The sequence below is a fragment of the Thunnus albacares genome, chromosome 19 (assembly GCF_914725855.1).
Source record: "Thunnus albacares chromosome 19, fThuAlb1.1, whole genome shotgun sequence".
NCBI lineage: Eukaryota > Metazoa > Chordata > Actinopteri > Scombriformes > Scombridae > Thunnus > Thunnus albacares.
The window spans coordinates 14,737,679-15,297,586 of NC_058124.1; the positions used below are offsets into that span (position 1 = coordinate 14,737,679).

Consider the following 559,908-nt stretch of genomic DNA (forward strand, 5'->3'; position numbering starts at 1 on the left):
TGGTGTCTTTAGTCCTCTATGATAGTAACTGAATATCTTTGGGTTGTGAACTGTTGGTCGGGACAAAACAAGACATTTGAGGTTGCATTTCATATTTCATTAAATCGAGAAAATATTCTGCAGATTATTCACTAATGAAAATAATTATTTGCATCCCTTTATGAAAGCTCCAAAACAAGCCAGAAAATGGACCTTGAGTGTTTTGCCAACTGTTGTCTCTTAAGTCAAGACTGAAATATTATGTTTTATTGTTGAGGGAATAACGAAAGTACTTTCAACACATTGAGATTCAGTGATCAGCACCCAAATAAAACCAGAACAGAGGTTTCGGGATGACGCACTCACTAACTTGTGTCTGGACACTCGGTAGACTTGAGGCAGGGTGTTTTTATTTTCATGTTCTACAGCATAACAATGTGTACAAAATGGAGTTAATAGATGAGAGGACACATGGGAGAAACAGCACTGCAATGCGAATATAGCACCTCCATTTCTCCCCCGCCGAGGGCACAGCACCGGTGTGAGTGCGTACAGTGTGCAAAGACAGACCTGGGCTGAGTGTCTCTGAGAGCACCTTCATGCTGAGACTTCTTTGCGCCATTTGCAGTTAAATGAGACCAAGATGTTCTCAGCACAACAATGCAAGCCAGGCCACAGTCCACAAACAAATCCCACAGTTTCTTAATGTCATGCAGATCTACGAGGATGGACAGGTTTAAGAAATATGGCGGCAGATATGCTGGACTTTTGAGGTAATTTGGATTTAACCCTAAACACGGGTGTGAGATGATTTTATTTTGGTCAAATTTCATTATTTGAGCGATGCAACACTGACTTAGAATCCAGAGAGAGCTTCTTTTAATATTAGCTGCCACTTTGAACATTCAGTCTTGCCAGCAGCCTCTGGATAATCTGAACTGGGGACTTGTTCCTGGACAGAACCTTGGCAGAATCTGATTGGCTGCCAGATTTTTCCCACACGTCAATGGAGGAGGCAGTCCAAACACAAACATGAAGCACCACAATGATGGACAAAGGGCAGAGGGAAGTGCACACAGTTACAAATAAAACCAAAAAAAAAAAACACATCAGCCACGTCTAGCCGCTGTGGTCTGGACAAACAAAAACATCCTCGAACCCCAAAGTGTTTGTCAGGAGCCTTGCAGAAGATTTGAACCTGCACGCAACCTGACAGAGAAACACCACAGGCCATTTGATAAAGGTGTGTGACTCCTCAGGAGAGTAATGCTCGGAGGGGCGGGCAGAGCGCCGCGCTTCAGTGGCAGCCTGCATACTTTGCCCGGGGCTCCTTCCATGTTCACACACACACAGAAAAGCGTGCGAGCACACACACATTGGCGCAAACATGCCGAGATGTCAATCACACTAATTGCAAGTGGGCCTGCGTGACACTGGGAGAGGAGAATTGGAAATAAGATAAAGGTTTTAATCAACTGTGGTTTTCGACCACTAAGCAGCAGCAGCAGCAGCGGGGAGCGTGACGTGAAGGAGCTCCAGGCGGGAGTGTGCGGGTCACACTCGCTGAAAAGAGCATAACAAGCTTGGCTTGCACTGAAAATCATGCCTGGGCTCCCTCCTGCAGTTACAATAGCCACAAAAATTTCCTTCAGCAGAACATGAAAACAAAATTCATAAACAGTATATATTTATATTCATATATATGAAAAAAAAAATTAAAACAGCCAAATCAATGTCTTTTTTGCTTTGAATTTAAACTCCAACATGTTTTTTCTTTACGTATATATAGATTTGTCTTATTTTCAAACAATAATACGTTCACATAATACAATGGCTAATTATTTTTGACATAATCTAAATATTTCTTACTGAAATATCAATGTAATGACATAGAAGAAGCACAATGATTATTCTCAAAAAGTGACTTTAAGGCTATCCCTATATTCAAAACAATAGTAGCCCGAAAAGGTTGAACGGTACATTATTTCCTTACGCGATATCATACTTGAACCTGTCTTGTTCATAAGGTGGCAAATGTAATGACCAAAGTCATAAAATACAAGAACTACATATATACATAAACAGACCAAAAAAGAAAAAAAAAAAAAAAAGACAGAAATAGAAACAGGTGGGCAAACATAACAAAGCTACGATTTTCAGGTGCGGAAGTCCTGTTTATCAAACAAGCGAGCGTGTGAGTTTATTAGCTGGTGTTGGTTTTGAATAATTCTCGTGTTAAATGATCCTGTGCGAGTGACAGAAATGCCAATAAAGATTTCTGCGTGCATTCAAACTAGTTTCATATAATTCAGAGAGTAAATGCAGATACAAGTTGGAAGAAACATCTGTCTTAAACCGAACACAAAGCATTTCTATTCATTTCAGAACATTGTAATAAAGCAGAATGCAGCCTCAGGTGACAAAACCGTTGGTCCACCGTTCACCACAAAGCAAACATCTGTGAACTATTTGGCTTTGTGATTTTTGCTTCCTGCCTTTGAGCCGTCTACGAGGCTGGAATTAAAATAGAAACATTCAGATAACCGCATTATTTTTTTTTACCAATCACACTCAGTCACAAGGATACGTGCAGATCACAGGGACTCAAAAAGTCCAAACCAAAGCTTTGCTTGCATGTTGCCAAGTGAATGAAGTGTGCAATGCACATTAAACAAAGTAGTGACCTAATCAAGTCAGTCAAGTTATAAATTTTTCCACCCTCATCCAAAACTCTTGGAGTAAATAATGGATCAAAAAAAACGGTGGTCGCCAAGTCTGGTTTTTTTTATGTTGTTACTTCTTTTTATAACCAGTTAAGTTGGAAATGGAGAGGGCATAGTGGAAGATAAGTAACATTTTCAACTCTCTAGAAGTAACCACAGGCATTATCAAATATACCAAGTGCTTAGATACACACATACAGTGCAAGTGCCTCACTTTTGGTTTTGAGCCCCCCTCCTTTGGTTAGCTGATCATCAAGCTGCGCCTCTACGGCGAACGTAAACACAAAGTTATTTTGTTCCCTTTGGGAAGGTCGTAAAAGTTGGTTGAGGAGGAGGGCAATCTGTCTCTCTGTATGTAGTGAAAGATCTTTATCTTTTTATGGCCTCGCACACCGCTGGCTTCATGCTTCCAGTGCTGTCAGGAAGGTCTTTTAACACACCTTCTTTAGCAGGTGGTAGGTAAACAGTCTTGGTTTTGCCGAACAAACAAAAGAGATAGAAAAAGAAAACTACATCAACAACAGTAAACATGGCACCTTAACAAAAACCAAAAACATTAAGAACAAGATAAAGGAGTTTTTGGTTGCAAAGTTGTCATGTATAATGAAAGAGAGAAGCTGTTGAGATAGTGCTGTATACAATATAACCCCAAGTTTTAGCTGCTGGTTTTTGCTTTCTGTAGAATCACATCCCTGATAAAACAAAGAAAATGGATCAACTTGATAAAAAAATGACATAGAAAACAGTTCCTGTCTTCTGTTATGACACGTGTGTGTCTGTATGTGTATGTGTGTATGTGTGTATGTGTGTGTGTGTGTGTGTGAATGCTTTTGCGGTTTCATGTGATACATCACTGGCATGGTCCGTCTGCTTTCCCTGACTGTAAATTGTATCTTTTTTTTTTTGCATTGATCATTCACCTTGTGTCTCCCTCTTCCTCTTTTTCTCTCTACCTCTCAACCCGTCCTTCCCTGCTCTGCCGTACATTCCCCCTGAGCTGTCAGGAGTGAAGAACAGGTGAGGAACCGGGAGAGGTTGTGATGTTGGTGATAAAAGATCACCTCAAATAGTCCAGAAACAAAAACAAGAGATGAACAAGTTGAAGGAAGAACAAAAAATAGCGAGCGAACCTCCATGCTTTTTTCATAACTTTCTTCAAAAACTTCAGCAAAGAGGTCCGTTCTTCTTTTGGATAAAAAAAGTGAAGATTTTTTTTTTTCTTTTGACAAAACACACAAAAAAGGTTTTGGCCTTTTTTTTCTGGACCCCTTCTTTGACTAGACTTTCCATTTAAAAACCAGAGCTTTACAAAACATAGAAAGATGCAACACTGAACCCAACATAAAAACAGCAGAAAATCTTAGATCTATTTTTTTTTCTTTACACTGTTTAGCTGCACTGGGGTTTCCCAAAACTGGGAATGAAGGGAATGGCGAGGCAGTACTGGGAATCCTGGACGGCAATGTAAAAGGTGACTCTGCCGTCATTTGGTTCCCTCCACAGCTGGAATGGTTCAGTGGAGCTGAGGGGGCGGAGCCGGAGTTGTTGCGATTTTGAGCTGAAGAAAACCAAATGCATGCAAAATGATGCCCCTCCCCCCTTTCTCTGGCGAAAGGCAGCAGTGCCCGATGGCGTGGCGCGCCGTTTGCGTTGGCAGGGTACACTCAGTCGGTGAATCTCTGGCAGGCTTTTTTCCAGCGGCAGGCAGTGCACCACATGTCGCGGTTCTCCATCCCGTAAACCTTACGGCACTTCTTCCCCTCGCCACGCACCTTCCGACTGGAGAACAAGAGAAAAAAACATAACAGACCTCTCAGATATGAACGCTTTGTTTTTAAGTTTTAAACTTTGCCCCTGATGATGTTTTTCATCAGTATTTTAACTGAAGCTTAATGACCATTACCAGACAACTCTATCTCTGATTGAGCCCATCCATGTTCATTTGTGTCCTGATGTAGTAAATAATGACAACAATGAATCATAATATGTGAAGCAGCTTGGTTCCTTATTGAAGCGGATTACGCAAATCAGAACTAATCATGACTTGTTTTTAATTAAGAGCCATTGAGCTCATTTGTGAAAGTCAATATTCCATTTTTCATCTCAACCACATGAGGTGATTTTCACTCAGTAAGGTCAATTCTAAGTAGAAAATCCTATTAGATGCACTGGCTTAAGTATGAGCTGTTTCTTGGTAATATCTCATATACGCTTTCATTAAAGCTACAAGGAAATGTCAGATACCTGAGGGCGGTGGTGGCTCTGGGTGGGGATGAGAGGACGGCTATGGTCTGCGAGCGCTGTTCACCGAAGCCCAGGCTTTTACTGGGAGACACCTGCAGAGGGCAGACACGAATGTCATTATGAGAACTTAAATGGACGCAATTTATGTGGAGAACTGACAACGAAACTCTTGGTCTTTCGTGTGTGTTAACGTTTCCTCACCGTGGTCCCGGTGAAAGTGACGGGCGGTGACTGCCAGGAGATGCTAAAGCTGGAGCTGTTGGTGGGAGTGAAGCTGGTGGAGGCTGAGCTGGCCGAGTTGCTGCTGCTGGACGGGATGGACACAGGAGCCGTGGCCTGGAGGAAGAGGTCAAAGGTCGATATGGTAATATATTTTTGGCTCCTACTCAAATGGAGCAACTTATGTGGAATAATGTATTTCTGCTATTGGCTCATAATCACATTTGAGTTCACCAAGGTCTTATTTGCAAGTCGCTGTATTTTCATATTTTTTCATTTCCTGCTTGGTTTGCTATACTGTCTGCCTCGTTTTTAATGAAAACTGTGTTTCGCATAGAATGTATTATTATTATTATTATTATTGCTGAGGTTTAGAAGAAATTAGGAGGCTCTGTGTTTTTATGGTTGTGCAAATATCGTTATTTAAAAGAAGGACACCTCTTTGACAGTTCTTTATGTGAACATTAGGTACGCGGCAGGTAATTTTGGAGAAACTTTGCTCCTTAAAATTCATCACACTAATTTGTGGATATAAGCGAGCCTCACATTGATCTTGTCCTGAAAAGCTTTGGTATGTTTTTAGCAGTAAATGACTCAGGAAGTTTTTGAGAGCAGACTTTAGGTATCTCATTTTGAACAAAACTCTTCACCTAAACACTAATATTTACGTTGTTGGTAAAACATGTAACCCTACAACAAAGCTCAGACTCACAGATTGACATGACTGAAGAGCTGGTGTCACTCGCAGCATTAATTATTCTGATATATAGTATTTAAAACTTAGATGAATTGTGTCATTATTCCACCTACAATTAAATATCCACATCTGCTGCTGTGTGTCGGTATGACAACTGTTAGCACAGCTGGAGCGAAGGACAACAATCCGCTGTGATCATTTGTTTTTTGTAAACACTGAGACACATAATCAGCATAATGAGGACCCTGATAGCTGTGTGTGTGAGACAGTAAGGCAGAGAAGGAGTGTGTAAATTTTGTGTGTGTGTGTGTGTGTGTGTGTGTGTGTGGCCTGATAAGTGTGTTATGGTGTGTGACCAGAAGCGAGCACATTGATTAGGAGAGTGCATCGATCTTTTATCTTCACGTTGAGTTTGAGCCCGTGTGTTGTGTATATCGATCTCAATCTTGCTCTTGTGTGTGTGTGTGTGTGTACATGCGGACACTTCCTCTGCTTCCTGCATGCGCTCACCTGGTAGGCGTGGTCCGCGTGGATGAGGTAGAGCGCGCTGGGCGCAGAGCGGCTGAGCGGGGTGGTGCCGCCGACGTGAGGCTCCTTGGTGTCAGAGGACTGCGGGGGTCTGTGGGAGTCCGGCAGCTGGCCGAGAGAAGGGAGAGGAGAAGGGGGAGGAGGAGGGGGAGAGAGGACGGAGGGCGACACAGGGGACAGGCTGCTCAGCCCGTCGGCCACTGAGTCCGTGTTGAGCTTGATCTCGGTGTAGTAGAAGTCCTCCTCGCCGTCACTGCAGTCCGAGTCGCAGTTACGCCTGAGGGATGATGGAGGGAGGAAAAACAGAATGAAATGCAGATTACTCCACGTAAAGCAAAACGTGTCGATACAATCACACATGACCTCTGCCCCGGTTCAGCATTAACGTCATTCCTCCAACCAACAAAACGTGTCATCTGCAGTTAATCACTGTAGGAAAGAGTGGCCTCAGTTTAATTGAATGTCAGTATGAATGTGTGATCCATCCAATATCATTGTTCTCCGCCTCGCTCATTTTCATCTCATCTCCCCCCAGAGCAGGACATGTTACTGTGGCCCATCAGCCATTAATCTGCTGTTTTGACAATGATGCTGGAGGGAGTCAGAGGGAAAGTGACACAGACGTTCTGGAGGCTCAGAGTGGCCTGTGTGTGTGTGTGTATGTGTGTGTGTGTGTGTGTGTGTGTGTGTGTGTGTGTGTGTGTGTTGGTGTCTTACCCAAGGTGGATGGTGCGAATGTGTCTCTGGATGCCGGCAGCAGTACTCAGCACCTTGCCGCAGTTCTTCCACAGGCACTTGAACATCACCTTCATGGAGTTCTGCAGAGAACACATAACAGACAGCAGCTACAGTCAGATTGCATGAGAAATGTTGTCATGTCGACAGGAACACATGTGGACCCCGAGCTAATTGATCTCTGAAAATGAACATTTGCTATTACAGTACAGTATGACACCATTGTTTTGTTACTGTACTTGTACAGACTTTAAAAACAGCGTGCTTGTATAACCACAGTAAATCATAACCAAACAACCCTTGAGGATGTGACTTTTCTCATTGGCCACCATCATCATCATTCAACTCAAGAGTCTCTGTGTTACAGACGTACAGATACATCTTGTGTTTCCCTCCAGGGTAAGACTGCACAACATATGACATATGCATTTTGATCACTCAGTATAATTAAGGCTCTTCCTCTCCTCTACTTTTTTCAGTTTAAGATTTAGTGTAGCAGCATCAACAGCATAGTGACATCAACTGGAAAGAATTGAGTAAACGTGTGTACAGATTTAATAATTTCTCGTTTTGATGGGACCTTCTGTAGCTCATGAGCTAAAGACACAAAGACTTGTTGTGAGCTAGCAATGCTCCTGCATCTTTTATCTGAATACTGTAATTATACCACAGGCCTCCCTGAGAGGCTTTACATTGTTTTTCATGGAGTGAAAATCCCAGTGAGCGTTCTCTCTGCCCTCCTGCTTCCCCACTCCAAGCCATTAGAAATGGTCTTAAAGGCCCGTCTATCAAACTATTGTTGAGGGGGCTGATTTAATTTTGACAAAAAATTTTTTTTTCTCTTCCTCCTTTCAGAAATGCAAGCACACACAACAATCATCGGTCCCCCATGCACTGTTTTGTCTTTGGGTAACAAAACCCCTTTGTGTGCATGTGTGTGTGTGTGTGTCTCTCTGTGTGTGTGTGTTATTCCCTTTAAAGAGGCATTTCACAGTTAATTAAATGGGGAGCTCCAAACGGTATTGTCTTGCCAAGAGAGAAGCGAGAGCACAGGACGAGCGAGTAGATAATTTCACATGAAACCTTGGCATTACACGTATCGTGTGTGTGTGTGTTCATGTAAGTCAACTACATCGTCATCCAAGCTTTTCGTAAGGCTATTTTTCTCTCCATTCTCTCACTTTTTCCTGCAATTCCGTCATCCACAACCACCTTTTTTCTCCCTCCCACCAACATCTAAATGTCTCCTTCTCCATGCCCTCCTTTGTGATAAGTCCCCAATTAATACAGTATGTGGAGCTCACTCAAGAGTCTCTATCGATTTGGAGAGGAGAGACGAGGCCAGCAGGATCTTTATGTTTGCTGTAGCGGGTATTAAAATCATTACTGAGCGGCTGCATTTGAAAGGCTGAGAGCTAAATGTCTGGGGAGGACATACAGAGTGAGGGGAGTGAGGGGAGAGGGTACAGGGGACAGGAAGAGAGGAAGTGGGGATGGAAGAGTGAAAGGAGGGATGGATGGATGGATGATTCTGACAAGTAAGAGCACCGATAAAGAGAGAGAGACAAAGACAGAGGGAGGGGGAGCAAAGCAATATATATCTGAAAATATAATGAGAGTGACACTGAGCTGTGGATGTGATGAGCTGTCAGTTGTGTGTAGAAATGAGACGAGTTGAAATGATGAATGAGAAAGAAAGAGTGTGTGTGAGTATTCACAACAAAGACAAAACCTCTACAGTAGCGAGAGGTTGTATGTCTTGTATCAGTCAGTGAGAGTCTAAACTCACTGCATGACCTCACTGGTTAATAACACAGCTTGCTGGAGAAGAAAATCAACCGGCTCGAATACATCTGACAACATCTTCAAGACAAGTTCTTGACCTTTTTCTTACTGAGAGATCTCCCTGTTATCAGAGGAACTGCTGGGGTTCACTTTTCAACTGCTTTAATGTGTGAATCCATGTCAGCTTCATACAGTAATAAAAGAAATATTCACAGTACTGCTGTGAGTGTTTCAAAACCCCTCCGGGCTACAATTTTTGTTTCTTAGAAACTGTTCAGATTGAAAATGTATGTGGCCAGTTTAATACGAAATTTCAGCCTGAGTGAAAGCAAACTCCTTGACATTTCTTTTCTTTTTTCTACATTTTCACATTCCAACAATGAACTTTTAAAAAAAACTGTACAAATCTGAAAACACTGATCTCAGGTTTTGGTGTGGACAAGAAAACAAACCTATTGGAAAACAATGTTTGGCTATGTGGCTAATTATACAATACGGGTGCTGTCAAGATCTGTGTTTTTGTCATAAAATAGTGATTTGATTGACGTCTCAGCAGAGCCGCTCAGGAATAACTGTTTGCCTGATTGGTAGTATTAATGATCCTCAATCAAATCACTATTTTATTCTCAATCAGTTCATTCAGAAAAAGCTGAGACTCAGCAGAACAAGTGGCTGTCTGTCCCACTCCTTACCAGATGATGGCTGTCATGAGCAATGTTGTGGTTTGACAAAAATAACAAAAAGAAAAAATACAACAAAAAGGATGAAGAAAAAGAGACATTCACTATTGTTTGCTGTAGCGCTGCAACAATTAGTTGATTAACTGATTAGCTGATCAGCAGAACATTAATCCCCAACTATTTAGATAATAAATTAATCACTCATTCTCTTGTTCTACCTTCTTAAATGTGAATATTTTCAGGTTTCTTTAGACCTCTCTGATAATAAACTGAATATCTTTGGGTTGTGGACTGTTGGTCGGGCTTTGGGAAACATTTTTCACCATTCCTGACATTTCATAGACCTAACGACTAATCAAGAAAATACTTGACAGGTTAATCGATAATGAAAATAAGCCCTAGTGTGGTGTTTCAGTGTGGACGCACATTGTTGTCACAAGCAAACTGCATTTTCATATTTAGCTCCTAGAAATTGTAAGAATAATTTTTGTGTGCATGCTTATTTATTTTTCATTCATGGGAGTTAATTCACAGAAGATCATTTTCAGCATACATTAGCAAAACTGGCCCCTCCATTTAACAATCTAACACGGTCCACAGTAATCACCTTGCGCTTGCGAGGGATGGGCTCATCGAAAAGCAGGCTGCTGCCATCCTGCTCATCCAGGCTGGGGTCTTCGGGCCCTGCGGGGCCGGGCCCCACGCCGCCCAGGCTGGGCACACGGAAGGGCTTGAAGCTGTCTGCGGAGAGCGGAGGAGAAGGTGTGGAAGGGTTGGACTGGTCACTGGGGGCGGACCAGCTCCAGTAGCCTCCTGAGGAGCTGTTGCTAGACGGGGTGAAGGGGCCGGCTGAACCGTTGTCCTTCCAGGAACCGCTCAGACACTCTGAGGAGAAAGAGGAGAGGGGTGCGGTGCAGGGGTGGAGGGGAGTTGAGAACAAAAAGGGAGGATAAAAAGAGCAAGAGTAAATCATAAAATAAATCCAGCTTCTTTAGTCGTATTTGTAGATGATACAATTGCAGAAAAAAACGCGGGTGTTGCTCTGTCAATGATGGGAGATCAAGACATTCAATTAAGTTCAGACAGCTTTATTTGCATTTCACACAAAACAGGCTCTCAACACTGTTGTTGAGTGTGACACAAGAAAATAAATGTTACTTTTCCGTTATGTGATTCCGCACAGACGATGCCAAGGTCTTGTTTTTTTAGATCAAAGAAACGTTTCCTTTAAATATCAACTACAAAAGGCATCTCACTTTGTCAGGATGGAGGCTGGGGGAAACTTTGTAGTGTGTACTTGTTTGTGTGTGTGCGAGTGTGTGTTTCGGTTTGTTTGTGTGTGACGGAGTGAGTGAGCCCGACTGAAAGACCCAGTTTGTTTGGTTTAGTGAGGCTGCTTCTTAGTGGGGTGCCTCTCCACTCTGCTTCTTTCTTTACTTCAGCGCAGTGTTTTACATAAAAGAGGAAGTGGCTCCCCAATAATAAGAACGCTGCTCTGATATGTGTTTTTGTTTTGTGGTGAAGAAAAGCAAATATTATGATTGAATGAAGTGCTAATGACATTTTTAATTATTAAAAAAAACACCTTTACATGAACGGATTCCTTTGAACAGTCATTATGAGGAAAAAAGTGGCACTAAGCTTTACTAGAAGTATGCATGAGAACCTACTGTGTGTACTGATGTAAATGCACATTGTGTTATCTCCGACATGTGTTTATGGGTGTGACATCTGTATGAGTACATTAAGACGAAACTGTACAGTTGGTATTTAAAATCCACTTTGTGCGCGTGTGCATGATGTATGTGATTTACATTTAACATTTGACTTCATGCGTATGTGTGACTGTGATAACACGTGCGTGGTGGTTGGAGGGTTGGCTGCATGTGTGCTCGGTTGAATGGGCGGTCGGTTGGTTGCACAGACTATCTAAGCAGCTGCGTGTGATGGCAGTTACGGGGCACTTTGGATTTCCGCCACTGTGTCGTGTGGCAGAGATCCAGACTCTATTGTGCTTTTTCTGTGGATTTGCAAAACTCTTGATGAGAGAATCCTAAAGCACAGCAGGTGGCGGTAATTTATCAAGTTCAGCTTCCATGTGCGTTCACAAGATAACAGCTGTGAGGGAATGAAAAGTCAGTGTATAGCAGAACGTAGACATTATATGCTTAGGCAGAGCTGCTTTTTTGTAAGTGTTAACTTTTTATAACACGTCTGCTTTATTAGAGATCAGATACATTAAAGCTTAATATCAATTAAAACCTGTGATTTTTAACATATATCAGCTAAAGCCTGTTGTGTCAGAGGGTCTTTATCTGTTGTTTAGTAGTTGAGATACTCACCGCTGACTTTGACAGGTGGACTCCTGACCAGTGGGCTGGTAGAGAGACTTGTCAGTACCATGGCAGCCGTCACCTTGTCCATGTCTACTTCTTCTTCAGACCGTCTGTCAAAAAAAAAAGAAGAAGAAAAAGAAGAGATCTTTACTGAGCGTCATCTGCTGACACTACATTATCACACTGAGAAAGAAAACATTTGATGAACTCACAGGTTTAAAGCTCAAAGTACTGCATGCTGCTTTTCATATGCGGATTTTAAAAGGCGACACAATAAACACGTTTGGACACAAGGTGTGTAATACTAAAAAAACAGTGACTCTTCTTCCGTTCCCTGAACCAGATGTTTCTAGACAGAAAGCAGCTTGAACTCATTTCTCTCAGCTCTGAATACTGCTGCACTGACTGCGACATAAGCTGCTAATTACAAGTTGAAGTTTTTATTTTTTATCCTTTGTGGGCGACTGATGCAATCATCCAGAGAGACAGTTAAAGACGCCATTAGAAAAATCAACAGCCAACAGCTAAATATGCCGCTTTACAAAACAAAACGCTTAACTAGTGTTATGCTAAACTAGACTGATGGGGGTCTTGTGTTTGATTCCTAAAGCCTGTATTATGAACATCAGCTAAGCGCTACAGTATACACACTAACCGTCCATATGACGACATAGAATACACATATTTTTCTCTTCTCATTAGTGCTCACCAAATGCACACTAGAAGACAGGCGTCTTAATCCTCTCCCATGTATCCTTCAGAGAGAGGCAATCCCCGTGATCAAAGAGATGTCAATAGCTTTATTACTGACTGTATACCTATAGTACATTCACACTATTAATGTAACAAGCTCTGTGTGTGTGTGTGTATTGTCCCTTAGCGAGCAAGACTTTGATGGTGTGTGGAAGCCAAATGATCAAAGTCAGCTCTATTACAATGAGGAAATATCCTGCTGCCTTAAAAAAAAAAAACACGACATCAGCCATCACTAAGTTTTCACAGCCTCTGAGATCAAACAGTAGGCTATACTAGATCTTAATTGGTATACATCCAGTACAGGAAACTGTTGAAATAAACAACCTGTCTTACTTTTCCAGGAATTGTCAAATAATAAATAAATGCCCACTTAGTAATGAGAGGATAAAGGATCGTACAAGTTATGCAAAATCTGTGAGAAAAACACTTTTGTCTGTACTGACACTCATCTACTATGGACACATACAGTACCAGTCAAAAGTGGGAAAACTTTTGACTGGTACTGTAAGTGTAATTTCTCTTTTCACGTCATGTTGAAGCATTAAATAGCATGTACAAAAAATCATTTCTGTCCAAATGTTAATTAGGTCTTTAAAATTGAGGTCACTATTTGCCCTCAAGAAAGTGTGTTCGTCCAGAATTCCTCTTCTTAAAGTGCATTTAGACTGAATCTGAATTAAAAGCTAAAGGCAGCACAAATGCATCCAAAGTCGTTGAGTAGATGCAAACATGTGGATTTGTTCTACATGGTTCAAATTGAAGCCAAGACTCATCTGCTGGTGTTGAAATTAATTAAACATGTTCTAAAAATTCCCATTTAGTCTGAGCCGTTGGTCTCGATGTCAAGAACAGGAGCTGAGTTCAATAAACATCTGATTTGTGCATTGGCTGATCGTGGCTCAAATGAGTGCTGATTCAACAATTTGTAAATAAAGGAGGAGAAATGTTGAATTGCATTTAACATAACACACTTATGTTTGAACATAGAGTTTATCTGTCTTGAATCTCCTTAAGTGACACAACTCAGCTAAAAGAAAAGAAAAGAAAAACCAGAAAAGTGATCAGGAAAGTGACCACAGGACCACAGGATGTTTCTCAACCCTGTGACAGAACTACAGCAGGAGAAGTAAAGCAGGAAAAAACAGCCTATGACAGAATTTCTGGTGCTTGCAAAAGAGAAAAAAAACATGTCAAAGGTTAAGAGAAAAGAGGATCTCATTAAATTAACTCATCAGTCATCTTGCAGTGGCACAACATCCTACTGTAAAACATGGTGGGGGGAAAAAAAAACAAAACAGGAACCACAAAGAGATTCTTGTGAGGAACCTTCTCGGAGCGTCAAACACTTTCACTAGGCCAGCAATTTGTGCTCAAGCAGTTCATGAACCCTGCAGTATAAATTCAAAAACAACACTGGGGAGGCTTAAAAACAACAGTGTGAAACTTGTTGAGTGGTGCACCCGAAGCCCAAACGTGACTCCTGATATTTATTTTTCGAATGGCTTTAAGGCACAGATGCTCCCCATCCAAATTGACTTGAGCTTGAGCACATCTAGAAAAAAAAGGAGGGTTGAGGCCCAAAATCCAGATGTGCCAAACTAACAGATGTATCTAAGAGGACTAGAAGACTCAAAAAATTATATATATTAAATTGAAATGCTCCTACAAAATAAATACCAGATATTTTTCAGAGCAGTTGTTCATTATTTGGACTGATGAGCTACTGACAGAGTTTCATGCACCTCCAAGAGTTGAAAATGCTGGAATTGCTTGTCACTTGTCAAAAAAAGAGACTCAAATAGGATTCACAGAGGAGAGTTTCTGGTTGTGTGCTGATCGGTGTCAGCCAACATCATTAAAAATTATTCATTCAGTGTGCTGGAAAACATCCGACTGCAGTGTGAAGACCATCACCGCTACCTGGTCTCCTCTGCTGAGGTGGAGACACAAACTTGAGATGCATATGCAGGCAGGTAGGCAGTATGTCTCTGGGCTGCTAGCGAGGGTTTAGGGTCTCTGTTTGCAAACTATGAGTTAAAGAAGCTAACTAGGCTAAAAGATCAGTTTCAGTATCAGAGAGCTCATGGTCAATTGTGCACAATCTTGATAAAACAAACAAAACAAAGTTCACCGGGTAGATTTCTTAATACATCTGTGATAAATTTCACCAACAAATGTCGTGGATCTTTAATTTATGAAAAAAAAAGAACTTTCTCCTAAATTTTGCTTTCTAATAACTGATCCTCATCTTCCTTCTGTTTAAAAATAACATGGTATATTTTTTTATTGTGAACAAGAATTTTTTTTTTTCCAATTTCAATTAATTGGTACCAGAACAGTGAGTCAGTAACAAGCTGGATAATGTTGACCACAGATATTTATATCGATAGCAAAACATTCATACATACAATACCACTTATGCATATGATCATAGCCATGGGACAATTAGTGTATTGCTCAGTAATTTTGCACTGTAGTAAATGTTGTGTACAGAGTCTCATTGTCGATAATTTCCTTGTAAATAAATTATAGCTTCAAAATCAATGTGGGAGCTACTAAAAGAGTATTTACTTATAAAACAGAGAGGTTGCTTTGCTTGAGTGGAGAAGAGAAGAGAAGAGAAGAGAAGAGAAGAGAAGAGAAGAGAAGAGAAGAGAAGAGAAGAGAAGAGAAAAGAAGAGAAGAGAGCAGAGCGCTGGCTAACAAAGAAACAGCCTCAGCCTCCATTAGCTGATGTCTAGTTTATTACCCTCTCCACAGTTGAATATGATGTCATTACAGCCTCCACATAAATCAGGGGACGAAGCCGTGCACACAACTGCCACTTTTACCCATAACCCCCAGTCTGACGACGCCGTAAAACCACTTCCTGGTCACCTTGGGAGGCCATCATGTGACTGTAGATATTATCTCCATGGCAACAGTGACAGACAATAATTACACGGTGCTTTGTCTTTCTTGAAATATGAAAGAGTAAATCTCAGAAAAACACATTAGAGGACTAATAATTAAGATGTGATGTATGAGAGGGAGTAAGAAAGGGAATTTCCCAAATCACATTTGTCATTAGTGGTCTTATCAAACTTTGTTTCCAAGTGCTTATTATGGCTATAATTAACACACGCTGAGTGTATGTGTGTGTGTGTGTGTGTGTGTGTGTGTGTGTGTGTGTGTGTTAGAGAAAGACATGTTAAAATGCATGATACATGTGACACAGGAGACATGGTGGGATGGTTAATGGATTGGTAAGTGAATTCTGATAAATGAGTTTCATATGTTGGTTTGTGTGCGCCACTGTATGTGCAGCTGTGTGTGTGTGTGTGTGTGTGTGTGTTTGTGTTCTAATATTCTTACTTCACTAACTTCCAATAAAACATCTTCCCATATCCGACCCCTGAGGCCTCCTAAAAGGAACATTATCGTGGACGTACAGCTTCATCATCACAAAACTTGAGAGAAAGAGCTTGTTCACTAATGCAGATTACATGAAACAGACCCGTGTAATTTTATCCTGCTGCTGGCAATTAATAAATGGAAAATTAATTTATCTTCAGGGGCCAAACAAACATATTAGTTTATATGCTGTTAATGTTGTTAATGAATTTAAAGGCAGCTGTATGACCTATTAAAAAGCTCACAGACTCTTTTTTTTTTAATTGTCATATACTGTATTCTGTCTAGGTAGCATCAACATATGAATCATCTGTGTCTTCATTTAAATCCTACCATTAACAGATCCTCATTAAAAATGCAAACATGTTTTACTGGCCACTGGACAACACTGATATTAGGAGATAATTTCACATTTTATTACCAGAATCGTTAATATTGCATGTTGTTTTCCTCCCTAAAAACATACTGTACGGTTTCAATATGCAGGAACATTGGTTTTTAATTACAAATGAAATGACAAATACAAAAAGTATTTATATGGCTGTAACTAACAATCATTCTCATTATAGATTAATCTGTCTCCAATAATAGTTTTACTTTAAAATTTGAAATGTCAGAAAACAGTAAAAAAAAAAAAAAAAAAAAAAAAAAGTTTAAATTTCCCAGAGCCTCGTCTTCAAATGACTTGGTTTGTTCCACCAAAGAGATTCTGTTTACTATCAACTAAGACAAAGAAAACCAGCAAATAATCACATTTGAAGCTGAAACCGGAGCATGTTTGACAGTGAAAAGGACCTTAAACAACTGATCAATCTTGTTGTAAATTAATTTGTCAATTAGTTAATCAATTAATCGATGTTTCAGCTCTGAGGACGATACATTCAAGTAGCCAATACACGCTGCTTCCTGTGTATTTAATGTGTGATTACATGATGGAGATAACGGAGCCTCTTAAACGTGATGTTACTAGCTCAAAGAAGATTTCTGTATTAACAAACTGAATGTGTCTTTGAATTTCATAACTTTGAGCTGAAATTTGCACAGTTGGATTTGAAATTTGATCACAGTACAAGTGAATGAGAAAGCAGATATTATCCAGTAGTTACTGAACCAGTCAAGAGCTACTAGACCTCTCTCACTACAGCTCTCTCTCTCTCTCTCTCTCTCTCTCTCCCTCTCTACAAAAAAAACCCAAAAAAAAACAAGTTGATCCTTGGCTGTTGAGAAAATTACAAACACATGTTGATGATGATAAAAAAGACAAACTAAAGCAGTTAAAATTAGAACCAGAGATGAGTTGGGATTCACCCTTTGATGGTAGGAAGATACAAGTAAAACAACAGCTCCCTCTTCAGGGGTTTTGATGAGTTTGGTGGGATACATGGCTGTCTTCCAATCTGCCAAACAGGCTCCGCATGTGTGTGTGTGTGTGTGTGTGTGTGTGTGTGTGTGTGTGTGTGTGTGTGTGTGTGTGATGAAACTTGTACTTCCCCTGACAGATGTGCCAACTCCTTTTTTTAGGTGCCATAAGTGAATTCAACAAAACAAAGGGCCTGCATGGGAAGATGGGAGGCAGGCTGTGTGTGCGTGTGTGTGAGTATGTGTGTGTGTGTGTGTGTGTGTGTGTGTGTATGAGGCCAATTCGCCACCATTGCGGGGGACAGGCAGTGTCCAGTTTCAAGCAAAACACTGCGCAGCGAGAAAGACAATAACAGGGGTTCAAGTTACTGTGGCTAGTTTGACAGGTAGATGGGATCCAATGAAATGTGGGTCTGTCTTTTGTTTTTTCATCACATTTACAAGTTTAGTCTGATGTTTAAGACAGAAGAAGTGAAAGAGAGTGCCATTATCTTTTAAAAAGGTAAGACACTGTTAACCTCTTTCTTTTAAGAACTACTGAATTATTTATGAAAGAGCTATTTTCTTCTGGATGTTTATAGTAAATGCAGCCCTGTGAGATTGCTGACAGAACAGTGAACACCATCATCATCTGTCTCTGTTTTCTGATGCATGTCACATTATTAGGCATTCAAACAGATACTCCTTAATTTAAAAAAAGGAAGTCACTGAAATCATTTGCTCCCTAAATCTAATACCCTGTTGAACATGCTGTGAAGTCCTTATCATCTGATAGATCATTGGTTACGTAATGGCCTGAGTATTTAGCCTCATTACACACTTTAAGGGCAATATCAGACAGGGAGAAATCAGGAAAATGTCTCCCCTACTTCTAACAATCTATATTACTCTTATTTGCATTATATTTGATGTCATGTGGTGAACATACCCTCAATAGGTGTTGAAGACCAGCACTACATGGACAGAAAATCACCAAACCATCTGCGTACATAAGGTGATTAATGAGAGAATTACCAAGCATACACCCTGTTCCACATCCATTTAATGGCATTGACAGATCATCCATATAGATGTTAAAAAGAAATGGAGATAAAATACCGCCCTGTCAAACTCCATTATTCACATGGAAAGGAGCAGATACAGAATTCTCCCATTTTATTTGCATCGTCTGATGTGCACACCAGAAAACCAGGATTCTCACTGGAAATCTAGGAACCCTTCTATGATACAATTTGTTAAATCATTTTTCATGATTTATACAGTCAAACACTTTAGAGGCACCAATAAAACATTTTAAAAAATGTGGAATTTCACCTATTGTATCTATCTAAAATCTCCTTTAAGGCAAAAATACACACATCACTGCTCTGGCCTAGTCAGCAGACTTCTCTCCAGCACTTTGAATAGAGAGCTGGCCAAGGCTATAGCCTATAATTCTCTGAGCTGTTTAGTTTACCAGCTTTATCTTTAATGACAGACACTAGTAAAGCAGATAAAGCTAAAGGGGCTAAAAGGCTAATGAGGGAAACTTCTTGGATTTCAGTCCAGAGTCAACAAAAAGATCCAAGGTCACATTCTTGACAAGTTCAAATGTAGCCATGTAGTGCAATCCACCGTTTAAAATTTGTTATCTTTTTTAACAAACTCCCTCAGACTACATGGGCCAAGGTCAATCTTCATACACACACACACACAAACATGCAAAAAAAAAGTAGCTTGAGATTCTATGTCACCCAAAAACTATCAATCAGCTCTAATGAAGGCAGCTGAAAGGTGTGGTGGGTTACAGGAATTTGAAACACAGGCCAATGCTGCCAAGCACACCCCTCACTCCTACACTCCTCTCTCTGTCCTCTCTCTCCTCCTCCTCCCTTCACCCCTGCTGGACTGACTTTCAACTCTCTCTGCCTCTGTCTCTCGCCTTTACTGACTTTCCCTCCCACACTTTGAGCTTCTTCGAGTTTTGTTGCAGCAGATCACACAGCGAGGAGAGTAAGTGAGCGAAAAAGACAGTGAGTGAGGGAGTGTGTGTGTAGCTGTGTATGCCAGTGTGTGTGTGTGTGTGTGTGTGTGTGTGTGTGTGTGTGTGTGTGTGTGTTTGGGTTGACCTGTCTCTTTGATGCTGAGCGGTGCGAGGAGGTCTCGTTTATTACAGCCACTGGACTATGACGCCTATTTCCTCCTCAATAAGCTCCTATAAATCTGAAAGCTCCTCCTCTACCATGTGCTTATCTGATCTCCTTCCCTCTCTCTATCTCTCTCTCACACACACACACACACACACACACACACACACACACACGACATCAAAACCACAAAAGGAATCTGCATATGACACGGGGCAAACATGCATGAAGGGCACAGCTTTTGATTGGCAGATGTGTATGAAGAGACACACAGGAATTTTCCTTGACATGCCCGTGTGCATCATTCAGGCTCTGGAGATGTTACAGATTACAGTCTTTTGTGGGAAAACACTTATCCTAAAAACTGCATCGTTATAAAACCTGAGAAATATATAAAGGGACATATTATAACACTGTGCCTATTCAATTTCCTGTGAAGAGTATTGTTGTGGCTGTACACACGAGATGTGTATGTGTGCAGTCTCGGTCCACACCTATGAGGGTGTTAGTGAGGACAGGTGCCGCCAGCAGCTGCAGGCTGATGTTTGCTTCATTGCAAACATGAGCGCATGGGTTACAAGAGGGATCCATTTCTGGCCACAGTTGGAGCTTTACTGCACATGGAGAGGATGTCGTAAATAAAAAATCTTGCTATGATGTCCTCTGTTGCTTTTAATGGCCACGTTTTTGTCTGTTCTTATGTCCATAAGAACAGACTGTCTGCTGTTGGTGTGTACATACTGACACTACTTCTTTTTATTGTTTACATGTAATTATCTATTTTTCTTAACCTAACATGATATTTCTTGTCTTAAATAACGGAACAATCTGTTATTTTCAAAAAATAGTTATTTTTCAGTTTGCAAAACAAATTGTGTTGCTTTTTATAACTGATTTATTATTATTGAGGCCCAGTTACTGATTGATCATGTAATTTTAAAGGTTTTTGTACTGTTTCTCAAATGGAATATATCTGGATTTTAGACTGCTGGTTAGACAAAAAAAAAACATTTGGAGATATTCCTGTTTTTTTTTCCCTCCACTGTTTTCTGACATTTCATAGACTGAATGATTAATCTAGAAAACAACTGCTAATGAAAATAATTGATAGTTGCAGCCCTATTGTCTTTACTTACTAAAAGTTTGGATGCATTGTCAACTCTACAGGTGGTGTCAGAGTTAAAATAAAGTTTAGAAGTTAAGATGTAACTGGTATTAAAATCAAACTCCGTTACAGTATCATCCATACATACACTTTTTTTTTTCTGGTTTCTGAAGCGCACATCTGTTCTGGAAGCCACACACACATACACACGCACATACATAATCAAAGGACCAAGTCATCTTCCTAGCCATAACAACATATGCACTGGCCTGGCAGCCAGCTCCTTGAAATAGGAGCCACGGGCATCTTTCCCGTCACACAGACTCCGCTTCTGCTCCTCAAGCAGCAGCACCAAACCTCCATCTGATTCACTGTAACTTGAGCTTTACAGTGAACTGTAGCCCGGATCAGTGCTCCTACACTGCTGGGAAAAAAAAAAAAAAAAAAAAAAATCGCCCCATTTTCATAGAAATATCAAGGAGCCCTCATTTAGAGTTGATACATCACAATGTAAACATTCAAAAAGAATCTGGTTTTAAATTACAAGAAACACGACTGAGAAGAGAAGTAGAATATAACCAGAAAACAAAGTTACCCACTGCATGAAGAATTGATTTTACAATAATTTAATAACTGTCTTGTTTGTACATTTGGGGGAAACATGATCACAATGAAAAGCCTGGACTGAATTATCAGACATGACTGGAGCAGCAGAAGTTCTTTTTTAGGGTGAAATCACCCTTTAACCTTGTAATGAAGGCCACACAATGGGTCTCGTGCAGCAACGTTCTCTTAAATTTCTCTTTCATTTTCCTTTAATCTTCTGTTAAGAGAAAAAATGAAATAAGTCAACTCCAGATGCACCAAACGTTCTTAACCATCCAAATCTGCTCTTACCAAGGTGTGCTGAATGATGGTAAAGTCCCTTAAACTCTATATAAGGACAGATGTTGAGCTCTGGCACATGGACAAGAATTGGAGAGATGCCATCAAAAAAAAAAAAAAAAAAAAAAAGGCTGTAAGAAGAAGAACTTCAGCAGCAGTGAAATCAACATACGGTTAAATAAACTCAAACAAAGTAGACGTGATTTTCCAGAGCGTCAGTAAATCAAAAACCCAGCTGTGTCAGCAGAGGGACGCACAGCAACTGAAATTAAAAGAAAATGGCTTGACATGAAAATGGAAGCCAAAAAAAAAAAAAAAAAAAAAAAAGCATTGCCCAAGCCAAGTGCTCTATGATGACAGCTGGAGGAGGACAGGAGGAGGCGGCGGTCTCGCAAGTCGGGATAAGAATTCGAGAAATAATTGGAGAGGTGGCACTGACAGGTGTCCAATCAGACGCTCCACTTGACAGCGATGCCGCTTCAGGTGCATCGGTTTCTAAACCCCACCGACACAGAGAGTTATCTGCTGCCATGCACATCAGGGCACTCAAGACTCCACCAGCGATGCATTCACAGACACACCAGTTGCTGATAGTACATTTTGCATGTTTATGTTGGAGAGTTACTGTATAAACACCCTAAAATTCATTTATACATATAACTTTTTTCTACCCGTGGTAGTTTATAGGCTTATTTGCTGTTATTTCAATGAAAACTCAAACATCTGCCCACAAATGTAATAATCCAATCATTATAATTAATCTAAAACATATAATAAATTTGATTATATGATATTCATACATTTTTTGATGTTCCTCAAATGTAAAACTTATGTTTTCATTGGACAAACATTTTGTAGAACGTGAAAATGTGATGTTTTTTTCTTATCTTGGTAAGAGTGCTCTCGACTACTCATAAAATGTTCTCTTAATTAAGAGAAGAGCAAAAATAAGAAAACTTTGGTGACTGCTGAATGTTGAATTTTGTGTTGCTCATTTGTTATATTTAGTCATAATTGCAAGTGTGTAGTAGATCATACCTCAGTTAACTTGCACTGGAAAGTTGTCTCTTGTTGGACACATATGTAAAGACAGTCATGGTTGTTTGATTGACATTGCTAATGACATAATAGCATGTGATTTCTTTCTAAAATAGTTAGCTGGGGACCTCAAGAAAACAGCTGACTGTAAGTAAAATGAAAAATTCAATGTTTTCTCTTGATTTGCACTGAAGACTTGTGGATTTGCGTAGATTTTTTTGCACAAACCTTTGGCTAATACAGAACAACTAACAGTGTGTCACTCATTTTAACTGGTCGACATGGTTTTTTACTTCTACTTACTACAAAAGCTAGAAGATGGGATTAACTGGCTTCTAGAGCTGCCACCTAAACTTTGATGATTGCAATCATCAGTCTAGAAACTGAATTGTGGTGGAAACAGAAAATAGTGATGAAAATAGAGGACAGTGATGCAGAACGACTCGTTTTTGTTTGCTGTTCTGACGCTTTCAGCTCTGGTGCTGAACGTTAGCAAAGGCGGCTAAACTACTTTAGCGCCAATAGCAGCTCCTCCCCTACAGCTTGCAACTCAGAGCTGATTTGGAAAATTCAGAGACAGGTACAACCCCACTGACTTCTCGGTGTCTTCTTTGCTTTGGGAAATTTAAAACAAAACAACAGAGCCTCGGGAGATTCCTGTGTTCCAGGGCTGCTAGATTTCACTTTCATTAGTGAGGGCAATGAAGACATCATTATGAGTCGTTGCTGACTTTCAAAGCATTCGAGATCAAAGGCGGAAACAGGACTGTGTTCAAGAAATTGCTTTGTGCGATTAATATCAAGGAAAGCCGAAGACCGCAGACTATTCTGCAGACATGAAATACGTGGCATTGGTAGAGTTTCCTAATCAACTCTCTAGAGGTTGAGCAAAGTGTCTTTAGTTTTCCTTGCGGGGAATGTAACACACTAATAGGTTGAGGGCTTTCTCTCCAACTTATTATTTTTCTTCTAAAGTTTAAATTGTCATTTTGACTGATCAGTCTGTGTTTCTGGAACAACTCACCAGTGCACCCCCAACCTGCTATCTGACTAACATCTTTAAAAGTCAAGAAAATACTACACTACTACTATAAACACACCATAAAGAGAATTACTTACTGAATATATAAGGCTGCTCACGTATAGATTACAGTGGATGATCAAGTCATTAAGACTCAACAATGTTATTGCCGAGAGCCACAGCGTGTCTGATTATCAGCTTTTGCTAGCAGCTAATTAGCTGATTATGCATTACCATGTTTTAGTTGTCTTTCTCTCTCTCTTCCAAACACGCGGATGCATTTTTACATGAGGCAGCGACAGTCTATGCAGATGGAAACAGACACATACTGTTTGTTAGTTCCCTTTTTCCAAACAACAAACACATTACAAGCAGATAGACACACACACTTCTTCATGAACGCCCTCTGGTGAGACTAAAACAGGGCGTGGCGTACATTAGCTGGGCATGGGGCCAAAGACCCTCTGTGTATGTGTGTGTGTGTGTTTGTGTTGCTTCCTCATGTGTCTGCAGACAGACAGTTGCAGCTGTACAGCAGCTACACTGAACTATTTGCAAATCAACAGAGCATGTTTTCATCTGCACATCCGTCCGTGTTTCGCTTTTCCTTGGACCCTTTCTGTTTCTAGTGCGCTAAGAGTTGATGAGATATGTTTCACGCTATAAATGGATAAATAAGGATGTCGACCTTGACCTTGTGACACACACAGCCTCTCACCCAAATACAGTTTTGTCTGTGAGGAGTTTCATTAATGGTATACAGTATGTGTTTTTCAGTCGCTGGCTCAGCGTCTCTTAAATCGGAGTAGAGCAGATCTCCATTAGAGACACAAAACAAAAACACAGCCTCCAACCCGTATGCTGCTCTTTAGCCTAGTTATCCATCCACACATCACACCGCTGGGAAACAGAGCTGAGCACACACACTCAAACACACACATATGAGGACAAGACTTACACTCATGTGCACACAAAATTGGAAATCTGATCATATATGTAAACAGCGACACATGCGCAGGAAAGAAACAAGTAATCAGCTAAACGAAAGCACAAAAAAAGTGGTTTAAAAAGCCCTTTAGTTTGTTCCATTTCTGACAGCATAAATCTTAACATTTATATCATCACCTGGACCTGTCTATTTGAGCTAAAGTGAAATAGTCAAATCAATTTTATTTATATAGCACAAACTCACAAATCTGCCTCAGAGGACTTTACACTCTGTACAGAATATGACACCTTCTATCCACAGACCTGAAATTTGAATAAAGTAAATTCCCCCCAAAAAACCCTTAACGGGAAAAAAAGGAAGAGCAACAGAGGACAGACCAACCTGAAATAGATTTTGTGTGCACAGAGTAGTCCAAAATAACAGCGAAATTACAATATGGAAAATCAGAATCACAAAATACGAATCCAGAAATACTCAAAGTCAGTTGGGCTTAAAAACAATTTACTAAAAACACAAAAGGGATATTTATGTATGTTACAGATCAGCAAACCTTTTGAAGGGTGCTGCTAATTGTTGGTTTATAATCTACATTTTTATCCTCTATATCAGTTTAATTTTTTTGATCAGTGTTACAAATACTAAGCAGCAGTGTGTCTCTGTTTATTGCATAAAAACAATCAGCTGAGCTCCATAAAATCTGTCAATATTCGTTATCAGTGTCCACTTCTCTTTTCACTTTTCTAATAAAATGAAGAGCATAAAAAGAGGCACGCAGGACCATTTCGTTTATGACACTGTGTGATCCTATTGTGTGTGAATAGATAACCTTTGAACTTGAGGGTAAACAGGTCATGACAAAGGCGAGCCCGGCTGTGTGTTGCGACACGAGATGGCTCAGATGCGGGGATGGTGAAGTGTATGAAAGAATAAGTAGCGCATGTATGTGTTTATGTAGGACAAAAGGCTGCAGGGTTTAAGGCCTGAGGCCAGATACATGTGTAGATTCATACAGCCGTGCGTTTGCATGGTTGTGTTTTATAAATCTCAGTCGTTGTGGAACTGGGCGCATGTTCATGAGCCTCATTTCCACTCTCACCATTATCTATAAATGGATGAAAACACACCCTTGGAGTAACTACAAGAAACTTTTGTGTTTCCTGTGGACAAAAGCGGTAATGGTTCTGGGAATGTAGACTGCATTTCCCATGAGCATCCCCGCCTTATCTCGTAAAGATCTTGACCTTGCATTTGTTTTGGAAGCGATTGAAAGAAAGACGCAACTTATTTTTAATACTATTTTTCTTTTTTAAACACAGCTGTTTGCAGGATGCATAGTGATGAGATAGTTTATCTATTTGTAAGTAAGTAACAAAGTAAACATTGTTTTAGTACCGTTCATACAACTAGTTTACATGCAAAGCTGCATTCACACCAAATTCAGCAATGCAGCACCTTCCCACAGAGTTGTGAGGAGGTGTGGGTGAGCTTATTTGTGCTGTAGAATGTAACCGACATGAAACAATAAGAAAATAATGTTTTATTTCTTTGATTCTTTGAATCATCAAGCAACATCACGTTTGTAAATGTGTCTTTGATTGGCATCTTACAGATATCTGTGTAAACACACACACAAAAAAAAAATCACACAATCAATGCAGCTAGTTGTCAACTGAAACAAACAATGTTTTAGTAAAAGATCCTGTCTCTCACCTTATATTTCATCTTCACCTCATCATCACCCTCAGCTTGCTTTAGAAAAACATGTGTACACCTCATCTGAAGAATGTGTGAGGTGCGCACATTCTGTGCTTATAATTACCGGTTTATGTGCGGGAAATAGCGTATGCATGGTTTTTGTGTGTACGCATCGTTTGTGCATCTGGCCCCAGGTCTTCACCGAGCGCATGTGTGCGAGTGTCAGGTTGATGTATATAAGTCCTGATTTCTTCTCAAAGACAGAGTTACCCCTTGAGCAACAGAGATGAGGGGAAACGATCATCCACTCTCTCCGCTGCACTTTACCTTTTAATATGCCTTTTGATTGACACATACACACACACGCGCGCGCTCCAGTAGTGTGCCCTAGATTTGCTCTATAGGTTGGGGTTCCTATATCCATCCTACCCATTGGGCTTGGGATGAAAACACACACACACACACACACAACATTTGGCAGTTATGCCCTAGATTGGAGCTATAGGTCGGTGGTCGCATTTAAGTCCCAGCCTCTGGGCCAGACACACACACACATACATACACACCACTAAAGGGGTTCCCCTTCACCCAATATTACAGTGGCAGACGAGGAGAACAGCAGGTGATGACAGACGTGTAGGCTGCTAAACAAAAACAACTTGCAGTCAGATACTAGATGAACAATGATGATGAGATTAATATTTTAGTCTATAAAATGTCAGAAAAGTTAACATATTCAAAAGTGTCGTTTTATACAACTAGCAGCCCAAAATAGTCACATTTGACAGTGAAATTTTGGCATCTTTGCTGGAAAAATGGCCAAGCAATTATTTGATTATCAGAGTACTTTGATTACTTCTCTGATGATCTAATCAGTTGTTTCAGCTCTAGTCAGATGTGCTTGTATATATTTTTTTCATACATTTTTCATATTAATCTCTTCCAATTCATATTTATCTACTGAACTAATCCTGTAAGTGTTCTTGTTGCATCTCAGCGTACTTTCCACAGAACCGAGTCTATACTTGAATCAAGCAAGCACCTTCACAAACAAGTTTGAAAATACTGTGAAATGTGAACAGATACAGTCTTGACTCCTCTTTTGAAGATGAGCTGCACCACACAGATGTACATCAGCAGCTTTCAAAAGCAGACATTGTGAACTGTTTGTAAACTGCATATTACCAAAAGCCCTAAAATTGAGGAGAACGTGAGCTCCCGATCCATCGTATGTCACATAATCTCTTTTCTGCCGGGCACGCGCACACACACACACACACACACACACACACACACACACACACACACACACACACACACACACACACACACACACACAAACACACACACACACACACACACACACACACACACACACACACACACACACACACACACACACACAGAGTGATGGGCTTTCCCTGAATTGATGCTGCTGTATGCCCTAATGAGCAGAGGGAATACACAGGATCTCACTGCTCTAAGCTACTCATTTGACTTTGTGTGTGTGTGTGTGTGTGTGTGTGTGTGTGTGTGTGTGTGTGTGTGTGTGTATCTGTGCATGTGACAGCATGTATGAGTGTGTGTGAGTAAATGTGTCACTCTGTGTGAGATGTTTATGTTTTTGCTTGCAAGTACCTGCGTGCACAGATGCCTGACTGCATGCCGGCAAATGTGAATGTGTTTGAATGTGTGTGAGAAAGAGCGAGAGTGCCAGTATGTGCGGTGAGGGGGTCGATCACTGATGTGAACAAAGGCATCAGCTATGAGAGTCATGACGACCTTTAGAGCGGCTTGCTGGTAAATATTCTCTCTCTCTCTGCAACCCCCCAACCTCACTCTTTCCTCCTTTTTCTTTCTTCCTCTCTCTTCCTCCCTGTGTCCCTCTACCCCCTCCTCTCATCTGCCCGTCTCTCTCCATCACCTACCTCCATTTCTCTCTCATGTTGGATCAACACTGTCCATCCATATGATGCAGCGCTGGAGTAAACAAAAGGAAGTGGCTAGATGAATGAAGTATCTGAGCTGTGTGTCAGAAATGGAGTAAATGAAGAGCCTGAGAGTGTGTAGCTGTGAAAGCAAACATCAGAGGAGGTCTTTCTCTCTGTCATGCCCTTTTCCTCTGGCTTGGCATCGCATGATTTATTTCTGTTGTGGCAGACGTAACCATGCTGACCCAAAACAGGGCTTAATTTCAATATCATAGTTCTGACTCTGGGAGCTTACTGAACTAAAGTCACGGAAACATGAAAAAAAGTGCGATAAAAAAAAGAGCTCCAGAATTAAACTAAGTATTGCTTACATTTTGAGAATATGCCTTCACACAAAATGGTTTTATATCTTTTTTATTTCAGTATAGTAAATGGATATTTAAAACAGATATTTCTTGTGACTGAGCTGCTGCTGCTCACTGGAGTCCCAAAATATCTAATGTCCTCCTGGATATCAGCATAACTAGTCACATAAACAATCAAGGCCACTGCCAAGAAGCCTGGCGGCCTCTAAAAATGTCACATGCTGCGTTTTGTGCGCAAAATAAATTTGGCATGTTTTCTGGTTTAGAATACTCATTACAAAAGTATCATTATGATGCCACAAAATGCTTTCTGTGGCATCATAATGATACTTTTTACTTAAAGTGAAAGAACTTTGGATTCGGTGCATGAAACTTGTTAAATATTGTTTTGATGACAGTATTCATGATAAGATCAATATTAACTGAAATGTAAGCAGGTAGGATGACTTTACTTGTTTGCTGGTCATTTTTTTGTCATGTTTTTAAGGGCTGTGTACTGTAAAGAGAACAGGTCAATAGTGGAAAATGATCTTGTAACCTGAATACAGGTGGAGCAATCAAGTCTTATCAAGGGTCTCCTCTGTCCATCTCCACATTTGCTTCTTTCTCCCTTTCTTCCTTCAAGGATTGAGGGGAACCTGCTCCTCCAGCTACCTTTCACCTCATCAGCGCATATGTGTGTTTGTGTGTTCGTTACGGTGTTTAGTGTTAAGTGCAGTGGTGATAATGGGGGTCGCAGGAGCTGGCCCTGAGTGCTCCTTTCTCTCTACCTGCCCTCTGGACACACACACACACACACACACACACACACACACACACAATCTGCCAATAAGTGCCATAAACCACACAGACATAAACACACACAAGCACCCTTTTATCGCTGCTGAGCTTGATTATAAACACCTTCGCTGTAACCACAGCAGACTCAGACAGACACACACCCCGCACTTCCATACACACCTCCAGCGTCTCTGCTCCCAGGAGAGCGATACACACACTGGAGGAAGGGGCCTCTTTCCCAATTACACCTCGAGGGGGGTTTAGCTGTGTGTATCAGTGTGCATGTGAGAGTGTGTGTGTGTGTGTGTGTTTGCTGAAGGTGCTCATAAAAGCCCTGGAGATTGAGCTGATGGAAAGCATTATAAAAGGCCTATCAGCTGGTCCAATCGCCTCACACAGCCTCCAGGCAGGACAAAGGATCTGCCCGCCACTTCCACATTTACCTAAGGGCCTTTTACTTACACCCCTCCCCCTTTACTATCTCCCCCTGACTCTCCCTCTCTCTCCCATTCCAGTTTAGCCATTTGTTCAATTGTTCACCTTTACATGCCCATAAAAAGTTGACTGAGATGCCCTTCTTCACACTGACAGTTCAACATACTTGCACCTTGAAGCTGCTCGGTACAAACGTAATTTTTAAATGTTGTGACCAGCAACGTCTTGTCCAGTGGCACATGGACAAAAGAAAGAGATTCACCCATTAGTGGTCAGATAATCAATACAGTTCACAAGCGTGTTTTGGTGCCCTTTACAGTATGTCGAGTCTTCCTTTGCTGATGGAAATTGCATTTGAGAAAAAAAATGTCAGAGACAAAAGGGGAAAGTAAGAGAGAGAAAGAGAGAGGGGAAGGGTGTGTTTTGAGGGGGAAGGTCTATCATCAGGCGAGCATCATCTCTGATTAATTTACTGCTGTGTGGTATGAGGATGTGACACTAAGCGTGAAGAGACAGTCGTGACAGAAAAAATGAAAACACCAGCGGAGAGGAGAGAGGGGGGGTAGAGAGAGAAAGAGCACCCCTTCTTTCTTCTTTCTCAGCCATGTCAACAAGTCCACACAAAGACTCCTCCGCTCCATATTCCCATATAGATCTATACCGATGCATCAAATCCTAAAGGCAAGTATGTAAAAGGGATTTCTGTAATTTTATATGAACTTTGCAATTAATAATACATGAGGAGCAACCTTTGTCCATGCTAGCCTCTTTTTTTTTTTTTTTTTTGGGACGATACAACATATTGCCTCTTGTGAATCAAGCTCTACCCACTGGAGAAAGGGGAACAAAGTGCTCATTGTTGTTCATGTAACTTATAGCGGTGAGCGCAGGGTAAGGATAACTTTACCTGAATTTCTATCAACTTAAAGCATGAGGCAGTAAGAGGACACAGCTGCAAGCAAGGTTAAGTGTAGAGCTGCAACAATTAGTCAATTAACTATTTTCTATAACTGATAAATCCTTTTAGTTATTTTTCAAGAAAAAATCCTGAATATTTGATGGTTCCAGCTTCTCAAATATGCTTGTTTTTTGTTTGCTTTGTTTTTCCTTTTCATATATGACAGTTAATTGAATATCTTAAAATTTTAGACTGTTAGTCTGACAAAACAAGAAATTTGAAGACATCACAGTGGCCTCTGAGAAATTCTGTATGACATTTTTTCACTATTTTTTAACATTTCATGGTCTAAACAATTAATCGACTAATTGAGAAAAAAATTGGCAGATTAATAAATAATGACTTATTGACTGCATTAACTTAACTGTGTGTGTGTGGGGGGGGACTGACTACATGTCTTGCACACAATACTAGACTGTATACACTTGAAACACATTATGGCACAAAAGAAAGAAGAGATAAGACGCATATGATGCTGACAGAAACAGCAGGCGTCATAAGAATCGATAGGTTCTACAAACAAATACAAATGCTTCACGTTACAGTTGCATTATTGATTGTTCTTTATTGTGTAGGACATCAACATTCTTCAAAGTGTAGCCTGCGCCTCGGTGTGCAGAGTGATTTCAACCTATGAAAGGATTTTTTTTTTTTTTTTTTTTTAAAGGTGCCTCCAAGTACAGAAATATCAGCAAAACTGAAAACTGCGCAAAGCTACATAAATATTTCTGGACTCCTGAGTTGCCACCTGTGTGTGTATGTGTGTGTGCGTGTGTGTGTGCGTGTGTCAGTATGCCGCTCACGTCTTCAGCGCTAATGCTTCAAGCAGCCGCAGGCGAGGCAACGAAATTGATGGACACTTTCAGGCAGCTAACGTGCCAATTGTCACTTAGCATTTGGGTCAATGCTGCAACAATTTCTGTCTGCATGAAAAAGGTAAACAAAACAAAACAAACTTGATTGTGAATACCATGAAACACGAGTAAGGGGAGGGTGTCTCTTTGCTGTCTGTCTTTCTGTGATATCATAATCACTGGTAAATGTGTGATTGTGATTGCTCCTATCATTAATCATTAACCCTTCCTGCGGGGGTTAACTGCAGATGATTGGCATATTTGCATATATAATTGGAAATGTGCATGTGTGGGTGTGTTTTGTGGGTAAAGAATCTGTATGCATGTTATGTATACTGCATGTTAATGTCTGTGTATATCATTAATTACAGCTATATTCCACATAACTAACATTTCCTGTGTAAGAGCAGGCAACTGGAAATGGACAGTAGTGATATATTTGAAGTGCGCATGCAAAAGATTGTTTTTGTGCCAAAATTTTACACAAACGGCTTGGACAAACATTCAACATGTACTTGCATCACTGTGGTTGTCACTACTGATTTCATATGCATGTGTAAGTTAGCCACACTACCTATTCTACAACGCCAGCATACAGCCCAGCAGTGGGTTTACATCTCTCTCTGTCAGTCAGAGGAAAAACACAGTCACATACACACACATAAAGCAGGCAGCTGAGAGAGGAGACAAAGGAAGAGAGGGAGGGCTAGAGAGTGTGGGAGGGTAGGAGAGACAGATCAGGGGGGATCGAAGGGGGGAAATGAGCGGGAAAGCAGAGATGGAGAAAGCGAGATAGAATAGAGCGAGTCAGGGGAGGTGAAAGCAGGAGGGAGAGAGAAAGAGAGAAAGGTGGAAAAGCAACACTGGAAAGCACATCCATCCATCTGGTCAAGGAGGGGACAATGAAAAAGAGATGGAGAGAATAAAAGAGAAAGGGAAAATGGGCAGTGATAGGAAAAAAGTGCTAGTGGGAGAAAAACTGAGACAAAAGGGGGAGGAAAGAATGGGAGATGGGGAGGAAAAGGAGGAGGTTTTCAGTTTGCTCTTTGTTTCAGAGACGATCAGTTTGACATTATCTCCAATGAAAGCAAGGCACAGACTCAACCAAGGAAAAATGTACCTGTAATCTAATATAATGTATCCAGTGCAATAAAGCACTGGCCATCAAATCGAGTACAGACGACAAAGAGTGGCACATCTTTCCAACTGAAATCCTAGCACCTGTACACTGACATGTACTGTACAGAAAATATACAGTACAACTTCGCTCAGATAAGTGTATTTGTGACTTTAACTAAGCAACATGTCACAAGCCAGATATGAAAACAATACATCGTGAGTTATTGGATAAAAGTGTGTGCGGTTGGAGTTGAGTAAAGGAGCATTTTACTCAACCCGCCGACCCCTCCGACAAAGACCCACTATAGAGCAGCTGAAGGAAGCACCCATGTTTACATAGATGTCAATGGGAGGTCATGAATTATGCATGCGGTATGGAGGAGTATGGCTATGTAACATGGTTTGTGTGTGTGTGTGTGTGTGCATTTGTTAATGTTTGCAGACCTAAACTCCAGAAAATGATTGTGTGTGTGTGTTTGTGTGTGTGTGTGTGTGTGTGTCTAATGGGGGTGTTATGTTTCCCTCCATCAGCCTCAATCGCCTGCAAGAGAGAAAATAAGAGAAGGATCTTTGACAGAGCGAGGGATAGAGAGAGAGAGAGGGAGAAGAGAGAGAGAGAGAGGCCCCTGGTAAACACATCCATTTTCGGCTCACAGTGAGGTAATGCTGTCAGAGCTTCCACGACCCACACACAAATACACACACTCACTCAGGCGCGCATGCAGAAATACACACAAAGTTCTGCAGGCAGCCCTCTAGTTTGGCAGAACATTGCAGTCCCACCCGACCCAAACCCTAAAATCATTGCACACACCCCCGCTCCGATGGGAGTCAAGTTCAGCATGTGGAACCCAAATCAAAACAATAACAACCTCGTCTGCAGATGCTGGCGGCTCACGTGACCGAAGCCACTGGCTCCCATTGTTTACAGGGAAGGACGGGAGAGAGAGAGAGAGAGAGAGGGAGGGAGGTGACGAATCTGTAGTTCGACAAACTGCAGCCTTGTTAATATTAAGAGCTCTGTGGTGGTGGGGGAAGTGTGTGTGTGTGTGTTGAGGAAAACAGGAGATGATATGAACAACCTCTCCAAATGGGGGTTGAGGGGGCAACTTTACCAGCTGTCTTCTGAATTCCAACACCACCCCGTATGTGTTACCCACATACACACACACACACACACACACACACACACACACACACACACACACACGCATGGACGCTTGCACATCATACACGCAATCAGCCCCCAAAGCAAAAAGTGCCACTGTTGACTGTTCACCCCCTTACAAGCTGTTCTGTATAGCGACATGGGACAAGCTGAAGATAAGGAGAACAGTGAGACACTAACCTTTACCTTCAGGGGATCCTGTGTATCTTTGTGTTTGTGTTTGTGTGTGTGTGTGTGTGTGTGTGTGTGTGTGTGTGTGTGTGTTTTAACTATGCCACCGCCAGCCAGCTCGCAGGTAAAGCTAGTGACTCTAATGACAAATGTCTTTGAAGAACAAAGGATGGCTGAGAGCGAGAGACAAAGAGAGTGAGTGTGTGTAAAGAGGGAATACACAGATCTCCCACAGAGAGGAGATACAGTACAACAAGCAAAGCTTTATCTTGTTTGAAAGGTTGGGCGCTGTATGGCAAGGGCCAATTACGATTTTGTGTGTTTATGAAGCAGCTGGGGTCCACCATTTAAAGTTTTGACAATTTTAGCACCACAAAAGGAGGTTTTTGCATTTCAAGGCTTTTAAATGTCATAATGATTTCTAGGGGGAAAGTCACAAGCACAAAAACACCAACGACAACAACAACAGGGAGAAAAAGGAAATGCAAAGTTGAAAAAAAGCATGCAGGAAACTGGACAAATGCCAAATATTAAATTTCCCTCTTCAAAATATTAAGCTATTTGCTTCATTTTAACACAACAAACCAAGGAAAGATACGATGGAAAATATCTGTTTCTTTGTTAGGCTGTGCTGTTTGTATATCTGGCCAAGTACGTGAGCTGGAAGCACAATAGATGATGGATTACCCTTCAAATTTTCTTTTTTGTGATCAAATTTTTATTATTATACAATCAGCAATCCAGCAGTGAATAAAAGTCACAAAACAAGACACTATATTTATAAGGACTAGTCAGTAAAGTGTAACAATAATATAACAGAATATAACAGACATATGAAGTCACTCTAAGTCACTATAATAAATGCAAATGAGTATATATGCCCAGATTAGACATACATAAACATGTATATGTATACATACACCTAAACACAGCTTATCCACAACCTACCCTAATAAAAAAAAAGTTAAGATATACTCATACATAAAGTGATAACCAATAATGTAAATGGTACTGACATAAGCAGCTTGCTTCAACCCTTATAAATTGAGCTAGTATTATAACACTGAAAGATGTCTACAACAATTAGTAAAGGAAACTGATTATAAAGCCCAAACAGGGTACAATGAATTAAGAAAACAGAAAAATGACCAGGGGGAGGAATTCATGAATAAAATTAAATTAAAAAATAAATAAATAAGTAAGAAAAAAGGAAGGAGGGAGGGAGAGACGGAGGGAGAGATGGAGGGAGGGGTCTCCTTTTTAAATTTTCTTTTGGAAGCGCCTGGTCGGTCTCTTATTTACAGTTCTGGTCTGCTGCCTACTCATTGCTTTAGATCTTACTGGAGACACCAAAGACCACGGAGGCCTCTTATTGGATTATGAAGTAAACGGATATTCTACTGTTGTTCTATTCGGGAACAATTTATGTAGATCAGCCAAAGCAGATGGCTCTTAGATGTCAGACTAACAAATGGCTAACTTTCAATTAACTTTATCGCTCCCTCCTCGCAACATACGGTCTTTTTGTTGAGGAAGACATTTGTGGGATAATTTTGACTAAACGTCTGGCTTATTTAACGATGGATTGTGTCTCAACAGTGTTGAGCAGAATGCAGAGAATGCCAACTGTTGAGATGCTGTGTATCAAATGGCTTTATCACTTCCCGTAGCCTTGATGTAATTTATTTTTGGCAAACATGAACGGTAAATCTGTGCTGAAAGTTCCTCTAATTCACACTGCACCATCATCACTTAAAGTTTGTTTGGTTCCTGCTTCTGTGAAAAAGGATCTTTTTGCTCTCTGAGGCGAAATTACACACCACCACACTAAATGCATTATAGCCTCTCCTGTGGTGTAAATATCTTTGATACATCTGTTAGTCCAGAAGGTGAATGTGAAGCACATCTGGGAATTAACACTGGTGTAGACGTCATGATTTTGATTCATTACACAAGTTAGGGTCGTTGTAGGGATGATTATATTAGAGGGACAGCTCAGGTTGGATAGTTTGGAGACAAAGCGAGAGACGAGAGATTGAGATGGTTTGGACCTGTGCGGAGGAGAGATGCTGGTTATATTGGGAGAAGGATGCTGAAGATGGAGCTGCAAGGCAAAAGGAAAAGAGGAAGGCCAAAGAGGAGGTTTATGGATATGGTGAGGGAAGACATGCAGGTGGTTGCTGCGACTGAGGGAGATGCAGAGGACAGGAAGACATGGAAGAAGGAGACACAAGTTAGGATCTTATGAAGGCACATTTTAGTCAACAAACTTGTTACACCCCTTACTGTAAATCTGTGTGGTTGTGACTCTATAAATGTACAGAAATATGCTCATACAGACTACCTTTAAACATTTTTCAGCCTGACAATTATTGACATTTACTGTACATATATTGAGGGTTGATTTAGAGACTCAAGGACAGTTTTCTGTCAGGATGGTGTTGTGTTGTGTCCTTCCAAACGGCTAATTAGCAGGTAATTGGCGTCTTTTCATTATCAATGACCAGACGGTCATTACACTAGTGCAGACACTATTGACCGAATCGAAGGATCTTAGTGGTCAAAACATTGCTCGAGAGACTTGGAGGACACATGGGAAGATGTGAGATTTGTCTGAGTGGCTGCACAACCCAGCATTTGTTAGGAAAGGGGGGAGACACCTGTGTTCTAACCTGATATGACTCAGAGGGGGGGGGCGGGCTCTCAGCATGTGAGGCAGAGAGAGACGCCTCTGGTGAGTAATATGGCAGGGCTGATATAATAATCCTATGAACACGTGTTCTAACATCCATGCGAATACATACAAGTTAGAATAAATGAACACAGGCAGGATAAACAGGTGTACTAAACAGTTTGGCAGTCACAGATGTTCACATCAATTTTCTACGTTTCATCTGGGGGACCAATAGGAGGACATTTAAGAGGCCCTGTGGTAAACAAATATGTGGCGAACAGCTCATGAGAGGAAATGATATGTTCTGTTGTTGGATGGGCCTGTCTTTGAATTTAATTTGCACTTATCTCTTTGGATTATGGCGCAGAATAATTAATGTTCTCATGCAAACTGCCATGAACAAAGAAATGAAGTCATTATAACATCTGGTCTTCAAGGCAGGTGGTGATCTTAAAATTAGGAAGCTGGTGTGGTATCAAATGATGGACAATAGCTTGAAGGGAGAGTAAACACGTATGCGCACGTAGACCTAAACACACCCACATTCACTAGACAAACACACACACGCACACTGGCGTGTCAAACCAGGGCACCTCCGCCCTTCCTTTGCCCACCCCCCTGTCACGGCGCAACCACTCTGCTAAACCGCGATAAAATTGATGCGCAACACTCAAATTAAAACGGGGCTACAATTATGACACCCTCATGCCGCGCTCTTAATTAGTACATCTCCATTTTAATTAATAAAGCCTGTCAGCCTGACAGATATCAATAATTCAAACCAGACAGGTCAATGGAGCTTCAAAATTGATGGCCATAATTAGAAATAATGTGGGGACGGGGTACTTCTGCAGGGCTGGGTTAGTTTTTTAATAGGTTACACTTGAGAAGCATGACGCCTCCCCGTTGTGTCACCATGCCTTTGCCCCAAACCAAAACTTTGCCTGGGTCAGCATAGTAATATTAACACTAAATTATGGAAGGAGCCATATAATTATTCAACTTGAAAGCCCTAGACTGTACATTTTGTGCTCAAGTTGTTGTGTGTGTGTGTGTTTATTGAAATAGCACAAAAGATAAAACAAACAAGAACTGAATTCCAAATTATCACTGGCCATAAAGTCAAAAAAACAAACATACAGTTCAAGATTAAAGATTGAGATTAAATGTTCTTTCTTTCTCCGCAGACGGAGACGCCAATTTGTCATAAAATTGTAGATGTTCAACTTTCTGAGCATTTAAGGACTTTTCATCTATGCTGGCGTTTTAAATTGGGACTGAGAGTTCGTTCTTGACCTTGTAAACAGCAGCTGACAAAACAATTTCTACACATTTAGTCCATTTAGTTGCTGTTTTGGAACTTTTGCCAAGTGTTTTGTATACATGAAGCCTCACAATTAAAGACTTGTCTAACCACTGCTTATGGGAAACTGACTTAATACAGTTAATTTGTCAACTGACTTCAATATAACAATACAAAAAACTTATTGTATGTGAATAAAAACAATGTCCAAGCAATATTACACTTACAATTCTCTCAACACATAAATTACTAAACAACATAGTCATGTTCTAATATTTCCAGGCAAGGATGCAATCTGTAGGACTTTATTGTATTTGTAAATTAAAATCATTTGAATTCATGTTATTCATTCTGTGTGCTGGTGGTGTATGACATGTTCAATGTGCAACCTGTGTGGTTATAGACAGAACCTTTACACAATTAAATTACACTGTCTCATCATTTCAGGAGCTGACTTTAACACAGTCTGCTAATTTAAGTGCCCAGTTGAGCTAAAAGTCTCACTTCATACTAAAGAAAATAGACGTTCAGTGAAAGTACAACTAATTTCTCCTCATTAGCGCATGTGTTTGGACACTATGTGTGACATTTGACAGTGCCGTCAATTAGTACCACCTCGTATATACCGTGGATGGCCATAATGCACGTCCGTCGATAGAATCAATTAGAGCTTCTTTCCTTCGTGCAGCACTTTGTGCCATCAGTCCATTAAAGCAAGGGACTATGGATTAGTCTGAAACAACAGAGGGCCAACAGAGCCCACTGTCACATAAACATTGGCTTTGAGACCCCGCACTATGCATTATAGATAGCAGGTAGGGAATGATTGAACACAAAACTACCTTACAGATACAACAACGGCGATGTAGGACAAATTAGCATATTAGTGACATTTTCTGTGAGGTTCTTGATTGATTCATCTGATGATTCATGACATCAGTGTTGTCAGAACGGCACATTTAGTCACGCTCCCTTGACAGCCATAAAGAGTGTTCAAACTCCTAAGAAGCTGCGTTGTGTTTATTTACAACATCAATAACTGCAAATAGATTTTTGCTGATGGCTTCAAAATGAATGTTACACATGATGAGTCAATTCCTAAATGTGTTATTTAGATACACTGTAGACATTGTGGATTTCATTTAAACTGCATGCAGTGAACCTTCGGTGTAAAATATGTTACAGATATGGGTTATGACAATTGCTCTATTCTCAATAACTGATGTTGTAATTGGCGAGCCATATGTACGCCAATGAACTTGCAAGCAGCTCTGAAGTCCTTTGCTGTTAAAGTGAATGTAAATCCTGGACTGAGATCACAACAGCCCGCACATTGTCTGCACATGCTTGCCACGGTCCAGCGCTTTGGCAAAAGATCGCAGTGAATTCAGGCCGACCGTCTACTAATCCACGGTTAACCATTCCCTCACTCACACTCCCTGATATTCAGCACGCTTAATTAAAGAGCTCATTTGCATATAAATTTAAACTCACAATTCCACTCCTGCGGCATCACAGGTGGTCGTTTTCTCAGGAGTCAGAACCTGTCGAGTGAGCCAGCCTAGACCACCTCGATGCAGCTCTTGCTCATGTGTTACAGATATCGACAAAGAGTGAGGGCTTTGCCTTTGATTAGTCTGTGTGCAATAAATCTAAAGCTGAGTTAACAGCAGGGTGGGGCGGCTCCATGAATACTCGACAATTGTATCTGAGATTAAAGATTCAGTACGATCAACTCATGTGGTTTTCAAGCGTCAAACAAAGCAAGTTCCAGTGAATCCTGTATAACTACTTTCTACAAGACATCTGTCACTGGCTCATGTTCGTAGAGATGGAAAGAGCCAATAAACATTGATATGACATTTAAGTAATCCATGTAGACCGTGGTTTAATAAGACACGCTCCCTCAAGAAAGATTTTCATCCTAGAAAATCACGATGACTATTTACAGAACACAAGGTGCTTTTGTCTCAGCTGGTTCTACATCTCCTGTACATTTTTTCTTTTCCGGCACAGAGCAGATCTCATTTTGTCTTATTATACTGAGGCACTAAAGATGGAAAGTGGGAGGTAAGAGGAGGGATCTGATTATACAACCCCGCACATTAATGTGTAAGTCTCATTAAAATGAGATCATATCACTCTAAATTTAGCATGTTTTCACAGGCTGCTTGATACTCCAAGAATTGATTTTAAGATTTTGCAGATCCCTTTTAAGACATGAAAGCACCTGGTACGAAGCTTCGATCATAGACCTTTTAACCCCATACGAGCCCGACTAAGGACCTTTGGTCGGTCCCTTCTGAGTGTTATAAAGCCAAGATTAAAAAAAACCATCAGGCTTTTTCCATTAGGACTCCTAGACAATGAAACAACCGTCTCTGAGCTCATTCTGGCTAAATCTCTACTTTTATTTAAATCCCTTCTTAAAACCTGCTCTAAGACACATATTTACTGATCTTGTTTTCACTTAAACCACTATTTACTACTTAACTAAACTTTATTACTAGAGGTCGACCAATAATGGATATAATAATGATAGTTTGAAGCAGGAAAAAGCTGACCCTCCTCCCGCAAAGACATCCAACACTGTCAGAAATGAACAATCTTTGACTTCATTAGAAACTGGATAACTGTTGAACTGAACATCTAAGTTAAAGTAATAAATACCTAAAACCTGCTCATTCTCCCAAAGTCAGGGCGAAGCTTTATCGTATCCATACTCTTGTCGGCCCAGAATTAGAATTTATTTATATTTGAAATACAACTTTACTGTTTCTAAAGCAGCAACAGAAACATTTACAACAGCAAAATCACAATATAAACTCAATAGTATCTTACTGGAAACAAAGCTAGAGTGTCAATAAAATAATATTTAATTATTATTATTATAATATCATTATTTATAATATTTCTGACATCAAAATACTGTGAAGTTTAGAAAGAATGAAGAACAGACATCATTCAGTATCAGTCATTCATCCTGTCCTCTGTTCTCCTCCCTCTGCTGCTGATGTGACTCACTGCTGCAAGTAGCCTTGCGCTGGTAGAGAGGAGGGGGGCTGGTTTGGGAGGAGAGGCTGGTTTGTCTCAGCCTGTAGCTACGTTTACATGAATTTGCCAGATTTTAAGATTCGTGGCAAAGATAAACAGTTAAACTACATACAGACAGCTTTAGTTTTAGCTTGTTTGTAACAATTCGCTTAACAAGTGGCACTGTAGTTATGTAAAACATACCAGGAGACTGCAGACAAAGCAGGTGTTAATACTGCTTTTCTATATGCTCCTGCTTGTTGAACAGGTGGTTTGATAAAGTATTTATTGGCTTTTTACTCACAAAGGTTTTACTGCACTTACAGTAACAAGTGTAGTTGTCATCAACTTGAGTAATCTTCAAGTTATCTTCACTTCACCTGGTTCACTTTACTGTGTCCACCACACCGCCTCTCTGCTCTGCTGTTCACCCCGTGAGTGCATGTGTGTGTGTGTTAAAGTGTGTGTGTCGAATACAGAGAGCAGAGGAGACTCCCACCGATTCAGATAGTTTGTAAAATGTCCTGTTTGCCCTGCTGTATAATAATTAAGAAAGGTTCTAGTGTTCAGCTTGCACACAATGCAACCAAAGGCAGCACTTCCATTTGTCTGCAAACCATTTGTTTGCCATTTTGAGTATATGAAAGCCCCAAAATAAATTTCCTAAAGAAAACACTGCCACCGCTAAAGTTGTCATTATGACAAATCCCATAAACTTAGGAATTTTGGGAGCCACATTGTGGCTCAAAAGCAGGACTACACATGTTGAGCAATGTCCTCTTTTCTATAAATACAAGCAAATTTCTTTTAATATTTTTAGCTGTGTGTGTAGTAAAGCCAATCTGATACAGTTTAACGGATTATTTAGTTCAACATACTTTGTTTGGTCAAGTAAATTGTCGCGGTAAAAAACCTCAGTATTCGATCAGATAATAGTATGTGAAGTCTGAAAGAGTTAGAGAATGAATACGAGGGAAAGAGAAAGAGAGAGAGAGAGATCATGAGAGCTGTCTTTTCAGATAGCAATTGCGCGGTCTCTAAACTAAACTGGCATCCAAACCAGGAAAACTGTTGTCTTTGGCAAACACCAAGCATCTCTCTCACTCTCTCCCTCTGGAGAACGCGCACTGCTCTCATGAACACGCCCCGTCCTCCCCTCCTTTCTCTTATTTCGAAACTCAAACGCCCTCCTTCACCACAAACACAAACACATTGTGCAAAAGGAGTAACAGCTGTAACAGTGTTTCAAAAAGGTAAGAAATGACAATAAAGACAAATAAAACCATGAGCTGAGAGAAAACGAGCAGATTATAAAGCTGTGCCCCGTTATCAAAAGACAAATGATAATTTGACAGTCCCTATGGGCCTCTTTTTGCACAGGATGGGGAGTCTTTGGCCCTGTTCCATGTCTGAGTTGGCTGATGCATCAGGCTCTGAGTGTGGAACACATGGTTGGCTCGGCACAGTGAACTGCCTGATCTGCAAACACACTGATCAAATGATCAACAATAACAAACAGTTTTGTTTTGGCATTGAAGTGGGTCTTGAAGTCAGTCCCACCCACCCCTATCAGCTTCCTCGCTTTAATTTACAGCTAAATGGAATGGATATCAGTTACCATAAATCAAAATTAAATGTGGTCATTATGTTGAGCTTCGACATAAAAAAAGAAAAAAATTACAACATCATAGAGGACCAGTGAGGGGTCCAGTTATTTTCAGAAACGTGAGTACGCTTGGTTCATGCTAGAAAGGGAGGACTGACTGCTGGCGGTCTGCAGAGGAGAGGATTTGAACCCTCAGATCTGTTGTTTTTGGGTTTTTCAATAATAAGCAGAGCACTCTCTTGATTTCTCCTTCAACTAAGGTTATACTTCACTTCCCCTGCTAGCAATTAGTCTCCAGAATGCTATTTGTCAAAAGCCAAGCCATTCGTTTCCACTGGTCTGCCCCCGCCAGCTCTTGTTACAATTGACTGTTTCCTGCATAGAGAAAACATAAGCCCTTGGAGCAAGGAGCAGGCCCAACAGCTGGCTAAGACCACAGCCTGACAACGTGTAGAGATGTCTGAGCATTCAGCAAAGAGAAAATCAGACGACAAATATAGCGTAAACAAATAAGAAATCTGCCACAGCGAGCGATTTCTGCCACTGTATCTCAAGACACAGCACATTTTTAAAAAACATTCCATGAAGGAACCTGTTTGTTGGGACATTTGGGAGTTGGGGCGGTACAGAAAATAGGTCAATCATGGAATGACACCTATTGATTTTTGGCACAAGATCTGACGAACTACGGGTGAGGTAAATGTGCTGTAAACAAATACGATGAGGGAAGCTACTCAATAAAGTAATAAGAGCTGGACCTGGCTGACAGAACCATGAAATGTAGCTACACAAAACCCCCCGAGGTCTAACATCTATATGGCACACTGTCATTTTTCCTCTATTTTCCCAATGATTGCAGACGAGGCGTTTGGGGTACTTCAGTGACTCCCAGTGAGGTAGGAAACCTATTGTATCTGGGTTACAAGGGACCTGGAGAGCCATCAAACAGCCAGACATTTTCTTGGTAAATCACCAGCACTGAGTGAACTTTTGAGAGTGCAATTAACAACCTCAAGGTCAGACTTCTCTGGAGAGTTAGCTCTGAAAAAAATCCTCAGGCATTCACTCTCTCTCTCTCTCTCTCTCTCTTTTGCTGTTATCTTCACAGCTACATACTCAAACACGTGCTCTCTCCATCTCCTTTACCCTCTTGTCCTCCTCTCCACACACACACACACACATTTCATTCACTCTTTTTCCTCGTTACTCCTTCATCCCCTTCCCACCATCCCTCCAAGACGTCCCCCATCCCTCTCCCTCCTTGTCTCCATTACAGATAAACGTTACTTTGTCGTCTGTGGCGACACCGTTTCTTCCCCAGTGCAGGAGCAGGGCTGGAAATCAGTCGCAGGTGTACAGAGGATGAGAGCCGTGGATCTTAATCTTAAGGCAATAATGGCGCTGTGCACTGAAGAGGTCACTGTAGGGATATTGGAGAGAAGAGCTCAGGCTCATACTTGCTCCTAAGATGTGGCATGAATGAACTTTCCATGTTCTTGATTGTTCGAGCACACTTTAAAAATTGAGCTGAAATTGATTTTTTTGAAGTCTGGTTTTGCAGCTGGTTTGATTTAGCACTTGACAATTACAATAGATCTTTGGATTTTGAGTGCCCGCTTTGAAGTGCTATACACAAAATAATTAGACACTAGAAATTGGACTTTTCATTGACGCATTTAAAAGCATATGACTTTAAGAAAGGATGAACTGGCTGAACCTTAACTATAAGGATACTTTAAGGCAAAAATATGCAAGAGAATTAAGTATGCAGTATGATACCTCTACATAAACTTGAAAACACTCCAATTTCTAATCTTAGTCAAGGCCAAGGGTGCCCTCCCTACAGTTGGCCTTCACATACCTACAGTTACTTTTTCCCCCCCTTTTGTACCTGGCAGGAGATGACTAAATTCCTCAGACAGAGAGAGAGAATGAAAAAGATCAAGCTCAGATTGTGTCAACAAAGCACACTATAGAAACACGTAATAAAAACTCTAAATACACTGGTAGTTTGTCAGCTGGCGTGCCATATCATCGTACTATATGTGCAAAAAGGCTTCAGATGTACCTGTTTTCTCATCATTGCTGCACACAACCTGATATAGCTACTTCTTACTGCAGATATAGGATAACTGTGCAAAAGTAAATGTAACTTTTGTCTTTGGTTGTTTCTATTTATGAGAGGGCTAGTGCTGACAATTCTCAAACTAATGATGCTTCAAAGATGCCTGGGCTAAATAAAAACATAGCATACTTTGGCACATTCCCATTGGAATTTTGGGCAGGGAGACAACATGGCTGTGTAATTAAAGTTTTCAGAGTGTGTGTCTAAACTTATGACTGAAAAGATGTGAAGCTCTTTAAAAAAAGATCACAGTTTCACCCAAGCAGTACTTCAGGATTATTGCACATTGAAGGTAAAGTCTGATTGATCAGACATGTCTTGGCTTTCTTGTTGTCAGATGGTCTCATTAGGAGGATAAACAGGAACTTGGCTTATAAAGTGATCGTCCCTGAGCTGAGGCAACAAGCCGAACTTGTGCAAGGGCAGTGAGATAATCAATAAGCCATTCCGCAATAACCATATAAATATCAATATTATTGCAATCCCTAAGCAAGAAGGTAATTATAGTGGGACAGGTGTAAAACTTCTGTCTAATCCATGTGATAGATTAAATTTTAAAAAAAGATTTTTTCATCTTAATGTGCAACAAGAGGGAACCAAATCAATGATTCACCAGCAAATTACTATTAAATTTAAAGCAGGGCTCAGGATGCGGTGATAAAGCTGCTTAAACGGGCAAATTTTACTGTACTTTCCAGCAAGTTGCTATCGATTGGACTCCTCCAGCAGCAAGAGGACAAGTAATGGGATGTTCGATAACAGCACTGTGCTTTACAAGGGATTAGCGTTTCACACTTAATAGTGAAAGAGTGTTGTTTCTTTATTAGATGGCACTTAAATGCTGTGCACTGCTGCCTATTAATGTTTAATTGCCCTATTGTGATCCTGCTTTAGTGGTGGATTATGCTGACCATCTAAAAATATGTATGTGTGTGTGTGTTTTGAATCGTTGAATGGAGTGAGCGAACAGCTCGTGCATCATAACATACAGTAATAAATGTTTTCATTTGAATGGTACTGTGCATTCCATACTGCACAATCAGATGGATTATGTATCTCACTTTAGAAAACAGGATAGCTGTTCTCCCACACAAATTTCAAGCATGTTTGTTTTTATGTCTGTCTTGGCTAAAAGGCTACAGCATGTCTAAATCCATAGTGTCGTAGCTATGGAGCGGAATATACATGCAAGAGGGTAACGGATGAGATTTACTGTTAGTAAACACTCAAGTCCTTGAGTCCAAGTTGCACTACTTCTACAATTTGGGAACAACCAGAGGCATGTCATTTAAATAACCATAACCATAATTGCTTCAGCAAGTTCAGGAAAAAACATGGGGTTCTTCCAAAACTTACATTTTGCACAGAACCCTTCAATATTTAGGACGGTTACAATATTGGACAAACAAAATTTTGGCATCATATCAAGAATACATTCATTTCAACAAACAGACAGATCTGATGTGCAGTCTAACATGTATGATGGCATATGATAAATTATACATATGTAATGGAATAAAAGTGGACTCCTGTCAAGTTACATTGGGTAGCCAATATGGCTTCAAGGATTACATGAAAAAATGGGATGTCAGCCCATATAAACTCTGTCCTATTTATGAGATGACATATCTATGTCATAAACCTTCAATGAACTTTTCATGTATGAACCCAAGCCAAACTCCCTCTAGGATGGAAATCAGACTCTCACTGTCAATGACACACACAGGCATGCACACACAGACTAACCTGGCGTGTGGGACATCAATGCTGGAGGAGACCACCTTCCGTTTCTGCTCTAGCAGGGATACTGATCGGGTGTCGGGGTCCCGGCCAGAACGCTTGCCATCCACCACCCGCTGCTCCTCCACTGCCTCCGGGCTGAGGGAGCCGCCTTCTATCTTCTGGCCTTCTGGAGCTCCATTACTGGAGCTCTGCTGAAGAGGGAGGCATAGAGGAATAAGTTATCAATGCGGATGAACGTTGATACAAAATTATGCAGAGAACTTTAAACAAAACTCTTTCGTAAAGGATTTAATTTCTGCTGCACATAAAAAGACTCATAGTGAGAAATACTGTCCATTTCCATTACATTACATAAGTGCATACATGGAAATAATGACAACATATATATAGTTTTTCAACACAGCAACAGATGGAAAGTCTGGTGTCTGGGCTCTTGATTTGGCTATCGAAAGCTTGTTACTTAAATTGAATATTTTCATGTTTACATTTTAAATGAAGGAGTACATGGACCAATATGGCTTAAGAACATTTTCCAACCTCTTGGGCTTAAAAAAGCTTTTCCAAAACACATTGTGAACTCAAAAATGCACAGTGGTAAGTTACAAAACAAGGCTGTTTTTCTTAGTTCATGAAGATATTTTGGTGATATGAGGTCTTTCAGTTCCACTTAAACTGCCTTCTAACGAACAAAAATAGATGCAACAAGTTTTCTTGATGCTGGCTCTTAAGAATTTGTTAAAAATGCATAAGTTCAAATACTCAAAAAAAAATCTGCATTATCCAAACTGTTTGACACAGTTTTTCTTAGGACATGATCAGACCTTATTGGTTAAATCATCTGCGCACTACTTTGAGTAAATAATAAACCCATCGCTCAGGATTTTTAGTGTATTTCTGAAAGGAAAATTCTGACATCTACAAAAAAAACATTTAGGAACCTAAAATTTCCTGTTGACCTCATCACATTATTCAGAACACCTTTTTGCCAAAAGGCTCAGATGTTACCTGCAACAAGATCGTTGCTAGCAGAAAAAACGTTCACTCCTAGATGTACATGGTGCATGTTGCCACTTGAGATGTTGTTACTTGATAAGTTTCAGTGCAGGTAAGTTGTTGCGTGTAGCTTATTATTCCAGCGCAGACTGTCAGGGAATATGTTTAGCTGGTTCCACTGCAACTATGCACCAATTGTGCTTATAGTAGTTATCTATGTGATGTTGGTGATTTTCCATTGGCCATTGAGTCAGCCTCCCGCCAATAGCCAATGTTTCCAGCCAAACACCCGACCTAATAATTAATCATGAACACAGCATTGTAAAATGGCTGCTTTACATTTAACAACACAGCGTTAACTGTATTACAAAAATGTAGATTTGAAAACAACTTCCTGCTTGTTCGCTGTTATATAAACTTATCAACTCAGACATTACAATTGCTACACTATGATTGAGAATTGTAACTGTTGTTGCAACACATCAATGGACATGAATTGTTGGTGTTTGAATATAAGCTCCAGGACTTGATGGAGTCTTCAGAAATTAGGTTTTTGACACTATGTTTATGACAGCAACAATAAAATGGAATAAAGTTCCAAGTAAAGTTGTTTAATTGGGGGAACCAGAGCTGATGGGTCTCTTTGTTTGAGTGTTTCAGCCCTTTAATGTAAACTGCTCTCAAGACAGCCCATCCACACACACACACACACACACACACACACTGAAAACCACATGCAATAGCACACATATATAAAAACATACACATACTCCATACAGTAAGTCTGTACAAAACAAGATACAAGACATATTCCTGTACCACACACATTTATCATCAACTACTCATTGACACACAGGCGATCACTAAAGAAAAGCATTTCTGCTATAACAATGCTCAGAAAACGCCTACCTGTAGCAATGGAGAAAAAAAAAAAGCAGCCCAACATCATCTCTTCTCTTACACAACAGCACAAATAGCATGCATCTGCACATGAATACCTGCATGCACCTACGCACACACCAACACACACGTACATCTTTGTAGGTAAGGTAACTAAAGCCATCAAGCTCTTAGAAACACACTGAGGAAAAGCCAGATCATAACCGAAGTGACACACTTCGCTGCTCATGCCAACAGAGCGTTGAGGAGTATGACATGCAGGCCAGAGTATGTGTGATCTAGATCGGTGGTTTACAACTTGTGGGCCGTTTTAAGTGGGTCGTAGGTGTGTGGGTAAAAAAAAAAAAGTTGAGGGAAAAAACTCAAACTATTACCACAACTAACGCCTTATGATGAAGGGTTCAAGTGCTACTGAATATTCTTCATAGTACAATGCTGTTCAATAGGCTTGGGCGGTATCACGGTATTACCGTATATCAGGGTATTTAGAAATCCCAAAGGTAGGATTGTCAAAAATACAGCCTACGAGTAAGCCTGGAGTACACATGGAGTTCACGAGGAGCATTTGAAGACAGCATGTAATCCCCCCTCTGACCACAATGTGGATTAAAATGGCAGAGTGGCGCTGTCCATATTTCCGCTCGTGGACTCTGCAGGAAGTGAAGACTGCAAAAGCAGTGATTCAAAGTTTGTAAATTTGCCGAAACTTTAGCCAAAATATGAGATATTTGCGTCTTGTTATGTTTGAGGTGAATGAAACTTTTCTTTGCTGGCCTTCAGTAAGTTTGTTCCCGACATTTATTGAACTGTTTCTCCGCTGTGGTACCGGTGTCAATTGTTTTATATCTGAATTTTTGCCTTGTACATCCACCTAAGCGCTCATATTCATAACATATTTTCTGTGCAGGTGGAGGTTTGCGGGTCGGAACAGGTTTGGGTGGTTGATTGATGCATATTTTTACAGTGCGGGCGGTGCGGATTGGCTCTCAAGACGGGCGGGTGGTCGGGTCGCGCAGCACCACTAGACAATGTCATACATGCTACAACAACTTCTATCACCAACAGCTCAGCTTTATGGTTTTTTTTTTGTTTGTTTGTTTTCCTATACCGTATAATTTAGATTCCTGAAACTAAATGACCATCACCATTTAACTTGTTTAAAAAGCATATATACCTGTAATTAAAGATATGTCTGCCTTTTTAATTAATTGGGTTTCTGGCCCTAGTTGCACTTTTGTTGCACTTTTTATGTTTATTTCATGTTTTTAACAGTGTATGAATGTATTGTGTATTACCATACTATTTTTTGTGAAATAAATTTGGTTCAAAAATTTCAAAAAATTTGGGTTAATGACTAAGGAAAAACATGGGCGATGAGGCTTGACCAGTTGATCTAGATCATTATCTGAAAGCACTGTAACACGATTAGCCTTCACTGTGGAAATGGCAATGGCACCCTAGTCAATCACTCACTCACACGCACGCACACAAACACCAAGAGAACAATTCACTTAGATTAATGAGGTAAAAAAAAAAAAAACACACAAGAAAAGAGTATCGAGTATCGCTCATGATAGAGACTGGTTGCATGAACACTCAGTGGTGCGCAAACCGCTCTGTAAAAACACAGACTTGGGTAAAACAACAAGATGGATTACACAGGCTCGGAGAAGATTAGGTGTTGTGTGTATGACGAGTGTACTCCTTGGATAAAACCAATGGCAATTCCTTCCTTTCACCAGGCTTATGAATGATGGCATTTCACGGAGTCAGGAAATTGTGAAGCATGCCAAATCGGTTGTGAAATGGGAGCTGCATGTGTCAAAGCTGGTGTGTATCTGTGTGTGTGTGCACACGCATGAACAGAACAAATATCCAGAGTGTCCCTCGTACCCCTCCACCCCCCTACCCTGGACCTTTTATCTCTTACTCCTTCTCTTTCCTACTTACAAACACAAAAAAACTCATAAACATTAAGATCTGTGTACCTTTATAGGTCAAAGGTCATAATAAAGCAAACTGTCATGCACCATAAATTGAATCCCATGGACCAAAAGTCATAAAATCCCAACCGACTGTGTCTTTTTAGCTCACGTGGTTCTTTGTTGCTAGGAAGCATTTGTATTAAAGGATCCAGTGAATATGATCAGGATTAGGGATGTTAATGATTAATCGATGAAGCCCAAGTTTAGATTATCTATTACAACATATGACCTAGTCTGTTTCTGGTTAAACAGAGACAGTTATTTTGCATGCAGAATTATATTATGTGCCTATATTCCAGAGTCCTTTTGCCAATGAGAGACAGAAATAATTCTGGAGGACACGCATGAGCACAAGATGATGCAAAAGGGATTAAAATTGTGTGCGTGCTGAACTTATGTTTCTGTGTTCATAGCATACATAAACATACACACCCTGCCCCCTAAATATTACTCATACATCATCACAAGGGCGACAGCATCCAGACCTGACCCTGTGGTAACTGTGCTTCATGCTGATGCTGCTCAGCCAACCAATAAGGACAGCCGACGCCGGCCTGCCGGGGATCACCGCTTCAGAACAAAGAGTCACTCAGCTCCTGTCAACAAGCTTGCTTCATTGACTCCCACGTCGGCGTACGATCAACATAAACAACAACAGACTGAACGACAAAAACGCCAGCAAAACAAAAACAAGTAACGCCTCTTTGTTAGCCGCGGGAAATCTGTGTAACGTTGCTCACACAACACACACTTACACAAACCAACAAGTCAACAAGTGGCACCCTGTCCCCCCCACCCCCCACCCCCCGCAGAAAGGGAGGCATTCGTTTGCCATACCAGGCACAATGCCAAACATCCAGATTCTTTGGAGCATGCCACCCGTTGCCAACCTGGGGGTGCCCGCTTTGTTGGCTGTACAGCTGCTGCACAAACGGGGCGGCATGCCCTCACAAACAACCCCCATTCCGAAATTTAAAATAGTGATATCACACAAACAGCAATACAGATGCACATGTCAATCCACACACACATAGACACGCAGACACAGCAGACCCCTCCTCCTCATTTTATGGCTTGTTTTCGACCTCTGTGAGCATTGAGTCGTGCTGAAAGAGACTTGACCATTGTGCTGACAGGACTACACTCTCAGCCTCAGCTGCACTCCTCCAGCCTGCACTGGGGACTGTATAGGTGTTGTGCAACAGCTTTTGTGAATGCAGCACTGCATACACAAATGTGCACACTCAAAATAAGAGAACCCAGCTCTACCAATCTTCCATAAAAAGCTGTTGCATTCTACAGTGTAAAGTTTTAAATAACAGTTAAATTAAGTTGAAAACTGCAGTTTAAAATGTACAAATATTTCACACAGTGGAGTGCAATTTCAGTGTTGTGGCTGTTTCTGTAAATTTAAACCCTCTCCATATCTCACACTTGCAAAAAGGAAACATGAACAGTCCGGCATGTGCGGTTACCAACAGTGGCCGAACATTTCCGTTTCAGTCACGGAAACAACACTTGAGATTACAGACTATACAGCAAGTTACTTCATCTATAATATATCAAAAAAAAAACAACAACCACACACATAAACCACACCAATCAAAATAAATCTAGCTCAGGCGGTAAACAAGCCATTGTTCAGTCACATGCATTCCTCAGTCACTCCCTCACTATAAAAAAAAAGACAGAACACACACTCACAAACACAAACACACACTGACACACACACATACACACACACAGAGACACACGCACACACTTCCCCTATGCTAGAAAGTATTTTCATCCAAGAGCTGAATTGGCTTCTCGTCCTCACACAATCTTTGGCTGAGGTCATGTGACACCTAAGCATACAAACTGGATATGGAGGCAATTAGGTCATCTCTAATTAGGCCCACATCATAACTACAAATTTGGACATCATGGAAACTTCATATTGTGCCTCTAACTCTACAGGAAACCCTCAGTCTTTTTTTAAACATTTGTTAAACAATAATAGCCTTACTGTGCAGAATGAATTCATATAAAACCATTTGCTGTTGCCTATTTTTTTCTATTGAAATACCCGAAATGTAATTGATTCTCTCACTGCAAATGTGCACCTAAAGGAAGAATGCAAAAAAGCCCATAGGTAATAAATGTGCTATATATATATCATTAACCTATGTGCAAAAACCAGCTCTGTACATCAGTCCAAAACGCTGCAGTCAGTGTGTTTATTTGCCTCGGTTTACCCACCCACTAGCCCATATAAACATTGCGCAGGCCCTATCGAGCCCTTTGTCCCATATTTTCTGATGTCGCCAAATGTCATGACAACCCGTTATTTGATGCAATATGCAATCAAATTTACGTTACGGCTATTCTGAATTATATTGGTTTTGTCCCAGCTGGTTAAATCTGCCATCGGTGGTAACGGCAGCGCCAGCGGTTGCACCGTTAAATCCGCTCTGTGAAGGAAGCGGTTAAACGCTGCAAAACACCGCACAACAAAAACAGTGAAGCGCTGCCTGCCGGCCGGGGCGCTTTGCTCGCACGCACACACACACACCTTCAAGCTGGACTTGAGTGGTCCTTTGGCTGCAGTGTGGTTGAACCCCGCGGCTATCTCCTCCTCGGAGAACTCCTTGAGGCTCCCGTCTTGCATGAGCACGGTGTAGACGCTGCGCCGGGCTCCTGCGGCCGAGACGTCTCTGTTTTCCTGCTTGACAGCCTGGACCACTCCTGTCACCGGGGCACCGTCCCCCGTCGGACTCGGCGCATAAACACGGCTGCCGAGGATCGACCGCTTCACTAAACGCCTCGTATGCATGTCTAAAAGTGTCTCACTGGATTCAGAGCCGGCAAACCGGTGAATTTAAATCATTAAACGTCGAAATATAGCCGGTAAACAACGTCGAGAAAAACACAAAACCGCAGCGGGTAGACTACGCGCTCCAACAGCCCTGACAAAATGTTAGAAAGCGGCAACATGCTCGGAAGGCGAAAACTCTAAATAGTGTCCTAAATGCACCGTACTCGAAAGCACCAAAATAATGTAGGAGAACTTTAAAACAGCGCCCGACAAAAGCCTGCAACGTCAATACAATTCATTCGCCGCCAAACAACCTCCACATCCAACCGGCTACCAATCTTCCTCCGTTCGACCTGTTTGTTTTCCCCACTGCTCCCTGTGTGAGCTGTGGAGGCGGCGGGAAAACACGGGCTAACCGCCACTTTCGGGAACCGCAATGACATTTGTACACGATTTAACAAAATGACGGCTTATTCTTTAGAAAACAACTTTGACATCGAAGAATGGAGGCAAATACGTCGAATTATTTCACTTCGCTCGGCTTCATTCATCGTCTTACCTTCACAAATGTTGGAAACGTTTGAAAATACGACCGTTAGGTGACTCCAGATCCGGCTCCTGTGAGATCCACTCCGTGCTCTGACCCAGCCGAGTAGAGCCTCTACCGGCGGAATGCTGCCTGTAAACATGTGCGGTCCGGCGGCCGAGGCGGGCTCCTATTGGTCGGCGCAGCACACGCCTCCACAAGCCCCCACCGCTCCCCCTTCTCCTCCGACAGAAGGTAATGCAAGCCGGGAGGATGCTCCATTCAAAACAATGACGCAAGGATGGAGAGGAAACGAGAAGGGAGGGGGTTTTGCAAAAAGGAAAGAAAGGGAAAACGGGGAATTTGGGCTGTGGAAGGGAAACTTCGACCAGACAGACAGGCTTTATGCTATAACCTAGTTGTACAGACATGTAGCCTACTTTTCAGGTGCAATGATGGAACTTCTTCTTTAGTGGTTCTAAAATTATCCTTGAGGGGGTTCCAGGGGATCCCCAGCAAAAATGGGGAATCATTTATTTTCACTATAATTTCATCCCTTAGTATCACAATGACAGAATGCATGATAATTTTGGTCAGGGGTTTCATACACTTTCTGTTATAAAACATCTAAAAAATGTCTCAGATGGGGGACCCTGAGACAAGATCTTATCAAATGGGGGTCTGTGGTTTAATTTGTCTCAGTTTAAGGGTTTTTGATGAGAAAAAGTTTTTAAAACCACTGTTCTAAACAATCAGTAGACTACTATGCTCTGGTTCTAAAATGGCCTTCACTTCTCTGTTTTTGTGAATGTAAACACAACAGGTTCTTTGTTTCTTAAGGGGTTTTCTTCACTTTATGTGCCAGTTGTTCTATAAACATCAACCCTGCACATGCACATCATGCATCTGCTGAGGTAAGAGCCGACCAAATTTTAGCCAGTCATATCTGATAGTTTAAACAACCAATGCTATAAAATTATCTGTGTAATAACTCAAGATAAAAAAACAATGCTCAGTCAGTCACATTGTTCTTCTCACAGTGGTTACAGTACAATATTACACATAAGCGGCACTCAACAGGCGGCTCACACTCTTAATGCTACATCCTGTACAAAATAGGAAACCTTAGGTGTGACCTCAAGTGACTCAAGTTGCTGCTCTCGGAGAAAAAAATGATATCTAATAAACGTGTACCTTTTGATTAGAAAGTCCACAGTGCTTTGATAAATCAATTTCACCAGGAGGCTATTTCATTCATCGTGATTATCACCAAGAGAGAATGTTATCACAGTAACAAATGGCCTAATTAATGTCAAACGTAATGTTTTTAGAAAATCATACGCAGCCTACCATCTTTCTACATGACAGCGTCCCAGTGGATAAAAAGACACAATGACACATTTTATTATATATATATTTTTAATAGAACAATTCATGTCATAAAATATTTACATGCAGAGAATGGAAACCGGACAAAGTGGAGTGACAGATGTGGTCATAACTGCCAAAACAGGCTTTGCCCTGTGATCAAGGGCGGGTGTCACCATAGAGTTGTCTGCTGGTTGTAAGGGGGAACAAATGGTGTCATTACGGGAGTAGTGGAGCTGAAGGAGAGGCAGGCGAGGGTCCATCTCCAAACCTCTACCACACCCCCAATTCCCTGAAGGGGAATATATAAATATGTGTATGTGTGTGTGTGTGTGTTTATATGACCAAGATGGACAGCTAGAGAGAATAAGTGATTTTTTTAAGTATCTATTAACAGCATCTGTGTGTGTTGCCCTGACTAGATTTGGCACTAAAACATCCCTCTTTGACAGATCATTTCCTTAGAGGTCATTTATAGCATTCTGTGAACACCATTATATCTAAATGATGGCACCACCCTGATACACAACCACATCATTTGGCAGGAAAAATGTACTCAACGGGCCATGTGTTTTTTGGCAGTGTAAATAATGATGATAATTAACTATTTTTGGGAAAAAAAGAGATACTTTTTTGAGGGCTTCATTTAAATGCAGGAAGCGCTTTAAAAACCCGTTTTCACTGTAGCAATGCTGGGAGATGTAACAGCATTTCAAATGTTTGATATTAGGTAGTCAGCGTGGGTTCGCTATGCGTTTGTCTGAGCGACCAACAAGCTCCTGCATGTCTATTGAAACATGAAGTAAGGCTGGAGATGCTGTATTATTTTGATATGGGTGCATTTTTCTGCAAAGTGAAAGATATTTACAGCAAAAAAAACAAAACATTTGGCCTTGTTATTTGAAAAAGAAACATCAAACAACAGTATTCAGACAGTGATTCAATTTTTAAATAAAAGTACCACACTCACTGTTCACTTAAAATGCATGTACCAGCGCATTGTACCATATTTATGACATTTGATTGGTTACAACTTCTCAGAACTCAAAAAGATATTTAACAACTTTGAGTTACAATACAAGGCAAAAACGCCATTGGACAACAGGGTTTCAGTTTTTTTCTTTAAAACATGGCTGACATACAGTACATCATTGCTCTCAGCAGACTTATATTAAAATTATACCACTCTGGACATTGTACAAATAAGTGAAAGCTTACGTAGAATTTTCCAGCGAGTAACAGTTGGTTAAAATAGTGCTCTAACTATATACAAGCCTTGGTTGGCATGTCGTCAGTACAAGCTACAAACAGATATGGATTTGTTTTGTGTTGTGCTACTAGTAGGTTAAAAAGCGTTATTTATTCAAATTGTGCGGAGATGTTACTTGATTGTGATGATGCTTTTGATAAGCTATATATAAATGCAGTACCATAATATTATACCTTGTGCTTTAAAATCATCAGGGATGCCAACTATAGACCGCATACTGTACCAAGAGTAGGCTCAACAAAAACATGACAACCAAAAAAAAAAATACAGCTGATGTACAGATGTGCAGTAATAATACAAGTTTCGTGTGTTGTTTTATCACTTTGCAAGTCTTTTGCATTTGCAAAATGTGACAGAATGAAAAGTGGTTCACAGAGTCAACAGGACCATACCATGTAAATATGATCTCATGTTTGTCACTTTTTTTAAATAATGAATGTTTTTTTTTAAACTCAGGGGGGCGCGTACCTTTACAACTGTCATCACCTCAAAACTCACTTTCATTTTAATATCTCAATAAAAATGCTAGAAACCTCTATAAAATCCTATTTACGTTTCTCTCACAGACATACTCTAACATTTCACAAATACACAACAATATGCATCTTCAAATAAATATGAATTTCACACAAATGTTGACATAGACTGTAAAACATCTAAAAATGCTTTCAGAATGTTTTGTGAAACCACAAGCTTGTGCGAGACAGGCCTCCTTCTCTCACCGCTAGTTTCAATTTTGGTTCTGCAGAACAATAGTTTCCTTTCTCCTGCCCTGTTAACATCTTAACCCCCGTACATTTGCATTTAATAGTCTCAGCAAAAGGACACGTATAGTATGTAGCAGTCAAAAAGGCATAATTTCTATTTGATGGCACAAACTATCAAATGCCATGTTTGTCTCTACTAACCATTTGGTCACAGATACGATTGGAGTTTGCTTTCCATACCCTTTCACAGGAATTTCTAGCACAGTGGAGGTGCTGGCAACCTGACAAAGAATAATTTAGAAATCTAACACTCAATAAAACATGACACTGAGTCACCTGGTGGAAGCTAGAAAGTCACTAGCAGCTGCAGAGGGGCTAGCATAACACTGTTACCTCCATATGTACAGTAAGTGCATGTGTTTCATGATTATATGGCACTGAATTCTTGGTATTTTTTTTTTAAGTCACAGGCACTGATAGTGTCCTCAGCTAACACCCTGAAACGCTGCATGTGCTGTGATTGGATATTTATTTGATAGTTTATTTATTTGATCTTTTTCACAATCAAGTGTTTTCAATGATATGCACTGTCAGCACAGGAAAAAAAGAGGAGTTTAATGGTAATCCAAAGTGCACTCTTCCACATGATTAATGCCCATTGACTGAGGTACTACAGTTCATTTACTAATAGGCGTACCAGTACCAATCACATTCACCCTGGTTGATAAATTAAAAGGAGTCAAGTTCAGATATGATAAACCGTACCCAAGCTGTAAAGAGGACACTCATGCATCGGTGATGAATGCTGCCATGAGCCATTTCTGCCGTTTTTCCCCAAGTCATGCACCGAAAGCATGCTTGGTAGCAAGTTCAAAGCAGTGACATCTGTAAGATATGTCAGAGAGGAGGCTTCTCCCAAACCGCCACAGATGAAGATGATGATGATGATGAACAGGGGGAAAAAAAACAACTCAGAGACGCGACGTTTCCCGGCCTAGACCCATCTCTCCGACGCTCTCGTAGTCAGGCTCAGCCTTGGCGGGGTCTGACCCCTCCGCCCCCTGCCCGGCCCTGTGGTCGTCATCCAAGCTACTAGTCTTTGGGATGCGAATGGTCTCGTAGCCAGGATCTGTGCTGTCCATGACGGGGTCTTCCCCCACTTGGGGCTCATCGGGCTGGGTGTAGATATCTCGGACGGTGGCGTAGAGGTCACTGGAGGATGAGGCCGGGACGAGACCTTTGATCTCTGCAATGCTGCTGTAGTCGTGTTCTTTGTCTTCCTCATTTACAGCATCGTCACAGTTTGTTTTGTTGACTGTAGAGTACACTGCTGACTGAAGGACACAGAAGAGACACAAAGCTGATGTGAATTGACTTTATTTAGATTCTTACATGATTAAATTCATCAGACGAAAAAGGTGATGCATTCGTGCCAAAAGATCCCTGCCTGGTTTTTCCCTCACAGCGTATTGTCTGAAATTGCATGACTATTTTCATAGCTTCCACATTTATTTTTTTTATTTTTTTTTTATCTTTTTGGTGCTTGGAGGATTGTCATTCACAGAGTAAAGTGCTGCTGTCTCGGGACTGGAAATAGCAGTTTGGGGAATAAGGGAGTTTAACACACACTTACCTCATTGTCTGACAAAATGTGGTTGTCGAACCCTGGTGCAGGAGAGAGAGGGGAGTGCAACTGGGGGAGAAAAGAACAAAAAGATAGATTTAGATATGGCAGACAGAGTATGAAAAGAAAAGACTGAGCACAGAGTCAGACGTTTAAAACACTCCAGAGGCTACAAAGTGAGCGCTTACTTATCCTGGTAAGCGGCTGTTAGGAACGTGAGCGGCTGTCACACATTCTTATTTCTAAGAATTTGGTGGCATTTTAAAATTTACAAATTTAGTGCCAACCCACAGAGTTTAAACAATTTTCTCTTTTACATATAATACTGAAACTTGTAGTAATAGAGTTGTTCCAAACGACTTTGAGGGAATGCAATTAAGATACAGTGGCAGTTCTTATTGATCTGCATTACAAAAACGCATTGGAAAACTACTGACAAGTCTCAAAAACATAAACACCAGTGGAAAATCTCTTATAATGTCTAAAGAGAACGCTTGGTAACTGATCAATAAAATGGACTTCTGTACTATTCCCACCAGTGGGACAGAAACAAGCCCTGCATTTGCTTTTTTCTGCTGTGATACATATGAAGCTAATGTTGTATATAACCACCCATTCATTAAGAAAATTATTGAGTGAAAGTCAATAGGCAGTGACAGAGACTGTGATGTTTTTGTGCACAGCCTCTGTCCACTTGGCCTTATGATCGATGGGAGAGCCATTAATCAACAAAGCTCATCTGACAGCAGCGCCAAACACCTTAGGAGTCTAACAAGAACCTCAATATCCCCGCCAGCATTGGCTTAATACTTTCAAATTGTGTCAAATTTTTATATGCATCTCTTAGAGGAAGCTTTTTGTGTTCTTTCGTGACTTGATGCAAGGAATATATTGAGATTTACTAAGTCCTTGGTTGGAGTTCATGCTGATGCATTAAAAAAAGAGCCGTTCACTTGTTGAGGTAAAGCACTTGGTAGTTGTCAAGGGCATATCTCCACACAAGCCACAAAACGTATGTACTGAATGAAAAACCATGCACAGAGATCCATCCATCAAACCGTCCGCCCCAGCTGCTGTGTCCTAGTATCGTCATCCAGATACATGTTTTCCTGGCATTTTCTCAAAGAGTGTAAATCAATATGATTACTTTATGAATAACGCATGTTTGGAGACATGATTACTTTTATAGATTTGACACACACTCTGCAATGCAGCAGATGCCTTTTCCATTTCACTTTAATTAGTCGACCAATTAGGCAGAGTGCCCCGGAGGAGCTTTCGTATGAAACATGGACGCAGGTGACTTGACCCAGCTACTGCGCCTCTGAGTGTGTCTCACAATATTTGTTCATCTAATTTGCAGCTCTCCGTGTTCTTGGCTCAAGTATCATCGCAAATTAAAGTGGAACTCTAATTTACTCAGTCACATATTCAGCAATAAACACAGTATTTAACCTGTGTGCTTAGATGCATATGAACTTTTAATTAGTTGTAAAAACTTTATTTTCATGTATATTAAACTCATATGAAGGCTGATAACAGCATGGGTTTGCTTTGTGTCGATACACACCGAGACATTACATCTGAGAGATTCATATTTTGAGGTGTTACAATAAGATGTTTGCGTGTGTGAATGTGAGAGAGGATTAAGGGATGGTGTGAGTGTGTACGTAGGAGACACAAAGACATACAGGACATGCAGTGTGACAGTAAGCTGATTACAGCAGCCTCAGACGATGGACAATTCAGGTGTCAATGTGTCAGTCATGCTGACATGCATGTTGACACATGCACAAATGAATCAGTATGAATGCATCAGCTCAGATTATCTGTGTTCCCTGTTTTGCACGTGGTCATTCAAGTACATAACCTGCTCCAAACAAACTGTAGATATAAAAAACATACAGTGCAATATCCTCTATCAAACAATAGTGATTCCCTTTAGTGGCAAGCTAAAGCTCAACAGTGCTGACACGCTGTATACTGCAGTTTACCTGGACCATGTCCCCCGTGTATATCCCAACAGCCCACTGACGGGGTCAAATTAATTTCCTGCACCTCACATGAAAAGCCCACAGGCAACACACAGTCAAATGACTGCAAACAAGTGTTACTGCTGTTTATGACGGTTCAATAACCGTACAACTGCACAGGATCAAAGAAGCTGTGAATGAAAGGTCACACAAGTGCTGTGTGAGTGTGTGTTTGTGTGTGTGCGAGTGTGTGTCTGCAGTGAATGTTGAACCAGAAACCAGGTGTATGTAAGGAAAAATGTGTATATGATAAAGACTGACTCTGTGTGTGCGCGTGTGAAGCATTTACTGAGCTGCTACCTGAGGGGCTTCCTCTCAGACATTTACATGCAGGCACCCCAGAGTATGCACTGATGAGTGTGTGTGTGTGTGTGTGTGTGTGTGTGTGTGTGTGTGAGACAGAGACAGAGAGAGAGAGAGTTTCTATAGCCCATCTCATCCATCATGAAACCAGACTAACTGTCAGTGATGGTGGCCAGCTGGCGCTCACTAGGCTCAGATACACACACACACATGCACAACACATACACTTTGTCTGACAAGACAAATCACCAACGGCTCCTGGTCATACGCAGGCATAAACCACGGGGAGTCTGGAACATTCAGGGTTAACCTTAAATCAGCCCCAGGGAGTCTATGTGTAGCAGAATATATGTAAACACACACGTCTTAGAGTCTCTGTAATATGGGGGGATGGGGAGAAATAAAAGAATTAATGCTGACTAGACATGCCAACAAGGTGTACATGTGGGATCATATATAAATGAGAACATTTGTGTGTGTGTGTGTGTGTGTGTGTGTGTGTGTGTGTGTGTGTGTGTGTATGCCAGTGTGGTTTGGAGATATATTGTAGCTAAGTAGATCAAGATTTCATCATAGTAACAGGGGTCAGAGGAGGGTAGCCACACCTGCTGTCCAAATGAGCAGCATTGACCACCTAATTGGCTACAACAGCAGAGAAACAAGGAAAGGAGAAGTAGATGAACTGAGGGAAAGCATACATTGAAAGATACTTCTGGTTTATTACAACTTGTTTTTGTAGTTTTGTCCATCATTTCAACTGGTTAAAGCTGCATTAATTGATTTTGTGGCCATTTGGGGGCAACGAGATGTAAACACAACATTGACATATTGTCACTTTTTAAAACTGTAATGGCAAACTTGTTAGCAAAAAGCTGCCCATTCACACATTCAACAGACATGGACCAACTTTAGTTAAAAAATGATGCCTCGTGCTTTCTTGCCAAGAGAAAAATGAGACGACTGATACCACTCTCATCATCTGTCCATTCAAAATGAAGCTGGATCCAGGAGGCGGTTAGCTTAGCTTAGCATAAAGACTGGAAACAGGGGGAAACTGCTAGCCTGGCTCTGACATTAAAAAAGAAAAATGAGTACCAGCATCTTTAAAGCTTGCTAATTAACATATTATATCTCCTTTGTTTATTCCATACGAAAATTCAAGTGTAAAGATGAGAAGTTGCAGTTTTACTGTGGGTTATGTAGCAGACAATTTCTTGGCTGGAAGCAGTGACTTCCTGGCTCAACTTTGACCTATTGCACAAGTTCCCAATCCCTTAAAGCAAAGTAATGTTTGCTTGTGACCTCTACAGGTTGCATTTGTTTACAAGCTGTGACCAGTTTAACCAAAGAGTGATTTTTTGTCCTTCTTCTATTTGAGTAATTTTTTGAGGTAAAATTATGTAATTCACAGAAAATGGCAAATGATTAGAGGAAACTGTAATTGGTGCGGCAGAAATATGTTTTTTATGCTTTCCTATCCTCTTAATCATCTAGTTTCTTGCCCACTGGACCTGTTCCCAGATCTCAGCAATAAATAAGACACCAAATAAAATCTAAGTCGTAATAAACTCACAATTATCATTTGAAATAGGAGAAGGAAAAGAAGAGGGAAGGAGAATGCAAATAAGAACAAAAATGGAGAGTGGAGTGTAGAAATGAACAGTTGCCGCTTCATGCAGCTTTATGGCAGATTGACAATATGATGTTTGTGTACATGTGCTTGTCAGTCTCTAACAGCCTGATGCAATTCTCTACTATGCTCCATAACTGTGTTAATGGATGTGCTTGTTGGTTTGTTTGTGTGTGTGTTTGGATCTCTGACGAATCTCTGCATGTGGAAGACAGCATGCTGAGAGCAGCGGCGGCAGCTCTGCTCTGTTCGGCTTACGATACTGAACCGCATTTCTTCTTTCACCTCACCTCTCCTCTATTTCTCTTTTTACTCTTCTTCTCTCTCTTCTCTTTTCTCTCTCTTTCTTCAATCCTGCTTTCTTCTTGTCTCCCTCCTCTCCACTACAGAAGGCTTCATTTATTTGCCACAGTTTTTTTTTTTCTTTTATCCTGTGTCTATCTCACTGTCTCTCATCCATCTCTCTTTCTCCCTCACCCCTCATGCCTCCCGGTCCTTTCAGTGCTTTTTGAGTCAATCTCCCATCATCCCTCTGTCACTATCCTTGTTTCATCTGTTACTCTCTCCTGCTCTTCCCACTCCAGCACCCATTTTCATTCTCCTCTCCGCCTTCCACTCCTACACCTCTCAAATTTCTTCTCTCGGTTTGTCACTCTCCTTAAAGCTCAGACGTAAAGCAGCGCTGAGCAGGCAGCTTAGCAGATGATAAAGAGATAGAGATAGTACGTCTCCTTTTTTCTTTGTTCTCCATCGTCTCTACTAAAACCAGCTACACGGCCTCTTTAAAAACAATGTTATAGGGGTTGTCTTGTGTCCAGCGACCTGCTCAGATGACCCACCTCATATGGGGATATCTTGGGTCATGAAGATGAGGATAACTCGGGTCAACAGAGGCAAGAAAGAAGATACTCGGCTGTAAATCTGAATGTGAATTCTTATGAGAGAAATTTGCAGTTTTTTATGTTTTCTGTTCTGTGTTGCTTTTTAAATTCTCCGTTCTAATGAAATATGAATCAACACACATTATGCTAACGTTTGCGTTCTGCAGGTATCTACAGGTGTGAGATCTCTCTCTCACACACACACACACACACACACACACTATCCTCACCTCTCCATTGTGCAGCCCAGCCCCTGCCAGCCCATTCATCACCACCGGCTGGTTGTCGTTTTCATCCAGAACCTTTTCCGGTACCGGTGGAGGTAAATCCTCCTCTGGTTCCTCCACAGGCTTGTGAGATGGAACGGCAGCATTATCGGAGCGCCTTTTGGCCTCCATGTCGGCACTGTGGCGGCTCTTCTTATTCAGGTCCACCGAGGCATACTCCACCCCTGCGCACAGGGGCCCCCGCTCAGGCGTGCAGGGGCTGAGGTGGCCATTGAGGAGGACAGGGGGATGATGGGGGGGCTCATCTTGGCTGAGCTGGGCGGTACCGTTGGGAAGGCCGAGCTGCGAGGGTTGGTCTTTGAGCTCCTTGACCGTCTCGTACAGGGAGTCTTCGACACTGACATCACGTGACGCCACCGCAATCTCTTTCACCACCTGGAAAAAGGATACCAAGAAAATGTTGAATTTTTTTGATAGCCAGTAGATGAGCAAAATGCTTCCAATTCATCATCACTCATCGATTCAAAATAAACTTCTCATGGAAACAATCAATTGCTCAGTCAACCAATTAAAGCTTTAATCTTCCATAACAGGCACATTCAAGCCCAGTCTGAGTGAAAACGTGATTCTGCCTTTGAGAGGTGACTTTAAGCATTAACCTCATAGGTGCTGTCCCCTGAGGCTGGCGGTCCGTCCCCGATAAGGGCGTTGTTTGGAGGAATGCTGGGGAGCTCACGATCCTGAGGACACTTGGAGGACCTGAGCTCTGATTGGCTGGAGAGCATCTCCTCTGACAGCTGGGGACTGGTGTCCTGTGTGTCTGAGAGAACTGTAGGAGCAGTCAAAAGGGAGAGTCAGGGCGAGAAAAATGACTTCTTGTTCGGTGACTTTCAATGTGTCACAAGAACAAAATGTATTTTTAACACTGACTTTAAAGTAGTTTTGTAATGAGTCACATTTTTTCCTTTAATGTCACTGCAAAGTAGATCAGTTGCACAGTTTTATGTTACTGGCATTTAGTATCCACCCAAGTAGAAATGACTGAGAACATTACTTATAGTAGATATGGTCATAAAAAACAACAGCTGAGGCTTAAAATGAACCAAAGCTGAAAGACAACAAATATGTATCATAACACCAGCTGCTAAGCAAATGTTATTATCATGTAGCTGAATTATTGGACAGCAGAAACATGCTACATGTTGCCAGCAGAGATTAATTATTAATTATTATTATTTATTATCATAAAGTTATAACAGTTAACTACATGGACAACAAAGACATGACATGCTAAGCTAAAGCTAACTGTCTTGGCTAGAGCAGCAAGAATTCCTCAAGTAATCAATTAGTCAATTGAGAGTAAATGAATTTGCAATTATTGTGATCATTGATTAACCATTTTAGTCATTATTCAAACAAAAACGTCCCTCCAATGTGATGATTTAATGCTTTTCATTGTCATACATGATGGTAAACTGAATATCTTTAGGTTTTGGACAGTTGTACGGACAAAATTTAAAGATGTAACCACTGACTTTGGGAAATTATAACAAGCATTTTCACTATTTTCAGACATTTTAGAGACAAAACGATGAATCGAGAAATTAATTGGCAGATTAATTGATAAAGAAAATGATCAGTGGTTGCAGCCCTTGTCTTGGCTTACTTGTACCGCTGGTTAGAGGTCCATTGTGAGAGGTGCTGACGGCCACATCAGTCGCTGGACTCTCTGCTGATTGGCTGATCGTCTCTCTCTCTGACACCTGCACAACAAAGGACATCATGTTTATTACTACAGCTTCACCTCAGCAATTTCAAGTGCATGAAAATCATGTCTACAAGTCACACAATAAATGTTTAATTCCTAAAGGGAACAGAAATCAATCTGCACCTGTCAGCTTGCACAACATAAATGACTTTTACAGCTGCCTCTGTGCAACATATTACAAAACGTTTGTGATATTATTTTTCAGGATCTTCAAGATTTTGGGGAAAACAACTCTCATATTTATAGAACTGATAACAATTTTCATGCTTCCCTATCCTTTATCTCTGCTTTTCTAAGCTTTTCAAATCATATTTCTGATTACACCAAGCTCATTATTGGTGTATTATGCATGGTTAATTAAATGTAGTGTATATTTACCCGCCAACAAATTACATCTAAAGATAGCTAACAATTTCAGCAAGTGTAAAAAAACAAAATTGTTAACTAATTTATGCCTAATGAAGATATGCTGTTTATTTTCTTTATCTCAGTTGATTGTAATTGGGTTTATGGCAGGCAGAGTTGATCTAACATCCTTCTTTTGACATTAAGTGTTCTATTCAGTAATGGACACATCACATTTTATGTTCTTAATGTCATATTGGTCCATTAATAGGAGAAAACCAAGTCAAGCATCAGGTTCAACTGAAGAGGTTAAACATAACGGCATGTAGCAGTGTCCCATGAATAATAATGTAAACCATAGACGATGATACTTTATGGACACCCAAAGTGATATTCAAGGACACTTCAGCAGAGCACTGAGACTTTAAACCACGTCTCCTTGTTTAAGGCAGTTTTTCTATTTGTTACATCACATGGTAGATTCAGCAGCTCTAAATAAACTGTGAGAATGCAGTGTCGAATCAACTCTATGATCTGACACTCAAATTAACACTCTCTCAACTCCCAGATAACTGTCACTGAAAAGAAAGTATGCTAATCAACAGAAGAAGACAGGAAGTGCTGAGCACCTGCTGCATTGAGGCATTATCAGAGAGCACTTTGTTCTAACTGTGTTGTTTCCATAGGTGAGGATATCACTTAATTACTTACTACTAAGACCACGGAAAACAACGTGACAACGTCTTGACCAGTTCAAGTCAAGATTCTCTTTGTTGTTCTAGGTTTGTTGTTTTCCTTCTGTGTGAGCAGTCCGGTTGTGTATTAAAAGCTCCACAACTCCACCTAGTGGTCATGCACTCTCACAACTATCGGTGACGATGATGTAATCTTTAACTATTTTATGACCCAAATGATTTCTTATGTTATTCTTTTGTTGTTTTATTTGCTTGAGGAAGGAAGGCACTAAAAACTGAGAAACTTTTTCTCAGTCTCAGCATCAACTTCCATCTTTTATCATTATATTCCAGCTTTATGAATCCCGGTCAAGGTCCTCATGGTTGAGTGATTGATAAACAATAATACAGAGCCAGTGCTTCCAATACTTTCATAACTTTTGATTGCATTGAGAATGTTTTATTGTATGGTATTGTCTTATTGTATTGTATTATAGGCTATTGTGCTCTTTTATTGCACTGAGAATGGTTTATCTTTTGTATGAACTCAGGGACTCCAGATGAAAATGTGCCTTTTGGCATATTTTCAGAAATATAATTGATAAGCATTGACCCAGCCAAATAAATGAATAATAAACTAAACTTAATCAGGATCTTAAATGGGTCACTCAGTTCTGTTTCTGTCTAGACCTCTAAGTTCTGGTAGTTTAATAAGTCTGAATACACACTGAATGAAATTATGAATGTAGTTTATAAATTTGCACCCTGAGGCTAAAATTATTTTTTAAAAAACACCACATACTGTAAAGTGAATGACTAAGAAAAGAGGCTGAGTGTTGGGACACAGCTGCAGTAAAGACAGTCAGACTGATTGCAGGTGAATGAGGAGAGCTGATCTACTCATCCGCAAAGACAAAGACCCCCATTTAACCTGACAGGCTGCGTCATGGTCCGTCCGTCATTTAAAGGGGCACCTCCTGAAACAATTTGACCACCCCGCAATTGTGCTACTGCATTGAGGTTACAGCGAAGATATCCATCAAAAACGATCTGAGGGAATGTGTATGTGCACATGGAAGCGTGTAGGCTCACACACACAAAGCCCCAGAGGGAGTGACAGGATAAGAGAGTAAGTGGGAGTCACTGCGAAAGCCAGGCATTTGTCATACTTAAATGTGAGCATCAGCATTATGGGAGTTGGTAATTACTATGAATGTGCATGACACGATGTTCAAGAGGATGTAGTGTATGTTTATATAATCATCAAGTACAAACCTAGAAAGGGCAAAGGGCTATGAATACTGACAGAATATTATTTTTATCAGACTATTGTCTCTTTTGTCTTTTTGTTTTATTAAATTTGTTTTCTTCCTTCTTTATATATTTGTATATTTCTTTATTTAATTGTAAGAATAGCAGTCACTGGAAATTCCCACATGTACTCTCTTACCAGCAGTAACCACTTCCCCATCAGCACCTGCCAGCAATTTTTAAAACCGTCAATCAGCCGTGTGTAGAGGGAGGTTTTTGTTTTGTGTATGTTTCGCTGTCGGAGTGATGGAAGTGGGTTAGGAGGCGAATGTCAGAAGGTGTGTGTGTGTGTGTGTCATAGGATGTCAGGGTGGAGGCTTGTGTGAGTGTGCGTGTGTTGTGTGTATTATTCAGGCATGCAGCCGATCTGGAATCTCTATCCACTGTCTCATTTACGAGCAGTTACGCTGTCTGATTGCGGACTCGTCACTCTCCCACGCCGGGACTAATGAGGACTGTATGTATGTGAATGTGTGTGTGTGCATATGGATGTGTGTCTACATTGTGTGGGCGATTTCATTTAAGCAAGAGCAAGGATAATGCATGAATAAATATTTTACCAGCGTTCATATTAAATTATTGATCCCACCCCTCCTCTAGAAAAACCTCAAGTTCAACTCACTCCATTCATGAGGTTCTCATGGTCCACTGCTGGGTGTCCATTGACTGCTTTCTTCTGCCTACAAGAGAAAAAGGAAGGGGGATATTGTAAATTGTGGTAATATTCTTATAGTTAAAAATTGTTATAAAGCTATTTCTCTCCTGGGACTGGGTGTAGGCCTGGGTGTTATTCTTTGTTTAGGCTCCAGCACATTGAATTTCAAAAGAACCCATGACTATGAGTGTAAAGTGCTGAACTTTGAGGTTTAAAGGTGCGGTCGCATTACATTTCCCTTCACCAGCACTCAGCTCCGAATAAGGACACGATATCGTGTTTCAGATGCGGGTAAGTGACGCTACAGTTCGTAGCGTGGTAGAGTTGAGAATGTACTAAAAGTGATGGGGAACACACTAGAATAAAAACTTCTCCATTTCCAAACACAGCGCAGCAGTTTTTCTACTGGCCGACCGAGCACATCTGCCTGGTTAAAGTTGAACAAATGTGAACTCTGATCTGCGAAACCGCCAGAGCTGGCTGGACATCAATAGAAGTGAATGAAAAAAGGAATGAACATTTGTACAGGAATGTGATGTGACCACACCCTTTTGGACGTTTGTGAGCGTTCACATCCATCCAGGTTTACAAGGTCTTTCATTCTGTCAGCTTTTGTCTTTTGAAACGAAATGGACTGTTAGCAGGTGTGGATGTGACCTTGGTTTCTGACAAATGACAATGATAACAGTGGTGTTGGCATTAACCTGTATACTTTTTTTTGTCTGTTATGTATTATTTGTTGACTACTGTCTGTAAGCCAAATCGCTCCTTTGGAACATTAAAGCTCTTCTCTACTCTATATATTAGGCAAGCAGGACTCTTAGCTCTTCTAACTCTTGGGAATATGCATAAAAACATTTACAATACAATAACCTATACACATCTTGATGTTGGAATTTAAAGCAGAAAATCAGCACTTTAACCTCATAGTCATTGTTTTATGACAAATCCAGTGTGCTGGAGTACAGAGCCAAAACAAAACTGTCCAAATACTCACAGACTGTGCTGTATTTCACAATTTCATAACATTAAATCTTCATTATACGCTGGCTGGTTCTGCTGGTCAAACATACATTGACAGCACATATACTCATTCACAATTGTTGTAATAAAGTCATCATAACCCTGAGGGCATAATTTACTATTACTCAACAGCACTGTTCCTCATTGTTGCTGCACTGATATTTACTGTAGCTGAGAATGCCCTCTCAGGTATCTGCGCTATTTTCAACACTTCAATGAACAGCCGGCATTTCCATAGTAGATTCTATTTAGATAGTTTAACCTGAGGACATGTCAATGCTTGAAACCAGGAAGCTGTCATCAAAACACACATCAGCTGTTCCCGAAGTCTTATAGACATGTGATTATATGCTAGAACAACACTAGTACTGCCATATATGTAGGTCATGTATGTGTGTGTGTGTGAGATGGTGCTCACCCCTGGCAGCTAGCACACAGGAGCAGCAGCACAGAGACGAGCAGCAGGGCAGTGAGGGCACTTAGGGTGACGACCACAACCAGCTGCCCACTGCCCAGCCACGACGCCACCCCACTAGCAGCTGCCGCCCCTGACCCGGCGACACCTGCCTCCGGCCCCCACCACACTCCACTCAGCACCGGAGCCATGACGCATCACACTGTGGGAGGAGAGGACATCGGACAGGTACCAGCTGGGGAAAAACAAAAAGAAAAAGAAAAAAGAGACACATTAAGATTTTGTCATTTAAATTATATTGTGACCAGACTATTACTTCTACGGAGACACTAACAGCTTTTAGCAGATGGAGCTTGTTTTAAAACCCAATATTATATTACCAAACACTGAGATTAAATACCTCAGAATCTGTGTGTTTCAACTTTATCAGTGGACCCATAAATGATTATTGTTGGTTGAGGATAAACCCAGTTTGCTGAAGGATATCATACTGGATTGAGTTGATTTTGATGCAGGAGCTTCGTCTGAGAAACCTGCATTTTCAATACTGTAAAACTTGGTTCTGAAACCCAAGTTTACTAAAGTCTAACTTTCATGCATTCACTGTAATGTAAGTTGTTATCATTTCCAACTGAAGAACAAATTGATGTCTCAGCTCCAAACACATTGAGTTCTTAATGAAGACATAAATCTTCATAAAAACAGTAACAAATATACATTTTCATTTTTAAAAAGGCAAAATGATTTCCTAAAACAGATTGGGCCTGTAGTTTTTAACAAAAATTACTACAATTGGAGTAAACAGTTGTGTTGTCGGGGACTATTTTCAGCTGTGGATTTGGTGCACTAGTGAGTGTTTACAGCAGCAGGATGATGTATGTGGAACAGGCTCAAAATAAACTACAACGCCCATACTCATCGTAATGACGGATGTGGCTCACTGATGTGTTTTTAATAGTTTTGGGACAACAATGAAGGTCTACCGCACAAAGGAATAATCAGGCTGATTACTGGTTGTGGTCTTTTCATACAATTCGATATTAGCAAAAAAAAAAAAATAGAATATCACCAGAGTTATCCTTTAGTATTATTTTTATTAAATTAGTGTACCATTCACCAGCAGCTCAACTGCAGCCTGTTACCAAACATCATAACCAGCAGGTGGCAGCACAGAGCGGAGTCAGACTGCAGTGCAGACAGCGATCAGCCTCAGTCTGCTGCAGTGGCCCTCACACTAGAGCCTCCACAACTGCTGTCTGGGCCTCTGCGCACAGCATAAGCAACCTCATCACGTCTCTGTCTAACAGCCAAAGTTGGGTTTCACTGAATTGATGGAACCCCTGATGTTATCACGGGTGATTTATGGCGGTGTGCGTGGTGCTACGGCTGAGTCACGGCAGGAGGGGGTGGGGGTTTTAAGGCGGTGGCAGGGATGAGCTTGAGCCTCAAAAAAACTCCAGACGAAATAAATGTGAAGTGGTGGGTTAGTTACACACTGTGTGTGTACGCTGTATGTGCATGTGAGGACATTTGGCACTGCGGTGTTTATAAAAGAGGAACGAAAAGATGAGCAGGTGACAGACGGGGGTGAAAATCACAGTAAGTCGGGGGTGTTTTCTTTCTGGCAATCTATCTATCTGCCCTCTTGCATGCCCTTCTCCTTTCAATCAGCCAAGACAGCTGCAGCAGACCTGGCAATCAGGAAAGGGTGACAAAACTATGACAATCTATCTTTCCTCGTCTATTTTCTTCTGGCGTGTGCATGAGCCCTACTCCTGTCTGGAGCAAAGTGTATGTATGTATGTGTGTGTGTGTCTGTGTGTGTGTGTGTGTGTGTATATTTTGTGCCAGCGGTGAAAAACTCCATTGTGTCTCTCTCTGCTCGGCTATGCTAATGCGACTGGGGAGTGTGGGAGTTGGGGAAGCGCTCCTCATCTTCTTCAGCAGCGAGGACGAACAAGTTTTGTGGCGAATGAGATTGAGCTACAGAAGCCAATTTTAACTTCTTCAAAATGGACTCTGCGGGATTCCTGTTTTGTTGAAACGCCAGTTGTTTTTTTCCTCCGGATGAAAAATACACCGGGGCTCATGTTGCTATCAGTGCAAATGGCTGAACACAGCCTTACCTTGACACCTTGGATGATTAGTCAGGTCGGCCTCGCCTGGAAGAGAGCAGATAAAGAAAGGGGCGGATTACTGCTTGGTGGAAGTAAAGCACTGAGCTGAATATTATCCTTGGAAGGTGGTGTTGTGTGTGTGTCTGTGTGTGTGTGTGTGTGTGTGGACTACAAGTGTGTGTGAATGCGAGGACGTAGGCTGGGCAAGTGTGTGAGTGTGAAAGTAGCAAGGGAATTGAGAGTATGTTTGTGTTTTAATACCTGTATCAAATACATATTGGACAACAGACTGCCTGCAACCTCACACGCTTTCTGTTCACAAACGCACAAACACACACAATGCAGGACACACACAATGTCCACTTTATTGACTGGTCAGCCCATGTAACTGAGAGGATAATAACCAGGTGACATCATCTCTGAATCAAATCATCGAACATATGATATCTACTGTCTTCTACACACACTTACATGCATACAAGCACATCCCTGAATCTCTGCTGTGAACTTGTGTTTGTGAATCATAATCTTGCAGGCAAGCCTCTGAATCTTAAATTAAGGTGGACACACACTCTCACTCTCTGGGATTTGGACCTTGGGATTGAGTCTACATGTGGTCAAAACGTAATCAGGTCTTCCACCCCTAACACGACTAACGTCTGATAAATTCCTTATCGGGTCTCGTCTGAGAGGCTCGTGTCCAGGTGTCACTATCTGCCACTGTGTGCCAGCTCGCGTGTGTATCTCTCTGCTGGCACTTAAACCAGAATAATTACCGGCTGCCACAGCACTGTGTCGCCATGGCAACATTCCCTTCTACCCATCAGCGCTATTTATGGTGGTACAGAGAAAAAAAAATCCACAGAAATGTTTCTGAACGCCACTCACCGTGGACTATGAAGCTGCAGGTGTGTGTGTGTGAGGTTAGATGTGTTGTTGGTGTTTGTGCGTACAGTTATGTACTCCTACGTGATGATTACGATGGTGATGATGATGATGCGAGTCGAAGTTCAGAGTCAGCTACTAAACTTCAGTAGGATATCTAAACATCTACAATCCCAAAACAACTGGGTAACTCCCTCTGCTGAGGAAGAACATGTAATATGATCGAAAGCTTCAGAACAGCTGCTGCATAGACCTTGAGGTGAAATTATTTTGTCAACTGCTGTTTCCTGGGTTCAAGAATGAACTTTCAGTCTCAAATAGTCGAGTTTAGTTTAATTGGGAAGATGTTTCAGCAAAAAAACAAAAACAAAAAAAGAATCATAATAATAATAATGGTTAAGACGCATATTGTGTAAGCGCAAAGTTCCCAGTTCAAATATGATCTTTAGCGCATGTCATCCCCCTATTCTTCTTTATCTGCATTTCCTGTTTGTCCCTCTACTGTTACAAGCAAAAGGCAAAATGCCAAAATGCCAAAAAAAATCATTTAGTTGATCTTCCATTAGATATGGACAAACTGTTATAAACACTGAAATTTAACTTATAATGACATGAGAAACTGAAATGCTCCTTTTTGTCTCAGCCAGCTGTTCGGCTTGTTTTATTGATGTTAGCTGGCAGGTTACCAGTGTTACACAGAAATAACGTGGGCAGACAGTGTGTTGTTAACAGGGACTTTGAAGAGCAATGACCAAACCAGCATCTAGCAGGATGGAAGTGACATTTTCAGGTATGTTAACATGCTGCTTAATGTGCTGCAGCTGAGCAGCTAATTAGCAATTTAGTTGTTAACTGGCATTAGTGGTGCACTTTTCCCAGGTGAATATTTGTTTAGTGGGTCATTCACAAAGCTAAGGTGCAGAAAAAGACGTGTTCATGTTTGTAAGTTAGATAAGAAGGAGAATTTAGCAGGAATGTGTGTTTTTGTTCAGAGTCTATGACTCTTGTGTTGTGTAGCAGGATGCGGTCAGGCTCAGTGTGACTGTCTGCTCTGAACACCACGTTATCGCTTCATGCAAGAATTGTTGTATCGAAGTAAGGACTCCAGCTACATAAGCGGATGATGTCACTGTATTTCATTTAAAAACTGCAAAACTTGGGGGCACAATCATGAAATGCAAGAATTCAAAATATAAATTTCTCCCTTTTGGTTTCTGATTTTCTGAGAACACATGAAAAGTGATTTACAGAGTGGTAATGTATGCAGTAGTAGTAGTAGTAACTTGAAATAACACATTCTTACTTTTACAAATGTTAAGTTGAGCAATAAAAACACCCCCTTTCCAAAATTTAATACACTCAGGGGTTTTTCTGCGGCAGCCTTACTTGGTCTGGTATGCCCACTAGCTTATAGTGGCTAATGTTTAGCTAATATTGCCAATATATAAGATAGATATTGCAGTCTAACTGGCATAAGTAAATCAGTTTGTTGACTTTACGACTCTTAGATTAACATACTTAGCATTCAGCATTATCCAGTAGGGTTCGAGTGGCCGCTGTTTAGCAAATATGACATAGCTTTGCTTTAAGGTAACATTAAGGTTTCTCTCTCAGAGCTGAGAGCTCCAACACATTCCTTGCACTTGCAGCCATCCCTTTTCATTCCAATATTCCAGTTCACTCTCCCAATCTACTATGCAACATTTCCAGCCACTAAAAAAATCTCCATCTTCACTAAAATGGTATGAGGAACCTGTTAAGTACAAACACAGATCCACCTCTGGATAACATTTCTGAAATACTTCCCTGCTGAGTTGAAAATATGTGCAGAGTAAACCATCCATTTTTCCCTGTGAGGATACACTTCATATTTGATAAATACCACACATAAAAGCTCTGAGTATCTTTTCAATGTGGAAACTCCTCACAGAGCCACCATGTGATCCGAGACAGCGAGCCAAGGACTACAACTGCACTCTCGTTATGCTGTCATTCTCTTTCTCCCGGCACTTTCAGGCTTTGAAGAAAGAAAACAGAAGCCTTGGATCAGAGACAATCAGTTTGGTTGTCCTGTGTTTCATGCCACAGAAAATAACTGACTGGAAAAGCCATTTGAAAAGGAATGTGTTTTGGGAATTAAAGGCAGAGGTCCAAATTCTACCCTCACCCAGCTGTACACACACAAACACACAGACCCGAGGTTAACCACAAGCCCCATCAAGGAATGCTAGAAACTAAGAGCCAAAGAGCCAAGAAATCCAACCTGAGCTCTTCTGCTCTAAATGCTGATACCCTACCTGACACAGCAGTGAAGCATATCAGCCAGGCAAAGCCGTCTGTGTCTATGTGTGTGTATGGGTGGGGGGGGTGTTTCATCTGTTGGACAAGCTGTTGGATAGCAGCAAAATACAGAGGGAAAAAGAGAGAATTAACATCCACAGGCAGTGCAGTGCTTCAGCTTCTGTGGGTGCCTGTGTGGCTGTGTGACACCTCCCTCTGTAGGGTCCTCTGGGCGCACGCAGACGGTGAGGGTTTACAGCTGGATGGGTGGCTGAGAACCGAGCCCCAGGAAGCTTCTCATAAAGAGAAAGCCAGAGGCATTTCTACAATAATAAATAATCCAGTTATTTCAGGGGAGAAAAAGCATCAACTTTCTTTAAGCATTCTTGCTATGAAGCTCTGGAGCAACTCAAATGAGTATTTTCCAAAATTCTAAAAAGAAGTTGGGAGAGAAGAGAGTGATGACTGGAGTTTAATCCAAACAATAAGAATTTTTGCTGCAGACACTCCCTTTTCGTGCACTGGTCTGGGGAATGGAGTAGGATTTATTCTTATGAAGGCATTGCATGGAAAAGAATCACATTGTCTAATTTTCTGTGATCTTACTGGGCGGTAAAAATATGAATACATGCACACACCCTGCACATTTAGTGTTACACACTTCCAGTAGTTCTGCAGGGACTATAAGCACAACCCAAAGACCTTATGCTCCCTAAACTTGCAGGGCCTCCATACTGTTACTTTTTCCAACAGTTAAGTAAATGCTGTGTCCAAAATTTGGTATTAAACTATCCAATAGAAACAGACAAAGAATTTCTTCACATCAAAAACCCCTTATAACGACTCATCTCACTGTCATCTCCATCACACACCCCCAGCATGTAGCATTCTGTGCTAGCATTGTAGGCAAGCTAGGGGCGACAAAGAGAGAGTGCATACATATATGTTACAAGTATACCAATACAAATCAACAAAGCAGCGCATGACACTGCTAAAAAGACACACATATAGATTTCAATTACATGCACACATTTTTTTTTCATTTTTCATTTTCACTTTCATTCTATCTTTTTGAGAACATTTAGTCCATATACATATAGGAAAACAATGAACACAGATCCACATACATGCGCATAATACACACTCACCATTGACCATCTTGTGCCCTGACCGGAGGGCCATTTGGATGGTGGGGGTGGGAGAAATGGGGGGAGGGGAGAAGGAGGACAGGGGATTGCTGCCAAGAGAGGAGAGAACGGAAGATAAAGAGGGGGGGGGGGGGGTGTTGATCAAGATGTGCAGAAACCACAACCACAATAACCAGAATTCAACAAAGACGAGAGAGGGGACAACCAGAGGAAGCGATCAAATATATAAAGAGAAAAAGAAGCAGTGAAGGCCAAATAATAATCATAATGACACCCATCCCCAGGGAGGGTTGATGAAATATTACTCTCTACAGGCTACAGGGACCCTGGAGATAATGCAATTATACGTCTACACACACACACACATGCACACACACAACCACGAACACACATGCATAGACACACAGCCATACACATATGTTGAATCAGATGCTATCATTACTAGCAGCAAGTGTCCATATGTATTGTGTGTATGTTTGTGTGTATGTGGGTCACTGTACATTTAATGCAAGTCTTTCCTCGCGCAGTCTAATTTACTAATCACTGTCCGTCTCTGCATGTGCTCCTACACGTCTGTGCGTCTGCATGCTTGTACAAGCATGAAAACAGGTGCTTCTGATTAGGGGACATAATCTGCGTTGCCTTGGTAACGCTGCCCATCCTAAGGGTTAAAATAGTTTTAGCATGAGAAATTGATCTATCCTCCCTAAATGGGGAAACTGAGACTGCATAATTTAGCAAGGCTCTCCCCTCTTCCCTCTTCTCCCTCCCTCCTCTCCCTCTCTCTTATTACAGATATGTGTAATATCTTCATCTATACACGGAGGCCCTGCTCCTCTCTCTTTCATGATACGCTGGCTATATCTGCCGGCAGCATATCGATCTTCTACTGGGGACATAAAAACGAAATATGAAGCATTTTTCCCCAAGCAGATAAACGTTTCCCTCCCTCGAGTTTTTCATGATTCAAAGAGATACAAGAGACATGCAGGGTGTGGAACAAAGTGCTGAACCTTTGTCCCACACCCTGCAAGACTCTTCTGTTACTTCTTTGATTTTTTTATCTTTCTACTGGCCGCATAGAACACAATATTTGCACGATCTTCTCTGTATATACTCTCTACCACCATGAAAACATTATGTAAGAAGTAGAACTAGGTCTTTTTTATGATAAGTCCTTCCCAACAACATTTTAACAGGACAGCAGAGTGGCCTCGTGGTTAACTCGAAGGATCTGGTTTCAAGAATCCAACCTCATCTCCTCTACCCTCGAATCCCTCCCTGCTGCAAGGCTGCAGAAACAGCAACATGTGTCTTATGTCTTCACTAGAAAATGACAAAGCCCCTCTCTCTCCCTCAGAATTTCCGTGTCTTGTCCTGACCTCGCAGACCGATCACAGTCCACGGGGGCTCTGTGAGTATGTGCAGGGTTTTGTGTAAACATATGTGTGTGCGTCTCTAAAATCTGCCTCCAGTTAATGTCACACAGGCCCATGGGAAAGAAACATTTCCTGTCTGTCTCTGCCGGCCTTCAAGCACACTGATGACCCTGAACTCTTCTGAGGCCTGCAGATGTTTTCCACACGCACTGCTGAAGCAGAAACTACTGTATTCCGATTGGATGAGAACAAAGCTAGAACTTAATTGACGCTGAATCACCTCTGGCGTCTTTCTTGTCAGACTACTCCGATTGCGGTGTGCAAATTTTATGGTATTTTCATGACAAAGAGAGGATGCAACCTTGCTTAAAAAAAAAACAAAATGCTTACATGTGGGATAGAAACAGCACTTGTTTAGCATCATTTGCATGTTTTACTTCAATTCGTCACCTTTTTTTCCTGCTCCCTCTGCATCTCTGGGAGGCATTTTTTCCCCCTCTTTCTCCGGTTTTATCTCCCCTATTATCGCCTGAGGCTGTTGCTCTGCATTTAAATCATTACAACTTGATTCTGCAAGCGTTCGTCCAGCTCAGCTCAACAATGTGTGTCTGTGTTAAGTGCTAGCACACTCTGTGGAAAAAAAAACATAACACTTACTTTCTTGCCTTTCAGCCTTTCAATTTCAGTTCCACTTTTCTCCTTCCTTCCCTCCTTTTTCGTGCTCTTGAAAAACAGCTTTCTCAGGCTCGTTTAGCCGCGTCTTTCTTACTCATAATAAGTCTTTCAATTTCAATACGCTCTCCGCTTCTGAAAAAAGTGGAAGTGTATCATCAGTGTTAAGACCCAAACATCTGCGGCTCCCTCTGAATATGACACAAGCAAAAACTTTCCTAACACACTGTTAACGGTCGTGTTTTCGCCACGCTGCTTGGCAAGCAAACGTCGGTTAAATTGAAATTTAATGAGCTGAGCAGGACGTGTTTTTTATACGTGCGTGTCCTGACAAAGCACTTTTATTCCCCACACTCCAGCAAAAAAAAAAAAAAAAAAAAAAAAAAAAAAGGCATTCTGTCACTGTCTCAAAATGATTAGCTTTGTGACATCCACTCATAATAAAATGCTAAAACAAAACAGACTTCAGTAATTGTGCAGCCGAGCAGTTTTCTGTGATTAAACAAACCAGCCAGGCGTGTCATCCAAATATGTAAATGGGAGCACAGAGCGTGAAAAAAGAGATGGATTGTTGTAATGATTTTGGGGATTGTCACTCACATTGTAAGTGACCTTCTCTGCAAACACCAATGGAGGGTTGCCGGTGGGGAGGGAGGGAGGAGGAGCGTGTTGAACTGTTGAACTCTGGGAGTTTGAGGACGAGGAGCATGGACCGGGCTGCAAAGTGAGCGGGAAAACAAAGGGTGTCTGTTGCTCTGTGTGTGTGTGTGTCTGTTGTTCTGTGTGTGTGTGTGTGTGTGGGGTGGAGGGTGGGGGGGGGCAGTGGGGGGTGTCTTGTTTCTGTGTGCGTGTGTTGGCAACTCACAACATGATTTTGACTCTTGCAGTTCAACTCATTTGATACTAAGCTAAAAAAAAACCAGACATTTCTCTTCTTTTTACCTCTTTTAAAAAGGAAAGTAAAATATTAACTTCCCTCATACAAACATTCACACACCCCGATTATAAAAAAAGTAGATTTATTCAGCACAGAACGACCGTACACATAAAATTTCTCCATCATTGTCACCTTGAGATGAAGATTAGCATTAAGAGCGAACGAGGAGTAGATACGACCACATCATTATTCAGTGGCATTGGCCTTTATGTGTTGAATAGCCGCCAAGATAAAGGGATTATCAGGCTGGATGGAATGGGATGAAGGATGTCGTGTGTGTGTGTGTGTGTGTGTGTGTGTGTGTGTGTGTGTGTGTGTGTGTGTGTGTGTGTGTGTGTGTGTGTGTATAAGACAGAGAAATCCATTGAGGTAATTCATTCCAAAAGCTGCTAATGAGATGCAACAGATGCCTGTAGATGCACGTTTTTGCTCTGACACACTTACACACACACACACACACACACACACACACACACTTTCTCTATCAAAGATGCATTAACACGAACAAATATAACTCTCTCTTCCTTCAGGTCTTACGGCCACACCCCTGAGCTGTTGAGGCTGCACACTACTGAAAATCGCCACGCAGCACTTCATTTATCTCCTCCAGCCTTTTTGGACAAAAGGCACAGGGCAATAATGGGAATTAGCAGAGGTGTGTGTGTGTGTGTGTGTGTGTGTGTGAGCAGATGAGCAACTGAAATGGAAATGTGATCCGTCTTTACAAGGCTCTAACCACAGCAGGGGTGGGTTTATTAGACGACCCAGACGGGGTGAATGGCGGGGGGTCGGACCCTTCCAACCTGCACTGAGGCTGTGTTTATGAGGGAGCAAAACTCGGGTGTACTACTGTGTGTGTATGTGTGTGTGTGCACGCATGTATGAGGAGAGGTTAAGGAGCGGGGACGAGGGAAGGAGTTAGGAATGAAAAAGTGGAAAGAGGCTGTGGAGTGCTGATGTGACCTTTCAGTGCAAGCCATTTTTCAGACAGACCTCTGCTGGCTGCGATTGTTTAATATCATGCTGCACTCAAACAAACACACACACACACACACAAACCCCTTTCCCTCCTTTTCTGGCTCTGCTGATCTACCTCCCCCTCACATAAACCAACAGTTCTTTCTTCTCTCTCCTTATTCTGTTTTCTCTCCTACAATTGTGTATCTTGTCCTTCCTCTCTTTGTCTAATCGGTTTTCCCTGCACCTCTCCTCATCCTCCTGCCCTCAACCTCTTCTCTCAACTCTCCTGCTGTGTCTCCAGAGCCTTGTCCCTCTCCAGACCATAGCATATTCAACATGTCTGCTAGCCCATAAAGATATGGTAAAATATGAAACCCTGCAGGGGCTCAAAGGGCACATCTACAATCAGAAACAGCAGCTGGGGGTTGGGGCCGGACGGGTGGGGCGGGGCGTCTGGGGGTTGCAGCCAAACATACATGGCAACCTCTATAAGAGGCAGTGGGGGGAGGATGCTGCAAGACATGGCAACCTTCAGACAGCAATCTTCAGATTTCTGGTTAAATCTGTGCAGCCCACGCCTGAGCAACTCGGGAAGATTGCACAAGGCAGATACTCACCTTTTCCACAATTCCATTTGATTTCTCATTTCGCAAGTCGAAGCTTACTCCATATTTCATGGCGTAGATGAGTAGAGAGAGTTTTCAGAGGAGAGGAGGCACTCCAGGTTAGAAAGGAGAAAAACTGGCAGCAAATTTGGAGAGAATGTGCACAAAATGTTATTCTAAGCTGCAAATATTTCTAACAAGGTTGACCTGCTACTGTACTCAACACTATGATCACCTGTCATTAACCAGTGAAGATAGCAGAGACATAGTGGATGTCTCCTTACAACCATGACATGAAAGGCATACTTAAACTGTCAAACATTCTTTTTGGACAAAATGCTTACTATATGCAGAACAGCTACATAAAACTAGGGCTAAATCATGTATAATGCATATATAACACAGTAGAATAATTATTTACAAAGCGGCGGTGGCTGCCACAGCCCTTCTCAAATCAGTTAATGGGGGCTGCTCAGTGTGTCCCGAGGGAAAGCTGAAAACCAAATGAACCAAGTAACAGAATGCCTGCTGGTGGCGGAAAATCTGCCGTCAATCACACACACACACACACACACGCACATTTACACGATTACTTACACGCACGTACACTTGGGGAATTCAAGACACAAAAACACAAACCCTCAAATGGACACACATACACACACACACATACACAGAGTCATCCAAATAGAGACGAGCCAATTAGCAGGCGACAGACATCAGCATGACAGACAGAGATGGAGGAGGCAGAGAGAAGAGTGAAGGAATACATTAAAGCACTCGAGTGTGCAGGCAGCAGTATGAGAGGCAAAATGCATCTGAGACACCTTCACACTCTGACACTTTCAAGGAAGCTGAGGTGGCCGGAGGCAAATCCATTTGGACACAGTGGGTGGATAATGTGGTGAGATGTGTGGAGAGAGCAGGACAGACATTCACTGATAATATTCACAGCCTGCAGAGGGGCCGATAGGAAAAGTAAGCGGAATACTGATACGGACTTTTAGAAAGTGAATAGTGCTGATCAAATAATACATATGGGTTACAATTAAAGGGAGAAACCACCTGTGTCTTAGCAAGGTGTTGGGCTACTATGAGCCTCTTGAGCTGAAATGATCAGCAGATTAATTGATGAGTTGACTGACAGGAGGTATTTTCATAATCAGCTCAGATTTAAGTCATTTTGGAGGACTTGTTGGTTTCTCCGCTCATATATTCAGGTTTTTCCCTTGTCACCAGCTCGTATACACACAAACCACTGCACTCCACTCACTCAGTATACACACACACGTCCGAACTCTAACCCGACACACACTCTTCCAGAGTGCCCCTTGAAATCAAGAGCCATTGCATTATAGCATTTTGTAATTTACCTCTCAATGCCTCTGAACGCAAACTCACATTAGGCCATTATCGAAGCCCTGGACACTTAACACGCTCTGCAACAACACACACACTGCGCACTGCTCTGACCCCTCGAGTGCTGCTGACGGTGAGTGAAATGTGTAATGCACATCATGTTATGGTGATAATGACTTGTCTTCATGACTTCCTGAGAGTCTATCAGTGACACATATCAATTATTGCAGAGCAGACAGGATGTTGCTCGGTATACTGTACATGGCAAGGATTTCTCAAAGGAGGAAGTCAATTAAAAGAAAAACGGACATGGTGTCTTAAAATAGACGCTGCAAGATGTAAACAACTTCTTGATGGTTGTAACATGGCATCTTCTCTCTTCTCTCTCCCATAAACCAGTCAACAAAATACAAATACCAAGAAAGAGCACAAACCCAAGCTTGGTTTCCGGTGATTGTTGCTTCTGAAAATTAGGAGGGAGATCATTTTAAAAAGGGAACCGACAGCCGACACAGCAAGGAGCAAAAAAAAAAAAAAATCATCTCATGAGAAGGAATTAACAGTGTGAACAGAGCCAAAGAAGAGATTGCAGATTTTGCGCTAAGCTGCTTGCAATCATCTCACTTCCTACGACAAATTTGTTGTGTGAGATTTCCTTGAAATCTCAATTAGAGAACAGAGTTTGGAGGAGGGACAAAACGCGTACTTTTCCAAAATGCACACAGCAAAGAACACAGGATGACATTTAGCCTTTTAGCCTAGCTTTTCCATTTCCACTTTCATCTCCCAACAGGAGGCCCTTCAAGGTTAAAGAGTGCATCAGGATGTGTGTTTGTGTGTATGTGTATGTTTGTGCGGGAGTGAAGTTTGACCCGGGCTAAGTGCTGGTGTGAGGACAGTTGCCAATTGAATTCCAGAGAGAAGTCTAAAAATATCCACACACACACAAACACACACCTTCCCAGGCAAATAAGCTAGGGAACAGAGGATAGAGAGCAGGATTCCCATGAGGAATCAGAGGAATGTAAACAGGCCACCCACACACACGCACACACACACACACACACACACACACACTTCAGAGTGTTTCATCAGAGGCCGTGAGACGAGGGCCTCATCTGGAAAAAGATGCCCCAGAGAACAGTGCAGTTTGTTGGGATTGTCCTCTTGGTTTACCCCTTCTGTCCTCGTACTGTACTCGAAACAGCCCCATGAGATGCTACAGGAATGCAGCTGCACGCTGGGAAACGTGTCAACCTTCACCCTATTGTTTTACAAGAAACATCCTGTGTGCAAAATCTTGCAGAATTATGAGTAAAACGATACAGCTGCACTCAGCCATACTGAAGACATTAGCGTTAAAGGGAAATTTAACCACATTTTATGTGGCTGTCCAATTAGTGTTGATGGTAAATGTAGTCAATTGAAGCAATAAATTCCTCAGTGTGTGCAATATTGACCGGGAAAGCTGAGTTTTACTGCTCACGGAGCCCTGCCAGCAGTGTCTACGCGTACCGGGATGCATTGCGCATGAGCTTCTGACACCCAACCCCCAAACAACTCTAGGATAAAGACGGCTAAATATCTAAGTCAGCCAAAACATGGTAAAATGTATCCACGTCCATAACGTCCTCTGCAATCGTTTTTTGGGATGCCATTTTTTGCTATTAAACGTAAACGTAGCTAGTTTGTAATACAAGCAAAGACAACAAGGAAGTTTCGTTTTTGAGTGGCATATAGAGCATGCCCCGGCTACCCAGAGGTGGAGACTAGAAATCCAAGCTGAAATAGCCTGTAGTTCAAGGCTAATGACGGCTCTGGTGCCAGAAGAGAACAGATTTTGCAGCTTTGCCCCAGAGACAGAGAACATCAGCAACAACTGTAGGTGTTTTTCACACTACATCCCTAATTTGGATAGCTAGAGACAAGGTTTAAAATCTGTGAAATGGTCCTTTAAGGCAGATGAAGCTAAACCAGGGTTACTAAGGTTTAATCAAAAAGTCAGACAGTATAATTCTTATTATCCCTCAGCTCAGTAACACACACACACACACACACATATATGCACATGCAATACTTCATTCTAATCCTATGCATGGGTGACTCGGATGAGTGACATCAGCCTTTCTCCTATTAATAAAACCTTCTGGGTCACACACTGCAAATTCTACAATCCCGATTGTGTGTGTGTGTGTGTGTGTTCAGACATATACCATTCAGCGGCAGATCACACACCCAAAATGCACTTCAGCTGCTTTTAGATGATTAAAATCAAATACTGTACACTCGTAGGCACAGCTCAAAGTTTGGAGATGGTATAAATATGACATGATGCTTTTAATAATGTACAATGAGATGCCAAACCCCTGCTGGCTTTAACACTTTCTCAGCCATATGACGCCATTGTTGTGTTATTAGGCCTATGGCCCACATAACCACCTGCTCTAGAAATGACTTTCTGGGTCGCTGAGGGATTACTGTAGCGCTAACGCCACAGTACAAAGTCCTAGGGGCCACAAATGGGTCAAATGCTGCTTCATATCAGAGGCAGCAAAAACAATGGAGCGCGCCGTAACCTTGAAAGCTCGCTCCTTTGAGATGAGAAATCCACATGGGGTCTCTTCACACTTAATTAGTAGGAACAAGTCTAGACAAGGGAAAGTAAACAGCAGCTAATTTCCTGTGTTTTGGCTTCTCCTGGCCCTGTTCTGTGGTTTGGCCTCGTCGCTTAGCTTAGCTTAGCTGTGTTTGCCCTGCTCCAGCATGCGGCTACCGCAGCTATTGTTCTGCTGACAGGCCACTAATAAACAGCTGGTTGCAGCCCATGTCACTGTGGCAAAACTAGCCGCAGCGACGTGGGCTGCAACCAGCTGCAAAAGTGAGCAAGTGCTGCAAAAATGAAAATGGCACACAGGCCTTTGAAGTTGTCTGCCTTTGAAAGGGTGGGTTCCCATTGTTGAAAGCGAGAGAGGTTCTTTCTTTAGCAGGGAGAGAATCATCGCTCATTTCATCTTTCCAAGTCCTTTTATAGTGTGTTTTGTCTGCAAAGTGGGCATGCTCACACACATGTGTGAAAGAAAAATATATATCTAGGGGAAGAATATGTGATATCTATCAGGAAAAGTGAACTTTCATTTTAAGTTTCATTGTGATTTTTAAGGTGGAAATACAACAGAATCTCCCAGGAATCTAAAATCCAAGAAAATGTAATGAAATAAATACTTCAGGATTTGTAGGAAAAGGCTAACAGCAGTCTTGACTACTGTGTATAAAGTATCAGTTAGCTTCAAAAGCATCTTCCACACTGATCCCCTAACTTCATTGATTAAAAAGGAGATACGAGAGACAGTAAAGTAAAAACTTTCCGTTATACTGTATATGCTAGAGTGTGACTGTAAAACAAAGTGTCAAGCTGAGAACTCTTTCATGTGAAGATCCGTAAAGGTAAAGGAAGTTATAACAGATGTTTGGAGTCAGCCCAAAAAGCCCCCACCTCATCCTCTTAAGATCTCTGCAGGAAATGAAAGAGATAGAGTGGAAGGGAAGTAGAAGAGGACATGAATGGACCTCTGAAGCACAACGAGACGCTGTGAGAGTCAATTTAGCCTCCAGAGTAAAGCACAGAATCTCAGCACATTCGGGAGGCTGTAAGCACTTTTGTGATAGAAAGTTTTTACCTGCTATTTCCAGCTGATGTTGTACACAAGTATACAATTGTTATTCACCTCAGAGTCTATTCCTATGAATAATTGATCAACGCGTCGAGCTGTTGGTCCACATGATGATTCAATAATGAGCTCCATAGCCTCATTCTGGGATTTGTAAAGTGGAGCATCACACTGTTTCTTTTTTTTTGGGGGGGGGGGGGGGGGGGGGGGGGGGGGGGTTACTGGTTTTACTGGTTCTAAAGTAAGAAGCAGCAAAGACAGGATGGGTGAAAAGGTGGGATAGTGACATATGTTACAACCTGGACTCAAACCCGCAACACACATGGTGTTCATTAGTGCGTTGACCCATGAAGAGGAACTGCTGACAGTGCAGCCAGGTTTTTACTCTTTTTTGTATTTGCAGCTTCATAGTCCTAAAATTACATGGAGATTGAGACCTGTCTATCCAGTAATGTTATAAACAATTAGTGGTAGAAAGCAATAACAATTAGTTGATTGAAAATTAATTAATGACAACATTTTTAAAGAGTGTTTTTTATGGTATTTTGCCTTTACTGGACAGCTTTGACAGTAAAGAATGAGAAGGTGGGGTGATGTTTGAAGGTGATAAGGTCCCCTTATAGTATATGTAGGGATGTAGTTCTAGTTTGTGCCTAAACCTAACCAGACCTTAACCACAGCGTTTCCACACTATAAAGTATAATTATTTTTAACAGTGATTTGTAACGGTTTTGGAAAGGTTTTGCCAGCCTGAATTTTAGACCAATACTGTAATTTTTTTATGAGGATGTTTTGGTTGGTTGGTCGAAAAAATAAATTTGTCATCTTGACATCTGGGAAAATATGAAGGTATGATTTCTGACTATTAATAGACAAAACAACAAATTGCTCAATTGCGAAAATAACTGGCAGATGAATCGATAATGAAAACAGTCTTTTGTTGTGGCCCTACAGTAGTTACATGATGCTTGCTGGGACCCATGATGCTCGAATCAATAAAACATTTCATTATGAATTACTTTTTAAGTGATTAGCAAGTAAAAATGCCAACCATGTGTGAATGTTAAAAAACAGCTTATCAAATGTGATAATATGCTTTCTATGCCTCAAATCATGAATATAATTGTCATATTTCTCTTTGGGCTTCTTATGATGAACATCTATCATTACATTTTACCCTGTATCATTAATCATTTAACAGAAAAAAATCAACGGCTCAATAAGCAATCAGCCCTTCAATCAACAGAGTTAATGTATCTATCAAATGCACTATAAGCTGAGTGAAAGTTGTTGGAGCAAACTGAATCGTTGATTTTTTGGGAGTAATTATAAGAATGAGATATTAAAGTTCTCTGACTGCCCTCGAGTCAGCTGTAGCTGTGAATTAATTCTGAATCGAGTGTATTTGTTCCATACACAGCTGAAGTACGCTGTCATGCGAGAATCTGTCTGTGACCACACATCTGCGCAAATGTGTGCATTGTTGTATGACAAACACCCCGGGATCAAGGAAAGCTTGTTAACATCCCTCCTGATGTTCAGAGGTCGAACCCCCTCCCCGGGTGTTGTTGTCGCTCGACAGACCACGTCGCACCAAAGGAGCGTGTCCCAATAATAGGCTGTAAAATGACAATTCATACCAGAGACACTCACTCGCGCTGGCTGCCTCGCTGGAAATAAAATAACCTTGAAGTGTAGTGTAAGAGCGCATGAGAGACGACATAGTCATATGTAAAATACACAAGTACACACAGGCTTTCACAGACACATTACGCATCGATTATCCCAGACGACTGGCTGGCTTTGTACATCACTATAGTGTGTCTGGGGTGTGTTTGTTTATGTGTGTGTGGGTTTGGCTTTATGACAAGTTCATACAACAACTTGCATTCTGCAATCATGTTCACAGAGATTGAAAAGGGCAGAATGTAGAAGGCCCTGTCAATACCTGCTATAGCGTTATGATAATCCTATAATAATTGTACAGTAACCGTATCGTAATCCTAAAGTTATTATAGGCTACAAATCTGTGTTTGCCCTTCATATGCTTTCATTCCATCGCATGTCACTTACTGTACATGCAGCAACACAAGCAGTTTAAGGGAACAATATCTGGAAGGATTATGTTAAGTAAATAATCTATTAAAGGATAAGTCTGGAGATTTACTATTTTTTTCTTACTGTCAACAAATCTCATGTGAAGAGCCCAACCAACAATGAACACATCCTACTTACAAGTGTTGTGTGTGTATCCAAAGCCTGATATATCAGTTTATTCTGTGTAGTAGACCTCTGTTGTTGTTCAAAAACTATTAAAAACATGTAAGTGAGCCACACCTTTGCACTGAGTGACATGTTCCTTCATCCCTCAGTTTGTTTAGAAACAGCTCCAAAGAATAATAACAGCAATCATGTTTTCAGTCTCTGGAGAGTAGTTCTGTGTAAGGCGGGGACACAGTTCAATTTACAGAACTTCGCTAGCTTATTGTGCTACATATCACAACCTCTTAACTTTGTCCTAAGGTTCTTCGAGAAATTTACAACGTAGCACAAGGAGATTGTGATGTGAAGCACAACAAGCTAACGAAGCGACGTAAAAGCAAGCGTGATCCTGCTCTTGTGCAGTTTCATCTGCCGTACACAGAACTACTCTCCAGAGACTAAAAATGTGTTTTTAATAGTTTTTGGACAACAATGGAAGTCTACGGCACAGAGGAATATGATCAGGGTCCGAAATTAATACCTGTCAAGCACCAAATGCGGACAGATTTTCTGTTTGGCAAGTAAATCTCTGAAGGCTATCCACCACAATAGCAGGTAAATGTTTATACAAAAATAGTCATATAATGAAATATCTGGCATGATGGCCCGGAGGAAATTACACACGCACCATATGTGTTTTTTACATGCGTCTAAACAGTGCTGCAAAACTGTAGGAGTGCTCAAGATGGTCTGACACTGTGTGTACAAAGAAAGCACAGCATGAGCAGCAGCAGCAGTGAGTGCTCCGTCTGTGCGTCTACACAGGAGGCATTCAGGTACAGTGTTGAGCGTAGGTCTCCCGCGTTTTGCAAGTGCTCAGAGCCAAATCACAATGACTGTAGTTACACTCAGTACAGCACTTTGGCCAACTACAGTTGTTTTTAAATGTGCTCTACAAATAAACTTGATTTGATTTGATAAAACCATTGATGAATATATTAAAATAATTTTGCCTCAAATTTTGCTCCAGCTTCTTCTGTATTCAACATAATACCTTATCATCTCAATGAAATGTACTGAAACGAATGTATATTTGACACAAAAAGACAATTTATTATTTTGGCTGGTAAAAAAAATGCTTTTTTTTTCATCTATCAGTCCTCTTGACAGGTGATTTGGACACTGAGTACGATATATCAGGCTTTGGATACACACACAATACTTGTACACACGATGAATTTGTTGTTGGTGTGGCTCTGCACATGAGATTTGTTGAGAATAAGAAAATCACCAGCCTTTTTCCTTTAAACACTATTGTCACTCTTCTTTGTAGAGCTCAGATGAGGAATAGCTCACACTCAAAAATGTCTGCAATTAGGACTTCACTGATGAAATAATCTTTCTTTTTTTTTTTTACAAAGCTGTCTTCATCTGGTGTGATACAACTTTATGTCAATGTGGGCATTTGAATGAGTTTGCGGGTAGACTGTGACTAAAGCGCCACCAGCTGCTTTAAATACCACAGTAACGAGTCACTAGCAGCAACTGAGTGATGAACATACAGCACACACAGTCTCACTCACTCTTTAACATGAACACACACACAATCCAGAGGGAAAGTTGAGTGTGTGTGTGTGTGTGTGTCCTCCTGCTCATTCGTTGTAATTCTCCCATAATCCTTTACTCTGCAAAATGACACAGCTGCCAGACATATCCTCTTTGCTGGCGCCTCAAACCTCCACTCCCTCTCACTCACACTCTCTCACACACACACACACACACACACTCACACTCTCTCTCTCTCTCTCTCTCTCTCTCTCTCTCTCTCTCTCTCTCTCTTTCTCTCTCTCACTCGTCACTCACTCTACAACCACAACATATCTTAAAACAACATCCATCCCGATGGAGCATCATGGTTATTTATGCACTTTATAGTAATAACAAATGACACCGTTTATTAAAAGGAATCTATCGCCTACAGTGAACAAACGCATGCATTCATCACCATGACAACCTGATAATTGGAAACAAACAGGAACTCCATTCGTATTGTGCGATTTGTCTTCTGCTAATTGTATCAGAATAAAAATTAGTGGGTCGGTTTGGACTGAAGGAGGAAGATGAAACATCGTGCTTGCTTCCTGTTTGTGCGGACAGAACACACCCTGTTTATGCTGCGGTTTTATTTAACAGACTATTCACAAGTATGGAAACTTTCTAATTCCCTAAAAGTTTGGCATTAGACTCAAGTTTCTGGAAAATATAGTTTGTGCCTTTTTGAGTAGCACCTACTGAGGAAAAAGTACTGTACCTAAATCAACTCACCTATAAGACAGCTTTTATTCGAATCCTTACCAAATTCAAATAGAGAGTATCACTGCTTTTATGTCAAACTCATGAATTTCTGTCTGACCAACTCAAACATAAATCTGTGGTAAAATACATTCACAGCCTTCTCCAGGTACTACTGCGAAGAGGAAGGAAAAGGAAAAGGAGCAGGAAATCAGGATGCGGAGCGCCCACATGCCTAGCTGGTACTTCTGTGATGCCAGTCTGTCCATCCCTCCCCCTAGCAACCCTGTAACCCGGGGCGACAGGGCCTTGACGATGAGCAGACAGAACAGAACTCTGTGGTTCTCCATTTGCTTGTTGCCAAGAGGCTGATAATGCAGACCTTTGAGATCTGTACACACACAGATAGGCACACAAGGGGCATAGAAACACTTGCTTCTGTGTGTGTGTGCATGAAAACACAATACAAACACATGCACTGCAAACACTTCTCTCATACCTGCACACACGTACATGCGAAGACACAATCCCAAATTGAAAGAATGAAAGACAGGGACAAACCGGTATACACACAAACACACACGTACTTTCCTCTGTGTTGTTTTCCAAGTGATTGAGTTACTTAGACAGTCAATATGAAACCCCACATTGAGAAAGAGAAATCAATGCTGTTACACTATCCATGCAATTCATCACCAGCTAACAGCATGAGACAGTTCAAAAGAGCGTTTTTAGGGCTGACCAACAAACAAAAGCCGAAAGAAGCCGGAGCATGAAGTGCAACAATGTAAAAGACACTTTGATCAATAACACTAACACCATGTTGAGGAAATATATTTCGAAAAAAACTCTTAAAGACTCTATTTTATGTATGCACACCCCTACAAACACACTATTTGTGAGAAGCATATTATGCATTCCAGGCAGTCCACAACACTGACTTGGATTCAGCAGCGCTCTGATGTGCTCTCCTGCAAATTCTTGTTGATTGAATATATGCACGCTTGGCTGACAACGTCAAGTTGGTGAAGCACAAGCGCTCTAACTCTGCTAGAATAGATGAGGAGGCTATCTGCTTACTTCTAAACCATCAGTGGATGCAAGCTGACAGCGCAGAAACAAGTGCTAAAAAATCTCAAGAGTGAACCCGGCAGCCCTGGCATCAGAGCAAATGGGATGTGAAGTTTCTGGAACAGCGTCCGTATTGTTGGGAAGAGCGCCACGGGAAGGCTTTAGGTTACAATCTCTACATAGCTTCTGTTTATTGACAGAATACGGAAAAAAAAAAGAGCAGCGCACATCTGCACGCATTAAGCGGCAGCCGTTGTGATGCTAGTCTCAATATCTCATGGCAGAAAAATCACACGCTTTCCAGAAATCCACCCCCCTCCCTCCCACTGTTATCTCACTCTGGTACACATCTCTGCAGCAGCAGAACAGCTGGGCGGCAGAGTCTCTGTCTGTCTGTTGAATTTGTGTGGCTCGAGCTTAGCTATTACGGCATTAAGTCTTATGAGCATTGTGTGTGTAACAGGCGATGCAGAGTCATTAGCGGTGTTGCTTTCAGCATACAGCATGCTTAATGAGAGGGCAAGGCCATGCTGTCTTAGTGATTAGTTACTGTGGAGGCTGAGGGCCAACACTGATTTGTGTGTGTGTGTGTGCTGGGAAAAGGAGGGCGGGTCTTTTAGAGTTTGTAAAACTGAGACACACAATGGCACAAAAATCCGATTTGTACTAAATAATCGTAGTTTTCAGTCTACTACAGGTTGCCTTTCATGCATACGTCATAAGAAAACCCCCTTTTAAGGTTGTAAAATGCTAGAAAGCAACATTTCAGTCAAAATCAATGAAAAAAAACCCCAAACCCACTGAAACCTAAGCCACAGGCACAGAGCCAGAGATCTGTATTCAAAAGCCAAACTCTACCCGCTTTGTTTTTTTATGAGGCATTGTGTGGCTGAGAGAGGAGCCTAAAAATAACCTTCATAACACGGTTGAAAAGAAGCTAATCCCCCAGCCTCATTTGTTGCTCTGAGTTAGGCTTTTAATTTACCGGTTTATGACTGGGTGTGTGTCTATTGCCACGAGTCTGCATACAGTATGCGCGTGTCACAGTGGCTGTACAGGGATGGGAGAGGATCAAACTTACAAATAATATACAGCGGAGGGAGGCTTGTTTTGGAATTCCCCCGTCCTCTCCCCTCCACAGCAGCCACTGCAGCCTGTTCTTTATCAAACCCGACACAGGAGGACTGAAGAGGAACTATTTATTGTGAGATAAAAACAAGCTTCAGCGGACCAGTTCTTATTGCTCCTGGCAACCTGAGCGAAAGAGAACAATTCTCTGAACACTTATTCAAATCACAGCAACAATGCAGCAGCAACACACTGTTGTACAGTGGAAAAGGAAAGTCCTAGCTACACTTCAGTAGGCAAAGATTCGCAGTTAGCTCATACTAATAAGCTTTTCTGTCAAAAGCGAACTAGGATTATCTTTATGTAAACCTTTAAGTGGAGGTAATACAGCTGAAACAGTGAATCAGCAACTATTTTGCCAATTGATTCATTGTTTCGGTCGTTTTTCAAGCTTCTCAAATGTGAGGATTTGCTGCTTTTCTTCGTCATTCTAATGGGCAATTTATGACAATTTATTGTCAAGGCAATTAATAAAGAAAATAATCAGCAGGTTAATTGGCTATGAAAATAATTGTTAGTTACAGCATTAGTGGGTAAACAGTAAAATAAACTTACAAATAAACTCAGTCTGGGATTCAACTTTCCAATCGGACGCTCATTCAGTGCAAAAGACTTGATGCTTGACTGTTCAGGTGATCCCATTGTTTCCTAAATCTATATAGGATCCGGGATTCCCTTTAAGATGAAACAAATAGGTTGCAAAAATAGCATTAGACTGGAAAACTTCTGAATGCTACGAATTTCCAGGGTCTGTTATGTCTAGCAACTCTGCATCAAGTAGGTCTGATTACAACTTGGATTTCCTGCTGTCACTTCCTAGTCTGTCTGAGTGTTGCCATTAGCTCTTTTCCCCAAATTCCTCCACCTCCCTTCTCCTTTTCTTCCCCTCTCCTCAACTCCATCCTTCCATTCCTACATTCCTCTGTATCCAGAGAGGAGCTGCAATGAGTTTAAAGTCATTTTTCAAACAAAAATACCAAACAGTCCCTAGTTCGAGCTACTTGGCTGTGAGAATTTGCTTTTTTTCCATTGTTTTATGTGATAGTAAATTGGAAGTTTTGAGTTTTGAACTGTGGTTGGACAAAACTAGAAATTCTGAGATGTGATTTTGGGCTTTACTCTTTATTTTCTGATATTTTATAAACCATATAATTAGTTGATTTATAGAGATAATGGATGATGTAAATAATCCTCAATGCAGAGACACCCCTGCACTGATTTCTGAATGAGTAATACCCAAACTAAAGTAAAGTTCAACTGTTATCCGCTCACGTTCTCTAAGGGAGGCTTTAGATTTGAATTTCTGTCTCTTGTCTCTCCTCCGTACAAAGAATGTTTGCAGTTGATTATGAAAAGAAGCACAGTGTCTCCCAGGGAGTTAAAGACCTGCATTAGAATTTAGCTGTATATCCATAGCTTCATCCTAAACTCTGTCAACTTGAAAGAATCCACTGGAAGCAATTTTCTCTCCTTCACTGCCCAGGGTTCCACTTTTTTCTCATTTCCCTTGTCCTCTCCTATTTTCCACTTTCCTCTTCTCTTCTTCTCTCTCTGGCGTCTCTTTTCATCTTCACCCCTCCCCTCTAATCCTCCATTTTCTTTAACTTTCCTCTCTTCCAATCATTTCCTCTCCTTTTTTTTCGACTCTCCTCGGTCCTTCGGTATTTGTGGAGAGCTCAGGGTTCTGGCTGCGGTTCAAAACCTTTTTCATGTCGCTGCAGCTCAGCAGAGCAACCTGCTGTGGAGGGTCTCTGCGTTTTTCAGGCTCACATCTCCTTCTTTTAAAAAGGTCCGTCCCCCTCTCTCTCTCTCTCTCTCTGTCTCCCTCCCTCCCCTGAGCTCAGATCACTTCCTTTACCAAAAGCTGGAAGGTAAAGCACTTTCACCTTCCCCTCCCTCTTTTTCCCCCCTCTTGTCAAAACTCACACTCCTGCTATCTGAAGAAAACGTGCAGCTTCCGCAATGCAACCCAAGCGTTTAAGCTTTGTAGGCATTTTTCAAATACGCTACTCCCTGGGCCAAGTATGTACACAATCTCACTGAGCTGTGAAAAAAAAGATTATACAAGTGAAAGATATGCATTTGACTAAGCTGAGTGAAGATGCAACAGTCGACTGCAGCACATGACATTTGATGTTCTTCTGTATTTTAGAGCAGCATACATCGATTATTTTCATTATCTCATCATTTTCTTTTTATTGTATTGATTAATCGATGAATCGTTTGGTTTATAAGACATCACACACATGTGAAAAATGCCTATAACAATATCCCAGAGCCTAAGGTGACATCTTTAAACTGCTTGATTTGTCCAACTTTTCTCCAGTGTCCAAAATTCAAAGATATTCAGTTAACTGTCACTGAAAACAAAGAAAAGTAGCCGATCTTCACATTTGAGAGACTGTCTGGAAGCAGAGATATTTGGGCATTTGTTTTTCAAATAGTTGCTGTTTTTCTTCTCGTACCTTCAGTTGGATGTTTGAGCTTCACGGTGCAGAATGATGTATGTGCAGAGTTTGAAGGCTGTTTTCACATTCATCCACTGAAGATGGAAAGTTTCTCTGTACTCACCTTAAATCTTAAGTTTAAGTTGCGTACCTATGACAGATATGTGACATCACAACTAGTTTGGAGACAATCGTGATCCAAAAGGCAACTGTCCCAAATGTGATGTGGAAACTTGAAGCATCTAGTGCACAGACGGAAAATGGATTTTTCAGTGAAATAGAAGACATCTTGTGTCCAGCAGTTAAACTTTTAATAAAGATAAATATTTAAACATTCATAGATTCTGGATTTTTTAATGAGGGAGATTGATGAGGTATGATTTTAATGAGGTAATTGAACTTTTTGTGGAAAAACCACACTAGATACAAATCATTAATCAAAGCAGAGTAGTTTTATGTATCTCAAACATGACTGGAGGGGATATTTAACCAATCAATGGTTAATAAGTTATTTACTAAACCTTATAGATCAGTTATAAATCATTACTAGGAACATACTTCTGGTTGCCAGGTTGTAAAAAACCCTTTAGCTGATTGGATTGTACGCCCATCTACCTTCTCAAAAAGGGTTACCAGCTCTCACAACTGCATTACTACCAAACAGAAAAAATAAACCCTAAGCAAAGACAATCCCAAATCTGTTCTTATCGATGGCTTATTATTGATCTTAATAACAGTTAATATAGCTATTAATTACAACATATAAACCTTTTATAAAAAGGAATCAAATAGACAAATTGGAGCAACGAGTTATTTGGTGATGCGATCACAGTCTAAAACAGTATCGAGATTGATTCCCAGTCATAACTATCCAATTAAAGTCCAATTCTCACAAAATTACCTTTAAAATAGTTCAATTAAATGAATAAAGCACTACATCACTACCTTCTCTCTGTGGACAGCATGGAGTGAAACTGTTAGCAAAGCAAACTTGCCCAATCCGTTAACCTTTCATCAGGGAATCTAAGAAAAACATCAGGGACTAACTGTCCAGGAACTGAAAGGCCCCTCGCTTACCTCAACAATCAACTCTTTGTTCTTCCACTTGGCTCAAACATCTTTTTCTCCCATTCTATTTACTCATTCATTCAGGGACTTACTCTGTCTGCATCACTCTCTCTCTCTCTCTCCCTGGATCTTTCTATTCTCTGTCTTCCTTCCTTTATGTTTTGACGTTGCCATTGTCTACTCATGGATAGTGAAGCATATTTACCAGCGGCCAGCAGAGGCAAACAAACCAGCCTATTCAAGCAGCCTGGTGACAGAGATGGAGAAAGGAAGGAGGAGGGTGGAGTGGGGAAAAACAAGGAGAGACTGAGAGTAAATTTCCTGGATGAGTTTAAGATATCAGTAAGCAACCGTTCTTCATTTCACAGAACACAGCATGTGCAAACAGTCCTAATGACTTTAATTGTATCCTTCTCGAACTTTCCTTCAATTCTCATGATGCAAATTGTCGTATTCAGGCTCGACCACACAAACACACACACTATCTGTCTCGCTCTCTCGCATCTTCCCACACGCACACACACACATCACGCTGTCTGGTGACATAATGCCCTATAGTCCATTAACAAATACTGTCCCTGCTGTAAACAGTCATTTGCAATCAGGCTAAAGGCTTTTCTCCAGAGAAAAATGGATAAAACTACCCAGTAATTTCCTCCGAACCAACAAGATAATAGCTTCAATCATCGCACACTCTGAGCCATGAGAAAAATGATCACTTCCTTTAAAATAAGGCCAAAGTCACAAGTTCATGACAGAGAAGACAAACTTTTAGGAAGTTACTTTGTCTTACATTGTTTCATATTTGCTTGCGGGTTCCTTATTGAAGGAAAGTTAAACAAAGTAGCAATAATTATGTCATTTCGGGCCAGAAAATTCCTGACCTAATGTGTTTCATGTGGTTTGGGAGTGTCCATTATCACTTTCCCACAAAGACAAGATATCTTAGTTTGCTGCACTATCGTGTTATTGACCTTCACACACACACATACGCACACACACACACACACAACTTGGGGCCTCATAGTAAACTGTGCATACTGTATATGACTGTCTATGCAGTGGGCCAGCAGCAGCAGCACATAATATCATAAGCAGAAGATCTGAGTGTGCAGAAATGGCAAACAATGGCTGCTGTGTGACACATCAACCTGCTTCTGGATTAAGACCTGGTCATACCAGCATTTAAAATGCAGAGAAGTAAAATCATTCCAATGGAATTGCCACGATTAGTGGATTCGCTCACAGAGGCGAAGTGAACTTAGACCAGCAAGTTTAAACAATATCAAACCATGTTGACAGTGCTGACCTTTGAGGGAAAGGAGAGCCGGAGAGTCCAAAATGGAGAAAGGTTATTAGCAGCGTTGCACCACCATTTTTATTTAACCTCCTCCGCCAGAGTATGAACTGCTACATAAAATGGTTCGCAGACAGTTATGAGACAAGAGTTTATTGTAAAAATACGTCTTTTGAGTAAATTGTGTGAACTTTCTCTCCTATTAGCGACAGAGCTCATTAGCTTTATTATTTATTGGTGAAAAAACGTACAGAATAACTAGCACTAGCATGTTCCCGGCTGGCTAGCATGTTTGTGGTTAGCTCAGTAGTAGGCTGTACAAGTAGGCCTATACACTACGTCCCCTAGTTTCTAGAACTTGGCCTTTAGCACTGAAATTATTACTTCATTAAAAGTTAATCAGGAACAATTTTAATAATCAATAGTTTTTGTCATTTATGAAGCAAAAAGGGCAAAGATTAGCTCATTCCAGCATCTTAAATGTGATGATTCCTTGTTATATATTATTATAGATTGAATAACCTTAAAATCTTTTGTACTGTTCGTTGAAAACACAAGAAATCTGAAGATGTTACCTAACCCTCTGGAAAATGGTGTTGGGCTTTTTTCTCTATTTTATGACGTTGCCTGGGGTTGATCAGAAAAACCAATATCAGTTAATGATGAAAATGATAATAAGTTGCAGCCATACTCTGAATGGAATAGAACTGAAATAAATAGGCTACTTAATAGAAAGGCCTATTTTATCCTCATGCAGAGTTATAAATACAGTTAGAGGGGCCCGGCCCCTTGGCTTTTCCTGTGCATCGCCTCCTCCATTCTAAACTCAGCTCTCCGACCTCTGTCCAATCAACCGAGAAAGACCAAGCCACACTTAAAAACCAGCGTTTGACCCTGGAGAGCAGTCTCTTTCACTTCATTTCCCACATTTCTTGCTTTTCCTTTTGCACCTGTCTGTTCTTCACCTTCTCTTGCTGCATTACTACACTGTTGAGTGAAAAAACCTTGCTGGAAAAGAGGTTGAAAAGGCCGGCCATGTAATATCTGCCTCTCACTATTGCAATTTATCAGAGCTCAGGCATAGCAGAGCTCGCACCCACACCTTGTTTGTCTACGGCTTATATTAATACGCCGGTGCGTACAGATAACGGGGGCATTTCCTATTATGAGCCTGCTTGGGAAAAGGGAAGAGGGAGGTACGCTTTAATTGTAAGCAGGACAGATTGCCTTTGGGTATGTGTGTGTGTGTGTGTGTGTGTGTGTGTGTGTGTGCCCAATTGCCTCTGCTTAAGATCGATGCCAGTGGCAGCAATGCAGGTTTTCAGCCATTTCACAGACTAAGCTAGAAAGAACGAAGAAAAAGTTGTAGGAGAGAGAAAGCAAGGGGAAAGGGAAGACAGATGACGGATACAGAAAGAGGAATGGAAAGGAGACAAATAGAGAGGAAATGTGAAAAGGTGGTGACCGGAGAGGAAGAGTGTAGAAATACAAGACAAGACGAAGAGGAGAGACAGAAGAAGAAAAATATGAACAAAACAAAAATGGAGTAAACAGACGGATAGGTCCAGAGAAACAAAAGAGGAAGAAAGAAAAAAAAGGAGAAACATACATGGACATAATGGTGTCAGTAGTCTCCCACAGCCAGCCTGAGGTCCTTAATGATGGATGGAAGCCAATCCACTGGCCGTCCCATCTTTCATCTGACTGCGCACAGACGGAGCAAACAACCACCCAAAAACCTCACCGCACTACAGACGTTCACTTAAAACTATGGTATGTCCAAACAACATGGGATAACATCCATATACACATAAGCATGAAACACACACACACACACTGCCCTACACTGACACACATTCTCATACACACAGATGTCAGAAAACCAACCAACGACAAAAACATCTCTTTGTGTTCTATCATTTCATCTAGTCCCCAATAACCCTCATTCAGTTCCAGTTACAAACATGAACTCTCTCTCCAAACACATGATGTCGAACACCCGACCTCACAAACACATGATGACCTCATTGGCACTGACAGAACACTGCCTTATTGTATTGCGCCATTTCTCGCAGTATAAAAACAAAAATGTATAAGAGTAAATGATTATTCACATCGCCATTTTCACAAACCGTGATTGTTTTTGTGGACAAAGACGCCCAGAGAGAAATACAGAGAAAGAGAAGCATGCAGAACAAATACACGCTTATGTATATATATGCAGAAATACAGGTGAGTCCAACAGGAAGGTGGTCAAAAAGAGGAAAAACAGATAAACATAGAAACAGATATTGTTCTCGCAAAGACAAAAAAAAAACAAGTAGGTTGTGCAGAATACAGATTAGGCTCAGTGCATGCATAAATGTGCACAGGTGTGGGCTTAATGTGCATGTATCTGTGCATGTATGTGTGTGTCTGTGTGCGTGCCCTCCCTGCAGTGCTTTAGCCAGCAGAGTGTGAGATGAGGATCCTCCCCCTGGGTGACATTATAGCATCCCACCCCTGCAGTGTGTGTGAATGTGTGTGTGTGTGGGAGTATGTGTGTGTCTGCTGCATCAGCACCACTGCACACCGAGGGGAAGGGACAGCCTATACACATTCTGTTCACTCACCCATGTCTACTGCCCATCACCTCATCTCACCTGACCACTCCGCACACTCACACGCACGCTGTTCATCATTCGGCCACTGTTTGTTCACAGCTCGTTCATACCGGACACATGTAAAGCACATTTACAAGTAATTGTGGTTAAAATAGAACCACAATTCCCATGAACTCCACTGCTTCATTTACAGAAAGGATGTTGCTACTTGTCCACTCCCAGTCCTTGGCATCACTCCATTTGACTTGAAGAGCAAGAAGCAACAATACCAGCAGAAAGGAGCAGTGAATAGGCATTCCAACACAAGAGACTAACATGAACCTGGAATCAGTAAAGCTGCACCGACTTGCAGTGTAAAATGGTTTTCCAGCAAAATCCATCCTGTTTGCACACAATGTAGGAGCTGTCTAAAGTACAGCAGAGAACGAAAGTGTTTTTTACTGTTATGATGTCAGACATCTGAGTTAAACATAGTCAAAGGTCCAAAAATTGAGATAAATGTATGTAAAAATGTTCCCCTGTAAATCAAAAGCCAGGGCTTCAATCTGCTCTCAACGCGTCATTTGCAGTATTACTTCTACTTCCTCCTCGTGATGAGATCCTCAGATCGTCCATTACGTAGCCATTGGATCCGGGCTCAAATATGTACGAATGTATTAGAGAAGTTTCCATTTTGAGTAATGAATGAGAAAAAGAAGTGAAACTCTATTACTACTACTTACGTAGCCCCCCGAGCTGCTGGGAGTCTGCTGAGGAGCAGCTTCCGGGAGCTAACCAATCAGAGTAGAGTGGGCTCATCAGGAGGGGAGGGGGGCCTTAAAGAGACAGCAGCTGAACGGCCTGTTTCCGACAGAGGCTGAACTGAGGGGCATAAAGTTTATTGAACTGTAAATGATGCAAAGATATACCAGTAAAGCCCCAGAATATAAATATAGACCTGATTATGTGGATGATACTTCACCTTTAAGCATGAAAGTTCAATCTTTACCTAGTAACTCCAACTCAAGGTTACGTAGCTTTTTACTTCAACAAACCCCTCTTCACAACAGCTGAGCAAACCCCAGCCTCTGATGAAAACCCTACACAGCAACGACTGTGTACCAGAATGCAAGTCATTTAAAATTCCTCAACCCTGTCCCCTCACTCTCTCCCTCTCTCTCGATATAGATTCTAACATCAGGGGGGGAATGCATAACGGCTTGTGTTACCAACAATTCTTGGGAAGAGGGACTCTGATTTCCCATTAGAGCATCCCCAAGGCAATCTCAGTTAATCGCATTTGCAGTGTTTACTTGCCTTGAACACGCCACGATCTCCCTCAACCCTCTCTCGCTCTCTCTCGCTCTGTCACACTGTAGCTCAGAGGTGAGGTCTGTTTTAGTGCTGTTGCAGAAAGAGACTGCACACAACACAAACACAGAGCAGCAGAATAGCCTGAACACAAGCTGAGACACCCTGTTATCCTTGAGAAAATTGCTAAGGGCCACCTTGAGTTGATAACAGTGTGTGCGTGTCAGTGTGTGTCAGCGTGCTTTATGTATCAAAGAGGTAAACAATTGTGAAATATATATGTGTGTAAGTGGAAACAGGTGTGTAGGCGAGTGTGATTGAAGTTTTAGGTATGTGTGGGTATTCCAAGATGTACCCAAGATATGCGTGTCTGTCCATATAGCTGGATTCCTTTCTGTTTGTGTTTGTGGATAACCTGTGGGCGCATGTGTGCTTCGTGTCTGTCAGCAATTAGTCGTTAGTTGTCAGAGTGTTTTTGTGTATTTTCAGGTTACTATGTAGCTTTGGCTGCTAAGTGTTTATGTGTGTGTGTGTTTCTGGGCAGGATCAGGCAGACTGTACGTCAGGACAAACAAGTCTGGCTTTAACAACGTGTGACATGTTGCTTGCAAACACACACACACACACACACACACACACGTGAGATTGGGCATTCCAGTGTTTGGTATGCTTACATAATGAGTTCAGCTGCTTGGTGTCTCAAAAATGGGCCTCTTGCTAGTAGAACTGAAGCATGTATTAGTATGTACACAATACATGCAGGGTTTAAAGACTTTTTAAACCCATATTTTTACACACCACGATCACAGGCAGAGAATAGAGAAGTAATCAAAATAATATATGGATCTGACTACACTCTCTACCCTGGAATAAAATGTATTTAATCTGATCAGAGTGATGAAGCTGTATGTCACTACTACCAGATTCTCCGACTGTATGATAAATTTTGACAAACTCCACATTTTGCTGAAGAGATCCATCATGGTTCACTGACTCCATCAGTCATTGATTAACTGGTTTAACATTTCAGCTCAGCAGAGCATTAGGTAGTTTCCCTGCTTTAAATAAGCGGCTTCCTGATCTCACTGAAGTATGAAAAAAAAGCCTTTCAGAATGAATATTTGTCATCTATTTTTCAACATGTGCCTCTGGTTCCACGGTGGGAATTTTGCAATTCTGAGCTGAACACTAAAGCTCTAAAAACCTGTTGAAGATTCATAAACTCTGTCGAGTGCGCCCTTTGAAGATTGTGTGCTTGCGTCCCTTTAGAAGAAGAGGCGCACTAATAACCACCGCAAATGGGGTCTCAAAAAGCATAACAAGTGCCCTTTACACTGTACAGAACAAATGAAAAATCAATTTTCAAAGGGTCAATCCTGCTGAGGAGAACGAAAGGAGCACCGGTGATAACCCCACTGTAGATCAATATCCTCTTTTTATTATTAGAATTGCTGGCTCATTTTTTATTCTCCTCATCTGTCATACGCTCCATCTAATGGCTTTTTTTTTTTTTCTCTCGTTCAATCCCTGCTTCACTCTCTCTGATTGAACCCCTGTTTCTCTCTCTCATTTCTCACTCTGAACTCTAATCTTTACAAGCAGAAGGCACTTTCAGCGACCGTCTCTAATTCGGCTGGAGCGAACAAGAGCAAAGTTAATGGTCATTTCTTCACCAGCAGCTGAATGACAGACCGCGTACAGCAAGATTACACATTAAAGATGGCGGATAAATGAGCGTCAATGTGTGCAGTCACGCTAAATGATAGGGAAGAATCTCAAAGATGTCAAATTACGCTATGATCTTAAATCATACAGCAATATTTACCACAGGCTCATTACGCTGCAAGTCAAAAGAGTTATGAATATACAATTATAATATGAATATACAACATTTTCTATACACAAGCAAATACAAATGGGTGTTTCCTTGACAGTTTAGAGCGAACCACTGTGTCTTGCCTGCTAAATGGCTCCGAGCTGCATGAGTGGCTGTGAAATATTTCCTCATTCTCAGCGAAAGTTCCCACATGCACGTGAAAACCTGCATCTTCCTAAAATTAAAAAAACAACTTTAATGTGAGCAATGAAAAAACAAATGACAAGTTTAGTTATTTCCTTGAAAGAGTTTACATATAAAACTAATGGGTTTAATATGCAAACCTCTCCGGTGATGTTTTGGTGCATATACTTAAGCTACACAGCAAACACCATACAAAGATGGAAATTCAAATCTGAGCTCAGAGCTTTTATCCCATAAAATCCTCTCCGGACCAACACAGCAGGGACTGCATCTAAGGGGAAAATAATTACATTTAGCTCCTCTACTTTGCTCTGTTCCACATCAATGCCAGAACAAATATTCTTTGCAACAACAGCACACAACAGTATTTTGTATTTCCATTATAGAATCCTGCTCCATCTAAAGCAAGCCTGACATTTAACAAACATTCGGTTCTTTGATAGTCGCAGAAACACATTCTTCCTCTAGACTCAATCTCTTGGTCGAATTCCCTGAGGTGTCTGTCTCAGATGGACAGGGGTGTCAAACGGGGCATGCAGGGTAATTGCAAAACCTGGGGTGCAGAGCCAAACACTCCACTGTTTGCCTACCAATGATGAGGATGGGGGTTCTTGCTTGTTAAAGCCTAAGTGGGTGTGAAATGTGTGTAGTCTGCTAAACGACATCTTGACAACCTATGATGAAACTTTCACAGCAGTCAAACAGAGTGCGATTATGCTCCATCCTTCCAACAGCAGGACTTTCAGGCCTCGCGCAGCAACATCACTGTGTTCTCCATCAGTCCAGACACATTATGACCAGTTCTAATGAGCACAGAATTACAGGCAGCTGTTCAACCTCGCCCCTCCTGAATACGGAACAGTTCTGGTAATGCAAATGACTTTCTACAAAGTCATACTACAACAAGGTGCTATGACTTCAAATACCACATCCTTGATACTGAGGTTAAACAGATTTCATTTAAGGTCATTTCCTGGAAACAATCAACACTTTTTTTGTGCCTGCATGAGAATGTTGAGAGATGAGACAGACATCTGTCCTATCTGGTGGTTAACCAAGATCAAAATTAGAATGAGAACAACCCAAACAGAGAAACAAGTACATGAGAGCAACTGAACTGTAAGTTCAGCTGTATGAGTGATGGTTAAGAGCAAGAGTGGACAGAGCAATGGCTGTGATTCACAGTTTTGTTGTTGCTGACCTACAGAGAAGGAGGCGTCTCAGTGTGGACAAAAACCCTTATAGAAACAACCGATGCTAATGTGAACACAGGTCGTTTTTACACGTACGCGTGCATGCATGATCTGATTTAGTCTGTCTCATGTGGACAAATCTGATTAAAGGTGCCGGTATACTCCAACGATGCTCAAACATTGTCTAAAACCCTTCTCAATCTTTCTGGTGTGAGAAATTGTGGGGCTGCATCTGACAATTTCTCTAACTTTCTGAAACCAACAATTCACTTCACGCAACGATTGGCAATGTAGAGGTGAGAAATAAACAAGGTTTGAACTTCTCTCGCGAGCTCTTTTTCCCCATTCTTTGGCTGACAGTGTGTACCATTATCGAGTTCTTTTCAGGCATACCCTGACCTATACTGGGCTAGACCCTCCTATCCAAGCTGGATGGGGAAAATGCGGAAATGTGATCCATTTAATTAAAGGCTGTGTGAACAAAAAAGCTAAAACAAGCTCTACTACAACACGTTGGCGCAGTTCGGTGAACGCTCTCAGCCCTTTTTTGCTCGTCTCCTCTCCCTTCTTACATGCAACAGCTGCAAGTAACCAATCTTGTCTCCTTCCAAACGCTAGCGTGCTCCACAGTTCAAATTGTCACAAAGCATTTGTCCCCATAACGTTCGTCACCATGCAGCCAATCGCATATGGAGCGACAGAGATTTAACGATACACAGACATCCACCTCTGACCCTTTGGCACGTGGGTGTTATAAGCTGCAAAAGCCTGCCAGCGACTTTCTCATAAACACAATACAATGATATGAAAACAAGCAGAAGTAGAACACAAATAAGGGTGAGCATTCTCAGATTTCTATGATTCAAATCATTTGGTTTCTACGTTGGAATCTGTGATGTTTGAATTGAACTCATGCATTCATTTTAAGCATGGTTACCAACTGAGGTAAAACACGAGTGCTGCCAGTTCGCGGCAGAGCGGTGGATATTTGTTTATCATGTTTCTATCAGAAGATGTCAGTAAAATACTAAATTTCGTTAATGTTTAGCGTGTAACACAAGGAGGTTCAGTGAAAGCAAGGGGAAGCTAAAACAAAGTGCAAATTGTGTTTGCTGAAGTGAATGTCAACTTCTGTGAAAGCCAGGCTGCTGCAGGGTAGATGGCCTGCCAACAGTTCCTATTCAACAACTGAACACATCAATGCAGACTGAGGGAGGGGGTTTCTATTGGTGGCATTTGGCTCTGTATGCCTGTGTGTGAGTGTGTGTGTGTGTGTATGGAGGGAGAATTGGGGGGAAATAAGAGAGAACTCGAGGAGAACTGACAGAGTGTGAAAAAGGGTATTTATTTATTTGGCAGGTCAGCAAAGAGGAAATTCTTATTTACAATTACAGAGAGAGATGGTTGTAGACGTGTGTGTTTGTGTGTCTCTGCCTCTGCGTGTGTGTCCTTACATCATCTGAGCACATACAGTATGTATGTGTGTGTTTGTCCATTCATGCATGCCAGCTCTACGCTATAAGGAAGGAGAGGCCATGTTCTTGTCAGTGTCAATGAGGACAGTGCTGTTTATGCATGTCTGAGGATATCCAGGGGGCTTAGCAGCATCCACACATGACCATCCAAGCAGCATGTGTGTGTTTGTGTGTGTTGTTGTATGCGCGTGCCTCGTGCATGTGTGCATGCCTGTGACTAAAACCAGTCTATCTGTCACCATGGGGGAAGTTGATTTGCATCTCAAGAACAAGTACAGGCTTATCTAGCAGTTATGAAGATCAAATAGTTCCCCATAAATGTTCTGGTGACCCTTAAAAAGAACCAATCATATGGATTATAATGCCAGTGGAAAAGTGACGTTGCAAACCATGTTTAATTTCACACAGAACTGTGTGAATGCATGAAGACACACTTACTGTAACCAAGGAGACAAGCAAGAGGAATAAAGGAGATTTAACCTCAGTGCTCCTGATACTCTAAAAATCAATTCATATTAGGAATATCAAGGTTTGTAGTCATGGAGATCTGAAGGTAACACAAATGTTATACAGTTATGTTTTATATATGGTACATTTTCTGAAATATATATTGAGTTTTCCCTTTGAACTGAACCTACTGCAGCAGCCTTAACGATTGAAAATGGACAGAAGACCATAAACTAACTAGAATCCCGTTTCAACACAAGCAAATGAGGAACGCAGAAGAGACAAATGGACACATCAAACTGGCGACTGATGCCAAAAATATTCAAGTGTCATTTTAATTAAAACTGAATGGATTTCACTACGACATCAACAGCCGCACGCTGTTTTCAATTAACAGGAAACACGACATGTTTTGGGTGGAAGGCAACAAGTCCTTGTTGCAGCTTGACTGTCACACATTTGGTTTCACTGCGATCACTGAGGCTGCCGCATTCACAGCAACTGCACAGTCAGTGAAGTTTCCCAACGCGCCCATCCTCACACATACACACACACACACACACACACCTATATATACACTCTCGTTCCTGATGTGAAAATGAACAAGCACAAGAAAACAAAAACAACTTTTACGCCCAGATGTGAAGATGCAGACCACTTACCAGTGAGGACTATCCAAAAATCTGCATTCAGCGGCTGCTTTAACAGAAAGTGGTTGGATTTTGTTCAATGCGCGTTTATCCTTCTCCTAAAGCTCCCGGTGTGACATTACAAAAAGATGAGAGCGGTGGTTTTTTTTGTCTATGGAGGTTACAGAGAAAGATGCGACTCGTTCTTCACCCTGCGCACATTTCTGGACATGAAAGACGCGGGGCTGCTCAGCTCAGTCTGCTCCTCTCTGCGCTCCGCCGGGCAGGACGCTGCTGCTGGGAGGAGGAGGGCCACGGAGCCGCCGCGCTAAGCATCACGGGATGTGTAGTGCGAGATGACAACTCCTTGCTTGTCTCTGAAGTATCCTCTGCAGGTCACTTTATCAATCAATTAAGCTCTAATTTGTTTCGTCACATTCATAAATGCATAAGTGAGCATTCTGAAGGTTTATGGGAAATGTTGTGAAACTTAATCTTTTATCCAGTTTTATGTTTAGTTTATTATTTTTAATATAACACCCAGTGAATAAATATTTTAATATTAAGAAAAAGAGAGTGTGTGTAGGTGGCCCTCGCAGTGAAATATATACACATAATAGTTAGATAGCTTATAGAAGATATACAAAATCTAATGATAATAAATTATAACAATAATAATAATAATAAAAATAATATTATTTTCTTTATGTTGTGTGTTGTTTGTTTTTTAATGCTGTAGCACTTTGAGATTCACTATGAATGAAAAGTTAAATGTATTATTTATCATTATTTATTTATACATGGCTATTTTATATTTTTATTTTTATATTTTATGGGATATAGATATGTACATATAAAGACAACATGTAAGTAATTATTTGAAATAGAACAATGTATAACATACAATGATAACAAATACAAAAACACTGAAGAAACATACAAAAAAACTAAATGTTATCATTAAAAGCATTATTTAGTGACAGTATACAGTATTAGGGTATAAGGAAAGGTTTGAAAAAAATCCTCTACAGACTGTGGAGCCCTTTGAGGCAAATTTGAGGAGACTATTAAGTCTTTTCCTGACAAACATTAGTTTCTAAACAGAACTGATTGCCCCTGAGGAGCAAAACTGTTTTAACAGATATACAGTACAGTTTGAGTTACATGATTCATGAGTTACATGTTTACTTATATGTGACATGTGGGGAGAAGCATAAAACAAGTGAAAAACAGTTCAGCATTCATTATCATGTTTCTGTTTCTCTTTCTGTTCTTTACACTCCTGGGGGCAGTGTAAGGACTCCCGGGAGTTCCTGAAACACAACTTGAAGAGTGACTGGTGTACGCAGTAAATACAGGACAACCAAAGTACTACTTCCTTGCATACTATATATTACTCTCCAGGGGGGAATACTTCTTCTCCGTGCTGGTATTTCACAAGAACCCTCTTGGGTGCTCACACCATCATTGTTATGATCTTTTTCTATTCTTGGAGCTGCTCTGTATTCAACACTCTGACAGGTTTCATACTCATATTCACACCCAGACTGGGTGTGACCCACAATTCTAACGGCGGATAGTATATTACCACATATGAATTCAAGTGGCATTGTAGTGTAATAGCATTCTTGCACCAAGCTGTAAAAACAGCAGTGATAGAGCATAATAACAGTTTAAACAGGGCACAAGTTACATCCTCAACACCAGTGTTTCCTTAAGAGTCAATACCACAATGAAAAGGACATTTCATAATGTATTATTGTGTTCAGGCAGAGACCTTGATAGATGAAATCCTGCGCCAAGACAATACCTCTATTTTCTTTGAGGTCAACCGTCCCCCTGAGCATTCATTGTTTCAGTACCGCCCTCTCCCCCACTTTCTTATTGCTGGACATACAGTACGGCTCTTACAACTACATAAATAAGTGTGTGTGTGTGTGTGTGTGTGTGGGGTGTGTATAGGAAATGCTTCTGCCTCTCAGTAGCCGTCTATGTCTAAATTTAGAGGCCCGTGCCGCCACTGCCCAACTGTCACAGCCCGGGTCAGATTGTCGGCCGTTCAGGAAAGAGACTTGAGGCGTGTTGAAGTGAGGATAAATGCTTCGAGCTCGGCTGTGCTGATCTGAGAATAACACATTTGTTCATCACACATACGCTGAAAACAGTGTGGCTATAAATACCCAGCAACTGTATACTGGGCAGAGGTCAAGGAAGTGCACACGCGGTGCTAAAATTTTGTACAATATGAGTAGATCAGGTGACAAATATGCAGTGTTTGCTCTCTCTCTTTGCTGGAGTCTTTTGAAAAGTTATTTAAAGACTACTAGAATGTAATTATCAGTTTATTAAGAAAATATATTGAACTTATATTCACTTTTGACAAAAGGTGGCCAAGAGTTAAATACACTCACATGCTTATAGTCTCTACGGTTAAAAGAAAATCATATTTGACAACCTTCCCTCTCCCAAATTTACGAACTCTGAATGCAGACACTTACTTATTTCACAGACATGTATTCATGCCATAATTAAATTTGACTCAAGTGCTAACGCAGTCAAAATTTAAACGTATTTCCATTTCTGAGATGTTTTTATTCCCTGACAGGCTTTTGACCTTTTTCATTGTCTGAGTGCGGGAAGCTAAAGTAGCTTGGGACCGTTTCCAATCCTCCTTGTCTATTTGATTATGAGATGTGTCTGTTTGATTGTCTATTTGGAGAGCAGCACCTCCTTTATTGACTTAGTGCCTGACAGACCCCCCGCTCATCCTTCTCTAATGTAATTCTGTTCTGTGACATTGTTTATCAGATGATTACAGGAAGGTGCCACAGTCGGTTTCCCTGTGAGCCATGCCATGTCATTACGAAACAGAGGGTGTTATTTGCATAGCACTGACTCGCATTTAAAAATGACCTATGTGAAGGCCATTAATGAACCTACTCTTGAAGTTGTTAAACTATTAAACCACTGAATGCTTACATTGACATTACAGGACATCTGCAGAAGCCTAAACAGTAAGACCTGTTATTCAACAACCAACTCACCAGCTCTCAGCGCTGACAACACCTTCTCTAGAGCACCTGGTGCAAATTCATTTGCACATCTGGCAATAAATGTTTAACCTCATCTCACAGATGCGCCAACTCTCAAAGAACAAATGCAAGATACAAATCAAATGCTGTCAAGGCTTGTGAAGGATTGTAAGGATGCTAAACATTTTTATTTTAAATATTTATAAGCCCTGTCTACAGGTAGATGAAACTGTGGAGGTGGAAATCCAAGTATAGCTCACTGAAAAACTGAGTATCAGAGGATTAAAATAGAAAAACACACCCACACTGATGAACAGGGGGAAATCATTGCTGAAAATACATCTTAAATAATCATACTGATTCTGTATTCCTCAAATAAAATTAAAAAAATATTCAATATGTGCCTACAAGTGCTGTTAGTGACAGTATTGTACCATGTTACATCAGTTTTCCAGTCAGCTAAACGCCACTGGTGAGTTATTTATCATCTGGCGCCCTCTAGTGGCTCTGACGAAAAGCACCAATCTCTGTCGAGGTTGGAGGTCACTACAGAAAACATGGCGGCCACCAGTAAAGCGACCGTGGTGCTGAAGGCTGTGAAGAAAATAGTGGTCCAGTTTTGCCCGTTTGAGTCAAATGTCCGGTCCACACGGTAAGAAATGTGTGTGTGTGTGTCTGTTGTCGTTTGAAACGTCGTCGCAGTAATCAGTCAATGAAGCGGCCCAAGTTACTGACAGTGTTAGCAAACAGTCTCCACTAGCAAGGATTGTGATAGTTGACTTTGTGAGACTGTATTAGAAAATATGACTGGTGTTTGGAATATGATTATGATTAGTTTTCGTACAACTCAAAGTGACTGTAGCCGCATTATTTAACATAAAGGTTATTTTCCTGCCTCTACCGAAGAAGATGCTCTTTTACACTGAGAGCTAATATACATTATACATAACCAGTGGTGGAAGAAGTATTCAGATCCTTTACTTAAGTAAAAGTATAAATATAGCAATGTAAAAATACTCCATTACAAGTAAAAGTCCTGCATGAAAAATCCTACTCGTTCTGCAATAAATGATATAATGTTATATCATTAGATTATTAATACTGAAGCATCAGTGTTAGAGCAGCATGTTACTGTTGTAGCTGCTGGAGGTGGAGCTAGTTTCAACTACTATATATACAGTTAGTTAGTTTGGTTTAGTGGTTCCCAACCTAGGGGTCAGGCCCCTCCAAAGGGTCACCGGATAAATCTGAGGAGTGGTGAGACAATTAACGGGAGAGGAAAGAAGAAAAAACAAAGTTCTGATACACAAATCTGTTTTCAGTTTTTGGACTTTTTCTCTCATCTTTGATTTTTGGTGAAATATTGGATCATTTGAACATTTATTGAGATAAAACCATGTGAGATGTTTAGGGGGATTTTAAAAGCTTGTTATATCATCCATTGTGTCAAATCTCCATCTGAAAAGTAACTAAAGCTGTCAAATAAATGTAGTGGAGTAGAAATAATGTTTAAAAAGTTAAAATCAAAGATCCTGCACATTCACACAGGTGTTTTCACTTATTCTGGCTAATTATACCTGTGTTGGCTAAAAAATGGACAACTATGTTGGAATTACAGGTGCAAAAACATTAACAGAAAGTTCAGGTCCATATTCTACTACATAGTTGCCAGAGATGGCCTAATCAGGAAAAATAAGTGAAAACACCTGCGTAGGTGGATCATGGATGTGTAGGGCCTTTTAATGATATCTGCAGACACCATGAATAGAATTCAAAGCAGAAGCTGTTCTTGCATCAGTAAAAATGTTATACTGATATACAACTTTTAGATTTTCAGGTCCTTTACATAAAAATGTAGTAAAATACTCAATTTCAAGAAAAAGTTGACTTAGTTTAAAAGAAGAAAATCAGCAAATTGTGCTTACGTATCAAAATTTAAAGTGCTTATGATGCAGGCAGAATTGCCCCTGACATTGTTCTGTTTTTATAAATTGGATTATTAATTGATGCAGTGATGTGGAAGTAATATTTTAATTTTGTAGATGGTTGAGGTGGAGCTTCTTTTAAAGGTCCTGCACGCCCCCACAGGTCTTTACAGTTGTTTTGGCTGATGAGACGTCTGCTCAAGTTGAAGGTGGGCAGAGCTTTGCTGGGACGTACGCGAGTTCAACAGATTCAATAAAAATGATTGAAGTGTTCAAAGCTGGAGAATCAGAGAGATAGTTGATTACTATGGCTTCCTTTTACAATCGAATGGAACTGAGCCATTGTTAATGTTATCAGTTCTACCTGTGCTTTTCCTGCTATGACAACGTCAAATTGTCTGCTTTGAAAAGGGTCTGTTCACCCAAACAGACCAGGAGAAGAGGTCATATCAGCCAAACTAAGCTAAATCACCTACAGAACTACTGTATATACAGCTGGATGTTATTTATGTGTAGCATAAATACTCAAGTTAAGTACAAATACCTCAGAACCACAGCTGTAATAATGTAATCAGTCTGAAATGTGCTCTCCTTGTTGCCTTGCAGGGAGTTTCTGGCCATGGTGGCGTCAGAGAAGGCCAGAGCCACTAACATGAACTGTGAGGTGATATCCACAGTGAAACATGACAAGTCTGAACCTCTAGTGGATATTACTTATGGTAAGTATCACATTACCACATTCAACGGGTAGACTTTATGGGATCATGACTTTTAAATCCACTGAAGTCAAATTATCACCATGAAGGCAAACTTGTGTTTTCTACTCAATCGTGTGAACTTATAATATTTTTATAGCTGGATTGCACAAATTTATATACTAGAATTTAATTACAAGTGCAAGGCATAGTAATTATTAATGATACACTGATGAATTTGGTATCAGTAAAACCTCAAGCTTTAGCATTTGAGGAAAACATGTTTAAGGCTGAGAGAGAAAAATACAAACCAAGTTAAAGAAACACAGACAAAGGGGTGACAGCAAATAAATAGTCATCATAAAGCACCTGGAGAGCAGTTTAATTACATTTAGACATATTCATCATGATCTCAAAATGAGCAAAATGAAAAATGTCCCTCTCTTTTTTTCTTTACATTTGACTTCTTAAAGTAGCATTAAAAGACTACAGACCACTTAAAGGACCAGTGTGAAGGATTTAATGGCATCTAGTGGTGAAGTTTCAGATTGCAACCAAATGAATACGCCTCCCCCTCCCCCTCCTCTTCCAAGTGTGTGGCCATGAAACTCACGAAAAACATGAAAGGCCCTCTCTAGTAGCTGGTGTTTTGTTTGTCCTTTCTGGGCTACTGTAGAAACATGGCAGTGCAATATGGTGGCCTCTGTGGAAGAGGACCCGCTCCCAGTGGTTGCCACTGGTGAGAAGGAGGATGGATTGTCAGCTAAGTATTAGTGGTAACTTAAGGTTAAGGTTCATAAGTTTATACACACTGGACAACACCTCACATACAAGTCAGTACTGTATGACTCAGACTTGGAATTTTATGCAATTACACAATAAGTATCACTAACACAGCGAATCAAATGTAGAAATGTCTGCCGTAGGTCAGCAGCGCAGAAGCCCATTGTGAGATACTTGACTTTTGCACAGAGTCTACTCTTCACCTGTTTACTTCTTGTAATCCTTACAATGAGATTAGTCATTGTGGCATCATGAGTCACCTCATTGTCCCTTTGTCTTTCTCTACAACAGTAGACGGAGAGAGGCTGGTGATGAAGGGAGCGAAGCTGACGAGCACTGAGATGATGGGTGCGTTTCAGTCCCGCTGCATCGCCAAGGATCCACAGTCAAAAGCTGCAGCAAAAAAATGATCATCTGCTAGCTGAATATATCTGTATTTATCTGTGTATATTGTTGGATGTTTTATAATAAAAGTATTTCATTGAAGTTTGTTGGTTCTGCTGTGATTTGATCCTTGATTCCTTGAAGCTACTCCGTATTGATTCTGATGTGTTTGGTATGATATAGAAAGTCAAATAGTCTGTTTGAATTACAAATGTTCCAGATTTATCCACTATTTGAAGATCAAAACCTGCCAGAGGATGTGTTTTCTTTGTCAAATTGAAAGAAAAACAAAGTACATAGTATAAAAAAGAACATTTTGCAAAAGTACCCTCTTGTTAGGATAATTATACACATCAGTTATGCTCATTTTCTCCACACTGAAGACTTCAATTAAAATGCTTTAACTGCTAAAAAATGTGCTGTGATCAGTGCAGGGTCATGGTGTGTCCTTGCATAATGTGCCATTTCCTTGATAAAAGAGACCATTCCAGCATTTGAGAGAACATTATGCAAGCTCCAACCTTTGACACAGCAGGCTTAAATGTAATTTGGCACAGAGTTTTAAATACAGCCCCACTGAAAAGAGAAAAAAAAACCTTTCACCCACTCACAGATAACATGTCATCCTGTCCCTTCTACCCTCTGTATCCATTAGTATCTTTAACTATGTTGGTTTTCTCCATTTATGCATTATTATTACATCCATGGCTTATACATAGAAAATATGTTTTTATCCATTTTTCTGATAACCTAAAACAAGCTTCTGATGGAGGGGTTTCCATTCATATTCTAAGCTTACACTATCCACTGTGAGGAAAAGGGTTTGATGAAAACTTGTATTATGAGTTTGCAAAAAAAAAAAAATAATTTGCTGGTGTCAGTCCTTTCTATTTGATAGTAATGAAGTTATAAATGTTGGTAATCGACATCCATTCTCCCTTTCTAATAAGCCTTTGGGTCTGCAGTTCAACACAAGTCACTATTAATAAATGTTTTGGTAATTTTAACAAAGAAAAACAATTTTTTCGTTAGTATTCACCCACTACATCTCTTTTGAGGCTGTGCCAGTGCTAAAGACTTATGGGATATGTTGTTCTTGCGTGCTAACCAGATAACTTGGTTAAAATTACAATATGTTGGAATGCTATTACCCAGAGAAGTGACACATAAACATTTAGTTTAGAATATAAACAAAAAACCCAGTAAGATGTGTTCAGCTTTTGGAAGAAATCAATTAAAGAAGGCCTCTATGCTAGGAGGGCTAGAGGCGGGATTTCAACCCTCTATTATGTGACGTAGCAGGCTGTGATTGGGTCCTGGGTGTCGGTCTGGTCCTTTAAAAACGCTCTGAGTGTGTTCCCACACTGCAAGAGAGTTGAGTCCAGAGGCACTCCACTGCGTGTGTTTTTTTTCTGTTGTTGAGGATATCACACACACTGCAACCATGGTTGAGAGGTTCGTTGGGACGTGGAAGATGATTTCCAGCGAGAACTTTGACGACTACATGAAGGCAATTGGTAGGAAAAGGAGGGTTGTCAGCTGCTACTTGTGAACTTTATTGTCACATTATGCAAACTTTTTCTCAAAAATAGCCTAAAAGTTAGTTTTCATATCGGGTATCTTGCCCTGTTATTTGTAGGAATGACCTGGAGTTAAATTGGATTAACTGATTTTTAAAAAAGTGTGAAATTAATGTGCAAAATATGGACTTTAAATAGTTCAATTAGCTTAATTTGCACCTCTAAATCTTTAAATAGTATATTACTCCCGTGTGTTATAAATGCAAATGTATTAAGTGTGTATTTCATGCATTTTTATGCGCTGTGCAGGTGTGGGATTTGCAACCCGGCAGGTGGGGAATCGGACCAAGCCCAATTTGATAGTGTCCGTGGACGATCAAGGGATTGTATGCTTGAGGTCTCAGAGCGCATTCAAGACAACCGAAATCAAATTCAAGCTCAACGAGCCATTCGATGAGACCACCGCAGACGACAGGAAGACCAGGGTTAGTGTGATTTAGGGGGCAGAAAAAAGAAGAAAAAAAAAAACAAACAAAAAAACAACATTAGTGTTTTCTGTGCGGGAATGAATTGTTTTGTCTCTTGTTCTCTGTCCTGCAGACTGTGGTGACTCTGGAAAACGGCAAGCTTGTGCAGAAACAGAGCTGGGATGGCAAAGAAACGAATATTGAGAGGGAGGTCACAGATGGAAAAATGGTAGCGGTAAGGATATTTATTTTCCTCCATATTTTTTCCATTACAAGAAGAAGAAGAAAAAAAAACATCTGGTAACTTTGCAAAATCTTTGCAATTTGCCTACATAACTTTTCAACGGATTAAAAATGGTTTATGGAATGGTCTTGCAAAATTACTTCATCATTGAAAAGCATTCAATAAGAATTTGTGTTTTTTTTTCTTCTTTGATTTGATCATTTAATTGAGTAATTAATAGACTATAATGAAAATGTAATATGTTTATGAGTCATTCCTACTTTTCTAATCCAAATATGGGAAAAACTCTGCACACATTCCCCCATAAAAAAACAAAATAGTAATTTAAAAAATGTCATGCATCTTTTATAAGGGGAGGAAATCATAATATAATATGAGCCAAACAATATAAGTACTAAAATGACCAATAAAAGTACCCCATTATCTGTAGGAAAATGTTAAGAGAAAAAAACAATTCTTTAAAGTATGACTATCACTAAGAAGAACCAGTCAGGCTCATAGGAATATAATGAGATCTAAAGGAATATAGTATTACATAAGAATAGCCTCTGCATGATAGCTGCAGCCTAAACTCAAAGAATATGTAGGAATTCATCTTCACCTTTGCCACACACACCTTGTCTGGTATGCCGACCGCACCTTATCTCCCTTTCTTTCCACAGAAATGCATAATGGGAGACGTAATCGCAGTGAGAACATACGTGAAGGAGGCATGATGGGGGTCCCTCCGGCCTACTTGTTGGATGCACTGCTGGATGACAGGCTCAGTTCAATGAGCATTAAACCAAACTAAAGTAATGGCGTGTTCTGCTCCCCCTATTCTTTATCTTCACTGTGTTGCCAAAAATAAAATTTATGTGCCTCTGTTCTCCCACAAGACACATTTAATTTCATTTGGAATTGTTGTGGTGATTTGAATAAAAATGACTTAAAATTTGTCAAAACGGTGTCTCTGAGAGTTTTCTGATTGATTGTTTTTAGATAATTGGTCAGTAAGTCAGTTTGTCTAGCGTTTATTTGAACGGTGCAATGACCAAATTCAATTATGACATTCTTGAAAGCATTCCAATGATTAGGGCATGCTGAGGAATGCTGTGCATGACAAATGTGCTCTAATGAGAACATACCACCTAATCTGACAAGCTGATTTCTTGACTTTAATGGTTTATTCCACTGAGTATGTTGCTTTGTGAATCTTACTGTAATTATTCCACATATAGTCACTTTTTCCAGATATTTTGGTTTGTAGAGCTCTTTCATGCTTCCTTATTTTGGTAAGAAGACAAAAGGGTCCAAACATATCCCTCACTTAAAGGTCAAGAAGCAAACAGTCAGCCATCCTGATGATATGTGTGTTGGCAGGGACTCCTTGAGGAATGTGGACTCTTTTTAGAATTATTAAAAACATCAAGCAGTGAGGTCAGCGAGGAAATGTATCCCCTCCTCCTTTTTGGGAGGTCAAACATTTCCCATTGCATATGTACAGTACGTACTAGCAGCTGAACATACATGGAGAAACTAAAAGCATTATGGGTCATCCCCACAGACATCCCCGCCCTTTGGCCACTGGTCAAGTGTGAATGTGTGTGCGATTATGTGTGTTTGTGTGTTTCTGTTCTGGGGGTCAGGGGGAGGGGGGGGATTGTTCCAGAGGCGACGGCAACTTTCCCATGACAGGAAAGAGAGATGATAGCACTGATTGGACCTAATGGCTAAAACAGCTGAAACAGGTGAAACTGTGGGCCAACACTCTTGTTCCTTTCTGCTCGGACAATAGTACTGGCAGTAGTCGTGGACATACAGTATTTGAACTTTTGGGAAGATGCCAGGTGGATGAGAAAATCAAAGTGGAGGGCTATCAGAGGTCACAGAGTTGTGTTAGTGTGTCATTGGCCATGTTTTTAATGGCACAATTGTGAAGGTGATGAGATATTTGTTAACTTAGTAATTGAAAAAAGAGGAGTGGCACTGTAACCTAACCAGTGCTCTGCAATAACATACATCACTAGTATCAATTAGAAAAGGTACAAAGTCTGCCTGCACAACATTTAACTCATTCCCACATTATAAAACAGACACAACTGTTGCCACTGGAAACACTTTTATGGGTTAAAGAGTTTTCACAGCAACTAAAAAAAAAAAAAATCAAAATTTTCAGGCCATTGTGAGTCACATGATCTTCCACCAACTCTTCAAACATGGACGAATCTGATTCTATTTTGGACAAGATGGACATGAGGACATTAGATCTGTGCTAAAAGAGGTAAAAAAGAAAAAACAACAACTTGGCAGGCCCATTGTTGATGAACCTCGCAAACATCTTGCAGAGACTTAAATGTGATGCATTTTAATGTGAACAGGAACATTTCCTCCAGTATGATGGCATCTGTTTAAACACAGAGCAAAACTGATAACAAACATGATATTTACTTCTGGTCTATTAAAGGCAAACTATGTAATTTTCACATGCAGTGCGTTTACGTTCTGATCATGAAACTGATGTTTGAGCCTGTCAAAAAAAGTAAAAAGAAATGAAAAGAAAGAACACCTGCATTTGCCTGTTTGTAATGTGCTGTTAATTCTGTATGCACAATATAAAAGTTCCATTCTGCCAAATTGGTGTCATTTGCATGTTGTAACTTTTCAAAATTAAACTTCATTCTTTATCTTTTTTCAGCACTATATCTATTAACACATGCTTAACTATTCAAAGTGTGTAATGGTCAAATTCAGGTCATTTTATTTATGTTTTACAAGGTTTCTAAATGACAAACACTTAATATAAGTAACAGGACTGAAAGTAACAGGACTGAGTTTTTAACATAGCATTAGCAAATACATGAAATGTAGCCACATGGCATCAATGCTAATAGCATGAGAACACATAACACCTTCAAGTGGTTTACCAAAACTATCTTTAAAAAAACAAAACATGATAACATTGAGAAATAATTTAGGTAACAGGACTGAATGTTGAGATTGACATTCTCAGTCACTTACAATGTGATCAAAAATACAGGAAATAGAGTTAAAGAACTTACTTTTGGTCTTCCCATAGCCTTCAGGAGACTCGAATGATGATACTTCCTATTGATCATGTGACTTGTGGAATGTCCCAAATATTTAGAGGGGGGAATGTGTCAGGGTAACAGGACTGAGGGAAAACTTGGGGACATCACTAAATGTGTATTTTAACTAACATATTGTGGATTTTCCAATGAGAATATGTATTCAATGTCTAAATTGGAAATAGAGTCATACAATAATACAAAAAAAATGTATATATATATATATATATATATATATATATATATATATATATATATATATATATATATGTTCATGGTGAATTGTAGTGTTAGAGAGTGGGGATCTTTCAGTATTCTAGGTAGTTTTTATTAAGGTTTTACATGATGTATCTTCAAATTGCAATTATGACAGTGCAGGACATTTTGCTTGATAATATAATGTATTATACAGATACTTTTCATGCATATTTGTGCATGTAATGTTCTGGGGATGGAAAAGGCATGAATTCGGCAGAATGGCCTAAAAGTACTCTAAAAACATGAAAAGATCACATCTGCTATGGATTGACTTACAGGTGCAGTGCTTGTGTTCCACAGGCATCCACTTCACTTTGTTTGGATAACAGCGGGGGACGAGGAAGATCTCCACCACCCTGTTTAATGCTCGACATGCTTGATTTGATGGTCGATGGTGTTTCCTAATTATTATAAATAATCAGAAATGGAAAACTCAAGACAACTGAGCATATATCAGTCACATAATGCAGGTAGTTCTCAGTAATAGCCTTTGGCATTTTATTCATTTATTTATTTTAGAGAAGATTCTCTCAGACCATTGGAAACAAATATTCTCTAGCTAGAGGCCAAACTGGACAAAACGGGAAGTATTCCACAGTAGAGGAAAGGTACTGATCTTCCTCCACTGCCCACAGTGGAAGCCTGCATGAGGGAAAGTGGTTTCAGAGTGCAAACTAGGAAACTGCACAGGAAGGAGTAAGATACTGAGAAGCCCATTGAGAGTTGACTGGCAGAGAAGGATTGTAAAAAACAAAGGGAGCCACATAAACTGGAGCTGTGATATTCAATGTTATTGTAGTTGAGTTAGATTGTTGTTTTTTTATTTTTGTGACCATCATCATTTTTGTGATGTGCTGAATGTGAAATATAAAGTATGATGTCTCAATAACATGCAATACTCACATTGTAAAGTCAAAACTGTTTGTGTGTGTGTGTGTGTGTGTGTGTGTGTGTGCGTGTATGTGTGTGTGTGTGCGTGAGTGTGTGTGTTCTCATTCCTGACAGGCAGTAGTAGTATCTTGTTGACATTGAGGTTGTTTTGTGTCGCGTCAGATTGTCTTGGACTTTACAAGAATGAGCTCACATCCTTTACATAACATCTGGAAAGCTCCACTCGAGTTGTAGCGTTGACACCCTTCCTCTGCTTGTCCTTAACTTAAACTCTGTCAAACACAAACATCTTTCATGTTAACAGGGATCACCGGGCTAAATATACATGATATATGAGCTTTAGTTCTCATGCAACACAATATCCGTGACTATTGTGCTTGATTCTGCTTCCCTTTATGTAATGTCAAAATACATTTAAAAAGGTGCCTCAATAATAAAAACTGAGCAGATTTTCTGTCATCTCATTTAGGGGTGATATAATTTTTGCCATGGCTTTGAAGAGGAAATGCTTCCATGGTCAGATACTTACAGCAGGGATACTGAGCTGAGATTTGGTGTATGAGAATACTGTGTACACCTATACAATATTTGAGCATTTCTACCAAAAGGTCACTGAAAATATAGACCTCAGGAAAGTTAGGAGCAAACTCAGGAAAAGAAAGTTTTTGAAGAGCTGTGAAGATTATGTGCATTAAACAAGTAAGAGACTTTGTAATTCAGTTGTGATGTTTGAAATAAGGAGATGTACAAAGGTTGATTGGAAGCTTAAAAACTCAAGAACAATTAAGACAGGCAAGTTTTTTTTCACTCACAAACTCTACATGTAATGCTAAGACGGTAAAGTCCTCCTCCACTCAGAAATGTGTTTTGCTTCTTGTTCCTTCACTTGGATGTTTGAGCTTCAATATGCAAAATGATGTATGTGCAGAGTTTGACACTAGAAAGCTGTTTCTCAGTCACCTGCTGAACGGGGGAAGTTTCTCTGGGCTCACCGAAAATCTGAGTCTAAGGTGAGCACGATTTGTGACATCACAACTAGTTTGGAGCCAATCTTGGTCCAGTATTTAACTTATACAAGTATGATGTGGAAACTTGAAGCCTCCAACGCACATACACTGAGAATAGAGTTTAAATTGAAGTAGGAGACATCTTGTGTTAATGATATTTACTGTACATATTCATAGATTTTGTAATTTATAATGAGGGAGAAAGAGATGTCATTTTAAGGATTTTAACGAGATAACTGAACTTTTTTTGTGGAAAAAAAAATATTAGACACTTCTTAAAACATGTCTGTATCTTTAAACATTATATGGCAAAAAACTGCAGCAACAAGTCCTGACTTCTTAAGCTTCACAACAACTTGATATCAATTTTCTCAATATAGCTTGTTGTTGAGTCTGAATGACTTTGGTTTTAGGGGAATTCAAGCAAAAACAACATGAGTAGTAGACTATTCCTTCTGTACCTACAGCACAAATCCCACTCCCACTCTTTGTGTTTTTTGACTTGGGTTTCTGCTTGAGGGTGGGGACGACCTTGGGTTCAACCCCCACCTGGATACATCTTACCGAGCCTAGGAGAGTTGCTGTGAAGTCTGTGCCTCCACATTCACTCAGAACATTGAACAAACATCAGTTTTACCTCAATCCTCTCCGCAGGACCTATACGACACCTACGCTGACCCAATATCTGTCTCCAAGGGCAACCAAACAGCTGGGCAGAAGGATGTCAGCAGTGGCCCCACAGAACAGTAGGGGAGGCTTGTTGCCATGCAACAAGCTTTCTTTCCACTGAACCTCGCTATCCAGTTGTACTTTAGAGTGAACTCTGATTTCATCAACAAATCTCTGAATGTTATGCAAGCTGTGCCCTGTCTGGTTGCACAGAGGCAGGCTGTGCTATTATCTCCCCAAAACACTCAGAGAAATGTCTAGGATTCCAGGAGGGGACATGGTTTTGGATCAAAGATTACAGTCTAGACATCTGGATTCAACCAAAAACTGAGAGACTGAGAATGTCCTCAATGTATCATAAAGGATATTTTTAATAAAGAAACTATTCTCACTTTAATGTATGTTAAATGCATAGAGCCAGCTCAAAATATAACTTCTAAAGGCCTCTGAGCTCTATATGAGGAAATACATATTTGCTTTTGAGGACCCCCACAAAGGATCACTGTTTTTCAAGTCATCCCACCAGCAGTTCCTGTCAAAGCTTAGCTTAGAATGAAACCTCTGTGAGTGATTGTATAGAGGAAGGATGACGGAAATCTTTAAAGTGAGGGTATACAAACAAGATCCTGCACAATGCTTTCCCCCAGAGAGCAATTCAAACTCGGTACTATAGATTTTGTGCCTATGCAAACATGTTTTTTGGGCATGTATCTGTGCTTGTACATTTCTGTTGAAAAGCAGATTCCTGGCCAGGCAATAAAAAGTCAGTCAGAAGGAAGAGCTGACATTTTTTTCTGTGCGTCCACCACAAGTCATCACAATGTTAAGCTTATCCGCTCCTCCTCCTGCAACTACTGTGTGACAGGACATGTGATCTGTAATCTGGAGGGGGTGATATGGGGGAGGAAGGGAGTGATCTTTGAAATCGGTCTATATGTGCACGCTTGAATGTATGCGTGTCTGTGTTAAGCCAGATGGGAAGTAACATACTGTAGATGGTCTCTGTTTGTTCACATCAAGCATTCTTTGTGCTCAGAAAAACATGCAGAGCAGTTTATTTTTAGGACGCAGCATGAAGTAAACAGAACTTCTGTTAGGGAAAACTAACTTCAATCACTGAATTATCACATAATCAAATAAGTGAAACTGTACGATGCATGCCGATTCCACACTCAGTCTGAGAGAAATTGCGGATTAAAGACATATTTATGCATTAAAATACATATGTAAGCTTACTTGAAATGATTATTTGCAGAACTTGTACGACTCAGCATTAAAATCAACCTATTAAAGCAAGCTTCACACTTTGATATCCACACCAGGTGTTCCTGTTCTAAGCAAAGGAGTGACCCATTAAAGAGCAACACTGGGAAGTTCAGGAGTGGCAACAGACAATACAGTCTAAAGTTTGACTAAACCAGCGGAAGAACATTTCGCCCTTTTATGCCAGACAACACAGATGTCTGTCTGTTGCATCCCTTATAATAAACAGAGAGCAACGAGGAATCGAAGTGGATAAAGTCACGGCTTTGTTGTGGTTTCTATGCCATAGGTATGCACACAGACAAACACACACTGACCTTCTAATGCAGGTGGTATGGCTGAATGGTGTTGACATTTTAAAGGTAACTTTGCTGTTTGTCTGTCCTGGCTGCAGACAGATGCAGAGAACGGGACTGAGAGTTTGTCAGAAACAGAAGCTCTCATATTTATCCCTTTTCTATCTCTTAACAAGTAATACTTTGGCCAATGGTAACAAATGTAACAGCCTCACAACAATGTCTTATAGCTGGTGTATGTGTGTCAGTACCTGAGAGGATTTATTCAGGGTTTGAATTCAAACCAACCACTGTTAAGAGCAAAGTATGTGTGTATTATTTCTTTGGGAATCTCACATTTGAAACCAAATACGACAACTTGCTTTGGCCACAGACAAAAACAAGCATAGTGATGTGATATACTGCACAAAAAGAAGCTATAATTAGGTTACAGGCTGTTATTGACAGTAAGAATGCCAATACTGCTTTATATACATTAAGTGATTGATTTAACATTTCATCACCGACTGAGTGCAGTACAATACAGTAAGGACAGTTTGGGACTGGACTCAGGAAACCTTTAGCAATAAACAATAGGCCACCAGGAAAGTTGGCCTGATGGACAGTCGGTCTGAGACAGGCACTTCCTCACAATGCACTGAAGAGATAACCGCAGCCTGTGATAGGCAGGAGGAAAACGGAAGGCATTAGTCGCAAGCTGACCTTTCTCCAAGTGGCTTGTAGTCAGACCTTTCAGCAATATAAACTCAAACAGCAAACCTCTGAGCTCTTCAAGTGAGATTAATTAAACTTGAACAAAACTCAATCTGCTCTGAACAGAGTTGATTATATTATTATTTTATAGCTTTGATGTAACCTCTAATTCCAAAGTGACAATGATGCTACTATGTGTGCTGTATTGTACAGGAACACTCTAACAACACATAGCCACAAAAGCTATGAAGCAGCCAAAACTATTTGCTAATGTACTTACAGGACAGGGAAGTATTTCTTGATTAACTGTATAACTATAAACCTGAGGTCTGTGGGTTTACAGCTGTTTGAGTCGACGCCCGTGTGAAACTCACTGGGAAAGCACTCAGCTGCCATCCCTGCAATGCACAGCTGCACGTTAAACAAACAAGCACCCTCTGTGGGTCAACTCTTTTGTTAGCTCTTTGTCTTGTCAGGCACTTTTGAAGAGGGAAAAAAGCAGAAAGGAGAGTGAGGCACATGACTTCAAGTCAGCATCTTGACACCAGTGCGAGACAAGAGGAGAGGGTGATGGTGGAGATGGAGTTTAAAATGATTTTAGAGATGAGAGTCTCTCATCATTTGGACTGCAAAGTGTGTGAAACAGTTCTTTAAAAGAACTTGTCACTCTAGGAGCTGAGGAAATGGTAGAATAAAGATCATTGATGAAAAAAGAGTTCAGCCTATGTTATGAGTACTGTTTTCAGCCAATACAATATTGGGTATATCTGAAAAAGCTTTGCTACTATGGCATAAGTAAATAATAGTAAAAGCAATAAGATGACTGCTATATACAAAGTTCTTCAGGGCTTTGGTGCAAATATTTGACCTCAAAGTAATTATAGGCGTAGGCAAAAAGAAGGAAAGGTAAAACATTTTGTACATAATAAGGGAAAGAAAGTGAGTTTTTAAGGAAGGGAGGACTGGTATTTCTACATGAACAGCCCTGTTACCTCCTTACCACAGTGTGCCAACACTAGGGGAAAGGTGCTGAGACGTTAAGGTGCAGGAAATAAAGAGAATTAGGTGAGGAGGAGGAGGAGGAGGAGGAGGACGGGAATTTGCTTGAAGCAGGAGCCGGTGGGAGAGCAGTTGTGCACTCATAACCCATTCTCCCCTTGGGTGTTCCTGTCAGGGCTCCAGGGAAGCAGACATAATTCACTTAATGGGTTCTCACTGTTACACGTATAAGACAAAGCAACAAAATCTCAAGAGGGATTTTTCTCTTCTCTGGGCCAAAGGTAGCAAGGACTTCCCTCTGCCATCTCAGCGAAGCAGTTTTTCCTCTTCAGCCATACATTTTCTGAGCTTCAACTGTATAAATCCATTTTTATTACTACAACCTTGTTACTTTGATGAAGGGAACTGATTTGAAAAGTTACAAGTGCAACACGCAGTGAAGGAAAGACTCTTTCATCTCTGCATGAAATCAACGAATGACAGAAATTAATCCTATTTGAGACTGTAAAGAATTACTTGACATAACGTACCAAAGTCACAGACATCTGGAATATAAAATATTTTCCTGCCCGTTCATGGATTTAGACCATCGCAGAAACCGTTTGAGTAATTTATAGATAAATCACATGACAACCTCCCCCTCCCTACACCTACTCCAAAACAGGAAGTCAGTGACCCCTTTCCCCACATTCTCTGGACGCCTGACGAATGCTTTGTTCATTTCTTTAACCTGCGACCCACTAGACACATTCTGACTGGGCTGACTCAGTGCGCTCTAACCTTTGTGTGGACTAATAGCTTAAACCAGTGCATGGTCGTGCAAGGCAACATGCCAGAATAAAGCCAAATCTGCAGAAACCTAAATCTTGAGTTCCCACATGAGCAAGTGGAATATTTCCCACTGTGCTCTCTGACACACTTATCTGAATTATACATTTGGGGATCCAAGAGTTACTTCTTTTTGTAAAGGGTTAAAGGTCACTGTTGGCTAAGACCAGTGATGTGCTCTTATCTATGGGACCTTTATGTAAACTGTGGCTAAATTCCACATGACTGTGGGAGTCACTCATTCATCAACACAGTAAATAGTCAGCTCTGATAGTCAGCCTGCCAAAAGGCAAATACTTGATTTAAGATTTCATGTCTGCTAGTTGTATAATGCAAATCCAGACAGTTGGATCAAAGTTGAAAGTAGGAAAACTCTCCTAAAAGAATTCTCTCCCTAAATTATCTTTTTCTGAAGTTGTTGATAAGCAGCGCGTTCATTTGTTGAAGATTTTCAATATTAAAACATTTCCAATAAACCCCCCAATATTTATATTTTAAGGAATTGTTTGACCTTTTGTGAAATGTGCTTATTTCCTGTCTTGCAGAGAGTTAGCTGGTTAGCTTAGCCAGCTTAGAGACTGGAATCATATGGGAAACAGCTAGCCTGGCTCTGCCCTAAGGTAACAAAATCAGCCTACCAGCACCTCTAAAGCTTACTAATTAATACATTAAATAGGTTACTTGATTTAAGCCCCTTAACATAATCAAGCTAATGCCTGCTAACCTCCTTTTTGCATGTTAAATATCCTACATGGAGGGAAGGCCAACAGATGTTTGTCGTGTTCGTCTATCACATCCCTTAAAAAAAGCTAACTTTTTTTTATTCAAGGACTGAATCTTGGAAAAAAAAATACACATTAAGACTAAATACACAGTAAACTGAGTCCATAAAGTGCGTTTCTGAGCCATTGGGATTATTTGGTGACCTTGTTCTCTTGGTGTATGTCTGGGAGCATGGCACACATCCTGTACAGACACAGCAACCTTTTTCACAAGACCTTTGCAAACTGTGTGAACCTATTAAGCTGGTGAACACGTCGCCCACCCTTATGTTCTGTCTCACACTCAGTGGTATACAGAGGCGAAAATGAAAAAGGGGCAATACCTGGGGGCGATGGACCGAGCAATAGTGTGAAACCTTGGCAGAAAATAACATGTACTCTGTGCAGTTAGTGCAAAAAATGAAGCATGTATTGGTCACATTACAATGTATTTTCAGATGAAAAAGTCATGGTTTTCTCTATAGCAAGACTGATTTTTGAGGCCGATACTTACATCGATGTTTTTTTAGAGATTTTTTTGTAGATTTGTTTTTTCTTTTGGTCAGTGCTCTCTGGTGGACAAGCTATGTAATGTTAACATTATCTCTAAATGACCAAAAACCTAGTTTGCCATTTCTGTATTGTGATTTCTTGTTACTTATCGGCCAACATGATATAGCTGCAATAAGCTACTACTGGCCGACATAGGAAGTCACAGAAGAATAGAATAGCACTTGATCCGACCAGAGTGTGATGTGCCTTGGGCCAAACAGAGTTGCAGCTGAGTGGCTCAAGTGCTGCTCTTGTGTAACATTAGGCTTAAAATGACACATGAAAGTGTCCAGTTGGGGCACAGACATATTCTGTATTCAAAGGTTTCGGAAAAAAAAAAACTTCTGCACTACTTACACTGTATTACATGATGTTCGCTGAACTGTTAACCTGTGTTGACTCAAAAGGAGGTAAAGATAGATTAGATTAGTTGTGATTTCAGCCACTCAGGTACACACTGTGAGGTCTGTCGATGTGACAGTATATTCAATATTTGCTTAACATACTCCTATCTCACAGTTATGCGGCATTTAATGTTTGCCTAATATTGCTTTTATTTGCTATTATTCCAAACCATATTATATCAATGATCGGCACTTATAGAGCAGACTTATAAAGCAATAATGAAAGTATCATAACAGAATGAGTACAGATTACTGTCATATTTTTGTTGCATTAATGCCTGCCTGTTAACTTAATACTGCCATTAGACAGAAACATTTTCTTTTTATGTAAACTCATTTGAAGCCAATATATTTATCTGTCACATCTGCTGGTTGAAACATTGATAATGCATCATATTTACTGAGTTTATCATACGTTTTGCATATTCTATACAACCATAAGATCATAAGATGTAATGGAAATGAAATGAAAAGTACAGTATTTCCAACTTGAGTGGATGTACTTAGTTACTTTCCACTTCTGGGTGATACATGCCCTCCAACCACCAGTACAGTACCCAACTCCCCTTTCACTCACCCCTTTTCCAGCATACACACTCACTCACCCATAGACTGACACACACACGCACATACAAACACACACACCTCTACAGCAGTAATCCCTCCAGGTTGTTGGGTTCTATGGGGGTCAGCGTTTGCCGGACACAGCTTTTATTTGGGCGCGATTACTTTCGGGCACAGTCATCGTATGGCCTCTGTCGACAGGGATAACGCTCATTGCGGTCGGATTGGCATCCGCCTCACTGGCTCCATTCACTGGGCCAGGCACAATCATTTAGAACTGGCAGACCTAACACCTAACCCACAGAGCCGGGCCAGCCCAGTCAGCAAATACAACCCCCCTATTTACCCCCCTCGCCCCTTTAATCAGAGAGGAGGGGGAGTACATTTAGAGAAAGACAGAAAGAGAGAGAAGCAAGAGAAGAGGTGGGATAGTGGAGAGGGTGGGAGATATCAATGAGAAAGTGGGGTCAGAGGAAAAAAGGGACATTAAAAAAAAAGACCGTGTGTGTGAAAGAGAGAGAGAGACAGAGAGATACAGAGATACAGAGAGAGAGAGAGAGAGAGAGAGAGAGAGAGAGAGACAGAGCGAGAGACCGAGCAAAACATAGCTTTCCATCAGCTGACTGGCCAGCAAGTTTTTTGAATCAGGGCCATTTCCACAGTGGCTTTTATAGAGTTTTGAGTTTTTGACCTTGTTGGCCTCTATGTCAAACCATTGATTTGTCACTGAACTCAGATGTTTTGGGATCCATGAATGTGGCTGTAGGCCAAAACTCACACCTCTCGCCCCCAGTGATGTACATCTAAACATCCAAAAACTCTAGGCAGAGCTGAGTATTGTTTCATATTGACATGTGCACAAAAATATTTACAGTACTGTGCAAATGTTCTAGGCACTTTTGATGTTTAGACTCTTATCCATGATGCAGTATCATCAGGGGGGCGTCTGATCAGTTCCAATTTAATTCTGCAGCATGACAATGATCTCAAACATACAGACAGAGGCATAAAGAACTATTATCAGTGTCAAGAAGAACAAGGAGTCCTACAACACATGGTATGGCCCCCAAAGAGCCCTGATCTCGACATCATTGAGTCAGTCCGGGATTATATGAAGAGACAGAAGCAACTGAGCTGCTTAAATCCACAGAAGAACTGTGGCAAGTTCTCCAAGATGCTTGGAACGACCTGCCTGCCAAGGACCTTGAAGAACAGTGTGCCAGTTTGTTGAGAATTGGTTTTAAAGACAAAGCGTGCTCACACTAAATATTGATTTAATTTAGGTTTCTTCTGTTTACTGAACTTTGTATGAAGTTAACTGATAAATAAAATCTATTCACAGCATTATTTTTGAAAGCATCCTCACTTTACTTGTAATGCCTAGAACTTATGCACAGTACTGTATATTATGTTCCTGACCTAGAACAAACACAATAAAAAAAGATAAAAAGCAGCTAGATGTTCTGTCATTTGTGTACATGAGCTCATATCATTGTATCATATAATATAATAACAATTAATTATTAGTATATATAATTAATAGGAAAAGTAGAGATGATTCTGACAGTTTTATTAAAAGCGTTATTAACCTGGCTCAACAGACCTCTGCTGCTCTCTTGTGGCGCAATCTGAAAAGTTGTGTCGTTTGAATTAGGACCAAGAGGAAGGACATTTATCTTCTATGACAACTTTTTGTCATAGAAATATGAGACTGAGTGCAGAGTCATTCACTGTAATAAATAAACAAAACACTACATCTTGTGAGAGGAAGTTAGTCAGTTACTTGTCACACTAAAAAGTTACTAGTGTTATTGAGCTAATAATAAATTCCCCCTCAGTTTGATACAGATCAAACAATCTTAACAACATTCATGTGAATAGTTTATACTGGATACGATATGTGGAACCTGTAGAACCTGATATACTGTATTAGTTGTATATTTCTGCTCTATAATTACACAAAAACAATCCACAGTTAAGTGATGGCATTGTGAAAATGAGTGTATGTGTATAAGTTAGACCAACCTTTATAAGGTAATTGAAAGCGCCCCAAATGCTCACATTTATTTCACCCACACTTAAGAAAGTGAGATATGTGATTAACCTTTTACAAATATGTAATATATCCTTTATTACTACAACATGAGCGGGTGATACATGGTCCTGATGATGAACCGGTTGAATACGCCTTTAAATGGATCATACCATTAACGACAGAGGGGGGATTGTTATTAGTCTTTTCTACAACATAATGGTGTGTTACGGAAATGTTCACCTCAGATAAGGTATGAATATTGATTCTACATTATAAATTAATATATCAATGAAATTGCCGAAATATTATACAAAGATAACGTTACCACTGTGGGAAGTAACGTTGAGCGGTCCCGGAAATCCCTCTATTTACAAACACACTTAGCTAGCGCTGCTGTACTTCAAACCAACAGAGAGCTAATAAACGCACGAAAGAGGGATTACCTGAAGACGTAAAGACATTTAAACCAGATTTACCTGTTAAATTAGAGAAAGCCAGTGAAGTGGGTCAGACATGGTCGCGACCACAACAAGTGACAACCGTCGTTGCCCTGAAACTGATGCTAAACAGCCTCAGAGCACCGCAACCACGGAATACTGCGCGAAGTTGCAGCAGTGGATGTGGCAGTATTACTGGGGAAATGCCGGCTGGCAGAGCTGGATGGCTCTGTCAGCTTTCCCTTTTCCTCCTCCTTGTGGTTTCCCTCCGCCGGGGACAAGCGCTCAGACACCGGGTTCACCTGACTCCACCTCCGGGGCTGGGCAGCACGTTTTCGACTCACGGAACTGGTACAGCCAACCGTATCCTTTCAGTTTCCCTGCACCCTTCCCTCATCCGGGGGGCGCCCAGACGCACCAGAGCACTCCAGCTACTGATGCCCGGACAGCCCCGCATCAGAATGGGAATCCACCTCAGCCAGGTAAGGCTCAGTATTATAAGGCCTCCTTTATCCAAAATGCCATTCAGCCTACAGTGATGTGTGGACTCACTTGTGTATAAGCTTGGTCATGAGTCTGATGGGAAGCAGGCTTATATGGCTTGGAGAAAACAAGCTTATATGCTTAGAGTCTTTACAAGGTCTCTTTTGGTCATCTGATAACTTTCAGCTGAACTACAGTAGTAAGTCAATAAAAATCAAGGTAATTTCAGGTTACAACTCATCCAGAGTACTGTGGAGAAGTATCTAATTTGGGAAAAAAAGGCATACTGGGTGCACTTGTCTCTTCATCTGTTTCATAGGACGGGAGTACACCATCCCCTCTCCTCTCCAGAGGTTCCTTGCCGAGACAGTGGACTTCGTCATCTTGTTTTGTGTGAAGGCCACCATCGTGCTGTGGATCATGCATCTGAGTGGGATGAAGTGAGTGAAGCTATTACACAGTCTTCAGAGAAACAGAACTTTAAAACTAAAAGGAATAAAACACAAGAAAAGACAATCAGAGCCTGAATTAGGGAATTGAAATCAACTACTTAGGTTATTAAACATTGTATTTCTGAATTGTAATATGCGACATTCTCAGCACCCATCACAGTTTTCCTCAGGCTCTCCTGCCACAGGTGTAGCTGTGGGTCAGTTATGCAAAAGAGGCAATTTGCAAGACCTTTGCATCATAGCTTTAATGCCAAGTTATTTCATCATTCCCCAGATTCATCTTCACACAGGCATACTGTCTCTCCTCTTTAAAGGGACATTGCCAAATTCATAACCCACTTCATCGTGGAGGAGATCGATGAGAACACATCCATGGAGGACCTGCAGAAGATGATGGCTGTGGCTCTGGTCTACAGGGTGCTAGTATGTGTGTATGAGGTGGGTCAAATTTAGCACTGTCATGATAATGGCAATATATACAGTATGACTTTATTATGGCTGACCAATGTGAGAAAAAAATGTGTTGATGAAAAGAACTAAGAAGACATTCTTCTGCTACACCGAGGATATGTAAATGTACATTACAGTATGTATTTAGTGATGGAGAAAACCCACATGTCAAGTATGTAGTTAATGTTTATCACATTGATAATAAATATAGCAATAAATAAGCTGAACTTGTACTTTTTAGCTTGCAGAATTAGCCTTATATGTTCCAACAATTAGATGATAATTAATAAATACTGATATACTGCCTTACAGCGTTTATTAATATTTGTTTAGCCTATTGGTAGTAATTGTGGGTGTTGAAAAGATTTGTGGGTAAAAACAGCAGCTTCCTCACTCAAAATACAGAATTGAAACAACATTCCCCCGTTTGTTCAGTCACATTTACTAGAAACTGCCTCAGTGCCTTATGGTCTTGTAAAATGAATCAGACAGAGTCAGAGTTCTTCTACAACACAACATTGTGTCCCATAGAGGACACTGATGCAACGTTGCATTCATAGTTGCCTGAGATGAAGTCATATGTCAGGTCTCTTGTTCTCCTTCTGCATTAGTGGCTTGTTTTCCCAGGTGGGAACCAGCACAGTGACATACAGGCTCCTCCGCTGAGACTAATGCCATCTGGCATGTTTCCTTCCATGGTTTTGACCTTGTTTGTCTAAACTGAGAATTAATTGGCTTTTTACTGCTTCATGTGTGAGTGTGGTATCATTATTAAGTTCTGCCTTTAACTAGTCTACAGTGTATTATACTACCATGGTCAGGAGAGTACCGGGTTGTTAGTTTGTTCCTCTTGTCCAATCAGACCATCTGTATCTGGGGTGCTGGTGGCGCCACACCAGGGAAATTCCTGCTTGGCCTGCGGGTGGTGACATGTGACACGTCCACTTTGGTCCGACCCAACCGTGTCCTTGTGGTCCCGGCATCAAACGTCTCCCTCTCCGCGTGAGTGATCACAGAAACTTTTTTTATGACATATGTGTGAGCTGTATATAGATAATTCTACTCTATAGTGGAACATTTTGTGGACATATGTTTTAATTAATGACGATATAAAATGTCTTGGTCTTGTCTCTTTTGTCTTGACTGTCACAGCTCTGCTGTGCGGGCACTGAATAAGAACTTCTCCATCGCCTTCCTTTTTCCCGTCTTCATCACTCTGCTCTTCTTCCAGCACAACAGGACTGTGTATGACATTGTGGCAGGGACCATTGTTGTCCAACGCAGAGGGGGCAGATAGCCTCTTCTCCAGAAGCAGACTCTCTTGTACTTTGCAGGGGGAATGACGAAGCGTGGCAGGTTTATGGGTGCTGAGTATCCAAAAAAAAATTCAACTCGAATCAGTCACAAATGAAAAAGCTTTGAAAACAGCAATGAGTTGGCCCATTTCTTCACAGAATCAAACTTGGGCTTGAATTGCACTTTAAAATGGGATGCATACAGTACAGATTTAGGCCGGGTATGGTGGAATTAAAAGACCTTACATCTTTGAGTGTAAGGTATTTGTTTTAAACCACTGAACCAACAGAAAACCCTCTTAAGTATTGTGATTTTTGATAATCGCAAAGTATGTTAAGCTGAAAATGGTGCTGTCCGATGTTACCCGGAGACTTAATATGTATGCTATGTTATATTGTTTTTGTAAAGCTTAAATCCCCTATGTGTAGGATTTAAAAATATATAATTTTGCCCACTCGTAGTCATGGTAAGAAAAAGGACACTGTCCCACACAGCAATACACCAGCAAGGCACTTTGACAGAGTCTGGTTAATTTTTCTACAAACAGAATCTAATGCCATCAAAAGCACATAACAAATCTACACATATGGGCTTTAAAGTAGGGTTTTAAATGATTAGGACCTATACTGGTGAATCAAATGTTTGGTTTACTAATGCTTTTTGTGTTACATTGTGATTTTTCAGAAGCACTCAGACTAAAGAAAATTCATGCCAGGCTTATTCATATCTATTCTTTGTGCCTATGGATATTTTGATTAAGAAGTATTGTTTCGATATATCTCTCTGCCATGGTGAACTGTAACAATATGAGGTACGAACACAGGAAATTGTGTTTATGAATTTTCTGCTCATATTTTTTTGTCTTTTGACTTGTAATTCTTGTGACTCAGGGCAACTGTTTAGCATAAAAAAACTGACTCAAATGTATCATTTAATGCCACTGCTCATGTCAGATTTTTACTTTTAAGCACAATGAAAAGTTCTTGTCTTCTTGTTCTTCTTCATGTTGATTTAACAGTCAAGTTAAGAGTTTACTAAAAAACTACTATTGATTAGATTCTTTTTTTTTAATATAATGCTACTCAATACCTTGGTCTTTAACTCTGAGTTCTTACATATAACCTCATCAACACAGATGGTGTCAAACAGCAGAGTTGAAAACACAAAAGCATAGACAAGGTTATCAGGAAAGTTGACAAAAGAGTACTGATAGTAAAGGTTAACTATTTCAGTAGCAGCTCTGAAATCATTTCATCTCATCATTTCAAGACAACTCATGGGTTGTCCACTAGATTAGTATTTATCATAACCAGATGAATGTTGGATGCTGTTGTATACTAGTACATGAATTCATGCAAAATGTTGAAGCTGTCATGATTCCTAATGTCCATGTCCAAATTTGAAATAAAAACAATTTTGACAAAACAAGATTATGCTCATAGATCCCCTAATTAGATTTAAGTCCTTTCTTTTTTTCCCCACGTAATATATCTAATTTTACTTGAACGGTTTTTGATGAAACCTAAATGAAACTACTAGCGGCTCATCTGGCATTTACAAAATGACAGTGATAACCCAAAGGAGGCAGCTGTAGAGATTAAATAAAACAATTCATACAAGTGTCCCCTGCTTTCTCTTTTAAACACGTTCATCCCTTCACTTAAGCGGAACTTTAATTGGTGTCCTTGATTGGTCCAAAGGGGATGCTGCATCATTAATGAGTGAGCATGTTTCTTAAAAGCTTTGTTCTGAACAGCTCTCAGGAGTGACACTAAGGGTTGCTGCTGCGCACAGAGAAAATGTGAAAGATGCTTAACTGCTGAATATGTTTAAAACATAAAAGCAGGTAAAAGAAGAGTCCATAATCAAGTGTGGGACTGAAGTGAAGCAGTTTCAGAGTTCAGACAGTCAAAAAGGGCTGATTTATCAAAAAAAGTTCACATAATTGACGGAGGATTTTCAGAAGACTTTAAAAAATCAATTTTCTTTGTCTCATGCTTGAGAACGTGGGTGACAGGGTTATTGTAATGTAGAAATACAGGATTAGAGGGATTAGTTTTTACTTAAAGACCGTAAAGGACATTACACGCTCTGGTACAACAGACACGTGGTATGCACCTTAATGTCAATATTTGGCTTTCACCATGAAGGCCTCTTTAAACAAAAGTACAGACCAACTAACAATCAGAAAGTACAAAAGTTATTCAAACTAACCAAACTCCACCATCAGGATGTTTGCCATTCAATCTGTAGTAGTAGTATCAGTTTCATGGTACATTACATCCTGTTGTCTTCATGTTACATGAGGTGAAATCTAGAAAGATTGTTTTCCACAGTTGCTGCAACACTTGTCGCCACTTGGGGGTGACATTAGACAACACAATTGAACACGTTTTGTGGCCCAGATACAATAGATGGAAATAGACTGTAATTACAGCATGTTGGCTTTTGCACATAATCTTTGTTGAATTGTCAAAAGTGGAATCTCTGTAACTGACAAATCTATAACTTTTATCATAAGTGAGGCAATCCAAAAAGTAGAGCACATGCTGTACCTTTCTTCACACCCTTCCTCCTGTCTGTCACTTCACAGTTACTGTCCTCTGCTGTCTTGTCGGGTATATCTCAAATATGACTGCTGAGCAAGTAATGATGTAAACACTTTGGTGACAGACTTTCCTGTTAATCCTCAGACAATATTTGCTTTTCCTCTGTGACATCTGCAGTCATCTTTGGGTTGCTGACATCTGCAAGCTCATTACTGAAGGGAAAATATCAGTGAGAGAAATCACAAGGCCACAGGTCATACAAGGCAACATTTTTAATTACATGCCAAACAGGCCTGTTGACTGCGGGGTTTAGTCAATTACGAGCTCTTGCAGTGAGGTCGGCTGCAGAAAAGGAATACTTTATGATTGTGTCTTGGTGCAAGGATATGGCTCTCCCCGAATAATTCCTGTGGTGAGATAACAAGTGCTTATACATATTGAATCTTCTTCATCTCCTCTCTGCCATGTGGAATTGGACTTGCAGAAGATGTTTTATGTACTCCAGGCTCCTCTAGGTGACTTGAAGTACACCACATATTATCAGTAACTCCATGAAAAACACCCACAGCCATCTCAGCACAACCCTTGCAAAAAAAGTACCATGGTACCATACAGTACAGTACCATAGTGTTGAAAGGATGTGTTTTCTTTGTTACCGTGGACCATTATGTTACTGTTAAACAATGTACTTTTGGTACAAATATTGCTTTGGTGCATTTAAAGTTGTTAATTTTGTGTTTTCTGTTGTGGTTCCATTCAATTTATACAGTGCATTTAAGTTTAAAACTGCAGTAATCAATATTTTTATATTAACGATGAGTCAAATGATTGTGTGTAATGTAAAAGGGGTATTTAGGGGGAATTATCACCCAACTCTGATTTTACAGTGAGCAACTTCACTGTTTTGGTTCAGTCTCACCACTCTCATCAACCTAATTTCCCAATTTTTTTTGCAACTGGCAGCTATTTTCAGCAAAAAAGTTCTGATAAACCCACTGTATGCTCCCTGCTCAGCATCAAACAGAGAACAGACAAAGTTAGCGATTAGTTGGTAGTGGAGCATTTAGCAGCTAAAGAGCCAAATATTTCTCCTAGGAGTTGGTGGATACCAAACAGGACTTAAAGGAAAGTGAATATTGGACTTCAGGACGCCAGAAACATGACTCCAAATTAATGAAAACACATTTGCCATATCAACTTTATAAGGTGATAAGATGTCACTGTTATGATTATACCTTGTTCAACTTGTTACCCCCTAACCAGCCCAAAAATTCTATGAATGCAGGGTTTAGTGTTGATATTGTGCACATACAGTAGTATTGCATGGTTGGACAGTGCTATTTTTTCATAATAATACAATGTCATGGGAAGTTTATGCCTACTGCATGTTTTTGATTGAAGGTGTAAAATAATTCATAGGCTTACCTGTATGACAAGCAAGCAATTTGTGAAGGTAAAATGAACTAATACCTAACTTTACTTACACACATTTTTTGATTTCCACTAGCAAATTGCTGTACAGCTGAATTTTTATGAACTGTGTTCATGTGAGATTAGCCAGGGGCATATTTTGTCTCATGGTCCCAGTAGGAAGACACGACGTTCGTTTGCGGCTCTCCTCAGAATGGTAAGTTTTTAAATAGCAACCATTAATCCTTATGAATTAGTAATCATCACCAGTCTCTTGCCAACTTTCACACTCCAACATGCACACAAATGAATCAAAAGACACAAATCACTGCCACCATTTAACACTTTTCTCTCGCTCAGGGTTTTAATGTCTTTCTTTTGAGCTGTTTGTGCGCCATGTTGCTGTCATGGCAGCTGTGGTTTACCTTGCTTTCCTCAACTGTATATTTCCTTCATCTAAATTTGGCCTTCAAGGCTCAGCAAATCTTGTTGTAGCTTGCACCTACACTCATGTGTGGTCTGCAGCGTGAAGTGGTAGAATATATGCAAATGAACTGTGAATTATAAATGTGTTACATCTTCCATAAATTTCCAGCTTGTAGAACTTACATGTGAGTAAAAAAATATAAAAGTCCTTAAATGGCTTTGAGGCAGTGAGAAAATGAGCTTTCTGTTGTATAATCTCTGCGCATGGAAAAAACTATCCAAACATTTTGTCAGCCATTGTGCATGATTTTAAAAGTTCATCACAGCATTTTGTCCTTCAGTAGCAAGTTTTTGTGCTGAGAGTCATGAGTTGTTCTTTGTGCCAGGGAACTGAGAGAGGCTTAGCAATAATTACGCCTCGAGTGGCTCTAATACAAATTTCACAGGGAGACAGAGTGGAGAGAGAGAAAGAAACAGAAAGTGTGAGACACAGAAAGGGATTAAGAGAGAGACAAAAGCCCAAGAGGAAGGAAAGGATTGGAAAAGGGAGTTCAAAATGAGAAAAGAGGGAGAGTGCAGAATGGAGGGGAAAAAAGGGGAGGAAGAGAGAAAGAATGAGAATGAATGAGTGTGAGAGGCTGAGGGACACCATGCTTGAAAATTCTCTCTGATCTTTGAGCCGTGGGACCAGAGGCGATGGAATACCCCGCAGAACTCTATTAAAATTCAACCAGCTTCACTAAAGCTCTCAGTTATTATACAAGAGATGCCCTGCACAGCTCAGCTTTCTCTGTTTGCTCTCTGTCGCATATGCACAGTACACGAGCATGCACGCAAAAGACAAACAGACGCTTACGCACCCATCCGCATACACACACATTATGAGAGTTGTCTTGAGTGGAAGTCAAAGAAAGTTACTTGAGTGCATTTGACAGTGCTTTTGAAATACTGGGAATTTTACTGAAAACACTGTGCAAGTTTAGCAAAGGCAACTGCAGATATATAACATACATCAGCAGGGGCGTGTGGTCCATTAAGGATGCTGGGGTGCCGCTCCTCCTACAATTCCAATGGTGAAATACATATTTTAATGAAAAATAGTTCCTGATATTGTTGTGTTGTGTATAAATTTCAGTTGTTACTCTCACATAAATCATACATAATTACAGAAACAAGCAATGACTAATCAAAAAACACGGCCTACAATCTTTGTGTGTCGAAGGCTGTACTTTTCTCTGCCCAATGCTGGTATGTGTGTAATATGTTTGGCTTTTCCTCGTGGCCCCTGATTGGTTGACACTGTGCGCCAAAAATAACTGGATCTGGGGCTGAAAATTTTGTGCACAAGAAATGTTGCCAGACTGGGTGATTTCCCGCCCAATTGCTGCTTCCTTATTAGATGACATTTACATCCTAAAGGTAGGCAAAATGTACTCAGATTGTTGTAGTACTGTAGTTATAATTGTAAAGTGAAAGCAGTTGCTAAGTGGCCACCAAAAGATACTTTTTTAAACTTTTAGAAACTGCTAGCCTAGCTGCTAGCCACCAGCAGCTGGCTCCCTGCTACATTGTACTGCGCATGCTCACTGTCAAAATACACAAAGCTACCTAGGGCCATAACCCCACCCAGTGGAAAAGTCACACCATACCACTGTTCATCAGAACTGGAGCACTGAAGGTACACTTTCACATGTGTAATGGTAAGAATATTTTGCATCAATAGTCTGATATGTAACCATGAAGTTACAGGGAATAGTCAGATATTAACTTCACTCAAACCATCTGAAACACAAATCATTGACAACTAGACAGAGACACATAACAGCCAGCACACAACTGGACACCATAAAACGCTCATTTAGACTTTAAAGGACCAGTGTGTAGGAATTAGTGGCATCTAGTGGTGAGGTTGCAGATTGCAACCAGCCGAGTACCTCTGTCTGTCTACTGTTTGGTGCTGGGCAGGTAGTTTACAGTGGGCTTATCGGATCTTTGTTTCTGTCATAAAACCAAAACAACGAGCTGAAAGATGCTGAAAAGCTCTGTAGAGCTGAGAGGAAGTGCAGGACTGGATAATGATTCTCTTTGGGTTCATCACTATGAGCGACTCCTTTCACATTACACATAGAAATTTGACTCATTGTTTGTATATAAATATCAATTATAGCAGCTTTAATTTTTAAGTCCCATAATAATCTCACTGACTAACAGTATAAATGGTTGGTGTGGGTGTATTATTAGATTAAATATTGGTGTCAAATGATGAAAGTATGGGTGTATTGTCAGACCTATAGTCCATGTTTTTTGTCTTCATTAACTACATTACAATAACTTCCTCAACCTCTAATATCAGGGTGTGAAGACTTAGCAAGTTTTGGAAAAAAAATAGTAGATTCATCTGGTAGAGTCAAACATTTTTTCAAAAAATGGGATAGTTTACTATTGGTATAACCTTTAATAATATCCTCTTTGTGTTTTGTTTGATTTTAAACAAAATGAAACCAAGTGACCTTTGGAAAAACCCTCTTCAGTTCTTAAGAATTCTATTACAGGCATACACACACACGCACACAGATACCCATTTTATGGCACACCTTTTTATAACTCTATCTCAACTGGACTTTCCATCTGACTCAGCGTGCTGATATTTCTCAAGAACTTTTTGTAGAAAGACTCTCCACCCTCAGATACCTCACAGAATCTCATTCCAGGCCCTTGAATGCTTTCCAACTCTGCACAGGTCTGAGAGGAGCTGTGGAGCAGCAGCAGCAGGTCTTTTTGCTTGAACCAGAGTTTTTTTGTACTGTTCATCATTTGTGTATCACTGAAGAAAATTGTGTAAAGTTGTATTCTTGGTATTCTTATGTCTGCTCAGATATGAGTTTTGTGGCAGCAAGCTGAGCTGTAGAGCCACTTTTTGATTGATGGATAGACTGGATGTGGTGAGTGTGATGGAACAAAGAGGAAGATTGTATTTGTATACAGGCTATATTTATAGGAGAGAGGAAGATTGTAAAGAATTGTAAAGTTTCTGAGCAGAGAAAGAGGAAGACGGAAGGAGCCAGGGATGGTAATAAATAGAGATAAAATAAAACTAATGGGAATATGAGCAAATGTTAGGACGCAACCTCCTTGTAAAATGAATATCAGGTTACATTCCATTACTGTAACACAATGTGTCTCTGTTTAGATAAACCCAGACGTTCTCTGCATTGCCCAGCAGAGGGAGTTCCCTTTGAATTAGCCTCTGTCTCCTTTCTCCCCAGAGCAGACTCTTCATTGGCTCTCAATAGCCCAAGTGTCAGAGGCGCTTCAGCCAATCGGCACGCTTCTGGGCCACAAACATCTGAAGTAGTAATAATGTGGAATGTGCTGGCTCGGCATGAGCTGTCAACTAGAGCATGTAGTACTATACTATATACGGATGGAGGGAGGAGACGAGTGGAGAGGAGGAGGAAGTGGTAAGCACTCGATGACAGAGCAGTAGTCTTATTGTGCAGAGTGTTAGTGTGTGTGTGTGTGTATGTGTGTGTGTGTGTGTGTGTGTGTGTGTGTGCGCGCGTGTGTGTGTACAAAGCAATAATGTCAGCTGTTCAGCGTTGCCTAACATCCACAAATGTGCCCCACCCTCTCTGCCTCTCCTTCTTGCGAATTCACACACATAAGCAACACTTTATTTTCTTGACTGTAACACTCTTGCACAACTTGTGCACACACAGACGTGACCAATTAAAGACAACCTTTATCACACCAGAGACAGATATAGGCTGGGTAAGAAAAGGGAATACATCTAATGGAGGAAACAATTTTAAGGAAGCTGGAGGGACAAAAAGTGTGTGAAGACATTTATATGTACAGACAGACTGTGTGTGTGTGTGTGTCTACGTGTGTGTGTGATTAATGTCAACATAGTGAACATACAGCACTTGTACTTTCAACCCTTCAGCATACTGACAAGAGAGAGCATTCGTGTCCTCTGTGAGGCCGTGTTGATGCATTGCAGCAGGTTACATGTTTGACACTGAAGTTTCAGGCTCCAGGCCCTGACAGCCAACAGTGACCCAGGATTAGTGCCTCTTGAGCCGGGGGCCTCTGCAGACTCACCACCTGGTTCCCAATGGTGGAGGTATGTACTGTATGCCAGGAGTCCCACAGACTCACAGGTCTAAAATAATCCCCAAGTGGCTGCTGGTGAGGGCATACTGTATGTCCATATGCGTAGATATGTGTATGACAGATAGCGTTTATGCATGGGACAGAGTGGGTGTGTTTGAGGAGGCGGGTGGCTGGAGCAAAGGGATACAGGAGAGTATCAACATACAAAATAAAAAAGGGGAATAGAGACAATGGAGTTTGAGTAAAAAAATGTCATTTTACTCACCCATCACCCAGCATGTACACATATTCATATACAAAGTAATTTGACCCATCTTAGGCCCCAAGTTAGATATACCAACCAGAAAAGTCGGAAGAGTCACTGGAACTGTACTACTAGTGTAACATTATGTGACATAAAGATCTTTGCATAAATTTCCCTCTGGCACAGACTGAAATATTTAGGGTTGGTTTGGTTTCATTCTGTCATACAATATACACTTAACTCATTGTTCAAAATATACAAAACAAAAGATAAAGATTCAAAAATCACAGTATATTCAGCTGCTGTCAATTACACTCACTGGTGAGGTGTACATACTTATGACTAGCATTTGATTTTGGTCTTTTTTTCAATGTTAGCATCAGCCGCATCAAGCAAAGAACAATAGTAGCTGAATTGATAGTTCTGATATCTGCATTCTACCTGTTACAACAAGCATGTCTTAACTATCCCCTCCTCATATATTCTATAAAAGTGATGTATGTACAGTAATAATGTAACATGTGCTTTCATGTCTCTGTGTGTGAGTGGAATCTGAAAAATCTCATCCCAGATGGCAGAGTAACAATCTGATGGGTCATAATCTGGCCTGCTGACTGACAACATGTGTTAATGCAGGGTTAGCTACTGGAGGTCTGCTATTAATAGAATGGCAAGCAAGCACACGCACAAACACGCACACGCACGGACATAACAGATGCATGCATAACCTAACACAGTGCACGGATCAAGATACAACATGTTATTTTTAAAGGATTCATCTTTTAACATGCAGTTGTTAGCTTTCATTAATGACAATGACCTAAATCTTATTTAGTTACGTAGTTAAACAGATAGACTCACTGAGATCGAGATAGCTTTTCAAAAAAGACTAGCACACAGAACATACAGTATATAAATGCACTGAAGAGACAAGTATGTTTCAGATATAATAACACTAGAGGCAGCTGTGAATGGTTAAAATGAAAAATGCAATATAGGCACAAGGCTTTTCAAACGTTTCAGTTGTCCTTGATGGAAGAGTTGTTTCAGTTCTGCCAGCGTGTGTCTGTTTTATATCAGTGCGAGTTGGTCTCACTACCTTTACCTTCTTTTCCAGCTTTTGCTGAGCAGATGTTAGCAGCTTGAACCAATGTGACTATTTAAAAACAAAATGAGAACCCCTTCGTTGTTGCTAACCTACATCTAAAAATATTTCTATTATGACTTGTCATTTCCTGTTTGCCCTTTGCACTGCGGTTTATTCTTTCCTACATGTTACAGTGTTCCCCTTCAGTTTGACTCATCAAGATGCTGCTCTCTCCTTCATCACTGTTTTTGTGTCTCTTGTCACATATTATTTGTTTCAACACGGAAAGTAGACTACGCAATCCATAACTTGGTACATCATTTCATAATCAGCTGTTGTATAAGGAGGATGTTAAGTTTCCACTAGCATGTTTGAGTGTGTGCTGAAATGTGTCTTTGTCTCAGTTATGTACAGGTAGTAATTTAGCCATGTTTTGAGTCCACTGCCAAAGATACTGATGTATTTGAAAAAAATGGCTTAACACACGCGCACACAAGAAGAAACCTTCAGCTGTACACATGCTATTTGGAAAGGGGGTGAGTATATGCACTGTTTCAGCTTCATGCCAAGTAAAGCCAGCTATGGATGTTGATGCCAGCTAATGATACATGTTCAGGCTTCAGATGTGTTATGCAATCCTAACTAGTATACTTAAAAGAGTAAATCAAAGAGAAATTAAAGAGGAAGTAATCTATAAATAGAGACTACCAGTCTGAATAGAAAAAAGAGAGGACAGAAAACGTTGCATATCATTGGCACTGTAATTTGAATCCTTATGAATTTTCTGAAACAGCTCATTTGAATGTTTGACATCTTTCTTTGTATCAATATTAATCCTCAAATATGTGAGATGTATAATCATTAACTCTGTATAATCATCTGAAGACTTCACTTTTATTTCATTATAGTAATCCATTCATCTAAAGCTGAAATCCTCACAACCACTTACTGTAATAATGTTAACACACATTTGGGGGTGACCATCAGCTGATGTGAACATTAGGTCCAAGGGAAGCCTGCCAAAGAATAAAAAGTACACTACTAGTAAATGTACTTAGTTAGTTTCCACCATTGATTACCACACCAAGAATAAGCGGAAAATATGATACATGAATCCACTCTCAGATAGCTAATAAGCACATATAGTCACATGCAAACATGAAGGTTCAGCAAACAGCCAGCAAGTTCATGCCGGGGACTCTCCCTCGCTTAGAGAGCTTTCCTCCACTTATGACAACGTCTACAGACATGCAGAGAGACACAGTGATAAAGATTAATTGATCGTCTTGCAGAGTTTGTAGCGGCACAATGTTATCAGGCCTCTTGTGGCCAGCCATCTAGGGGAGCAGTGTGTTGATGAGACAGCAACTTTATTGATTCAAATTTTTAAAAGGCCTTTGAAATCGAATGCCTAGACAAAGCCTGACGGATGTTCGCGTCCAATTGCACTTAAAGAGCGCAGCAGTCAGATAACTTTGGTGGCAGAATTAAAGGGTGAGTGAGATTACAGAGCAGGCAGAGGCAGTGGCTTTTTTTTTTTTTTTTGAAAGTCTGCATCACAGTCTGGGGATTTGCATTACGTGGCAAGGCAACAAGCACATTGTCAAGTCCTATTATTAAATTAGACCATTACTACAAGGTTCTCGTACACTTGAATACATTGAAGTGAATGTACTCATAAAGGTCAGGAGTAGAGCAGAGCAGAACTACTTTAAAAGCTGATGACTCCAGTGAAATGAGAAAACATAACTGGTGTGTGACTATACCTCTTCCTTCTCTAAATGTCAAATAAACTTAAATAAACCAAAAGTTTCATCCTCAAGTTGACCCTCACAAAAGCACCGACAGCCCAGCTGTTCCTCAAGTACACTAGTCTCTAAGAGAGCTGTGAAGAGGCAAAAGTAATCTTGATATTCAGGGGGAATGTAGAGAGAAGTCGAGGACCGTTGGGAGCACAAGGGAAGCAGGGAAAGGTGAAGATAGCGAGGTGGAAGGAAGACAGAGGTGGGACATGATAGAAGGTGCTAATGATGACGGTCAAAGGGTGAAACCACAGAAGCAGTACTGATCGATGACCACGACGCATTGTAATCAATGCATGTGGTAAGACAGGGCATTTGCACCAGTCTGCTCCTGTCCTCCTGAGGACAGTTGCTAATAGAGGGCTGCAGCTAACGATTATTTACGTTATTGATCAATCTGTTAGTTATTTTTATCATTACCTGACTGTTCATTTAATAAAAATAGTGCAAAAAAGACCTCAGAGTGTAGGGTGATATCTTTGAATCAACAGTCCAAAAGCAAATTTTTAATTTGTTTTCTTCATAATAAAGACACAATTTGACATTTTGGGAAATAAATTTGTTTGCTCTCTCACACGAGCTAGATGAGATGAGTGATACGTGAGAGTGCTTGTCTACAGTCAAGAAATAGTCTAGCAGATAAACACCCATAAAACCACAACTTCTTGTTTTCACACTTCAGTTTTTGTACAGATTAAACAAATGAGACGTGATGTGTTGATTAGTGCGCTTTATAGGTGGTGGTAGGTGGATTTTGTTACCTTTGGACAAAACAAGGCTAGCTGTTTCCCTTTGTTTCCATTTTTTTATGCTCAGCTAAGCTAACCGGCTGCTCATCTAATTCTTGGAAAGAAAGCAAATATGCTTGTTGTTGATTCATTTTATGTACATTAATTAATCAATTAAACAACTAATTGTTTCTAGAAAAATAATACTCATCAGCTAGGTTACTATGATTCAAACAGATGGGATAAACCCAGTTTCATCTACAGTCAGCTAAAATGAGGAGAGGTTTTGCAATGCTCACACTCACGCCACCTTCACAATAGATCAAAGGGACATTCTGTTCTACTTTCCCTTCTTCGCTCATTTACCTCTTCTCTCTGTCATTCTAACTCGCTTGCGTTGCAAAAAACGGTTCCTCACTCACAGTTTCTCTCTCTGTTCCCTCTAAAGCAGTCACACCGTCATACACAAAAAAGAAAATCAGGCACCCGGGGAGACAGGCAGGGTGTAAGGCGAGCGCTACAGATTTGTCTGCTGCCTCTTTCGAATTCATCTATTATCCAGCTGACTCCTCTCTGACCCCCGCGCTAGTGACTGTGTACTGTAGAGGCCTGTCCTGATATCACTCATCACTGTTTGTATGCATGTGTGTGTGTGTGTGTGTGTGTGTGTGCACTGTGTGTACAAAAGTGTGTTGGAGAGCCTCCCTCGCCTGGTCAATAATTAAAGTCACTGCTCAGTGGGAAGAGAGTGGCTTAGGCATAACAGGCATTTTTTCGACCCTTATTAAACCAACAAAGATGGCTGAGGAGACATCCTCATTTATGATACATGAGAGGCTGGTGTTTTTATTTTAGAGAAGGTTGACACAGACATCCCATTTAAGGAATAGTCAACTCCTTATGCAGAGAATTACAATGCGGGGTGAAAGTGGAATTAAATATTACCAAAATCATGATTTGCTCTCCATAATAGGAGTGCAGAGGATAAAACAACAGTTTGGAGTCTGTATAATAAGTAGAAAACATTCTTGTATCCCTATAATATTGCAGTCTCATCTAAAAAGGCAGTAGTCTAATAATAAGTTTGAGGTCCAGAACTAAGAGCCAATTATTTTTTCATACAAGCACATGCTTGTGTGTATGCAAGCTCGGCTGTTAGACACACACTCTTCACCGCTGGTGCAGGTGCTTCCACTGGTCTTTTTATTTATATACGTAATGCCATTTCTGATCTGTAGCATCATGCAGCTGTCAGATTTCTTTTTGCATGACACACTGCGTGCCTGCTGGTATATGCATGTGTGTGTGTTTGGACTAAGAGGACAGACAGTGTGAGAATGAGATGACTGAGAATATACAGTACATACATACAGTGCATATATTTCTAACTGAGCAATTTAAGTATATGTTTCTCCATTCCAATTAGGTCTGGATTTTTACAGATCACATTAAGGCACTGCAGATTACTCCCTAAAATCTGCCTGCCCAGGATAGTTTGATTCAATTGGCTGCTGTTAATACACAGATTAGGGAACTCTCTTTGCATCCTAATCCTCCCTGCTTCCTTCTCCCTTGTCGCGGGAAGGTGTGTGAGAACAGGTTAGCCGATAGCAGGCATTCAATGTAGGATTATACTTGCAAGGGCAACTTTAAGCCGTTGTAATTTGGTTGTTAGAGAGCTGGTGTGAAAGTGGTGATATATCACTGTGCTTGCAATTGTTACATGCTGATTTGGATGCATCAGGAACTAGATTTGAGGTTTGTTCATGTTTAGAATTTGATAAAGATATCACATGTGGCTTAGATGCGTCAATATCTTTGCTGCAGCACAATACATAGTCTGAAAAATGGTAAAAGGGATGGGAAACAACTGGATGCAAGAAGTGAAAAGTCCAAACTTATTGGTTGTTCTATGGAAATTGCAAACTAATATATAGTGGATATTACTTTACAGTATAAAATGAAACACTTCATCTGTTCTCAAGCATTGGATTTGATCTGGCCCTGAAACTTGCAAACACTTCCACATTTGAGCAAAAGGGGGGGCAGTGAGCAGCAGAAAAACACACTATCCCCTTTTACACAGAGAGGACTTCAACACAAGACTAGTCTCAAAATCTGAAGTGACAGCTGCTTTCAAAGTGTACAAGATGAGCGCTCCTCTTCTGCTGAGAAAATCTTTGGATCCTGGAGAGAACGGGAAGAGCCGAAGGTGTCGATGCGGTAGCCTGATCGTTTCCACGCTGGTTGAACAGGTAAATGGTAAAACTCACATAAAAATGAAGAATATGCAGTTTTCTAAATGCTTGAAGAGCCGGGGTGCTCAATAGCTGAGTGTACTATGTTAAATGGCATGCATTCCAGACACTGTATTCCTCTGTTACTCTGCTGTCCAATGAAGTAGAGACGTCCATGACCATTAAAATCTTTGAAAATCCCTTAAGAGCTGTTTCCAGAGGCTGGTGATGATTAATTATTTATCTAGCTTATTGTGTCTTTTAAGTTCAGTGTGTTACTTATTCATATCCCAAGTGTAGTGTCAAATCCCATGTTTGTGTACACTTGAATGTCTTTGACTGAAAAGAGTTCTTTCTTGGGCAAATGCTTGGGCTTTTTTTTTTTTTTTTTTTAAACAAGAACATATTTTATAATAGGTCAGAGAGTCATGTAACTTGATGACATTTCTTGTCATATTCTGTCTAATATATAAGTTGGCGCCCTTTCCATGAGCTTTTCAATTGCAGTGGTTAAAAAAAATTGCATTGAAATTTAAAGTATGAGTCATTTAATCTCACAGAATAGCTATAGAGGGATGCAGGTTTAAACAGCCAGTCTCCATTACTCAAGACTCTTCCCATACAAGCCACACCTGGTACACTTTATTGTCTCTGAGTGTATACTGTTCACACCTCCTACAAAGAACTCAGGTTCATCTCTAGGGAGTAACCCAACCCTCTAAAAATCTGCTCCTCCTTTGGGAGCAGTTCTTTATTGTTCCTTAAGCACGCCATGGCCCTGTACGACACGCACGCACACACACACACACACAGCACACAGCTATGTGTTCTCATTGTACTCTGAATGGTGCAAGTCATTCAAATGAAAGCTCTAGTAGAGAGGCTACTACTGGGCTGACCTCTTCTTCCTGCATTGGTCCCTTTCAATTGTTCAAGCCTAACCCGGAGCATTCGATATGCGGAACCTTTCATTTACCTAGTGTGAGTAGGTGTATACCTGTAAGCACATGCAGAGAGGAGAGAAAAGAGCGAGTAATGACTGGTACAAGCACATGCTTGTGTGTATGCAAATGTATAATATATGCATGCACTTCTGTGAGCTAGCAAGACATTTAGCAACCCAACAGCATAATTAAATTACCCATCAGGATCACGTGGTGATTGATGCAGAAATATAATAAAATTAATTTACAATGTGAAAGTGACACTACAGGAAGCAACACGGAGATAATAAGCAAAAAAAACATGCTGGTATTCTAATAATACAAAATAATACATATTCTGCAACACATTCTATGAACTGAAACTCTTTCATTCCTGTCTCCATTCAAATATCAAAGTCCATTCACTACCAGAATGTGTGTCTTCATTTCTATGCATCCAGGCCATGAATGTAATGCTAGCCTCCTGGCACACCGGGCAGCCTACCTCTCTGTGTCTTTGTTTGGCATACATGTGACAAAGGCACAATAGAGTGCTGGACAATAGGCCACTTATTGAATGACTGGCAGGGAGTGGGATACATCCCCGATCGTCTGTCACTCTGCAGCCTCGTGCCCCGTACGGTTCATGGTCAGTGTCAGGTATCACTCTCCTGTGACCAAGAGATGTCATGTCAGAAATCTGGAAGGGGTCACGGGGGTCAAGATGATAAAAAACAAAAACTCTGAAAATAAAGCAGTGTTTTGTGGGAATGTATTTCTTTAATGTTGACTATAATGAAAAACATATGACGGCATATTAGTTGATTTTGTTGTTTTTATGAATACTTGTTGATACACTAATGTCAAAGAAACTGTTTCACCTCACAAACTTTTTAAATTTGTCAAAATGCGTGACTAAGCCACTCAGATCCAATTGAATTTAGGAGCTTAAAGTGAATTAAAAATAACTGAATCATGACAAGAATAAATCTTTCATAAACATGTTTTCTAGTATCACTCCATGATTGTGTGTATGTCTGTGGTTGCGTGGGTGTGACAGTGAGACAGTTGCTATTGGCAGCTCAGATTTTCCACGTTGTCACTGTCAGCTGACAATCAGTCATTTCCTTCAGCTGAGATGATTCTTCCTAAGATCCTGAGCTCTCTACCTCAAAATGCCTGCCATGACCTTCTGGTCTGTTGACAGCAGCTCTCTGAGAAAAGTGTTTTGGTTTGAAAAGTTATATGTGCCATGTATGTAAAGTATGGTATCATCAGAATGTGATATCAAACATAAACTCAAATACATCTTGAATACTCATAGTATTGATGCTATTAAATGACATCACTGAGAAAACTTTATTTTTAATGATCCAAGATTGTATCCTAACTTTTGTATCTGTGATATTTTTGAGTCTCAATACACATTGTGGTTACAATTATGTAAGTGTATACAATATTTACTAACTTATTGTTTGCCTGGTATTGTATTTAATAGATGCTCATAATGCATATAGTATTCTAGCATTTAAGGCTACTTATCTATACTATGAAAATGTTCTTTTGCTTCTTTTTGCTGATGTGACACCCCGATTTCTGTGCATAAGATCAATAAACTTCATCTGATTCAGTGGTGGAAGAAGTATTCAATTACTAAGTAAAAGTAACAGTACTATAATATAAAAATACCAAATTTACAAGTATGAGCATTCAGAAGCTTACCCGACTAAAAATATCAAAGGTAAAAGTACTGATTATACAGTAGAATGACCCCTGTCAGTGTTTATTCATTATTGGATGCGTTATTATTATTATATGCATTAACACACAGCATTTTAATGTTGTTGAGGTGGAGCTGATTCTACTATATAGACTGCTCAGTAGTTTAATCTACAGCAATCACATTTTATGTTTTGCATCCGAAATCCTCATCTGCAAAGTAACACCAGCTGTCAGATAAATGTAGATGAATAAAAAGAGACGTAATGTATGAAGTGTCTCAAACTTAGTGTAATGAATGCAGCCGACAGTTACTATGAATACATACCACAAATGAACCAATATGTGTTCATGCGTGCATTCTCACGCCCTGCTGTCAGTGAACTTACCTTGTAATTCTGTCTGTGTTTGCCCTGCTCCGAGCAAACTCTCGTATTCTTGCATGAGTAGCTTCCAAACTGCTCCATTTTTGAACTCTCTCCCTCCCTCCCTCTCTCTCTCTGAAGGTGGGGGCAGAGAGCTACTAGCTGCGCGCTGCAGACATCATTAGGAGGGGAGACGCTTTCCACCGTCAGCGCCGGAGCAGAGCAGGGGAGCCCTGGCAACAAGGAGAGACACAAACTCAGCAGCCCGTTACACCCTACAGTAAGTCACCCAAAACTGTTCCTTTAGAGCTCGTTTCACCAGCCCGTCATTGCTTTCACCATGCCACTTTTCTCCTTTGGAGCTGTGTGGAGAAAATGGCTGGAACAACTGGGCAGGGTGGCGCTGACGCTCTGGTTTACTTCAAAGCCTTGGAAAATGTTTACTTCGCCCTCTGACCTATTTTTTAAGTGACCAAGCAGTGCGAGGACGTTCAGGGCTTGTGTGTATATACTTGTCATTTCGCGTTGTAAATGCAAAGTTGTGTTTAAGTGGGACGAAAGGGAGCGGAGGTTTGGCTGGATTCTGACCGAGCGAGGAGCGCGTCCGCCGGGCGAGCTGGTGTCGGGCAGGCGCCTGTACTTCCAGTAACTGCGCCACTCGACCTCGGCTTAAACATTTGCTCTTTGCAGACTTTTTTAAAAGCACAAAACACTGTCATATACTGCTAAATGACGTTGCTACATGTCGCTTATGTCTTCTTTTAAACTATTCCCTTAGTGACAAGGACTGTCAAAGGCAAGCATTACATTTTTTATCTACGTTTCACCATCGCGGAAGTGTTTTCTTTACACGAAAAGAGACGGAGAGCAACTAACCGCAGAAATTTGTCCACTGTTAACGAAAACGTAGTTACATCTGTTTTGCCTATTCCGACCGTTTTTAAAATGTATTTATTGTTGCGAATGTATTATGTTACTCCACTGTGTTTTACATTACCAGCTGGTTGTAAAGGACATACGGTTTGTGATTGCTGGACTACCCGTGATGTCATTCATCCTAGCTTGGACCATTATATAACGGGACTGTAGGGAAGCCTGTGATAGCAGGCTATTTTTACTCTGTTTACACCTCGGAGTTGCACTCAGTGTAGGCTAGGCGTCCCAAGTGGTAGTAGCCTATGCTTTCACTCACATTATGCATTTAATATGGCAACCAAATGAGACTAAGTGGATGGACAAAATAGTGCTGAAGATGAAAAGCCCTGGTTCTCCCTACCAGCTGGATATTTACACTTTTACTGTTCTCCTTTTCCTGGTAGTGTCTCCACAATTATGTGCAATTTGAGTAAACTTGTTGATTGTATCTCTTCCCATGGTTGAAACATGTCTCGTAGCTGCAGGCAATGAATGAGCTGGTCATTCTAAAGAGGGTTACTACTTTTCAAATAGCACAGCAAAAAGATAATGATGGCAGGATATGACAGTGATACAACTGAACCCAAATTGGGAAAAATAGAAATAAAATAGTATGTACACCAAATATAGTAAGATTGCTGACTCACTATTAGGTTGAACAAACAAACCAAATGGAAATATTAAACTGATTTTAAGTTATGTTTATAGTTTGACAGAAAATGTCACCCCAAAACTGTAATTTTTGTGTCCACCTCCTCTCCCCTTATGAAACTGCTGCACAAAAAAAGCATTGTAGACTATTTAAAACATCCATAAAAACTTCATAAAAACCTTGCAGAATTTTTGTGCAGCACTATTCAAGTTTCAGGAACCCAAATATTGCTGAAAAGCTACTTAAAAAATCCTTTTATGCATGCCTCTAGCTCTTTAATTGAACAGGAGTCATCGTGTTTAATCATATTGGCTTTTAAGCAAAATGTCAACAAAAATATATATGTATTTGGGACCTCCAGATCAATATGTAGGCTATCGGATTATGCTGCTGGAGTAGTTTGATAAGGTTTTGCACAAATGTTAATATTTTGTCAGGGATGTAGCAATCACATTCTTCATCTTGATCCAAGTCTTTTGAAATTGACAAAAAGCTGTTAGTCTGCAGATACAATATTAGTATTTCTTGTACAGCTGCACAGGACACACTTAGTTATGCAGTTTAGATCTGTTTGATAGTTGGTGGGGGGGTTGTCACTAACATGAGAATAGCTGGTCCACCTTGAGTGAGCCTGGTCAGGTTCTTGCTAACTTCGGGGCTACATAATGCTGTCTTCTTTGCCATTAATAGTAGCTTAAAATATATATTAATGAAGCACTTATCACTTTTAGGCCATCACTATACATATTCACCTATTTTACAGAGATGTTACAGAGATGGAATCTGGGAAATGTAGTCCAATAGCAAGCAAAGGTATCAGGATGAAGTGAAACATTAACTTCATTCAATAATTTATTGGGGGGCAACAACTTCATGTTTTTCAGAAGTTGGAGGCGAACCCCACCAGGATCTGTGCCCATGGTTTTCATTACCTTAGAATGAGCCTTTTATATCTACATAGGGAGAGTGTCCTCTTCTATGGACCCCGCCATGTTGCACCGCCATTTTTCTACAGTAGCCCAAAATGGACAAACCAAACACTGGCTCAAGAGAGGCCTTTCATATTTTCTGTCAGTTTCGTGGCCACCGTAGGTTCTCCTACCTGCTTCCAAGGGGAGGGTGAGGGGAAGGGTATTGAGTTGGTTGCAGTCTGCAGCCTCACCACTAGATGCCCCCAAATCCCAGACACTGGTCCTTTAAGTGGCTCTTTTCAAATAAGTTACTGATGCATGCAGTTAAGATAGATATTACATTTTAAAAGATGCCTTGATTGGCCACAAAACTATTCCCATGGATTGAGTTGGGACATTTCTATTTTTGCTGTTATTGGAGTGGCTCTCAAGTCAACATCAGTTTGACAGCAATGGCTCCCACTTTGGGAAGCCACTTTCGATGTGAAGAATGTGAGTACAAACTTTTATGTTTAACATTCAGGGCTATGCCTATGAGCAATTGATGAACTGAATTGGTTGGTTAGTTGCTTTGGTTTTGTTTGGTAAACACTGTTTGTGACATTTAGTTAGAAATTGGTATTACAATATCACGTATTGGGTGATGGCAGTGCAATATTGCACAAGGTTGCACTACTGTGGAACATACAAAATAGTTTTCAACTGTGAACCTGAGACAAAAGCTGCTAGTCAATGTTGCAAGCTATACTGTGATATTAATATGCCATACTCTGTTCACTGACATTTCAGATAGCTTCCTGAATAGTTAAATAGATGCTTTATATGAACTCAGCAAAAATGTAAATATTTTAAGTTAATGTGTAATGGTATGCTGCCTAGCCTATATATTCATAGATTAGGCTGAAATGATCTTTCATGTTTAATGATATGAATGGCCCATATAGCCTACTCATAGATGCAGCAGTGCAAAAGATCATTCAAAATACTTGCTATATCGCCTTCTATCTTCCTTGATATCTACATGGTCAAAGGAGTATAAAATTTTATGTCATAACAGCAAAACATGATTAAGAACAACAATAATAAGGAGTAGGAAATTCCTTGCAGATTTTTTTGAATGAGAAGCAGATGTTGAAAATAATGTATAGCGGGTTATTGGGGAGTTAAAAAGTTGAAAAAATACTAGTTTATTTAGGAGTTTGTTCGGGAGACCAGGGAGAACAGAACTCTCTAGTGGGGAGGTTGTGAATTTTTGGGTGAAGTGGAAAGTTGCTGTCAAGATTTTTAAGTTTTTTAAATAAAAAAAGGATTTTAGTCAACTCTGGAACAGTGGATGTCTCATGATGATGAGCGATAGGGAGGAGGTAAATAACAAAATGAAGGGAACCCAGTATTTATCCCAGTGGGACACCATGGGAGTATCTTTGAGTTCCTGTTCTTAATGGAAATAATCTGTTTCGTGTGAAATGAAGGAAATTCGCTGGAAAAGTACAGAATTGATGCAGCCAATAGAGAGTAATTGTTTTTGGATGATTTCATGAAACACAACATTTGTGGAAAGCTGTATTTACTGTAGGGTGGGAAGAATGTGGATGGAGTGTGTACCAGAGTCAACTGCACAATCATTTTGACCAGGGCAATTTGAGTGCTGTGACAGGAGCAATATCCAGATAGAAATGGTCCAAGTAAATTATGACCTTGCTGGTGGGTGTTAAGCTGAGTTGGAAAAGTGCATACGAGGGTTTTAGAAAGAAATTTGAAGTTGGACAACAGAAGTTAAATTCACTAGTGTCAGCACCAGTCAGCTCCTCCAGGATGTGGATTGACATTTAAAGCCTGGAAGTCTTAAGGGTGGTGAGCATATGACCAGAGGAGAGATGTTAGTACAAAAGGTGGAGAGTGAAAATAGACAGACTTTTACAAGGTAGGTAAACAGAGGGTCTAGTAGGAAGGCTGGATACAGTAAAGTTTACCAAGTGATGAGTGTTACAGGCTAAGAGAGAGAAGATGTTATTTAAAGTGAGCCAAGGAGTGCTAAGTGAGAAGGAAATAAGCAAACTGTATATTCAGGGAACAGTAGAGGGAGTAGTTGTGGTTGGCCACCAGCTTGGAGTTCAAGGAGTTTGAGATTGGAGTGGCAAAGGTTTTGATTTGATCTGTAGGAGTAGCAGGTTGAAGATTTTTCAGGTTAGATTTGATCATGAACATGAAAGGCTTTGTGATAGTGAAAGACCAAACTATCGTGCTTTATTGTGCGGTCATGCCACTGTGAATCAGGCGTGCTGTGCCACCCACCTACCATGCACAACCACACACACACACACACACACATGCACTTTACCGCTGCCACCATAGCCTTTGATTCCAGCCGCCACTCACTTTCAAATGGTAATGAGAGGCAATTAGAAGCCAATGTGTCCTAATCACAAGCCATTTAACTGAGCTTGGCTCATTTGTCAGAGCCATATGTGCACACGGACCTGCACACTCAAACACACATGAATACACACATCTGCTAGATCATGCTAGTCTGCTAGTTGTTTCTTTGTCTCTGGAATTTGCTGCCTATGTAAGGGAAAAGGGGAAGATTGTGTATTAGTGAGTGTGTGCGTTTAAGAGAGAGAGGCAAATAGAGAGAGATTTCAAAGTAATGACTGGGCGGAGATTTCACGGCTAAATGAATAAGTGACAGAAATGGCTATATGTTCCAACATGCAAATACTGGCAGCATGACTGATGATGGGAGGGGCAGATGGATTTACCAATGGCTGAATCAAGTGTTTGTGTGTATCTGTGTATATTTGTAGAGAAATTAGTTGGAACAACAGTACTTACTCTTAACATTTACCTACAGAATGACTTTGACAGGTGACACACTGCAAGTAGAGGCGTAGTGGAGGTTAAACCTACATAAGTGCTTTTTACCCACCTCTCAAACTCTGAAGTAGCATTTACACAGATCCCCCAAGGCATTTCTAGTTTACATGTCTGAGCACACTTTCTCACACTATTCCCCTTGTAAATTTTGGAATGGCTCGTGTTGTCCTCTGCCAGATCACGGTATATGTGAGCATTTAAAACAAGTTGCATCAAGGAATAAACTGTTGAATATAACATCACTAACTATTGCACCTAACTTTTTCCTAATGTGTGATGTTTCTGCAGTTTTTACCAGGTGAGTAACCAAGAAAAGTTAATTAGCTTGTTGAAAGTGTAGTTTTATAGTGAAGTTCATATATCTTGCAGGAAAATGTTAATGCTCATTTCATATGTATTGTATATATGGTATACCTACAATGGAGTAGGTGAGATGAGCTTTTATTTGCAGCTGCAGCCCTGACTTCCCTCATATACACATAGAGCGAATGTACCGTCAGAAGCCTTAACAAACATGGATACTTGGATAATGTAAACATACAAACAAAATATGTAGCTGCCCCAACTCTGTCTTCAGAGATAACGCCACACAAAAAAATTGCACACAAATTATAGGTCTTAAGAGTGTGTGCTTGAACAAGCCATGATGTTCAGCATATCAGTTAGACATTGTTCTCCTGTTTCCTTTCCACTTGCCTGTTTTTCTGATCTGATGTCCTTGTTTTATACCACTTTCACACAGAAACCTTATGTCTGATACTGAATAATGAACATAATGAAGAACAGCAATGTAGGAAATCAGGGATTGGAGGAGGTGAGTTGAAAAATAGTGCAAAGACAAACAAACTCAATGAGACGGGCCATGATTGGGACAAGAAGAGTGTGTGTGTGTGTGTGAGAAAAATGATTTTGAAAAAGTAAAGCGTGGTGGGTGGGGGCGGGGGCAGATCAAGAGATTGAGCTGTCTGGTTGAACCATGCAGTGCGCTCAGACCTTTTCAGCTTTTCCTTTCATCCTGCTCTATTCATGATCGCACAGAGTACACGTGCATGCACACAAGAGAAAGGACGCACTCACACACAGAGTGCTGCTTTTAAAGCGGACCAATGAGAGTTTTTTTGTATTTTGTGTGAAAGAACATTCCACCGTGTGCGATCGGGTGTGTGTCTCTATTGCTTAGTGCACAGTCTTGTCCTTCTTAGTCTGCTTTCTGTATAGGATAGCAATGCTAGTTCAATAGATGCCATGGCAGCCACTTGAATCTGCAATACATCGTTAGAGAGTGGAAACATTTCATTGGAAATAGGGTCAATGAGATCACTTTTTATGGTCTTATGAATCACTGAATTTTGGTAATGTACTTGTTGGAGTCCCATAAGTAATTTTTAAATGTATAATTCAATCAAAGCATTCAGAGGGGCTCACTGTTGTTACTTTTGGATCTGTGTGTGAACATTAAAGTGGATATATAATTTCCATCCTTACCGTCTTTATCTTAATGTGGCAATCTAATCAATACCAATCCTCTGAATGACCAAGGTAGTCCCAGTATCTGAATGAAAGTGAGAGAGAGAGAGATGGGAGGAGGAGAAATGGGGAGAGAAAGGACTAAAGCCATCCTACAAACTTGTGTTACACTGTTGGGTCGATAAGCTGCTGCATGGCTCAATAGCCATGTGAAAAAGGGGAGCTGGCTTTGGGACTTAGCTCAGCCGGTGTTGGCTTTAGATCTGTAATGGCTGCCAGTGTGCTTGACATGATATACAGTTGTCTATATGCCGGGCAGGTTGCTGTAAAAGGCTAAACTGTATAGTGGTCTAGATGATGACAAACTGCTCATGCGGGCAAATAACAAGCTCTCAGATGACAAGTTTGAATTCCTGTATCGATTTAAATTCATGCAACTCATCAAATCAGGTAGGATCATTTCTGCGCCTATACATCAAATGTGATACCTCATGTAGGTTATCATGCACTGATTAATTCAGCATGCTCCTCCTGTGATCTCTCAGGCCTTGATTCATATTTGATCATATTCCAAGCAAAGCCTGGCTGAGAGGGAAGGATTTTAAGCATTGGCATTTAGAGGGCCAAGTTAAACGAGGGAGAACCTAACTGATAACAGCCCACTCTTTAGAGGACATCCAAATGTGGTTTGAGTTATTTTCTCTGTGTTTAATGGTATTATATAGTTTATAATAGAGCAGTGGCTCTAAGCTCTTTCGACTGTGGCTCGCTCAGTGACAAAGCCACTACACTTTTTGTGGGGATTGGAATCTGGTTCTGTTGCTTAAATGATTATCCTCTAAGTCCCCTCTCTAAATAATATTTCTACTCATCGCCCTTCTGCAGAAACATTTTGTTGTGTTATGTACATTTCTTGCCCTCATGTTGTTTTCTTCAATTATATACATACACATAACACATATTTCTTCTCTTCTCTTCTCTTCTCTTCTCTTCTCTTCTCTTCTCTTCTCTTCTCTTCTCTTTCTTCTCTTTTCTTCTCTTTTCTTTTCTTTTCTTTTCTTTTCTTTTCTTCATTCTCTTCGCCGAGCTCTGCCTTATCCTTATCAGAGGCAGTAGAGGATTACAGAGGGGAGTTGACACTGACTGGCAGTCAGACAGCTCCTGCAGACTTGTCTCTTCCCCATAGAGCTCCAGGCCTGGGACGGGGATAAGCTGACACCCTGGGACACAGACAGACAGATAGATAGTGATGAGGAAGAGAGATGAAAGAAGAATAGTAGGAATTAGGGTCATACGTATACAGTATATCGAAGCACTGATGGATAACTTCTATTATCAGAACATTAGATTCACATCAACAGGTAAAGTCTGTATGTAAAGATTATGATAAAAGTTTAGGAGTGACTGATCACCCGTTGGGGTGATTTAAAACTTAATTTAAGTTTATTTAAAGGGCTTAGTGTAAATACATTACAGTAATATAATGAAAATATCAAACAGTTTAGTTTGAATGTTAACTTTGAGCTGGCAAAGCAAAGAATTGTCCATGTTGTTTTATAAAATGTCCAACATGCTGTGTCCATTTAGGCATTAGATTTAGAAATGATAGCCTTGGCAGCAGATGACAGGATAAATTGCTGTGACCATGCCATCCATACTCTATCCCTCTTTCACAAAATGATAGAATAAAATTATGTCATTTTGAGTACAAAAGCTGAGGAAGTACCTGACTGTGTCTTTTCTTGCAAGTCACTTTTTGTATTTATACCCCAAATGACCAAATTGTACCTTTGGTACCTTGCACTGTGTGCAGCCAGTTGCTACTGCTTAGACAAGGACATAACCCCTCACTGGCTTCCCACCCACAAACACTGACAACTGTGTGTGTTAAAGCTCTGCTGCTAGGCTAGGATCTCTGCTATGATATCTTTGTAATTGAACCTCTAGTTCTGGCAGAACTGATACAATTTTTTGACTAGGTATAATTTGTTTAAACTAATTTGTTTTATGTTGGATCAAAATGTATCCACCTGGTCTCGAAAGGGCCCATTATGTGCCTGTTATGGTACATTTGTGAAAAATGTACTTTTCAGTTCAAAAATGACTCTCTTCATGTACCTCTATTTTTACTGGTGCCTCATTCTAATTTTTTTTGGGTGCGAAGCCCCCAGATCCACAGCTGCAAGGTGGGTGTGTGGGTATCAACAATGACTTAAGTCTGAGCCAGGAGGATATGCATTGAGAGAGAGGAATTCAATAACAGGAAAATGGCCAGTGATAAAAACAATCCCTTGAATACCAAAACCCACCCTTCACCAATGTTGTTCTTGGCACAAACTGGCTTTCCATTACTACTGTTTACTCCTTAGGATTCTGATGTCAAGACACTGCACGTGGCAGCATGGGGAAGGTCCGCACCATGCATCCCAAAACATCTTATACAGTAACCTTTATTTCATTGATGGTTCATGGTGTGGCATGTGCAATGGAATTCTCTGACAATGGATTAGTGTATGAAAACAAGGGACTCGGGTCACCATATGGCAAGGGGCATATGTGGGTGGGCACTTGAGGGCAGGTTGAGACAAGCCTGTGCAACTAAACCACAGGCAATGTTTAAAACAGTAATGTTGTAACGATGAAACTATTTCCACTCTGACAAAGCTGGTGTGGTTTGAATAGAGCAAGTTGCTGGATGCGTGGCTGGATTGCTGGTTTTCTCTGTCTGTCTGTCTGTCTGTCTGCACCGGCTGGCTGGCTGGTTGGTAGTTGTGGCTTGGCCAGTTCATATTTTTTACTGGATGGCTGGCTGGCCATAGCTCAGCCTCATCTGGCTGGACATTTGGCTGGATGCTTGACAGTGCAGGCTAGCTAGCTGACAAGCTTTCTGGACACACGTCTGGCTCACTGACTCGCTGGCTGCCTGACTGACTGGCTATTATTTCTGGCCCTTCCTTTAGCTATGTAGTAAGCTCATGACATTGGAACAGGGACATCTGGCTATGACAGTCAGGGAGGTGTGCTAAAACACTACTGACAGATAAGACCTAGTGAGCCAGGATGTTCCCTGCCTTTCCATGAGCCCCATGAGTCCATGACCAATCACAGTATCAAGACCTCTTTGGAGAGAGTCTCTTTCTCCGTTTTTCTTTCACCTTATTAGACTGTAATCCTAGATTATATTATATTTTCACAAAGTTTCTCCAGTGGCCTGATACTACTGCATGACGAGCACCTCAGCGTCCCTCGAAAGTAACAGGATTGTATACATTGTTGGCTGAGGAGAGGCAACTTAATTGAGGCTATAAATTACACAGGCATGGTGGCATCACTCCTGCTGGTGGCATCACTCCTGCTGAGTGTAGTGACAAAAGTACAGTGTAGGACAAATATAGTGGTAACTAATGGAATTCATTTCTGTCTAGTGTTGTGTATGGTACTGCACTGATAAAATAAAGAAAATTCAATATCTTCTTGCTCTGCTACTCTAAAAAGCTTGATGCAGTTGCAGGGCTTAAGTTAAAGAAATGTCACTATTACTCTCATGTACCTATGTACTTACTCTATAATCACTTTATTTTTCTGTGTGTATGTATGCATTTACTTAGGTAGTTAAGTGCATGTTCGTGTATTCATGCCTGCTGCAGCTCAGGTTTGTGTGTTCATCAGAGAGTGAGTGTGTAGCACAGCAAGGTGATGACCATCAAATGCCCTTATTCACACGCTGCACAGCAGACAGACAAGAGAGAAGTGTGTCCATGTGCAATCCCTAGGGCTGGGTATCGGTACTCAATACCTTTTAAGGTAACCCAGTACCAAGTAGTATTGAAGCATCTCTAGTCAAACAATACCTGCATTCAATCCTTTTTGTACCCGGATCTAGAAAAAAATGGCTATTTGTATAGTTTTGCTTGCAGCCAATCACCACAAGCACTCCTCAATTTAATGCAACATGTGATTGGCCCACTACCGCAGCAGCTGCAACCCATACAGTCTGTGGTGGTGAAGACAAGCATGGCGTATTTGACGGAGTTCAGCATGCCGAGATGCCACAAAAATAAATATTTAAATAATTTGAACACTTTCAAAATGTATTTGTGTAAGAATCATTTGGATGGGGAGTAGTGGTGGCATTTTACATAACTGAATTCTTCCATTCACATGTTGGGTAGCGAATGAAGTAGAAGAAACCCCCAGAAAAAATAGAATGAGGTACTTTATTGGTATTGGTATCACTTTAAGGGTGCTGATATTGATACTGGTCTTGTAATTTTTTAAATACCCAGCCCTAACAATCCTACAACTCATGTCAATCTCACACCTATAGACAGACTCATACACAACTTACATAGCACACACAAATTCATAGCAGACATTTGCATGGACACAACACACACACACACACGCACGCACACACACACATAGCAGATCATGGCCACTTTTGGGGACTTTTGGACATGCAATAATTTCCTGGAACCTTACCCTGACCCTAACCGTAACCAATGAACAGAAAATCAGCTTTTTTCAGATTGGGGACACAGCTTTTGTCCCCAGTTGGACAAACCTTCCCCAGTTAACTGTTCCTGAGTCTGAAATTTGTCCCCAGAAGTATCCAATGACAGACCACACACACACACACACACACACACACACACAGACACTTGTTGCAGCTGTGCTTATGCTAGTGTACACACCCATCCGCAGGGGCTTGCCCAGGGAAAATACCTGTGGTAGGAGAAGAAAGTCCACCTAATGGGAAATTACTAAGCATCCTCATCAGACCAAAATAACTCAGTTTCTTCTTTTGTACATTCCATAACTTTAATGGCTCTTATGGGAACTTGTAAACTTTCCAGATTACAAGTCCCTGTTAAGCCACAGTTAGAGTGTCAGGTGGTTTAGGAATCATCAGTATCATTATAGGGTAGATAGGTGTCTTTTAAGCATGTCTCACCCCAGGAGCAATTGGAGGTCTAATTTGGTAACCCATACAGAAAGGAAACATATGACCATTACTGCAAAAAAGATATGTGTCCATATAATAAACACGTATGTACTGTATGCAGTCTGTTATTTTAATGGTCTCACAGTCTACCAACATAATCAAGCTACTGTTGATGTGTATCTGTAGTTTTTACCCAGTGGTTGTCAATAATTATATTCTATTCTATTTATGCAAAGGTTAACTTGTTTTCAGCTGAAGGTCAAAGGTTTCGGATGTTGTTTCGATTTAGTTCATAGCATAGATGTTGTGAAACTCTAAAAGATCATAACAATGATTAAAAGCCTGACAAATAAAATGACTGGACTTCACCTTTATCGTGCTCTCCACTGTTTTTCTCTATCTTTCCCCATAAATGTCACAGTGGTGCAACTATTTTGGATATTGTAAGTTTCCATGATGCATTTGAATGCACAGTATGTAATTTTCTGCCATTGGGGGTCAATGAAAACTGTAACAAAAGATGGAGTTTGATGATGTTGTGAAGTAGCGTTGGATCATAGCAGTTGTTGTCTTCATTGTTAAACAACCAGCATTGCTGTCGTTGCCGTCAGCTTCTTCCGGTTAGGTTTCCTTCAGTGTTTATCGTTCAGAAGGTTTTTACCGGGAGCCGAATTATCCGCAGAGGTCTCCTCCTCTCCAAAACAAATGGACCCCGTGATTAAAACCAGTAAGAACACTGAATAAAGCAGTTTCATGTTAAAAATCAGTGTTTCTCTGATGTTCGGCAGACACAGGACATGCAGAGGGGCTGTGAGTTGAGCTGCTGCTAACGTTTTCTCAGCTTGTTTCTATGATAACTTAAGATCCAGACGTCTGATGACGAAAATCCTTCATCTGGTTAAAAGATATAGTCAAGAACGACCAAGATCTAAAAAGTGTATCATAAAAATGAGGCTTAAAACTGGATAAAAAGTAAATTCATGACAGCTTCTGGCAGACAATCACAACGGTGACATATGCACAAAGGGGATATGACACCATTGACAGGCTACCAAATGAAACAGACCGTTATGTTGATTAAAATGACAGATTTCTCTGGGTTTGAACATTGTTGGAAACATTTGGGGTAATGTAAGTAGACAACTTAACAAAATATATAACATAGGTTTAGTCATTTTTAGACATTTTAATGCAGAAAAGTTACATACTGGGCCTTTAATACATTGTGAAAGTGTTAGTACAGTATTTCCCCCAGTATATTAAGACATCCTACATCATGAGTCTGAATGCGTCAGATGTGTAGTGTTAACCACTAACCTAAAAAAAATATCAACAAACCCCAACCACCACCCCCCCCGCCTATCAAACCTCTCACCATCAATTAGCCTCAAAACCCAACAACACACAATCTTTTTGAGTGAAAAGATGCTTTTCTTCCCCTTCCCCTTTCAGCCTTTGGTTTTTGAGGCGAGCGCCCAGTCAGCTTGGTTTAATGCTACATGACGTGCCATTAGCTCTGCCAGCGATTTGCCTGAGATGGATAGCTGAGTGCATTTGCAACCTGACAGGACACGCTACCTAACTGAAGACTGTTGCTGAAAGGGTGGGGGGGGGGGGGAGTGAACAGAGGTAGTGTAACCCTTTTAACCATTTACACTTAAAGCAAGAGGACTGGTGGTGTGGGGAGGGGGCAGACGATTTGTGTGTGCATGTGGGTCAAGGGTGGGGTCATTTTGAGTGAGAGCATGCAAAATTCATGTTGTTTCAGGCCACCAAGCATGAACAAAATACACCTGTCATAACTGCCATCATTAATGTAACCCACATAGACTTACAGTATAAACATTACACTATATTTTTTCTCTGAAATTGAACCCTTAGCTAACAGGCAAACAAAAATTCAAACACTCAACGGTTGATTGTGCAATAATAATAACCTTCCAGTTTCTGCAGATGATGAATATATAGCATCTCCAAACGACAGTGTAATTAAAATGTGCTCCCTAGAACTGACTCCTTTCTTCAATGATCGGATTTGAAGGTGAAAAATCTTTCTCTTCCAGAGACACGGTGGTAGTAATAATTGATATCAGACTGGATCAGATAAAAGTAAAGTCTTAATTAAATGTAATCATGTGTATGGTTTTTAGAGGGCATGCAGTATACATAAATTTAAAATAGCAGGTGAATGGAAAAGGCAAGTTAACAATATAATTTCTGAGTTGACTGCACCTTAGTGATGGTTCATTACTACCACTGTTGATTAAATTGGAGGCTATTTACTAGATTGCTTTCATAGATTTCTCCAATGTCCATTTTCCCCCTATAAGTTCTAAATAAGTAAATAAAAAAGTTGTTTGCATGGTTTGTATTAGTTTGGCTGAAACACTCTTATCGCTTGAGATATTATCTTTGAAACTAAATGGAAGAGAGAGTCCAGGGTACCTAATATGGATTGGCTCTACAAGGCATTCCCATGGATTCATTGAACCTGCAACAGCTTCTCTGTTCTTGGACATGAGGCAATGCAAGTTCCCTCTTTAGAAGAGGACGAGCCAGTAATCCCAGCAGCAAAACAGTGGACACACACACACTGCTATATTTGAGGTTTGGTCACACTGACCTGAACTCCATGACCTTTGCCCTAGAACTAGAGTAACCCTGAAACATGCAAGGGCCACTGTGCCACTGAACATCAACTAACATCTGCTAATGCTCTGCTAGTGGATTTACAGCAACATCAATTACAACAGCAGTGAACTGGTTTGAACTCAGTGCTGCTGATCATTCTGTTTCTAATGAGATATTTAAGAACTGTGTAGTCAATGAGGACATGTTCATCTTTAGAGCTAAAGCCAGATGACACATCATCCCCATGATTCAGTCATGGTTTCCTAATAGATTCACTACTCTTTGTTTGCATCATACACATTCTCTAGTGTGTGACGGTTGCCATGCATAAAAATGACTTTATATAGCAAGACATGGCAGAATTTTTGACACATCAGTTATTGTGCAATAGAAACTGCCATGAATTTCTCAAACCTTGCAACTAATACACCAGATGTTGTATTTGTAAATGAGCACAAGGCAGCTGTTTGTTTTGGAGGTGAGCTATACTGAGTTTGGAGGAGGTATGAGCCAGTTGCAGCTTGGTTATTAGTCCATTTACTGACAGTGAGGGAACTACAGATGTCAAATGTATACAGTAACAGGCATGTTAAAATGTCTGTACATGTGTGCTTGAGTGTGTATTTTAGTGTGGTGCAAGTGCGAGTAGGTCTCATGCGCGTGTATCTGCTGACCTACAACAAGTCTCAGCTTTATCAACATGACCCAAAGGCTATCTGTGTTTTATTTTCCTGGAAGTGATCATTTGTGGTTTTGCACCAACTTTTTCTGTTTATTTGGTGCTGATGTCGAAACAGAAGCGTCAATTTTCATCAGAATGATCAATCAAAAGCTGGACCCATCCACTAGTGCAAAGATTTGCATTGCAAAAGCGCTCTTTCAATCCCCGAATCACAACATAGAAACTCAAGTCCTCTCTCCCATAAACACCCTATGATCTAATTCTCGGAAACCTTGCACAAGGCTGCTAAGAAGCTGCTGGATTTGCAGGTTTCTATTTGAACTTTTTGCAAAGGTTTTTCTCCGTCCTAAGTGTGTTTGCCAAGCGCAACACATGATTAGAGTCCACCAATAGTAATACTGCTCAGTCCCCTCTGGTCCAGCTTTGGAGAAGAGATTTGTAGGGTTTATATTGTTGTTGTTTACTTCTAATCTTATAAAACCGAGGCACAGTTTCATAATACCTCGTAAAAGTAGTAAGCTTGTGTCCTGTACTCATTTATATGGTTTTCTGTTTGTAAGCCCCACTAGACCGAAAAAGAAAGGTTTTGAGCAAATGTGGCTCGGCTCAGGCTGTTTAGTTTTCTCTGAGAATTACCTTCGGCTGCACAGACAGTGAAAGATTTGTAACTTGCACCAGAGTCACTTTTTCATTTTTGGCTCTCATGTTTTTGAGCCATCATTTTTGGTAAATAGATGAAAATTATGAAGCTGTGAGCTAGTTTTCTCTGTGAAAGAAATATAACATATAATAATAATGATAATAATAATAATGATAAAAAAATCCAGTTTTTCCTTTGTTCTTGATAAAGTGCGTGTAGCTCATGTCGTTTTCAGCATTGGGGAAATTATTCAACAGCTCTTTTAGCCAAGTGTAAGTACTCCAGTGTTTCTTAGGAGAGAAAAGTCCAGTCTTTCAAACCAAGGTGCCATGAGTCATGGAAGATTTCCAGCCTGATCCTCAACACTGGTGCATGACTCAGTGTGAGCTGGATCTGACTAAAATATGTCAGTGTCTGTACATCCTTTAAGAGAACAGATATCCAGAGGTTAATTAAGGGTTGTTATGTCTAGTTTTGGTTACAGAAAAAAATGCTGAAATTAACTGAAGTGCTTTAGTCCGGAAAAAAAAAAGTGTACATATATATATATATATATATATATATATATATACATATATATATATATAAATTACATTAAAAAGATCAGGTCTATTATAGTGCAGTAAGTGCTACTATATAATGTCAGACTATGCTATTAACAAATAATACCTCAGTAGGTAGCATTTTTGTAATTTTGTATCAACAGAAAGACAAGCGTCATGATCACTGATTTGACTTCAATGAGGCCTTTCAGTTCCCCGGGGTATTTGTTTAATCTTTTCAATTGATCTTATAATTTGCATTCAGCTGAAAAGCTTTATGTACTGCAAGCTATTCTTCAAGTATGCAATGAGATGCAGTAAAACCAGATTCTATTCACAGCTAATGACTTAAAATTAATACACATACAATTCAGGATTTCAATGAAACTATTCACATATTTTGTGCCAATATGAGTGTCTCTTTGAGAGGGTAGCTTTCTGTGAACCCCATCACAATCCCATAATAGTTATTATAAGTTAATATTTGGGGTTTTCAGAATGCTGTTATAAAAGAATCCACCATCCTGTCCAGGAAAACATTCACTTGGGGGAGTTGAAGGGAAGAGAGGGGCCGATATTTAAAAAAACTGTCATCTCTTATTTGGCCAGCTCCAATAACTGGTTGGCACTTGTGCTCTCTTCTCCCCTGCTGCGTTATCGGGGGAATCACTCAATTATTGAACCAATGTTGTGTTGTTTTGTAGCTCTGTGTGTGTTTATGTGTGTGTGTGTGTGTGTGTGTGTGTGTGTGTGCGCATAAAGCCGTGCACATTTACTGGACACAGACCTGGTTGGATGTGAGTACGGTATGTCTGTATGTGTGTGTTTGAGGTGGGCTGAAAGAAACTGCAGTAATTTCACACAGCTAGAACTGTGCGCCTGCCCCACTTTCAGTCTTTTAATCATGTATAGACACTCGGGGCACTCGTGTGTGTGTGTGTGTGTGTGTGTGTGTGTGTGTGTATGTGTATGTGTATGTGTGTGTGTGTGTCTTTCTGTGAGTGTGTGTGTGTACCCGTGTGTGTACTGTATCTGTGTTAAGCGGAGTGTGAGTGAGGGTTTTGGTACTGTAAGTGTCAGAAGAGATTGCGCTTAGAACTCTGTGACCCGAGACTACCCTTTTTGTGTGTGTGTGTGTGTGTGTGTGTGTGTGTGTGTGTGTGTGTGTGTGTGTGTGTGTGTGTGTGTGTGTGTGTGTGTGTGTGTGTGTGTGTGTGTGTGTGTGTACTTTCTAATGCATGTGTCTTTTCTTCAAGATAGAAAGGCATAATTGGACATAATCAAACACTCATAAAAGAACAGCAACATTATATTTATATAGATTATGTGAATGTTAAGGATATGCAACAATGCTAATGGTTTTATGCTAAAAAACAGACCTCTTCTTTAGGACAGGATGAGTGATATGAGTCTTAAAATTCAACATTTATAATTACTCTAAAGTTCACCAAATTTAGATGTCAAATTTCATTTTGTTGCGGCCATCAACAACTAATTAGAATCTCTATGGGAAGAGGCGTGTGTGTGTTTGTGTAAGCTCACGTTTTATTTGTTGGCCCCTCGAACATTGTAATCTCAGTATGACCTTGTAGCAGTTTGTAGCCCCATGGTGGCCATCCCTGTGACTAACACCCAGTCTAACAAGCTGCCACAAGCAGCTGCACCATTGTACTTGACAAGAACACAGTATAATATATAGTTGGGGCAGCCAGCTTCAGCATCTCCTCTTTTTAGATGAAATATGTTGTATTTTGTAACATATTCTTCACATCGGTATCAAAAGTGCATTAAATAATTTTAACTAGACACTCTTATTTCAGGGTGAAATAATAATTGTTATATGTGGCGGTAAAACCCTGGAAGTAACTGAGTCATGGATTCTCTTGAAAGATTAGTAAGAGGAAGGAGGAACTGAAAGAGGAGTTAAGTTCTGGGAGTTGCTCCTTATAAGATGTTGTTTGTTTGCGAGCACACGTTGCACTTACAAAATGATAAAAAATCACATGAGGTTTGGTTGAGTCAGAATTATTTCTACAGCACATTTAAAAACAACAGAGGTTGACCAAAGTGCTTTACAGGAAAATGTAAAATACAATGAAATAATTAAAACAAAACAAAATAAATAAGCGAAGTGGTGATCTCGCTCTTACTATTTCTTCCCTCAGATGAAATCAAACATTTGTGATTTTCCGTCCTTCTAGACAGTCATCATGGTTAGTTCAGTAGAGAGTGAAACTGCTAAATTGACCATTTTTATCAACCCGATTTAAATAATTACTATTACTATTTGTTATTGTTTACTACAATCTGCCAGGGGCATTTTCTCGTGGCTCTTTGTGTGTAGCTGCGGTGAGAAGAGAGGTCACACTAGACGTGTTTGAGCTTGGCCCCTGGAGCTAGGACAGCAGTGCTGTACATCTCGTGCCTGTCAAGTATTGACAGCGTAGCTCACTATGGAATGCTAACAGCCAGGCAGGGCGTGGCCACACTGTGTTTGCTGCTCTGACCCTGTGACCTTGGTTATATAACTGGTTGTCAGTCTTTTGTAGAGGCGAGAGGGAACAACTTTTTATGATGTGTCATGTGGCTGACACAACAGTGACGTAACCTAAAGTCACAAGAACCAACTACGCTGACCTGAAATGCCACATTACTCTCTATGTTATTCAACTCTTGTACTCGGATCACTAAAGGAGCAAGTATTTTTATGAATGTTTTTTGGTGATTGTGCGGATATAGCACGTATGCATTCACACTTTTCCAGAGGCCAGTGAGGGCATGGTATACAAACACATATGCACATAAATATACACACAGCACTAGCAGTGAAGGTTAAACAAAGATAACCAGACTTTATTTGGGTTAAGGGCAGTGCAGCACGTTGGAAGTGAGCCATGACCTGATCCACACTAACACACACACACACACACACACACGTACAGTCCAGTACACACACCTGTCAGTGGTGGCGCCTGCTCATTCCTCTTTGTGGTAGTCTCCCTGTTCCTTTGTCCTCTCTGTCTTGGTCATCAAACTTTGTAGCAGGATCTCAAGGGACAGCTGGTGGGGCAGTGTGAGCACCTGTGCTTTGTGTGTGTGTGTATCTTTATGTGTGTGGCTATGCTTATCAGTGGGGTTGGGAGGGGGTACCTGCAGTGTCCTGGCCAAGTGTCTGTGTATGTGTGCTTGTGTGTGTGCGTGTTAAGTGTGTGTATGTAAGCACCTGTGCTGCCAGCAGGAACCTGCCACATCTATGGTGCTTCATGACGTATGCTGGTGACTTCCTAAGGTCGTACTGTGAGCCCCATAATAACTATTATCCTCTAAAAGTCGACTCACCTGTGTGTCCAGAGAAATACATTTAAATAATTAGTGCATTACAGATGCACAAATCACTGTGTGCGCTATTTTTAACTGACATATTTTCTTTATTTTAACTGATAGTTGAACATTTGTGAAAACAGATGGAAAAAATGTTTACCCGGCCACAAAGAGCTTCCCCAACCGGCTCAGTATTACAGTATGTGAGTGTCAGTTCAATGTCAGCACAGCCCTGAGGGCTGGCCATGCAAAGACTCTTCTGATGTGTGCTTTATGTCGCCTGATCTGCCAAAACACAATTACAGCATGAGTCAAGTTTTTTGCTCATTTGCAATATTTCCTTTCCTTTAAAGGTTACTCTTCTTACACCATTCAAAAAGCAACAAGAAATCATTGTGAAGGAGAAGCCAGTCATTGTAAAACAAGACGATTCAAGTTTCTGCCCCTGGGTGTCTTTATTATCAGACATTTACATTTTCGTCTTCAAAGTTAATCTCTCTCTGCCAATAGCTTTGTGTATGACCCACTTTCTATCAATCACCACTCAGTCAAGTGAATAAGATTTGCCTTCAAACAAAGAGGCAGTTTTTAGTTTTTTTTGTGATTTGTTTGTCTAATTTTCAACGTAAAAGACAATTCTGAGATCTTTCTATCGTCTCTCTGATCCATGAATATATGCATGCAGTTTCTGGAAGGTGCTGCTGCAGCGTAATCTGCCAAGAGGGCCGAATATTTTCTGTCCTTAACCAGTGAACTTTAACTTACATAAGCGATCAAGCCATCAAAATGAAACAGCCTTCTCACCACAGTTAAAAGCATGACAAGGAAGAAAAAGAGAACAGGTTGACTTGTCATTCAGCACACTGACAGGAAAGAAACTGCGGGGGCGAGTGAGACTAAAAGTTAGTGTCAAGGAGTTGAATGAGGCGTCATGAAACCTGCTCTTACAGCTGCAACTCGTACATGTGTCCTTGCTCTAAATCTGTGGTAAAACGTTCGTAATCCGGCCATTATACCTGTCGCCTGCCTTGCTGTCAGATTACTGCTGGAGAGCAGGCCTGTCTCATTAGGGCTGTTTACCGGCCTTGTACACTAAATGTTTGGGGGTGAAATGAAAACATTTCCATACGTAATTTTAATAGTTGGTCAGCTGATTTTAATTTGTGCCTTTATCTCATACCAAAAGGGCCCTTGAGCCCTTCTGTTGGGCCCAAATTTCCCTCAAGTGTGTTTTTATTTATTTCTGACCCTTAGAGATTCTGTGTGTGCCACTGCTAGACGGAACACATAAATAGATCTCCATAAATAGATTTACTCTGTGTAAAGATGACATTGAGAGCTCTCCATGTTAATGTTTTCCAGATTATGTGTGTGTATGTACAGTATGTAATGCATGTACATTATGCGTGTGAGAAAGACTTGGGAAGGATCAAAAGCAGTAGATTATCACTATGCATGCGTGGGCAGCATATATGTCTTTTGAACGTTTGGAATAAAATGTAAGTGGAAGAACGCGGTGTGTGTGTGTGTGTGTGTGTGCATGTGTACACCTTTGAAGATGTGTTTTAGTGTGTGTGTGTGTGTTCCCTGCAGGCCCCCCTCCCAGCATATTCTTCTTATCCCGGCGTTGGGATTTTAGGGGGCCGATCAAAGCCGGGCTCCCTGCGACTCCCGCGTCTCCAGGCTCTCTGCACTAACGCGGCTCGACTGAGGAATGCTGAGTAATTCCCTCAGGTGGCAGCTTCTGCTCTGATGTTCAGCATCAGCACACTCTGTCAGTCTCACTTACACATGTTACTGTAGCTCCATACACACCTGTACAGGTAAACACTTTAAATACAAATACACCTATAGAAAAGTTATGTGTGGGTTATATACTCTTTGTTCCTCACTCAGTTGTTTTCTTTTCACTTTTTCACTCGTTTTTCTTCCTTTCATACACTCTTCTTCTATGTAGCACACACACATTGGAGCCTGCTCTGTGTTTTATTCCCTCTCGCTCACATTTCTGTCACGTGCCATGGTGATGTTGTTATGTTGTGATGTGTTGCCTTGGAGAATACTAGTATCAGAGAGGAGAGGAAAGGAAAGCAAGGGATTAGATTAAAAAAAAACAAGAGGAGAGAGAAAGAAATTAAAGAGAAAGTGAGGAGACCGAAGGAGAGAAAAGAGAAAAGTTCACAAAAGACTTGGTTAATCTACATTAAAATCCTCTGGCTTTAAAGAAGTAGCAGCTGAAAATATTCTTCTTGACATTGACAACTCTAAAACTGATTAAAGAAATGTGGCTTAAAAAAGAACATCACCACTACCACTACTTTCTCAATCTAATAGTAAAAACCTTTTGTAACATCACAGACATTGTGTGAAGTAATATTATTACATGATTCAATTAAGCAGCTGTTAATATTTCATAAGGAGTGAAACGACATCAAGAGACACACAATTAGGATCCACACCTGTGAATGCTTAAAAGAGGGGAGTCAAGAGAGTAAGCAAGTTATGTCAACCTAAAACCTCTGTAGCATTTTCCCCAAACAAAATATGCGCAGATGTGTTTTTATCTCCATTTGTCTCTGTACACTTGTCTGTCTTATCTAAGTTGTGTACAAAGTGTCAGAGTGTCATTATCTATTTTAACTGCACCACTATCTACACTACCCACTGCAGTTATTGTGAAAGTTGCCAGCCATGCTGTTGAGTTGTCCCTGTGTTTATCAGCAGGAAAAAGCCTGGTCATCAGGTACACAGAAGCACACTTGGGCAGCTTTTAAGAGTGATGAACTTTAAACTTTGACCCGTAGTGCTGAAGGTTAGTGGGTGAGTTGCACAACGCGGAGGTAGTTCATGTTTCTCTTTGTGTCTCATCATATGTCTCTCTTTCCCACTCACTCCTTTTCTCAATTTCAATTTTATTTACTTCAATAATAATTCACACATTGGCCAAAGCAGTAACATACTGTATAAGTAATTTAGATAATTATGAGGCCTTGTTTATGTTTGATGTGTGTGTAACAAACAAATAAAACATCATATAAATAAACAGGTCTTGAGAATAATTGTAACAGTGTTGTTCCAATGGCTTATATGTTAACATATTCAGTTATATGTTATAATATAACGTTAAATTAGAAGTTTTTCTAATGCTGTGCTGAATCAGCACTTTAAACCTGATTCCTGATACATTATTCAAAGACACTCATTATGAATGTGGTATATACATCTATTTCTGGCTTATTTCTGTGTATTTGTCCCTCTATAATCTAGTTTTTTTTATGGCTAGTGAACTGGGTGCTATAGAGGGTATACAGGGTTCTTATTTGTTTTGGGGGGTCATAATTATATCCCACTCATATATTGTATGAAGAGAAACGGGCTGGTGCAGATAGGGTTGAACTAACTAGCATATTATCATTGGCCACTTACTTGCTGGTCTGCCAATGTGCAGCCAGTGAACCCAGAGCCTGCAGTGCAACTCAAGAACTTTGCAACGCTGCACTTTCCTCAGTTCATGGAAGCCTACACTCATGACGCATTTTTAAACCAGAAAAACAGCTTGTTTGTGGCAATGTATCTTTTGCAAAATAGCCAAGTGAAAGTCAGTTTTAATGGAATTCCCTTCTGAGGCCATATTGCCTTCTGGTGAGTTCATTCCATTTCTTTTATTCCAGGGTTTTTTTTTTTTTAGTTAAATACAAGGATACAAATAAAGAACAAAGGCAACATAAGGAAGGACATGTAGCCAAATTAAGCCCACAAGGGAGCTTGGAGTGTCCTCCTAGCCTCCTGAGAAAGATTTTAATGAATTTAATCAGATGAATAGAAGCAAAAAGCAAATAATGTGTGAAAACAGAGGTTAATATGTCACATGACTTGTGACAGAGACGTATAAAACCTCAATATAAGAGACAATTATGAAGAAGATAATAAAAAGTGCTCTGAATACCTAGAGAGTCCAGTTTCTTGAGTTTCTCTCTGTCTGTCTGTCTGTCTAGTAGCTGAGTGGATGTTATTGGTGATAACAGAAGCATTAGCCAGACAAGCTAGGTCAGGGTGTAATCCTGCAACAGATACCACTCTGCTCCTTGTTACACCAGCCACACACACACACACACACACACACACACACACACACACACACACACACACACACACACACACAAATGCTCAACCCACCTATGGCTCTGTGTTCTCTGTTGACAGCTGTGCTTGCTGTGTCTCCAAATATGTGTGTGTGTGTGTGTGTGTGTGTGTGTGTGTGTGTGTGTGTGTGTGTGTGTGTGTGTGTGTGTGTGTGTGTGTGTGTATGCGTGCGAGTGTGTGCATGTGTGTCCATCCTTGTGTGTGACAGAGGGACAACAGGCAGGGGACCAATAGGAAAGCAGACTGAAAGGGGCAGGGCACACTTTCATAGATGCACATGGAGATGCGCACACACACACACACACACACACACACATTCATGCGGCCAGTATTATGGAGTGGCTCGTGCGGCAGAAGGGGAACTCAATCCTTTGCTGCTGAGTAGGACGAAAAACTTGCAAATGTGTGTGAGTGTGTGTACACTGTTCACAATTCAAAGCACCCTTTTCCTTGAATCAGAGGGACAAGGTGTACCCAGGTGAAAACTCTGCCCCCATATTGATTTCACCCCTCGAAAGATTCTACTTTTAAAAGTTTAAAATGGGGATTTGAACACCTTTTATACAAGTGAAATACATCATGCTTACTTATACTTTGATCAGACAGTTCCTGATTTTTGACATTTTAGGCTTTTACAGCTGATGTCCAACTTTAAAGATGGCCTCTAGACATGTTGTAAAATATATTTAAAAAATACTATAAAAATAATATGAAAAAAAATATGTCTAATCCCTCATTGAAAAATCCAAAATTGATGAAAATGCAAATAATTTCAAAAGCTTAACTGCTGGACAAAATCTGTTTCCTACTTCACTGAAAAGTCCAACCTCCGTTTATGTGCACTGGTTTCCACATCACACTTGTAAGTTGAATATTCGGACCACAATTAGCCTCCAAACTAGTTTGTTATATCACAAATCATGCTCATAGGCCCACTCCTAAAAATCAGATGAGATGATGAGCACAGAGAAAATTTTAAATGACTGTGAAAACAGCAATTGTGAAACTCTGCACATATATCATACAGTAAAGCTCAAACATCCAAGTGAAGTGAAGTAATAATAAGCAAAACACGTTCTTGAGTGGAGGGGGGCTTTAAGTGTAAATTGCATTGTACATTATTATAATGTACTGTATATGGTTGATCTTAATTGAGCATTTTTAAAGCTATGTTTACTGGTGGTGATTGTCTTTTGAATTCATATTCAGAAAACACACACACACACACACACAGTAGAAACAAATGACAGTCACAAGTCAGGCAGTGTGAAATAGATAATAAACTGACCTTGTGTTTCAATCTAGCTGTGATACACACCAGTGCACTTTCTCATACACACTCAGTTTATTGTAAACATACAGTAGGCTATAGACTAACAACATGTTCAGCAATTAGTGTGTCATCCTTGCTAACATTGTATTATCAATGTTTCTGTGTGCGTATATACCCATCTGTGTTTCTCCCCTTCTGTTGCTTGTGCAAGTGTTTCTATTGTTGTGGGTTTGCATGTGTGTGCGTGACTCTAAATACTGTAAGTACATTTGTATACAGTACTAGGTGCTTCACAGGTGTCACATGCCTCCGTGCTTGTGTGTATGTGTGCGTGTGTGTGTGTGTGTGTCTGTTGAGTCTGTCAACTTAATACAAACAAGAAAAAGTGTACTTTAGTACACTATCAGTTTCTGTCCCCAAGGCCTGTTTGTCACATGATCAACTGACCTGATTTTGTGTTTCCAAGGCGATGTCTTGCTTCAGGGTTCAACTTAATGCTCAGCTCTGCCCTGTGACCTTGGGACATGTCTTTGTGACTATGGTAACAGCCTCCGGGGTTACTGTAAATGAGAGGAGTGTGCTGGTTGGGTGCACAAAGCATTTTTCTGTGTGTGTGTGCATCAAATCAGGTACTTAAACATATTTATTTACTCAGGGAAGATGAACTTGCTCCTTTGCAATAATATCCTGCAACACGGTCATAAAGTTGGATTCACAGCTGGGTGATACATGATACAATAGTCTTCAACTCTAAGCTATTGTGAAGTGCTACTGGAGTAGTTTTGAGGTTAAATGCTCTGCACGTCAGGTGTAAAGTTTGGGCAGTGCTGGATCTGTAAGTGCCTCACAATGGATTTGAAAATAACATTCATTTCCCTGAATTATGTATATGTAGAGTGGGAAAGGAGAATGTCAAACACACACATAATATAAATACTGCGTGTGTACATTGTGAGACCTCATTGTACTAATGTGTTTATTATGGTGTAAAACTAACAGTCTCTATGATCGAGCTTTATAAAACTGCTAAATCAATGTGCATTTAGCTCGGAAACGTAGCGTGAAATTATTTTACAAGTTGAACAACGACTCTGGCAGGCTATGAACGATGAGAAAACCAACAAACAAACTAAATTTTGCTCTCACAGAAAACACTGGTTGCATTGCCAGCTTTCCGTTTCATCATAATACAATATGATTCATCATAATCATAATTCATTTTTCTGCAACTTCATAATATCTCGAAAATTAGATCTTTTTTATCCACGAAGGATCTGGAAACTGTCATCCGTGCTTTCATTATATCCCGCTAGACTACTGCAGCTCGCTGTACTCCTGTCTTCCTCAATACAGCCTCTCCAAACTTCAACTAGCTCAAAATGCTTCAGCAAGACTACTCACAAAATCCGATAAAGGAGTCCACATAATGCCTATTTTAGCATCTCCATATTGGTTACCTGTATGTTTTATGTTTGGTTTAAAAATGTTAATGATTACTTATAAAGCTCGTTTGGAGTTGGCCCTGGATGATATCAATGACTTACTAACCCTTAAAGAGCTTGAATGCAGCCTGAGATCTTGCGGCAGAGGTCTGTTAGTAATTCCTAGATCAAGGCTAAAGCAGAGGAGACTGAACCTTTGGAGTCAAGGCCCCACGACTCTGGAACGACCTGCCGGAGGAAATCAGGCAGGCTCTGTTTCTTCTTTTAAATCTCTCTTAAAAACTCACTTTTTCAGAATTGCTTTCTCTTGAATCGGTTATTCTTACGTTTTTACTTTACTTGTTTTAACTGTGTTTTAGTAATTCATACCTCACTTGTCATTATTACTGTAACAATCCTACTTTTATCTATTATTTATCTGGTAATTTCTCTTGTTTTTATGTCTTTGTAAAGCACTTTGAAATATTATTATTTATAGCTTTCAGTTTACTAGAGGCATTTGGTCAAAATGAAACATTGTCCTCAGCAGAAAGGGAGCCAAGCTCATGAAAGAGACCTAAATGCCTCCAAATAACTATGTTTTTGTTTAAAAAAAAAAAAAGGAGGACACACGCCTCAAACCAGCGTCTCATGTGGGTAAACAAAGCGTGGTTGCCATGCCGATGGGGCGTCAGTGTATAAATAGCACAGGTGTTTGTTCTGAATACTCCTGAGAGAGGAAGAGAGAGAGTGAATAGCAGGGAGATGGTGATCGCCAACGTACACGTACAAAATCACAGATATTCACAAATGCACTTGGTTTACATTCAGACTCAACTAGGAACAAGTACTACTAGCATGAATGATATGTTTGTTGTACATAGAGCTCTGCCCACCTTGTCTGGGACACTCTGAAGTCAACAGGTTGCCTGAATTTTAATTGATATGAATTTTTATACACATTTATCGTGGGAGACATTCTGGATCACTTATCATTAACCGCATTAATGATGATTTTATGGGGGTTTTTTTTGTTTGTTTGTTTAATGTTAGGATATTTGTATTTGTTTTTTCATCAAAATGAGTGCCAAAAGATTAGTTTTACTGTCTCGCTGATTTTGAGAGATAACTGGACAGATCAATAAAATCTGGATGCAAGTGATGATTTGAATAAGTGGAGTACAAATGATCTCCTTACCTCTGAGGACTGAGGATAGTCACTATTACTTTCTAAACTGAGGAATCTGCACAATGACAATTAAAAGTCTGAGAAAATTGTTTGTTGGAAAATAGCACCTGGCTGAAGGTTAAGATGATGGTTGTAATTGCAGCAGGGAATTTGGTTATTATGCAGCGATAATTGAGCTAGAACAAGCAATAGCTGTGACCTCAATAATCATATCAGACAAAAACAATAGTGCCTGCCGATGTGTAGAATCCAGTCAAGAGCACTTTGAAATTGGTTTTAACGCCCTGTGTCTCTCTCTTTGTTCCCCCTGTAGGGAATGGTGACAGCACCTGCAGACAGACAGACGTGGACAGACGGCACAGGCACCTGGGACGTTTCCTTCCCGCTGGTGAAGAGATCCAGACCACACACCAAGAATAGCAGCTCCAGTTGGTTGTCAGCTCTCAACTGAACAGCAGGCTCCACCTACTCCACCCAAGTAGCTCTGCCTCCTCTGCTCAGGTAGGACAGACATCTGATTGAAGTCAGTTTCAGACATGAAATATGTAACATTGCCGGCTCCATCAAGCTGATAAGCGAAGGCTTTTTGTCATTCCATCGCCGTTGAAGCCTTAATTAATGACGAGAGCGTGAGAGCTTCTCTCCAGTGAATCTTCTAATAAATGTTCTCATCAGTTTCCTCATTTATTTGAGAATTCTTCTGCCCACTTTATAATGAATAAGTCAGAGTAGTCGTGTGCACACCCACAAGACTTCACATACAAAAATCAATTCAATCCAATACAAGGGAGTACCTGCACACTAGACTCTAGGCTCCCTATAATGAATGGCTGCGCACACGGATAGAATGACAAGATGTTAAGTTTGGACCTATTTGCTCACACGCTGTCTGTTTTGTTAGATATTCATTTATTAATACATGCAGTTGGCATGAATAAAAGTTAAAAAATATAAGGAGGGAGACAGCCTGTCTGCTTATTATTGTGGTTGTACAAAGGTTTTTCAACTTCTTTTGTCCCACACAACAAGGTGAAAATGATCTTAATACTGTAGACTAATCCTATATATCAAATTAGCTTATTCATACTATCTAATAGTTTATTAAACTGATTTTATTTTCGGGGATTGGAGATGATACTTATGAAAAGAGTTAATTACAATGATCTTAATCTGGGCATACAAAACATGCATTTAATTTCTTTCTCTGTGTATTTAACATTGTGCTGCTTCAGCCTTTACGTCAATCTCTCAGCATTCAGTTCAGACTTGTTATGGAAATGTTACTAGGTCCAACCTAATAAGATTGCAGTCACAACTTTTATGTAAAAGGAACATATTCAGACTTGAAACCAATATGTAAAATTACCATCTCATTCACATAAAGAGGTGCATGTCTAAAAGGGGCTCATGACTCTGGTTCTGTAGTTTATGGACTGTCAGTTTGATTCTTCTTCTTCTGATACTAATAACAAGTTTTAGTATTCTGTCAGTATTACAGTTATAATATAAGAACTGATGTGTTCATTTGTGTAACTGTGGCCTAGATGATAAACTTTTCTGGGCCTGTCTGAGCTCCTATCCTCCTCCTTTTCTCTTCTCCCTTTCATTTGATTTGTCTTTTCTTATCATTCCTTACTTTGACCCTCCCACTATAACGTCTCTCAACTCAGTATTGCCGTCTTTTCTTCCTCCAAATTCCCTCCCTTTCTGTCTGTTTCCCTTCTTCTCTCTCAGTCTTTCTGTCCATTCTTTCGCTGTATATCCCTCCTCTTCTCCTCCTCTCCGCCGCCACTGTATGTATTGAAGCTCCTCCGTTAGTCCTTTATCTCTGTCTCACCAGCTGTGTGTTGGAGCTCCGTTTTCTCCTACGAGGGAGAGTAGAATGAATAGAAGGGCTTACTGAGAACAGTGAGAAAGCCAATCCCTGCCTTTCGTCTCATTGAACGCTCCTCTCCTCTCCATCTCCTCTCCTCTCCTCTCCTCCCCTTCCCTCCTCTCTCCTCCCCTCTCCCCTCCTCTGTCCTAAGACTCTGCTGTCACCAATCCTGCCTCCTTTTCCTCATGTGGCTCACTCTGCCCAGTGTCTCAGATGGGGCGTTATTTTTATGAGAGAGATGTATTTCAAGACTGAAAGTGAGAAAAAGAGATTACACACAAATAACACCATAGAAGGGATTTTTTTGTACCAATTTCAATGAAACAACAGACATTCAGAAGTTTAATTAGTTCAAAAAAAATCACAAAACAAGAGTAATCTGTATCGCATACCTGCTTTTGACAAACATTTTTTTTTTGTTTATCACCCTTCAGCAATATACAATTATACTTGACTCACAAACAGCATCATTATATTTTGCTGTGAGGTACTTAAATGTGCTCGGGGACTTGCTTCATAACTATACAAATATGTTTTGAAGTACAGGCTAATTAGTTTAATAAATTAACTTTGTACCAATTCAGAGAGGAGTAGTAAGGGGGGGGGGTGGGGGTAAAATAATGAGAGCTGCTGAGAGAGATGATGAAGAAAAGGTAAGATTTAGATGAAACAAATGCAAGAAAAGTAGATGATTAAATAAAAATGCTGAATACTGGATAAGTTGGTTCCTTATTCTCTCTTTTTTTTTTTTTTTACTCCCTCACATGGATTCAACCTCTTCCTGCCCTCGTTTCCCCCCCTCTTCTCTCGTTCTCTCTCCTCCCCGTCGCCTCCTTTCTTCACCCATCAGTCTTCCTGTATGAAAATTACACATTTCACTCCCTGCTTCTTTTCTGCTTACCCTCTCTTTTGTAAATTCACTGATGACAGTCGTCTTTCTCTGAGCAGAAAGCCTCAGAAATGAGCAGATGGAGGGCTGACAGTCTAGAAGCTCAAACAATTAGGCTGGGCGGCAAGTCGTGGTGATCAACACATGTCAGAAAATGGCTGTTAATGGAAGTACCATATACAGACTGTCAGTCAGCTATATAGGGGATGGATCCGTTTTTGTCTTGCTGCCTGCTGAGGGGGTAGAGTCAGAATCCAAGGCGTAAATCACCTAAGATTTGACATTTACATTTATAGTTTTGGCACATTATGTCGTATCCAGCCTGGCTTACAATGAGTTCAGCGGTAGAATAAACACATGCTTCTAGACAGCCAACATCGCAAGTGATGAATAGCTCACTTCTTAAGAATGTGAGTTATTACGGTGCTACTGTGGCTCCTGCTATGCTTGTGTGTTTATACCCTTGTATAACTCAATACTGATTCCAGGTGTTTGGAAAAACAGGCACTGGAAACAATACGTGACATTGCGTAACCAGGTCCAGTCAATTTGGCTCAAATTTTTTATTTTTTTCTAACTTTACGTCATATATCACATACAATGTATGTGATATATGACATAGGTGATGATATGATTTTAAAATATCTTACTAACTTAACTATCGATCATCTTCATCATCGATTAATCTTATTTTCTCTGTAAAATGTCAGCAAATGAGAATGAAAACTAGAAAATATTCACATTTGAGAAGCTGGAACCAGTAAATTTCTGCCATTTTTGCTTAAATAATTGCTTGAATGATTATTCGACTATCAAAATTTTCTCTCAGTCGACTAATTGATTAATCGACTAATCGTTGCAGCTCTAATCATTTTTGATTTAACTGCTGCATATGTTGCTCATTAATCCATCTCTTGTTTTTTCTATAAAATATGAGAAAATAGTTTTAAAAAATCCCATCACAAGTGTCTGGAGCCCAAGGCGATGTCTTCAAAGTTATCTATCATATAAGAAAAGAAAATCAGCAAATCTTCACATTTGAGAGGCTACAATCAGCAAATTTCTGGCATTTGTCCTCGCTGAATGACTTAATCGATGTGAGAATAGTGTAATTTTCTGACAATCGGTTAATCAATTCATTGTTTCAGCTTCAGTATTTACACTAAGATCCCAAGATACATGGTCATTGTGCAAAAGAACATTATGTCAAGTCAGAGCTCTTTTTCACATGTCAACACAAAGACACAGGTTTGACACAAAGTATACTTTACACTATTTTCATATATTGTACATTTTTTCCACTTTATTAAGCTAGAAAATGTAATTTAGATGTTTTATTTTTTGAAATTTTTTTCCACAACAAGCTGAAGTGACATGTTCTTCTGACTCTATATCAATCAGGCTGCGATGACTTTAGCATGGTACAGAATTCACATAAATCAGGAACCAAATCAGTCTTCTTTCATGTGTTACTAGAAGCATTAGAAGTTTTTATATTAATTCAGATGATCCTTAGGGCTTGTTTGAAAATATTTTCTTTGATTTTATTATTCCAGAATGAGGCTGTGAAAGATATTTTATATGCCATGAGAAAGAGTAAACTCATTTGTGTCTTGCAGGGAAAATCTGACAGCTTTATATAGCTTCAATCAATTTCAGAGATTGATTTTTTTTTTCTTCATTTACTCCCACCCACTCTCTGAACCCATGGTTCGACTCAATGCAGCCTGCAGCAATTGTTCACAGTAATCTCAAAGATGTCAAACGACAAATTAACCCTGCAATACTCTCTATAATAAAGTCTCACAAGAGTCTTTACAAGTCCAGAAACGCCACAGGGTGTCAGCTCTAGAACAACTGCTCAATATAAAGTAACTGAACCTGTACCTGTTGTTTGACATTAGACTGTATTATTTTGGTTGTAAGCTAGCACCAAAAAATAGTGTCAGAACAGGGTCAAAAGTATATGCAGTGTTTGTTTTAGCCTGCTGAGAAGGTTAGTGTTAATACCACTTACATGTCAGACTTACAAGGAATTCATTTAAACTTCACACTACATAAATTCCCCATAGTACGTTTTGTGAACTTTGCTGCCTTGAGAGGGTTAAACAACTCCGGTAAATGGAGAAGCCGTCCCTTCCCTCTTTCTCTTTGTGTGTATGTGTGTGAACATGGATTTCCCCTTCTCTGTTTTCTTGTAATAGTTGCACTCTGCTTTATTTGATCTGGGCCCCCACTCTCAGAGTAGGATAGAATTGGGTTTGGAGAGCGAGGGAAACACATACACACACACACACACACACACACACACACACACACACACCTGAGACCCCCAACTGCAACATCAGCTGCCCCTGACCGAGAGAGAGAGAGAGAGGGAAGGAAGAGGAATATAAAGGGTGGTTGGGGGGGAAAGAGAGATGTGTGAGGAAAGGGGGGGTGGGGGGGGTATGAGAAGAAAAAAGTAGAAGAGAAGAGGGGAGGAAAAGAGAAAAGATGGTAGAGTGATGGAGACGGGTGACTTACATCTTAAACTGAAAGTATTCTCCTTTATTCTGGTACTGGCTACAGACACGAAGGATGAATTAATTAAATCAAGATGAAGTTGATCATTAGTTCGTCCCTTTTTATCTGTATCTCTTTTTCCCTTCTCTCGCTCTCTCCTTTCTGTCTTGTTCCCTCTGCACTCCATTACCAGCCCCCTCCTGAGTCTCCTGAGTCTCCTGAGTCTCTCGAGTCTCGCTCGGTCTCTCTTTTGTCTTGTGGTCTTTACTTGTCAAGCCTCTGCTTTCAACAAGCACACTCTCTGACACACACACACACACACACAGATACACACACACAAAACTACACACACTGTGGCTGTCTCTGCACACTAAACAATTAGTTAATTACCTTGCCCGGTGTCGCTGGGTTCATCCAGCCTGCTGGTTGTGGCTGAATTAGGTAGACGTGAGATGAGGCAGATGAGGAGTGGTGGAATGACAGGCTTTTCCCTAAATTTTTTTGAGACAAAGGTGGCAAAGGCTGGAGAACGTGTGTGGTGCGGTGTACACAGTTTGTGCACTCACCATTAGAGTGTCTCGAAAAAATCACAATTTGACAACAAAAAGTGTCCACAGGGATTTAACTTTTATACACCAAGATGGAATAAAAAGATGATAAATAAAAGTTGTGACAAATGACTGTGTGCATTATGTAGGCCTGGGACGATATGCTTATCTCCCGATTCAATACTATTATGATACTTGGGTGCAGATTTGATTCAGAATCGATTCTCGATTCAAAACCGATTCTCGAATGAATGAATAGAAAACGGGGCACTATTTTCAGTCTCTTGCTCCAGTATACTGTGTGTCAAACCATTCACTGGTGTCCTTAGTCCACTGAAATACAATATGAAACAGAACTGGCAATTAAGATAAATGGTTGGCAACCTTTTTATATTTTAGAAAGTTAGCTGCATTGATTAATAAATGAATTCATTTGAAAACATCTTACAGTCTCCTGCCTGTATGAGAATAACAAAATTAAATCAAAATATGATCGCAAACACTGCCTTTTTTGCAGATGAACTACAAAATAACTCTAGTGTGTGTGCGCCGTGGACTGTCCGGGATGCTGCACTGCTCTCACAGTTGAGTTCCACCTTTTTCGCTCCATCAACGTCACATGCTGGAATTTTCAACAAATGCGGCGGCCAGTAATACAATGGCAGCCCGCCTTTGAGTTAGATAGGCAGAGAAAACCCTGTAATGAATGAGAGACACTTTCAATTGAAGGAGGGGGACCTGATACAGCCTATTATACATGTACTAGAAACTCCTAAAGACAGAAAAGAAAAGAAGACATTGGAGTACATTTAGACACGTTATGAAAATTATTTGAACGTTTCATCCAAGGCCATTCTGTGAGGTTTGAAGAATCTCACACAACTGTATCATGTCTCTTTTGTACAGGCATTTGTAAAGACATTTCACAAATGTGTAATTTGTATCCTCAGAAAATAAAAAAAAGAGAAGTTGTATTATTTGTGGACCTCTCGAGATAGAAGGGGCAGCAGTGTTGTGTAGTAAGGAGCATCCCTCAAGAGGAAAGTCTAGGTCAACATGTTGAAAACTCTCTATTCTTTCCAGCTTCAAGTTTGTGTTTATATAACTGACACTACACTCAGAGCTACACAGACATCACTTCAGTGCTTACACCACAGATTATTTCCATTATGAATTAGTCTGCCAATTATTTTCTCAATTAATTGATCAATTGTTTTATTTATGAAATGTCAAAAAGTTGTGAAAGGAATGCTCGTCATAATTTCCAAGTTGACGTCTTCCAGTGTCAGTCGTTCCACCAACAGTCCAAATGGCCAAAGAAATTCAGTTAACAATCATTTAAATTGAGAAAAACTGCAAATTCTTACATTTTACAAGCTGAAATCAGAAAATGTTTGGCACTCAATCGATTGGTGCAGCCAGTTCATTGTCCGCTGATCTATTAATTGACTAATTGTTGCATACGTTTGTTTCTATTTTCAAAAGAACAGAAGAAACAAATTACACTCTATTACAGACTATTTATTTTAATTCCATTAAATATATATGAAACATTTTAATATTTGATGTCTCTCAAAACTTTTCACAGTTTCCATATCAAGCAACCTCATATGTGGTCCAGACCTGAAAGCTTGATTAATGGGGTGATGCTCTGTAGCACAGCAGCACCAGTGTATCTTCTATCTTACTCTGCCAAAAACAACTCAATAAAGTAGTTATGTTATAACACTGATGAAAACAGCACTCTTTTTGCACCGCTTACACAATCATGACAGCATTTATGTCCTGAGAATCAGAATCAGAAGAATCAGTTAAAGTGGAATAACTGTTTTAGACTCCTGCAGCAGCTCCTTGCGTTCCACACAGCTGTCTTTTGTTTACAAAGGAGAGATGTTGAAGTCAGGCTTAATAATCATAAAGGAGGTCCATTGGCTTCCCCCATAGGAGCTAATCAGCGTGTGTATGTCTGCTTGGCTCAACCACTGTGTTCCATTACTCTGTCATGATAAACATCACTGTGCGTGCTGTGTGCCTCTCTGCAAGTGTGCATTTGTCTGTGTAAGCCTTTCAGCATGTTTGTTATGTGAATACAGTATTTACCTTCATCTATACATGTCTGCATCTGTACTGGGTGTGTACACTATACGTGGACGCATGTGTGTTAGAGACGCAGCCTAGTTTGCATTTGGATGACAAACCATAACATGCTGAATATAAGTGAAATGCAAAATGTCATGTGGAGCTGTTGGGTATCGACTAGAATTTAGCCATCAGCATGGAAAAACTTGTTGCTCTAGGTCATTACTAATGAGCCATACATGTGCTGGAACACTCTGTGTGTCTGTGATACACAGTGTGTACGTGTGTGTGTGTGTGTGTGTGTGTGTGTGTGTGTGTGTGTGTGTGTGTGGATGTGTGGGAATAGGGGCAGATGCCTGCATCTGCATTTTTATTGCGTGTGTTTCTCTGTGAGAGTGACTTAATATATCTAAGAATTTACTTGTGAGAGCTATATGAAGTATGTGTTTTAGGAACTCTAGAAATGTGTGTGTGCCATTATTCATGTAAGCATTGTTGTCTGCCCTCAGTGTGATTAATCCACTGTCCTTCCTAACTCCAACCCACTTTGTTGCTCTTTTCTTTGTTTGTTCCTGATTCCTCTCTGCTTTACAGCATTAAGCATTAAGTAATGATGACTGACATCATCTCTTGCTTTGCTAGTGCCAACTAATTGGCCAGAATGATCTGATTGTATTAGATGTTATTCCCTCAGGGTATTCTCTGTCCTCCGCCCTCATTGTTTGCATGGGCAACATATTGCTTTTGTGTGACATTTGTTTTATTGTATTCATACAGTAGTAGGAAGAAACAAACTGCGTTCGCCGCTTGGTTGTAAACAGGTCGTGATATTAGCACTTTTTATTCATGATTTGTGCATTTAAACCTGAAGAGTGAATAATGTTAAAAGCTGTGATTGCCGTTCAGCCTTTACTGGTCTTGTTAATTGCCATCATCTAAAATACACGTCTCAGGATACCTCAAGGATATCACAAACGCGCTTCAGGGACTCTGATATACTGCTGAAATGTCTTTGGTTATTGTGTGGATGCTCTGGGTGCTCGTGCAAGAAAGCAATAAAGGTTGAAAAATGAAGTTGCGCTTTAAATTTACTAACAGTCATGAGAGGCTTTTTCCTCCGCTCATCTTTCTTTCCCTCTTTCTCTCCATCTTCTCGCGCTTCTCTCTTTCGCAGAAGCCGCTCTAAGAGCCACCTTTTCAAGTGAGGTAAAATGATTATAGTAATGGATGCCCCCCCCCCCCCCCTACTCCAATCTCTCTCTTGCTCTCCTTCAGCCACTACTCTGTACATTCTGTTCTGTACATTAGTGTGGCCCTGGGGATGCCCTCGCTTACTGCAGCTTAATGCAATCACACCTCCAGTATAAGTGCACTGAGAGGGAGAGACAATCGGGAAAAGAGATGAGAAAGTATGGGAGATACAGAATAGGACTGGTGGGTGGCAACTAGCAGGAATGATCACATCAAAGGATGATAATTACCTGCAGACAGGACCGAGAAGTCATGCAAATTAGATCATTTACAGATTTTCTTGTCAGTCAAGGTACCTCTATAGATTCTTGGCACAAATGTCATCTGTACAATCATGGAACTACTAATTTCCTGTTTCCTTTACAGTGTTTTGATAGTTTTTTGAGGTTGGTATACAGGGAATGTCTCTGTATACCAGTTATGACACAGCTTAACTGACTAGCAGGAATTATTATATAAATTGCACTTGAAAATAGTTGGATATTAATATAATATAGTAGTTGGAACTGGATAAATTTACAAAACAGGAACCAATTAGTTGCAATAAAATACTTCTGCATTAGATTAAGGAAAAGTTTCCAATTTTCATTTATGGCACATTTAAAGTGATGAAACAAAAAAAAGCAAAAACCTCACCTCAAAAGCTACAAAGAAAAGTGGAACCTATTCTCTGATGTTTTTATGGATCGAATGCTCTGGTGTTCTGAAATCATCAGGAGTTCATGATGACAAACACTTTGCCCCAGGAGGAGCTGAGCTCAGTTCAGCAACTTCAGCCCTTAGTGAGATGAATGGGGATGGCCTTTTGTGTTGCCTGGGAAGTCCCTATGCTGAGACCTATAGAGAGTTTATTGCTTTTACAACTAGGCTGTATGATAAACTGCCATGTTTCTCACCACCCACTCTCTCCCACATACTGTTTTCTCTCCATATCTCACTGTCTCTCTGTGTGTTACTCCGGCTCTTTGTTGGCTCTGTTATCTTGTTCTCTTTTTCACCTCTTTGTCAACTTTTGGTTCATTTCCTCCCTTTCATCTTGCCGTCTGTACTTATTTCTCTGCGCGGCTCTCTAACTCCTCATCGTTGACTTTGCCGCACTCTCCTCTACCTCCTACCTTTCATACTCTCTTTAACAGTTTGCAGTATAGTGGCTTTTTTCTGTATTTCATATCTTTTTTTCTCAAGTGTGACAATCATTGGTTGGCATGGCTCAGCAGACACTGAGTGGTGTTTCTAACAGGCAAACGGTTTGGCAGGTTTATGCAGTGCTCACAATACCTGAGCAGTCAGCTCTCATCACTGCCTCCCAACCTCTGTGATAATTACCTTGAGAAAACCAGTGAAACTGGCTTTGACAGGAGACAGGGAGACAAATCAACTTGCTATTAGAAGCTAATGGTGACACACATCATAAAACTTTTAACACGAACCTTTTAACGATATTCCTTTAGAAAAGTGCATTGTACTATACTGTAATTTAGTTTTTCATTAGTGATGTTAATGCTATAAATTTTTCTTGGGTGACTCTCAGATGGATTGCTCTAAGGGCCAAATCCACAAAGAATGGGTTACACCTGCTAATCGCGCCGTGAATTGCGCAGCATTTGCATCCGCAATCTGCCTCGTTTTAAGGTACTATTCACAAAAGATTTTGCACTAATGACATGCCGGCGCAAACACATCCATAAAGTGTTGCAACTGAGTGCAATTTGGCCTTGTTTTGCGTCTGATTGAGTAAGTGGAGCTGTTTCCAGTGTTTTAGGCTTTTCTCCATATTTCAACACACAGATTGGTCCATAATGAAAACTGCACAAAAGCCTCAAAGTTCACATCTTTAATTAATAGAGTTGCGCACACACTAGAGCTCTCCACAATCACAAACCAACTTTCATGTATTTGTACTTCTCAAGTATTTTGCATCTATAACATAATCTACTGAGATTTCCATCAAAATACAGCTATTAATGTGACTCAGGCAGGTCTGAAACGTGTTACATTAATATCTGAATCTTACATTAATGTTGATCAGGTGTCACTGAATGCATGAAGCACAGAACACATCTGAACAAGGGGGGGGGGGGACGCATAATTTCAAGGCACGAGAAGAGGGTGGGGTTCATAACCTATGCATTGAAACAGACCTATATTACTAATGTATGAGTATTGAGTAACATCACAGAACACTTTTTTAGTACGACACCACACACAGAGCCACATCTACATACATGATGTACGCGCACATACACATGCTCAGATTAACCCCTCTGACCTGACACAAAAATTCACACACAACAGGCCAAGTCTATTTACGCATACATGTATACAGTAGCGAACAACAAACATGCACTCCACAACCAAAACACATCCTGCTGCAAGTCTTAAACAAAACCATATTCATTATTATCACAAGTCAGCACTCAGGAAATAAATATCTTATACACACAGAGACAGGCAGGGTGTGCAGAGCCGTCCGCGCACCCACACACTTAATCACAGACAAGTGCAGTGAAAGTAAAAATAACCAATACAATAGTTATACCACTGAAAATGACTATGACAGTGGTATGTTGGTTATGTAAAAAAAAAAACAGACTACTTAAGTGTTCCTTGAACTTCACGAAGACCAGTCTGTGTCGCTCATTCTTCTGGACAAATTCTCTTGTAACAGCAGTCAGGTGTACTTGTGCCGTGCCAGGATGTCCCGGTGTATATGGCTGCACATCAAGCCAATTTTGACCACTTTATGGCTATTACCTATAACTTTTAGTTGTTTTTTCTTTTTTTTTTTTTTGAGTTTAAAAGGAATTGTTTTTGTCAACATTTGTAACCTCTTTTTGGTGTAATAAATTATTCAAATATCAACAAGTTGCATTTGGAGTGTGTTTTTGAAAAACCACCACGGACGGATGCATGACATATGGTCACGATCTGACTGTAATTAATATTCTGTGTTTTGCTACACACCTACAGGTCAGCTGTTACACACACTTTCCAGGTTTATGTGGTGGAATTGTTTGTAATAAAGCAGCTCCTTACTGTGTGGATGAACCCTGAGCTCCGTCAGCGCTGTTATTTTTATTTTTAAATCCGAGATAAGCCCGCAACCCCACTGGATCTCCCCTATGTATGACTGTAGATTTGGCTCTTGATATCATTCAATATCAATTCAGTATCATTCAAGCCTCACAAGCTTGAAGGTTTGAAGAGAGAGACAGACAGAGAGAGAGAGAGAGCGAGTGAGGAGTGCAGTTAACCCCAACTATCTGAAGACGCTAATAACGCCGCTCTTATTGCGTGTGGCAATTAGCGCTGGTCTTCGTGAATTAGACTGTTTTTCTAACAAGGCTTATTTGCATAGAAATAGGTCAGTTTCGCATTGAATTTATGAATATTACCCAATTTACATCCATGCAAATGACACAGGCGCACCATGATGCTATTTGCAGTTTGCGGTGCATTTCCCCCTTTGCAGGTGCTTTGTGACAGGCTATCTTTTTGTCTCATTTGCACAGGTTTAGCGGCTGCAAAAGCCACCCAAACCTTTTGTGGATTTGGGTTGAAGTTTTTGTAAAGGGGGATGAGTAATATGTTTTCTTTCCAACAAAAGTTTTGCTGTGAGATTTTGATCAGCTTTCAAAAAAAAAAACACACACCATTATTCTTGTACTGTATAGTGCTTTACTGTATATACCAATCCTTCCTGCTATCACAAAATTGTCAGTGCAGTCTGTACAGCAGTGCTGATGGATGGACACTTACCAGTTTCCCTATATACTCTCCACTTATGCTCCTCTATTCAATCCTTTTATGTGTGGAGAGGTGTAGGCTAATAGCCCATAGAGCTAAACTAGTTTTCCTTCACTTGGGGGAACGGAGTGAACTTGGGGCTAATGTAGCACCCTGTGGTTTCCTGAATGCTATAACAATGGCAGATAGGCTTTGGTTGAGGGATTTTAATGGAACAGTGCAGGGTGATAGCCAGCAGCCATTACTCAACACTGCCACCTGAGAGATTTTCAAACATGCAGTATAGGTTTATATACATGTAAACTACAAACATTTTAACTGCTATCAGTCTGCTGCATCTTATCAGGAGTCTGTGTTTCTCAGGTGCTCTAGCTCTGTTGCTTTGCAAAGTTTCCTCTCAGGGTCTGACAGATGTCTTTCATATGTGCTGTTGTTAATGTCGATTCTGCACTTGAGGTTTATTGCTAGAATTATTGTGCATTTTTATAAATGATTTGCCCTCTGAAGAAATTCTACATACACCAACAGTGTATACATTACATCCATGTAAATAAAGTAAAGCTTTCCAGTCCTTTGAATGTCAAATAAAATGTTATTGTTGAACTGAAATCTCTAGACCTTTCATGAATGCTTTTGTTCCGCTCAGTAATAATTCAGTGGTACAGTGCTACACTCTGGTGGGACTTCATACAGTATTGTGATAGCCTTAGATAGGGAACGTGCTGTACACATCACAGAGCAGCACAATGCCGTGAGCTTGCCACTGTACATAACTGTAGGCTGTGCTGATTGGTACGTGGGAGGTTACATAAACGTAAACAGCGAGGGAGGAAAGAACTGCCATAATGTCACATTCATAAATATGTGCTAAAGAAGCGTTTGCGACCGGAATTAGGACAGTGAATCAAAAGCATGAATAAGTGAGGCTGCCGTGAATATAAAGGTGGTTCTTGAGTGTAATTGTGCAAAGTAAAACAGGTTTTACCTAAATTGATTTCTAAAAATACCCTTATAATGAGCCTGCGCTGAACATTCCTCTTGAAGGACTTAAATGGATTATGATAGGTTGTCATCCCTAAAATAATTTAACCATTAGTATAAAAGGTGATGAGAGCATGGCAGTAGAACCATTGGTTACACAAGTTAGTTATTTACCTGCTGTAGGAGGGAGGTGCCTGTCTTGATACTTACGCAAGGTTTCTCACCAGGACACGAGAATAACCTCTGAGCTGTTTGAAGGTGCTAGCAGGTGTGTGTATATGTGTACAGTATGTGTGTGTGTGTGTGTGTGTGTGTGTGTGTGTACGTGTGCGGAGGTGTGTGTGAATGTGTTTGACGGCAAGGATTACATAACAGAGATGCCTGCTGCTGCAGTTCACTGTGAATGACAGGAACACACACACACCCACACACACACACAGGCATACATATAAATCATTACAAATACAAACATGCTGTAGTTGCACGTACACACAGTCACACACACACATACTCCTCCTCCTGAATTTCTTTAGTGTTCTTGCTCTCTCTCGCATCACTCCATCTGGTCTATTTGATCTGCAGTCTGATTAGCTGAAAGTTTATATAAAGGGCTGTATATATGTATGTTGGAGTCTTTACCCACGAAATTGTGCATCTTTTGAATTGAAAGTGCTCAATTCCTGGAAAGTGTGTAGCATGGGACCATACACGCAAATTCACATGAAATGAGAATACATGAACAAACATGCAGACACGGTTCTCAACTGCAGCAACAAGTCAAAGAAACACACAAAAAGGCATATGCACACCCTCTACACACACACACACACACACACACACACACACACACACACACACACACACACAGATCCATCTGTCTGTTTTTATGTACAGGACTATTGACTTCTGTTGCCACACACACACAAACAGCCAGCAGCCATGGAGTTGCCAGCTTTGTGAAGACAAGTATTTGGAGGTATTATTAGACTATGCTGGTAGCAGAGTTGTGGCAGTATCGCATATTAGACAGTCAAATTGAGATGCTAGGCACTATCAAACATATTGGCCCCTGTAAATTCACCGGAGAAAAAGTTATATAAAGATATAATGTAGTCTGTCTCTCAGTCTCCTCTCACTGCGCCAGCCGTACTAATGAATCAACATTATTCCTTTAATAGAAATCCATGTCTGCTTGTTGGCAGAGCTGCACTCAGACACACCTACGATCAGACGCACAATTACGCTATATCAAGTAGTTTCTTTTGCAAACTCTTGCACAAATGCACACACACACACACACACACATTGTATGAGTGAGCCATCCGCTGTGGATGATGTGTCATGTGTAGAGGACACACGGGTCCAGTTTGGGCACTGATTCTATTCTAAATGAAGCAGGAGTTTGTGAATTATTGAAATGCCTGTCCTCTTTTCTCTGCTCCGTCTCCATCTCTCTCTTTCTCTGCCTCTTAGATCTCCTTTTTCTTACTCCATTCCCCATCATATGCACACACACACACACCACACACACGCTCATATCATCTCTTGCCCCTTCCCTTCTTTTTTTATGCCTTCACGCCAGCGACAGCCATGGCCGGAGGCATTATGTTTCTGTGTTGTCCATCCATCCGTCCGTACATATCGATATCTGTCCCATTCTCGTGAACACGATATCTCAACGCCTGGAGGTTATTTCATTACATCTAACAGAAACGTCCACTTGGACTAAAGGATGAACTGATTAGAATTTGGTGATCAAAGGTCACTGTGACCTCACAAAACACGTTTTTGGCCATAACTCAAGAATTCATGCGCTATTTATGACAAATTTTCACACAAATGTCTAATAGGATAAAATGATGAAGTGATGACATTTTATATCCAAAAGGTCAAAGGTCAACTTCACTGTGATATCATAATGTTCTGCAAGAACACTTTTCTGGCTATTGTTCAACACCATAACTCAGGAACAGAAGGGCAGATTGTGACCATATTTCACATTTGGTAGGATACTGAATTGGTGACACTAATCTTGGGTGCCCACCCTGAAACTGTAGTAATTGTGTAGATCCTCTGTACTGCCGGGTTGAAGATGTGTGTGAAGCATCCACATTTTAGAATTTGTAGCTTCTTTGCAGCAACATCCACATCTGAAGCATTGTCTTCTCTCATGGCTACAACTCTGTGCTCTATAGAGAATCAGTTTTATTGGTCAAGCATGTGAACACAAAGAAGAAAAATACACTTGATACCTTTTTATTAAATTCCTTCAAAGTGTTCACTACAAATAATTTATGAGTCTGGAGAGACACGGATGTAAACTGCAACTTGACTGGTTGGTGGAGGCATACAACCGCAAGGCGGTATTTCTAGTTTCTATTTTATTCCCTGCTATTAAGTAAGTGGGAAGGAGGGTCAAATTGATTTGTGAACCAGTAGTTCAGTGTGCGCATTTGTATGATTTGAGTGATGTTGGTTAATCCAGTGTTGTCCTTGGGGACAGATTTGGCCCATATTACAGCCTGCTATTACTGTGTCTAAAATCTCCTGTGCATTGAGACAGTTGTTATTTACTGCCGTGCATTGTCCCAGCTCCCTCACTAGCATTTTTTTTTCTCATAAGACTCCACCCTGCTCTGCAAAAGCAAATATAAAGAGCCAGATGGAGAGTTGAGCAATCCACACTATCATCATTATTTAAAGAGAAAGCAGCACCTTCCATATACTAAATCTTATTAAGTGTCAAGATCTTTTCTTTTTTCTTTGTTATACCTGTACTTCAGAATTATATATGCTTCCACTAAGCTCTTGATAACAAGTAAAGAATGATTTTCTTTGACCACTTTCTTATCAAAATAACTATCCAGCTTTGCCTCTACTACAATGTAAAAAGCATAAGTAAAATAGCTTTTTTGACACAGAAAGGACTTGTGTTTGACACTCTGAGGTGATATAAATTCAGTGCAAGTCTCTCTTGTCAAATGCAACAACAACAACAACAGTGGTGTATAAAACAGGGTTTACTTTTGTTTTAACTTTCAAATGCTCTCTTCTATCCAATTTGTAAGGTTGTTTTTTGTTAAACTCCATCATGTCTCGTGTCAGACATCAAGGGAAAGATAGAGATGGTAATTTAAGACTGAAGGCATAGTAGCCACATTTATCTACAGTATATAACAACACTGAGTATACCTCTGGTCAACATAACTAAAATGTTAAGTAATTACAAATCCTGTCAATCAATTTAATCAATTTCATTTGTTTTTAGACAAAACCAAAGAAGAATTAAGCCAATTATTGAAAAAATGGAATGTTTGACTGATTAAACTATAATGAAAGGTCCATATTTAAGAATGAACTGCAGCAAAAGTCAGTACACCCTTCATTAGAGAGACTCCATTCTTTTATTTTTCAGCATTTGGTCTGCCTGCCTTTATTTTTGATGACAAATCCGATCCTCCTGGGCATGGATGATACCAGTCTTGCCCAAATCTGCGGAGAGATGCTCTGTCATTCTTCACAGATAATTCTTTTCAGCTGCTCTTTGCTGGAGGGGTTTTGTTGCTCTACATTCCTCTTTAAAATATTCCAAAGGTGTTCTATTGGATTGAAGTCAGGGGACATACTTGGTCAGGTCATGGTTTTCACTTTTTCCTTCTATTAAAACTCCTGTGTGATTTTTGTGGTGTGTTTGGGATCATTGTCATGTTGGAAAATTCCTCTCCTGCCAACCTTCTTGAGACTGTGAGTCACCTTTTCATTCAGTATTTGGGTACACAAACTTGCATTCATAGTGCTCTCTATAAATGTCATCTCTCCTACACCTTTTGCACTAATGCAGCCCCGTATCAGCACACTCACGCCTCCATGTTTCACGGTCGATATTCAGTCACTGTGGTAGTCTTGGCCAGGTCCACGCCAAAACATGCTGCACCCCATCTGATCCAAACAAATTTATTTTGGTATCATCTGACCAAAGAATGTGCTGCCAGTATTTATCAGGTTTCCTTTCATGTTCTTTGGGGAAGTTAAATCTTTCAGTTTTGTGCCTTTTTGTGAGTCATGGTTTTCTTCTTGGATGTCGTCTGTATAGGTTGACTTCGTGCAATGTCCTTCACACTGTCTGAGCAATCACTGAAACACCAATTTCCACAGTTATCCTTGTGCCAAGTCAGAAGCACTTGCCCTTCTTTTTAATGCTGCTTAAATAGCAAATTGTGCGCGCCCTCATTTTTCGAGGACAGCCACTGCGCCTTATGTTATTGGTAGTACCCTCTCCTATCGTTATGAAGTCTCATAATTTGGTTTCTTACTTGTTCAGACAATTCCTTACCATGTACCATATTGCATGAGACACAACCCAGATCAAAACTGTGTTCACAGGTTCTTTTATAACCTTGTTCAGGCAATTAGTCTTAATTGGAAGTCACAGGTGTGCTCACTTTTGTTTCAGTGGTCACAGGCCATCACTTTTGTTGCATTGAAGTTGTACTTTGAGGCCTGTATTTTCAATTTAGTCTGTATAACCTTTGTTTGTTTTTAATTATAGATAAGATAAAATACCCTACACTCCACCCTAAAATACTACAATTATTGTTAGATGAGACAATTTTTCATTATTTAACATTTTAGTGATATTGCACAGGGGTGTACTCAGTTTTGTTATAACTGTATGACAATAAAACACACACGCGCAGTCCACTCCTCAACAACATCTAAACACCCTCAACAAAGGTCAGATTAGCAAACACCACACCACACCATATACCACCCACTGGTAATGACCGATCAGCATTCATCCTCCATGTAGGAACCATTTGGAAAATACTTCTACATATATTCCTCCCTCGACCCCGTCGTTTATCACCCAGGGCTTATCGCTGACAGTGGCTGTGCTCTCTACTTTCTCTCCCCGCCTGTCATACAGACCAGATAGGAGTCCTGCATAGAAGATGGTTGTGAGACAGTGAGCAGGTGTGCCTTTTGTCTGTATAGATTTGGTTTCATGTATCAATAGTCGGTGCCGATTCAAATGACTTCTCGAGCGGGGTAGATGGATATTGTACTTTTTACAACAGGAGTTGATAGATGGCGCACTAATAACCAGCACACTCTACAGGGAATGCATGCTATGTCTAGCATGTCAAATAGCAGCAACTCTGTCTTTTTGCTGATGCTTTGCCGTGAAAGAAAAATTGAAAGAAATGACAAGCAAGATTGATACGAAGGGAAGTTTGTGCTAAAATGATGAATTTATGAGCTTTTTAGCTTTGTTTTCTTTCTTTCTAGTTACACTAGATATTCCACAGGCTCTGGTACTGACGGTGAAGGAAAGGAAATCTAATTTGTGATCACCCACTGACTACCTCTTACTGACTATTTCTCTTTTTCTGTCTATTTGTTTGTTTTTCCACAGATTCTTAACATACTCTGACTTCATCTACATCTTCCCAAATTTAACACTATGTTTAGTAATTGTAGTAACTGTTTAGCAAAAATGACAACAGTTCATTAATTCTGGCCCCTCAAATGTTATGATTTTCTTCTTTTCTTTATCTTCTATGATAAGAAACTGAATATCTTTGGGATTTTGGACAGTTTTTAATGTTTTGAGATGTTAGTTTTGGATCTGTGCAAAATTTGATGGCCATTTCTCAAAATTTTCTGACATGTTATAGACAAATCAAGAAAATAATTAGTGGATTTCTTGATAACGCAAATAATCATTAGTTGCAGCCCTACTATAAGGGTATGTAGAACAATAAACAACTGTCTTAGAGGCTATGTACTGTATAGGTTTGTCTTTTTAAAATAAATGACACCAATGAAGCCAAAATTAAGACCATCAACAGCAAGCATGAGGGAAAGAAGAAAGTTTCTTCTGTCACTCCATCTCTCTCCCTCCATGTCTCTTCTTCTTCTCTGCCACTGCTCCCTCTGTCCTCTCTGCTCTTCAATATTGATATGAGCTGTCATTGGTCCAGTTATTTATGAGGCCCCTCCCTGGTAATTTTCCATTGGCTCAGGCTCTACAGCAAAATTCCTCTCTAGTCAAATGTAGTCCAGAGCAGCCTAATTTTCAGTTGTATGACAACCTGACAAAGTCAAAAACAGAATACTGTATGCCTTTCAGTGGATGTGGAAAAATATCAATGCCACCTTTCTCTTTGCTTATGTGCATGTATGGATGTTTTACAGACTGTTTGCTCTCTATTTCTTACTTTCTCTTGTTTTCTTCTCTCGCTCTTTCACTCCCTCCCCTCTAGAGTCGCAGCCAAAGACTCGTTCCCATAACCTTGTAAGACCTGTGTGTGTATGTGTGTGTTTCTGCACAGAAGTATTAAATAAGAGACAGATTGAAAGACATGTAAGCCTTGTACACACAGCCACTTGTGTGCGCGCACACACACACACACACACATATACGCACACACTTGTACAGTTCAGGCCTCATTACCCAGGCCCCAGGGATTTGTGTAGGAACTATTTCCTGTTTGGTGTTAGGGAGCAAAAGGAAGTAGTGAGGATGAAATATGATGTAACAACAGCGGTGGTCTTCCTGTGTGCTCTGCAAGGGCCTGAGTGTTACCCAGAGTTTAGTTTTCCATGGTCATTAATGGACCATGTGTATCGCTGCCATCAACCAAGCAAAAATCTCTGGGCCTGTTTGAGACCTCAGTGCTTTTATAGGACCAACCGAAATGTATCTGTTGTAGAGAACTGTCAAGTATTAATAGTTGACATTAAATGCCTGATTAGATGTTTAGTCTTTGATGGGATATTTCCTGATCAAAGTTTCAAAAATCAGAAAATGTTAATAATTTTAGACCCTGTTCTATTTTGTGTAAGTGCTTATGATAAGTCATTAAGTCAACATTAAAGTTGACTTTAAGTTTGCCGTATTTTGTAAAGAAAAAGGGGTCAAGTTCCTCAAAATGAGAGAAAATAATGAAAAATAGTTTGATATCGATACCAAACCTTTTAAATGCATTTCTTTTGTGTTAGTATAATTTTGGAGAATCATTTTTTGGAGAGCTGTCTGACGCTCTCTTTTTTTCTGTTGTGTGAAGGTGTGCATTTGTGTGTGTGCATCTGTGCATATGTGTGTAAAAAACACCTTAATGTGCTCCAGCAGGTGAAGGGTATGAAAAAGGTAGTGAGAGGTTACATTTCCTCTTTTTAGACCAGACAACTTCATGCTAAAGGCAGATATTTTTATTCGTTATTCATTACTTTTCAACACTGTGGGTAATTGCCACCTGACAAGCAGTTGCAGTAAAATTTGTAATATTTTCTGCTTTCCTCTTTGTTCTTTCTAAACGCTAGCAATACATAGCAGACAATGTGTCAACCAATGTATAAACCACAGGAACACCCCTGCCACAAGAGTGTCAAATCAGGTGTCATGTTCAGGAAATAATTATCAGCAGTGAGTTAGGTGATGGTGGCAGAAGAAAAGCTGGGATTCACTATTACTGCAGGCAGGATGCACGCTCCAGCGACTTCCTGTTCAGGTGTGAAGTCATCAACTAAAAACAGGGAGGCAATGTAACGCCTCGCTAACTACGTGGATCTTACCAATTCACCTTGGAAACACATATGGGAATATACGCACTCATGTATGCACTTTTACACATGCAAGGATGTCCACATATGTACTTCATGTAAACAAATTGAACTGAAGGTTATCACTAACAGCCTCACAAGGTGAACTATGATGGTTGTGGCAGATTACAGTGTATTCAGCAAGAGGGGGCTTCGAAAGGAAGCATTAACAGCTTGTGTATAATGTTCCCTAGCTTGTATCATAGGAAATAAAACAGTGCTGCTGTAGACAACATGAATGCGTGTATTATCTACAATTGCTCATTCTAATGTAGCATGATTGTCACCTTATTGTGAACATAATAATTCACTACATCATTTAGACATTTTGCAGCCTGGATTTGCAGTCAGACATCTTCATTCCATTTAGGTAGACTGATTAGTTACAGATCGGTAGCAGCAGAGAGGGCAAATAATGAAGTGCGGTAATTAAAAACCATCTAATGGTAATGCTGGCTATCACAGTTTGTTTGACTCTGATATATGCAGTGAAAAAAAAAAAAGTAACACCGGTTACCTTAAAATAGACTGGAAAGCCATGCTTTTCCTCTCCATAGCAACAGTTTACTGTTGAACACTGACTTGGAGTTGACGGAGTGGGTTCTCACAGCACCTTATTTAATCTGTGTGTGTGTGTGTGTGTGTGTGTATGTGTGTGTGTGTCTGTCTTTGTTTATTTGTGGAGGAAGAGTTCCAAGACGTTGTTTGTTTGTTCGAGTCCATCTCTGTGGAAACCCAGAACTAGGAGTGAAACATGCAGGCTTTGGCTCCTGCTAAGCCTTATAATAAAGTCTTCACTTTCTGTTGTCAGCTGTCAAACCCCCACAGGACATTACCACATAGGTATGATGATGAATCCCTACAAGTATCTCTGCACGTATAATTGCAATAATACATTTGAATCATTGTTGAGTAAGAACAAAAGAGTGAGCCTTGATATACACAGCAAATGCACAGATTGCATTCTATTACCTCACTCTAATTCACCATGTACATGAACCCAGGAACCTGACTACTGTACATGATGCTGTAGCTATTTGTAGCTGCAGGGTGGACACTGACACACACATACAAAAGCGCATGCACAGACACACACACATGCAGTGTGTAGAGTGTGGCACAGCAGAGGTTGCATCTCTCCAGATGGCGGGAGCCGCCCACACACTGCCAGTTGTTATACAATATGTATTGTATAACAGCGGAGAGCAACAGGCCCCCTCCCTGTGCATGGAGAAACAACACACACACACACACACACACACAGTCATTCACTTACAATTAGTTACAAAAGCAAATGAACACATACCACAGATGTAGACGTGCAGTCCCTCTCCATATACAGACACACGTACAAAGAAACTCGGTGGACTTTTTTTGTCATATTTAGGGCCACAGTTTGCACTATATCAGCCACCTAGCCAACCAGCCAGTAAGCTGTCAGTCACAAGCACCGGGATGAAGATATTATTCAGTCAGTAGGCTATTCAATCAGTCATGAATTCAGTCAGCAAACCTCCAGACAGCCAGTCATACAGCTGTTCAGTAACCAGGCAGCCAGCCAGTGAGACGGATAATCAGTGTGTCTGTTTGCCAGTCATACAGCTGTGCAGTCAGTCAGACAGCTGTTCAGCTAGACAGACAGTCAGCCATTCAGACACATATTCAGTCATTTAGCCACTATTATGTGTACCATGCTAGTTTGCAGTGTGTTAGTTGACTTATTGTCCAAGTGTAGTAGCACAAATTGAAGTCAATGTTACTTTCAGTGGCTTCTTGCGAAGACGCTTAAGTGTTAAGGAAGGTGATAGGAGGCAGACTCAGACTTGTTGAATGATGAAAAAAAGGTGATTTCAGACCTGTACTCTGCACTGTTTCACAGCCTTGATATAGGTTATAGTTTTTCTACTGATAATGACTACTATCTCTCTCCTTTTCCCTCCTACTGTTCCTCTTTGTCTTTCTTTCTCCTCCCTTGCTCTCCCCACCCTTCCTGGCTGATGCCTCTCTTTCTTTACAAGCATTAACAGAGTCATATTGAAAAGGTATTATAAAAGCTCTATAAAAGAGTCAACCAGTGTGCCCCTGCAGTTGTATGACTTCATTACAATATATCCTGACTGACACACACACACAGCTACGGTTAACACACATTTTATCTCTCTCTGTATTTGCGCCTTCCTATACACCAGCTTGTATGTATCAAGTGTGTGTCTCTTTGAGTATGTGTGCTTTTTGTTAGCCCAGAGCACCATGCGATGATGTAATGAGATACTGAGCAGAGCAAACTGCGGAATCCCCCGAACACACACAGACATACACATACACTGGGGCTGTTGTACTGAAAGTGAATGGAGCATATAGGAAAGTCCTTCCAGTCAAACTATGAGTTTTCTCTTCATTGGATTCAATGCAATAAATTGTAGTGGCTCCCTTCAGTGCTCTAGCCTTCAGCCCCACACACACACACACACAGTGGTAACTCTCTCACATTTACTCTTTGCTTTAACTGGGTGTGTTCCCCCCAAGCACTATAAGTCTGAATGACAGCGGTGTCAGCTTTATGATCACACTGTTTATGCTCAAAGAGAGTGTGCGCTGTATGTGTGTGCGGGGAAGCCGGCGTGGATTTGAGGTATGCTGTGTTGTGCAGATACAGGGAGGTGAAGGACACTGAGGGTAGGGAGAGACAGATGGAGGAAGGGAGGGAGGAAAGAAAGAAAGTGTGAAGAAGGACAAGCATGACATGGAAAGGGAGTGACTGGAGAGAGAGGAGGAGAGGGGAGGCAGAGGAAGGGAGATATTTATGCCGAGAGGGAGATAGGAAAGGAAAATTTCAGCTTAGAGCTCAGTGGGAGAGCTGAATAGAGGGTGTAAAAGGGATCTCTGTGTGTGACATGAATCATCAAAATTCCTGGTAATTTACTTGGTAAATAAGTCATTGGTAATATTACTGTATTACCTCTTAAGATTTTTGTCTTTGGAATGGGGAGAGGATGGAAGAAATGGGATGGTTGAAGAAAAAAAGACAGGCTGACAGGAAGTGGATGAAGGGATAGAAAAGGAAATCATTTTACAATGTTGTGTTGACTTTCATGCAGAGTATGAGAGACTGTGCGTGGGTGTACATTATGAACTCAAAAAAATATCCCCGCCATCCCGATGAAGAGGACAGGATGCACACACACTGCACACACAGTAATGTTCACACTCAGACATGCCCACAAACTAAGAGCTCATGGCAGCAAGCCATAACGACCTTCCATCAGCCAGCGCCCAGTCATAGTAATGATGTCATCCTCTCTGGCGCACACACACGTAGAAACCAACGCATTACACATATTAGCACTTCAGTCCTTCACAGCACTCACCAGATCTTGCAGCACAACCATCAAGTATCTTTTGATAAACGTAGTGAGAGTATCTGCAGAGAAGGGTTTTAAAAGGTTGCTCATGGTGAGCGTGGGTTCAAACAGGGAATGGTTGTGATATAGAGATGCATATAAATTATGCATGTACACTCACACACCCTATTTGTAGGATCACATATGCACATGGAGATTTAAAGGCATACTATGCAGGATTTGTCAGTTGGTGTTTGTAAACAAACAGCATTCAAAATTGGCTCCTCCTCCCTGGCTCAACCGGGGAGAGAGAGAGAGAGAGAGAGAGAGAGAGAGAGAGAGCAGCGGTGGTTGAGTGAGCGAGAGAGCGAATGAAGCGAGCGAGCGGCACTGTCGGGAACTAAACAGTTTAAATCGGATAAATAAAACATTATTTGTGATTGTTTCATGGCTGTTACATTCTAAAGCACAAATAAATGCTATCCATGTAATGTAAAATCCATGTTGCCGGATTTCGTGTGAATGCAGAGCTTCATCCCGTCAGCTGTGGCCTCAGACACACAGACCTGCAACTCTTTATACATCCATGGCACAGAGACAGAGAGCAGAGCAGGGCAGAGGAGAGAGACGGAGAACCATGTAGCCTGGTCGCTATGCTATGAGTCCCAACTTCACGCCCTGCGTGCTGTTATTGTCTGGGGGAAACACACCCACTGCCCAAAGGTTGATGCCCAGAAGAATCCTGAACACAGCAGTTACACTGCCACAAACTTCTAGTGGGTCATATGTGATGATTGAGAGGGATTTCTTTTGTATGAGTCTATACTTTGTTTTTTTAGGAAAATCCTGCATAATATACCTTCAAGTGATGTGGGTTGACATCTCTGTGCATGTGTCTGTGTGCAACATATTGAGCTTTTTTAATATGTTGAATAAATTGCTTGCATCAGTTGAAACATTGCTAGAAATATATCCATTTGGATGGGTACTTTTGTTAGTTGCTGTATATGAGCTGAAAGGTGCATGCATGTTTGCTGGTCGTCCACCATATATTATTATTTTCAGGACAATTTGGCCTTCTGGGAAATGCCATCATTTGGTTTTGTCTTCCAGATATTTTGGTGCATTTTGTGTCTAAATGGTTCAAGGTGTTGACAAGAAAGACTAAATAGTCATAAACCTTTATCATGCAGAAATATCGCACACACGTGAACACATACTAATGCAATTACATGTTTAACAAGCACACCTATATACCTTTTTGACAGCTGACATTTTGACATGCCATAGCAGGAAAACCACAGGTGCAACTGATGACATTAATGATTGTGCTCCAGGGCTTACTAGGGCTGCTAAATGATATGGCTTGGTTATTAATTACACTACTGCTTTACCTGCTACGACGAGTCAAACTTTATGCTGTTAAAAGAGTCTACGGTGCATGTTGTACACATTTCCTTTTTTTCTTAGTGGACTTATTGCAACTGCTGTGGATCATTACACATAACTGCAAATACACGCCTCAAAACTTGCATTGTGTGACTGAACTGCTTTGTAATGTCGAGTAGCACCATACATTTACTGTCAAAGTGGCGCCAAACCACAAACGCCCACAACCACATGCAGCAGGAAAAGCAAGCTCAGTATCAACCATTGTGAGTGCGCCGTACGCAAATGTGTGTGTGAGAGAATGTGTGTGGACGCCAGCGTAAGTGTATGTGTACGCACAGTTCTAATGTAAATGTAGCAAAGTCCTCAAAAACAGCAGGGTTATAAATAGATGTGGCTCAGTGTGTGACTGCCGAGAAAGAACCCGTACTCTTAAAGGAGTATGACACCCATTAATGTGCCTCTGTCTGTTCATCCGCATTCAACATTCAACCGCACAGTGAGACTAGAATCAGGTGCTTTTTTTTCTGTGTGGTAGAAACCTCAAAGGGGAGTTTCACTACATCGAAACATCAGCAACCTATTCACTTTATTTTTGTATTTTCTCTCTTATGAATTTGCCCTTTTAACTTGTTACCTTATAATTAAACAGGTTTTTCTACCCCACTGCTGGTGCTGTTGTTGTTCGGATGTACTTGTATAACTAACTCACAGATACCAACTAAGTATAGTGACAGCATAGTTAGTGCTGCTGCCAGAAAATTTAACTTCCTTCATTTCTTGTTTGTGCAGTAACTTAGAACATGTGCTGCATCATCACCATCATTATACTAGTTTTCACCAAAAACAAAGTTGCTAACGCTCTGTCAGTTAACCAATTGAGCGTGGAATGGAGCTGTGTGTAAAACATCCTTCCAGTGCACATTTGACAAATGTATTCGGTATGCAATAGGCCACACATGAGTAAACTGACTCAGAGGGCCGCAGTAGTGAAGAACCCTCAAGGATGGGGGAGTGGAGTGCTATGCGAGGGGGGGGGGGGGAAGGAAGGAGAGATGAATGTGGTAAGGTCAAATGAGGAAGAGTGAGATTCACAGAGCCTACAGACACAGAGAGATAAAATGAATAAAAGGGAGTGTCACAAATGAAAAGGCAGCACAGGAGACGAGAGTATCAGGCGGTTTGAGAAGAGAAAGACAGAGACAAAGAGAAAATGCGGGCAAGTGAAAGAACAGAAGAGAAACAGAGTTAACAAGGCGTGCAAGAATATTATTTCCCCAGACCAAGCAGTCCTAGTAACAACCACAGCAAATAATGAGTCCGACTTTATCAGCCGTGCAGATTGGTGATAAAGCAATATACTGCACGCTTTTTCACGCTGAGGAGTGAGCCTCATCTTCTAAGCCGTGAATCGAAATACTGTGATGTTAGGTTTGGTTGTGAATTTTCTCCCTGGGGCAAAGACGCAGAGAAATAGCGACATTTGTCTGTCAGCTGTCTGGGGAAGGCAGGTTTCTTGACAATACTGTATTTATTTTTGTCAGATTTCATTGTGTAGAAACAGAAATTATTTTGATGTCAGTAGAGAAGTCATTGGCAGAATAAGATGATATGAAAGAATGTGTGGGTGTGTGTGTATACCCACATTGATCTGATATCTACAGACAGTAGAGTAACATTTTGCTATATTGATACAGAACCTTCTGGCTGACATACAGTGACATTTTACACAGTGAATTTAATAATACAGAGAGGTTATACTTAAATCTGCATGAAATTATTTTTGACCACTTCGGGGCAGAGAAACAAGCTTTAAACACACCACTGATTGAACATATTATCATCAGTAGCAAATAAATTCCTATTTACACATCCAGCAGACATGGAGCAACATTAGCATTCATTTGGAGGCAGGTTTCTGTCCACCTGATGAATGTTAGTCCAATATTTACTCCCCTTTTAGCTCTGCACCTACTCCCTATTAAAATATCTTAAAATATCTGGCTCTTTAGCTGGTAAATGCATCACTATGTTCACCAGCTAGTTGCCAACTTTGTCTGCTGTTCATGAGAGTTTTTTTCGCTCAAAAAACAGCTGCCTGCTGCTGCTGGAAAGGAGTTGATGGGGGTGCTTCGATTCAAGCAAAACAATAAGATTTTGTGCCGTAAGACCAAAACAATGAGCTGAAAGATGCTTAAAAGCGCAGCAGAGCTGAAGAGAACTGCTGATGGCTTTATAAGCGACACCTTTCATGTCACACATTAGATAGCATAAGAATATTAATGAATATTGAAAACACATCGTAGTTTGAGTTTTGGGCTTTTATCTGTTTCACTTTTCTTACTGGCATTAGGCCTGCAGTTGTTTTCCCTTCACAAATCTTTAATACAGTTTGTATAATTTCTTCCTCTTTCCATTTCTGTCATCAGTTTTTTCTCTCACTCTCTGACTCAGCCTCTTTCTCTCTCTTCATCTGTCTGTCTCAGTTTCTAGTATATCATTACTTTGGTTCAGAGGAGGGTAGCACAGAGCTTGTCTCCCAGCAGGGCGTAGTAGAATGTGTGCGCGTGTGTGTATCCCACCAGTGTTGGTAGCAGTGTCTCAGGAGCACTGCATTAGTCTTTGAAGATCTTAGAATGAAAGAGAGAGAGAGTGAGAGACCCAGACGAGTTCCTTTTTCTTTTATCATAGTCTGCCCCAACTTGTTTTTTTTTCTTTCATTTCTTCTTTTGTTTTCTGTTTCTCTCTTTTATTCATTCTCTGTTATCACACCGCTCTCATCTGCCACTGCATCTTTTTTCATGTTCTGTCTTTCTTTTTTTTTTTTTTAATCTGTCTTGGGTTTAAAGATATTCTGCAGTGCAGAGAGAGGGCCTATGTATAGCACTCTGTTTGAGTCTGGGTTTAACTTCTTTTGATATTTTTACTTCCTGTGCAGACAGAAAATGAGCTGGGCAACCAACCACATTATACCCATTGATAAAAAGTGACCCACCATACAACCAATAACCCTGATTTACATTTAGCTGACAGTCTTGCATAAAAAGAAAAGAAAAAGAGAGTGAATCACCTCATTGCGCTTTCACTGAAGGACACACGACTGTTGCATTAACCTGTGACCTCTCCTTATGAGATGGTCAGTCTAACACGAAGCTTCACTGCTGCCTCATTTATAAATTGGGCCCCAATTGGCAAGATATTTCATACTATTACCTACTGGATTTATTATTTTATTCTTATTCTGTGGGAATAAAAACCCCTAACCTTGGCAGTGAGATGTTTTATTCATTGACTAACTGTGGCATACCACCTTAGACATATCTATCAATTTCTCCACTGTGGTACACAATTATTGTTCCATTTCAGGCACGCATAACTAACCATTAAATCATCATCATCAAAGGATCTTCCCTGTTTCCCTGTTCTTCAAAGAAACACGTAAGACAGCATTTCTATTGTCATCTGCTTGGAAAGTGACCAAAATGAGCGTGTTTATCTGCAGCGGGACAAGTATTTGGTAAAAGTGCCAAAACCACAATGTCAGAATAGTTCAGATAATAAAAGTCTCACATTCAAAACCCTACTAAAGTAAAAGTATGGAAGTATTATTAGCAAAATGTACTTAGTCAAAGGATCAAAGTAAAAGTAGAAATAGGGCCCCTGTGAGTAATATACTATTATGTATGACCATATTAGATTGTTAATACGACTTGAGTTGGAGCAAATTTTAACAATTTAATATACTCTTAGGGAGTTTAATATTGTGTGATCTCAATATTAATTATACTATTTACCTCTGAAATGTGGTGAAGTAAAGGTATAAAATAGCACAAAATTGAAACATTCAACTGAGGTACAAGTACCTCAAAATTGCACTTGATTACTTACTTTTGCTGCTTTCTACCACTGGTATTTACTGCATTGCCAACAGAGCTACAGTATGAAAGGCCCTCCAGCTGTGCTGAGCCCTTCCTAATTCCTCTAGAGTCTAAAAAAAATGCATGTTTCCTGTTCTGCATACATGAAGCCAGATTACGGGCATAAGGAGATGCAATGGAACAGATGTTTTGTGGTTGTAATACAATGGGAACTTAAACTGACACATTTGTTTTCGTGAAAAGTACCTAAAAATATCACCGCTTTGTTTTTGTAGCCCTTTGAGCTCCAGTTTAGTCATCGTCAGTTCCTGTAAGCCTTTCAGATTCCTCATTCTGCTTTGAGCCTGCTTTAAGTTAAGGCTGCTCAGGTGACATCAGAGCAGGCCAAGCCACAATTCGGAGAGGGAGATTTTTGTGACGTGATGTCAGTATTGTGTCTCCTTTGTTTGCTTCTCAATGGTCAGTCACCTGAGAAGAGTGTCGGTGTGTATGTGTGAGATTGGTAAACTGAGAGGGCACATGTGAGATGTAGAACAGACTAAGAGATCTCCTTACAAGTCAGTCAAAGTTGCGGTACTATCTAGAAAGACAAAAAAGATGCACTAGAAAACTTTCTTGTCTCTGTCGTCCTACTTCTTTACCTTGAATTCACCAAATATATCCTCAAAGCCCTCAGAAATACCACACACAGAGTCCGCAGACAAGAAATAGGAAGGTATCTACTTGTACTGCAAACAGAAAAAAAGAGCCGTGAAATTCTGGAGCAGCTTGTTCCGCAGCGATCCAGACTCCTACTAGTAGAAACCTTTTTATATGGAAACAACAGAAACCCAGAGAATGACCCGCTTCAGCAGCAGCTGGCTCACACACACCAGCTAAACCTGTCTTTACTACCCACAGCAACAAAACTAAAAGAAATGAATAGTAATAATAAACTCTTTTATGGTGAGTACTGGCAAAATGGGATTCAAACAAACATAGAGACTGGCCTCCAGAAGAAAACATGGTTGCCCAGAGAACAGAGGAAAAGAGAGGTCAATTAGGACACACAGTGGATAAGAAGCATTTTTTTATTCTCCTGCTCAAATCCTGTATCCTGTAGTATAAACATATCAGAAGAATATTAATCAAATTGACTGAAATAAATACCAAAGTCTGTGTACTGCTGACTGAAAAGACTGACTTTATGTACTGTATATTTTCCCTTTGAGCTATTACTGTCATTGGTTAGTTACTAATCATTAGCACAATTAATATTTGGACTATGTGCATCTTTCATTGTCACATTTGTGTCATAAACTTGCTTTTGCAGAAGTCTCTAATGCCCATTCATGCACATAAAGCACATTTTAATTTGAGAGAAAGACAGAGACTGGAGGGAAAACAGTGAAATCAGCAGCCAAGAATGCCTAAAGAATTAGGATGAATGAATGCTTCCTATTCAATACATCACACAACACACACATTGTGTGATAATCACACACTGTAGATAATTACTGTTCTAATGCCAAATGTATAAGACTAGTCAACTTTGTTGCAGCATGAGAAGCAGTCATTACACAGCAGCGTCTGCTACTTAGTAGTCAAGATGAGAGCCAGACTGTTGTCACGTGTCTAGCTACTGGTGTGTGTGCGTGTGTGTGTGTGTGTGTGTGTGTGTGTGTGTGTGTGTGTGTGTGTGTGTGCATGTGTATGCAAAAAGCAATCTGCTTGCTTGTTTGATTATCTGTAAAGCAGTCCTGTGTGGGGATGTCTATATGCACCACAGTACATGTACACGTGTGTATGCATGAGACAAGTGTTTGTGTTGTGTGTGTGTGTGTATGATCTCAGTCCTGCATCTCACAGGATGAACAGGTCAGCCTGTCATACACACACACACACACACACACACACACACACACACACACACACACAGTGGAAGGGTCGAATTGTCTGGTTGCTGGGCAATGAGCTCACAGCAGTCGACCATAACAACCCCTCTCTCCATCAATCAGCTATAGAGTGCTCTGCTCTAGTAATGATGTCATCACACACACAAACACACACGTACACACACACACGCATACATACACACACATACTCACACGCAGACCACACACTTATCTCATCCTCTTTGTTTTGACCTTGGGTTGTTCGTACATAGATGTAGTGTAGCGTGTGTGTGTGAGTGTGCAAGAGGAATGAGTAGTGATTGTCATTGCCTTGCAAAATATTGCAGGCGAGGTTACAATCTGCTTCTGATATCGGCTACATAAATCTCACACACATCATGTGCATTACGCACACACACATGCACGCACCGTGTTGCACAGAGATGTTCCTTAGAAAGTCCATTGCATTTTTTTTAAATCTATAATTTAACCCTGAAAGATTGTCTGAGTGTATTTTATTATTTATCGCTTCTTTTTTTTTTTTTTTTCTAAAATGCTCCGCAGCACACTCATGTGGTTACACACAGTCACACATTGAAAAGTCCCAGCACAACTCATCATGTTCTGTTAAGAAACTGAGAAACACCACTGCAGCAGCTGGGCAGCAAGACCTTTGTACTGTCTCATTCGGAAGAACAAAAGATACCACAGTGTGTAATGTAAATAAGCAGCGTGCTGGTGATACATCTACAGACAACACTGGCACAATGCACGTGATGTGTGTGTGTGTGTGTGAGAGCTTTAAAAGCCTCAAGCATATTGTGGCATTTAACATTTAACAACACGTGTACGTGCTTTTTGTCACTTAGACATTCCTTGACCAGCACAGAGACCACACAGTGTGCTAAAAAAGTCTGGACATATTTTTCACTTGTTGTTTACATAATGAACAGTGCTTCTCATACTGAGGTAGACAATGTTTTTGGCTTTGGTGACAAATTACCAAAATCATTTTAAGTACACTCTCCATCAGCCACATATTGTTAGCACACAACACTGAGGATGCTTTCCTAAATGTGGAACATTGAGATCTGAATTTCATGCCAAATTCCGGAAAAAAAAAAGCAAAAATATGTGGAGTTGTCAATAAATTGAATAAAGTGGTACTTTCAGAAAATTGAGAGACTTTAAAGAGCCTTTGAGTATTTGAGGAATCCGACCCTGAAACTGAGCTTCTTGGAACTGCATTTGTTTGACATGACACCTTCCTACACCTAAACATACCCATAGACACACATACTCCAGTGAAACTAATTACTTCAGGATGACACACACTTTTCTACACACACACACATACACGCTCACACACAGACTCACATGCACGCACGCACGTACATGCACATGCACACATTCTCTGGGTCCAGCTGTGCCTCTGCCAGGCTCTAGGGCAGGGGGCCAGCACAGTGAGGTGAAGAGAGTGGCAAGAACACTAACTGGCAAATCAGTGGCCAATTAAAACACTCAGCACCGTGTGTGTGTGAGAGAGTGTTTGTGAGTGTTTGTGTGTGTGAGTGTGTCCTTGTTTGACTGCCAAGGGGAGGTTTGGCACAGAAAGCATGCTTCCTATTCTCTCAGCATGCCCTCTTAACGCAGAAGCTCACACACTAACACACACACACACACACACATACAGCCTTGGATTTGTCTTACCCCATTGTCTTACATTTAGGACAAATGAATGCATGAGCTTTCTCTGTGGTATGTATGTTTGTGTTTGTGCGTGCGTTTATCTACGTGCGTGTGTGCTCCACCCACTTGTGAAGTTGTATAACCTCACAAAAAGTAAGACTCAGACAGGACACCCTACACTGCCTACTTGATTATACGATAGGAGACATTGTCATGAATAGAGATGACGGGTGTGCTCATGGGTGTTGACAGAGTGGCGTTGTGTCTGTGAATGTGTGCAGGACAAGTGAAATCAGAAAGTGAAAGCTTTAAAGCAGCAGCTGCCTCCTTCAGCTGATCAGTCGGCCAATCAGACATTATGGTCTTCTTCGAGCAGGTTTGTCAATTTCGTCAATTAGTTGTTTTCGTGATTTTATTGTTAATGAGCAAATAAGTGTCATGACTGGAACCTGAACCCATCCGCTTCTGATTGTGACTCTGATTCTGATTTATCAGTTAGACTGAGATTTTCTTTCTTTTCCGACACTGTGACATGCTGCTCTGATTAATCTGGTTAATTACACCAAAATTTATGATTGATCATGATAAGTGTCGTCTGCTGAGCTGAACCAGACAGATCCTGACGCATATTGTCTTGTGATCAGTATAGTTACTAGATAATGGCGTAAACAGTCTCCTCCTCATTACTGTATATGGCATTTGCTGCGTGATATAGAACCTTTGCTATTTTTTACCCTAAAAGTTAATGTTATATTTCTTAAAAGTATATTAATTTCTTCTGAGGTTGGTAGGTAAAGTCTTTACCTCGGTGCACCTACAATATATGCTGTGGGAAATCAAAGTTAGTCTCAGAAATCCTTTGACTATTGAATAAAGGGGACATATGGACATTTCCAGGTCTATAATTTTATCCTGACGCTCTACTGGCATATATCCTTATTTAACTGATACTGGTCCTTTATGCAGCCCCTTAGTTAAGACTGAAACAGACCGTTTTAGTCCTGTCTCTTTAAGGCCCCCCTCCTGATGAGCCCACTCTGTTCTGATTGACCCCCTCTCAGCCAATCGGGAGGCTGCACAAATGAACAGTAGTAGTAGGATTTCACTTCTTTTTCTCTTTCTTTACTTGAAATGGAAATTTCTCAAAGACATCTGTACATGTTTGAGCCTTAATCCGATCCGAAATATGCAAGTGGACAACGTGAACAGCTCATAGCCATAGCCAACCTTGGCAACGACATTAACAACGAACAGATGTCTGTTTGTGGGCACATAAAGCCCTGGCTTTTGACTTTCAGGTAGCATGCTCACCTCAAGCTTGGACCTTTGACCATGTTTAACATAGACATCTGACATTATAACAGCATCAAAATAACAGGAAATTACAAAAAACATGATATTTCCCCCTTTCACTCAGATTTTTTAGTTGAGTACAGCTCTACAGACTCTGATTAATTCTGCCTCTGATCAGCTCCAGCATCACTGAGAGTCTTGGTGTCCCAACTTTTAACTTTAGTAATCTACATCATTGCATCATACACAAGCACCCACTGAATATGCACTTCTAATAAACCCACTGCAAAATTAGGTCAGCTCTCATTCAGAAGTATGGTTGAAAACTGTGACTTGCATCAGTTAAATTGTATGAAAAATGGACCAGCGGGCTTTAGATTGCTCTCAGCTAGCTTGTAGTAGCACCCTTTCTTGTTACAGTGTGGTTTGATTGCAGACATCTCTGATCATCACAAGCATGAGCTTTGTTATTGTTGGTCACACTGTAGACTGAAGAGTTACTGAGCAACAGATGGCTATAAATGGTGTTTGATTGGAAAGAGGTGGGAAGTGGAGTAAGGCAGAGAGAGAGTGTTGTAAACCTGGAAATGCTGACCTTTCTTTTATGTTTGTCTTTGTTGAATGATTTGTATTTGCTTCCTGGCTTGTGATCTTTACTTCTTCTTTCCTTCCTTCCAACAGCATATTATAAAATTGGGTATTACAAATAGTTTGCGTCAGCAAAAGGAATTTTTCTATGGCACTGAACCCAACACAGCTGCCACGTACACACTTCTAGTAACAAAACGAAAGCGTACAGAATGTTAGATAAAGAATGACGATAAGTAAAGGACACAGGTCCTTTGCAGACATGTGTGCACCCAAGATAACATTCCTTCCTGCTTTGAGCACCTTGAACCTTCAGAGGGCTGATTCCTCACTTGTGGTATGGCAGATATGTTGGAGTCTAGGAAAATGGGGTTGTGGTTGAGGAAGGCATTTCCCTTACATTACAGTGATGGTCAGTCACTCGGTCTGTGCACACATGCACACACACACACACACACACACAGACATGTGCACATATAAAAAGACTCACTGCATTCTTCTGCCCCAACCAACCAAACAGCTGTCAGACACTACGTCAGCTCCCAAAGCATTCTGTCTATGTGTGTGTGATCCTGCAGGTGTGATTGTCTGTCATATTTATGATAAAAGTGTACTACGGAAAATGTAATTGGTTGTAAATGTTTCATAATAAATGTTGTTATCATCTGTGCCCAAATTATAACCTTTAACCTTACATTTATCCAGCTCACAGTCTGACATTCAACACTGTATTTTTCACTGTAACTTAGTGAGTTACAGCAAGCACTTGTTTAAAGAAGAGGAATGCAACCTTCAGATGCATTTTTGGGTACATCTTTTGCTGATGTTAGCCTTAGAACCCAGTAGTTGTGGTTCCACAGTCTACAGCCATTTCAAAAAAAGACTGCACTGTTAGGCAAAACTTGTACAGTAGGCAATGGATCTGGCAACAACCATGGTGATTGTGGGTGGACAGCATTTTTTTGACTACACTTGTTGAGGAGATGAAGGGAAGAATGCAAGCACTTGTACAGAGAAACCGATGGTTGAGTGGACAAAAGTATTCATAGTGTAATCACGCCAGCGTGTAGTCAAGTACAGAGAAACACTCACACAGAGAGAACAGTTGTTAGACATGTTAAATATCATCGCCTTTTGATCTGGATTGCCGTGCATAGTCACACACACACACACACACGACCAAAAATTGTGAACACATTGACCCACTGTGACAGAAAACAACAACAGGACATAAACACAAAGGGCTGTAGCTTTGTCCTTTTTCAAGTATGCATGCTGCTCATTCAGTCACTTGAACACTGGCTGCAAAACACAGTTGTATTGGCAAAACTCCCCAGAGCAAGACACTAAACCCCCACCTTTTAGTTTATTAAAACAGTTTTTCTCTCACTGATGGGCCAGGAAGATGACCTGTATCAAACATTTTCTCCTTCACTTGACTCTCAACACATTCACACGTAGTATTTATGCACTTGTACTTGCACAGTTGTTTGTTTGTTTTACAACTCTGATGACATCTACCTCTTGTCCCGGTGGAATTTTAATTATTTTATTGTAAGTCACTTAGGACAAAAAGCGCCGCTAAGTGAATGTTATGCAATGAAGGTACAATACAGAGACACTATTTAAAGCACATAGGATTTGAACACATACGATGTCATAAAAAAAAGCCACACACATACACAAACACACTTCTTTGCAGTAGCTGTCTGCTCCACTGTGCTTCGCAATTCAATCAGCCGTTCAGTTAATGTGGTTTACACTGAACCATTCCTGACTAATTTAGCATGCCTGATTTCTGGATTGGACATGATGGATTGAGACAAAGTGTATAGTTGTGTGTGTGTGTGTGTGTGTGTGTGTGACAGAAAGCATACACTGAGGGTGGTATGTGTGTGTCGTGAAGAAGAAGCTTTGAATCAGGCTGAAAAGCATTTAAATTCACCGTACATCTTCATAAACAATCAAACATCACTGCAGAACAAGTATTAGGAATGGGTGAAAACACTATTTTAAACTGTAGAATCTGTTTCACTTATGTTATTTTAAGAGTTTTCACTTTTATTGCTGCAACAGAGCCACCTGCGGAAGTGAGAATTTCAATAACTAAATCCTGGCACTGATGCTTTTATGTAACATTATTTTAATATTAATGCCAGCTCAATACTTTGTTATTCTGTATATAAATGGATTTAATATGTTTGCATTGTAGTTGAGCTTATGATTTGTTATAAATAGTTTAAAAAGTTCATTTGTAATTTTGTAGATTAGTTACATGTTTGTCTTGATCAGAGGTCAGGAATGGGATACTGCATTGTCCCCATTTAGGTGAACACACCCTACTTCAAAAATGTACTTAACATTTTTTCCTTGAAAGACCTTAGGGACGTTTGTTTGACATGGAGTAACATCTAAACCTGACATCTGTAAAGACTATCAGGTATCATAGTATTTTCCCTGAAAGTTGGATAGAGTTTTGGAATGAAATCCTCATTCTCTGTCCTGCTTTACTCTGCCCTCCCTTCTCACTATCCACCCTCCTCCCTTTTATGACATTTTTCAGCTTTCCATACTCCCCGCTGTGCCTCGCTGGCGGAGCCAGTGTTGTTCTCCCAGTGAGTTTATATCTGCCTCTTCTCTGCCACCATCTGTTTCTCTCTCTGCCTCTCTATCGCCTCTCTCTCTCTCTCTGTCTGCTTTCTGCCCTCTCTCTATTCTCTCCATCTGTCTTCCTTTCTGCCACCTCTGGATCTCTACTTTTTCCTTACTCTTTTAACTTTTATGCCATTCCTCACTCTATGTTACCATCTCTTCTTTCTTTGTCTCCTCCTCTCTTGAGTTCTCTCTTTCCTTTTTAATACCATATGATGGATTCCTTTGCCAGTTGGTGTTTGGTAATCTGTGGCATCATTCCCCATCTATTTTCTTCGTTCTCCTCTCTCTTTATTACACACTAACCCCACTGCTTTCTGTAGGTAGCCAGGGTGGACAGTGGCAGTTTCATGTGTGTGTGTGCGTACATGTTTAACCTCCTGTCACTCCCATCTGTAGCCCATTGTGGAAACATATAGATTTTCCTATGTCTCCCATACAAGACATTCTTTCTTTCTTATAATGCGTCTGTCTCACTCTGCCATTATCATATCTCATTTCCACTGTAGCTCTCGATCCCTTGTGGGATAGAGTCGTCGTGCATACATAAAAAAGCGTGCATGGAATGATATATTTTACTATTACTAATGTAATACACAAACAAAGCCAGCCACATTCTCTAATTCCCATGTCTGCCTTCCATAAAACATTAACAGTCACAGCTAGACAGCTGCGCATACACTCCTCCCTACTTCTTTCCTTGTTTTCAGACATGTAAGAAGTGGGTCAGTAGGATGTTTGATGACCCACACACCTCCACACACATCCCAAAAAAAATTCACAGACACACAAGCGCACACACTGCAGCTGACTAAACAGCAGGGAACACGTCTCTCGTATCCCCGTAACATCCCCATCATTCCACCACAACCTGCCTAATTAGTCCCACAGAGTGTGCGCACGCTGTCGACGATCAGCCGGTCTGTCTCTTATGCCGGTGTGTGGGTGTCTGCTTAAGTCAGCTTGTTGCACATTTGATGTCTTTAAAGATGCTCTGGAATTTATTTTTTATTTTATTTTTTTTTGTGAATATGTCAGATCCTGTTTATAAGGGTGACCTGTATTTGCATTGCAGTTTTTAAAACAACAACAACACTTTACAGCAATTGTAAAGCTGCACAAAGAAAGGACACACAGACAAAATGTCAAACAAGAGCAAGGTTTAAAACACTTACTGTAAGCAAGAACATTCAACAGGAAGATATAACATGTACAGCAGTAATAAAAGCTACGTAGTATGAGAAATGCTGCACTTTTTGATTGACAAGACCTTTTTTTATGTTTAACATTATAGACTGTATAGACACATTTTATTTATTTATTTGCACAGTAAATTGCAGGCCTACTCTTTTTTTTCCTCTTCAAGTCAATTAAATTTTCAGATGCATCTTTGTCATAATCCTCATAAATAACCATCACAGTAGTGCTTTTGTCATGATTTACTGTCAGACATGTACATATCAGCACCTACAGTGTCATTTTAAAGAAACCTTTTGTTTGCTGCTGCGACTCTATTTGTAACAAGTTGTGAGAATCCCATATATCTTTGTTTGTGCATATATGGATCAAAGCTGAGTTACAAGTATTACTTTGTTAAATAAACCTTGTGATGCATCCTCAGTTGTGTGCCCAAATACATTCTGCTGTGTGTTGTACAGTAAAAGAAAAAGTCCTTTCCCGAGTTCAGTTTTAACTTGTGTTGTTTTCATCCACCAGGGAGTGCTGAGTCCCTGAGTCAACACACTGCATTCTGGGATAGTCTGGAACCCTCTCCATGGGCTGTACCACCTGCTGACAAACCAGGGGGGTCTGGAGAAGTGGTGTTGAATGAGGTGAGAAAGTCCGTGTCCCTCCTGCAAACATGTTCTGTGTCTATATCATAGTATTTTGTGAATAGTTGGAACCCATATCGTGTTTTTAGTCGAGCTTGAATTGAAGTTGCACTTGACAAGCTAGAGGACAGTAGTCAACGTCTTACTGCTGAATCATTACTAACACAGTGCCACCATGTTGGTATTCCAGTATAAAAGCTGTTAGTCTTACTGTCATGTTTAATTTGATGTTATTAGTTCTGACATCAAGGGCTTTTCAGCCCTGTATTCTCTCCATCGCCAAGAGCCTTGTTTTGCTGATAAACCTGTCACCCTGGTCACAGCACAGATGCATGTAAAGTAAAGTGTATTTGATTTTAATGTGAGGGAAGTGGCGGCTCATCATGTGTACAGCTCACTGTGAATGAGCCAAGGTTTTCCCTCTGTGTAGTGTTGAGCCGCAGCACGTCGCAAGTGTGTGGGTGGGTTCAAATTAGTGGCTTACTCTTCTAATCCCCATTCGCTGTCATGCAATATAATGAGCTCACCAAACAATATGGTAGACGACTTAATCCTTCACCCACTCTTTTACATTTGCTGAAAGGTTAAAGGAAAACTGTCAGAAAGATAAGAACGCATCATTTAGTCACTGAAATGAAGCCTGTGGGCCTCGCAACTAAGTTTGTTTCCTGCCTACGCTGTGATTGGAGGAGAGGAGTTTTTAGAGTAAGGGAACGCTAGTCTGCCTAGTGACAGTGTGTTTGTTTGTGAGGCCGCATCTCTGTTGGAGCAGCAATATATTTTCATGCATAGCACCTTCAGGAACCAGTTAGTGAGGGGTCTTCCTGCGAGAATTGCTTATTGGCAGTGCTGAGAATGCGAAAAACACCCTATAAATAATGTCTCTGTAAGGCCTGAGGAGGGGGGGATGTATTGGAGTTTATGTCTTTGGGTTTGGGTTTGGATCTGATTCTAAGTATGTTCAGTAATTAATTTCTTTGTAAACAAATCTGCCACTTTTTTTTTTTTTTATAATTAGTAGCAACCGACATGCTACAACTATGCTGTTTCTTCTCTGAATTACTCACAACACGTGCAGTCTTTTTGTGGTTATATTGATCCCCAGAGAAGAAATTCTCTTTTCGATTCCTCCCTTCCACAGGGAAGTAAGAACACAGGGTCAGCTGCAGAATCACACCTTCGGTGCTGCTGGTGATTATCTTGCTCGCAGACATTTCAGCAGAGTAAATGCTTGAGGTCAATGATTTGAATTCAGGCCTTCTGGTTGATGGATAGTCTCTCTTTTCACTATAAGGCATTTTCCCAGTGAGTCATAGAAAATCAATATGAACAAACATTTAAAGTTTTCAAGTTCTCTCCCACAGATTGCCTTGAATGTTATTTTCCGCTTGCTTCTTTGCCCGAGGGATACTCTGCATGTCTGTTTACAGCCATTATGAACAATAAACAGTTGGACCTGGGTGACTTTAATAAGAAACACGAACCAACCTCCACCAGGCATCTGCACACAGAGTGGGAGATTACTGTTTGAATTTACTGGTGTGTCAACATACTAATTGGCAGGTGAAGTCTCAAGGCAGCACTGATCTGTCCAGCTATAAGCTAATAATATGCATCACAAACTAATTAAAAACATTGCATTCTTCCAGTGTACAGGCATCAACAGTGCAGACATTAAAAAAGTAATACCGGGCAGCCTCCACTGTTCTGGACGGAAACATCAGAAGTCATTGCTAAATTAATTTGCTTAATAATTTCTTTGCATGAATGAATGATATGCAATCTAACTCGGCTAAGTAGGAAACAGTGGAGTGGTTTTCACATTTTTTGGTGGTTTAACAAATCATTTGGTCACAAATATTTAGGATATGTCGGTTGACTTACTGTTGAAGTCCTTAGAGATGCATATTTTTGAGGAGGAGATAAGTAATTCATACTAAAAAAGGTTATTTTGTTTTTAAGACAAACATTGAAGTATTCAACTACCTCCTTTGTGATAACCAGCTGTGAATGAGGTTAAAGTGTTCCCTACAGTGTGTCCGTGCTTTGGAGTGGAAACCCTGTTGCTCCCTGTTATTCTGTTGCCTCAACATTTGGTGCCTCTCAATGGGAGTAGGGAGTGCACTCTAGTCCTCTTCTTTTTCTGCCAGTCTATTGCTTTTTCACACAAACATGCTTGTTTAAGTGTACACATACACACATGAATCATGTACATACACAGAGAGAGCACTCTCATTTACCCCACAGGGAGCAGCGAGTTTGGAGAGTGCTGCGGTTTCCCTGCCGAAATCTCTGTATGTATGTTACACGCTGCTCTCTCTCTCTTTCTCTCCCACGCGCTCCCTCCTTCAGTCTCTCTCTTTCCCTTTCAGTTCATTTCAGTCCAATTCAGTGACATTTTGATCAAAAACATATTCTTAAATATCTCAGGAAGAGAGGCTTAAATATTTTTCTCTTTCTGTCTTCTCAAATTTAAATTTGCTTTATTACCATGACCATATGTACAGTAATGTTAAACCATGTTGTACAAAGATTACAATGTAATTACAGTCATTACAGAATGTCTGTCTTTTTCACTGTCTCCTTCGCACTATCACTCTCTTTCTTGTTGGATCCAAAGAGTAAAAAGTGTGAGTGCTTGTGTTTGTGGGTGTGTGGGTGTGTGGGTGAGAGAGAGAGAGAGAGTAGAGAGAGGGAGAGTCGGTGCTATTCTTGGCTGGTTGGGGAAGTCTTGGCTCCCTGGCGTATGGGAAAAGTGCTCTTGGCAAGTCTTGAACCCAGGCATTCCATTATGCTGTCCTGTCGAAACACACACATAGAACACACAAACTTGTTTTTGTCGCTTAGGAGGACATTGCACTGACTTACATTCATTCTCTGGAGACTTAACCATAAATGCAACCCTAACCTTAACCCGAAAAAAAAACCAAGCGTAACCTTAAAATGTAATGGTTTATCTTGTTTACACAGACGCACACCTAAGTGACTGAAGTGCGCATTTACACGCTCATTTGTTACAAACTGCAGAGTTTTTGGAGTTTCTTCCAGTCTCTCTCTCTCTCTCTCTCTCTCCCTCTCACACACACATACACACAAACGTCTACAGCACATGCATGCACACACACACAGACAGCGAGGAGAAAGTGCGGTCTCAAAAGAGAGATTTCTAGTAGTTCTACATTATGCCCTGAGGCCCAAAGCAAGAGTTTCACCGTCACTCACTCACACACACACACACACACATACACACACATAGCATTCTGCACTACATCCTTGAATCAATTGCCTAAGGAGTGGGAGGTTGTCTGCATGACTTGTATCAGCTAATAGATCTCTTAAGTATCTTTCTCAGTGTCCCTTTCTCTCTCTCTCTCTCTCTTTGTCCCTCTCACTGCAGTGCTACTACAAGGTGACATCACTGTCTCACTCCATCTTTTTCCTGATCCTCCCTCATTTCCTATGTTTTTTTTTTATTCTGCTCTCCCCTCTCCTCCTCCCTGTGTCCTTTTCTCATCTGCTCTTTTTATGTGTCCCTCATAAAATCAATTTTTCTCACACTCTATTTCTTCTTTCTTCCACTGTAAATCCTTGCGTAACGGATGTCAAACTATGAACAGTCGCAGTAAATATTGGGTTTTACGATTGAAATGGGGTCAGGGTCAAAGGTTATTGTGTCTCATAAGGATACAGCCACCTTCAAGCAGACGGTGTGTGTGTGTGCGTGTGTGTCAGCCCATGAGACAGCTGCATGCAAACAGAAGAATTTTGCACACAAATTATCCTTTGTGGTTAAAGCACACACACACACACACACACACACATACGTGCGCAAGCATAAAGCGGTTGCTGGTCTTTCCTCAGTTTGAAAAGGCCCACCCAGAGAATGTCACTGAGATGGAATTTCCTTTCATCTGGGTTTGTGTGTACAATGTGTGTGTGCACAAATAAATGCTGAAAATAAGGATGTTGAAAGAAAATGAAAGAATAGTTGGAAAAGTCACACAAGCAATGAGAAGCCAGTGTGGTCAGTCAGTCTGTCTGCTTTTTTCTTTTCTCTGTACTGTGAAGTATTCAGCAGTTGGAGTGAAGCTTCTCCTCCTTAAGCATGGGCAGTGTGAGTGTATATTTCAATATTTCAACAGTAGCCTGCATATGCAAGCTGGTTAGTTAAGACAGGATAAGGTGGTAAGTACTTGGCTGTACATATTAACAGTGTATGTATGTTGTTAGTTACAGAATGCTGCAATGCAAAAGCTTCCTTTGATTTTGTTATGTGATGTTTTGACAGTACAGGTCCTCCCTAGGCAAATACCCACAGGAAGGAAATGAGTACTACTGTATATAGCAAAATGACCAGTGACATCATAATCATCTAATCACAGTAATGTGTGTCATGACATCCTCATCCCAAGGGAACTAAAAACATTAATATGAATAGACACACAAGTACAATTCAAAGGAGCCTTGCACAAATTTCTAATCAATAAGTCAAAATGATGCAATAAAAATAAAAATATGCATCAAATGATATTAATATAAATAGACAAAATATCAAATCTTTATTATTTCAAGTACTGATAGTCCTGTGTTGGATGAAATGGTAACATTGGGAGCCTAACATTTAGTCAAGGAATCATGGAAGATCACAGTTCCTCATCCAAGAGGAGTTAGACTGAGAAATAACCTGGTGTGTGTACATATATGAGTCAGTTTTCCAGTTGGTTGTCGTGTGTGTGCATTCGTTTTAAACTCATTTTTGAAGTATCCCGTCTGGCTTTAATCGTATAATATAATTTTTTTTGTGTTTTTTTGTCCCGACATGGGTCTCTAGAAATACAGGCAGTGTACCCCCCCGATTAAATGCACAATGTCTTGGTGATGGGTTACCATCCATATTTTAGTTATTCATAGACCAAAAAAACTAGCAACGCCATTTAATGTCCCAGTTTTCTGTCATATTGTACAGTATTTCCAGTTGATCACAGACTTGTTGCAACATGACACATTGTCCCTTTGCTGACAGAGCACACAAAACAATCTTTACATAAAAATTGCCCAATTCATTGGAGCTATTTTCTTCTCTGGGAGCCTCATGGCAATCATCATCATAAGATACATGTGACTGTATACAGTAGTATGAATTGACATGAGTATGGTTTTGTGTATTTTGTTCACCAGGCAGTGTTTGGCTTGCACAGTAGACACACTGCTGGGCAGCATGCAGACACCCTTGGAGTGTGTTGTGATTGTGTGTGTGTGTGTGTGTGTGTGTGTGTGTGTGTGTGTGTGTGTGTGTGTGTGTGTGTGTGTGTGTGTGTGTGTGTGTGTGTGTGTGTGTGTGCGTGTGTGTGTGTTCCTGGCTGTGGAATTTGTTTGTTTGGATGATGACTGAGTTCTGTATGGCTCCGGTGTGTACTGCATGCATGTCCTGTTGAGTCTCAAGGGTGTATGGTGTGTGTTTGTGTTGAGCAGAGGGCTTTGATGAATGTGTGTGAGTCTGCATGCTCACCTAGTGCTGCTGCCTGTCTGACATTTTTGTCCGTGCGCCTTTGAAAAGGTGGAACACATTATTCACAGACAAGGACACATGCTGAGCAGTCGCCCACCTCTCCTTCATCCACACAATGTCCGCTGCCATGCCCATTCATGCCAATTAGTGCCAGTCTGCCTGCCTATTCCCATTACAGCGGGGCAGTTCACCTTCAGTGAACACAACAGTATGGTTGTCCGTCCTCGATGCGGACACATGCAGTCTCCATCAGGAAAAAAAAACATTTGAGTGTGTTCTTTTCTTTAATAGTGTGTGTGTGTGTGTGTGTGTGTGTGTGAGCGCTGACAAGCACATACAGAGGCAGTGTTCAGTTGTGTGCATTACCATTTGTCTCTGCAGGCATTCTGTTAAGCGCTGTGCACCCAGCAGCCCATCAGAGTTACACATCCCACACCTGTCAGACTGCCGTCAACCTGACTTCAGCTAAGAAATTATCACACTTTCGTCATCTGAATCTGATTGCCTGCTTGCATTTCTCACCATGTCCTACCTAGTGGTGGAAAGAAACTAAGTACATTTACTCAATTACTGTACTTAAGTAGAATTTTGAGGTACATTTTCAATAAATGTTCAAATTATTCAATATTTCATCAAAAATCAAAGATTTTTCCTCTCCCATTAATCATCTCATGACCACTCAGATTTATCTGGTGACCCTTTGGAGGGGCACGACCCCTAGGTTGGGAACCACTGGACTAAACTAGCTAACTGTACATAAAATAGTGGAAACTAGCTCCACCTCCAGAAGCTACAACAGTAACATGCTGCTTACACACTGATGCTTCAGTATTAATAATCTAATGATGTCATATATAATAATACATCAGTCAGAAGGACCAAACCACTACTTTTACTGCAATACTACAAAGATTAGCTTTACAAATTGATTGATATGTTCTGTATCTTTTCACTAATGGTCTACATGTAGAGTATATGGATGTGTTTCATATACAGTAAAATCTGGCTGGATTTTAAGATATCATATAAAATTGAAGATGTTTGAGGATATAGAAATGGGGGATATTCTGTTATTTAAAGCCATGAGGTGTTGAATTTTAAATTCTTAACTTTGGTGCCCACAAATTATGGTGTCAATAACCTGTGGCACTGTGGTACCACTACACATCTGAATCAGGGACACTAGGATAAATGGGCTAAAAAAGACATAGAGAATGACAAATTTCTACAGGATTTGCCTATTTTTTCTTCAAACCAAATCTTATGCTGTCTGAATGATTTATAATTTAAAGACTGTAATCACATAAAAATTTTATACGTAGTGGATATCAAGTAAGTGAAGTTCAAGTCCAAACTCAACTTTGATATCAATTCACTCATCTGCAAAATATCAAATATCTGCGAATGTCTCCAGTTATTTTTTCCAGTTCCAGTGAAAGGCTAGATTAAGCCAATAAATCACAGTTACACATTACATATTCTCCATATTCAAATTTGTAGTGAGTGACATTCGGTGTTAATGCCAGTTTTCTGTTGAAGGAATGAACTAAGGAAAGACAGGTGGGTAGGTAGGACAAATAAATGAATGGTGTAATGATGAATGGATGTGTTTTTGAACATTTATTTGTCACTTTTCTCTCTCTCCTTTTTTCTGTCCTTTACTTTTCTCTCCGCAATTGTCCCTTTAAAAAAAAAAAACAAATCTATTTTACTCTCTTTCCAACTTCCCCCCCTTCCCCTCGCACATTTCTCTTTTACTGTCTTTTGTGCAGTAACACACATCCTCTGAGTAGGATTATACATCGTGTTTGAAATCATATTTTGATGTTTATGTCTGTGTTTGCCCTTTGAATGAGTGTGTTGGACTTTTGCCTGCATATTTGTGCGTCTGTGATGGCTGCTTTTGTTTGTGTATAACCGTGTGTGTTTCAAGCGTTGTATGTGTGTGACAATGAAAGAGAGAGTATCAGTTCATGTTTGGGTGTGTGCACATGTGCACGTCTGCATCATGCATGTTTGCATATTTACGCATTTGCGTGTATGTGTGTGTGTGTGTGTGTGTGTGTGTGTGTGTGTGCTCACTAGGATTATACAGCAATAGAGGAGCTTAGCAGTGATTTGCCCATCCATTCCAGTCCCTCCCTAATCCTATACACACACTCATGCATACTTCTTTGTGTGTGTGTGTATGTGTGTGTGTGTGTGTGTGTGTGTGTGTGTGTGAGAGAGACTAGCAAGGATCTAATAGTGTGTGTGGATTAGTAGGTTTGTGAATGGGATGTGGCTTGGGCAGAAGTAGCACGCTACACTGCCAGTAAGTTAACGCAGCCTGGCAGAGGGTTTGTGAGAGAGACAGAGAGATGGAAAAAAAAAAAGTTAAATTTATTTTTAGTGTGTGTAAATGGCCACAGTTCAGAGGGCAATGTTAACATGTTTATGTAATAATTACAAAAGGTTATGAATTATAGAGTTTGAACAGTATGTCGGTATGATATGATAAAGTAATAGGTGTGTGCCTTCATTAAGCCCTCGTTGCAGTGTGTGTGCGTGTTGGGTATGTGACCATTAGGTGGCTCTGCACCTGCTTTCTCACAGGCTCCTGCACTTGCACAGTCACACATACACACACACAGACAGATGGAAAGACACAGATAAACAAGAGAGCCGAGACTTTCGCTGACAGAGACAGAGGGGGGGCATAGATGGGTAAAGAGAGTGTAGGATGCCGTTGTCATAACCGCAGCGTGTGCGAAGTTTGCATGGGCGACCGAGAGCGCGAGAGAGTCTGTGTGTGTGTGTGTGTGTGTGTGTGTGCGGTAGAGAGAGAAGAGAAGTCTGTGATATGTATATGGGTGTGTGTGTATATATAGAAGCTTTTCATCAGTTTCCTTAGTGACTGGCTGTGACTGAGACGGTTCTCTGCTCTGCAGAAAGACAGAAGGAATGAAAGAGGGAGCAGTATTTGTGGAAGATTTCAGTGCACTTGACATTTCATAGATTCACTTCTTATGAGGCGGTTATTGACTGAGGTTTGATGTTATTAGTCAGTTATTATGATGAACCCATAGCTAATATTTTCATTTAAACTGTCAGTGTGGTCAATCTTGACTACTTGCTTCTGAAAAGTATAAACCTGAAGAAATTACAAAAGAGAAAATTACAGGATTTGTTTTCATTTTTTTCTACTGCATATGGGTCAGCATAATACCACAAGTAAAAATATTTCAGTAAGTTATAATTTCATTTTATGAAAAATGGAATAGAGTCAAGATATCTGCTTTCAAAGAACACTTTTCAAGTTTCCCATGTTATTCTCCAGATCCAGCTATATGAAAAAGCTTAGTGACCTCATGTAATGAGTATAAAATACATCAGTCATGAAGAGATGTAAATTTTGAGGAGGTGACAGCTTTATAGAGACATATTTAAGCTCAGGGACAATAAAATATGGGTTTTGCAGGAGAAGTGAAAGTCAACTGTGGCAGGTTCTGATCGAATGGTGATATTTTAGACATTTAGTGATGTTCTCCAGGCTCTAAAACAGGTTTCTTGGTTGAAATGGTTAGCCAATGGGGAGCATCTGAAGAAAATTGATATTTATGTGGTTCTTGACTGTTGGGTTAATGTAAAGAGCAGACATTTGTGTTTTCAGACATGATTGAAAGGCGTTGACATGCGATCACCTTCGCCAGACTGAGAAAGTTTTAGATGGAGAGACAGAGCGGCTGAACAAAGAGAGACATTACAGAGAAATAACTAAAATAACCATTCAAAAAGTTAAAATCTCTCATAAGTGATTCTCTCTTTTTCTCATCTCTTTTTGCTTGTTCTCCACCTCCGCTTTCCTTCTCTCTCTCTCTCTCTCGCACTGCTTTCACTTGACTGCAGATTGTAAACAAACCCACACAAATGAATTATGATTAAATACCGAGAGTCTCCAATTAGCTGCCAAGGCAACAGACGAGTGTTGCTGTGCTGCTGAGGTCACCTGACAAAATGAAACGGACTGTGAAACAAATGCACTGTCTAGTCTGGTTTTCTCTCAGTGCCTGCTGGTTTGTCTCTCTGTCTGTGTCTCATTCTTGTGTATCTTCTATCTGTGAATGCTTCTTTACTTTAGTCTGGGGCTCTGATATAAAGCTAAAACATTTTCTTAATCTGACTAATTGTCTTAGTGATATTAAACAATACAACAGTGGTTTGTGTGCAATAAATACAAGACAAATTGACTCGTTAAAGGTTAAAACACCTAGATAATATCCCAATAGTGACTCTAAAACAGGAACTGTATCTTTTAATATGAATATTATACCAACAGAAAGTCCTAGAAGAGCAACGTCAGAGTACTGCTATTCTGCTTGATTGACAAATGTTGTCAGAAACATCACAGCACTGAGTGCCTATCACCAAAAATGCCTTCCAAAATATAATAAAAAAAAACAACACACAAAGAACTCGCAGATTACCACTTTTCAATCCTCTTATCCATCCAAGCCTCTTGGGTACATTTTATATGTTCTTTTTGTCCCCTTTATCAGTATTAAAAGCAAACTTTTGAAATGTCTTCTGTCTACTAGTGAAACACTCCATGAATATCCCAAGCTGAACATTGGATTGATATCAAGCTAACAGGAAGACCAACCAACACAAACAGGATGTCTTTTTTAGTGCATGTTTAGACTCAGTCAGTCTAGCGGGAATCATTACAGTATACTGCATGTGTGTGCTGTTCTGTGAGCGAGTGCTCGTTTCTTCCCTGTGCGTGCTACATCTCTTAGCATTGAGGAGCACATTTCATCTATATTTACTTCCAAATGGTCTTTTAACTAGGTCAGCTAACTAACGGAAATAGACTACTGTATGCCTGTCAGTGAGGCAATCAGTCGTGACATCTAGTGGTCCAAAGGAGGAAGTGCAGCCTTGTTGAATCTGAACAGGACACCTAATGAAACTGCAAAAGAGGAAAAATAGATACGGGTACTGATGTCGCTTCTGTCATTGAACTCACTGTATTCTGTGTCTTTGTGTACAGACACACACATATGAGTGAGTGTAATTGCACAGTATTTGGTATGTAAGTATGTGTATGTCTCTATCTGTTTTTTTGTATGTGCTTGTGTATTGATGATACAATGTAGTTCTGAAACAACTAGTCGAATACTTGATTAGTTGATCCACAAAAAAATGATTGAACCGCAGTGATGAATGAAGTAATTTATCATAAATACCAAACATTTGTCAGTTCCAGCTTCTCAAATGTGAGGACTTGCTGATTTTGTGTCCCTGTAAAGAGAATATATTTATGTTTTGCACTCTTGGTGACACAAAACAAACAAAGTTTAAGATGCCTCCTCAGGCTCTGGGAATCTTTTTTTCATTTTTTTACTATTTCCTGACATTTTAGCTAGGTCATCATTAATTAAAAGCTTGTGAAAAAACAACAAAAGAATCACAGTTGCGGCCCTAGATACAAGCATATGTGTATGTGCGTGTGTGTGTGCGTGTGTGTGTGTGTGTGTGTGTACATGAGCTTTCCATGTGTCCCTCTTTCACGTACTCTCTGTTTCTGTCTCTCTCTCTCTTTAATCTCTACTGCTCACTCTGTCTCTCCCTCCCTCCCTTTTTATCTCTCCCGCACTCCCCCACTCTGCCCTTCTCACTGTAACACCCTCCCTCTCTCCCCCTTTCTCTCTCTCTCTCACTCTCTCTCTCCCTCTCTCTCTCTCCCTCTTTCTCTCTCTTTCTCAGCTTGTAAGCGGTCTCTGGGCGTGCAGCCAGCTGGCGTGTGTGTGTTTTTTGAATGAATACCTGATGAAGTTGGCCGAGCAAACCGTGGGAGGGGCCCTGTGTGTGTGTGTGTGTGTGTATGGTGTGTGTGTGTGTGTATGTGTGTGTGTGTATGTGTATGTGTAGGGCAGACAGTGTGAGAGCTCTGGCTCTCATTCAGCCCCTTGCATAATACACGTTGGAGCTATGCATGCGGGACTCCCTCCCTGTGGGCGTGTGCAAGTGTGTGCTACCAATTTTTTTTTGTGTGTGTGTGTGTATGTGTGTGTGTGTGTGTGATCACCTGTGTGTCAGTGCGAGTGAGGGAGCTTCCTGCCTCGCTGTCAAGATTTAGGAGAGGGCTGCTGGTCCGGACAGTGTGTGAGTGTGTGGATGTGTGTGTGTGTGTGTGTGTGTGTCGGCAGTGTGGGTTTCGAGGTGAAAAAGGCCGAGAGCGGTTTGTAGCACAACTACACTGACTCTGCTCGGGATTTTCCGCTTAAGAGGGAGAGAGGGAGACAGAGAAAGACTCAGGGTGCTTTACAAGGGACACGGCAGAGCAGGAGAAGAGAGGAGGAAAGGGAGGAAAGGAAGGAATGAGAGGGGGAGAGAGAGCATGCTGCAGAAGTGGGCTACTCCTGCTACCCCGGTAAGTACACTTCACACAGTTTTGCACTCGCTCTGAATGAAGTGTGTGTGGGAGAAAAAGTCAGCATGTTTGTGTGTGGGTCCCGAACGCTTGTCTTGTTGTATCACAGTATGTCATTTGTAAGTGCGTACTGCGTCTGCCCTAGTTTTTCCTACAATCGTTGCTGCTCGTTTATCCTATTCGGCCGTCGTAATGGAAGTGTTTCCCCTCCCCGCTTGTCTTCTTCTCTTCTCTTCTCTTCTCTTCTCTTCTCTTCTCTTCTCTTCTCTTCTCTTCTCTTCTCTTCTCTTCTCTTCTCTCTTCTCTCTTCTCTCTTCTCTCTTCTCTCTTCTTCTCTCCTCTCTTTCCAGTTGCTCTTTTTCTTCTCAGGCTCTCCTTCTCTGTCTGTCTAACCCCCACCCCCACCCCTCCCCACCCCCACCCTCTCCAACCACCCACCAAACCTCAGGGTTGCTGAGAGGTGAGAAAGTGCAAGTCATGCAACCCTGCCTAAGTGTTTGTTTTCTGAAAGAGACTCTCTCTTTTTCTCACAGTCATTTGTTTCTCTCCATCTCTGTCTCTCTTTGTTTGTGTAACTCTTAACCACTCTCTCTCTCTCTTTCTCTCTCTCTCTCTCTCTTGCTTCTCTTTCTCTCCGTCACCCCTCCCTCTTCTCTTCCCCTGCTTCTCTAACTCTGCGTCTCCATCTGTCAATGGCAGATCCTCCATTATTCTCACACTATCTGACCATGCTCCTATATACGTGCGTGTGTGCGTGTGTGTGTGTGTGTGTGTGTTTGTTGTTGTTTGTGTGTAATCACTAGTGGAGAGTGACAGTGAATAAAGTGGCAGCCTTGTCAGAGTTCCCAGTCTGGCGAGGCTCCCTTTAATGCACACACACACACACGCACACACACGCACGCACATATGCAAACACACACACTAATGAAAAACTACATAGACAAAAAGCTACAGAGAGACATAGAGGAAGAAATAGAGAAGTAGAGAGAGCGACTGAGAAGTATAAGCCTGCAGCAACACTGTACTTTCCAGTTGGACTATATTTAGCAGTGAGATAACACATCACGTTGGACTTATCCCTTTGATCATGATTATGATTATGACTGGGCAATCACGCACACAGACACAGACCCAAATGCAACAGACATATGCAGCCTGTGCACACCAGTTTTTGTTTACTATGACAGGTTAATAAATGCATTTGCAAGTCAAATAGTGACATGTTGGGTAGTTGATTGACAAAAGTACATAAAGTCACTGTTCTTTTTTTTTTTTATTATCATGATCTATTATTTAAATTCTTAATAAGCAAACATTCAGAGATATGACACAAACACAGACAAGAAACACAAGACAGGATACAACACACTCTGTAAACTGCTGTCCTTTGTAGTTTCCATGTTGTGATATTTCACACTGACATACTCAGCGTATCGTTTTGACAACCAGTGATTGTGGATGCTGCTAAAAATTTTGGGCCTCCTGACAAGAACAACCTTTGACAGATACAATTCTGATGTTTATTGTCACTGCTGAATCTTCGCATACTTGAATACGTAATGCAATGCATTGGTTCAAGGGAAGTTTAAATAGAGTTTTTTTTGCATATAGCGTGCTGGTGCTTTGCTGCTGACAACTGTCATATCAACAAGAAGTACAACAACATAATTACAGATTAATGTTGCATTTATTAAATGGGAACTTAATGTCATTGTTGCAAACATTTCAACATTTTACATAGTTTGTATTAGACCTAGACCAATAATCAGCTGATATTAGTTTATTGGAGATATATTAGTATCGGTGTACAGTCCCAGTCAAGAGTTTGGACACTTGACTCTCACTTGAATGAGAAAGTGAGTCCAAACTTTTGGCTGGTACTGTATATGTTGGCTGATAAGTAACAAGACATTGCAATACAGAAAGGCCAAAGTAAGTTTGAGATAATTTAGAAACAATGTCACCATCACATAGTTTTTCCACCAGAGAGCACAGACACATTTATTTTTTTAACTGTAAAATGTCCCACTCAGTATGTATCTTAGTCACAATTAAAACAATAACAAATCTATGGGATCCATGTGTTTTATGTAAAATTACTATCAGCCAATATATGATTATTGGATTTTTTAACCTCAAAGATCCAGTATTGGTCAGGCTATAGTTTGTAGATGTGTCAGTCAGAATCATAAATGTCATGATAATGTCATGTAACGTTCCTACAAATATATGTAGACCTCCAGGGCAGACACAGTCATTTCTGTACATGTATGCACTATTAATATGTCACTGAGTTGAAGAGCATTGCACACATTTAGTGCAGACAAACTTAAAATAAATCTATTATAAATCTAATACCAAAATCTTAAATTGAGGACCCGAGGGTGCCATTAAAGTACAGAAGGATCAGCCTAATGAGCACAGTTTACAAGCTGTACTCCACTATACTTAATGAGAGGCTCATGTTGTATCCAGAGAAGGAATGGCTCCTTATGGAAAAGCAAAATGGGTTTTATAAGTCAAAGTCATGTCTTGATCATATTTTATATTGTCTACAATTATAAAAAATAGAATTAGTGAAAACAAGTCAACATATACATGCTTTATTGACCCTCAGAAGGATTTTGGATATTTGGGGATATTTTAGTTTATAGACTTATTGAGTATGAGGTGAATGGAAAATTCTACAAGGCTCTAAAAGCTCTCTACAGCGAGCCATAGCATGTGTAGGATTGAATGAGTATCACACAAGCTGGTTCCCAACCTCATCAGAGGTGAAACAAGGTGATGCTTTGTCTCCCACATTGTTTGCAATTTATATAAATGATTTGGCCAAAGAAATAAAATCTTTAAATTGTGGGCTAATGTGTGGAAAGGAAATTATAGGTATTTTTTTATATACAGATGACATAGTTTTACTATCACCATCTGAAGACATAATGCAACAGATACTCTCCTACACTAACAAATGGTGTAAAAAATGGAGACTGTTTATTAACAAAAAGAAAACTGAAATAATTCACTTCAGAAAACCCTCCTTTACCCGCAGTACTTACCAGTTTAAAGTTGGATCACATAAGCTAAATTATGCAGACTCATATAAATATCTCGGTTTCTATATTGAGGAACAAATGAATTTCATAAAAGGTGTTAAGGTTCTTGCTGAATCAGCAAGTAGAGCTCTGGGATGAATCATTGGTAAAAGTAAATGCGTTTTCAAACAGACTCTAAATGGTTTCAAGCTGGTCTGTGTCCTGTGCTTGATTATACTGCCTTGGTTTGGGGCTGTAGAAATATCTCTATGTGTGAATCAGTGCTGTAAGATATTTTCTGGGTGTGCGCAGATATGCACCAAAGTTGGCTATAGCGGGGGACATGGGATGGAAATCATGTGAGGCTCATTGGAAGATCAGTAATGGAATCGTTTACTTGATACGGAAGAAAGTAGGTTGAAAAGACAAATATTTATTTGGGATAAACAAATTATTGGTTCTTGGTCTAACGATATGTGCACATTGTTCTGCAACTCAGGGTTTGGTGAGGCTTTTTTTTAAATAATGAAAAGCTCAACATTAGTTTGTTTAGGCAATCTGTTTGCCAAGGGCAAAGGGCAGTGGCCTGATGATATATGGACTAAACCAAAACTGTATATACTTACAATGATAAAAGCTGAATATGGTATGGAAAATAATGTTGTATATAATTTGTCTAAAAAGCAAAGATCTCTATGTGCCCAGCTGAAATCTGGTATTTTACCTCTGACTATTAAAATTGGACAGTGTGTTAATCTAGAAGAAGAAAAGCAGAATTGTCCAATGTGGTGTCTAAATGATACGGAAAACGTTCTCTATTGGCTGTTCACATATGAAACAAAAGGATTTTGGTTTTGTTTTTATTTTGTTTATTTTCTTTTCCCTCTTACACATGCTTTGTATATGCAATACTGGACGATGTGTGTCTTGTAATCCAAGTGAGATGGGCCAAATGTTTGGAGTGAGAAATAAAAATAAAACTGAACCATGACTTTGCACCCAAAAGGTTTCTTTTAGACTTGTTTGCATTTAAGATATCGGCTGTTCAGTTTGGAATCAGTTGCTTAGAGATGGACATTGTCTGTGTCTTTAAATGTAAAACAGTATTGTTGTCTTAAATGACCATAGTTTTTTGTGGCCATAAAATCTGCAGCACTGGCAACATACACACAAACTACTTTATCACTGTTTTAAGAATTTATGAATTATACAGTAGAGTATTTTGTGTATTACCGTAACATGTGACTTGACTTTCAACATGTCATATTTATACATAATAACTGATCGATACATGAAAGATTTGTTTAATTCTGTTTCCCTGCAGGGTTTGAATAGCAAACATCAGCATCCATATGTTCTAATGCTTTTTTTGGTTCCACGTACAGATGTAGAGTATATCTGTATACCAGAACTGTTTCTATGTGTGTGAAAGAAAGGTGTGTGTGTGGGTGTGTGTGTGTGTGTGTGTGTGTGTGTGTGTGTGTGTGTCTTAGTGTTTTTTAGTATGAAGCAGAAAGAGGGTGATATAGACACACCTCCGCTGTTTTGACCGTAGAAGGACAATAGTATAGTGCATGAGTGAATAGTTCAGGTTACTTGCTCTGTGTCTCTCTCTTTCTCTCTTTCTCTCTCTCTCTCTCACACACACACACGCACACAGTTTTTTCACGAGAGACCGCACTTGCACAGACTTAGGTAAGGTAGATCATTGTATTTGTGAATGTGTGTGTGTGTGTGAGAGACTAAAGCACATGGAGGACAGACGGCTTGGGTTACAGGTCATCTGATATCCACACACACATTAACTCACTCACACACACACACACACACACACACGATGCAAACTCAGCAAGATTCAGGTGACATAGCTTTTCAGTGAATGTGTGTTTGAGTGTCAGTTTCAGTGAAGCAATACTCTCTCTTTTTGCAATGTAGGTCAGTTGAGCTTTCCTCTCGTTCTCTCTCTCCTTCCCTCCATGTTTCCCAGCCTTTCCTCACCCTCATACTCCTGTTCTTCAAATCCTTCTGTTGATCCTTCTCGGTCTCTCCCTCCATTAATTGTTGCTGTAGTTCTACTGGGGTTTTTTGTGTGCTTTTTTTGTTCGAAATACCAAAGTTTCCCACCCTGCATGCTGGCAGAGTTACAGTAATAAGGAGGAAATGTAGGCCTCTGCAGAGTCCATTTTCTACTTTTCACTCTTTTTTCTCCCTCTTCCTCAAATTCAACAGTGTTTTTTCTCTTCTTCCTCTATCTTTTAATCTCTCACTAACACTGCAAGATAAAAGGGGAAAGGACTTCAGCATGAAAGTTTAGGGGTTTCCATGGGAATATTGCATGTGTATTTGTGTGTATGTGTGTCTCCTCCTCAGTTGTTGCTGTATTTTAGATAAAGCTGCTCCAAACAATATTTTCATATTAACAATAGATCAAATGTATAATGAAAAAAGGGTTGCTCATAGTGACAAGGTGAGAGAATTATTGACTCTAACATCTTTGATTTATATGGTCAGCAACTTAACTATTTTGTTTCACTCTCCCCAGCGTCATTTACAGATGCAACAGGTAGCTGTTTTCAGAGCTCTAAAAACACGCTGCACACTACCTGTCCAGAACCAAGCAGCAGACAGACAAAGTTGGTGACTAACTGGTGCACAAATTGGAGCATTTAGCAGCTAAAGAGCCAGATATTTTCCCCTGGAGTTGGTGGAAAGCAAACTAGGGATTAAAATGAAAGTGAATATTGGACTTCCATTCAGCAGGTGGCCAGAAATACAATTCCAAATGAATGCTGATGTTGCTCCATAAGTATTGAATGTGGAAATAGGCAACAGTTTGTTATCAAACTGAACATATCAACTTTATAAGGTGATAATATGTCAAGGTGATGCTTACTGCCTTGCTATCAGCCCCCAAGTGGCTAAAAATCTGTTCCTGTACTTCCATATTGTACAATTTCCCCTATTTTGTATAACTCAGTAGTCATGCAAGATGACAAACCACTTTTATTGTTGTAGTAATTTACACCCCTTATGGTGTAATATAAGACTTACTGTAATATGTTGCTTTACTTTAGCACACACAGTTATTCCAAGCATAAACTGCTCAGCAGCTGCAGTACCATACCACTCTCATTACACATACTGAATGTAACAGCAGCACAATATATCCCATTACACGATGCATATAATATTTCTCTTGGAATTCTCAGAGACTTTTCTCACATGCCAGAGTGAACTGTCAGAAATGACGTACCTCTCTCCGAAGATAAAAGCTCTCATAGACGGCAGCATGAACAGATCTGTGGCTGGATGTACAGACACTGTCAGTGTTTGATGTGACAGCTGATATGAAATGTCTCTGATCTGTGAGCTCTCAGATACATAATGTTCCTCTTATCTCAAAGTTTTAATTTGGGCAAGAGCTTGTTGAATATAAGCAGAATAGTGTGGCTTCTTTGTTTCGTAATCTTTCCATACCTGTATTTTATGACTCTGCATGAACAGTACAGGGAATGAGGTGTGGTACAGTGAAGAGACAAGAAGAAGATTAATGCTGAGTTTGATGCCAAGAAAGAAGAAGTAAAGGCATTTAGAGACAGAAGATTAAGAACATAAAACCATTAGTTGGAAGAATGATAATTGAGAATGGAGTTATGAAGTAGGAGAGGTGGGCAGGCTGAGGCAGGACAGTTGAGTGGAGGTAAAGTGAAGAAGAAGAGTGCATTTCAATGCTAAAAGCTCACCTATCAACAGTACCTCTCAACACACGTCTGAGTCATGCTTGTTTGATTGAACAGATGGTGTGTGCTTGAGCAAATGTGCTCTTACTACCATAAAACAAAGCCCGTACAGTATGTGTGTGTGCACGTTCTTCTACTGTATGTGCATGTGAATTTGCATGTGTGTTTACTCCTACGCAAAAGTCTCTGCAGTTGTGTTGTAGTAGCACTGCGACACTTCTTAAATCACAGGAATCTGCTTGAGATGCAAAATGTCCCCGGTCCCTAGAGAACACATGCACACACACACACACACACACACACACACACACACACACACACACACATATATATATATATATATATATATATATATATATATATATATATATATATATATATATATATATATATATATATATATATATATATATATATATATATATATATATATATATATACACACACAGTGGGTGCAAATGGTATCACTTCGCAGGAATTAGCAAATCAGCCTTAGGGAGCCTTGTAAGTGTTGACCTAGTCATTTTGGTTGAAAGATTACATTTTGTGGCTTGGCAGCTGCAGAGATCAGATTCATCACCGATACAAGAGGCCATGTCAGTGAGTCTAATGTGAGAAGTGTTAGAAACAATTGTACTTTTATTCAGTGATTTTACAAAATCAGCTGCATAAATATGGCTAAGTTTGTTATTCACTTTTTTATTTTTTCAAACTATTTTGTTGCCTATTTATTTATTTATTTGATTGAAGCAAATTATTCACATTTTTCCTTTTGGCTCGAGTATTCATTTAAGTTACCATTTTGTTGCTTTAATTATTACAGTAAAACTCATGCTTTTGTAGTTTCACAGTAGCATTAAACACACTCAGCTGATGATACTGTAAACTCACTATGTAAACATTTAACTGAGGAAATTAATTGACAACGCTTGTATCGCAGTCAATGTGTTGTTGCCGTAACAACAGTTTTCCTTACTGTGTATGTTTAGTGTAAGTTTGTAGTGTGTTAGTCAACTGATACTCTGCCCACTTTCAAGTGTGCAAATGCTGAAAGTCTTTGAGTTGGACAAATACATGTGTCAGTGTATGTGCTTTTGTGCACTAGTTGGTGGAAGCGTGTGGGTGTGGGTGTTTGTGTGTGAACTTGTGCTGTGTGTCAGGAAAAGAACATGTGTCAGCATAATTGAATATGCCCAGGTGTCAGTGTTTGAGTAAGCAAGATGGTGTGTGCGTGCGTGCGTGCGTGCGTGCGTGCGTGCGTGCGTGCGTGCGTGCGTGCGTGTGTGTGTGGGTGGGTGGTTGGGTGGGTGTGTGAGTGCATGTGCTTGAAATGCTTTTACATTATTTATGAGATTCACACCAAGCTTTCCATCTTTTGCAGCAGGGGGTCCTCTCTAACAGATGGCACACACACACACATACACATACACACACACACTTTACTGAGTACAGCACAGGCTTGTTATTGGTGGTTCAAGTGCTGCGGGTGCTGAAAACTTCTTGGAATTGTTCAGGCTATTATCAGGGGTCCCACTTTTACATTTTGTCAATAATCTCTTAACCACAGAAACACAAGACATGTTTACATTGTAGGCCACAGATATTTTCACAGTTTTTGATTGTCCAAGTTCAATTATCGGCAAGTTCAGCACATAATATTTTACAACTGTCTCTAATATAAATTATTATATGGATTTTTTGACATTGCCTACTGTTTGGCCTGAATTTATCATTATCATTGGCCTATTAATATAAACTGACACCAGTTGTGATAGAATTTTGTATTATAACAAAATCTGAAGCATATGTTAAATGCCAGCTCTGACTTACTCCATCTCTAAAATCTGGGGGCATGTTCACCACATGCTCTTTTGTTAGCTCATGGCCTCTTTTCCATCCTTCAGACATTCTAGTTCTATTCAAACACTGTTTGAGAGTGTGTCTGAGCTCTTGAAGTGTCCTCGTGTTAGTCCATGGCCTCTCTTTGGCCTGTTTGTCAGCCTTCATGGCAATAAACACAACAGTTTCTCTTCTTGGATTCCTTTTGTTGTGCCTCTATATTTTTCTCGGTGCGGCACGGCATTTTGCTGGCAGATGTTGCCGCTCTATAGTATGCCTTGTCTTTTTTCATTTTCATTCCATTTTCATGTCCTCTGTCTGCAGGAACCATGTGTTGTTCTCCATCTTCCAGTCCCAGAATTGAATTTGCGCCTGCTTTCAAAACATGATCTAGGCTATATTTTGATTCATAAAAGTAGGTTTGGTTTATACAGGGAATTTGTGAAAAAAGCAGAGGGGGGTATGTTTTTGAAATGTTTTTATCTATGAAAATAAATCAGAACCACAGTGGGCCTATATCAAGCATATAAGCATATAATTTCTTGCAGCCGTTACAGTAACATTTATAAAATAATTATGAACTTTAATAAAACAATTATGGAACTTAAACTTGACAAATGCATTTGCAAGAATACTTTAATCCATTTTTAAAAAATTGAATTAATCAAGCGCAATATTTTCACTCTCAGCCATGTGATGTCAAGTTCATGCCTTGTCCTTTCCTCATGCAGACACATAGGAGTTGTGATTGTATACAACAAAACAGAACGTTAAATGTTGATATAACATGCCAGAATTAAATCCCCCAATGCTCCTTTCAGTAGTGTGGATGGCTCCACTCGGCCAGACGTGTGATTACACTTAATGTCATTCTTGCAAGTCACTGTTTAATTCAGATCTATGTGTAGCACACAGCAAACTTCAATGTGTGATAGAAGATAATCATGCAATAGCAACATGCAATAGCACAACGTGCTGTCATCATAAAAATAAATAGGCTACAGTAGATGCCAAACAAAGAAAACAGTCTGCTTTGATGATGGACTTCTGTCTTCTTTCCATGCTGTCCTGTGTAGGGGTCATCCATGGCGTGTGGCCCTTCTTTTACCCACATCTCCAAGCAGGGAAGGAGGCAACCCCTTGTCCATTTACTGTGTCATCACATAGCCTAGACGCCATGTCTCTATTGTCACAAAAGCACGAGCGCTGACAGTGAAAGTCCATTTCTGATTTTAATGTTGTTTGCACTATAGACTTTTCACTTTGCAGCCCTTCACTTATATATTTTTTAATAGCCTGTTTTTATTTTAGATATATTATATGGTCTATGGGTGAAGCAGCATAAATTACTATAAGGGTGATAAATTTTTGTTCCCACCAGGGATAAAAAGTAATTCAGCAGAGGCAGGTTATACAGTATAGACTAAAGGGGGGGAATCCCCACCATCCTCGCCAGCAAATTGCACCCTGGGTTTATACCCAACCATCAAAAGTTCAAAGTTAGGTCACACTGAACTGAACCTTAAGCTAAAAAATCCATTTGCTTCATGGTAACCTGTGGTTAATAGCTTTTTTTTTTCCAAAATTTAAAAAACAATTTGCTCCAGCAATATTAATGGTCAAATGCTATCAGAATCTATGACAATGTGCAAGGAGAATTTAAATTAAAGTTTACATTTTTCTCATCACAAGATTGAAGAAAAATGAGACAATCCCCCTGAAAATTGAGGCTGTATTTGTTGTTCTATTTGTGTCCACCAGAGTTATCTGGGATTTTTTATAAATTAAAAATTCAAGTGATTATTTAAACTTTTACACCTTCAAACAAAATGAATTCTCATGCTTACATTTTATACTCAAAATAAGAGTCTCAACCTTTTTTTTCATTCTTTCCCTCTCATTGCCTCTTTTTGCCATGGTCAACCAACCATGGTCATCCATGATCAACCAACCATGGTCATCAGTCAAATTATCACTTTTTTCTTGTCATCATGTTTGGCTGTATTTGAAGTCTTGTTTAGTCTATTTAAATGTGTTGAGTGAGTTATTTAGGTGTGCATTATACACTGACTCAATTTTTTCTTTATGCATGTTAGATGGTTGTTTTGTTTTGAGACTGTGTGGACACATCTACTGTATATAGTAGTGCTCACTTGTGGCACTATAAGCTTGACCAGAGATACTTCCTTTGTGATGCACTACATTGGGTTACTTGCAGTGTGATATTTTATTTAATTTTCTTTAAAAACAGTTAGCTGATGGCATACTTACGCAGATTTAGAAGGTATGCATTTTTAGGTTTTTAAAGTTATTATGTTTGCAGTTTAGAACAAACAGAAAAGTATCTAACCACATTTATCTCAATCTCTATGTATTTACCTATTCATCTGTTTGAGATCCACACCTTTTCCTAACAGTCTTCCTTTTTCTCTTTCACAGGATTGTGCTGTGTGTGGGCAGGCTTGCTTTTGCAGGGAAATGATTCCGCATGAAGTGCGACGCACTCGGCCCCCTGTCGTCCTCGGCGGCAGCAGCAGGTGTGACGTCGTGACACTCTCCCCTACCACACTGAGCTCACCCTTCAGCCGCTAAAGACCCCTGGACCGAACAGACCGTCCTACCCCTCCCCTCTAACCACCCCTCCATATCTTCATTCCCATCTTTAATCCTTCCCTCACCTGCTTGATAGGGCCTGGATTTTCTTTGTTATCATAGAAAGACCTGATAACCAACGGCCCTGGGTGAGCTGGATAGAGAGGGAAAGAGAGACAAGATTTGGAAGGTTAATTCATAGCTAATAGAAATAAGACAAAGGACAGAACATCAAAAGTGAGAAAAGGAGAGAGGAAAGTGAAATAGAAAGTCAACGAAGGAGGGAACAAGAAAGAAAGAAAAAGCAATAAAAGTCCAAAAGAAAGATAACGCAAGTACTGTGAGGGACGTGAGGCGAAATCAGCATGAAGTCCAACCAGGAACGCAGTAATGAATGTCTGCCCCCAAAGAAGAGGGAGATCCCTGCAAGCACATTACCATCTGAAAATCGCTCACCTACCATACCACCTGCCAGCGACAGCCAGCGCACAGAGAACATGGCCTGGCTGGCCAGTGTGGCTGGTGGGAATGAGAGTGGTGTGAGTGGGCACTGTAGCTCCAGTCAGTCTGATGGGCCCCAGTATAAATCCCTCTCCTCCACATCAGACTCCTTGTCCTCCTCTTCCTCACTAAGGCTAGTCTCATCTCTTCCCACAGTGTATACATCCCCCCTGTCACAGTCCACAGTTGGAGGAACTGTCCATTACACCCAACTGCCTCCCAATCTGCAGTTTATAGCCTCACCCTACACTGCCCCATACACAGGCTACGTCTCCCCTCAACTGCTTCCACCTCCTCCTCCACCTCCCCCCCTCTCCTCCTCCTCTTCTTTGGCCACACAGAGACCCTCACACACAGAGACAGCCTCTGCTCCTTTGCAGACCTCCAAACATGACCAGCAGCGAGCATCCATTGGGCGTACATCCATGCCACCACCTCCTACAGACCCTGCCCCTCACTATGTTCAAATGTCAACCTCTCCACGGACTGTGCCGTCGCCTCATCACCAAGGAGGTGCTCACCTTCCACCCCAGTCACTGCACCCCCATCATACTTTGGGACATGGCATGCCCCAGGTTGTGGTGCAGTATACGGACGGACCCACCAGGAAAGACGATGGTGGCTCCAGACCCAGAGAGCTTCACAATGGAGGCCTGGAAAGGGGTCGGCGGTATGTCGCATCCCCTGAGTCCAGCCTCTGTAAACCAGGGAGCAAATCAAGGGACGCCACCTCTTCCTTGTCCTCATCAGCGTACGAGGCCCGCCATCTGGTTCTGCCATCAGACTACTGTACTCATGATCCCTCAGGGCTGAGAACCTCTGTCATGCTAATGCCTAACAGCCACAGGGACCACCAGCTGGTACCACCTAGAGCCAGCCCTGAGAAGTTGACAACCTCCGCCACCACACACCTGGAGAAAGGTGGAATCATCTTGGGCAAGCCTGTCAATCGTACCCCTTCCTCCTCCAACACCACCTCCTCTTTCACGTTTCCACCCCCATTAAGTGTAGACAGCCTGAAAGCTGTTAGTTCACTGTCGCCTCAGACCGTTATCCAGACCACCCACAACTCTACAGAGCCATTGTCAATGGGGCTGCCCTCCACCAGTATCTACCCACAGCCACCTATCATTGGTTACATTGCAGGTGGCAGTGGGAGCCAGCATACGCCAATCAGCTATCACACCAGCCTACAACAACACTTACTCATTCCTGGCGCCCAACCGGTCATAATCCCTGTTAGCGGAGGTGGAGTCACCACATTGGAACCTGTAACCTCCCACGTGACATCATCCACCCAAGCTGCACCATTTCCTACCACACTCCCACACACATACATTGCTGCCCCCGTCCCCAAAGGAGAAACTCTGGAAACCCCCAGTGGCACGTATCACCAGGCCGCTTCAGGTGCAGTGGTCCAAGCCCAGCTTCATCTCCCCATTGTTCCCGCTCCGCCAGGGCTGGTTGCCCCCTCTGTGCCTCCTCCCCCGTCCAGTACGGTGGTTCCCCCCTCACTCCCCCCATATTTCATCAAGGGCTCCATCATCCAGCTGGCTGATGGGGAGCTGAAACGTGTGGAGGATTTGAAGACGGAGGACTTCATCCAGAGTGCAGAGATCAGCAGTGAGCTGAAGATTGACTCGTCCACAGTGGAGCGCATTGAAGGGAGCCATACCTCACCCAACTTTGCTGTGGTTCAGTTCTCTGTTGGTGAGCACCGTGCACAGGTGAGAGAAAGGGTTTCTCCCTTATTCCTTTATTATAGTCTGTTCCTGTTGTGGAGCCCGGCATACATGACATGACACAATTAATTTATCTTTTAAGAAATAAACACGCTTATTTGCTTTGTTGCCAAAAGTTAGATGAGAAGATTGATCCTACTCTCATGTCTGCTACTGCCAGCAGTGGGTAAGCTTAGCTAAGCATTGACACTGAAAGCAGTGAGAAACAGTTAGTTTAGCTTGGTCTAAAAATAAAAGTTCTAATAATAATTAACACATTACATCACATTTGGTTAATCTGTGCAAAGAACAAAATGTTAAAATAACAAGTTGTAGTTTTAAAGGGGGTGTTGTGCTGGACAGTTTCTTGACCAGGAGCAATTTTTGTACATTTGGCTGGCTGTTTCCCTCTGCTTCCAGTCTTTTTAATAAGCTAAGCTAAGTAGCTGCTAATTGTAGCTTTGTAATGGACAGACATGAGGTTGGTTTTGATCTTTTCATCTTGCTCTCGGCAAGACAGTGTACAAGCATCAAACCATTCCTTTAAGTCCTTTTATTAATGTTTAGTTCTCTCCAAAGACTTAAGTTCAATCCAGCATCAAGCTAAACAGCCCAGTTGTAGTTTGCCTCTGTGAATGTCAAAGATGACTTTCAACTAGATCCCTTAGAATGCTTTTATATATATTCTTAGCCGGTGTTATTAATGTTGAATGACAAGTGTTCAGATGCTCCCATACTAATGACTCTTATTATCGTGAATCTCACAGGACTCTGCTATTACCTCTCTAATTAAGTTCAATGTACCAGGATGACAGTCAGGTAAAAACATATTCTGGTTTTGAGCTTTAGAGAGGTTCAAAGAGTTGACTGTTGGAATCTACTAATCAAGTTTTCTATTAAGTATATGAATGCATGGATACAGTACGATTTTTACTGCCACTTACTTTTCAGGTTTGACAGAAGCCCTGAAAATATATTTCTTTAGTATCTCGTTTAGTTTTAACTCCAACCCATACTGCTAAAAATATTGTATAAGTATTGATTCAAAATTACACCAAGGATACATGTCTTATTTCCACATAATATTTCATACTCTGAAAAGATCAATATTTTTCTCACAGTAATCTCTTAACATCTAATACAATGCCACAATTTATCTTTCTGTTTTCTGTCTCTGGTTCCCTTTAACTCCTTCAAACACAGTTGCACACACTCACATACACATACACACTCCTCGCTGTCTTTGAGAGCGAGGAGTGTGCGTTAAAGCTAGATAATCTATTTCATCTGTCCATGCTGTGACTCGTCCACCCACACAGCAGATCTCTAACCATCTCTCCAGCCCCCGGCTGCTCTTTGATACCGTACCCCACAAAAGCTGACCATCTTTCAAAGACTTATCTTTCACTCTTGTACTCCCTCAGTGGCTCTTATTTCTTCTTTTCCAGAGAGGTGGTAGCAGCTTTGAGTCCACACTCCAAGGACTTACTCTGAGAAGTCAAAAATTATATAATACAGGAGGGAAAATATTGCCTGACGTTTGCTTTGAGAGGGTGTTTGATACATCTTACACTTCTATCGTTCTTGACATTGTTCTCTTTCACACCCGCTTCCTCAGTCCTCTTCTTGTTCAACCCACCCTCCCTTTGTAGCTTGCCTTTTCATCTCTGTCTCAGTAACTTCCTCCACTCCCATCTTCTCATTCTCTCTCCTCTAGTTCAGATTTTCCTCCACTTCATCTTTTTTCTCCTCAGGTTTATTTTCTCCCTCGCCCCCTCTTGCCCAAAGACTTCTCTGCTTTTATCTGTCATCTTTTCATTCTCTCATACATACAAATGATAATGCAGACTCCGATCAGAAACTAAAACTACAGCAGTCAACACTTCATCAAAACGTCATCTCTTCACCTCTTCATTGATTTTGTGTAATGGACCACAAGGTTTAATTTTTAGGTTGATATTGTTTTCTGAAAATAAGTTGTCAGACATCTTTTCCCAAGGAATGCTTGTATTTCTTCTCTATTATCACCAATATCCAGTTGCGCCTCTCTGTAAAACAAACCAATCACTATTGGTTATTACATTATTGTGTTGCTGATTTTAAGGACTGTGTGTCCCAAAACTTGTTTCATTCAGCTAAATTTGGACACAACTAAAGTAACTGTTGTTTCCAGCAAGCAGTCATCTCTTCGTTCTCATCAGCCTGTATAGAAATTTAAAAGTTTCTCTTGTAATCACCTTCAGGAACAAACGTGATATAAACACGTCTGTTACAGTAAAATAATGTTTTTATTAAAATAGTGGTCTAGACTCCAACTGATGTTTTATACATGCTTCTAAATCATGTTCGAGTACTCCTTGGTTTCAACTCTAAAGTTGTGGCACCACTCAAGTCGAGAATGAGCATTGACTATTCACAAAAACTCAATGCGTCTGTAATTTTTTTAAACTTCAGGATTGATTAGGATCACAGAATGATGGAATAATCATATTCAATCATGGAATATGCAACAAAAGTCCCCGGTTGGACTCAAACTGGACGTTGAAATTACATGGTCAGCATCATAATAAAACACTTGGCCAACAGGATTCCTCAGAATCTAAGATTCTACGAAAGTCAATTAAAGATTTACTTTTTTTGTTGTACTCCCCAGCTACTGTGTGTGTCTTTTTGACCCTTAATATAACAGAGCATCTGAGATCTTTGTCAGGGCCCTTGTCACCATTTTCTCCCCTCTAGGCTACAGATATGTGGTTACTTGGGTGGCCCTAGGGTTTTGTCCCCGGTTCAGGTCTAATACCTAGTGGTATTTTTTTCCTTTAAATTATATTATAAATAAATATTAAAAAAAAATATAAATATTGTTGCTTATTTAGTCGCAACCATTCAATGTTGTAGAAAATACTAAGGATTTGAAACCAAGTTTTAAGTTGTTTTCCTTACAGACAATGTGTTATATTTAAGTGCCTTTGTATTGATGTATTTCACTCATTTCCTGTCCTCTAGGTGAGTGTGGAGGTCTTGGTGGAGTACCCCTTCTTTGTCTTTGGCCAAGGCTGGTCTTCGTGCTGCCCAGACCGGACCACCCAGCTCCTGGAGCTGCCTTGCACCAAGCTTTCTGTGGGCGATGTTTGTATTTCACTCACCCTCAAGAACCTAAGGAATGGATCTCTGAAGAAGACTCAGCCCCTGGAGCTGGCCAACCCTGCCTCTGTCCCAGCCTCCAGCCACGGGCACCTCAAACCCCCCAAAGCTGTCTCAGACGCCCCCCAGAGCTGCAGTGGAGGAGGCTCCAGGCATGGGGAGCGGGAGAATGGCATCAGCCAACGGGGGAGCGGTGGAAGTGGGAACGGGAGTGGACGGGGAGCCAATGTGGAAAACGGGGATGTCATGTTTGGGGATAGAGGGTCAGTTTCTAAAGGTCAGGTTGCCGGCAGTGCAGAAGCTGGCTCCAGTAAGCCATCAGGAGGCAGAAAGAGGAGGTGGTCAGCCCCTGAAGGTCGAAAAGTAGAAAAATCAGAGGAGGAGCCACCTTTGACCCTACCTAAACCTTCCTTCATCCCTCACGAGGTGAAAGTCAGCATCGAGGGAAGGTCGAATATTGGCAAGTGAAGGCTAGCAGGAATGTTAATAACCCTTGGGATTTGGAAAAGAAAAAAACATAAAAGGATTCTACAAAAAAAAAACACAAATGCCCACATTAATGTTTCATTTGTCTTGGTTTTAAAGTTTTGTTTTCTGTTTTTGTTTTCTATCTTGAATACTGTACTGTAGAGGAAACTTTACTCTACATGTTATCACCTTACATTAAGTCCATGTAGTTTATAACACATTTTTATAGATGGATTTGATATCACACAAGCAATCAGTGCCGTTTTGATGGTTTTCATGAGAAGACTTTTGGTGAGGGATTTGTGAAGTGTGCTAAATGTTTATCGGTGGCTGTGTGGCACACAGGAGCAACGCTTGATGGCTCTACTCGGCTGGCTGCACATTACACATTATGTAAATTTCAAATTGAATTAGCTCACAGTTGGCTTCCTGACAGTGAGTTCACTCCCTGTGCACTGCAAGTGAGGCTGCCTGGATGGAAAGACTTTCCCACCACCCCTGGCAGCGCCTGCGGTTGTACATTGGGCCACAGGGGTGATATAATGTCAGCTGATCCTGAGCATGAAGGATTTGTTGGTAAATCATGCAATTTTCCATTTTGCTAAATCAGAAAATCATCTGGAAAAATGTAATTCGCCAAGTCTTTAGTATAAATGTACCAGACCGGATTTGTAATGTCATCAAGTGGTGCCGGTGTGCCACACAAAAGAGAGGGAACAACACTTATTCTGTTCAGTTCGATGTGAGAGAAGTCTTTACTTTCATCTTTCAGCATTTTATTTTAATTTGTTTTTCTTAAACCCCTCGTCTTCTATCTCACCAAGATAGTTGTTTTTAATGATTGTCAAAAACCTTAATCAGGGGTCATTTAGTCCTAGATTGAACCTAGGTGGGTCAATGTTAATGTGAGATACCCTAACCTAACACATACAAGTGCAAACACGCTGGGTTGGCGAACTTCACAGAAAATAGTAAGAGGAAGACTGCATACGATCCTCATTGTTTTCGATGAATTACTTTATATTTTTTTATCCAGAAAGGCTGCGTGAGAGGAACCGAGATAATTCTGCATGTCCGTTCTGAGAGGGTCAGGATGTTTCAAAGCACTTCACACACCTGTCACACTCACCATACAGCCGATAAATATTTGTTGTCTCTTTATTTACGCAGTACTGTATGTTTTTAGATTTTTTTTTTTTTTTTTTTTGTAGACAAGGGTAAAAAAAAAAGTAGCAACAGCACTTTGGAAAGGTGAAGCTTTTGGAAAAGTGAAGGGGTGGTTTTGGTAATGTGGGAGTGGATGTACCATGGGGTCACCAAGAAAGGGATGAATGTGATGGAGTATTGGAGAAAAATTCCAGTGTGTAGATGGTTAGAGAAAAATTTACAGTGACAAAAGGAATTAGAAATATGATGGTTTTTAGCATGTGCGCTTGTGCAGCCGGTCAGCCATGCAAACGTGAGGGAAAAAGTATCGGAATGTGTTTTGATCCCAGTGATGTTCTGTACTTAGACTGAGAGCAATGATCGGAAGCTCACGCCACAGAATTTTGAAGGGTGTCGTATATTTGTAATGTGTGTGTGTGTGTGTGTGTATGTGCTGGAGTGTGCATGATGCTAGTCTGTGTCTGTCCATACACACACATACACACACACACACATACTTACACAAACACAAAACAGTACAGACCATCCCTGAAACACAATGACTTATGATATGTACTGTATAGGTTGAGAAGCATTTAGATGAAAGGAGGTGCTTATATTTTTGGTGCATATTGTCCCTACTGCAAAGACACTAGCGGACTGATGTTGGATTTATGCACACTGGTAACAGTACAGTTGTACAGTGCTCTGTGGTGTGTTTGTGTATGTGAATGCGTTTGTGTATGAGTGTATGTATACTGTGTATAGGAAAAAGGATATACTCATTTGATATATAGACGATGCTAAATGTCCAGTGTTTCTACTTGGAGTCTTTACTTAAGAGAATCTTGCAATTTGCACATCAGGAGGAGGGAGTTAGGTGGAGACATGAGTTTTAACGGCCCTGTCCTGAAACGAGCCCTAGACCACGTGACACACTGGAGGAGACCAGGGTTTTTTGTTCCTCAACAACAGGCACTTGTCACATTGTAGAAGAACAGGTCAAATTACATTCAAAGTTTTACCAACACAAGCATAGCTGTAAACCAGAATTTTAACACGTGCCTGCCTACTGAATTTAATTACAGATTTGTGGTGTATCTCAAGGTGAATACTGACTTTTTTTTTTGTCCACTTTCCCTGCTGTTTAAACCGGGGTGTCCAGGGTGTAGCGGCTTGGGTTCAGTTCTGAACACGGTCTGTGCTTTCAGCCAGCTGAAACCCTATTTCACTAAGATGTAGCAGTTACCTCAACAGATGTGCTTGCTTGGTTGGACCAACATTTATAGTTCTGTAAGCAACTGGGTCAGACTAATTCAACATCCTCATAGGCTCTCGCTCTCTCTCTCTCTCTTATATATAAGAAAGTCCTGCTCTCCTTCTGAGCTCGGTTTCCGAGGTGTAGCGTGAAGTGTCTACTAGCTGACGATCCTTTGGCGATCTGATTATACTGCATGTAAAAACGTCTGTCTGTTGTTGGAAGGTGGAGATGGCTTCCTACATGCATATCTGTTGAGCTTTCTATACAGATCAGTTGTATTTTCATCCCACTGACAGTAAGTTAAAGCAGTAAGTTTTAACTGAGTGGGGCAGCGCTGTTTCAGGTGGTGGGAGTTTACCAGGGTGATGGCAGGATGGATGTGTGCTCCGATGGCTGAGGAATGGATGAATAGGTGGTTGAATAATTGTGCAAATGGATGGTGATGGTGAGTGAATGAGAAGACCCCCCCCCCCCCCTCCCCCCATATGAGATTTGAAAATGCTTTATTTTTTATAATAAAACAGGGTTTCTCAGATCAACACCACCACAGTAATGCATTTTCATTTCTTCCTTTTCCTATTGAAACATCATGATCATTACGTAGTAGTAATATGTGTGTGTGTGTGTGTGTGTGTGTGTGTACCTGTTTTGCAATCTGTGTGTGTGTGTGTGTGTGTGTGTGTGTGTGGCTGCGTTTTGTAAATGCCCCCCCCCCCCCCACCCCCACCCCCCTCACCCCCTTCCCTATCAACATAATAAAAAAGCAGAACAGCAACATCTAAACAAACCTGTCAACCACTCAGACCATTAAAACTTTAACTGTCGGTCAGGTTTAAAACAAACAAACAAACAAACAAAAAAAGAAATATGGAGCCAAAGCCAAGTGATGCTGTTGTTACTTTGGTTATTTTAGAAAGCAATAGTACGATAATATTCAGGCACTCTACTTGTGTATGAGTGGAACACACACAAACACACACACACACACACAGAGAATCATTCCACTCACGTTATCTGCAATAAGCATTTAATAATAATTCTCTAGCATTACAACCAAAACAGATTTCTATACGCAATATAGAGAAAATATAATCTTGTCATATACTGGAAAACGTTTTTAGAAGCTCATATACCCAGAACACGACTCACTTCTCCCCTTAAAGTACGCCTAAATCTTTTACGAATTGCAGTTGCAACACCAGTTGCTAGTTTTTCAGGGAAGTGTCTCATATATGCAGTAACTGAACATAACCCCCAAAACCTCCTCTTATCCCAGCTGGTCAGAGTCACAAAAAAAAAAAAAGCAAAAAAAAAAAAGCTGTTGTTACGCTTGCAGGTGTAGCTGTGCGTCGTTTGAAAGTGATGTCACGTGCACCTGAAGTAACCAGCAGGTGTTTAGACTCCGCCCAGGTCTGGCCTCGTTGCCACGTCTCCCGTAGTGACCTCGTTAACTTTGTTTCAGGTACCCAATCATAGCCAGCCAGCCTCACGTGCAACCTCTTCCCGAGGCGAAGCAATCGTTTAACCCTCGACAACCGTTAGCTACCTTTCAGTGTGGGCCTGGCCTGGACTGCCTGTTCCCCTCTTCAACATCATCTTTTGATATTTGGTCTCCTTTTCACTACTAGCTTATACAGGTCATTGTATTTGTACGTCAGTGGAAATGCATGCTTAGTAACGGACTATGAAACAAAGCAATCTGAAATGTAGACACTTTCTGAATACAGGGAGGGAACGGCACATCATTGCAAGGTTTCAACATTTTTTGAGGGTTTGATGTTGTTTTGATTTTGTTTAATATAATCCCAAATTGAATCTTTTTTTTTTTTTTACCCCTTGAAATGTACCGCAACGTGCAATACTTAACATTTTGTTTTTCCCCCCTCCCTTCACTGTGCCAAGTGTATGTAGCATAGTCCTACTCCAGTGTCTCATCCTTGTTAACGGCTTGTGTGTTTTACTGTCTGTCAATGAGTCGGGATGTTTGTGAAGAGAGAAAAAAAAAAGAAAAAAACAACGGAGAGATTGCCCGTACCTCTCTTTCCCTTTTGTCCTTTGCGGCCTTCCTAAATTTGTGAGTGTGTGAGACTGTCATGTCTCCTTGGTGTGTGTGTGTGTGTGTGTGTGTGTGTCTGCACCACGTGTCATGTGTGTAGTATGTTTGCTTATGTGCACCCCGGTGTTCAAACATGTGTGAGTGTGTTAGGTGTGACGCATGTGTGTGTGTGTGTGTGTGTGTGTGTGTGTGTGTGTGTGTGTGTGTGTAACGGAGTATTTTCTCCTATAATTGTCTGTGAGATCATAAACCTTGACCCTCGGCGGTTCACGGTGAGACCCACAGAAAAAAGAAAAACCTCATTGCTAGTGGGGACCACTTTTTTTGTAAAAAAAAACAAAAAAAAAGGAAAAAAAAACAAGAAAAAAAAACAACAACCAACCAACAGAGATGCACATGTAAGTAAGTAGAGGTAAAAGACTTGATAATGTTTCAGCACTTTCTAATCCTAGGATGGGCTTGGTCTAACCCCTCTGTCTCAGACCGATACCTTCCCTAGGGGTAACATTCATTCAAAACAGACAGAGAGAATGAGAATGAAAAAAGGGGGTGAATACTGATGAAAAAGAGAGACTCTGGCTCTCTGGTAGATGGAGATGGTTTAAGTTTTTGCACATCACCTTGCCGTAACCTTGTGTTTATCTGTCTGTGCTCCATCTCGCTTGGCGCCCGGCGCGTTCTTGGGTCCAACGGGCCGAGGTGTTAGGTGGTTCCTTGGTTCTTTTCTACTAGGAAAACCTTTTATCATGGAATGCATCCCTTCTTTTGTCGTGTTCGGGGATTGTTTGGAATCTTTTCCCACCCCACACTAACCAGGCTGTGCCATTAATTAGGTCTTTTTGTTCACATTTTGAGTTCTAATTTGGCAGATGTTTGTCAGGAGTCAGCACAGCTGGGTTTAGTCGTTGGGTGTGGAAAACGGTGCACACAAACCTTTGCTTTGTTTGCATTATCTTTGGTGCAGGAGCTTTTTTTTTCTGTTTTCGGTCTCCTTGTAGCACTCAATATAATGTCAGGGGACTTAAAACTATGTAGAGAATGTGTCATTGTTGAGTTTTTATGACAAGCTTCCTCACTAGAGGAACACTGCTAATGTCATCTTTTTTTTTTTTTTTAAATTGGCTTCTTGCACAACTTGACAAATAAAATGAATGTTGGTGTGTGAGCTTTGACTTTTCGATCAGAAAAAAAGGCATGTGTGCTCTTTGTTTCTTGATGTTTGTACTTTCATTTTGCAAAAAGGATGTGTTTTTTTGGCACTTTGTTATGTTTTAAAAGTGAACAGAATTCGATCAGGATTCCTTTTTTTTTTCATTCTTTTTTTTTTTTTTTTTGTATGACGTCTCGTCAATGTCCATAGCGCTGGATAACCAACTCAGGCAGAAAGAAAAAAAAAAAACTTGTAGACGCCCTCTTAACAGTTTAGTTTCACCCCAATCAATTTACAATGTGGGCTGTTTGATATGGGTTATAAGATATGTAAATTTATTACATATAATTTGATATGATTGACAAATGTCATTATTGACAATTAACTATGAATTATTATTATGATATTGTGTGTATTATGCTGGAGATGGCTTGGATTATTCTTCAGTGTACTCAACGTCTTTGGTCTGCCACTCTGTGCAAGGCGACAAACACTTCAGCAGGGGACAGGCTGCACGGTTTGTGACCTCTGACCCTGCCCACTGCCACGGAGGGGATGGATCCGTCAGCTGTGGCTCAGCTGATTCCTCCCCCTGTTCTGAACACTCAGCCCTGAGGCTAGCAACCAGTCTGTGTAGATGTTTCTCTGCTAACCTGTGACACCCAAGTACTGAACTGAAACTTACTGGCCCGTGAGAGGCTGGCAGAGAACTGGACATCAGCACAGACCTGCGAGGACAGTTTGGCCTGCAGGGGGCCGCAGCAGTTCCCAGCCAACTTGTTTGTACTATATTGTACTCACCAAGTCCCTGTGTCTCACCACCCCTTTCCTCTATAGCAACGGAGAAACCCTGTTGGTGTATGTATTTGACATCTGTACAAATGCACCTCTTTGAAAAAGAAAATGAAACCTTGACATATCTGGAATAAACGGGCAACTTGTGTTTTTATTTGAATAGCAACACTAGCCAGCACTTCCTATAAGGTATTTCACCTGTTTTAAATGACACAACACCACACTTTTAGGTGATATAGAAACTCGGACAACACAAACATTGCATTTCAAAACTGTATCCCTCAGTAGTTGTGACATCATGAGTCAGAAACTAAGCAGACAATAACTCCCTCTAGTGTATGATCGTCTGCATAACATCCCCATTACTCCGGTAGTTCTCAGTTGTTAAAAAAAAAAAAAAAAAACACTTAGGTCATGAGAGTTCATGAGTTTCAGCCGTCTTTGACAACTTCGCTCTGCTCTCAACTCATGAATGTCACACAAATACAGTGCAAGGAGCTATTGTCATTTTAAAGGGTAGAATTGGAATATGATAAAGATTCAGTAGATATTTTAAAACAAGTCCTATGAGTCTACAGTCATGCTAGCCGCTCTGTGAAGCTGCTCTTAAACACAGCAGTGCTTTGAGCTAAACATGCTCACCATGACAATGCTAACATGTTGAAGTTTAACAGTATATTTACCCGGTTCACCTTATTACTTTAGCCTCTTAGCATGCAAGCACCGGAGGAAATGTCACACAATCACCAAAATTAAAATGAGTTATCATCTGGGGATCATGAATGTCTGTACCGAATTTTGTGCCAATCCATAAAGTAGATGTTGAAATATTTAACAGGATAAGTGAAAACTTCTACCAGTTGTTGGTGCTAGAGCAAAAGTCAGGGGATCACCTTAGTTGGTAGGATTTATCCCCTGGGACCCGTTAATGTCTGTACAAAATTTCATGGTAATCCATGTAGAGATATTTCAGTTTGGACCAAAGTGGTGGACTGACAGACCGACATTGCCATGCTGAGAGCACGGCTAATTAAAAGAATCTTGATCGGACATCTTTAAAAGAAAAACTGAATAAGGATAAAGGGAGACTGACAGCATATTACATTTTTTGGTGACAAAATACATCTGATATCAGTGACTTGAGTACTAGAAAGCAGCACATCTGTGTTTTTTTTAGAAATCCCCAAAGATAGAGAGAAGAGAGAGAAAGAAAGATAATGTAATAGTTGATTGGTTCATGTAGGGGACACCTCTTATGGTTCGCCCTGTGGAGAGGCGAAAGTGGAGGGTCAGCAGGAGCAGCACATCCAGACCTGCTAGTGCTTCAGTATCTTACTCAAGAACACTTCCCACCACCTGTGCAAAAATATATATTAGGTAACATCTAACACATTGTGCGCAACACCTAAATGACAAGGGAGAGATGACACTCAAATACTGTATTTTTTATGTGACCTAAGTTCCATCAAACTATTTTTTTTTCTATTTGTGCTTGTTCTCCCTCGTGGCTTGTTAGATGCTCATCACCACCTCTTGCTGTCAAAGGAAGTGGCAGCGATGCCGGTGCTGGCTGTCACAAACACGTGGGAGAGTCTTTTTTTGGGGATTATCCTCAGGTAAATGATGTAATAGCACAGCAGGGAACTACATGGTGTTAACTCCAAGATAGTTTTCTCAGAGGATGGATAGCAACTTTGTCTTGCATTCCTCTAAGATCAATGAACATGAAAAAAGTTGAAATAAAAAAAAAAAACTAACATGCATTTTCTCATCCAGAAAGAGGAACCAGACTCCATTTTCTGTCTTCATTGCAATATACAACGAAACTGTGTACATTTAGTGCAGCTTTTCTCTTGTATTTTAGGTTAGAGTTTTAATTTAATACTGTTTAATTATATCATTGCTACCCATAATATTTCCCTGAAGATCTGTGTTTGAAGTACTGAGAGCAGCTCCTCAGTGCAGTGGAAGCCGCAGATCTTGAGACACCCTTGATTCGAAATGTCAGGCGCAATGGAATCGGTGACTCAGATGTGACAACTTTACATGTACAGAAAGGTAAACCGAGTCTTTCTCAAACACATAAAATGTTTGTAATATATGAATCCAGAGGCCGTCATGTTCATTTGACTCAGGAATCTTCCTGACGTACCCAAAACAAACACACACACCATATAAGAAAAGATCCGCATTTTGTTGTTTGCTATCAGGAATATGATTGGCACACCTTCACAGAACGATCAGCACCACTGGGTAAATTAGCAGAGGGTCCTGCATGCAGTTTATTGCAACATAATTTCTCCAGTGACACTTAAAGGGTGAAGTCCCTGGTTCTTGCATATTGATTTGCACATTCACTCCAAATAACAGTTCAGCAGAGTAGTTTACCCAAAATGATCTTAGCACTAGTATCAGCCTTCTCCCGCTGAGTGTGTTTACATGGGATGTGCTTCATACAGCTCACATTCTTGATATGCTGTTAGTGTTGAAATACACAAGTTAAGAGTATTCTGAAAGATCAGATCTGAGATACACAAGCCTCAGTAGTCTGGCTCTCTCATTCCCATTTCCTAAAATTGTGTAGGATTTATCCGGGATTTAAGTAGAACAGGATATCTACTCATGCCCATTCAAAATCTGAATAATACATTGAATGCATTATGTGTCTGTAGCATGTAAACACACTTGCTGTAGGATAAAGTTGACCGGAGTGCTTCGATGCCTTTGGGAGTTTGTTTCAAGTCAAACTTGAGTTTATTTTTAATCACAATCTGCAGGAAACTAACAGCTTTCTGACAGCAGATATCCTGAGAGAAACAGATTGTGTGATGGTGTTAAAGTGTATGTGTGTGTTTGTGTGTCTTCCCTTACCGTCAATACACAATGCATATTATGCAGTCTGTGTAAGTGTGTGTGCATGTGTGAACCCCCCTTCCCCTCTTCACTAAGCGAACATGTGACTGGACTGTTGCGTGACGCGAATGAAGGTGGTTCTCCTGCTCAGCTCTTTGAGCTTTGCGGCGCCCACGTAGGTGCAGGTGGAGCGGAGGCCCCCCAACACGTCACGGATGGTGTTCTCAACATCTCCTTTGTAGGGAACTTCCACTGTCCTCCCCTCAGACGCCCTGAAGATAGAATAGAAAGAATAGAAGTCCTTAGAAGCATACTTGGTGGGACTGATGTAACCACATTTATAAACTCATCACAGTTGTTACATATCTACTAAAATCAGCCTCTCACCTATACTCAGCAACTCCACCCACATACTTCTTCATGGCTGTGTCAGAGCTCATGCCATAGAAGAGTTTGACCTTTTTGCCGTTCTTCTCTATGACCTCCCCGGAGCACTGGTCATGCCCTGCGAGCATTCCTCCCATCATCACAAAGTCAGCTCCGGCACCTGTGGTGCAAAGGAGGAGGCACAGTGGTGAGTACTGCACAATCAAATATGACCCAATGTAATACGTGACTTATGTCAGTATGAAAACAACAAAAAATGGGTGGGTTGAATACTTACCAAAGGCCTTTGCTACATCTCCTGGGCAACTGCAGCCACCATCCTGAACAGAGAGATAATTCAAATCACCATATACTGAGGTCAAGTACTCTTTGGTGTTAATTCAAGCAGCATTTGAGGACTGAGGATGCCCTCTACTGGCTGCATCCCAGTATCATCATTGTCAAGACTATATTAGAAAAAAGCAGAACTTTTATGCAACTGAATGACTGTAATTCTGTTGAATTTTCCTGCAGCTCAGCTCAGCTTAAAATAAATACTGTTCACTCACTTCATTGTGTTTGAGCAGATAAAATCTTACCTCAAACCTCGAAACAATTATTACTCAATCATGCTGATCTACACTATAGATTAGGTAAGGAAGGTAGGTAGTTCCCTATCCTGTACATGAATGGCTTCACATGAAACAAGCAAATGTTCTCTTTGAAGTGCAAAATAACTCAATGCAAACTATATTGATGTACTTCTTTGTTATTTTTATTCCAACATCCTGCATATTTAGAATATATTTTGCATGATAATCCAATACCTCTGTATCTAACTTGATCACAGTGAATTACTTCTTTGTTGGACTGATGCCCACAAAACCCTTTGTGTGTTCCAATCTACATATGTAGTTATGTTTTGTTCAGTGATGTGGACTTACAGAGATAATGTGTCCTTTGAGTCCGTGGGCTGAGTCTGCACACTCTATAACAGCACTGAGTTGTGGGTAGCCTACTCCTGTCTTGATCCTTGTCGTGCACACAGACCCTGTAACACACAGTTCACAGTGTACACTTTAGAAAAATCAATCTTCATGTACCATCTCCGTCTGTGTTTAATTGCTGCTGCTGTAACTACAGGAACCTGCTGTCTTTCCTGAGTTGTCAGGTCAAGTGGCTATTCTATAGTCAGGAAGTAGAGACCCAACAATTCAGATAATTTAATATAAATACGTAAATGCCAGGCTACTGAGAGATTTAACAACCAATAAAGGAAGTGACACTAAAGGTCACTGGGATCCACAGTTGTAATTTTAAAATGGTTTGCTAAATACATGCTGCATAAACAAAGAATAATTCACTGGTAATAAAACCCTGTTGTAATTCAAATCCTGCAAACGGAACATGTAGTTAGTGGCGCCGTAGCGTAAAAAATACACACACACTAAATGTACAGTAAGAGGCACTTTATGAGTCTATAAAGTGAAAACTACAAGCAGTTAAACTTTGCTGTAGCTTTCCTGGCCTTTGTGTGTTTGCCTGACCTGTCTGCCTGTCTGTCTGTCTGTCTCCTCGCCTCTCTCAGTTGTGTCTGTGCTTGTATGTGCTGACTGCACAGTTTCTGTGTTGACTTTGAGGGAGCACACTCCTCAGACCTATTCACAAACACACTCAGACAGTCGCACCCACCCACCTGGTCCGATGCCCACTTTGATGATGTCAGCTCCGGAGAGGATGAGCTCCTCCACCATCTCCCCTGTTACCACGTTACCGGCCTGCAAGGAGACAATCGTAAGATACAATACATCCATACAGTTGCCAGCCGGTGTCCTGAACTATCTTTCTTACCATGATGGTGTGTTTGGGGAACTTTTCTCTGACCGTCTTGACAAACTCCACAAAGTACTCAGAGTAGCCGTTGGCCACATCCAGACAGATGTACTTGAGGGCAGGGATGGCTTCCAAGATGGCACACAGCTTCTCCAGATCTGCTTTGCCACTGCCTGAGCTGGCAGCTACATGCTGTGGGGAAAGTCACAAGGCCGTACTTTAATGCCTTTATAAATAAAAATGTCAAAGTTTGTAATTATGTTCTTGCTGATAAAGAGGAACAACCTAAAAAGAAAGAAAGGAAAGATGAATGTTGTTACCTCTAAGCATTCTGGATGGTTAGCAGCAAAGTTTTTCCAGTCTTCTACAGTGTAGTGTTTATGAATGGCTGTGAAGAGGGTGTGCTAAAAAGAGAGCCAGGGAGAGAAAAAGACAGGATTTTGTTGGCAGCTCGATGCAAAACGAATTCCACAAACATAAAAATCCACATTTTTATTTTTGACAAATTATTTGCAGCACTCCTTTCTAAACTCATCATACTTTCCCCTCTTCAGTTTTGTTTCAAAGTTTGTTTTCAAGTTTCACATGCAAGAAAACAACAGGCTGTCAGGTTGAGGAGTAAATCATTCAGTTCATAACTGATGATTAAAAGATTACAGACACTTTGATTTTCTAAGTCAACCTTGGCTGTTACAAAAAAAAAGAAGAAGAAGTAACATCCCAGAAGCAAGCAGATGTCTGACTGCTTCTAGGACAAGGTCGTTAAATTCATGTTTTTCCCCAAGACTCACCACAGCATCTTGGTTTTTGTTTTGTGATTCTATGTCAAATCCTTCCAAAGAAATCTCAGTGGAGGGACACACACAGAGATCTTTGGCAGGGACCCACAGACAAAATGCACAAACACAGTGCTGCTTCTATTTATTTTTCATTCATTAAGTTGTTAACTCACTTTGCTGAGGACCTGTGCCATCTCAAATGTTCCTGTGGTGTCCATGTTGGCAGCGATGATGGGGATGCCGGTGTAGGTCTGTTTGGAGTTGCGGAATGTGAAGGTCCTCTGAAGGTCCACCTGAGGGTGAAGAGAAATTGGAAATTTGTTTAAGGGAAATTAATTATGGCCTACTGGGGAAGTGGAAAGAAATTGTGACTCTGGCTATGATTTTTTTTTCTCTGAAGTTGCCTGAAGGACACTAATGATTTTCTTAGAAATGTGAGCAGCTCATGTGGCTCATGTTCTGAGTCTGTGTGGTCATTGTGGGAAGGCACTAAATCATTTAGATCAGATAGCTAGCTAAGCCAGTGCTGCTGTAATGTGATAAGCCACATGAAACAAGCAGTGCTCATTGTAACACACTATCTGTACCCTTTACAGGAAAGTATTTATCTGTACTCATGATGCAAGGCATTTCTTTTCAAAAACAACATCTGCAATAAATAAATCTTATTGCAATCACTTTACATAATCCAGTAACCACTCAAGTGTCAGCTACTCAGTACAAGTGGAGTTCACACATACACAAGTTTTAAAGCAACACAAGGTAATTTTTGAAAGAGGAAATATCACATTCTTCTTCTTACAAATAAAAAGTTGAATTCATAAGCAATAAAACAGCCGTGGTCAGTTAAATACACTCAGGGGTTTTACTGGTACAGCCTTATTTGGTCTGGTATGACCACTAGCTTATGGTGGCTAATGCTAACTAACATTAGCTAACTTAACTGAGTCAGTATAGTGACTTTATGATTCTTTAGGACTGTACGGTTACACTACATTTACCAAAAAACATTTAGAGAAAGTAAATGTTGTCAACATGCCCCGAGACCTCAATATTTCAAATTATTATGCTAAATTGGAAACACATATTACAGGAATTGTAAGATGTATGGAAGGTTATTTTCAGTATGTTTACACATACAAGGAATTTGACTCTGGTTTATTGGCTCTCAGTGTACTTACATACACCACAACAATCTTCAGAAAGATACACAAGGAATGTCTCTGATAGGCTATATAAAGAGGGATATAAATGTTTGAGACATAATTCAAGCCATCAAAATGACTCCCTTTATTTAATAGTTTCAGAGTGTTGAATGCTTTTGTTGAGTAGAGCAAAGACATCCATTATGCAAAACTACTTCAGCTGTGAAAACAGGCTAACAGCATAAAGTGTGCCATAACCTTCACGGAGAAATGATTTTCAGAGCCACAGCAAAAATGAGGCTATAACTCATAGGCGGGAGAAAGAGGAAAGTAGTGACAGAAGTATGGATAAGAAGGGAGGAAGGAGCGTCCAGTCTGGCGTATCCATTTTCTTGCTGCAGCAAATCAATAAAGGCCTCTTCTTAAAGCACAATGACTCAGCAGAATTTCCCAGTCTAGTCACCAGTAAATCATGACACGTGTATGACACCAGCATCGAGCATGCAACCTCAGTTATATAGCATTGCTGTGCTTTATGCTATGGATTTTATGACCATTTAAAGTAACAGAATCAATAAAACATCAGTCATCTAGATGTAGCTGACTCAGATCTGATGTGATTGCATCTGCAAAAAAGCTAAAAATCCACATTGAATGGACATGTTTATGCTAAATTGTGGTGCATCAGTACTTCAATATCTTCCATGGTGTTCAGATACCCTCCCCTCCTCGACACAGCCTTGATGTAGGGTAAATTTAGCTTTGGCAGGTGGATTTCTGTTCATGTTAAATGCAGCAATAATTCAAACAAGAGCAGTCAGAACGTCAACAGATGGATGCTTGTGGAGTACACGGGCCACCGGTTTTGGCTGCAGTGTTTTGGCTTGCTGCAATGAAGTCATGTTTTGTAGATTATAGGCCTCTGAAATAATTTATAATTTTAGATGTTTCTCTTAGGCTGCATGAAAAACCAGGACATTTAACTGAAAAGTTTGAATGAAAGAAGTCACAGCAGGAAAAGAGGATTTGATAGAAAGTTCAGAAAAAGTAGAATTGGTATTTACTACACTCAGTACACATCAGTGCATGCCCCAGTGCCAAGTAACCTCTGTGATATATATATATATATGTGTGTGTGTGTGTGTGTGTGTGTGTATATATGTATGTATGTATGTATGCATACACACACACACACACACACACACACACACATATATATATATATATATATATATATGTGTGTGTGTGTGTGTATATATATGTATGTATGTATATGTCATATAAATATGTGTCATATATACATATACATATGTATATATATAGATATACATATATATATGTCTTATGTTATCCTGATATCTCTGTGGCATATGGAATGTGTTCTGGTTGGCTGTATCACACAGTCCTATTTTTAAACAGGTTTTCTGAGAAGTCTCCTGTGTCTCATGTTGCTTGCCACCCCTCAGGAGCCAACTCTCTCCCACTTACACCCCAGATCTGGTGCCATCACACCAGTATCATGATTTTGGGTCGGTACCAGTACTCGATATAGTGACACATAGCAAAGTTGAGGAAGTTATAAGTACAAAACAACAAGAAGAGCATTGTGTTGTCCTAAAGAGCCAAATCAAGGGGTGCTGGACACATCTTGGCCTGTTTAACCTGCTTAAAATAATAATGATTGAGCAGATCAAGTCAATTTGGATAAAAAATCTACCTTTTTTTTAATCTCTGACTCTTCTCTTTTTCTTTTGTTGTTCTCTCTGTTATTGGTTATAGTGCCTGTCTGTGACAGGCTAGCCTTGTTTTCTGTCACCTTTAAGAAGGTCACTCCACTGTTACATGCTCATTCAGGCTAGTTTCTTTTTTGCTCAGTGAAGTACAAAGGCAGTCCATAACTACTGGCTAACACAAAACAAGACAATAAGAAGAGACATAAATATTCATATAAACATTCTTATAAGATTATGGGGGTTAATAAATGTCACTGCTGTTGTTATTCTGCAAGTAAATATATCGATTATTCATCTTAAATCATGTTGTATCTTCATTTTAAATCAGTGTAGCAAACAGAGTTAAAGGGCCCTAAAATGCTGTCCCCCCCACCTCCCACCCCCATGTTTAAATAGTTAACATATCACTATTACGTCACCCACCATAGAGGCGTAAACGTAAGCGTACTTCCTGAATGCAGCACTAAACAGATTATACTCCTCCTGAGAAGAACCCTGCTCTGATGGTTAATTTAACAGTAGCTGCAATACTTGGATCACATTATCAGAGTAGAAGCAATTAACAGCACCAACCTCTGAGCGACTCTTGAGGCTGCTCCTCTTGGGTCTGAAGAGGACATCTTTAAAGTCCAGCTTGAGGTCTGCATCTACTCGAGGCATCTTGGATGCCCAGAACACTGATGACCAGGATGAGGATGATAAGTAGGTGGAGGAGACTCCCTTGAGGAGGGCTGCAGCAGCAGTGGTGGTCGATGGTCCCAAGCTCCAACCACCAAACCCGAGCCTCCAGGCGGCCAGCGTATTTATAGAAAAGGGGGGCCCAGCCCAGCCCCGGCCCCCATGGCTTTATTTGGGCCTTGGCTCCCTCTCTCTCTCTCTTTCCCTCTTCCTCTCTATCCCCCTTACTCTCTTCTCCCTCCACTCTCCTCCAGCGTTTTCTCTCTCCCCCCTCTCCTTCTGCAGAGTGGCAGGAGCAGCAGTGGCCAAGCTGGCAGGCTGTCCCAGCTGCTGACGCATACACACACACACACACACAAACTCTTACACACACATACACAGACATGGTAGCACTGCAGTGGGTTGTGTGCTGCAGTGCTAAAGAGCACACCTGCTGTCCATTTGGGGCATTGCTTGGCAGAGAGGACAGAGGAAGGGAGGGACACAGCAAACAAAGAACAGAGGGTGAGAGACACAGAGGAAGAAAGACTAGAGCAGCAACACAGTAGTGGTGCTCACTCCTATCGCTTTAACAAGCAGACTAAAATGGAAGAAGTCATGAATTAGTCATGGCAGGAAGCGTGCAGTCAGGAAGAAAATGCTTCGTTGTTTCTTTGTACATTTGTTTTTCTATTTATCTTTCCTTGCTCTAGTGTGTCTTCTTTAAATTGCTAATGGATCAGTTGATCTGTCTTGAGTTTTGCTTGAGCATGATGATACTACTAAAGAAGAGAAGACTGAAATACTTTGCTTTAGTCTTACTCTAGAGTTTTACCCTTCAAGCAGCCAAAACTCTTGAATTCTTAAATGGACCTAATACAAATCTGAAACTTAAAAATTACACCAATAGAGAACAACCAGTGGCAAATACAAATTATAGCACACATGAGAGTCCTGAAAATGAATAATAAAGACATTGCTATTCAATGCTGTTCATCATTTCACAGAAGAATCAATGAATGTATGAAACGTCATAAGCAACTTTAAGTCAAATTATTTAGTATATTCTTAAGTATTTATATTCAGAAAATTCTACAGACATACTTTTGCATTGCATCAATTTCCTAGACTTGTTTTTAATACTGTACATGTAACTGTTAGTACAAAGTCAGACCAGTAGATGTCAGCATAGTTGAAGAAAACAGCTGCTAAATAAAGACCAGCATGAGCTCCAGGGTCAAAACTCTTGTTAAAGTGTTTCCTGGCAACAAGATGTTCCTTTGTGATATTTATGTGTCTATTTGTCACTTCCTTTACAGCACAGTTACGCTGTTTCTAACTGGAGTTTCTTTGTGTTCAGTCCATACAGGAAGCTGTTATTCCTGAAAGCATGAAAATTGCAAAAATTAACTTTTTTTCCCACACAAAGACACTCTCATTTCCTGCACTGCAAGCCTGTAACAAAGAAAGTAATATGTGGCAAGACCATTAAGTTGACTGATTTGCATTTGACACGAAAGTTAAAAACTGCTACACAACATAAAGACAGAAAATAGAAAAAAAGAATGGACTGTAATCATGATTTGCACAGGGCTTACAGATGTCATGACTGTATGCATCATTACCATGTAACTGATAAGATTAGAGTAATCCTCATCTATAGGTAAAGCAGCTGCAGTTATAAACCTACTGCTCTTTAACCCCAAGTGCACGTCACACTAAACTGCATTGATAAGAGGGTGCTGAATAAGGGCACCCTTTTAAGGCAATAAAACTGATAAGAAAAGAACGGTTTGGCTTCAACTCAGTGCACACCATGTATCCTGTGTCAGCTTGCTACGGTAACAGCTGGAGTCTTAGGTGTTCATCTGAGTTATAGACTGTTGCAGGAAGTAGGTGAAAGTGCAACCAGCAGCCATTGCTGTATGTTCATGCAGGTTTTACTGCATGTATGGCATGTGTCACCCTCACTGTGGGAGCAAATAAAAAGTACCTGTGATGTTTCAGTAAACATAGGCCTACTGCTACTGTACATGAGAATCTCCCCTACATGGGTTGTTACATTTCTCATCACACTCATCACACTCATACACCCACAGCTCAATACTTGCAAAACTAATAATATTCCTATCCGTGTCAGCTTTACTTTGTGATAAGTGCTAATTGACAAATGTAATCAAGCTAACATGCTGAACTGAGATGGTAAACATATTAAACATTATATCTGCTAAAGTTCAGCATGTTAGCATTGCTATTGTGAGCATATGTTGTCATACAGAATTGGTGGTGGGGTCTGGGGGTCATCCCCTAGAAAACAAATTGTAATTTAAACCAAATTTCCTACATTTCTACACCAACTAACCTTTTGGATTAAGTCAAGAAACAGCCTCCTGCATTAGTCTAGATTAGTAAAATTGAGGGTGCTATGAAAACCAGGAACCAAGAACAGTATATAATTGGGGGAATCAGGACAGGAAATGACTAATCTGAAGAATGGCACATTTGAAATACTATTAATAAAAACATTATGTAGCCTAAAATGGTAGAAGGTTGCAGGCTACAAGGTCATCTTCAAAGTTAAACAAGGACAAACAATCTATATAAATGAAATAGTCTTACAACACATCACAATATGATGTGGATAATTAACCCTGGTTAAACGATGTTAAACCTGAGGGTTGCTATCCTCTATACTCAAAGGGCCATCTTCAAAGTCTAACAATTGCAACAGAATACAAACAATTTGAATGAATGAAATGGCTTCACAATCAAATTCCGATCCCATCTGTTAATTTTACATACAGGTTCTAGTGGGAGCTATTCTCAATAGCATCACTAGCCGATGTAGTTGTAATGTTATACAGGAATTAATAATTATAACTTCAAAAGCAGATCATTTTTACCTACTTTATCTCAAATCAAGGAATATTTTAATGCACAACTCAGAAGGTGATTTTTGCTCCTCAAGACTTGAAGGCACCACAGACCTTACTGCAAACCCCTCTTAGAGTAAACTTGCACCTCTTATTTACTCTCTGTGAGAAAATGGGAGAATAATCATAATAATGAAAGCACGGTGCAGAGCAGCTGAATGAAAGGAGAGATTATTATATAGAGCGATGCATATATCATATTCAAAACTCATTCCATGCAAAATCTGACTACTGAAACTGAAACAAAAACAAGGTAGTCTGTGGAAATCTAAATAAGTCACTTTTCACTGCTGAACATTTGACTCTGCTCTGTATGTCTGTCTCTCTCTCACTGCGCTGTCAGTCTGCTCCCAGCAATCATATCTTTTCACCTAATTACACTCTTTTCAGTACCAATCTAAATAGCTGTACTAGTACGTGTAGCACTTAATTTAGACTTAAGATATTTATTATTTGACAAAGAAACACGTCTATGCCCTTAGTGTTATCTTTCTTAATTTTGAAACACATAATTAAGTCCATCACTTGTACTGAAGCTTACACTGTGCCTTTCTGTGTGTGTTTCTGAAAGTAGAAAATTGAAATACATAATTAATATAAAAAAAGACTTTAAAAAGACTCTTTTCATCTAACATTGGAGCCTCTTTTAGGTATACAGAGAGCATGTGAGGCCTCTCCAGTCTATATAAGCACCAGACTTCACCATAACATGCAAGTGGGTGAGCTAATGACGACACTTAAATTCTTTGCATGGAGAACATAGTGTAGCCTGGCAGGCTGTTTACACTTATCTAAAACTTCCGTGAGAACACAGAGGCGTGCATGCATACACACACACACACCAGACGGTCTCAGTCAGGGGACATGGCTTTTGTCCCCAATTGCACAAGCTGTCTCCATTCAACTGGTCTGGTGTGTGTCCCTGAAAGTGACTTAAGTCATACCCATAGACACCCAACTGTCTCACCCTGTACATGCTGATACCAGCTGATGATACCATCAAGAGGAGGGCTCTGTTTGCTCAGAGGAAATATATCTCAAACACATTCAGAAGCGCATGTTTCCCTCGGCAGTGTGTGTCGCTGGGCCGAGCAGATGTGAAAACCACATGGCAGTGGGAGGGTAAAGTTGCTGTGAATCTTTGATCTTACAGTTCCTGGCACGAGTTGAAATGATAAGAACTTAAAAATTCTATTTGTTTTCTGTCTGAGTGGCTCAGGTAATGAAGATGAAGAAGAATAGCTTCCTTCGGGGAATTATGCACCGCTATGTGTTGTGAGATTTGAAGTGATGAACTCGTATTTACATCTAGGAGACGAGCTCTGCAAGCATGTTGCACTTCCTCTTTCTCAGTGGGCCCTGGCTTCTGAAGGGACTACACTTTAACAGACATGAGTGTAAAAATAACAATAACAAGCTGAAACTACACAGAAGTAGGTCACAGGGCATTCTGTGTTAACAAGACAGCATGGCAGTTGTTCAGAAAGACAGAGGCGTGGAGTAGACATTTTCACTTGTGGTACTGTTTTCCTATATCCTCTCCTCTCCCTGGTGCCTCTTGTGCACATTATATGACTCCTTTGGAATATACCCTGTAAATACCCAATATTTACAACTTATACTACTACTGGATTATTATTTATTTCCCCTTTCCCCTCCTCAAAAATGCTCACTTGTTATTCCCTTCTTCCCCATAGTCTTGTTTTCTTGTTGTATACCTATAATTAAGTACATAGAACCAGTAATACCTGATTCATGCAACAAAATTACACTGTAAATCTCGGGCTGTATTATAAAGTGATACCTGAGTCAACTCTTGGCCAAGTAACCAAGTGAGTCATAAACATGGTAGTTGTTTTCATGAGAGAGACACACCAGGAAACATGACATTCGCTCTCAACAATTGACTGTGAAGTATTTCAACATCGGTGGCAACAGTACAGACCTGTGGAAAACATCTCTGCCCGCGTTTGACGGTGGACGTAGAAGAATGTATTGTACAGGCCAACAAACACACATGGAGCCAACAGTGCAATTTACAGATCTGTTATGACATTAAGAGTAGATTGGGATTCATAAATGAAAACATTTACAACAGGGGATTTATTTAAAGGAAATGGCTTATACTCTCTTCATCATAACTATATTCTCCTTCCAGCCACTAATCATATCCCACCTGAAACACCTTCCTGTGCCTCCAAACCTTCTACTTTAAATTTTACACAACTGCGCCAGTAGTTTTAATTTAGAGAAACTCACTGTTCTGCTGCAGCTTTTCATCCAGATGTATACAATGGCTCACACTATAGTTAGACATAATATGTTTAGACATGTCTATATGTTCTACTGATAAAAATATAACTGATAAGTGTTATTGACTAATGCTTTTGGCTACATCCACACTGTGAAGGGAGATTTGATGTTTTTTTGGTTTTTTTTGTGAATATATTTTGCCAGAACATTTAAAGACAGGACTGAATCTTATTTATTATGTTTTTATTTTGCGAAGCTGCCCTTTAATTGTTTCAACAAATTATTGAAAAGGCTGTAAATACCCCACGTGTCAGAGGCATTTTTATCTTAACAGGATTCCAGTGGAACATTAATATGCAACAGATTAAGCAAATCCAAACCACATTTTTCAGTAAAAAACTGCTAAGCCATTTCAGTTTTCTCTTCCTATTATTCTGTGACATTGGCTCTACACTGCGTCACCCACTGCAAAATCCACATTTCGTTGGAAATTTTTCAACAAAAGATTAATGCAGTTGTGTGTGGTGTTAGATATGTTTTGGATTAGTGGGGGGGGGGAAACAAACAAAAAAACATTCTCTGTTTTGTTGCATTTGAAAGAGCTTACGTCTCTATAGTCTTTCCATGTTTTTCAACTGCTTTCTTATTAAAAGCTTTTAAAAGTTTATCCAGCTTTTTCAAACTTCCTTAATGGTTTTCCTGTTTTTGCGTCAACTATATATCACTGGGTCAGGGCAAAGTAAGTGCAGAAGACATGACATGAGCACTTTGGCCCTGTTTCTAGTTTGTCCCTGCATGTGCATGCATGTGAATCTATGTCAAGGATGCAAACAAAGGAGTCTCTGCCATTGATCTTGATCACGACAACACGTGTCTCTATTGTGCCCCACTGTGTCCCATTTAAAACTGTTTTTCTATTTGGTTGAAGGTTAACTTTACAGTCAGATAGTGTTTTGTCTTTGATGCTACTTTGTTTTCTAACCTGCAGCACAACTGGTGTTCTGCATAGCCGACTATACTGTACGTCTCCCTGCTGTCAACAGTGTTCTTGGGGTTTTAACAGCAGTGATGCCTGTGATTAAAAAAAAAAGAGAGATAAAAGGAGAGAGGGAGAAAAACAGACTTATTAATTGTTGTTATACTTAACTCTCATTTCCATACTTTATAAAGACAGTCCAGTGTTGCTTGTCATTTCTCATTAACACAGAAGGCGTCTTTGTGCAACACACTGTGCTACTTTCAGCTCCTTTTCCCGGCCTGACAATGACAAATGACGTGTTGACCTTTCAGTGTATCATCCACCTGGAGTGCTGGAGCAGTGAAGACCAAAGTCATGGCAGCTATTCGCTCCATGCAACTTAACAGGTAATGACAATCTCAGCAAGTCTTATCTGAACCCTCTGGGACTGGAATTTTCTGGATAACTTTGCTGTTTAAAACGAAGCAAAGTTTTAAAGTTTTCTCAGTAAATTTGCTTCTTTGAACAGGGACCTGATATCCTAAGTTTCATGAGGGAGATCTTTTTGGTTTGGTTAACCTTTAAAAACCCTCATTATACATTATGTACAGTATTGCCTTAGTGTGGAGTATAGAGTTTGTGAGCAGTGCAGAGATTTACCCCTCCTTAATTTTCTAATATGAATGATTTTTTGAGGCCTGAAGAGGTGAAAGTAATCAGTGTTTTAAAAGAAAAAAAAAGCAAAAATGTGAGAAGTACAGTTTTATTTAACATTTTTTCTATTTTATATCTTTTTAATTATCTCAGATTAATCTTTAACACCTTTTGGGAGTCCAGACCTCCAGATTGGGAAGCACTGGTCTGGTGGTTGGTTACCTAGAAGCCATAAAGTACACCTAAACAATGTATGCTCAATCCAACATATAGTGTATGTATTGTGATTTCTGCACTGGTGTCTAACTTTTTCTGAATAAGATGTCAAGTTTAAGTGCTTTCAGATCCATATGAAGCTGAAACAAATGTCCCAGAGATCCAAAGTGAGGTTTGTTTTTTTTAAAAACAACTTTATTAATACTTTCTCTTTTGTTAAAAGCAGAATATATAAAAAAATGATTCAATTCTAAGTTATTCTTATATCTTACAGAGCATAGTGGCTTTTGCTTCAGAAAACAGAAACAAGTTGCTACTTGTACAATGTGAAAAATAAAAGTCCTTCCCCTGTAGTGACTGAGCTTAATCGAGTCAGCATTAAAGAAATTAAGTTTTCCTTTTCTTAAAAAAAAAAGTCTGTGGAAAGTTTATAACATGGTGTTGCTGCTACATTAAGGCCAAACCCCATACAGACGTGGAAAACTTCCTTGGTAAAGTGACAATGTAGTTTTTTAAATATAGTCTTTGAAATTAAATAAAAATTGAAAATGAAAAGCTTTTCAAAAAGCAAGCAAGTATTGCACAGACAGATCTCCTAGTACCCTTTAAAAAAAAATGTCCAAACGGAACCCACTATTACACCCCAGAGAAGAAATATACAGCTGAGGTTTTCAGAGGAAGCAGCCGCTGCTGAGCAAATTCCTATTTTCTCGTAGATAACCTTGTGGTTCTGTGTCTAGTATTAAGAGCGTTTGTGCTCTTAATTTCTAACTCTCTGTTGGCATGGAGATAAAATTGTTAAGGTGCTGCAGTCTATGAAATTGGGCTTGTTTTGGACAAAGTGGCAGTTAATCAAGACCCATTTCAAGGTGGAGGAGTGTCAGCAAGATATAGTTCTGATGGGCTAAAAGAACCTTCAAGACCCCCATTTGACTCAGAGGTCACAAGAACAGGACCCCAGCTGCCTTATCGCCTGCAGTGTCTAATTATAATACAGTGCTTTACCCAGAGCACTGCTGCTTAGCCTCTAAATACCTCCTCATTGGCATGAAAAACATGGAACATGACAAAAACAAATAAGCAATAAAATATAAAAAAAAAAAATTCATCTCACTCTGTTACACCATAAAATTCAGTTCTCAAATCAAATAGATAAGCTTTAAAATGTCAGAAAGCTTTTAAAAAAAAAAAAAAAAAAGACTCAACCATTATGTACAGTGCTTAGCTATTCTAAAACACATACGTTCGTCATATGGTTTGGGTTCTGGGGCTAGGAGCCTGATATGGAGCAAAGAAGATAAACCAAAAAACACAAATTCAAAGCATAATTCAAAAAAATGAAAACGAAAAAAAAAAGAATGTTTCTATTTTGTATCAGGTCAACTGATGCAATAATTTACTTAACATGGACAATAAGAGCCCAATCTAAAACCATTGTGTGGCAGGGGGGGGATAAGGAGCTGTATAAAAACAAACAAGATTTTGACAGAATGACACAGATGTCTTAGCATAACCAACAATACCAAGAACCAGCCAAACACAGTGAAAGCCTGAACGGAAGGGAAGTAACAATAAAAAGCACACACACACACGCACACGCACACACACACACACATATAAGTTGAAGGAGTGGCTTGAGTGCGTCAATGTCTGATTACGCTCCGGAGTTTCTATATGTTTGGAGGTTCATGGAGTCCAGGCAGGAAACACAGACGGATGTCCAAATGTTCTATAATAAACTTTCATCTGGCTGGTATAGCTTCAAAGTGTTCGTGGAGTTTGGTGGCTTTAGCGGAAATGTCTTTATGTGTGGTAGATCTTGTGGTCGTATTCTGTGGCCGAACAACTGTGAGGAGAAGCCATGTCTCTGTGGATGGGCGCTGGGATGTTGCTGCGGTGCTGTTGGTGGTTGTCGGTGAGCGCCAGGCTCAGCAGGCTGGTGCAGGTGGGCAGGTAGACGTGCTGCACGTGCTCCACCTCCGAGCGACACACGGGACACAACTGAGGGAGGAGGAAAAAAAATAAAAAAATAGTATTAAGCACTAAATAGCTGTTTATTTTCTAACAGTTAGAGAGAGCTGTTTATACATTTGGTTTTGGTCAGATGTGATGCAAAGACGGCAACGTGGTCACTACATACATACATAATATAAATGCTGTGAACCCCTTAGAGGTCCATTACCCTTTAGCAATAAATATATTTTGGCATCCTTATCTAGGGAATCTTGGGTGGAATTTCTTTTGTTCTTAACTCAAAAGTATCCACAGACCCTCATAAGACATCTCAAACATCTCATGGCCTTGCTTCATTTTGTTAAATTCTTTTTTTTTTTTTTTTAAAAAAAAGGCCCGAGCAAACTACACGTTTGTTCAGAAATGTACTCATCATGCAATGTATGACAAAATGGGTTAACACACATGTTGTGACATCAAAGCCAGCAACGTGTCAAAGCCAGCAAATGACAGTTTCGATGAATGTGAGACAATATCAGACAGTTCTGAGAATCATGGAAACCTGCTCTCATCAAATGTGCTAGGGGGGAGTACTGCTGACTGCCATTAGGCGTGTAATGAGTCATCACTCAGGTCATCTGACCACTATTGGTGTTAAGATTGAAGGACACTGTGGGAAATATCTTAGACAAGGCGAGTTTAATGATGAAAACAAACAAGTGTAACAGGTTGCTATAATGAGAAAACAGCTTGCAGTCATGCTGAAAGCAGTGGAACTTTCTTTCCCTCTATTGTCTTAAGTCTCTCCTCACTCTTTCACACATCTATTAGCTGGGTCACGTTTCCTAGTTGAGTTAATGGAAGGGAGATTTGCCTGGCTGCTATAATCCCTTCATAAGACAAACACACACACACACACACACACACACACACACACACACACACACACACTAACACCATCTGCTTCCACAAAGATAGGCAACATTTAGCTGATTAAGTGAGAGAGCAATCAGGTCAGCAGAGTGTAAGAAAAGCTTTTGATGCTGGTTAAAGGACCATAAAGGATGAGAAGCTAAAACTAAAGTATAATTAAAGAGCTTTTGATATAGCTGCAAACTCAAAGTGGGCTGAGGTGTCTCAAGTCAAGGACCAAACAACCAAAAAAAAAAAAAAAAAGCAAGACTTCTTTTTTCCCTTTTTCAAGCTTTGTGCCTTCTTGTCTACTTTACTTTTATGAAGAACAACTTTGAAGTTCTTGTTGACATCAGCATTTGCAGTATAGAAATTGCCAACAGTGTCATCTCTCAGTGTATATGGCTTAAAAAATGCTTACCATATTAATAACACCCCCCCCCCACCGCAAACACTGTGGCTGATAAACTCCGTCTTACATGGCAAAGTGTAGACACATTTTCACAAAAATTACAGAAGACTCACCTGAAGCTGATTTGCGCAGGTCTGGCAGCACACCATATGGCCACAGGGGCAGAATGCAGCGTCTATCTCCTCCTCGCAGCACAGCATGCATAACAGAGCTTCTCGGAGCTTCTGCAGCCTCTCTTGCAAGGCTCGGCTCTGCTGGCAGCTCCCGCAGTCCAGCCCCTCGTCCTGCTGGTTGTCCCTGCTTGGGGAGCGTGAAGGAGACGAGCGTTCCCCGCTGCCGGAGCGAGAAACCAGGTCCACGACGCCGGAGTTGTAGAGGGCACGGCGGGCGTGGTCGTACACTTCCTTGGAGGTACGTCGGATGTCGAAAACGTACTTCTTGCCCAGGTTGATGTTTTCGTTGAGGAAAAGTGAAGCCAGGTGGCCCTTGAAGTCTCGGCTGTACTGCATCATCACTGCGTTCGTAACTGTGTCGCATCTGGAAATTGAAATGAATAAAACATGATTAAAAAAAATTATAAGACATGATAACTAATGTCATAAAAAAACAGTGTTTTACCAGAAAAATCACCAATTTTGATCAAATCATCTTTGTTAACTAATGATTGTTTCTGCAGTCACTGTTGTGGAGGGTATGTCTAAATAATTCAACATCCAACCTACACTGTTTATTTAGAAAACACCTAATATTCATTCTGTTCTGATGTGACGTTCGCCACTGTGAGATAAACACTGTACACTTGTTTCTGAGAAAGCAGGATGAAGACATGACTGCAAAAAAAAAAAAAAATTAAAATTTGCAGAGTCTGAGCTAAAACCCATCCCTGAAACAAAAGGACAGGGCTGTCTTTTGTACCTTTGTACTATTGTGACTGAGAACAATTTCATAGCTCAGCCATTTGAATTGTCCCTGCTCACTAAAAATTTCAGACACACACTCACAAAAGACACACACATTGTTTATGGGAAGGAAAAAAAGGTATATATATCCCTCCTTATCCTGTAAAATCAATGTTTTCATCAACACTGATGCTGGTCAAGGACATGTTATATGTGGTTATGTGCCCTATTTTGCATGGATCTATGCCATAGCGGGGAAAGAAAGGAACAGGAGCACACTTAGTTAATGATTACAAACACATTTTAGGTCAGGTTTTTCCCCACGTCACTTAGGCTACCTACTGTTAGTGATGAACAGTGAAAAATAGACTGCTCTATATCATCAGGACATGCTACAGTGGTTAGGAAATACAGGTCAGACTGGTGAATGACTAACAAGACTGCTGACAGACAGACATATAGGACACAGAACTCAGCTGAGCAGCAGAGCTCAAAATTAATTTGAATTGTTCCAGTATCTTGCCTCACCACATGGAGGAAGCTACGGTCTATAGCCGACTGCTCTTATTTACTTATAACACTTTAAGTCAGTATTAACTTTGTGCCATAACGCAAAGTCATTCAAAAGGCCTGAATCCACTTCTATTAAAAATCTGGCTGCAGAGCCATATAACTTCTGAGTGTATGTGAGCCATTGGTCTGAGCTGAAATACTGTACATCTTTTGCTCTCACCTGTAGAAGGCGTGGGTCTCTGTGATGGCCCGGTACAGGCCGCTGGCTGCCCGGTTACTGATCAGCTTGAACAAAAGCACCACGCTGTCGTTTGTGTCCTTGGTTACTGTCAGGTACACGGTTTTCCCAGACTGGGTGGCGATCTGAATGATGGGATAGCTTACTCTGAAATGAGACGGAGAGAACAGAGAAATTATATATAGTCGAAGAGAAGTCATAAACCATGCATTCTTGACACCTAACTGCAACACACTATCACTATCAGAACACATACAGCTGTTAGTAGATGCCTAGGCTAAACATACCTGTTGACTAAGCTGAAGTCCTCCTTGCAAACAGCGATGCCCTCCGGACCGACTCCTATGGCCAGCCGTTGGCCATTTGCGTCGCGTGCCCAGTGCCACTCCACGCCGTAGTGCTCCAGAGAGGAGACCAGCTGCAGGGCCTGATACTCTACTGAGCCCTGGCTCGAACCCTCCAGAGCCTTGTGTCTGGATACGATACTACAGGAGAGAAAATGTGGGGGAAAGTGAGACAACAGATTTAGGTGATTCAGCTCTAATGCTCAGATTGAAAGTGAGCTTATCATACAATATTGTTCCTTATTTATCATAGATCAAGAACACTCACTGTGACAGGTGCATTATACAAGTCGGATAAATGTAAAACTATGTTTAAGATGTCAAAGTGGAACACACCCTGAGGCAAAGAGCTTTGATACTGAACTGGCTCTTTTCTAACAGCTATACTTTTGAGATCATTGCTTAGGAAGGTTAGCTGAATGCTTCTTTTAGGTCTGTTTAAACAGACTGAAGTAAGAAATGCATATGGGCATATGTATAACACATTGATCCACAGTAGGGAGGTCATTCTAAGAGCAACTTATAGAAAATAATCATGCTGAATGCATCTACCAGCATACATAACACACAAACTGTCATGCCGGGGTTGAGTGTGGGTGTAGCAATGAACAGCAGTGCCTGCTGGACCGATATTGCACATGGATAGAGTTTAATGTAGCATGTTTGGCAGATGGGCTTGATAATGTATAATAATTTAGGAGTCTCAGCATTTGGGGAACAGTAGCACTTGTGTTGTTAATCTCTGAAATTTGATAACGCATTCAGATCCACGTTCTCTGACTCTAACTAGTGAAATGTTGTCTTCCGCTTTTTTGTTTAGAGATAAAACATTCACAATGTACAGTGGGAGGTTTGGTGAAACTCTGCAAACACTTGTTATCTGATCTCCTGTCAGCTGCTCATTTCTGCTGACAGTATTTGTGTGTGTCAAACAGCTTACACACACTGTGTGGTTGTGTGTGATACACTCTTATCTAAAGTCTTTCACCTCAGACAAAAAAAAAAAAAAAATTACAGTACTCTGCCTGCAATATCTAAAAACGAAATATAAAAGACAGCTTTATTAGCTCAACTCAGTATAAAATTTTTGTACAGCATTTCCTCAAACACCAGCTGCCACATTATGCCATCCTTGGCTTGTTGCCATGACCCATTATTTACTTTTCATCATGTCTTTATGGGATGGACTCCTACCTCCCTCACAGATAGTGAGGGGGCTGAGTTTCAGATGAGCTGACATATGGAAAAGGTCAACAGGTTGCAGTAACTGTGGAACGGCCAGAACAATTGCGTATGCATGTCTTTAAGTGCAACACTACAACTAATGATGAGACATATAGTACTAATATACAGGACAGGAGGCTCTGGTAGGACTAATTCTAAGGCTAGGCTGAGAATTAGTGAGTCAAATCCTGGAGCAGACAGGTAGGAAAAGATAATGAGATATTTTGAATTGTAATAATACTGTACCTGTTGATGGTGGCAGGGCTTGGCTCCTCTCCACACAGCTCTGAGTACCAGTACTGGGCTGTGTTTTGGTTGTAGTCACCAAACTCGGCCTGTGCCAGGAGTGCACTCAGCTCCTCTGCCTGTTCTGAGCCCATACGCAGGTGACCGTTATGGAGGTCCTCCTTCACGTGCATGAAGAAGACGTGTCTGGTGGAAAGGGAAAACACAACAGCGGTCAAATGGGAAATCTTATTACTGACATTAAAATCTAGTAAATAAGTGTTAAGATGAATACATTTCTTTGCACCATATCACTTTATTTTTTTCCATTGTACAACTGACTTTCATGTGTGATGGCTACAGGAGTCAGGGTGTCTGAAGCACAAACAGGCTGTAGCAGGTGGTCATTATTAGGGATAGAATTACACCACAGACGGCAGGTGTTTGTGTGCGTGTAATAGAAGCAAAAACAACTGTGACATGTTTGGTCACAATGGCTCACTTTCCCTTTTTCAATCTCTTCCTCAAACACGGTATAAGAACTTCCTTTGTGAATGTGTGTATTCACTGACGGCTCTTAAAGTGGCAGTTGAGAGGAGAGGAGGAAAAGAAGTTACAGGATTGAATAATAGTTTTTCTCCGGTATAGGAAGGACCTTGACTTTTAACCTGGTGACTCAGTGAGTTATGTGTGACCGCCTCCACGTGCTGCTAAGCGATAAGTCTGAATGTTGAATCCAATAATGGGATTTAGAACGACCTACAATGCCTGGCATCCTGTCTGTGTACTGCATCTGTGGCTTGTTGTCAAAAACGTGGTTGAATAACCCCAAACTCATTCAATACGCCCATGTAAAACCATGCCAAGTTATTGCTTATCTTGTTTTGCATGACATTATGGAATTATCAACCCACTATTCTTGTTCAAATGAGGTGGGTTTATAAGGTGACATTTGGAAAAATAGTTCAAAAGATTAATGGTAGTCAAAAACAACAATTGTTTGGGTTTGGGCTGAACGATAAGATGAGAACACCAAGTTCTGGTGTGGCCAAAGAAAACAACTAAATTCTCAAAAAATAAGCCATGGCAGGTCCTTTCCATTGTTTTGACTAGAAGATGTGAGGGATTTTTTCTCCTTGCTAGCAGCAGGAGACAAGACGTCAAAAGGAAAATAAAACACACCGACTCAATCCTTACATCATGAACGTTGAACTTAAGTAACCTTAACAGATGCTTCCTTGAGATGCCCTTTGGCACAGTAACCTGAAGAAGATCAGCCTGCTTCTTGTCAGCTGCTTCTGTAACTACAAACCAGCTGGGCAGCTTTCCACCGGACAGTGTTGCTGATTAGCTGTAATCCTGTAGGTGTGCCTGGTGTTTGGATTTCTTTCATTATACATGTCTTGACTTGGCTATCCATCACCCTCACTCCAGACATATATTTTGCTTCTACAGGAGTGTGTTAGTCGTGGCGGAACAAATTTCCTAATTCTAAAATAGCTCACCCCCCTCACCCCCGATAACATTATCTGCTCTTTAGACCAAACCTTATAACAAAAATGAAACTATGAAAGTATCCTGTGCTGAACAGAGCTCTAGCAGGAGTAGACTTTATTGTGGAGAAATAGAAGTGAAAGATACTGGCTGTGACCGACCACATCCTGATGGTATACTAAAAGCCGACTACACCTGAAACTGCTTGTTATTTTCTCATCTACAAAAAAAAAAAAAAAAAAAAAATCTCCCTTGAGCAGCATTTCTCTTTGAAGTATGATGCAAAGAGAGACATTTTTAATTTTTGCAAATTAGGTCAAACTGTAACTTAAGGATATTTTAGAGGAGCAAATTTGAAGGAAGGTAGCACTCATCATTGCTTTATTAAGTTTATATGAACCCGTAGTGCTTTGTTTGTATAGAATTCCATCTTCCTGAGATGATCTCAGAGGATGCGCTGGAGGTGACGTTTCCTTTGCCATCTCTTGGGACTAAGAACCAGACTCTTGAGGGAACTGGTGGCAAAATACGCACACGTGTGTATTGTAACTGTATGCAAAAACATGGACACACCTCATCCAACAGACACATTCACATGCTTCTAAGGAGTATCAACAGCAGTAAAAGCAACTGTGAGGCACGCAAAGTCAGCCTACACCACTCCTGATAAAACCAGACCATAACAACGAAGCCCCGTAGCTGACTAGCCTTAGGCATAACAAACAGTGCTTTGATATGGTGTTAAACATCCCATTCCCTCCAACGCGCGCACACACAAACACTGTGCTCTATTGTGTCAGGCCCAGCAGGCGTCATGTGATGGAGCGCTGCTACTTTGCTACCTGCCTGACGCAAACAATGGGCCTGACTTGACTGGGAGATACAGGGTGCCGACAAAGGGTTACTCTAGGGCAAGCTGCGGAGGTTACTCTAGTTCAGGCGGGGATTGGCAAGAGGTTAATATCGGTCATGCAGTCATGGAGCTGATGAGCAAGGCATTTAATATCTTAACGGGCTACGACTTGTGTTGATGAATGCTTTTGTCAGTTTGCTGTTGTGCCATCAACAGAATATGTAACTTAAGCAGTCGTGCCGAGTTTAACCTCTATGCTGTTTCACTTGACCGACCATCTGTGACAATGTGGACTACGGTATGTAACTTTTACCCACTGGGCTGCTGAGCAAGACATCTGACTCCTGCGTTCCCCGTGTTGTGGGTGCCCACATGTATGTAAACAGGTGTGTGCGCGCTTTGCTGAGCTCAGGCCAAATTTCCAATTGTTGTTTGGAAGAAAACACCTATCATAAGCTGTACAGTAGAAGAAGTTAACAGAGCCTGCAACTGAAAGCTTGTTCCTGTTTGACCGCCCCTGAGGCTGAGTGAGAGGCGGCTGATATGTACTTCGCCAAACACCACGGCAATGTGGCTAATACTGAGAATACACAGCTGCGTCACATGCAGATAGAAACTATTTTTTCCTTCTGACGCCCCTGTGAAGCTGAACTGCTACTGTATCCTGCTTTAAAACAACACTTTAGTCTGGTTATTTTATCGGCTGTTTTATTCTAATCATAATAATATTTTTTTTCCCCAGTTGTATAATTATAAGAAACATAAACATCTGTTAAAAACTTTCCCAGCCTCTTCCTAGCTTCTCAGACAGCTAGTCCCAGGATCAGTCAGCTCAGGTGGTTTGCTGCCTCAGCACCTGTTGAGATCCTCTCTAAACTCTGCTGAAGCACAGAGCATAGGAAAAACAGCAGCCCACAGATGTTTCCTAATATGGTGTTTGTGGTTGATTGTTTTTTTTGTGTGCCTTTTTCGATGTTTCCTGAGTGGGAACATCTAACACTTGAAGTGACTAAATATATCTGGACATACTTTCTCAAAATTATTCTTTTACAACCCCACGGAGGTTTACATGCCTGTAGCAAAGGTGACAAGACAAGAGACGACGGAGTGGATAAATGACCCCCATAACCCGCCCCCCCCTCAACCAAATGGGCATGCAAGCAGATGATAAAGAGTTTAAGTCACTGTGACTCTCATGAGAGTGAATTGGCTAGACGGAATCACAGGACTTAAATCTCTCTCTTGCTGGCATGTGAGGATGCCAGGTTGCATCAGCTTGAGAAGCTGTTTATCAGCAGCAAGGCCTTCCCTCTGTATGCTACACCCATTACTATTCGAACACATTTGCACACGCATCATTACGGTCATCCGTGAAGTGTATTTGAAACAAGGCAGACATCAGTGCATTCCCTTGTTCTTTAGACTGGCCCTCACCAACATACCAGACACAGACTGAGAGCCAGGAAGTCTGCGCTGAGACCGAAGTCTCCTGGCCTACTTCAATGTATTACACTCTCTATACCTCATCATTGCTTTGTCCTTCATAGAGATAACCTATAATCAAAGTCTTAAGAGGCTTATTCATATATAAGTCATAATACCTCCTGTGAATGCTAACAGAGCAGGAGAAAGGAGAATAAGTACATGCGATTCAAAACAGTGGGTGCGGGGGAAGGAGAGGTCATGTGGGCTGCTGCAGGAATGTTTGAATACTTGATTGCCTGGTTGGAATAATTCAATTAAAGCAGGACTGAGCCCTGAGAAAGAATATCTGGAAATAGGTCACTGGTTGCAAAGCTGAGTTATGAGGATGGGTATGAGATAACTCAAATTTTTTACGTGATTTCTTCTGCCCAGTGGGACCATTAAAATCTAAAAAATCTCAAAATGCAGTGTGCACTTTTGAGTAACTCCATGCTAACAAATGCATTTTTTTTTAATTTGAGAAATCTTTACCAGTTTTTATATGTACCCCTTGTGTCAGAGAAACTAAGCACCAGCTTACTTAAAGTACCGGACGGTCATCACCACATCAACTGAACTCTCTCCAGTCTGTGCCGCCCATCTATAAAACCATTGTGTCATTTTCCCATTGTCACTATTGTGTTTTCTGCCCCGACCCGGTGTCTTTTCCCCCCCAAAGTAGGCTGCAGAATGTCAGCCAGCTCAGCGCACGGAGGAACAAAAAGTCCCCATGAACTGAAACCCAACACTACTGCCTAGAGACTGCACCTCATCCAGCCAATCACCAGTAGAGTTTCAGACCTCATCGGTTAGGCTCTCAATAATGCGGTTTGTAAGCTAGTCAAATAACACTGCTGGGAGCTGAGTGCTGAGAGGTTACTATCTGTCAATGAACTATAGTAAACTCTGCTAAAGATCTTCTCCCGAGGTGAATGGAAAAATCAGACTAAAATCACTACACTTATTTGAAGTTTTAAATCATGTTATTTTGCATAGTTCCAAGTTGCAAAAGAATAATTCCCGGTGCTAAATTTAACACATATGCCTATTCTCTGTGCTGAGTTGAACTGAAAGCCGTACAGCAATAAAACAAAGAAGTTGTTTGTATGCTAAATGCCTTGGGTTACAGGCTGGTGCTCTGTACTGGATGGTAAACTGGTGATTAAAGCCCAGCATCGATCCTGTGTTCAGGCGTCAAACAAAAATAACAATTCTTTCATTCTTGGACAAGGGCTAATATTATGATTTCAAACAGGACAAACCAGGGCTAGGTTACTCGAGTGCACAACAAATGATGGAGGAGAGAAAATGATAAGTGACTAATTACAGATGGTGGAGCATGCTGATAAAAAAAAAATTTAAAAAAATTGGGTGGTATTTTGGAACACTTGTTTCCTACAGGCAACTAGTGTGATCTTTGGCTTGATCGCCTGTGTAGCCTGCCACATGGAGCTGAAAATGATAACTTGTGTGTGTGTGATCTGAATAAATTACCTCGTTGTTTTTGCAGAACATTCAGCTGGTGTAAAAGCGCCAATGTTCTTGTCTCAGCTTTCATGGGTTAGCTATTGCAAGTTAAAACTGCATTTCACTCTTGTAAAAAAAAAAAAAAAAAACAAAGATGATCATGCTGAATGTAAACCTTTTCTTTGTGCATGACCAAACTATGCTCTGGCATACTACTCAGCATCATGGAGGGTTGGAAGCTATCCCACCATGCTATTGGGTGAAAGGCAAGGAAACACCCTGGACAGGTCAATGGTCTGTTGCAGTTTGTTGTCACCGGTCATTCTTTGGATCGCGTGATGGGCTTATATAAGAAGGGAAGAGCGCTGCCCCACGAGTAGTCAAACACTGCAATGACATAAATAGAGCAAAGTCCTTCAAATTGGATTAAATATTTTGAGTCTGGAATAGTTTCCACATGTGCTACATCACAAAACAAACTGTTTAGCAGAAATCTGACATGTTTGACTTTGAGGATAGGAGTGTTTGTGTTTTTGATTTCTTCACCATTGCTTAGTGTTAACTATTCACAAATACTTGTCTTATACATTCTTTTATAAAATGTGACTATTCTGTTCAGACTGGATTTTTCTGAATTTGTGAAACTCTGCATAGGGGGAAAAAAACAGAAGTGAAAGACAGGCTTAGGAACAAAGAGGTTAACAGGTTAACAATCAGGACCACAGATAAAGCCTGTACTAACAGCTGTGCCCTTTGAGGGTACCCAACATTTGCCTGATCGGAATGCTAAATACGGGGGCTAATGAAGGAGAAACATTCACGTATTTAAAAACAGAAACACCCTCTAGCAAGTGGGGTTTAATGATGCAGACAACACAGGCTGTTTTGAGGCCCTTGGGTCAGTGTCCCTTAACCAATAGAAAGTGTGTTCCTGTAGCCGATCAGTAACAACACATCACTTGATACGTCATGGAAATGCAGATGAATACAAATCAGATGTTCTACAAGCATACTATGTTTTGGAGGGCTGCTTTACTTTTCCACTGGCATAAAATAAAAATGATTAAACTAAGACTGTGGGCGGCTGAAAGCATATTTAAATGCAAAACAAAGTCCACTAGCAAACCACTGGAAGGTTAGAATGGCTCTGCTTTAGTCTTTGTCTTCGCGTAGTGTTCAATGTAGCACCTTCCTCTGCCAAAAATAGTAACTGAGATAAGAGAAGAAGCCATCCCAAGAGGCAATTTCATGCATTTGCAAAGTTTGCATTTGCAAAGTAAGCTGGGAAACAGATTTATAAAACAAGCCTGAGAGAAGTGAGGGATTGGAAAATCTCAGAGCAATGAGATTAAAGAAAAAGGGTTTTTAGAAGCAGGAGACACAGCTGCCATAGAATCAAGATGAACTGAAGCCTGGCAACTCATTGCTCGTCATCTTCGACCTACTCTAGCTTCCATACAGCTTGTTCTGACTGCAGGCATCCTCCCAAAAAAAAAAAAAAGAGAGAGCCTGCACTTTGGTTGTGTGCATTAGAAAAAGGTTTTATAGCTAACATATTATTGATTGTAGGGGATTCGACCAGAAATCTGTATTATAAGCATCCACAACCCTCTTTTTTTGGTTTGAATACTATAAAATGTGGGATGTGAAGTACATTTTCCAAACAACTCTTTATTAGACAGTCTGACAACAGACAAAACAACAAATTAATAACCACAAAGTGCCCCAATAGTCAGCTGTATGTATGCATGAGCACTCGACTGACCTGTCGGGCTTTACGTGGCAGCAAAGTAGCTTACATAAGCTGCTCTGTGCACGCTTGGTCCAGTGCTGGTTATGTAATAAGGCCTATACGAAGCGTGTAGAGACAGAGGCCCACCCCTCAACTCTGCTGAGAGTTGCGTACTAAGGAGGCCCTTTTTTCTTTGTTCAAACACTGCTGAGGACGTTATCTTCAACTCGCATATACTTGCTACTTACGAAACTACAAAACCATGCTTTGTGGTTATGCTATAGAGTGAATGCGTGTTCAGTGACTCTTTCAAACGTGTTCACTGACTCAAAGTATTGCATACACGGTTAAAGAAAAAAAAAAAAAAGGTTTCTGTGACAGCCTTATTACAAAGATGAAAGGCCAAAAAGTTTCTCAAGACAAGAATTGGACACGCATTCCTAACCTAGTTATTTAGATGTTCCCCTGTACTGAAAATGGCTGAGTAACAAAAATGAGTAATAGAGAATGGTTTTCTGTGTGTTTCAATATGAGGTGTGCCTGCCTGCCTGCCTGCCTGCCTGCCTGCCTGCGGTCAGAATGGGTTGTGTGGAGGCTGTGGTAGCTGAAGTAGGTCAAAGGTGACAGCATGAGCCATGAGTGAAACGGGAGGTCACCAAAGCGCTAATTTACTCAAATTATCAACATATTCCCTACATGTCAAGATAGAAATTTTAAAAGGTTTTAATAATAATAATAATGATAATAATAATAATAATAATAATAATAGAAAAAAAATAATGAAAATAATACATGACATTAAATACATGTTACAGAAATTCAGAGAAATGTCATGTATATTTTCACGGTCCTTGTAAATATAACATCGCAAATCACAAAGTTGTGAGTCAAACCTCGAGATCTCACTGCTGTGTCAACATCTCCCCCTCATCTCTGAAATTGATGCCAGTGTTTGCTCCCCCACCACTTAAATGATATCACATCTAAGCAGATGGATGGCATGAAGCCTGTGCCAAAATTAAACACATAACTTCACAGCATGGTGGTGTGTGCCATGTGCGAGTATTTATTAGTAGCAACCCCACACACCCTTGACTGCCATTTCACATCTTTATCTCACCTTTTTTCACAACCCCCTGACCCCCACCCTCCCGACACCAGCCATCTGTTGATAACCCCTGCTAATCTAGTGGAGGTCAGAGCGCAGGCAGCCGAGTGTCCTCCACGCTCACGCTCTCTCTCTCCCCCCCGCTGCCTTTCACTTTCTTCTTCAAAAGGCTACCAAATATGGGCCAGAGTGGGGGGGGGGGGGGGGGGGGGGGGGGGGGGCAGAAGGAGGTGGAGGGTGAGTGAGATGGACGGAGAGGGAGTGTGAGCGGAAACTGTTTAAATCTGACAGTGATAAAAAACATAGCAAGACAATATTACGTTTATACTTTTACATTTGGTAAAACACTGAGGTGAGGGAAGAGGGAGTGAAAGACAGATGAAGATGGGGTAGCGGGTGAAGTGGGGAGCAACTGGGAGCATACTGTGAATGCCACACAAATCCTGGCCAAGGCAGATACATGTCCGTTTAATGAACAGCTCTAGTGGCATGCTGTGAGTGAGAGAGAGGGCAGAGAGTAAGCATGGAGGAGCTTAAAAAGACACCCGACAGATCTCCCCCTCCAGTCTGGCCTCCCTCCACAACTGTGGTTCCGACCTTGCAGTATCAAACACTCGTGGCACCGCCTGGGGTGAATATAACATCCACGATATCACACTAGATACTGTGTGTAAAACAAGTTGTTTTGGACAGGTTCCGAGGCCTCCAAATCGCCCTGCTATTTATAACTTCAAACAAAACTCAGCAGTCAGGACATAGACTTCTGGCTACTTTTTCCTGACAAAAGTTTTTTTGTTTAAACTGATCTAGCAGAGAGGAGAGATAGCAGGGGAAGATGTATCAAATATTTTGCTGGCTATTGTGTTTCTACAATAAAAATGTTGCATTTCACATATATACGTGCGATTAAAAATCTCAAGTGCGCATGCGATAACATATCCAGATACTTTCAAAAACTAAAAAAGATCTTTGAAAACAAGCTGAAAGTGACTAATGATGACGCATTTCAGTGAAAACAAAAACTCCAAGGAAAACACCCTACATTTTCCCTGTTGCTCAGTTTCCAAACAGCATCTGCAACAATGTCAGACTGACGTCTGTGCTTTTGTTCAGCCAAAAATGGTCATAAACAATCGAAACAAAAAAAAAGCACAACAAAAGTTATTTTCAGTTGAATGGGGGCAGTGACAGAGGTCCTGGTTGTCACAGAGAGGGTCCCTGGGGACAGCCACAGAGCAACACACAGCCCTAGAGCTGCTGGATCACATTTCCTGCCTGGCGCACAACCAAAATGACCTATAGTAACCCCGGAAGGGCTTGGAGAAGAGGTTACTACAGGGCATTCCACTGTATAGGAAACAAAGTGATCAGATTATGCTATGGGAACTCTCTAACGATGGCTTTGTTTTTCTATCATTTTGCTACTCGTTGCATGTGGCATTCAGTGATAAAGAGACTATAGGAAAACTACATTTTAATTAAAAAAATGGACTATATTCTGTTTCTCTGACAGGGTGAGGATAAGTCGATTTTCAGGTACTTGGAATAGAATGTGTGCGTGTTGAGAAACTTGTTAAATACAATTATATCTGCTCATCTGCCCACTGGCAGATTTGCACACAATATCCATACAGCACGTGAGTTGGTAAACATACCTCGTCTGTTCCTGCAGAATGAGATGGGGCTCCACAAAGAACTTGACCCGCAGCCTCAGTCGACACGGCGTCACATTATCCATCTGCTGGCAGATGCGATTCCTCAGATTCAGCCACAGGTTCTCTCCTTTGCCGCCTGTGAACTGCAGCCCAAAGTAGTCCACTTCAATTATGCCCAACTTTCTGCAAACCTGTAAAGAGATGAAAGAAATAAGGCAAATCATAAAAGTGGACTTTAGACAAAGTAATTCAAAAGGGATCCTAAAACCAAGTGCTTGGGTGAAATGCATTAGGGGACAATAATTTTGTCAGAAGAAGACTTATAGTTTAGTTAAGCTGGCTGCATGTTTTCAGTCTTTAGTCAAGCCACTGTGACAGCAGGGTAAAATGTTCCTTGAATAAGACAATCCATAATAGATTAACCTCGCAGTTGAGGATGGCAAGAACCAACAGAGTTCCCAAACAAAAATCAATAAAGTTTCACAAGATTATTTGCATTAGGCTAAGTTATTTTATCACTTTGTCAATTTGGATTTCTGCAACCCCAGTGCTACTCACACAGATAAAACCCATCAATATTCTCAAGCTCAAGATAAAGTGGAAGTAAACTTGGGAGGCTCTCTGAAAGGGGCTCATCAAACCCACAATCCCACGCCCTCTCAGCGGCTGCGGCCATGGGGTTATTACATAACTGCTACGTTTGCAGGGAGTCCTGAGATAAAACTCATTCATACCCACGGCAAGTTGGGAATATGCCATGCATACGAAATAGCTTTACGTTTTAATACTGGGGGGGAAAAACAACTTGAGGCTACTGATGAAAAGGATGAGTTCGTATCCTATTTGTGTCTGCTTTCTGGAGGAGTGAAGAGGCGGATATCTAAACTAAACAACTTAGTTCGAAATAAAGTTTCAGTTTGAGTGGTGAGGACGCTGAGTGCTTGCAAGGGAGAAGAATGAACTCAAGTAACCTTCACAAAACCATCTGCCTCTGACTAAGCCATGCAGGTAGAGGCGACAGTCGGCGGTTTTTTCCACTAATATGAAAACTTTCCTACGTGTATATCATATCAAGAGTTTCGTTTCTGCACTAATATTTTAATGTTTCGTAGTTACAAACAAATGTATCATATTTTGTGCACGCCGTGCGCAGCAGAACATTTTGTTTCTTACGTCACTATCTGCAACAATTAAGCATATATATATCGATAGTTTTATTGTTGTTTACACACGAGTTCACGCTGAATATTGTCTCCAGCAGCGAACAGGCTGCATTTTATTTAAAATGAAATTAGGGTCAATTCCTCAATTGTTGTATTTACAGTACTAGTGTGGATGAGTTGCAAATAAGCGATGTATTGATTGAAGTTTAGAAAAATGGTACTTTTTAATTTTTATGAGTCAACTATGACTGTTACCTTGGCTTACCACGAAACTGTGTTTTAAAAGGGTATCATAATAAGAAAACGTGATGTGTATTCCACCACAGCCTACCTTATTCAGACAGTCTTCACCGTTCGCCTTCGCATCAACTTCCACTTCCATCACTACCGAGTCCGGACGAGTAACGTGGCAAAGCATTTTGGCTGTGTATTCAGTAAATCTTTGGTGTGCCACTCTTTAAAATAATAAAACAATGCTCGAGCCTTCTTGAACCCCCCTACATCAAGCCTTCGTCACTTTCTTAGCCCTTTCACTCCGTGTGGCGAAGCTGCGGCCACCAGCTGTAGGCTATATCAATGAAATGCCATGAACAGCACCGCCTACTTACAGCTGCCCAATGAAGGCTAGTTTAGTATAATCGATGCAAGTTCTTAACCAATCAGAAGTCGTGTTACATCAGCACGCTGCTCTGGCTTGAGCTCACCTCCCGTGCCTGGGAGTGTGAGGAGTCCGCTGCGCCCTCATCTGGCTCGCCTGTTGCATGGACCTGAAGTGGCTCAACTCACCTGCTCCAAATGAATTAGACATTTCAGCGAACTTCAGCAGACCTGGGGGTGAGTTTAATGGCTTGTATACAGGTTTCTCCCCTCGGTTTGTGTAAATTATGTATGGGAATGGAGTCCAGAAATAGCTGATAACGGGAAAACATCCCGCCTTGCTACCTCACAGTTGCTCTTCAAAGCTTTTATGAATTTTTCATGTTGGCGACTTCTTCGTGTTTCCAACTCACTCCCACTATTTCCATTGTTCCCATGAGTATTCCTGCTTATGTAATACTTTGTGTCCTTGAGCTGAAAACACGTTTTCTAAAATGACTTTGTATTTTAATTAAAGTCATAACTTATCATTGTATGGAGGGTTTTAAGGGCTGAAACTAAATATATATATACATAAATAATTATTTAATTAAATGCTTAAATAAACGAATACATATATGATTATACAAGAAAATTCACAAAAGGTATTCACACATTTATTTATCTATTTTTAATTTTATTTACATATACTTTTATTTATCCATAGTGTAACTTGCAGAGGTGAAATAAATAAGTCTGTCAACTCCCATCCACCAAAAGTCAGAGGGGCAAGTTAAAGCTTCTGATTGGCGAATGAACAGTACGAAGCGGGTAGCTACGGGTCTGAAAAGTAAAGCCAAAGCGGAAGTACCTTAAACCTGCATTCTCTTTCTTTGTATGGAAGTTTATGAGAAGACTTCTCACTTTCATTACCTCAGTAAACAGTTTCCTAATGAGTTTATGGTCTTAATCGCTAGTTTCAAGTCTTCTTCAATACAGCATGATGTACATTTTGTAAATTATGGTCCCATTTAATTTAAATTTGATGATAAAACAAGGTATGCTTTAGGGTGTGGTTACATTGTGATTGACCAGTCGCTACCATAGGTAACGTGAACATGGCGTAACCCCAGATTCATAGAGTATAGGTGTGGCCTTCACTATTTCAGTGTGTTATTAGTACATGAAGGTTAATTGTAACATTTTGGTCAGCTAAATAAGTCCTGTTCAGTGTTTGGTTGTGATAAAAGACTCTCTCTGGAGTTTTTTTTCAGTAAGTACATTTTGTTTTAATGGTTTTTCACTAGCAAAACTTAGCATTAGCATTATCACAGTTAACCATAAATGCAAGCCAGCAGCTAGCGTTAGGGTCAGCTCCAACCTCTCGTCCAAATATGGTCACTTCTCATCACCTCTGGCTCCAAAAATCAAGATGGCAACGGTCAAGATGGCAAACTTGAGGCTTGAAAACATGAGTCCACAAACCATGGTGGCTACATCCATTATTTTTATACAGTCCATGATTACAGTCAATCAGGGCCGATATCATTCCAATTTGTTTAGCGAAGCTCTCAGTTTGATCTAAAAAAAGGATAGGAGTTGGCATTTGCATCTAATTGTTCAGCTAAAGTCAACATATCTATCACTGTAGGATGCAAGATTTCATTAAGATCCACACCAGATGCCACCATGTTGATTTAATTATTTTGCTGCAGCAAGTTAGACTATGGATAAATGAAAGTATAAATAAATAAACAAAAAATTAATATATGAATGAATAAATATACAAATGTGTAAATATATAAATCTATATGTGAATAAATACAGATATAAGTTTAACATTGATATATTTAATCTCATTTAATTTTTGTGATTTATTTATTTATGGTGACAATTAAGCATTAAATTATATAATTGTTTATATTCATTTATCATATAATTATATATTTCTTCTTCTTCTTCAATCAAATCATGATATTGCTGTGATGAGAGGAGTTTGGCATCTACACATTTTAAAAACCTTTGAAGATATTTACATTTTTTCACCCAGGCTACTTGCTGTAATAGTTTGGTTCGTGCCTTGGTGATCATACGTTGAAGCTATGGAGCTTTTTCCGTTAGTGACCACTTCACCCATTTATGGAGCTAGATTAAATAATTGAATATTTACTCAGCCTTGTATATTCTACAATACCTACTATTTTATGATATATTATTTAGCACATCTTTAACAAAGTGTTGTAATTTTAATATTGTAATTTCCACAATGGGACACAGTCTAGGCCAGAAGACACTGCAGAAACTGCAGCCACACATTCATACTTACACTAGCGAGACATGGTGTTCAGCCAAGCTCAGTGTCTGCCTGCCAGGGGACATTTTAGAGTAAAGGCAGTTAGGGTGTCTCTCCATATTTTTGCACTCTCCTACCACTGCATTCCTGACGTAGCATCAGTGACTCAGATCCAGCAGGACACTGTGGGAGCTCCTCAATAATTGTATTGAAGCATTTACTTTGAAAGATTGTGAGATGAAATTCAATTTTGCTTGTGAGAATGAATTTGCATGTGAGTGTCTGTTTATCAGGATGTCTTCAATAAAAAAAATCTGATAAGGGCTATTAAAAACTGACTTATGCACTTTGATTCAAGTAATTTACAGGCAGCTTTGTATTTATCAGGAGTAGATCGGTGTGTTTGTTCAACCTTACCAGGTTCTTAAATGATATGTGGGGGAAATTTAAGTCATTTTAATCGGACCAAAAAGTAGCCTGCATTTTTGCAAACACATAAGTAATCTTGTTTTGATCAAACTGAGGTTAATGATAATCCATTACAAAACAACTTCAGTATGACCTCACTCCCACATAAACAGGGTGTGACATGTTTACAACAAACTGCTTCAAAGGGTGACTGAACATTCATAGGCTACACCATGTTTACTGTGGAAGACAGAGGAAAATGCATGGCAAATGTTTTCATCAGTTCATTTAATTTGAGGACATACAGTCCGATATCAAGAAAACCAGACATGTTGGGTAAAGATCTGCATCTGATATTACCGATCACTACTTTTAAGAAGTATGTTAAATATAATTGTTCAGGGAAACATCTTCAAATCTCTTTTGCTACAGATGTGGAATCATTCCAGTAACTTTCTCTCCGTCTCTAAGACAAGCAGCACTCTACACACAAAAATTGACTCAACAGATTTTATCAGCTGTAATGTGTGTGTGTGTGGCTTTCTGTGTGTGATAAGGTCAGACCGTCTGGAGTTGGCAGTTGCTAGTGTCCTTTTGCCCTGAGATGATGTAAGAAGGTGTACGATGAGTGAACAGAGGGACGTGTAGTCTGAGCAGCTGTCATGACCATAAATGGAAAAGCAAGGAAGATGGTGAGTGACCTAACATCCACTGTCTACGTGGGACCCACTCACTGAGCAAGCAACAGAAGCGTGCGCACACACACAGACAAGCGCACACACACAGACACACACACACACACAGAAACACAATAGGAACAAAAGGAATAGGGAAAAAAATAGGGAAAAAAACAAAATGTATCTATTAGGACTTCCCTTTGCACATCTAGGTCAATTTTGGCATTATGGCATCTTTTTTTACAATCTGGGCTCTTGTACACAAACAGACCATTTGCAGACTCCTGGTTCGCGGCTAGGTATGACAACATTCGATGTGACATCACTTCCCTTTAAGGCAAGTCACCGCTCACTCGACTGGAGCGTGAACACATAGCCATGCAGGGATTTCTGTGTGTGGGTGTGCATGTGGGCACATGACATCACAGCGTCATCACAGCCCATCTCCATAGCCAAAGCTGTGCCTCTTGAAGCAGAGATTATGTCAGAAAGTGCCATGCTAGCAGAGCTGCTGTGGCTGTTGTTGTTGTTGCTGTTGTAGTTGTCTTGATTATATCCCTCCATTCCTTTCAATCTGTCTCTCGTAAACCGAAAGAGGAGCAGCACTGACAGATTAGGCAAAAGGAGGGACCTGTTTACCCAAGTATGAGGAAAGGCCAGAGGGCGAGCCGCTCCTCCGAGTCTGAAGAGCATCAACAGCCACAGTCAAAGGACAAGCTTTCTATAGATCAGTCGTCAACACATGGATGCTCATCTGATGAAGATTTATCGTCAGATTCAGATGTGGAGGCACAAAGTGTGATGAAGAGGAGCCAGAGGTTCAGCAGCTCTTTCAGCTTTGGAGAGGATCAACACCCACAGTCAAAAGATGAGGACAGAGAAGAAGAGCTGTCACCAAAGACCTCTAATGGAGTACCTGTAGCAGAGCTGGTGAAGGCAGAGTTAGCAGAAGAATGCATACAACTGGAGAAACTGGATACTTTTCATGAAACAGATCAACCTCCAAGGTCAAATTTATTCAGGCCGCAGGAGTTATGGCTAGCAATGACAAGATGTCTCTCCCTCCGATGGCCTCCATGTCTGTCAATCAACAGACAAAGTAACAGGAAATTAGCCTTCCAAGTGGACCTTGACCAATCAGCGGACACACAGTCATCTGCCAGCTCCAAATCGACCAATGAGAGCTCCTCGAGTACTTTTCCATCTGATGAAAGAAATGTGACATTGGTGAAAGATGAGAAAGAGGAAGTCAAAAGCAGAGAGGTTAAAAGTGGCCCAGCCCCTCTTCGAGGGATTTCTCATTCCTCCCCCAGGGTGCCAAGAGCCAGACAAACTTCAGACTCGGTGTTAGCTTCAGTGATCTTGGATAAAGAAATGTTCTTGAGCATTGAGCTGGTAGATGCGGGTGAGGAGAGGGATGATTTACGCTACTGGGCAGAATGGAAGCTGTCAGAGAGAACCAAAGAACTGGCAGAAGGAGTCTGGCTCTCTCGAAGCCAAAAAATGATGGATTGACTTATTAAATTAGAGATTTTGTTGCCTTTTGATGGAGTAGAGTTTGCATTATTCACCCATCAAGTTAGATTGGTTATTGCAACCATCAGTAAGTTGGTTATTATCATCATCTAATCTTAGTTTGTGTGACTGCTGATTAGGAATGGCCTAGATTTCAGTGGATAATCAGTACGATTGGTTTTGCATGATGTGTAAACTGCTGTGTGCTGATACAAACTGTGCTGATACAAACTGTGCTGATACAAATGCAGTGACTGTACCTAATAGAAATGCTATTTTCAGAAACACAGCAGAGCACAGTTAGTGTTAGTGTTTATTTTTCCGCCTTTCTGGGTCTCTCAGAGAACATTTTATACATGGCTGGTTCCATGTGTGGGAGGCTAGAGAGACCCGATAGAGTATGACATGCATTTATCAATAAAAGCCTTTTTTTTTGCTATATTGGTTTAATTCCTTTTATTAGATTTTACTCTGGAACAAATACAGGTAAATTGAAAACCTACATTGTCTTATCACGCTCAAATTTCTCATTAATGTTGTTTTTCATTGTTAGTTTCAAGCAATTTCACAAGCAAATTTAAAGTTTACAGTATGTTTCAATACAGATACTGAAGAAATTCAACACAAAATACAGTTCAAGCCTGAATGAAATTTTCATGGTGTGTGTGTGCCAGCAGTCTTCATATCTGTCTCTGTAAATCCCACTGACTCTTTTATTAATTTGGTGATTTGTATTTTAAAAATCTCAGACAGCATGTTTAATATCTTGGGGGTTGAGTGAGTGAGAACATGATGGGAATTATTTAAATGTACTTCAAGATGTCTGTCAGGATAACTGTATTTGCAAAGTGCTTTAACAGTCTCTCAGCTGAAGAGAATTATGAGTGGGGTTTTTTTAATCAAAGCTCAGATCTAACAGCCTTTCATTACAACATTATGAGACAAAATGAAAAGAATGTAATTTCCTCAAATTCTGGCAAACCGTTTAGCACTTTTTGAAGCATCAGATGCAATATGACAATGCTCAGCTGCAAAATTACAGTAGGATTGTACATAAGTGCTATTATTATTATTTCTGTTTTTTTCCAAATAGGAGCATCACTCAGTGTTTGTGTGCATGCCCAATGCTTAACCATTTTTATACATAACAACAATGATTTAGCAAACTATTGGTTTATGTGTTGGTTACTTCATTTTTTGAAGCTGTTCAGCCTTGAACAGTCATATACAGTAACAGTCTCCTTGTCATTCATTGAATTTTATAGCCATTTTGCATTTCTTCTCACCTACATCCTGTTTCTATAGACCCATAGATGCCAGTACATTATGCATATTTTATCTGGTAACCTAACACATGCAACAAATTGTTCTATCACAGGGACAAGTGTTGTGTCCTCTCATCCTTTTGACTGATTATTGTAGCAGTGCTGTACAAAACTGGAGCATATTTACATTGAAGAGCTGGCATGGGGTATGGAAGAATGGGGGTTGTTGCTTGGTGGTCCCTGCCAAGTAACAACCGTTACTCTCATCACTGTAATGAAGAGTGCTGGAGAAATGGAAGGGCGAGAAAGGAGGAGGAAGATAGAGGTGTATGAAAAATAAAAAGATCTGAGTAGGAGTTAGATGTTTAAACACATGGGGCTGTTTTATCAACTCATAACTGCCCAGAGAGGTTTATTCTTTAAGTTTCACTCAGTCACCAATGAAGTGTCCTGTCCTGGGCAACAAAGTCAAAGTCAAGAAATTAAAAGAGTGGTGTATGCATTTGCACTATCTATCAGGCCCTCATGAAAGATTTTGAAAAAGCAGGAGGAGAGAATGAACAAGTGTTTGTAAAGGCAGTATGTGCACATGTGAAAAGGATGAGGAAAAGGCAAGAAATTAGTCTCATCTGCTGTAAGCCAAGAGTTTCATCCCCGGAGCCACAAAACTGGCAACACATCATCACTAACGATGGCCTTATTAGGCAAATGGTACATGTACCACAAACGATGACAGTCTTGTCACAAGTATTCAATGATTACTCGATTCCTTTTATGGTAAAGTATGATTAAATACTGAATGTGCAACCTCTTATCTTTGAGTCATTTTAGTGTATTGGAATGAGAAATAATAGCAGCTACTTTAGACAACTAATAAGTAGCCTCACTACAGCAAAAACAAACCAATTAACCTTTCATTGGGACTTCTTAAGATTATTTTTGGAACTTTATTCATTGTCACTAGGTAATTAACTTTAAATTATATCCAGTTTAAGTGACACTTATCTCCGTTGAGAAATACATCTGTATTTGACCTGTTACAAAATGTAGGAGGAAACTCTTTGCTAGCTTGGAGCCTAGTTTTAGTTTTGCTATAAAAAAACAGTGAGTAGTCCAAGCTTCTGAAAGCTTTCAAGATTTACAACTTAAAATAATCGAATCTTCTCTGTGTTGGAAATTGTGTTGGACAGTATCCTAAAAGAATTTGCTAATGAAATTAGATTTAAAAAAATTAAAAAGGTTTTATTCCATTTTGGTTTGGCAGGGCTGCAAAAGGCATGTATTTTACATTCATATGTAATCATTAATATTGATATGGGTGAAACAATATTTAGGAGGGTGTGTTTTATATTAAAAGTAAAAATATGATCACTTTTTCATCAAGTATTTGTTGTCTTTGCAAATTAATATGTTGTGACACTAAAGTATGAAACAAGTGAAATCATTCTACAAAAGCCAAATATATACTTAATGATATCCAGCTATCCATAGTTTTTACAGTCTCAGTGATAGCCACTTTTCCTTTTATCAGCACTCACAAACTGTTCCCCACCAATTTTACTTCTGAACATAAAGTTTTTCATGACTTTGTCTTTGGCCAGCTACAGCAGAAACAACAGGATCTCTTCTGGCAGAAAGCACTTGAGATTGTAATGACGCCGTCATATCCTGGCAATCGTCAAGACTGCAGGAGTGAAAGAGACATGTATTCCACATCTGTCTTCAAGAGAGGGACAAAGCGGAGAACGGCGAGTTCCTCTTTCTCAGTTCATCCTCTCAGTCAAACAAGCGTATTTGTAAACTGTGCTGGAAGGAACCGTCTCCAACGATAGTTACATAACGTGGTGATAGCCTGCAAATCCCAGCAGAGGACACACGTTCCAGTTGCCAAAGGACAAATGTGACTTCATGGAATTTTTAGGTCTTAGGAGGCCATCCACAGAGTAATTGCTTTATCTCCTTGGCCTTTTAGTTATATTCCATAAGATTAAAAGCTTTTTAGGAAAGCCATTATGCTCTAGCCTACCTCAAAATGTAAAATGTAAGACCACAACTGCTCTACAAATGCATCAGATGTGACACTTAATAGTCTCTCGACCATAATCATTGCATGCAGTATGCATGAAGAGCAAAGGTCCTATAGACTTACTGCAAATATTTGTCTTTGCCTCAGTTTAACTTCTTTAGGATTGTAGAATTTGTGTTAGCCCTGTCATGGACAAGTGACCCAGTGTGTCACTTAAGTGTGTCACGTAAACATGACATTACCCTTTATGAGTAGGAATAAGGGGGCAAAGAAGGTAGATTAATCAGATAATTCTAATGGTGAATAATCATAGGCAAACACTTGTCAAGAACTGTTATTTGGCTGACATATGTGTTAAAATTACCTTCCAATTACCATGATTAGGTATATTTCCCATATCAGTTTTTATCATGTTAACAACCTGCAGAAAGGAAGGAAACAAGAAACTTGGTGCATCACTAGAGGATGTAGACAGAATGAAAAAAATGTATATACAAAGATGTAGTCTATATTTGCATGAATTTACCGTTTTTCACTTTTATCATTCCCATGCATGTGTGTATTCAGCAGGGTATTTAGATTTACCAAGGTTCATATACGGCTAACCCTAACCCTAACCGGCTGGCTCCAAAAAGTTATACCGTTTATGGTTAATCCCCATTGACCCCCATGTTAAAATGCCCAATTTTAAAGCAGAAATGAACATGTTCACAGCCTGGTACAAAAAACTGTTTTGGTCATTTCCCTGTTCATGACAACTGTAAGGGATGTGATTTTTTTTTATATAACTCACTCATTTTAATTTTTTTGCATTTAATTAAGGGCGTGGCCGCTTTGAGTGACAGGTGGGTGTCGTCACAGGCAAGTCAATACAACAACGACAATGTTGGCTAAGTAACATAATTATAGTATAACCCCAGATTTACGGAGTGTAGGCGTAGCCCTAGCTACTTCAGTGTGTTTTCAGCTCATGAAAGTTAATTTTAACATCTTGGTTGCTAAAAAAGTCTTGTTCAGCGTTCGGTTGTACTAAAAGACCCTCTAAGGAGTCGGATGTTCAGTTTTTTCCAGTAAGTACAGTTTGTTTTAATGGTTTTAAACCTGTTTTTCGCTAGCGAAAATTAGCATTAGCATTATCGTAATTAACCATAGACTGTAAATGTACTATGCTAAACAAGCTAGCAGATAGCGTTAGAGTCTGCGCCACCCTCTCGCCCAAATATGGTCATTTCTGGCCATGCAACTGGCTCCAAAAATCAAAGATGGTGGCCGTCAAAATGCAAACTCGTGACTTCAAAACATAGATATTGAAACGTTTCTATATCCATGCTTCAAAACAGCACGTCCACAAACGAACGGGTGACATCAAGGTGGCTATGGACATTATATTTTACAGTCTATGGGTCCATAGTCGTCATATAAGTCCCCCCTTTTCACCTCTGACTATATTTTTAAGCCCGTGTTTCATTTGTGTCAGTAAAGGGAGGATAATTCCCCACATACCAGCTCAATTTTCTTCCTTTATGTAGTATCGATGTATTTTATAATTTGCATTTGTGTGTACTGCATGTGTGTCTGTGTGAGTGGGTGGTACAAAACATGCAGATGTAATTCAGCCTCAGGTGTGAGCATGCTGAAGTAAAAAAAATACCAATTGTGGCACAGAGGGGCAAAGGGGACACTGGAAAGTTGAACACTTTACTCATGATGAATTGTGTGTGCATTTATGTGTGTGTCTGTGGAGGACAAAGGAGAATGTAATGGATGATTCCCGCAGGGCATTTGTGGTGACAGCCAAGATTAGTCAGCTCTGGACACACACACACGTGCACAGTCTCACCAACAGGCTCTGCAGATGGCCAGAAGTACTCTGGTGACATCACTGGCTGTTTGAGATGTGTTTGCCCTTGTGTGCTTGCTCATAGTCTGCTGCATGCTGACTCTAGCTTTATGTGTGTGGTGTGTGTGCGCGAGCACATGTATACATGTGCATGGAATACAGTATCAAAGTGGCATTATGCTACAGCACAGTGCTGGTTGACTGTATGATAGATTACTATCATGAGACTCCTCAGTATTACCTCTTGCACACAGGCAAGTCTGACATGGCGCTGTGGGTATTTTCTGCATTACATAGAACATAGAGGATGCATTTTATATGCTGGGTGTGTAACATTACTATGCTGCAGTCATCACCGAAACTTCTCTCACATTGTCTGAGGGAGCTTCACTAAAACAACTGGGGTTTATGTGCCTTACTCAAAGCCGTACTGGACATTGTTGCTGAGAGAAGGGTGGGCATGACTAATTTCCACTAATAATTTCCATTAATAATGTCCTCCTTCCATCCTAACTGATATAATCCAGCAAGCCTGAAGCAACCGGATTTTCTGTGTAGTAAGAAATTTCCTTTCACTTCACATCTGAGGATTTCATCAAGTTAATTTCATAAGAACTAATGAAACCTTTCAGATAGGTGGTGATATATCCCATGACCTAGACCAGTGGTTTCTCAAAGTCGAAAAGCGAAAAGGGGAATAATTTATTTTCATATAATTCCATCCATAAGTAACACAATGATAGAATGTGATGACTATTTTGGTCATGGGTTTCATACACTTTCTGTAATAAAACATCTAAAAGAAAAAGTCTTATCAGATGGGGGACCTTGGGACAAAATCTTTTCAAACGGTGGTCTAATTTGTGTCAGTTTAGGTGTCCTTGACATGAAAAAGTTCGAGAACCACTGACCTAGATGATGTGGGGAACCCTACATTTCCACTAAAAATAATTGGATTTAATGAACCTTACTTAAATATATTTTTTATTGTCACTATCCATCAGAATAGGTGTCACCCGACAACCCAATCATCATTTCCTGCTAGCAGAGAACTGTGTGTCTGATGCATCTCTTGCATGCCACATCTCACACTCTTTTAATAATTTGCACTGCATAAACTGCACAAAGCTGTGAGGCTTCTGTAGTTGATTGTCCTCAGTTCAGCAGTGTAAAAAGTAATTAACATTCATACTTAAGTAATTTCAATAATGTTTAATTCATAATGTCTCCATAAAAGCTGGAAGCCTGAGCTGTTGTGAGAAAGTTAGACTTGAATACCAGCCATTTATCTGAGTCATTACCATTAATGGAAAATAAGTACCACTAAATATACGGTGCAGAGGGGAACTTTAAAGGACCTATTATGCTTTTCCTTATTTTCTATAGGTCCCCATTAAAGACCATTTAATTCTATTGCAAAATCATTAATTAGTACCATATAGGTGAACAGCACAGGTGAATACAGATTTGTTTTCTGACTTCATTTTTAAGACATCATACATGGTTTTAGTCAGGGATGTACGATATTATCAGCACGTCATCGGTATTGGCCGATAAAAGCTCTAAAATGAAATATCGGTATTGGTCATTTCTGCCGATTATGAGAGGCCGATTTGTGCTTTCCTCCACGGACTGTTTCACCCCGATGGTCCCGGTGCTTCCTCCGCAGGCTCCACTTCACTTCACAAGCTGCCCGTTAGACCTGCTGCTTCTTCCCACTTTAACCTGAATAACAAACTGGGGCTCGGTGCTCTGGTTGGATCCACATGCAGAACCGGGGCTAACGTTAGCTGGGAGGCTAGCAGAGCTAGCTGGCTGTGCTTCCCTCCGGCTATGCTGCGGCTACCATTCCGCTAGCCTCTCGGCTAATGTTAGCCTCGGCTCTCCATGTGGATCCAACCGGAGCACTGAGACCCGGTTTGTTACTCAGGTTACAGTGGGAAGAAGCAGCGGGTCTGTCGGGCAGCTGAGTGAAGTGGAGCCTGTGGAGGAAGCACCGGGACCATCAGGGAGAAGCAGTCCATCGAGGAGCTGCTACGTTCGGATGCACAGATAGGAAACACCTCGGCTGACAGGATGTACCACTCTGTTTGGGGGAAAAAAAATCTTTGTGGTTTATAACAGCAGTTGGCAACCACCGTATTAGGTGCATTACAGCCACCTTCTGCTCCGGAGTGTGGACCAGACATTAAATCCTACACATTAGTCTTATCTGTCTAATGAACCCAATAAAAACTCTACTGCTCCACCCACTTGGCAAGTTCATTAAAATTTTGAGTCTTCCTAAATTCTTCCATCATATAATGTCTTTCTTGATCATACTTAGTACAATCTATGCTTGCATGCATAATATTCTCCTCAGCCATCTGGAAAAAAATATGTGCATATATCGGTATCGGCATCGAGTATCAGCCACAGTGAGTTGGAAATATCGGCATATCGGCAAAAAATCCAATATCGTGCATCCCTAGTTTTAGTAAACCATATGGCAATATTGAAAGTGTTCTGCATTCCTTACTGTCAGGCTTGGATAGTAAAGGGTCCAAGCCTGATGTACTTTTATAATGTGTATTATATAGTAGATGGTGTCCTCTTTCTGCCTTCAGTAATGGCACATCAAATCTCTCCTTTTTTATGTTAGGTTAATGTTCTTTGTACGTTGTCCCTGTTCAAATAAAGAAATTCAAAATTCAAAAGCTTTTGCTGCAGATGAGAAATGTTTATCTTTCCTCTTAAAGAAATACTATAGTTATTTTAAGAGAAACAAACATTAAAAAGTTATTTAAAAAAAGTTATGTAAAAAGTTATATAATGGAGATTGTGAACACAGTCATCCATCCCTAATTTAAGGGTCAAATAATCCCTGTAGGAATCCTATTTTATAGTTCAGTGTGACATGAGTCAAGCCATGACGATCGATTCTGGTTAGTGCATCAAAGAAAGCCTTTTAGCAAGTGGCTTAGTACCATTTACATTGATATGCTTGGATGATCATTTACAGAGGTTACTATCAGGCATCGCCACAGTTTTCTTAGAAATGCCTTGAGAGGGTTTCCAGGTTCACATGCAGTGCTCCTGGAAAAAAAACCCAGTCTTGGTACTGTGATATTGCACAGTTTGAAAGGGAAGTACATTGCTAGGTATGGGAAAGTGTTCCATTAAGCTACTCTACTGAAGATGGTTACAAAAAGGTATAAAATATAACGAGCACCTTGTTTTAAGGTTTAACTAATCTCTATATAAATGACTTTGACAGAAAGATATTGGCATAAGTGTTGGAAAAGCGTTTGCAATCACAACTTATCAGATGAACATTTGCTGTCATAGCAACTCTTACAATGAGGTATCTGATTTAATGTTCTTTGATGTTGCATATCACACCCTTGTTGAGCTCACTGCAGTTTCTCCTCCAGCATGTGTATATTTTCCCCTCCATTTTCCTCACATAAACCATACTCGATCATATCATGAAATAATGTAATCAGTGCTGTAGCTGTGGTCTGGTCAAGATGGAAAAAAGGTCAAACAGATAATAAGTGAATGATTTCAGATTATATGGAAAACATAAATAAGTTACTCACATGGTTACAGCAATTACTGATCTTGGGTCAGTACACCAACCCAACCCAGATCACCATCTTGCAATACAGTATTTCATGACATGATCGACATGGAAAAACGGGTAAAAAAATAGATCACCTGTTAAGTAAATGATTGCAGCAGTAGCACAAGAAGAGAAGACTTCAGAAGTCCGCAAACTGACTCAGTAATGTCAGTTATTAAGGAATAAAGTTTATGAGTTTGTTAAAATAAGGATGGTGCATTTATAAATTCCACTCTTCATTAGTATCAGAAAGAATACAAATGCTTTTTTCTTAAGTCAAAGTTACATTTAATTAGTTGCTTAAATTAGTCATTTTAATTAATGAATTGTAGCAGAACAGAAGATACCCATGAAAGATTTGAAAAATGAGGCACAGTACATCTTATAAATTTTTCCCTATTAGATTAATTTTTCCTTCTTAGAAGTCAAAAGAAGGCATTAATTGTTTTTAAAGTTTTTTTGGGTACTTTTACTGCCTTAGGGCTAACTGGTCATAAAGGAAGCTACAGTAGGTTATGTGTCAGAGAATCACAAGGTCTATATATTTCTGAGCTGCAAGACACGGTTGAACTTAACTCTGCTTGTTCCATTCAAGATGCTCATATAAGTCTATAGGTTCACTCATATCCACCACTGCATGTCTATACTTTTACTTGCCCTTTCAAGCACATGCTTGCTTGTGTGCGCCTGCATCCCTATTTAATTCTGCTGGGGCTTTTTGGTGTTTAGACACATTCACATCTGCCCCACTTTACTCATTCTGTACGCCTCAATGAACAGTGCAGTTCAAAGTGCGTTACATGCACTGCCCAAGGGAGATTCTGGCATCCAAGCCTGATAGTAAAGAGTGCAGAACACTTTCAATAGCTCCCATGAACGCAGCATAACATTGGGATCCATTCTTTCAGTGACAAATAAGAGGTAATGAAAAAAGTTTGTGTCATTTCACCCAATACCACTTTTATGAAATAATACTTTAATTAAACATGGCTGTTACATTGTTAAATTGTGTGAGGGGGGGTTGGATATTATTTTCAGCCAGAGTTGTGTAATCCCTTGTCTTTCTCATTAGGACACCAAGGATCAAATGACAGAGAAGGGCTGGAGTAATGGAACATGTGGATGTCCTCAAGTGGAGAGACCAAAAAGACCAGATGGGGCCAAATGGCCTGCCGGACATGAGCTTTCTCATTTCATGGGCCATCTCCTTCGAGGACGTGGCAAGCAAAGGTGTTGTCTTCAGAGAACTGGACAGCACTGGACGAGTAGGTTTAACCTGCGCCTTATGTACATAATACTATTATCTGCAAAGGATTTACTGTGATATCACAAAGAAGTGCACCTAGATTTTTCTATCGTCCATTTTATGTGATGTATTATTAATTACGAGTGACTGATGACCACATAGAAACACACAGTAAATACAACATTTTTCCTAAGTAGACAAGTTGACAAGGACCACCCAACACACCATTAAATAACTTGCTGGTGCAGAATCAATTTGTTGATTGCAGCATTATTATTTTTCTTTTTAACGATTTTAAAAATATTTTAGAAGTACCATAATGGGTAGGTTGTTTAGCTAAGATGCATACTATGTACAAATGGTTGTAACAATACACAAAGTAGGAAAAGTGATGAAGAATTTAATGTTTCTATGTTGGTGTCAAAGCAGTGAGATCGTGAGCTTTTGTGAGCACTTCACATGATCTAACTGACCTTGGTAGGATCATTTTAGTAAAGAAACTGGATGTTTTATTGGGTGAATGCTGAGTTTTTTGAGAGTGCTGTTATGATTCATAGGGCAGGAACCATGAAAATACTGCTTCATACACAACAAAGACACTCACTCAACAGTCGCTCCTGTTGCCATGGTGACACAAAGGTCAACCTACAAGATTACTGATGCCCTAAACACCTGCCATGATTACATAAATGCATGTATTATAAAAGTAACTTCATGAAGGATGAAACTTAATAAATACTAAGGGTATATTTAATTGCCACCTGTGAAGACACAGTATTTCAATTGTAACTTTGATATTTCCAATTTCAGCACTTACAGTAGATCCCTTAGCTGTATCAGGATATTTGAGTGATAAATGTAGCTGGGATATCACTTGCACACACACACACACACACACACACACAGGCAATCAGCACAAATACTTTCTAGCTGACACAGTCTGTTAGGAAACATGTTCCCTCACCCAGGTGTGCAGCAGAAAATGTCTGGTGTACTTTCACTATCTGACAAAATACCTCTGTGCCACCAGAATAAATGAGCTGTCACTACACCAGGTTGGATACTTTCAGCTAACCGGCGCTATGTGCAAGGCTGATAGATGCAGGAGGAAGGCAAATAATTCCATATTTTGTGTTCCCTGCATGTTTTTGTACATGTAAGTCGACATATGTATAGTAATTGGAACGCTTTGCTAAAACCTTTAGAAAAGGAGCGATCTGGTTGTCACAGAAGGTACAAATGAACTCTATGAACTACAGACAGATTTAAACATGCAAGCAAAAGTAAGGCACACTTTATGCTGACTTCAAAAAAACACGTCCAACAGCTTTCATGGAACTTATAAGAAAGAGAAATCTCCAAAAGATAGCAGGGTGGTTTATCTCTAAAAGCAGCCATAGTCCAGGCCCGGAGGCTCTGGGGGAAATCAGTCACTAGTGTGTGTGCGTGTGTGTGTGTGTGTATGCGTGTGTGTGTAAGTCTGTGTCACAAAGTCATTGTCAGAAGTTTTTCTTCCTGCTATCTCACTCACTCTGACGTGCTCCTCCTCACTGCCTCTCTTGCTTCAATCAGACTAATCATTTTCCTTGTTAATTACTTCTTTACCCCACAGAGCTGTCATGTCTCAGACAGCCTGTGAGGAGAATTGTGAGTTTTAGGATGTGATGTGTTCTGCGCTATACCTGTTCCAATCTACCAATGATGTATTCTTACATATTGTTCACATTTTTGCTGTAAATGATCTAAAACATGTTTTGTTTTTTTGTTTTTTTTAGCTAAATGTAAGTACTAACACATCCCAAAATGCTATGTTTTTAACATAAAACACAGAAGAAATGTTGGTTCAATGTTAGTTTTTCAAGTGTAAATCCTGCCAGAGATTTTGTTATGTGACCGTCCCTTTCATGTGCATTTAATCTATGTGCAGTTAGCCTGGATAGATAAAGTGCTATCAGTGGCACATTGACAACTTCAATGTCATCAATGGCTTACGTAACGAAATCTGGGGTCCAGCCATAGTCTCTGATAAATGTTGAATCCCACTAAAGCAAGCGCGTTAATGAGTTCTCACATATGTGCATGTCTATCCTCTGATTATACAAATGTGACCTATATAACCGAACTCGTTGCTTGAGCAAGATAGGGCAACTAATAAATATGTGCTTGTGATGCAATAGTCATATAAATTAGTACAAATTATAAAACTTTCAATAATTAATTATAATTAAATACTAGAAATTAACATGATGTCACATATTTGCTTATAATGCAGACTGCCTACCAGCCAACAGTGTATTGTTTTTAGATCCCTCTCAGTGCTGCTGTTGGAGGGTGTTTTGCACCAGTATCATCTCATTCCATCTCCAGACAGAAATCCCTTTAAACTGCTTTTCAAAAGAGGTTTATTGATAAACAGAGATCCATGGAAACACATTAGCTAAAGCAAGCTGATATAACTGATGCCAAGTGTGGATTACTAGAACTGTAGAACAAACTACCAAAATAGCTCATTTCTAAAATCTAGAGACAGCAGTGTTGCAGAAGCCATAATGCAACACAGCTGGTATTTCAGCTTCCACTAAAAATCTCTATAACATAATATAAATGTAAGCCTTGATAGTTGGGAAATTTCACATTTGACTTTTAGCCATTTAGCTGACACCATGGCAGGTAGCAGGTCAGTGTATTGCCCAAGGACCCTGTCATGTCACATTAGTTTTTGTCTGGATTTTGCCTGAGACTTTTCACTCACAGGTCTCAAACCAAAGCAGAATCATCACTTGCTTTTACAGTAGCAGGATCAGGGCACAGCCACACATCGGCATAAGCAATGCCTCGACATGATAAGGTGCAAAAAACACATGCGTAAATCTATGATGTGAACCTCTGCCCTGCAGCTAAATAAGACATTCCTGTCATATCTCACCCATTTTATCTATCACCCCTCTCTTGCCTCTTTTCACATACCCTAAGTACTTCTCAAGTCTGCTGTCAGTCCTTGCTTTGTTGTATACGTCCTAATCCATAGATCTTTGCTGCACAGAATCAATTTAGGATAAGAGTTCTCTAACACTAGCTGATGGGCATGGAAAAGATGGTCAGACAAGTATAGTTCAAAGCTGACAAACTGTGTTTGGATATGCATTAAAGCTTATTCAGTGCTGTCCACGTCACCTTGCCTCAGGACAGAGAGAGAGGGAGCAATATTCATGAGTGGATGAGCATCAGGGAGAAATAGAGCAGGAAATAGAGACGGGTGATAGAGACAGTACATAGCCTGTATGCTCCTGTAAAACATATTTTTTTTAATCTATGACTAATAAGTATTAACTGTATGTAGTCATGCTCACAAGCCTTCCTTTTCCATTTCAATTTTTTGATTAGTTGCCATGCATGTGCTTTTGGGGTTTATGTTGGTCAAAACAACTATGGTTGTAAGTACTGCTGGACAAAATAGTGACATTCATCAGCCAGTCAGTCTTTGCACAAATAAAAAAGGTACTGGAAACTTGATTTTGTAATGACTACTTATGTGTCTCAGTCATTACCTAGACAATAACTTAATCTAGTTAATAACATCCACTCTTGTCTCAGGACTGACTGCAGACCATGCTACATTTCATCTGTGGAACAGTTTGTACATCAGAGGGTTATATAAAATTGTGCAACACAGCTTAATAGGTTAGCCCCTTCCATTTGGACTCTCTGGTTTACTGCTATTAAGGCTAGCGTGACTGAACCCCTAATGCTATAGTGATGTCTTCGAAGAGAGATCATTCAGTAATAATGCAGTATTGCTGGGATATCATCGGACCTTTTTCTGTTAGAGCACCTTTGGTATTAATGGCATATAGAAAAACAGAAGCTCTGCCTTTTCCCAGTTGTGCATCATTCTTTGTTTTCTGAGGAATCTGGATGTGTAAACTGCATTGAAACGGATACAGACAAGGCTTTGATTTGTAAATTATGGGGAAGGGAAGGAAATGCTCTAGATTGTCAATGCTGTCAATTATACAGTACAATATATAGAAATTGACTGGAAACAGATTCACCCTACATCTATTTCTGATTTTTAGAATGTAACCGAAAAAGGAATATGAATGCTTTGCAGTGTTAAGTTTGCCCAACATGGGACTGTGCAATAATAAAAAGTGTGACAATTCATTATAATCAATGTCATAAATGCTGGATAGATCATCATAGGTTACTATTACTATTGTGTAGGTATTGCTTTCTGATGTGTGAGTTGAAGACAATTTTAATTGAAATTATCTATCTAATATATAAACTATGTTCCCAAACTATCTTTTTCTTCCTCCCCCTCTGGAGAGTGTTTTGAACTATAAAGAAAATTGCTCATGTAGTTCAGTTGCAGTATTTCCAGCTTTTTAAAATGAGAGAAAAAAACTGATATTCCTAATTATGCACTTAAAGCAAATTAATTATGCTCTTGGATGAAGAAATAATTCACCCATGAAACTACTAATATCATGTCCTAGGCAAGTGAGTCTATATTCCATGTTTAGCCTACCAGATATATTGAGGATGCTCTCAACAGCTTAGTCACCTTGTGTTTGAAGGAAAGGACAATAACTGTGCTGTGCTGTGTCTGACGCGTTGAGTTGGCTCAGGCCGAATTGGCGCACTTCCTGGTGACTATGACAGTTGCCAACTCTGCTGCCCATAGGGGTATGTGATTTGCAATGTGGACTTCAACAAAGCATAAGGCCACATATCAATCTTTTCACATTGTGTTAAAGTCCCTAAGCACATCTCCCCTACGGGCCACTATTGTTTGGCACATCACAGCTACAAATTATAGTGGGAAGACTATGCTAATTCCCTGACAATTAAAGAATGAATGAAAGAAATATAATGCAAGTGAACACTTCTAGATTTTCAGACTGAAGGCTTTCTAACTTGACTTAACTTACTTCTAGGAGCCCTGCAATGAACTGACGCCATGTGTTTATTTGCCATTTCCCAGCACCTGCTGGAATAGGCCTTGTAAGTAGGTGTAGAAAATTGATGGATAGGAGGAAACGTTTTGGATAGGTCTGTCCATCACAGAGCTAACACAGGAACTCACAGGAGCCAGTAGACTGAGGAAATGAGGCAAGTAGATAGTTATGTGGAACTGTTAGCAGTCATTTGCCAATTCAATTTGCACCAATCCATCTTGCCATACTGATGAGATTTTATTAAATGAACGTTGTTTCCACTTCCGCAAACTGAATGTGACTTTGATTACAGATATTCAAAGCTTGCTAGTCTTCTCTTTACTTTTACATCAAAGAATGCATAACGTGTAGCATGTCAAAACTGGTGTTAAGATAATAGTTTAGTAAGCTTGAAAGTGACTCATTTTTTCCCTGTTTAATTTCTAGTAATTGTGCATAATCATGTTTGCCACTAACTTGTCAATGCGTGTAATGACTGGCAGGAACCAGCTGTCGTTAACACACCTTTTACAGTTTGTCAGGCTAGATCTTTGGGAAATATGGCTCATTTGTGGAACCATGACATTTAATTCATGCTGATGATGATGATGAAGAATAATTTCAATCTCATAAATATTCTTTTTGGAATGTATTGCGTGCAAAGGTGAAAAAACAGCTCCTCGGTCTCACCTTCACCATCAAATAGCAGTTAAGATTTTGTCACCATGAAGCTATATGTGGGCCAAAAGGTGAAAATGTTAAGCTAAAGTGAACTACTGCCATCAACATCTTTCATAATGTCTCCCCGCTCCACTTGCTAAAAACATTAGCCAGCTTTCACATCTATTGGGCCTCTACACTAGCGTCTTCACTACTATGGAAAAGTTTGCCTTTCAAAACGTGAGTAATTCCAGTTGAGTAAGCACACCTGCCCTACATTCTACAGAATGAACACCAAACACAAGGTCTTTCCGACAGATATGGAGTAAGCTTCACTTTAGATCTTAGTTCAGTGAATCAGTAGGAAATTTCTAGGTCAGTGAAACAGACAAGTAGTATACAGTTCAGATGTACTGTAGATTTCACCCCTCTCTCAGAGGCAGAATGAGTGCATTATGCTTTATTTAGCTAAGTTATCTCTCAGCTCATTGGAGCAATCTTGTTCTTGTTCCATGTTTCATTTCTTATTCATGAACAAACCAACACACCACTGGTAAATGTTTAATTTTTGTAAATGAGGAATTCAAAATGAACTCTATTTTTAGTCTGAATGAAATGCTTAAACAGAAGAAACACTAAAAACTTAATGCTGCAGTTCACCACATTTAAACTCAGTGTAATAAGAAATGCTGTTTAGATATGTAAGTATCAAAATTAATAAATAATAATAATAAATAGGCTTTAGGATGTAACACTGAAGCTGTGTACATAATGTACGAGCATGAATACTGGGGGTTTTGTATTTTTTAGCATGTACTACTATACCATGTTGATTTCATCATACGCATGCAGATCTTAACAAAAATATGACATGACATTTGTGACATGACGTTTAAACATGTCACTTTTAAGAACTGGGAACTTTGTAAATGTTTTTAAAAATTCAGAATTCATATAACTTTAACTATAACGTTTTGCTTTTGACATTATACATCTAAAATATACAGTACATGGTGCCAATACATTTTATACAAATGGTAAATATGTATAACTATAAAGCAGTATTTTTTTTTTCCCCAGGACCAAACTAACCATAATGGATCCAGGCAGAGGCACAATTATTCTAGTACTCAAATAGACTTTACTTTAAGTACCCCTATTTTGCAATTACAACTAGTATACAAACATTTAATGAATGGTTTATAACACACTATAATGTAGTTATGAACATATATAAGGCCATTAATGTACAGTATTTGTCAGCAATTATAATGTCTCTAAACATATTTTATATTATTACAACGGTGTTTCACTATATTGTCATGCATTATATGTTTATACACCAACCTTCTCTTATGGATACCCACAGGAGGAGTTGTAGTTGTTAACAAATACATGAATAAACTCTTATATCTGCTAACTGCATTATAGTGTGTTATAAACCATTTATTGTTTGTCTAATCCTTATAAATGCTAACAAGAGGGACTTAAAGTAAAGTGCGATAGAGAGAGAAAAGAAAGAGAGGAGCTGAGCTGATGATGTGATTTGAAGAGAACATTTTTAACTAAGCTACACTGCCCTCATCAGGGATTAAGAGTGAAGACCAGATTCTCACATAGGGAGAAGGTGGATATTTGGTTTGCAGGCACAAAAGACCGAGCAGTATTCAAAGTGTTTGATTGTGCTTTTTGGGCAGTACACAGCCAAAGCAATAACATCTGCATGTTGAGGGGAGGGGCATGAATTGGGAGTGGATCTTGATATATCCTCCCACTGCAGATTGGTGTGCTTGAGAATGTGGCCTATGGAGAGGGAGAGAGTCACCCTCTGCTGGTACAGTGTCACCTCAGAGAGAAATGGCCTCTCCATATCAAATTATATTTCAAAAAGCTCCGGCTATGTTGTAGTATTAAAGATGTGATGCGTTAGGTTACATTGAGTAAACTGTTGCTGAACCTTTTGCAGTTATAGATCAAATTAAACAACCAATTTATTTTTTTATTTTTTGTAGTTTTAAAGTCATTTTTGTATACATCCCACCTCTTCTCTCTACACCAGACACTGCAAGCTACAGTAGATCATTCATTCATTCAATGGCCACATCTTAGAATTTGTAGATAAAATAGATAAGATGAGATAAAGTATCCCCCAATAAATGCATAAATAAAACCCTCAGCCCGCTCTAACATTGAAGATCATTTCATCATTCAAGGTTTGACCTTTGCCAGTGAAACCTTACACTGCCAAAACTCCTTCCCACTACAACTTCAAACCACTAGATGGAGACAGTGATCTGTTTAAAACCTGCAGTGATCCAACAGCCATCACTTCTCAGTGAAGCCTTAACAGTTTGGATTGCCTGTTGGATCATAAAATATGACCTGTTACTTGTACAGTCAAAGTCACAGTTGAGGTTTTAGATTAAAGTGAACCAGTTAAAACCAGATTAGAGTCAGTGGGGACAATTAGGCTTTCTCAATTAACTGGTGCAATCAGGCCTGGAGAGTATTGTTAAAAATAATGCAGGTTGCACCTATAATGATAATTACCACTTTGGACTCATGTCTTAGCTTAAACAGCAGAGTGTGACAAAAAATAGTGTTTAGTAATGTGTTGCCTCACTTTTTTCCTTGTGAGTAGTTGAAAGCAAAATATATATAGCTAATACAATTTTCTTTCTACATTAATTCTGCAAATCTTCATACTTAGCTGCAACTATTAATGCAGTTATCTTTTATATGAAGACAGAAATCCTGTCTTAATTATTATTCAATCAGTGATTAATAAAGATAGTTAAACCAATAGTTTGACATGAAAGGATGTTAGACAAAATTAAAATATGAGAATATTTTACTATTTTCCCCCCCTTGCATGAACATAATTTTCTATCATTATGTCCAGTACGGATATTGAATTGTGCCAATTAAAATGTCACTTTAAAATATATCTTTCAAGAGTGATGGCTGAATTATGGATTGAATGAAAGTGTTTATGTCAAAATCCAACAGCGTATAATGAGAAAGAACATGGCACTGCAGAAAAGGATCAGATAGAAATCATTGCCCATATAGTATAACAAGTATCCCCATAAGCTCTGTTTTAGTCTTGTTTTCCCACAGGTCTTCCTGACCTGTAGTTCACAGATGAACAGCAATAACACTACGTGTGGTTGCGCATTACATTTTCTCATTACCTTCCCTTTCTTTCAGATCCTCTTTGCACATATTAGTGTGTGTGTGTGATATCCCGTGGAACAGACATGCAAGGCTTTTCATACTGTGGCAGGGCAGTCTCAGTGGACTACCCTGTGACAGACGCTCTCTGGCTAAAAAATAGACTGAGTCTGTTCGGTGGAGAGCCTGAGGGTTGATTTTTTTTTTTCCCCCCCACTTGCTCCTCATATTTTCTCCTCTATTCTGTTTTTTTGCTTCGTCATATTGCTCTCACACTCTGCTGGAGTCTGTTGAATTAATATGAGAGCATGCACAGTCATGTGCACAGACAAAGACACACACACACACACACACACACACACACACACACACACACACACCCCTTATCCTAATCTCTCCTGCTTTGAACACTGACTTTATCCCATCTGACTGAGTGAATCTTTATACAGCCTCACACTCTATGGGGGTGGTAATAGGAACTAGTTGACTTCCCTATGAGCTTTCTACAGCAACAGGGGAAGCAAGTGGGAAATATGCTGCCTGTGGATGTAATGCTTCAATAAGCCAAAGGCATGAATCCGGGGATCTGATTCCATGCCTCTGACATCCAGCTTTTATGCTTTTTCTGATTCCCTTTCGCTACTTGCATTATTTGACTTTGCCAGTTGTGTTCATACATTTATCCTCATGAAATGGTTTGGGAGTTCCTGTTTGTAGATAGGGTGACTAAACTTATTTGTTCTTTGTCAATACCATTCAGCCTCACACTCAAAGTCGTCCATAAATCCACATCTGGGAGCTGGCCAGGGTAGTTTTCTTCTGTTGGCTGCTGTTTAAAGGAGTTTATGGGTTGAGCATCTTGCTATAGAGGACAGTGTTTCTCGCTCATGTTATATTAATATGTATGATATTTTACATACTGTTTTTTGACACTGAGATTTAATCAGCCAGTCTTTGAATTTACAGCAGTGAGTTTCAGGTTAATGCGCGCCTGTGTAAACACAAACCTACATCTCTAAGTGCTTACTATTACTTTGTTTTTAACAAGTGACTGAAATAAAGAATGATTCCTTCTTAAGACAAAAGTGGGTCAAAACCCAGATATGTTAGGCCACTGAGAAATTGATCTTCAAGCAGTAAAAGATTAGAAGTTATTCAGACATTATTCCGCTTTGATCCAAGAATAGCTTATCAAAGACTTCACAAGATATCTGGTCCAACTGTCATCGTGCGCTACGGAAGCATGTGGCTTCCTGATGTGAGCAATGCGTATAAACAGCAACATGTGATTAACACTAGATCTGTTGCTTTACTCAGTGTCTCGTCACACACTGCGTACATTACAATGTCATACATTTGACTTGTGCTACTGCCAAGTTTAAGAACACAAGTGGAGAGGCTGAAATGGAGCTGATTACTGTGGCAGGGATTTTGATTTCAGCTTGTCTAGACAACACTAACAGTCATTTCTGAATTGTGTTCATGAGTTAAGGTGTAGTGTGTGCTCAACCCCACACCTGTAAACTGTGCATCTTGCACTATCTGAAGTGCTGAATGTATGAGGTGCTGTGGTCCATGCCAAAGCTTTAGACATTTTTGCTGAAATCTCTGAGATCTCACAGTGCCTCAGAAATGGTCAAATTCATAGGAATATCAAGCAGAAGATAGTGGATCTAGTTTTAATGATAAAATGTTACATAATGTTAAATCTTGCCAGTAGAAAGCATCTGTATTTTAGATTTGTGTAATATATGGCTTTGTTCCAGCCATGCCTTCTGGTAGAAAATATATCTCTATGGTAGAGCTAGACGACAGCATTATGAATATGACAATAGGGGATTGGTAAATGATGAACAACTGTTTATCCACAACACAGTGTAGTCGCTCTGAGGCCAGAAAGCCAGTCATTATTTAATCCTCTTTTTGACTGAGCTACTGGCAACTTTGCCTGAATGACAATGTTGCTTTTCAAGACAACAGCAGGCAAAGCCAATCATTCATTCTGTTTTGTATTCATGCCACATCTCTCCACCATTGTCTCTCTTGCTGTTGGCATCTTCTGTCAAGTGATATTCTGTTCTCACTCTTTCAGGGTAAATTGATAACATTCCCGAAGATATTTTCATTTTATAGTAATTTATAGTAAGAAATTTGTCATTTAATATTTAGTATTTGTGAGTTGTGTACAATATCATGTAAATTAACATATTCAGGGATAAAATATATGTATATTATTATAATGTAATGATAATTATGTTTTAACCATAGTATATACAACCTGATCACATAACTTCAGGCCCATTCAGAGCAGTATAGAGAAGTTGCACTCTACCCTTCATTAATGTTGCTGTATTTAGAATATTTTGTTTTTCTTACACTAGATGGGGCTATATGGCAAGCAGTGTCATGGGAAAGCTAGGCAACTGGTAGTACTTGCTACTAACTTCCAGCATATTCATGTTTTTGCATGTTTTAGCCCATTAATGAATATTGTTCATACTTAACACATATGACAGTAATTCCCAAAGCATATCAGATTTTTGATTGTTCTTTCTCTACAGTCCATGTAGCTATTGGTTTCTGTTCATTCCCATATGGTCCAAAAATCAGCTTGCATAAACCTAATATGTGCTTGCAAACAGTAATTAATAACTGAACATTCCTGTCTGCTTTCATTTTTGTCAAAGCAATCCTATCATTGTGGTCCTGCAGCTTGAACTGATGTCTGATTCGAACGCTGCGTTACAGCACAACGATTATGTAACCTTGATAATAATAAAAGTGGACACGATGGTCACTGTGAGGGATTACGTATCTTGAACGAGCCTCAAGTCTCTGCATGCTGATTTTCGCACTTCTGCTGTTTCCATATGTATTTTATGTACCTCTCAGTACTAGAAAACAGGAAGATCCTCTCATAAACCACCTGACCTTTCCATTCCACTCAGACACACACAGCCTTGTCTATGGGGTTCAGTGTGATATTACAGAACCTAATAAGAAAAACAAAACACAACACCTTTATTAGCAATTTAGAGCCATTAATCCAGGGCTTTCTGTACAAGTCATCCAGAACTGATGACATTAACTTCTAATTAAACATGTTCAGTGGCTGTGGTCAGTCAGAAACCAATATACTGTATTGAAAAGAGGGAGAAGAAGAGAGCAGCTCAGACAGAATGAGCAAATTAGTTTCCTACTAGATGTTACTGGAGGTCAAAATATTGTTTGGGTAGCATCAAAGACACATTAGATAGAGCAAGTGGAATAATTCTGTTTTAGTGGAAACCTTAAATTTGCAGCAGACTTCGAGGTCTCACTTTCAGACAGAGCAGCGAGAGTAATTATCAAATCCCTTTCTTTCCTCTGTCTTTCTTGAGGACGGCTGGGACTTGTGTTAAAGAGTAAATTTTATGGTACCACACCACATTGTTTGGATTGTGATATTTGCTCCGATTTAATTTGGCTATTCAGGTTTTATTAGCAGTCGGGACAAAGGATAAAAGGCAGCTCATGCATTTTACATGAGCTATTATCATTTTCACATTACAGAGTCGCATTTTTTACCACTTTCTGTATAAACTTGAAATAAATTTAGAGGAAACCATAGAGGCAGCATTTTTTGTTGTGATCTGCATCACTAGAATGACTTTCAGAGAAGGTCCTGGGCTACGTTGCAGCTATGAGTTGAAAGTCACATTTCTAAGCTGAGCTAACAGAACGGTTTTGTTACTAATATGATATATTCTTGGTCCTAGTGACCCTGCACAGAAATCATAAAGATTTTTTACTGAATTGCGGAGTACAGATGTGATCAGGAAAAAACAGAATCACTTTTTTTTGTTCTTTTGATAACAATAAGACATGATTATGATACCTAACTATATTGTTGTACCTGCAATGCATATATGCTTGGGGTCATTCAAGCCTTTCCTTGATATTAGAGGTGGTTAAACACTGAATTCATTAAATATGTATTTTGTATGGTAGCACGGTAGATAATTTTAGGCCCAGCGAAGGCAGCACTATGCCATCTGCTGTAATATTATCCCCAAAGAAGGGGGGTCTTTTACTGGGGGAGGAGCCATTAACCTGAATTACTTTTAAAGGGAGGTGACAAGAGGGGGGGAACAAAACTAAGCCACTTCTAAAAGGATGGCTTTTTGAGGTCTAACATAGTCCATCAAAAGGCTCCCTGTGGCATGAAATGGAGAAAATTCAAAGTGATAACAAGAGTAGTGGCACAGGTCAGTTATTGCCTGTAGCAGTTTTGTTAGGTGGCAGAACAAAACTGTGAGGTGACTGTACTTTAAAACATGAAAAGAAAAATCAAATGCATAGGACTGAGTTTATGATGTGGTTTTGCAGCGACAAAGCAGCAGGCTTGTGTAGGGAGGTGTTGAGTGGGAGCAACTTGCATGTAAAAAAAAAAACATAAATGCTAAGAAGACACCTGCATATACAGCATCATGTTCACAAGACAACAGAATTTAAGTCTGCATTTTTGGCTTATTTATGTTATCTATGGTTTCCTTGTAAAGGATGCAGAAATTCAAACATTAATAAACAATGCTTGTAAGAATATAATATAGATTCAACAAAAAATTAAGCTTCCTGTTCAGACCACAGTGTTTATTATGATGAGCTCAAATTCCTTAATCAGAATTGCAGGAAGCCAGTAATACTGACAATAAGGGTCAAAGTATATCAAAATGAATCATAAATATGTCTTCATGTGTACTATGAGAGTGTTTGTGTTATTCTTTAACACAGCTTAGGGTGGATTTTCATCAGTTGATACTGTGTACTGTCGCTCCGCAGCTCTAACACTCTCTGAACTCTAATGAGAAAGTGGCTCAAAGTCTAATGTCAGATAATAATATTACACTGTTCTAATACACTGTTTCTATTTGTTAATTTTAACTTAACTTTTTAACTATATTTTATAAATGCCTGAAAACCTGTAAAAGCCTACACTCAGTTTATCTTCCTGTTCTGAAATGGCCTATAAAATGTTGCTTTCTTGAACAGATTGTGAATAACAAACTGTCCCCGCTTCCCCATTGCCCAGTGGCTCATTTTCAATGGAAATGACGAAGGCTGGTGAATAACATGGGAGCCATATTGCATCCTTAATGATTCCTGAGTTTGTGTCTCCTCAAATTGGGCAATGCAAGAACAAATGGCCCCATGGGTGGAATCCAGACATGCTCACTGTGCCTGAGACAACTTTGAAAAGTGTGTGTATCTGTGTGAGTCACTTGATGTCTGAACATTTGTGTATACTGTATGTGAATGTGTGTTCACAGTATGTGTTGGATTTCTTTTCCAACATTCGCTCCTGCAGGCCATTGCTCTGAATAAGAATGTGCTCTTAGTCAGCCTGTGTGGTTATATAAGAATAAGAAAAACCAGTGCATTTGCACGTTTTTGAGTTTTATTTGTATACATGTATGCCTTCTCGCTGTTAACACATGTCTGAGGAGCTTACTGTGGGCCTTGGGAGGATGTGTACACTTCCTGTCAGTAGATTTTCTTTTTTCCATCTACATCAAGTGAACAGGTACAGGGGTCTCTGTCTACATCACTTCCTCTACTTGTTTGCTCTCACTCTGCTAGCCGCTCTTCTGCGTTTGAAGTCTGACTGGCAGAAACAGTTGTAGGTGTTGTACAATGTGTCATTCTAGCTGCTAGCTCTTACTCCCCATGCACCAAGGTTTGCAGCGATGGACCTGTTGAGATGAAAGACCTGTTGATATGAGAAATGTCAGACAGGATGATGACAGAAACAAAGATGTTGAGATCTGAAGAAAGCATCTGTTGCCTTTTACAACCATTTTTTATTCTGTCAAGCACATACATGCATACAGCAGCATGTACACATACGCACTCTCTTTTCTGTTTGTGCAATGGTCACATACACCATTCAGACTAGATAATTAAAGGCTGGGGCAACTCCAGTAAAATTGCAATAGATAAAAAGGCAAATGGCTCCTGGGGTGGCAAATTCACACTCAACTCACCAGTAAAAAAGACCCAGTAGCACAATTGCAATGCATGGAGATATACACAAGGGTAAGATAAGAAAAAAGATGTAAAGATTAGAGATCTTTCAGGAGTGGAAAGAAGGCTAAAGTTACATCACAAAAGGAAAGAGTCAACAAGTTAACGCAGTATGTTGGAACATCAACCTATACCAAATATGTAAAATTGGAAAGAGAAATGTGAATATGCCCTTGTTTTGGTGTATCTACATAGTAATGTGTATGTAAAGTCACTCATCTTTGTTTTTTAAACTATCAATGTTCTCTCATTGACTTTTGCCTCTCATTCACATTTCTGTCTCTTCTCTTATCTCTCCCTAGTCCCTGCCTTCAGTCCTTTGTTCCACCCACCTTTACCTGGATCCAATCTCGCAGTTCCTGCCAACCTTCCATGCATCTCCACTGTAAGTCTTCTGTCTTTTTTTTTATGTTTGACTTTACTGGCAATAAGACGCTCTGGGACTATGAACCAGCATAAAACTGCTCTCTCAAAGAAAGTGAACCAACAGGAGGGGGAAAGGGAAATAAAGAGAACTGCCTGAGGTGTAGAGTTGCCTGGCAACAACTTCCCACCTTTGTGTGAGTTGGCCTTCATCAGATTGCAACAAACGACATTTAGAAACACTCCAGCATAAAAAGTTGGTTTATACACACACACACACAAACTGGTGAGAGGCAGGAACAAGGGAAGAAGATATGCAACAGAGGAGGAGAAAAGGAACTGATGAAGAATAATGTGTTAGAGTTGGATATTACCACATGGGGTGACCAAATTTGATGATTTGGTTTCTGTATACAGCACACACTGTAGGCGTTATTGGTCTCTGTTCCTAAATCTACTTGTGAGTTCATGTGTTCATTCATCTGACTTGATTTTGGTAAAGTACTGCAGAAATTTTGCATCTTGTCATGTCATTATGCCATTTTAAAGCCTCACAGATGAGTGTAAGGATGGTGCTGCTCTGCTTGTTGGACTGCCAGTGTTCAGAATTAATGATCATGCCAAAGGGAAGCACTACACTGTTAATTCACTTATCTACACATCACAATACACCATCTCATACAGCACTGATCCAATTTTGACAAAATTAATGAAACTGAAATTATGCGTTTTGTTCCGGTATCCAGTCATTAGCCCAAGGGGGAGACACCAAAAATTGATATATTTAGTGCCAGAAGGTGACTTCATATAATTATGGAGGATGACATGTTTGCTTTTTTTTATTACATAATCTACATATCATTAAACAATAAATATCCCCTGAATCATATTGGCAAAAGATGATGTTACGTTTTTTAGGACTAAAAGTATTTTTGCACTTTATTTGCTTTACCCTTCAGTACTGTATATTTAGATGGTGCCAAGATACCCAGAATTGCTGCTATGAAACATCTAATGCATCCCTTCAGTAATTATAAACCTTTTTTCAGCCTGGTTTTAACACCACCCACACAAGCAGCTGCAATAATGAACTGCTTGGGGAATACTGGAGAAAATATATATTTTTTTTTTTAGAGGTCAGCGAAAACATGGATGTTGAGACAAGCACCTGGGTGTGGTTGTCAGGTGAGGTCACTAATACCAGTGGATGAATACATAAAGGAGGCGCAGCCAGAGATGACACTTATACCTGGCTATTGCAAAAAATTATGTGCATTTTGCTTTACTAAATTTAAAAGTATAGCATATACATGTTATCTTGGCACTTTATATATGGGTTAAAAACAAGGAACACCTTACAATATAAAATTTCCATCGACCTGCAATAACATATATAACAACTATATGTAATATGGTTTTAATGCAAACAGTCTTAATGGAAGCTGCAGGTTATAAAACATTTAGCTGGTATAAATGAGCTTGTTGGCAAAAACCTTGTCAGCATAGCATTTTTTGACATTTTTTAACCTACGACTTTCCATAAAACTGCAGTTTATCTTCTATAAAACAGACTGGTTCTACAGTGAGTCTGAACTTTGATAAATACTAGAATCGTTAATGGTTATTCAGCTATCTAGTTAAACTGAAATCAGCACTCAACAAATAGGATGCAAAACAGCTTTTGACACCTCCTGAGGAGTAAAATGCATCTTTGTTTAATGAGAATATATCCAACTCATTTGTATAACATGGACTCCTGTACATGGACTCATTTCTAGAATTATACTAAATACAGAGGTCAGCTTTAGGTAGTATATTGTGATTTATTATCAGTTGGAGCACTGTAACCGATTGTTACATGCAGAAAGATAGTAATTTTATCACTCAAAGTCTACTTTTAATTAAACTACATTTGTGTGAATTAAGGCCTCGTTTTTTGACTGTCCTGTTCGCATTGTGAATTTCCATCTGTCCCTGTCATTAAACCACAAGTTAGTACCAAGAATGCTTCGCTACAGTGTCCGCCACAAAGAATCATATCAGGCTATCCATCCATTTTCAAGCCACGTATCCTTTTCGGGGTCCTGGTGGTAACATATCAAGCTGGGCTGCCTAGATGATCTTTTCCCATTAATGTCCCCAAGCTCCTCCTGGCATTCTAAGGCCAGCTGGGAGGTATAATCTCTCCGGCTCTGCTCCAGGGTCTCCTCCGGTTCAGTCATGCCAAGAGTACCCTGAAAAGGAAGTACCTGGAGGGGCAGCGGGTGCTTAATCCACATCAACTGGTTCCTTACAGTGTTGAAAAGCAGTGGCCTGACACAAAAGCAATTCCAGTTTGCTGAAAAATCTCTTTCTTTGACAAAAAGTGAGGGGAGCTACCCTGTGGAGGAACCTTTACATCTTCACCACCATGGGTCAATATAATGCCAACAGTACTGTAGCTACTGCTTAGTGGTGTCAGTGGATCAAAAAATCTGGATTTTCATCCCTATCAGTTGCTGCCAAGTAACACATCAGTATTCACCTGCTGGCCGACATGTTGATTAATGTTCTACCAACACTGCCGTAAGCACTTTATTTTTATTTATCCAGGTTCCTAAGAGCATGTGTGTTAACTCAGTACTGCCCCATTTCACATTCATACAGACACACACATGCACATCAGGGGGTGGGAGAGACATTGATTCTAAGATTTATATTTCTTAGTAAGCAGATCCCCGGAGCAATTAAGGGTGGTTAGGTGCCTTGTTCAAGGGCACCTTAGTAGTAGTTGATGAAGAAGGGGTGCAGTTCATCCACTTGTTGAACCCAAATTTAGCAGTGTGGGAAATCAAAGCAGCGGCTTTCTGGTTATGTACAGTGCTCATCTTTGGCTTTCAAGCTGCTGCTGTTGATTTACAGCAGTGTTATATAAAACCAGCACCTCCAGCTGTACCATTACTCTGTGTTTATCATGTTTAGATTCCAGTTCAGTGCAGCGTGACTTTAGTGTAAGTCTGATCACTACAAAAGGCATGAATAGAGATGTGATAGATATATAACCACATTTCAAGGCTTAAAATTAAACTAAAGAAACCAATAAAAACATCAGTATGATCTGTAATCACATCTTTCCCACTAACTGTGCTTATTAACATGAAGTATTTGGAGAGATGAATATTGTCCTCACTTTGGCTTTATTGTTTCCCAGTGAGCGAGTAGATTAGAACAGCTCCCCAGCCAATTATGTGACATCAGTAATATGGCAAAAGAGAACAGAACTGTTCCTCTCCCTACTTTTGTTAGACTTTTGGATAAAAGAGTTGAAAAGTTTATAGATGGCCTAGAGAAATTTGGAATATCTCTACATAGTTACATAAAACCGGATTGCAGAATGTCAGTTGCCATGGCAACTGTGTTTTTGTGTTGTTGCTCTCATTCTCATCTGTCATTTCTCTCAGCAAACTTGACAGTTTTTATCAATTGAGGCCTCCTTCTGTGAGCTTTGGTAATAGTTGGTTAAGTGTCACATGGAAAACGTGTTTAACAAAGGCTGTGATTGCACAGGAAGTCAGACAAAGGGAAAAAGATGAAATGATGAAGTGTTGTGTGTGTGTGTGTGTGTGTGTGTGTGTGATGTATGTACTGTATTCACATAAAAGACTGATGTACAGAAAGGGATAGAGAGTGAGAGAGGAGGAGGAAATGTTTAACTGCCTTTCTGTTCACGTATATAGTTCTTAATGTGTGCAGGCACGCATGCATCTTCCTGCTTTGTATGCCAGACCTACATGAGTTGCTTACAGACTGCTGAAAAGTCTTATTAACTGTCTAATAATGCTGCTAAATAACTTCTCTATTACAGCTGGGCCACTCTCTGAAAAAAGAGGGGGATTTAAAATCAGAAATTTAAAAAAACTAAGCACTGAAAACGAAAACAATTATTGTTCAGCATGGTTATGGAATTACGAATGCAACTGCAGTCTGAAACATCAGTGGCCTAAAATCCTTTTTTCTGACTCAATGCTTTTATGTAATATTTTTGTATGTCTTTCATTGTGCTGCAAAGAAATACATTTTACTTTTTTTATTTTAGGCATTTAGCTGACACTTTCCTACTTTAACAACTAGATTGCAGCAGTACAATATACATTTTATATCCTAGATCAGCAAAAACTGGAAATGGAAGGCTGACTCTTCTTCAGTTTCTTCTGAAGTTATTATTATAGAGTTATTATTAAGGAGGGTGGCATTTACATTTACACACTAAGATGCACAGAAAATCATAAATATTAGCGTGGTTGTGTAGTGATTACACATGCTAATAAAGAAGTCACGTTTGTAGTCATTTTCTTAGCTCTTCGTACTGTTTACACAAGTTAGTTGCTTATTAAAATGTACAACACAGTGAAGTTTGTACTGTCTGTGCATTGACACATTTTCACACTGCCAAATGTGATGTCACTAGCAAACAATGAATACAGCGCTTTTAGATGAAGGTAATACATGTGAATGACTAAGGAATGTTTGTATTAAAACAGATGCATTTTGATTGGTTATTTGCAGTATCAGTAGGGTATTTTAGTAAAGCATCAGCACAGGTGCTCTGAGTTCATGTGTCAAGGGTCTTTTCCCCCACGTAGTTGCATGGTGAATAGTGTATTATGATTGTAGATGCTATTATATGGTACTATCAATCTCAGATCACTTGACAAGCGAATAAGAAAGGTTATTCTCCAGGGAAATTAGCTTCCCTCTCCCCTCATGATTGTCAGACATAGCTCAAAATGATTCCTATTAATGTAAGTACGCCGCACCTCTGCTGTTTAGTCGAAAAATGTCTTTTATAAATTCCTTTCAGTGAGGGCAAGTATTGTATTTGGATTTATCACCTAGTGTTGTGTTTTGATGTGGAAACATACAAATGTTTGATGAATATAAATGTTCATTTGATAGACTAGAAAAAGTGCTTTGAGATTCTATCTCATGGCTGATGAATCATACATTTGCCACCCACTTCCTCTGTGGCAGATTATGGTTATATACTGGTAAACAGTTTCATACTGTACTGATTAGCCCAAGGTATTATCATTGGTCAATGGTTAGGAGCACTGGGATAAATGGACTGTGATGTATGCTGCTTCTCTTGAATTTCAGTTTGCATCTGAGGACAAAGTAATTCAAGGTTATAGATTTGAAATACTTTCTGATCCAGTTCCCATGAGTCTGTATGTCAAGCCCCTATAATACTGTTGTTGACCATGCATTGCAAAATCCATAGAATTTTAACATTGTGAACAATGCAGTAAACATGCAGTAAAGATCATGAAATTTGCTGTTGTTCTGCTTATTTTGGACTAGTTTTATAAACCAGAATCTTCTTGTTCTAAGACGGTTATGGTTTACAGTATTCTTGCAGTTTTTCTTTTTTAACATTTTGAATTTTCAACCTATGAGCTAAAACAACATTAACGATACTCAACTGTCCTGTATGAAAAAATGCAAATATTCAGGAGCTGTGTGATTTCTGTGCAATTATTACTTCTTGAACAGCAGCTAAACAAAGTAGGTGCTAATCAACATGTACTTGTGGTAGTATTGTTGATTAGTGCAGTTACTTCTGAATGAACTGTCAGCTGTAGTCATATGTTTTATTATATGTATTTTTCAGTGCTTAATCTGAACTGAGGGCTTTAATGATCTGTTTAATAATGTGTCTTTTTGTATTGCATGATGTCATGTTCCAGCAGTCCATCTTTATGTCCGGCCGGAGCACTTTTCACCCCTCCCACAGGGCATTCTGTGGCGCAGTTATAAACACCCATAGCTAATTAAGGAGTTTATGATATTTCTGTTGACTTCCCCGCAGTGTGACTTGTGCAGCTGTATCCAAATGCTATTGATTGTGGCTGCTGGTGTTTGTATCTTACTTTTGCTGCACAACGACTCCTCGGGCTCCTGAGGGCTTTGTGTCACATAAAGGGCTAGGGCTGACATTGTGGAGACTTTGTGTTTGTGTGCATGTGTGTTTAAGCTTGAGGGTTTAATATCTCTTCAGAGTGACTCACTACTATTATTTCACCCCTAAGTCATATGTTGTTTGATTGTAGATATTTTCAGTAAGTACTCTTTTACTGCAGATTCTATAGGTTTACAGATTTTATACAGAAAACATCCCTATTTTTACACATTACATGCACTCTAAAACAAATATTGATTTTAAACTACATAATGCTGTATATCACTGGACATAAGAGAAAAAAAAATGCAAATCAGCATTATAGGTATCTATTTTCATGGCTGCAGAAGCCATCCTTTCAAGAAATGTGTCTTTAATGGTTCCCATCAATTGCACTTGACATGCAGTGGAAAAGGGGAAAAAAGAGAGGGGAGGAGTTAGTGAAGGACATGCGAGAAGGAGACAGAGATAGGTGGAACTGTGATGCTTTTCACAGCATCATGCTAATGAGGAGGATTATTATGTCCCCCCCCTCGGGCAGTGGAGGCAGACAGAGTGGGTGTGGGCACAAGTGTGTTTCTTTTTGGATGGTGTGATGTGTGTGTAAGGATATTTGTGAATTGTGTGTGTATTATAAAAGCAGAAAAGAGGAGCCTCACCTTTTGAAAATGGTTTCTGTTTTGTTGCCTTGCCATCTTTACTCTGTATACACTTTTTATTTAGATACTCATCTCTATTTATGAAAATGGATTCTGAGTCATATAAACAAAGAAGATCTACAATATAAAGTATGCAGATTGGGTTAAGAGGCATTAGTGTGTATTCAAAGGTCAGAGGAAAATGTGTTCACACTCACACACATAATCATCTGTGCTTCTTCTATCCCTTCCTCCTTACGCACACACCCTCTCTCCCACCCCCCTCTCTTCATCCTCTCTTCTCTCCCCTGGTCCCCCTCCTCCCTCGCTCGGCATCAGCCAGTGGTATGCTCTGCTCGTCTTCACTCCTCTCTCTCCACTGTCAGCTTCAGCAGCCACCACACCGGAGCTAAAACGCTGGTGCAGTGTCGATCTATACATGCACGTGTGTGTTTTCGTGGGTACCAGACTCTCGTTAACCCCTTATCGCTGAAGTGTGTGCGAATTGATCTGCATGGGAATGTGTGAGTGAGCATTTCTGGGGGCTTCTGTATGAAGGAGTATGTGTGTAGACAGAGAGACAGCGTGAGGATGCGTGGTGGGCAGGTGTTGTTGTGATCGGTGGAGTTTTTGGTCTACTATCGTCGTGCTGTTTGTCTCCCCTCCCTTCCATTTGGTTATCTTGTGAGGGCAAAAAGCATCCAGCTGGGATGTCCACCTCTCCTGGTGCAACAGACGGGAGCCAAAGGAACTCTTGTAAGTGACTTACTACTTATTTTTTAATTGAGAGGGATGATGTTTCTTTTCAGTATGTGAAATGTCTGTGTGGGATAGGTTTGTTTTTAAAATGAACCTTTTCTCATTTTTAGTTTCAATCAGATAGAGGGACTTTATTTTAAAAGGGAGACATGGCAAAGACAGATGGAGGACATGTAGTTCAAGGCAAAGCAACCACAAATACATTTTTTATGATATAGGCGTTACAAGACATTATAAAGAAGGCTCTTTTTATTTGCAGTAAGAGAGAGAAGTGGGTGTGGGTGTGTCTTTGTGTGTCAAGCAGAAAGAAAGTGTGGAGGAGTAAAGAGGCTAAGAGTTGGATTGTGTAACCCTGTACTGTATGTATAAGGGAAGATAAGCACAGTTGTAAGAGTAAGGGGTATATGATGCATGGTTGTGTGTTATAGAGTTATAGGAAGGAGCTCAGGGAGGTGTGTAATGTAGGAGTGTGTGGGCGCATGCACAAGTGTGTTTACATATTCCCTGGAGCGCCTCCAGCTGTCGATCTACTGGAAAGGTGTTTGACAACCAAGCCAGCTGTATCTTTTTTAGTTAGAGGAAAGTAGTTGACTTGCTGATATCATTTACAAACTATTGAGTATTTCCTTTTTTAGCGTGTAATGACAGCACAGTCTGTGGACCGTTTAACATAAAAATGTTAATGGTAGGATTTAGTCTGATGTCTTTATTGGAGGTTTGTGTGTATCTACTGTATGTGTGTACTGCATTTGTAGCAGTGACTTTGCAAGACAGCGCAGAGATGATGATAAAGGGGTATGGCTAATATTTTAATGTAAAGCGTGTTAGTTATTCAGGGGGTGCAAGTGTGTGGGACTGCAGTTTTAATGCTTGACTTGGTTCTGGCCTCAAGTAACACACGCACACACACACAGACACACAACTAAAGGATTGCTGTACTGTAAGTGGGTGATTGATAAGATGATGTGACTCATTTTGACTCATCTGAGAGCTCAGTGGGAACATACACACAGATAATTTCTCTCATACATCGACACACACGCACACACAGACACACACACACACACTGGCTGCCTTGACTGTGGCACAGATCACATTTTGGAAAATGGGTCTCCTTTTATTGCTTTCATTATTATTGCACCATCCCCCCCCTTCTTCTATCTTCTCGCTTCCACACCCCCCCCCCCCCTCTGTTATTTTTCAGGATGTTATTTACTGCCCAACTGCTTATAATTCGCCTGGAAACCTTCGGTGTGTCTGGGTGATGTGTTAATGATCACACACTGACACACCCACCCACAGCAGACACCTATTGTGTGTTTATGACTGGGCTTTTTTTTAAAAATATAATTACATCACTGTTCAATTATCTGACTGGGTAATATGATAGGTTATTGTTGTATAACTCCCATTTCTCTCACGTATTTAGCTGTACTTCTTGGCTGCTTTGCTTCGTACTTGACCAGTTTGTTCCTTGTCAAGACACATCTATCACATTACCTTCTTATAGAGCAGTGCGTTCAAACGGAAATATCAAGTGGCTGCAGGCTATGATCACTGATTTACTAACCATAATGTTACATAACCAAATGCAGCAGGAAACAAGTCCATTGTCTCAGATACCCCAGTGTTTAGGGGGGGGGGGGGGGTGGAGATTAGAGTAGTTGAAGAATGAACAAATGAAGATGAGGATGATTTAATCATGCAGAAGAACTATTTATTTATTTATTTTTTATCATTTCATTTCCATTTCATGAGTTGTGAATACTCCTTTGCTGTAAACATCAAATGAACAAGCCCAAACAATGCCAGATTAGCTAGAATAATTTATGACAGTGTTATCTTTATAATCTCATTAAAACATCAAATAAAAATACTAACTATGCTTATTTTACTGATTTAAAAACCACAAACAAACAAGATATTCTAATTCCATAATGCATCAACAAATGATACAAAAATAGAGCATAGTTATTAACTATTTATGGACTTGTGTAAAGCCCTTTATTTGTAAGGCATTAATAATTTTAGATAAGACAATAAGTAGTGCTTTTGAATATCTGTTCCAGCAGCCTGACTCAGTGTGCTATTATCACAGTGTAATGATGGCGCAGAGCACTCTCTCCCTGTTAGTTTGTGTCCTCTATAAAGGAGCAACAGCAGGCACCTGCCACTGAGATGGATGTGCTGTGTCATCACTTCTCCTGCCAAATGATGGCTTGCCTCACCTCTTCTCTCCTCTCTCTGTTCCTCTCTCCTTATTCTGCCCTCCTTCTCTCTCTTAGGGATGGGTGAGGCAAAATCAAATATCACAATAGTTTTGAGCAAATACCTCAATACTGACATTGCGACAATATTGTAGGGATGACTATCGGTGCTTTCACAAAATATTTACACAATGAGATTTTGTGGGTAAAAGCAAATAATAGAACAGCTGGAACAGTCTGTAAGTTCAGAAAATGACATCACTTTACTGTATACAGCCTTTAAAACCAGGAAAAGACAACACTTATGCCATATAACAATATTACGATATCCAAAATCTAAGACAATATCTAGTCTCATATCACAATATCGATATAATATTGATATATTGTCCAGCCCTACTCTCTCTCTCTCTCTATCTCTCTCTCTCTCTCTCTCTCTCTGTCGTCTCTTCCTTAGTACCATTCTCCTCTCCTCTCCTCTCCTCTCCTCTCCTCTCCTCTCTTGATGCTCCCCCTCTTCCTCCTCCTTTCTGCTCTGTGCTCTCCTCCAGTCTGGTTTATCTGGATTCACATGAAACTTTAATTGCCTGTAAATCAAAGCGCTGCAGATGTGATTAGTCTTTTGTGCTGCTTTAATGAGTGGGGTCTGGACTATTAAAATATGGTACAGTAGCTGGCTCTCCTGCACTGTCTCTGATGTCTAAAGCCATGGGTGAATTCAACTTTTAATGCTGCCAGAAGAAACCCTTTTTTCTCAAAGAAGTAAAGTTTTTAGGGATGAAGTGAGAAAAATATTGCTGACAGGATCTTAGAAAAATTTGAATGTGCTTACACTTGGAAGTTATATTAGTCTAGTGGTTCCTCTCACTGCATGAAAATCAGTATAAATATTCAGCTCTATTCAGTAACAGAATTTAATTGGTCTTAAAACTGCTCATTACAACAATATTAACATATACAGTATATGCGTATGTTAGCAAGTTAGTAATATGTCAAGGAAATTGTGTTTGTCTGACATTTTGAAATGGTAATTAGCATGTACTCTACCCATTCCGGTTTAAAAAATGGGAATCAACAGAGTTAAAGATGCAGGTTTGTTGCTTTTTTTTTTTAAAACATTCAACCAAATATTTAATGGTGCTGAAAAATGTAAACACTTAATGTGAGGTGACACTACTGCTGCCAAGTGAATACAGTATGTGTGAATACATACTGTACGCTTTAATTTGTGCATGCATACATTTCCGCATGCATCTCAATCTCACGTAACCAAAATACAATTAACTCGCTAATTAGTGTATTCAAACATCACTGACATACTGTAGCACGTAAAACACAGGCATTGTGTACACAGGCACGCACGTCTTAATTTGTCTGTTCATTTTTGAGGAGGTCACGCTCCCTTTGAAGCCACTGAAGGCTAAGACGGGAAAGATGGTATTAATTGTCTTTAAAGATGGATTTTGTTCAAGAGATGAAAGAATCTGTGCTGTCAAAGGATTCAATTCAAGGACAGAGCACGACTTGATTTTCATAAGACATAATAATCACATTTTAACCTTGACTGACCGAATTTTTTGTTTTGAGTGACATCAAAAAGTAATTAGATCTGTGGTCTTTAGTGCCAATATTTCAGTTCTACATAGAAGTCTGGTCTTTGTATAGCATGCTCCCTGAGTGGCATATGATGCATGAGTGCATTTTCATGAATGTCAAGTCTTTTTTTCATGCACACAGCCACACATATACACACACAGGTCACACACAAGTACATAAATCATAGCTAAAATATATTTCCATTCAGTGACACTGATTACCATTGTGATGATGTTGATCTGCAATTGAGAGACATCTCTCAACAGTCAAATACAATACAAATTTATAGTACTTTGGGATGGGTAATTTATTATCTCTCATTTTACTTCTCCTACTTAGCTTATTGTCCTTTGCGCTCACCTTTCCCTTCCTCCTCTCCCTCTCTCTAGCTTGTCATCCTCATCCTTTCTTTCCACTCTGTGTTGCAAGCGCTCTCTGTGTCCACCTGGCTTAACAGGTGTTGCTGGCAAAATCTGGGCAGGTTGTCTCTCCTCCTAACACTCAAATTGTTTACTCAACTGTACAACTGCCTCGGTTCCTCACCTTACACTAAGATCCTCTTTATTCAATTAGATTAGGAGGAACAGTCTCACAGCAAAGATACTTTTGGGACTCAGCATGCTACAAAGACTGGCACAGAAGAAGAAAGAAAGATAGGAAGGTAGGAAGAGAAGCAATAAAAGACTGAAAGGGGGAGAGACAGAGGAGAGGGGATTGAGAGGAGGTGCTTTGGAGGAAGAAAGGGAGGGCAGAGAGGTAAAAGAGGGCACAAAATGACAAAGCAGAGAAAAGAGAGAAAGAAGAGAGTTGTGCAGAAGAGGAGGGGTAAAATAGAGAAAGCAAAGATAAGAGGTGGAGAATAAAGGAGAGCGGGTGAAGAGACAGAATGAGAGTGACTCGAGGATAATGGAAAGAGAATATTGGTAAAGAGGAAGGATTAAAAAGACTGAGACAAACCAAAAAGGCACATTTCTGATAATGAAAGAGAATAATAAAGACAGGCCTCCACACTATCTGGGAGTCTAATTGGTGGTGGTTGTGGTGGTGGTACAGAGGTTGCACAGAGATCACAGGCTGCAGGAGTGGAAAATCCCTAGCCTCTCTAGTTTCATTCTTTTTAAAATTAATGACAGTGAAAATTGAAAAAAAATGGGACCTTGTCACATACAATAAGTGCAATAATTATTTCAGCTGTAACATATTGTTGAAGGTTTTTGGCTACATGTGCTCAGTAAGGTTTAAGTACAGATTAACACATTTATTACAATGAGATTTTCATTACCACAACCTTTTTACATGTGTAATATGATTGACACTGGTGCCACAGTTTTTAATGGAGCATCCTCAACCAGTGATGCAGCTGCATACATCCTGCAGACAGATAGATGAGGCTCATCTTAGTGAAACTCTACACAACAAATTGATGATTTGATCTTAACCTTTAAGAAGAAATAATGCAAATATTGGAACTGACTGTTGGCTGAACTCCTCCCCTGAACAACAATTGCCCAGTCATAGCTTAACAACCGTAACTAGGCACTGCAGGTCTGTAAAGGTTTGGATTTCTCCACCCATCCACACAGGTGGTATTCATGGGGTTGTAGTGAGAGAGATAGGTGGCATTTAAAGAGTTTGGAGGATTGTCTTTTTTTAGCCTTTCCAAAACCAAAATCACAAAAGCACAAGTGTCAGGAATGGATTAAATGGTATGTAGTGATACCAGCAGTAATGCTACTAACTTTAAGCATTAATTCCAAGGCCAAGAGATCAGCATGCTAACTAACTACATTTGATTCTGGGGTTTTATTCTAGTCTGGGATATTTAAGACCCCTTATACAGGCTTCTTGTTTTACTATGAGACAGCAGGAAACATTAAAAAGTCATTTGGAGACAGTTTGGACAGTTTTCCAACAGCTCATGGAGCTACATTAGCTTATTTAGCCAGCTAAGTACATCTGATTTAATCTGCCAGAAACATAATTTCGAGAGTATGTCCATTCCCGTATTGTGACATATTTTCGAGTGAAACAGTATAGATGTTGCGATGTTGGGAGGGAACGTTGGAAAGTGAGTGTGTCATAATGAATCTTAGCTCTGTGCTGCTAAAGTTGAAGATTGATTAATGAGTATTATCGGGTGAAATTGGTTGGTTCAAGCCTACATAAGCACATGTCATATTTTGTATTGGATTTTGTTGTAAGAATACAAAGAAATAGATTTTTGTTTGGTCTTTTTTGGCATATATTGTTAAATAGGTGCACAATATGACCAGGGATGTGATCTAAAAGGGTTAAGTGCTGGTATGCATGTAAACTTTCTGTATCTATACCAAATTATCCAGCAATAAATATCATCATTTTGATGAGGCTGTGTTCTGTGCTACTTTTTTCAGTATCACAACTATAAAAAGGCTCCCACTGCTTATCATGCTGAGAAATTATACTCTGAGTTGTACAGCATGACAAAAGAATAAGTACTTGGACAGATCCATGAGGACCATAATGATTGTAATTAAAGGGACAACAGTGACTGGTATATAATTTTGAACACATAGCAGTTGTTGGTTTGAAGGTTGTGCCCCAGTTACTGTAGTGGTAAAATAAAAGTGAGATGGATGAAACTGAATTTAAGCTGTCAGATGATTTCAAACAGCTCCTCAAATGTGCCTGAGGATGATGTAAAGCTGGAGGACCAAGATGACAGGCTGTCTTGAATTATATCGCACATGCGAAAAATACACTCACAAATGCATAAACACACACACATGCACAAACACAGACCACCATGCATTCTCATACACACATATATATCTATCAAAACACAAAATTTATTTTATAGTCAAAAAGAAGCAGATATAATCAGTGTTCTGTCTCAAAATCCTGGTCACAGATGGTTTAGAAAATGCATTTTCCATCCCTGTGTGATGTACCTCAGCAGGTGGGTTATCGCTTTTTTTTCTCTCCTCTCCTCCCACTCCTCTGGGGAAATGGAGAAAGAGAGGATCGAGAGAAAAGTAATGGTGTGGTCAGACAGCTAGAGAGTTGCTCTAATTAGGTCCATAGTTGAACAGACAGTATTTACAGACTCAGACAGAGAAGGAGTCTGCTAACAGAATTTGTACAGTTCGTTCGGTGAGTTTAATGTTTTGCATACACACTTTTGCATCTGGGTTTCTGTTGCCTTCATACTTAAACCCATCTTTGTGTGTCTGTCCATTTGTATTTCTGCTGGATGTACTGTAAAGTGAGTTTTTTCTGTGCTCTCTACCTGCTGAGGCTATCTCTTTCTGTCTCTGAGACTTTCTGTAGCTTACTCTGCAGAAAAGAAGGTTTTAGACCGTACAGTGTGCGCATCTGTTTGTGTGAGTAAATGTGTGTTTGCATGTTATGTATGCACATAAGGAGTCAGGTCAGTGAATGTGTCTGTTCTTGGTTCTTTGCCTGCTATTGTGTATTCACTGATTTGTTTGTGGAGTGTGTGTGTGTGTGTGTCAACAGGCAAAACAAAAGGAGACTGCAAGACAGGTTGCTGTGGGAGAGCGAAGGCTTTCCCGCTGCGTGCCAGGTGACTGCATGTGGCCCAACTAGAAGTTGGAACACAGCAAAACAACAGATGGATTGACAATACACCATAATCACTGGGCCGCTAATCAAGTGTTTCATCCAAAGGTGTGATGATGCTCGCCTTGAGGGAAAAAAAACACATACACTTCTTGAAATCCACTATTAAATATTAAAAATAATGTATAAATGATTGCATCACCTCCACAGTGGTTATGTCTGTTCATATGTGAAGAATGCAAAGATAACTTCTCTAAATGATATCGTTAAGCTTTTCATATCTCACAGTGAATTGATTGTAAACAAGACATTATGAATCAATTATATGTAATTCTTTGTAAGAAATTGGTCTAGTTGCCACATTCCTTCCTTGAATGTTGGCTCAAATGTTTTAGAGGTGAGAATATAAATAACTATATGTGTACATATATGGATAGCAGTGCTGAGCCACATGATCATAATGCAGCAGCTGTACGAAAATGCCATATACATACTTAGTATGTACAGTACAAGGTCCTGGAAAGAGAAATAGTGTAATAATATAGGAAAGGTGAGATATTATAGAAGGGAGTACAGTATAGAGTTACAGGTAAAAGGGGGTTCTGCGTGTGTGTGTATGAGCTTATGTGTGCAACGTGTATGCACGTGCGCTCTGTGAGAATGATCTTTGTAGCATTCTTTCCCCTGGCCAAGATTAGGCTTTTAACAATTCATGCAGAGGCTAACAAGAGGGCACACTATGACTACAGATGAATGTAAGGATGAGAGAGAGAGAGCAGCAACAACAAGGGGATGAAGAGAATATGTGAGGAATATGCAGTGACAGAGAAGAGAGCTGGAGCTTGGTAAAAACAAAGAGATGTTGCTGATTGCTTTTGATATCTCTGTCAGTGTCTAACAAAAACAACCTTGAAATATTTAGCAGAAGACTTCGTCGCAGATGAGAAGAACAAGCTATCTGCCCAGTGCTTCCCTTCAGAGAGCTGAGAGTGTTGAGTTTCAGAAAATGAACGGGCTTGATAGATATGACGCCTTTTTAGTTTGACATCATCACCGTGACAACTTAGTAACAATAACTGGGAAAATATGGCGCAACTTTTTCAAGAATAAGAGTCCTTCAGACTGAACAAGAATTATTTTACGAGCAACATATCCCTTTTAATTTTGCTCATGGGCCTGCTTACATGGCCTGTTTGCAGTGACATAAAAAAGTTACTGCAATGGAAATTGCAGCAAGGTCTACAGATGTTAGTGCATATAAATATTTCCTACAATACAAGTATAGTAAAACATTTTACCATGGCAACCTCAGTTTCGAGGGCAACATACTATAACTCCACCACTTGACATCTTCATCTCACAAAACCACTGTAGCATGTTGCGTAGTTTAGTACGGTTTGGTTTTGGTCCTTCCTGTTGTTTCATTTTCATTTGATTTTTAGTTTTCATTTAATTGATTTTTGTTAATTCAACCTAAAATTCTAACATGAATTCAGCATTGCTCTGAAGTCACAAAATTTGCTCCATCTTGACCTGATGGTGTGGTGGAGGTTCTGCAGTTATTTCAGCCAAATGCTGTGATCCTGACCTGAAGGTGCTCTGTTGAATAGACTTGATATTGAACAGGACAGAAAGTTATTATCATGTTCCTGGAACCAAATGGAAAAGATGGTGCATTTAACTGCTGGTAGTAGCTATTTGTACCTGGTCAGTAACATTTAGTTTTACTGTGGCACTAAATTTACACTGTGCCTATGACACCTAACAGGATGGATCCATGGATTCATGTTGTTTACAACTTAAAACCTTTCCCTTGACATGTTTCAAAATCAAACCGAGGCGTATTTGAGGTAGTCTCTTCTTTTTGTTGTTAACTGTTGTGCTGAGTGTTATTTACATACTGGCAACCTTTATTTAACTTATCTTCAACAGCTCTATTTACTGTCCTTCACACTGTCTCATAAATGAGACATTTTCACCCTGAAGACTGCAACAGACTGGATGTGTACAGCTGTTGATTTTTTTTTTTAGTTCATTGCATCATTTCTGGCAACCCTGAGGATGATCCTACAATGTGAAAATAGCTTAAATTATGCAGCATGACTACCATAATGTTTCCTTGAACAGTAACAGGAATAGTAAATGAAGGAGGAGCCCTCTGTTTGACCTTAGATTTGTGAACTGTGTAATAATTAAGTTGATGTATCAAGGTCACGGACTACAAGTGGTGCTGCTCTTACTGCCTCCTCACTCACACAGACAAACACTCACAGGATATCTCAGTCACTCCCTCTGGTTAACTCGGTCACCAAGGGATGATAGTAGGCCAGCTCTTGGAGAGGTGAAGGAATCACATTTGTACGTTCATACAATGGTTCCATTATCGTGCTTGGCTGCATCTTGACCTATGTCTATACAGACACATTTCCACCATCCCCTGTAGCTTGAAGCTTGTCTATTGTTGTTGAGCCATGTAAGTAGGAAATGAGTTTGCTAAAAAAAAAAAAAAAAAAAGGCCCAGGTTGGGGATGGCTTGGGTCCAAGAGAGACAAAATGATGTTCCTTCTCACAAGAGCTGAGTAGACAATAAGATGGCCAGCATGTGAAATAAGAAGTGGTCTATAGAAGTAAAAGCAGCACAACATAATAACCTATAATAGTAATATATAATAGCATATAATGTTGGCCTTAAGTTCACAAACTAAACCAAGCACCAAACCTACTAAACCCAGCACCAAACACCATCTCTTTTAAGACTCTCTTGTGAGTTTCCACTCTTTTTGTGAAAATTTAAAACCTAGCTCAGGAATAAATAAATAAAAACTGTTCAGACATACAATTCTTTGTCACCTATCAACAAAGGACTAATAATAGTAGTGATGGTGTCATGTAGTCTCAGATAAATGTTGGGTCAATCTGTGGTTTGATGACATGCTTTCTACATGTAAAAGCTTTAAAAAAAAATAACTACAGAAATCTGACATGACTCAAATCATAACATACATACATGCAGATTGCAGTGGTAATTCCCGCCCCTTCTCAAAAGACCTTCTGACTCATTCCAGATTATCCCTGAAGTATACATTTATTGCCAACCAACCTACCTGATTAAATTAACTTTGAATAATACAACAACCATATTGCACATATGTCAGAACACCTGCGGCTCAGTGAGACACCTTGCATATAAACTAATCAATCATTTATTAGCTTCTCTAAATGAAAAGAACTACATACTGTACTTGTACCATTCTGGCTCTCGCTCCAAACATGAGTACTGATGAAAAATTGATCAAAGGGAGCATGTGTGTGGGCCTGTTCTGCACAGTGTGGTTACTGTACTAAGTATAAAAACACATGTTCTTAGCCAAGATGATGGGATATTCATGCACAGGGAGATGCAAAGCTCTGGTGCAGATCTTCTTCTTTGGTAAAGTTTAAGATAAAAATACACAAAGATCATTATTAGGGTTTTGTGTCAAGTTATATTAGCTGTAGGCATTTGTTTAACAGGGAACAGGGCATTTCATTTTGTGACGGTTATTAATATATGAACTGGCTCCACTTGAGACTTTGCACAGCTTTTTTTTTACAAGGAGATTTTTACATTTGTATGCTTTTGTCATCCCGTAATGTGCACATGCTTCACTGGACATATTCTCTGTTTTGTCTTTGCTATGCTTGTGTAAGCCTACAATACTCCACTGTTTCTCACATGTTACAAAACTTGTGTTACACTTGCAGCTGAAGGTATTTTGATCTTTTAGGGGACACTAACAAGGTGATGATGTTCCAGAGCCTTGAACTTTATCTTTAATTATTTGATCTAATTATTATTTAAAACTGAGCACTGCAGAGTTTGGTTATTATTTATCACATACTATATATACAGTAGATACTTTCTAGACAATGTAAAAGTGAGGGAGCTGGCTTTTTACAGTGTCGGAAGTTCAAGTTTGCATCACAACCTCAGATGCTTGTCATCCCACATCTGTGTGCCCTATATCTCTCTTCACTTTCAGCTGCTTGTAAAATAAAGGAATGAGTGAACAGGTCATTCTTGAGAGGCGTCTTCACTGAGGACTTGCAGTGGGTTTTGCTGATGTAAGGTTGCGGTGAGGAGAAGAGTGGAAGAGGAGATTACTGCATAATGCATCAAAGCATGTGTGAATGTTCTAGAAATCTAAAACATTCACCCGTTATTCCCCAAAAACAAACAGTGTGTGCGTGTTTCAAATACATATGCATATCAGATGTGAATGTCTGCATATACGGAGCATTTCATTTGCAAACATCACGTCCAAGACATGAAACTGACCGTTTCAACCGCAACGATATTTTGTTGTGAAGAGCTTTCGCCTGTCCAGAATGTCTCAGCTGTTTGGGTTAGATTATACGGAATTCCTGAGGGCATGTGTCCACTCTGGTTTCCTTATTTCTGAGCGCGGTTGTTGTTTATTTCAGTTTATTTCAATCAACGGACCCTTCTAGAGATTTTAACTGCCTCCCGTGTTATGAGGATCAGATTGGCAGGGTTTTCTCATTTAGAGGCTAACACACAGTCATTACCAAGCTACCCATCATTAAACAAGGCATCATCCTTATCGGTGTGGGTAAAGCTTCCTTTGAGGCAAGCAATTAACCTGTTAGAAAACACCTCTTATCCCCACTTTTTCTTCCTCTCCCCCTCCTTTCACCTGCTCGTTCAGCCTCTATTAAAAGTTCAGAGGTTTTGATGATGTAGGCATTTTTAATTGTCTCTCTGAGAGCAGTTTCCAGCAGTACAGCATGGCATAGCTGTACTCTATGTGCATATGGGTAAAGCCTTCGTGAGGGTAATAAATTGCATCCAGCACTGCTATAGTTCGATTTCTCGTTGTCAGGTGCTTAATGCCCATTGGCTGAACGCTGATTTATTTGCCAGCCCAAGGATTCTTTTTCTCCCATATTTATCTCCGAGCGCAGGGAAGAGTATGGGAAATTAAATTTTTCATTATTCATTAAGACACATTTAATCCCTGTTTGAAAGAATGGGTTTAGCTGCATTTGAATGACAAATGAAGCAGGACTGCAACTGCAAAATTTTGATTAGCTCAAGAATTCAATTTCCACATATTAGGTATCATCGTTTATCACCCAAGCCTCAAACATTAGTTACACTGGGTTCTCAGTATAAAAGTGTACGTCATGTTCAGTTTCCCCAAAACAGGGTCAGGAAAAAATCTGTATCTTTTAGAATCACTAAGTGCGGATAAATACAGTCAACTGATCAGTTAGCATGATGAGTGTTCACGTGGGCAGCACATTTTGTTGGCAAACGAGAAAGTCGTTTTTTGGACAGATTGTGCAAGGTGGGCAGTTCGACCAGCGTGAAAATAGGTGGGAGACCTCTGAGAACATGTAGACCTCCCCTCTTCTTTTTTTTCCCTCCTGCTTGGTGACGGATGGCCCCTCTGTTTGACTATGTACTGTCAGGTGCTCTGAGATAAAACAGCCTATCTTTATCTCTGTCTGTTCACTGGTTATCAAGATCACAGTTCAAGGACACGAACCATAGAAGACACGAGCATTATGTTGAATATTTTGCATGTAACTGAAGGTCACAAGGCTACTACAGTACATTTTGTCATTGTGACCACAAAAATGGCACCATTCTGCCATAAAAAACATAGCACATCTTTAAAATCTGTGTGTTACTTTAATGCAGATACAGTACAACGTATATTCTAGTTTGTTGAGTTTTGATGTGCATATGCATTGATATTTATGGTTTCAAACAAACTTTGACCTGGAATTTCTGAACGTTGAAATATTTATATCCATCTCCTTAACAAAACAGTGTTCCACTTAACATTAAGTCTCAAACACACTGATTTAAATTCAGGGTTGACAAACCTCTCTCTCATCTTCCTCAGGTTGGGTTTAATTGCACAGAGCCTGCAACCATTCACTCTTATAAAGTATTTTGTTGCTAAATAACATATAAAACCCTTTTCCTAACCTGAATCTCATGCTTGATGTTAATGTTCATTCATGTAACCTGCAAATGCATCGACTGAATATGCTCCAAACCCTTTATCTCCTCTGCTGCTGACCTTTCCAGCCATCTGGCCCCTGCTGGTGTAAACTTGTTTCTTCCAGCCTGTGTATCATGTGTCTGCATGCTAACATACATGTGTGCATTTGAACATACACATTTACAAAGGCCAGATGCCTCACAGCCATGAAAATGTTTTGAGGTAAATGTCAGCTGGCAGCTTAAAAATATATATATTCACAGTGCATCCATAGAGTACATCTGCTCACATTCTCCTCCATCGTCTCTGCTACAGACTATTCTAAGCACAATATATGGATTTTGAACTAATTTACTTCAGAGCATAACAAACAGGAAGGCATGGCTTTGCATCCCAGAGCTGAAGAGTACAAGTGCAGCTGCTCGTTGTGTGTGTGCCTTTGCAGCAACGAGGGAGATTTGTGACAAATAAAAAAAGGGAGTTGGAGTTTTGGTTAAACAAGGCTGAATATCTAAGATTATTTCAAACATGAGACAGTTACTCTTGATTCATGGCTGTATCAAATCAGTATCAAAGTGGCAAAATGAATGAATGCACATTGTGATCCAGGATGCAACTATTGTCAGAATGTGTCATATTATGTAATAGTTACTGTGTGTGGTAATGTGTGTCACGCCTGTGTTTACATTGTAATTCGACTGACCGTGTAATACATCTTCATTAGAGCATTTTCAGCATTTAATTCAGTCTAAATTCAGCCACACATACGGGTCCATTACTTTACTTTATATTCTACTCAAGACCTCAGAATTTATGGGAATATCTTGAGGGACATTGATGCGTGCGTAACTTTTAAGGATTTTATTAGGTTTATGGTGCAGTTTTATCATCAAAGATATAAAAGTGAATTTTGTCTTTCTTTTCTTTTTTTTTTTTTTATAAATCATTAACTAATAGCTAAACTAATTAAATAAATAATTAAATTGTCACAGTATCAATATTTTGGCAGATTAGATTTTCTTCGACTATAGTTGCTGTGGTCATTTAAAACTCAGGTCACGACTTTTTTTTTTTTTCCCCCCAACCTAAGCTGTGTTTATTTCCTACTTCATTGGCCCAAACGGTTGATATTGCTGTTGCTTTGATTACTTAAGAGCCGAAATGCTCTGTTAGCCGCCTGGGTTTTATCAAATCTGGCTTTAAGCTCTTTGGATGATACAGACTGAGGCTGCATTTAAATCCCCAGCAGTGCATTCACTGTAAAATTGCCAGAATCTCCCCAGTATCAAGCAGCATTAGAGCCGAGGTGAGGACAGGACAATATACACAACAAATATTTCACCAGTGGGTTAATAAACGAGTGTCTGATACATTGACAACTATGAATTATTAACTCATTTATTTTTCTAGGAATTCCTGGAATTATTCACTAGTAGCAGTAATTTCAGTGACAGTTTTAGAAGAATAATACATGTTCAGTCCAGACACACTCAATAAGGTTACTAGTGTCACACACACTTACAGATGTGACCTTCACCCCTCTCACATCCAATTGGTACATTCTTAACCCCACACCTCTGATTTGCTGCAAGGCCTAGTGGTAACCCATCCACTTTAAACTATTAACATGTATTTATGCTTGTGTGTCTGCACTCATTTCACTGTGGCCAAGTATTGTATGTCTTTCTGTTCATCTGCTTTTTTTTCCAGCCAGGTGAATTAACAGTAGCAGCTTGTTGTTTTTACACATTAGCTCGAAGTATTCATATGTGGAATCAGTCAAAAGGAATTAATCAGATCGGTCAGGGCCGGGGAATGGGCCATTACTTTTTGTACATGGTCCATGAAACTGAACGATATCTTTTAAACAGTCATAATTTGTAATGAAAAGTGTTCAATCCTCTGGTGGTTTGCATACTGTGAATGACTTAGCAGGAAGCAGGAAGCTCTCCCACCGTGCCTTACATGTTGGTGTGCAGTTGCCTGGTTACACGTGTAGTTAGCAAAACCGATATAATGTGTGTTTTCACTCCCACTCGAATTACAGTGGATGGTTACTGAGATAGAAAAAGAGAGAAAACTTGATGTATGCGGTCATGAATCATGTGGATCAAGAAAATATTTAACAAGCTCCTAGATGTTACTCTTCTCTCATTGAAGTGCCCACATCTTATCTTCAAAACACGGCTTCAAGGATCAACAGTCACCTCTTACTGTTTATTGAAGGGAGTTTCTAACATAACTGACATACTTGGAGAGACGTGACAAATGTGATGTTTTTACAGACAACCCCTCGAATCATACTTATGTTATGGAGACTAAAGAAGATGTTACAGGTCAGCATTATACTGTGGGTAATTCTGTGGCTGTTCCTCGTTATAAATGATGATAATAATAGTCGTTGATGCAGTTTGGCCTGCTCTATTTATAGTTGCTCTATTCACATTGAACTAATTTATTGTTTTTTCATGACAAAGTTGGACAAAAAAAACCCTAAAGCTACCAAGTGTGAAACTTCTACAAAAAAATCAGTTGCCCTCAGTTGTTGTAAGGTCAAGGAAAGCATGAAGGGAAAACAAACTGTGTGGTAAACTGTAATATTTCTGACACCCACACTAAACCTGTGCACAGCCCACTTGGTGGTAGCCTCAGCAACACAACCCTCTACTTTATCATGGATGCTGCAGTCTGAAACACAACTCTCCCCAAAGCAACAGTTATATGGTTTTATAACCGCACATATTGTTAATCATATCAAAATGGATTTGGATCAAAAATTTCCTCAGGACCATCAGGATGGGTCACAAATCTTACAGCAGTATTCCTCTGTTTCCTTTCGGTCTGTATGGGCCTCCAGTTGCCAGAAATAGCTCGTTTAATGTACACATGGTTTCAATCCGAATCTGAATTTAACAAGAAAGTTCACGTAGGTGTCTTGTTTCCCTGTAAATCAGAGCAAAGTAAAGGCAGCAGCTAGCGTGGAACATTTTGAATAACATCCTTTAATATTGCAGAAAGCTATTATATATGTTTTATTCTTGCCCTCCACTCAGCAAAAGAAAGAACTGTAGTTGCAGTTCAGATTTTGGATCCTTAGGCAAGATTTGTTTTAGGAAAAAAACAGACTTATATTACAAAGTATAACAATAACATTGAAATGCTGGAAGGTTGCGAGAGGCTTAAATTAGATGTACTAGCAGTGTGATTTTGTCTTTCTTACAATCATTCAAGCCATTTAGAAGTAATAGGCTACAAATATTCGTCCAGTCAACAACATCTGTTTTAGAATTACCTATATAAAAGGCCAAACACATCATCGGGAAAGAAAAGCGAAATCATGAAACAAGTCAAGCAGAGAGACTGGCCCTCTTGTGTATATGAGGGGGAAGTCGGAGCTGTAAATGTGTACCTTATGTGGTGTGTTAGCGAGCTACAGAGTGTGACGATGATCGGTTCGAAGACGAGTGTGAAGTCATTATAAGGCAAGCAGATTGTTTGTGCATGTGTGTATAAGTAGCTACTGTATATGCACGTTTAGCTTTTGCAGCAAAATGACTCTCAGACTATCAGCAGCCACAGATAAATGACTGGATGGTTTATTCTAGATAATGCAGTCAAGTCACACTTCACCCACATTAATGACTCACTTCTCTGCTGTATTATTGTGTGTAATGCATCTGGTCACCAGTGCATGATTGAATATGTTTCATTTACATCACATATATATATATATATATATATATTACACACGGGGTTCATTCAGTCCCTTTAGAACTGTTTCTGTGTCACTTAACATGCAAGTTATTTTGATGGGTGTGTGTGTGTGTGTGTTTGTGTGTACGACAGAGAAAAAAGTGATTGTTTGTGTGTTATTTACAGCACGGGGGCTGCCTTTGGCGGAGACCTGAGCACTTGAGAGATATAGGGAGGCGGACAGAATCTAAAAATACCACGGCTGAGTGAGCAGGGCTTAAGAAGTAGAAGCAGTGGCTGTCTCCTCTGTCAAGCCTGCGTCTTGGTCTTCAGGCTGCACACTGCTCTCTTAGAATGAAAAACTAGGCCTTTATAAGCAAACGGAAACAAATCCATCCGAGACCAGACAGCTAATTTAAAGTGATGGGTAGAACAAGGGGGATTTCATATCAGATATTGAACGTTTGATCTGTTTGATGAGTCAGTATGATGTAAAGTGTATGAAACAGCTATAATGAGATTGTGGATGGATTGTTTGAGCGTTCAGTATAATATATAATAACAAAATAATTTGTGCTCACGGTGGATGAGTATTAGTTTCATGCATGCTTTTGGCTGCAAATTCAAAATAATTAAAATTTTGAGAATTTTTTTAATAACTGTTGTGCATCAGAGTGGATTCAGGGCAAATGTTTTTGTGACTGTTTCTCATAAAGGTAATACAAACCTTGACATCATACTAGGAGTGTACTGCTTTACATAGTCTTTGTGACCTCTTCAGCCTTTCCCAGGTGAAAAATATTTACCCTCTACTCATCCCTCATCCCACAGCCCATCCCTCTCTCTCCCTCTCTGTCCTTCTCTGTACCCCTTGATCTTTCTATCCCATATACACAATCGAGTCTCAGAGGACCATTACATGTCTAATACTGTCTGCACACACACACACAAACACTGGCTCTAGTCCCAGGCCTTTGGCGGGCATCGAAGGCAAACAGTCCAGCAAGTCCACTAACGCTTTCATCCATCCGTCCATCTGTCCAGCGAGGCTCCAAACATAACCATCTCTCCATTAGCAGAGCCCAAGGAAGCACCTGATATGTGAAGTACACTACAAAATGTAAATGACTGCGGACCAGCTTTGCCCCTGACTTGAATTGGCTGCTGATCACTTCAAAAAAGATATTTCTTTTTGAAAAGGGCTGTTAGTGTCACTTGTTATTTATGGTCCCTTGAACAGAGCCTGCCAGTGCTCTAAACTCAATATTCTTTACCCTAAGAAATATCACTAAATAAAACTGAAAGAGCTCTAATTAAGATTAGTGCTTCAAACCTCACAATGAAAGGGAGTCTTAGACGTCGATGAAATAAAATTAGTTGCTTGTTGCAAGTGAGCTCAGCATATCAAAGAGATGTGGTGACCAAGCTCGTATGATGAACACTTAACGCCACGATTTGCATTTTTGCTCTGCGAGCCAAGCTGTGAGAAAATGACTCCATTTAGTCAAATCTAAAGCTCGAGTTGAATCCTAAAGTCTTGAATTGCCCTCGATGGCGTGTTTCCTGTCTTCTTTTCAGCTGCAAAGAGTTCCTAGCAACATCTCTCACTTTTGCTACAAATAAAGGGCAAAGCTAGTGAGGTTTGGTCTCTGCGCTTCTATATATGGACACGCGTTTACACGACATAAATGAACATTCACAGTTCTGCTTTAGTACTCCCAGCGACACAAGCGCACACACTCGTGAACACAGAGCAAATAAAATGCAGATTGCATTTTTATGAGTAAATAGTGAAGTTAAGCAAACTGACTGCTTGTTTTTAATGTCTTATGTCTATATATTAAATAGGAACATAAAAAGAACCACACACAGGTGCATGATCACCCACGCATCCACATATGTAAGTGAATGCATGCTGCCACACTAACACAAACACACCCTGAACCACACAGACATACCGGCCTTTTTTTCTGTGGGTTCTGCTTCCTGCATTTGCAGAGTACATACCAGACGTTTCTTTACCACTGAGAACAGATACAAGTGTAATTACATTAAAAGTCTCATTTCGTATCGATCGACCTGCACAAACAGCCATCTGAACAGGCAGAACAAGATTATGTAATGTTATTTATGTTTTTTTTTATTTCCCCCGGGTTTCGGGTCACACAGTGGAGATGTACGAAAGACAGCAGATAACACTTTGTGAGTACGTGGAGTATACTGTCGCCTGGTGAGCTTTCAAGCAAAAGAAACAGCCTGTGAGGGGACAGAATCACATTTTTGTCCTGCATCATGATGGCAGGAACAGACGCAACAAGTAGCACAGCAAGTACAAACTCAGGTAGTACACAATTTTCAGTTCATGTGTTTTTTGTAAAAGGTTTCTAGCTGAAAATGTTTCATTTTCATTTTTAAAAACATAGCAGGAAATTCATTGATAGAGAATTTGTGACCTTCATTCATGTTGTCATTGTGTCTTTTTCTCATGAAGGGAATTCCTCTTTTTCTATTCATTTCAGAAAAAATGGTTCAGTTGTAGATTATAGCAGCTATTCTACATGAGTGCCATTAAAAATCATTTGTCTTTGTAATTGGATAAAATTCTGTTATTTAATTTGACATCATCTACTGTGACTAATGTAATGCCATGGCATCACCAGATGTCTTTTTTTAACTACTTTGCAAGGCCGTGAGCATTTGAATCTAATGAACGTATTTCTGTACAACTGTATGAATGTGCAGCACAGCCTGTAAAGATAAAATTTGTCGGACTTAATGAGTTGTGCTTTTACACCAAAGTCATCAGCAAAAACTTAATCCTGTGGGTTAAATGTGAGCGAGCGCTAAAAATAGCTCCTGTAGCTACACAAACATGCGTGGCAGGATATAGTTGTCTGGTAGACGATGAAGAAAGGACTGAGAGAAAGATGGGGGAGGAAGGAGAGATTAGTATGAACAGACGAAGCACGAGAAGTGAAATTTATATGACAGGTGGTGTTATGTTCTAAGGAAGACCGGAAAGATAAGAAGCTCATCATTAAACTATGAAAATGACATTCATCTGAGTGTTTTGGGGGGAAATTCTGACATGAACGGTCACTATCTACATCTAATGGCTTGCTTAGGTTAAAAATGTTCCTTTTTGGTTTTATTATAATGTGGCATTTGGGACAGTATTTGTAACCACAGTTAAATTTGATGATATTTAATATGCTGTATGTGAACAATTTGGGATGCATGTGACTTTCTTGGAAACTCTCAAGACTCTGTGTACATACTTTGTATGTGGATTAGAAGGATGAGGGACAGGTTTAAGACCGGCAGACAGATAAACAGATGGGCATGTACAGTAGGTACATGCAGTAGATGGTCTAAATAAATAGGCAGCACAGGCTAATAATGGATTGAGAATTAGATTAAAGACTTAGAGATAAAACGACAGGATCTAGCTTTATGCGGTCTGTCTGCAAGCCCTAATTATAACTAAACGCACTGCCCACTTTCTCCTTTACTCCCTCTATATCCCCTGTTACTAACCCCACACAATGCTTGACAATCTGAACAAAGCTTCCCTGAGGCCCCTAATCTAATAGAGCAGTCTCTACAAGACCTCCACACACACACACACACACCAGCCAGCAGAAAGGGAAGGGCAGAGTCAGGGGGGAAAGATGAGGGAGTGATGGAGAAAAAAAAAAAAGACGACTAGTCAGATAAAGGAGATAAATTGGACCCTGAGAGAGGAATGACAGAGAGAGAGCTTTTCTCTTCCAAGTCTCTACAGGCTTTTGGTGTGATGTTCATCATGAGTGAGCTCTGGTGGGACCTCATTGTTCCCTTCTTTGTGTGTGTGTGTGTGTGTCCATCTGCTGCGAGCCCCTTTAGGGCCCAGCCTATTTTATCAGGACACTAGTCTGTGTGAGGGCGCCCACTCTCTGATTCTGCAGCAGAGTTAACACTCCTGAAGCAGTGTATTGATTTTGGGGGGCTGGTGTAAACAGATGTGAGGCAGAGAATGGTGCAGGGCTGTGTAAGGCAGACAACACAGCAACACCTGGGATGTAAATGTGTAAAGTCTTAAGGAAGTAATGGTTAAATCACACCACACCAGACAACTGACCACTCTGTGAACTGTGTTTTTGTGGCTGCCTGCATTCTGTCATCCTTTCATTATTGTTCTTTCATCAAATGCGCAAATACAGTTTGTTGTTTTTTTAGCTTCACTGCAAGAGATCAGTAGTAACAATGGAAGAAAGAGCAGGTTATGGCATTCATGTACAGCATGAACAAGTATACAAGTAGAGGTTTTAGCTATCACATACACATCATATGTCTTATTGAAGTTTTGCCAGTGGAGGCTTGGTGTTATTCTATGTTGTTGTCAGCCAATCCCACGAAAAGACCTAAACCAACAGTGTATTGATCTCAATACTTGTCTGTGGCCTCAAGCCCATTTCTTCTTACGGAGGATGTAAATCTTTAAAAATACATCATCAGAATACTTTAGCAAATCTTACTCAAACAGGAGTAAATGGTGGATTTGTTGGGGATAGTGTTCAGCTGTGGATTTGGTATGTACTGCAGCAGGAAGGTGTGGTTGATCATGCACATGTTCATTGTATAAACGGAAAATGTCATCTTTCATTTACTGTTTTGTTTTTGTTTTTTTGGAGAACAACAGAAATATATGGCACAGAGAATTAAGCAATCAGGCATTTTGCTAAGCATGCAATACAATAAAAATATAGACTATTATTCAATTTTGATTGTCCTCACGTTCTGTGTTGGCATCAAGAGGTTTAAGTTTATACCTCTCATAGAACCTCTCCCATCACTTTTGGAAACCTCTTTTTCTTTTTCTGCAAGCCTTTTACTTGGTCATTTCCTAAAGTATAATTTTTGAATTTATAGAGTATTCTTGATTCCTTTTATTTAGGACAGTGTTTTCTGATAGAGAAAAATGAACAGAACTCAAATTGGCAATGCATCTCTTTAGCCCCTCACTCCCTAAATGGGATGTTTTTGTCCGTATTAATCCAGGAGCAAAGATATGGGTCACATGAGACATTTTATATGTAGCAGCCTGGCTCTTTCTACAGTAGTTAGTGTCAGTGAGTGGTCTTATATAATGCTGCCGTCCATCAGAGGGAGACAAGAGAACTAAAGAGACAGCCTGTCTGAGACTCTAGGCTGCAGCAGTGCCCAAACACATACACACAAACACAAATACAAACACACCCCACACACACACACACACACACACAGTGTATCTCTATTCGCAGGGTCATACTTTCAATCGCTCCGTCACTTGCATATGCTCCTCCTTCTCCCGCCCTGTCCCCACGGATTGCCCAGACGTCTTAAACTACCAGGACAGGGCCAAGTGCCCTGTTGAGGCCAATCAGTCTGCCCCAGACTCCTGCCTAGACCAATCAGAATCCAATAAATATCTTGTCAAGGCCAGTCACATCTAAAAACGACTCTTGTTTTAGAATGATGCTTCGCAAGAGTTTTGCAAAATAATTGCTTTCCATTTGTTTTTTTTAAATATAAAATGTTATTGCTGTCAAACAAAAGCATGACGTGTGCTTATTTGGAATGAAGATAACAATAAATTTCTCATTTATATTCTTGTTTGCAGTTTGAAGAGGCCTAATAGGCTAAAGAATAGTCAATAAATAATAGATAAGAGACTCCAATTTAAATTCAAGTTGCAATGCAACAAACACAGATGTTAATTGTTTTGCAAGAAAGCAGTGATTCATCTGGAAACTTCGCTTTAATGACACAGCATGACTGAGGATACAGACAGCAGGAGAGGAGTCTCCGTTTATTAAAGCGTGTGCAGCACAAGGGGTTGCATGTGTGAAACTGGTCCCTCCCGTGCAGCACGCAGCAGACAGGGTATTGAGTTACTGGGAGCTGGGGAATCGAAGAATATATGAAGTCTGTGCGGCACTGAGCTCCATGTCGTTCTGCTTCAGTAAAGATTGACCCCGGCCCGAGGGTTGAGTTTGGCTGCCTTTTATCTGCCATGGTACTCATTATTTTTAGTCACCATACTTTTGCTACAACTAAGGTTTTTGTCATTGAAAGAAATTCGTATTGTGATTGTGTTCAAAATATTATCTCAAAAAAAGAGGGATTGTCTTTGTTGCGATCCCCAAGACAGAAAAAAACAGATTTTTTCAATAAAATTTTGTGATCAGCTGGACTTTGAGGCAAGGAAAATTTGACAAGTGGTTACCAAGATCTGGGATACCCATCATTTGACCTTTGTAATTATTCAGACGTGACTATGAATCTATTGGAGACTTGATTATAATTTTAAAGGTTATGTTTGCAGGAATTGTTCTCTTTTGCTCCAGGCTCGTGTTTTCTAGGTGCCTTGTAGATTTCTCTGATCTCGTCTCATGTCCGTAACTTTCTTCTCCTGTGTTTCCAGTGGAGCTGGACGCGGAGCACGCACAGAGAGTCCCCGGGGCAGAACAGGGAGGGGTCCCGCCTCCCCAGGTCAAGCTGAAAGAAAGGCAGAAGTTCTTTGAGGAGGCCTTCCAGCAAGACATGGAGCAGTATCTGTCTACCGGCTACCTACAGATCGCTGAGAGGAGAGGTGAGACGGAGGAGCGGTGCAGTCAGAAGTTCATCACAGAGATCGTAGTCATGCTCTTTGATGATATTTTAACGGCTCGAAATTTAGCGTTTCTTGTGGTCTGAGGCGTGCAAAGGAAAATGTCAGGGAGTTAAGGTTTAAGTAGTGGTGCCTATAACCTATTCAAGGGGGAATGCAAAGCCAATCCAGCATTCAAATGAATTAATTCCAGAGTCCTGATACCATCAGCCAAAACCTTCACACTTGGACTATATCACAAGATTGAGCCATAATAGCTTTCTCCAGCGAGGCTCCACACTCTGAGTGGCTGTCGCTAAACACACAAGGAGAGCCATTAGTTTGAAAAATGCCACAGCACCATATAAATGAAGTCTTCCACTGGGATTATAATAGAATCCTGCTGCAGTTTACCCTATGTATTACTGCTATAAGCCTGTGCTAAAATATCCGAAGGATGTGTAGAAATGAGGGACTGGGTGAAATATGCACCCTGCACTGAAAGATGTATTGGACTCTGGTGGCCCAGTGTTTGTAATGTGATTTTTCTTCTTCCTTTGCTCATCTATCCTCCTTCTTTAATCCTCTGGAAATGGCTTATTAGAGAGGATTGTCAAGCAGTAAGAAAGGAGAGAGAGAGATGGAGCGCAAGGAAAGAGACTTAACAAGAGGGAGAGAGAAACTTAACTGTCACTCAGAACAGCTTTTTTTTTTTTTTTTTATAAATCAATGCAGTGTTTTTCATAATGAACCTCTGACAAAAAACAATCACCAAAGTAGTGATTGAAATACTCAGAATGAAATACTCATTATCCAAAGACCAGTCAGGATCTTGTGTAGCCTACATTCATTCACGGTAAAAGACAGTGGAGATGTTTACATTTAGACTTCACACTTCCAATGATGTGATTCACAGTACAAAAGCAAGCATGTGGGCTGCTTGACAAAAATCCACAACAGAATAATTTGAGTCAACCAGTCATAATTGCTGTAAGAATATTTGTAATCAGTTACAGAGGAGGCTCATTATTCTGGTGAAACACATCTGAAAATAAAGCTACCGTACGAGAGCCGAATAACACGCGGCGCACTGTGACTCATTATCCTTCAGGCAGCTATAAATCCCTACAGCAGGGTGGCGCTACTGAGGAGAGCAAAGATAGTGCCTGAAACACTGAGAATGAAGGGAGAGAGATGGAGAGAATAAACTGTAAGGAGACAGAGAGAAACGGAGAGAAACGGCAGCGGATGTCATACTGTAAGCCACTGAGGCATCAAAAAGCTCAGGTCTCAATGGTCTTATACACACACACACACACACACACACACACACACACACACACACACACATACACACACATACTCTCTGCAATCTCACTGCAAAAAACAGTCCTTCCCAGCAGGGGAACCTTTTAGACAAGGTCACAGTTGGGCTAAAAGAAGAACATGTTGGAGGCAATGACATGGAAATGATGTTCTCAAAGCAGCACTTTCTGGACCAAGACTTTCACAACACAGCCGTAGCGTCGGTTCAAGTGTGTGTTCGTGCACATTTGTTTATTTTTGTTCATGCGCCGGAAACACAGATCCATTTGGGGCTGAAAACTGAATCAACATCCTCTATACTATGTTTTATGAGGCTGAATAGCGGCTCTGTGATGGTAATTGCATAGCTGACAGGCGAGATATGGAAATGCACATGAGAGGAGGCTGCATACTGAGAAGTCATTAGCGAGCATTAAACCCTGGTTCCTCTAAGATGTGTCACAGAAAACACCACTGCTGCTGTTCCTAAAGAGGAGAAGAGAGACTGAGGGAAATGTGTGTGCAGGAGTGATTTTTGTATGCGTCTAAGTTTAAATATTACACAGCGTTCCCATTTATTCGTGTATATGCATTTCATGAATCCGACACTGTGTGTTTATGCATTTAGAATCAGCTTATGTGTAAAGATTGGCAATTTATGCGGATATCTCCGATAAATTGCCAAAGTTTAGGCATCTGAAAATATGACATTTGTGTGTCTATAGTATATGTGTGTGATGTTCTATGTGTGTGTTGCTGTTTTAAAGACGAAGAGACTTTGGTAGGCAGTCTCCATGGGAAATAACATTCCCCTTCTTTCTCTCTTTCTTCACTCTTTCTTCTGCTCTCCCTCCTTGTGCCGCCCTCCTCTGCTCTCCTCATTTCCTTGAGGTACGGTAGCCAATGACATCCTCTCTCACTGCTGTTCGCCGACCAGTCATCTCCCACTTTCCTCTTGTGTTCGCAACTCTGCCACCCCCACACCCTAACCCCCCCCCTCTCCCCCCATCCCCTTCATCCCCCACAGTGCACTGACTGGCTGTTTGTGACGCATGCAGCACATCATGACAGTGAACGGTGGGGTGGGGGGTGGGGGGGTGGGGAGGGTGCTGTACCGTTGCAAGGTGGTGAATTCAGGACTGTAGAAGTTGTTGTAGAGCATTAGCTGGTGTTAAAGAGGAGTTTCCAATGATTTTGTTCAATACTGCTTATCAAACAACAAGCTAGTTTTCCAGTTTTAAAGCTGCTTTAGCCACATTCATATAGAATGTCAACACAGGCAAAATAAGTGACTGGTTAGGTTTGTTGATTCACTTTTTTTGGTTAAAAAGGTAAACTTTACTATATTACCCAATTACATGTCATAAAAATTATGTGGACAATATAGAATCAGCCACAATAAAATTACTGTTATGTTGAATATAAAGTTAAACCACTTTCTGATTTTACTTGATGTTCCTTGGACGGACTGTCAATCTTTCATTCCATTGTGCATAAATTGAATTTTGTAAGGTATTTTAGAGAAACCCTGGTATAACATTAGCATTATTCATTTTTTTAAGTGTGGATATACACATTTGAATTCTCTTTCAGGAGGCTTGTTGCTTCTGAGCCACTGAAATATAACTGTCCACTTAAAGGATAGGTTCACATTTTTTTCAAGTCTGTCTTAAAACAATACTCACATACCCACATGTACATTGAAAGAGATATTGTTTGCAGTTGTTCTTAATCTCCATACCGGCCCTGAAAGTATGCCTTCCTAATGCAAAATCAATGTAAGTAATGTAGGACAAAGTCCAGTCCAGTCCTCGTTTTGTGCAAAAATACACTCCAAGATTCAGCCAAAGCTAATATGAGACTTGAATAACCTCAATTACTCAAATCAAGTGGGTACCTACCAAAGTTAGAATCTTTTTACTGTGAAATTCCCTATTTTTTCCATCTTTTACATTGGAATGGCATTCTTCAGAGCCTGTATGGACAGGATTACAGCAACCAATAGGTGCTTTTGGACCGGAGGAACTTTCTCATATTTCTAAGAACTGTTGGAGGAACTACTACCTTTTCATAGTGTACGCACTGCAGGAACTGGGAACAATTGTAGTTCTTAGAATGCTGTTTTGAGGTACTTTTTTTAGCTCCTACTTCAGGGTAGGTACTCTCCCAGCACATGAGGAACCTTGAGTGATGTAAGTGTACATTGATTGGTTGAACACATGAGCCAATGCAGCACCAGCAACCGCCATTTTTAAAAACCTGTGTGACACGTTAGCCATGTAAACAACAGCTCTTAACATCCGACACATGGACAAATGGACCAACAGTGAAGTCCAGGCTTTATTGAGCCTATTTGCAATGGAGGAAATACAATGCAATTTTGTTGTTGTTGTATCTTGCACTGAAGTGACATTGCTATCAACTGTCAGCCAGCTTACATCACTTCAGCATTCCTATTGGTGGCACGAATAAAGGTATGTTGTTCTCCAGGTAGTTCCTCTCAGAGAGATCCCAGAACTGTTTGGTCCAAAAGCGCCTAATAACTCTTTAAATGTACTTCAAAAATGTGAACCTATCCTTTAATGATGTTGTAGGTGTTGCTTGTCGCTTTCTTATACAGCTTCCTACTCACAGTGACACCTGCCAGTCCATTACTTGTACTAAAGCTTTGGATCATGAGGTAAACGGAATGTCCCTTGTACACAAGCTCACCCATTTCAAAGTCCATCCAGCTTGAATGTGCCCATTTGCTTCTGCCTTGCAAGTTTTTGGAAAGAAAGACAGACTGTCTTCATGAACTCAGCCCCTTGCTGCTACCTTCTGGATGCGACAGTGTTTTGTGAGGCTAATATCTTGCTATCCCATGTTGTGTCCAGAGCCAATAGGAAGCATGTCGTCCATGGAGGTGAACGTGGACATGCTGGAGCAGATGGATCTGATGGACATGTCTGACCATGAGGCCCTAGATGTGTTTCTGCACTCTGGGGGAGAGGACAACAGTGCTGCCTCTCCTGTCACAGGTAGGAAACCACACACACACATATATACACTAAAGTCATTTGATCTATAATAATACATGCAACACTTATTTACTGCAGTGGAATAACGTGCTACAACTAACTGATATCGAAGAATGCTCTGAAGCAGGAATATGTGACTCAGAAGATTGACAAGCATAATGTCTGGGCATGATGCACCAACACCATCTGTCCACATCTGCTTGGGGAAAATTTTTGTTACAGTGAACAACCCACAGCATTTAACTGACAGCTAGTTTTCGTCTAAAAAATAATTTGATGCCAATAAATCTGCTACATTTTATGACTGCACACGACTGAGCCCGGCCAAATTCTAGCAAGTTTAAACAAAACCTGTGAAGTAATTCCAACAACTTGAACAGAGATCCAAAGATCTCAGTTTATTTGCAGCTGTAGGGCTGAGACAGCAAATAAATAATGAATAATAATAAATAATAGACTTGTCTAGGTTTTTAAAGGTACACTTCCCCGCCGATTTGTGCAAACCATGAAAGGTTTCCTAGTGTGTATCTTTTTTTTTAAAAAGTTATACGTGGTTCTTCTCTCTCCCAGGTCCAGATGTTGAGTCCTTCACCACAGAAATCAGTCTCCAGGTTCCCACCCAGGCCGAGCTGCGCCACAAGCTTTCCTCTCTTTCGTCCACCTGCACTGACTCAGCCAGCCAGGACACGGAGGCAGGAGAGGAGGACGAGGAAGAGGACGAAGAGGAGACTGAGCAAGGAGGAGGAGGAGGAGGAGGCGTCGGAGGATCGGCGGGAGGAAGGAGGAGAAGGCCCCCGGTGGTGGTGACGCTGGACGAAGAGGAAGTGCACCCCGATACAGCGCTGGTGGACAGCGTGGACCAAGAGGACCAGACCAGTAAAGACTGTGAGAAAAGCAGGTCGGAGGTTTGAGGAGAGATGGACTGGATTTAAACACAAACACACAAACACATAGAGCTGCCAAATCAAACTCGGATATATTCTCATTCTTTTCATCGTGAAGAAACATTTAGGCTGCACTAACTGCCACATGACCTTGCCTTAAAAAGATCATTGATGTGAGTTTTTAGTTCTAATTGAATCTAGTGTGATAGATCTGCCATCAGCGCTGAGTGACTTTACACGCACATCGGTAGTGATTTTACATGCACATCAATAGTTTGCTCTAATATTCAGTTTCTGTGTTTGTGCATGTTGAGACCAGGCTGCTGATAAGTGATGAGGTCATACAGAAGCACACACTAAAATCAACCATATGTCCTTTTTGAGGTTATTTGCGGTCATGCTCCGTGCTAACACTTTAGCGTTCGCTGTGCTGACAGACTGCAGCTGTCAAATATTATTGCATGTGAGACTAGTAAAATTTCCACAGAATATAAAAAAATATGATGGCATTTTTGCTGCAGGTCACATGGGTAAAATATGTTTATAATCAGGAAAAGTAAGTCTTATTTGGACTTTCTTAAATGTGTGTGATGATTTCTTAGGTCAGTTCACCCAAATTATGAAAAAAAACTGTTTTCTCATTAGCTATTCAGATAGTTTTGCTTATATCTGCCCAGGTTTCCCATATCTGTGCTTAGATTTCCTCTGCTGCAGTGCAGTGTTGTTTTGATTGCTTAAAAAGTTAAGAGATTACATTTAAGAACTTCAACAGCAACTTGTTTTACCAGAAGCAATGTCCCAGTTACACTAGATAATCCACAGACCTCTCTGTTAACACCTGTAACAGTGACTACAGTATTTCTTTAATTTCTCAAAACATGGGCTAATAAAATCAAAACTGCCTGCATGGCTAGATACCGATGGAGGTAACTGAGAAAATGTGTTGTTTTTTTTCATGTGTAAACTGCCTTAAACAAAGCAAATGCTTGAGCATTAGCACAGAGCATGTAGATAAACGATCTGCAAGAAGCACATGGATGAATTTGTCATTAATTTATGGATTAGCTGAACCCCCAAAGTTTGTTGCATTCTTTTAAGTGGTCTATGAGCTAGACTCTGCAATACTGGATGTAAACAACCATTTAGGTAACACTTTTGTGCCATTGGTTTTGGTAAACTTGGCCTAATACTGGCAGTCATTTGGCAGTAGGTCATTTACCACATAGTACTGTATAGCTGACAGACTGGTGGACTTCAGGTATCAGGATATTACTGATTTAACACACACACACACACACAGAGGAGAGTAACCCTTTGCCATTCCTTTAACCAATAACGTTGGGGTAAACTCCTCCTTTTGAACAAGGACCAAATCCCTGTTTGGACTGTGTGCTATGCACTGGAAAACACCCAGATGGTTTAACAGAATCCAGATCTTTTTGTACAGAAATGTTGACATTTGTGCGATGTGACAGCATTACTCCTTCCTTTCTTTTCCCCTGCCTACAATTTCTGACTCGTTGGTAATAAATGTTTCTCCCCCCCACCATTGTTAAATTTTCATCTAAGCATTTCAGGAGCAAGTTAAAGAATGAAATGTGAGCACAATTTAGGGTTTGAACATGTTAACAGTCCCCGTGCGTTCACTCTTGATTTACAGGCCTGCCCGAGCTCTTGACTAATGGAAAGCAGAAACGGTGAAGAATTGGAAAGGCGAGTACAGAGCAAGAGAGGTTCTGAAAGGAGTTTTCTTTTGAGGGACAATATGATGTTAATCAGTTATTACAGTTAAATGTTTGTTTTTTTTAAACTGAAAAATAAGAAAAAGCAATACCAGTATTATGTTGAGAGTAAATGACATTTGAAGGCTGAGAGTGGATGTGTTGCGTTATTGTGAATAGGAAACAGTCACTGTCGATGCGTGACAGTCATTCCAGTGCACTTTAATTAAAGCTATGAAGAACTGCAGGATCCTCCAACAGTTAGCATGCACAACGTGTGGTGTGTGAATAGCGCAATAAGCTCCATGTATAATGAACATTAGATCACTTGTAGTATATCCCACACCAATACTGCAGCTTACTGTGGAGCTTGGTAATGTCATGGTACCACCTGTTTGTCATTTTTGCCGACGGACAAGTTTCTCACTGCAGTGTCTCGACATTTATATTGTTATAAAAGGGTGAGTTCACTCAAATTACAGCAAAACATTTTCTCATTTATGGCTACTAGTATCTATCTAGTAATGCAGATCATTTTGATTTTATTTGCCCAGGTTTTAAAATGCCCAATACAATGGAGGTGAATGGAATGAAACAATCCACAGACCTCACTGTCAACAGTTCGGATTCTTTCGACTAATTGGGACTACTTGTTTGACAGAAAGTAGTTTCAACTAAACAAGAGGTAATTGAGAAGATCTGCCAGAAAATAAATTTAAATCAAAAATTTGAAGTTGTTAAAAACATTGTTTTGTCTCGCAGTTTAAGTCAAAACTCTGCACACAAAGAGAGACACAAGCAGGTTGGAAAGTAATGACAGTGAATTGTCGGTAAGTTTTTATTAAACCTTAAGTACAAACTGCAAAAGTAAAAAACTGTCAATATAACCAACATGAGACTCTCTTTCCGAATGGAGGGAAAGGCCGAGATGCGGCACTAATAAATTAAGTCACCAGAGACCCCACTGTGAGCAAGTAGTTTATACTGTAGAAAATGGAAGAAACAAACACACAAAAAATGAACTGAAAAACAAACAAAAATCCCATCAGAATAAAATATATTGTAAGGCCATAAAAACTTGACAACCACGTTTTTTTTATGTTGAAAACACCCGACTTGGTATTTCATTAAATAGTCCTAAAACAGTTCAGTCTTCTGCGAGGGACGACAACCAACAAACTGGATTATAGGATTTTTCCTTGACAGTCACCACTGGCAAGCTCAGTGCAACATGAGTAGCTACTACATTTTTGTTGAATTTTCAGTAATGAAAATGTAAAAACCCATTTTTTTTTGTGAACATATCTTTTTTTTCCCTTTTCTTTAAAAAAGTAAAGCTAAACAAACAAAACTAGGTTGGGGGGCAGTCGTTGGCTACTCAATATCTTCTTTCTTAGTGATATAAGCAGCACTTAAAATTTTTATACACGTTTACCAGAGCAACCCTGTAAGCATGAAACTCACACAGATGAAGAAAGGGAAATGTAAGGCTTTTTCTTCATCAAGCACTCTCCTCTGGAACTTTTTCTCTTCTCTTCCTTCCTTTCTTTCTTCCTTAACCCCAGAAAAAGGCTCAAGTATTTAAAGAAATTTACAGGATTATGTACAAAAAGTTGATGTTTTGTTTGTGTTGGAGTTTTTCCTCTCTAAAAAAAAAAAAAATCACTCATAATATATCTGCAAAAAGGGAAAAAAATGCAAAAGCCAAAAAACAAAAGACAAAAGAAAAAAAACAAAAAAAACAAAACTTGGATTTGATATTTCACATTTTACACTCTTTGACTAGTGGCTCTACTTGAGATAACATCAGATCAACAAAAGTAAAAAACACAAAATAATAATAATAATATAATATAATAATTAATGTTTACTGGTACAGATGAAACAAGAGGACTGGAAGAATGGAATGTTAACACGATTGCACATCTAGAACCAGAAAAGCCTGAAAGCCTTTCTGCCCTGTGGGGTGGGGGTTGCGCGAGCTAGCTGTTAGCTGATAGCAGGCGCTAACCCCCAGATTTTAATTTGTGTTGTTATACAGTAATTATAACCAACAGCACCAATAAAATGGATCTCCTCGCTAAGTATCAGGCACAGTTTTCACTTGCTAGCGAAGGAGGAATCCCTCCATACTACCAGGAAGTGAGGTGAGCGGTGACCTTTCACAGGTCAAGCAGCTGTAGCTCTGCCCCCTCTCACATCCACCAACGAACAGAAACATCCACAATGACAAAAAAAAAAAAAAAAAATTACACAGAAGACTTCTCGCAAAAAACCTAGCAAAAACAAAGCTAAAATTCAAAATAGATGTTGAAAAAACATAGCTAACCAACAATAAACCAACATCGTCTGTCTTTCAAGTTTTTACCTCGCGTCGCCAACCCCCCCCCCCCCCCCCCCCCCTTTTTTTTTTTTTAAAACAATGCAGCTGCATCAAGAAATAATAAAAATCAATAAACAATAAAAAAGGACCCCTCTTCCTCAAACCAAGGACAGAGAGAAACTTTGGGTAACTACTTGATGTCATTTTCATTTCAGAAAACCGGGGAGAAAAAAAAAAGGCCGCCTTTTCATTCGTCCCATGTTCACAGTTGAGTGACGCGTGATGAGAAAGGATGGGGTTCAGTCTCAGGGGCGACAAGAGGGCAGGAAAGAGTGATGCAAGAAAAAGGTAACAAATGTAACCCATTTCAGTTAAGGGAAGATGGTTGGGTGGAGGTAAAGAGTACAACAGGGCCCGTCAAGTCTTCTTGTGAACTTGTAATGCTTGTAATGTTGTAAAGGACGACTTAAAGAGGGGGGGTGGGGATTCTAAAATCATCCAAGAATAAAAACAAATTCTTCTTTCACACTAGTGCAAAAAAGACATCTTGCTTTTCTTTTTTTCTTTTTTATAAACAAGCCTGTCATTCTAAGGGGGGAGGTGAATATCTTTTGGAGAAGGATTGGGGGGGGGGGCTGAGGTCAGGTGAGGGGATTTTCAAAGCTAAAAAACAACAGATCTTAAATATGGGGTGGTGGAGGAGGGATTGATAGTGATCCTGCTTAATGTAAAAAATCGAGGGAGTCTGGGAGGGTTGGGGGCGGGATATGGGCACAGCGCACAGGGTGACGATGTTGAGGCATCTCCTCAGGACACAGCCGCAGCCTTGGGGATGTGGCTGGAGGACAGGCGTGCCAGGGACACCTCCACGGTGGCGCGCTTTCGGGGACCTCGCTTAGCCGGCGATGCTTTGGCAGGGCTGAGGCCGTGGCAAGGGTCCCCTCCTCCTGCTCCGACGACGACTGCACCGCCACCGCCGCCACCACTCTTTAACATGGCCCGGCCACACACCTGGTTCACCAAACTGTTGATTTGTTCCTGATTGGGGAAGAAGACAAAATTTTACCATTTAAACAATGTAAATATTTCTTCTTTTTTTTTTAAATAAATCACCCACTGCACAATCATTTTGTTCATCTATAACGTCTCTAAAGGAAATACTGCACTGGCACCACAAAGTACAGAACATAAACACCGTCATAATGAATAATCCACTTCCTGTAGCCAGTGTCAACCTGGCTGATGTCTCCCCCATCTGGATGGAGAGAGAACTGTAATGGCAGAAACAGACGGCTGCAGCTCACCTCATCGTATCGGTACATCATCTTAAGGCCTCTGCAGGACTTGTGCTTCTCCACATAGCGCAGGGCACACTCCAGACAGAAGACCACATTGTCAGTCTCCTGAACCACCTACACACACACACACACACACACACAAAAACCAAGACAGAGACATTGATGTAGAAACCAGACACTCTTAGTATTGCGGTACCTAAATTTATCCAAACTGGAACAACAGCATTTTGGGGGGGGAAACAGTCTTCATATTTTAAAACAATTGTCTGTTAAAGTGTTCTCACCATGGACAAGTAGCAGAGATGCTGACAGATCTGACAGCGTCTCTCTGAGGACTCCAGTGCCAGCCATTTGCCGCGGGGCTTCTTGCGTCCCTCACCAGGCCCCAGGCTGCCATCATGGGTGCCGTAGCGGGCAGAGGAGAGCAGACCCGCCTTGTAAAGTTCCTGCCGTTGGCGCATCTCTATGTTCCTGTTTTGCAGAGAATAACCATCATTAAGATCAAAATTACATACACAGCGGACTAAAAAATATGGATGTTATACTTATGGTGACACATTTTGAAATGACGGTACATTATTTTAAAACCTCTTATTTGCGAACTAAATTCTACATTTTAAAATAACGTTATTATGCTAAACAGCAATGTTCTTCTGATTTTCATCTGATTCGCAGTGCAAGTGAACAAAAAGAAACCAGTAATCAAGCAACTTCATCGAGCTGATTTAAGAAAAATGAGGCAAACTCTTTTTAAAGAGCCTCTAAGACTCAACTACCCTCTGAGGTGCAGATCTTTGATCGTGCTACTGAAACAACATACTGTAATAGATGTTACATGGCGATGGCTAATAAAACTGGATTTGTAGCTTCAGTGTGTTGTGTATAAGTGTGCAGTGAATGTCTGTGTGTAGGTGCACTGCTGCATCCTACCTGAGGTCTTTGAGTAGGGCGGAGATGGTGGTGAGGAGAAGGCCATTGTCCCTCTTGGACTCGGCTGTGGCGATCTGGTACAGTAGCTTCTCCATGGAGAAGGGTTTGGCTATACGACGACATTTCAGGTCCTGTGGAAACAAATCAAAACTTATGATTCTCATTAAATAATTAAGCCTATTTTAAAAAAAATATATATCTTAACTATTTTCAGTCTTTTTTCCACAAGCATCATTTATGAAACTAGTTGTGTTCCAGTCTATCTACATGTTTCAACAGTTCATGCACATCACATATGGATGTGTGTACAAGGTTTCTTAAGAGTAAAGCAAGTTGAACAATTCGCTCCAACAACGCTGCTAATGTTTTTCTGTGTGTAAGAATGGATTTGTAGTGTAACCAAGCACTCTGCGCACTCAGATCAATATTTCTTGGCCTCTAAACTAAAAAAACGTTCACCATTTAAAAGATTTTTTTCCCAGGCATTGCACCTCAATACTGTGCATTGTATGAATGTCATATTACCCTTGAGGGCAATCTCTGCTGTCGTTAAGGATGTGATGGTATTGCTGAAGGTATATGTACTTCCATCATTGTAATGCCCATAATGACAGTAAGAACATTTTCCTCTATGCTATTACAGCTATAATGAGGTCCTATGCTCCAAAAGGCTTGCTCATGATCACTAAAAAAACCCCTAAAAACATCCCCTAGGGAGATTTACAGCTGCAATTACTCCTTAAAGTTCAACACGCTGGCAGATTAGAGAATCAAACTTGAGGTTCTAAGTTTATTTATCTATTTCAGTTTCATTTATATAGGCAGCTCTTGCAATCACCTCTACATAAATCAGAGTTTTAACTGCCTCTGTCCACAGGAGGCCAGTGTTGAGGCATTACAAAGCAGGAGTGAAATAAAATAAACAGCTGTCATGTAAAATCAGTAATGCACAGGCAAAATATTAATTGCACAGAAACCCAACAAGTCATTTTGATTGTGTATTTTATATTTAGAAAACATTTGTATCCCTTATTGCACATTAGTAATAGTTATGTACCATTATTAATTCAACATGACTTGCCCACCCTGACTCATATGCTGACCTTTGCGGCCTGGTAACCCAGGTTCATCCAGTGCGGTGTGGCAAAGTGCACCGTCTCTGACACGCAGTAGCCACAGCACACTTTAGCGACAAAGGCACCGGGGAAGCAGACCACAAACTGGCCGCTCCTCTGCACCGTGCGGTAAACCTTGATGCCTTCGCGGCACAGCACCTCTGGAGAGATCTACAAGATCGAAGTGGAAGGAGGGGAGAGAAAAAATATGTTACATTTCTATAACTGTACATTTTTGGTGGTGAAGTGGCTTCAGACAGTGGTAACATGGATGGAAGATAGTAATATTGATATATTTTCAATTGCAAACACAGTCACACTGACCATGATGTTCTTTTCCAACATTTCTAGTCCTGGGGTGCCATTGGCCTGAAGCAGTGTATGGACCACCTTGTCCAGCTTAGCCTTCTCCTCAGCAGGGACAGAATACCTGTTGGTGAAACACACACACACACACAGAAGGAGACATGAACACACATGTTCATATTTATTCGGGAAAGAGCATTTGTTGCCGTTTCAAATGGTTCTCCCAGCTAATTTAACAAACATTTAAATATTTACATCAGAATTTGTGGCAAAGTTTTAAGTGTGATCTTGCACATACAATGCCAGTGATGAGGAGGAAAGGTCCCAGGACATACTTACCAAATGCAATCAGCACCAGTGTGTAAGTAATCAATATATGGAAGGCGATTTTGGTCTCGAGACCAGCATGAGGTAGAAAAGACCATGCCAATGTTTAGCCAGGGAATGGTCACCCCTGTGGCATTAGAGGGATTTAAAGAGAGAGAAATAAATATATAGGTCATTACTAGCAGCAGATGATCCACAGGAAACAATGGAAAAGCATTTGAATAGATGAAACTAAATGTGCATTTTTTTTCTGGAAAGAGACAGGTCATAAATCAAATGCATCCAGTATGTGCATTAACATGATTTTATGGGTTGGTCTACAATCAAAGTGATAGATGATACTTCCAATATTCAGCATCTACAGTCTTTTGTGTAGAAAACTGCCTTTACAAATGCACTGATGAGTTCAAAGGTGTCCTTACCAGGCACAGCACCCAGATGCCTCAGAATGGATCCAGAGTTATTGGGGAGGACAGTGAGGTTCCATCCATGTCTGAGGAAATAAGAAGAGGAAAAGGTGATTTCTAGGGAATACTAAGATGATATAATCCAGGAGAACCTCCATGAAATTTTCTCTGTAAGTTTGTCTGCCCAGGTTCACGATGCAGGCAGAACATTTTTTTGTGGTATAAAGGTCTATGGGGTACTTACTTTGAAAATGGCTCTGACTTTCCTGTGGGGAAACCACTCCCATGTGTACTGGTGTCCACCTTCCCACAATGCACTGCCACGTGGCTGTCTCTCTGCTCCACAATCCTCCAGTACTCTTGCTGCAAGAGAAAAAAAAAAGATTGGCCGATCAGTGGAAGAATGCATGAAACAGGGTGCAGGTTCCAGGTGTGCGCCGCAGTTATCAGCGAACTGAACAAAGATTGCTAGACATGAAAACAGAGTAAATGTTTGAGGTGATTTTCTAATATCCAAGGTTTACACAAAAGTTCAAAGACAAGCTACTAGGAGCTGTTGTTGACACTGCGGTTAACATTTAATATGAGTTTTTAATTTTTTATTTCTTTGGCACTTTTTTTGCCTTTATTAGTCAGTTATTGGCGAAGAGGCCAACAGGAAACAAGGGGGGTGAGAGATAGGTATGACATGCAACAAAGGTCCCTTGCCCGACTCGAACCAGGGACGTTGCAGCTACCAGGGCGATCCAAAAGTTGTTAAATTGAAATGTGAGCATGCTAACCTCGACCTCAGCAGCCCCTGGTTCCTTGTTAAAGCACATGGTCATGGTGTTCCGGGCTATCCTGAAGAAGTTCGTCAAAGACACCGATTTCCCCTGCAACAAAGACACATTAAACATCATGAGTCACAGCATGCTGAAAGGGTCCAAGGGGAACAAGAAACAACACCAGACTCCAATCCACATATTTATGATCTTTGGACATGGAAAAAAGGGAATCCTCTTTCCTAACACATGTTTGTTTGAGTCAAAAAGTCAGAGGGAAAACATATGGTCAACAGAATGAATGTATGTGCACAGACAAACGTATCAACTGCTTGTGTGTATATGTGTGGCTACAGTGTAAGGCTTCACCTCTGTGCCTCCTCTATACATTTCCCCTGGACTTGACCCTCTCTCCCTTGGACACTCCTGCTAAAGAGCAGCTTTGAAGGTGACCATAAATCTGCAGTACATCTGGAGATGTACTGTTTCTGCTGAAAGATGACCTCACAGATTCCTCATCCTCACAGTGACAGTTTGTCTTTTTTTTTCCTTATTAGGTGTCCAGATGTTTTTACATAGCAACTGACCTTATTAAAACTTTTATTTTTACACTATTGTACACAATAGTAACACAGTTATAAAATAATGCAGTTAAACAATACAGCATACAAGCGACCTAGTACTGACAAGACGTTCTTTGGGCCAGACAGTAGCGGCACTTATCCGAGCCTTTCCTGGTGTAATTTGAGCTAATTATACTCTTGACGTGCACTTTGTTCTCTTGATAGAAAAAGTGAAATATAACCTCCTGTTGGGGGCCACTCTTGTGAAAAATGCATACAAATCTGAGCCGTGGAGGAAAGTGATGAGCCATATTTAGACAAGCCTGTCCTGTCAGGATGGTGACAGCCATTCACATGTCACTACCTGGAATGGTACTTCTACTGTATAATTCCTAAGGCTTTGGATTGTACTGGGTCAAGTCTGTTGACAATATCTTTGTTCTTCAGAGGGAGGTAGTATAGAGAGATTTAGTTACCAAAGGAACTCGGAGGGGAAGGTGGGGAGGGGGGGATCAAATGGGATCCAGATTGGAGTTGGGTGGAGTATTGTGCAGAGTGAGAGAGAGCCAACACAGAAACAAAGTTATCTTAATTAAATAAATAATTACAGCCCATCAGGAGGCCGTGGCACAAAAATAATGTGCATACAAGTTTTTTGTGATATATCAAGAGTAGGAAGTTTTTGGGCATACAGTGTGTGTGAGGCATGTATGTATTTGCACACGTGGCTTGCCTGTGTTTAAAGGCTGGTGTAGACAGGGGTTGGCAGAGGGTTTGGTAAGGGGGGGGGGGATCGGTGTATGAGGAGGGAAAGAGGGTTGTGGAGAGGACTGGAGATATAAGGAAATAGCTAAGAGCAAGGGCACGGGCTGAAGGAGAGGAGACATGTGGAGAGGGTGGATTAAAGGATATGAGAGAGCGGACAGAGCTGGAGGAGGCGGGGTTTAAAGGAGGGGGGGGGGCGGGACATGGGTTGGTTTTGGGGGCTGTCTTCTCTCTGACCTACATTTCAGCCAGCCAGAATCAACACAGCTGCCAGCGGGCTGAGGAGGTGGGAGTGCACCTTGTGTGTGACTGCATACACACACACACACACAACAAAAACTACTGACCACCTTACCACACACACAGCTGCACAGAAACATTTATCGAAACCACAAAACGTGTGAGGTACAAAAACTGCTGCCCCTTACTCTCACACCAAAATCCAGGCCTTTGTAATGCAGCTAAGTGACACACTGAAGTATCACTCCATGTAAACAGTTGTGAAAATCTCTTGTGTTTGCTTTTCTACACCACAAACTATGAGAGTTAACAGCACGATAATGTTACCAAGAACACTAAATAAGAATTCCAATAGGGATTAACATCTTTGCAGTCAATACCACGGAAACATTCTTGCTAAGAGAAAAACAGTCACAGTGCAACAATTTTCTAGCACAGCTTAGCTCTTTCTGAAGATAGGGCACATATTTTGTCACTTAAGTGCTACAGTGATACACTCCCAACTTTAGTGGTGTTACTATGAAGAGTGTAGACTGTGTGTGCGACATTAGTTTTAGTTCAGATAGTAAAGAGCTGGCAGACATCTGGGCCATTTGAAGACTGCTACATCACGCTGGCATTTACCATGTAAACAAGACAATGTGGATATCATCAATATCATAATTGTGCCAATGACAACATTTTAACAAACACAAACAAACAGCTAAATCAAGTCAAACTAAACCAAACCAACTATCATAGTTGATTATAGTTGATCAGATCTTGTGAATTATAATTTGCTGTGTTGTAGTTAAGTTAAATGACAGACATTTGGCTTGGTGTATTTCTGTGTGTGGGTTTTTGTATAATAAGATTTCTCTTTGATCAAAATGAAAACAACACTAACAATAATTAAAATTAGTGGCGACTTCGATCATTAAAACAAAGTCAATCAGTTTCCATGCTTTAGTGCTACTGCTGGTACAAAGATAGTTCATGTTCAACTTCATAGTCATAGAAATGACACTAAAACAAAATTCAATATGAGTTAACAGTTGTCAATGTACAGCATTTAATGACTTAAGATTATAAAACCTATTTTAGAAAAAAAAAAGAGAAAAGAACAAAAACAAAAGGTACACTTACGTGCCTCTTGTCTGTATGCTTCAAATGTGTGCCATTAACAGCAAATGTCTTCTTCATCCTCACCTTGTAAATACATTTGTGCTGGTCACCGAGAATACCCCTCTCCTCCTCCTCCTGCTCCTCCCCATGCTGCCTGTCCTCTTTGCCTTGTTTTTCCTGAGCGAAGAGCCGGCGCCGGCCCGCTTTGACCTGAGCCTCCAACTCCTTCAGACGATGATACACTCCATTGGTGCGGTGGTTCCCTGTTGCCCCTCCTACCACCCCACCTACAAGCCCATTCTTGGGCTCATAGCGTGGCAGCACTAGCGCGGTAGGTGCTGAGGAGTCCAAGAGACCCTCCAGAGGTCCCCGACGCGACTCCAACTGCTTTTTCTCCTGCAGCACCTCGGCCTGCAGTCGGATGCGCTCCTCGGAGCTGAGTGAGTCATAGGAGAGCACGTACTGGAGGTAAGCCTCTTGCAGCTTGGCCAGCCGGTCCTGTGCTGACTTGGGGATGCGCAGAAGGTCGGCCAGCTTGGTCCACTTCTTCAGGTCCATCACCTGCTGCATGCCGCCCATGTCATTGATGAGCTGGAAAAAACGTGCCAGGTCCACTTCACAGCCACCTGTGTGGAGCAGAAGAAGAAAGAAGGTTAATTCAGATAGAGAACGATGAGTGGGCTCACAGTGGTATAAACTTGTACAATAGATCTTTTTCACAGCAGACATTTTGACTTGTCAAAGCAGGAAAAACACAGGTGGAATTAACATTAATAATGGTTGCAATCCACTTCCAGGGCTCTGGTATCGGTTTCCTGGTTTCCTGCTCTGACAGTTCAAAATGTCTGCTGTGAAAAGGGTCTATTGATTATTAAAAATCAATCAAAGGTTTTCAATAACAGACATTTTGGCCCACCCAACAATGCTACATGTAAACAGGGAAATAGTCTGCTTTCACTTGTCCAAACGAAATTAAATCAAGTCAAATCAAGAAGGATTCCATCTCGGAGCATCTGCTCCTTTGGCTATACATGCCATTTCCTCCAACCCAGTTCATTTGATTTGAAACGGCCAATTGAGCTATCGCTTTTCAAAATCATCTGAGCCCCTCATTTTGCCAAACAGGGACACAAATTACTGTTAATGTAGAACTGATCTGCTGGGCACAGTAAGGGAAGTCATTTGGAACAAGAACATCCTGGCTGGCTAAAGCCACTTCACTGTGGGTCACTGGCTGCCAGGTCTCTCTGGCTAACAGCCGCATACCAACTGTATTCTCACTCTGCTGATCTGAATACAGCTGTATACAAAAACAGCTAACACATAAAAGGTGGAGAATCAAGCACATGCTGAATATAAACCAGTGAAAACCATCTAAATGAAACAAACATCCTTATGCATGCATTGGGTGCATACATTTTCACATAAAGAGAACATACACGTACAGTTTCTGACTGAGCTGCAGCTGTTTAATGGCTCATAGAGTGCTAATGTCATAGTGAGAAATGGAAGGTGACATGGCAATCTGGGGGAAATATTGTTTTTGTGGCCCATCAGGCCCCTTGCCGAGTTGGTCCACATTGTTATTGTCATCCATAAACGGGGAGATAAAATCAGGTGGAATGCCACTGAAGCTTTCAAAGCACCACTGATGCCAATGGAAATAGCAATATTTGTGCTGCTTGCTTGCTGGCTGCTTTTGTCAAGAGAAAGTAGACACGTGTTTTCTGTAATTGTACATGATTTTCTTTTGATGTACTATATCTCTTTTATGACTTTCTTATGTTTACATTCAACAAAAGCTGTGAGAGAGAAACAACCACAAATGTAGAGACTGAGAGGCCTCGTTTTGAAATGGTGTGACTGGGTTCTTATTGCTAATTGCTTGGGTAATTCAATTAATTCAGGAAGGAGTTTTACTGATTAAATAGCCTTGTGTGCATTCACATATATGTGTGCCTTTCTGTCTGGCTCACTTACCAATGACAGGTGGCTCATCCATGGTAATGCCCTGAGATTTGAGGTGCTTCCGGATGCAGGCCAGCCGCTGCACATTGGGGCCCCAGCGCCGTCCCAGCATGTGGACCCTCTGCGCCTGTGTAACAAAACGCATCTCCTCGCTCAGCTTGCACTCCGGCCGCCAGTCTGATGGTGGCACCACGCGGCACATGCCAGCCGCTTCGGCCTGTTCCCTCACCGCATCCAAGTACACCAGGGGGTCCTGGAACTCCCGCGGTGTTGGCCGGAAGACGGGGACTTCACCCAGCGCTGCCCAGCCCTCTGGCCTGCTCCGCTGCCAATCCCACTCCTTCTCCTGCTCGCGCTCCTTCTGGCGCACAATCTCTTTCTCACGCTCCCACTCCTTGTCACGGTCAGCAGGCCGCAGTGCTGCTGGTTTGAGCTGTCCGGGGCTGTTGGTGGAAGTAAGCAGAGAGGAAGTGGTGGTGGAGGAGGAGACAGAGGTTTGTTGGGGGTCTGAGGTAGTGCTTGCGCGACTCGGGATCTGTGGGTGATTCTGGCCTGATGAAGGGGAGGAAGAGCAGGAGCTCCGACTATGAGACCTGCTCTGCTGCTGCTGTGCTTGTCGGATCAACATCAGCTTGCCGGCCGATGCCCGCTTAGGTCGCTGGTTCACCGGCTCCACATTGGCTGCTGGTATAGAAGAAGGCGGGGTTTGTTGAGGTGGGGGAGTAGGAGGTGGAAGTGGAGTAGCGGGTGGAGTTTGTGTGGGAGAAGAGGGTGTTTCTGATACATGTCCATTAGAAACTGGAGTGGTAGGGGTGGTAGTTTGCGTGGCAGCTTTTTCTTGATTGGCTACCTTCTTGCTGCTGCTGCGCGTCTCCAGAGGCGTGGGTTGAAGCTTGGCCTTCTTGGCCTCAGTGCCGGGGGTTTTGGCCTTTTGCTCAACAGCCCCTGTCCCCACTGAATTGAGCACCACCTCCAGACGCCGCTTGGAGTTACGCAGTCCCTCTCGACCTGGGCACTCCCCCTGGCCCTGCTGGCACTGTCTCTGCCCGTCCTCCTTGGCCAGGGTGTTGTGCCGCTGCCCATTTAGCCTGCCATTGAGGCGGACGCCAACATTGTGCAGGCCATTGGATAGTAGCACCTGTTTGCGGGTTTTTGCATTGCTGTGGTGGGCTGGTGCCACTGCTTTTCCTGAGTTGGCCAGCCCATTGCTGGCTGCTGGCTGGCTGTGCTGATTGTGATTGTTCGCTGACGATGATGCCGAGGCGGCGCTGTTGTGTTTGTTGCTGCTGCTGAGTTTGGTTTTCTTGCCTAGTTCTTTCTGTTTGGCTTTGGTGTAGGTGACATGGCCCTTGGACACGGTGGCTGTGTACTTCTTCACAGTTTTGGACGGCAATCGGAAGTCGCGGCTCTTCTTGGCACCACTGACGGCTTGTGCCGAGCCCGCCCGCGTCAGCCCGTTCACTTTAGAGACCTGAGGTCAACAGAAAGAATGCATGGGAGACATATTAGGAAGAGGATCAAGAATTTTACTACAAGGCTTTGAATCGATCATGTAATGAATATGCAGTAATCTCTGAAAGAGTCCTGAAAGGTGAGATACATGTGAAGTAAAATATTACTGCAGCAAATTCATCTAAAATGCACAAGTTTCCAAAAATGTATCCACTTAGATAAAATTCTATATTCAGAAACAACAAGACACTGTACATGCGCGGGTGCACCCACACTCCACAATGAAGAAGCCAAACATTCAGATGCTAGCTCTGTGGTAAAACATTTGGCCGGTCAGACCAAAGCTATTTGTGGAAACCTACGCTATTCATTAAAGGACCAATCAACTGTCTAGATTATTTTCAAACACAGCAGTGCAGCTCAAACTGCTGTCAACACAAAAGCTGAGATTTAGAAAAGGATATGTTCAAACCAAAACCACAACAGCCCGAGATAAAAAACAATTTAGAAGTGGCAGAAAAAAAGATATGCTAGAAATGACAAGGAAAGAAGGGATGGATGGCCCATGGTTTCCACTAGCAGATGGCTGGACAGTATGAGGTAGGAGGTGGGGTCACTGGGATGGAATAAAATCCCATCCAGGCACATAAAAACAGCCTTTTATTTGCTATGGGTTTCCTTAAATACTATAATTCAATTTTTGTGCTATGAATAAAAGTCCTGCGTGTGTGTTTATGTGTGTGCATGTGGGAGAGATAGATAAAAAAAAAGCGGGTGAGTGTGTACGTGCACATAAATGTGTGTGTTTAGTCTTTGAGGCCCCCAGCTGTAGATCAGAGGTTTAGTACAGTGCTGTCTGCTTCCATGGCTGGCTCACTCGCTACAGCTGTGGGAAGACACATGGTCACCCTCTCCCTCGGTGGAAAGAGCTTTACCACTGATCCAGTAGATGTTAAAATCCATTGTGTAAAACTACATTTTGTCTGTCTTTCTGTTTCAGGCCTGGTCTTTTTCAGTCTCCCTTTTTATTCTCTTTTACTTGCCATTACTTCACTCCCAGCTTTTCCTTTCTTCTACTCTTTTATTTCCCCCGTATGCATTTCTAAGAATATCCACTTTCTCTCCCACCTCGTCCTCATGTTGTTTTCATGGCCCACTTTCTATGCTGCCAGGAGTTTCTCATTCCCTTTTCCTTCTTCTGTCTCTCTCATTGGTGTGTGTGTGAGTGTGAGAAGGCCCTACAGAGAGTTAGGAGATCTTGCAAAGTTCAAGATCAATACTTGGCTGCTGATATTTGGGGTTAAGGTGGTGTTCATGTGGCTCTAGTTGTATTAACATAACTGGTAAACATCCTATTATGTTTGAGTACATCTATTATATAACATATTTTCAATAGAAGCAAAATTTCTAAATTATACATGCAAAGTAGGGGGAGATACCTTTTTTAAACATAAGACTTCATAGAGTCCTGATTATCATTAGAGAACAGATTAAAATCTGAGTCTAATATCATTTTTTTGCTGCCATATATCTACAGTATCTGTGTCTTTCTGCCTGGACCAGCTGGAAGTGAAACACAGAAGCAAGAAAGGAGGGAGGATGGGAGAGATGGAGTTATCAATCACAGCCGGGGCGCCACAGGAGGGAGGTGACAGCCGGCCCATTGACAGGTTTGCCTTTGAAGGGCTCTCGTGTCACACTTGTGTGCATATGTGTGTGTGTGTGTGTATGTGTGTGTGCGCGTGCGCATGTATTGTATTGTGTTCGTCTCAGGTGGCGGGGGGCCGACACAAAGACCAGGCCATTAAAAGATAAGGGGGGACTGAAACCTAACCCTACCTCCGTCAATCATTCCCCCGACACACACGCACACACACACACGCTCCTGCTCACAATGGAAAAACACAGGGTGACAGGCAGAGAGGGAGAAAAGACGTGGCATTGAGAAGGAGTGAGGAGAGGAGAATGCAGCAACAGTATAAGTGGATAAATGAAGGCTCAGCAGGCGTCGCCTAATCCAATCCTAATGTTGCCTTCTAATCTGACATATAATCTCACAAATTCAAACTGACTTATTTCTAATGTTTTATGAGCCATTTCAATGGAAAGTCCACTATGAAAGTTTATTTAGTGTTACACTGGCACTGAAATAGTAAGTGCTAAAGCAGCAGTTGTCCAGACAGCTACCATATCTGTCAGCTACAGTTTGCTGACAAAGCGTTGAATCCAAGAGACACACTGTCATGACCACTTCCTGCCACAGGAGGGCTCAGAGGACCTGTTCTCTTCATGGGGGGCTCCGCAAGTCTGCCTTACTTCTCTCTCTTTAATTATTTGGTCTGGTGGAAAAGGAGGATGGCAAGAGATTGATGACGTGAGGAGAAAATAGAAGGCAGAGGAAAGAGGCAGGTGAGGAAGAGCTGGGGAGGGAAGGAGAGAAGAAAAGAAAAAGAAAGAAAGAAAGAAAGAAAGAAAGAAAGAAAGAAAGACAGAAAAAATAAAGAAAAAGAAAGACAGAAAGAAAGAAAGAAAGAAAGAAAATGGAAGTTCTCTCCTGCTCCACTGGCAAAGTGAATTCAAACAGAAATGAAAGGGACGATGAACAGAACAAGACAGACAATGAAGCCAAAGGGAAAAAATAGAACACACACACACACACACACACACACACACACACAGGCAAGCAGTCGGAGACTGGAGTGGATTTCGGTCGCACATGAGCCGGGGAAGGAGGGGAAGGGAGGGAGGGAGGGAAATGGAGGTGGGTCTAGATGACATCATGTGTTGCTATAGCCCAGCTGAGGCCTGGCAGGAAGATTTTTAACAGGCAACATCTGCAGGAGCCGTCCCTGAGAAGAAGAAGAAGAAGAAGAAGAAGAAGGGGGGGGGGGGGGGGGGGGGGGAGAGAAAGACAGACACAAGAAAAGGGGGGGGGGGGGGAGAGAAAGACAGACACAAGAAAAGGCCAGCCAGAGGATAGAAGAAGACAGGAGAAAGTTTAACCCTTGCAAAGCTCTGCTGAATGAGGGAAGCGAGCCGCAGAGGGGGATGTGCATGTATTATTCTGTTCCTCAAACACTTTTACACACACAAACACACATTCTTAATCACAAATGCTCACAGCCATATTTATACTTGACTTTGTCGGGATGATGAGGAAGCTCTAGCTCCCCCTAAGGTACTGCTAGTGCTGCTGACGTGCACCTGTTTCAAAATGCAACAACATATCAAAGCAACAAAGACACCACATGGGGGCCATGAGAAATGTGACTGTTCAGTTTTGGCTACTCTGTTTTCTCCAATGTGTTTCTGATGCAATAGCTTCCTGACAGTGAAGAAAACAAGGAGCAAGGTGAGAGGGAAAAAAAAACAACAAATAAAGAAAAATCTTGCAAACCCATTTCCTCACCATAACTGTCTCTATCTCCAGGAGAATGAAATACTGTAAACACAATTACTGCGGGTATATACTGTATTATCATGCATGACACAGCCCGACAGCGTATAACACATCCATCAAGTGTTACGCTGATGCTACGACACTCAACGGGTTAAATCTTATGCTGAACTATAAATCAATTCCGATGCCAGAGTCATTTACGGTGCGACCGCCAGAACACCTCGACTGGCGAGGCATAAATCCGGCTTAAGCCTTCTTTCCCCCCTCTGCTGTCTTATTATGGTGCGATGCAATGCGGCCCTGGGCAGGTTGACTTTTAAGCAGCTAGAGAAAGGTCACCATGGCCTGGCACTAATAATACACACGATGCGAAAGCCCTTCCACAAACTTACAGGGAGAGATTTACATACAGTCGCTATTACAAAAGAAGAGAGGGAAACACATTATGTAATCTTCAGTGAGCGCTTAATTCTTATTGGTATTCTGCTTTTTTTTTTTTTTTCTCTCCATGCTGTAGTAGCATGAGGGAGGTTAATTGAGGATGGATGAGGACAAAGGACAAACAACTAAACAAGAAAGTGCAGCCTTTTTCAAATGATGCCGAGTCGGCTAAATGGTTTGGCCCTACGCACCCCACCTGCGCTTGCTGCCGTGTACAGCTGCTTTGCTGACATCTCCGCTTTTGTTATTTAATTAAAATGGATGGAAACATATTGTTTTATAAAAAGGTCCCGTTACGGTGCGTGTATTTTGTTGATACAAGCTGCTATTAAATTAAGGAGAACTGAATCACGGTGAATTGAATTATGATAATGCCTTTACCCTTCGGTTTTACACACACAACCCTGAGTTCGTTTTACGACTACATAATCACTTAACCTTTTATATGGCTTAGCCTGTATTTTCACAGTTGGTCGTGTGTATAAGTGTGTATAAGTGTGTGTGTGTGTGTGTGTCCCGAACACACATGGTTAACACACATACTGTTCATGCTAATTGGAGGGAGAGTGAGGAAGGGAATAAAAAAAAAAAAAAAGCCCTAATCCTTCCAAATGATTGGAGCCATGTTGTCAAGGGCAAGATCCGTCTGTTTGACACAGGAGCAGGGAGACATAGAAAGTGGGAGCGTGAAGAGAAAATGAGTGAAAGCGACTTAGAGAGCTGGGGATATAAAGAGAGAAAGGTGGAATGAGAGTACAGGGGGGGGAAAAAACAAAATACACAGTATGAGAGGAATCAAAAGAATCATGCTGGGTGCCAACAGTGAATTGAAAGAGAGAGAGAGAGAGAGAGTAGAGGAAGAGCCATGGAACAAAGACTTGTGAGTAAGTGAGGCTGAAGTTTGTCTTGGCAGGCAGTCACTCTCATTGAGATTCATTGTTGGTTTTGCTGGACAATTCCAGCCACTTTAAAAAACCTGAAGCACATGCCTGAGTCTGCATCAGCAGCAGCCGATTACTACAACAACAACAACAACAACAACAACACTAGATAGAGGAATGGCGTTCACCAGAAAGGGAAAGGCAAGAGAGGTAATGGAGAAGAAGAAGACAAGAAAAGAAGGAAAAGGGAACAAGAAAGATGAAGAACGAGATGTTTCTTTTGATCAGCTAATGTGATCATAAAAACAGTAGCCTCCTAACTAAAGCAATCTCTAGCCCTTCTCCTCCTTCTCTTTCACTTCGTGAGGTTCCTTGAAACCTGCTAAGTGCCATGGAGAGGGAGGCAGGCTTTCACAGCCCCTAGCCAGCACTACTAAATATAGATGCAGTTGCGGCAGGCCAAAACACAATCATTACTCTACCAGACACAATGGATGGAGAAGAGAGGAGAGGAGAGAAAAGGAGAGGAAATAAGGAGATGGGAAATGCAAAAAAACTCAAAGGGAGACAATTGAGAATGCAAGGGAGAAGGGGAAACCAGCAATAAAAACAAAGTACAGGAGGGAGACAAGTAAGGCGCAGGAGTAGTTAGGAGAAATCACTAAGAGGAAGATAAAAAGAGGATGTGGCAAATAGGTAAATGCAGAAAAGAGTCAAGAGAGAGGGGGATTTCAAATGGGTTTAACAGCCAAACAAGCATGCTGCACCTTGAGCCTCTTCATACAGAATATTCCAGAGTATCTCCAATTGCACTACAGCTAATGCAAACCATTTACCTGCCATAGAAATTACTCTGTAGGAGAATACTTCACATTTTCCAAGCTCTCCTCTTCACCAGGGGGGAAGCTTTCATCCTCTCCCTCTGTCCTTTCCATGTGATATTTAACATATACAGCCCTGTCATCTTTTCTAAAGTCCACTGTGTTGTAATAGCTGGACGCTCTCGGCCATACCTGCTTGCGAAGCTCCTCGGCAGCTCTCCTCGGCGGCAGCCCGTTGGCTGAGCCTCGACCGCTGGCCATGGCCTGCTGCACCCTAGCGTGCTCCCGTGCCTCTGCCCGCTCGCTGCGCTCCCTCAGGAGGGGCGGAGGTGGAGGCGGAGGAGGTGGCAGTGGCGGGGCAGGCGCGTCCCTGCCGTGAGTCCCAGCCTTGGGCCTCGGACTCTCCCTTGTCCCTGCTTTACCGTGGCTGTTGAACACTGGAGGGGGGAGAAGAGAGAAACAGGAGTTTTTTTGATTCTAAATTAATGAGATAGCATATCAAATACATTTTCAAGCCCCACAGTGCAAGGAGATTTGAAATATACCCCAATGAATTTAGTAAAAGTGTTTTTAAAGTACATTGATGTGGAAATTTGACTAGATTTTTTTTCCCCCAAGTGAGTTTTTTTTTTTTAACAAAACTCAATGAGGCAGCGATATTATACTATTTTTTTCACTTGTGATAATTGTTGATGATAATGACAAGCTAACTGGTTTTAGTTAGCATGAATCAGGCATGTCTTCAACATGAAGATCATAAAAAGGTCTTCCTCTTAGTGTTAGGGCAGCAACAGGACAGGACATTCACTCTTGAGACTCAGGAATGTACTGAGTCATATATGTACATATTTTATAAATGTTAAATAAGTTCTTAAACCTACTATATATTCTCGACTTGCATAAAAAATGTAGCTATGCTATTTAGCTATGCTAAAAAAACAAGACACTGTGGAAAGTTCCTATCAGGTATCAAGGCTCAAACACCATTTACAGGACATATACTATGCTATTTCAGGCTACCGACTACCTATGCCAATGCCAATATGTGTACTCTCAATACCCCCCCTGTAGTGCAGAATGGCTTATAAACCCCTGGCACCAAACCTCAACGACCAAGTGGAAAAGCCCACGCAAACATTGGAATGACAGGCTTTTGGCTAACATATAGCCCCCAATCAGTAAAATATGCATGATTTAAGGGCCGCATGAAAACGTCTTTATGCTACATCTCAATGAACCTGTTCAAAATGGACGCGGACTACATCAACCCCCAGGGATGATGCTAAGCAAGTCGAACAGGAGCGGCGCAATTAACATACACGTTCAATAGCTCTCTCTTCAACTTTTATGGGGCAATTTAACGTTTCACAGAGCCTTAATATCAACAGGATGTATGGAAAGAATGACAGGAGGCACAAACTACGGGTGCAAACACACAGAGCATTTACGGTACATGTAGAGTGAAAAGCAAGGCGCATGTTGTTAGACGATCCGTATGTACAGTTTTGAACATTAGTTCATGTTTCTGTCTGCAGAAATGTGTATGCGTGTGTTATACGGTATGTGTGTATCCACTCATAACCACAAGTGAGCGTCTGCTGGTCTCTTGGGCCCCTAGCTCAGTGAAAAATGAGGGAAATCTTGACATTTTGAGAAGTGAGCTAAGCAAGAAACGGAGCCCAATAAAAGCTGTTTAATTTAGCTATGTCAACATGGCACACGGCCGAGAGAGAGGGAGAGAGAGAGAGAAGTAGAGACGGAGCGCTGATGAATAGTCTACAATGTAGGGCCTTTCCTGTCTCTCTTTACCTCCCAGAATAAAATGTTTCTCTCTCCTTTGCTAATTCTATTTCTCCTTCTGTTTCCCCCACCGCCCTCCCCCCCCCCTCCTCCTCCCTAAGAGCCCATATAACCCTGCTCCTGCTGGAGAGTGGCCCACACTGCATATTAAAGTGTCACGTTTGACACCAATCTTAATACCGCAAAATGTACTGAGGTGTGTGTGTGTGTGTGTGTGTGTGCCTGATATCCAACACACAGCATCAACACATCTCAACACTAGAGCAATGACCCAGTCTTGACTGTGCGTGCGGACACCTACGTATGTACACAATCACCCGTTTCGTTGTCCTTAACCCCCCTCATCTCTATTGTCCCCTACAAAGTATATCTGCCTATTTCCCCTTTATCTATTTATTTAGCATATCACAGTGAAGGCGCCAAGCTGCTTTGCAAACAGTGTTGGTATATGAGATAAGACAGGAGACTAAGCTGTCCTCATGCACACAACAAGCCTGGATTTGTTCAAACAGGTTTCACTATCCTACTGTTCGTGCTCCTTATATCACAGTTTATGTTTCAGGCTGTAGCTACAGATGTAAGAATGAGAGAAAAGTATCTGTGTGTGTGTGTTGGGGGTAGGTACAGCCGGTGAAGTATACACAAAAGGCAGTGCACAGTTCTCCCAGAGTTCAATGCGAGCAAATCTATGGACCTCTCTCTCTCCCTCTCTCTTCTCTCTTAATCCCACCAGTCTCTCTGCTGTCTCTCGCCTCCTCCACATTCCACTTGAGAGGATGACAGAGGAAAGAGCTGAGCAAAGCATTCACCTTTTGAACCTTTCTGGCGGCAATTCTACAGACTAGAAAGGGAGGGAGAGGGAGAGAGAGTCAGGGAGGGTGGAGAGGAGGAACTCCGGCCCTTGTTTGACGGGGAAACGCCTGGCCGGAAGGATTGTATGTCTCCGAAGTCTGCCAGAGAGGGAGGGCCTTCAGGTTAAAACTGTTCTCTCTACTGCTCTGTCAAAAAGTAGATTCAATACTACACAATGGATACAACAAACACATAATGTGTTATTGTAAAGAAAAATAGTACAGGAAAGAAATATTTTGGAGTATATGTTTTATCTTATACACTGCAAAAAAAAACAAATAAAAAAAACAACTCATCAAGTAATTTTTATTCATCACTGAGCCCTGAAACTCACTTTCCTAGTGGAAAAAATTGCCTCTGCAGTGATAATAAACAAATGATTTGTTTCCAGAATTTTTTTTATAAATCAAGTGTGTAATTCTTCTAATTAAGTGTAATTCTTCTCAGAGAAAAATGACTTCATAAGATGGAGACTTCTGCAATGTTACGTGTTTTTTTATGCATCATTGTGTGTCAGTCCTTGCTCACAGGCTCGATTGCATCCTTACAATTTCCTAAATGGTGTGCACAAGTGTGTGTATGTGCATTCATCCGAATGTCTATGTGCCCCAAGGGTTGTACTGTACATTGCGTTGTATGCGTGTGTGTGTGCGTGTGTGTGTGTGTGTCGAGGGCCTAGGCCAGCTGTTGCAGTGCGTGCATAAACACCTTGTTAGGGCTTAGCAAGTTAAGTGTTAATTGGGGTGGAAAAAGCCGATGCGCTGCTCTGCTATCCCTTGTGACTTACCCCGTCTCTGCAGTGGAAAAAAAAAAGAGGGCAAACTTAGGAAATTGCTCTCGTGCATGTGCACACTCACTCAAAGACATGCACTAGACTCATTCTGTGCTTCTGTTTGGCCCGAGTTTTTCTCTCTCTCTCTCTCTGCTGCATCCCTCCATCTTTCACTCTCTGTGTGTGAATCTTTTTTCCGAACCGGATTTTTCCACTCCTCTCTAGTTATTCCCCCGGTGCATCATCATTCATTCGCCTCCTTCTTCTTTTCCTCTCACCTGCCTATCCATCACTATCTCTTCCTCAGTTTCCCCCTCTATTCCTCCTCCTCCTCTCTCGCTTTCATCCCCTACACACAGCACTCCTGCACCTCTTTTCTCTAACATTTCTTTCTTCCATCCTTCTCATCCCTCATTCAAGGCAAGATCTCTGTGGCCCTGTAGACCAATTGGAGACAGTCCCCTCTTTCCCTCCTGCAAAGCCACAAAACTGTGCCTATTCATGAGTGACTGCATTTCCCATCAAACCCTGAGAATTTGTTGAGAAGAAGATAACTTAACACTCTACATGGGGGGGGGAAGTGAGAGTGCAATGTGTGAAGACAGGAGAAAATGTGTTGGTAATAAAAAAAAAAAAAAAAAAAAAAAAGGCCTGCTTTGTTCTGAGCTCCAGTCTCGTCCTTACCGTGCCCATTGAGTGGCTGCCTGGCGGGGAGCTTGCCCTTGCGGGGTGTCGAGTGGCAGGAGGAGGAGGCTGAGGCTTGGCTGCTGCTCGCCCCACCGTGGGAGTGAGTACCACCTCCGTTCCTCACCTCCTCCTCCTCCTCCTCCTCGTCCTCCTCTAGGTCCTCCTCCTCCTGGGAGCTTCCAAAGTAGGCCATGTTGCTGGGCAGGGCCGATGAACCTGAGTGCAGAGAGGTGGAGGAAAGGAAGAGAAAGGGACAGAGAGAGGAAGATGAATAATAAAGAGGCAGGAGGGGGGGTAGGGAGGAAGGAGAGAAAGGAAAAGAAAAGAGAAAAATGACTATTAGAAATAAGAAAAAGGCACTGAAAAACACAACTGTACACAACACAAAAGTCTGTCACCAAGATGTTCCCCTATTTAAACAGAATACACCTTATTTTTGAGACCACCAGCCGTCCGCATATGGAAAAAATATTTCCTCTTTTCTTATTCTAATCTCAGACCTTACACATGAATCAACATAAATATGTAAGCGGTGAAATATTAATGTAAAAATAGAAGTTGCTCAAGGGTTTGTGAATAATGGTGATTGTGCTGCTGTTTTTCATCTGTTATTATCCCAGTTGGTGGCCTATTGATGCTTTGTAAACTGCTCTGCACATAAGCGGCTCCATTGTTACATTCACTCACACACTAAAACGCACAAACATGACATGCGCGGCACAGTGTGAAAAAAAAACTGATTTACAATAGGATGACTGTTCTTTTTTAACAGCGTTTGCACTTCGAATCAAGCTAAACCTCTATCGTGTTTTGAACCACTTCGTAAATCTCACGTTTAATAAGCTTTGTCTATGGAGTTATCATTTATAAACTGACCTAAAATTACTGCCTTTTGTTTCTGGTGTTTTATATTTCAATATTTTGCAAATGCCTATGCAATATAACAGCCCGTCTTCCCACAGAGACTCCCCTATGTTGACATTTTTACTGAGACATACAGTATATACTGTACATGTGCTCAAATATGTAACTCTGTAAAAGAGTTACTTAAAAACCAGGGAGTATCTCTCTCGCGTTGGTGAGCTAATCCCAAATCTGCCTCTTTCACTTCCAAACAGGATTACTGTCAATCTCTCCCCCTAGTGGAGAAGAAAACTGACATCCTCTCTCTCTTTCCTTTTTCTGCCTCATTCAATCGTTTTCATTGTCATCTCTGAGAAATCTAGCTCAATATATGCTGGGAGGTGGTAAATGGTGTTTGGCAGTTGATGGCCTATAATGTTACCTCAGTTAGCTGAAGGTAGACACACACACACTCATTCTCATAAAAAGGTCATAAAGCCCAAAGCTATGTTATTAAACCTCATAATGTTGCCCTCGTAAATCAGTGTGCAAACAGTTGGTTCGGCCATACAGATGCAGGAATAAAAAATGAGGCTCGCGGAGTACAATATCACCCCATTGTGTGTTTCAAGAAACATAAAAATCAGTGGGTTTGTGGTTCAAGGTGTACAGTGGACTCATGCCAAGGAGCAGCTTTTGCAGGGCTGGTATGAAGAGCACTTTTGCAACCATTATTCCTCCCTACTATATATACACAATCTATTTGTTATTTCTGGCCGTGTACTGCTGAGAGATAAATGAAAGAAATGCAGCCTGTGTGTGTGTGTGTGTGTGTGTGTGTGTGACCTTGAAAGCATAGAAAAGGTGGGCACTTAGTAAAGTAATCCTAAATGTGTACAACTAGGCTTGGTGAACTCGTGCATGTATGCTTGTGATTGTGGATTTATAGTCAACACCAATGTGTGGTTATGCAACAGCCTCATAGATCTGATTAAATCTGGCTGTTTATGAGCAGGAAACAGTGGATTTTATGAAGTTGTGAGTCCTTTATGACTTAATCGATTGCATGGCATGAGTGACTACTGTGGTTTTTATTACTCTTTAAGGGGCCACTGTGTTTAAAAGGGCATTAATGGGCAGCAATGCATGATTATATGTCAATTAAAATATTGTTAAGCCTCTGAAAAAAAAAAGCCTGAATTCAACAGGCCTGCATTAAGCTTTACAGAGTGGTTAAAATTACACAGTGTGAAAGTTAGCAAAGCCAATTATTTAATTAGCATACTTGTTTTGGAGGGTGAAGAATACTTATCTTAGATTTTACACATTTGATATGTTATTAAGTGACCTAATTAAAATATAGAGATAACACAAGTGTGAGGGCACCAAAATACACAAGTACACAAGGGCTATGTGTTATACATATTAGAACAAGACAAGACAAGACTGCCTCAGTGTGTTAGAGGTCTCTAGTTGGGCAGTAGCTCAAAGATAAAGAAGAATGTGCTCATTCATCAGCTCATCAATGTGAATTATTGTTTAGTAACCAGCTTTGTGTAATCAATATCTGTGCAATGTGACACATAGATACACATTGTACACATTTGCGGCATCAGTGGACAATAGAGCTCATTTGTGTATAGGAGGATACACTCTACACTTAAATGACACCATGACAAAGCCTGGGCTTTCCAAATGACAAAGGAGAACACATGCATGACTTAACTGGTGCTGACCAGTACCACACAGACAAGACTACTGAGGTATTCCTCGTGTAATAGCCTCTACGGTGCAGAATAACACTGCTCTAATCATACTAGTTCAGTTTGGCTGCTCACTGTCAAAAAAGTATCAAAAGATTGACAATTTCCTTAATTCAAGACTCCTTAAGGCAACTGAAGCATGAAAGCCAAAAAAAAAATCCCTACCAAGAAAACAACTTCTGAAATGACATTGATTTGATAGATACACTTCATCTTTTGAATGTAGATTCATTTTTTATTTTAAGTGCACTAACTTTTATTGCCCAGTCGGGGCTCCAGTGTTACCGCATGTCATCACATTTTTTTGAAAGCCTAGTTTAAATATCACACTCATATTAAATCTTTTCCAAACACTAAAAAAAAACTAGATCCTGGTAATAATAAATCTTGTTTTGCCTTGGAACACACTTTTAACACCGCAGCTCTGCCAGTTTCTTATTATCTCCTCAGAGAGCTGAAAAAGGGAAAAAAATCTGTAGTGGCAGCAGATTCTCTAAACAGATAACATTGTAGTTTTACCTGCTCTTTAACTCCTGAAGGAGATCTGTAGGGCAAAAAGTAACTGCTCAACAACAGTGAAGTGTGGTTTTTACATAATCCACGCATGGTAAGGCCTGTTTCTCTGCAGGCAGAGACAGATTTTTCACACTGCACCTGGTTGAAAGAAGCTCTGATATTGTTATGTTGTGGTTTCTTGCTTTATAGCATCTGAAGAAGGATGTAGACAGTTAGAACATTTGCAGCAGCGCCACTTTGTAACAGAATACAATTTTCTGGCTTTTAACCAGTGGATCGGGCCTCAAGGTTTGGGTGAGTGCACATGCATGGGCAGCACAAACTAACAGATTAAAAAAAAGCCACACACACGCACACGCACGTATGCACCTAAATACAAACACGCAGCACAGACACCTCGTTTATCTTGGCGACAGAGCAAATGCTCCTCTCTTAGACCAAACAAACAGAACGAGGCGGCGCACACACTGGCCCAATCAGCTTCTAATGACTCGCTTCATTAGTTAAATGGCTGTAATTTACTGCCCTGAACAGGGGTCAGCAGGCCAATGGCAAACAGACCACGGGGGCACCGGGGGGCAGATATGGAGGGAGGAGTGTGTGTTTGTTTGTTTGGGGAGTGTAGGGTAGCGGAGACGAAGGCGTGAAAATGTTCAAAAACAGTGGAGGAAGCGTGCGCGTGTGTGTATGTGACCTTTTACAGTACTTCTATCTTTCTGGAAAACAGGTTGAGAGGGTTGGAAAGTCCTGTTAAGATAATTGTTGATTATGGATTAAAAACTATGGAGAGGACGACAGACACGACTGACTGTGAAAGTGAGAGAAAAAAATACTGAAAAAATATTTTTTAAGCTGCAGAAAGAAGCTGAATAGTAGAAGACGAGAACCAGACGACAGACAGACACTGATGTCAAAACGGCACAGCTGTATCATCTAATATCAGATATTCATATAGAGCCCCAAAACAAGCCTGTCAAGGGGTTTGGAGAGAGGGTGAGAGGAAAGAAAAGATAGAATACACAAAGAAAGACACACAAAGCCAGACAGCCTTCTGACCACTGGCATCTTGACTACAGGAGTGGCAGCAATACTTCTGGGGCCGATACCAGAGATTTACAGCCCCCCCCCCTCCATCTCTGGCACAGATACCCCGAATCCATCAGCTCCTAGAAAACGCACACATGAATACACATATACACAGTGGAAAAAACACAACCCAGACCTTCTCCAAGATCTCCAACAGGGCTTGAGCCCAATCCCCCAATTACACCAGCTTTTCATCCACCTCATTCCAACCGCAGACAAATCATAATTAGGTCTGAAAGAGTCTATTAGGATTGTCATTTTTAACGGGGCTCTGGGGTAAGGGGAGGGGAGGGTGGGGGGGGGGCATAATTACAAACCCTCCATTCTCTGGCTACCCTTCTTTTGTCCCCTTAACTGGAACTGAAACAATGAGGACAATTTAAATAGTCAATCAGGAGGGTTTAGCTGCCATGGGGACATGTGGACGTGCAGACTTAGAACAAAGTGCCGCATGTGCACACAGGAAGTATAACTGCTGTTTTTAAGGGAAGCTCAAAGAGGGAGAAAAATGTACGTTGTCTGGCAAGGAGAGGAAAAGTTATCTGCTACAGCTGAGCTCTGCCAAAACTTCATCAGTCACTGATGGAGAAAAAGAGAGAGAGAGAGAGAGACTGAGAGAGGATTAGGGATTACTTCTCCAATTGACATTCCTTGATGTCAGCAAAACCATTAACCCCACAAACAGCGGCTCTGCTCTTGGAGGAGAATGCAGAATGGGTCGGTGTTGCACCAACAACTTCTGCGCGGCGTCGTGAGTGACAAGAAACTCTACACAAACCGTTTCCAGGCTTTAATCAAATAGCAATCACAATGAGAGAGAAAAGTACCTTATCCCTAAGGGAAATTCAGCTGTCACAGCAGCGATGCACTTGAGAGACGCACCAGTAGCTGTCGGACTCGAGATCCTATTCCCAGGAGTGGAAATGCGCCTTCAGTTAAGCGAGATTCTCAGACAATAAAAATACCATCACACAAAATCAATTCTAACATCTATCTGGCTATAAAAGATAGAGGTCTCAACACTATTTCCATGATTGGCAGTCTTTTCTTCAAAGCCAGATGTGAAAAAAAAAAATCTCTTGTGTAATCACATACTGGGAATCAGAGGTCTTTGGTTCACTAGGTCAGAGCTGGGAGGTTATGTAAGCAGAGCGGAGAAGTTGGCCTCACTGAACTTGAGAGAGAGAGAGAGAGAGAGACAGAGACAGAGAGAGAGAGAGAGAGGGAGAGGGAGGCACAACACTGGGGCTGGCAGGCATGCAAGAGGGCCCAGGGGGCAAAGAGGTAAACACAGCAGTGGTGCACATATACACTGGCATACTGGCACACAGAAACACTCACATACACACACACACACACACACAAAAAAAATAACACTCCTAGAAATGAGTCTTACATAACATGCAAAGAGTGTGTGTGTGTGTGTGTGTGTGACAGTTATTCATTTACTCCCTAATCTATTCTTATCTCATCTATGTCATTGTGGATACTATGCGTGTGTGTGTGTGTGTGTGTGAGTGTATTTGTGCGTCACTGAGAACAAACTTAAGTAAATAACTTTTTTTCCCCAATGCATAAAAAAATTACTGGATGACAAATATTCCTGATATTCTTTCTTGAATATTTTTAAGATGAATGCTTGCTCAAAAATGTTAAGTAAAGGTCAGAAAGCAACTAGTGTAATGCCGTACACTCTTAGATATTAAATCTTACATTCATGATGGGAACCATTCCTGACAGACATCTCAAATTCAGGTATCTCAATTTGAAATTAAATGAGTCCATAATACTGCTTCATTCTCTTCTACTCAGTGCTGCCCCCAGCCTGCCAGCAGCACCAGTGCAGCCTCTAGGTTACCAGAGGCAGACAGGGCCAGAGGCAGACTGTCTGGCTACCACCCAAATGGCTTTCTCCATGGATATAAACAGCCCAACTACAGGCCTGGACCACACATAAACACCATTCTGAGAACACAGGCAAGGACTGAACACTCCAGCTTGTGTGCGAGGGTGTGTGTGTGTGTGTGTGTGTGCAAGGGTGTGTGTGTGTGTGTATATGTGATCGCAGGAGAAAAGAGATGAGAGAAGAAGTGAGGCAAATCCAGTGTATAGGCTCTAGACAGTGTGGGTGGTGAGCATACATGGTGTGCATCCTTCTATACAGTAGACAGAAATCTTGTTTTTCACTTTTCTGTCCAGTTACTCCCACGTTGCATCAGAATAATCAGGCACCCCTGCTCCCATCCTGGATGGAGGGGGGCGGGGAGGGGGGAGCGTAAAAATAACTTTTCCTTGGATTCAGCAACAACCGCCCCACCACCAACCGATTCATTACCGTGGAAAAAAAAAAAAAAAAATCCCAAAAGAATGTGATAAAGAATGTTGTCACTAAGAAAGTCAGATTTGGATGATAAGGTACACAAACACGCAGAGTGATGGAAAACTTAGTCGTGATTTCACAATACACAGTGACACAAGAGTCCTGCTTTCCCAACGTTGCTTTCTATTTTTTTTTTTGTTGCTCACTTTTATCGTTTCAAATCCTTCATGTTTTAACTCCTTTTATGTCGCTGTCAGAGTGAGTGATGGATAGAAGCCTTTGGGGTGGATGCGTAATGTTTACCAGATAAGATAAGCAAACAGTGCAGCGGGTGTGTGGGGGTGTAGGGAGTGTGTGTTTACACACTATGAACGTTTGACCCGGGACGAATCCCAGAAATCACCACTGATGGGGTTTCGCTAACTGGCCTGTAATAACTTCAAAAACAGGGCCTAAACAAATCAAAATCTAATTTAAAAGAAGGGAAATGAGGGAGATAATGGATTTGAGATTTCCATAATGCAGCTAGAGATCCTGTCAGAGGCATTTTGGGAGCAGACATGAAGGAGCCTAATGTGGGTGGTGGTCAGATCACCAGACAGACGTGTATCAGAATCTTAAAGGGGATTGGGGGTTTCAGATGATATCAAAGACTCGAGTCCCTTTGAAAAGATTAACCAGGCTAACATGGATGTCCTCATAGGCTGTGTCTCGTCATATACCCTGGATGTTGTGCAGCCACGCACACACACGCGCACACACACGCGCACAGACGACGAATGGAGGACACAGGGAGGAGATAAGCAGGACAGGCAACATCAGTGGTGAGCATGGATTTGCACTCATGCTTGAACACGCGCACACACACACGGACACACACAAACGCACACTGCTGCACACACACACACCTCAAGGGCTCTGCTGACATTCTCCCATGTCCCTCTCCTGGTAAGGGTCCATGCATGTGGGTCATATGAGAGGCCAAGGGGAAAAACAGCGCAGAAGAAGCCCCGTACAGGAAAATGTCATCCTCACAGCATGGACGGTAGAGACACACACACACACACACGCACACACACACACAGAGAACTGGGTCTATAAATACAGCAGTAAAGCAGGGAGCGGCGGAGTGGAAAAAGCCCAGTGGAAAACCATTCAATCGCTAGCTTAGCAGCCTAGCTCTAAAATTACCATTAGCAGTGCAGTAGAGTACAGCAGACGTTCCACGCATGCACGCTAGAAATCAGCTTGCAAAGCACCATTCCTAACCTTAATTATAAAGAGAGAGAACAGCAAAACTGAGTCAGGACCAGCCACCTATACCTCATTAGTCTGCTGCTCCACATGTAAGGGTGGGGTTAGTTTAGCACACAGAGCTCAGAATAATCTCAACTTCAAAGTATATGGGACATTATATCATTAGCCTATGTAACATCCTGGCCTATATATGCAAATCAAAGCTCCTCTCACCGAAGGCTTCGCTCACTTTTAGCAACCTCCAATTATGGCTTCTTCAATGAGCCCTGTAAGGTTAAAATGACATTCCATAATGGGAGTATTCTCGTCAGAATAGCGACGTATAGCCATCACGTCCCCAACAGACTTGAATCTAAAATTTGCCTTTCCTGGTTCTTTAGCCTACTTTGTAATGTGGGCAGAGGTTAATAATGATAACAGTAAATTAATCTGAAGTCAGGAGTATTGTCTTCCAAATGAGTTCATTCTGGTTGCGAGGACATGTTTAAGAAGAAGGTGAGTGGGATATGCAACAAAAGGATAAAATTAAGATAGCAAAGAGAAGTCACAGCCAAGGTTGAAAAGGAGAAAATTGTTCTAAACTTTGTATTATTCGTCATGCCTTGAATCTGTTAACCCCCTTTCTTTCATATTGCAGGATGATTTAAGACAGACATGAATGGAAAGTAAGGCTTTTGATTTACTGAGGTGCGTTGAGGTCAGTGTACTTCCTTAAATCTCATGTCGGTGTATATCACCAGCAGTCTACCTGCATAAGACGTTAGGAGATTATTAACACCAGACGTGGGTAAAATCATAGACCGCATATATAAAAATAGACGTAGCGAGGTGTGACATTTTGCTTTTTGCATTTCTGCTTTTGGTAGGCACCATCTTTCTTGTTTGGAGTCACGCCCTGCTACCTCGGACCAAACACTTGCTCCACTTGGTCTAACGTTAACTACTGTAGCTAAATTGTGCAGGTATTGTAATCAAGTAACATTAAACTTATTGAAATATTGTGACTATAGTCTGACTCAGTGTGCGCCCCGGAGACAGGGAGAGCAGCACGTGAGCCAACTGTCAATCAACAGCAGACATCAAAGCCTACGATAAGTCTTCAAATCTTATTAACAGAGCAATAATGTCCAAAATGACCACCAGCATGCTTATTAGTCCAAATTTAGTGATTGAGACCATAATGACTCATTGAAAAAAATTACTGACTTAGCATTTCTAGAAAGCAATTGACGCTTTTTGAACGGGAGTCATTTGGAGCGACGGATTGTTTGGAGTCAACATTTAGCAGCCATTTGTGGCGTTTCACTTTAAGGTACTTCTGTACTGGCTTCACCCTCAAGTCGTGGGAGTTGCCGCTTGGGTAAAATCTGCCATGGGAGCAACTAAGAGCAAACAATGAAAATGGGTTATCAAAACATTTTTGTTCTATTTCAAGTGCAAAAAATGTAACTGAATATTACTGTACCATTTCTTCATAGTTAAAAAGGCACTTTTGCTGTTGTTATTATGAACGTTACATAAAGTTAGATTTTTATACACACTAGAGTTTTTAAATTACAGGTGCAGGTTTTGAAGGGGATTGATGAAACTTTTTAAGTCTTCAAACTTTCCAAGCAAAGAAAGTAAACAGAACTGTACATCTGTTGCAGAAGTTAAACTTCTCCTTCGTCCTGGCAGTGGACTATCCTGCTCTGTGCGCTGGCCAACAGAGCATAGATCATAACATGAGTCCTTCATTAAGTCTAGAGGAAAAGAAGACAGGACTTGTTCAGTTACTGTGTGTGTCGGGGGGGGGGGTCACACAGTAGTCGGGGTATGGGTGGGGGGCAGTCTTGCTTAATTTGAGTTAGTGGGGCACTTGCGCTGTGTGTGATAGTGTCTTAGTGTCTGCATTTAACCCAAATACTTTTCCCTGTTAAGTCACTCCCAATAAATAATTCTAGTGTGTGATACAAGAGAGCACACACACAGAACTATGCTGCTAATTACTCTGCCTTGGCTTTTACAGTTCATTTGACATTGAAGGTGCTACATAGTGTCAATGAACCTGTGTAGTGTTTGTAGAGCAGGGTGTGTGACTGCGCAAGGACTCCATGCACGAAACAGCTGCTGCGGTAGAGGGTGATAGGCAGGGTGTTAAAGAGACAGATAGTTGTTGAAAGGTAGGAGGGGGGAGATGTGTAAGCTGATGAAATGCAGGATAATCTTAGCCTTGGGCAAGTACACTGTTATTTGTAGTATGTGTGTGTGGTTTGTGTGTGTGTGTATGAGTGGGTGGAAGGTGATCAAAACCTGACATCACAAAACTTAATGTACTCTTGAGCTGCTTATGTGTTTGTATTTGTGTGCACGTGTGAGCGTCTGTAATGAGGAGCAGAGCTAAGAGTTAGCTTACGGTTCAGGTTTCCCTTTAGAGCCAATTCATCTCAGTTTAATCAAACACCAGCAACAAGCTGCATGACTGTATGACAGGTACTGACAATGCACACATCTGCCAAATCCTGATATTTGGCAGATGTGTGTGTTCATAAGCTTGCTACTACAAGTTTACATATTGCAGACCTCTCTGAAGACAGCCAAGCGGCAGCAAATCTTGTCTAGTCTCAGCTGTAAGATGCAGTCTGGCCTGTGTCCTGAACCCATTTAAAAAACTATGTAGCATTAAAACAGCGTATCTGCGGATATTTTGCTCAACCACATCTCTGCAGGTATACCGCTGCTTGTAGTTGCGCATGTAATTAATTCTCCATCTGTTCCCTTTGGCTGCGCCTTACCTCTGAGGCAGAGGAAGGTGAGGAAGTCCTCTGTCTTGGGCTTGCGTCTGGACAGGTCCTGAATAGAGGAGGACAGGGATGAAGAGGAGAGTGATGAGAGGGAGGAGGGCACGGTGGCCTGGCCGGTGTTCAGGCTGCTTGGTTCAGCCACCTTGACGGGCGTAGTGCTGGGTGAGTTAGGCTGCGACTGGGCAAACTTCCTCTGGGCCTGGAGCCGCGGTCTGAGGGGGGAGAAGAGAACAAGGAAGGAATCAATAATGTGTGTGTAAACCTTAATTACAGTTGGGCATATCAGCGGCAGGTGACCGTGGCAGCTGCCACAACTGCTCGAGATAATAGGTAGGTTAATAAAGGTGAACAAAGTTTGAAGGATAGGTTCGCTTGTAAATAACCACTACTAGACTTGATTTCTGATTTAAGATGCATTTTAAAATCAACATAAGAGCTTGCACAACTCACTTTCTCTCTCTCTCACACACAAACACGTCCGCATGCACGCACACTTTGGCCCTGTGTCAAGTATCTCAATGCAGAGTGGATTTCTGATTGATCATCTTTGTGTGTATGTGTGTGTGTGTGTGTGTGTAATCCCATCACACTGGGATGTACATACACACACACACACACAACTACAAAAACTACAGCTACAGCTTCAGAAACACACATGTAGTCGCTCCTGTTTTATTCTTGTTGAGCTCTAGTGAAAGCTAATGTAGTCATCAGTAAGGCAGAACCAAAGCTGTCAGTGGCATATTAAAACCAAATATACAGTAACAGAATACAAAAACACACACACACACACTGCCAGAGCACTTAAAATTATTTCTCTTTTTATCTTCCCTTCTCTTAATTTCTTCTCTTTTACTACTGTGTCCTTCTCATTTTCCACCATTTCATCCTCCTATTTCTCTCAATCTCTCTGTCTACAATGTGCCCGCTTTCCTCTGTGGCGCACGATGCCTTTGAGATGTCTCTTATTTTTCTCTCGGCTTGTCTCTTTTCTCTCTTTATTTCTCAGTGTGTGTCAGTGGAGGCGAGGGACGGAGGAGAATATTAAAGAAGTGGATGTCTGAGGGAAAGCGACTCGTCACACACCGCCTCCACACACACACACACACACACATACACACCTGGGTGTGGACACTCGCTCTCACACACATTAAACATGCATGCACATACACATACTATGAAAGTCCCAGACTGTCAGGGGCCACATGAACCAGCAAGTGGCCTCAATCGATTAGTGCTGCTGTGTGTGTGTGTGTGTGTGTGTGTGTGTGTGTGTATGTGAGAACATGAGCTATGCTATAAATGTTGAGGAGTAGTGATAGAAGCAATGTGATATCCTGGTATTATTTGTCAATTTGCTGCGCACCGGATTGAAGTAAGAGAAGATAGGATCGTGTCTGGAGAACACCCACAATGCATTTGGCGCAGCCACTGAAAGGTGCAGAGCTCCGATTACACTTCAATCAGGGAACATCGCGGTGTCACAACGTGTCAGTTTCCTGCGGTTACATGGGTGTAAGCTCAATATGTGAGAAATTGAGAGATGATTGCGCACACATTGCCAGAACACTAAGGTGTGAGAAAACTGAACAAACAACTGTTTGCACACACCCAGATTGTTTACAATCAAACACCCCATAAACAAAAGCCTATGACTGTGATCAGCTTGGTATTTTATGAGCTGGGATTCAATAGTGATCTGCATTTACTCTAATCTGATTGGCTTTGGCTTTTGATTTTGTGCATACTAATACAAAATTGACAAAACTTCCACCATAGTCATCATTTATGGTATTTTCTGTCTGCACGCACAAAAACCAAATGTTGCAGTGAAGCAAACCGATAAACTGAGAAACCGAGCCGTTCTGCTGTCATATAGGAAAAAAAGAGGAAGGAACATAAAAAAGAATGGACAAGACAAAGACAGGGTGGAAATGATGAAGGAAAACGACTGGAAAGAAATGAGATCAGAACAAGACTGAGGACTGTGAATGAAACTGTGAAAAATCAAACTTTAAAAGGACAGTTATAGAAGATAAGTGTGATAAACAGATGAGAAAAGTGTGAGAAGTAAGGCATAAATCCTTTTTTTTTTTTTTCCTCTCTTCACACTTCCACATTGCATCCGCTAGGCTGGCCTTTTGTTATTGCCTGACTGGAGAAAAACTCAGCATGTGCACAAAGAAATGCACAAACACATATTTATACCCTTGCCTACCCAACTTCACGTTTTTTCCTCATGAAACATTTACCTTTGCAGCCTGCACGCATAACATAATAAAACCCTGCATCGGCTCCGACCGCAAGGGATGGAGGATGCAGGGCGCGCTGACAGTGAGAAGTATGGAGAGGGATGATGCCGCAGCCAGAAGTGAGATGAAATGATGAAGAGAGGGAAGAAAATGCCGGTGGGAGGGAAGCTGGAAGGAGGGAGGTTTGCGTGACTGCGAGAGTAGGAAAGAGGAGGAAATAGAAAGAAAGAGAAGGAAAGAAACACAGTATACACAGAGATAATGCAATAGAGTTAGGCACGGTCTGAAATTAACACCCGCCAAGTGCCAAATGTGGGTAGATTTTCCGTTTGGTGAGTAAATCTCGGAAGGCTATCCGCCACACTGGTGGGTGAATGTTTGTGCCAAAATAGTCATGTAATAAAATATCTGGCACGATGACTCAAAAGGAAATTACTCATGTTTGTCCCTATGCAGTGTGTAAACATGTTAAAAAAACAACATATGTGTTTTTTTACGCGTGTCTAAACAGTGCTGCAAAACTGTAGGAACGCTCGAGACGGTCTGAGGCGAAGGAGCGCCGGCCACGGACCGTCTCAAGCGCTCCTGGTTTCGCAGCGCACGGGATGTCAGCTACTCGCCAACTAGCACTCTCTTTTCCCTCACTTTACCAAATCACAAGTAATTTTACCTAAATTGAATGCATTAATGCATGGCACATTAGCCATGGACATCCTAATGTATGGCTCAAAATGTGCAGCCACCCAAACCTGTCCCGCCACCCTATAAATTCAATCTTCTGCGATTCGATATCCCAGAGGAGGGAGCGACGCAGATTAAGCTGTGCTATGAACATTTTCTAAATAGTAAGCAGAGGAGAGACTGAGCTCCCCCGTAAAAGCCTCTTTTGTAAGCTAAACCCTGGATAGTTTTATTACCAGCTTTAGATGAACAGGATCCTATTTAAAGAGAAAGAGAGAGAGAGAGAAACTGGCACAAAAGAAAAACAGGCAGTATGACAACAGAAATAAAGCACAAGCAACTCTGAAAAAAAAAAAAAAAAGAAAAAAAAGAAATGAGGACAGAGACAGATGAGCTAATAAAGCGATGTGCTTGCTACATCCTGTCTAGACAGTCAACCAGAGCCTCTTTAGACAAGCCTCAGGTTTTCCTGGGATGGTTTTGTATTATCTGTTAGCTATTAACTAACATGGGAGATATGCTGGGGGGCCTTTCCCAAAGTCTAACAAACACTGACAATACATCTGTGTAATTTCTGGTTTCAGGTAATTCTGTAGTGATTAGGCTAAATTCTTTTCATGTACGTTACTCTATGTATGCATTATCAGTTGCCATCCTTTTCTCCCTTTTAATTGTATGCTAACAGCAGAGACTAATAAAAGGGCAATAAAAACAGATCTGTTTCACTGATGATGTGATAATGCGGGGCTTAGGCAGGGATTCTACAAGCAGGGGAACTGATAAAAAAAAAAACCCTTTCATTTTAAAGACGACAGACAGCCCTCCTTGGAAATAGTACTCAGGTTGCACAGGAGACTTAGTGTTATAATTGTTATTAAGGGTGCCAAGCAATTAAAGAACCAAAAACAATCACAGTAACACGTTTTTAACTAGATTCCTCTGAAATTATGAATCGTCCTTAAAGTTTCGCCAATGTTTCAAAGCCGAGCCACATCTCTTGATTTGCAACAGATGAGGAGACGAACCAAGCGTGCAGGAGAACGGCTTGGATGTAGCGTACACATCAACACACACAGACAGACACTCTTCAGAGTCCCAAGGACCAGGTAAATATTGAGAAATCAGCATGGGAACAATTTGCAATGACATGACTTTTTTTTCAAAGTGCTGCCACTGCGCTAAGGGCTGAGTGGTAACATGAGCCTCTGATTTAGCTCTCCGTCTGGCCCAGAGGAGGGCTGCCTGTGTGTGTGTGAGTGTGTGTGTGTGTGTGAGAGAGAGAGAGAAAGATAGAGAGAGAGAGAGAGAGAGAGAGTGTATAAACCAGGGTACACTATGTTCCCAAGCGTGTCGAGCTATAGAATACTCGTTGGTACGGTGCCATAATAGGAAAGTAAAGCTTACGTAAGTTGAAATTAGACTGATTGCCCTGATTGAAGGAGAATGAGAGAAGAGTCGAAGAACGCAGGGGAGGGAAAACAGGAAACAGAGATCCAATAGTGAGAGATTACAGCAGGATGTCCCCATTCATCCCTTTCTAATCCACCTTTCATCCATCCCTTCCTCCCTCCATCCCTTCCTGCTACCCCCCCCTCATCTATCTACCCTTCAAAGGGCTGCTCTAATGTCTAATATTACACATGCCACCGTAGCTGCTAGAGCATTGATTATCTCCCAGAGAGACGGAGTGAGAAAAATTTGACGATCCTGTCAGCCAGCAATCCCGGAGAAAGAAGGGGAAGAAGAAGAAAGGAAGAGGATAAAGGGCCATTCTAACACATGACGTGAAATAAGATAAAAAAAGACGGAGAGGACGCAGTGATAAGGGGACAGAGAGAAAGAGACGGACATGATGAGCTATACGTGTTACTCTGCCAAAACCAGACCACCATGTGCTCATGTAGTACAACTGTGGGCAGTTGACATACATCACACACATGCACATGGACCCTGTCAATCAAAAGACAGCAGCTAATGTGACTCCTAGCTCCCTTCTTCAGTCTCCATCTTATTAACACCTTTCCGGTGACGGTCGTTTCCATGGGAACCGCTGTGATGGCTTTATGTGGTCATCTCGGTTTATGCTACAAGAATGTTGGCAAGCATCCGCCCTGCAGGAGCGTCATCGAGCAAGACGCTGCCTACTCTCTCTACCAGCTGCGGGGATGTTGATCGGTCGCTGACCCTGATCTTCGCCCTCTCCCCCGGAGGCTGAATTTCTCCTTCGCACGCAGTCAATAACCTTTAGTCTAGGAGAAGAGTGTCACAAAAAGAAACCTCAAACCCTGTGTGTAGCAAAGAACTACTAGTTTACATCAGCAGGGTGCAGAGTGCGGGAAACTAGATGACTAAGCACATGTTTGCATTTGTGTGCGACTACATAAAGCTGACAACGGCTGATTTATTAAATCGCACATCAACTTGTTTGTGCATAAAACACTTTTAATAGATGCAAAGGAAAATACTTTAAATGCCAATTAGGCATTACTGATTGTTGAAAAAGCGGCCTCCCGTGCATGTTTGATTTATTGAATAAGCTGTTGGCTCAGCATCATCAGCATCTTTCAATTCTTTATATTAAATATTAATGAATGGAGTTCAACATGTGCAAGTACAAGCAATATATAACTTAGAACAGCAGAGGAGACAAAGAAAGAGACACACACACACTGACTTAAGACTTAAACAGAACAACATGTTAATTGCTCAAGCGTGAGACAGTATTTAGATATAACATTTGGAATTTGTGTTAATGGGTGAAGTAACCAACACCAGATACTAAGCCTGTTTCTGATTCTAAAGTTAGACCTGAAGTCTGACACTCAGGTTTCAATTAAATGTGAAGCCTAATCTCTGCCTATATGAACCTTTAGAGCCAGATTCTACTTTTCCCTAGAAGTTTTCCATTTTTCCACTACATATAGAGTAGAACTACATATTTAGGAACAAATCTTTTAATGAATTTAGGGATAGAATGACACACCGAATGTGAGATGTGAGAAAACCTTTAATGACGTGTGTCTGTGGACCCCGAGGTCACATACTGTACACTGTGTCCCTTGTAGACGATGCCTGGGTCCTCCACAGTGGAGCCTTGCCTGTTATGTGTGGCAGTCGCTGCGTGGTTTGGTTTCAGACCTTTGCTGCACCACAGTAACCCGATATCTGGATAAGGCTGGCGAGTGGAACCTGAGCTAGTCGTCCCTGTGTTGATTTGTGCAAATTTGTCAGCCTCTGACTTTTAAAGCACTCTGCGCTCTTAATACTGTGAAGTTCTTTGGATACAAGCGGTCACACATGATGCCAAAAATGCAATATTAATGGGAAATTGTTTTGGATTGGAATTGTGTATTTTAACTGCTATCCATTCCTGAGCTTGACACAGAATTAGAGCGAGTAAGACAGAAAGCACGGCAGATGACGGAAAAAAAAAAGCAAAGAACACCAGCTTTGGTGAAGAAGGATGAAAGTAAAAGAAGCTAGAAGAAAGTGACGACGAAAACAAAGCATATAGATTTGAGTCAGTACATTGCGTCAGTAAATACATCCATTCCAGCATAAGTAATCCTCAAGCTACATGTCAGACATTCAACATCTGGCTACTGTTTTTAAGTATTTCACAGAAACATGGGACATCTGAATCAAGCGGAGTCTAAAGCTTGTCCACAGTGTGTCCAGGGTTTGATAGATGTTGGCATGAGGCTGGGCTCCAGTCAGAATATGTACTCCCTCCAATGGTAAAGGTTATTGTGTGAGGAGAAGAGCACTGATCCAGAGTCTGTACCTTAGGGGCTATATTAATTGGCTCCAGATGGCCCACATGGTCCTGATAAAAGACTACCTCGCTGCAGCTGGCCCTTCGAGAGTGTGGGTGTGTGTGTGTGTGTATGTGTGTTTGGGTCCATTTGGTCCATATCAGAGCAAACTAAATATACATGTTTATGTACATAAGAGTGAAAAGAGTATGAATGTTTATATGCGAGGATTATGCTTCACAAAATGTGTGTGTTCAATCAGTGTTTGTGCCTGTTCATCTGTCTGCATTTATTTCTCTCAGTGTGCGTCTGCTCAGATCAAACCCATCAGTAGATAAATGAGTGAAAAGAAATCTGTGTATGCACAATTCTTAAGATCTTTTGGTCTTCAAAATGTAACGCTGAAAGCAATGATCACAATGTAATTGACCCCATATGTGTGTGCGTGAATATGAGAACTAAAGCTCTAAAGCTACTAGGTTTTATTTAGCATAGATGCCAAACTTTTTGGACTTGATCAAATAAAGAAAATGTAGCAACTAGCCAATACAGATGTTATTTCTTAGCCTGTATGGAGCAACCACCTGGGCTGAGAGTCCATAATCATATAAACAACTTAAGCTTGCAAAACCTCTTTTGTAAAAACACCAGTTTCCCAACACATACCCTTAAATTTCCAGACATGGGAGGAGGATTGTGTGTGTTCAGTGTAAAAAAAAAAAAAAGTATTAAGTGAACGCCCACTTTACTAAATGTGTTTATTGCTTTTCTGTCTCCATGCATTTAGGATGGCAAGAGAGATGGCACTGCAGTGAAGTGACCTGCTGACCTTGTGACCTTCACATTTGCAAACAGCCTCTGTATAGACCCCAAACACATACACACCGAGCATTTGCACACCAAACACAAATAAACACAACCATTAGTCAATGAGCCAAGGCCGCTGACAGGACAAATATGCACAGAGGTCCACTTATTACTCACTATACTGGAGTGAAACGTGCCCTCAGCAGTTCACTGGGACAGGCCTTTGTAACCATGATAGTAATATAAGACAGTATTTCTAGTTTATTTTGTCTGCATGTGGTTTTTAGCGCTTTGCTTTGACATCAAGATAAATGTTTGAGAGTGTTATTTTGAGGTGTTATAGTGGGTGCGTGTGACAGCTATATGATTCAAGCAGTCAGGCTGATATTCATTTGAGATAAAAGATACAGCGGGGCCTGTGTGCATATTTAAATATAACCTTGGCTTTTCACTTGCACCCTTTTGTTTCCCTTTTTTTCAAATAAAACGATGAGAGGGGAGAGATTGCCTGATAGGCAGATGTGGAGAGAAAAGACATCTTGACAAAAGATCAAGCTAAGCTGTATTTCTGTTATAAATATATAAATGCTATTAGGTCACATGGAAGTCATGCGTTGCCCCCTTTGTCACCTTAAAAATGCTAATGTACAAAAGTGGCACTAGACTTGACATAAATGCCACTAAAAGAACAGCAAAAACACCAATAGTGCTTCACCCAGACATAGCCAGAGGTTTTGAATTTGTGGTGAGTTACATGGTGAAGAAAAAAAAAAACAGTACTTTCTGCTCTGTTTCGTATCCCTTCGTGGCAAGAAAGAAAAGATAAAAACACAACACTTAAATATAGGCTTTGTTAGCAGTCAAGGTCCATTGCTCAGGGCTATTTGCCAACCACCCCCCCCCCCCCCCCCCCCCCCCCCCCCCCCCCGCCCCCCCCCACCTCCTTCACAACACATGCTGAACTCAAACCCTATGACCTCTGACCTTGCAGTCTACCTTAAATCAACCCCGGCAGTGGCTGACCACGGTCAGCTTGGGTCAATAAACATCAGAGATGGTGCTGTTTGTGCTTAGCAATCAGCCTAATTAAGCTCAAGCCCCATATGTGCATATGTAGACGCCTGCAGACCTTGAGTGGACTTGAGCCCTCAAACAAAAGATCAGGGACAAGTGGAGTACGATAGCTCATTAGTAAAGTAAATGAAATTAAGTAAAACCATTGGCCATTATTGATGTGGCATTCATTTGTTTTACTTTATCTACTACTATGATTTTCATACTTTTTAGTTAGAGGTAGTATCCTGTAGTACATCAGAACAACTGAGCAGACATATCTGAAAGAAATTGAGGTACACATGTACACAGTGATGTAAGCACTAAATACAAACACACGTACACACAGATTGCTCCTAACTGATCAATCTCTCACCTGTGCTTTTCCAATTTACAGACGATTCCCAGGTTGAGATGACAAGACTGACCTCCTCCGACGGGTCACTACACGCTGTACTGGAGCACGTCTTGCTACAGTTCTGAAACGCTTTTTTTTCCCCATTTCGCACACAACCTCCAACTTAACTCTGATTTCAATAGCACTGCAATGTGTAATGTTAATTGCCTTTAGCTTTGGCCTGCAGGTATTCTTTCTGGCTTTTACTGGAGCACTTTCAGTACAAGCATTATGCTTAAAGTTCTTATGAAATTACGTACTGATACTAATCAGATACTGATACTTACTAGAGTCTATGGAGTCATTTTAACACCTTGGCTCACAGTAGATTTTCCTAAAGCTAAAAAAAAACACTATTAAAAGTATTTTAGGACTTTAGATGGCAGCTCAGATTGTTCAAGATACAAAAACACTGTGTCGAGTAAACCCCTTGAAGCACTTGGATACTGTTGTCTTATGCCATAAGAAGCACCATGCGAACCAGTTGTAACATGGTTAATCTGTGCTACAATCACAGCGCTAGCGCATGTATTTGACAGTGATTAGGGGAGCGAGTTTGGGTGCTGAGTGACATTATGCACTGTGGTGGATGGTTAATACTCCATCACCCTGCCATTTCAGCAGAGCGGAAGGCTTTCATAAAGCCACTGCGAGGCAGTGACAATGAGAAGAGAGTTTAGAGGAGATTTTGGAGACTGACACGCAGGGGTGAGTCACTGACAGACTGACAGAGAAAACGGGAGACAGAAAAACAAAGAGGGAGACCGTTTAAAGTGTTTAAAGTGTACTGGAGGGACCACAGACACGGTATTTAGTGGTGTTTCAAAATTTCTTTGGGATTTTTTACAATAGCAAAAGCTGCTACGATTTAACTGCAAAACCAAAGATGCCATTCTAATTGACTGGCTAAGAGCTCAGCTGACTATCTGTCAAGCTTTTTAAAAAGCTCACCTTTACATTACATCTACATCTTTCTCTGAACATGTGGTATGTGTATTTCATGCAAGCGGTTCTGTGTGGCTGTTTGTCTTTGTGTTTATGCACATGGATACTCCACTTTGTATTCATTTAACCATTAGATGTTAGCAGTCCAGCTAGGTGTTGCACTGCATTTAGTTCCCCCTCACAATACCATCTAAAGTAAATCAATAGACACATTACGGCCCTCTTTTAACATACACTTGCAGTGTGTGCATGCAGACCTGCACACATGCATGTAATCCCTCATAAATGGAAATGGTGATTATGCATTACTGACAAGAGTCATTGGTTACGCTAGACAAGACGAGTGTGTGTGTGTGTATGTGTGAGTCCGTGTGTGTGTGTGCACACACTTGGCATTCATTAAGTCGAAACAAAACAAGCAGCAGCAGCTGAGTGTGCAAGTGTGTGTCTTGGCCGAGACAACAGAGAGAACAGATTCAAAGAGAGCCAAAAGTGGGGTTCAGTGAAAAGAGAGAGAAAAAAAAGCGAAAAAGAAAAGAGGGACAGAGAAAGAGAGAGAGAGAGAGAGAGAACGCAGAAGTGAACCAAATCTGTTTAAGAGGGGCACTCAACTTCTGATCCACTCACACACTCACCATGAGTTTTGCAGCTCCTCATAAGTTCGTATTCAGTTTTTCAAACTCACTGTAAGCTGAGTCGCAGGGGGGCGACACCATGAAAGCCTCTTGTAAACATTAATCAGATGAGATGAAGTAAGATGCCTAATGAGCAGAGGCTTCTGGTTCTAATTTCATCCAAGATTCCCAAAATCTTCACATCAGATTAAGTGCTTTTTTTTTTTTTTTTACATCTAGAGGCTACAAAATAACTAGCAGATTACACGTTTTAACACAATCTAAAAACAAGAATTCTGTACTTACAATCTCTGTTGTATATACAAAATCAAGCCACAAAACTTCCTTATCATGAAGCTGAAAACCACACTAAGAGCAGTAATACAAAACTAAAATACCAATGAGTGATTTACTCATTTCATTTATGACTTTGTAAGACAAAATGCTGACTAAATGCCAAAATGATGACGGTTAATAAAAGAACAACAGCGTGTGTGACTGAACTCAAGATTTCCTTTGCAGTCATAATCTATTCAAATGCAAAAACAAGTCGGGACAGTTGCAAACTTTTCAAATCATACATGCAAAGGATGAGGCTAGGAGACAATAAGTTCATGGCAAATGCAATGCTTTATGACAACAGACCCCTTTAAAGGCCTGTTTTGGGGATTGTCTGGAGACCTCAGTGACTGCTACATACACAAACAGTCATTTCATCAAATGTGGGAGAGGAACAGAGGTGCTGGTATATAAGTGGGTCAGTAAACCATGGCAGTGGAGATGAGACTGTGCCGGGTTATGAATATAAGTTTGTGTGCGTGTGTGTGTGTGTGTGTGTGTGCAGGGCCCATCATTCTTGGCAGGGGAACCCCATTTGAAGAATATGGTCATGCCGGTAGGAGAGATCTACAATAAGCTGGCATGTTTGAGGGGACGTGCTGCCAGTCTCCACCAATCTCAGGAGCATGGGAAGGCAAACACAGAGTTGATCTCAAAGACTTCTAAAGCGAGCCGCTTCCTGCCAAAAATCACTCGCACCTGTCCTTCTGTCTCTGCCTCCCTTCCTCTCTCCCTCTCCGCTGCTCCTCCCAGTTTTCCCTCTCCCTGTCTACGCTCGATCCCTTCATCCTCTCTCCGCACTGTGAAACTTTTTATTTACTCAAAATTGGAAGCAGCTACGCCGCCTCTCCTCCCTCTGTTTTGACCGGTGCCAGGTGTAAAAGCTCCTGGCGTCATCTCAGTGTTCAGGAACAGTGCAAGGCACCCATGCCAGGGCACTGGAGTCATCCTTCACACAAAACACACACACACACGCACACACACACAAAATACGCTTTTTAAAGAGGGCATGAGGCATTGCCAAGCACTGGCTAGGCTTGCGTTTCATTAGCATTAGATAGAAAGCCTTTCTTCATTCAGTCCTGCTGTGTGTGTGTGTGTGTGTGTGTGTGCGTGTGTGTGGTGAACTAATGAAAACCACTAAGCAGGCTGGCCTCTTACTGAACTCAACTCAACACACACACACACACCACAAGGCCATAAAAACAAGAGAGAAATAAAAGTGTGAGTGTCCTTGTTATACCTTATTCTTGTAATACTTCTCTCTCTCAGAAGGTAGAGGGTAGAGTGTTTACACTTCGCTATGATATAAACCACAGGGTCACATGGTTTCAATTCAACACTTTCTGTTCCTCTAACTGTACAATCCAACCTTATTTATCCTGTCTGACTTACAGATCAGCTGTTACTAAATTTATTTTTCACTACATCTCTCTTTCACTTCTACATTTATCTCCTAGTCGAGGCTGTTTGGTTTCTTTAAATTCAAATTTCTACAACATCTCTAACATGTCAGTCACTTTAAACCTTTCTAGCGTCCCAAAAGTTTGGTGCGGTGGCCCACTCCTCTGTTTGAAAGCCAGGTAGAGATGAAAGCTCGTGATGACTGAGCTCAGATTGGAAGTTACAGTATCGAATGACAGCTAGGAGGACTTAGGCAGGTGCTTGACACACAGTGAATGGAGCCTGTATGGGCTGCTCATTACAGAAGGACATCTGCTGCTGTCCGGGCCACCCCCCACCCCCCCACCACCACCAGACTCCGCCCCTTGCTTTACACTGATGCTTTGATGCCCTGTCAGTGTGTGCGTGAGAGACCGGCGGCAGAACAAATTTTAATTTTAATCTGCAGTAGACTCTATAGAGCGTGATTGTTTGTAAATCATATTTTCCAGCTTGTGATTTCAAAACCTGCTTCATGCTGAATGCCTGAGAAGTATCACATTTTCCAAACATCTTTTATTCTGTTTTCCAAGAACATTATTTGTCTAAGAGTAAGCAGTGTTTTGTGCAATCTTTCTATTTTCTTCCCCCAGACAAAATCCCTTTCAGTAATTCTCACTCACTATATAAATGCCTTATAAAAAATGACGCCAGCCAGGAATTAGCAGCTTATTGTACTCTGCAACAACTTCAATTTTTAAATGATTAATTTGGAAATGCATGGCAACATTCCTTTAAGTGGCCAATTATAAATAACTGAAATGGCATTTGCGTTAAAAGAAGCTTGGCTGTGCTCATAAAAGACCTCAGCGCTCTTTAAAGGGTGGTAATATTTACACTTCTTTGTTGACTGTCATCTTCTATTACACAGCTGATGGGCAACTCTCTCTTCTTTAAACACTTTCATGCAAACACTTAGGAGTGAGGGGAAAAAGTCATGAGAGTGCTCACACTAAATTTATAGATATTAATGCAAAGAACAAAGTCACTGAAACATACTGAATTGATTTTGCTGGGAATGTTGTCAGAGAAAATGAATTACACAGAGAGAAAGAGAACAAATGAGAAAAAGAGAGGAAGCTAAAGCGTGTGTGTAAAACAATGTAGAGATCTAAAGAGCAGCTGGCATCATTTGGCAGCTTCTTAACCCTCAGAGCTCAAGAAATCTATCAGAACTAAGTGGCACACACTGTTTGCAACATGTGTGAAAAATTTCACATTATCAGCAGCAGCAAAACTCACATATACGGAGACCAAACAGCTCAAAATCCAAATCAATGTAACATACAGGGCTCTATAAAGCTCTTTAAACAGCCATATGACTCACAAACAGCATTAGGAACCACACACACACACACACACACACACACACACACACACACACACACACACAAACACACTGTCTCACCTCTTCTTAGCAGGACCGTCCTCACAGTACTCACTGCTCCCATCCAGGCTCTGAGAGCGCAAGGACCCATCTTCTTTGTGGCTGCCCTTTGACCCCGAGCTGTTCAGCTGCCCATTGGCTAGGGAACCTAAAAAAAAAAAGGAAGAGTCAAAATGGTTAGTCTGGCCGACATGCATTTTACTGCAGTGGTCAAACGTAACTAAGTACATTTACTCAAGTACTGTACTTAAGTACAAGTTTGAGATACAGGTGCTTAATTCGAGTATTTCCGTTTTATGTTACTTTATACTTCTACTCCACTACATTTTGGAGGCAAATATTGTACTTTTTGCTCCGCTACATTTATCTGACCGCTATAGTTATTAGTTACCGTGCACTAATGAGTACTTTTGGGAAAAGGAGAGTCTGTCCACACACTGAAATTCGCAAGCTAGTATTTCAAGTATTCATTGCAACGTTCCATCCTGCAAGGTCTTCGTCAGGCAAACAAACTTCTACTTTAGGCACTGAAAGTATTTATTTTGATGCTAATACTTAAAATTTTTAAATGCAGGACTTTTACTTGTAACAGAGAATTGCTGCACTGCGGTATTACTACTTTTACTTATGTGAAAGATCTGACTACATGTGTGGACATTTGTAGGCGTTTTATGGTCCTGAGGCTGAAATTCAACCTGCTGCATAAAAATCCAACATGGGTCTTTGGGGGAATAAATGATGTTCATACTGACAATGTTAATAAAGTCTTCTGTTTTTGTCTTTTGTCTGATGCGGTGAAGAGGATCGAAGATAGTAGCACTTGGATACATTTCTTTTGATAGATTATGGCAGTTCTGCTTTATTTGAGTGTGAAGAACGTGGATGATGGGAAAGAATACAGAGAGAGTGAAGGGGATGAATACAGAGGAAAAACACAATCACTGAGCTCCTGGGCCAAACTATCATAAGGCATCTGCAGTCACGCTCAAAAGAGTGACACATCATCTATCTAGCAATTGTGACTGAATGACAAACTGACACACGGCCCTTCTCATCCCAATATTGCCACATCTATTGCACCATCTTTGGGGCTAGTTTTCCAGGGAAGGGAAAGTTACTTATTCATTTCCCTGCCCACATACTCCCTTGCCGAATGCAACTGCTGTTCTCTGCTGATGTGCGAGATGTCTACCCTTTGACAAAAAAACAAAAGCCCAAGGCAGTGAGAGAAGAGAACAGATATTGCTGGACTTGACATTCTTAGTGAGCCCAATTGACAGAGCCCTAATTAAATATTTAGCAAGCAACTCAGACAAACAAAACAAGCCCCCAGACAGATTCTTAAATCAAAAGCAACAACAGGCACCAAGAATTCAAATTAGTTCAAATAGAGGGGTGGAAGTCAATGGTAATTAAGGGAGACAACCAAATTAAATAGATATCATAAGGCTGGATTTCCTCATGGGCAGTTTGTGCAATTCCTGGAACATGTTATACAGGCCTGTCTAATTCAACAATAGAGCGTGAATGAGCAAATGTATCGGGAAAACAAGTGGGGGTAGTTCAAAGCTTTTCAAAGTTGCTTTTTTTTTTTTTTTTTTTTAAGAAGTATAATGTGGGCGCTGCCAAGAAGACTGCAACCAACTGAAGACAGAGGGGCAGTCACGTGTTTAAAACTGTGCTGCTCTTGCCAGCTGAGATATGACTTTGCAGAGCTGAAAGCTGAATATTTATATCAGTGAGTTGAGCAGAGCTGCAATCAAAAAGGTTTGACATTGACAATAATTCAGAGCATTTTGCCCGTTTTGACCCGTTTTGACAAGTATTCACGCCCGGCTGATCTTTGGTATGGCAGGTTATTAAATTATTCACGTTCGTTTTGCAAAAACAAAGCGATGACTCATTGAACACTCAAGCTTTGAGTGTTTAACTTGGTTTGTTTAAATAAGAACGCTGCTGTCATGAACCCTGTCTTTCATCGACGCTTTCGCACCGGCGTATCACTTTCTCATTGGATGGTTCTTGGTTCACTACCTTCCATACACTCCCAGTGAAATTCCATTTGACTGATACTCCAGAGGGATGTGTCACTCACGCTGCACCGCAAACTCCTAATAGCAGGTGTCAAAAAGGGAGATAAATTAAGATAATAACGACAGTGGAGCATAGGTTAGAATAAGTGGCAACTTGAATGATATCCTGTTAGTGAGGGGGCTACTGTCGAACAAGCCCAGGCATTGTGTCATCTTAGAAAGATGGGATGAGGACTGGAGTAGTGAGATCAAATGACAGTGTAGGAGACAGGATGAAGATGAGAAATTGTGGAGCTGGTAAAAGGAGTATTCAAACATATGATTTAACTGATTTTGTAAATGTGCTTTGGGCTGAATAAGCACACACACATAAACGGTCACACTTTCTCATTATTGCACAGATACACGTGCTGTTAGTTTTTCTCACACACGCAGGGGCAGGTCAGTACCTGAAAGCGGAGGTACAGTCATCAGCCACACATCGTTGCGGTCACAAAGTTAACAAGCGCCGGCTGAGTAAGGCCATTGCACTGCCGACAATGCTTTATGTTAAGAGTTGGAGAGCCTGTGAGTCTATAGGCCACGGATGAATCATTGCCTTGTAATCTTTTGGTTGGCACGAAGGGCTTTCATCTGCATGCTTTGTATTACTCAAGAGTTTCACTTTTCAAGCGAATGTACAATTTCAAAAACAGATGAGACAGATCAGTTCAGTTCCAGTACTTAATATATGACCATGTAAATTGGTTTAAAAAAAGCAATCTTGGGAGAACTGACTAAATATGGTAATTCGCTGACAAAGAGGAGATGGCGAAAGGAATCTGATCATGACTTTTGGACAAAATCTTTTTTTGCAAGTGAAACTCGCGCTAGTGTTAAAAAGGAACTAGCTCATTAGCTTTAATTGTGCTCCGAAAAATGACTGACGCTTGATGTCCCCGTAGAGCGCAAACAAACAGGCAGAGGCCCATTTACCACCGCCGCCCCCCCCCCTCTCTTCTTCTCCTCCTCTCCATCTATCTCCCCCCATTCCTCCGAAGAGTTGTTTGACATATGCTGGTTGCACATGAGTGCCCATCTGAGGGGCAGAGCCTGGAATCTTGGGAAGGCAGAGGGGCTGGGGATGGGCGAGCGTGGCAGACAAGCAGGGAGCCGAGGACCGGCGCCTACCCTCCAGTTTCCTTGTGCTTGTGGAGGCCTACCACAAAGAGGCAGGAGAGGTGGTGTACTGAAAGTCTCGAGAGAGAGCAGGAGGGAGTGAGCGGAGGTACGTAGCATAAGATGGCGTATTACAGGGCTGAGAGGAACCTATTAGTGTGAGCCGCGGTAATATGTGGTACTATAGCAGAGACGAATCATTGAAATGTGAAAGAGTTCAATGCCATATAATGGTAATCTGTCTTTTGACTCAGATAAATAAACAACTCTGCACAATTAGAAATCAAAACTCAAATGTTATACAAAACTTAAATCTCCCTTTCCCTCTTGTAAATATGAGTACCAAGATACTATTTCATGCCCTTTTTTTTCAAGTAACCCTCTGTGCCTCTATACAATTAAAACTGCAGCATAATATAAAAAGAAACAATGGGTAGTTTTATTTTAGGGAAACTCCCAATAGTCTCCATTCCAATGTTTTTTTTTTCTTTGAGAATAGAGGCAAATACTAAAAATTGACTGCCTGGCACGCAGATTTGAAATAGCCCCAAATATATTGCTCTTCTTTCCAAAATGGACCTAACAACACTGCATGACACTTTACCACAAGCCAGAACAAAAGCATATAACAATTTTCAATTCAGAAACATGGCATCTGCTTTGTGCAGTTCAAGGCTGTAAATCTAAAGCATAACGGCAAAAAAAATGGGATTCTGTAATGGCTCTTGCTGTTGTTGGAAAAGAGCACGAGAGGACGGAGTAGCATGCAATCTCCTTTACTTAATGTCTAAACTCTCCCTCTTTTGGCTCTTTTATTCATTTCCTTTTACCACTCCTTCTATCCTTCTCTCTGCTGGTATTCCTTCATCCGTCTTCCTCTGCCAGGTGATGCTATCACCACAGAGGGGCCCACATAGTGTTTTAGCTGCCACGGCTGCCACTCTGGTCATGCGAGGGGCTGGCAGCATGGGAAATGCAGACAGACAGCGGAGTGACAGCAAAGTGAGTGCTGAAGGAAGGAGAACGACATGCATAAAAGCTGGTAGGAGCGGCAGGTCCTGAGGTAGCAGACAGGCAGGAGGAGAAAGAGAAGGGACAGTCGGAGAAATGGGCAAACAGGGAGCCCTCTCTTCAGCCCCTCCTGGTTTTTGGCCGTCATCCAGCTCCTCCATCAATAGCACTCAGGGAAATGGAGAGGGAGGAAAAGAAAGGATGGGAGGGGAGCAGAGGGAGATGGGGAGAGGAGGTAGAGTGTGTAGCGGAGGGAGATGGCGAAGCAAAGGAGGTACAGGAAGAAGGTGAAGCTTCGGCAATACGGAGAAACGGAGAGGAAGGGTGGGAAACAGGACAGAAGGAAAGGAAGGGAAGGGAAGGGAGGGTGGCGATGGGAGAAGAATGGAGAAAGAGGGAAGGAGGGGTGACAGATTTTGTGGATAGTTAAGACAGACGGGAGCAGAGGACAGGAAGGACAAAGCGGAAAAAAAAGGGAGATGGTGAGAAAGAGGGAGACAGAGACGGATGGAGGAAACAGGAGGGAGAAAGAGACGGTGGTGAAGGGGGGTGGAGGGTGTGTGGGGGGGGGTTGGGTGCAGATACGTAATCGAGGAGATTGAGCAGCAGGAGGGAGAGAGGAGACAGGAGCTTGCAGAGAAGGCAGTAACCAGAGTCCTATTGATGTGTAATGAAACCCCGCATCGGGGGAGAGACAACCGGAAGGACAGACGGATGGATGGAGGGGAGATAGGGATGAGGAAAGGAGGGGAAGAGGAAGAGAGTGAGGGAAGGGCGAGTTGGTGAACAAGCGGAAGCCGGGACGCAAAAGGGCATAATGTCATTTTGTTAAATAATGCAGGGAGCGAGCGGGAGAAGCAGGAAGTGTGATGGACACAGAGATGGACGGCTGCCAACAGTGTGAGGTAAAGTGGCTGGGGAAGATGGCATGATTGCTGGTTATGGGCAGGGAGAAGGCTGTGTGGGTGGGGAGATAGACTGACACACACACACACACACACACATACAAACACACAGACACACATACAGCTGACTGACAGACTGCCACACCCCCCCTCTCTAAAACAGATAGCCACTGCTGCCACACAGAGACAGAGGGGAGGAGGAGGAGGAGAGAGGGAGAGGTTGGGGATGGATGGAGGAATGCGGGGAAGGAAAAGATGGAGAGACAGATGCCTGGGGAGGGAGCAAATGCTGCTTTTATGAGGTTTACAGACAGGTATTGCTCTAACCTCCTTTAGTCAGGTGACACCCATTTCTCAAAATGGTGGAAACATACTGAGGCAAAAACACTTTTCTTTTTCCTGTGTTTAGTAATTAATTTTTTAAAACACAATTAAAAATTCACTTTTCAGGTATTCTATGGACTAAACTTATTAGTCCAATTAACTGATTAATCGAGAATGTAATATTCCATAATGATAATAATCATTAGTTGCTGCCCCCGTTTTCAAGTATGTTTTAATAAATTTGTAAAAAATGTTTTTATAAAACAACAATTCTATCATAATTTCTCAGAAATTCTTTCTTAAAATTGCTAATTGCAAAGAAATATGAGAAGCTGACACTAGCGGATGTTTGGCATTTTTGCTTGACTTCAACAATTATACAATTATTAAAAATTTTCCTTGATTAAACTAATCAATTACCAACTAATTGGTTAGACATGACACATGTTCACTAATCCATCACCTTCTAAAACCTGTCTAACACATGAAATGATCAGGTACATACGTGGTCTGATTCTCCAAAATGGCTGATGGTTTCACAATAATGCCTGTGTGAGACTGAAAACTGTGGCACATGTCTGGCCCCAACGTAAGCCCGGACTCTCTAACCCAGAGTCCTCTAAAACAGCAGGGGCTGCCCATTCAGGATGTAGCACACGCTGAGTGTGATCCTCCAAAATGGCTGACAGTTTCACCACAACGCCTATGTGAAACGGGAAACTGTGCCGCTTCTACAGCCTCCCAAAGTCTCGCTAACCCACGGTGCTCTAAAACAGCAGGGCCCGTCTATTCAGCCTGGCTCCCTTTTGTGTCGGTGCGAGCTGCTGTCGTTACCCCCGGTGCGACGGGCCGCCGACGCTTTCTAATGAGTCATTTTTATTCAGGCGATAAGGTCAGCTACCCGCGGCGGCTTAAAAGGCCCTGAGGAGCTCTGGAGTGGCAGCTATGAGATGCCAGACAGACCAACAGAGATACACTGGCAACAGGGAGGGGAGGGGGGCACTCAACACAGGCATAGAGGGAGAAATAAAGGTGTGAAAAATATATAATAAAGAAATACATAAAAAAAAAAAAAAACAGGGAGCTACGTATAAAAGATAAGCTACATTTCAAAAGAGACTTCCCTTCTGTCTGCCTGCCTGTCTCCACTTCTGCCTTACGGATGACTGGCTGGCTTCCTTGGCTGGGCGTGAACTTTCAGAGGCTTTTTTTTTTTCTCCTCCTGTTTCCTTTCTTTTCGGTGTCTGGGTTGTGTTAATGTCAGCTGAGAATAGCTTCTGAGGCACGTGTGAAGTTCAAATCTCCGCTGTTGGCTGGCTGAGGGCTTTTTTTTTGTGTGGGAGCACCAGTGTCAAACAAAGCCATGGTGGCAGCTCAGTTCAAAACAAGCTGTTCATCCCCCCCCCCCGTGCTCTCACTCTTCTCGTGTTGTTTCAGGTTTACACAGCACAACAGCAAAATCCCTCAACTGCTTCTGTTGCCAGCTTCCACCTGGAATTGGATTTCTGTCTAACTAAGCAACTTCAAGTGTGTATTCAAGTCAGTGTTTGTAATAGTCCATGTTTCTAATAGTCCAAGATGGAAAAGATTAACAACACTTTTTTCACAAGTTCTCTTTAGTGTGACCCCATCAGAGTCCCTCTGTTTGATGTATAAACAACATTTCAAACCAAATGGGAAATATTTTCAGTTCAAGGGTTCCTTTGAGGATTTGACACTGAACCAGCAAAGTGAAAGACTGCAGCTCGTTGCCCACTGACCCACAACAAAAAGCAAATGAGATTCCTTGATCATTTGTTCTCGTTGGATTCTCTGTTTTTTAAGTGAAATCAGGTCCCATCGTCAAGGAAAACAAAGTCTTCGCTAGCAAACAGACTAATAAAATTGTTGCCCACAATTACAGGAATGAAGAGCTAGACTTTAAAAGTTTAACGTTTGTTTTAATTAGTGTGTTACAGTGATTTGTACAACTCTGGAATGAGGTCAGATTGCTTTATTTCCTGTTATTCACCTATTTAATAACCTTAATATTATGCTGGTAAAGTAGACAGCTACAAATATACTCAGCTGATACTTATATCATCCCAGCAAGTGGAAGTATGCTGCTACAGGTTCCATGCATTAAGGATGTGGATATGGACTCACCATTGGAGTTTGTGGTGCCGTCACCATCCAGCTGCCGTTTCTGTGCAGTCCTAAACTCCTTTAGGGAGAGGTAAAGCACCTTCCGCATCACCCGCTCCTCCGACCACGGGATCCCATCACTGTCATCCTGTGGAAACATCCGACAAAGAAACAATGGGTCAGTATTATAAACTATCATCACACACAGAAAAAGTGGGTTCTTTCCCCCATTAAAAAAAAAAAAACCCAAAACAGTTATGCGTGTGTTCCTGTTCTTGTGGGAACAGGAACACCGGGTTTATCAGCTGGTACTCAGCTGATAAACACCTCTGAATTATCACGCTATTTTTGAAAAAATCTGGCAGACAAGACAATGAGTAGCCCATTAATATAGGCTGCAGCCTTGCAAGTTGGACCTGTTTATGCTGAGCGTTTTCCTTTGTTACTGTTGTCAGACAACAGCATGGCCATAAAAGTGTGACTTGAGGTCAAGGTTAGGAAACGCTTACAGGCCAGTTGTGTTGAGATGTGTGTTGAGTTTCAGCAGTCTGTAAAACTGTTACCTTCTTGAGACAATTAAGAAATGCCACAGAGTTACTCTGTACCTTTCTGCAATATGAAAACTCTCTGAAAACTGCCTGGAAAAATAAGCTTGCTTCATGATATACCACACCAGTAGATACAGCTAGTTAGCATTTTACATGGCATTTGATGGTTGCTTTTTAACCATTTGTCTCTTAAAATAACAATAAAATACGGAAAACACAAAGTTGTATTCAGTGGGGAATTGCATGAAAACTTATGATGGCTTTAGTAAAGAAAAACAGACAACAAAATTCTAGTATAATGGAGAATCTCACTATATCGTGACATTGGCATGACACAACATTAGCATAACATAGCATTAGCTTGCAGCAAGACACAGGGCGACACATTAGCATAACAATGTGCGAAGGACGGCATCCACCGCACAATGCCGTGATAGGAGAGTGTTATGGTGATGAATAGGTAGGAAGCAAATGAAAAAAGCATCATGGGACTGCGAGTTCATGTGTTGCTAATCTCTCCCAGCGAGACCGAGACAGAAGATGTTATTGTCGAAGAGGGTCACCAGAAGTCACACACACACACACACACACACACACACACACACACACACACACACACACACACACACACATCCTTTTCCAAGACATGGCCATTTTTTTCCAGTCAGTTTCAATCTAAGCAACAAACCCATGACATCAGCCACCGCAGCGAACATATAGCACATCAAAGCCACAATTTATTCAAAACACTATTGCTTCTATTGAGAGTTTTAACAGCTTAATAAAAAAATATTCCCCTACAACAAGCATTGTTAAAAGGGGTCTTTAGTGAGTGTCCAACAGCAATAACCATACTTCTCTCTCCCCTCACTCCCCTACTCTCATTGCTCTGGCAGCTGTGTTTGATGTCGAACAACGCTAATGACTAAAGGAAATGAGATTAGGACATGAGCAACAACAAAGAGGTATTAATAAATAATGGAAACTGGAAATAGCTCTTCTCTAGTCAAGCCACAGGGCGAGTGGATTTCAGCTGTAAGGTTTGAGAAAACACTTTGTCTTTGTGCAAAAAGCTAATGCATGCTAATTATCGAAATTTAAAAAAAAAAAAATTAAAAAAAAAACATTTCTGATCCTGTCGACTCATCCCGGCGAGCGCACGCTTCCCTCCGTGTGAGTCAAATTGTAACGCAAGAGGCAAGAAGTGAAAAGCAACTTGTGTGGGAGACTGTTCTGATCATCCAGTTGACTCAGATCATTTGATTTGGCTTGGCTACGTGGCTGGCGGACATCACAGTGACAACGGCGGAGGAGTGCATTAAAAAATCTCCACCTCACACAAAAATAATTACTCCGAGACGTTTTATCGCTGCTGTAATAACAAGATAACAGTCACGGCGATCCATTAAGAGAAAGCACTCTAAGAAAAAGAAGAAAAAAAAACAGGTACTCGGGCGACTGTGGTTGGGGTAACAGAAACCGAGTCTGTGTGTCTTTCTTTCTGAGTGTGTGAAAGAGAGAAAGTTAATCTCATCCTAATATTATGCATCCTCCCACAGAATAACATGCAACTGAAATGACTGCTGTTTATAAATATCTTTCATTCAGAGCTGCAAATCCTGAAGATACTTTATTCACACACAATCAAACATACAAGATAGAAATGTTATAATGCATAACATATACTCTCTACTCAGGGCAGACTGGCAATTATCGCATTATCAAAATCAGGTATGTGCAAATGTGTTAAGTTCAAAATTCATGACAATAGATTCAAACAAAAGTCATGTTTCTGAACCTTTAGTGCATCAAAACGACCACCAAAAACAGTCTAATTCTGCAGAAAGGGTTTTGGTGCAGTGCTTCTCAGTGGGTGGTTCCTAAATACCCCACAGGTGGATGAAAGACAAGTTTGCAAGCAAAGAACCACTTACTTACGGGTGAACATGGTTTACTATCTCCACGCAATTGAAAACTTCCAATAATCAAACCAAAAAAAATATATTACGACCTCATTCACTCACTTCATTCATTTCACAACTCTTAATATATTTTGACAATATTGACAAGACTGATTTTCCTTGTTTATCAGGCTTTTGTGGTTTTTGTCTCTTCAGCAGATAAAAATAAGCTTTTGCAGAATTTTGTTTTGATTTCCCAGGTCTGCTCTGGGGCCTTGGGGATGAGGTCTCGGCAGAGCTGAGGGAGGAGAGGAGGGGGGGGGGACAAGATTAAAAGCTGGGTGTCTGCACATGATGGAGCTGATGGGTGACAGCCACGTCTCCTTGCATACAGTAAACATGCTGGCACGTGCACACACACACACACACACACACACACACACACACAGACACACACATACAGGCGAGTGGACCGTTCAGTGCACCGATGCTTTGCAGCCTCTGACAGAGGTTGATGGGGTGTGTTTTGTGTGTGGCGTGCAGTCCCTCATTACACTGTCACACGTGAACGCGGGTATACACACACACACACGCACACACACACACAAGCGAGGAAGGTAGTGCAAGTATTCAATTATACCATTTCATTTTCTCCTGTAGTTAATGTCACCTAATCCATTCTGTGTGTGTGTGTGTGTGTGTGTGTGTGTGTGTGTGTGTGCGTGTGTGTGCATGTGTGCAAAAGCCTGCCAGGTAAGCACCAATTACCTAGACAGCTCACTGGCACTCTTTCCCTCGTGGTGTGGCACAAGGCCAAATGTACACTGACACACACACACACACACACACACACACACACACACACACACACACACACACACACACACACAGCATTGACATTATATCCCAGGGTTATAAACTTTCACATCTACAGCTTCTATGGCATCCATATCTCTACCTGAAACACACAAACACACAGTTGTACTAAGAGAGAGAGAGGGAAAAAAACCTCCCCTCCAAAAACTGAGCTAAACTTCATCTGCATTTCTTTTTCTCTCACTTTCTCTCGTTTCCTCACAGTTTTTGGCAGTGTGCCACAGATATTTCCTCCACTGTGTGCACATAGCAACAAGGTCTAGAAAAAAAGAAAAAGAAAAATAATGCCGACTGACTTTTTCATCAGCTGGGAGAAAAACAGCCGAGTGTTAAAGCTCCGCTCGATTACAGCTGTTTCACCCTGAAACCCAAATAATAGTTCTTCATAACTTCAGAAGAGCGGTTACGGTGAACTATTTGTCTGACCTCAGAGGTAGTTTGCCACCTGTTTTGGGCCAAGGTGTTCCTCTACTTTCCCTAGATTTTCCAGTCACAAATGCTAGCTCCTGTCTGTGTTTTCCAGGTGTAAAATAAAAAAAATGACGGACACAAATCGCATGCAAAATCCCTCCACAGACATTCACACTCTGCCTGCCGGAGGGTAAGTGTAGCATGACAAAGGAAGGGAAACATCCCCTCAAATAAGCAACAAAACCAAATTGTGTCACATCTCAGTTTCTCAGTCAGACATTGCTGTGTATGTATGCAAGTAAGCATGTGTGTGTGTGTGTGTGTGTGTGTGTTTCTGAGATATTGCCAGAGCCCTTTAGAGACAGCTCTTAGACAGAGCAATGCCAGCCGAGCGCTACCTGGCACTGACACACACATCTACACCCCGACCAGCTCCCATCAGGCTAGTGGAATCCCACTAATGAGCGCAGGGACCTTTTCTGTGCACACGCTGTGTGTTTGTGTATGTGTGTGTGTGTGTGGGTGTGTAGCCAAGTGATGCGTCAGGAACGCTGTATGCCTACTGTCACCCGGCAACCCCACCCCCACCTGCTTTGGAATACACAAGTAATCCAACCTGCGAAAACCACACAAATACACAGACAGACACCTTTTAGGCATCCAGAGGGATAACTGTGCTTGAAAAGTATGCCAAATAAGATCATTACATCTCTCGCTCTGCTTCTCTCTCTCTGTCACACACGCGCTGCAACAAATCAGACATGTAGAGCGCTTGGAATATATACCAACGTAATACCTTTCCCGCTGGGCTTCTTAAAACACTTTACCCCATGAAACTTCTCCAGATAGAACCCAAAGGGAGAAAATATCACTGAACACAGGTACTTGTAAATTTTCCTGACATTTTTCAGGAGCATCACAAGGCTTTAAATCTTTTAAAATATAATGTTATCTTCAGGAACATGAATTATTTTTACATATTTTACATCAGCTAAAGATTCTGTTTATTTGCCTGCTTCATTTTTTTCCACATAATGAGTCATTCGGAATATTTTGTATAACTACACCAATATTACATTAAAAATATGCACATCCATTAGAGCAAATTTACTGAGAAAACATAGTGAATAATATCTAGAAAACATTTCCGCTGGACAGAATTTTGCCAACAACAGAACAATTACAGCCAAGTGGAATAAACAGAATTTTGAAAACTGTTTCAGGAATTGAGCAAATGCTGCAGCAACAGACCGATGTTAAGAAGTCAAGAGGCTGAGCGGGATTAATCTATCACTGCATCTGTATCTGTTCATCTAACTAGATGAAAAGTGGAACTGCTTGCACATCATAACCCCATCTTCACTCACACATTTCTCTCTCCAACACATGCCAAACCAATAACCCTGATAGTTGATGAAGAAACAAGTCCATTGCATTGGCTGTGTGTAATACTGGCTGAAAAAAAAAGACCCTGGATGTAGTGTTAGATACATGGGTTAGAGGAGAAACAGCAATAAAGAGAAGCATTGGCTGTATCATATGTCCATTTTAAAACTTTGAAACTACAAAATGACATTATTACCATCGAAATCACATTAACCGTTCATCTGTTACATTGTTTGGACTGATGTAGATGAGGAAATGAATGGAGGAAATACAAATTTCCTCAGAGACTGTTTAATTCCCATACTAGACCATATCATACTACAACAATGGATACATTTCACAGCACAAAAACATGCTGCACACTAGTTTTCTTTTGTGGTACATTAGTATGTTTTGTTAGCAGAGCATAAAAATAAAAATAAAAATTCAAAGCAGCACTTTGGTACCAGTATTTTGTAAGATACTAAATGAAAACATTAGTGAAATTGCTTATTGCAGCATTCCCTGAAAAACACCCTCTGTACCTTTAAGAACATCACAGGGTCTGTGTGTAAAAGTGTGACAGAAAGCCGAGCCATGCTAACGTCATCTCTGCAGCGTATATGTGCCAGTGCCTACTGTACAGAAGAGATGGAGGCCACTGATTAAATAGTAGTTAAAACCTCTTTGCTAATATTTGTGTTTCAGTATTCATTCATCAGTTAGGTGGCCATTCTTTTGATTTGGATTAGATCCATATGCTACACATAGTCAAAATGCAGGTATTCATCCAACACTGCTACACAGAAAGCCCACATTTTCTTTTCTTAAGGAAAAAAAACCGTTTGTGCCGACGCATGTATACACGCACAGAGAGAATCTGCATCTACGTACATCTACTTTCAGTGTGTGTATGCACGTGTTCACACTAGCTGTTCTAAAAATATCCCAGCGCTGTGCTGCTGCCGACTGTGCGGATGTCATGGCAGAGGAATGTGGGCCACGCGCCAGCCGCAATCTGCTCCACAAAACCGGCCCAAAATCTGTTATTCTAACACACATTTCCCCTTAGAGGCAGGACAGAGAGATGGATAGATGGATCGATGGAGGTGAAATGTTATTCTAACAAAGTCTGGGTTATTGTATCCAGTAGTCAGGACAGTGTCCCTTTCTCCTCTTCCTTCCCCATCTTGATCTTTCTCACTCTTTTACCAACACATGGGCCCCAGATGACTGGCTGCAGGGATATGTCGACCAGGAGTTCACAAGTGGTACAGATGACAGTGATAGCAATTATTTCATTTCCAAATATGTCACTGTAAACTTTCTTAGGGTCATGACCAACCATTTGTGGATTACAGATATTTAAAGCATCTTGATTATGACCCTGCAGTGAAACAAATACAACTGTAAAGTATTAAGGCAAGCCGAGACAATGCAGCAAGGTCCAAATTATGCCACACCACAATATTCGAGGGTTCTTCAAAGTAATCTTGTGAGTTAAAGATGAAAATGCTAATTATATTGTCTAAGCAGCATGTTTGAGATGACGTGATTTATTAGAAAACTCAAACTACAAACTTGGGAACTCTGGCAGTTTTTCATCTATAATTAAAAACTATCAAGTACTTTCAAACCCGCTACCCACTGCTGGTGTAAATGACAGCTACTGCCCCACAAAGAGGCACCCCGCCACTGAGAAACAAAATCTTACATCTAATCTTACATCAGCATGATTTGCAAACAACAAAGTTAGTTCCCCAAACTCAACCACAAAAGCATGTGTTGGCTCCCGAAGCTCACATTCCAATCCTAAATACGTCCTGGTCCCCACGTCCCTTATAGCTTCAAGTAGACCGGATGCTGAGCTCAGCTTGGAGCTCAGAGAAAAGGCAAACGGAACGAGGTTGTGAGGTTACTGGGGACATGAGGCCCTATAGAATCGCCTCATTACACCACAAGCTCACTGCATTGGAATGCGTGTGTGTGTGTGTGCACGCTTGCAGCTACAGGGCCCTCCCTTCAAACTAGAAAAGAGAGGAGAGGAATTCCACAAGGGCTGAGGGTACCTCCTGCAAAACTGTAAACCACTTAAAAATACTTGTGATGTCCCTCTCTCTGCCATCTGCTTGTGAGGTTGGTTTGGCTTCCTGGCTCAGGAGCCAATGGGCGGGGTTGGAGAGGGTGTCAGGAAACTACCTGCACCTGGGTAGTTAAGGCCTCAGCCTATTTGGGTGACTTCCTTGTTAACCTCTTTCTCTTCTCTTCCTTCCAGGCCTGCACCAGCCAGATGGGCTAGGGTTTTGTGTTTTGTTTGCACACATCACGCACACTTCACTCATCCACACTGCATTCATTACTGACCTCTTAAATTGACAATAAATGTCATTTTAGAAAGTTTATTCATGTGTGATTCCCTTTTTTGGTCGCTGACTCTGAGCCAGCTCGTGACAAACTGGGGGCTCCTCCAGGATCAAAAGAACCATTTTGGTAAGAAAAATTTAGTCTTTGTGGTAATTTGGTCTGCTTTTGTTTTTGCTATCTCCTGTGATGATGGGAGTTTATCCATTTGTTTGTAGGCATTTGGTTTTTGGAAAGTCTGGACTTAAGACCTTGTTACCAATTTGGGGAGTACCATACATGAGCTTTGTTTTCTTTTGGGGGAGAGCTTAATTCTAGTCCTTTCCATTAAAACAAACCTGATACAAAACACCAAACTCAAGTGCTGAATCCTAATGTGCATCAACATCTTGCATACATCCAAAATGCACAATAGACAAATTTCAACCAAACACAAAACAAAAAAGGGACAAAGGACTAGAAATTTTCTCTTCCCCAGAAGAAAACAAAGCTCATGTATGCTAATCCCCAAATTGGTAACCACGTAGACAAAGTCTAAGTACACAAAGTCCAGACTTTCCAAAAACCAAATGCTGATAAATAGATTGACGAACCCCCATCATCACAAGAGGCAGCAAAAACAAAAGTGGGCCAAATTACCACAAAGTTACATTTCATCTTACCAAAATGGTTCATTTGATCCTGGACGAGCCCCCAGTTTGTCACAACCAGCTTAAGGCTGGACAAAGGAGGGGAGACCACACATGAGTGTAACTAAAAATAGATTTATTGTTCATAACAAAAAGATAAATGACACTAAACACAACCAAAACTAAAGCCAGACGAGTTGTCCACAACTTTCTTGAGCAAAAACAATATAACAAAATGTATAATAAACTAGATTTGAGTTGCATTCTCAACGGGATCCAGTCACGTTCTATGTGGATATTCAGTCTAAAATAAGTCATATTTTAAATAGACTTCATGCAGGAAACTTGGACTTTGACATCATCTTTTCTTTCGGTACTTACATATACAGCAGAACAATGTCTTCTATCTGCAGCCTGGCTGTGATGGTTGCTCCCGCCGAGCTCAGTGTCACAGACACACACACATACACATGCAAACCTCCCGTCTCCGCTGTCAATCATATCAGCTGTTGGCATTTGCATGCTCATACACACACACGCAGTCCGAATCTATCTGAGTGTGCATAAGTGACAGACTGCCAGCACCATTCAGCCCTGTCGAGCATAAAACGCTGTCAGTCTGGTAAAAGTGGAACAGAGAGAGAGAGAGAGAGAGTGAGAGAGTGAGGGGAAGAGCTTTTAAATGCAGACGGTGACCAAGTTTATTTTGACTGAAAGAAATAAATGCCACAATGCTTTGAAAATCATGTGTGTGTATCTGTGTTTGTGTGTACATGTGCATGAGCAGAAGAGGCCCAGCTGGCTACATAATGAGGGGTTTAAATTGACTGGGCTGCCCACCCACCCTGGCTATGTGACCACCTGACCCCTGTTGTAACCCTTAACCCCCCCCCCCCCACACACACACACACACACAAAACGTAAATTCATCAACCAACTAGAAGGCTGGAGCTCAAAACCTAACCAGCTCTGAAGATTTTCCAGCTTGTACAGTTGTATGGGATGTACTTGTTTGTATTCTAGCTTTGAATGTGATGCAAAATCAATTCAACGCTGGTTAGCTGTCAGGCTGGAAGACACCAGCTGTCTGACCTTTCCACTACCACATGAATACAGCATACCACTTGTGACTGAAAGACAATTGTCTGACTACAACCATCCCAGATCCACACAATAACCAAAATGCGATCAACTAATTATTTGGGCCATCTGTTCAACAAACTGCAGTCACATTTTTTTATTAACTGAGAGAAACAAGCAAACATGATTCATTTGTAGTGTTAAAAAAGTACAAGACAAAGTGAAAGACAAGGAGGAAGCCCAAAATATAAAAAAAAACAAAACAACACATTCTAATCTTGTGTGGGTTGTTTATCACATTCCTGGACCACTGACTGTGTTTATTGCAGTATTGACAGATCATCTAACAGTACGTGGAAGGAGTTTGTTAAGGTTTGCTTCCTCTCTCAGTGCACGGCATACAGCACCGGAGGAGTATTACAGTAAAAAAAACCTGGGCTCAAAGCAACTGTTTCCTGCTCATTCAGTGCCACAAAGCACTGGGAATTTTAAGTGTCTCTCATAAAGTGAAATGTTAAAGTAATGGCGTGATATCAGCTTTGCAGCAGTATCTTTGAGAATTCTGCTGGTTTTAGGGCTCAGCTGAGGAAAATTCTTCATTTTCTGAAGTAACATTTGGCAGGTTAAGAGTGCTGACTGTTGAGAAAAGGAAAACAGGAGTCCTGGGCCACATCTGGTCTCACAATATACTAAAATACAGGTCTCGTGGTAGAAAATATAGCATAAAGCAACCCTTGTGTGTGTATATATATATGTGTGTGCTTTTTCTGATCTGACAGGTTGCATAACAAATGGCCCCCATTCAGTAATAACAGCCTCATTCAACACACTTACCCTCCAACTCTGTCACAATATCACTTTCACTTTGGCTACATGCCGCTGGTCAGAGGTTTGACTCAATTCCCTGCACTACGGGTGCACGCAGACACACACACACACACTCACTAGCCGTTATCAAGAGGACAGTGAGTTCTGATCGACGGCGCTCCCCAACCTACTGTCATTCATCATGGTAGCAGTGGCAATGGCTCCTGCGCTTCCCCGCTATTCCCTCGAGAGCCTTGGAAGACCCTGCTGCTGATCCCTCTTAACAGAGCTGCATTTCTGACCCACTCACCTCCACACACACCAGCTGCTCCACAGAGACAAATGAGACATGACTTCTATAGCAATAGTTTATTTCTCAAGATTCATGCAGCCAAAGGAATATGCTCTTCATTGTCATCCGGGCTATATGTCACCATGTGCAGTCTCTGGAGATTATAACAATCCTTTCACATAATATAAAACCTGTCAGGACATTTATATACTTAGACTGATGTCATCTTTTAATACATGTATCAGTACAGTATGTAACAGCATGAAAATGGTGCAAAGGCACACAATAGGGAAGTACTGTCTGTGTTGCAAATTTAACTACCTGGTGCATGTGTATGCACACCATGAGTAAATAAAGTCTTGTCCAACAAAGTGCCTAAGGCTATGACAGTCCTAATGGACATTTTTTGAAGAAATGTTATTTCCACGCATGATTTTTCTACTGTTTTACCACTCAAACAGCAGCTTTAAAGAAATGAATTTAATTTCACAAACTCTCAATACTTAACACTACTTGCATTTAAGTGTTTTGGTTAGATTAAATGCACACTCGGGTCATAAAACTAAACTGGCATGGCGCAAGTGCGTCACCATTTGATTCTGATAAAAACAAAAATTGGACTCAGTTTATTTTCTATGACAGTAGCAATATATTATCAGAAACTAGGTTGCCAGCCTGCAAGGTTTGATCCTTTAAATGTGGCAACACTTGACACATTCTCTAGTATTTATTTGTGTTGGTCTTGTAACATCACTGTAGCATCTCACTAGGGCTGACATAACATGCTAATTACTTATTGGAGTGTGGTGTGTGTGCGCACATCCATGCAAACAATGTTTCAAAGCATGTGCAAGTACAGTTACAGTGTGTAGATATATCGTGCCACAGAGGCTGAAGCCCTCCCTCTCCCACAAACACAAGGAGGGACAGGAAGGCAGAAACAGGAAACAGAGTAACCTCATTAGCCTTATGCCTTGTCTGACAGGAACACCCTGCAGGCTAGCAGGCTCATACAAATACAACGAGAACCACCGGCCTCTGGTCAGCTTATGCAGCATCCGTCTGCTACTCATGCAAGATGCCATTTGTATGGAAGCAAGCTGGTTTGAGGGCAACGCCTGAGGGGGACTACTAGAAAGTCTGCCTGTTAGCCTTGGATAGTCAGACTCATCAGACTGACTGCAGGATTACATATGGAATCCAGTTAGGTAAAGCTGTAAACAATCAGACAGGAAGAAGCACACAAGCACCATCACACACGTGCACACAGGCACACTTACACAGCGACAACAACTCGTAGCCTGAGGGTTTAAACTCATTTACCCTTGCAGAATTTTGCACGAGCACAGGCAAGCTGCTTTACTAGAAAGACTCATTAATTCCCCTTTCCACAACCAGGACATAAAAAGATATTGAGCGTGTGAAAAAGGCTGCCACTTGCCCACACAAGTGAAGAGCTAAATGACTGTGTATTGCGAGACACAAGTTAGATTAACCCAAATGAGAACCACTTCAAAAAGCATCTCCCGCTCTCCGTAGAGATGCCTAAAATCCTAAACCAAAAGAGGTTCTCGGCACAATCATTTTTAGATGCAGCGAATGGTGCGAGTGTCTGCTGATGCAAGTGCGATTAAGTCATTAAAAGATCGATATAAGCACCCCTTTGTGTGTTTGTGTGTGCTGAGGCAGCACTCTAGTAGTAGCCTCTGTGAATTAAGTAACAAACTGGTTTTTGTAGCTGCAGAATAGTCGCTTTTCATACCCACACACAACCTGCACTGAATCTGCATTGTAACAGTTTGCATTTTTACATTTCTTCTGCAAGCCCTTGTGAGTGATGTTTACCTTAAATCCTGTTTCTGCATCCCTATACAAACACATTTACCATACATTTATTTACACAGAAGTGTGTTTTAGCCTTAATACATTGACCTCCTTTCAACTTCATTGATAACTTTGCACTTGGGCGCTGACAAAGAGCTGTGTTATCACATTCAGTACAGTAGCACCAGCAGCTTAACACGTGAGACTGACAACAAGGAAGAAAAACGAAAAAACCTTGGTAAGACAGAGAGACACATTCTCAAAAAAACACGTAAGACAGAATTGCGCAAGCAAAAGGAGTAGGAGCAGCTCCTTCACATGCCTGATAAGAAAGAAATGTAGGGCTTGTCTTTTTGTTAGACCATAATGCACCACTCCACCTCTGTATACTACGATACTTTTTCCCCATGCAGTGGTTCTCAAATTCTTTCACATCAAGGACCCCTAAACTGACAAATTAGACCATGGACCCTCATTTGATAAGATTTTTCCTTTTAGAAGTTTTATTACAGAAAGTGTATTTAACCCATACAAAACCAAAATAGTCATATGTTCTGTCATCATGTTACTTATGGATGGAATTATAGTGAAAATAAATTATTCCTCTTTTTGCTGGAGACCACCTACAACCTCCTGAAGGACCCCTGGGGGTCCCCAGACCCCACTGCACTAGTGCATGCATGCAGCCAAAACACTGTCCAGTGTTGTTCATTGAGATGGATGACCACCCTCAAAAGGCCTGGATCCATGCATTCACACTGTTCCATATATGCACGCACGCACACACAGTGACATTTTGTATTTAAATTTGACTTTGCATAGTAGTAGAACAGAAGAAAGCAGTGTAACTAGGGGGAGAAGAGAGGAGAAGAGAGGAGAAGAGAGGAGAAGAGAAGAGAAGAGAAGAGAAGAGAAGAGAAGAGAAGAGAAGAGAAGAGAAGAGAAGAGAAGAGAAGAGAAGAGAAGCGAAGCACAGTGGCTCCTGTGTGGCCACTCTGGGCCTGGTGCCGGTTGGCATTGGTTGGTATCACCCCCTCTGCAGCTGGTGGCAATATTAAGCCGCCTACTGGCAGAAGGGTGGTGGGGGCACTCGGGCGTCAACTAGCCAGGCTGAAGGTGGGGCAGAGCTCTATGTGTGTGTGTATCTGTGTGTCCTAAGATGCCCTCTGTTGGCCCTGATGTGTGTGCACACTTGTGGGGAAAGTCACTTGAGGGTAAGTCTGACTTTGTCTATGCAACTGTGTGCACATGCCCTGGGCGTGTGTATGTGTGTGTGTGTGTGTGTGTGTGTGTGTGTGTGTGTGTGTGTGTGTGTGTGTGTGTGTGTGTGTGTGTGTGTGTGTATGTGAGCCAACATGCAGCTGCTTGCAGAGGTAGATGGCGTGAGGATCCCAAGCATAAACAAACCAAACTGATCTGAGATGAGAACATGACAAAATGTTGGCCAGGGCTCCAGAATCATTTTTGAAAAAAAAATCCAGGCTGTGGATAACCTTGGAATGGATCTTATCAACTCCTAGAAGGTCAGGCTCTCAGGCTTTAACTCCACTACAGGATAATGTACATTCTTCACAACTGAACCAACTTTTTTTTTTGTTGCAGATACACTGCAGTGTGCTTTAAGAAATCACTGTCATTTACAAGATTCCTCAACAGCAGTAAATTTCTCTATTTGATAGCTCTTACAGTTGTAAAAAGATTTTTAAAAAATAAAATTTGGACATGTTAACATGACTCTTCTTGAGAAAATGTTCTGACACTGATAACAACCCACGCCAGAGATACCATCAATGTAATGCTACCAAAAAACCCCTCAATGCTTGGGACTGCTTTTCAAAGCAAAGACACTCATTTTCCACTAGTGTAACTGGGGCTGATGACAGCAATAACAGAGTAGCTTGTACAGACCATGTAAGGTCAAGTCTCTCTCTGGCTGACAATCTCACTAACAAGCACGTCACAACACGGAGCCCTTTCTACACTGTACACACACACACACACACACACACATACACATAGAAGCACACAAATGTCTGAGAAGCACTTAAAAGCTCACACTATACAAGTGCTTGTCTGGATCATTACTGGCAGACTGTATACTGTTATGTACACATACACACACAGTCAGTGCCAAGAGGTGCATATCCATCCTTTCTGCGTGCAGCGACTTCTGACAAGCAACTCTACGCTATCTGCATGCACATTCACAATTGCTGGTTACTAATTTTATGCCTTCAAATGTAGCTTACATAGGAATCAAAGAAACCATCAGAGTCAAAAAGGCATAAGCCAGGAAACAGTACCTCCTACATGTCATCCTTTTCAACTGCAACAAACAGGAATATATCTAGAAACCCTCCTTCGAAATGTAACTCATCCCCCCAAGAAAGCTGAACATCTGGAACTACAGTAGTCAGGCGGGAAAAATAAATAAATAAATAAATAAATCACACACTAAGTTAATTCAGAATGTATGACAAGTGTATATTGAAAAGACTTGGCAGCTGAAATATTTCTGATGACATTTTATTAACAATACTCTCTGCGCAATTTTTCATGTAACTTGCCAGACAAATGAGACCGTTCCAACAAAGCAATAATTAGGCAACATAACTATTATTTCATAGACAACACAATTATTTCGCAGACTCCCGTTGCTTATCAGGGGAAAAAAAAAAAATGAATCAAACTGTTGTGAACAACCCACAAATATCACTTGGGTGACAAGTTAATTACCCAATTTAACAAAGCAAATAATTATCCTCTGGCTCTGGGTCTAGTGAACTATTTTCCTTATGGAAATGAGACTCCATGTGCAGACGGAGTTGCATGGTGGGGAGCTGACGTCAGCAGTTATTTAGAGAAGAGCTATGTGGAAGCTCTGGAGTGGGTCAATAGTTGAGGCCTGTTATTACTTTGTTGCCTCTCCTGGTCATTGAGGTAATTCAATATCAAAGGGAGTAGAAAAAGGGGGGTGGGAGGGGGTGGGGGGGTTAATGCTCTTTTGTTTCTTCTGGCTCACACTTTGAGGAATGTGAGGTTCATACAATGTTTCTGTCTCTCACCCTCTCTCACACCTCCCAGTGAGTCTGTACCATCCACCTCGGATGGACGTATGCATTCAAGTGCGTGTGCAACGTTATAACCTCAAACCTGCGTGTGCTGGCATTAATTGAGAACAACGGGGGGTCACAGCAAACATATGTCAGACATGACACACTTCTGCTGAGCTAAGTGGGTTTTCTTACATATGCACATGCGCAAACACTTCACCATGTAAATGTGTATATACAGACACGAGTGAGTGTTTTGTTCAACAAAATGGCTTTGTGGCCTCTGCAATCCCTGTTACATACCAATGAGTTTTTTCTTAGAAAATTGGCAACAAAGAACAACTTATGTGTTCAGTTATAAGCCGTATGGAAAAGGCAGCGGTGACTGGTGTTCAAAGTCTGAAATGAGTGGTGATAATGAATGAGTGGGTTGTAGTGGACAAGAGCCAAAAATATCTTATATAAGTGTCTTGCCAAAAATGAACAATCACAGCCAATGGAGTTATATGAAACTGCAAGCTACAATGAATCTGTAATATGAACATATGTAGCAAAGCATACACCTGCACACAGTCCACACACACACACACACACACACACACGCATACACACCAACATTGAAAATACCTTTTTATTTACTGCACCATTCAAAAGGCTAAACCAGTTCACAAGTGAAGTGCTAGACAAGCACTCCATAATAAATCTATAACCGTTCGCAGGGGAGTGGAAAAAGCAACCTTTACAGCGCAACCTCTTATTCACATATCCTCTTGCCGTTTGACTCTCTTTATTGCAGTCCAGATGCATTCTGTTTATTTACCCGGACACCATGGTCCAATTTAGCACGAATGAGGGAAATTAAATCAAGCCTTGTGAAATCGCTAGACTTCCCGGCCCTTGTTTCTTCCATTAAATTGTCATTGTTGGCCAGCCATTTATGAGACACGGCAAAACAAATGTAACACTCAAGGAGCGGAGCAGAAAAGCCAGAGGACGTGGTGTAAATTGCAACACACTGGGTGGGTGGGAGGTGGGGGTACATGGGCCAAATAAGAAATAATTTGCTGAAACATTAAATAAGATGGATCAGAGTTTGTAGCGGTAAAATGGGGTCATGCGGGTATTTCGAGTGTGGATAAAAAAGCACTGGAGCTTTCAAGTCAACTGCAGGGATAAAATGCAAAACATACAGTTGATTTCAATCACACAAGTATGGTCTAAATTATGGTTATTCCAGATTTAGAGTAAAAAAAACAAGTTAAAAAACAATTAAAAATAGCTTTCTGGCAAAATAACCACCTAATTTCTTATCAAAGACCACATATGGTTTAAGCTCCACATCGACTCGATATCCCGGGGCTTTCAACAGAGAAGTCCAGCAAGAGGTCAAGGGTCGGGGGCAAGCAGGTGGCCGGAAGGGTCAAAGTTGACCTCCAGGCGGACACATCAGTGGGCGGGCCAAAGCCACTCTGCTCAAAGGACCCGTCAATCACAATCACTTATTTACCATGCGTCAATCTCTGATGGCCCCAGGGATCCCAGCTAGCTATTTCTCTCCTGCCTCTTTACCCCCAACCGGAGCCAGATAAGGGCCTCTTTACATGACAAAGTGCTGTGGAAGAACCGGGCAGAGAAAAGAAAAAGGTTCCTTTCAGTTGCCGATGGGGGGCAAATCCTCTGCCCACAAGAGGTTATGGTCACATGGTTCTAATTTAAAACTGAAAGGTGAAATGGGAACTTTGAATTCTTAGGCCTAACGTCACATCGAGTATCTTGCACAAACCCAAATCTTAAGCCCCTTTTAAACAGAGATCCTACAATATTGCTGTTAAGAAGACCCCTCATTGTGCCGGCTTTGCTTTTTTTTTTTTTACACTGAAGCAAAAAAAGTTGGCATAATGCTGCCCTTGTGTGTGATTTTAGATAGCGTACCGGCATTCCGGAATCAGAGGCGTGACGTGTAACACTAAAGTGTCGGCGTCTAGTCTCGACTGCCCCTCCGTGCTGGCTCTCCCTTTTCCACAGACATTGATTTGGCAAATGTGACTACCTCTGCTGCCGGCTCACTGGTGGAACAACAATGCCGCCCCGTTCTGTGTTTGTACATTTCATACAGCATGGCGAGACGGAATAACAATGCAACATTCCCGCCTTGAACAGGCTGTATAAAAAGGTGCTAAAGTAAGTGGCATTAACATGACATCCTATATCACTGCTTCTAATCTAGCTTTGTAAACCATATCCTAAAAGCTTTTTTTTTTTTTTTTGTTTCAAACCAGTCACAATGTAATAACCACTCTTTTAAAAATCAGACTGTCATTTTTACAGCAAACATTCTGCACACTAGAAACCAATTAGACTAGGCTTCTCTGAACACGAAAACTCTATAGAGCTACTGTGGAGCATGTGTTACAACTTTAACTCGCAGCTGTAAGCTCACTCACCTCGTTCTGAACCTCGCCCTCACTAATGATGTGCAATGTGCTAAAGTTGTCACTGCTTAAAAGAGACAAGAAGACAGAAGGAAACCATCTACCCTTTTTTTTTTTTTTTTTTTGTGTCTTCAAATGAGCTCGGATTCAGAGAGATGTTTTGGCACGTGAAAGCGAACGTTTTTTGAAAGAGAGAACCAAGATGTGAAAAAGGGGAAGCCTGGTTTCCATGGTTTACAAAAACTGGCAGACAAACAAGGCGTCTGTTATGAGTAAAATAAAAAAAAAAAAAAAAAAAAAAGAAAAAGAAATATATTACTACAGGGAAGATGGAGGATTTGGGGTTTGATTTTGTTTTGAGTCTGGGCTGGAGAAACTCCCGATCGAGCCATCTGCCCGTGTGAAAGCAATCGGAGGAGTCAGACAGTTTATGCCAGCAAAAAAGAAAAAGGAGAAAAAGAAGGGGTGTCACAGGGGAGTTTGTAGGAGGAAGAGAGGGAGGGGAGGACAGGTAGGCATTGTGTCTCGAGTTCCCCTTTCTATTCATTCACCCTGGTTCCTTTTTGGCCTCTTGGGGGGATGGTAACTGAAGAGGGTGTTAGAAATGTCTTGGTGCTCTGAGGCTGTCATCTGCGGACAGAGGGAAGTTTTGTATTCAATGCTCTGTAAGGATGAAGGAATTCAATCAACTGGCATCTGTAGAGGACAACAGAGCCCACTGAATATCAATAGCTTCGGGATTTTAAAGAGACGTGTCACACATTTGCAGCTGAATGTATGTAGGCTCAAATGCCAGCTAGCAAAGACAATGGTGTTATAGGGAAACTTTGATTAGCCTGAAGCCTGTTATGTGAATGAGAAACTAATAGGATGAAAATAAGCGAGGTCATTGCCACAGAACAGTTAGTGAATCTCTTAAAAGCAGCTGCATGCGAGCGAAAGCAGAAAGCCAAGGGCACCGAATTCTTCTACACACATCAGCTGATTTCTCTGACACAAAAACAATTTACACCTCAAGGAAAATAACTGTTTACAATCCTTCAGAATTATTAAAATGGTGATTGCTGAGTTACCGCCGCACTATGAGGGGCATTTAATTTGAGATGAGGTGAAGGTATGATGACAGGTCATCCCATAGGCCCCGCTGGTATTTCTCCTTAGGGGGAAGTTGATTTTAAATCTCCCGTCTCCCCACCTCTCCCCTCCATATTTCATACAGACTTTTCAAATGCGTGCAAATCTTCATCCATCACTGACAGGAAGGCAAAATAAACAATCATACCGTAGATCAATCACTGTCTGTTTAATGCCGCGCAGCGCCGATGCTGCGGGGTGGGGAGGTTTAACACGGTGGCGTGTGTGCTCACGTATAGTACGTATGTGTGCTATATGCATATTGTTTGTGAGTGTGTGAACGAGACAAGCAATCAGAGGAAGTTTGTTTGCGTAGCGCACGGCTTAAAAACACAAAGCATATGCAATATTTTTTCCTTTTACTGCAGAGCTCTGTGGATGTGGAATCTATCCCGACAACCAGTGAAACTACACTCGAGCTTCACTGTCAGCAAATGATAAATAAGGCTACATAAAGCCAAGTCTGCACAGATAAACTCTTCAAAATTCTCTTCTTTTTTTTTAACATTTGGTGATTAATGACGAAGGATTTTTAAAACCTGTCCTGAAACTTGTCTTCATCTCAAAAACTCTGAAGGCGGCGGACAGCTACATACAAATATTCGGAGTCCATTTGATAGCCAGAGGTGAAGACACATTAAACACTACTGTAAATATGGCCAAAGAGAAGAAATGCATCAGGCCCTATCTGCTGACATCGTTGCTGCCAGGACTGATCCTGTCTTTAATCAAAACCTCAGATCTGGGCTCTCTATCACTGTGTCTGCTTTAGAACCAAAGTCTACTGGCCGTCATCACCTGGCCTTCCCTCCTCTCATCTAACACTTCATAAAGACCATTCATCCCACCATCCTTTCATCCGTCTATACCGGGGGCCTCGTTAATCCTCCTCTCCACCCTGACCCTGTACCACTCTACTGGACTGGGACAAACTTCAAAGAGAGGGGGAGTGAGAGAGAGAGAGAGAGAGAGAGAGAGAGAGAGAGAGAGGGAGAGAGAGAGAGAGAGAGGGTGTGTGTGTATGTGTGTGTGTGTGTGTGAGAGAGAGAGAGACAGATTGGGTGGGTGGGCAGCTGTGTTGTGCTTGGCCTACACCACAAAGCCTTTAGAGGACAAGGGCCCACACACACACACACACACACACACACACACACACATATTTATATATACATACATACATACATACATATATACACACATATATATATATATATACCCCACTACTCTTCAACATCCTCTCCAGTCCCTCAGCAGTTAATCTCTTGAGAAAGTGAGTAACTAGGCCTCACCAATTTTCCCCAAAGCCAGCATAGTGCAGAGCACAATAGTACACATGCTAATCCGCAGTGTGATGGAAGAGATCATTTAAAAAGGAGGGGTTCACAATTATTCAAGTCTTTATTAAAACAACAGTCAGGTGCCCATATGAACATTGAAACAGGTTTTTCCTCGCTGTAATCATTCCTCCTGTTCATGCTGATCATTAGAAGATCTCCTTTCAATGTAAGTGATTGCACTGAAGGAGGACTGTCACTTACATCCTAAGTACATCGTGAAGGGATCTTTTTAAATGGTCGGTATAAACAGGAGGAATGATTACAGCAAGAAAAACATGTCAATGTCCATTTGGCCACTAAACTACTGCAGTGAAGAGAAAGTGCAGATGATTCACGCCCTTTTTTTTTAGATCTCCAAATTTGGGTTTGTGGATTCCTCCCGATACACGCATTCAGTCTCAGGACATTCAAAATGAATCAATGCGTTTCACAAAATGTAATTAGACAGTAGATTATGTCCAATCCGCAGCTATCGAATGACAGGGACACATCATTTTCCCACAGGAACGTGCACTATTTAACCAACCGGAGTAGAATTACAACGGTGAACTCCGATGAGCAGCCATTAACTGGACTGGTACACTGTGTGCTAAGACCCCATATGTGCTCCACTGTGCCTAGGGGAGGGGCACTAACAGAGAGAGGCCTTTGACAGACAAGCCCCAGCTAAAAGTGACAGTCTGTGTTGGAAATAGACTTGCACACATGCATCAAATAACACACACACACACACACACACGGCTGATGACAGCTAAGGGAGTCTGACATGCCTGCCACCGCCACTGGTGGATGTATGTTTATTTTATTAACCTGCCACAGACTCAGAGGACAAGGGGGGGGGGGGGAGAGACAGAGGGAGGGAAAAGAAGGAGAAAAGGCTAAACGTCAGTGTGTGCACGCTGTGACCTGTAAATGTACATATAACCTGAAATGCTTCCATTTATCTGACACATTTTAGTTTATGTGCTAATCTGTATTTATTCGCTTTTAAAAGGTTTTTCCCTCTCCAGTGCCTACGGCGCTACATCAAGTGCATGTTTTTTTCCCCAGTAGGAAGGTGTTTCAGACTGACATTTTACTTTGTGTCTGACTGTGACCTATTGTGTCCAGATACAAACATAACAAAAACTCAGTGTTACGACTGAAGGTGTGAAAATGATGGGAATGAACAGAACATGGCGCAAAACTCGGGTTTTATTTTTGCCAACATGTTTCCATTATGCCTTTCATGTGTGATAAGTCTAGCTCTTGACAAGTAGCAACAGTTTTGTAGCATGCACTTTAAACTCCTTAATGCTAGAACTGATAAAGCATTTTTGTCAGACAGTTTCTGGGCTACAGTGTCTCCAACTGAGAATACTTGGGAATCGAAACCTGGAAAGTTCACAATTGACCAACACTTCTCACGGAATAGCAGCCTCGTGTAGAAACGAGCCATTCCTGCATCACTTGCTCATCTTGCCAAACCTCACTTATGACACAACCTCATGGTATCGACCATAACTGCCTCACGATTCACTTGGCAAGCTGGAAACTGACACCTAGCCTTGCATGGCACGCCCTGTCAATACTAGCCAACCCTGCTCTGCTTATTATTGACACTGACTCCTTTCCTGGCAGGATTCTATGTATGTGTGCTTCTGCCCCACAGCACCGTGGCTCTTAATTGATTCATGTGCTTTAATAAAAAGCTCAAACTCTCCCTCCGCCCGGAGGAATGCACCTGTCACATGAAATCAGCAGACGAGGAGTGAGAACAACGCGGGGCTTTAAAGGCCTCCCGTGCCACAGCTACCAAGACACACAGATGCACAGAAACAGAACAGCAGAAAGTGAGTGGGCAGGAGGACAGACAGTTGCAGCTGATGCGGGTCTGCGAGTGAAAAGTAGAAAACCGTGCTCCTCTCGAGCTGTGTGTGTGTGTGTATGTGTGGTGAATGAGAGAGTGTGTGTGTGTGTGTGTGTGTGTGTGTCGCTCTTTGTGAGCTGTGTGTGGGTCAGCTGTTGCTCTTGGCCCGGTTTACCCGCACAGCCTGGTGGCTTCACGGCACAGTGACACCCTGTCTTCATGTCCCCATTTCTCTTTTCTCTCACAAACGCAGCTCACGATATAACGGCCCATTCACCGTCACAACAGCAGAAACACACTTATGTTATGTGGGACCAGGCTCTTTTTAACAACATGCTGAGTCAAAAAAAAAAAAAAAAAAAAAATCACTTCTGGCTGACTGGCTTGAGACCATTAAGAGTGCTTTTCCATCTACCACCGCTAGCACCTTCCCAAGAAATAAGGTGCCATCAGTGTAAGTACCTTTAATTGTGCCCCAAGTAGCATTTAAACCCAAGCTCGTGTTTTTACACGTCTTGAGCCGAGTTGTGTGATTTACAGAGCTCTCATAAAATGTGCCATTTAATTTAAGCCGATGTTCTGTTAGCGAACGCTCACAATCGTTTTCCTGTATTAGCTCAGTGAGAAGCCTTCAACGGTTTTATTTCTGCTCCGTCGTTTATAACTGGGGATTGGAAAAAGAGAGGAGGGAGTGAGTAAGAGGGGAGCGCAGCAGAGAAGCAGAGGAAATACAAGGGCATAATTGCACGCCACTTGCAATCAACTTGAATTCTGCTTTTGTGCTGCTTAAAAAACAGAGAGGAAAAAAAACGCGCTAAAGACATCAAGAAATACAGAATCAAATCAACATGCTGTGTTCAATTTTTTCACCACTGCTAGCACCCTTTTTTTTCTCCCTTTTCTTTGTTTGAGTAATTGTCAACTTACATTATGGCAAAAGTAAAAACAAGAAGTGGAGTGGTTAAACAAAAAGAGCCTTTGTTTACTTGAAGAAATGATGGAGAAAGAAAAAGTTTCCATATTTTAATGCGGTTGGTTGGGCTATTATGGGTGAGAAAGCTTTATTCAGCACTTGCCAACACCTTATTAATATATAAAATTACAAGGAGGACATTGAAAACAATGGCAGGCTCTTATTCAGGTACAATTCCCTGCCTCCTTTTACTAAACTTACTAAGACCAAGCCATTTATAGATGTAATGAGAATAAAGCTACAAGTGGGAATGTTGACCTAGTGCCATTTCCTAGCACTGCTGATTATGTCTGTAAAAAGTTAGGAAAAGCCTGTTTCTGCAGTTCTATCAGTGTCTGGTGAAATTTTATTGACCTCTTCTTGGCACAACTGACATAAAACTATTTCTACACATGAAGGACAACATCACCTGTCAAGTCTCAATCATATATAAAAGAATGAGAATAGAATGAATTAAAAAAACTGTCGATTTAAGAGATGCAAGTCTCACATTTTCATCAACAATAAAGCATTAAGTGATAAAATATTACCTCTGATCATCCAAAACACTTGCTCACACCTAGCATTAACATGTGTCTCGGGTGATCCAATCACAAGTGGACAGCTCTACGTACGTCAGTTCACACCTGGCATTAGAATGTGTCTCCACATGCCTCTTGAGTGACTACTTGTGATCGGATCTCACTTCCCTGCTCCACATACTACTTACTACTCTAAATACTACATGCGTACTTTATTTCCATTTGTGTTGTTGATTTTAACCGGTGGGAGGAAGCAATGCACTTCCTGTGCCTAGTCTGCCAGAAATTAAAAGAAGAAGAAGAAGAGGAAGTCGTCTTCGGCCCAAATGGAAATCAGGTAGCCTGTTTCGCGTGTACTCTATCCATGAGAATCCATTTTGCCTGTTGTGGCTTCTTCTTGTTGTTGTTTCGCACTTCAATATGACACTATTGGCGTGCGAATGAGTACATACTTCTGCTTATACAGAGGATGTCAGTTGAGTAGGTGGTGATTCAATGTGGCCCGGGACACATTTGCGTACACACTGCTAAAAGAATGTGACCATATGCGGCCTAGACCACCTCCTGATGTGGTCTGAGTGATCAGATCTCAATGCATCCTCAACGCGTCTCGGGTGTATTCACATCTGTACCTAGAACTATCACCCAAGATGTATTTTAATGCCAGGGGTGAACAGGGCCGTGGACTGTTTGAACGTGGCCTAATTAGCAGAGTGTTAAAAACTACAACATGAGGGGCGTTCTCTGAGCGCAGACACGGCAGCCAGAGACTTGTTTGCCAAATAACAAATGCTTGTTCAATTACGCTCACCTGCCAAAAAATGGTCGTAAATATTGCTGTAGGCAAGCAACGCTGGCTGGGGAACAGCCCGAAGCTCTTGGGCCAAATAGGCTGCTGGCCTTCATAGAGTCTGGTTGTTTCTCTTCACCCTTTGCAACCCTGAAACATGCCCTTCCCACCTGACTCCTCTCAGATTTGCCTCTCTCTAACATGCCCTCTGGCAGAAAACAAAAGCACATACTCCATACTACATGCGGTAAGAAGCGAAGAAATGCTCAAAACATTCAAGTCGAAATGAATAAAAAGAAACAGCAAGAAATTTCTGTCACTTGCCAACCCCTCGCTATTACACTTGCCCCCTGGATTCAGGAGATGCAGGGGACTCCAATTGCCTACTATTTCCTGTCTTGCAAATAAACGGTCCAAATATACTGTAGGTACAGTCTCTCTCTCTCTCACACACACACACACACACTGAAAGTCTGCCAGCCTGGCGCCTGCTGCCTGAGGTAGGAGTGAGGTAGCAGAGGAAAAGAGAGAAGGAGAGATAGACAAACCCCAACATCCAGGAGGCGCCGCCACAAAGGGCTCCTAAGTGAGGTCATTGTTTTCCCCTGGTTGTCATTTCTAACCATATCTCAGTCAGCCCCACCTTCCCTTCAGTGCCCTGTATCTATTCCCACTCAGCACATCAAGATAGTAGCAGCTAAATATAAGTTAAGACGATTCCGGATAAGGCTCTCCTTCTCTCTCTCTCTCCCTCTCTCTCTCTCTCTCTCTCAAAGCTGAAAATACTACTACTACCACCCATGGGGGGCCTCCGCTGCTTAATGAGATTTGGGAATGCTGGAGGGGATGAATGAGCTGTGAAGCCAGAGCGGCCAGCCATTTTGGTTTCAATAAACTTCTTTCGCTTTTGAAAATTTTAGCCTTGGGTTCTTGATAAATGAAGTGTCGAGCAGCCACCGGTGGCATTTCCTGTGTGGCGGAAAAAGAAATATTCAGCAAATTCAAAAATTAATCTTCTTTGGAGCCGGCTCTTGCTTGTGGATTTAAAAAAAAAAAAAAAAAAATCACGTCGACTGCACGGCCAAATAGTGCGCGCAGTAGAATTTGTGAACCGTTTTGATGATGCCCTCATAATTTCATGTCCGACACAACAAAACACTCTTCTCATCACATTCACATCAATATAAATTTCAGTCTGATATTCATCGTATTGGTAAGCAAAAGGTAACGGGAGCCTGTGAAGCACACACACATATGTATAGATAAAGAGCTCAGAGATTCTAGCAGGTAAAGTGGCCGCTATGCTTCATTAAGCATGCTGCGATTCCCCCGGACAGGAAATGACATTGTGTTAGTGTTACCGAGCAGGGGAGGGCAGAGTGTTGAGAGAGAGAGACCACAGGGGGAGAGAGAGAGAGAGAGAGAGAGAAGAACTGACTAGAAGTAAGAGAGATTAGATTAAGAAAGGAGGGGAATGGTCTAACATGAAGAGAGGGATTGATAAAGTGAATTAGTACACAGCGGAGGGACACAGAAAAGAACCCAAGCATTGCATTACCTCAGCTACAGCAGAAAAGAGAGAGGTAAACGGTGTTATATCAAAGGAGAACGAGCCAAAGAGAAAGACAGACGAAAGACAAAGAAAACAGCATGCGGGTACCAGGCACACAAGCTTAATCACATTAACACTGACTGGAGGAAGGAAGGATGGAGGGAGGAAGGAAGGAGGGAGCAGAGTGCTGTAAGACAAACCCATATTGGAAATCAAGTCTCGTTCTGAGAGCTAAAAGGTCAGCATGGTCACAGCGTGCATGTGTGTGTGCCTGTGTACTTAACAGGTTGAGGCCACTGGAGAGCCCAAGGTCTGCAAAGCGGAGAAGAGGTCGATAGTGCATTACTGAGACAGAGACAGAGAGAGAGAGAGAGAGAGAGAGAGAGAGGGGGTAGAGAGATACTGCTGCTGTGTGTGTGTATACAAGGTCCTGTCTGTCTATTTGTACTCCACAGCAGTAGCAGAGACAGTATCTCCGCTGGGAGTCAACACCCGCCTGTATCACAGTGTGTACGCATGGATTTGACGGGCGGCAGCTGAATGAATAGGCAAGCTAAGCAGCACTCACAGAGTGGCTTCAGAGAGATATTTATATCCGTACCAACTTCCCTTAAAATACCAGCTCCAGTTGCAATAAGGAAAAAAAAAAAACCATCGAGATACTGACACTCTCATGGCTCTCACAGGCTCCTTGTTGCTCTGACAGACATTACATCATAAGGTGTGGCCTAAGAATGATCTGGGAACAATTCTCACATTCATGTCCGGCCCTCGTCCAAATCCCAAATTCCCATCCTTCCACTTCAGTTTAAACAACAACCCACGAGGATTAAGCTATGACATTAAGTCGTGCTAATGGAAGCAAGATGGAGAATGTTGTTATTATATCTTCATTTGCCTGTATGAAACATGCATTTCATTGATTTGATTAGGATATTTAAGATGGCGAAAGGATGCACGGAAAAAAGGAAAAGAGGGAAGAGAGGTATGGTGAGAAAGCAGAAGAGACGGAGATATGTGGGAGTATAGTCACAAACTGACTAGCAGTCCTGCTGAGTGCTAGCAGGAGGTGCGCGCGCACACACACGCATTACACACACACACACACACACACAACTTCACGCAAACACGCTTGCACACATGCAGAGTGGGCCAAGGCATCTGTGCTGGAGACCTGTGTGAGTCAGGCTGACGAGATGACAAGCAGACAGACAGAGAGGAATCAGGCCTAAGCGAGGGAGAAGTGATCTTGATGTGCAGCCAGTAAATGTGGCTCCATCGCAACAGAGCTGAGCAAGTACATAACTTGTCAGACAGACACACTCACTGAGATATGCACGCACGCACGCACGCACACACACACACACACACACACACACACACACACACACACACACACAGTAATAGCAGAAGGTCAAAACTCAAGCAGAAGCACATGAAGCCAGTTTATCTCTTTAAGTATTACTTTTTGCACTTGTACACCTCAGTGGAATACAGCTGGGGCATCTGACAATTTCCCCTTCCACACATATAGCCAGGCAAACACACACACACACACACACACCAATATGTAGTAACACACATAGATGGCTCACTGTGAAATTCTTTATTGGTCTATGTCATGAGATCCTTTGGCAACACTATAAACAGTTTTATATCATGTGTACAGACTGTGTTAAGGCTGTAAATTTGGAGAGCAGCTGCATGAAAAATTTGCCATTCTGTACAAGTCAGACATATTTTCTGCTACACAGCGAAAAGCCATATATATCTGTTTCACGTAATAAACTGAGCAGAACAGTTTTCCCCTTGTCTGATTTACCATCTTTTTAAAGAGACGCCCATTTTTGGAGGACACCCCAAACTCCCCTGGAAATCGGAGTGAGGGTGATTCAAACATTTTACATTCCAAAGCCAACAAAGAGCTTTGAAATAATCCTTCCTTGCTGCACTCAAAGCTCCCCTGCCTGCTATAAATCCATATAAGAGCATCAGCGTTTCCGCATCGTAGTGTAAACTGCATACCAGTGTTGCCCTCAGTGTCCCCGCTTTAAAAACACGGACAAGACACTCTGGCTCCGGCTGTGGCTATCCATCTCCATTTACATTTACTCTCCGGACTGGAATCAGTGTAGAGATGTTTCTTTTTTTTTTTTTTTTCTTCTTGTTAAAATGTTCTACTGAGAGGGGGCATATGCATTTATCGGATATCTGCAAATCTCCCTTCGCAACCCGTCTGGCCGGCTGAAACAGATTTCGAAAAGGCTATTATTAGAAAACATCATCCGCTTCAAACCCTGCGCCGTAGACACAAATGCATGCACAAGCACTCTTAACACATGCACACACACACACACACACACACACACACACAACTTCCTCAACCCAACTCTGTGACCCTTTGTTTTATCATCGGCCACGGACAGAGGGTGGGGGTAGGGTTTTACGCCGCAGGATCAAAGCGAGCTCAAAGACGGACCTAAATAACTGGAGGAGCATGGTCGGGTGAGCGATGTGTAAGCACCAAGGGTGAGACTGAACAAGGAAGACAGGGAGAGAGCTCGCCACAGTAGAGGCCAGCTCACTACTTTAACTCAAGGCTGTCTGTGTATTGTCATAAAAACACTTCGTATGGCGTCCTAACCACATTAAACCTCCTGGATTTATAGGGCCCGGCTATTTTTATTGGGTCTCCAAAATGACTCCAGCCAAATGGGCTCTTAATGAAACACGGAAGCCCGGCGAGAGAGACCTATGCGCTGTATGCGGTGTCACTGGTGAGTAAGATGAGGCTGTGCTTTGATATGGCTGAGAGAAACAGCAGCCGGTGAGAGCATGGGTGGGGGAGTGAGGTCAGGTTTGTGTCAATAGGAGAATGAGCTGTCTGGTTCAAGGACTACAAATGCTTAGTTTGATATGTCAGCTAAGACCACAGTCTGTGAGGTGCCCTGACTCAGGCCTCCCTCTTTGGTTTTAGAGGGGAAATGGTGTCCCTAAAACGCGTCTTATTCCACCCCACCGCTGGCTTATTGCTGGAGAAAGATTTGTCAAATAAACCATTTGAAGTCAGTCCAATGATGAGTGATTAATCGTCGGTGGCATCTTTCTTTACACACAGTGTTGCTCTGACTCAGACAAGCTACAAGAGACAGAAGCACTCTGAATCACAAATGAGATTTTGATATTCACCACAGACTGAGCCATAGCAATTTGTTTAATATCAACAAAAAAAAAAAATCCTTGGCTGCTTTTTGTCCTTTCAGTGCAGTTCTTTCCTGTTTTGTCCATTCTGGTGCACCCAACCCAATGACATGCCTTTTTCTGGCCATAATTATTGTCTATTTTTAACTGGGAAACTGTACTCTCAAGAGAATGGGTGAAACCACAATGACAAACCACAGGGCTAATAATAATGAAAACAGAAAACACATTTAAACCGAAGGCAGAGTTTCGTGTTTATCTCCAAAGAACTTTCTGTCTAACCACGTCACAGCACTTCCCATGACGTCATCAGTCTGTGCCTTGTGTCTGGGAAATACCTCCAGGGGTTTCCTCGTGTTTGTCTCAGGAAAATGACGCGGCTAGTGCAACCACAACAAAGCGAGATGTCTTCATCGTGAATGAGCGGCGCAGGAGCTGCTGCTCACATGCAGGAAATCATTTAGCTGACTCATATCTGTGTCAGTGACATGGCGCATTGACCCACTCTAGTTATAAAAATCACACAGAGAAAATGACTTATGGTGATGCAAGGCCGGGGGAAGGCAGCGAGGGAGGGAGGGAGAGAGAGAGAGAGGGAGGGGAGGGGAGGGAGAGTTTGGCAGAGGTGAATCCAGGTCTGAGTCAGAATCCCCAGAATCACTTTCATGTCAGCGTCATTACTTAATGAAACCCAGAGGAGGTTTCTCATGAGGAAACATTTCTGTGCAGCGGGAAGGCAAGGTATGCGGCAATCAGCAAAAGAGACTACAAAAGAACAGCTTCGAGTGTGCTGGGGGAAAAAGTTGTGCTAACGATGACTGTGTGGGCATGTTTTCATCGGGCTTTGAGAAATAGAGTTGACAATGTTTTTTTGAGCAGGAAAAAGACGTTCCACGCGTGCTGCTGCCAGATTTTCATAGCTGCCCTTGTTGCTTAAACATTAAGATAAGTCAAAAACTACAGTAGTCACAACATGCTAATAAATTCTGTCTCAGGTTTTCTGTAGCATGTAAGAGCATTTACAGAGACGGAGATGAGAAATCTAGATGCAATCACTAAGAGTATGTCCATTTCAAATTTATCTCGCCCTCCCCAAACATTAAGGAAAAAAAAAAAAAGTCTTGGGCCCGGCAATGACCCCCTTTCCTCATGATATCCTTATCAGAGGAAGAAACTCTTGCCACCGAGTCCTCGTATATCTTCTTCCTTGTTATAATCAAGACTCTCTTTTTTTTCTCTCTCTCTCTCTCTCCGTCTCTCACATACACACCCACACACAGAAGTTGGACAAGTGCCAGAGTCTGAGAGGCGAGGAACACGGGGTAGAGCGCATTTAAGGCTTCAGATGATGATTTAAATGGATCTTCCACTCAAATGTCACTTTGCATTGGCCTTGACTTCAGATTGTTGCTCATAGATTTCACCCGCGAAGCAGCCGAGAGCGCGTATAGACAATAAAATGCGCGCCTGTGTGCGTTTTGGTGTGTGTATCCTTATCTCGGCCGAGCAGGAGGAACGAGTTCAAAATGATTTGCGATGCATTTATCCTGCCCTAAAAGCCTTACACCCATATGCACAGTGTGTACACATTCGCTTGTCTTTTGCCCTAGACAAAGGGTCACTGAAAGCAATCAATCACGGTGTGGCGCTGAAGAAAAATGTTCACATTCGTCTCAGCAAAAAATAATCAATCTTAATCTATCGTGTCCCTTTCATTTCACATTGACAGAGGGAGTGGGAGGGAAACTAAATCAATAGGAGAGAAATGTGTTGTCGCAACAATGACGTGGCATTAGGTGTGTGCTCGTGTTTATGCAGAGATGGTGAGGTCTACCCTGACATTCTTAGGATTCCTGAGGCTAAGTATTCGGTTTGACCTGAGAAACCTGACGGCGGAAGGGGAGAGAAAAACTAGTTTGCGTGATAGCAAAAAATTAAAAAAAGGAAGAAGTAGTTTTATCTCTCACGCATGGGCATCCGGATTGCAACATGAGCTTGTAATGTTGCTAGGCTGGGTATGAACTCTACACGCCCTCTGAGTTGGGGGGTAAGTGGGAGGGAGGGTAGACTGTGACTCTGGCCATCTCAAACCACAACTCCCAGGAGGCTCTGGCGATTTATTGACCACAGGGGCAGTCTGGAGCTAACGCGATCTCTAACCAGACCGACCGGGAAAAGAAGCAGAATTAGTACAGGAAAGGCCATAGGGGAGTGTCTGTGTGTGTGTGTGTGTGTGTGTGTATGTAAGAGCTCACACAGTGAAGTAGTCCTGTGCACTGGAGACAGGTTAACTGCCAGTGTCTGCACACAGCGGAAGACAGGCCTGAGAGCTGCCGCCCCAAACATCCGTTATTTAGGGAACGGCAATTGATCTCTCCCTTTCTCCCTCCCCTCCTCTCTCACTTCCTTTCTCTATATACATCTGTTCCCTCTCTCTCTCTCTCTCTCTCCTCTTCCCTCACACCTGCTCCCTCCCTCTCTCACCTCCTACCCTCTTTCTCCCTTTGCCCACCACTTATTCTGCCTCTCCCCTGTCTCCTTGCCAAGCTACGTCAGTCAACAGCTCAACCACCAGGCAAAATCATTCGACACCAAATTAAAAGTTGTCCTTTTTTTTTCCTTGCCTGCCTCCTTCCCCCCTGTAAGTGGTGGGTTTGTGTGGCGAGGAGGCTGATGCGACTCATGCTAGCCTTGACAGTGTGTTACTGATAGCCGCGCAAACCGCATGAACAACATGAAAAGGGCCCTTGGATCATTCCACCCCCCCCCCCCTTCCACTTCCCAAGATTGTTTTCCCACACAGTCAATCCCCCTTTGCGGTTCTACAAAATGATATGAATCACAGGAGACCTGTGTTTTTTCGCCATACAACCACCAAGTGGGACATTCAGGAATTTTGACGACTGTGAGGGTTTCCCCCTCCCTTTGCTCACGATTCCGAGTTCTCTTTCCCACTAAAACTTCAGAGTGTGGGGGAGAATGGTATCCTGTCAGAAAGATCCAGGAATTCTCTGAGTGCTGAGTACAGTGGGGACTCAGTGAGGAGAGAAGCCGGTACACTGAAGCCATTGTAAGCAAGCCAGCCACCCACACGTGGTGCTAGGCTAGCAGATACACTCTCATGACTGGGGAGACAAGAGCTGTGTCCTGGATCCACACTATATATATTAGCTATATACTTTGTTTAAGGTTCAGTTTTAGTCAGACTTTGGATGCAATTATTTTAAATACGAGGATGCGTGGCTCCGTGTAATGATCTTGCCTTTCATTCAGCCACTCCGCACTGTGCTTTCCCTTTCTGCAGTCTGTTGTTATGTACATGTGTACTTGTAAAAAGCCGATTAGAAACCTTGTTACGCGTATACATGGCAGAGTAATCAGCATTCTCCAGGAGAGACCAGGTTTCTCTAATCCCCTCCGCTGATTATTGTAACCAGGTTTCTCGTTTACATGACAGTTAAGGAATGAGATTTCTGGAGAAAGCTGACTGTGACCCCTTCACTTAAGTGCACATAAAAGCACTAAATGAAACAGGACAGAGCAGGCTTCATTTGAACTATTATCAAACCAATCAAACTAAACTCTTAGGTATAGCGGGTAGGTGGTGTGTTTTGGCAAGCGTTTCATCCCACTGGCGCCTACACACTCCCCAGCTTCTCTGTTGTGACTCCGAGCTTTGCATTATATCAGTACAGCTCATCACAATGGAGGAGTACATGCGAGTGAGCGCGTAGCTTTGCATCATCGAAATGGAGGAGTATGTGTCGGTGTGTACCGACACCACTCCCTCGTGCCCCCACACCTCCACTTATCACCTAGGCCACATCCGCAACTTCCCTGGGTAAAAGTGAATAGCTCCTAAGTCAATGGAAGGCCTGTACAGTGGAAGCAAATATGGCTTTTTCTGTTTCAAACAAACGCTGCTCCCCTGCTCACACACACCTACGCACGCTGTCACTCACTCTGTCTCGCACAAACACAAGTTCTCTGAAATTACCATCTGCACGACATAATGATGTGGCTTGCTATATAGACACGGCATGGTGCCATTTCTCTTTTGTTATCTGGGGATAGGTGGGATCAAAGACAATAGAACCATACTGGGGCAAATGTCAGGTTCTGTTACTAACTACTGCTTGAAAACACTGTGACTATGTACGGAACTGTATGGTAAAAGCTTGAAGCTAATTAACTAGATAAGAACTGCGGCAGTTGGGCTCAATCTTGGGCCAAAATCTGAAAGTTTACGTGGGATTTATTTCCTGGCAATAAAACGTCGCAACGGAGAGCTGAGTGGACCAAACGGAAGAGGTCGTGGATGTGAGTGCTTTTTGGAAAACCAGTGGTGATGTAACAAAGATTTTCCCCTATCTAAGCTCTTGATGTTTATTGGTGATGGAGGCTTTTCTTGCCACTTGTGTCATAGTGAAACTCATCTGAAATCAGGTAGTCTTCCTGTCAGTACAGCAGAAGAGGAGGAGGAGGAGGAGGTGGTGCAGGGGAAAGTGTAAAGATGATGACTAAGATTTTAAAAAAATCATATGAAAATAATGTTTGAGGAAGGGGACCTAACTAAAGCCAAAAGATACTGAAGCGTTTCCTCTTTCTGAACATTCGTCACCTGATTTAACTTGGAAAACACCAGAGCACAGATATGATACATTTGAACTGATGATTAAAGTAACTATTATCGCACAAAGTTCCTAACACTACCATCCAAAGTACTTTGCATGACTAAACTGTAGGAGGCCGAGCAGGAGGCCCCTGCACTATCCCTGGGGAAACCCTGTGCATGTTTGCGTGCCAGGCATCTCTCCCGCTGGTTTGAATAATTAACTTGGGGCCTGTTATCCTCTGGGCTTATTCAGAGTTGCTGGACCGTTTACTCACCCTTTTTAATTCCTTCAAGTTTTGGACTAAAAACAGGGGAGACGGTGCTGGCTCTTCTGGGACCATGCTTAAAAACATCCCCCCTACACACACACACACACACACACACACACACACACACACACACACACACACACACTTTCTCCTCTTCAGGGTGTGAAAGTTTGTGGTTTGTGGCGACCCATTCATTTCAGAAAGAAAACAAAAAAAAGAAAAGAAAAGGAAAGACTGGTTTGCAAGACAAGATGATGCACAGCTTCTCTGATCTGTTCCCAGTTACCCAAAACACGGGGATTTTTGCTAATTGTGCATGTGCTTTTTGAGTCTGAGCGAAGGGTGTAGGCACAGAGAATAATGCAGATATAATGAGAAATTTGTATGAACAGGAGTGACCGTAATGGAAAACCTAGTCATATTTAACTTAGTCATAGTTATGATAACAGTCACAATGTAAAGGAAAACAATGTTTTTCATCATCTTCTATATGTTTACCTTCAACATATCTCACTAACGTTGACCAGATTTGTGACGGATGCAACCTACACTGAAGGTTTCAGGGTAGTTGAGTGAAAGTAAAAGACACTGCTTTGTTACTTTTTGGTATCCTCATAGACACATACCGGTTTTTCATTTAAGTAAAATCCATTCAAATTAAAACAAAATATGGCTAACATATATTTAAAGTCACTTAGAAGAAGAGGAAGTAAGGAGCCTCAGCAAAACGCCTGCATTTCTGAATCAATGTTTTATCGACGTGACTGGTAGCGAGCAGCAGTTTTTATTGTATTTGGCAGGCCATTGATTTGAACACGTGCTGATCTCTCCGCTCATCTATATTCATTTGGATGCTAAAGGCATCTTAAAGAGACCGAAGGAGAAAGGGAGCTTGTGGTCACAGGTATACACACACACACACACACACATACACACACAAGGAAGAAAATGGGGGACCATTCTCGGCATGTTAAGAATCGCTCCGGGGAATACTCCATATGCACAGCATGTTCACATTTAACAGCATGTTGTTAACATGTAGCTTTACTGTGTATGTGTTCAATCAAGCAACACATCTACAAAGACAGATCTGAACATGAATCAGGATCTAAAGCAGATCCTTAACACAGAGACAGCTTCTATTTCTGCGTTTGAACCACGTTTTTTGAATCTATATTTAAAATAAAAAAAAGTTTTTTTTTAAGCTTGCACATTTTCCCCACTTACATTTAAAGTTTGTTTGCTTGTGTATACGTTCCGTATTTTGTCTTGCCTTTATAAACATAGCTCAACAAAATGCATCTCTTGTATAGTGTACAACATACCCAAGGACATAGCTGAGCAGCCATTACAGAGCAATCTTCAGCTCTGGTTTCACTTCCCATTAGCCATTCAGAACCATGACAATACCCAGGGGGGAGGCAGCCCTGGCTTTTCCCCTCTGCCAAGGCCCTCACATTAGTCAGTGCTCTCTCTACTACACCAACTCCCCCAGAAGTCCCATGTTTTACAAGCTAATGATATTCTTCTCTCTATGTATGACCGACAAAATGGCTATTTTTTCTTCATTTCTCATAAGAGAGTGTCAAACCTGTACTATTTAGTACACTCACAACTTAACTGAGAAGCGGTCAACCTCCAATCTCTGCATCCCCTGGGGACGCATCATCAAGGGCAGAGGGGTCATGTTTGGAACTGGAAGCTACCACACTGTGCATACAGTACTACACGTGGCACTCAGTTACATGTTGCATCGGTATCCGATTCCAAATCTGGAGTATGAGTAAAGCATTACTCACAAATATGTTTAAAAACAAAATTATTCGGAATCAGCTGGGAAATTTTTGTGACTGAGCTTATGCTCTTAAAAAAATAGAAGCACAACCCTAACATGAATTAAGGCAATTCAATACTACACATCTGTAATGTAACTGTACTGCCATGCCTTTATGCCCCGCACCCCTGGCTCAATAGCCAAGTCAGTCTCTCCTTACCCCTGCCCTGAGTCCCTGCCCCTTTTCCCCCGGCTCCGGTCCCAGATTACCCATCAATCCCATTTTATTCTACTGGCTCAGACAGCCCACCAATCAGACGGCAGGATGGGAAGGAATATGATAGTGGATTGGCTCATGGGGGGAAAGGGGTGGAGCAGCTCAGCCATCCCCTAACAACAGCAGCATGCTGTGAAATGAGTGAGTGAGCCTGAGAGACAGAGAGAATTCACTCGTCCAATTTCACCTTCTCCATGCATTTACTTCTTCCTCATCCTCTCTACTTCTTAGCTCGCCTCTCTCTTACAGCGCGCTTCTGTCTTTCTTTCTCTGCATCTCTCACGCACACTTGCTCCATCTCAAAAATAGCGCTTTCCCCCGTCCGGTGTCTTCTCCCCTTTGCTCCCTCGGCTGTTAGTCTGCATATGAGTGCTGACTCCGTTGATCGCAGCGACATAGAACAGAGCTCTGCCGAGGCTTTAGTCGTCTCTCACGTGCACACGCACACACACACACACATACACTTGCTTGATGCCGTGGAAGCCGGGGGAGGTCAGGCTGGTTGCTGGCGGAAGGAAACAAATTACACACTGTGCTACACATGCCCACACACTCAGACGCAAGTGCATATGTGCACACACACATACACACACACACACACACAAGCAACTCAGCTCGGGTTGAACGGGGTCTCTTTGCTGACCTACTTCTTTACCGTCACTCAGAGGCAAACACTGGGAACGCTCGCACTCAACATAAACTCTGCAATAAAGACTGCTGTTCGCATGATGTGGATGTTTAGGATCAAGAAGGGGCTCCTAACCTCACTCCACACACACCCCCCCCTTCCCCTTTTCTCTTTTTCCTGTGGTAAGGAGACAGCAACAAAAAGAGGCCCCCTTCTGTAGGCTGGAGGTGTTAACAGCCAGCTTCAGCCTCAAGCAGCCATCTTGTCTGTTTGTGTTCATGAGAATAATAGAAGGGGAGCAAAAATGAGAAGCAGAAAGCTGCCTTGAATGCACGTGTAATTATTAGTTCACATAGCCGCCTTTTACACTTTCAACTATCCGGTGTGAATGACATCATTTTTGGTGTGCTGGTGCGTTGGTGTGTAAGATCACATCTTTGATTTTGTCCTATGATCCTCTTATGACAGCGAGAGATCCTTTTAAATAGGTCTGTGGACAACTCGCGGCATCTATATTCAGACTGCTTTCCTTCAAAAACGTCCTTGACATTCTTTCTCAGCTGCATTATGTGAAGCAGTTCCTTGTAAAATAGAAAATGTTTGTTCAGAACCGATAGAGAGTTGTAGAGCTTCCAATGCATTTTCTTCTCCGGAATGACACAAAGCACAATGCGCTTCCAGCATTAACGACCTTGTCTTGGCCTCTGTCAGCACCACTTGTTGTTTGTTTGCAGGTTATAACCAACATCTGAAAATGTGAACTCTAATTCTTGTGTTGTGAATGGTCTTTCAACATGCAGTCCAACCACAAGTCAACTGCCATCCAGTCAAGATAAGCAACTCTTGGATTACAGCTCTATGAATACAACAAGTCACCAGCATACCTCCGCCAACTCTAAAACAAAAGCTCTGCTATGCACACACGGCACTGTAGTTACACTTCCTTTGTTTTTCAGCCAGTCCTAGATCCACACATGTTCTGTCTCAAGTTTCATCTTCAAAAATGCAGAATTACACGTTCTATAATTAAAAGATATTTGAGTGGACCTTCCTCATTAGAAGGCAGTTAAATAAAAAAAAAGTTTCAGGTGGTTTCCAGACACTGTAAATTAAAGTTTCTGGTTAAAATCACAGCAGTGTAACATTACAGTGCAGCTGTGGTGTATTTTTTTTGAGTGGTGGGGGTTTGCCAAGGTCATGAATTCATGACCGGTTCATCTTAACTGTTTGTGCCGTTACACCTGCACCTAAAACAGGTGAATGAGATAGAAAGAGAGGTGCTTCCCAGACACACAAAGGCCTTATCGCAGACTTCTAACCATAGCACACACACACACAAGACACAGGAAGCCTGCTGAGGGGGAAGCATGTGCCCATTGTCAGGGGGTCTCATGAGCCCCCCCCTCCTCTTTCAGCCCTGACAATAGCTGCATTGATAACACCTACCAACTAGAGAGATACGAAAGGAGAGGGAGAAGGCACGGAGTAGGGACAAAGTGAAATAGAAGGGAAAAGGCAACGCAGCTTGTCAGTGGACATCCGTTCACATCCTTGCCTCGGAGAACATTTTCTCCCTAAATAGGAAAATGAAGTCTTGTGTGACAGAAATATTTCTCTCCTCTCACAAGACAATAAAAATAAACTCTTGAAAAAAAAAAAAAAGCTGAGCTACAGCCAGGAGAGCGGAAAAAAAAAGGAAGCGGTGGAGGTAGATCTAACTCGATATTCTTACATTACTTATCAGTCAGCCAGTCATTCAATCAGCCAGTCAGCCGCTGATGGGTCAGGCTGGGCATGCTCAAAATAAACTCCGCCTGTGAGTGACAGCCGCCTTCGTAAATCAATCCGCGTGACAAGTTATTCATATATCAACACCCTCATTTATGGAAATCATATGCAAACTCGCTGTCGAGTACTAGACACATTTACAAGGGTTGGACTTATCCAATTCCCTCACAAGATCATTTGGTGTTCTTGCAGTGCGGAAAAAAAAAGAGATAATTTTTACGGAAAGCTTTTCACTAACGAGGGGAGTGAATGATAACTGCGCTAGCTTGGACTTCTCTGCAGCGGGGACACATCATTCTTTCTTCTTTCAACAGAAGTAAGGGAGATAGAATGAAGCTAAAAAGGAGCCAACTTTAAAATTTGTTTGAAAATGACCAAATATCTATTAGTCTTTGCAACAGCAGAGAGAAAAAATACATTTCAACAATCTTATGATCTTGCATCCACAGGCACAGCCAGGAATTCTGGGCCTCATGTCAACAGCTCACCCCAGGCCTGAAACAATAAATATCTAATCCCTGTCATGTAACAGGGCCCCTGTGCAGCTCTGGGCCCCCCTGAATCGATCAGGGTTTTTTTTTTTTTTTCTCCCCCCCGTACGGTGCCCCTGCCTGTGACACAAGTGAAGGGAGTAATCAATGGGATTTACTGCGTGCTACAGACGCAGTAACAGGACAAGTGAATACAGGATTTAGAGGTGTGTGAGTGTTTATTTGTATGGTTTCTGTTGGAGAATAATTGACAGGTAAGTTCAGTGTCATGCTGTCATTCTCATGGGGTGTGTGTGTGTGTGCACAAAGACAAAGGACATAAATTAAGGCAAAGGCTGCGGGGGGTTTGCGCGAGGGAACGGCTGGGACGCTGACTGTACAAGCGGTTTCATTTCCCATGATAACACCGTAGCCACTAGCTCCTCTTGAGATGATATGTCACGAGGCTAAACTGCTCTGTTCAATCCTGTAGACACACTCATTCGGGGTCAACGAGTCTGACCTGAGTGAAAAATCGCGCCGGTGATCACCTCGACAACCTCTTGTATTTTCAGTAATGATAACAGGATGTAAACCTTAAAAAACAAGCCATTGACTTGTCATGTTTAACTATACTAATTCACTGAAACGTGGTACCGAACAATTATCTTGCCTCCAACAACACTGATCAGGAGAAATGGCATGTCTTGCGAGCCAGAGTCGACACCGAGATTAAAAATTCAATATAGGCCAAGTCACTCGATATCACAACCGTCATATTTCAGCTGCGCTAATCAAATTCACAAGCATGACCTCTGGGGTATATTAAATGTGTATATAACATGTGTCATCTCTCAAATGTTTTGCAGGGGGAGATATCCATCTACACTGGTAAATACAGCGTAAAGGCGAGCCAGCAGCAGTCGCAGTAGCTACAACAAATTCATTCCCCATAAAAATGAGCAGTGGATAGATTTCAGCGTGCAGCTTGCCAGAACCACGGGAGGGAGACTAAATGATTATGTTACAACAACATCGCTCCAGCTCTCAGAAAACAACAATCAGGGTCTAGGTAGGATATTGCAGCCGAGTGAAATTAAAGGGGAGTGGGAGTGAAACAGACAGAGGGAGGGGGCGAGTGGGGAGACAGATTTTATGGAGATCATCAGTGGCCGCAAACGTATTTGGCTATTTGTCTCCTGACTGCGCTACAGAGCGAGCAGAGTCAAGCGACTTGCAAGTAGCCCTGCCCAAAACATATACATCCTCTTTATGAGTTGACAGAAGGAGTAGGCAAGAGAGAGATAAGCTTCTTCTATGTCCAAGCAGCTTTGACAGACTGATCCTGTGCAGAATATGACCCGTCAGTCAAACTCTGTTTGGGCCCTTTCTACGAGCCAAACTTAAAACCCAGACGACTTCCTCTGAGCGTGCAGTATTGCACCACTGGGGACGAAAGAAAAACTATGTCCGCGTTGTGGCCTGGAAAGGGTTAACCCGGCAGCAGGCTGAGCTTAATGCAGATTGTCAGGGAGATAAGATTACCAGTTAGTGTGGTGGTTAATGGAAGCCACCGCAGCCCTCCACTGACAGTTGACAGGAAAGGCAGCAACAGGGCCTGACCACGATCTCCCAAAACCCCTTTCAGAGCGTCACAGTGACACGGGTTTGATCTGTCTCAATGGTCAGTGCTCATTGTCCGAACTGGCTTCACAACCTTCCATTCCAACATGTCAGAATCTACTGAGCTTTGATTAGGGATGAGGCTTCAATTTTATTTTACCAATGGTTAAATAACATGTGAGTTCCTGCAGACTGTTGCACATCAGGTTCTGAACCACAAAGACCAGAAATAAACTGTGATGTGCCTCAAATAAATGAGTCAGATGTGTTGAACGGACATTCAGCAGATCTATATCATATGTAACTAAAAAGAAAGATCAGCTATCAACTAAAGCAAAATGTTTGCATGCAATTTCCATGAGCTCTGGCCAGAGAGATATTTATATTTTAATCTAGTTTTACCAACGTAAGTTTAACAGACTAAACTAGATTTAAAAGCTGATTGCAGTGGTTCACACAGAGGAAATCACCCTAGAAAGCTATGAGTGATATCATCTTACAAAATAGACCTGCAGACACTAGAGTTAGGCCTGCTGCAAGAAGTTGTGGTGAGAGCCACAGAGTGTTTTATTTAACATGAACTAGATTCATGCTGATATCAAATTCATACACTTCATAATTCCCACGTGCAAAGTATGATATACCACATATGTTAAAAATTAAAAAGCGTTAAAATACAACAACAGCTAAAACTAAATATTAGTCTACCAAACCAATGTCTGTGCTCCACACTAAAGTGCCCTCAATTTAAAAAGCAGCCCAGCTGTTCTTAACAACTCACCTAGACCTCATAGTGCTACATCGAAAGCCTATTTTCTCTGTATTCTGCTGTGTCCAACATCTTAAGCCTTTTTAAAGCCTCTGTTTGTGTGTCTGTGTGTGTGTGTTGCTGTATGACTGCAGATTACACTGTAGCCAGAGAACGTTACGAAACAAAGCCAGGGCTTAGGCAGGGGAGTTCCTCTGCTCAGGGACTTGTAGTGAAGGCCCGGGAGTCCATTCCCTGGCACAACCGCTGGCACGATAAAGACAAGAGGCAATTAAGAAATGATTTTCACCTCGCAGCTTGGGACAAAACCCTCGCACCTCACCCCACCCCCTTGCTCCACTCACTGTATCACACATAAAGGCAAAGTCTCCTAGGCCTAAGGGGCCCGGATAAAGGGGGGGGGATGAGACTGACAGAGAGAGAGAGGAGGTGAAAGATGGCCAGAAAAGAGGGAGCAGTGAGGGAAGGTAAAGGAAAGACTGTGTGCAAAAGCCACAGAACAGGAAAGAGTGGGGAAAAAGGTGAATAATGGCGTTGGTACAGTGGAGATGAGGAATGGAGGTGATGCATGAGGGGCAATTAGATGGCGTCAGTGTAGCTGTAACCTACAGAAGAGAGAGAAAGGCGCCCACACGCTTATTGCAGACTCTATCGCTGGTAATTGACCTCAAAGGGAGCCTGGATGGGAAGCGAAATAAATGAATTTAGGTCCAAGTGAGAGAAGAAAGACGGAGCTCAAAAAAAATATCAACCTCAATGCTGCATGAGTTGAGCAGTTGGTTTGTGAATGAGATGATATTTTGATGTCTTATCAAGTCAGTTAACTGTTAAGTCATCTATGGATTAGATAACTATATTACTGGATATACCTCTGACTCAGCCTTTCAAATAAATCCATTGATAATGTCTCTTAACAAACCAAAGAGATTGTGTTGAGATTTCAAGTTTCCCACACTCTGCTGTCAAAGTTCTATATCATTTATCAGTGGTTTCTCACACAATACGATAAACCTCTGAGTCAAACCTCTGGGCTCAGTATCAGAAATGCAACCCACCCTGGTTGTGGCCAGTACTAAATGTTGCCGGTTTTTCCCAGAAGACTTGTAATTTCATACACAACTAATTTTTTCTAACCTGTTATGAATATTATGGAGGGGGGATTTCAAGAGTAGAGACAATTATTTACCGTTTGAACGACATAGATGGCTTATCGCTCTGATGCAGTCTTTTATGTCGTGGGTTCAGCAGTTTGGTTCATGAACTCAGATCAACCCATAAACAACACATACTCTCACTCACCCTTAGTGGTATCTAGCTATGTGGACAGTTTTGGTTTTATGCACCTTGGTTTTGAGATGACTGCCTCAAAAATGTCTGTTGCCACTTCAATACACTTTTAAAAAAAAAAAAAAAACTGTTCAAAGTGCTGAAACATTACATTAGAAAAACTCTACAGCAATGTGTCCTTGCAGAAAGCATGTCACTGTTATTCTGGATAATGCACCGAATCGTTGTGTACAAATTTTCTTGGCACCGTTTCTTTTATAGAAGGACGTCGTCCCAATGACACCTCAGCAGATAAAAGAGAAACTGTCTGCACAGCTTAATATCGCTAAGAGCAAGTGAGGAAATGTTATTGTGTGATACACAGTAAACTGACCTTTTACTTTTATTTAGTTCATATTGTTGGTACCAACTAACATGCTCAAGATGTTCTGACTCACAACTTTGTGCCACACAAAGATGCAAGTCACAGCTGCTGTTATAAACACAGCTACTGCATTACAGGCATTAAGAACCACAAGGAACACGTCACAAGGTTTAATCATTATAATGAAAACCACTACTTTTGGCGAGCGAGTAGTCTATACCTGCTACTGCACAATTCTATTGTCACATTTGTTAGTGTGTTTTGTTGATTTAGGTTTCATTCTGTACACAAATGTGACATATAATGAATTCACGTATCACTTCTCTATCTCAGCACAAGAGTCAGGAATTAAAACCAGATTTCGAAAACAACTGTCAGAAATGACTGAATGACTGTATGAGTAATATGAAATTCCACTCTTGATTTCAGTGACTGAATGGTGGGGGTGTTTGTTCAAAATGAAAATGACTGTCAATAATGGTAAAATAACTTATCTACTGTCAGGAAATGGGCCAACATTATAAAACAGTTTCTTATGACTATTGTAATTTACTGAATAGATTCCACAAAAGTTGTTTTATACAAACAAGACAAAATGGCTAAATAGGGAAAAGTGTTAGTGGTAATGCACATTTTCTATTCTCTGCCATGGCTCTCTATTTTCTTTCTCTTTACTGAATCAGCTTTATCTTACATATAGAGACAACATGCTAGGAAATAAAAATAAATGTGCTCATTTCTATTTTAAAATCTGAAAAAAAAGAAAACATGCAAACAGCGGATCAACTTTTGTACAAAAAAAAATTTCCCTTCTCAGCTACATTTTCTCAGTTTTACGGTTACACACTTGATTTCTCTGACTCACATGATTGCGAGACAGATCAAGTAACTTCCCCAGAATGCAGCCAGGAACCAGATGCTCCCACAACAATCTAACTTTACTCTTCATCTATAGGTCCACACCCTCGTGAGCTCTAGCTTTGAAACAAAAAGCATGAGATGTCTGACTGGCTAAGGCACCTTGTCGGCGTGTCAGTTTCTATAGAAACCTGGGGTGGGAGGTATAAGTTCCCCCCAATCATTTGCACACACGGTGAAGAGAGTAAAGCTTTTGGTGGTGGTAGTGGTAGTGGTGGTGGTGGGGGTTGGGGGGGGTCACCATGGTAACTTCCTGCTAGTTGGCTTATAGATTATATTTACACAGAGTTTGTTTCGATTTTCTCTTAAGTGCTAACCAACACCTGCATTACTCATTTCAAATGTGTGAAAGTGAACTCGCGTCTGTGACAGTCAGGCATGGATTCAACCAGTGGTTACCACATTTCCTATCCACATTCTAGAACAATTCAATCTAAAAACAGCGGAGGTTTGCGTCACCCGGTGCATTTACTTTCTCGTGAGCTGTATTTTGTTTTAGAGATTCATCGCGACAAAGATCAGTGGGTCTTTACTGCCATTGCTGTGGATATTCCACTTGAGATGGTGCCTAATTTGATTATTTCTATCCTCTTGGATTTCTTCTCCTTGACAATCACAGGTTGTGATTTCCAGGGCTAGCCCTCTCCCCCCGAGGCCTTGTGATGTTTGATCCAGGGCCAGGGGAGGCCGGCCAGACATTCAGCCCAGACTCTGGCGCCCTTCCCTCAGTGTACCATGCACTCTAGCTCCCTGCTGTGAGGCCTGGAGGAAATCATGCAGCCAGGAGAATTGTAAAAGCCCTCGACTATTGAGGAGAGGTTAAAAACAGGGGGAACAATACCTTTGACTCACACTCTGCTTTTCTCGGTGGAAAAACTTTGAAAGCACCTATTGCTAAAAAAAAAAAAAAAAAAAAAAAAAAAATCAATAGGCAAAAAAGAAAAGAAAAATCAATATTCCTGTACTGACTCTTGTCAGTTCATACTGTTTTATGCTGCTTTTTCATTTATAGGAATAAGATAAACCCCATAATAAGAGCAACCCCAGGGAAACCCCTATAGTGCTTCACATAACAAGATTAAAATGAGCAACCATTTGTGCAGAGTATTGTGACAAAATAAACAATTATTAAATAAAATGGTTTGGTAACAACAAAAATAGACATTAAACACTGAAAATGTGTTAACAGCTCTTTCAATTAAATTTTTGCAAAGGCATTACAGGAAGTGCAAAATGACATCCCCAGAGGGCCAGATTATGCGTGTGCATACATGTTAGTATGTTAGGGTATGTGTGTCTGACTGGGGTGGGTGGGGGGGTGGGGGGGTGGGGGTCATAGAGGGGGTTAATTCACACAGCTGTGTAAGATCAAACTGGAGAGGATTCCAAAGTTTCCTTTGGTAGACCGAATCAAAACAAAACGGGTGGAAGAATGCAAAATGCCGCTGCAAAACCACCAACAACATAATCATGTTGCTAAGCAGTCTGATCTTTCAAGTAAATGATTATCAAATGCAAACACATGTACTAAATAAAATTAAAAACTGAGAGCGACGATGAGGGGAACAGATCCTGCCGATTGTGCGCAGGCTCCTCCCCTGCGACTGTGAGGCAATTTCGCAAAAAAATACTCCCGTTTCCGTCCTCCCTCTACAGCGCTATCCCACAGAAAGCTCCGGACGCCTCTCTCCTCTTTGTAGCTGTGCTGAGTAATAGAGCGAATGAGCTGAGAGGGAGGAGGTGAGAGAGATAGAGTGGAACGGAGGAAAAAAAAAATCCACTCAGTATTCTATTACAAGACAAAATGGGGGGGGGGGGAAGAGTAGGGGGAGTAATGTGTTTCTCATGGTGGTTGGAGTATGGTGGTGTTGGATAGACGCAAACAGAATGTGTATATATTGACCTGCGAATCAAATAAACCGTTTATTCTGCCTCTTGCAGCCCCCAACCACCCACCACCACCACCACCTCCTCACTCCTCCTGTTTTCTCACATGTGGGCTGACAAGGGAACCAGCACATCCGACAGCTCAGCAGCAACACAAGCCCTTCCCCCAACCATGTTTCAGCAATAAAACATGCTCTTGTCCAGTCCTCCAGACACAGTTTGGAAGGCGTAATTGGTACGAGTGAGGGCCAGATGCAGTTAACACCTTTTTTTTGTAACCAGTCATTTTCCTCTAAATCAGTCGAAAGCCACAAAATCTCAAACTACTATTCTGCCCAGAATCAATACACTTTGTGTAAAACCTTTTTACACCACGCCACCTTCACCACATCTTCTACTTTTTTTTTTTTTATCATTCAGTGAGGGCTGAAAAGTAGAGATTAGGCAGCAACAGTGGTCACCCAGCCACTTTGCTCCACTGGCTCATTACTCCCCTGTTTTGGGGGGGAAGTGGGGAGGAGAGGGGGTGGGGGTGCTGCCATCCTGAATTAAGGCCTCCCTCGCAAAAGGGCCAAATGCTTGGTGAAAAGGGTTGTATTGGAGAGCTCTTTAACGGAAGGGAGGTCGCCGTTCCACAACTAGCCATGTATTTTGGAGAGCCCCAAATGACTGCCGTAAAAAAAAGAGAGATAATGACAGTCAAATATTTAAAAAAAAAAAAAAGTTATCACTGGAAAATACCCTCATGAGAGATTAAATGAGAGCGATTCATCGGCCAAGGCAACGCTGCGCCAAAGAGGACCTGAATAGAGTGGCCAGTGGCTTGTTGGCAGGAAGAAACAAACTTCTCCATCATAAAAAGAATGATTCATAGATTACTGCACTTGGTGGAAGCTTGTGAGACTGTAACGCATAATAAGAGCAGTTATGAATGTACACTGCATGGTAAAACTGAAAAGGATTCCGGGACTGAAATCTGATGACACTGTGCTGCAGCTATCTTCGTGGAAAATATGACAAGTCAGCACATAGACGACTGACGTTAGAAAGCTTCAGGATTTCCTAATCTTAGAATCACAGTCAAGACGTTTTATGATGTTGCCTACAGAGTCTTATTGGCATATGTTTGACAGTGAAACTGTGGTATTCCTGGCAGAAAGAGAGGGAGTAATGGAGGATCGATACAGACTGAGCCTCTGCTCTGTTGCTTCATCCCTCGAGGCTTAATTCACTGGATGTGTAAAGACGACGGTGTCACAATAGGGGATCAGATGGGATTGACCACAGGATGAAAATGTAAGGAGTGTTTATTAAACTGATGTAGCTGAGATGAAGAGCGGGGAGAGGTTGAGCGGAGATTGGTCAAGAGGTTGTCTGAGAGATGTACATAATGGTCATTAAAAGCTAATGCCAGACTAAGCTACAATAGCTTGGTGATTCTCAAAAATGGATGAAAAACAACCTAATGCCTCCTATTTCAGCTTTAGAGAGCTTAAAGACAAGCCCAGGGCTACGCTGAAACTCTAACTAGAAACAAAGGCATCTGAAGAATTGTCAGATTGTGTGTGCCCCCCCCCCCCCCCCTTAAGATATATATTTGACAATGCTTGCAGAGAGATATGGTAAATAAAAAAAAAAACTCAATTGTTCTTTGCACTCTACTTTTGCTGAATGTCCTTCATGGGCCCCCATAAAGCCTGCAAGGCCAAACCAAAGACAAAGCTAAAGGCTAAAGTGTTGATTCAGCTTCATAGGGATCCTGAACGGATAAGCTGTGGCAACCACTCACTCATTCACATGCACACACACACACACGAGTGAGCATGTGTGTTCAGTGTTCACACACACACACACACACACACACACACACACACACACACACACACACACACACACACACACACACACACACACAGCCTCTCAGGGACTGACCAGCTGTCTCGCTCCCCCATCTCCGTCCAAACCCATAGGAGCAAGAGGATATAAATCACTAGGCAGAATGAAGAAGTGCACGGAGGGAACGCTCGTGGTGTACGTGACACACACACACACACACACACACACACATACACACACATCCCCGCCTGCATTGGCTGTCCACAACTGCACTATGTCCAACCATGCCTTGTGTTCAACTATTGGAACATATGCCGTAAAACACACCTACACACGCCTACGCACTCCTAACAGAAACACACACATACGGTACAACAAAGACAGTCACGCCTTGTTTTATGTCATTACTCCTGTAAATAGCCCACACCGCTGATATCCACAAGACACCTTGCAAGATTGGCCTTAAAACCGGTTTATCTCACCTACTGACTGCAGCTGTACACCTAAAGACCTTTGCCTGTACATGTGTGTGTGTGACGGTGCCAGCAGAACCAGAGTGCTCAATGCCAACAGCTGATAAGAGAAAAGGTCATATTGCATAACAGGAGTTTGTGCCGTGTGTATGACATAATGTTGCAAAAAAGACAGGCAATAGAAGAAGAGGGAGACAGAGACGGAGTCTGTATTTATATCGGAGGAAAGAGCTGAGTGTTGATGCATTTGGCCGCTGAACATCCATCGACGGTCCAAATTGAAGCAGGCAGCTCACAGAGCGCTCGTAACCATACAGAAAACTCTCTGGTTGGCAAAGCAGACTTCATCTAAGGAGGGGGGAAAAAAAAAAAAATCGCCCCCTTCTCCTCATTTCAGCACAAACTTAATAAATACATAAATAAATAAGGCTGAATTAAAAGAGGCTGGACTTGCTAACTTCACTCCTACAAATTTTTCTGGCAGTCTTTGTCGAGTCAGCAGGCCCTGCAAGAGAGGCGCGGCCAAAGTGATGTGAGGCTGGGCCTGCAACGTGGGAAGGACTGCTTCCTCACTGCTTCAACACACAACTGTTGAGAGGGGACACGTGAACAGAGGCCTGGAAATCGTCAGTTACCTGACAAATTTCATTACACTACAAATTCAATTGTCACCAAGACATAAAGAGAAATTAGGATCCAGAACACATATGGTTATGTTTTCCTATTCTTAAATTTTAGTGCACATTGTGCGCATTTTCTCTCTTCATTGTGAGTGACATACAAACTTCTGAGCTGTTTCAGTTATTTTCCATTGTGTGTAAATTGCTGGCAATTCTTCATGAGGGCTTTTTATATTCTTGGCAGTTACTTTTCTGCCATTGATACAGTTTGGCAACATAATCAAAGTAGCTCTGCTTTGATTTTTCCCCAATGCTGAATTAACATAAATACAGCAGGGTGATGTTACTTTTAAATAAAACGTGAATCACTCATCACTTTGCAGAGCATGCTTAGGTATACTTTTATGGAAGAACTGTCCTGGGGAACAACTCAAATGACTGTCACAAAATGAATATGAAGCTATTGAAAATACTTTCATCTTTCAACGTAGAGCCTTTCGCAGGTGCCATGTGGAATGTCACCATAGAGAACGTCATCAAATAAACAGGCAGTAACGTGGCTTTTGCCACTGTGCACTTTGATTTGCCCTGGTAGCCATAGTAACGAAGAGGTTGCAAAGTGAACCCTGCCATGTTGCACACGTGAGGAGAAGGGAGCTTATGAAAGAAGAATTTGCATTGAAACATAAGGTTAAATGAAGCGCATTGAGGCTCAGGCACGGTGAAAAAACAACCCTGTGACCCTCTCTTCATGCTCCTACATGAGGCCCACATTTCATTTGGACAGCCCAAGAACGAGAGAGTGAGACAGAGAGACAGGGAGAGAGGGAGATAAAGAGAGGAAAAGGAGCAGAGGAGGGGGACAGTCTGTGCCTTTGCACTCCCCATTCTGTCCCCGCTCTCTATTTTTGTTTCCTCTTTTTGTACACGCTCAACGCACACACTCACAGTGCAATGGATTTTCAACTTGGCCCTCATCAGTTGTGCGCCTGATGAAACAAACACTGACAGCCTCTTTACATTTGTAAAGACCCCTGCAGCAGCTGTGCTTGTCCCACACACACCATGCGTGCACACAAACACGCACACTCACACACAACCTTTGAATCAGAGGCCTAGCCCCAGCTGGGGCCTACAGGAAGAGCCGACTCTGCACAAAATGGCCCTGACTGCACTGAGCTGCGCTCTGCCGTGCTCTCCTACTATTCTCACTTACGTGCATTCACAAAGACACACACACACACACACACACACACTCATACACGCACGCAGTGTGTGTCATGTTTCGTTAGACAGAACAACACTGCCGCACATTAATGCTTGCTACCTCAGTCATTACACAGCATCTAGCCCTCAACCACTGGCTTTAAAGGCACAAACAAATTTAAAAATAAACTGACAAAAATACATTTTTAATGATTTTAATGGGAGCACAGAGAGAAAAAGTGCTTGCTTACTTGCACCTCCACTGTCACTCGACTTGACATTACTGGCAAAGCATCTTTGAAAAAACGACCCAACGGGGAAATTTGGCTTTTCTTTTTGGTTCTGTTCACATTGTCGCCTATCAATCCTTGTAGAAAATGGTACTTGCCTTGCCTTGTTTGCTTTTATGAAGGACTGGATTCTCCTTTTATCATCATTTTATGATGTATTTTAATATCATTTGCAGATACTAGGTGTTTGTTGGGTGCAGTGGGTGGGGGTGGAGGGGTAACAACTCACACTCATGTTTCAGGGGAAATGGTTAAGCCAAGCATGTATAATTGTCTTACGCTAATTAAGGGGGTGGGTGGGTGGATGGGTGGGGGGAATCAGTAGGGCCAAGAGTCCTGTCTCAAAGCCTGGAGGGGGGCTTGGGGATCTGGATCCCTCCAGGTTGTTGTAGAAATGCACGTTTCTGAGCCTTATTTGGTCTGGGCCAGACTTAAAGCATCAACTGCAGCTGCCGAAAACAAATGACAGATGTGACACACATGCACACACACACAAACACACACACACAGGACAGAAGCATGCATCCTGCATTCAGGCACGCATACACACTATTTCCCCAGCCCTGACACTCCAGCTTCAGTTCTAATTATACAACCAAGTTATGAATAGACCAAATAAAAAAAAAAAGCCTATCCAATTTTAGAGTGTGACAATGTTGGCCGTCGTAGTCTGGCTAAATTTTAAATGGGGACTTTTGTTTTAGTTAGTCATAATTGCTATGGCATATCCTGTTTCCTCAATTCAGAGGGAGACTTACAGACAACTTGATGAGATCAAAAGCTTTGTTTTGTTTGCAATATACAACCCACATTTTAAACACATTTCAATGAAGGTATGGTTCGTGTAACTAAAACGACTTAGTCATGGTCAGAGAAAAACTACTGTGATGGCTGAATATTTTAAAAGTCAGCACTGACTATGACAAAGAAGACTATGGGATATAAATCGCTACTGCTGAATACATGTAGTGCAAATGTTATTCTCAGGAGATTGGGCTGCAATGTACTATATAAGAAAAGATCATGCCAGTTGTAAAAGTTCAGTTTTTCAGTCATTTTTTTCTTTTGGATGAATCACATTTGTCCTACTTTCCAATAAATACTTTCCAACAAATTGTGTCACTAGCAATGACGTATTGAAAAGCAACAAAAATGTATGTTGCCCAAAAGAAGACATACAGCTGTGTAAAAATGACATCCTGTTTTTTCCCCCAATCAGAATACAGTGAACAGTGGAAGGGACCATAGAAACCATTTAAAAAGTGGAAAATGTAAAGCTCAATGATATGCTCTTCTGGAATGGGTGTTTCTAATTGTCATATCTATTTGTTCATACTTTTACCAGGACATGAACAGTTATCATGAGGCAGAAACCACGTGGATACTAGAAAAAGTGAAATAAGTTTGAGAGCAATTTAATTCAGACTCCTCTTATCAGAATTACTCAGACTTATCCTTTCATTGTGTGCACGTGAAACGTATTGAATTCACTATTCATGCCCAGGAAACAGAAAAGACATTTCTCTGATTCCAGTGGGATCACTCTGGAAGACACTCCACATGTTGTTTGGACGAGGGTGGGGGGCGGTTAGCTGTGCTGACTTCAGCTTCACAGCATTAGCAGACATGATATGCCTCGTGCAATTAAAACGCGACATTGTGTCCATTACGCGCGTGACGATAATTCACAGCAACTATCTGTAAATGCATCAAAGAAGTGCAACAAACTTTAAAGACCCAGACACAGAGGCCCGGCGTGCAGCCTTCATGAAAAACGATACACGCTAACTTAGTCGAGCCATTCACACTTTGCGAGATTGAAAGTGTTTGTTTCATTCACGCAAGGGGATGTTTATCAGGCCCAAAACTAACCTAAAGCTACAATTTAAGTCCAGACGAGGCTGAACTAGTATATTTTACAGCCCCTTCCCTATAAATTCACCAGTGTTACTTGCAGAAAGAAAATGGTTGCTTCTTGGTATCGCTTCATACATGAACCTCTGCAATGCGACTGCACACATCCTCTTTAAAAAAAGACTGGGCCATTCAGAAAACACTGCTCAGCCACATCGACCACGTAATGTGCAGTTTAATGTGAATTCGGTAGCTGAGGACGACATCCAAACGCTTGTAAGCTAATCCTCTCTCCCCCCCGTAGTATCGCAAAAATGGAGTTATCCCTCAGCGGGTTGCTGCAATATCTGCTCGCTCACAGAGGTCACACGGATACCTGCAAAATGTCTGGAAGCCAATCGGACTAAACATATAAAGTAAAGACTGTAGCAAAGACAGCCGCATAACAACAACCCCGAGGGTGTCCCCCCCTCCTTCCACACCGTTTCAAGTGGTGGAAATTGAACGAAAATGCTGAATTGCATGACCCCCTTTCCTCCTGCTCTCCCTCACTCTTTATGGAGAAAATTAAAGAGCCACAACAGTCCGCGAAACAGGTCGGTCTTGTCAGCCCTACAGCAATAATACAACACCGACAGACACACCGCTATGTTTAATATAAACTCTATACATTAGCCTCAGCATGAGATTGGTTTTACATGTATATTCTCAAGGTAAGAGTGGAGATAAAAAAAATGCTCAGCATGGGACGAAATGGAAGCCGAAATAGCTGAGCCATGGCCGACAGGCTCGTCTTCACGGCTCTGAATAGGAAGAAATTAGGAGCGAACAAAAGCCTTTTCTGAGCACATTAAGCCAAGTCCTTTAATTTAAAACCTTTACATAGCTTTGTCATATAGTCAAGACACACTATTCAACCCCCACCACGAGTCAAAATGCGCGAAACAACCCCCCTAAGCACCCAATGTTCAAATAGCTTAAAACATGTCTGATGTCGAACAAACGCTGCAACACAGACATTGAATAAACATTGCTGTCTCTTTAAATAAAACATGTAATTGCTAACACGTTGAGGTAACTTGTAGCCGTTGCCTTTTAAAGCATATCTGACCCAAATAGTAGACAAGCTGCGTGATGGTGAGCTTTACAGTCCGTGATGAAAGTTTATTTTCATCGAGGCGAGCAAGGTAAACTTGAATACAGCGATAGCATTTGTGGGCAATTTAGGCAAAGAGGTGTTTTTACTTACATATTTCTTTTGAATGATATTCCTCTTAGGTCTTTCCTTGCTCATTATGCAATCCCCAAAAATGTTTGGCTATAGAGAGAATGGCCACATGAATTTCTTTCTTTGACTCTCGCCTCTCCCGGAGCACCACCAAATGACGATTTAAATCCCCGGCTCTGTAGGAAAAGCTTGCTGGCTTTGCAGAATCCTCCTTCGGTGTTTCCCCTTAAACTAGTCGGATATAAATCCCAAAATTCAAGGGTCGACGACGAACAGAGACGGACTGAACCCAAACTCACTTGGGGATAACATAGTCAAAACAAATGCACAACAATAAGTTCCATTCGCCAGAACAGCTCGGCTTCTAGTCTCTGCGCACTCACTCCCGGCTCTTTTCAAATACATGAATATACTTGAGGTGAGGATCACAAGTCACATCTTGCTAGAGGTGAAGATACGATGAGAAATGAATAAATAAAATTAAAATAAAACGTTAGTTGTCACGTCTTTTTTTGCTGGAGCCTGCGATCGACGAGAGAGCTCTCCAGCGGCACTGATCTACTGACTGAGAGCAGCTCCTTTCTTCCCCCACATCAGCCTATCACATCCCGCACCATTCAGCGGCAACTTTAAAATCCCACTGAGACAACCCTAGACGCAAAACACTAGCAAATATTCCTATATCTAATTAATTTATGGACTTATAGCGCCTTTGTGATCATTGTAATAGACAGTTTATAGCGATCTTACACTAAATAGTGCGTTTTAACTTCTATAGTATCAATTTTGAGGCTTCATGTTTGGAGACATGGGTGGTCACAAGTAAGTTTATAGTTCCCCTATGCTGGTAGTATTTTAAATCCTGTGTTTTCATAATATACTTATGGGGATAATGGTTCTATGGCCTATACTCAATGATAAGTGACAGTTTTATTCCCTATGATATTCTTTTGGGGAACAATCACATCGTTGACATATTAATGGTATCTGTGGTAGTTTTACTTTTTGTAAGGCAAAAACAGTCACATGCCATGCAAGCTAAATGAAGAATTCTCAGAAGAAGAAGGGAGCAAGAAATGGTAGGGGTTCCTAAATGTTTATGTAAATGACAACTCCTGACCCCCATTCTCCACACCACCCCCACAGTCACAAACCATGTGGTTAAACCTTAGCCCACAGAGTTAAGACCCGAATATACTCCCAAGTGGACACATATATGGATAGCCGTGGATACCATGGGTGCTTATTAGTGTTGTTTGTGCTACTTTCTTGGAGGCCGCTTGGAGGATGTGTTCCACATATGCACAGTAGATCGGCATACATTGATTGTAGTGTTGTGGGCGTGCGGACCAACTTGAGGTACACGGGGAAGTCTGCATAGAGCATACGCATAAACACTCTGGTGACGAAATTTACGTCAGGTGAACCCTCGCATACTCACAGACATGGAAAGTATAACATCGGCTTTAAGGCCAATTCATGCTTTCCATGAATAGGTGTAGTCATGCGTACGCGCACATGGTTCCATTCATACTTTTTTGGAGGTGCACGGACACAGATATGTTCCACATGTGCCTGCTAGTAAACAGGGAGGCTGTTTACACTTGGTTTTAAAATGTGTTTCGGTGATCCAAACACAAGTGGACAGCCGAGACACATCACCATTCACACCTGTGTCTATCATGTGTCTCCAAGGTGTCCAGCTGACCACTTGCATTCAGCCCACGTCACTTCCGCTAGAATGTAATAGGACCCCGCAGAAAACCATTATGTCAGTCTGTCTAGACAAGTGCCAGATTTGTTTCACACAGGCTTGCTAAGAAAACAAAAATGGTTCAAGAACTCATATACATGTATGGACTATTCCAATGGTTGAGATTGGCAGGACAAAGTCATTTGGCATTGGCGTGCTGTCACCAAAATAACCACCACGTCCTGCATTGATGACATGTTTTCCTGTTACATCCTTGTTGGGGATGCATAAGGACGCATTAGCGTTTACACTACAAAAGATGTGTGGTCAAATGCATTCCAGACCACCTTGGGAAGTGGTTTGAGTGATGGGATCACGATGCAACTTGGTGGTTGTTTACACTTGTAATTAGGGCTGTCCACTTGTGATCCGATTGCCCAAGACTCATTTTAAAACCAAATGTAAACAAGGTCAGGGTTGCAGCGTTGTAAAATCCACTCTGTGAGTATATTACAAACTACTGTGCAGTGTTTTTTTGCTAAGCCTTTAAATGCAATAATCTGTTACTCCAGCCAGACCTACTGGATTGTATTTCATTGTCTCATTGGCACTTCAAACAACATGCCAACACCAACCCAGCCCCTTGCATTATTTTACACAGGCCTGTTTTCTGTCTGAATGTAGCTGAGGAGTTCCTGTATGTTGCTGAACAACAAGAAAAAGTCAAAAAAGAAAAGCAACAGATTAAAGGTCCAGTGTGTAGAATTTAATGACATCAGGTGGATAGACTTGGCAGAAATGCAATAGAATATTCATAAGTATGTTTCAATTAGTGTATAATCACCTGAAAATAAGAATTGTTGTGTTGTTGTTACCTTAGAATGAGCCCTTCATATCAACATAAGAAGTGGGTCCCCTTCCGCAGAGGCCACCATGTTGCGTGTTGCAACCACACAATGGCTCTTGAGAGGGCCTTTTGCGTTTTTCGCAGCCCCTATTGGTTCTCCTACATGCTTGGAAGGGGAGGGTGATGGGAGGGGTTTTCAGTTGGTTGCAGTCTGCAACCTCACTGCAAGATGCCACTAAATCCTACACGCTGGTCCTTTAATTAGGATAGGAATACAGTAGACGTGACAGGCATTCCTGTTTCCTTTTCTAGCACATGCACAGTTGACGTGTTTGCTATGCGTACAGTCTGACGCTCATGGACATGGGCAGATGACAACATTTATGTCGCACGGACCCTTGCGGCCACACCGATGCGGAAAGTATGAAATCGCCTTAACATTTTATAAAATGATGTACTTAAAAGAACCCCAGCAGAGAAAATGGAAAGTTTTTAGCTGTAGGTGAACAGAGCAGAAAGACAATGTTTAAAATAGTAATTCTTTCACGTTTGCTCACTGGGCTCATCATCTAGTAAATACATTCATAATCAGATTATGATAATGAATTTAATTTTACCCCAGTGCATGAAGATGTCAAGCCAAAGATCTACATTGTTCAGATTATCCCTCCAGTTACTTAGAATTTACACCAACATTTTTGAGAAAATGCGTATGTATCTGTATCATGATTGTGTATATTTGTTCAAGTAAAATGTATACTTTTGTGTTATCCACTCCGCTATGACTTTTAGCTGACTGGGTGTCCTCATCCCCCTCACTAGAAGTGGGCTAGCTGTATCATTACTCTAATATACTGTGTGGGACGGTTGGTCTTTATGAACCCCGGAGGTAGTTAAGTGTAGTGATGTGTGTGTACGTGTGTGTGTGTGTGTGTGTGTGTGTGTGTGTGTGTAGTATTACAAAAAAGACACAGTTGCTGCCTTGTCTCCAAGGCATATAAAATATATATAAATAAAGGTTATATACATTTCTCAAACTAGGTATGTCTGTATTTCCACTTGAGCGCCCACAATCTTTTGCCTATAGGCCTGAGTATATGTGAGGGCATACCTGCGTGGGCTCTTTGTTCAACAAGTCATCCAGCAGCACCAGCTGTTGTTTGGGTTCCAGAGCAGGGGGGCAAGTCAGGTGGTGAACCGGATTGGTTTGGACTGTTCAGGCAAATTTCAGCATGAGGCCTTACTTTAACACTTAAGACAAACATTGCATCACTCAGAGTTGAGAGCATTACAACGTGATGTAGCAAACAATATAGTCCTGTCATATGAAATTTGGTGAGTGCTTTTCAAAAGTTTTACTATTTCATCTCAGGGTGTTTCTTCATTAGTCCGAGGGTGCCTAGCTCCCTCAAACAGCCATGTAGAACCAGGCCTGGTTAGATCAACAGTAACCTATATCACAGTCCAAACAGTAACACATACATTTAAGATCACATTCATAACTACAAGCAATTTTGTGTTTCCAGGTCACTTTACCTGCACGTCTTTCCACTGTCGGGGGAAACCAGTGTACAGGTATGTTGAAAGCAGATTCAGCATCTCCCCGAACCCCTAAAAGCTCGACTCCAATCAATCACCAGTATCCGTGCAATCATGCTGATTTCATTATCATTCATGTAACGAGGAAGAGCTATCGATTCCTCTTCTGTGTTTGATGTAGATTTAGCATAACGCGCCAAATGATCAAAGCACTGAACTTACCCATGAATGCATGAACAAAGACACCAAATCAATAGCTGACGGGTCAATAATTCTAAGCGAGGCTTGCGGATGACATGATATTTATGTAGCCCCCCATTAAGTCACGTATGTGATACGTAAACAGAATACAAAAGAAATATTGAAGGATCAGCAGGAATCCAAATATTATACAGTGTGAGGATTTAGAGAAGGGATAATGGTGTGTGATTTAAATATATGCTGATCATATTCACGTTTATTGTGTATAAAAATGATTGCTTGTCCTATGCACATTTACGTAGTTAATCCTGTAATCCTTATTTTCAGGTAAATCTATGGAAAGTTTATGTATCAGAAAAAAAACAAGAGCTTTACAGTACCTTAATCTATGGACTTATTATTCTTTTTGCCCTCTAATCAATGATGTCTTGTCCTTTGACAGCGTCAGAGTCAAGCAGGCTATTTTGAGACGAGCCTATGGAACACACTGCCTTTAGCCCCCATCATCTTGCACTCTCAGGGGGGTTTACCAAGTCTTCTGCCCTGCTGGTGCTGACATTTAGGCCCACATGAATCAATGAGACAAGCTGTGGAGGGATGCCTGAACTTCACAGCAGCCCTCCTCACAGTTCACATTTAGCCCACACCATGTACAGGCAAAAAGGGTTGCAGGGTCACATTTTTAGCCTGATTTCCGCTTGTGCAGATCAGCAAAACTTGGCAAAGCAATTGAAGGAATGAGAACTGTTTATCTGCTCAGACAAAATCAGAATCTTCCTCCTTACAGAACCATTTTCCCTGTTTATATTAGAAGAGTTTCTGTGTAACTTTGCAGACGTAAACCTGACACTGTAGCCAACTTCAGTGTGTTAATGACATGTGCATGTTACAAGATGATTGAGTGATGTTTGTGAAATATTGGTGAAATGCAAGATTTAGATAACTGATCTATTTTTATTAATTATTTATGCAAGTAAGTGTTTTTGTGTTTGTGTCCTTGAAGGGACGGGAGGTTTCGAAAGTGCAGTTTGGACTGCTCTGTTCTCGTATAGATGGCAGACATATTTACAGGAACGGATTTAAGAGTGTGTGTGTGTGTGTGTGTGTGTGTGTGTGTGTGTGTGTGTGTTTATGTGTGTCTATATGTGTGTGATGGAGAAGGCCAGGGATTGATTAGAGCTTTCACTCTCAATGTGGTTAATTGCCCAGTGAGGCTTAGCAGACGGTGCTGGCTAGATTGATGTCCGATAGCCAAGAAGAGGGGGAGTCAGGGTGTGTGTGTGTGTGTGTGTGTGTGATGGAGGGAGGGTGGGTGGGTGGGTGTTGATTTACTGGGCAGCATGGATGGGGGGAGGGAGCGGGTGCGGGGGGGTTTAGGGGCAAAGAATCCCAAATTAATGTTGAAAGATTGAATGGTTAAATATTGCACACTGTGGAAATAAACCCAAAGGAGTTTCCTTCAAAAGAAGGGGAAAAATCAAGCGATTGTAATCACATCTGCTGAAAATAAAAGAAGATGCATTGAAATAGAAAAAGGAAAATACTGAGCCATGTCACCTAATGTTTTGTGTGCCGGTAATTAAAAGGGTTTGTGTTTTTTACAGCAACCACCACTTCTCAGTTTAGAAGAAGCTTCCTTTGGGTTTAGGTGGACAATGGCCTGATGTTTTCATCTCTTCTTAGTTCCCTTGAACTTACTCAATCTTTAAACACCAATTGTTTCATTCTGGCACTGAATCAAGTAGTTCAAATCCTTAATAATCTATCACTGTGTTCAGGGAGATGTTAGTTAGCTTGCCAGAATTGCTTCAACAGCTAGAATAAAAGTAGTTTATAATCCTGCAGCCAAAAGTTCTTGGAAGTCCAAATGTTCCTATAAATGTAAACACGGCAGAGGAATACAATAAAGATCTCAAATGAATAAGAATGCCATTTGCTCCCTGGAATAGTGTACAGCAGTCCTTTAGTCTTCTGTACTTATTGTCTGCAGGGTTCATAAAATGATGTTTATTGTTCAATAAGAGGTATAGGGAGGTATGTGGGGGAACTGAGCGTGATACTACGGGACAGCAACAAGCGAGCCACATTGTGGCCGGGGGGTTGGGTAGGTAAGGAAGCAGTAAAATCATGGCTTATACAATTCTCTTTTTTCATGCTGCCTGTTAAATGCTAAGTAATACGAATACCAGGGATATTGAATACTGCATTTAAAAGAAAGAGAGGAAGAGAAGGAAGGAAAAGAACTGAGTATGTTTAAGTTTGAAATTAAGTTTCAAGTTGTGCTTGTTTTGAATGTTTTTGACTGCTGACTATGCAAGAATATGACTCACTTAATAAATCAAGCCACAATTGCCTTGATTAGCAATTTTATCTTTTGGTTAATTTTAACTAGTTACAAGGGACTGTCTGTTAAATGTCTGTTATAGACAAGCATTAAGGATGAGTGCAACAAAAAAATAGTAATTTTGTCTGTTATTGACTATTTTTAGTGCACTATTTCAATTATTAATTCTATTACAAAATTGATTTGTTTCATGAGTTTTAAAGAACAGACGAAGACAGCGCGCAAATCTCTGCTCATGTTACTTCTTCTAGTGACACAGAGGAATTCTTTAAGGTTTATTTTCTCTTTAGACCTTCTTTAGACCTTTGTAGTTTTTAAGTTTACACTATTAAAAAGAAACTAAACAATGGTATGAAGGTATAAAGTTCCTTTAACTTGTATTTATAGTTTTTTTTCTTCAATGAAGCAGAGCATTCAGGCTTTTTCTTGTAGTTTTAAGGTCAGATAGTATTTTGAAGCTGAATTTTTATGCTGATTTCAATTGTAACTCACTGGCAGATTTTTGCTAAATACTAGCGAATTCCTTAAATTACAGAATATCTTGCTTGTTTCTATAATGTGAATTTTTACAGTGTTATGCGTATACCTTGGAGTTGATGATGGTAGACAGACTGGGGGTCATGGTGGCTCTGAATTACTCCACTGAAATTTGAATCTTATAAGTATTCTCATTAAAGTGAGGTTAACCTTCTTCACAGACACCCCCACCTCACACCCACTGCTCCCCTTCCACTGTGCAGGGACTCGTTGAGATCACAAACACAATTTATTTCTCTACAACCCCTCCGACACACACACACACACACACACACACACACACACACACATACACACACACCTCCCCTTCTGAAGGGACTTGAGAGTCCCCACTCTACTACCATGGATAATTGGACACCTTCAGCATGAGAAATCCCATGCCGAAACAAAACAGGCACCAGCGGCGTAGACTCATATCAGGTTTGTTAAATATAAGCACAACAGTGAGGATGAGACAGAGGCTTGGTTGAACCTTCACAACAAGTTAGATTTGAAAGATAAAAACACGAAACCCCTTTGGCAGTCGTTCTCTCTCATTCAATTCACACATTGAATATCTCACTTCCTGAGCTGCGGTGGCAATGGTGTGGTAGGGCAGGATCAACAGGAGGAATATCCACGCCCTCAGGCTCCAGGGTGAAGTTGTCCTCAGGGCACATGACAGGGATCAGTACGCTCTTCACTGTGCCTTAAGTTGACCCATCTGGAAGCTAAATGCAAAACTGTCTGAAGATCAGAGCCAAGGGATGACTTGCCCTCATTCCTGCCCCCGAGGTTGTTGTTGTGTTTCACTAATGAGGAAGATCTCCCCAAGCTCACCTGGCAACCCCAACCCCAGCAAAGTCTACCTTGTTAAACTGCAGACTTCAAATGTTAAAATGGAATAGTTAATGTTCTTTGTAAAAAAAAGCTTAAATATTATCCTTAGTGGTCAGCTCACATAAAGGCAGTCTTTAGCATTTTCTTTCTTCATTTGATACTTCAAAGATCTTATTCATTCGTTGTTGTAAAAACCCCTTACGTCCCTTGGTTATGTTACTACAGCCAGAAACGTTTCCCATGATAGGACAAGCATTTGATTAAGAATAACAAGCTGTTCAAATTTTTTCAACAAAATGAAATTATTGCAGCCATCTCTGTAAAGAATATTTAAAATGTTCAAAAAATTGTTTTCTTTCACATATCCAACATCTTGAAATGTAATAATGTCACCATGTGGCCCTCATTCATGTGCAATCTTTTTGCTGTCTATATTTACTCATCTATTCCATTGCAAGTCCAGTTTCAACATTCAGTTTGACATCATTCTTGTTCCCCTTTCTCACATCAACCAGTCCGGACAGGAGTACGGCGTGGATGAGTAGCTAAGCATGAATCACTCATGAGGAACAAGCAGTGTTGTAGCGTTGCCAGGTCCCTTGTGTGTATCTAGCCACACAGAGAGTAATAGCGTTCAGCTACAAAGGTTCTATAGCCCAGGAGTGACTGGCTGACTCATGTGGGTCAAGACCTGCCACAGGTGGGGGATCCCAGGCTGAATAACCCCCCCCCTCCCCACGATGGTAGGCAGCCACAGCCTCTGCGCTCCTTTTCACCCACCCGGGACACCTGCACTGGACACAAAAGCCATCCCTCTCCGATTCTTTGAGGCCATGAGCAGAGAGAGGAAAAGGACATGGGGAAGAACGGAGCAAAGAGAGAAAGCAATTGGGTTGGCTGGGTCACGGTGGGGGCTGCCTCAACCTTAGCCATGCGGAAACAAAGTAACACAAACTCCAGCCACAGCAGGGGAACAGCTGGAGCTCACAGGGACGACTGTCTGGGTGGTCTGAGAGGGAGCGAGAAGAGAGGGTGTGAGCTTGCAGGAGAAATGAGCGAGAATGAAAGAAAGAGAGATGGTTTGAGTTAGGATAAAGATGTTGAAAATAGACGCTATTTAAGAGAGCTAGTGGAGAGAAAGAAAATGAGAAAGGTAAAAGCCAGTAAGGAAAAGCAGCTACTTCTGTGTTTCCCCTTTATCCCTGCAATTATGGCAAATCAATAAAAATCAATATCTAATTATTCAAAGAAGCCCTTGCACCAATAGCCCCATTAAAAGCAGAGATGTAATTCAAAGTGCATGAGTAGCCACTTCTGTGCAGAAAAAAAAAAATCTTTGAAATTAGTAACGAATGTCTTAGGTAAACAACAGCTAAAGACAGGATAATAATTATGAAAACTATGACTTTTTTTTCATTTTTCTTAGTAACAGCAATTGCTATTCCTACACATCACATGTGGCACCAAACTAAACAATAAGTTGGATATTCAAACATTTTCACCACCTCTCCCAGGTATTCTAATCCTGCTGCTGTTGTCAGAAGAATCTAATTAATCCTTTTGTCATTACCAAAGTTTGAGTGTTTATTATTAGGAAAGCATTTGATAACCTCCTCACAAAAGAGAAGCATTCACATGCACACAGTTAGCCAATTTCCCTGTGCTTTTTCATACCAGGCTTATCACGCCAACATGGTTTGCATGATAAAAAAGAAGGTAAGTCATGCGGGAGGTCCTGCACATTTGCATATCCCCTGGGTGCACGGTGTAATTTAGCTACATATGTCCCTTCCCTAATAGGCTGGAGTTGGCTTCACACGAGGCGTGTGTTTTTGGAAGCGACCTTGCTTGATTGTCTATTCGGATTCGCAGCTCTGGTGTGATTTGCAATTGAAAGACACATAATTGTACTTGAACTAAGTGAATAACTATAGCTTTTTTAAAGAGGGTACGTGTGGGATAAAGGTGTTTTTTTTTGTATGCTGAATTCAAGCTCGTCATCTCTAAGTGCTATCTTCTCCATGGGATATCATTCATTCACATAGCAGTAGCTCACACGTGGCGGTTGTTGAATTTGGTGAAAAATGCGTGTCTATGAAGTTATTGCTTACATGTGCTAACTCTAACAAATTCGGCCCATATCACATTCTACTGAATTCATAATGTTACTAATCTGCCTCCATGTTTCCCATGGTAATACATAATATATCTGACTCAAACAAATGGAAATATATTCATGATATGCATTCGCTTATTCTGCACTTAGTTTGACATTCTCTTTTCGAATCCACAGAGATTCAGACAACATTAGTAAGGCTGATACATCACCAACCAGAAGCCACCATAAATTGAGGACCTACTTTGTTCCTGGTCATAGCCCGCTGCTTATCTCCCATATTTGACTACCATAATTTGCCTCCCAAATGCTCTGCTGTATGATGTTCAGGCTGCCTATATCTGAAAATGCATATTCCACTGATGCAAGGAATGTTGTGTGTGTTAATCCCAACTTGTTATCTACGACATCAAACCCAATTTATCCAGATTTAACATCAATTCTCAGTTCAATGGAGAGGAAAAGCACCAGAATATGAATTTATGTTATTTTGTTAATCTTTATTAATAATAGCTCAGCCACTCCTGCAAAAAACACTTTCCGTTTTTCTCTCTCCCAGATATTAAACACGATTAGGATAGCTAAAAGGTTAATGAGATTCCCTTCTTTTGAACAAACTGTGCCTTATTTCTGCCTTTCAGAGGAAGCCATAAACATCCTCCCTGTAATAACGAATGGTGATTATGCCAATGATATTAATTATCATTACTTTCAATTACTACACCCAGCCAGGCCCTGTTGGTTATGAGGGCAGCTCCCTGTGGAGGAGCGCCACCCGCCGCCGCACATTCATTAGCTGAGCCAAGTGACTGTGTGACTCTGTGACTCTCCTTCTCCATCTCTGTCTTTCTTCTGCTCTTTCTTCCTCTTCTCTTTTGGCCTTTGTTTCTTCCCTTCTATTTTTCTCTATTTCTCTTGCCAGTGTCAATGAGTCCAGGAAGCTCTACATACTGTCAAAGGTAGGCCAATGAATGAATGAGGTGAGTTGGAAGTTAATTGTGAAGAGATCTGAGATGAGCTGTAAGGGAATCCATGGCACAGATTGTACAGATCCCTCAATTCCCATTCTCTGTCTCCCTGTCCCCTACCTCCCCACCTGACAACTCCCCCCCCCCCCCCCCCCCCTTTTATTTTCACCAGTATTCCTCATCTCGTTCTCTCTCCTCTCGTTTCTTTACTTTAGCTCTTGTCACTGGTCGCTCGCTCAATTGTCTTGCTTTGTCTTTTTCTCCTTTCCACTCTCCCTCACTCCTGACATGAAACATCCATTTCCGCCCCATGAAATATGGAGAGGGCCCTCATGAATTGTTTACAAGTTAGCAGCATGCATGCCAATGGCGGCAGGGGGACAGGCTCAGGTTTTCAGGCAGGCTGTAGTGTGCTAAGCTTGGTGGTGGTGGTGGCAGTGACAGGCCTCACAAAAAATGTCTGTTGGCTACGATTATCCTGGCCTGCAGCCTATTTTGAAGGAAAACTCAACAAGCCCTCCAAATTAAACAACAAAATATGTCATTGGTTCATGCAGTCCAGAACGACACGTAGAAGCATTTTCTTATCTGACACCCCTACGTCCTGACAGTAATTAGCAGGATGACAACATTTGTCTGTGCCTTCCAAAACTGTTGAAAAATAAATATGTTTTACGGTGTGACAACAATATGGTTGAGGTTTGGTTGGATATGCAGATTCTGTCGCCACATAATAACACCATCTGATTTCTTCCTTTGCTCCCATCATAATTACTATGGCCGCTAGAAGGCTTTGGTCACTTGAATGAAATGTTGTTTTGGGGCACTTGCACAAATGACTGATCCTGTCTTTTCTCTTGGGAGGACAGATGCGCATGGTGTATGTGTATTTTCAAACCTACAGGTCATTTGGTCTCAATCAGTGGATGAGTTGGTAAACTTGTTTGTTCCTGTTTTTTCTGGAGATATTGTTTCTTTTCACAAAGAAAAAAATTCAAGCTAACCAAAATGCATCGCTAAAAGCCATGTCAGAATATTCACTCCATTCATTGGTTAGTTGTGTCTGAGCTCCTCTGAGCTAGTCCAGGTCAAAGCTTGATTCACGCTGTGCCTAGCTGCTAGCAACTGTTGATTTCACTCTTCCAAAGAGCACCTGGCTACGGGAGCCATTTAGCTCAAATTTGCTGAGTACGCCCAGAAGTTGGCTTGGATTGAAGTTGGATCACGTTCGCACCACAAACAAACTGATCCAGAGTTCGTTTTTGACTTGGGGTTCGACCCTTTAGAGGATGAGGTCTTGGTGTAGTTGTTTTGGTCCGCACCCGAGTATGATTTCTATCTTCAGACCTGCCAAAATTAATCGCACCAAGGGGGACAATGAACCGATTCAATTGGGCCTGATTCAACTGGACTAAACAAGGTAGGTTTAAAAATGCCCTTACATCAGAAAGTTAATTTTGTCAGGTTAGTTTAATTATGAAGCACATAGAAATCAATAATATACACCCTTTTTGTGATGTTACATTTAAGTCATCTTTGATCTGAAAACTTAAGGTCAACAGATTTGTATGTGTCATTATCTAAGCCACATGTTTTACAACCCTGTTGCCTGACCTTCAAGACAAAATGTGAAAAAAATTTGGCTGCACCCAAAATCAATGTATCAAGTGAAAGATGGCAGCACTCTACTCAGCTCATAATGTTAAGGGGACGAGGTTTCGCGGCTTGTGTCATGTCAACCTTCAATACATGGAGAGGGTTATGTTAAGAGTAAGACTAATGAAAAATGAAAGGAAAGCATTAAAAGATGAGAGAGGACAGACAAGCTGAACTGAAATCAAGCTGAAAAAAACAAATGTAGGAACAACATCAGACACGACAGCTGAGCTACTGTGCTTTGGAAGCACTCTGTTTATTACTTACCAGAATGGTACATCATCTTAAACACAGCTCGCTGGCTGCGGCCATCATTTGATTACAATCACTTTTTTCTTGTCTGCCAAGATTGTCACAGAGCGTTATGAATTCTCCTTCTGCTGTTTTATATCCCTGTTGCCTTACCCTAAAGACGAAATGTGAAAAATTCGGCTGTACCCAAAATGGATGCATCAAATCAAAGATGGGCAGCAATCTACTCAGCTCATAATGTTAAGGGGACGAGGTTTCCACCAAATGTGCTCTTGTGGACATAGAGTATGAAAATATTCTGATATACTGGATCTTGCAAGCTGTGATACTACTGCAGTATATTGAACTTCAGTGTCCTCTGCAATGGCTTCCATTACACATACTGTACAGCAGGCATATAGTTTATAGAAGATTGTGCTCAAGCTACCCCTGCAGCACTAAAATATTCACCCCATAAATGTCCCAGAGGAATCAAGAAGAAAGTAAGGGGAAGTGGGTAGGATGCTGTAATGTGATCGGTCTTATGGTCCAGGATATTTATTTGCTTGGTCTCATTGGACGAAACATGGCCTGTAGAGTTGGTTAATTTCCTTCTGATGAGCTTGTAGATCACATCGGTGTTGCACCACAGGGATATGAAGGATGGGTATGGAAGCATCAATTAAGATATACTTTGGTGAGGGATTTATCAGTTGTGGCTTTTTTTCCTCTGGCCTAATAGCATGTGATTGATAGCGATGAACTTGAGGGGTGTGCATTTCAGATGGACAGATAGAGCATTTTGAGGGCTTGCTGACTAAAGTGCTTTACTGCAGCTTGTGCACTTGTGGTTATAATGGAGTGCTTGGGAGCCACACCACTTCAGAGATTGTGTGTATATATTATTAATCTGTTCCCTGTGCTGTTGCTGTATGGCGCTGAACTGTGGCAGAGAGAATACTGCTGTGGCGCCGTCATCCCCTTATCTGTCTCTTTCTCTGCATCTCCTCAACTCCCTTTCAGCCTCTATCCTCTTGCCTGTCTTTGTCACTCAACCTCTTTCTCCAAGGACTGTCTGAGGAAAGGAGCTAGAGCTGGAGGAGAGGAGGAAGAGATGATCAGATCAATATTCCTCTCAGGAAATAGGCTTCCTCTCCCTGACTCTCTGTCTCTCCCCCTGCTTCTGCCTGTCTTTTGTGTAGCCAACTCGTCTGACCACATCATTGGAGCATCATGGCCAATTTCACAAGCAAGCCAGATAAGCAGCCATACTCAGCATGTCACAGAGCATCTGACAAGCTTGACACACAGTCCCCATGTAATGGGTGAGGGGGAAAGAAAGTGATAGGGAAAGTAGAAAAAGAGGAAGAGAGTGTAAAACTGTTTCTCAATGTCATGACTAAGTCATTTTTGAAGTTAAATGTTGCACACTGATATCTGCCTGACAAAACCTTCCGTTCTTACACATTTGACTCACTCACAGTGAGATTAATACCTCAGTATTGTGCATTCACCAGATGATAATTTGCACTGTATTAGTCCCAGTTATTAAGAAAACATAAACATAAGTTTGGATAAGAAAGGTATCCATGATGTAAAAATATCGAATGTTTTTCACTTTGAGCACTTCCAGGTCTCTATTTTAATAGTAATATAGGTCAGCTCCCACAATGACCAGCTCTTGTGTTCTGTCCATGTTATTTAAGGCAATTGTCATTAACTTTGGCTTATTTTTTCTATGTTGGTTAGCTGTTATTGCTCCCCACACAACAAACCATAATTGATATTCTGACTTGCTCACTCAGTCACACCTCTCAGGTCATCAGGTGGTGCTTTGTTAACTAGACCTAAAATAAGATCCAGATCTACAGAGGGTTCTTTTAGCTACTTTTGCCACTTTGTGTTTACATTCAAAAGTAGAGTGAAAAAACTTTGAAAGTGTGTGTCTGTCTGTGGGATGATTGTGTGGTTTGTCATTGTGAGGGTGGTTGAATGTCAGTGTTATTTGTTGTTGCATTTAATTTATCATATTTTCATGTCACTTGTTGCTGTATACACTTCAATGTAAAGCACATTGAGTTTACCTGTAATAAAATGTACTACAAAAAATACAATTGCCTTGCCTTGATAACCATAATAAACTATACAACAATAAGGAGATGTTTTTTATGGTACTTTATACTCTTTTGTTTAAGATATATAAAAAATATTTTCACACATGAAACATGACACATGCTTGACATTTTCATAACTGTGTTAACAAGCCACAGCTTGTGTCATGTCAACCTTCAGTAAATGGAGAGCGCTATATGTTAAGAGTAAGATTAATAGGACTAATGGTAAAAATGGATGTATTTGTTGAGAAAAAAAAGCTTTTAAGTAAGTAGATACAGTGATGCTGGCGTGCTGATAAGCAAATGTTCATTAGGTGAGCTTCTTTGCAGTTTAGAAGGAAAAATTAAAGGAATCAAAGAAAAGCATTAAAAAATGAGAGAGGACAGACAAGCTGAACTCAAATCAAGCTGAAAAAACAAATGGAAGAACAAGATCAGACACGACAGCTGAGCTACTGTGCTTTGGAAGCACTGTGTGTATTACCTACCAGAATGGTACATCACCTTAAACACAGCTCGCTGGCTGCGACCATCGTTTGATTACAATCACTTTTTTCTTGTCTGCCAAGATTGTAACAGAGCGTTATGAATTCTGCCTCTGCTCTAAATCTCTCACTTCTCACTGGTTTGTGGAGCCGTCTCCACATTCCAAGGTAAGTAATAATTTACTGTCAAGAACTGTTCCATGTTTTGACTGTTGAGGCGATGAGGCTGTAACCACAAATTGTGTGTCAGCTGGAACACCACGCGGATGTCAGGGCCGGTAATGGCTCGTAAACTGCATTAGTATTATATCATGGAAGCACGTCATTTGTCAGATGTTTGTGGCGTAAGGTCATTGGGAAATGACCAAAATGATCACAGGAAATCTATGTTACAGATTATTTCTCACATGGGGTTGTTTCACCAGTACTGTGTGGGCGTGAGTGTGTGTGTGCGTGTGAATAGAACAGTGAAAGAAGAGGAAGAGATTGCGTGCACAGGAAAGGGGAGGTGCAGAAGATACAGTTTTTTGAGTGTCTGCATGTGTTTGCAGATAGGGAGGTTTCCATTGCAACTATGAACTGACACTGTTTTTGTGAGTGTAGGGTGGTCCCTTCTCTCTCTCTCTCTCTCTGTCACACATGCACACACACACACACACAAACTCATGAATACTCTCCTCTATCTTATGGACCTGCTACCTAGAGATTAGCTTCCCCACAGAGGGGTGTGGCTGTGCCGTTGACCATTGTCCAATCAGGCATGACCCAGCGATGACAACCAGCCAACCAGCACGCCCAGATCCCACTGGTCTGCCAAGGGGGCGGCACATGATGGGACCAACTGTCACCACACATGGTCTCTCTCTCTCTCAAATCTGTCCATTTGTGTCAATCCATCCGTTTATCCTTGTTATCTGGGGGGAAATATATTTTGCTTTTTGGAATTCAGGCAAATCTACCCTTCCTCCAGTTAGGAAGAAGGAACAGGAGCCAAATCATCTTCTTCCTTACTGTATCTTGTATGTACCTTTTGTGTGCTCACAAGAACACACGTTTTGCATGGCGAGGTGGTTCAATCGGCTGCTTCTGGAGCTGCACAAACTTCCCTGATGGCAATGAATCTTTCCTTTGTCTTTGCTTTCCAATAGCCTGGTTAAAAAAAAGATAAAAGTGAGAGGACTCTTTTTTATCCTCAAAATTAAGAACACACAGTGTTCCTCATAAAAGATTTTCCACAGGTGCACAAACATTATCGCATTCTTTGTTGCAGCCTACATTGACCCGACTGATGACTTGTTTTTTGTGTATACAGCACCTGGCCATTTTCAGCTTCATTTGATTCTAAATACAGTAATCCTGCACTGGATATTCACACTACATTAACTTTTGTCTAGGAATGACAAACACCCTGTTTGTTTTGGACATAAAGAAGAGGACATCTTGGCTTCAGGCAGCTCACTTCAGATAAAATATCGCTATTCAAGGCAAACCTGCAACACTTTGTTCCAAATCACACAGCCAGCTGTTTGCAACAATAATGCTCTTTGTGGTTTCTTGAATGTAACCTCTCCTGATCTTTGTTTGCATGACTTACCTGATTTACTATGGGGTTAAAATGTAGTCAATGGGGATTACATTTATACCACGTATCCTGCGCAGGTTGAGTGCACACGAAACCTACCGAGGGAGTAGTTTATAATGTTGAAAACACCATGCTCATATTATAATTTGTGCAGAATGTGAGAGTGCATACCCACAAACAAGGCTCCAGCACAGTTCTTTACCCTCTCTTTAGTGTCCTTCACATGTCTCTACAAGCAGGCTAGAATTTATCCTACAATTATACTGTCTTAAGACACATTAATGAAAAGTACACTGCAACTGAGGCTTTAGTTTAAAAAAAAATAAAAGCTGTAACTCTCTGTCTTGCGCTCTATGTCTCCCTCTGGAAATGATTAGGGCTGTTGGAGCAGCCTGGAACCATTACTGATGTACACTGATGAAGTCCCATTTGTTTGAAGTGCAGCACTTTGTCTAAGCTCTCGTGCATGTGTGTGCGTGAGTGTGAGCGAGCGAGCCTGCATACATCTGTCCGTCCCTGTGTGTGAAACCTCCCTCTCCTTCCCTTTCTCCCTCAGCCAGGCCCACACCACTAAAAACTCATTGCAGAGAGGAACTGGAAATAAACTTGTGAGGAAACCCGATCCCTTTGAAGTGTCACGCTCATAGTTCAAACCGTTGCCGGTCATCAAATATATGTCATCAATCCCCAATTTACGTATAAAATGTTTCCCTTGGCAGCAGACACGTTTCTCCCATTGTTGCGTGGCCCCCCATGCTTTGACAAGATAACACAACAGCTTTTTCCTGTCCCTGACATTATTTTAGCAACAGAATGTCAGTCTAGAGGAGCAAAGTTAATGGTGGAAGTTAATGGTGGAGTGGAGGATTTGTTGCATGTCTCGACACATGTTGCAGGCGTTTTGGACAAATGATCAGAATCTGGAGTATATTGCCAAAGTGTTGATGTGATCCTCTGCAATTGTTCTTTTGAACAAAGAGACATACTCTAAATCGGTTTTAGGTTTTTGGCCATTGGGTAAAAACTGAAACTGGTCTTTTTCATATGTAGTTAAAGACAGCTGTGTACTCTCTGGTGAGGCAAAACATTTGCCCTTGAACTGCAAATATCCTGAATGTGTGAAAAGAAAAGAAATAGTGCATATAGAATATCGCTCTGACAGGGTTACAACTCTTGGTGGATCTGTTTCTCCAACAAAATCTATAGATGTGCACAAAACAGTCTAATGCAAGCACAGTGATGGTGATTTTGCATGTTTTAGCCAATTAACTTTGTATACTGAACACTTCTGCTGACTTTTTTCCAAAGTATATTGTGAGTTTTTAGATTGACCTTCCTGGCAGCCATTTGTTTCCATTAATTTTACTACAGTGTACAATTAAAATTGCAAAAAAGCAACAAGGCCTGTTTGACAGTGAACAACCTTTCACCTAAATTGTTGCCAGTTGGGTTATTAACTGTGTGGTTGTGTAATTGTGAATAGGGACTTTGAAAACTCTGCCTGTTGGTCCATCCAAGGATGCTTCAGTACACCAGGCCCCTAACTTCTATAATGCAAGAAATTATCAAAATCTCATGATCCTTTCTCAGAACATCCATGTTTGCTTTCTGTTTGTATTCTGAGTATGATTCTCTGATGTTATTACTTGAGAATGCAACTGCCAAAAAAAACCAACTATGAAGTTGTTCACTGTAATGGATTAACCCTATCCTAGGCAAGTTTCAAGTCAATCAAGTCAAGGTTAAAGTCAGTAATAATGTAAATTATATGTGATTTGTAACAGGCTTAAACGTGTAAAATGACTGGTATGGCTCTTTATCTGTCAAAGCTTGGGCCTCATGTTCAAAACCGCTTTCATTTCCAAAGGGACTACTATTTAATTCTGTCAGGCCAGGTTAATTATTTTTATACAGTCTAATATTAAAAGAGCGGAGTGGGAGGAAAAACTCTGAATAAGGATTGTGATAATTTTCTCATTGTTGTGCTGTCATCTCCTAACAAAGCCAGAGAGGGGAGAGAGTGCAGGCGAGGCAGTGCAAAGGGTGATTTAAAGGAGACCTAAGGATGTCCTCACTAATGGATGATGCACTTTACTCACCAGTGCACAATACTGTACACTTCTATTTAAATTCAAATTACGCCATTTGAGGTTTAGTGTGTGCGTGCGTGTGTATGTGTGTGTCAAGGGAGGGCCACGGCAAGTCCCTTTTGTAGTGTTTATTGTCGACAATGAGGTTGAACCCCTCTTAAAATGCAAGACAAAGGCAGAGAGGTGCTAAGGGGCAGGAAACAGCTCACCACTTCTCCTCTCCATTTCCTTCTGCACATACACACACGCACACACAGACACACACACACAGACACACACACACACACTCTGCTAATTACATGTGCTATATAGAATGTAGTGCTCTAATTGTGGGACCACAAGTGGCTCTGGCTATAAATAGATTGGCTTATTATGAAAGGAACAAGTCAGTGTCAATTATTGAGTCTATTGCTATAAGTTCAATCGCCAAATGCTTATTAGTAAACATCTATTCTATCTTGTTAGTTTCTTCTTGTCTTTAAAGTTACTGGAAGGTGATAGACTTTTGAGCAATGTCTAAAAAGAGGTCACTGGTGTGAAAGTATACAGGAGTGTAAAGCAAGGTGTTGCTGAACAAAAGCATGCATGCTCAAAACAATTCTCACATTTTAGAAAAATGAAGATTTTAATAAAACAGCATCATTTTCTGCAAACATTTTCCATTGTCTTGCCATGTTCTTTAAACATCCTTTCTGCCTTGAATGAGTTATAAGTGGCTTATGAGTTAGAATGACAGACTAATGTATGGTTTTTGAATCCAGGCTAAGATGATTATTCTGATTATTGTGAGAACCTTGTACAGAAGGATTTTATCCTGGAGACTATTCTAAAATTGGATTAAATTGGTGATCTGTCAAGTCAAAAAACACAAACACATAAAGGCACATATACTCATGTCTCAGCACTAGAGGCAAGTCTGGTAAATTAATTGAAGTGAATTTTCAAAAGTAAACTAAAAAACTAAAATGTCATTAAAACAAACATTGCTTCTTTTGAGTTTTAATTTAAGAACACTAACTGAATTAGAAATGTGAGAGAATCATTAATGGGTCAGACCAAATATACATTTCAGTAATGTAAATTGATAATAAACGCCAACATTTGTAATTTTTTTCATTAGGCAAAATTGTAAAAACAACTTTTTCAAACAAAGATTGAATCGACTAATTATTTATGAAATGTTTCAGTGGACCAGCTACTCAGAGAAAACCTGGGAAAAGAGGAAGACAACCCTTACAGTAGGTCATTTTTCTTCTCAATGTCAAAACTGTGTTTAGATCTGGTAACATTTTAATTTAATTTACTTGTTTTGATGCGTGTTCTGTACTGTAAGACATTTGACTATAATTTTAAGTGAAGTTTTTATTTTCTCATGTGTAATCAGCCAAATTATTTGACATGAGACTAAAATAAAAAAAATGCATTCATTCATTAATCTGTATCCACAATGTACATACTATGGTTATGCCAATACAGCTTTCTATTTATATGTACAAGCAATAAAAATAGAACCACCAATGCAATGACCTACATGCATGAGTCCTGACCATAAAAAAATCGAGCTTATATATAACATATTTGAAAAATTGAGCATAAAAAGCTAATTCTAAACCAAACTAAAACCAAAGTATAGTAAAGTGAAAAAGAGCCTAATATTAACATAGTGAGATAGTGATAATAAATAGATAGTGAGCTTTTCATTCCCTTTTACAAAGACAAAAATTGGTAGAAGATTCCGACTGTGGTGAGAAGTTCTGACAAACTTTCCCCATCCGAGCTGCTTTCCTCCAGCAGACTGCACCAGACTGGTGTATTATCAGAGTGTAGTGGCGGTAAGCCTGGTGAGTTCCTAATGATAGCTTTGCCCTCCGCCACAGACTAAATCAAGGCTTGCTGGGTAAACCGACTCAGTGCGACCACTTAACCCCCGTCTGCCCCCCTGCCGCCAACGCTAAAAATTGCTCTGTATTTATATGCAAATCTGAGGGGACCACCTGACCAACATGTATCCAGGCACCCTTTACTTCAACCATGTAGACAGCCGCAAGTCTTCTCTGAAAATAACTTCCACGGATTCAATTTCCTTTGCCAGAATATTCTCAGTGTTACAATAACAAATGGCATTATTATATCAGACTAAAAGGTTTGTAAAATTAGCTTTCTGTTTGCCTCTCAATAACCCTGTCATGTGATGTTTTATATCCCTCTATCTTTATGGCTTCTCTTTTGTCTGCCTGCTCTGTCATTTCTACTCTGCACATCACTTTAGGTATTTTCTGGTTTACCTATAAAACAGGGCAAAAATCATTTAGGGCTTTTGTATCATTTGTCATTCCAGCACACTGTGAGCTAAGACTAGAGACTCTTCCAAAAAGTCTTAGATACCATCTAGATTGTCCTCAGAGTGTTTTGAAACATCCATCTATGACGCCTGGAGACGCACCAAACTCAGGGCCTCAATTTGTCTCCATAATGTGCAACTGTCAACACTTCACAGCCCTGTAAAAGAGACACCAAAGAGGCTTGCCCCTTAACTCCGGGGCTTTAAGAGAGGCATTAGAGCAGGCTTGGGAATGAAGAGGTTGTATGTGTATGTGTGTGTGTGTGTGTGTGTGTGCACTTGGCACCTAAGGGCTCCAGGTGTGTTCACCTGTCTGCCATTCACATGCCTTCAAGGAGAACGGAGCAGAGGCAAGGCACTCAAGATGTCCAAAGATCAAGTTACACTTCTCTGTCTCTGTTTCTCATCCTTCACACAAATACACACACACACACACACACACACACACACACACACACACACACACACACACACACACCAGTACATGGAAGTATGCAGGAGGTCCATGATCCATGAAATGGGGAGTAAGGGCTTGAGGCCAGAGTGAAAGATGTGGAGAGGAAGGGAGCGGCATGATTGATGGCTGGGATCAGGAAGTTGTGCAGGTAGTGTTTCAGGTAGCCGCGGGATGTGGGCGGAGATACGCGCAACAACGTAAGTTAAGTGAAGAAATGGAAATCTGCATGCGTATGAAAAGGATTCACACAGATGAGAACAGAGAAGCATGTGGAGGAGAAAAAAGGAAATGAGAGTGAAATATCAAGTGTTTCTTTGTAGTGCGTGAAAACTGCAGACGGCCATTGGTGAGAGCTGAAGTGAAGAGTGAAGGGCGCTGTGAGGGAGAAACAGAGCGAGCACATGACTGGATGTGCGCCAACTCTGGCCACAGTAGTTAAAGCCTTTCTTGGAAGCATAAAACTTTAAAGGATGAAAAATATGATGGTAAAGCTGAGCGCTGGGTTAAGAATCATGTTCTGCTGACAAATGCAGAGTTTGCATGAAAATTTTGGGCTTCCACACCTCACTGACCGGAGCATCAATCTTGTCATGTCTGTGTTTTTAGGTTTCCATGTGCTTGAGTTGCATGTTTAGAAGCTGATTGGCATGGGTAATTCTATTTCTTCCACAAAGTTACTGCAATAGCGCAGTAATGTCCTAACATCGGCCTTTAATTCTGGTTTACAACAACTTTTATGTGGTAGTAAAAAAGGGGGGAGGAGGGCAGTTGTTACAATTTCATCAAAGGTGTCAAAAAGCAAATCTGAAAATCAAATAAGGTCAAGGAAAGTCATATAACAAAAGAAGGGTTGGGGTTGGGGGGAGGGGTTCTTGTATAAATGTGACCTAAGTATAAACATTACATTTTCCAAGACCGCAATTTCCTGTTTTCCCAGGCGATTAGAGCGAAGTGTAAGCCTGAAGGAGTCACGGCACGGTCACGTTTCCTCCTGCTTTTTAAAAAAGGGCTGGAAGAAGAGAAGAGAGCCGAGGAGGGCCAAACTGCTCTGAGCTGAGCCGAGCCAAATTTACATATGTGTGTTGCTGCTGAGTACATCCTGAGCACATTGTTTCACTTAACTCCCTCCACGTGTTGCTGAGTGTGTGTGTGTGTGTGTGTGTGTGTATTTCCTAGCTGAATAGGCCTCCGTGTTGCTGCATGTGCATGTTGCTGCTATGTCACACAAGAACTTCCTGTATGTCTCATGATCACACTGAGGCAACTTATGGCATTTACTGAACATGCATCACACCTGCCAGAAAACATCATAGGATGATTTGTGATGATTGCTTCGCTTACCTTTTAAGACAAATAAGTGCTAAATTATCAAGAGGATGTACAATATGTGAGGATTACGGTCTTTAGTTTAAGTGTGTTTAGGCAAAAGCTCAGCGGTGTACTCGCAAACAAATGATTTGCTTTATTTTTGTTTTCTTGATCGAAGATGAATCTCCATTTGGGGTATAGGTCCAAAAGTAAAGCCTGGTTTGACTCACAATGGGTTTCGCCTACACACAACTGAAGCGGTACAGCCAGGAAATCTTCACCACTGGTTCTGCTGAGTCCATTTCCAGTGAAAACTGTACCCACATCCCTTTCCATCGACTGCTCTCTCTTCAAGTTGTCATGGTAATGTAACCTTTACCAAACTCATTCTGATCCCTTTGGAAGTCAGATCATTATCCGCACACGTTGGGGAAAATTGCAGCACTCTAAAAGGATTCATTTGTTATTCAAATTAAATGTGAATTTTTGATTTTATTTTATTTTTTTACTTAGGCTGTGGCACTTTATGCACTGCATATGGCACCAGCTAATGGTTGTGAATATATTTAATTTAAGATTTGATTAGTTTGGATGACAGAGCTCTGGTCATTGTGTTTCCACAGTATGTTTCCTTTTCTTTTAAACTCAGTCATCTGTTTTTGGTGAAAAGTGGTAAAGATTGGATAAAATCAGAAGTTTCAACTTGGCAAAGTTCATATTATGTGCAGTCGGCTAGAATTTCTTCCTCTTAGTCATGGTGAAGTTGATATTGTCATATAAGCTCTTTTACAATCTCATTTCTCCAAAATATCCCAAATGAACTATTCTCTGTTCTATTACTTATAGTATTATAAGTACAGTTATAGTTAGTTACAGCTGATTAAAACTTATTTTGGCTTTTCGAAGTTCCTTAAAAAACTCATCCTCCAAATATCTGAATGGATTCTTGCCACTGTGCCTGTATCTACTGGCACTGGTTCCACCGTTAATGCCCTATTAGACTGTTACCATACCAACAACAGAGCTCAAACATTTTACTGTAAACTGGGCTGTTGAATCAGACATAATCTCCCATCCTGACATGAAGAATCTGCCCCTATTCTTCTCCATTCAAATAGAACTAAATGTGTCTTTCACGTCTGTAGGCGACATCTGGCATCCAACAAATACGCACCTGATACTGTGGGATAACCTGACTGGCAAACTGGCCCACAGGATGAGTCAGTAAGCCCTGACTAAATGTGTGGTTTCTACCCAACAAATGTGTCACTCCTCTTTTCTTTCCAGGCTTTTCAGCAGCTACAATATGCTGTCAGAGCGCCACAATGAGACATCGGAAGGGGAAACTTTGTCAGTAAGTGTGTTGGAGATGAGCCTCGATGAGTATTTTTCTGATCCAATTTACAGTAATAACTCACTACTTCGTGAAGGCAGTAAATGACGGTGCGCTATCTCTGTCTGCTTTTTAATATCAGCATTTCTCGCCGAGATAAAAGGACATTTGGAAGTCCTCAGAGACGCCGTTATCTGATCTCCGCCTTTATTGGAGTTTCTCTGCTGCCTCCCTGTCTCGTTTGCCCCCCTTTATCTCTCTCATTTCATCTGTCTCCCTCTTTTCTCCCCATCTCTGTCTTTTCTCCTGCAGCGGTCGTGCTTCCTATCACTGAAACTGCCTCTTTTACTCTTTCTCTCACTCTATTTCACCCATTGATCATGTCTTTCGTGGACTGTGTATTCGTTTATTTCTGACTTAATAAGGGCCTAAGATTTTTCTCTTACTTCTTTTGCTCTTTATTCTTGTAGTCCCAGCACAGAATACTTCTCTAAAAACCTGTAAAAACAAGGGGAAGTAAAGAAATACAGAAAGCGAGAAAAGGAAAGAAACTGAAAGTTGAGCTTTGAGGTTGCCTCGAAAGAGTGTGCCATGTTGCCCCCTTCACCTCCTTCCTCCCTCCTTTGTCTCCCCCCTCCCCGTCTTGCCTCCCTGGTGTTTATTGGTGTGTGTTTGTGGATTGTCTTTTTGTGTGTGTGTCCATGCACAAGGGATGGAAACCCCAAAAGTTGGCCCCATGACAAGTGACCCCCTTCTTCTCCCCAGCTCCCCGTAGCACAAACCATCAAGAAAAGCAGACAGCGGCGCGCGCACACACACACACACACACACACATACACACACACAAAAAAGAGAAAAGGAAAAAAGAAAGGGAGACGAGGAACAGAGCGGAGAAAGAGGGAGAGAGCAGGGAAGGAGGGCAAGCCCAGCTGTACGCAGCACAATGCGAACGAGAGCTTGGCAGAGGCTCAAAGCTGCTCCGAACGAGTGCCTCTAACTAACCCCACACTCCCCTCCCAAACTCCTCCTCTCCCCCCCTGACAAATTAAAAGCGTTTGGTGCTGTAAAGCACGGGGGAGAGAGGGAGGGAAGAAAGAAGAGGAGAAAGGAGAGGTGGGAGGAACAAGGGAGAAGACGGGATAGGGAGAGGGGACACGGGAGGGATTAAGAATTAATGCGTTTCTGCACCGGCTTAATCCTAATGATTACACCAAAATAAATACAACTCAGTTGTATTTTTTTTTTCAAGTTTTTTTCATTTGATGTCAGTGACAGATGCCAGGGGCCAAAGGTGGAAGGTGCAGATCTCCAATCTGAATGGACCCCTGTTTTTTTTCCCTAACACGTGCCAAGAAGTGTCTCTAATTATTTCATTGTGTATATACAGTATGTCCCCTGTCTTTTTTTAAATTTAAAACCAAAAGAAAAAATTAATCATGAAGGAATAAAAGAGGGCAGTTAAAGAGGAAAAGTGTGTGCAAATGTTATGCAGGCTACAAAGAAAGAGTGGGCATATCGAGATACAGAGGATCAACAGATACCAGTGAATCACACTTTGAATACTTCACACACCCACAGCCAAACACATACAGACCTGCACGCACACACACACACACACACACACACCTACAAGAGTGAAGCCAAGCTGCATGCACAGGAGGAAGCCTCAAGTTAAATGAACCACAGATGAACCAAACCCCGACCTGGCACTCAACCTGACATCACCACTTCCATCTTCAAACCCGTGACCATAAAACATAAAAAACATACCATATTTAGAGGGGGAGGCATTGATCTTGTTAATGGCATTCCACATTTGGAGCTTATCCTCCGCTGTCAATACTTACACAGCCTTCAAAAAAACACATGTGGACTCACATCTGCGGGGCATCTTTCTGAGATCATTTGGTTGCACTTTCACTGTCCTAAGGCAGCAGCTGCGGCTGTGAAAACGGTGTGCATGTGTGTTTTAGAGATACCGAAGTTACTATCAAGAAGTACGAAAGTTGTGTGTCTTTCAGAGAGAACAGACGGATAGTTACACACAAGAGACATTTTTCAGCAAAACAAAACAAATGTAATTGTTTGGAAGCCATTGTTTGTGTGACTGTCTTTGCACCTTATTATTTTCTCTTTCTGGTAAATCCTTTCAGCTCCACAGAAGCTGCAATAACATTTAAAACACTTCTTTAAAAAGTCCAGCTGACTGTATCACCGGTTTGCATATGTAACTGTTAAAATATTAGGGCATATTTCCAGGCATGTACAGTATGCAGTTGAATAATTAGAATTTATCACATTTGACTATTCAGTTTGTTTTGGACTGATTGTTGAGTAAGAGTATTGTTTTTATTTTATACAGTTGTCTGGATTTTTCTGTTTAGACTGAATTTGACTGATTGGATAACATTCGATTAATCAGGTTTGACTAAACTTGGTTAGAGCTGAATGGACTTAAATCTGCCATGATAGATTTAAGTGAATGTGTGCTTTGGAGTTTGATTGCGTTAGTCAGGAGGTTGTTCAGCAGTGTTTTCTTGAGAAGGCTCAGCTCGTCTGGAGTTTCTCGAATTGGAAATAGGCCACTGGAAAACGACGTCCATCCCACAAATGTCTGAAAAAGAGTTAGGGTTAGAGAAGAGGCCCAACTCCACCCAGCCCTTCCCTCTCCTCTTGCCCCTCTCTTTCTTTTTTACCAGGGTGTGAAAGGGAATACCCTGCCCCAGCGAGAAGGCCCCACATTCCCCCATTACAGATGACAAGCGGCCCCCACCCTCACCCCACCCCCTCAACCACCACCACCACACACTCCACGACCCTAAACCCTGGCCTGCCGACTCTGCAGCCTGCTGTTTCAAATGCCTCAGGTTTCACCCAGGGAAAATCCTACTTTGGCAAAGCATCAAATTCAATCCCCACCCCACAAATCTACACACACACACACACAAGTGTACACCTGATTGTCTTTCTCTGTCCCTCTTCCCTTGTTGAAATCCTTCCAACACCCATCTGAGTTGCTGTGATTGATGGCAGTGATTGTCCATCTCCGATTGCTCCAATTAGGCCAGTTGCTCCAGTGAGGCACAGCAACTCTCCATTAGTCCTGTCCAGCTTTTTTTTTATTTTTGTCCTCTCAGACCAGGTGGTGAATGCTGTTGGTTTAGAGATATTTTTGTGTTTTGTCTGCGGCATTGGGGTACATTATGACTTCTTAACACGATGGGGACGGGCACACACAGTGCCGGCAGGGAGCTAAGGATCTACAGTCTAATCAATCAACATTGTCATGTTTAGTCTGTGCTTGTCTTTCACTACAGGAGGGCTGTCTGCTACTGTTCTGGAAAGTGATGCATACACCAGTTTTTTTTTTTTTTTTTTTTTTTTTTTTTAGCTTCTGTAGTGAGTTGTGGAGAAGTTCTTCTAAGATTAACGATTGAGGTTGGCTCAACTCAGACAGTGACAGAGAGAGAAAAAAAAAGCTCAGATTTAATACCCCCGTGCATTAAATGATCCTTTACATATGTGCAGCATGTCTGCTTGGCTGTAAATAACTGTGAATCTATCGGTGCATTTACTTTTTGTTTCACACACAAATCAACTCAATTTACAACGCTCTAAGTGTGTAGATGCCTTTTAAAGAAAGACCAGAGATGATTTTAAAAAAAGAAAGGGAAGTAATGCTATATCTGGGGTGTGTCAGTTTCATAAGACTCTTTTATGATCACACACAAGTGCAAAAAAAGAAACGTACAACTTTCCACAAAACAGTTTACAACAATGATGATAGAGTATCTTGTGAAGTTGATACAAATCTCTGGTGTTGGTATGCTGCGAAACATCAGTGGAACGAGTAACATGAACACAATTTTTTTAATTAATTGAATTATTAATTAGTCATTAAACGTATTTTTGCTGGATGTACTTTATTTAGTCTATGTCTCATACCGGGTACCATCCCACAGAGAAACACCTGAATAACAGAAAAACATTCAACTCTCTTCTATGTCGTCCTCTTTTCACTTGGCAAACAACAAAACTGCACATCACAGCCAACATCTTCCAACATCTGGCAAAGAGTAGGACAGACACAGAGTGGCTGACCAAATCATTATTTTATGGTCACCATGTGGTCTGACAAAATTAGCAAAAAATAAGGGTGAATGACAACAGCCGTGTGATTGGCTATATCGATGTTCAAAATGTGCGACCACAAAGAAAATTAGAGACGACGACTTCTTAACTTCACTGCCACACTGCCCCTGACCTTCAGGGGCAGCTTACATCATCATTTTGGAAAGGCTGAGTTTTCCAAACTGGCATTATGAAATTTATACTCTCTGGAAACTGTTTTGGAAAAGCTCAGTTTAGGGGGGGGGGAGGGGGGCACAAATGCTGTTTTAGTCTGGACTGAGGGCTGAAACGGAGAAAAAAATGTGTTTTGAAATGTAACCAGCTTACTGTGGATGTACTCTTTGAGAAATTGCTGGACACAACCACCCAAATATCACCACGGGGGAAGAGGATTCAGGCGTTACTCGATAAGCACTTTGGTTGGAGCATACTGATGCCTTAAGCCTCCACTCTGTCGCCACTGACTTTCTGTGACCACATTTTCTGTGTTTCAGTAAAACTGAGAAAACATTTGCAGGTGTTCTCAAAGACATACTGCTCTGTTCTTTTTTTGTTTTTTGTTTTTGGCAGAAGACAGCATGAAAATAAAATGTATGCACCTGATATGTCTGCAAGGGTTGACAGCCATCAGAATTTAAAAAAGAAAAACTTACTCAAGCAACAACAAGGGTCAACATCTTCTTTTAAAGATGCTTTTTGTGGAATTTGTGCCTGTAATTTATAATCACAATGAAGAAAGAGACAGGAAATGTGGGAGAGAGAGAGAGAGAGAGATAAGTATAACATACAATAAATGTCCCTCAGCTGGAATCGAACCACGGGCAGTCCAACAAGTTACGCTGCGCCTTAACTGTTCACCACCCCAGGTTCAAATCAGTATTTGATCAAACTACCATACAGATAGATATAATGAAATGTCCACCCTGCTGTGGGGTCCTTGAACAGGACACTAAATCCCTACCCACTTGCTTCAAAGTAATCAATAAAACATCCAATAAAACGCCTCTTATTGCTGTTTCTTTTGTCACAGAATGAATTGTATGTCCCACTCCTTGTTTCTCAAGCTTGATGAGAGAGGACACATATTTTACTTCAGTGCTGTGCATTTAAATCTCACTTACAGCCTTGACCACATGTTATCCTCTTCATCTCTCTCTTTTTTATCTCTCTCTGCTGTATACAATGTAATAAGCAAAAAATGCCATAAAATTCCACATCCATCTTTCGTGCCATGAGGAGAGGAACTCGCAGGTCGCCCTAGGACACATCCATTCATTAAGCCTCTACACCCCAGAGGAGGAATTGGACCGCGGGCTCCCGAGTGCATCACCATGTCACCTTGAACAAATCCAGATGATTAAGTGACAAGCACTCCCACGTGAGGACATTTTATTTCCCAGGAAACCCCAACACTTCCCCTCCTATCCAATTTTGAAGATGCAAATCTTGAAATGTTGTATTGAGGAAAAAAAAACATGCCCCTCTCTCTCTCACACTCCATCTTTCTTTCCCCTGCCATGTAAGCAGTACTAATTGCCTTTCATAATTAGCCTAGTGACAATAATTGTTGAACTGATAAAAATGAGTGCTGTGTGTGTGTGTGTGTGTGTGTGTGTGTGTGTGTGTGTGTGTGTGTGTGTGTGTGTGTGTGTGTGTGTGTTTTAAGTCACATTTCCCAGCTCTCCTCATTCTTCTTAATGTGCCTCCTGATAAAGTGGGTCATCAATGAAATGCCCCATATTTAGATCACACAAGGACAATTCCTCCGCACATTTCCTGGCACATGTTCTCGTTGTTTCTTTGCTCCCCTGCTTATTTTTCTGTTTTTCTGAGGGAGAGCATGGGATGGGGTTGGGGGTGGGAGGGGTGGGTGGGGGGGGAGAGTTGTATTTTATAAGATGCATCCCACCAATTGAGCCCCTACAACCTCACAGACAGAAGCTGGCATATAAATTTGGGGAAAGCAAGACAAGGAAGAGTTTTAATTAGCCTGGTTAAGTAGGCGCTCGCGAAGCCGCCGGGGCTCACCAGGGGGATTACGACAGATTTATTTAGCCAAGGCTGCAGGAGACGCTGCGATATGATATATTCCAACAACAACAATAGCTCTGTAATCACGCTCCAACCCCAGAACCCTGGCTAATCTATTCCCGTGTCTCGAAACGAGCACTCATTTTATTCCCTCTCATCTAGAAGTCAAGAGTTTTGTTTTTTCTCCCCCCCCCCCACCACCCCTCTACCCTACTCCCTCCCATCCCACCCTCTCCTGCGCTCAACCCTTGTGGGCAATTTAGGGAGGCACTCAGACATGCTAACACAATCAACAATCAGGTCGTTTGCTCTCCCTAATAGGCACTCTGGTTTTCAGTAAAAGAAGCCGTATTGTTTATTTGATTGTGCTCACCGGGGAGAGTCCACTGGGGAAGTATTTGTTACACGTGGAAGGCGGAGGTAGGGTTGTAGCACCAAAGCATTGTTGTCTTTGTTTTGGAGAGACTACTACAGGAAGTCTGAACATTGAGCCACAATGCAAAACCATAAAAAGTTGCTCTCAATTCAAAGCACTGTATTCAGAGCTTAGTGTAATTTTGGGATGCTTGTGGTACACTTTTGTGAGTGTTCTCACAGTTTAGCCAGCCCAGATTGAAGAGCAAATGGCTTTTCAGTTAGCTTACAATATTGACACAAAAACACCTGACACATGAACTTTTATTCAGATATGAAATAATTAAAGGGCATTTCTAGTGAGGCATTCATAATGAATGCATTTTTTCCCCTCCCTGCATTCAAGTACATTGTTACATAAAACATCACTGTTTTTGATTGCTTTTGATGCACTGAATAAAAGTGTAATTGGCATCAACGCTACGAGGCAACAGTGACTTCTTTACATCTTCTTTCCATCCACAGATGCACAAGAAAATCAAACGTCACAGATGCACAGTGACAGAGAGTGGGGGGGGGGGGGGGGGGACGGGACATACAATGTGATGTTTCTCTGTGGTGAAGCCTAACCACTGAAAAATCAAATAGAAAGCCTGTGATGTGTAAGAGGACAAACTAGTTTGGATGAGAGATATAATCTTATTCTTGCAAAAGCAGCCCATGTGTTGACAGGCCTGTTGTTTTTTCTTTTCAAGTTTCTGACATGTTGTCACCTGTCCAAATACTCATCAAAACCATATGGGACCACACACACACACACACACACACACACACACACACACACACACACACACACACACACACACACATACACACACACACACACACACACACACATACACACACACACAGAGTCGTGAGAGGAAGAGGTATACACAGTAATTATTGACAACACATAACACCTGTTTCTATTCTGCATGGGTAGAGAACTCAGAAAACCCAAATGAGATATGTTGTTTATCCTGAAAGGCTTTAGAGGACCAGGACACACACAACTAATAGCAACCCATGTACAGTATATTTGTATAATAATGAATGAAATGAGATGTTAGACAGTAAGTGAAGTTGTGCAGCAACCGAGGGAACGTGGAGGGCACAAAACAACAAGACTTGTCATGAATTTCATTGAGGCAAAGCAAAAAGAAAAAGGTTTCCTCAATGAGTAATCAATTTGGCGAATTCTCACATCAAAAATTGGAGCTAATCTTATGGTGATGAATCTCACATTCTGTGGAAAAGGATAGTAATTACCTTAAAGTGTTTTGTGTTCTTAAATGGAGTACTCATTTCTGTTTTGTCACTATTTTAATTATCATGCAGAGTGTGCAGTTTTCAAGACAGCAAGTAAATTAGACAGACGATGGTGCAGAAAGTCAAACCAGCACTAGAACTTGTTGAAAGGCTTTAGTATAACATCGGCAAGATACCAGTCACAGTGTTGAGCTTTTGTGTTTTGGTGGAAATTTTTGTGTGGCAGCAAGATCTGGCTCTGGTCCAAATGTGCCTTTTGAGGTAAGCACCGACAAGTCCTCCAAATTAAGATTAAAATGTTGTTGTAAAGGGCAGTTTTCACACAGAAGTATTTTTTGATCTGACTATTGGCAGGATGGTTACAAATCACTACTGATGATTTTATAATGTGTCAATGCTATCCCAGCCAGCCCCTCTATACAACAACAGATCAGTATCCAGCTCGAATCAACCCAACTCATGCCCACAAAGTCTGCCCGAAACTTGGGTGTCATGATTGATGAGCAACTAACCTTTAAGGTTCACGTGGCCTCAATTGTTCGGTCGTGTCAATTCACCCTGTACAACATCAGGAAGATTAGACCCTACCTGTCTGAGCATGCAGCACAACTCCTGGTACAGGCTCTAGCAATATCATGCATAGACTACTGCAACTCCTTAATGGCAAGCCTCCCCGCATGTATGTTCAAACCTCTGCAAATGATCTAGAACGCGGCAGCACGGCTGGTTTTCAACCAGCCCAAAACAGCACGTTACGCCGCTGTTCATATCCATCCACTTGCTCCCAGTTTCTGCCCGCATCAAATTCAAAACCCTGACATTCGCTTACAAAACAGCAACTAAAACAGCTCCCGCCTACCTGAACTCCCTCATTCAGGTCTAAACTCCCTCCCGCTCATTATGCTCTACCAATGAAAGGTGCCTGGTACCACCACCACAACAGGGCCCTAAGTTGCTAGCCAGATTCTTCTGTAGTTCCCCAGTGGTGGAACGAGTTGGCAACCTCCATCTGATCCGCAGAGTCCCTCTTAATCTTTAAGAAAAGACTAAAGACCCAGCTCTTTCATGAACACCAACAAAAAAGAAAAAAAAATCTGCTTCTATGCACCCTATGCATTGCCTCTGTGCACTGCCTGTTGGCACCTGTACCCCATCAGACTCAAACTTAGCTTTAAGGCATTTACTCGCGTTGTTCACTCCTGACTAGATCCTTGCTTGGTTATATCAACTCTCAGATGTTTGTTGCTTTGGATAAAAAGCATCTGCTGAATGAAATTGTAGATCATTTCCTGAGTGTCACACACAGATTCAAAAACTACTTTGACTAATCACAGTTTAAAACCATTAGATCCAATGCCTGTTTAAAAGCCACCAAGAGCTGTATAACTATATCATTTTTTATCTCATTCATGGGCAGTTGGCCAAGCAGAGCCAAGAAAAGACACCAATCCGCATGTGTGTTGGACACCCAAGTAGGAAGCAGGATTGTTTGGATTCCTCTTCCACAGTTAAATATATCCATGTCATGTGTGGATTCAATACACACTCACAGGTAGACATTTCATAAATGCAGCACAGAGGATTAAAAAGATCTCCTTTCAACACCGCATGCTGTCATCCACCTACTCCTCTTCAGAATTGACCAAAAACAGAACACCTTAAAATGAACACACTCCAAAGCACTGAAAAATCATTTGAGGTAATGTTTATATCCCGTAAAAAGCCACAATATCCAAACACACACACACACACACACACACACACACACGCACGTGCATGGATGCCAGGCCACAACACAGACATGCTCCTGAGAGAATAGTGAAGCTCTGCAGGCAGACCTCACTCCCTTCAAACAAGCCACAAAGGAAAACATGGGCTTTAAGTAAACAGGAGGCAGACAGAGAGGGTACAAGACAACCACAACCATTTAATTACACTCTAACGCACTGTATGTGTGTGCGTGTATGTGCGTGTGTTTGTGTGTGTGATAGTGGTCTGTCGGTCCATCCTTATCTCTCTTTTTGTATATTCCCACTTACTGTACCTGCATCTGTCTTATATATAAAGGTGCGTGTGTGTGTGTTTGTGTGCCTGCCTCCATGTGAGCATGTGTGTGAGTGACTCAGCTCACCGCAACCCCACACACATGCACACACCACCCTCCCACATCGCTGATGATAGAGCTCCCTTAATAGAGGACTATAGAGGACACTTGTGTGTGTGTGTGTGAGTGTATGTGTGTGTGTGTGTGTGTGTGTGTGTGTGTGTGTGTGTGTCTGTCATAGGCTACTTTCAGGGACAAATTTCTGACTAAAGACCACTTAATTTGGGACGACTTGTCCTACTGGGGACAAAAGCTGTGTCTCCAAATGGTAAAACACAGATTTTTGGGTCAGTGGTTAAGGATAGGATTAAGGTTAGGATGGAGTTAGGTTAAGGTTAAGGTAAGGGTTAGGGTTAGGCAAGTAGTGGTTATGGTTATGGTTAGGGTTAGGGTAAATCTCAAGAAAATGAATGTAAGCCTATGTAAGGTTCCCGAAAGTGACTTAAGCAAACGCGCGCGCGTGTGTATATGTGAGAGAGAGTGACTACGTTTGTGTTCATCCAAGTATTGACGTGAATGAGAGAGGGAGAGGGGAGGACAGTAGACAATTAAAGCTGCTGAGGAACGTGGTAGCCTCTCTGTCCTAATCACTCTCTCTGATTCAGCCTCCGTTGATGATGTCAGCAGGAAAACGTGACTATGCTCAGACTGGCCCAACAATGCAAAACACCCCCACATTCTCTGATGCCTCATTTACTCACAGGCCTCATTTCATCACAGCTGCCCTTTTTTTTTATGTCACAATTTGTATGTTTTGATAAATTATCTAACAGCTGGACAGGGCTTGACTATATAGCTCGTTCTTGATCGAAGCAATTCATTTTTACAACAGTTGCATATGCATAAACTGCAAATTTTGGCTTGAAAATGATGCACTAAGGTGATTTATCAAAATGATGAAGCTCGAGGAAAACAGCTGTTCTGTTTAGAGAGCCCATGGCAGGTTTTCAATGCTTTAAAAGGTTAAAAGAGGCGCAACTTATTAGAATTTCTTGTTGAAGAGACCGGGCTGGAATGTGAGAGCGGGGAGGAAGCAGGGGAAAAGGCATATTTGAAATGACAATAAATAAAATAAAAACGCAGATGGGACAGACTGAATGTACTCAGAGGGAAACTTACAAATTAGCCTCCGCTGAGGATTCTGACGTGCCTTCCCAAAATGAAAGGCCACGACAATTAGCATGAACCTCTCGTCCCGGCTCAGCCGTCTGCCAAGCCAAGCTGAACTTGAGGGGGAGCAGACATTTTTCTCACTGTTTTAACATTCTCCCTTTTCTTTTTAATTAACACCTCAGTTACTCGGGGTGTTTGGGTTTTCCTCAGAGGAGGCGTGCAGTAGCCTGTTTTTTCCTCCAGGAAGATCGTCACACCTGTTCAATCAGCAGGTGTTCAGTCGTCTCTGCTGAACTGAAAAAAAAAAGACTGAGAAAATTCCAGAAATAGGAAGCGTAGGAATCTTGGCTTGAAGTGATTTGATCAGAAATGATAGGAATACATTAAATGTAAATACGCTGTACAAATCTGGTTTAATTTGCTGATTTTTCCTCCATCTGAACGGTTTGATTTTGCTCAATATGTTTATTCTTTTCCTCATTCTTTTTTCCCTCTTTATTTGTACTATTTTTTCACTCTGTCTAAAGCAGGCAACAAAACAAGTCAACACCATTGTCAGGTACATTAACTATTCAGTTATTCTCTTTTTTTCTTCCTCGCAGAATGCTTGAGTGTCTGCATTTGAATATCGACCAGGACTGTCACACAGCTTTCAGGTGAGCGCAGAGGCAGAAATATACAACCCAATAACAGTCCTTGGCAGCTGCTGTATATTTCTTTTGTTTTCCAAACTCGATATGAACACATATTTTCCAGTGTTAACTCTAGCGCGGTATCATTTCACGTCAAAGGACTTGTATTGCGTTCATTAATCTACCCCACTTGACAGTTATTTGGTCCAAATTTGATTTGCGGCTGTTGGTTTTGATCACGGCCGTATTGGGAATGACTTGAAAGCATTACGGCCTCTCTTGAATCCATAATGAATTTATTGCACCTTTATGGAATATTGCACTGACAGTATTTGTGTGCTTTAATATTCTGTCTACCATCATATGCTGGGAGTAGAGTGATGCAGATGTCAAAACCTTAGCTTTATCTTTTACTTTAAAATCTTTCTTTCTTTCTTTCTTTCTTTCTTTCTTTCTTTCTTTCTTTCTTTCTTTCTTTTGTTTCTATCTATCCTTTTGTCTCTTGTCAGTCTGTCTCCCAAAGTCTCTCCGCCTCCATCTCCTAACCTAACCTAGTCTAGAACCTAACTCAGTTAATTACTGAGCCCACTCATGTTACACCTACATGTCACCTACTGCTTGACTGGATACCGATTTCACACCCAAATAGATTTAAAAAGCAGGGGTTGTGTCTGACTGCCTCAGTGATCATGCAATTGTGTACTATATTTGAAAAATTAAACTACCCGAATAGCCACCCAAATTAATTAGAACTAAGCAATACAAGAAAATGAATATAGATTGATTCATTAATGACTTAATTTCAATTAATTGGGACAGGTATCAACTAAATGAAATGACTTTTTATATTCTGAATTCACTGAAGTTATGGATAAACATGCTCCCTTGAAAACTAAAAGTCAAGGGAAGGTATCTTCCATGTATAACTTCTGATCTTATAAGTATTTTCAGACAGAGAGATAATGCATGGGCCACATTTCGAAAGTCCAAGGATCCTGCTGACTGGGAAAAGTACGGACAGTTGAGAAATATGAGCAAAACTATGACCAGAAATACCAAATCCAATTATTACAAAGAATTTCTTGCTCATGACTTTAAAAATCCTAAGCAATTTTGGAATACAATCGAAACTATAATTAATGCATCTGATAAAACCTTCACTTAATCAGATAAGAGTTAACAATGTTATATAGCATGATCCAATTTTAGTCACTGAAGTATTTAATCAGCATTTCCCCTCATTCTGTTCTTCCATAATGCCTGATCCTTCTATTGGTGGTGATTTTAACAATATACTGTATAGTCACAGCTTGTCGAGGTCCAGGATGCCATTAATGATCTAAAAGTGAATAGTGGTCCTTTGTTGGATGGCATTGAAACCAACTTCTCAAATTATCGTCCCACATTCTCATGTATCCTCTTTGTGATCTTTTTAACATGACTTTGCTTGTGAAATACCTGCCTTATGGAAATGTTCACATATCACTCCCTTGCACAAAGGGGGCATTGTACTTGAACTCAATGACTATAGACCAGTTTCAGTTCTACTGCAAAAATATTTGAAAAATAATTTATGATCAATTGTCATATTATCTCAATTAGTACAATATCTTATCACCTTTTCAATCTGGCTTTTGATCAAATGATTCCACAACTACTGCTTTGTTAAAACTTACAACTATATTTTCTCTGCATCTAACAATAGTAAATTAACAGGTGCAATTTTCATTGATTTGACCAAGACTTTTGATCTGTTCGACCACTACCTTCTTTTAGATAAACTTTACTCTGTTGGTCTGTCACATAATGCTTTACTTTGGTTCAATTCCTATCTTCATAACAGAAAACAATGTAGTATCATATAAGGATGCAAATCTGATACATTTGTACAACAATGAGGTGTGCCTCAAGGCTCAAATCTCGGTCCACTTCTTTTTTCCATTTTTATTGACCTCCTCTCAATTTGTTTTGAATGTTGTGTGCAGCTTAATGTGGACGATATGGTAATATACACATCTAAAACCTAATTTATTACAAATTGAATCATCAATCAATCAAATCATCTTTGCTGTCCGATTTTAATACCCTACAACACTGTCTCACAGCTAATAAATTACTACTCTATAAAATTAAATCTCACACTATGATTTTTGGTAATTACCAGTCTTGATGGTACACCACTACAAAGAATTGAACACATGAAATACCTGGGCCTATGGCTTGACTCTGAACTTTAATTTAAGTGCCATATTAACTATGTATTGTGAAGAAAATGAACCTCAGTATTGGTGTTCTTTACAGATCTAGAAACTGCTTTTAATTTATTGTTAGAAAGAGGCTTGTGTTACAACTCATCTTACCAATATTGGATTATGCTGATGTTGCATATCAGGCTGCATCCAAAACTAATCTTCCTCCTCTCAATATAGTTTATAATAGACTATGTAGATTTGTTATTGGTTGTCCTTTCATAACTCATCATTATAAAATGTATGAAACTCTTAATTGGCCATCTCCTATCATAAGAAGACAGCAACACTTGCTGCAGTTTATTTTTAAATGTATACATTTCAATTACCCTCACTATTTAAAACAGTTTATGGTACCTTTCTCCACTAATTACTGATTGAGACACTCTATAAAGTCAATAGCTAAGAAAGCCTTTGTGTTTAAAGTGCCCTCTGATTGGAATAATCTACCTATAAATATTCGATCCATATCTGTCTTCTTATTATAGGATCAATTGTACATGTCCATAAAAACACCTCTATAATTATGTTTTATAACTTTATTACTCAATCCTATTAATTAATAATACATTAATACATTATGGATGAATGAATGATCCATTTTCATGCTCTGCTTGTTTTTTTTTTGTTGTTGTTTTTTGTATTTTGTTTTTTGTCACATTTGGTATCTTTTAATACCAAATGTTTTCTTTTTTCTGTTTATCTTTTTGTTTTTTGTTAAATGTTTTTTTTAAATAATTGTGCTTATATTTCATTATTGTCATTGAGGACCTCCTTAAAAACAAAATGGTACATCTCAAGGGGTTATTCCTAATAAAGAATTTCCATCTAATCCTGTAAAATGTCTCTCACTGTTCAGGCACATCCTCCTCCCTCTCCCAATTAGACATATGAAATCATCCTCTGCGTATCAATTGGTGACTTTTACACCCATTAATTTGCCATAATTATTTCATTTCAGATTGATCTGACTGCGCTATCGCAGATGGTGTGCTCGGTGAAGCCCCGTTCCCTCTGCTGATCAAAGGGAGTCATTTTAATTGGAGCCTTTTCAACGCTAATTGTTCTCTCTGTTGTAAATCAGTGTCTGTTAGTCTCCCCAGGTCTTTGTTAGCAAATTGTCTTGGCAGTTTCCTTGTTTCATCTTGGATAGAGTTTTATTGCGTTGCATAACTGTGTGATTGACTGTGATGATTGTGATGTGTGATCTGTGAATTTGGGGATTTATTCCCACTACTTGTCAGTCATTTTTGTACCATTTTAACTACAATTATGGCAAATTACAGATATGCACTGGTATAAGGTGACATTATTAATGGTGGCATTGATAGTTTTTATGTTACCTATCATGTTACGAAAGGACAGATGTCTAAATTGGATCACAACTAGTTTACAAGGCCAAGAAATGAAAAAGAAATGTTTTATTGAAATTTGTCACTTGACGCTTCCCCACATGGCACAGTGCTTTGTATGTACTACAGCTTTAAGTCAGAGAGAAGCCTTTGGCTTTTTGTCCAAAGCTCTAGCCAACAAAAACAGCACCTGCCTTTGAATGTCCATCAGTAGCCCATTAACTCATGTCTGGTGGAGCAGACTCTTTAAACTGACCAGAATGTGGCTGGCTCAAAGCTCTACCAGCCCTGTTGACATATGGAGATAAATGGACTCTGGCCTGCATTGTCCTGCTGACACGCCCGCATTCAGTTTCATTGGTCTTTGTGACAGGCCAATAGGGGAGAGATGCAAATGAGATAGCACATTTGGAGGAAGGAAACCCCCAAATATTTTCATTTTCTCCATCATGGACAATGCTTTACTAACTTTTCATTTTTCTTTCTGTTCAGTTTTTATGTTCACCCTTGGCAAAATAACATTCATCTCAACGGAAAGACGTCTTTTGCCTTAAAGAGGTTGTTAAGCAGACTCAAACTGTTCTTGTTTGTGTCTTGCATGAATGATTCCTGACTTGTGACCTTCCCTAAAGGGAGTGGGTGAGGCTTTTCGGGTTTGGGATTAGGTTGGGGGTCCGATGACCGCTGGGCCGAGGGCAGGAAGTGTAAGTCGATACACATCAGACCCTCATTTAGATCTAAAGCAACGGCTTTTCATGCATGACTGCAATAAAAGCAACACTACATCTACACTTGGTAAGGCCATGGTGCATAGATCATTAAAGCAGAGATAATCCTGCAGTCTGAATTTTGGGCCTGTAAAACAAGTAAAAATCCATCACATCAGTACAGCTGTTCAGCCATGAATTTGTGTATACATCCAGCATGTATTTCCACACGTGCACACATATGTGAACAAGAAAAGGTATGTTTGTACATGTGCATTTGCCTTGAAATGTAAAAACTTCTCAGCTTTGATGCGTTAGCAGGAGAGAGTGTTTTGGGGAAATCCCAGTTGGCCAGTTGGTATTTATGTTTCTAAGAGAGCTCAGATCAGTGAAATCTAATAGGCTCTCTCTCCCAGAGGAATATTGAGCAGGACTCAACAGATTAAGACCTGTTGACTGATGGCAGCTTTAAGTATAGTGCCATTACACTCTCAGCTTCTCTTGAAAAGTGTTCCAAAACGATACTGGAGAAAAGATTGGAAGAAAAAGATAATGGACGTAGTTGTAGTACTTGGCTCGTCCACTTGAATTGTCTGTGTCTTTAAATTTCAGACTCCTCTAGTAGAAAATTCAGCTGGATCACAGACATTTGTTTCTTTCTTCCTGACTTTTGTCTGCCGCTGCAGAAATATCTAAACAACTATTGGAGGGATTGCCAGGACATTTGGTTCAGATATTTGCGATGCCCAGAGGACGAAGCCAACTGAATTTGGTGATCCTCTATCTTTTCCTTTAGTGCCACCAGTAGGTCAAAGTTTTCATAGCTCATTTTCTACATCCTGGATTGGAAGTTTTGTCCAAACATTCATGGTTTCCAGAGTATGAATCTTTATTACTTTGGTGATCCTCTAAGTGTTTCCTCTAGTGCCACCATGAGGTTGACATTTGTAGTTTTGAATGAAGTATTTTAACAACTATTGGATGTATTGCCATGAAATTTGGTGCACACATTTATGTACCCCTGATGATTAATTGTAATCACATTGGTGATCCACTATCCATTATCCACTATTATTCATATCCTCTAAACTAAGATGGTGAATACTGTTAAACATCAACATCGTTAGTATTGTAATTGTGAGCATGTTTGCATGCTGAAATTAGGCATTTAGCTCAAAGCACTGCTGCGCCTAAGAACAGCCTCACAGAGCTAGCATGACTGAGGACTTAGTTTTGTTTAAATTTATTACATGAAAACACACATGCCATATTTAAACTCAAAATATATATAATAAAAAAACTTAGTAAAAAAGCGCAATATATACTCTTTAAACAGATTGTAAATATTATGTGTCAATGAAATGTGGTGCATGTTTGCATTACTGAAAAATGTGCTTTATACATTTCTTTGACATCCAGAAAACCTCTTGACGTGCCACTCTGGCTTTGCGTGCACATACTCTACCACACAGTGAAGGTGTCATTGAAACCAGCACACAAAATGTTTAAATATTTATTTTCACATCCCACAGTCTAATCCCATATTCCCAGATCCCACTATGAAAAGAAGATATAATTTGTTTTTCATATTTAGACTTATTTAGAGCGATAAATCAAGGGAGATCTTTTGGGATGTTTTAGGGTAATTTGCTTTGGCTTGCAGAGGCACCGGAAATTCTCGTCATGGTCATTTACTTTGGATGTGGATGTTTCACAGACTCAAAAAAAGTAGAGAAAAAGCCCTCTAGCAAAGCAGATTCCTGTCTGACCCCCTACGGTGGCCTAACTTCCCCTAAGGGCTGAGTTCCCTATATGGTTGGGCCTCTCTCGCTTAAGCAGCATTCATCACGCCCAGGCCTGCTCTGTTGCTATAGAATGTGTAAGCACCCAGATATCGACCATCTGAAATGTAGAAACACTGTGTTCTGCCAGCGGAGTGACAGAGAAAAGATGAAGTAGATGCTGCGTGCATGTGTGTCAGTGTTCACGGGTGTGTGTATGTGCTAGATAGCCACGGTGTGGACTGTATTTTTATCAGGCTGTGAATGCTGCATGTTTCATACAGACGTGTTACAGGAAACTGCAAGTCAATGATCATGCCATACATGGAAACCAATTGACCTACCTTGACTTTACATCAAAGGATACATTGACTCTTGTAAATTATTCCACATCTGGCTGAGCTTTCCTTTAACAGCCAACTGTAAAGACATTGATTTTCAGTAGTCAGCAGTGAATCAAAGAAGATGGTATAAGAACACGAGAGAGAAAGACAGTCATTTATTTTAGAAAAACAAAAAAGGCTTTACATGAACTCTTCCACTATGCTTGAAGCTTAAAAGCCCATAGTAAAGGCAGTGATTTTTGAGAATAAGCAATGAAAGAAGAAGGGGGTGTATCTAGAATAAAATTAAACAACCTTTCATTTGCCAAGTACATATAAGATCCAATTGTGGACAATAGTGATGCAAAAGCTTCAGGGATTCAGTAGGGAAAGTGCAAGGACAGACTTTTTGTCCCTGTTTTTGTGGATGAAAGCTTTGAAAAATCTCTCCTTAAATGGACTGGAGCAGAAACACCATCTTGAGTAGCCGGCTTCTGTGTTTTGGCTTCATCAAGTGGCAGCAAACGCCAAGATGTATGGATGAGAGGCCTTGCACAGGTGCCATGCCAATACCCTAAATGGTTAAGTGCCCCAAGTGCCAGTCTGCCTGGCACTAAGACAACTGGCACAGTGAGGTGGTCCCCTGAATTACATTACTGTCAACACTTCCATTCAAATAAATGATTTCATTTTGACAGTAGAGACAGGAGAGCTTGTGTTTTAATGGCCTTGATAAAAATTGTCCGGGACCTGCTCTGCCAGGGTTAGATTGTCAATTTGCAAACAAAAGGGAGAAAATATGAGAACCGTTGAAAAAAACTGTCCTATAACCATTGAACATTTGTGTGAAGATGGCTGTAGCAATTTTGTTGTTATATTCAGTGTCACTGAGTTGAGTTATGGTTTGTATGCTCTGTTGAAGGGCGAAAAGTACACCTAATGCAGTCTAATACAACAGCTAAGCAATCATATGCCTTCATGAAGGTTATAATATTCAGTTTGAGTTTGTTTATTTTATTTCTGCCTCATTTCATACTTTACTATTGCTTTTTTGAGTCTATGCTCTGCCTCAGTGTCTGCACACCATGTTGTATGAAACACTAAAAAGCTTCAGTTTATCCAATTCAAGTTACCAATAAATCCAATTTATCTGTACTCATTCACATCAGGTTTTGGGTTGTGAAATTACATTTACAAAGCAAATAAATGTTTCAGTGAGGCCAATGCCAGAAAAAGAGAAATAGCCCTCTTGAGCCATTGGCCCAACATACTGGTCTGAGCTTTTTACCCTTAAGGTGACACTCCTCGCTGACAGGTGGAAGGAAGACAACTTCTTGTGCATTAGTGCAACACTGGGAGTTAGCTGTGACAAGCATTCCCAATGTACTAGACATGGGGAGTTGACTGCACTGACTAAACCTGACAGGTGCTGACTCTCCTCAACACAGCAAACAGAGGAGAACCAAGATTTATTTAGTTGTAACCACTACATGTCACATAAAGAAGCCATGTTAAGAAGCCATATTTTCTTGTCAGTTTAAATCTGGATTCATAAAAGAGATGTTATATTTGGCAGATATTTTCAGGCTCTCATTATCTTTTACCTTAAATGAAGTGGAAGCGAAGTTGCTCTCCTCCGTGTCTTTCCTATCACAGAAAAGCAGAGGCTCACAGATGGCCAGTCGCACATCATTAGGCCTACAGAGCCTGGACTGCTAGCTTAGCTAAGCCAAGCAGCCCACTCCAGCCCCACAGCTGGACCCTGTGTGTGCTTGTGTGTGTGTGTGTGTGTGTGTCTGTGTGTGCTTGCATGTTTGTGTGTGTGTGTATAATCCACAGGTGCACAGCCCTGCTCCGAACGGAAAAGAGAGCATTAGCCTGAGGCCATGGAGGCAGAGATAGAGGCAGAAAAAAGGGGCAGGGCAAAGGCTGTTTCAAATGCAAATGGCTTGCCCTGTTCCTCACAAAAACTTTCTCCAGTGGCACAGCTTGTAAAATATAGCACCCTATGGCTTCATTCAAAAGATACACCCACTAACCAGGGGCTGTAGAACCACATGGCCCCCTGAAACCACTCAACCAAATCATGAAGAAAAGTGAGCCCTTTTTCAAAGATACTAGTCAATGAATACACTGAGGCGTATTAGCTGAGCAGTTAAGGTTTATTTAATGTTTTGCCCTTTGGGCTGTATGTTGTCAAGCTGTATTATATAAAACTGTCTGTTCCCTTGTGATTATATTAATATACTGCTGTTTGTCCACTGAAAATATAATATAAAATGCCAAAAAAAAAGACTGGCTGATATGTTGTTCAAGAATTAACAGACTATTACGTGGGTTGAATTAGCATTAAACAACACTTAAAAGATCTGAGAACAATTTGCATCATCTCAGATAAGCACAATGGCAATGAAATCAGTTGCCAGTGTTTAAAGTGCTTTCAAATGGCCGTAATGTATCATCACCTTGCTGTGCCAAGAAGCAGGTGCTGATGAGATCATTGTTCTACTTAAAAACAAACTTAAAAACACCTCATGATTATTAAAGGCAGTGTGTAAAGATCTTGTCTGCGCTTGGCAAATTACATCCACATCTGTGATTAACGGAGATAATTGGAGCAACAAAAGATAAACTTGTAACAAAATCATGATTTAATACCATTAAATATCACAAAATGATAACTAGTATATAAGCTTTCTCACAGTACCCTCTGACTAGCTGGACATGTTATTTTTCACTGTGTGGATAAAAACTCTTCTGTATAAATGTGTTATTGTTGCTTGCATTCAAATGAGGGCCACATTTTAATTAAACTCTTCAGAGAAAAATCACTGCTTTCCTTAATGATCCTCTAATCTATCTTCCAGTTTCTAAACTTGCAAATGAAACTTTGCCTGCAAAGTTTGTATGCTCAGATGTTCTATCATTACTTACAAACTTCCCAACATTTAGCACTCAGTGGGAAGTCCAAGGAGTGTTTATACATCTGCTATGGCTATCATAGCAGCCTGATGGCCAACAGGCTTTTTGAAAACTGCCTTTGTTTTTAGGACTCCCTCGACATGCCACTCACCGATACATAAAATAAAGGAAAATGTTATGCTAGGTATGACTGAGATACAGTCAATGGTAGTCACATACACAAATGTGGCTATGCACACACACATATACACACACATACAAATACATTTGGTTTGATGTGTCCTGTGAGTTTTATCACATGATATAATATCGTAAAATATTATTGTCCTAAGAAATGAATTTTGACAAAGATAAAATTCTATGACTGACTCATACATGAAGATATGTGTTTGTGTGTGTGTGTGTGTGTTTGTGTGTGTGTGTGTGTGAGATAGAGAGAGACAGACAGAGAGAGAGAGAGGGAGAGAGACAAATACACATACTTTCTTACACACATACACACACCACCCACCCACATACATATTCTCTTAGACACAGATGCACACATGCACACACGCACACACACACACACACACTGAAGCCTTTGACAGCAGCGTTATGACTGCCTTGAGACAAAGAAGCCTGAGAGTTGGTGGATTTTCTCAGCCTGCATTGATAAAAAAAGGCAGGGTATACTCTGATGGAACAAACAGATGCCTCCAGCATCCATTCATCTATCTATCTATCTATCTATCTATCTATTTATCTATCTATCTATCTAGCTAGCTAGCTAACTAAATGTAAAACAGTAGTTATCTATCATAAAAGAATTACAGTTTAAAAATGTAATTCCAAAAGCTACCATTTACATCTATGTGACACCAAGTGACGCCTCTATAACTGTAGAAAATCACTGATGTGGCTCAATATAAGATGACATTGCACTGCCTCTGCCACTGAAAAAATCTTCCATACTCTAGAGACATTGAATGATGTACTTGTGGTAATGTCCTTTTCCTATGAACATCACACAGCATTACATTTCGCATTAGAGGCATTTATGAAGGCACAAACTGTAAAATAGTCAGCAGTCAGGTTGTTTTACTGTCATGATAATTATGTGCATAATATAAAACAGGTTAGGTGTAGGGAAACCACACAAGACAGCACAGTGAATTGCATGTAGGAGGAGTAGGAGGGCTGGAAGTCGGTGATTGTGAGTTATAGACTAAGGAGATGGCATTTTAGTTGATGACAAATGAAGAGGAGCGACTCTGCAGTCTGACTGAAGAGCAAAGGGCCCCATTATGTTAGGAGTGGCATTAATATAGCATGCAGATAGGTCGGTGATGTGTTTCAAACTCAGTGCTTTTCAAGCTCGTTCTTGAAAAGCATTAGTTACATATCTGCGTGTTATGTATACCTACTCTTATGTTTAATTTATGTGTGCTTTATTGATTTTGTACATCTTATTCTATAATTAATAACACTTTTTTACATGCAAGGGGTTAACAATTGTTTTTACAATATATTGGACAGACTTCAAGCAATGTACTCATTGTAAATACTTTAAATATAGAAGTGAGGAATAAATGAGAAACAAGAATGGATAAAGGTACAAATATAATTTTATAGTAGTAGCAGTAGGATTTAGCATTAATTAGCAATGGCCTATCTTGATCTCTCCATTTAGACACCTGCAGCAGACAACAGACTGTGTTTTTCTTACAACTGATGACAATATGTGTTTGACCTTTCCAGTGCACCTGTCTTTAATGAGGCACTAATTAAGAGTCCCATCAGGATCAGAGAGCTTGTAGTTAATAAGTCCTTAAATACAAAGATTCAGGTCTCTGGTGGAACACTGAGACACTCAACAGCCATCATGGGAGACAAAATGTCAGCTCATAACAGAGAAAAGACGAAGAAGAGAACTGTATCAGTATCTTTTAGCGACACACTGTAGGTCTTTTTAACAGCAGTCATTTTAGGAGAAGCACAGGTGTTACTGATAACATTAACGATGGCTCTGTTCTCTTCGACTGTCCCAGTAAGCCATGACAATGTGACAGTGGCCGTGTTTCCATCTAACTGTCAAGTGAATTTTAAGCAAACTCTTGAAATGTCGCAAATAAGAAAAACCATAAATGTGAATTGGGCTCATTTCCATCAACTGGTTTGGAGCGAATGAACTAGGTGACGTAGTTTCCTCAGAAGTTGATGGTATAGACTACGTTATGCATGGCTGTAATAAACAGAGTAGAAGAAGTAAAGGTTATGAACCAGAAACAAAACCAGTTACCTTGGCCATCTACACAAGTATATCCAGCTGCAGCCGCGGCACAAAGGTGCAGTAAATGGAGAGAGGTCTTCAGAAATTTGTTTCAACTGGGCAAGTTATAATTGTTCTTTGTCAGCTAGTATTGGCCATGTTTTTGTGCATTACGGGAATATCTAGGGAGACGCCAACAGTGGAAACAGCTAATAAGTCATGTGAGTTAAATGTTGGCTACATCACAACTTATTTGGCAAAGGTGTTTCCGTCTCCCATTTCGCACATTAACTCTTTTTTAAAAAATGGCAAAACCCACCTCAAGCGAGCATAAAAACTTTTTTGTGAAATGCAGGATGTTTTTTCTAATTTTGCCATTTCCATCAACCTTTTCTAAGGCGATACTTCAAAATGCACATAAAAATACATTGATGGAAACACGGCTAGTGAGACAGCATGCACAACACCGGGACCATCATTCAATTTTTTATGCTTGTGTTTTTCCTACTGTGACCTGCCAAAATTTATTCTGTGAAAAAAGCCTATAAGCATAGGCTTGTGGTTAAAATCTAAACCATTTCCAATTAGAATTAGATCTAAAAATGCTCAAAAACAGTGTGACTTACGGTGTAAATTTAACCATAGTCTAAGAAATTGTTGTTCAGTTAAAACTGGATAAGATGAAGTCAAACATATACATGACCAAGATAAATCTGGTAGTGATAGGCCTGATGTCACAATGCTGCTCTGTCTGGAGTTGATACCATGTGATAACTATAACATCATCAAGCATGTACACATTATCTAGCGATTAGAATACTTGAAAGGAAAAAACATCAGGAGAGGAAGTGTGTGGAAGGGCTTTGTGTATGTACATTTGTGTGTGTTTGTGTGTATTGTGTTTGTACTAGCATGTTTCCTTAAGCCTGAATGCCTGCATACATCTCCGTATCTGATATTGACTTTTCTTGGGCTCACTGACCTCTGCCTGGATAAGCAGCCACGGTACCCTTCCGACCAAACATCGGGTGAAACATTGACATTTTCGTCGTATGCATGACTAGAAAAATCTGCTGGAAAAGTCCTTCTCCTAGCCATACCAATCGAAAACAGAATAAGTTTTGTTCTCCCTCCAATCATTAGCAGATAGAGCCCCTCTTTCTTGCCCTTTAATCAAACAGGCAATGGCTTGACATGGCTGGTTAGCTCCTCGATAGAGTGCTCATTGTGCCTGCGTTGAAAAGAGCTATAGAGGGCTTGTCTGCGAGCAAATCATGGGATCACTGCATTCCTCCCTCCCTCCCCCATCGCTGCCTCTCTCTCTATCCATCTCTCATCCCCTTTGAAAACCATCATATTGAAGAGTTGCGTATTTATCGCCAGATTGTGATCAGACATAAACTCCGTGCATAAGTTACAGCGGACAGAGAGAGAGCAAACTGAGTTAAAAACAAGCTAGTTAAAAGATTGAAAAAGTGTTTCCAAAGGTTTATGAACTGACTTTTGAGGCTGACTTTGTTGGTCAAATGATTTGCCTCTTTTTAAGGTAATGTGCTTTCATAAAACCTTGTGTTCTCACAGCATCTGCCTCAGGTACAGGGCAAGACTGCCCTGTTCTCCCAAAACACTTTTCCCCCAAAAAAGGGTTGAGAACAATGGGGTTTCAAGGCGAAGGCCCTTCGTGCTGGCTGTCTAGTTCGTGATGAACCCTCAGGGGCCACGGCTCTTGAGTATTGTACTGTGTCGTTTTTTTTTTTTTTAAGGCTGCTCCGGAGGCAGATGTGTTCAGCCCAATTCAGACGCAGCTGCAGATGAAGAGGAAGAATATCGGGGGGCAAAGCCCAGCGAGATGGAGGAAAGAGTGAAGACCTAAGGGGAGGGAAGACAGCTTGTGAAGGAAATAAGAAAAAGAAGCAGATGAGAGAGACAACGAAAACCAAGCTAGCAAGAGACAAAGATAGCAAATATGTGCGATTCAGAACGCACAGCGAATCAAGCGAGGGAGCGTTTAAAGGTGAGAGAACAAAAGAGATGGAATGTGTGAGAAGGAAAAAGATAAACAGAGAAGGACTCAAACTCAGACAGAGATAAAAAAGCGCGGAGATGGATCGAACTGCACACTTCTTTCCATGTTGCATGTGAGAGAAGAAGAGACGGTTGAGAAACAAGACATTGTGGTTTCCCTGATCTAAATATAAGTCTGTGGTCGAACCCACTAACTGCTCTGTGTCTCTATCAAGTGTGGGTTTATTTTGGGCGCCTGACACTAATAAGTAGCCAAAAAGCCACATTTACTTACAAACCATGAACATTTTTGCCAGAATATTGCATCATCTATAGTGTTCTTTCTCTTACATTTCTTATATTTATATTTTTATATGCTTGGTAAAGGCAGATATAAAATAAAGCCTTGTTTTTACGTTCTAATAATAACATCAAACAAATGTTTTCCAGTTATTTGAATTCATAATGTAGAAAAAAACTCAAAGGATTCCTGGTGAGGGAAAAACAAACATTTACATATTCTCATCCACGGGAAATCCCGCTCTGTTTCTTTATTAATCCCTATTTGTATGTTTTGTTGATTAAATGATCCTCCTCATAAAATCTTCATTGTTCTCTGTAAACAACATGCTGATAAAGCTGATGATGTTATTATTCATATTGATTATTTATTTTTTGGCTGATGTTCTGTGAGTGCTCTGAATGTCCTTGATGTAACTTGCCATATATACGTTTTGTGAAATGCTATGATTCTCCCATGAATTTAACAATAAGATGCACATTTTAATACAGAATCAGCTATAACAGTTCCTTTCCGATGCCTGATCAGCTACCACATGGAAGGACAACCTGGCTGAACTTTTCAGAATAGATAAACATCACAAATCTCATACAAACCCCATTACTTTGAAGTTGCCAGTGAACAGTTTCAGACTGCTACATGTCTGTTGGAGGCAGTGAAAAACAAGTTTTGAAGTAGAAGTGGATATCCGGCTGTAACAGGCCCAACCCCCAAACCAGACAAACAAGAGATACTTAGAATGTGTGCAGGTTTTATCGCACTGGTAAAAACATGAAGTTCATATCATCCAATCACTGTCTTTATCTGCATCTCCTTGTCTTTCTCCTTCTGTCTCTTACAACCTTTCTATCTCTGACTCACATGATGGAAACATTCAAAAGCTCACTTGTCTTTCAGTGAGTGTGAATGTAATTTCGGTTCCTCTGTTGATACAACTTCTCCATATGGTTCATCTCTTCTTGTGGATACGGAGGGAGGAAAGAATTGATTGGCACAAGCCTTTCTGTTAGATACAAGGTCATAATAGCATGAACACGTACGCACAGAGACAACAAACACACAATGCCATTCACCTAGAATGCCACAAGACTCGGTAAGGAAGCTATTAGCCAACATTCTTCACATGTTTTTTAATACAATGTGTAGCTTGGGAAGGGGAGGAGTGGAAGTGGCAAACCAAGCTTATCCAAGGGCAACCCCTCTTAACAGAAAACATCTGCCAGTGTTTCTGCAAGTCATCTGTGCGGTTTTTAGTCATCAAGTTCAAGGAGAGCTGAATTTTTGAAAAATCATCTCCAACAGAAGGAAGTTCTTCTTTCTAGGAACTGAATCAAAAGCTTTTATTTGCTTTGTTTAAGAGGATTTTTTGTTCTTATTGACCACCCAGAAAATTCTTGATTTTTATATGTGGGATGTGTGCATAAACATGTAAGAATTTAACTGATACCATACCACACACAGTGCTTTTTTGACATAATTTCTTCACTAAACTACTGATGCACATGCACTTTGCTCAGTCACACTGATTGACAGTTTCTACAATTCAAACTGCAATGCCGTTACTTTTCTCTCAACTGAAAAGAAAACATGCTATCCTATAAAATGAGATTTATGAATATGTGAATACATGCTGCGTATACATAACAGCTGTTGCTGTCAAGCTGTGCTGATTATTTAATTGTTATGTACACTGCAGCAAAGATAACACACCGACAAGGTAATTGAAATGTTATCCCAATCTTATCGGAGATGATTACTTAAACACTACATTTCTAATGCATGTTGAATTAGGCAATTACATGCGTTTAACGAGTGCTGGTGAGTGAGAGAGAGAGAGAGAGTGGGGGGGGGGAAGAAGAATTAGCAGACAATGGAATGGGAATATTAAGTGTTTCAGCCAGTGAGTGTAGGGTCAAAGATCACAGAGCGCTTATAGGCATATTAGCTACTTGGTTATGATAAATTATGACTGTGTTGCTATGGCGACCAGCACACTCATAGCATGCATCCAGTAGAAAAAAAACAGGGTCTTAATGAAGCAGGGCAGTGAGACTAATGTAGTTGTCTGTTAGTTCTGTTCTTGAATTAAATTAAAAAATATTTTTAATAGTGTTTTTTTTTTTCCAGAAGCTCACTCAAATCCAGTGATACAGGTGCCACTATCATGTAACTAAAAATATGCTCTCTATACGAATTTACTGTAGTTTTAACTTTCACTATGGAAAATTTTAGCTTTTTTTAAATAAATGTGAGGCCAATATGTCCTCACAGTTCTACTTGACAAGAAAAACTTGAGAAAAAATTACTTGAATAAAGAAAATCAAGCAAACATTTTTTTTTCTCTCTCTCTCTCTCCCTTTACAGTGTTTATATGTGAATGTGTGTGTCTGTAAAAATCTGGATTCCCCACTGTCTGCCATATTACAATGATTTGCCACTTACTTGACAATTAGACACTAGCAGCTGGATGCTGATTTTTTGGGAAGTGAAGGGCGCTTGTCGCCATAGTCACGTCACGTCCCCTGTGAGCTCATTAAGGATGGGTGGAACGCCTGGCTGATTGGCTTAAAATACTGGAGATAGACAGCCAGGTCTGTGCTGAGGTGGAGAAAAGGAAAAAGACAGAGAAAGAGCGGGAGGAAGACAAGAGAAAAAAGGAATTGGTTGATGGACCTACAGTGAAAGCAGACCTGACTTTAAACCTCCCGCACTGCCTCTAAAGAATTTTTTAAGCCTCCATCATGTCGCCTCTGAACCTTTTTATGTTTACATGCAGGTGTGTGCATGTGCAAGCGTATGCCAACATGTCTGCACATGTAATGTTTGCCAGTATCCACCCATCCGTGTGCATTTGTGTAAACATACACACACACACACACACACACACACACACACACACACACACACACACACACACACACACACACACACACGCACGCACATATGTCACATGCTTTATAATTAGCTGATTGAGCTCTAACTTCATTACCAGGGGCGAGTCTTCTGCACACCAATCAATTTCCACCATCTAGTAACGGCTTAGCGCGCAGCACTGGCTGTCAATGGCAGAATTAGCCACAATGCTGTGGGGACGGAGCACGTGGCCCGGATTGCTGTGGGAGGGAGGGAGTGTAAAGTCTGATTAGAAAGTGTGATGCGTGGGCCCATTTGCATGCAATCTGCGTTTTCGGTGTGTGTCGTACATCTGTGTGTGTGCTGCTTTGCATGTGTGTACCTGGCTGCTCTCCTTTAATAGCCCCACATCCTGCTGCTGCCTGTTAAGACTGGCATTTTTACAGTCTCGTTTGACTCTAACACTCCCTAATACAAGCAGGCCAACAAACGCCCAGCCATTTCCTCTGTCTAGCTCCCCTGATCCCCCCATTATCCCCCCATTCCCTTTGTAGTTTTTTTGGAGAATTTGTTGAAATACTAAATTCATGAAATATGTTCATATTGGATTCGTAACCCCCAATCATCATGTTTTAACTGTAAGAGGTGTATGAATAATTGTTATAGAATATCTTCTTAAGTTTATGACCTTTCCGTGAACCTGTCAATGTAACAAGGAGACTGCGGCTGATTTGTATGCACAACATAGGGAGTACTACTCAGTCTGTGAAAACAGTTGTACAATGTCTTTGAAAAAATAACGATGTCACCAGGGGCTTATGAAAGACACAATTGAGTTACAGAGAGGAAGAGATTAAAAGTCAGAAAATTACAGAAATTGAACATCCTTTTTCAAATCTGTCTCTTGTGAGTTTCCCAACTTTATGAAAGTATAATACAAAATCGCTGCAGTACTCCTTCAAAAAGGTGTCATTCATGTTGTCTAATGTTCATTTAAGATCCCATCTTTTCGTGTGATGTTTCCTGGCTGCAGAATATAACACTGAAGAATCATTATAAGGTGTAAACCAATGAGATATCAGCAAGTAAGTTTAATTCAAAAGGTAAGGCAGAAGGGTGGGATTCCCTAAAGAATCGTGATGCCTTCATTGGTATCTAAGTTTTCTGCCAGGATTTTTCCAGTAAGTCCTCAAGATTCAGTTTTGATGAAGAGTTGGGTTTGGTAGGTTTAACCCTGACTAGGAGAAGACACTGCAGGAGGTCTTCTGGGTGGATGGTCAGCCTTGTAGCCCTCAGGCCATCATGTCACAGACACACATACAAACAAGCACACCAGGGAATCTGCACGAACTTGAGATACTGAATGGAATAGGAGCTGAAATATGACTGCACATGTTTTAGGAGGTATTAGACTTCCAGCTGCTGAGACAAGTGGAAGGTAGAGTTTTGTCCAAAGTGTGTAAGAGGGGTGATTTGAGAGGGAAGAGGACACAGACACATAAACAAGAGATAAAGAGGGATGAAGGGAGAAGGGAGGAGGTGAAGCCTGAGGGGAAGGACAGACGCCACATGGATTTATTGACAAATGTTACAACTGGCAGGCCTCAAGATGAAAAGGGCATTTCCTCAAGTGTTGATCTGAAGGAGGTGTGGGCAGTACCAAGAAGCATCCTCCAGCAATCTTCCAGCACAGTCCAGCCACTGGGCCCCACTACCACCCCCTCAACAAACCCCCAACACCCCCTCACCCTCTAACCCCCCCGCCACTGCCGAGCTCCTCTGCCACTGGACAAAAGCTGCTGCAACTCAAGCATGAAAGCAGGGGAGGGGGAGCCAAAAAGAAATTAGGGGTGTGTTGGAGAGAAAATAGCAGGGGGCATGAACTGCCAGCTGTTGTGTTCAGCGCAGCACTTATGGAGCCTGCTCCTGGAGTAAAGAGTGCCAAAAAGTCCATCTTAGACCAGATAGCAAGATTGATTTCAGGTGTTGTTTATGCATCTTTTATGAACCACTGCTCACAGGCTTATTTCCCACAATAAGGCTTCAACCAATTAGTTTCATTAATACTTATATGATATGAACTCTGATACTCGCTTGGTCCTCTGTAGAGCAATTCTGCCTTTTAGCTCCCATCCAGAGACCCATACATAGAGCAGTGACCCTGGAGCTACAGGGATTTATTGTTATTTTCAAGGACATGTCAGCAGGGTGGAAGCAGCCTATCACTGAATCTGGACCTTGAATGAAAGTAAAGTGTTCTTTGAGAGCAACCTTCAGTATTACACTTTGTCGTCGAAGCTTTAGCACAATACTGGCACAAATATTCTGTTAACTTGAGAGGAAGCTTAATTAAGTCATCACAAAGTCTTAGCATCGTAAAAATGTTGCTTACCGTGTTGCTTTGAGCAGGGGCGTTCCCTAAGAACTCATCTACACAGTTGCTTAGGCCTGCCCTCATTCTCACTCCACTGACTTTTGATTTATGGTGTTTGCCTTCCCTGCATGAATATTACTCCTGGTGTGTAAAGATATCTGTCAATTTCAACTCTCCAGATTGTCCTCTAAAAATCACTTTCAAGTCTTTTGGCTCAGTAAGATGTTTTTTTTGGAATCTACCATCTGTCAACACCATAACCTAAAAGTTCTGAATGTACTTATCATGTTTATGTATGATTGTTTTATTTTTTTTTATTTTCTGCACAATGACAGCATGTTTGATTACAACAAGAGAGGGAGTGAAAAAAGCAACAAGCCAAATCAGCCCCCTGAAGTGATATGTATTGGCTGGGGAGATTATTTTTCCGGCACTCTCTTGTGCTGTAATCAAAGGGAGTGGCGCTCTGACTGCGACTCCTATCACCAGAGGCTAATGGCTAATCAAACAGGAGGGCTACCAACCCTCAATGGCTTTCTCTAGCTGTCCTGCACTCTCTCATTTTCTCTTCTTTATTTATTCAAGAGATCTAAGCTTCACAATTAACGTGCATGCCATCTCCTAATGGGACATGTTATTATTGTCACACCAATTAGCAATATCATTTCTTCAAAGCATGAATGTCAAAATGATAACTTTGCATCTATCTGACCTGATAACACGGAAGAACTCTACCTCTTTTTTTTCCTCACCAAATGTCAGATTTCTGTGCTGATCATGCTGTGCAGCTCAGGAGGAGTAACTTTTGCTCACCCCCTTTTGTCTCCAGCCTTTTGTGGAGAAACACAGTTCAAGGGTCAAGGTTCAAAGGCTCTCTGACCCAAGGATCTTTTGAAACGCCACATCCCATCAGTCCTCTGGAGCATTCTGAGGATTTGTATGAATAATCAAAAGGATTTTCCCCCTCCCAGTGTCCCAAACTAGGCACTGTCCCACCATGAGCCCTTACCAAGACACAGAGTCAAGTCAACACAGCAAATTAACTTCATGCCTCCACAACACTATTTGTGATTATAATCATTTAAGTATTGAAACAGACAAAATAACACCCTGTGTTGTGCACAAACCATTCTATGTAGTACAGTATTTTGAATGGTATCAGAATACTGTTGCTCACCAAAACCTATCAATGTTAATTTTAACAGCATCACTACTGAGTTACACTGTTGGTAAAGTAAGCCCTTGCAGATATATTCAGCATGACAAAATGAAAAAAAAATATTCAAGGCAGTATAATCAAACTTGAACAAATTATACTAATGAAAAAGTCTACAACTAATGACAGAAGCTCTTAAACAGGCTCATGACGTGCAGTATATACTGCATGTATGGGATTTATCAAAATCTAACCAACATATTCACAGTCTGGCTAATCTCAAACTAGCCTGTGGGAGTTATAGGTTAACAATTAGAGAGTGTTCTGCTGCTGGAACTCAGTTTGTGTCCCTGAAGTGAGACAGCCTGGACTCAAGATAAATTGGCTCTTTTACTGTCACGTTGTTTGTATTTAATGCCTTCCACCCAACAGATGCTTCTGTGGCAATATATTTTAATGGTCTAGCCTTGCTCCAGGCTAGACCAGGCCAGGGAGTTTGGTGAAGAGTAGAGTTACATTTAGTATGTGTGTGTGTGTGTATAGTGGTGGTGGTGGTGGTGGGGAGGGGAGGGCACTCATTATTTAGTGATAAAAACTGAGTTTTATTCATAACAAATTTACAAAAGCAAGGTAAATTGATAAGGTCACTGATTAAATATAAAAAAACACAGCACCATTTGGTTCCTGTATGACATTTTATATAGATTAAGAAAACTGATCCATATGATGAATTCTTTTTATTTTCTCCACATCAGGTGTTTCACTGAATAGAAGTCTCTCTCTTTCTCTCTGTCTCTCTCTGTCCCAAACACACACACACATTGACACACTCAGTGGCCCCAGGCATGGCATGTGGGGCACAGTAATGTGGTGAACAAGTTTCAGGACACTCCCCGCTGGTCTCAGTCTGCGGTGCCGACCGCCTGTCGGCCAACCTCTGGCCACCATCTGTGTCCCATTAGAGCCACAAGAGGGCCACGGTGCAGAACGCATGAAAAAAAAATCCAGTGTTCCCCTCAAAGTCATCCTGTATTATTTAATTACAGAGCACACGCCATAAACTTCATGTTATTAACACAGTGGGAGCACATAAAAGTATATTGGATAAAGCGACACCAGAGTTCAATCAACCATTGACTGGTGCAAACAGGAAATTCAGGCCAATGCTGGTCAGTCATACATTTGGGTAATAAGTGCATCTTTCAATCTCCATTGGTATCAGCTATTTATCTTGATAAGGTATATATTTAAGCCATAACTTAAGGATGTGTAGAATAGGAATATGCAGTTTCTTTGCATTGTTTTACTGCTATAGAAATACGTTCACATGCCTGTTACTTTGAGCCTTGTGAATATGAAACATTTTTTGGCAAAACTTTTTATTCAAAGTGCATTCAGTGAAACAAGTTTCACAAAGGAAATGAGGTATTCCCCTGTAGTTTCTCTTTTTTAGGTCTTTGCTTGACACAGGCAGCCAAAATAAATGCCACGGTACATCTTTTTCTAATAAAGCAAAACATTAAATTCGCCGAGGTTTCCATTGCAAGTTTTTTGGTTATTTGCATTGTGTCGAAAGTCTTAGCATGGAAACTCTATGCCAACAGCCAGATGACTGCAGAGGGGATTAGGGGTCACAGGTTTTGAGGCCACACTGCATGACCTCAATCAGCGCTAAAGGGGACGTTCCCAAATAGCTAAAACTATCCAGATGATGACCTTTGACCACAGCTCTGCACCCACCAACCACTGAGTGAAGTGGACGTTGCCTCTGGCTTTGAAAGACCAAACGCCTCCATTATGGCCTGAGATTGGAGCCAGGATTAGACTTGGGGACCAACCATATACACACCCACTCATACACACACACACACACACACACACACACACACACACACACTAACATACACATACACAAACACAAATGCTGTCTGCTGTATTTTTATCTCTCACTCTCTTACTTATTTTCTCTCGCTCCCTCCTCTCTCTCTCTCTCTCCTCCCTTCCTGCTTCTCTTTCCTAACAAGCAATAAAGCTTTTGTGCTTCACTGACTCCTGCAGGCTGCTCAATTGGGGAAGTTGCCTGTCTCCAACACTTGATGTTGTTTAGATTTGCAGAAAAATAAAACATAACCTGCCACCTGCCTGCTCATACACTGAGAAGCGGGCCAAACACAACAATTAGCCATACAGAACTGCTATAAAAAGCCATTATGGTGTGTCTTTGTGAGTGTGTGTGTGTTATAGGAGACAGAGAGAAAACACCACACACTTGAAACATATAAGCACATTTCCACTCCAAATAAATTCATAGCATGTGGGAAAACACGATGGCCTGACCTGAATAAATATTGGACGAGCTGTGTACCCGTCCAAAAATGGAAATCAGCCGATTGATTTAAGGATAGCGGAGCGCATATATTCTAAAATGGCTTTTATCACTGCCACTGAAAGTCATATAAGGAAATCTAATGTCTCTGTAATGTAAATATAATGCCACTAATCCGAAGGTGCAAGGCAGCTTGAAATCTCCTCAAGCAGGCGTGCAGCGGCTCCTAAATATGTAATACCGTTAAATCAAATTAGAATTCCACTGTCTGACCAGAACAGAAACCAATGTGCACCTCACATTGGAAGATAATTCAACAAGCACATTGAGAGGAAAGCAGATTAATTTGCACCAAAATTATCCAGTAGAATGTTTCAGTGAACATTTCCATTTTTCAATGAATTATGCGGGTTCTCTCACTGCAGGCTTGGCAGCAGAGCGGCGCAGAGTATATCACACCTCCTTTGTCAAACTAAACACATTTTTGTCATTTGCTTTGGCAGTGGAGGACTTGTACATGACATTTCAACCTCCATGCCAACCCCTGCGGCAGGCAATACAGTAGCTTCTCAGCAGCAGGGGCACATAGCCCTTTGATGGAGGCTGTCTGGTTCTGAGTGGCACAGTTGGCTCGAATTGGTTTAATACCCAGCATCAGCTTTTTGTGTGTGTTTTTGAGATTGTGTCTCCGATGTTGAGGACAGAAGAGGATCCACACACAGAAATTGCAGCATTCTTTGTACATGAGCCACATGACATGCGCACAAGCGTGTGCGCGTTAGTCAGGTCTCCTTCAGGCTGAGATCAGCTGTCCTGCCTACACAGATCAGAGCATCCTTTAGCTGGTCCAGCGGAAATTGCCTCATAATTCTGTTAATGTCAGAGATCAGATTCAACTTGTTTGATATTGCAAGTTGGTTAACTTCTCTGTCAACACTTAGTGTAGTTTATCAGTTTTGGGCAAGTTACTTGAAATGTAATCAGTTCTTCATTACCTATTACTCACTGGATAAATTGTATACAGCAAAAGCGATTTGTTAAATTACTTGTTATTTTACTTTTGTTTCTCATCCCAGCTTTGTTGGAGGCGCCTTCACAGTTTTTCCAATTGCTAACACACTAAAATGACACAAAGCACAATTATTGAAACTGACACACAGAGAGCAAAACCTCAGCTCAAGTCTCCAAAACTCTAAACATATCTTTTGCTTTGCACCCAATTTGCAACTCAACAGGGTGGGGAAAGTGAAGAAGCGGCGCTTGCCCCTCCCTCATTACCACCACTGAGGTGCCCTTCAGCAAGGCCCTTAACCCCAACTGCTCCAGTTGAGCTGCTCAGTGGCCAGCAGATCAGACTGCAGTTGTACTGGGCAGCTTCCAGGTATGAATATGTAATTGTGTGAATGTGATCAGGGCTTTCCTGACAAAAAAAATGCTCTCAGTGAAATTCCCCTGAATAAATAAAGGTTAACAAAAACAACTTTTTGCAACATACTGCACATGGTTCTCTGCATAAGACACAGAAATCCGACATAAAGTCACTTGTTTGGCATTTCAAAACATTCAAAATGCCACACCCATGGACCAATTGGCCTGTACACCACCTGCCACCTGGTCAAACAGCTACATGCTTAATTGTCGACAATTGTCGTCATCAATCAGGATGTAAGCACAATAAAAAGGCCACAGGTGAGCACCTTTTTACAACATCAATGGAGGCCAACATAGCAGTGAGGGGAAGAGGAAGAGGGAGGGTGAGATTGAGAGGGGGAGGAAGAGTAAGAGGTAGAGGTGGACCTGCATTGGGAGGAGGGGGGGGCGATGAGGACAAAGAACAGGACAAGGAAGAAGACAACTTTCTGTTGTCATGGTCAACTAACTCTGGATCTGGATGACACAGAGCAGCACAGATATGTTGTAGTATGGGATAATGTCAGCCTCCACTGTGCAGCCCTGGTCCAAAACTGTTTTTTTGACCACCCACAGTTTCTTGTTCAATACCTTCCACCCTACTCTCCATTTCTCAGTCCAATTGAAGAGTTCTTTTCAGCATGGCAGTGGAAGGTGTATGACTCTCAGCCCTATGTGCGCATGCCTTTTCTGCAGGCAATGGAAGAGGCATGTGATGATATTGATGTGGGTTCTGTCCAGGGCTGGATACGAAGCTGTATACTGTATTTGATAGAGAGCATATTTTTTGTTCACACAACCGTTTTTCTCCACAGTAATCTATTGTAGAGAAAAATAAAAATGTTTTGTTTCAACAGTATAACTGTTTTTCTGCACATATTTCTGTAGACTCGACCAATCTCTCTCTGCAGAATTCTCCACATACAGAACTATTATTATGACAAAGCCCACCAAAGATGAAAGTGCTTTTGATTTAGCATAACAATGTGTAGCTGGTTGGCCAAAAATCTGGTAATATGAATGAAGTGTGTGCCATTTGGTGCAAAAGTTTGATTTTGATATAAGTAGTTTTGACTGCAGTGCTTCATTTTGGAGGATATATGAGGTGTTTTGTACTTCGAGTGTGTGGCTTTGTGAATCGTGAAGTGTTTTGAGAAAATGAGCCCTGTTTTTAAAATCTTGCTTAAGCAATCGTAAAAAACTATAAAAAACTCCAAACACCCACATGTCACATTTTCTGTATTCAACACTTGTGGAAATAAAAAAGGAGGCATTGTGGTTCAACAAGCAGGAGGCTGACTAAAAACCTGTTTATTCTAAATTCGAGTTTACCAGTTGCTAACGTTAGCAAGCCAGCTAAGAGGACACAGCATGTAAATTTGACAACTTTTGGGTTACCAGAAACCCCAGACTAACAACATGTCTGTCTCTCGCATGAACGCAGAGACATACTGATATCAAACCTTAATCATACTCCCAGTAAGACAGCCAACAAGCCGAGCCCCAGAATGTAACAGAAAGTAACGTTAGCGTTACTGAGATTGGTAACTGTAATTGACTTACTACATTTAAAATTGTAATCCCTTACACGACTCATTACTGAAGCATAATCACATTACTGTAACATGTTACTAAGTGCATTGCATTTTGCATTGCATTTGCATTTTTGAGCAGGGTTTGCTTGCAACTACAGGTTCTAAACTAGGCTAAAAATTTAAATTATAGTAGTCAGCTTTCAATCCACAACGTACAATTTACAATAAGTTGATTTCCAGAAGTACATTGTGGCACATGTTTTTTTCTGTGTCGTTCAGTTCTTATGTTTTTACACCGCAGTCTGTTTTGCTGCTCATCTTTTTTTGGCAGCAGATTTAAAAGGTTTAAAAGCAGCACTGAAAAGTTTTGCACAAGTTGATGTGAAACACCACACACAGTGCATGCACACACATATACAGACACACACACTTCCTCAGGGCTGGTCATATGCTTCGTGCTCTCCGTTAGACTGGATGTCTTTTGTGGTGAACTGGCTGTTTCACATTCACAGCCTACTCACACATTAACAATCATTCACACATATAGCTATATCTACACACCTCTATGTGCACAAAAAACACATTTACAAATGGTATGACTGCATGTCTTGTGCATCCTTTTTGTGTGTGTTTGTGTGGGACATATGGTAGTTAAGGTATTCCCAAATTGAATATCATTCGTAAAAGTCCAGAGCATCGCCCATAAACCACCAACTTGCAGCTGTGACAAGTGCTGTTCTCACATTTAGCAGATGTGTCATAAGAAAGATAAATATTGGTCTGACCTGCTGACCTAACAATTGTCATGCTGTCAAAACCACATAATTCAGGAGCTACATACTATTAGTGAAACTATTTTCTACAAGAAATTTTAACTGATAATTGTTGACTATTATCTGTCCAGCAGAAATGTTTACAATATCTGTATTGTGTTACTGTAACTTATTGGCCTGCTTCTGTACCATCAGCTCATAGAGACAAAGTTGTGCATAGTTCTGTTTTTGGTTAGTAAAGTGATCCTTTACAACTTGAATTGTCCTTAAATGCCCCATCAGTAATTTCAAATAGGTATCCAAACATAAAACTGTGATAATAATCAGTCAAAAGCAGCTCATTGTATCAGTGCATAATTTATGTAGCATTGTTTAAAGTCCTTTGCTCTACAACTGCTGTCTCTTTTATCTGTGCTGGGCGTTCACACATAGCTGGGAGTCAACTGAGGTGTCACAACAGTGTCCTCATGTGCACTCCAAATTAGAGATACAGAATGTGAGAGACTGAGATAAAATTGTAATGCTTGCCAATACTGCACATAGGGATATTTTTGTGTCCTCACTTCCTCTATATTATTTTGTCAATTAGAAGCTGTATCACACCGAAACTATGTGTCTGTATTTGTAGGCAACCAAAAAGTCAGGACCTCATCCACTGAATGTTTATGCAGGAGACACAAAAAAATCAAAACATTGACTAAATCAGAATGCCTGCTGTTCTTAAAACCTGTGCAGTTTTTCTAGTATCACTGCACCTGTCATGGTCATGCATATGTTAATTATATGTAAATCTTATTGTGTTGCCTGCATAAAATTCATAGTGCATAATGGAGAGGTCATAATTCACCAACACTTCACACTTTCTCCAAATTATTGTGACCTATTTCAATGGCTGCAATCTTTATTTCATTTTTGCCAACCAGTATGTATGTTTTTGTGGCATGTACATGTGTGTTGCTGCATGTGTTTGTGCTCTTTCACCTCTGCAGACATGACTGTTTATAAAGGGGCATGCCCTCAAAACTCTGTGCAGGAGCCGGCATCTCTCTGATATTTTTATTACATGCAGGGGTGGAGTGTGAAGGGGGGGTCCTTGTTGCCAATGCTTTCCTAAGCATAGTGCTAAACCGCAGGAATGCTCAGGCAGATTCTTTGCTGCACTTGATGGCCGCCATCAGCCGTTCGGCCCTTTGAAGGAAGCTCTCATCTGAATTCCACGGCAAGTCTGCATTGCCAGTCTGCTGTGTGTGTGTGTGTGTGTGTGTGTATGCGTGCACATGTCAAATTGTTCGAAGAAAGGACTAAATCCGTTTCCTCTGGTGATGTGAGGAAATGGATATTTTAACTGGAGCATCCTTAAAGAACAGAGTATTTTGCACTGCAAACCCCATGATTGACGCCAGGATCGTTTAATATCTCTCATGACATGTTCTGTAACATATTTAACACCCCTGATGTTGTTTTTTTGGATGAAGGTACGAGAAAGTCTTAATCCTACAGAGACAAGCTGTGTTTTTGAGCTATACATGGATGAATCTTTTTCTGATAAACTGATCAAATACCAGTCCATGGTTGAAAGTGTAACTGAGCAAGAATATGTAGATTCTTTTTTTTTTTAATACTTATATTTTTTCAAACTTGTTTTCATACATTCTGTTTCTAATTTATGGAAGTAATCCCAAAAGAAAAAGAAAAGCAAATTACATTTATCCTCATAGACTCACAGACACATATATTTAACTGTACTAACAGTACAACAGGAAGTAGCTAGGCACAGAAAATAAAGATCATCTGACTATTTGCAGACAGTGGACACGCTGATACATAACCTCTTTCTTTATGCATTTATGATTTTATGTCACCCAGAATCCATCTTTTTTCTAATGAATCCTTCATATTTCTTATTTTGTGAGTCAGTTTCTTTCTTTTTCTAAAATAGACTTGTTGAAAAGTGCTTTTCCAGCTTTTTAAATGATCTTTCTCTACTCTCGTGATTTGCTTCAATGCTGTGATTTTCAGTATTCAAAATAAATATTTTATATCTTCTACATGACTGTAAACTGTTGATACTAATTATTGTTCACAAACTGACTGATGAGTGGGTTATCTTTTGCATACATCTGTAACAGGGTGGCTGTGTGGCGCAGGAGGTGTTTTCTTTACATCTGAGTATCGAAGAATGCATATTATGTCTTGTATACACTGTAATGTAATTGGCAGATTTGTGTGTGTGTGTGTGTGTGTGTGTGTGTGTGGTTACATTTTCAAGAATGACCTACATATCCTGTACATGTACTTTCCCACTAGTTAGGCACATTGTTGTGTATTACATTTTATGTTTATTGTGTTCATGTCAATGATTTTGAGACTTCAAAGACACATTACTCACGCAAAAACAAAACTGATTGTTCTTTTTATATTTTTGTATAGTAAAGAACAGATTTTTTTTCTGATTTTATCTGTGTGTCAAGGGGTGGACTGAAGCTGTTGTCACAGTCTGGCAGCAGGTGAGATTTAAAAAAAAAAAAAGGATTTATTTAAAATGTGCTGTCTCTGTCTGTAATGTGCTGTAGATTTGGGTTCATGGTTACAAACCTCACAGAACAATCCAATATTCCCACTAAGTCACATGTTGTTTCTACATGTTCAACTGTGAAATATTTCAAATTTATTTATATTCTATGAGGCATCTAACACCATATACAGTGTATCTTATATTTTTACTAATAAATATATATATATTAAATCATGTACAGGATGAATCAGTTGGAGTTTTACAGGTTAAAGCAGTCCATTTTCCATAATTCTACACAAACATCTGCAACACAAAAAATCCCATTCACTCCCGCTAACCCCTGAATTCCGTGTTAGTACATCATTAATACCAACATAAACGCTCATAATTACATGCAAACATGGTTTTATAGGCTGCCACCTGTGTCAATAGACTGTCAGTTTATTTAGCCTTAGCTTTGGGCTAAAGGGTTAGCTGTTTCCATGTCTGCAACAAAGCTGCGTGCCTTGAGGGTGCAAGTTGAATAAAGATTACATGTGTCATTATATTAAGCAGCAGCAGCTCTTGTTCTGCACACGGTAATATAGGGTGACATACATTTTACATGAGTTCCACTGACCGGCTACTGCTCTAAGGTTGCTCACTTCATTTAAAGCACGGACAGAATTAATTAGGTAAATGTCTCAGAGGTTAATCATTTTCCCCCCCTCTGTTTTTTTCTCTCTGTACTGAGTCTTTAACACACTCGTAGGTGCTGTTAGTTTTCCTCTATTTCTCTTCAATTACATCTATTTGCATTTAAAACTCAAAGCAGATGACTTTATTTGATTTCTTAAATACTACATGTGTATTCACACACACACACAGACCTACACGCACACACACACACTCTGATTAGAGGGTGGTCTGTAAAGCCTGAGGTTAAGTTGATTAATTAACATTGATATAGATTAATTAGCTGTAGCGACACTTTGATCTATGAAATCACCTCCATATGTGGAGCCGACTCTGTATTTAGCACCAGGGTAGTTTGTAGTAGGCAGGCAAACTGCATGATGGATTTCGGCCACATGTGGTTCAATATGAGAACGCAGACATCTTCTGACTCAAAAAGACAGAGATAAGAATCAGAGATTTGATGTTTTTGATTGTAATTGTTTGTGATTTCACATCTGATAAACTGCAAAGTCATTTCTGCACGACAGAGGAGAATTTATCAGTTGTCGTCACTGTTTTTAGAAGAAAATCTTAATTAATGTTAACAAACAACACATTTCCTAAATGAATGACTTCTTCTACAAAGCATGACTGCAACAGCTGAGAACAGGAGCTCAGGCAGCTAATGCATATGCTTTGTATTTAATACTGCTTGGGCTCAAATTTCAGCCGTCATCATGCCGCTCCTGCTGCTAATCTCTGCATGTTCACATACTGTATGTAATTTGAATAACACCCCCATAAGAAGTGTTGTTTTCTTGGGGAATATTTGACTGATAAAACTAGATAAAAGTTCTAAAGGAGAACCTATCTACAAAGCAAAGGTATATTGTTTAATCAAAACCTGCAATAAAAAGCGATTGTGAATCATTCTTTGTGGTTGTGTCAAGTTGCACAAAGCACCAAACAGAGGGAAAGTGACCCAGCTAACCACTCCTTGTGACTTTCTTCCATCCATCTCTCTCTATATCTCCACAGCAGAGAGGGTCTTCCACTGGCTGGCATCATTAAAAATCAATATGGCTGCTTATTTAGAGTTTGAACTGTGTGTGAATTGGAGAGGGGGGAGCTCTGACAATTCCCCGGTGCTAAGCCCTCCGAGTCACATGCGGTTTGTCAAGCTTTGTCAGAGGACAAAAAGGGAGAGCGAGGTAGGGAGGGAGGAAGAGAGTGAAGGTGTGTGTGTGTGTGTGTGTGTGTGTATGCAGGGTATGAGTGCAGAGGATGAGTGGGGAGGCATAGCTGCTGGGGTCTCCATGGCGATGATGCTAGTTAGCTAGCTAGTGCTCGGGGGCCCTGGAGAAAAGTGACAATACAAGGGACTTAGCAGCAGCCGCAGCTCAGCAGCCACACTGCATTAATGAGATTTTTCACACTTATTATACACACACTCCTAGCTAGTGCCATAGCGGGAGTGGCTGAGCGGTGTGTGTGCTCATTGTGCGCACACGTAGGCCTCATTTCCATGAGCGTGTGTGTTTGACAACAAAATTAGGAGTGGCCCGTGATTGTTTACGAGCAGGCGCACAGATACATGCATACAAACACATATGAACAATGCTTTCTTTCTCAATCAATTTCTCTCTCAGACTCTGCTACACATTCACAAACACATACACACACACACACACACACACACATAACACAGAAGTAAACAAACAAAGACTAAATTATAGATCTAGGCTCGAGGCTGTCACCCCAACCATTATGCTTCTTTATTATATTGTATTGCTGCATCCACAGTGCAATGTTGCTTGGAAAAATGCTCCTGTCCTTCTCCTCCTCTCTCTGAGTTTTCTTTTCCAAGTGTAGAGAAAAGGAGACATATGTAGTTGCAAGGCATCCGTAGCTATAAATAACTCTCTCATGGTCAAACATTTATTCTACAACTACGTGCAGAAACAGACAAATTGAAAGACAGGAGAAGGCAACAGAGAAATGAGGTGTGAGCAATAAAATATTCATTTTCATCAGTTTTCTTTGATTTTTTTCATACATCTTGGGTGAAGACAACACCATTACGTATTTGGCCTATAAAAACAAAAAATTTCATTTCAAATTTCAAAGCATGCAGTCACATAATGTATTTGTGTTAATTCATAAAGAAAGATCAAGCACTGGTTTGACCTCTGGTATATTACTTTAGATTGAATACGTTTTCAGAGGGAACTCTTTTGTTTTGTTTTTCATCTTATCTGTATTTCTTTTGTTCAAATCTGGTTTATCGTTTTTTTTCTTTTATGCTTGCTGTGACTCTGTTTCTTGTTGCTTGTGTTTGCTTTCAATATCTCTTTTATCTCTCATTTTATCGTGAAGCGATTTGACTCTGAAAAGTGCAACAAAATAAGAAAAATGCAGCCTGTAAAAATGTATGCATGCTGCAACTGGAAGAAAGATGTGCTCGAGTTCCCAGCAAAAAAACAAAAGCAAACTAAAGCCGCAAAATGTTTGATGGTGTTATTTGGAATAGAAAAAAAATGTAAAGACACAAATCAGAAGCAGTCTGGTTTACTAAAAGTGGTGAACCAAGGAATTCTATTATTGCAAAATGACAGAAGTGTATTTTTAACTGATCTTAGTGTGTGGCTCATGTTTACATTGTTTTGGAATTGTCTCATCAGTGAGGGATTGTGCAGCTGTAGTCAATGACAATGAAAAACTGCAATCCTACGGGCTCTATGATCGAATCAGTCCAAAAATCTCTACATGGGAAAGTCAAAATTATAATAATCTTTCATAGTGATGCTGACTGAGCAACTTTATCCAATGTTGTGCAATATTTCTTTCAGATCTAAGAAGAGTTTTTCCGGGTGACAATATTCTTTATCAACCATCATAGCATTCATGCGCCAGCGATTAAGATAATGCAAGGTAAACTTCCTTTGTAGAATATCAGAGCTTCTACATTTAAGGTAAATGTAAGGTGCTTCCTGCAATTTATGCTCAAATTATATAGAGTATGTGCTGAAAGTAGAGCAGCAGTGTCTATATTACGCCAATCCCTGCTGATAGAAAGACAGGGAGAAACGAAATGAGAGGAAAAACAATTGTGTACAAAGGAAATGAGAATCTCATTCTACACAGGAAGTGTTCCTCTGCTGCCTGGCTGCTGGCTCATAGATTAAAGCAGCTGTCAATTGATCAAATATTTGCATTTTCCTTCCCTTTTTTATTGTGTGCATTCGCAATCGTGTGTGTCCGTGCACGCACACACACGCACACACACATGCATAGAAAAGAATGCGTCCACGGCATGTACACACACACACACACACACACACACACACACACCTACATTCAAAAATCACACATACACACACACTGAAATTGAAACTCTCTCAGCAGCACCATCAATTTTCATCTGGGGATCTCTCTTGACGCCGTGAGCGGGGGTCTTTTTTGCAGCGCTGACGGCACATGCCCCCTCAAGGGTAGCAAAGGGCAGGGGGCCAGAGTGCAAAGGGCGTGCCCTTATCACCGTGGTAACATGGTTCTCAGGGGGAACATTCCCACCACTGTGGGGTTACTAAATCCAACTAGTGATGCGTTATCAGTCGAAAAGTTACATTTCAAAAACTGTGCGTGCAGGTCGTTCCTGTGACATTCAATTCAGAATACAGAAAGCAAGGCCTCCTTGAATCTCTTTCACCTAAACTTTGCACCAAGCCCCTTCCATATTTTAGAATATTTTTCTATAACTACATCAGATTTTTTAAATTTATGTTATGTCCTCAATTAATTGTCTACTTTGTCTTGAATTGAATCCGCCAAAGGCAGTTTTCCTATAGACAATGAAAATTCCCAACTAAAAATAAAATGTCTGTTTAGTGAAAGACGTACATCAGTACATTACTGTAGGTTTATATTTCAATTCTGAACATTAGTTTCATTGACAGAATTATTCATGTGTGGTGAACAGGGATCACTGAAGGTGACCATGATTTACTCCAAACTGTCAGAGATTTCGACTGGTTGATGTAAAATCACTATATGACATAATGCAACAGTAACACTCATTCCCCCCTTATGTTTGATTAACCTTTTAACCAAAAAAAATTTACAGTGATAGACATGCTGATAGCTTCCCAGACATCACTCCAGAGGTGTTTAAGGAGAGTATTGAAGTATTTCAACCTTGTTAATTAATAAATAGCTAGGCAAATAAAATTTAAGTGGTGTGTAAAGACTGAAAATGAGAGGCTTAAATGAAAAATATCTTGATTTGAACCCCATAAAAGATTGCTGATTTCAGATATTTTTGGGCATCAACTGTCACTGAGTTTGGTTTGTGTAAACAAAAAGCATTTAGTCATCATTTGGTATCATCCTTTGCTGCGTATTTATTAATTACCCCAACTGTAAAAATGGGAATAAACATCTGTTTAAAATTTAAATCTGTCTTTTCCAAGATGATACAAGAGTCAAACTTTCGCTCTTTAGCAATAATTTGTGCAGCATTTATACCTCACGAGGATAACATTTCTGGGATTTGAGTATTTTTGTAATGGTTTTGTAATTTATTGATTTCATAACGGGGGGTAATGTTGATTGTTGGATATTTAATGCAGCTCCTTTGTGTGTGTGTGTGTGTGTGTTTGTGTGTGTGCGTGAGTGAGTGCCAACAGAGAGTACGTGTTTAAAGCCCATAAGTGTTTGTGTGCCTGCGTGTGCATGTCTCACCTCCTCCTCACCCTGCTCCTCTGAGAGATGAACAGATGGACACAATGGGGAGGAGGGAGGGGGGGACGGAGTCTAGCGAGGCGAAGAGAAACAAAAGGAGGGAGGAAGGAGTTTTCTATCTGGTCTCATTCTTTCCGTGGTAACACAAGACACCAAGCTGTGCCGCAGATGTGTCAGACTAACAGGTGATACAAAGGTGTCTTCGGGGGAGCATTTGGGTGACATTGGGACAATGCAGATAGCAGCCTGGGTGACAAAGGTGACATTGTGTTAGAGAAATGATACTGGAAAGGCGTACAGGTGGCACAAATGTGATTTGCAAGGTGCTCACAGGTGACACTAAGGAGGCAATAAAGATGTATAAATGAGGAAAAGGTAGCTGCAAAACTGACTTCAATGTATGCCTAATGTTTACATCACAGTATATGAGATATTAAATATTTCTTGTTATGCATGCAGAAAATGCAGCTTAGGCTTGAATTTAGTCATAAGCAAACTTTGGGTGTCAGAAGCAACTATAAGGGCTGTTAAAAAAAAACTATATACAGTGTTGCTGATGTGTAGAAAGAGGTTATACCATAATACATGTGATAAAACCTCTACCACAAATAATTTCAAGGTGACAGATCAGATAGCATAATGTAAAATATGGAAAGTTGACACAGCAAAGATAAGGCCTGCAGGATGATAAATGGGTATGTTTCTAGGACACTGTAAGGTGAACCAGCCACATTTGTTAGAGTTTTTAATCCCATTTTTGGTTGGAATTTGAAAAAAGAAAAAAAACTTACCAAACATCTTGGCTTGAAAGGAAAGTCATGACTATTCCAAGTGAAAATTTGAGTGGTTTGTTTGAAGTGAGATTGACATTCTCCCATATTATCCATGATCCCTGATTGAATTTACAGTAAATAGTAGTAGTGTCATATCAACTTGGTTTGATGGGAGTGAATAAATGCTTGTTAACCTGACTTACAAGACCACATGGCTGTGCAAATGAAACATGTTTTGCTGTTCGATTGGCAAAATGAAAATGACACCAAGCCAAAGAAAATCTGGAACTGCAGTAAGTAGCAACTTGATATCAAGTTCAAACCAAACTGCACAAACCAAAACAGGGCAAAAGCACGAATGTGCTCAAGCCTGCGGACAGAGATGTGTGGTCTAAAGAAACCAATAAAAATGGAAATGTAAAAAACATGTCAGACAGGATTTTTTTTTGCCTTTTCTTCTTGTGTCTGATTATAGTGCGAAGCAAAACAGATCTGTTACAGATCTATCCCTGTTTCTGCCCATATGTATACTATTTGCAAACATGTGTCTGTGAGCTTGTGCATGTGTGTGTGGCATGCATGCATGTCTCTTTTCACGTGTACCAGCATGAGGTGGATCACTTCTAAATATTGTTGAAAGTGATGTACAGGTACAGTTTCTGTAACACTTACACAGGTCTTTCACACTTATGTGCCAACATCTGTAACCTGATTTCCTATTTTGTGCATTTTTTACACAATTCTCCATGGAAATCTTTTATTTGGTATCTTATCTGTTACATCGTCTTTCTCAAAGGTCCCTTAAGCATCGTTGCAGTAAAGCTGCATACAAGGCAGGTCTTTTTGGTGATCAATTTTTATTAAGTTTAGAATAATTAGTAATAATTGACAGAGATGCATTGTCTACAGAGGCCTGTGTCGGTAATCCACACAAGAGGCAAAGAAAACCAACGAATGAGCAACAACAAACGGTAAAGAACAGGCCCAGGAATGAGCAGAATCCCAATAACTGAGAATAATTAATACATATGAAGTGATGGGCAGCATATTGCATCACTACCAAAGAAGTGTCATGACTCTGAGTGGCCCTATTTCTTTACCTACATAACTAAATCCTCTGGGCATTACAGTCAGGATAAGAGAAAAAGAGAAAAATAGACAAGCTAAAGCTGTCTGATGTATTAAATGCTTAAATGTATTAACTTATTTGGAGCAGGGTAGTTCAGAGTTTCACTGGACACTGGACAAGGGCAATAATAATCACACAATTTGATTATACAGCTGAAATATTCTAGAACTTCATGTTCTACCCTCCTCTATCCCTCCTTCAATACAGACATCATCTCTCTCTCTCTGCCTCTTTCTCCTTCTCTTTCTCTCTCTGAAGGGCAGAGGAGGAGTGGAGGAGCAGCAGATTCAGCTGGGCTCTCCAGGTCCTTGCACAGCAGTGATCTGCAGACCAAGCAAATTGAATAATTGCATGGAGCATGTGCCATCAGGGAAGGTAATATTTTCATGTAATTGATAGTGTGTGTGTGGTGTATGTGTGTGTGTGTGTGTGTGTGTGTGTGCATGCATGCATGCGTGTGTGTGTCTTAAATGCCCTCTTAAATCTGTGCAGCATTCGATTTCAAACTGGTCTATGATGGAGATATTTGTATCTTCCAAGTTGAACCTAATGTCTGCATTTGTTTCAAAATTCCGATTTAATTTTGTGCATTTACAAAAATTGAATTTCAAAAGAATAAATTAAATAGAAACAAAAACAAATCATGCATGTGCCCCAAATACAAAAGTTTTAAAATGTCAGCATGTCTGTACATTTTCAATATACAAGCTGATGTACCTTTATGTATCCTTGTATACACATGTTTACATGCTTGTTTGCTGTGTGTCACTTGTCTGTTGGCTTTGTTAAATGGACAGACATATCCGGCTTGCTCTCTATGCCTGTGAGTGGATCTGATGGGTTTTTCCTGTGACTGTGTCAGCTCCGCTTTGCTCTGACAGTCTCCTCAATTTGAACAGGAATTAGATTTACTTTCCTCTGCCAGCATTGGCCTTTCATCAACAAATACAGGGCGGCAAGATCACATTTGACAAGTGCAGCATAGGTAATATACAGCCAGATCCATCATTTTAAACTTTTTATGCCTGGCAATGACAAGGCATAAATCCAAAGGAAAATAGTAAGTGTTGGAAGGATGTCAGTGAGCAGGGAGATGTCTGAGGGACCCTGAAGGATGAGTACAGTTGAGGGCTGTGTTTGCCTCACCTTCAAGAGTTTAGAATAAAGCTATTTCAACATCAGTCTTTTAAATATTGTATTGACTGTGTGTGTAGATATAAATGTCATGACAATAAATTGTAGCTTTGCTTTTTGAGCTGACAGGGAAAAGTGTGGGTGTGATTCTGATCCAGAACACATTTTTAATACTGAAGTTAATATCAAATTAAAAAGCAACTTGCAGGATGAATGTAATTAATTGAAATTATCATTTGAAAAGTAAATACATGACTACAAGCCCTTTATTTTTATGAATAAATAATGATATAAATTTATTGAAAAAAGTAGGCATTTTAAACCATTCCCTGACTCTTTTTTACTAGTTTTTAATTTGCATTTCACAGTTTTTCATCACAGTGAAGTATTGTTTTTATCAGGAAATCAAGCTGATCCTTGCACATTAGATTCTGTTAGTTTCTGTTGTCAATATCATTATATATAAATCAACAGGGATTTTCAAATCCAGGCTTAAATCCTGTTTTGTCTCTGTGCTTTGGTCCCAGCTGGATTCATTGATTTTGGAAAGATCCAACTGCCCTCTACCTGAAAACTGGTATCCTTGATTTTGAGACTCATCTTGTAATGTTGCACTAAATAAACAGAAGTTGGAGCTGAAGTTGCCAGATTTTTGGTACTGACCAACATATGCAAACTAAACAACAATGTGATGTGAAACAACACAGTGTTCTGTCCAGTTTTCACCACACCACAGCTAAATTTGTCACTGCCGGTCGTTACCGCTCCTCATTCTTGCTCTTTCCCGGTTCCTTGGACATCTAGCAGGCTTTAAACTATAGGGCTGTGGTCCATCATTGGGATCCATATTTATTGTCATAAACTTGACAGAGCGTGGCCTGAATTCCTTATGTGACATCACATCCAGTTTTTTTTTTTCCATTTTGAGGCAGACAAAAACTCACTGCAGTTTATATATGTTTATGAAAATCTCATTTTTACATAATTTTCATTAATTCAGTGCAAACACCAACTTATAGGTTCAACATTTCAATATTTCATGTTATCATCCTTTCTCTTACATCGTAAGTCGTAAAATATATGGATGTTATGTTCTCACATAAGTCAAAAACTGTGAAACAATTAGTTCGTGTTCTGTGGAGTCTGACACAACAGCACCATGCAAAAGCAGAAGATTAAAGCATCAATAAAAATTTGATATGCAGATATGCTCAGTGTTTACTTAACCAAATGACATGTAAAAGCACCACCAGTTCCTGTCATAGAAACAAAGCTATACTATTTGATTTCCTCATCATGCAATATTCCAGCTCCTCTATGAAAGTGAGTCATTTTATAGCAAACCGGGAGCAAATAGATTGTTATTTTTAATATCTTATGCCATACAAACAGCTCAGAGCAACATGGGTGTCATGTGTATCAGTATCATCATCCTTCTGAGTTGAAAACTTTTCCTCAGGGTCCTCGCGAGAGGTTTTACTGACTCACAATCCTTTCAGTTCTGGAAATTCATGACAACCAAGAAATCTTTTTCTCTTCTGAATTCCACATGTTTGCAACATCTTTAAAACACAGTTTCTGATTATGATCTAAACTTACTTTTCCAAACACCCACCCTGGAATCCTCTTACCAAATGACATCAAACACAAACACCATTACTGCGCTGCATCAGCCTCCACAAGGCCTCGTCCTTATCTTGTTTTTCACAGGGGGAAGTACGAGTGCTGAATTGTTTAGCTCAGCCTCTTGCAGATAGCTATCATTTCTGACGCTACTTGCTTGCAGCGTTGCACGGGAGCCAAGATGGATGCATTAGCGGCGTCTCTTCATTGATGAGAGAAATAAAACTTTACGCTTGACAGTCTGTCCCAAAATGGATTCCCTTGCTACCTGCAGATATAGCTGAGGTATGCTCATAATCCATCTGATGCCGTTCAAGCATGGGACAGCATGGCAGGTTTGCCTCTGGTGGTGAATTCCTTCTGTGCCCGTATATGCATTTGTGTGTGTGTGTGTGTGTTTGCATGTAGCAATGTCTTTGCCTGTGTAGGTAATGTATAGAAGATCTTCAGATTAGGCACATCTGTCCTGCTTTGCCGCAAAATATTACTCACCATTGACATCTAAGTATGAGACTTTTTTGAACATTTGCAAAATTGCCAGTCTGTCTTTATCCCAAAGTGGATTTGATTTGCACTTTGAATACAACTACAGCAGTTCATTTCCACTAGATATATTGAATAAAGATAAGATCAAGTACTACAAGATTCACCCCATCTCCAACAAATGACACCAGTACAGTAAGCATTGATAACAACATAATTAGCTGGGGGCGGGGGGGTAGGAGAGTATAGTGAATGGCAGCAGAAACAAAATCTGTGGAAAATGTTCTAATTCAGGCTAAATTTATATCAGCAACAGAAACCACCACGCTCATTTACACGCTCGCCAGAATGTATGGTGATTATCGTGTGAGATGGTCAAATAATCAGGCTATTTTCTCTCACATTCACACCCTCACCCTCTTGCTCTTCTGTATGTGTGCGTTTGTGTGTGTGTGTATGTGTGTGAATATGAGCCAGAACATTTCATTACACTACGATGGAGACGTTAATAAATATTACCCGTAGGCACTCATCGACTGATCACACTGTCCTCGCTGCTATTTTGTTCAGTGTGTCGCAGACTCACACAAACAAGTACATACAGTTATAAAGGCCTGTAGGTGTATGAAAAATCAACAGCAGAGACATGCAGAAATTCTCAATCAAGCACAAACACACAAGCCAGCATTTGTGTGTTTACTATGCATTACACACACAGTCACACACACACACACACACACACACACATTGCAGTGGATGCTGGTTTTCATGCAGAAAGGCACAAAGAATTACACTGATTATCGTTTAGTAATGCACACTTTTTTGAGATCATGGCTCTCATTTGTTTTGGCTTCTAAGATCCAGACACCAGCACAACATGCACAGCCAGTGTTTTGGAAAGAAGAGGAGCATCTTGTATCTTTATAGCTGCTTATTTTCTGCTTGGCATTTGAAAAGAGTGTTTGTGCCTCTTTTGAGCGCTGAGGCCTCATCGTGGTGCTGCTGGTGGGGCTTGTTTTGCATGCTGCTTACGTGGCTGCACAATCACTCTGTGTGTGTGTGTGTGTGTGTGTGTGTACAGAGTGTGTGTGTGCTTGTGCATTTGCAAAGAAACATGTGTGTTTAAGGTGTGGGTGAGATTCCGCAGTGGTTTGACATATATTCTCCTGTGTGATCATCTCTCTCTCTCTCTCACACACACACACACTCACACACACACACACACACACACACACACACACACACACACACACACACACACACACACACACACACACACACAGGATGTAAGGTGCAGCATGTGTAAGATGAGGGTGTTTACAGGCATTTAACAAGTTGTCTTAAAAACATGTCTGTAAGTAGAGAAGGTGACAGAAAGGTTCCCATAAAATTATGTGAAGCAGTGCACACATTTGTAATGCACCAAACTTAGAATTTAACAGCATATAGTCTGTGAACAACTGGAAGGTTTTTCATGCACATACTGTCTGTAACAGTAAGAATTATTTGCAGTGGTGGGAAAATGCACTCAGATCCTTCATTTGAGGAAATAATATATACAATATATAATATATATATATATTTAAGTGCAAGTCCAGATGTTTATCAGCAAAATACACTCATGTATTCAAAGTAAAAGTGCTCAAATTAAATAGCTGGTTAATTAAATTTGTAACAATGCTTTATATTTTGTCATGTTTTTTCTTATCATATGTTTTATATGTAAAATCTTTATCTGCAAAGTAAAATATAACTAATATTAAATGTATTATAATGAATAGTGACTATAATACTGCATTTTTCTATCTGAATTATGGTGGAGTAGTAGTATTATAAAGTATAAAGTAGAACAATACCTCAAAATTACATACAGTACATGCATCCATCCATATAAATGACCAATATGCAGTTTAATTTTATCTGAACCTTTTTGAGACAGAAACCAGCACCCCAATTTTCCATCTTGTTACTCTCACATTCCTCTTCACCGTTCACTTCATTTTCTACTAACTAACTAACAAAAAGTGATTGAAACAGGTGCAACCAACAACCCTGTCTGGTGCTACAAATCCTTGAAATGTTTGAAAGCAGTGATAGAGGAGATGTGTTTTTATTCTGACTCTCCGGTTTTTAGTTTTTAAAGGAAGATGTCACTGTGGTATTGGGATTTAAGGAGAACTTATTTTCATCTGAAAGCCCTTTTAATAATCTTTTTCTATTGACCTCCATGATGAGTTGCTCAAGTTCACCAACACTTGGTCTGTCCTGCATAAGCTGTGACTCTTCATTATGATCTTCCCCTGAATACCACATCATCACTGCTCAATTTAGCCACCTTAGGCCCCTTATCATATAGATTTCCTGAGGATAGCCCATAAAACCCTATATCACTTTTCAAACTGTTATCATACACTAGTTGAACTAGGAGTCATTTAATGAGACGTATTAAACGGCTAATTGAAGTGTAATGTGCTAAGGTTTTATTTCCATTGTAAGTGATGGTGACACGTGAAAACCCACAGACCATTAAATGAGCTCAATGAATTAATTTTATGCAAGCACATGTGTGTGTGTGTGTGTGTGTGTGTGTGTGTGTGTGTGTGTGTGTGTGTGTGTGTCTCTCTAAAGGATTAAATCTTTGGAGGACATACATTTGTCTGTGCATATTTAACCAGTGTGTGTGTATGCTCTGCACTAGGTAGAAGTTTTTGCATGTGTGTCTGTGCTTATGTATGCGCTCCTTTGAATGTGTGTGTGTGTGTGTGTGTGTGTGTATGTTCTAAGGCAGCCATCCCAGAGCTAGTCGCTGCCTCCCCCTCATCAACGCGCTAATCACTATGATTAGTGACTCATTTCATCATTACAGGTTTCATACCACACACTGGTTACCTCCATACACAACCATTCCTGGAGAGAACTTCAAACACACACACATGCACACAGAGAGAGAGGCCTGGCTGTTGATCACACACTCCTCCACCTTCACCCCTGCAGTCTGCCATCCATCACTGTGCCACTGGGGAGAAAGATGGAGAAAGGAGAGAGGACAGGAGGAAAAGATTGGGAAGGGGAGAGAGAGAAAGAACAGAAGAGTGAGACAAAGGAAGGAGTGACCATGTCTGTCTTTTTACCTTGAACTGGGCCTCTCTTAATCCCCGCCATGCACACACACACACACACACATACACACACACACACACACACACACACACACACACACACACACACACACACACACACACACACAGACACATACACACACACACACACACACACACACACACACACAGACACATACACACACACACAGGCGCGCATATAAACGGAAAAAAAGATATGCGAAACCAGAAAGCCTAAAAGGCAACCACTTCCTCGAGGGGCAGCTCAGGTGTTTGTGTGTATGTATGTATATGTGGTGAAGTGCACCAGAGGCAATATGCGAGGCAGCATGAGGTCAGCAGCAGACACACAAGCACACGCAAATATGCACAGAAGCACACAAACACACACATATAAAGGCACTTCAAAGCACACACAAACTGAGCAGTTCTATGTTTCAAAGTTATACACAGAAAATAAGTCTCAACCAACAGCTGATTTGATTTCTTAATAGCTACATCCCCAAGATTGCAACTAGAAACATTTGGAATTACATTTCTAATAATAATGATAATAATAACTTTATTTACATTGCATTTTTCTACAACAGAAGATAAGAGGATACATATTAAAATAAGAAAACCTAATAAAAAGAGCATTAAGAAAAAACAAAAATAATTCTCAGATAATGAAAAGTTGAATCAGGTAAGAGCACTTTTAAAAGCAGAAACTGATTAGGGTCTCATTGATTAGGATCTCATTGTTATTTGTTACAAAGTTTGGGAGTCTTCACATAAAACAATGATTTCCATTTAAAGTTATTTAGGTCTTAGAACTGAGGGAAGACACTGTTTCAAGGGTACACATTGGCAAATACAATGCAGAAAGACCGTTGACAGCTTTGTAGGTGATGTGTATAAGCTGTAAATAAATTCTGAAGTTAAGTTAAGACAGTAATATATTACTGATATCTGTGCTGATTTTTGTGTCTGATGCAAAAGAATGGAATTACAGTCCAAACAAGGAGATGACAGTGTGGATAACCTTCTCCATGTCCAAAGTAGATTCAAATTAATTAATCTTTGATCTTATAGTTGGAAGAAAGTGTGACTGAAACACCTGCACAAGAAAGATTATAATAAAACAAGTTCTAACAGTTTCAAGCACATGAATGTTGGCTCACTCTTACTACAGTATTTAGTCATTTGAAACTGAAGTGTCTCTGCAAAACTAATACACAAATCATAGTTTAATATTTCATAAAGTTTCAAACTTGTAGAAAATGTGTTTCACATGTTTTTCTACACTAGGTCTTAGTGCATTAGTGCCAGCTCCATACAAACAAAATAAAAAAACACCCAAATCATTCTTGGAGAAGTTTGGTCAGAAGCAACCCTAATGTGAATCACTCTAGATCGATATGAATATGTGCATATACGACATAATGTCACCCTCTGCATCACAGAAGAGCTTCCTCCAGTAAACACCTTCACAACAAAAGCAGAGTCAGAACTGACAATGTGATTTCCAGAGATGAGGAAGCTGTTTGTCTGCGTGATCGTGAGCATGTACACATTCTGTATATACGTGTGTCTGCTGCATGAGCAAAAGCATCAGACTGCCTTTGTACATATTTCCTTTGTTTCATTTCCACTGCTCATGCGGCATGACACAAGCTGAGCCAAAACACCTAGTTAGCTTTCTTTGATAGCCGATCCTACATCTGTGTTTTGATGGCACCTTGTCCAACCTTCTCTGAATGATCCAGCCACGCAGGCTGTACACTGAGCTGAACACTCCCCATGTGCCAAGAGACTGTCGAAATAATAATCCCACCTCGGGTCAGAGTACATTAACAGTCTCTTTTATGAGGTACTGTACCCACAGAGCCTTTCAGGGGGGAAACCTTTAGAACAATGGAGATTGTTTCCTGCAGGCTATGAAGCAAATAAATTCAGCCTGTAGGGACCTTTGAAGGGCACATGGCGTTCTCACCGAGCTCCTGTAACTTCTCAGCGGCAGATAAGTGTTAAATTCTAATGCTCTGAATCCCCGCTGTGTATCTGCTGCCACAAAAATATCCACACATGAAATAAAAAACGGATTTCAAAGGAAATTTAATAGCCAAGTATTGAGAGAGCTACTGTACAAATCAGTGCTGGAACAGGTGTAGGAAAAATACAAAGACAAGGAAACCATGCCAGAATGTTGGGACAAGGCTATAGAGTTGTGGTGAACTAATCCTAAGCAGACCTGCCTTGTCTGTCTTCAACTAGCGACACCTCGCCACACTGAAGTGTGTGTGCCTATGTGTTTGAATATGTGCTTGCAGGAGGAGGAGGTGGGGACTGGTCTGCATCATGTTCCAAGTCAAAAAAAAAAAAAAAAAAGGAGGAGACATATTCTGCAGAGTCTGCAGCCTCTCCCCTTCAGTAGCACCGTGTGTGCGTGAATGTGCACATGTGTTTATGTGTGTGGGTTGTCAAAACCTCCCACCATATGGGCTGTTTTACCAGGTGACCCAGCAGACTGCATTACCGGGTGACAGAGATGCACGACGAAGCCTCATCCATCTCCACATCTGCAGTAAAGACAGGGGGGGATGGATAACATGCAAATTGGCATGAAGCTTGTGTGCAGAACATTGTTTCTTTTCTCAGACGAGTAGTTGAACATATGACTTCAGCTCAAAAAAAAAAAACAGATTAAAATGTAAATGGTGTTTTGAAGAAAAACTCCAACAATTTTTCTTTAATTTAATCAGTTTGGAGTATGGAGGGTTTTTTTCTTTTGCCGTAGTCGCTGTAAAACTTATTTTTTTCTGTCTTGAAATGAGCATTGCACTGCAGGGATTTAAAAAAAAAACAACACACATACTCTTACATACAAACACAACCCTAACAGCAGTTCTCCTTCCTCTTCGCTCGTCTCTCCCACGCTCTCCCACTCCTACACAATCTCTACTCTAACTCTGCATGAACATACTGTAAACATGTCAGCTATTTAAAAAAAAAACAAAAAAACGGACACATCTTGGCATTCACTATCTCCCAAGTAAAAATAGCTGCTCCAAAATTCGAAAAACATTTTCTTCAACAATGAAATAATGCAGGATGTTGTTTCAAGGAACAATTGATTTTCTATTATCTGCTGGTAACTTTTTTGAAACATTGACTCTTTTTTAACTTAACATTAATGGTCGGCTATCATCTTTTTTTTCTAAATTGGTGAGAAGGGCATGAGTCAAATATCCCTTGTCTTTGTACACATTCTTACTCATGCATCCCTTTGTTTTGAGCCTGAAAATGAGATGACTAAGAGAGCTGCATATACACTTCTCAGTTGCTAGGCGGCGTGACCTCCATCAACTAAATGATTTCTAGTTGTACATACACAGAAAGCATGTGCAGATGTTCCCCTAACCTTACAAATTGATCTCTATCATCGGCTTGCCTTTTTTCTACAGCATCTTCAAAGTGTTCTCTGAGCTCGAGGCCTCGCAACGGCCAAACAAAAAGTCCAAAAAGCAGCCCATTGGCAAACAAATAGAGAGAGAGGAGAGGAGGAGGAGTGAGGTGAGGGGGCTGTGGGAGCTGAGTGGGGGTGAAGGGAACGGGGGTATGTTTACCTCTGTTCTCTTGGGGCACTGCTTCAGGGTTCGAGGAGGGAGGGGGGGGATTTGCAGGGGGGAGAGGGGTAGTTCTTTTTAAGAGGGATGGGGGAGTCTGGGGGAGGATTTTAGGTGGGGGGTAGTGGGAGTAAATATTAGATATTTGGGGGAAATTTGCAGTCCTCCACTGCCCTCTTTTAGTGAGGCTTGTTTTTCATTTGGTGCGATAAAACATGAGCAAAAATGCTCACACTGTGACACAGGCAGTCTTATCAGTTGTAAATCATCCTGCACATGTTGATCACTTCCTCAGATGATCACATATTTCACAGCCTTTTTTAAACTCTCACACACTTTCACACATATGTTGCAGTGGTGTGAGGATACTGTAGACTCAAACTTTTACAACTTCAACCTAAAATCTTAAATGTATTTTGGAGAAAAAATAACCATAACCTTGAATTCATAATTAAAAATCCAGGCTTAAAATGTAGTTTTAGGACTTCTTTTCATTTTTTGCTCTTCATTTTGTAATAAGTATGTTTTCATATGGTCTGCATCTCAGTTTGGTCCTACAGCTTGTAGAAAAGGAAGAAAAATATAAACACACAGTAGTATATGAGCTGATAGTTTGTTTTACTCTTCTTGTTAATTTTACTCCATGCACCAGTGCAAAATAAACCCCAGCCCACACCTCCAATAACACCCCTCATGCTCCCGCAACTCCTCACCCTTAAAGTCTCTCTCTGACACACACACACACACACATTCACACACACGTTCACACTAAAGGCCCCTGCCAACAAAGAGAGGGGGCAGCAGAGAAGCGAGAGAGGCAAAGAAAGGGAGAAGAAGGAAAATGCACGCTTGACTAATTCCTGTATTCAGAGTCGGTAGTCCCCTCCCCTCCCTCTCCTCTGGCCGTGTGTGTGTGTGTGAGAACTGGCACACTCTAACCTTGACATTTTAGCATCATGGGGGCGATGAATGAAAATGACCACAATACACTTGGGAGGGGGAAGAGAGTGGAGGAGGGAGGAGAGGAAAAGATGATAAAGGGTAAGCGAATGGTGAAGGAACAGCAGGGAGAAAGATCTGTTTATATATATATATATATATATATATATATATACATATATATAAATATATGTAAACACTTTTTTTGCCCTCATATATATATATATATATATATATATATATATATATATATATTAAATATTAAAAAGTGTTTGTTTGTGCACAGTTTTTGAGAGTGTGCAACTGTCTGTGTGTGTCCAAAGTCAGCAGCAGCAGGGAGGGAATGGGATCACTGCTCTAAACAGCCTGCCGGTTATTTAAAGGCCTTGGGGCCTGTGCTAGATTGATGTTGTTTTCTTTCAATCAAGGAGCCGTGTGGGACGCGCTCTCACTGCAGACTGCTCACATAAACACTCTTTACTGCTATAGTGTAGAGAGGAAGACAGACCTAGACACTGTGTCTGCATCTCTCCATCTCTTTCTCCATGCCATCCATGTTTCTCATGATGGGAACTTTTCGCCAACTCACTAAAACCTACCTTCATGTATTAACATGTTTGTCAAGGATTCAAAATGCTGACAAACGATGCTGTACAGGCATGTTTTCAATTAAAATACACCTATGTATCATGAGTATAGTTATCCTCAATACTGTAACATTTATGACTTACAGCTTCAGATCCAGATTAATATTCTCATTTAGGATTGATCCCACCCCAAAAAACACTGGTTGGACAGTGACGTTTTGTCCCTGGTCAAAAGTGGTTCCAGTTGAACAAAAACCATAACATGCACATAAAACTGAAATCATGAACCTCAAGTCAAATTTCTTTTAAGCGGACGTGTGCACATATTTGGAATACAGATATACATGTGTGGGTGTCAGTTTCTCCTTCTAATGAATATTACGTCTGGTCCAATTCTGGTTGTGAGCAGGCGTCACAGGGTGTCATCCTTTCCACATTCAATAAAGGTCCACCTGGACCGGCTTCGAAAACCATTAAAATGCTTCTCAAGGTTTCACTGTGCTATACATCTATGCATGTTTTTTCCCAAACAAAATCATTAATCATTCTATAACTGGTTGAGAGCAATTGTCCTAAAGGGACATCCTCTCAGTCTCATCTTCGTCATTTTGTCTCATTCATATTTGATGTGAGCGGAACGTCATCTCACCTCGCCAGAGTGCTTGTAGTCACCCATCTCTCAGCTGTATGTTGGCACCAAGAGCACACTGTATCTACTGGTATTCTTGTAACTTCTACACGGAGATAAACATATAGAAACATTTTATATCAACGTATTAACATTTTTATGCTCAATAACTGATTTAGTTTGATGCCCTGTTGCTATTTTTCCACTGCTTTTGGATTCATTTTCTGTTTTATGCAAAGCAGTTTGTAATAGAGGTTGGTATTGGTTGGAGGTTGCTATACAATTAAACTTTCTTTTTAGTTTTCCCTTTAAAAAAAAAAAAAAAGTATTACTTTTACTTCAATCAGGTAATAATAGTTGAAAGTTGACTTTCATGAAGGACAGACTTGACAAAATGTTACATTTCAGAGCTGAGTAGAAAAGGAGTAAATCTGTCAGCTCTATCCACTGTTATGAATGTATGAAACAGATGCTACAGTTTTTCTTTAATATGGAAGAACTGCAAGAAAGTGGGAATTTTGCTCCACAGAGACCTTTGTCACTGGTGCAATAAATGTTCTCATTGCAGCTCAGCTCAGCTTACTCATGACATTCAGCGCCCCCTTGAGACTGTAACGGCTGTAACATTGTAGATGATGTGGGAGATCTAGGTGGTTGATATGACAATAACATCATCCCTACATGAAATCCAAAGACTACAAGAATGTGGGTGTGCACAAGAATGCAGCACCTCAGCACTCATCTTCCTTTGGCAACATTCATAGTTGTTGGTAGTGTCAATAATTACACCAGAAATAGTAGAACAACCAGTTGAGACAACTACATGAGTGTGTTTGTGTGAACCCATATGATTGTTTTCTGGATATTAATACCAGACAATTTGTGCATGCACATGTGCACACACAAACAATCAGATACTAGGTTTGCCTGTCTAAATGCAGGAATCATTCACCAGACTAGACTGTGTCCTCACGGTTTATATTATATGCAGTCAAAACAAAAGAGAGTGAGGTTATGAAATGTTTTGAGATCTGTCAGAGAAAGGTGTTTTAATTTTCACTCAACAAAGTCCACAAGAATATACCGTGTGAAAACATTGTGACTTATATCTTCAATTTCCACAGGCTGTCTCAAGCATTCAGAATCAAAAACAAGTTGCATGTATGGAGCCTTCGAGGCAGAGAAGGAGCACCAAACTCACAGTTTTTTCCCCCCTATGAGTGAGAGATTAATGCTTGCTCTTTTAAAAGATGTAAAAATCAATACACTACACAAATAACACACATTAATGTTCCAACCTTGCCACTATCTGGTATTTTATACCAAAAGATACCAAAGGGACACTGGAGGCAAAACATTAAACATAGGTAAGTCCAGCTCTCTCTGAATGGTACTCTGACTCACTGTTGTTCAGGAGACAAAACAATTTCGTCTCTTGTGGGCAGAGAAGTGTCCATACACACCACCTGAATTTCAAAAAGTGTATTTGTACAGAAAATCTTCATAAAGAAAACTAAAAAAGTAAAGATATGTGTGAAGCCTGTTGTATCAAACTTCTAAAGACAGCATTACATACTGAATTTGAGATTGTAAGTGACAAATCGAGTGGTGAGTGTCTATCAAGCAGCAATCAAAATGGCTGCAACTTCAAGTAAATTTAGACATTCCTCTCCTGGCCCCTGTACTGTGGCTTGAAGAAAACGCCAAATATATTGAAGTGAAGGGAACTACCAACTTCTCTGTAGCAAAACAAAGTGTATGGTCTTATTATCTAATTTTAATTGTAGTTTCGCTCAGATCTAGCTGTTCTCCAGTAATTGACAAGACTGCAGAAAATATAGTGCTAACCAAAACTTGATTGCAAAACCTTCTTTTAGGCTGTTGTGGACATCAGCAGTATCTACGTATATACAGTATATATTTAATCATGTTTATTTTCATCTCTGCACATACATGTAAATATGTAAACTTATAGTGTTTTTAAAGGGGACATATCATGATTTTTGTGATTTTCTGTTATTTTTATACTGTTATGATGTTGGAGGTCTGAGTTAAACATGGTCAAAGGTCCAAAACTTTAGGTGAACGTATGTAAAAATGCTCTCTGAAAGTCAAAAGCCTAGGCTTCAACGTGCTCTGAATGCTCAATTTGCATGGGTACCTCTACTTCCTCCTTGTGATGACATGAGATTGTTCATGCATGCCCACAAACCGACGTCTGTTGGTAGCCTTTGTTGCTAAGGTTGTTGACGTTGTCCACCTGAATATTTTGGATTGGATTTTGGCTCGAACATGTAGGGATTTGTTTTAGAAGTTGCCATTTCAAGTAAAGAGTGAGAAAAGGAAGTGAAATCTAACTACTATTGTTTGTTTACGCAGCCTCTGGAGCTAGCAGAAGTCTGCCAAGGGTCAGCTTTCGGGGGCTGGCCAATCAGAACAGAGTGGGCTCATCAGGAGAGGGGCCTTAAAGAGACAGGAGCTAAAACAGCCTGTTTCAGAAAGAGGCTGAACTAAGGTGCTGCATAAAGGATCTGTGTATGATAAATAAGGAGTTTTATGAACTGTAAATCATGCAAAGATATACCAGTAGAGCCCTAGTGTATGAATATAAACCTCAAAATATGTATGATACATCAAATTTATGTTCCAAGAACAGTCAAAGAAGGTATTCTGGACAATAGACCTGTTGCACCACTGTACAGAATTTACCGTATAACACTCTATATACTGTATGTAGAATGAATGTATACAGGATTCCATTTTTTTCTATTCAATTTGTGTTATAGTTTTCCATTACTGTAACATGGGCAATTGTTTCTGGTGGAATAAAGAGGTAACAGAGCCAAGCCAGAGGTGGGTGTGAATTTTACCCCTCCACACACCCATGCACACCCCCTGAAGGCTGCTGTCCTGAGACCACATGTGTCAGTGTTTGCATATGTAATGTAGGTATGAACATACTGCTGTACTGTACATATATTTAGATTGTGTAAACTGCTCTGGTTGGGGACAGAGACTAGAAGGTTACTGGTACAGCATGAGAGGTGGCTTTGCTGCTGAGGACATGGGTATTCCATTATTCCCACCATATTTTGCATCTCCATGGCAACTACACCGACACACACACACACACACACATACATAATAGTCTCTAAAGGGCATAAAAGGAAGTGAGTATAACTGAGTTTACTTTTGAGCACTCTGTACTTGACTACGCTGCTGAGTCTCACTGTTGGCCCATTGTGATTTCCAACCAATTAGGCAGCTATGGTGCAAAAGCCAAATGAGACCTGTTACTATTATCTAACATCTTACCTTTTTATAGACCTGCATGTTATAGTTGCCTCCAGTAGAAATCCAGAGGAAATCATTACAGTCATGGTGGAAAATAACTGGAACAAATTATGGGATGCGTTGGTTGAAGTGGCTTGGGTGGAAGAGAAGGTTGGTGAACATGCAGGCAGACACACACACACACACACACCTCCATCATGGTAGTAGCCTCTGTGCCTTTTTCTTTCTCATCGACCAAATCTATTGATGTACTGAATGTTGGAAGGCTGAGTCAATAAACAAGAGGAAAAGCTTTTTGAGGAGAGAGTGACTGAAAAGCAGAGTGTATCCACATGCAGTCCATCTTTCTGTGCATTTGTGTACCTGTAACTGAGTGTGTGTGTGTGTGTGTGCGTGCATTCATGTGTATACCTGCCCATCTCTCTCTCACTCTGAAGCGACTTTGTCCGTGTGCTGTCTCTTTACCTCTACTCACATCTCTCGTCCTCTCGTCTCCCCTCTTCTCTCTCCAGACTCACAGAGCTGACTCGTTAATGTTTAATGCTCACTCAGGAAGCAGACACGCTCAGCAAGGCTCACACGCACGCACACACACACACACACACACACACACACACACACACACGCCCCTAATACATCCCCCTAGCGACGCCATCCTCATTACCAGCCTGAGATTTGACCTTTCACCCCAAGACCAGATGGCTGATGTTTTCATTCTGGAGGGAGAAGAAATGAACCAGGAGTGGCTCCACATCGCACAGTGTCACAAGGAGGGAAGGAGGACGTGTGTTGGAGGATGATGGGGGGTTTTGTCTATCAACAGGGGGATCAGACAGAGATGTTGCTGAATCAGGCAAAGCTATTGCCCATTTGAATATTTGTGAAAAAATAAGGGTTCCCCATAAATGATACATGTAGCCATAACATAACTTGAAGAAACAGATTGTTATTGACAAGGGGAAGCCTCCTGATCACCAGTAAAGTAGATTAAGATTTTGCACAAGAGTAACCAAACAATGCAACAATACCACTAATGACATCATTGCAAAATGTGCACACAAATTTTCTAACCATACACAATCATACCACAGTTTGATTAGAAATGGCCATCTGGTACAGGTGTAAAAAGGGTTAACATAACCACATTTTAGGTGAATTGTTCCTGGATTTGCACCAAACCGCCAGTGTGAAAGCACCCTTACACACTATCATTTCTTCCACTGGCCTGTAGGCTTCACTGACTCCAGAAACTATGTGACAAAGTCCAGATCTGGCTGCAGGTCTTTGCCACTTTACACATCAAAAGATTCCACAAATCACACAGCATGGACGAGAGGCGGTGTCCGCATGTGATTGAAACTAAGCAGGCAGCAATTGTGTGAGAGGTGGCATTGTGTGAAGGTATGTGTGTGTGTGTGTGTGTGTGTGTGTGTGTGTGTGTGTGCGTGTGTGTGTTGGTGTGAGTTGTGAGAAAGAGATCGGGGAGAATGAGTGAGAGCAGAGGAGATTTTAGACCTGTGTATGTGTCTGGGTGTGTGTTCGTGTGTAGCCTACTAGTATGGCAATGGCACCATCAGGTGGCGGTGGATAGATGGAAGTTGAAAATGAAGGCTCTGTCACCTGCAATCTGGCTCATAAGGGATCAGACGTTCACAATTGTAGTTTACGGCCAGAACTATTTTTTGCCTTACACATAATCAGCGATTTTTTTTTAATATTAAAATTAAGGCGTTAGCAGATGGTGTGGTCATCCTTCCTTGGACTGAATCCTTGCTGCAGCATTTTGGACCAAATTTAGCAGCGTAGAGAGAACAAGCACAGACAGGAATAAATGAAATCACAGTTTGGACAAAAAAAAGCATGGATAACTTTATCCAGACTAGGAGAATATAAAAAAAGAATTTTCTTGACATAAGCATCAAAATGAGATAAGTATCAAATATCACTCCCAGGTTTCAAACTACAGGCTTTACTTTGATTGACACTGATAAGGTTATTATAGATCAAGTTGTTGGGAGGCCCAAATAAAATGATCTCAGATTTATAACCATTTAGTTGCATGAAACTGTTCAGCATCCAGCAATTATTGTCATCAAGGCAGTTAATGAAAGTTATCTGCACTTAAAGCTGGATGTTGTCAGCCTTAAAATGAAAACTATTATTATATTTGTAAGGTATGTTCCCAAGACGAAGCAGGTGTATGGAAAAAATAGTGGACCTAAAACTGAGCCTTGAGGCACACCACAAGTGAGATGGGCAGAAGAGGTCAAGATGATTAAGCAAAATACTGCGATCCACTGTGTCAAATGCTGCACTAAGGTTCAGTAATACTAGGACAAAGCAACCGGATACATCAGATATATAGGTTTTCATTTTTTATCCAATGGCAGCAAATGTGGTCAGCAATATTAGCCAAGTCGCCCTTGAAAGAGAGATTACAGTCTTCAAGAGAGCTTCTGCCAACAGCATTACGTGTTCCCTTCACTGTGTCTCTTTCTACCTCCTCCACAAACTCTCACCATCCTTTTCTACCCTGTTTTTTCCCTCCTCCTGCCTCTCTCTGTCTTGTACACAGACATACACTTTGAGAACTACACAGCGGGAGAGAAAGCCAGAGTGATGGAAACAGAAAAAGATTACTTTTCCATTTTGCAACTTGCATTGCGCCTGCATTTCATTTTGTCCACCGAGTAGATGGAGTCAGAGGGCATGGCTGGAGAGTTTGATTGTGTGTCATGACTCAGTGCGATCCTGGGGAAAGGCTGTAGCTCTGCTTATGTTAAAACACAAAAGCAATGTCTGTTCAGTATGACCTGAATGCTGAGATCACCCAGAGATGCACAGGAAGGCAGTATTTGTGTGTGTGTGTGTGCCCTCCTTTCTCTTTAATCAGAGAGTGAGTGGAGCAGAACAGAGCAGAGGGTTGAATCAGGGGCCTTTCTGCCTCTCTGGCTGACTTTGGCACTTCAGCCGTCTAAATAACCCCCTAAATAACCAGCTCCGGATGTTTTATCTGTCTATGTAAGGAGGATGGATTACTATGAATATCTCTTCATCTTACTGTAATCTTCTCCTCTCACATTACCACCGGAGGACCACCTGAAATCAGACATATGGAGCTCGATTAAAACCACACACTACTATGAGTTCTGAGTATAAAGTGACTGTCTGTCACTCCTCCATTACACACAACACACTAAGAGGAGGGGAAAGGGAGAGTTGCCATCTGAATGCAATGAATTACTTTCTCGTTTTTTTCCATTTTACCTTGGTTTTCTTTTTACTGTCCTCTTCATTTATTCATTCAGTCTTTCTTTTGGTTCTTTCTTTTTCCCCCTTTCCTTTTTTTTAAACTTCTTTCTTCCCTTTGCCTTCCTTTGTCAGCTCTTTCCTTGCTTTTACCTTCCTTGTCTTTTCATTGCAGAATTAATGATGTTGCTATAGTGATTACTAATGATACTGAATTGGTGTTTATATAAAACAGACATGCAGGGGAGACAGCATCCGTAATGCATATGAAAACATTTAAATAATAAACCACTCTTTCACCGAGCTTCAGCTGTCCCCACATGGTGCAAAAAATTGTTGCATGATAATTGGTTTTTATGCTTTGGTCTACATAAATAGACATTGTGTGATTGGCCTTAATAGTCATCTGTCCAAAAAACTGGTAATATTTAGCCTTGACTTTAGTCAAGGCTTTATTCTCCCTTCTTCATAACCTTCCAGACGAGAAAGAGAATTAATTTAATTCAATTCAAATAGCTTTATTGGCATGACCATAACAAAATATAGTGTTGAATTATCTGATTTTGGGTGAAAAGTCCATGTTCTCCTTCTGCCGAGGGAAAAAACTATTTATGTGTGTGTGCATGTTGTAAAGTGAAATTCTGCATTCTGTGTCTCATATAAAAGTTCAAAGTGAAGACACATGCTTTGTAATTGTTGTGACAGTGCTCTCACAAAACCCTCTGCATCTCCACTTGAAGGAATATCTGTTATATGTGCCTTATATTGGTGTGTGCTGACCTCCGCTGGTCATATATGGGACTACTCCATGAGAGGAGAAAAGTATTAAAAGTTACCCAGAGACAACTTCACTGACTCTGTCACTGTGAAACTCAAGTTCTACATACTGCAGTAGACAAATAGAAAAATAACTACATGCTCATATGTGCGTTATGTTTTTTTTTTATTGGCTTTGAAGAAAGACAGTAGATTTACCTTTTAGAAAATTATTTGATTTGGGTTTTATTACTTGATTTATTACTTTCAGACTCGAATGTCAGAATGAAACTGTCAAAGAATAAGGAAAATCTGCTGTGTGCATGTGAATACAGCTCCAGTCTGTCTCGTTAGCTTCAGCTAATTCTTTCCCTTTCTCTCTCTTTTTTTCTTCTGTAAACTTTTAAAAAAGCAGAAATACATTAAAATTACCTTTAAACAGGATTTCCTTCACATACACTTGTTTAGCATCAAAAACCTTGGAATATCATTGATACACACATTGACACACATATGTTGTTGTATTTAACAATAGTGATGTACTTAATGAAAACATTCAAACAATTAAATAACTGATATCTAAAATATTAGTTAAAGTCATGAGTTAAAGTCATGCTGAACAGGTTTCAGGCCTTATTAGGTTTAGGCTTTGTATAGCCAAGGCCTGATCCTGATATATAGTACTGACTTTTTATTACTCCTGTATAGAATTTTGAATTTTTGATTTGATTTAGTTCACAAATGTTCTTTTTTTGTAATTTTTTGATTGCATGTTTACATTTTTATATTTGCCCTGCAATCCCTGTTGACTGTAAAGACTCAAAGGAAGGTTCTCCAGGACAAAAGCACAGCTGATACCCCTGTATGTATTTATGACTAGGATGATTTATCTACCAAGATTCCACTCAAAGGCAGAATTACTTTCATTTTGAATGGTAATCAAAGTTGTAGCTATAACCTCAAATCTAAGCAGCACATATGATGTTAAATATTTCTCTCTAACATACATGTGATGTAATTATGTGCAACAGGTTCCACATAAAATATTTGCATCTGAAAGAGAATCTCCAAAATGGATGGATGAAATATGGCTGTCAAAGAAAGTCTTTTTTTTTTTTTTTTAATTTCTAAAAAGCAAAGGCGGCACTAACCCTCTTTGTTCCATCGATCCTCATCAGGGTAAAGTGCATCCCAGTTTTTACAGTAAAATATTACTGATTGAACCTTCAACTTTGTAAAAATACATGTCATTTTCTTTTCTAATTTTGTGGAAAAAAAACAGTGACCAAAGTAGCTACACTTCTACAAGAAGTGACATGAGGGAGACACATGCAATACTCAATATTGACCTTGAGTGGGCGCCATCAGCTTGAGTACCAGATTTATCTGTGTTACCTTGTACCAGAGACTATATCACTACACTTCAGTTCACTCTATAAGTTATCATTTCTTCATAGTGTGCATTATTATCTCAAATGACTGGTATCACCTCACATCCAAAATGTTTTGTCTACCTCATGTTGTAACTGATGAGCCTTCTGATTTTTGCAACCAGTAAGCAACTTTAGCGGATGTTAAAACAACCTTTGGTGTTGTATTTTGAATCGACAGTACTCATGAGGAGACTATATCACATACTGCCAGAATCATCTGATCCTGTCATACCTTTACAGTCTGCAATGAGGTGGTGTGATGTCAGCAATAGGACATTTTAAAAGTAATTCAAACTTAATAACAATACATTATGTCTAATTTTACAAAACAAAATTAGTTGTAATCCTGATGATAAAAGTGACAAAGGAAATAATTATGAAACTATTACTAAAACTATCACTGTGGAGTACCTACCACTTTACAGAATTACATTAAAACATTCATTTACCCTCAGTGCCACAGTGAAATAAGCATCTGAGAGTGTACCTAGAGGGGTTTGTGACTGGTCAACACATTCCTGTAGTGAGTAAACAAGCAGTAGTTTCAGCTACTGGGGGGTCACTGCAGTCTGCAGCTGTTGTATACAGGCAGCTTTAGGAGCCCAGGAATGCTGTAGAGCAAGACAGCAGTCAGGAATACCCTTTACCATGTATTTCCTAAAGCCTCTTACACTGTGAGTGTTGGTTACAGTGAGGTGTGGCTGTGGCGAAATCACTATGAAATACCAGGATGCCCTGAAGGAATTGTCGCTTCTTTTGTTATGTTGTGACCTGCATAACATTTATGAGTCATGTTGCAATTACAAATGGCCAAGTATACAAATTGCATTTTGAAAAATAAGGTCATTAAGATTCTGTTTAGTGGGACCTCATGAACTTCAGGTGAAGAATGATCTTCCCAGTTTCACTCTATATTTTGGACTTAGGTGGGCCTTTACTTATGTTTTCGAAGGTGGGGCTTCTGAACAGAATTTAATAAAAATACTGTAATTTAATTTATATTCACTTGGCTTGCCTGACAAGTTGAGCAAGTAATGATAGATAATAATAGATAATTAGCTTTTACCATTACATCATATTGTTATATGTTTTTAAATACATGGCAGGTCATGTTTGAGCACTAGATAGAACAATAAATCATCACTGTTTTTATCTCCATGTGAATGAAAAGTAATGATGCTTTGGGAAGGTCTTCATATTCCTAAGATCACAGATCTCACAGATCTACTGTCTTGCCTTGCTTGAATGGTGATAAACTTACCTGTATGGGTTGTAATGACAGGAAAGGAACCATTTACAGAGCTGATAATAACACTGTGTACCTTGTCTCATGTCTCTGCATATTTCTCTGTCATTTACAGTGAAAACTCTCTGTACCAGCACACACATACACAGATACCACAAAACACTTTAAATACTTTAATGCTTGTGTTATGGCTGCACAGCTTGCAGAGTATATGATTATTGTTGAAATGCTCTACAAACATTCACTGTAGATAAGATGAATGTGGGGATTAGAGCAGTTGCTAATTCCAATTTGCACTATTTTCCAGTATAATCTAGCTAACTGTAATTTAGGAGAAGTGTACAGAACAATTTGTTTTTGACAAATGCGTCCTCTGGCGCACTGGAGGACCAGTGTGCGT

The 559,908-nt window shown here is 40.8% G+C and overlaps 10 protein-coding genes across 25 annotated transcripts; 5 read left to right on the forward strand and 5 right to left on the reverse strand.

The window, feature by feature from the left end:
• Nucleotides 1–367: 367 nt before the first annotated feature.
• On the reverse strand, nt 368–53,694 carry znf704 (zinc finger protein 704). Of its 2 annotated transcripts, none has more exons than XM_044335522.1 (9): nt 52,951–53,694; nt 46,522–46,706; nt 11,933–12,036; nt 10,198–10,475; nt 7,108–7,208; nt 6,373–6,667; nt 5,148–5,282; nt 4,947–5,038; nt 368–4,481 (listed from the first exon to the last, which is right to left on the reverse strand). In XM_044335522.1, the coding sequence occupies exons 1-9, from the start codon at nt 53,209–53,211 to the stop codon at nt 4,367–4,369; spliced, it is 1,566 nt and encodes a 521-aa protein (XP_044191457.1). In that variant the 5' UTR covers nt 53,212–53,694; the 3' UTR covers nt 368–4,366. The 2 variants fall into 2 exon arrangements, with proteins under 2 accessions (XP_044191457.1, XP_044191456.1); XM_044335521.1 differs by having other exon boundaries at nt 46,522–46,709; nt 52,951–53,692.
• Nucleotides 53,695–55,473: 1,779 nt separating this feature from the next.
• pag1 (phosphoprotein membrane anchor with glycosphingolipid microdomains 1) lies at nt 55,474–107,442 on the reverse strand. Of its 4 annotated transcripts, XM_044335863.1 has the most exons (10): nt 107,159–107,442; nt 96,264–96,418; nt 72,080–72,115; nt 69,957–70,188; nt 68,483–68,540; nt 65,429–65,525; nt 64,422–64,591; nt 63,766–64,197; nt 58,698–58,757; nt 55,474–58,398 (listed from the first exon to the last, which is right to left on the reverse strand). In XM_044335863.1, the coding sequence occupies exons 4-10, from the start codon at nt 70,142–70,144 to the stop codon at nt 58,036–58,038; spliced, it is 1,368 nt and encodes a 455-aa protein (XP_044191798.1). In that variant the 5' UTR covers nt 70,145–70,188; nt 72,080–72,115; nt 96,264–96,418; nt 107,159–107,442; the 3' UTR covers nt 55,474–58,035. The 4 variants fall into 4 exon arrangements, with proteins under 4 accessions (XP_044191798.1, XP_044191797.1, XP_044191799.1 ...); XM_044335862.1 differs by lacking the exon at nt 96,264–96,418; XM_044335864.1 differs by lacking the exons at nt 96,264–96,418; nt 107,159–107,442 and adding an exon at nt 78,420–78,571.
• Nucleotides 107,443–110,658: 3,216 nt separating this feature from the next.
• On the forward strand, nt 110,659–114,046 carry mrpl53 (mitochondrial ribosomal protein L53). The gene is made up of 3 exons (XM_044335817.1): nt 110,659–110,809; nt 112,689–112,801; nt 113,852–114,046. Exons 1-3 carry the CDS (start codon nt 110,715–110,717, stop codon nt 113,968–113,970), a joined length of 327 nt encoding a protein of 108 aa, XP_044191752.1. The 5' UTR covers nt 110,659–110,714; the 3' UTR covers nt 113,971–114,046.
• Nucleotides 114,047–115,295: 1,249 nt separating this feature from the next.
• fabp4a (fatty acid binding protein 4a) lies at nt 115,296–117,112 on the forward strand. Its single transcript, XM_044336602.1, has 4 exons — nt 115,296–115,461; nt 115,774–115,949; nt 116,065–116,166; nt 116,838–117,112. Exons 1-4 carry the CDS (start codon nt 115,389–115,391, stop codon nt 116,889–116,891), a joined length of 405 nt encoding a protein of 134 aa, XP_044192537.1. The 5' UTR covers nt 115,296–115,388; the 3' UTR covers nt 116,892–117,112.
• Nucleotides 117,113–130,678: 13,566 nt separating this feature from the next.
• fam8a1a (family with sequence similarity 8 member A1a) lies at nt 130,679–134,560 on the forward strand. The gene is made up of 5 exons (XM_044336693.1): nt 130,679–131,382; nt 131,703–131,823; nt 132,150–132,273; nt 133,148–133,287; nt 133,438–134,560. The coding sequence occupies exons 1-5, from the start codon at nt 130,977–130,979 to the stop codon at nt 133,580–133,582; spliced, it is 936 nt and encodes a 311-aa protein (XP_044192628.1). The 5' UTR covers nt 130,679–130,976; the 3' UTR covers nt 133,583–134,560.
• A 16,684-nt stretch (nt 134,561–151,244) lies between these two features.
• atxn1a (ataxin 1a) lies at nt 151,245–248,992 on the forward strand. 2 transcript variants are annotated; one of them, XM_044335147.1, is made up of 5 exons: nt 151,245–151,467; nt 179,110–179,297; nt 218,698–218,813; nt 241,788–244,168; nt 247,169–248,992. In XM_044335147.1, the coding sequence occupies exons 4-5, from the start codon at nt 242,306–242,308 to the stop codon at nt 247,772–247,774; spliced, it is 2,469 nt and encodes an 822-aa protein (XP_044191082.1). In that variant the 5' UTR covers nt 151,245–151,467; nt 179,110–179,297; nt 218,698–218,813; nt 241,788–242,305; the 3' UTR covers nt 247,775–248,992. The 2 variants fall into 2 exon arrangements, with proteins under 2 accessions (XP_044191082.1, XP_044191083.1); XM_044335148.1 differs by lacking the exons at nt 151,245–151,467; nt 179,110–179,297; nt 218,698–218,813 and adding an exon at nt 230,381–230,737.
• Nucleotides 248,993–256,436: 7,444 nt separating this feature from the next.
• On the reverse strand, nt 256,437–263,761 carry gmpr (guanosine monophosphate reductase). Its single transcript, XM_044335150.1, has 9 exons — nt 263,465–263,761; nt 260,187–260,306; nt 259,555–259,638; nt 259,253–259,426; nt 259,098–259,179; nt 258,346–258,452; nt 257,700–257,742; nt 257,423–257,582; nt 256,437–257,307 (listed from the first exon to the last, which is right to left on the reverse strand). Exons 1-9 carry the CDS (start codon nt 263,549–263,551, stop codon nt 257,127–257,129), a joined length of 1,038 nt encoding a protein of 345 aa, XP_044191085.1. The 5' UTR covers nt 263,552–263,761; the 3' UTR covers nt 256,437–257,126.
• A 7,097-nt stretch (nt 263,762–270,858) lies between these two features.
• LOC122969469 (E3 ubiquitin-protein ligase MYLIP-A-like) lies at nt 270,859–288,759 on the reverse strand. Its single transcript, XM_044335149.1, has 7 exons — nt 288,550–288,759; nt 287,056–287,246; nt 277,304–277,489; nt 275,777–275,974; nt 275,472–275,636; nt 273,953–274,376; nt 270,859–272,563 (listed from the first exon to the last, which is right to left on the reverse strand). Exons 1-7 carry the CDS (start codon nt 288,634–288,636, stop codon nt 272,366–272,368), a joined length of 1,449 nt encoding a protein of 482 aa, XP_044191084.1. The 5' UTR covers nt 288,637–288,759; the 3' UTR covers nt 270,859–272,365.
• A 109-nt stretch (nt 288,760–288,868) lies between these two features.
• dtnbp1b (dystrobrevin binding protein 1b) lies at nt 288,869–357,847 on the forward strand. Of its 7 annotated transcripts, XM_044335154.1 has the most exons (7): nt 288,869–289,052; nt 292,053–292,187; nt 303,495–303,687; nt 318,808–318,890; nt 349,723–349,890; nt 354,069–354,212; nt 354,783–357,847. In XM_044335154.1, the coding sequence occupies exons 4-7, from the start codon at nt 318,878–318,880 to the stop codon at nt 355,121–355,123; spliced, it is 666 nt and encodes a 221-aa protein (XP_044191089.1). In that variant the 5' UTR covers nt 288,869–289,052; nt 292,053–292,187; nt 303,495–303,687; nt 318,808–318,877; the 3' UTR covers nt 355,124–357,847. The 7 variants fall into 7 exon arrangements, with proteins under 7 accessions (XP_044191089.1, XP_044191090.1, XP_044191091.1 ...); XM_044335155.1 differs by lacking the exon at nt 292,053–292,187; XM_044335156.1 differs by lacking the exons at nt 288,869–289,052; nt 292,053–292,187 and adding an exon at nt 297,009–297,612.
• Nucleotides 357,848–358,503: 656 nt separating this feature from the next.
• jarid2b (jumonji, AT rich interactive domain 2b) lies at nt 358,504–465,510 on the reverse strand. 5 transcript variants are annotated; one of them, XM_044335144.1, is made up of 19 exons: nt 412,690–413,203; nt 411,851–411,977; nt 404,296–404,422; nt 390,744–390,813; nt 390,593–390,650; nt 380,031–380,249; nt 376,115–376,359; nt 368,940–370,398; nt 366,981–367,585; nt 364,306–364,398; nt 363,768–363,886; nt 363,539–363,609; nt 363,129–363,243; nt 362,808–362,913; nt 362,472–362,654; nt 361,369–361,499; nt 360,723–360,909; nt 360,445–360,552; nt 358,504–360,178 (listed from the first exon to the last, which is right to left on the reverse strand). In XM_044335144.1, exons 1-19 carry the CDS (start codon nt 412,768–412,770, stop codon nt 359,948–359,950), a joined length of 4,335 nt encoding a protein of 1,444 aa, XP_044191079.1. In that variant the 5' UTR covers nt 412,771–413,203; the 3' UTR covers nt 358,504–359,947. The 5 variants fall into 5 exon arrangements, with proteins under 5 accessions (XP_044191079.1, XP_044191077.1, XP_044191081.1 ...); XM_044335142.1 differs by lacking the exon at nt 412,690–413,203 and adding an exon at nt 464,963–465,510 and having other exon boundaries at nt 390,593–390,813; XM_044335146.1 differs by lacking the exon at nt 412,690–413,203 and adding an exon at nt 413,233–413,760 and having other exon boundaries at nt 390,593–390,813.
• Nucleotides 465,511–559,908: the final 94,398 nt, after the last annotated feature.

What these genes read in the sequence shown, in the direction of transcription:
- znf704 (XM_044335521.1), bottom strand. Translation starts at nt 53,211, where the DNA reads ATGCATACGAGGCGTTTAGTGAAGCGGTCGATCCTCGGCAGCCGTGTT. An exon ending in CACTCAAGTCCAGCTTGAAG is followed by an intron (nt 46,710 to 52,950) that starts GTGTGTGTGTGT and finishes CTCCCTCTTCAG; the next exon opens with CAGAGCTCCAGTAATGGAGC. An exon ending in CCATCCCTCGCAAGCGCAAG is followed by an intron (nt 7,209 to 10,197) that starts GTGATTACTGTG and finishes TGTTCTCTGCAG; the next exon opens with AACTCCATGAAGGTGATGTT.
- pag1 (XM_044335865.1), bottom strand. Translation starts at nt 70,144, where the DNA reads ATGGCTCCGGTGCTGAGTGGAGTGTGGTGGGGGCCGGAGGCAGGTGTC. An exon ending in CTGGGCTGCACAATGGAGAG is followed by an intron (nt 58,758 to 63,765) that starts GTGAGGATAGTG and finishes TTTCTCCCCCAG; the next exon opens with TTGCACTCCCCTCTCTCTCC. An exon ending in ACATTTTGTCAGACAATGAG is followed by an intron (nt 58,399 to 58,697) that starts GTAAGTGTGTGT and finishes TGTGTCCTTCAG; the next exon opens with TCAGCAGTGTACTCTACAGT.
- mrpl53 (XM_044335817.1), top strand. Translation starts at nt 110,715, where the DNA reads ATGGCGGCCACCAGTAAAGCGACCGTGGTGCTGAAGGCTGTGAAGAAA. An exon ending in TCAAATGTCCGGTCCACACG is followed by an intron (nt 110,810 to 112,688) that starts GTAAGAAATGTG and finishes GTTGCCTTGCAG; the next exon opens with GGAGTTTCTGGCCATGGTGG. An exon ending in TCTAGTGGATATTACTTATG is followed by an intron (nt 112,802 to 113,851) that starts GTAAGTATCACA and finishes TCTCTACAACAG; the next exon opens with TAGACGGAGAGAGGCTGGTG.
- fabp4a (XM_044336602.1), top strand. Translation starts at nt 115,389, where the DNA reads ATGGTTGAGAGGTTCGTTGGGACGTGGAAGATGATTTCCAGCGAGAAC. An exon ending in CGACTACATGAAGGCAATTG is followed by an intron (nt 115,462 to 115,773) that starts GTAGGAAAAGGA and finishes TGCGCTGTGCAG; the next exon opens with GTGTGGGATTTGCAACCCGG. An exon ending in CAGACGACAGGAAGACCAGG is followed by an intron (nt 115,950 to 116,064) that starts GTTAGTGTGATT and finishes TCTGTCCTGCAG; the next exon opens with ACTGTGGTGACTCTGGAAAA.
- fam8a1a (XM_044336693.1), top strand. Translation starts at nt 130,977, where the DNA reads ATGGTCGCGACCACAACAAGTGACAACCGTCGTTGCCCTGAAACTGAT. An exon ending in ATGCATCTGAGTGGGATGAA is followed by an intron (nt 131,824 to 132,149) that starts GTGAGTGAAGCT and finishes TCCTCTTTAAAG; the next exon opens with GGACATTGCCAAATTCATAA. An exon ending in TGCTAGTATGTGTGTATGAG is followed by an intron (nt 132,274 to 133,147) that starts GTGGGTCAAATT and finishes TTGTCCAATCAG; the next exon opens with ACCATCTGTATCTGGGGTGC.
- atxn1a (XM_044335147.1), top strand. Translation starts at nt 242,306, where the DNA reads ATGAAGTCCAACCAGGAACGCAGTAATGAATGTCTGCCCCCAAAGAAG. An exon ending in TTGGTGAGCACCGTGCACAG is followed by an intron (nt 244,169 to 247,168) that starts GTGAGAGAAAGG and finishes CCTGTCCTCTAG; the next exon opens with GTGAGTGTGGAGGTCTTGGT.
- gmpr (XM_044335150.1), bottom strand. Translation starts at nt 263,551, where the DNA reads ATGCCTCGAGTAGATGCAGACCTCAAGCTGGACTTTAAAGATGTCCTC. An exon ending in ACCATCCAGAATGCTTAGAG is followed by an intron (nt 259,427 to 259,554) that starts GTAACAACATTC and finishes CTTTCCCCACAG; the next exon opens with CATGTAGCTGCCAGCTCAGG. An exon ending in GGTGGAGTTGCTGAGTATAG is followed by an intron (nt 257,308 to 257,422) that starts GTGAGAGGCTGA and finishes TTCTATCTTCAG; the next exon opens with GGCGTCTGAGGGGAGGACAG.
- LOC122969469 (XM_044335149.1), bottom strand. Translation starts at nt 288,636, where the DNA reads ATGCTTTGCCACGTTACTCGTCCGGACTCGGTAGTGATGGAAGTGGAA. An exon ending in ATTCTGCAGGAACAGACGAG is followed by an intron (nt 277,490 to 287,055) that starts GTATGTTTACCA and finishes CCTTTCCACCAG; the next exon opens with ACACGTCTTCTTCATGCACG. An exon ending in GACTTCAGCTTAGTCAACAG is followed by an intron (nt 275,637 to 275,776) that starts GTATGTTTAGCC and finishes GTCTCATTTCAG; the next exon opens with AGTAAGCTATCCCATCATTC.
- dtnbp1b (XM_044335151.1), top strand. Translation starts at nt 345,570, where the DNA reads ATGATGGCAGGAACAGACGCAACAAGTAGCACAGCAAGTACAAACTCA. An exon ending in ACAGATCGCTGAGAGGAGAG is followed by an intron (nt 349,891 to 354,068) that starts GTGAGACGGAGG and finishes TGTTGTGTCCAG; the next exon opens with AGCCAATAGGAAGCATGTCG. An exon ending in TGCTGCCTCTCCTGTCACAG is followed by an intron (nt 354,213 to 354,782) that starts GTAGGAAACCAC and finishes TCTCTCTCCCAG; the next exon opens with GTCCAGATGTTGAGTCCTTC.
- jarid2b (XM_044335141.1), bottom strand. Translation starts at nt 412,770, where the DNA reads ATGCTAATGTGTCGCCCTGTGTCTTGCTGCAAGCTAATGCTATGTTAT. An exon ending in CACCTTCCTCTGCCTCAGAG is followed by an intron (nt 380,250 to 390,592) that starts GTAAGGCGCAGC and finishes CTCTGCACTCAG; the next exon opens with GTTCATCGGCCCTGCCCAGC. An exon ending in AGCATACAGACAAGAGGCAC is followed by an intron (nt 364,399 to 366,980) that starts GTAAGTGTACCT and finishes TCTTTGTTGCAG; the next exon opens with GGGAAATCGGTGTCTTTGAC.